Source organism: Moschus berezovskii, chromosome 17 (assembly GCF_049115385.1).
Source record: "Moschus berezovskii isolate FMDL1 chromosome 17, NW_MosBer_1.0, whole genome shotgun sequence".
NCBI lineage: Eukaryota > Metazoa > Chordata > Mammalia > Artiodactyla > Moschidae > Moschus > Moschus berezovskii.
Genome location: NC_142476.1, coordinates 47,026,825 through 47,603,540, shown reverse-complemented (window position 1 = coordinate 47,603,540; position 576,716 = coordinate 47,026,825). Strand labels below are relative to the sequence as shown.

The following is a 576,716-nucleotide window of genomic DNA, read 5'->3' as shown; positions in this document are numbered from 1 at the left end:
GTATGTGTATGGCTAAGGCCCTTTGCTGTTCACCTGAAACTATCACAACATTCTTAATCAGCTATGTGCTGTTCTGTGTTTAGTCTTTCAGTCATGTCCAAGTCTTTGCGACCACATGGACTACAGCCCAGCAGGCTCCTCTGTCCATGGGGATTCTCCATGCAAGAATACTGGAGTGGGTTGCCATGCCCTCCTCCAGGAGGTCTTCCCAACCCAGGGATCAAACCCAGGTCTCCCACATTGCAGGCAGATTCTTTACCAGTCTGAGCCACCAGGGAAGCCCAAGAATACTGGAGTGGGTAGGCTATCCCTTCTCCAGGGGAACTTCCCAAACCAGGAATTGAACTGGGGTCTCTAGGGAAGCCCATTAATCAGTTATACTCCAATACAAAATAATTATTTTTTTTTTTAGAGAAGGATGGTTTCTCAGATGAGTTTCCTAGTTTATGTTATGGGTTGAATTATGCTTCCCCTCCAAATTCAAATGTTCAGTTACTAATCCCCAGTACCTCAGAATGTGACTGGTTTTGAAGACAGAATCTTTATGGAGATAATTAAGCTAAAATGAAGTCATTGGCCAGGGGCAGGGGCAGGATGGGGAATAATCCAGTATAAATGGTATCCTTGTAAAAAGGGGAAACTTAAACACATGGAGGGAAGACAGTCTGAAGAGACACAGGAGAATGGACATCTATAAGGAAAGAGGTCTGGAGCAGATTCTACCTGAGCTCTCAGCCAGGAACCACCTGCTTATACCTTGATCTCAGATTTCTAGCCTCCAGAACTGTGAGAAAGAGTTTTTCTGTCATGAGTCCCCTTGTCTGTGGTGCTTTTAAAGGCTGCTCTAAAAAACTAATTCACTCAGATTAAGGGATTTTCCTCCTGTTCCTAATTTTGCTGAACTTTCTTAGCATTAACGACTGTTCAAGAGACGTTCTTGAATGCTTTTTCCTGGCTTTTAAGATCATCATGTGGATTTTTCCCTGTAACTTGTGTATGTTTTGGATTATTCTCAGCCATTATCTTTTCAAACACTGTCCTTAGTCACTGAGTCGTATCTGACTCTTTGCAACCCTATGGACTGTAGCCCGCCAGGCTCCTCTGTCCATGGGATTCCCCAAACAAGAATACTGGAGTAAGTTTCCTTCTCCAGGGGATGGATCTTCCCAACCCAGGGATTGAACCCACATCTCCTGCGGCTCCTGCATTGGCAAGCAGGTTCTTAACCTCTAGTGCCACATGTGAAGCCCATTGCCTCTCCCCACTCCCTTTTCTTGCTGTGGAAGTCTAATGAAACCTGTGTCAGACTTTCTCATTCAGTCTTCTGAGTTTCTTAATATCTCATGGTTTTTCTCCTCATCTCTCTGTGCTGCATACTAGCTAACTTTTTTCCACTCAGTCCTTCTTGAGATCAATTCTATCTTCAATTGTGTCTAATCATCTGCTTTTCATCCGTTCACTCTCATTTTTAAAAGTTCTATTTGGTTCTTTTAAAAATATACCTGGTCAGGCCTTCCCTGGTGGTCCAGTGGTTAATATTCCTCGCTCTCAATACAGGGGACATGGGTTCTATCTCTGGTCAGGGGACTAAGATCCTGCATTAGTGCAGCCAAATATGTATATATATATATATATATACAAATCATTCAATAATAGTACATGGAATTTTTAAAAAGCATTGAAAATGAACAATCAAAAGAAACTTCCAAGACCCGGTTATTCTTGGAAGTTTCTTTTGATTGTTCATTTTCAATGCTTTTTTAAAAATTCCATGTACCATTATTGAATGATCTGTATCTAATTGCTCCACAATCTGAAATCTTAGGAGACCTATGTCTGCTGTTCAAGTTTCTGCTGATTCTCACTCATGATGACTTGTTTCCTTATGTGTTGGGAAATTGTATCATGAACCTGTATTTAGTTAAACTTAGTCTGAGTAACCCTGAGAGTAAAGTTGGGGAGGTTTTCCTCCAGGGAGGAGTGACATGAGACACAAGGAACTTATAGTGGAAAAGCAGTGAATGATACATAATAAAATGCCTAGTGTTCTGACACTGTGGCAGCAGTAAGTGTCCCAGGAGATGAGAAAAGAGAAGAAAACATTTGAGATGGATGTTAAAGGCAATGAAAGAAATGGGTAGCTGTGTGATGAAGTCATGTGAGATCATTGTTTATCAGAAAAAAATTATTTTCACAGTCACAGAGGAAAGTTACCATGTACAATTTGGAATCCTTGCTAACCTGGCTGAACAAACAGCCAGGAAGCAGAAGGTTGGCACAGAGGATGCTGATATAAGCTCCAGAATTCCTGGGTAATACATCAGTGGGGTAGAAGAGAGATTCAAAGATTTGCCATGAAACTGCATCTGTGAAGAGATTTCCCTGGTTGTCCAGTTATTAAGAATCCTCCTCTCAATGCAGGGGACACAAGTTCCATTCCTGGTCCGGAAATGGAGATCCCACTTGCCACAGGGCAACTAAGCCTGAGCGCTGCAACTAGAAAAGTCTGAGAAACGCAACTACTGAGCCTGGGAGCTCTAGAGCCCGTGTCTCGCAATAAGAGAAGCTCGAGTACAACAACGAAGACCCAGTGTAGCCAAAACCAAAAAAGAAAAAAACAGCATTTGTGCACATTTTTATCTAGATCATGTTTGGGGAGATGACATGGGGGAGATTCTGGTAGAGATTGTAGGAAAGTTAAAGACCCTCTATTGATGCCCGCACTAAGGTCTGTCCAAAAGCCGCAGAGAAATAGCACCCCCCCCCGGCTTGTCAGGGAGGTACTGAGCCTGGCCTGGAGCTAACGTTTTTTCCTAACCTGTTCCACACGCCTTCTCTGACATTGTGTTTGGAGCCAGAGAGCTTTGTCAATTGCTGATTACAGGAGAAAAACATTATCCAAATGGCAGAGTGGTGCCAAAACCTGCATGTCATGAATGCCTGGCTAATGCTGCTGAGTTTCTATAATAACTGGTTCATCCTCTTGGTCCAGGAAGCTGGGGAGAGATGTGGCTGGCCTGCTAATCCATGTAGCTGCCGGAGCCCAGAGGGATTCTGCTGGGGCCACAGGAATATAGAGGGGTCTCCTGCAATCCCTAGAGCCAGTCCCCACTGAAAAGTGGATCTGAATGCTTTTGAAGACTGGGTCCACTTCTTCAGATTCTCACGAGTACAGGGGGATTCCTGAAGGTCACCAGCAAATCTCAGCATTGGCAGATAAGGACAATGAGAGGAACTTGAGTCTCAGAGAGTGGGTCTGAGGAAAACGCAATTCACCCTCCCCTACAGAGAAGCACCTCATCCATTCAGTGAAAACTTATTAAGCACCTGCTTTGGGTTGGATGTGGGAACATGACGGTGAATCGAAGTCCCAGCCTGGCCTTCCCAGTCTGATGGGGGAGATGGGCTTGTGAGCAGGGGGTGGTAGGGTATACAATATATAGGTGCCAGGAACCCAGAGGAGGGAGCACGTGGTTCACAGTCTGGGGGATTAGGAGCAGCGTGGAGATGGAGGAAGAGCTAGTTGGTTAACAACTCCATTTAAAGCATCATAAGGGACTTTGGTGTGCTATTATTTTCGTCAGTCTGGCAAAGAGGGTTGGTGCCCCAGGTGGAAGGAGCCCCACGAACAGAAACACCATTGTCGCAGACTTTCCCACACATCCCCCGACCCTACCAAATGGCATGGGTGATGCCCAGAGCACAGAGAAGGGGACATCAAGCTTCCTTATCCTCATGTCTCAGACTCCCTGGCCCTGCACTCAGGAGTCTACCTCTCTATGTACTGTATTTCTGGGTTGTGCCAAGTAAAGTCATCTCACTCCACACCTGGCCAACAGTGCTTTCCAGAAAGCTGGAGACTAAAAATCAAAGTATAGTTGGTTTAAAAAGTTGGGTTCATTTCTGCTGTACAACAAAGAGATTTGGTTATACATATACATATATTATTTTTCATATTCTTATCCATTATGGATTATCAACGGATATTGAATATAGTTCCCCGGCTTATATAGTAGGACTTTGTTGTTTATCCATCATGTATATACTAGTTTGTATCTGCTAAACCCAAACTCTCACTCCACTCCCCCCACCCATTCCCCCTCCCCCTTGGCAACCACAAGTCTGTTCTCTATAAAGACATATTTATTAATATCATTAATTCATTGACATTTCAAGGACCTTTATTCTTTCTAGCCCATGCTTGGGATTAGGGAATGGAAAGTATCTTCACTGACTTTCAGCTGGGAACCAGACCCCTCTGCCTGCATTAAGGTGACTTCACTCTTTCCCTGTCTTTGCCTTTGCGCGCCCCAGAGTCTTTTGTCCAGGAAAATGGTTTGATCATTACAAGGAATTGCTGAAACACCCATCAGCTCTTCAGTGGAAAGTACCAATGGACAGTTTGCCTCCTAAGAGTCTTTGAATCCCCTGAATTCTTGGCTTATTTTAAAATCCTCGTCTTACTGCTCCTCCAGTCCTGGAAAGCTGTGTCATGATTCTTACCCAGTCCCAGTCAAGTCTCCTCATTGAATGATTTGCCTGAAGCCACACTTGCAACTCGATAAATTCTGACCTTACCTTGCCCCTTCAGAGGCCCTGGGGAAACTTTGCAAAGTGAGATTCCTGCTTACCTGGTAAGCAATAAACTTAACTTGCGCTTCCCAGCATCCTGTGTTGGTGATATCTGGGGAGTCAGTTTTCAACAGTTGCTTTTTGTGACAACCTTCTGAGTTAGAGGGGATTCCCAGGTGGTGCTAGTGGTAAAGAACCCACCTGCCAATTCAGGAGATGTCAGAGATGCAGGTTTGATTCCTAGGTCAGATCCCCTGGAGGTGGGCCTGGTATTTATTTTGGGGCTTTCCTGGTGGCTCAGCTGGTAAAGAATCCACCTGCAATGTGGGAAACCTGGGTTCAATCCCTGGGTTTGATCCCTGGGAAGATCACCTGGAGAAAGGAATGGCTACCAGCTCCAGCATTCTGGCCTGGAGAATTCCATGGACTATACAGTCCACGGGGTCACAAAGAGTCGGACACATGGAGCGACTTTCACTTTCTGAGTTAGACAGGACAAGTGTTTCTCTCCCAATTTAACAGATAGGGAAGCTGAGGTACTGAAAATCAGAAAGTATGTCCCATTAGGGGCAGCTCCAGAGTCCCAGTCTCAGGAGTTCATCTCTGACAACAAGCATCAGCTAGTTCCCAGAAGGAAAATCATCCCCAAGCCAAGGATGGTTCAAAGGTGCCCCGACCCAGATGACCATGGGCTTCAGTTAGGAAGGGCTAGGGCAGAACTCTGTAGAAACCAGACATACAGTAAAGATGGGCAGAAAACTCATTCAGGGGGTCTCCCCAGCATGAAGGTGACCAGAACTAGGTGATAAGACTGAGAATGGGAGGGACTGCCATCGTGAGAAATCAAAGGACAAACACTTGGACTCAAGTACAAGAATGTTCAATGTTCATCCAAGCTCTGTTACTAACATCAAAAGGAGGCACCCCAGAATCCCCGGGGAGTCCAGTGGTTGAGGCTCTGTGTTTTCACTTCCTAGGGGGCTGGTTTAAACCATGGTTGGGGAACTAAGATCCCTCAAGCCTCTTGATGTGTTGATGTTCAATTGCTGTGTCGTGTCCAACTCTTTGTGACATTTAGGGACTGCAGCATGCCAGGCTTCCCTGTTCTTCACTAACTCTCGGAGTTTGCTAAAACTCATGTCTATTGAGTCAGTGATGTTATCCAACCATCTCCTTCTCTTCTCCTGCCCTCAATCTTTGCATCAGGTGGCCAAAGTGTTGAAGCTTCAGCTTTGGCATCAGTTCTTCTTATGAATACTCAGGGTTGATTTCCTTTAAGATTGACTGGTTTGACTCCTTTCAGTATAAGGAACTCTCAAGAGTCTTCTCCAGCGTCACAGTTTGAAAGCATTAATTCTTCAGTGCTCAGCCTTCTTTATGGTCCAACTCTTACATCCGTACATGACTACTGGAAAAACTGTAGCTTTGACTATATGCACCTTTATCAGCAAAGTGATGCCCCTATTTTGTATTACACTGTCTAGGTTTGTCATTAAAAAAAAAATACACTGTCTAGGTTTGTCATGGGGCTTCCCTGATAGCTCAGACGGTAAAGCATCTGCCTGCAATGCGGGAGACCTGGGTTCGATCCCTGGGTCAGGAAGATCCCCTGGAGAAGGAAATGGCAACCCACTCCAGTAGTCTTGCCTGGAAAACCCCATGGACCAAGGAGACTGGTAGGCTACAGTCCATGGGTCGCAAAGAGTTGGACACGACTGAGCGACTTCACTTCACTTCAGGTTTGTCATAGCTTTTCTTCCAAGGAGCAAGCATCTTTTAATTTCATGGCTGCAGTCACCATCCACAGTGAGTCACTCAGTGTAGCCAAAATAAAATAAAATGAGGAGACATCCAAATGATTCATCATCAGTAGACCGGAAACACAAAGTTGGATTATTTCTACAATAGGGCCCTATTGTGCTGTAAAAATGAATGGGTTAGAATCACACTCAATAATCTCAGGAGGCCAGAGGCAGGGGGCAGGAAGTGGGTGACAGAGTGAGAGGAAAACAGAGCGTGATTCCATTTCTATGAAGTTCAAAGACCTGTAAATGATACAATCTATTATGTAGGGATACAAGCAAGTGAAATAAAGCTTTAAAGAAGGGCAAAGTGTGTTAATCACTCAGTCATGTCTGACTCTTTGCAACCCCATGGACTGCAGCCTGCCAGGCTCCTCCTCTGTCCATGGAATTCTCCAGGCAAGAAAGGCAAAGGAAACAGAAACACAGCTCAGAACCATGGGGTTGTCCCCAGGAGGGCGAGGCATGGATGGAATCAGAGAACCAGGGGTCTTTAAAGAGAGCCCCTCATTCTTTTTCTCCAGCAAGTGGTCGTCCTGGTGTTCAGTGTATCTCAGTCACCCATAACTGAACTTATTTCTTTAATTTTTATTTTATATTGGAGTATAGTTGATTAACAATGTTGTGGTGGTTTCAGGTATACAGCAGAGTGATTCAGTTATGTATATATATGTGTTTATTCTTTTTCAAATCATTTTTCCATTTAGGTTATTGCAGAGTTTCCTGTGCTTTATAGGAGATCTTTGTTGGTTATCTATAAATATTTAAATACAGTAGTGAATGCATGTCAATCCCATACTCCCAATCTATCCTTCTCCCGCCCCCACCTCCCCCCCCCCCCAACACACACTTCTCTCCTGGTAACCGTAAGTTCATTCTGGAAGTCTGTGAGTCTGTTTCTGTATTATAAATAAGTTCATTTCTATCATCTTTTTAAGAGTCTGCATATAACTGATATTGTATATTTGTCGCTCTCTGATTTACTCCATTCAGTATGGTAATCTCCAGGTCCATCCATGTTGCTGCAAATAGCATTGTTTCACTCTTTTTAATGGCTGAGTAGTATTTCATTGTTTATATGTACCACGTTTTCTTTATCCATTTGTCTGTTGATGGACATTTAGGTTGCTTCCTTGTCTTCTCTATTGTAAGCAGACCTGCAATGAATATTGGCATGCATGTCTTTTCAAACCACGTTTTTCTCAAGATATATGCTCAAGAGTAGGATTTCTGGGTCATATGACAGCTCTATTTTTAGTCTGTTAAGGACCTCTAGACAATTCTTCATAGTGGCTGCACCAATTTACATTCCCACCAACAGTGTAGGGAGAGTTCCTTTCTCTCCACACCCTCTCCAGCATTTATTGTTTGTAGCATTATTGACCTTTAAAACATCGTTTTGTGCCTAACCCAAAATTTACTCAAAATGATGAAAAATAAGAGATGTGAGCTGTGCCTCAGTATCTGCTAACACCTTCCCCCTGCTCTCTCTTTTCAGGCCCCACCTCTGTCTACTTATCTGGGACATGATCAGACACAGTGGTTTTCAGGTATGTGCCTCCTGTGCCTTGGATAAGTCCCAATGGACCGTTTTAATTTTTAATCACTTTTAATCCAATAATTTCTTTTTAGGTGTATTTTCTCTAGGGGCTTCTCAGGCAGCACAGTGGTAAAGAATCTCCCTGCCAGTGCAGGAGATGCAGGAGCCTTGAGTTCAATGCCTGGGTCAAGAAGATTCCCTTGGAGAAGGAAATGGCAACCCACTCCAGTATTTTTGCCTGGAAAATCCCATGGACAGAGGAACCTGGAGGGCTATACTCTATGGGCTCATAAAGATTTGGACACAACTATGCAACTAAACCACAACATATTTTCTGTATTTGGTATTAGTCCTTTTTATACCCACAGTGTTTGAAAAGTGAATTAAAAAATCACTAAAATCTTCCTCAGGAAGTCTGCTGCTCCCAGTTCAGAGCACTCAAAACACCTGGAAGGTCAGCAGGTCACAGAGGAGCTGAGAACAGTGTGAAACCCCAGGAGTACTCCCGGCCCCTGCTGGCTGCACAATAGCTGCTCCCTGCAGGAGAAAAGCCCCCCACCCTCCTCAGGGCCTTTGTTGGGGAAGTAATCCTGAGCAGAAGGCATCTAAATGGAAATACGTGACCCAAACTTCCAAAAAAAAAGGAATTATTGTTTCCTTTGTGGTTCAGCTGGTAAAGAATCCATCTGCAATACAGGAGACCTGGGTTTAATCCCTGGGTTGGGAAGATCCCCTGGAGAAGGGAAAGGCTATCCACTCCAGCACTCTGGCCTGGAGAGTTCCATGGACTGTATAGTCCATGGGGTCGCAAAGAGTCAGACATGACTGAGCCACTTTCACTTTTCATGATTCCTTATTAGTGCTTTATTAATATTTTAAGGACTTGCCTGGTGGTACAGTGGATAAGAATCCACCTGCCAATGCAGGGGACACTGGTTCAATCCCTGCTCTAGGAAGATTCCATATGCTACAGAAAACTAAAGACCATGCACCACAACTACTGAGCCCACGTGCCACAACTACTGAAGCCCATGAGCCTAGAGTCCATGCTCCGCAATGAGAGATGCCATTGCAATGAGAAGTCCACGCACCGCAACTAGAGAGGGACGTCTCACAGCAGCAAACACCTAGTGCAACCAAAAGATAAATAAATAAGTTATAAAAAATATTTTAATATTATGCATCATTCCATAAAAACAAACAATGGTGTTTTGTTTGGCTTTATTATCAAAATAACATCAGGAAAATTTGGTGTGAGGGAAACTGGGGAACTGCCAACAATTCTACCTCCTAAATACTGTTTTCTAGACTTAGGTGTTACTTGACTTCCTACTTTTGCATTCCAGTCCCCTATAATGAAAAGAACATCTTTTTTGGGTGTTTGTTCTAGAAGGTCTTGTAGGTCTTCACAGAACTGTTCAACTTCAGCTTCTTCGGCGTTACAGGTTGGGGCATAGACTTGAATTACCATGATATTGAATGGCTTGCCTTGGAAACGAACAGAGATCATTCTGTCATTTTTAAGATTGCATCCAAGTACTGCATTTCGGACTCTTTTGTTGACAATGGTAGCTACTCCATTTCTTCTAAGGGATTCCTGCCCACAATAGTAGATATAATGGTCATCTGAGTTAAATTCACCCATTCCAGTCCATATTAGTTCACTGATTTCTAGAATGTCGATGTTCACTCTTGCCATCTCCTGTTTGACCACTTCCAATTTGCCTTGATTCATGGACCTAACATTCCAGGTTCCTATGCAATATTGCTCTTTACAGCATCGAATCTTGCTTCTATTACCAGTCCCATTCACAACTGGGTGTTGTTTTTGCTTTGGCTCCATCCCTTCATTCTTTCTGGAGTTATTTCTCCACTGATTGCCAGTAGCATATTGGGCACCTACTGACCTGGGGAGTTCATCTTTCAGTGTCCTATCTTTTTGCCTTTTCATACTGTTCATGGGGTTCTTAAGGCAAGAACACCGAAGTGGTTTGCCATTCCTGTCTCCAGCGGACCACATTCTGTCAGACCTCTCCACCATGACCCGCCTGTCTTGGGTGGCCCTACATGGCATGGCTTAGTTTCATTGAGTTAGACAAGGCTGTGGTCCATGTGATCAGATTGGCTAGTTGTCCGTGACTTTAGTTTCAGTCTGTCTGCCCCCTGATCGCCTCTCTCAGTGCCTACCATCTTACCTGGGTTTCTCTTACCTTGGATGCGGGGTATCTCTTCAGGGCTGCTCCAGCAAAGCGCAGCTGCTGCTCCTTACCTTGGACGTGGGGTAGTTCCTCTCAGCCGCCACTCCTGTCCTCCGGCCCAGGGTAGCTCCTCCTGGCCACGCCCATGCATTGTTGTGTTTGTGCGCTGCCGCACGGCAGCGTTATCTCAAACACTAATAAAGTCATGCTTAAAATTCTCCAAGCCAGGCTTCAGCAATATGTGAACCGTGAACTTCCAGATGTTGAAGCTGGTTTTAGAAAAAGCAGAGGAACCAGAGGTCTAATTGCCAACATCCGCTGGATCATCAAAAAAGCAAGAGAGTTCCAGAAAAACATCTATTTCTGCTTTCTTGACTATGCCAAAGCCTTTGACTGTGTGGATCACAATAAACTGGAAAATTCTGAAAGAGATGGGCATACCAGACCACCTGACCTGCCTCTTGAGAAACCTGTATGCAGGTCAGGAAGCAACAGTTAGAACTGGACATGGAACAACAGACTGGTTCCAAATAGGAAAAGGAATACATCAAGGGTGTATATTGTCACCTTGCTTATTTACATCATGAGAAACGCTGGACTGGATGAAGCACAAGCTGAAATCAAGATTCAGTTGAGTTCAGTTCAGTCGCTCAGTCGTGTCCGACTCTTTGCGACCCCATGAACCACAGCACGCCAGGCCTCCTTGTCCATCACCAACTCCCGGAGTTCACTCAAACTCATGTCCATCAAGTCGTTGATGCCATCCAGCCATCTCATTCTCTGTCGTCCCCATCTCCTCCCACCCCCAATCCCTCCCAGCATCAGACTCTTTTCCAGTGAGTCAACTCGTCACATGAGGTGGCCAAAGTATTGGAGTTTCAGCTTTAGCATCAGTCCCTCCAGTGAACACCCAGGATTGATCTCCTCTAGAATGGACTGGTTGGATCTCCTTGCAGTCCAAGGGACTCTCAAGATTACTGGGAGAAAAATCAATAACCTCAGATATGTAGATGACACCACCCTTATGGCAGAAAGTGAAGAAGAACTAAAGAGCCTCTTGATGAAAGTGAAAGAGGAGAGTGAAAAAGTTGGCTTAAAGCTCAACATTCAGAAAACTAATATCATGGCATCTGGTCCCATTACTTCATGGGAAATAGATGGAGAAACAGTGGAAATAGTGTCAGACTTTATTTTGGGGGGCTCCAAAATCACTGCGGATGCTGATTGCAGCCATGAAATTAAAAGACGCTTACTCCTTGGAAGGAAAGTTATGACCAATATAGATAGCATATTAAAAAGCAGAGACATTACTTTGCCAACAAAGATCTGTCTAGTCAAGGCAATGGTTTTTCCCGTGGTCATGTATGGATGTGAGAGTTGGACTGTGAAGAAAGCTGATCGCCGAAGAATTGATGCTTTTGAACTGTGGTGTTGGAGAAGACTCTTGAGAGTCCCTTGGACTGTAAGGAGATCCAACCAGTCCAGCCTAAAGGAGCTCAGTCCTGGGTATTCATTGGAAGGACTGATGTTGAAGCTGAAACTCCAATACCTTGGCCACCTGATGGGAAGAGCTGACTCATTGGAAAAGACCCTGATGCTGGGAAAGATTGAGGGCAGGAGGAGAAGGGGATGACAGAGGATGAGATGGTTGGATGGCATCATCGACTCAATGGACATGGGTTTGGATGGACTCCGGGAGTTGGTGATGGACAAGGAGGCCTGGTGTGCTGTGGTTCATGGGGTCGCAAAGAGTTGGACACGACTGAGCGACTGAACTGAACTGAACTGAGACTTAGGTGGTATTTTGCCCAAAATACTCATTTGTTTTTGAGATTATAGGTTGGGAATACTTAATGATATGAAAAGATCTTCAGAGTATGTTTTTAAGTGTAAAAAAAATAAAAGTAAGCTACTTAATGTAAACTCATCTAACATTGTTCAAAACAGGTTAATGCCTGTCAAAGGCCAGTTTCAAGTCCCTTAAACACATCCAGGGACTGAAAATGATTGAAGACAAGAAGTCTATTCTGAGAAGAACCACATCCTATAGAGTCACAGCTAGCCTGGGTACAACCAGGGACCAAAATAGACATGAACCCACCCCCTCTTTCCTGCCCCTTGCCCTTTAAAACTCAATAAAAAACTGAACCCCTCACCTTCAGGGCCAATACCACTCTATGCATCTGGCCCCTTTCCTCCTTTAGAAAGAGAAAGCTCTTTTTTCTCTCCTTGTTAATACCTCTGCGAATTCTTTTACAATCTAAGATTTTTGGTGAGCTGTTTGGAAAAATCGTCACTATCCAAATTCCTTTCACCTCAATCTCCAGCTCAGTCTTCATCATCCAGCAAGACATCCATCAAACTGTAAGTTACTCCTTTGACGGGTTTTCTTGGGAAAACAGTGGCAGACTCGAGGTGGCAAATAGCCCAACGCTGGACCTATCACCACCTAGGTTGGAATTTGGCCTCGGGGGACGACTCTTGTTCATCTTCCTCTTGTCCTTGATTCATCATCTCAGAGTCCGGGCCACTTGACTCCAGGATGAATCCTTGTAGGAGATGCTCCTTCTGAACTCCAGGACTCCCATAATGGCCTCTGTCCTCAAAATTTTCTCTTTACTCTTCTTCCTAAATTTTCATTATGGGCAACTGTCAATCTGCTGTGGTGAAAGACTCCCCCTTGGGATGTTTCCTCAAACATTGGAAAGATCTCAAATTAGATGACCTCAGACCCAAACAAATGGTCTTCTTCTACAACACGGCTTGGTCTCGATATAAATTGGGTGACCAAGAGGTCTGGAGCAAGGATAGCTCTCTCAAATATGATGCTATTCTCCACCTTGATCTTTACTGTCACTGCCTTGGCAAATAGTCTGAAATTCCTTATGTCCCGGCCTTCTTTCAACTCCCCCAAGACCCCAAAGTGTGGTCCTCTTGCTGCATGCTATTATTAATGCTTATCTCACTTCCCCCTAAATGGTAACCCGCTCCAGTGTTCTTGCCTGGGAAATCCCATGGATGGAGAAGACAGGCAGAATACCGTCCGTGGGGTCGCAAAGAGTTGGACCCAACTGAGCGACTTCACTTCACTCACTTCTCCCTTTCTCAGATCCTGAGCAGCTCCCTATTTCCACTCCTGCCCTCCCTAAGCCCCCGCTTAGCCACATCCTCCTCCTCCCCTTCACCCCACTGAATCTCCTTCTTCGGGACAGGACTCCCCTCCTGGACCCCCAGCACTCCCTCCTTCCTTACCACCAGCCTCTCCTCTACTGGCCCCTAGTTCTCCTTCTCGCCTTCATCACACCCTGTCTGGATGTTCCCTTCAGCCTTCTCTGGAGCCAGCAGCCCCCGAGTGGCCCTTACATGAAGTGGCTGGTTCTGAGGGAATCATTTGCATTTCTGTTCATTTTTCTATGTCTGAGCTCTCCCTCACTGACCTCAAACTAGGCCATTTTCTCAGAAGACCCCACCAAATTTACTAAAGAATTTGAATATCTTACTTTAAGACCTTTCTTGACTTGACTTACATATCATTTTTTCCACTTGCACGAATACCATAGGAAGACCTAGAATCTGGACTAAAGCTCAGAAATTTGGGGTAAAACTTAATGGGCACTAACCCAACATTTATGCACCCAAACCCACAGTGCTCCCTGACAATGGCCTCAGTTGGAACTATCAGGAAGGATCCCAAGAAAGACATCGATAGGACCATATGCTTACTTGCTTCATTGAAGGCATGAAAAGGGCCACCACCAAGGCCGTAAACAATGACAAAATTAAAGAAATGACTCAGGCCTATATGAAAACCCCGATCTTTCCCTGTCATACCTTTCAGAGGCCTTATGCCTTTTACCAATTTAGATTTAACCTCTGAAGAGGCAAGACAATCTTGGCAATGCATTTCATCTCCCAGTCAGCTCCTGATATCTGTCACAAACTCCAGAAATCAGAGAAGGGCCCTCAGACTCCCCAACCTGAACTCACCAACCTGGTCTTTCAGTTCAGTCCAGTTTAGTTCAGTTCAGTCGCTCAGTCGTGTCCGACTCTTTGCGACCCCATGAATCACAGCACGCCAGGCCTCCCTGTCCATCACCAACTCCTGGAGTTCACTCAAACTCATGTCCATCGAGTCGGTGATGCCATCCAGCTATCTCATTCTCTGTCGTCCCTGTCTTCTCCCACCCCCAATCCCTCCTAGCATCAGCCTCTTTTCCAGTGAGTCAACTCGTCTCATAGGGCTTTGATAACCAAGATGAGGATGGATGAGAGGAAAAGATGGAGCAAGGCCCACGATGGTCTCAAGAGCAGAAACAACCTTTCAAACAATTGCCTCCACAGAGGTGTTCTTTGAAGGGCATGGCAACCCACTCCAGTATTCTTGCCTGGAGAATCCCATGGACAGAGGAAGCTGGTGGGCTACAGTTCATGGGGCCACAAAGAGTCAGACACAACTGAGAGGCTAACTTTCGGAATTACACATACCCGAGTCCCCTCAACTAACAAGGAAAACACCAACTAGGCCCCAGTGCTGGCTCCTGCTTCAGCTGCAAACAAGGAGGCCCTGGAGTCGAGATTTTCCCAGGAAAATGTACCTCCAGAACTGTGCCCCCTTTGTGAAATAATGGGGCACCGAAAGCAGGATTGCCCACTCCTGGATAAGAGGGAACAGAATCCCCTTCCAGAGCCAGGGAACCCTCCTGAAAGGATTCCTTCCATCCCCAGAAATCTTCAAGGACTTCTACGTCTCCAGACTGATGGCCCTGACCTGGAACCTGGCTCCATGACATAAGGTTGACACGGCCAAGCCTCTGGTAACTCTATCCGTAGCAGGTAAAAAATTCAATTTCTTAATAGGTACTGGAGAAGAGAAGTTAAGAGAACCTTCTCTTCTTGAATTTTTGGGCCCCTTGATTCCCTCACCGATCACTGTCATTGGAGCAGAAGGCAAACCTCACCCCATGCTCCACACCTTTGACTTACCATGCTCACTGGGAGATCAGATCTGTCATTCTTTCCTTGTCCTTCCCAACTGTCCCACCCCTCTCCAGGCAGTGACCTTATGACCAAACTAGTGACTCAACTAATTCTCCAGCCACAAGCCTCCTTTCTTGGCGTCTTAGGAGACCTTCCCGCTGATGCTCAGCCCTCCAATCTCCCAATATAGATTCCCTCAATGCTGTGGGACATTGATACCCTGGGAGGGTCTCTCACCTAACTCCTGTCATTATCACCATGAGGGACCCTTCTCTCACTTTCCCCACAACTCCCAATAGCCTATAAAACTGGAAGTTCTTTATTTTTCTTTCCTTTTTTTTTATTGGCTGTGCTAGGTCTTTTATTTTTTTTAAGATTTATGTATTGTTTATTTTTGGTTGTACTGGGTTTTCATTGCTGCATGCGGGCTTTTTCTAGTTGCAGGGAGTGGGGGCTACTCTCTGCTTGTAGTGCATGGGCATCTGATTGTGGTAGCTTCTCTTGTTGCAGAGCAGGGGCTCTAGGGCACATGGGCTTCAGTAGTTGTGGCTCATAGGCTTAGTTGCCCCTCAGCATGTGGGATCTTAGTTCCTGGACCAGGGATTTAAGTCACATCTTGTGCACTGGAAAGCAGATTCTTTTTTTTTTTTAATTGCATAAAACTTTTATTATTTATTAGCCGTGTATTCTTCTACACTTTAAAATAGAACAAAATATCTTTTCGAAGGTAAACTATTCATAACAAAATACATGTCAATCTTTATTATTGGAGTAGAATCACTTTGCTATATACTTTCTATATTATACACATATTCTTCTTGATTTGTCTATGTATGTTGGTGCTGCTGCTAAGTCACTTCAGTCGTGTCCAACTCTGTGTGACCCCATAGACGGAAGCCCACCAGGCTCCCCCGTCCCTGGGATTCTCCAGGCAAGATCACTGGAGTGGGTTGCCACCTCCTTCTCCAATGTGTGAAAGTGAAAATTGAAAGTGAAGTTGCTCAGTCGTGTCCGACTCTTAGCGACCCCACAGACTGCAGCCTACCAGGCTCCTCTATCCATGGGATTTTCTAGGCAAGAATACTGGAGTGGCTTGCCATTGCCTTCTCCGGTCTATGTATGTACATGTGTATAAATAATTTTAAGACATATCCATGTAGATACATATGACTAATATACACATATAATTATGGAAAATTTACAGTAGTCAATTTTACAATCATTTAATAGCTGCACACAATTTGTGTTCACAGAACTAAAACTGTCTATATGGTTCCCTTTCCCCCACTTCTCAAATATCATCTGAATTACTTTTCACTGATAATTTTGAAAAAATACTATCATTTTCCTATACAATTAACTGATCATTTTTTACAACAACTCTTAATAAAATATTTTACTATTTTAGCTTTAGAAAAGGTACACAATTTAATTCCACTTAATTTTTGATTCCTAAAACATACAATTCAGTTTTTTCATCAGTTTAGTGCAATTATTTGGTACTGCAGTTTTTGAAGGTTAATGAACCTGAGTCAAACATTCATTCAAATGCCTTTTTTAAAAAGTAAGACATAAACAAGATGTTTTGCTGAAGCATGTATAACAGCCTCAAGGTACCCCCTTCTAATAAATACCTGATAAATAACTCATACGAATCCACTGGACTGCCTGAGTAGTCCATTCTTCAGCAGCATGGAAGACAGTGAGGATCTAATACTCCCCAACTCCCCATGGAAAAAAGGTTTACAGGCTTTTGGACCCTAAATATAAGATTACACTTAAATAAAAGGACTGTGAAGTACATAGAAATCCCTTCATTTTCATGTTAGGTTTCAGATATGCTAGCTTGTGTGCCAGGGGTTTTGTGATCTGTCTTAAACTGGTTTCCTTTATTAATACAGAAAACTGCTTAACAGCATCCTTTGAATCCTCTTTGCTGATTTAAAACTTGCCAGACCATGTGTGAATACAGGCAAAAACCTCGTACCAAAATCAGAATATTCTAATTGGATTAAGAATTCTTTTGTGAGAAGGAAAGAAAGTGAAGTCGCTCAGTCATGTCTGACTCTTTGCGACCCTGTGGACTGCAGAGTACCAGGCTCCTCCATCCATGGGATTCTCCAGGCAAGAATACTGGAGTGGATTGCCATTTCCTTCTCTGGAAGGCAGATTCTTAACCACTGAACCACAAGGAAAGTCCCCAGATGGGAAGTTCTTAGGGTACTCAAACCCCTCACTGCTGTTAAAGCTTCTCTTTATCCCTCTTCTCCATTCCACTAACTTAGAATCGGCCCTAAAAGATCACCACACTCTGTCTTATTTGCAAACAAGTAAACCCCCAAGGACATCATCTAACCAACCCACCAATTAAGGGGATAGCTGCCAGGACTGCAGTGGCAATTAGATTTCACCCATATGCCCATTCATTAAAAATGCAAATACCTGTTAACACTCACAGACACTTTCTCTAGGTGGATTGACCTTCCCCACCACACCTGAAAGGGCCTCTGAAGTAACTCGGGTTCTTCTTCAAAAAAATCCCTATATTCATTCTTCCCACCTCTCTTCAGAATGACAATGGCCCAGTTTTCACCTCTCAAACTACCCAAGAAGTGTCTCAAGTTTAGATATTAAATACACATTACATTACATGCAGCCTGGCATCCTCAATCTTAAAAAAAAAAAAAGAAAAGGCTCATTCCTCCACGCTTGCCTTGAAGCTTAATCAGAGCTGACTAGAACTCCTCCCCTAGGCCCTTTTCCGACTCCAGGTTATTCTGAGGCCCCCTTATACCTCCATCCGTTTGAACTCATACTTTGGCCACCTCATGCGACAAGTTGACTCACTGGAAAAGACTCTGATGCTGGGAAGGGTTGGGGGAGGGAGGAGAAGGGGATGACCGAGAATGAGATGGCTGGATGGTATCACCGACTCTGTGGACATGAGTTTGAGTGAACTCTAGGAGTTGGTGATGGACAGGGAGGCCTGGCGTGCTGTGACTCATGGGGTCGCGGAGAGTCGGACACGACTGAGCGACTGAACTGAACTGAACTGAACTGAAGGATGCCCAGCTCCCTTTTCTGCCACAAAACCGCCTCCTCTGAACTCTTACCTTCCAGTCTTAAAACTAACTTGCAGTCTTTGCAAACCCATGCTAATAAATACCTTCCCCAACCTCAGGATTTGCCACTATCTACAGTCCTACAACCTGGGGACTGGATCCTGTTAAAGGACCTCCCCAGACATACCACACCCTTCCTACTACCTTATAAGGGTCCATTTCAGGTACTACTCACAACTCTGACAGCAGACAAGCTCTCAGGACACCCATCCTGGATCCATCTGCCGAGACTCAAGCCTACTGATCCCCAGTGGGGCCTTCAACACGGGCCTTCTACTCCTATCAGCAGTTATCTGACACTACAGACTTACCAGAACCCAGATTACCAAAACTGGGAGCACAACTCACAATTAATCTGCTTGAATGGGATCTCATACTCCTTGCTTTCTTATTTCTCCTTCTGTACTTTATAAATTTTTGCCTAAACTTTCCCCTTCTTCATGGGGAGAGTATCATTCAACCCCAAACAACCCACATGGCCCCCCACCAGGCAGGGACAGCTCTACACCCCCATTCAGCTTGAAGAAGATATAGAAGATATGACTGCCGCCACAACTCCTAATAAATAGGCCAACTGGGTTCCACATAAACTCAAGAATAAGTTAATATTCAGAGAGGGGAAGTGGAAACCCATCTAACATTATTCAAAATAGAGTAATGCCTGTCAAAGGCCAGTATCAAGTCTCTTCCAGACATCCAAGGACTGGAAAATGACTGAAGACAACAAGTCTGTTCTCAGAAGAACCACATCCTATAGAGGATCAGCCAGCCTGGATACAACTGGGGACCAAAATAGACGTGAACCCACCCCTTCATTCCTTCTCCTTGCCCTTTAAAACTCAGTAAAAGACTCAACCCCTCATTCTTCAGGGCTACTCAATGCCTCTGGCTCCTTTCCTCCCTTGGAAAGAGAATTAAAAAACTCTCTTTTTTTCCCTTGTTAATATTTTTGTGAATTCTTTCACAACCTGCATCAGCTCACCTAATATTTTACAGTATATTAAAAAAGATGTCCATTTGTAGGAGGAGGGAACACCTGTATAAATATGTAAGTGAAGATCATATTCAATTTTTGATGAATATGGCCTAAGAATTTCACTTCTAGGTTTACACCCAAGAGAAATGAAAAGATATCCACACAAAAGCAAGTATGTGAATGGTCATAAAGCATTAATCATAATAGCCAAAAAGAAGAAATAACCCAAATGTCTACCAACTGTTAAATGGATAAATAAAAAATGTGGCATATCCATAGACTAGATTATTGTTTTACAATGAAAAAGAAATTAAGTACTGACATATACTAAACTTTGGATGAACTTTGAAAAGATAATGACAAGTAAAAGAAGCTAAACATAAAATGTCACATATTATATGGTGTCATGTGTACAAAACATCCAGAATGAGCAAATTTTGTCAGAGACAGAAAATAGAAAATAGGTTGTTTAGAGCTGGGGAGAATGGGAATTATCTGCTACTGAGTTGGTTTCTTTTATTGAGGACAGTTCAGTTCAGTTCAGTCGCTCAGTCGTGTACGACTTTTTGCGACCCCATGAACTGCAGCACGCCAGGCCTCCCTGTCCATCACCAACTCCTGGAGCCCACCCAAACCCATGTCCATTGAGTGGGTGATGCCATCCAACCATCTCATCCTCTGTTGTCCCCTTCTCCTCCTGCCCTCAATCTTTCCCAGCATTAGAGTCTTTTCAAATGAGTCAGCTCTTCCCATCAGGTGGCCAAAGTATTGGAGTTTCAGCTTCAACATCAGTCCTTCCAATGAACACCCAGGACTGAGCTCCTTTAGAATGGGCTGGTTGGATCTCCTTGCAGTCCAAGGGACTCTCAAGAGTCTTCTCCAACACCACAGTTCAAAAGCATCAATTCTTCGGCACTCAGCTTTCTTTATAGTCCAACCCTCACATCCATACATGACCACTGGAAAAACTATAGCCTTGACTAGACGGACCTTTGTTGACAAAGTAATAAATATTCTAAAATTAGATTATGGTAGTGACTGCAAATACTTTTGCTGTTCAGTCGCTAAGTCATGTCTGACTCTTTGTGACCACACGGACTGCAGCATGCTAGGTTCCCCTGTCCTTCGCTGTCTCCTGGACCTTGCCTAAACTCATGTCCATTGAGTTGTTGATGCCATCCAGCCATCTCTTCCTGTGTCAACCCCTTCTCCTTCTGCCCTCAATCCTTCCCAGTGTCAGGGTCTTTTCTGATGTATCAGCTCAGTGCATCAGGTGGCCAATGTATTGGAGTTTCAGCTTCAGCATTGGTCCTTCCAATGAATGCTCAGGGTTGATTTCCTTTAGGATTGACTAGTTTGACCTCCTTGCTGTCCAAGGAACTCTCAAGAGTCTTCTTCAGCACCACAAGTCAAAAGCATCAATTCTCTGTCACTCAGCCTTTTTTACAGTACAACTCTCACATCTGTACAGGACTACTGGAAAAATCAAAGCTTTGACTATATGGGCCTTTGTTGGCAAAGTGATGTCTTTGCTTTTTAATATGCTGTCTAGGTCTGTCATAGCTTTCCTTCCAAGGAGCAAGGATCTTTTGTGTCTGCAGTCACCATCCACAGTGATTTTGAGCTGCAAGTGGGTGAATTCTCTATTTTTATTTATTTTTTAATTGGAGGATAACTGCTTTACAATTCTGTGCCAGCCTCTGCTGTACAACAACACAAATCAGCTGTAATTACACATATATCCCTTCCCTCCTGAGCCTCCCTCTACTCTCCCACCCTACCCCTCTAGGTCATCACAGAGCACCAGACTGGGCTCCCTGCACTATACAGCAGCCTCCTATCAGCCATCTGTTTTACATATGATAGTATATGTACATCAATACTACTTCCTCAATTCAACCTACCCTCTCCTTCCCCTGCTGTGTCCACAAGTCCATTCTCTATGTCTATATCTTTTCTGCAAATAGGTTCATCAGTACCATTTTTCTAGATCCCATCTATATGTGCTAATTTGTCTTTCTCTTTCTGACTTACTTCACTCTGCATAACAGGCTCTAGGTTCATCCACATCTCTAGAACAGACTCAAAATTGTTCTTTTTTATGGCTGAGTAATAAGTGTTGCACTCAATATGCCAGCAAATTTGGAAAACTGAGCAGTGTCCACAGGACTGGAAAAGGTCAGTCTTCATTCCAATCCCAAAGAAAGGCAATGCCAAAAAATGCTCAAACTACCACACAATTGCACTCATCTCACACGCTGGTAAAGTCATGCTCAAAATTCTCCAAGCCAGGTTTCAGCAATATGTGAACCGTGAACTTCCAGATGTTCAGGCAGGTTTTAGAAAAGGCAGAGGAACCAGAGATCAAATTGCCAACATCTGCTGGATCATGGAGAAAGCAAGAGAGTTGCAGTAAAACATCTATTTCTGCTTCATTGACTATGCCAAAGCCTTTGACTGTGTGGATCACAATAAACTGGAAAATTCTGAAAGAGATGGGCATACCAGACCACCTGACCTGCCTCTTGAGAAACCTGTATGCAGGTCAGGAAGCAACAGTTAGAACTGGACATGGAACAACAGACTGGTTCCAAATAGAAAAAGGAGTACGTCAAGGGTGTATATTGTCACCCTGCTTATTTAACTTATATGCAGAGTACATCATGAGGAATGCTGGGCTGTAAGAAGCACAAGCTGGAATCAAGATTGCTGGGAGAAATATCAATAACCTCAGATATGCAGATGACACTACCCTTACGGCAGAAAGTGAAGAAGAACTCAAAAGCCTCTTGATGAAAGTGAAAGAGGAGAGTGAAAAGGTTGGCTTGAAGCTCAACATTCAGAAAACAAAGATCATGGCATCTGGTCCCATCACTTCATGGGAAATAGATGGGGAAACAGTGGAAACAGTGTCAGACTTTATTTTTTTGGGCTCCAAAATCACTGCAGATGCTGATTGCAGCCATGAAATTAAAAGACGCTTACTCCTTGGAAGGAAAGTTATGACCAACCTAGACAGCATATTAAAAAGCAGAGACATTACTTTGCCAACCAAGTTCCGTCTAGTCAAGGCTATGGTTTTTCCCGTGGTCATGTATGGATGTGAGAGTTGGACTGTGAAGAAAGCTGATCGCCGAAGAATTGATGCTTTTGAACTGTGGTGTTGGAGAAGACTCTTGAGAGTCCCTTGGACTGCAAGGAGATCCAACCAGTCCATTCTAAAGGAGATCAATCCTGGGTGTTCATTGGAAGGACTGATACTAAAGCTGAAACTGCAATACTTTGGCCACCTCATGAGATGAGTTGACTCACTGGAAAAGACTCTGATGCTGGGAAAGGTTGGGGGCGGGAGGAGAAGGGGACGACAGAGAATGAGATGGCTGGATGGCATCACCAACTCTGTGGACATGAGTTTGAGTGAACTCCGGGAGTTGGTGATGGACAGGGAGGCCTGGCGTGCTGTGATTCATTGGGTCGCAAAGAGTGGACACGACTGAGCGACTGAACTGACTGAACTGAATATTCCATTGTATGTATATACCACAACTCATCTGTTGGTGGACATCTAGGTTGCTTCCATGTCACAGCTATTGTAAATAGTGCTGCAGTGAACACTGGGGTACATGTGTCTTTTTCAGTTATGGTTTTCTCAGGGTATATGCCCAGTAGTGGGGTTGCTGGGTCATATGGTAGTTTTATTCTTAGTTTTTAAAAGAAATCTCCACACTGTTCTCCATAATGGCTGTATCAATTTACATTCCCACCAACAGTGCAGAGGGTTTCCCTTTTCTCCACATCATCCTCTCCAGCATTTATTGCTTGTAGACTTTTTAAAAATTTTTATTTAGTTAGTTTTGGCATGTGGGACCTAGTTCCCTGACCAGGGATTGAACCCAGGCTATCTGCACTGGGAGTGCAAGTCTTAACCACCAGACTACCAGGGAACTCCCTATTTATAGATTTTTTTGATGATGGCCATTCTGGTTGGTGTGAGGTAATACGTCATTATAGTTTTAGTTTGCATTCCTCTAATCATGAGTGATGTTGAGCATCTTTTCATGTGTTTATTGGCCATCTGTATGTCTTCTTTGGAGAAATGGATGAATTCTCTAATATGCAACTTCTACCTCAATAAAGTTGCTAAGAAAAAAAAAAAACATCGCAAATTGTGAATAGGACTGTCCACAGGATGATGTGTGGGTGTAATTTGCTTCTTTTCACTTGTCTGTATTTTCTGAATTTCTGACTGCTTTTTAAAAGGAAAAGGGCTATAATTAAAAGATTGGTTCACAGTGACTACGCACATTAACATTCTTGCTTTGTTTCTTTTTTCCTGACTATGGTTCACAGCCTTCAGACTGCTGCTTTCAGAAAACAAAAGGATTTTTTTCTTCATGTGATACCAGTCAATAAACATTTATTAAGGTCTTATTGGGTCTTATCATAAACTCTGAAAAAAGTGAAAATGTTAGTCGTTCAGTCATGCCCGACTCTTTGTAACACCATGAACTGTAGCCTACCAGGCTCCCCTGTTGATGGAATTCTGCGGGCAAGAATAAGGGAGTGGATAGCCATTCCCTTTTCCAGGGGATTGTCCCAACCCAGGGACAGAATCCGTGTCTCCTGTGTCTCCTGCATTGCAGGCAGATTCTTTACCTGCTGAACCATCAGGAAAGACTTTTCATCTCACAGACTAGCAAAAAATAAAACACTGGCATTACCAAATGTTGGGAGAGGTGTAGAAATATGAACTTTCTTTTGATGACAGTGGAGTCATGGAAACTGATATGGTTGTTGCTGGCCAAAATTTTGGCTTTCTCTGCCCATCAAAGCCAAATAAAAAATATCAAGACAGAGTGTGATGAGCAACAAAGGTGTTAGGCTCTTGATTTCTTTCTCTGGCCTTGTTTCTATGACAGTCATAGGCTGGCGTCAGTAACCCAGTAATTGAGTCTGGCAGTTTGATGGCTCTGCGGAACTTCCTTCTGATGTGTAACTACAAGGGGAAGGGTGTTGTAAGGGTAAACACCAGATACAGGATGTATTTAGCATAGAGTCAAAGGATAACAGGTTCAAAGTGTAGCTCCTGCAGAGTTATGGGGCAGAAAAGCAAACTTATTTACAGACATTCAGAGTTGCTGCTGCTGCTAAGTCGCTTCAGTCGTGTCCGACTCTGTGTGACCCCATAGACGGCAGCCCACCAGGCTCCCCAGTCCCTGGGATTCTCCAAGCAAGAACACTGGAGTGGGTTGCCATTTCCTTCTCCAATGTGTGAAAGTGAAAAGTGAAAGTGAAGTCGCTCAGTCATGTCTGACTCATAGCGACCCCATGGACTGCAGCCTACCAGGCTCCTCCGTCCATGGGATTTTCTAGGCAAGAGTACTGGAGTGGCTTGCCATTGCCTTCTCCGGACATTCAGAGTTCAGTTCAGTTCAGTTCAGTCGCTCAGTCGTGTCCAACTCTTTGCGACCCCATGAATCACAGCACGCCAGGCCTCCCTGTCCATCACCAACTCCCGGAGTTCACTCAAACTCATGTCCATCGAGTCAGTGATGCCATCCAGCCATCTCATTCTCTGTCATCCCCATCTCCTCCCACCCCCAATCCCTCCCAGGATCAGACTCATTTCCAGTGAGTCAACTCGTCGCCTTCTCTGGACATTCAGAGTTAGGAGCAGTTAAAGTAAAAAAACTAGGAATGTTCAGGAGTGCTCACTGTTCTCTTTATCTCCTTTATTCTCAGGAAAAGAAAAGAAAAAAAGAAACTCATCCCTCTTCATTTTCCTCTTCACTGCAACATGGTCACTTGTGCAATGTCTGTGAAAATGTTATATATTCGGACCAATTGACTCAGAAGTTCAAATTCTAGAAATCTGCTGTACAGAAACACTTGGGCACGCAGGAGGTTTGTTGCAGCCCTACCATAAGAATGAAAATGTGGGAACAACATCACCGTCCATTGTCAGCACATTAATTAAATCCCGAGTGACATTTAAACTGTAATATTCAGGGCAGCCTTTAGAAGAGCAAGGACAGATGATCTGCAGCGGTGTTCCTGTGAAGATAGGAATGATACATGGCAGGTGTGGGGAAGACAGCAAATTGCAGAACGTGTCTACCATTATTCTGTTTCCAATTTTTTTTTAAGTAGGTAACCACCTCTGTATGAATATGAATATGTTTCTTGGAACATGCATAGAAAAAATATCTGAAGGGTCACACACCAGACTTTTAACAGTAGGAAGAAAAATAGGAAGGAAAGGGAAGAAGTATATTTCTGTTTTGAAATTTTTTATAACCAGCATAGAGTATTTCTGTTATTTTAAAAAGCAAGTGTCTGGGACTTCCCTGCTGGTCCACTTGTTGAGAGTCTGCCCGCCAATGCAGGGGACACAGGTTTGAGCCCTGGTCCGGGAAAATTCCACTTGCTATGGGGCAACAAAAAACCCATGTGCCACAACTACTGAAGCCCACACACCCTAGAGGCCGTGCTCAGCAACAAGAGAAGCCACAGCAATGAGAAGCCCTCACATCGCTGCTAGGGAGTAGCCCCTGCTCACAACAACTAGAGAAAACCTGCACAGAAACAAAGATCCACTGCAGTTAAAAATAAATAAATTTGAAATAATTTGTTTAAAGTAGTAAGACACTCAATTGCTTCTTCTCTGCCCTTAAAAAAAAAAGAAACTGGGAGCATCTTTAAAAATATAAACTGCTAGAATTTTATATTGAGAATTGTTATATGGATCACATAACATACTACTCATACACACGCTGCCCACCCTCAGCACTGCCTTTCCGCCTGATCTTTCAGTGATCTCTGTAGCTTTTACCATCAACTGATCATCTATGTATTTACAGGTGTATTTTCTATTTCTGCACCAGAGTATAAGCAACCTGAGGGCCAGAACTTTGCAGAACCTGGCAGACAATTTTGTTTTCTGTTCTAACTCCGATTCCTGGTTTATAGCAGGACCTCTGTAAACATTTATTGAATGAACCTTGACCAGCAGAGGAAGGGTAAGGTTAACTTCAGGGTATGCAGCTTGCATATTTCATCACAAATCAGAAATTAAAGGTTTTGTTACCCCAGTAATGACATTGTCAGGAAGGAAAACTTCACTCTCTTGTGTTCCATGATTGTGTGTGTGAAAGTTGCTCAGCTGTGTCCACTCTTTGCAACCCCATGGACTGTAGTGAAGGAGGAAACAGACAGAACAGACTCCATCTTGAAAGCAGGACTCCATCTTGGGCCGGACTGTGGACTTTGAGCTATATGCCCAGTATCTATGGAAACGACATACCAACTGGAAAACCAGGCCCCTCCGGATGGAAGAACCCCAGGGCTCATACCTAGACTCTCCACTGCCTAAAATAATACCCTAATTATCTGTGTAAACAAATAGAACCATAAATTCTACTATGCTTATTGGGGTATGACCACAGGCCTATTGATAATTGTCCACTGTTAACTACCTAGGCTTAAGGCATATGAATCACGGGTTAACTTTGATTGTATCTTTCTCTTCCTTTGTTCAGACTAGTTTCAGGGAATTTGGGGAGGTGGGTTTGGGCACGTACACTTAGGGTATGTAAGGTTTTCACAAAAACTGGTCAGGGTCCTTGGCTAAGAGGAGACTCTGCCTTGGGCCCGCCGGTGTAATAAACTGCACTTCGCTATCTGCGTTGTCCTTTTGAGTGAGTTTGTTTCCTGGATTGCGTGGCTACAACAGTAGCCTGCCAGGTTCCTCTGTCCATGGAATTCTCCAGGCAAGAACACTGGAGTGGGTTGCCATTTCCTTCTCTAGGGGATCTTCCTGACCCAGGGATTGAACTCGAGGCTCCTGCATCTCCTACATTGGCAGGCAGATTCTTTAATGTCTGAGCCACTAGTTCTGTGACTGGTGGTGGTGGTGGTGGTTTAGTCACTAAGTCATGTCTGACACTTTTGACCCCATGGACAGAGGAGCCTGGCAGGCTACAGTCCATGGGATTCTCCAGGCAAGAATACTGGAGTGGGTCCTGCAAATTAAAACTGACAAACAACAGATTAGCAAGAAAAAAAGGTTTTTATTCCCACTGGAAAAGACTCTGATGCTGGGAGGGATTAGGGGCAGGAGGAAAAGGGGACGACAGAGAATGAGATGGCTGGATGGCATCACCGACTCTGTGGACATGAGTTTGAGTGAACTCCGGGAGTTGGTGATGGACAGGGAGGTCTGGCGTGCTGTGATTCACGGGGTCGCAAAGAGTCAGACACGACTGAGCGACTGAACTGAACTGAACTGATAGGGGAATTTGCAAAAAAATGTAACTCAAAGTGATTAACACTGGGGGCTTATATACCATCTGAATAGGGAAAGAGAAGGGAGGGAAGGGAGAGTAGATGGACTATATGACAGTTTTATGGCAATGTCTGTTTATAAGAGTCGATCGTGCCTGGTTAACCCTAAGAAGGGAATTTATGAAAATCTGAGTTATTTGGGGGAGGTTCTGCTTTGGGACAGATAAGGGAGTTCAGAAGAAAAAAAAATCCTGTTCTCAAATGCCTTCAGCTCAAAATAATTCTCATGCCGCAGTGTTTATGGTGGACTCCTTCAGCATTTAATTTTGCAACACAGCTGTGTATACTTTTGTCCACTCAGCCAGCTCAGGGACCCTGAAGGCAGGAACCATATCTGACTCATCTCAGAATCCCCAGCACTGAGCTAGCAGGTGGAAGGTATTTAATAAACATCACTGCACGAGAAGCTTTTCTGAATAGCTCATCTGTAAGGCAAGCAAGAAAGGGATGCTCTCTTTCCTACCTACATCTAAGAACAACCTAAAACTCTGAATATACACGTAAATGTACTTCTTTACTGGGCAAGAATCCCAAATTCAAAAGGGGTATAAAACCCTCCCTCAAAAGGTAAAAAATACCAGTTTGGCTGGTAGTGTCAAGTAAAAAACTATGCGCAACACAAAAGTTGAGTTAGGCTTTATTCGGTGGGAATGTTAGGACTCCAGCTTAGGAGGAAGTATCTCTGGTGACTCCGAGGAGGCGTGCCAGTCCATATGCAAGTTTGCAACAAGGAACAGGTAATCTGAATATTAAAAATTACTGTTAATTAAGAGAAAACTAAATCTCTCACATGAAGAGATTTAGCGATCTTTTATGTATGGGAAGATGCAAGCATCTGGGCTTGCTGAAATCATTTCTTTCATATGCATGTAGCTATATGGAACCAATCTTATTTTCTTTATTGTTCACATATTAATTCTTTGTTAACTGTAAGAGATGGTGAATGTAGCCGATGGCCACCTCTCACAAACCCCTAGCTCTTCAGCACTTCCCAGGGAGGAAACAGCTGACGGCTTTGTTTCACCTGGTCTCAGAAATTTGCATTTGGAAAAGCCTTGTTGACTGGTAGAGCAGAAAATATTTCATTTCACAGTAGAAATTGATGTCTTTTCTTTCCCCTTTTGGCTATATTCCTCCAGCATATTTATTATAGATTCTGACCCAAAGCGTTGCTGGAAATCAAATAAGCAGGGGGGTAATTCTTCCTGCTAAGAAGGGAGACCCCTCCCTACTTCCTTCCATAAGATGCTGTGCTAAGCTCCTGACTGTTTTTCAGGGGAGTAAAATGCCAGAATCAAAGACTTTGATGTACACTTAGAGCTACACACACCCTACACCCAACACACATGCTACACTTGTCTGGCACAGGAAAGGGCTGGGAGCCAGGACAACCCACGTGAGAGGCCTCTCGCCTCCTCCTTCCAAGGACATCTCCTGAGAAGCTGGGAGAAGAGGAGAGAAAATGAATGGGTTCTTTCAGAGAGTATGGAGAGCTTCGCGGCTCCTGTAACAGAATTCCTGAGCTTAAAGTGGAAAACTATGACGAATGACCTGAGGTGAGAGAATAGTGACAGTTTATAGAACTTATAGAAAAGTCAATTCATTTACTCCAGTGATACACATATGCCAAGACGGAATTAATCAGGGTGCCCTCGGGAGCAGAGGGGGCCATGGACCTCTTCAGGAATTTAAAGCAGAAGCCTTAGCCACAGAAAATATGCACAGCTGCCTCACATTTGTACACAGTTTGGGGCATTCCTTGGACCTCTGACAGCTTGTTCATGGGACTCTTGCCCAGATTAAGAAACTGTGCTTTGCAGTAAATGGGACATAGTATATTGACTCTTTTGAGGAATAAGAATAAATTAAACTCATAGTACAAGAAGCACTGCCAAGACATAAGCCCCTGTCTGTGGAGCTGGTATCTATGGGTCTGGCAGGAGTAAAACTCTGTCCAGTGTAAACCCAAAGACACCATTAAGATGGAACCAAGAGACGCCCTTGGCATCGCATTAGCAAGACCTGGGACCAGGTCCAGACGGGGCGGACTTTAATTGAAAACAGAAGCATCTTTGTCTTTGCTGAATCATCTTTGTCTTTCCTGGATTCAAAAAGCTGTTTGCAATGAATGGAATAACAGGCAGGAGACTGGAATGTTAATTCTCAGCCTTGGTTTTCTTGTGTTTTTTTTAACTTTTTTTTAATGGTTTTTATGTTATCGATTCTTTTATATACATATATATATTGAGATCAGCCTTGCGGTTTATGTTTATCTTTTCTTTTTTTTTTTTTAAGCCCAAAGTAAGTCTCACAGATGATTTAAAGATATTCTAAAAATCTCAAAAGGAATGAAAGTAAATTAATTTTAATTTACCTTAAACATATATATATATTTGCATACCATGGAGTAAGTGCAGACCCCAGACTCTCCCCAAACAGCTCCCAGTGGCAGGAACTGCATGTTGTTTTGGAAAGAGTCTTTCTATTTTCTCTTAAATTGAGTAGCTCTTTAGACTCCCTGGACCTTCTCTCTGTAATCCTTGTCTTCATTTCTGGAGCCACTAAGATTAAATGTATGCCCTTTGCTGCCTAATAATCCTACAATAGTTCTTGTTTGGTTTTCAAGACCCCCCAGATCTTCTTTCCTCCCAAGGGGAGGAGGAGGGCTGCAGTACTTCAGGCCCCAGTCCTGCTTTCTTCAAGAGATCTATGTGGGCTTGTTACTCAGACCTGAGCTCTCTTCCCTAGACCTTCACACTGGACAGTCATCTTCTATTAAATATTTAAATATCAGCAGCCACATCACCCTGGGCCAGGAATTAAGGTGAGGCAAATGAAGCACTTGCCTTAGGCAAAAAATTTAAGAGTGTCAAGAACCTCAGAAATCAAGAGAGTTCATATTTTGAAACATCAACACCAAAAATCCACAATGAGCAAAATATCAAAATTTTAAATCAGCAAGAGGAAATATGTATAGCCCCTAGTACATTTTAATGTATTCTTAATAGTTGATTTTTTTCCAAATATCAAAATGGTTGAAAAAATATTTAAAAATTGGAAACTAGGTTTATTAAAACTCACATCACTTTAAGTTTACATATTTTACTTATACCAGAAAAATTTATTATAATGTTACTTTCCTGGCTGTAATGGAAGCAACCTCATCAATAATCTTTTCCAAATCTTGTATAATATGCACACTATCCTTAGCGGAAGCACACTCTGCAACCCCCCCCTCCCGGCCAGGCATCATAGTAAACATTTGTGTGAGTTGTTTTACAACAGGATGTCCTGGTAAGGAACATGGAATGAATAAGCCACCACCAACCAGAAGAGTTCGGGAAAGGTCAAAAGGTGACACCACGTGTCCAACCATCTCCCAGAATCCTTCTCGCTGACATCCATCCTGCCTGAGCAATGCATGTGCCACCAGGAAGGACCCTGAGTCAGAGCAATTGGTCAGAGACAACCCAGAAACTAATCCCTTCACCATAAAACCCGAGATTGTGAGCCATGTGGCAGAGCAGTCCTCCTGTGCTCCCTTCCCCTACTGCTTTCCGCCCAGGCATCCCTTCCCAATAAAATCTCTTGCTTTGTCAGAACATGTGTCTTCTCAGACAATTCATTTCAGAGTATTAGACAAGAGCCCACTCTCGGGCCTTGGAAGGAGTCCCCCTTACTGCAACAGTATTATGATGACCAATCACACCCCCCACAAGGCTTACACGGAACTAAGTTTGAAAGCAGGGTCATCGCATGCATGTCCTCACACTACAACACCCAAGGGTACTGCTTTTAAAGAGGCATCATTTCCATCACAGCCATCTTTCTTATTCTGACATTTTGATATTTTTATTACAACTACAGAATCCTAAGATGGAAGCAAAAAGTCTCGAGGAAGAGGTGGCTTTTTGTGATCCCCACACCGGTGCCCTCTGGCCCACGGGCAGCCCTGCTCCCACGAGTTTTGTCCCATTGATGCCTGCTTGCCCCTCTCCCTTGATACTTATCTTCCCAGTCTTATTTAGTATTTATTGATTTTATCACAAACTCTCTTCGAGGAATTTCAGACTCTTTTTGGAAGTAGGTAGGGTAGAAATAAATAATTCTATGCTTTGCCCACATTCAGATCATCTGCGAAAACCATCAGCTCAGCTTCCAAATACATCTGGAATCCAAACGCTTCTCATGCCTCTACTGCTACCAGCCCAGGGACCAATGGAGCCACCATCGTCTCTCCCCTAGATAGGCCTCCTGTTTCCAGCCCTGCCCCCATGGAAGGCTGTTTCCTTGGTGGCCCCAATGAGCCAACCTCCTAGTATCCACTCTGGTAGGTAGCCCCTCCCACACTGATACTAGGCTTGACCATATGACCTGCTTTGGCCAATGGGACATCAGCAAGAGGTATCTCCATCAGCTCTTCACACTGAGACTTGTCCTTTTGATGGATGTTTCTTGGGCTACAACTACCATCAAAGAAGTAGGGACAGACAAGGGGTGGGCTAAATTTCTCTATAAAGTTTAGATTAGGAATTGCAAGTCTGTTGCAACTACTCAGCTTTGCCACTGTAGCTTGAAAGCAGACACAGACAATATGTAAACAAAGGTACACGGCTGAGTTTTGATAAAACTTTACTTACAAAAACAGATTTGGCTCATGGGCCATAGTTTGTCAACTCCTGAGCTAGATTACTGAATGAGGAGGGTCTGCAGGGAGATACCCTGCAAGGTAGGAGGTTGTACCAGGTTGCACAGTGTCCCCCAAAACTTCATGTCTGCATAGAACCTGTGAATGTGACCTTCTTTGGAAATACAATCTTTGCAGATGTAATCAAATTATGATAAGGTCATATTGGATTAAGGGGGGCTTTAAGTACAATGTGAATTGCTTATAAAAAGAGAGAAAAGGAATGGTGTTAATCCTTGGTCCACTCAGTTGTATTGAGGTGGCCAAAGACTGACCAGTCTGTGAAGCCCTTCCAAAGGCTCTGTGAGAGTAGCAGGCACACCTAAACCCCTCTAAAGGGGGCACTTTATTGGTCTGGCAGCCAGCTTGGCTGTCTGCTGCAAATCCTGAGTCAGCCCTTCACTAGGGCAGCTGTCTGACCCAGTTCTGCTGATCTGTGAATTTATGGCTGCCTGTTCTTGCCACCCTCGTCCACGGTGAGAGCAGCCCCTTAGGAGATCCATGCAGCCGAGTCTCAATTCCCCCAGTCTGCATTGCTCTTCTGGCCACAAGAATATCCCAACAGACTCTGACAAATGCTGTCCTGAAATCTACTCTCTCCTCCCCACTTTCCTGGCTACCAGGAAACAAAAAAATACATCAGTCAGGGAATTCCAACATAGAAGCTCTGCAGACTTCGCTTCATGGGAACCGTCAAGGGTTGGAGAAAATCAGAGTTTCTACCCTTTTGTTTAGGAAATGGCAGCAATGCCACCACCAGTGTGGGATTGGGGACATTTTGTAACTGGAACTCAAACTGCGATACAGTGTTAACTGCCACTCCCACTCTGCAGGCTGCTCTCTTCTTCCGGCTGCAAACCTTTAGAGAGAACACCGCAGATATGAGGTCTTCCTGAGTCCTATTTCTCAAAACCTGATGCTGCTGTGGTTAAATTCTATGCATGGTTATAATTTGGAGAAGGAAATAGCAACCCACTCTGTTATTCTTGCCTGGGAAATCCCATGGACAAAGGAGCCTGGCGGGCTACAGTCCATGGGGTCACAAGAGTCGGACACGACTGAGCGAATAAGCCACCACCACCACAATCTTGCAGTCGTGGGGCGGATGTGCAAACTAAGGGAAGGATTTTGGACTGAATGTTGTGGCGTCTCATTCAGATCCAAGGGCAAGTGGAACTTCATCTTGGGAGAGCAGGATGCTGAGTGGTTAGGGGCGAGGGCTGGGAGCCAGGTTTGTCCACCGCGGCTGTTCACTAGTTTTGGACTTCGTCAGCTCAGCTCACCTCTCTGTGCTTTGAAAAGCAGAAATGACCTCATGGAACAGGATTATATGAGCTACAGAGTTACACCTGGCAGATAACAAGGCCTCCCCTAACGTTATCAACCACTGACAGGAGGAGGAAGCATTTTCTCATTATCAGGCGATCCATGCAAAGCCTCCACGGAAACCCTACTGTCAGTGAGTCACAAAGGGTCACTTCCTTTTTTTAAAAATTGGCTGCACCAGTTCTTAGTTGCGACATGTACAATATAATTCCCCAACCAGGGATCGAACCTGGGCCTCCTGCCTTGGGAGTGTGGAGTGTCAGTCACTGGACCGCCAGGGAAGCCCCCCCACTTGCTTCTGGAGGAAAAGCCTGGCTCTTGTTTGCCGTCTGGAGCTCACATACTGCACCACTTGACTGTTACCAAGGGAAAGTTTAGGTGCCTGACACACAGTGAGGCCAAACAATACTGAAATGTTGGAGTTTATAACAGAGGAAGGTTATTGCAGGGCCATGCAAGGAGACAGGTGGCTCATGACCCCCAAAAGCTGGAACTCCAGGGTTTCAGAAAAGCATTTTTAGAAACACGGTGAGGAAGGGGTGTGGTTAGTTGACACAATCTTCTTGGGGTAGAAGTCCTTTGTTCTAGTAGCTGTCCAAGTAGGTCAGGCCATGATGTTTCTCTAAACGTCCAATAAGACAAATGTTTGTCTCTATTCTGTAGCTTTTAATCTCTGCATAAATGAGAAAGGGTTATATCCTTAAGGTCAGAGCCTTGAGAATGGATTAGCCTGTATATTTCAGGCTACAGACAACATTTTTTTATTTTTTGGCCATGCCATGTGGCTTGCAGAATCTTACATCCCCAACCAGGGATTGAACCTAGGCCCTGGAAGCGAAAATGCCAACCACCAAGTCCTAACCATTGGACTGCCAGGGAATCCCCTATAGGCAACATTCTTAAAGCAAAGCAAAAGCAACAGAAGTTAAAGAAACAGATCTAATATGGAGTCAGACTTGTTCTTCCCTATTACATGACTTCTCTTTCCTTCACGGCGACTGGCATTTTGGAGTCTGCCATCCTGGGACCTGGGACCCTTGGCAGCAGTGCTGCAATGCTGGTACCTGAACAAACCTCTCCTCCTCAAGCTACAAAATACAAAGAAACTATATGGTACTGAAAATAACTGTGTGCACGGGCAATTGGGGCAAATTTAGGACCACAAGATACAAAAAGACAAAACAATGGCCATTTCTGAAGAGCCAGGAACAAAAACTGGGTGTTGGGAGCAAAAGCGGGGCACTGCACATGGCTCCTGAACACACCACCACCTAATGGGTGGGCAGAACAACTAAGCCACCACTGTGATCAGACCCCGGGGCACACCTCTACCCTCTCCCATATAAGAAACAAGCTTGCCCCTGCTGCTGCTTTTCACTCCCTCTTGCAGCTAGTGTAATAAAGCCCAATAAAGCCTTGCCTGAATTTCCTGTCTGACCTCTAGTCAATTCCTATTGACTGGGGAAGGCCAAGGACTCTGGTTGGTATCACAGCCTCTAGGAGGGCCACCAGCCTGGCTGATAGATTGAGGTTTCTTCGCCCCTGGGCTGCAGCTACCCTGGGCCTCCCTTCAAGAGAAAACCTTAAAAACTGTGAGGAATAGGGGATGGGAAAGGATAGAGATGAAAAGGGAAAACTGCTGGGGCAGGGGGCCAAATGCAGCTGCTGTTTAGAGTTATCAGTGCCTTGCAGGCCTCCATTCCAGCTGTAAGCAATGATTCCCAAACTGATGATAAGAGCCACCTGGTGCAGTGACAGCTCAAAACTGCCTCCAGAGGGTGGTCTTTTCACACCCATTTCAAAGATAAAGGAGCTGAGGCACAGCAGATCCTCGCAGAATTGGACACAAGATAGCAACCCTCCACTGAGATTTTCTCTGGCTGGTGCAGAGCTCCTCTTAGTTCCCATTTGCCTCCCCACCTTCATTAGCTGCTCTCAGTCCTCAGTCCCGGGGTTTCTTTATCTAACCCCTATGCTCCTTACTCCCCTCATTTGGGAAGCACTGATAAGTGCCTCATACCGTGCTCTCCCTTCTGCCTCCCCAAACATCTGCCTTATCCTCACCCTACCTCCACAGCTGACTTTGGAAGGCAAAGGAGGGGCTGTGGACAGACAGCAGGGAGCCCTAAGAGGTGCCCTCAAAACCATGATGGGGTGGAATGCTGACTGTAATTTACAGAGTTTACATAGGTTTCCTTAAGCAAAAGACTTGGAAAGGGGGTTATTGAAAATTGATCAAATTTCTAGAAAAACATTGCAAAGGAAGAGCTGAATTTTATTTTCTCCATCCAGGTCGAAACTCATGTACACTTCTGGCTGTGGACTTAAAAAACGTTCACAACCTGAATGCTGAGAGTTACGCTTTCTTTAGTGGGAATTTTTAGGACTTCAAGCCCAGAGACAGCATTTCAAGTGACCCTGAGAGAACTGCTCTGAGGAGGTGAGGGGAGGAGACAAGTTATAGAGTTTTGTAACAAAGGACAAGTGATCTGAACATCAAAAGGTAATTGCTAATTAAAGAAAACCAGATATCTCAAGTTAAGGAATTTAGTCCTTTACTATGTGTGGGAAGACGCAAGAGTCTGGTCTCACTCAAATAATTTCTTTGACATGCACCTCAGCTATCTGGGGCCAGTATCCTGTCTTCATATCCTGGGCTAACTCAGGACTCTCCAGGCAGTGGCTGTAGTCTGAAGGCTGCTCAATTGCAGGTACTCTTTCCTTCCTGAGTTCCCTCAGGGCTCACCATCCGTGGTGGCTGCAACTGTTGGTGACTGTGACATCTTTGTTTACTGATACAGCAGGAAATATTCCATCTCTCATGAAAACACAAATACTTTGTTGGGTTTTTAAAAATATTTATTTACTTGGCTGCACCAGGTCTCAGCTGCAGCATGGGGGATCTTTAGCTGTGGCATGGCTTGAACCCAGGCCTGCTGCATTAGGAGCGTGGAGTCTTAGCCACTGGACTGAGGCAGGAGGTACATGGGTTGCCCCATGGTAAAGTGATTGGAGATTCATTACCTGTGGGCGAAAACTCCAAGACAAGAATAGCAGGACAATTAAGGGAGGAGGCTGGGCCCTCCTCAGACCACATATTTCTCCTTCCTGAAGTCAGGAGAGCTCCTTGACCACGTGTATGCAGAAAAGCTGCTTGGAGGTCAAAAGGGGAGCAACGTCTAAGGATGCTCTGAAAAGAAAGTGTTAGTCGTTATGTCCGACTCTTTGCAACCCCATGGTCTGTCCATGGGATTCTTGAGGCAAGAATACTGGAGTGGGTAGCCATGCCCTCCTCCAGGGATCTTCCCAACCCAGGGATAGAACCTAGGTCTCCTGCATTGCAGGCAGATTCTTTACCATGTGAACTACCTGGGAAGCACAAAGGATGCCCTACCCCTAGGCTTTTTTGGTAGAATTTGTCTTAGTTAAGAGATGCATGCACACACATGGAAGGATCCTGAGATATACCAAATATGGACTGTGGAACAGGCAAATCAAAATGATTGACCAAAGGAAAACTGGAAGAAATACCCATATAAGTGATTTAAACACCCAGGAGGGTGCAACTCAGTGACAGTCTCTAAGTCTGCCCATGTGTCTATTTTTCTCCTATTAAATACTTTACTTGCTTAACTTCTGTCTTTGTGGAATTTCTTTTCTGCAAAGCTGAAGGGCCAGAGCCTTTGTCACTGATCACTGGTCTAGTGGCTAGGATTTGGTGCTCACACCATTACAACCTGGCCTAAGTCTCTCCCTGGGAACCCAAGCTCTGTTCCAAGCCATTACTGGCCGAGGCCACTGGAGATCAGGACCACCAGGGAAGTCTCAAAAGAATACTTTGGAAAACAAAGTTCTAGGTATTTGCCCTAGAGAAACTCTTGCACCTGTACTCAAGAGATATTAGAAACCAAGTTCATAGCAGCAATGTTGTTATTAACAAGACAGAAAGAATCAGAAAACTCAAATGTATATTGATAGGAAAATGTGGACAGTCACAATGGAATACTATTCAGCACTGAAACAAACTATCTCCAGCTCACATATGTCAAGTGGAGACAAAAAAATATTGCAGCAAAGGCCACAAACAGTACAATGCCATTTATATAAAGTTCAACAAATATTTAAATACTGCAGTACTCTTGCTTAGAAAATCCCATGGATGGAGGAGCCTGGTAGTCTGCAGTCCGTGGGGTTGCTAAGGGTCGGATACGACTAAGCGACTTCACTTTCACACATTGGAGAAGGAAATGGCAACCCACTCCAGTGTTCTTGCCTGGAGAATCCCAGGGATGGGGGAGCCTGGTGGGCTTCCGTCTATGGGGTCGCACAGAGTCGGACACGACTGAAGTGACTTAGCAGCAGCAGCAGCACAGAAAAGCCAGGTGAAAGTAAACACAAAATTTAGGATTGTGGCTACCTCTGGGGCCAGGGAAAAATGTACAGGGGACATGAATGGCGTTGCCAGAACCCCATTTTTTAAGCTGGTAAGTTAGGTACACAGACATTTATTATTTTTTTATATCGGATATATTTAACGCAGTCTTCAGTATATGTGAAATACTTAGTGTGTAGGATGGGAAAAAATGCATACCTAAAAGTTGCTGCTGCTGCTGCTAAGTCACTTCAGTCGTGTCCGACTCTGTGCGACCCCATAGACGGCAGCCCACCAGGCTCCCCCGTCCCTGGGATTCTCCAGGCAAGAACACTGGAGTGGGTTGCTATTTCCTTCTCCAATGTGTGAAAGTGAAAGTAAAGTCGCTCAGTCGCGTCCGACTCATAGCGACCCCATGGACTGCAGCCTACCAGGCTCCTCCATCCATGGGATTTTCTAGGCAAGAGTACTGGAGTGGCTTGCCATTGCCTTCTCACCTAAAAGTTGAGGATTATGTTTTATTCAGTGGATTTACTGAGGACTTAAGCCCAGGATACAGGCTCTCAGATAGCTCCGAGGGACTATTCCAAAGAGATATGGGAGGAGCCAGGATATATAAGTTTTTGAAAAAATAAAAACAACTCAGGTAACCAAACATCAAGATTACTGCTAATTAAAGAAAAATGGGACATCTCAAGTTAATGAATTCAGCACTTTTCTATGTACAAGAAGATACAAGAGTCCAAGCTGAATGAAATTATCCTTTGAGATGCACCATAACTCTCTAGGGCAGGTATCCTATTCTTCTCCATCCTGAATCCCCTCTTGAGTGCTGAGGTGGCTGCAGTGGCTGATGGCTTGATGGTTGTAACATCCTTTGTAGTTTAGTCACTCAGTTGTGTCCAACTCTTTGTGACCCCATGAACTGCAGCATGCCAGGCTTCCCTGTCCTAGACTATTTCCTGAGCTTGCTCAAACTCACGTCCATTGAGTTGGTGATGTCACCCAACCATCTCATCCTCTGTCGTTCCCCTCTCCTCCTTCCTTCAATCTTTCCCAGCATCAGGGACTTTTCCAATGAGTCAGCTATTCACATCAGATGACCAAAGTGTTGGAGCTTCAGCTTCAGCATCAACCTTTCCAATGAACATTCAGGGTTGATTTCCTTTAGGACTGACTGGTTTGATCTCCTTGCTGTCCAAGGGACTCTTAATTAAGAGTTTTCTCCAGCACCACAATATGAAGGCATCAATTCTTCAGCGCTTAGCCTTCTTTACTGTTCAGCTCTCACATCTGTATATGACTATTGGAAAAAACCATAGCTTTGACTATACGGACATTTTTGCCAAAGTAACATCCTTTGGTTACTGATAAGGCCCTTCTTCACTACTCTGAACTCTTATTTCCCTAGGCCTTCTTTTCTAACCCTGGAGTTTCCTATCTGGCTAAAGACCTGCCTTCCAAAAAAGGTGTGTCATCTTTTCCACTGACCAGCAGTTTTCAACCAGGGGTGTGCAGACCACAGACAGAATCACTATGATCCAGGTCGGTCACAGGCTGCTGAAGATTCATCTTCCCTCAATCCTGGCATTCCCTCTGCACATGTCATGCAGTCCCTACCTGCAGTGTGATCTTCTGATAAGAGCCTTGTATACACATTTTTCCTCCTTGCCCACCAGCAAGGCGAGTGCCTTTGGTCTGCCACTGCACTAAAACTGCTCACCCAGCATACTGTCTGTGATAAGTAATAACTAAATGCCTGTTAGGGGCTTCCCTAGTGGCTCAGAGGTTAAAGCGTCTGCCTCCAATGCAGGAGACCCGGGTTCGATCCCTGGGTCGGGAAGATCCCCTGGAGAAGGAAACGGTAACCCACTCCAGTATTCTTGCCTGGAGAATCCCGTGGACGGAGAAGCCTGGTAGGCTACAGTCCACGGGGTCGCAAAGAGTCGGACACGACTGAGTGACGGAATGGAACGGAAATGCCTGTTACAAAGTAGATGGCCTGCACTGGACTGAAGGCACCCATGAGTCCCACAGCCTGCTAACGAATCCTCAGGAGCTGTGGAGACAGGCAGGACATTTGGCAGCCTGTGAATTTTGGAAAGGATAGGAGGACAACTCTACTAATCATTAACATTTGAGCTCCTATTTGAGGTCGAAGTGTTGGCTGAAAAACGCTGTGGAGCGGCCTCCAAGAATCTTGCAATAGCAGCGGTCTGAGATCATGTTCTACATTTGATTTTCTGCGAAGAATCACTGGTTGTGGTCAGAGAGCTGTTATAAGAGCCATGTTTTTCTATCTTTATCTCTCTAACCATTTAACAGAAAGTGAGATTGTTCTGGACCGCTTTCAGGGCCACACCTTAGAATTGCTCTGAAAATAAGAGCTGTAAGTGTCTGATTTCTGTAGAACTCTTAAGGTTTAGGAGATGGTGGCTGTTGATTTAGCTGCTGAGTCATGGGGCTGGATCTTGGTTTTAAGCAGTCTGAAACATCAGTGTATTGTTGGGGAAATCACAAACTCTGCTTGCAAAATTCATATAATTCTCTGGCAAACATTTTACAGTTTCTTTGTTGCTTTTTTGCTGAATTTAATCCTAAAGTTCTTTCTTCTTAGTCAGTAGGCCTTCAGCTTTATCCGAAGCTAGGGATTAAGGAAGAAAAGCAGGTTTTGCAGCTGACGAGAAGAAATAATAATCTGAATATACACTTTGATCTCTCTATGCAATATGTTAAACCTGAAGATGTATGACACTGTTTTAGCTCTCTGAATTACAGACCAAGAGGAGCGCTAATAAAGTACAAGTAATTCTTACCGAAAAACGAAGCCCTCCCTTGAGTGTGAGTGTTTGGGGTGGGTGTTGGGGTAGGGATGTACTGAAGAACTGATTTAAAACGGGAATCAGTTCTTTCTTCAGCAGAGGGTAAAACAACTACATCTACTGTTGTCTATTTTTCATTTGTCAGAACACTAAGGAATATTGCCTGTATTGAACTTTGAGAAATCCCCCAGGATCTGTGTGAAATTCCACTGCCAAACCAGAGCTCAGACGGTAAAGGATCCGCAAGCAATGCAGGAGATCCCGGTTCCATCCCTGGGTCGGGAAGATCCCCTAGAGAAGGAAATGGCAATCCATTCTAGTATCCTTGCCCGTTAAATTCCATGGACAGAGGAGCCTAGTGGGCTACAGTTCATGGTGGTCGCAAAGAGTCGGACACGACTGAGCAACTAACACACAAACACACACACACACAAACCAGGACAAGTATGGTTCACACGGATGAGAAAGGGTGGGATGGAGCCTCCTTTTAAGATGCAACATTAACAAGAGCCTCAGATTGTACTAACCCTGGGCACGCACATGGAGGAGTGCCTGGGCCGTAGGAAGCGCTCAAAAAGTATAGGCTGCAATTAAGACAAAGTGAACATCCTTTCCGCTATCTTGGCCTGATAACTCCTGTGTGACCGACGTACAAGGACAAAGGGACCGTGTCACCTTGGCTGGCGGCCGGGAGCGCAGGGCGCAGGCGCGGGTGAGCGCACGTGGCGAGGCTCCCGGCTCCGCGGCCCGGGAGCTCGGTAGGGGCACGCGGCCTCCAACGTCTCCCTGGGGTCTCCAGCGCTACGCACCGAGGCGAGGGGTGGGGCGGCCAGGAAGGACGGGCAACGAAGGTCGTCACCAAGGTCGTGGGCCGGACGTGCGGCGCCGGAGCGACGCTGCGTGCGTGCGGGACTCGGAGTACGTGACGGAACCCCGAGCCCTCATGCCGGCCGCGCCGCCCCGCCCCTCCTCTCCCCCAGGGCCCCAGAGCCACAGATTTCGCTCCGCCAGGGGAGGGACCTCAGACCGACACTGGAGCGAAGGGGGACTGAGGATCGTCCATACCCCTACCCATTTGCTGCGACAGTGGGGACGCCCCAGCCCGGTCCCGCCCCACCTCCCTGGTATGTCTCCCCCTCTAACCATCCGCAGCGGTCGCAGCTACGCCCTTCCCTCGGACGAGAGGCCGAGTGACGGCGTGCTGGGCCAATGGCAAGGCGTCGCTGAGGGGGCGGGCCTGAGGGGCGGGAAGTGGGCGGGGTCCCCGCCGGGCTGGGCAGGAAGTCCTGGCCAGCGGCGCGGAGAAGGGCTTGGGGTACTCGGAGCGCTCGGACTTTGCCACTTATCGCTCATCCTCGGTGACCGCAGCACTGTCTGTTTCTCTCTCGGGCGGCGACCTCCGGCGGCCGGGTGAGAACTCGAGGAAGGGCTGCCGAGCGAGCGCCCGAGTGGGCGGCGCGTGGGTCCTCGGGGCCCGCGGGTGCTCCTGCTGCTCAGACTGCGGGTGGGGGGTTCGGCTGGGATGGGGAAGGGGTGGGTCCGCGCTCGCGACTGCCCTCCCTGGCCAGAATTGCGGCTCGACGCTGGTGCACGGCGCCCGGTTTCTCCCGAGGGGAAAGTGCAGCTCAGCCTGAGATTACGGGTTACGGGGCCGCGTAACTGTCCCGGGAGATCAGGGGTACAACACGCGGTCACCAAGATAAAGCGGCGAGGGTAGAATGTTTGGGAAGCACTCCAGGTCCAACCTGCGTGCTCTTTAAAGCCAGGCCTTTCCGAAAATGGACAAAGGGGCCGGGAAAGGAGATATTCCCTCAAGCTGCAACTCCCCGCTCCGGGCCCCGCGCCCTTGCCTCCCGCTGGTGGCCCCCGGCCTGGCGCCTGGGTGTCCAGCCCGTCGCTGCTCCGGAATGAGCAGGGACTAATGTGGGTTCAGAAGGCGCTTGTCCTGGAAGAGACTGCTGCAGAGCCGGGGAGTCATTGGGAAGCCCTCCTGGCGACCTCGCCCAGGTCGGGAACTAGCAGCTGTCGGCTCCCCGGGTTGGCCACCAACAGTCAACCCCTGATCTGACATAAAAAGGATGTATTTTACGAAATCTTCCTTTTCTCTGCTGCTTCTGCAATGTGGTCTTCCCCTTGAGCGGTGTGGGCAGCCTATTGACCTGCTTCCGGGGCACGTGTAGGCCCAGGCTGCTCGGTCTGCCCATGCTGCCCCTGGTCCGGGGTTCAGTCTAGGCCGATAAAAAGCCGAGCAGGCTCCCATCAGACCCACCTTCCCCTCTCTCTGTGCTCATAGCATTTTAATGACTTAAGTTGAATTTTATTTTTACATCATAAAATAAGTTGATTACTTTGTCTTATATCACTAAAAGGAAACCAAAAATGAAATCTTAAAACTGTGTGATGAGGTAGTGAAATGAAGATTTGTTTAAAAGTGTATCTAAAATCTGTAAATAAGTGATGGCCTGAGGATGAGGGGACAGTGGCTGGAAATGGCCTAAGGGAACTTTTTGGCGGTGGTAAATGTTACACAGGTATGATTTCCCAAACCCCAAAGTTAACTAGAATTTTAAAACGAAAAAAAATTTAAGCAAATTTACCTTTTTGTAAGATAGGAGATTAAAAACTAGATGTCTTTTTATTGGCTAATGAATAAAAACTCCATTGTTAAAAAGACAAAGCCACACACGTGACTTCATGTCTAATTTTGAAACTTAAAAAGATGCCATTTGCTGCTTCAGAACATTCCAGAGAAGATACTGGAGGAGGGCCCAGTTAGATAATGGCTTCTGAACAGTGATTTAGGTGTCTACCTCTGTCTTACAAGTTGTTCAATTAGTTTATTCCTTGGAGAGCCCCTGGGAGGGAAAGCAAGAAAAGGAGGACTTTTTTTTTTTAAGCTCTTGATATTTACTCTTTGTAGCTGCAACCCCCACCTTTTTTTTAAGGTGTCTTCAAAGGAAACTTCTTTACTTGGCATATCCTGGTGCTCAAAGAATCATTTCTCTAGGTACAATTCATGATTTTCATAATTAAGGTTTTTAGATGGGGTGAAATGCCCATTGAAAAAAACACTAATTAGATAATGTTATTTTTGTGCCCTGTCTTGCTAAAGACCCAAGCACTGTGAGGTTTGAAAGGCTCAGAAATTGGCAAACCTCACAGCACACCGACCAAGAAACTCACTCCTCCCTTCCAAACCCATAATTTCTGATTATCCTTCGACCCATTAAAGATCCTCCTGCTGCCTCAAGTTACCTGATAATTGTGTTTCCAACTTTTAATTCACTGTTACGCTACAAACCAGATTTTCCTCCTGTGGTTTTGTTTTTTTTTTAATCCCACCAGCACACACGTGGTCAGGCTTTCTTTGCTTGCAGGACCATCCCTGAACTAGTAGGGCCTTTCAGAGCTCTCCCCACCTACTTTTTAGGAACAATTCCCTTCTGCTTTCCAGAAGGCATTTTCTAATCACCCCTTCCTACATTAATTTTTAATTAAATGCAGACTCTTCCTAGTCTAGGAATCCTCAGACGTGACCCCTTGAATAATGAGTTGAGGCTTCGTTATGGTTCATGGAAAATGTGAACTGTGTTTCCCTGCAGAAATTCACCATGTCCATCCTCAAGGTCCACGCCAGAGAGATCTTTGACTCTCGTGGGAATCCCACCGTTGAGGTTGATCTCTTCACTGCAAAAGGTATGTGCCACCTTTGTTTCTATAGTCCCTTGCACCATATTCCATTTTTTTAAAGCTTCAAATGATGGAGCCTTAGGCAGGAAACAGCTTGTTGGTCTTGAAAGCCTTTCTTTCTGATCTGCACGTGCTGGGAGGTTGGGAGGCAAGAGGCCCTTGTGCTTCTTGGTACTTGGAGCAGGATGCAGGTCAGCTCCTAGGTCACTGAGGTAGGGAGGTAAGGTGATACCTTGTCCCTAAAAGGGCCCGTCACTCGCTTGCCTCACAGCTTGTTGTGACCAAATAAGTAGGTACGGTGTGATAGGATGGATCTTCCTTGAAAAGGAAAGAGATTAGGGGAGTATAAGGGTATATATAGCGCTCTTATCTCTGCTTCCAGAAATCACTCTTAGAGGATCAGGGACAGTTTTTACTTGGGAGTGTTGGGACATTCCAGAGGCTGGTATTTTTACCTGGCTATACGTCTTCTGCTGCTGCTGCTGCTGCTAAGTCACTTCAGTCGTGTCCGACTCTGTGTGACCCCATAGACAGAAGCCCACCAGGCTCCCCCGTCCCTGGGATTCTCCAGGCAAGAACACTGGAGTGGGTTGCCATTTCCTTCTCCAATGTGTGAAAGTGGAAAGTGAAAAGTGAAAGTGAAGTCGCTCAGTCGTGTCCGACCCTTAGCGACCCCACGGACTGCAGCCTACCAGGCTCCTCCATCCATGGGATTTTCTAGGCAATAGTACGTCTACATAGGAAGAATTTGCCCACATTCGAAAAGAATGGGACCCCCTTAAATCCCCTCCTTAATCTTTTTTACTTTAAGAAAATCTGGTGCTTCCCTAGCCCCTGTGTTACCTGCAGCAACATCTCAGCCATTTTCTAAATGGCCCAAGTGCGTGAAGTTGGAGAGGGAGCTTCAGGCAGAGAGGCACCCAATGGTGCCGAGCACAGACCTGCCAGTCAGAGCTGAGTCATGGTCTGAATCACAGGCCTGGCAGAGGAACTTCCAGCCCATCCCTTCCTGTCCTGCCTTCCCCCTTGCCCAGAAAGTGAAGGCCCCTCAAGTCTAGATGCATCCAGCAGAAGTCTACCTGTGGTTACTGTGGGGGTTGCCATGAGAACACCATTCCTTCTTGGCATGTGCCTTGTGTATTCTCAGAGATTGCAAGAATTTCCTTTCAGTTTGTGAGATTGGCTCACTGAGATAGTGGAACTTTCCACTTGGAAATGAACAGACTTGAACAACGAAAAAAGACCCAGGATGCTAGAAGATCGTTGAGAGGGAGGCATTTTCTTTGAAACTCTTTTAAATGACTAAAATTAATGTCTTTTAACATTTAAATGAATGGAACTTTCTCTTATGTGTTTTAATCCTTTTCAGGAAGAAAATAAAAGCCAGGAAATAATAAATTTGTTAAGAACCTTTCATCACTTCTTTCTTTCTTAGAATTTATTTTTTAGGCCAGTTTTAGGTTCGCAGCAAAATTAAGTGGAAAGTAGAGTGTTCCCATCCCCCCATCCCCACCATCAATACTCTCACCGGAGCAGTAGTTAGAGTCAAGCCTGCATTGACCCGTTATCAGCCAAAGTCCATAGTTGACCTTCTTCACCTAGACTAACCTTTGTTAGAGTCAAGCCTGCATTGACGCTTTATCAGCCAAAGTCCATAGCTGACCCTAGGGTCACTCTACTTCCATCACTTCTTCACCTCGTCCAGAGCTGATGGATACAGAGAAAGCCAGGGCCTGGATACAAAGAACACGTGGCCTGCCACTCCCGCAGTCATGTGGTGACACAGGCATGTAACCAAGTGTGACTGCGATACTTGGTTGGCTTTTTCCTCTTCATTTGAGTTGCCTTCACATCCCCGCACCCGCCAGTTCTCAGAGGGGAAATCCCTGACAGTTTCAGGAAGGCTGCCTGCACTTCCTGCTCCCCTAACCCTGTCTGCCCCATGTAACCAGATCTCTGCAGTATCTTTCCTCCAAGGACAGCCTCCACTTTCTGCTCCACAGTCTAGGCTTAGCCAGGTGGCTGGTTTCTGTATCTGCAGGGCTGTGATTGGGTTCTAGAGTCATTAACTCTGCACCTTCATTGTCCTTATTTCTTTTCTCTTCCAACCTGTCCTGTCAGGCAGAGAACCTCCAAATAGCATTCACTGCTGCCTAAGCTGAGGCACATGAGCTGTAGAGATTCCTCTTGAGCCATCGCCTTCCAGACTTGAAAGCTAGCAACGCAATCTCAGTTGTCTAAGGGAAGCTTAGCAACAGTGCTGTCTAGCTGGAGTGTCTAAAATAGCTTGGTGTTTCCATGGGTTACTAGCTCCTAGAACATGACAAATCCCGCAAGTGGATTCATGGTGCTTGTGTTGGACTGTGTGGCTGGGGGTGGTCCATGGACCAGCTGCAGGGCACCCCCTGGGAGCTTTCAGAGATGCGGACTCAAATGTCCTGTCATGTCTCAGGATCTGCATCTTAACCCACAGGTGCTGTGTGCGCGTGTTAAAACTGGAGAAGCTCTGCTCTAGACCTTTATCTTTAAACTAGAGAAATTCATCAGCTCTGCTGTAGGGTCTTCGGTATAAAGTCAGAAGCACAGGAGGCAGGTGGAACAGCCATCTGAGTCTCCCCGATGTTGGGAGGAAGTGACCATTTCCTGAGGGCAGATGCCCTCTCTGCTGGGGGGGATCTGGGAGCTATTGCTTAATCATTAGTAAACATTTTTCCCCCCTCCCTCTCTCAACATCCAGGTCTCTTCAGAGCTGCTGTGCCCAGTGGCGCCTCAACCGGAATCTATGAGGCCCTGGAGCTCCGGGACAATGATAAGACACGCTATATGGGGAAAGGTGAGTGCAGACCCAGGCCGGCTCATTCCTTGCAGCCATGGCCTCCCTCCTCCCTGCAGCTTGCATCTGAGGGCAGGAGGCCTCTGATTTGGCCGAGGGTGTGGATGGCAAGCAAGCAAGTACACCGCCCATGGGAGAGCTGGCTGATTGATGCCAGGGTCCCTGAGCCTGTAACCCAGGGCAGGCGTTTCCACTCTTCTTCCTCCTGTGATTTGTCTCCCATCTGAAGAACTCCTGGTTGGGCCAGGGAACGAGGGAGAAGAAGACACGTTAGCTAGTGCTCAGGAGAAGCCTCTCGTCCTCCAGGAGGGCTCTGAGGGCCTTCCCGGCCGGCGGGCCTCTGCCGGGCTGTGGTCTCGGGATGGAGGCTTCCGACTCCTGGATAGAGCAGTCGTTGTCTCTGTGGCAGAGCCGGCCTCCGGTGGTCCTTGTGCACATGTTCACCTTTCTGCAGATTGGACCCCAGAGGCCAGGTCACAGAAAAGCAGACGGGCTGGACTGCACTCTCCACAGAGCGGTGTCACCGTGGGGATGGGAATTGGCTCTGGAGAGAAGGCAGGAGCTCAGGCTGTGTCACTGTTCGTGGCCCTCCAGTGGGCCACACTGTAAGGAGATGGAGGGCACGAGTGGGCTGCCGACCTTCCAGGGGAGGGAGATGAGGAAAATAGCCCAGGGGCACTGCATTGGAGGCGCAACAGCGAGTGAGGTCAGGTTGAGGGGGACACAGGGCCAGGGTCACAGCGGCTCCACTGCAGGGGGCAGCTTCTGTAAAGAGCTCTCCTGAGGGGTCTCACTGGCAGCCCAGGTGGATGCCTGCCCACGGCAGGAGGACTGCGCCCCGCCTCAGTTATGATGAGGACTAATGCATGGTCCCCATCACCTTCTCCCCACCTTCCTGTTTCCTCTCTTCTCTCACTCAGCGTCCTTCACAAACCTGTTCTCTTCTGAGTCTTTCTTTTTTCCTTCTCTGTCGATCTCTGCTGGTCAGGTGTCTCCAGACCCGTTAAGTATATTAACGAGTTCCTGGCACCAGCCTTGTGCACACAGGTAATACACGGGGCATCCTTTAGCCTCTGCGGCTGGCCTGTCCAGTGCATGGTCTTGCCAACTAACCTCCCTCCAGACACTCTGTTTGGTGGCTCTGTGTGTGGCTCTAACCCTTGGGGTTCCTAGGTAAGAGCACTCAGACTGGGCCAGAAAGCCCTCCGATTCCGGGTGGAGAGGGCCAGGGGTCCCGTTGAAGGTCTCTGGTGGGCTCTGAATATCTGGGTGAATATGGTGAGCGGTTCTGCAGCAGCACTGATTTGATTATTCCTTCTAGGTGTCTCAAAGGCTGTTGAGCACATCAATAAAACTATTGCGCCTGCCCTGGTTAGCAAGGTAGGACCTGCCTCCTGATGACTAATGTATATTAATGCTATCAGAGCGCTGCCCAGTCCAGGCCGGGGGGCTTTCCTGTTCACAGAAGAGCTTATTCTGAGAGCTAAAGAAGTCGGTGGGCTTCCCTGTTGTGCATGCGAATTACTTGGCCTTTGCTGACCCGCCCTCTGCCTACGTGGCCATGTCTAACAGAGCATGGAACTGGATCCGAGGAACAGGAGGCTCCAAGAGCCTTGATGTTTCCCAGCAATGATCTTGACCTCTGGGGAGTTAAGATCCGGATTTTAAGGGTGGCTCCCAGCGGTGTTGAATGTTGTACCCATGGCAACTGACTCATTTTTCATGAGCTATGGAATTACTTACTATATGTTTAAGCAGCAGAACTCTTGTTAAATAAAATCCTATTTGGAGCCTCAATATGGCAAACAGATAGAAGTGGAGCTGCTGTAGAGGAAGTGGGGCTGGGGACCTCACAGCCCAACCTGCTCAGCTGGTTTTTGTCGCTTTTATGCTCCCTCCAGCCCCTCCCTCACAGATTCCTATGGCCTGGCCTGGCCTCGTGTGTCCTCCTTGGTGTGGTCCCTCTCCCAGCTCCACTCTGTGTGCCCACGGCAAGTGGCACCTCTGCTGGTTCTATTCCCAGCTTGCCTGCTGTGGCCGGCCCATGTGGCCTGCTGTGACTGGTCCCCAGGCAGAGTTTCCATCACTGCTGTGCCGTCCCAACCTCCCGGCCCCCTCCACACACCCCTGTTCTTCGTTGTGCCTCGGTGTCCTCAGCTAGCACGGCTGACTTTCTTGGACATTTTCTTTTATTGGTTACTCCTGATGAGTGTTGGCCTCAAGCCATCTGCTGGGGTGACCTCTGGCTTTACCCAAAGTTGCCTTGACACAAAAGTTAAAAGATGCCAAAGTGTTAACAGGGTGTGATGGACTTAGGAGATTTTTGTTTTCTTTTTGTATTTTAGTTTTTCAATAAGAAAGATGATAAATAATTTGCTGTTGTGAAGTTTTTAAAGTAATGTTGACTTTTATTTCATTACTTTGAGCCAGTTTTTAAGATGCCAATTTGGTTACTTTATACTCTCACCAAAAGTATTCATTTTGGTCAGTTATCAAACATTTTGGGGACGTCCCTGACAGTCCAGTGATTAAGACTCCACACTCCCAATGCAGGGGGCCTAGGTTTGATATCAGGTCAGGGAACTAAGATCACACATGCCACACACAACCTGGCCTAAAACATTACGTAAAGTGGGTTTTTTTGCCTTGTGGACTACCTACAAAACTCGTATCTCCCGTCAGATACTCAGACGTCCTCACTGAGGACAGCTGAGTGACAGCAGAAACTGACTTTGATGAGCACAGCTCTTCAAATAAAGAACAGTGAGTTCTGTTGTTTTATGACCCCCAAAGTCACAATGCTGGAAGAAGTACGTGATGCTCTTAAAGCCAGTGAAGGGCAGTATTTGTCTCCCTGTTTTCTCCTGACGTGGATAAGCACAGAACCGATCTGGGCTTTGCACGGTTCCCAGGGCTGGTGGCTCTGTGACAGGAGGGCCCAGGGCGTGCGGGTAGAAGCACCATTCCCTCCAAGCAGCTCACCTTCCCTTCTCCCTGCAGAAGCTGAACGTCATGGAGCAGGAGAAGATCGACAAGCTGATGATAGAGATGGACGGCACAGAAAATAAGTGTGAGTGGCCCAAGTGGAATCTTTGCAGGAAGGTTTTGGGTTCTCCTGAAGACTCTTAAGTCCCTTGGGGAGAGGTCATGTCATCCCTAACGATGAGTTATGTGACCAGATATCTATGGTCCTTGCCTCACGTTCATAAATTACATTTTTAAATATCAGGAGTACAGCCAGCTGACAGCAGCAGGTGTGGAGGGTTACTCAGAAGAGGCCTGTGCTTTAGATAGTCTAGCAATTTGCGGAACTTTCTAGAGTTCCATAGACCAAAGAAAGGGCTTTCTCTTTAGGGGAAAGAGCAGATGAGTATATGTGGGAAGAAGGCTGTTGCATTCCTGGTGTGATAGAGACGAAGAGGTTCAGAATACAATCCAGGGCGCACACAGCAGTGGTCCAGGCAGGAATGCCAGCTGAAGGAAGGCTGGTGGGTAACTTCATTTAACTCTGTTCTGTTCTAGCCAAGTTTGGTGCGAACGCCATCCTGGGTGTGTCCCTGGCTGTCTGCAAGGCTGGTGCCGTGGAGAAGGGGGTGCCTCTCTACCGCCACATCGCCGACTTGGCTGGCAATGCCGAGGTCATCCTGCCAGTTCCGGTGAGTGGCTGGTTTGAGCCTCCCATGTGCAGAGGGAGGAGTGTTCGCTTTCTCATGGGGACCTGAGACCTCCCGCCTTTCCAGCTCATCCATATGTGACCCTCCAGCATGGGGGTATGAGCAGGTTCTGGGGGTCTCGGCCACAGACAGCTCTGACAGTGACCTTGATTGGTGACTCGGCTGCCCTGCACCTGTCTCCTTAATTGTTGGTGGGAGAGGGACTCTGTACTTGCCTTGTTGGATTGTGTGCACCTGTGGTGGTGGCTGCAGTGCAGTGATGCACGGGCTCCACGCCGGAGCCGGGCATTGGGGGGCTGCTGGGGGCAGGGAGACCCTCCAGGCTGGGAGCTATACTCCTCTCTCTCCCCACAGGCTTTCAATGTCATCAACGGTGGCTCTCACGCTGGCAACAAGCTGGCCATGCAGGAGTTTATGATCCTTCCTGTTGGGGCCGAAAACTTCCGGGAGGCCATGCGCATCGGAGCAGAGGTTTACCACAACCTGAAGAATGTCATCAAGGAGAAATACGGGAAGGACGCCACCAATGTGGGAGATGAGGGTGGCTTTGCCCCCAACATCCTGGAGAACAAAGAAGGTAGTGGCTCCAGGGGAGCCTCCACCCTGGGCACCCCCTCCCTGCCCGGTCTGCTGCTTTTCCACCTTCCATTCATCAAGTACCAGATCGTAAAACCCTTTGTGATTTAAGAAACTAGCACTTCCTTAAAAAAAGAGAGAAGTTTTCTTATTAATTTGATTTCCTGAATGGCCCGATGATTTGCTTAAACTGGGGTGACAGTGGGCTTGAGAGGCAGTTTGTTCTCCTGCTATCCTTGCTTCCCAGCAATGGCAAAAGTGTGCAGCCTGCTCCCTGTTTAAGGATACTGGCGTGCTGAGGTTTCAGGTCATTCAGCCGCAGTAATACCGCACATGCTTTGTTTCACTTTGAATCCTTAGATGCAGAATCAAATGTGAGAGTTGAATAGAGGATACAGAAGCCTTAGGAGAAGAATTCGTGGCTGAATTTTTTGTTTTAGAAGAAAACGTTAGGGTTCCAAGCATATTTCATGGGCTTCAGGGGCGGTTAGTGAAAGGAAATGTCCATCCTGACCTCTGGGTCAATCATACACAATAGCTGATATTTGACTATTTTAACTTATAAAAAATCAGCCATTTCATGTGGTTTGAATCTTGGGCACCTTTGCTGTGCAACAGTAGCCAGTGTCTTAGTCAGTTTCCCTACAGGCAGTGCTTCTGAGTGAGGCCGACCCTGAGCCTGGACCTGGACAGCAGAGCCTCAGCATGGGGTGCCCCGTCAGTACACTGGGCTCCCGCTTGGATCGCAGCCTTGTTGTGCAGTCACTTAAATCGTGTCTTGACTCTTTTCGAGCCCATTGACTACAGCATGCCAGGGTTCCCGTCCTTCACCCTCTCCTGGAGTTTGCTCAGATTCATGTCCATTTAGTTGGTGATGCTGTCTAACCATCTTATCCTCTGTCTTGGCTCTATTTAAAGCCTGTTCTTCGGGACAGCTGATCTCAGCTGGTCACTGTAACTGTATCTTGGCCAGCACAGCTGTTCTTTGGTGCTAAATGTGGGAGCATTTGTCAGTGAAAAAGACTCTGAGAGTCAGTTTCCAACTTGGCCGTGCACTCGTGGCCCTGAGCAAAGGTTTCTTGCCTCAGAACATAAAAAGGTTCCTGGAATCCTGAGACTGGTGGTTGGGGCCAGAGCACCTTATCCTCCCTCTGTTACGGTTCCCACTGGGCAGAGCTGACCTGGTCTCCAAAGTCGTCACCACCATCTCTTTCCAGCCCTGGAGCTGTTGAAGAACGCCATCGGCAAGGCTGGCTACAGCGACAAGGTCGTCATTGGCATGGACGTAGCTGCCTCTGAGTTCTACAGGTCGGGCAAGTATGACCTGGACTTCAAGTCGCCTGATGACCCCAACAGGTACATCTCACCTGATGAGCTGGCCAACCTGTACAAGTCCTTCATCAGGGACTACCCAGGTGAGTGTTCCCAAGGCGGCTGCAGGTATCAGTGGCGGGTAGCACCAGCCCGCAGTGGTGAGCGCCCTGTGTCACGGTCACAACAGCCTCCTGAATGAGCAGGTGTGAGGCAAAGGACCTTTGAGAACTAGGACTGCCGGGCACTCCTCTAGGCTCTGTGTTACCTGATGCACACGGGAGAGGGGACACTGAGGCAGAGAGTGGGTTAGAACTTGCCCAGGGGCGCTCAGCCATCAGTGGCACATGCGTTCACACCAGGCAGTGCCTCTGAGTGCCCATGTTTAACATTGAGCTCCTTGGTGGAGATGGGGCTGGAGCGCAAACCCTAGTGTCACCCCTGTGGGTCCACAGCCCTGTTCTTATTTTCGGTGGCACTAAACTGAGAACCCACTGGGCAGTAGGTTTTCTGCCTCCACAACCGTGGGATTGCAATTACTGTGCTCCCTGTCACAGGAGGGCTGGGTAGGGAGGACTCCTTCCAGGACTTGCTTTAGGGACGGGCTGTCTGCGGGTGAGAAGGATGAGGCCAGGTGAGCCTCAGTTTGGGGGAGGGGAGGCTCCAGCAGTGTTGCTGGTCAGCAGCCTGGGAGGCCACCCTGAAGAAACACACTCTCCTCTCCGCAGTGGTGTCTATTGAGGACCCCTTCGACCAGGATGACTGGGAAGCTTGGCAGAAGTTCACTGCCAGCGCGGGGATCCAGGTGGTGGGGGATGACCTCACGGTGACCAACCCCAAGCGGATTGCCAAGGCCGTGAGCGAGAAATCATGCAACTGCCTCCTGCTCAAAGTGAACCAGATCGGCTCCGTGACCGAGTCCCTGCAGGCGTGAGTGCCCTCCCTCCAGGGGCAGCTCTTTGGAAGAGAGGGGCCTGAACCTGGTGGTGGGGAGGGGGCTTCTGATTGGAACTCCAGGTGACATTTTAAAGTTAGCGATGGACCCCAGGGGACCGGGACATTCGGCAGTTGTGGCCTGGTCCTGACCACTGGATGGCCATGCACTCACAATTTCATCTCACACAGAGAAAGTCAGCGCACACACACCTCTCTCGAGGAGGCTAAACCCACTAGTTTTCCAAATGTGACTACAGGGCAGAGAACATCCTTGGGCCTTTAGGGGATGTTGAAGATTATCCTCTTCCCAGCAGTTGAGGGCTCGGGAGGCCAGGAGGGGCTGCGGTGCCTGAGCCGTGGAGCCATGCCATCTGGTTTTCTCTGGCTCCTAGGTGCAAGCTGGCCCAGTCCAACGGGTGGGGCGTCATGGTGTCACATCGCTCTGGGGAGACTGAGGACACCTTCATTGCTGACCTGGTTGTGGGGCTGTGCACGGGGCAGGTAAGGAGCTCCCTGACACGAAGGACGGGCTTTGCTTCTCTCCTGAGCACAGATCTGGGGTGGGGGTGGAGAGAATGGAGTCCTGGGTGCCTCTCCCGCCCCCCGCCTTCCTAGGTCAGAGAGCCTCCTTAAGGCCTTGCTGTCTCTCTGCCTGGTACTGTGCCCTTGCCCAAAGCGTCTGAGAGGCTTCAGTGTCCACTGTAAGCAGCTGTGGTCTTTGTTTTCTCCTTACAGATCAAGACTGGTGCCCCATGCCGATCTGAGCGCTTGGCCAAGTACAACCAGATCCTCAGGTAAGAGGCTGCCCGCGCTGAGTGTGGGCTTGGTCCCCAGGAGGAGCCCCAGGCTGTGCTCTGCAGTACGAGGTGGGGCTGGCACCCTGGCCCCAGTGGTGTTAGGTTGGGGCCAGTCAGACACCTGACAGCCCTGCCCTGGAGCGGGCCTGCTCTGCACCACGCTGCCTGGTGGCTCCTGGTTGGTGGGAGAGGGGACCACTCCCCTCTGGACAATTGAATCCTAGAATTTGGGAGGTGCTACAAGGAGGCCTTAGTGATTCACTTCACAGCCTTGTTTTGTGGACGGGATAACAGAGCTCAGAGAGAGAGAGAGAAATTGCCAAAGGGTAAACGGCAGGGTTTCCAGTGTTCAGCACCTTTTAGTCTCCCCTTTTTGTCCTTGGGAAGCTTTGCCTCTAAACACAGGGAGACCTGCCCTTCTTTTCTTCCAGTCTTGACGGGAAAAGGAACGTCCATTTCATAAGTCCTCCCACATTACCCCATCTTTAAAACTTTATCCTAGAAAATGCCAAGCATATAAGTGAATAGTAGACTCTACTCCCTCCCCATCACGTGCATGCACCCGCTGTTCGTATTCCTCTGTATTTTATCTCTACACTCTTTTCTGACGAATCTTAAAGCAAATTCCAGGCATTTTGTGATTTCGCTTGTATATATTTCAGATGAAGACTTACTTTTGTTTTTTAACATAACCACTCTACTGTGATGGTTCCCACGATTAGTGGTGATTTCCTAGTGTCAACATTGGATCTGTTCATGTAGTCTGTCTCCTCTCTTGTCGCAAAGTGGCTTTTTCTTTGACATCAGGATCCAAACAAAGTTCACACTGATGAATGCCCCCACCTTTTTGCCCTATACCACTTATTAGTTCCAGAAACTGGGTTACCCTTTCATTTTAAAAATCTTTTTTTCTTTCTAAGTATTCTAAGAAATCATAGTCCTACCATTTCTTTACCTTGGGAAGGCAGGGAAGGAAGGAGAACGGGTGCATGAGGACAGCCCAGACGTTCTCTTCCTGGCGTCTCCAAGAAGCTCAAGTTTAGGGATTAGTTGGGCAGACTGAGCGAGGGTTGAGTCCCCAAGTTCCTAGCAAGAAGTGTGTCCTTGGCCACCTCTCTGGGTGGGAGAATTTACTGCATTGAAGTTTGACATCTGTCTTTCTCTCCCCATCTCCCTTTCTGCTTCCTAAGAATTGAAGAGGAACTGGGCAGCAAGGCCAAGTTTGCCGGCAGGAGCTTCAGAAACCCACTTGCTAAGTAAGCTGTGGGCGGGCAAGCCCCTGCAGTCACTGGTTGGCTCCTTAGACCTGCGTCTGATGTCACCGGGCAGTTTGAGGCCCCCACTGATGCCCCACAGGGGTCTCTGGTAGTTACCTGCCCTCTCCTTGTCCTGTGATGTCCCCACCGCTTCCTTAGACCTGCTGCAGAAGCCACACCTGACCATCTGGAGCCCTGCTGGAAACCCTAGCCCTCTAATCACGTACTCGGCCCAAATCATTGTTCTTGTCACCTTGCTTCCACCAAGTATCCAGAGCCATGTGTATCTAGGTTGTCATCTCTGAGGTGTCCAGTGGGTTCATGTGCAAAATAAAAAGGCCTGAGTGACCTGTATCTATATGCCCTGTGTGTATGAAGTGGTGTCTGAGTCTCCTCACATCTTGGGTATTCAGGAAGCACCTCTACAAGAACCAGAGGCTTTGTGTCATGATAGAAGGAACAGGAGTTTGTGGAGGACGTTGTATAAGTCCTTGGGCAAGGCATGTTGGGGAAAAGGTGAGAGAGGGGTCAACCCGTGCCCTACAGCAGAGGCTGGGTCGGTGCCAGGAGGCAGGGCCCGACTTCAGGATCAAAGGAGAGAAAAATGCAGAGCTCTCACAGGGTACCTCAAGGGCAGCTAAAGAAGTTAAATTCCATTCCTTATTTTCATCCCCCTGATCTCAAGTGCTCAGGCGCTCCGTGTCGCTGATGGCCACTGCCATGGGTACTGCCGGTATGAAGCGCTCGCGCTGCAGAAAGCACTGTCTGGAGTAATGGACGGGCACCAGCTCGAGGTGAAAATACTGGGGCTTCTCTGCCCCTTGAGGTCTGGTGTTCTACCAGCGTTTTATTTTCTTCCCCTGACTTGATACAAATCCCTTGCATTGTTTTAAAACCCGGCAAGAGTCCCTTGTGTTGCAAGGAGAGCTAACCAGTCCATCCTAAAGGAAATCAATCCTGAATTTTCATTGGAAGGACTGATGCTGAAGCTCCAACACTTTGGCCACCTGATGGGAAGCATTGACTTCTTGGAAAAGACCCTGATGCTGGGAAAGATTGAAGGCGGGAGGAGAAGGGGATCACTGGAGTAAACTGGAGTTGGTGATGGACTGGACAGGGAGGTCTGGCGGGCTGCAGTGCATGGGGTGGCAGAGTCGAACATGATTGAACTGAACCCAGCGAGGCCCCCTTGTGGACGTTCTTGTTCATTGTTCATCTCTGTTTAACCCAAGAAGCAGAACTAGTAGAAGACTGTTAGTCACTCGGTTGTGTCTGACTCTGACCCCATGGACTGTAGCCTCACCAGGCTCTTGTATCCATGGAATTCTCCAGACAAAAATACTGGAGTGGGTTGCCATTTCCTTCTCCAAGTAGAAGATACATACACAATATTGAGATTCATCACAAGGAATTGGCTCCTATGATTGTGGGGCATGACAGAGTCCATAGGCTGGCCAATCAGAAGGGATTGTGATCAGGAAAGACCTCCACGGGTCCAGGTGAAGCCCTGCTTTAAGAACTTTCACCTGATTCAGGCCCACCCAGAACATCCAAGAAAATTCCTTGTTCAGAGTCAACAGTGAGTGGTTTGAATTACATCTGCAGAATAGCTTCACAGTAATACCTAGATTAATATTTGAATAGCAGGACTCCTATCTTTATCACAGAGCCATCACTCCTTGTGAACTTGGCAACCACACACAAATGTCTGAAGCCATCCTTCATCTCCAGATAACAAGACCCTACTTCACCTAATGTGGTCCAGCCCTCCTGTGTACAGCCAAAACCACTAACCCATCCCAGCTTTGCATGACTGGTTCCCATCTGAAAGCTGATTCTACAAGGAAGTGATTGAACTGGGCCTGACAGTCTGACTGGACTGTTTGTTCATCCAAACTTAGATTGCTAAATTTGGTTGCATGTCAACATTTCCTACGCTTAGTCGCTCAGTCGTGCCTGACTCTGTCTTTGAGTTGAAGCCAGCCAGGCTCCTCTGTCCATGGAATTTCCCAGGCAAGAATACTGAAGTGGGTTGCCATTTCCTCCTCGGGTTCTTCCTGACCCAGCAATCGAACCTGAATCTCCTGTGTCTCCTGCATTTCAGGAGTCATCAGGAAAGCTCAATATTTCCTGATCAGCAATTAAAGGCATTTGTCACTCAGGTTAAAGAATAGATAGGAGCCTTTTCAGATATGTTTCACCCAGAAGGAAGGCTGCTGGGGTCTCACTGGCCCTGGGGATGCTGAGTCCCTGGGGAGGGTTGACAGCTTTTCACCCAGCAGAAACAAAGCACATTGCTGACACGGATGGGCAGGAGTAAGCCAGGAAGAAATACAAACCATCAGCCTTTTCCTGGGAATTCTGTCTGAAGCAGGACAAGCAACGCTGATTCTAAGTTTCCAAGTGTTTTTGAAGTAAACATCTCTGGTAGCATTTGTTAGTAGTCTCTGGACCTGTGTTATATGTTTTCTTTTTTAATGTTAACCTCATAATACAAACATTGGTTTTTCACCTGTGATTGTCTTCCAACTTCAGATTCCTATGACAAAACTGAAAATTTGAAGCACTGTAGTTTGCAAACTTTAGTTGGCCATTCCTTAGAGTCTCCCTGGGTTTCCCTGGTAGCTCAGCTGGTAAAGAATCTGCTTGCAATGCAGAAGACCCCAGTTCAATTCCCTGGTGGCTTCCCTGGTGCACTCAGTTGAATGCAATGCGGGAGACCCAGGTTCGATCTCTGGGTTGGGAAGATCCCCTGGAGAAGGGAAAGGCTACCCACTCCAGTACTCTGGCCTGGAGAATTCTGTGGACTATAACCCTAACCCTAACCTCTTGCAACAACACAAGAGAAGACTCTACACGTGGACATTACCAAATGGTCATTACCGAAAGCAGATTGATTATATTCTTTGCAGCCAAAGATAGAGAAGCTGTATACAGTCAGCAAAAACAAGACCAGGAGCAGACTGTGGCCCAGATCATGAACTCAACAGACATGAGTGTGAGTAAACTCCAGGAGTGGTGATGGACAGGGAGGCCTGGCATGCTGCAGTCCACGGGGTCGCAAAGAGTCAGACACAACTGAGTGACTGAACTGAACTGAATTGATATAGCAAAGAGTCAGACACGACTGAGCGACTTTTCACTCACTAGAGTCTCCTCAGAAGTTTTTTAAGTTTTTGCCATACCCTGCATCATGTGGGAATCTTAGCTTGCAGACCAGGGATCAAGCCTGCACCCCCTGCACTGGAAGGCAGAATCTTAACCACTGGGAGGGAAGTACCCCCTCTGCCTCCCAGACCAAGTAAATCAGAACCTCAGAGCAGAAACCAGAGGCTCGGTGTTAAAAAAAGTTTCCCAGCTGACTCCAGTATGCAGCTCTGGGCCTGGTAATGCTCTGTGCCTCTGGCCCTGGTGATTTTATTTTAATGAATGCAGCTGAGACTGGAAGATGGCAGCTGAAGGCAGTCAACACAGGTCACAGAACTGCAAGCTGAGCCATTTGCAGGGAGGAAGGCTGGACAGGAGCCCGCTTCTTGACTAAGAATTCCATGTCGACTCAGCTCTCGACACAGTTTGGCACCAGGGACTGGTTTCATGGAAGACAGTTTTTCCATGGACTGGCACTGGGACTGGGGGATGATGGTTCAGGCGGTAATACAAGCAATGGGGAACAGCAGATGAAGCTTTACCAACTCAACTCTTGCTGTGGAGCCTGTTTCCTAACACGTCCATGGACCAGTATTGATCTGTCTTGAGTGTTGGAGACCCCTGCCAAAAATGGTCATATATAGAGTAAGTACTATAAATGGTCCTTGGTTGGCAAAATAATGTCTCTTCTTTTTAATACGCTATCTAGGTTGGTCATAAATTTCCTTTCAAGGAGTAAGCGTCTTTCAATTTCATGGCTGCAAACAGCATCTGCAGTGATTTTGGAGCCCCCCAAAATAAAGTCTGGCACTGTTTCCACTGTTTCCCCATCTATTTCCCATGAAGTGATGGGACCAGATGCCATGATCTTAGTTTTCTGAATGTTGAGCTTCAAGCCAACTTTTTCACTCTCTTCTTTCACTTTCATCAAGAGGCTTTTTAGTTCCTCTTCACTTTCTGCCATAAGGGTGGTGTCATCTGCATATCTGAAGTTATTGATATTTCTCCCTGCAGTCTTGATTCCAGCTTGTGTTTCTTCCAGCCCAGCGTTCCTCATGATGTACTCTGCATATAAGTTAAATAAGCAAGGTGAACTATAAATGGTCACATGGTGGGGGGGATGAATTGGGAGATTGGGATTGCCATATCCACTACTGATACTGTACATAAAAGAGATAACTAGTTAGAAACTATAGTGTAGCTCAGGGAACTCAGTGCTGTGTAGTGACCTAAATGGGAAGGAAATCCAAGAAAGAGGGAACATACATATACATATAGCTGATTCCTTTTGCTGTACTATAGAAACTAACACAAGTTTATAAAGCAGCTTTCCTGATGGCTCAGCTGGTTAAGAACCCACCTACCGGGGCCGGAGACCTGAGAGACCCATGTTCCATCCCTGATTCAGAAAGATCCCCTGGAGGAGGACATGGCAACCCACTCCAGTATTCTTGCCTGGAGAACCCCATGGACAGAGGAGCCTGGCAGGCTATAGTCTATGGGGTCGCAGAGTCGGACAAGACTGAAGCAACTTAGCACACTCGCACAAATACTCCAATAAAAATTAATTAAAAAAAAGAAATGGTCACATCAGCTTAGGCTCCCACCCAGAATAGAATAAATGAGACCATCAAGTTCTGATACACTTACCTAGGAAGAGGTATGTGGGGAAAGCCTGGCATGCTGCAGTCCATGAACAACAAAGAAAGAGGCCCAGGGCATAGGGAAAGAGGAAGGAGCTCTTGGGAGCTTAGAAAGCACCTGTGACCGTGACTGAACAAAAATGGGACAGAGTAATCGCTTCTCGGCCTTTTGGCTAAGATCAAGTGTAAAAATGGGACAGAGTTTGGAGTAGAAAGTTCATAGCAACCCTAGAGAAGTAGAGGGACCCACTGAGCTAAATTCACTGAGGTATGATTTACCTTCAGTCACAGGTACCTGTTGTTTTACTGTGGTTGTTTTTAAATATTTATTTACTGCTCTGGGTCTTTGCTGTGGCATGTAGGATCTAGTTCCCTAATCAGGAATGAAACCAGGGTCCCCTGCATTGGGAGTGTGGAGTCTTAGCCACTGGACACCAGGGAAGTCCACACGTACCTGTTTTAAGTGTACAGTCTGATGTGTTTTAAAAAATGCACCTGGTAACCAGCATTACTACCACGACAGACCATTTCCAACACCCCGAGTTCCTTGAGCCCCTTCCCAATTAACTCCTACCCCGAAAAGCAGACAACCTACTGTTTTTTTAATTCACATTAGTTGTCAAACATCTAAAACACAGATTCCTTGTAAAAATTCCAATTTCTGGGTTCTGATGGATTGACACTAGACATTAAAACTTGACAGCACTGGGCCCACATTCCTAGAAGGCAGCAGTTGGCCACCTTCCTTTTTTTTGACTTCACTGTGCAGCATGTGGGATCTTAGTGTCTTGACTAGGGATCAAACCTGTGTCCCCTGCAGTGAAAGGCTGGAGTCTTAACTATCAGACCACCAGGGAAGTCCCCGGCCATTGTCTCCTGAAGGCAGCTGCTTTTGAATCTGCCACTCTGGTCCACGGTCTCTTCTGCAGGCTGACATCTTCCCAATGCCGTTCCTTTCCTGTAAGAATCCTCTGTCCCCAGGAGCCCCGGGAGTTTAAGTCCTCCAGGGCTCCTCTGCTGTTGACAAGCAACCTCCCAGTGCCTTCAGATAGCAACAACTCCCCAGACACAACCTTGAACTTGTCAGCTCACAAAGACCCATAAATGGGGCAGTCAGGGTACCGCTTTATCGATTCTGCTCATCAGCTCTAAGGGGGACGCCAGCCTGGCCAGTGGCGTCCCCTCTTCCCTTCTTCCTGCCCATCTCACTGCAAAGTGTGAGGGCTGGTAATCAGGGCTGCCATCCATGGGGACCAGGAGTGACAGCAGACTCATTTGCATATGTGACCTAAGACAGTAATTAAACCCAGGCGCCCCAGGGGTGAGGAATAAGCACATTAATTCAGGAGCAATTAAAACCCTCCAACATCACTGTCACACAGATGCCGCTTCTGAGACTGGCTCCAACTGATGACAGTCTCCTTCCAGCTCCCTCTTTTGGCTGCCAGACTGCCACCCTGACTACACATTCTTGAGGGGAGCAGGCTCTCCAGACTCGCCATCCTTCTGTAGGATCCCTGATGCTCTTATGGACAAGTTACCGTGAAAGATAATGCCTCATCTTGTGTGTGTATGTGCAGCAAAATATACATAGCAAAAGTTAGCATTTGAACGACTGTCAAGTACACAATTCAGGGGCATTCAGTACATCCAAAGCTTGCATCGCTTAAGTCACTTCAGTCGCGTCCAACTCTTTGAGCCCCCATGGACCTAGCCCGCCAGGCTATTCTGTCCATGGGATTCTCCAGGCAATAATACCGGGGTGGGTTGTCATGTCCTACTCCAGGGGATTTTCCCCAGGGATCGAACCTGGGTCTCCTGCATTGCACACAGATTCTTTACCATCTGAGCCACCAGGGAAGGGACTCATATATTAGTCATCTTTTTTTTTTTTTTTTTAAAGATAATGGTCTTTGAAAATAATTTTTTAAATTTTTATTTATTTTTGGCTGAGTTGGGTCTTTGTTGCCACACGTGGGCTTTTTCCAGCTGTGGTGAGCGGGGGTTACTCTCCAGTTGTGGTGCATGGGCTTCTCATTGTGCTGGCTCCTCTCGTTACAGAGCACAGGCTCAGCAGTTGTCACATATGGGCTTAGTTGCCCTGAGTCATGTAGGATCTTTCCAGACCAGGGATTGAACTCGTGTCCCCTGCACTGGCAGGCGGATTCTTAATGACTAGAACATCAGGGAAGTTCCTGGTGTAACGTTTTGAAGGTTTATACATGTTGAAGCCTTGTGTCAATACTTCCTTCCTTTTTATGGATGAATTATATTCCATTTTATAGATATACCACATATATCTATTACTTCATTAATAGACATTTGGGTGGTTTCTACATTTTGGCTTTGTGAGTAATGCTTCCATGGACATGGATGTACAGGTAACTGTTTTAGTCCCTGTTTTCAATTCTTTGGTGTATGGATGGATACCTAGCAGTGGAATTGCTGGGTTGTATGGCAATTCTATGTTTAACTTTTGGGGGAACTACTAAACCATTTTCCACAGCAGTTGTGCCATTTTACATTCCTACCAATAATGTGTGAAGGTTCCAATTTCTCCACACTGTTATCAATACTTACTTCCCTTTGAAAAAAAAATTTTTTTTTTAATTACGGCCATTCCAGTAGGTGAGAAGTGGTATCTAATTGAGGTTTTGATTTGCATTTCCCTAGTGTCTGCTTCATTGACTATGCCAAAGCCTTTGACTGTGTGGATCACAATAAACTTTGGAAAATTCTGAAAGAGATGGGAATACCAGACCACCTGACCTGCCTCTTGAGGAACCTGTATGCAGGTCAGGAAGCAACAGTCAGTACTGTACATGGAACAACAGACTGGTTCCAAATAGGAAAAGGAGTGCGTCAAGGTTGTATATTGTCACCCTGCTTATTTAACTTATATGCAGAGTACACCATGAGGAATGCTGGGCTGGAAGAAGCACAAGCTGGAATCAAGATTGCTGGGAGAAATATCAATAACCTTAGATATGCAGATAATACCACCCTTATGGCAGAAAGTGAAGAGGCACTAAAAAGCCTCTTGATGAAAGTGAAAGAGGAGAGTGAAAAGGTTGGCTTGAAGCTCAACATTCAGAAAACAAAGATCAAGGCATCTGGTCCCATCACTTCATGGGAAATAGATGGGGAAACAGTGGAAACAGTGTCAGACTTTATTTTTGGGGGCTCCAAAATCACTGCAGATGCTGATTGCAGCCAGGAAATTAAAAGACGCTTACTCCTTGGTAGGAAAGTTATGACCAACCTAGATAGTATATTAAAAAGCAGAGACATTACTTTGCCAACCAAGGTCCATCTAGTCAAGGCTATGGTTTTTCCCGTGGTCATGTATGGATGTGAGAGTTGGACTGTGAAGAAAGCTGATCGCTGAAGAATTAATGCTTTTGAACTGTGGTGCTGGAGAAGACTCTTGAGAGTCCCTTGGACTGCAAGGAGATCCAACCAGTCCATTCTAAAGGAGATCAATCCTGGGTGTTCATTTGAAAGACTGATGCTGCAGCTGAAACTCCAATACTTTGGCCACCTCATGTGAAGAGTTGACTCACTGGAAAAGACTCTGATGCTGGGAAGGATTGGGGGCAGGAGGAGAAGGTGATGACAGAGAATGAGATGGCTGGATGGCATTACCGACTTGATGGACATGAGTTTGAGTGAACTCTGGGAGTTGGTGATGGACAGGGAGGCCTGGTGTGCTGTGATTCATGGTGTTGCAAAGAGTCAGACATGACTGAGCGACTGAACTGAACTGAACTGAGTGTCTAATGAGGAGAAGGCAATGGCAACCCACTCCAGTACTCTTGCCTGGAGAATCCCAGGGACAGAGGAGCCTAGTGGGCTGCCATCTATGGGGTCGCACAGAGTCAGACACGACTGAAGCGACTTAGCAGCAGCAGCAGCAGCAGTGTCTAATGATGTTGAATATCTTTTCACATGCTTTTTGGCCATTTGTTTATCCTCTTTCCAAGTCACTTGGCCATTTTTCAATCGGGTTGCCTTGTTGCTGAGCCCTAGATTTCTTTATATTTTCTGGATTCTATCAGATAAATAGTTTGCAAATATTTTCTCCCATCCTGTACATTTTTTTCCCCACTTTCTTGTAGTGTCCTTTGATGTACAAAAGTTTCTAAGTTTGATGAATTCCAATTTATTTTTTTCTTTTGTTGCTTGTGATTTGGTGTGATATTTAAGAAACCATTGTCAAATCCAAGATTATGAAGATTTGTCCTCATGTTTTCTCCTAAGAGTTTTATGGTCTTCACTCTTACTTAGGTTTCTAATCCATTTTCAGTTAATTTTTACATATGGCATAAGCTAAGTGTCCAATTTCATTCTTTTGCATGTGGATATCCAGTTTTCCCAATGCCATTCGTTGAAGAGACTGACTTTTCTGCATTGAATAGTCTTGGCACTCTATTGAAAATCAACTCTATATATACAAGTTTACTTCTGGGTTCTCTATTCTATAGGTTTATATGTCTATCCTTATGCCACTGCCACTGTTTCAATTACTTTAACTTTATAAGACAGGACCTAGCCTTTTTTTCCGTTTGTTTTTGTTTTTGGCTTCCTTGTGTGATTACATGGGATCCTAGTTCCCTGACCAGGGATCGAACCTGAGTCCCATGCGTTGGAAGTGTAGAGTCTTAACCACTGAACCACCAGGGAAGTCCCATGACCCAGCCCTTTACATTCATCATTTCATTTACTCCTCACCAAACACTATGAAGTAGGCACTATAATCATTCTTAGAGGCCTAAAATGTTAGGTGTCTTACCCTAAGTCGCAAAGTTGGTGGGTTGCAAGTTGCCCTTTGCAGGGTGACACTGCCAAGTGCTCCCAGGTTGACAGACATACAAAAGGTGTGAATTCTCGTATCTTTATCTTAAATATAACCTCCATAGCTAAGTGATGTCTTGCCAGGCCTTTGGCCACTAGGATACCAAAATCAGGATCTTCCAGGAGGAAGAAAGTGATCCCAAGCAGCTCTCATCAAGGTGAGGACAAGGAGGTGCTTCCTCCCAAAGGCCACAGACTCCTCCTGGAGATGGCTGCTTACAAACTCCCTTTGCCCAAAGAGCTGAAGCTGCCCTCTTTGTACCCCAGCTAAACTTGGCCTTAAAAGAAGGAGACCTAGGACTTCTCCAGTGATCCAGGGGTTATGACTCTCCATTCCCAGTTCAGGGAGTGCAGGTTCGAACCCTGGTCAGGAAACTAAGATCCTGCATGCTATTTAAGCAAAACCAGAAAAACAAAAATTAAAAAAATGAAAGAGACCCTGGAGCTGTTTGGGTTTGCCTGTCTCTGGCCATACTGCTGGGCAGGTCTTGCAAGGAAGTTTACCTCTGGCCTGCTCAACAGTCTGGGTACGTCTGCTTGTTTGTGAGTTCCCTGTCTGTCAGGACACTGGGGCTATGACTCTTTGAGAAACACTTCAAGCTGAGAGGGGTGCTACCATCTCCCCTTAAATGCACACGCACACACACCTGCCCCCTCATGACTCTCTATCCCCCTACGGCGCTGAAGTTTTCTTCAAAGCCAAAAAACATCACTCAAAAATGTACAGCATGTGCTTTTTGGTCTTCCTTCAATAGGATGTAAATTTCATGAGGATTCACTTTGCAGGAACTTAGTTTTGCTCACTGCAGTGTGTCTGGAGCCAAGAATGGAGTCTGACAGAGCAGGGCCCTCGGGCATAAACAAGTTTGTGGACCAGACACTCGGTCCACATTAGCCACATTCCGGGCCATGCATGAGGTATGCAGCCACCTCTGCAGGGAGGACTCAAGCTCAGAAGTTTGGGTGGGTGCTGAAAATGAAAAAGAAAGGAGAATTTTTTTAAAATTTTGGCCACAGTGTACAGCAGATGGGATCACAGTCCCCTGACCAGGGATCAAACCTGCACCCCATACAGTGAAAGTGCAAAGTCTTAACCACTGGACCACCAGGGAAGTCCCTAGATTTTTTTTTTTTAATTGCAGAGATTAAAAAAAATAAAAGTGGTTGATGTCCAAGAGCATGACCTCAGAAGGAATCAGCTAAAGGAGAGGGCAAACCTGGAGAATGGAGTCCATCAGATCTTCAGATGTTTTCAAAAGGCGGGATCATGAAGAAGGTAGCCCTTTGGACCTGAGTGTTCCCGAGTTTCTGGATGGCAGAGGCCAGGGCCTCCCTGAACTGTAAGACAAGAAATGTCAGCCTGGGCCACTGAGCCCCTCAGGGAACAATGATGTTTTACAGGTTCATCCATGTGGTGGCTTGTAAATATTTCACTTGTTTTTTCATTTCATTGTATGGATATGCCACCACTACCCGATTGAAGGTTTTGAAAGTTTATACCTATGTTTCTTTCTAAGAGTTTAATAGTTTTAACACTTGTATTTAGGTCTTTGACCCATCTGAATTAATTTTTGTGTGAGGTATTGTATGTGGATTTCGGGGGCTCCCTGGTGGCTCAGATGGTAAAGAATCTGCCTGCACTGTGGGAGACCCGGATTCAATCCCTGGGTTGGGAAGATCCCTGGTGACTCCTCAATGGATGGACATTTGAGTGTCCAAGAAGTGGAAACACACTTTTTGCTGTTATAAATAACCTGTGTACATTTGTGCACAGGTTTTTGTGTGGACATAATTTTTTAAGCAGAGTTCAGGAATTTTTTTTTTTTTTCCGGCTGTGCTGGGTCTTCATTGCTGCACAAGGGCTTTCTCTAGTTACAGTGGGTGGAGGCTCCTCTCTAGTTGCAGCGCACAGGTTCCTCATTGTGGTGGCTTCTCTAGTTGCAGAGCACAGGCTCTAGGGCATGGAGGCTTCACGGGCTCAGTTCCTTCGAGGCATGTGAACTCATCCTGGACCAGTGATGGAAACCATCTCCCCTGCATTGGCAGGTGGGTTCTTAACCACTGGACCACCAGGGAAGTCCTGGACATGTTTTCCTTCTCCTGGTTATATGCCTAGGAATGAAATTGCTGGGTCATATTTTTACTCTGTGCTTAACTTTTTGAGGAACCGCTGAAGTATTTACAACAGTGGCTGCACCATTTTACAGTCCCACCAACACTGGGAACATAACACTGCGAATTTTCCACATCCTCTCCAACATTTATTTTCTGGTTTTTTGAACAGTGGTATCTTATTGAAGTTCTGATTTCATTTCCTTAACAGTTAAGGATGTTGAACATCTTTTCAGTGTGCTAATTAGCAATTTGTATATCTTCTTGGAGAAATGTCTATTCAAATCATTCAGTCCATTTAAAAAATATTTTATTTTTATTTATTTATTTGTCTGTGTGGGATCTTTAGTTACAGCATGCAAACTCTTAGTTGCAGCATGTGGGATCTAGTTCCCTGACCAGGGCTTGAACCTGAGCCCTCTGCATTGAGACCTCGGAGTCTCAGCCACTGGACCACCAGGGAAGTCCTGGTTCGTTTCTAAATTGGTTTACATCTTTTTGTTACTGAGTTGTGAAATTTCTTTATATATTCTGGATACTATCAGATCTATGATTTGTAAATATTTTCCCCATTCTGTAGCCTACTTTTTATATTCTTGATAGTGTCTTTTGATACACAAAGGTTTTAATTTGGATGGAGTCAAATGTATTTATTTTTTTCTTTTCGTGCTTGTGCTTTTGGTGTCCTATTTAAAAGACAGTTGTCTAATTCCAGGTCTTGAAGATTTACACCCATGTTTCCTTCTAAGATTTTAATAATTTTGGCTCTAACATTTCTGTCTTGGATACATCTGAGTTGATTTTTGTGTAAGCTATGGCATGTGGATATCCACTTGTCCTAACACCTTTGGTTGAAAAGATGTCATTTTCACCTAAGTCATAACAACTGTCAGCAGATCACTTCAAAACTGTCAGCAATGTGGTGCTTTTAGAGAATGTTTTCAGATGTCATGGCCACCCAGTGCACTGCCTCACCCTTGGCTGTGCTTCTTGTTACCTTAAAAAAAAATTATATATATATATAAACCCTTAGGGTGTGGTCAGGGCTGTCAAAACTGCTGCCTTAGCTGAGCTCAAACCTAGCTAGGATTGGGAAACAAAATTCCCATGTCAGCGTGAAAACTTCAATCTGTCTGCTGCTGTGGAACTAGGACTCCAGACGTGTAATACCTGGGGCCACAGGGGTGGAAAGGACCCCAAGCCCTCCCCCAGTTTTCAGCACCCCCAGCATGAGAGCAAGGTGACCCTCCATCCACCATCCTAGGGTGAAAGTCAGGGCTAGGATAGGGTGAGGCAAGAGAGGACTGCGGGGCAAAAAATGTAATGAGATCTCTCTCATCCTGTCTGCTCCATGGGCAGAAGGTAAGCTCATAGTTCCAGTAGACAGGTACAGATGTGAGAGTTGGACCATAAAGAAGGCTGAGCACCAAAAATTTGATGCTTTCGAACTGTGGTGCTTGAGATGACTCTTGAGAGTCCCTTGGACTGCAAGGAGATCAAACCAGTCAATCCTAAAGGAAATCAACCCTGAATATTCATTGGAAGGACTGATGCTGAAGCTCCAATACTTTGGCCACCTGATGTAAAGAGCTGATACACTGGAAAAGACCCTGATGCTGGGAACAATTGAGGGCAGGAGGAGAAGGGGGCAACAGAGGACGAGCTGGTTGGATGGCATCACTGACTCAATGGACTCGAATTTGAGCAAACTCCGGGAGACAGTGGAGGACAGAGGAGCCTCACGTGCTGCAGTCCAAGGGGTCACGGAGAGTTGGACAGGACTTAGCAGCTGAACAACAGTCTGGGCTCTTCGGGGTGGGCTAGGGCTGCTTTTAGCCACCAGGGGGCAGTGTGGGAGCTGTCCTGAGCCCCTTAGCCTCTCTGCTTGATCCTGCCTGCTGGGCCCATCCCGCTGGCTCTAACCAGCTGGTCAGCCTCCCAGCTCTCCCCTCCAGCCCCCGTTGACTCTACTCTGGCCAAGGTGGTCCAGGGCTCTGGGCAAAGCTTGGAGAGTGGAGCTGTCACTGGGTGAAGGGAAATTCCCAGATAGCAGGTCCCTTCTGCTCTTCCCTTGTTGCACAGGTGCTGTGTTGAGGCCAGTCCAGAGGCCACCACAGCACCAAGGGGACATGGCCCCAGGGACCTTGTCCTGGCTTGCTTTGCTCTCTGAACATTTTAGGACGCATGTTCCTCCCTTCCATTTCGTTAATGTCGAGGACTTTTGTTCAGTCTTTCCAGGGATGAAGGAAACAAGAAAGAAACAGGCAGAGAGACACGCCTCCTGTTTTGCTGTGCTTCCCCTAAAACCAAACTCTGGGGTCAAGCCGTGGGTCTCAGCTCTCCTGCCCCAGCCTCCCAGGGCCTCAGTCCAGCATGGCCGTGTTGGACGTCACCGGAAAACCAGCACAGGAGCGCTGGGATGGCTCTTTCTGGGCGATGCTGGCAGGCAGACTGGAAAGGAGCAGGGCCCAGGTGGCTGCATGGGGAGGACGAGTCCAGGAGCCCTGCCCCCAAGGAAACAACTTCTGTGCTCAGATGGCAGTTCGACCTGGGAATTTCCCACACCCTGAGTGACGGCACCTGTTTCCAAGGGTGCTCTGGGGTTGGGTTTCTGGCCTTGAAGTCTGCTCTGCCCTGTTCTCTGTTCCTCTCTGATTTCATTCAGGGAGAATCAGCAGTGACTTGAGAGGCAGGGAGGCCTGGTCTGGGGAGAGACAGTCTGGGGTCGGGTGGGGGGGTGGCGGGGCAGTGATCATATCCTTCAGTCTCTCCCTTCTGGCATCACGCTCACACCTTCCCCCAGCTTTTCCAGAAAGTTGATCCCACCTTATCTGCCAACATCAGATGCAACCAACCTCCAGACAAAAGGTGCTGAAGTACTTGTCAGAAAGAGCCCGTGGCATCAAAAGATTTTTGTAGCACTTGCTTCAGCAGCACAAACACTAAAATTGGAATGACACAAAGATTAGCATGGCCCCTGCACGAGGATGACACCCAAACTGGTGAAGAGCTCCATATTTGGGGGGTCGGTTGTAAAGATGTAGATGGACCTAGAATCTGACATACAGAGTGAAGTAAGTCAGAAAAAGTAGTATCATGTATTAAAGTATAGCTATGCAATCCAGAAAAACTGCTACAGATGAACCTATTCCCAGGGTAGGAACAGAGAAGTGGATGTACAGAACGGACATATAGACACAGCAGGTGAAGGGGAGGGTGGGATGAATTGGGAGATTAGGATTGACATATACACACTACCATGTGCAAAATAAACAGCTAGTGTGAACCTGCCACCAAGCACAGGAAGCTCAACTCAGTACTCTGTGATGACCTAAAGGGGTGGGATGGTGGTCATGGAGGGTTAGATGTGTATGTATTTTTGTATATACACATATAGCTGGGCTTCCCGGGTGGCACAGTGGTAAAGAATCCACCTACTGATGCAGGAGACTCAAGAGACTCAAGTTCAATCCCTGGGTCAGGAAGATCCCCTGGAGAAGGAAATGGCAACCCACTCCAGTATTCTCGCCTGGAAAATCCCAAGGACAGAGGAGCCTAGCAGCCTCCATGGAAAGAGTCAGACATGACTGAACAACTAAGCACACACACACATACATATAGCTGATTCATTTCACTGTACAGCAGAAACTAACACTGTAAAGCAATTATACTCCAACAAAAAAATATATAGCTGGACTTCCCCGGTGGTTCAGTGGTTAAGAATCTGCCTGACAATGCAGGGAACACAGGTCTGATGCCACATGCCAGCTAAGCCTGTGTGCCACAACTACTGAGCCAGAGCTCTAGAGCCTGTGAGCAATAACTTCTGAAGCCCAGGTGCCCTAGGGCCCATGGTCTGCAAGAAGAGAAGCCACCACAATGGTGTTTGGGCTCAAGAACCACAACTAGAGAGTAGCCCCCATTCATTACAACTAGAGAAAGCGCATGGGCAGCAATGAAGACCCGGTGCAACCAAAAATAAATTAACTAAAATTTTAAAAATTATAATAAATTTTAAAAAATCTGGCTAAATAGAAAAAAAATTAAAAAATAAAAGACCCTTGTCTCTGGCCAGTTCCTCCATAAGATCTAGAAATATTAGCACTGGAGGACTCTGAATCCTGGAGCAGAAATAGAGATACCGGCCAAAAGAGCAGAGGCTTGACCCTCACTTGTCTGGCTTCCCTGGTGGCTCAGACGGTAAAGAGTCTGCCTGCAATGAAGGAGACCCAAGTTTGATTCCTGGGTTGGGAAGATCCCTTGGAGAAGGAAATGGCAACCCACTCCAGTATTCTTGCCTAGAAAATCCCATGGACGGAGTAGCCTGGCAGGCTACAGTCCATGGGGTCGAAAAGAGTCGGACATGACTGAGTGACTTCACTTCTTTTCTCTGGCCTCAGGGGAGGCTGTGTACTGGGGGCTCGCAGTTTGGGGTGCAGCCCCTCCTGTTGAAAGAAGGCCATTTGCTCAGCTTGCTCTGCTGCTGCTAAGTCACTTCAGTCGTGTCCGACTCTGTGCTACCCCAAAGACGGCAGCCTACCAGGCTCCCCTGTCCCTGGGATTCTCCAGGCAAGAACACTGGAGTGGGTTGCCATTTCCTTCTCCAATGTGTGCAAGTGAAGTTGCTCAGTCGTGTTCGACTCACAGTGATCCCATGGACTGCAGCCTACCAGGCTCCTCCATCCATGGGATTTTCTAGGCAAGAGTACTGGAGTGGCTTGCCATTGCCTTCTCCGTTGCTCAGCTTAATCCACTGATTAACATGGGATTCATGTCTCCATTCTCATATCACTTCAAGTGACCCTGGAATACAGAGACTTAGTAATTACACTGACCCCAAGTGTTGGAATCCAAATTGAAATGCCCCTGCCCTTGTGGGTGTCCTTTGTCTGAACCACACCTGGCAAATAAGGGCGACCAACTCTGTATTCACAAAGCTTACTGCCCATTCACACAAGGGGGTAGGGAGCTCTTCAAGACTGTTGGCACGTGAGATTTGGAACAAAATCCCCCAATGAACTGCACATAGACTGGGGGTGACATGTCATCAGACAGCCCTTGAGATCTTGGGATGCAGCTTTTGCCAGAAATGTCTGGGGCTTCACTGGCTGTCCAGTGGTGAAGACTCCATGCTTCCAATGCAGGGGGGACGGATTTGATACCTAGTCAGGGAAGTGAGATCCTGTCTGCTGCACAGCATGGCAAAAAAAATTTTTTAATTTAAAAAAGAAAGAAATGATGTCTTTCACCCACAAGCCCACAGCAGAGCAGCTGCATTTGTCAAACCAACAGTGATGCTGGAAATTCATGCAGGCACTTCCACAGACTAACTCCCTCCCTTGATTTTTTTTTTCTCTATAAGGGATTTCTCCTCCACCTCCTCTTCTTCCTCCTCCACCCCTAGATGTTACAAGGAAACATCTGTGGGATAACAAAATATAATAAAAGTTTACAAGATACCAAGCTTATAAAGTTTTGTGTACAAGTCAATGTCATGGTTCCTGCCTCTTCTGAGATGGTGGATGGAAGCTTTGTTCTCTTGTCTCTTGCTTTCTCCTTTGGATCAAATTAGCCCCAGGGAGTGTGCGACCCTCAGCAGAGCCCAGGGTGCCCTCCGTGTGTTTCCTTCCACCTCCTCTCCAGTCACCCTAGGGGCTCCTCATCCTTCTAGGAATGAGACAGCTATAGACAAGCGAACAAAGCTTCCATCCACCAGGCCCCCTGCATTGGGAACACAGAGTCTTAACCACTGGACCACCAGGGAAGTCCCCTTCTTAGTTTTTTTAAGCACCTGGGTCAGGACCTTGTCAGGGACTGAATTTTATTTTATTTGGCCACATCACAAGGTTTGTGGGATCTTAGTTCCCAGACCAGAGATGGAAACCGGGCCCTTGGGAGTGAAAGCATAGAGTCTTAATCACTGGGCTGCCAGGAAATTACCAGGGGCCTGATTTTTTTTTTTTTTTAAAGACGTACCTTAAAAAAATTTTATTTATGTATGTATTTATTTTTGGCTGTGCTAGGTCTGCATTTCTGTGTGTGTTTTCTCTTATTGCAGAGAGTGGGGCCTGCTCTTCATTTCAGCGCTCAGGGTTCTCATTGCAGAGGTTTCTCTTGTTGTAGAGCTCGGATTCTGGGCCGTGGGGACTCAGTAGTTGTGGTGGAAGGGCTTCGTTGCTCCAAGGCATGTGAGGTCTTCCCGGACCAGGGATCAAATCTGTGTCCCTTGCATTGGCAGGTGGATTTACTGGACCACCACGGAAGTCCTAGGGGGTAGATTTTAAGGGTAAACACAGTTTATGGAGCAGAGACAAGCTGAAGCTAAGTACTATTGCATTGTTTAGTTGCTAAGTTGTGTCCAACTCATTTGCAACCCTGTGGACTGTGGCCCTCTTGGCTGCTCTGTCCATGGAATTCTCCAGGCAAGAACACTGGAGTGGGTTGCCATTTCCTCCTCTAAGGGATCTTTCCGATTCAGTGATCAAACCCGAGTCTCCTGAATTGGCCGGCAGATTCTTTACCACTGAGTCAACTGGCAAGCCAAACTACTGCTGAAGTAGAAATCCTGGGGAGGGCTGGGATGGTGCGTCAGAGGCTTGATGGACCAGTTGGTGGCAGTGTGGAGTCTGGAGAGAACAAGGATTTAGAGTCCACTTGGTTCAGGACTTTTCATTTGCAAATGGCAGTGAGCAATTCAAATGAGCTCAAACCAAAAAGAACACTTACTGACTTATGGCTTCAGGCAGGACTGGATCCAGAAGCTGGAAGGCTGTCGCCAGGACTCAGGAGCTCTCCGTCTCTCCACTCTGCTGTCTTCTGTGCTGGCTTTACCCACAGTCAGGCTCTCCAGGCTTGGCGGCCCCCACATCTGTTTATGTTCAGCTCAGCGGCCCCAGCTTTCCTCTCCCAACTGTTCCAGCCAAAATCCTAAGCCTGATTCTTATTGGCTTGAATTGGGTCATGTGCCCATCCTTATGCCAATCATTGAGGGTGAAATTACTGCTTAGGCCTGGGTCACATGTTTACCCCAGATTCTGGGGTCAGATGAGCCTCACTCGATGTGAACTCAATGTGAACCCAATGTGAACCCAGTTCACTCAGTGTGAACTGGGACCTCCCCAGTGGTCCAGTAGCTAAGACTCTGGACTCCAAATACTGCTGGTCCGAGTTCAATCCCCGGTCAGGAAACTAGAGTTCACATGACGCAACTAAGAATTTCCACACTGCAACTAAAGATTCTGCATGCTGCAACTAAGACCCAGCACAGTCAAATAGATGAGTATTAAAAAAAAAAAAAAAAAAAAGCCCACACAATATGAACTAAAATCAAGGGGCATTTCCCAAAGGAAGATGCAACTAGAAAAAGGGTGAATGGATGGTAGGCAAACTTCAAACCCACTCGCTCAGAGCAGCAACTTCTGCCACCACCTGGCTGTGTGACTTTGTCCAGGCCCCTTACCTTCTCTGAGCCTCAGCTGGAAACAACTTGTTTCAGTCTTCATGTCCTTTCCTTTATAAAAACAAAGATGTGACAGAGGTATCCGGGGGCTCCTACTGTATTTGAAACTTCCACTGGGCTAGATTACGAGATGACTTATTAATAATTTGGTTCCTTTGGCCTTGATAAGCAACGGATAAGGAAGAGGAATGGAAAACAATGATGCTGGCAAAGCATCGGAGTTTGCTTCCTCCTACGTTTCCTTAGAAGTGTTCGGCAAAGGGAAAGACTAAGTGGAGCCTGGATGAAGGAGGCCCAGCTCAGGGCACAGGGGAGCAGGCAGCCCTGTCAAGGTCCTGGCCTGGCTGAATTTGTGTTAGAATCTCAGTTCACCCTCTGGGGCCTTGGAGCACTCAGGGCTGAGCACAGATGGAGTCTGGCATCTCCATCTGGCCCTCTGTTCTTCTTGGGAAGGTCTGAGCCAAGGGGTCCTTACAAGTTTGGACAGCATCTGGACAAGGTAGCATGTTGGTTTCAGGGTCCCAGGCACAGCTGGTCCCTGAGCACAGTTCTGCGAGGTGGCTACTTTCCCTTGGAGTCCCCAGGGCACTGCTGGAGGCTGGCCTGTGTGCAGCTGACAGCTGACCTATTTATGAGTAACCTTTCTTTACCACCGCTCTGCTGGTGACAAGGCTGGATGCATCGTGGTTCAGAAGGGGTGAGGGATGACCCATCGCTCCTTCTGTTTCCCAGTGACTCAAAACCGGTTTGCCTGGAGCTGTGAATAAAGCCCCAGATTCTTCCAGCTACTCCTCCCAACTTCTCTCTTCTCTTCCTGGCATCACTTATAGGAGGGTTTCTTTGCTGTTATGCTTATCACAGTTTCCTACAGAGTTGTTTAAATTTTTTATTGGTGTACAGTTGACCTACGATGCTTTGTTAGTTTCAGGTGTACAGCAAAGGGACTCTGTTATACATCTACATATGTCTCTTTTTAAAATTCTTTTCCCATATAGGTCATTACAGAGTACTGAGTAGAGTTCCCTGTGCCATACAGTAGGTTCTTATTAATTATCTATTTTATGTATTATAGTGTATATATGTAAATCCCAATCTTCCAATTTATCCATCCCCTCTCCCATAGAGTTTTAGTCTCAAAGTGTATCAGAGTGACCTTTCCTGCACAGTCATTAGCCATCACATGCATACACGCTGCGTGCTATGTCGCTCAGTCATGTATGACTCTTTTGACCCCATGGACTGTTGCCAGCCAGGCTCTTCTGTCCATGGGATTTCCCAGGCAAAAATACCAGAGTGGGTTGTCATTTCCTACTCCAGGGGATCTTCCCAACCCAGGGATGAAACCTGTGTCTCTTCCGTCTCCTGCATTGGCAGGCAGGTCCTTTACCTCTTACGTTACCTGGGAAGCCCCTAAGCCATCACACTATGACTGAAAATGCAACAGAAAATACATGGAAACATGAACCATTATTCAAGAAGAACAAACTGACCACCCTTCTGGTTCCAGTCACTAGGGGGTCTCTGCTCTGCTGAGTTCACTGTGTCTGCTCCCAGAGTATGACTCCCAGAGGACTCAGCCCATGGTCCCTCTAACTGTTGGTCTTTGGGACCCACGTCACGACTTTCCATCTGTTGCCTCCCACCAACTATCTGCCACCTCGGTCCTCAGTCCACAGTTGGGGGTGGGGGTGCAAGGCAGTAGTAGCACCATCCCTGAAACAATGTGTGCAAGTCAGATGGTGACCGCAGCCATGAAATTCAAAGAAACTTGCTTCTTGGAAGGAGAGGTATGACAAAACGAGGCAGCATATTAAAAAGCAAAGACATCACTTTGCTGACAAAGTTCCGTATAGTCAAGGCTATGGTTTTTCCAGTAGTCATGTGCAGATGTGAGAGTTGGACCATAAAAAAGGCTAAGCACTGAAGAACTGATGTTTTCAAATTGTGGTGTTGAGAGTCCCTTGGACTGCAAGGAGATCAAACCAGTCAATTGTAAAGCAAATCAGTTCTGAATCTTCATTGGAAGGACTGATGCTGAAGCTGAGGCTCCAATACTTTGGCCACTGGATGGGAAGAGCCAACTCATTGGAAAAGACCCTGATACTGGGAAAGACTGATGGCAAAAGGAGAAGGGGAGGCAGAAGATGAGACAGTTAAACAACATCACTGACTCAAAGGACGTGAGTTTGAGCAAACTCCAGGAGACAGTGGAGGACAGGGGAGCCTGGTGTGTTGCAGTCCCTGGAGTTGCAAAGAGTTGGACACAACTCAACGAGTGAACAACAGCATGACTTACCTTTGTTCAGATATTGACAGGTCACAAAGCTCATTCACTACACTATCTGTTCTACTTAGACCACCGGTAACACTGGTTCCTACCATTTTTACTTTTTCCTGGAGGATTGGCTGAAGGAATTGATTGACAAAGGGGTTGAGTTAGTTACAAATGGGTTAAGGTTTGTGATCTCTGTAGTTCCGCCTTTGGATGAACTAGTCCACTAGTTAAAGAAACAAGATAGGATCTTGAAAGTCTTGAACTATTTATATCTGTGCTTTTCTTTTTCCGGTTTCCTTTGCAACTCCTCCCTTAAGAGAAGGCATCTGAGTTGCTGGAGGCACAGTAGGAAAGCAAAGGCAAAGAAACAGTCAATAGCCCCTTGGGCCGTACTCAGCAGGGAAAAGCCAGGGAAACATCAGAATCACACTGAGAGACTCAGGCAAGAGGATGGAGAAAGAAGACTCCCCCTTAGGTATGCCCAGACCACGGGAGAGTCCACCAGGGCTGGGGCAGCAGGGAAGAATGGGGTTGGGGGTGACCTGAGCAGAGGTGGTGGAGCAGAGGTGCAGAGCAGGTCAGTCCCCGGGAGACCCTCCCTGAAAGTATTGCCCCTCCCCCACTCACCCTCAGTTGACAGTGTGAAGCATCTGGTATGGGGTGGGGAGAGGCGCAAGTAGTTTCCTGGGGCTGCCATAACAGATGACCACCAACTGGGTATCTTCAAACAAAACAGATTGTCACACAGTTCTAGAGGCCGGGAGCCCGAGGTCAAGGCGTCAGCAGGGTGTGGTCTCTACCTCAGGCTCTGGGGAGGATGCTTCCTGGCCTCTTCTACATGCTAGCATCCTTGGCCCTAGGCGGGAGGATGCTTCCTGGCCTCTTCTACATGCTAGCATCCTTGGTCCTAGGCTTGCAGCTGCATCACCCAAACCGACCTCTGCCTCCATCGTCACAAGGCCTTCTCCTTCGTGGACATCTCTAAATCTCTCCTTAGAAGAACACCAGTCACTGGATTTAAGGCCCACCCTATTCCAGTATGACTTCATTTTTACCTTCATTTTTTTAATGTGTTTTTATGTTATTTTTTGGCCTCATCGAGAGGCATGTGGGAATCGAAGTTCCCTAACCAGGGACTGAAACTATACCCCCTGTCTTGGAAGCATGGAGTCTCAAATATTTATTTTTATTTATTTGTTTGGCTGTACTGGATATTAGTTGTGGCATGCAGGCTCTTAGTTATGTGGGATCTATTTCCCTGACCAGGGATCAAACTTGGACCCCCTGCACTGGGAGCATGGAGTCTTAACCACTGGACCACCAGACCTCATTTAGAAAAAAAAATTTTAAGACTTTTAAAAATTGAAATATTTTTGATGTACAATATTATATAAGTTACAAGGGTACAGTGTAATGGTTTGCAATGTTTAAAGTTCATACTCCACTTGCAGTTATTAAGAAATATAGGCTATATTCCCTGTGTTGTATAATATATCCTTATAGCTTATTTTTTGCATAATAGTTTGTATCTCTTAAGCCCCTGGGGCTTCCCAAGTGGCACAGTGGTAAAGAATCTGTCTGCTGGGAGATGCAAGAGACGTTGGTTCAATCCCTGGCTTGGGAAGATTCCCTGGAGAAGGAAATGGTAACCCACTACAGAATTCTTGACTGGAAAATTCCATGGACAGAGGGACCTACCTGGTGGGCTAGAGTCCATAGAGTCTCAAAGAGTCAGACATGACTGAACACATACCATACCAAACCCCGACCCCTCCTTGCCCCTCCCCCTTCCCTCTTCCCACTGGTAACCACTAGTTTGCTCTGTCTGTGAGTATGTTTCTTTCTTTGCTATATTCACTAACTTGTTGTATTTTTTAGATTCCACATATAAGTGATGCTATATCATAGTATGACCTCCTTTTGACTGTATCTGCAAAAAGCCTATTTGCAAATGAGGTCACATTCACAGGTTCTGGGGGCTGGGACTAGGTCATGCATTTTGGGAGAGGAGGACATAATTTAATCTACACCAGGGCCCTTCAGGGCCCTGCTGAAGCTAAAACTCCAATACTTTGACCACGTGATGCAAAGAACTGACTCATTGGAAAAGACCCTGATGCTGGGAAAGATTGAAGGCAGGAGGAGAAGGGGACAATGGAGGATGAGATAGTTGGATGGCATCACTGACTCAATGGACATGAGTTAGAGCAAGCTTTGGGAGTTGGTGATAGGGAAGCCTGGCGTGCTGCAGTCCATGGGGTTGCAAAGACTTGGACATAACTGAGCGACTGAACTGAACTGAGGGTCCTTCGGGGAGAAGATGACAAATGCCAGTGTCCTGGGGCACCCAATCTAGCAGGCTAGGCTTGTGTGAATAACAACGTGGAGGCCAGTGTGGCTGGAGCAAAATGGGCCAGGATGAGAGAATCCAGGAATGAAACTGGAGAAAAAACACATGTAGATCAAGGAGCACTTTGTAGGCCCCTGGTTAATCCTCTGGGTTTTCTCTGACTTACTTGAAGGTCAGTGGGGGAGTTTATTGGAAGGACTGATGCTGAAGCTGAAACCCCAATACTTTGGCCACCTGAGGCGAAGAGCTGACTCATTGGAAAAGACCCCGATGCTGGGAAGGACTGAAGGCAAAAGGAGAAGAGGGTGACAGAGGATGAGTTGGCTGGATGGTATCGCCAACTCAATGGACATGAGTTTGAGCAAACTCCGGGAGATGGTGAAAGACAGGGAAGCCTGGTGTTCTGCAATTCATGGGTTGCAAAGGGTCAGTCATAACTGAGCGACTGAACAAGGCAAAATCTTACTAAGTTTTAAAACCATCCATCTTATGGCTCTAATGAGGATAGACTGTCAGAGGTGAGGAGACAAATATGAGGAAAATAAACCAAGATCCAGGTGAGAAATGGCAGCTTCTGGACTAGGGCAGAAACCCTGGAGGTTGTTAGATGTGCTCAGTGCCTGTTTCTATGTTCAAGGTGGGATTCACTCACAGAGTCCATGTGTGGTATGTAAGGAAGGGAATCAAGGATGATTCCAGGGGCTTCCCTGGTGGTCTGGTGGTTAAGAACTCTATACTTCCCCTGCAGAGGGTGCAGATTTGATCCCTGGTTGGGGAACTAATATCCCACATGCTTCAATACATGGCTGAGGGGATAAAAAAGAAAAGGATGATTCCGAGAGATACTATACTGTTTTGGAAGACATCTCCTATGTTCTCTTTGCTGCAAGTAATAATAAATCCTTCCTTCTCCTGATTAAGAAAAAAAAAAAAAGGATGAGTTCATGATTCTTGCCTTGAACAATTGGAAGGATGGAGTAGCTATCAAGTGAGATGAGGAAATTCAGGAAAGGAGCAGGCACAAAGAAATGAAAGCTTAGCTCGATCTTGACCCTTGTAAGTGTAAGATGCCCATTTGACTTCCATGTAGGCATATATGAGTCTCCAGTTCTGGGAAAAGGTCTGGGCTGGACATATACATTTGGCAATGGTTAGTGTATAGTTTCATTTGTTTCTTTTCCAGTCATGCCATGAAGGATCTTAGTTCCCTGACCATATATCAAACCCTTGCCCCCAGCAGTGGAAGCCTGGACCTCTAACCACTGTACCGCCAGGGAAATTCCCGTATAGTTTCATCCACAGTTGTAAGTGCAGATGTAGCACCCAAGTTGTGAGTGTAGAGAGACAAGAGAAGAAAGCTGAGGTCTGGGCCTTGGGCAATCCAATGTTTGGAGATGGGGAGACTGAAAAGGAAAGCAGTTCCCAGATTTCCCTCCAGTTTAAATATTTGTATTTGTTATATTCAACACTTTAGATAATTGAAGTTGTATTTTGTGTGGGGTGAGAAAGAAGATTCCACACTGATTCCCACCTCCCTGCCCCCTAGAAAGTCACAGTAAATAACTTTTATCTGGAAGGACTCTTTCAGGTCTAATTCCCCAACTTAATAACTAAGGATGGACCATTCTGCCATGCATCCATGTCTTCACTGGCAAAATTGCAGCACTGGACCAAAGTAATTCAAGATGACCCACTCAAATCTGTTCTCAGAAATGCAGTGCAGCTTATTTACCAGCCTCAAAGGAGTGCCATGCAGTTAGTGAAATGCCAAGCATCAGTAGGCTTCCAAGGTACCTGCTAGATCCTAAGTAATGCTCCCCTCCCAGGAAAAAGGTTGGTATGGAAAGGGAACAAATATTTGTGCAATAGACCAATTGTTACAGATGGTTCAGACATTCTTATCTTTTGTGAATAAGTACAAGTTCTGATTTTGAGTTAAGATGTGAATAAAGAATGCTCTTTATCTTAACTCTTAAGAGTTAAGATGCTCTTTTTAATGAGCCTCAAAAGTTGACTTGTGTTCCTCCATAAGGGACAGGTTGACAAAGGGGGATATCCATCAGAATCTCAATGATCTGGCTAATATATCCCTTGTACATTTCCTCAGTGCAAGGAACCATCCTATAAATGTTAACTGCACCTTATTCTTTTGGATGATTTATTGCATTTATATAATTCCTTTAGAATTTTTGTGCTTTTGATTGATTTCATTAGAAACACAAAATATTTTATTACAGAAAATACCTTCTAAGATTTTTTACATTTCTTCAGCTTTCCTTTTTTTTTATATGAAGGCTTTTATGAATGTACATTAATAACAAGGAAATGCAACTTGGATTACTGATTTCTGAGGTTTATAGTGAAGGTAACATGATTTTGAACATCAGTTTGCCACATTAGAATGGATATAGCATTTATCTGACAGGTGATAATTACTTGAAACAAGGAAATGCTGAAGGGTATCTGGTTAAGAGTCAGACATGACTTAAGCAACCTTGCATGCATCTGGTCAAACCAGTGAAGCATTTGTAATCTAAAGATTCCATATCCTGAATCAGATCTTTGTCAACAAATAATGGTAACACAAAGATATCTGTGAAATTATTTATAAATTAGCCAAGTTAAGAACAAGCCAAATGATCCTATACAGACTATAACCTTTTAGATAAGCACTATTAAATAATGAACTGTAAAACAGAGAGAACCATAATATATAGATGGGTAATGATTATAATGAACATTCTTAATAGTCTTGGCATCCATCAGAAAACCTATAACTTCTATGACATAGTGAAGAGACTGTTTTGGACTCAAATCAAAATACTTTAATTAAATGGTAATATTTTACCAGTTAAAAACCAAGAATGAACTACTTTTTATTGCTGCAAGGTATAAACAGAATTCATAAGAAGGGATTTTGAGGAGTGTGCAATTAAATCACACTCAGGGAGAAAGAGCTTCATTGGCTGGAAGCAGTTTCTGCATTTGTGAATTTGAAGGTGAACCAATACACTTCTTGGAAGAGAAATTTCCTTTTCCAGAAACAGCCAGGACCTCTTTTTGTTGTGCCACCAAATATACAAAAATAAGAGATGAGTTATTTCAAACATTTGTTCAACTGAAGTTTTTTAGAAAAATGTTTTCATGCTGCATAGTTTGGTGTTTAGCTGAGAAGTCAATCTGCTAATTTTCACTGCTCAGAATCCTCTAAAAATAACGTGATTCGGGGAAGTGTAGCTGATTAATGAACATGACCTTGCAAAAACAAACAACTGATACTTGATTCTCATGAAAGTGAACGTCAGATAGTTGGAGGAAAAATAACAGCATTTATAAATTTCATATCTTCTTAAAAAAAATTCATTTATTTATTTACTGGGCTGTGCTGGGTCTTAGTTGTGGCATGTGGGATCTAGACCCCTGATTAGGGATTGAACCTGAGCCCCTGGCATTGGGAGTATGGAGTTGGCCATAGTACCATCAGGCAAGTCCCTGTAAATTTCATATATTCTATGAATATAAATATATATATATTTACTGTTTATTTCCAATTAGAAATATTTTAGTTACCTAGAGCTGAATAGTCCATGAAGGTTTACCCAATATGTGTTCAAATATTAAAATATTTAGAATTGTATATGTCATTGTTTCAGGGTTCATGTTTATATGAACATTTGGTGATTCTGGTGAAGAGAGAAAGAGCAAAAGGGGCAGGGTCTCTGCCTCTTGGTCCCCCCTCCCTCACCTCCAGCCCTAAATTATTCTGTAACTTGATGGCTACTACAGGCAGAGGTCATTTTTCACATGACTTTTTAATGAATTGGCTGTTTCATGCACAACTGTTTTCATGTCATCAGACAGTGGAGTGAAATGTTCAAGGCTGAGGGAGGTCCCATCCACTTATTAGCAGAGAGTCATACAGAAAGCCTTGTCCTTGGCAGGAAAAAGAGAAGCAGCTTGATTTCAAAGTTCTCACTCAGCAGAGAGAGTAAGCCTCTAAGTCAGCACCCCTTGGATGACCTTTCCCTCGTGCAGTAGTGTGTCACCCTTTTCTGAGTCTTGGACCCCCTTTGAAAACCCAAGAAGCATTATGGAGCCACCTAATGTGAAAAGTCAACTCACTAGAAAAGATCCTGATCCTGGGAAAGTTTGAGGGCAGAAGGAAAGGGGGGCGACAGAGGATGAGATGGTTGGATGGCGTCATCAACTCTGTAAGTTTGAGTCTGAGCAGACTCCAGGAGATAGTGAAGGACAGGGAAGACTCGTATGCTGCACTCTGTGGGGGTCTCAAAGAGTTGGACACCACTTAGTGACTGAACAACAGCTACGAGAAAGTGCGTATGTTAGGCACTCACACACACACACACGCATGCACACACACACATGCGCGTGCACATTTTCTTCATATAATATCTGGGGCTCTGTGACATCAGAACGAGATGTTGCCAGTCTTCCCTGGTGTTTCAGTGGTTCAGAATCGCCTTGCAATGCAAAGGACACCATTTTGATCCCTGGTTGGGGAAGATTCCACATGCCATAGAGCAACTAAGCCCGTGTGCCACAACCACAACAAAGCCCACATGCCACAACTACTGAAGCCCGTGTGCCTGGAGCCTGTGCTCCACAAGAGAAGCCACTGCAATGAGAAGCCCGTGCACAGCAACAAATTGTAGCCCCTGCTCACCGCAACTACAGAAAGCCTGCATGTAGCAAGAAAGACCCACCACAGCCAAAAATAAGTAAATAAATATTTTTTTAAAACCGCAAGAATCAGATGTTTCCTTAGATGTTGAAGAAAAGCATTTGTTCCTGGCTTAAAATGTGAACCACACTCTTTCAATCACTTTTTAAAATAAACAAGTGTGGGACTTTCCTGGGAGTCCTGTGGCTAAGACTCCAGGCTCCAATGCAGGAGGCCCTGGTTCAATCCCTCATCAGGTAACTAGATTCCATGTGCTGCAATTAAGATAGAGTGCAACCAAATAAATAAATAGAGTGCAACCAAATAAGATAGAGTGCAACCAAATAAATAAACAGAGTGCAACCAAATAAATAAAATAGAGTGCAACCAAATAAGACAGAGTGCAACCAAATAAATAGAGTACAACCAAATAAATAATAAATAAAATAATACATAAATAAATAAATAAATAAAATACTAAAAAAATAAAAATAAATAAAATATTTAAAACACACGAGTGCTGTGCACAAGGAACTGTGCTGGACTCACAGATATGGAGAACAGACTTGTGGTTGTGGATGAGTTTGGGCTTAGCAGATGCAATCTATCATATATAGAATTGGATAAACAACACAGTCATACCATACAGCAGAGGGAACTATATTCAATATTTTGTGATTAAACCATAATGAAAAGAATATGAAAAAGAATATATATGTGTAACTGAATCACTTTGCTGTACTGCAGAAATTAACAAAACTCTGTAAATCAACTATACCCCTATAAAATTAAAAAAAGAAAGGACCTGTGCTTAACAATGTTTCAAAGTCTAGACCAGCATCTAGTCTGGATTAATAGGTGGTTTCACACCATTACTTGTCTTTTGCCCTTCTGTAAACAACATTTGTTCTGTGGCACTGTGATTCTAGGAACGCTCACCAGGGAGTGGGGAAGCTGATGAGAGAGGTCAGTTCCCCATTGCTGAGACTCAGTTTCCTCATCGAGAACAAAGACAAAATTTGGATGAGTCAGCAGTTCTTAAAGTGAGGTCTGGGGACCCTTATTGGGGTCTTTGGGGTTAAAACTATTTTTGCAACAAACTAGGATATGATTTGCCTTTTTTCAGTCCCATCCATTGGGGAGTATGCAGTGGAGTTTTCCCAGAGGCTATGTGACCTGTGATGATGCTATTGATCTGACAGCCAAAGGGATGCACATTTGTAGATTATTTGAATTCAAATTTTCTTTTAATATTTTGATTATCTATTTGGCTGTGATCTTCCATCTTCATTGCGGTGTGTGGGATCTAGTTTCCTGACCAGGGATTGAAGCCGGGGCCCCCGTATTGGGAGCATGGCATCTTTGCCACTGGACCACCAGGGAAGTTCCATATTTGTGTATTCTTATGCTTCAAAGACACTGGATACAATTCATATTGGAGAGAAAAAACCTACCTAAACAAAAGCTCTTAGCATCACTCTAGTAGATTCCTGGGACTGTTGCAACAAAGGACTACAAACTAGATGGCTTAAAATGATAGATATTTATTATCTTGCAGCTCTGGAGTCTAAAAGTCCAGTATGAAGGTGTTGGCCATGTTGGTTCCCTTTGAGAGCTGTGATAGAGACTGTTCCATGCTTCCCTCTAGCTCTGGTGACTGCCAACAATCCCTGTGATCCTTGGCTTGTAGACACAGCATGAGCCCTCTGCCTCCATCCCCATGACATTCTCCCTGAGAATCTGTGTTTTCACATGGCCATCTTCTTATGAGGACATGGGTCAGATTGTACTAGGTTCACACCCTACTCCAGTATGTTGTTCAGTCACTAAGTTGTGTCTGACTCTTTGTGACTCCACAGACTGCAGCACTCCAGGCTTCCCTGTCCTTCACTGTCTCCCAGAGTTTGTTCAAATTCATGTCTGTCGAATCGGTGATGCTATCTAACCATCTTATCTTCTGTCATTCCCTTCTCCTCCTGCCCTCAATCTTTCCTAGCATCAGGGTTTTTTCCAATGAGTAGGCTCTTCACATCAGGTATACAAAGTATTGGAGCTTCAGCTTTAGCACCAGTCCTTCCAATGAATATTCAGGGTGGATTTCCTTTAGGATTGATCAGTTTGATCTCCTTGCTGTCCAAGGGACTTTCAAGAGTCTTCTCCAGTACGACAATTAGAAAGCATCAATTCTTTGGCACTCAGCCTTCTTTATGGTCCAACTCTCACATCTGTATATGACTACTGGAAAAACCATAGCTTTGACTTTACAGACCTTTGTCAGCAAAGTGAAGTCTCATCTTTTTCTTTTTTCTTTCCCAGGAGAAGGAAGGATTTATTAGTACTTACAGCAAGTAGGAACACTACCACAGCAGAGCTTTTCTAAAGCAGTGTCTTGCAGTATGACCTCATCTTAATTAGTTATCTCTGCAATGACCTTTCTTCCAATCAAGGTCACATTCTGAGGTGGCAGGGGTTGGGATCTCAATATCTTTTCTGAAGGACACAATTCAACCCAAAACAGTCACTGATAATATTTAAGGTTCTGATGAGGTGATTGTGGGGGTTTCTATAATCATGAAGCATTATGAGAGTCTAAGATAAATTTTCATGGATTTGAAATACTTGGCTTCTGTTAAGTTTGTACTTTTCTCACCTTGCTTATATGCAGAGTACATCATGTAAAATGCCTGGCTGGATGAATCACAAGCTGGAATCAAGATTGCCAGGTGAAATATCAGCAACCTCAGATATGCAGATAATACCACTTTAACAGCAGAAAGTGAAGAAGAACTAAAGGGCCTCTTGAGGAAGGTGAGAGAGTGAAAAAGCTGGCTTAAAACTCAGCGTTCAAAAAACTAAGATCAGGGCATCTGGTCCCAACACTTCATGACAAATAGATGGGGAAAAAGTGGAAACAGTGACAGATTTTATATTCTTGGGCTCCAAAATCATTGCAGATGGTGACTGCAGCCATGAAATTAAAAGACGCTTGCTCCTTGGAAGGAAAGCTATGACAAAACTAGACAGCATAATAAAAAGCAAAGACATCACTTTGCCAACAAAGGTCCGTATAGTCAAAGCTATGGTTTTTCCAGTGTTCGTGTACAGATGTGAGAGTTGGACAACAAAGAAGGCTGAACCCCAAAGAATAGATTCGTTCAAATTTTGATGCTGGAGAAGACTCTTGAGAGTCCCCTGGACAGCAAGGAGAGCAAAACCTAAAGAAAATCAACCCTGTATATTCATTGGAAGGATTGATGCTGAAGCTGAAGCTCCAATACTTTGGCCACCTGATTCGAAGACCTGACTCATTGGAAAAGACCCTGGTGCTGGGAAAGATTTAGGGCAGGAAGAGAAGACGGTGACAGAAGATGAGATAGCATCATGGACTCAATGGACATGAATTTGAGCAAACTCTGGGAGACAGTGAAAGGCACGCTGCAGTCCACGGGGTCAAAAAGATGGGACAGGACTTACTGACTGAACAACAGCAACATCTTGCTTTTAGGGATATTTGTATGTTTAGATTATCCTGAGTATCTAGATCAGTGCTAACATCCTTGATTAGATGAGACAATTGCTGTTATCACTCATAGGAACCATTTTATTGATTTGTAGATGTTTATATTTTACCTCAGAGATAAAAATATCAGTTAAAAAAAAAGTGACATAAACTAAATGTATAGCTGTCAACAGTGCCCCTGGTGATTAGAAGCACTGATACCAAAGTCTTTTCATGGGGATTGAAGTCAGATAAAAGATTCTCCACTCTGAACAGGTATACATTTCAAAGGGGCTCCCCAGGTGGCTCAGTTCAGTTCAGTCGCTCAGTAGTGTCCGACTCTTTGAGACCCCATGGACTGCAGCACGCCAACTGCGGGAGTTGGAGTTGTCCATTGCCAACTCCCAGAGTTTACTCAAACTCATGTCCGTTGAGTCAGTGATGCCATCCAACGTCTCATCCTCTGTCATCCCCTTCTCCTCCTGCCTTCAGTCTTTCCCAGCATCAGGGTCTTTTCTAATGAGTCAGCAGTTCTTTGCATCAGGTGGCCAAAGTATTGGAGTTTCAGCTTCAGCATCAGTCCTTCCAATGAATATTCAGGACTGATTGATTCAGTGGTAAAGAATCCATCTGTCAATGCAGGAGACCCAGGTTGATCCCTGGGTCAAGACCCCCTGGAGGAAATGGCAACCCACTCCAGTATTCTTGCCTAGAAAATCCTATGGACAGAGAAGCCTAGTGGGCTACAGTTCATAGGGTCATACAGAATTAGTCATAATTCAGTGACTGAGCAATACAAATTAAACATTTCAAAGAGCTGTTTCCTAAACTGGATCTTAAATCCCATTCAGTTCAGCTTTGAGACTCTATGCAAAGCAAATGGAACCTTTGTTTACTGGGAAGGGCACTTGACACTTCTCTTATCTGTTGCTGAGCTTATCTAGATTGGTGAAAAGGTCTTTGTAAACTGAGCACCAGGATTTGTGTTTAAAAATGTGGAGGAGAAAGAAAATGGCTTTTCTTAATACTATGAGGAGTCTGTGATTAGTTTCCTTAAATTTTAAAAAAATTGAACTATAGTTGATTTACAATATTGTTTTATTTTCAGGTGTACAGCAAAGTGATTCCTTGAATATTTTTTTAAAAAAGTTCTTGTTGATACAGGAGATAATTGATCTTGAAAAAATTTTTTTCTTCATATTTGCTTCAGGTTTTTGTTCTGTTTCACTTGTTTTTGTCTTTTTGGTCACTCAGCTTGTTGGATTTTAGTTCCTGGCTTCCCTGATGGCTCAGACAATAAAGAATCAGCCAGCAATGAGGGAGACCCAGGTTCAAGCACTTGGTTGGGAAGATCCCCTGGAGAAGGACATGCAACCCACTCTAGTACTCCTGACTGGAGAATTCCATGGACAGAGGAGCCTGGTGGGCTACAGTCCAACAGGGTCAAAAAGAGTTGGACACAACTGAGTGACTAACACTTTCACTTTTCCCCAGGATAGAGGTGGTGATCAGTTGTCTCAAATACTGCTGATGGATCAAGAAAGCGGAGGACAGGATCGCCTCTTCTTTCTAGTAACGTGGAGTTCATGCTGACCTCAAGAGGAAAAGTTCTGGTGCAGAGGTTGAATCGACAAGAGATTGGAGTGGATTTAAAAGGGAAGGGGAGGGACTTCTCTGGTGGTCTCTGGGAGTTGGTGATGGACAGGGAGGCCTGGCATGCTGCAGTTTATGGGGTTACAAAGAGTCAGACACGACTGAGCAACTGAACTGAACTCCCTGGTGGTCCAGTGGTTAAGAATCTGTATTGCAATGCAAGGGCCATCAGCTTGATCCCTAGTCTGGGAAGATCCCATATGCAATGGAGCAACTAAGCCTGCATGCTAGAACCCACGCATCACAAGACAAGCCACTGCAATAAGCAGCTCACACATCACAGCTAGAGAGTAGCCTCTACTCGCTACAACTAGAGAAAGACCACACACTGCAACAAAACCCAGCACAGCCAAAAATAAATAAAAGAGAGAGAGAATGGGAGGGACTTCCCTGGTGGTCCAGTGGTTAACACTTCACCTTCCAATGCAGGGAGTGTGGGTTCGATCCCTGGTTGGGGAGCTAACATCACACATGCCTCCTGGTCAAAAAAACAGAACATAAACAACAGAATTAGTATTGTAACAAACTCAATAAAGATTTACCAAATAAATGAGAGAGAATGGGAAAAGAGGAACTGAAGGAAACAAGTATAGGCCATTCTTTCAAAGGTGTTTTGCTTCCAAAGGGAGCAAAGAAACAGGGGAGTATGTAACATGTTAAGTGTGGTCAACAGAAGGCCTAAGGTGGAAGAAAAAAATCTTAGCTTTATTCTAATGAGAATGAGCTAGTAGACAGCAAGAAATGGATGTAGCAGGGAGAAGGGTAAGTTGCTGAGTGAAGACGTTGTTCAGTTGCACAGTCGTGTCCAACTCTTTGTGACCCCATGGACTGCAGCATGCCAGGCCTCTCTGTCCCTTACCATCTCCCGAAGTTTGCCCAAGTTCATATCCGTTACATCGCTGATGCCATCCAGCTATCTCATCCTCTGATGGCCTCTTCTCCTTCTGCTCTCAGTCTTTCCCAGCATCAGGGACCTTTCCAATGAGTCAACTGTTCACATCAGATGAACAAAATACTGGAGTTTCAGCTTCAGTATCTGTCCTTCCAATGAGTATTTAGGGTTGATTTCCCTTAAGATTGACTGGTTTGATCTCCTTGCTGTCCAAGGGACTCTCAGGAGTGTTCTCCAGCACCATAGTTTGAAGGCATCGATTCTTTGGTGTTCTGCTTTCTTTATGGTCCAGCTCTCACAAGTGCATGTGACCACTGGAAAGACCATAGCCTTGACTATACGGACCTCTGTTGACAGAGTAATGTCTCTGCTTTTCAATACACTGCCTAGGTTTGTCATAGCTTTCCTGCCAAGAAGCAAACGTTTTCTGATTTCATGGCTGCAATTACCATCTGGAGTGATTTTAGAGCCCAGGAAGAGGAAATCTGTCAGTATGTCCACCTTTTCCCCTTCTATTTGCCATGAAGTAATGGGCCTGGATGCCATGAACTTAGTTTTTTTTAATATTTAGTTTTAAGCCAGCTCTTTCACTCTTTTGCTGAGTGATATCCTTGAGTAATGACAGGGGATGGGATCAAGGACAGGAGCAGAGGGTGGGGCTTTGACAGGACCACTGATAATGCATGTGCAACAGTTGGCAGGAAGCCAGGATGTGGGGGTTTAGAGAAGGATAGATGGATGGATGTGGGGAGTGGGCAGTTTGCAGAGTTTCTCTGCTAATTGCGTCCACACCCGAGATGAACCTGGAAAGAAGGAATGAGGTGTTGGAGGTTTGAGGAGACAGGAGAGGATGTGAAATCACAGGCAAGAAAATTGGGAGAGCAATGAACCTGGGTTAGTATTGTATGATTGCCAAGGGCGTTAAGAGGCCACTTGAGGTTTGCAGTCATGAATTTAAAATGAAAGCAGGCAGTGTGATGTCAGCCTCATTAGGCTGGACAGGTGCAGGTGCCTAGTAGGCAGCAAGTTGGAATTACCACCATGGTTGTCGGTTTGCCCAGGAAACATTAGGAAGCAAGAGCGGGGAATATTGCTGAGGATACATGCAAGGGAGAGGGTCAAGGGATTGACCATGGAATGTAAACAGGGATGGAGAGGAAAGAGAGCATGAGGTCACTGGAGATATGGTATTAGGACTGATCCAGATTTGGGTGCAAAAGACAAGAATCCGAATTCTCAAACACACAGATACTTGCCATTATGCACACACAGCCTAAACACATGGTCTCGGAAAATATTTAAAATAAAAACAATGCCCGACTTTCCTGGTGGGGCTCAGTTGTAAAGAATCCACCTGCCGATGCAGGAGACATGGGTTTAATGCCAGGTCCAGGAAGACTCCACATGTTGCAGAACAACTAAGCCTGTGCACCACAACTATTGAGGCTGCGCTCTTGCACCCACATGCCACAGCTACCGAAGCCCAAGCACCCTAGAGCCTGTGCTCCACAACAGGGGAAGCCACCACAGTCAGAAGCCCATGCACGGCAACTAGAGAATAGCCTTCACTCATCAAAAACAGAGAAAAGCCCGTGTAGCAATGAAGACCTGGCACAGCCAATAACTTAATTAATTAAAAGAAAAAATAAACAATGACTGTAACTTTGCATACTCAATATTTGTATGTTTAATCTGTATTAACCTTGATTATTGTAAACATTATAGGGCAAAGCACTTATTTTAGATGAGATAGAAAATGATTCAATATATTCTAGTAACTTTAGTTAAGTAATTATGCTTGTTCTCCTAGATTAATTTCAGCAGTTTAAAAGGTGAAGAGTTCCCTGGTGGCCTAGTGGTTAGGATTCCAGGCTTTCAGTGCAGTGGCCTGGATTTATTTCCTGGTGAGGGAACTGAGATCCTGCAAGCTGAGTGATTTGGGGGAAAAAAAAATAAAGGTAAAAGAAATGGGCAAATAGAAATGCAAGTGAGCACAGACTGTTTATAGGTCAACTCTGTAGATTCAGAAAGGGGTAAGTCCTCCTGAATTTAAGGACCTAGAGTGTCCTTAGAAGTGAAGAGATGGTAGGATCAATGGATTAGATATCCCACTGGAGTCAAAGTATTGTTGGAATGGGATAATGGAGGAATGACAACAGAGCTAGAAGGAGGTGTTTATAGGATGAGATGCCTGACAGTAAAATTAGGTGGAGGTGGTAGCATTTGGAAATATAAGGTTTGGGACAAAGAGCATGGAGAAAAGAATTTCAAGTTCAAGAAGCTAAGTGGTTGGTATCACCTCCCACCCACTAGCTGGACTGCTATTAAAAAAAAGAAAGAAAACAGAAAATGACAAGTGCAGGTGAGGATGTGGAGACTTTTGAACCCTGATATACTGTTTGTGGGAATGTAAAATGGTGCAGCTACTTTGGAAAATAGTATGGTGTTTCCTCAAAAAATTACAAATAAAATTACCATATGATCCACCAATACCACTTCTGTGGTGGTGGTTTAGTCACTAAGCTGTGTCTGATTCCTGCAACCCCATGAACTGTAGCCTGCCAAGCTCCTCTGTCCCAGGCAAGAACACTGGAGTGTGTTGACATTTCCTTTTCTAGGGGATCTTTTCGACCCTTGGATTGAACCCATGTCTCCTTTACTGCAGGTGGATTCTTTACCAATGAGCTACCAGGGAATCCCATTCCACTTCTGTATATATCCCAAAAGAAAGGAAAGCAGGGTCTCAAAGAGATAGTGTGTTTGTATGCCTACATTCATAGCAGCATTATTTGCAACAGCCAAAAGTCCAACTAGATGAAGCAACCTAAGTATCTGTTGACCAATGAATGGATAAACAAAGTATGGTAAGTATATACAATGGAAAACTATGCAGCCTTAAAAAGGAAATTCTGACACATGCGGCAACATGAGTAAGCTGTGAAGAGTGCTATACACTGAACTGTGTTCCTTAGAAAATTATATCATCATATCTTGAAGCCCTAATCCCCTATGTTGCTGTATTTAGGGATAGAGCCTTTTGGAAGTGACCAAGGCTAAGAGAGGTCATTAGGATGGGGCCCTAATCCAATGGACTGGTGTCCTTACAAGAAGATGAAGAGGCAACAGGGATGCTTGCACAGAAGAAAGGCCACCTGAGGACACTGGGAGATGGCTGTCTGCAAGCCAAGGAGAGAGGCCTCATGAAAAACCAACTCTGTCAGTACCTTGATCTTAGACTTCTAGCTTCCAGAACCATGAGGAAATAAATTTCTGTTGTTTAAACCATCCAGTCTGTGTACTTTGTTAGGGCAGCCCTAGCAAATCAATATAAGGGCATTATGTTAAGTGAAAGAAGCCAGTGACAATAAGACAAATACTATTTGATTTCACTTATGGAAGACATCTAAAGTCAATAGACCTGGGACTTCCCTGGCAGTCTAGTGGTTAAGACTCAATGCTTCCACTGAGGAGGGCACAGGTTAGATTTCTGGTCAGGGAACTAAGATTCCACATACTACATGAAGAAGGAAGTGGAGAGTTATTATTTAATGGATGTAGAGATGTAATTTTGTAGGATTTTCATCTTGTATATGGAGGCTGGTTGCACAACCATGGGAAGGTATTTAACACTTCTGAGTTATGCATTTATAAATAGTTAAGATGGTAAATTCTTTGTTAGGTATGTTTTACCACATACACACACAAAAGAAGCTAAGTTGTTAGAAAGATCATCTATGTGTATATTGAAACTATTAAGACAACGAGAATTAAGATGTGAGAGATTGAGAATCTTTTGATGTTTATTGGACTTACAGATTCTCCTCTAGATCTTATCCTCTTCCCACTTTTCTACTGCTTTTCTTTTTCACATATACTTACAAGCTTTCTTTATGTATTCCAATCACTAATCCTTTCATAGTAATAGAAATTACAATGATCTAACCAATTTGTGAGCTTCACTTACTTTGACACAACATCATAAAAAGTCTTTATATTATAGTCCAATGAGTCTTTGAACAGTTTGTCCTTTTTGAAGTGAAGTTACTCAGTCGTGTCCAACTCTTTGTGACCCCATGGACTGTAGCCAACCAGGCTCCTCAGTCCATGGAATTTTCCAGGCAAGAGTACTGGAGTGGGTTGCCATTTCCTTCTCCAGGGGATCTTCCCAACCCAGGGATTGAACCCTGGTCTCCTGCATTGCAGGCAGATGCTTTACCATCTGAGCCACCAGGGAAGCCTTGTTCAAAAACTTCTCATGTATTTCACTTCTAAATTTCTTAATTTTGTATTTCACATTTGAGTCTCTAAACCATATTATTTGATTTCTATTTTGGATTTTTGATCAGTATGAAAAGGCAAAAATATATTTTTGATATTCATTATTGAATATTAGCTTCCCTGATAGCTCAGTTGGTGAAGAATCCACCAGTAACGCAGGAGACCCTGGCTTGATTCCTGGGTTGGGAAGATCCCCTGGAGAAGGGAAGAGCCACCCACTCCAGTATTCTGGCCTGGAGAATTAATGGACTGTATAGTCCATGGAGTTGCAAAGAGTCAGACACGACTGAGCAACTTTCACTTTCATTGAATGTATATTTAATATAGATATTCTATATTGAACAGTATGAAAAGGCAAAATGATATGACATGAAAGATGAACTCCTCAGGTTGGTAGATGGATAATATGCTACTGAAGAATAGAGGAATAACTCCAGAAAGAATGAAGAGATGGTGACAGAGAGAAAACAACACCCAGATGTGGATATGACTGGTGATGGAAGTAAAGCCCGATGCTGTCAAGAACAATATTGCACAGGAACCTGGAATGTTAGATCCATGAATCAAGGTAAATTGGAAGTGGTCAAACAGGAGACGGCAAGAGTAAACATCAACATTTTAGGACTCAGTGAACTAAAATGGACTGGAATGGGTGAATTTAATTCAGATGACCATTATATCTACTACTGTGGGCAATAATCCCTTAGAAGAAATGGAGTAGCCCTCATAGTCAACAAAAGAGTCTGAAATGCAGTACTTGGATTCAGTCTCAAAAATGACAGAATGATCTTTGTTTATTTCCAAGGCCCAACCACTAAAGCTGAAGAAGTTGAAGTTTAACAGTTCTATGATGATCAATAAGACCTTCTAGAACTAACACCCCCCAAAATATCCTTTTCATCATAGGGGACTGGAATGCAAAAGTAGGAAGTTAAGAGATACCTGGAGTAAGTTTGGTAAGAGATACCAGGCAAGTTTGGCTTTGGAGTACAAAACGAAGCAGGGCAAAGGCTAACAGAGTTTAGCCAAAAGAACACACTGGTCACAGCAAACACCGTAACATACCAGCAACACATAACACAAGGCATGACTCTACAGATGGACATCACCAGATGGTCAATACCGAAATCAGATTGATTATATTTTTTTGCAGTTGAAGATGGAGAAGCTCTATCAGTTCAGTTCAGTTCAGTTCAGTCGCTCAGTCGTGTCCGACTCTCCGCGACCCCATGAATCACAGCACGCCAGGCCTCCCTGTCCATCACCAACTCCCGGAGTACACTCAAACTCATGTCCATCGAGTCGGTGATGCCATTAAGCCATCTCATTCTCCGTCGTCCCCTTCTCCTCCCGCCCCCAACCTTTCCCAGCATCAGAGTCTTTTCCAGTGAGTCAACTCGTCGCATGAGGTGGCCAAAGTATTGGAGTTTCAGCTTTAGCATCAGTCCCTCCAATGAACATCCAGGATTGATCTCCTTTAGAATGGACTGGTTGGATCTCCTTGCAGTATAAGGGACTCTCAAGAGTCTTCTCCAACACCACAGTTCAAAAGCATCGATTCTTCGGCGATCAGCCTTCTTCACAGTCCAACTCTCACATCCATACATGACCACGTGAAAAACCATTGCCTTGACTAGACGGACCTTGGTTGGCAAAGTAATGTCTCTGCTTTTTAATATACTATCAAGGTTGGTCATAACTTTCCTTCCAAGGAGCAAGCGTCTTTTAATTTCATGGCTGCAATCAGCATCTGCAGTGATTTTGGAGCCCAAAAAAAACAAAGTCTGACACTGTTTCCACTGTTTTTCCATCTATTTCCCATGAAGTGATGGGACCAGATGCCATGATCTTTGTTTTCTGAATGTTGAGCTTCAAACCAACCTTTTCACTCTCCTCTTTCACTTTCATCAAGAGGCTTTTGAGTTCCTCTTCACTTTCTGCCATAAGGGTAGTGTCATCTGCATATCTGAGGTTATTGATATTTCTCCCAGCAATCTTGATTCCAGCTTGTGCTTCTTCCAGCCCAGCGTTCCTCATGATGTACTCTGCATATAAGTTAAATAAGCAAGGTGACAATATACAACCTTGACGTACACCTTTTCCTATTTGGAACCAGTCTGTTGTTCCATGTCCAGTTCTAACTGTTGCTTCCTGACCTGCATACAGGTTTCTCAAGAGGCAGGTCAGGTGGTCTGGGATTCCCATCTCTTTCAGAATGTTCCACAGTTTATTGTGATCCACACAGTCAAAGGCTTTGGCATAGTCAATGAAGCAGAAATAGATGTTTTTCTGAAACTCTCTTGCTTTCTCCATGATCCAGCGGATGTTGGCAATTTGATCTCTGGTGAAGCTCTATACAATCAGCAAAAACAAGACTGGGAGCTGACTGTGGCTCAGATTATGAACTTATTGCAAAACTCAGACTTAAATGGAAGAAAGTAGGGAAAACCTACTAGACTATTCACGTATGATCTAAATCAAATCCCTTATGATTATACAGTGGAAGTGACAAATAGATTCAAGGGATTAGATCTGATAGAGTGCCTGAAGAACTACTGACAGATGTTCGTGACATTGTACAGGGGGCAGTGATCAAGACCATTCCCAAGAAAAAGAAATGCAAAAAGGCAAAATGGTTGTCTGAGGAGGCCCTACAAATAGCTGAGAAAAGAAGAGAAGCTAAAGGCAAAGGAGAAAAGGAAAGATATATCCACCTGAATGCAGAGTTCCAAAGAATAGCAGAGAGATAGGAAAGCCTTCCTCAGTGATCAATTCAAAGAAATAGAGGAAAACAATAGAATGGGAAAGACTAGAGATCTCTTCAAGAAAATCAGAAGTACCAAGGGAACATTTTATGCAAAATGGACACAATAAAGGACAGAAATGGTATGGACATAACAGAAGCAGAAGATATTAAGAAGAGGTGGTAAGAATACACAGAAGAACTATACAAAAAAGACCTTAATGACCCAGATAACCACAATGATGTGATCACTCACCTATAGCCAGACATCCTGGAATGTGAAGTCAAGTGAGCCTTAGGAAGCATCACTATGAACAAAGTTAGTGGAGGTGATGGAATTCCAGTTGAGCTATTTCAAATCCTAAAAGATGATGCTGTAAAAGTGCTGCACTCAAATATGTCAGCAAATTTGGAAAACTCAGCAGTGGCCACAGGACTGGAAAAGGTCAGTTTTCATTCCAATCCCAAAGAAAGGCAATGCCAAATAATGTTCAAACTACCGCACAATTGCACTCATCTCACATGCTGGTAAAGTAATGCTTAAAATTTTCCAAGCCAGGCTTTAACAGTATGTGACTAACTGTGAACTTCCAGATATTCACGCTGGTTTTAGAAAAGGCAGAGGAACCAGAGATCAAATTGCCAACATCCGCCGGATCATGGAAAAAGCAAGAGAGTTCCAGAAAAACATCTATTTCTGCTTTATTGACTATGCAAAAGCCTTTGACTGTGTGGATCAGAATAAACTGTGGAAAATTCTTCAAGAGATGAGAATACCAGACCACCTGACCTGCCTCTTGAGAAACCTGCATACAGGTCAGGAAGCAACATTTAGAACTGGACATGGAATAACAGACTGGTTCCAAATAGGAAAAGGAGTATGTCAAGGCTGTATATTGTCACCCTGCTTATTTAACTTATATGCAGAGTACACCATGAGGAATGCTGGGCTGGAGGAAGCATAAACTGGTATCAAGACTGCTGGGAGAAATATCAATAACATCAGATATGCAGGTGACACCACCCTTAAGGCACCACCCTTATTTTATGAAACATAACTGGGTAAGTATCAACTTTGGTTTTTCTCTATCACAGTATCACCTTCTGTGGAGATACTTGTATGTTTTTACCTCTGCTGGACATGGTCTATGAGCCTGTTTCTTTCATTAGTTTATTTCTTTATTTTTAATTATTATTTTTAACTTATTTTATAATTTTATTTGGCTGTTCAGTTCACTTCAGTCACTCAGTCATATCTGACTCTTTGTGACCCCATGAATCACAGCATGACAGTCCTTCCTGTCCATCACCAACTCCTGGAGTTCACTCATCGAGTCGGTGATGCCATCCAGCCATCTCGTTCTCTGTTGACCCTGTCTCCTCCCACCCCCAATCCTTCCCAGCATCAGAGTCTTTTCCAATGAGTCAACTCATCGCATGAGGTGGCCAAAGTATTGCAGTTTCAACTTTAGCATCAGTCCTTCCAATGAACACCCAGGATTGATCTCCTTTATTTATTTATTTTTTTTAAAAAAATATTTATTTATTTATTTGGCTGCTTCAAGTCTTAGTTGAGGCATGCAGGATCTTCAGTTATGGTATATGGGATCTAGTTCCCCAACCAGGAGTCGAACCCAGCCCCCCTGCATTGGGAGCTCGGAGCCTTAGCCACTGGACCACCAGGGAAGCCCTTGATCTCCTTTAGAATGGACTGGTTGGATCTCCTTGCAGTCCAAGGGACTCTCAAGAGTCTTCTCCAGCACCACAGTTCAAAAGCATCAATTCTTTGGTGATCAGTTTTCTTCACAGTCCAACTCTCACATCCATACATGACCACTGGAAAAACCATAGCCTTGAATAGACGGACCTTTGTTGGCAAAGTAATGTCTCTGCTTTTTAATATACTATCTAGGTTGGTCATAACTTTACCAGATCTTATTTGGGGCATGTGGTATCTAGCTCCCTGGTCATGGGTCAAACCCAGGCCTCCTGGATTGGGAGTGAGGAGTCTTAGCTACTGAACCACTAGGGAAGTCACTTTGAAAAAAAAATCAAAATTGTCTTTATTTTTCATAGGACTAACATTTTAAATTGAATATTTAATTTATTTATTAAAAGATTTTTATTGGGGTATAGTTGATTTACAATGTTCTGTTAGCTTCAGGTGTATAACAATGTAAATCTGTTATACTTACACATACATCCATGCTTCTTTTCCCTCCATTTTATTCTTAATTGTCGGGGCTTAAATTCCTTTTTAATTTGTGGTAAAAACAGCTTGCCCAAAGTTGTTATGTCTGAGGAGAAAGTCATTTTGTCACCTCTTGCTGGCTCACTAACCCTCGTCTCTTTCTTTCACCCTGGGATGAAAATTAATCACACATTAGTGGGTCAGATGGAGTAGATGGTACTTCAGTGTACAGTGAAGATCCGTCTTCATTTTTCTTGGCTTTCTGTTTCTTCGAGTGATTAGAATAAGAATTTGCTGTTAGTCTGAAGGCTGTGGGCTCTTTGGCAGGTTGGCTGGAAGGTCTTTGCTGGGGTGTGCTCTGGAATCACTCTCATGAAATTTCCATCATTCAGGAGAATATGAATGTTCTGTCACTTGTGGTCTGCTCCTTTTGGGTTTTTCTCTATCAGAAAGGCCAAATGTGGGACTTCCTGGTGGTCCAGTGGCTAAGACTCTTTGCTCTCAAAACAAAGGGCCTGGGTTCAATCCCTGGCTGGGGAACTAGATCCCACATGCTCCGACTAAGATCTGGTGATGTCAGATAGAAATAATAAAATTTTTAAAAAGGCCAAATGTCCCTTTAAAAGTAACTATGAAAAAAATGTATTGAATTACTTAGCTGCTAAGTAAGTCAGTTCTAGTCTTTTTTGCCACTCACCATTCCAAAAGCATGCTCTGGGTGTTAGGCTTATCTAGAAAGCCCCCCCCACCATGCACCCCCTGCCCTGGGCCCTTCCAAAGGGAGGCTGCTCAGCCACAGTTCCTGGGGTTTTTACTGCCATCCTTCACACCTGGTCACCCCTCTGTTACTACCTGCGCCTCCCCGTGGGTCAGTGATGGGGACAGGGCTGGGCCTAAAGTGATGAACTGGGCCAATTAGGTTTCTCCCTCCTAGGAATTTTAAGTAGGAAATACTAAAGTCATGAGGCAGCTGACAGAAGCAGCTGTAGCTTATAAGTCATAAGCTCCAGAAAAACCAGAGAAGCTGGGAGAGGCCCCATGCAAGCTGCAATTATGAGGGAGCTGAAATTATGAGAAAGTGGATGCTTTGAAGTGAAGAAAAGCTAAAGTATAGAGGGGTGAGGAGGTCAGCTGGTGGGAAAGATGAGACCAGTGGGCCAGTGATGCTGATCTGTGGAGAGAGCTGGGGGTCCTGACCTTCCTGCGGCTCCGCTTCTAGTCCCTTCTTTTCCTGAGGTTGCATGGTTCAGCTTTGCTCGTAAGGGAACATCCTATGGGAACATCCGCACACAAATCTCCTGTTACTTGAGATGCTGAGTGAGTCTGTTCTTTGCAACACACAGAACTAAAATGCTTTAAAAAAAATTTAATAGGCTTTATTTCTCAGAGCAGTTTTAGGTTCACAGCACAGAGCTCCTATGTATCCTTTCACCGGCCCCCAACTCTCCAAGTTTCCCTATTATTCACATCTTGTCTTAATGTTACATTTGTTACAATGATGGTCCATTTGTTACAATGATGAACCAATATAGATACATTATTACTAACTAAGTTCATAGCTGAAGTTTGAGTTTACTCTGTTGCATATTTTATGGGTTTGTATCTGCCCTAAGGTTTGTATCCACCTTAGAGCATCATTCAGAACAGTTTCACTATCCTGAAAGTTCCCTGGTTCCACCTAGCCATCCCTCCCTCCCCCATCCCTGGCAACTGCTGATCTAATTCCTTTTCCAGAACGTCTTTTTCAGTGCCTTTTGCAGAATATCATATAGTTGGAATCCCACATTATGTACGTAACCTTTTTTCTAACTGGTTTCTTTTACTCAGTAATGCCTTAAAGAGGTTCCTCCAGGCTTGACAGTTTATTTCTTTTACTGATGAATAATATTTCATTGAATGATGTACCTGCTTTTCATTTGCTTATTTAAAAAAATTATTTATTTTTGGCTGTGCTTGGTCTTTGTTGCTGTGTGGGCTTTTTCTAGCTGTGGTGAGCAGGGGTTACTCTCTAGTTGCAGTATACGGGCTTCTAATTGCAGTGGCTTCTCTTGTGGAGCTCCGGCTCCAGGATGGGTGGGTTTCAGGAGTTTCTGCTTGTGGGCTCTAGAGCACAGGCTCAGTAGTTGTGGTACATGGGATGAGCTGCCCCATGGGCATGTGGGCTTTTCCTGGACCAGGGATCAAACCTGTATCCCCTGCATTGCAAATGAATGAAGAGGGCTTCCCTCGTGGCTCAGAAGGTGAAGAATCTGCCTGCAATGCAGGAGACCCTGGCTCAATCCCTGGGTTGGGAAGATACCCTGAAGAAGGAAATGGCAACCCATCCTCTGCATTGCAAGGCGGATTCTTAACCTCTGGACCACCAGGGAAGCCCTTCATTTGCTTGCTGCTGCTAAGTCACTTCAGTCATGTCCGACTCTGTGCAACCCCATAGACGGAAGCCCACCAGGCTCCCCCGTCCCTGGGATTCTCCAGGCAAGAACACTGGAGTGGGTTGCCATTTCCTTCTCCAATGTGTGAAAGTGAAGTCGCTCAGTCATGTCCGACCCTTAGCGACCCCACGGACTGCAGCCCACCAGGCTTCATGTGCTTACTGAAGGACATTCTGAATGCTTCCAAGTTAAAATACTTTCTTAAGATGAAAAAGAAAGTAAGCAAAGAAGAATTTATTCTAGAAGTTGGAGTACTAGGAGACATTTGGGGTTGAGAGGATCAGGAATGTGGATATTTTGAAATTAAGATGACTTAAGTGTCAAAAAGAGAGAGGCATTAAAGTGACTGCCTCAGAGATGTACAAATTAGACACCAAAGCTGGATGACAGAGGGTGAATTTTGCAGGATTGTGAGTTACTTGCCTGTTTCCTCTGTGTGTATATATGCCTTGGATTGAAAAAACAATGAATTTGGGTGGCTAATAGCACCTGCCACATCAACATTATAAGATTAAATTCTGATAACGCAAATAATGTGGTAGGATCTAAGATATATTTTCTTTGGCCTCCTCCTTTCCAGGACCCCTTTGTGATCCATGCCAGCTTTCCTTGTTCACCATTTAGACAAAATAGGGTTTGTGGATAATTTTCAAGTCCCCATTATTATGACCTTACTCTCCCTAGAAAACTACACCTTCCCTCCAAGGTAAACCTAAGGAATTTACCAATAGATGCAGAGGAAACGTTAATCTTGAAATGCAGCTTTCCCCAAGGGGGAATCCGCTGGCTCTTTGGCTCGCTCAGTTAACAGTGGACAGCTGTTTATAACAGGAAGTGTGGAATAGCACGTCTCCCTGAGATGGCAGGCAGACAAAGGACAGCTAATGATCAAACTCGGAATTGGGCCAAGACAACGAAAATCAGCATCTCCTCCCCTTCATTCTTTCACAAAGCCCTGTGTGACTTTTCAATCACCACACATGGTCAGAAGTCAGATTTGGGGTTTAGATCTCACCCAAAAGGAATCCTGGAGCCCTCGGACAGCATGCTGTGCTATTGGCTGGCTGAGTGTGACTCAGAGAGGAGCATGCTCCACTCGTACTCACTCTGGTTGAAAGAAAATTCATCAAGTCAGTAGTTGAATCGAGAACCTTAACTGCTGCCCACAATTAGCCATGTCCAAACAACGGAAAAAGGGTTCTGATTTTGATCCTTTTTTTGGAGGAAATCTGTTACATTTTTGTATGTGTCTGCATGAATGACATGTGCTTCCTGCAATTTGCAATAAGCCCCCAGTAATCACCCACTGCTCCACCTCAAGTCAGTGGGGGGCTTTGAAAGGCTACCATGGGTTTCTTGTCCTGAGGAAGGAGGGTGGAGAGGGAGCAAGTCTGGTTCACAAGAGATAATATAGTACAAATCCACTGTGGGTATGTAAGGTGAGTGCTGAATGCCTGCAGAAAGAGGGGCTGCAATGAGAAAGGAGTAAGTAGCCATTACTGCTGGTGGATGTACCAAAAAAGTACAATGGTGTGTGTGGGGGGGTAGCTGAAGCTCATTATTGGCTGGTATCTGCCATAAAACTTGAAAGGCAAATTCAAAGAAAATGCCTAGAAATGAGCTTCAGTCTGTTACCAGACTGGATAAAGTACCCCAGTTTTGCTTAAGGCATTTTAGGGGAAAATAATTTACTTGTTCTAAAGCTTGAGTACTTCTGGTGAATTATGAAGGCTAGTTACTGGCCATATGTTCAAATAATTTGAATTCTTTTTTTTTAATTGTAAAAAATTATATATGTTTGATATAAAAAGAAAAAAACAAAACAGAGTTGAATGAAGTCAAAAGTCTCCTCATCCTGCCTCATTTTCCTGCCATGCCTGGTGGGTATGTTTCCTGGTGGACAAGTTTCTAGATGTTTTGAAGCATATACAAAATGGTTATTTTTAGACTACAAATGGAATTATACTTTACATAATTGTTCTGTGACTAGCTTTTTTTATTTAACTTTGAATTGTGGCTACTATTCTTTATGAGTTGTCAGATTTACTGCATTCTTTTTGAAAGTTGTAAGGTATTTCATTGTATGTTTGTACCATAATTCATTTAAACATTTTTTGTTGATGGGTGTTGGGCTTTTTCTGGGTTTTCACTATTGTAAATAATGTTGTAAGTCTTTTATATATATTTTTGTACATTTATGCAAAATTATTTGCAGAATGGCTTTCTAGAAGCAGAGTCACTGGATCAAAGGGTATGGGTATTTATCATTTTCATAGATTGTGCCAAATGGTGTTCTAAAAAATGGAATGATTACATTTTTACCAACAATGCATCAGAGGGCCTGTTTCCCCACATTCTCATCAATATTTCTGAAGTTAGAAAAAATTCCTAAGAGGTGATTTTAATTTGCTTTTATTTCATTTTGAGTATATGTTTACTGAACACATTTTTTTCTGTGACTTTTTTTTGCTCATACACAATATTTTGTATATCAATCAATGCTATATGCACAAATGTATATCAATGTTTTTCCATTTTTTTTCTTACAAATTTGAACAAGCTCTTTGTATTCAGGAAGTTAGCCCTGTTGCATATGTGTTGAAAATATTTCCCCTCTGTTAGCTTGTTTCTTGCAATGCTATGGTAATTTTAATGCTTTACAGTGATATAAAATATTTATGCAGCAAAATTTATTGATATTTTTTCTTTATGCCCTCTGGGCTTCCTTTCATGCTTATAAAGAACTTCCCCAATTTATGACTGGAAAAAGTTTTAGTATTCCTTTAATACTTTTATTGTTTCATTTTTAAAAATAACAAAATATCTGACATATACAAAAAATGAGCATAACCTATATGTAGGTTATAGAAGACAATAATAAACACAAGTAAACTCAACCTAAGAAATAGTGGTTTCAACTTTTACATTAAAAAAGTATCCATTTATAATTTAGGGAAAGAGGTTTAGGAATAACAGAAATCTAATTTAAAAAGTTCTGTTTTTCTGAGTTGATTTTGTTTACCCATAGAGCTATCTGATTACTCAACAGCATTTATTAAATAATCTTTCTCCTGGCTTCTTTTAAATAATAATATTATATCTAATTTGACTTCTGTATACAAATTAAGTCACTTCTACTCATAGTAAGATATATAAAATAACTAACAAAAGTCCTTCTTGATGTTATTAGGTTTAGATAAGTATCTCCATATTCTAAAGCTTGCCAAAAAGAAAATAAGGAAACCTTTTCTAATTTCATCATGGGAAAAATAACCCACTAGATATTTGAACTCTTTCACCTTGAACAAGTTATTTAACTTTCCTAAGCCCCAGTTTCTTGATCTTTAAAATGGAGATACTAAAAATACACTTCATGAACTGCTGTCAGGACGAAGTAGGCTAAGAAAGCAACATGCTTTGCCTGGCGCTTGGAACGTAATAAGCTTTCAATCAGTGGTTTAATCATTGTTCTTATTACAGTGTATTGTTATTACCTTATCAGTCTCTAAGTTCCTTGGAAGGAACCCTGTATTCTGTGGCTTTATGGTTGTACTACAATTCTTGCATGGGATTGTTATAGTTAGACAGGTCTAGTTGGCTAATTTTTGGCCCAATACCATAATATTATGCTTTATAACAAGGTGGAATTTCAAGACTTTTAAATCTACATTTTTAAAAAAAGAAGTGAAAACAATGTCAATTTCGAGAACCTCTCTCTTCCCTGCTGAATAGCCCTGCAGGATCCACTGGTATCCTGTTAGAACCATCATCCATTCCTCCACTACAGAGCCGAACCTTTATTAGAAATAGTGTTTCTGTAAATGTAGATTTTGATGGCAAGCAAAGCCATCTAACTAATGCACTTTACCCTTCCTCATTTCCAAACTGATGTGGAATAGTTCCATCTGAATCTAGGAGGTTGAGAGCTGTTTATCGAATTTATGATGTTGTAAAATTCAGTTCTCACATTATTAGAGATATGGTGGTATTAACTAGTTTCCCCATTTCATAGCTGAAGGAATTGCAGCAGAAAGGAATTTTCCTGCTGAAAGTTACTCTGAAAGGTAGTGGCAAAGACCCATTTGATTTTAGCTGTCTGGGGTCACCATCAAATAGTATCTTTTAGTCCTATTATTTTTTAAACTGTTGGATGTGGAAATTGCAATCTGAATAGATATTGCAAAGAGAAAATTATCACTTTATTTGCGAGTGATGAGTGAACTATTTTGTGCTATGTTCTATCCCTTAATTATTCTATCATATACAGATCTGAGCTCCTTCAGGAAGAGTGTAGGATATAGGACCAATAAGCATTTCAGTATTAACAAATCAACAATAGGTTGATGATTCACCCTGGATTCTTGCCAGGGTCTGTGAAAGAACTCAATAAGCATGATATGCATTTCAAAAACTGCTAATCATAATTTAAAATTCCAAACCTCTCAATCCTATAAATTATATTAAATAGAATCTGAACATTTGGCCTGCCCCGCAATTTCCTTATAGCAGTGAAGACTCTGTGATTATCAGTTTTTGGGAAAGTGGGACACGATATTTCTCAAAGAAATGGTGATACTTGGATTTCTTTCCTGTTTTTAGATTTTATTTTTCAAACTTACAGCATAGAGTTGTGTACATTCCTCGCTTTCCGAAATCTCCTCTGTGTATGTGTCCCTTCTTTTTTCCTTGATGAGACTTTCTTTTCAGGCTTTCTATTTTTATAATTTTTATTTTCATATTAGCAGTGCAATCTACCAATTTCTTTTTTCTTTTTCTAAATAATCTTTTGCCAAAGACTTATTCTGAAGACGTTAATGCGCATCAGAATTTCGAGTCTTGGAGCGAATCTTTTCGAACCCACTCCTGCCCCCGCCAGGGATATGAATCCGCGTTTTAACTGGCTGAAAAAGCAAACCGTGACCCTGGTAATAACAGGAGCAACTGGACTCTGGCCACCCTGGCCCCTGGGACCTGCCGGCTGCGCGCAGCGTCCGGGGACCCGCACAAAGACGCAGCCAGCGGGGAGATCAGCCCACGGCCCGGCCGCCGCCTGGACCGCGCGCTCGAGCCTGGCCGCCTCGTCGCAGGGGCTCGGCCGCTCCCCTCCTTCTCTTCTGCTCATTTTATTAGAAATTAAAAAAAAAAAGAGAGAGCGAGTGAGCGAGCGAGACAGCTCAAAGAAGTCCCGCCCCTCTGCCCGCCCTCCGCCTCCCATTGGCGAGGCCTCCTTGCGCGTCACTCCAGGTCTTGCCAATGGCAGGGCGCGATACTGCGAGGTGGGCCGGGCCCGAGCGCGGAGTGGGCGGCGGGTCGGTGCAGCAGCCCCGCAGCGGCTTGGCCACCATCGCCGAGGCGCCGCTGCTCCCACAGACGCTCGCGAGCCGCCCCCCGCGCTCCCAGCCTCCTCTTCCTCCCGCACGCCCGAGACGCTCGCCCGGCTCGGGTCTAGCCCCCGCCTCCGCCTACCCGCTCCTCTCCCCTCGTTCGCCTCCCACATTGTCTCTGCCTCGTTTTCTCTCCTAGTTGAGAGGGGAAAAAAAAAAATCACCATCATCCTCCGGGAGCCCCCTCGCCCTCAGAAAAACAAAACCAGACATGAGCCTGGGCTCTCGCTCCTGAAGGACTGGCCGAACGCAGAGGCTGGTGGGGCCCGCACGAAAGGTCACGGGAGGGAAGCCCCCGTAGCCCCTGGCTCTGTTCCCGCGGCCGGCCAGCCCTCGGCCCGAGTCCGGCGGCCCCAGCCCCGCGGGCCTGCAGCCCCGTCCCCCCACTTTCCCGGGAGCCGGCCGAACACACCTCCATTGATGGTGTAGCGCATCCGGGGGAGGTGAGTCTCCGGGTGGCCCGCGCGCGGCGTCTGCCCGCAGTTGTGGCCCCTCGTCCTGGGCGCGGGGGTGGGGCGGGCCCGAGGAGTCGGCTTGGAAGCCGGGGTCCCGGGTGGGGGCCGCGCACGGCGGGGCAGGCGGGAACCAAGGGCCGGGACCGCTCGACCCTGTGCCGGCCAGGTAACTGTCCCTTTCGCCTGCTGACCCCGGCTCTTTCTTTGCTGCTCGGTCTTGCTCTGCTTTGACTTGTCTGAGGTTAAACTCTTTCATGTGACTAAAATCGTGGGCTGAACTGGGGGGCGGGGGCGAGGAGGGAGGAAGTCCAGGACCGAAACTGCGAATTTCTTGAATGTTTGCGGATTTGGGGGGTCGTGAGGGGGAGGAGGACTTAAAGTATCATTTTCCCATTAGGGGAAGATTCTTTGTGTTCGAAATCTCTAGTTCTCTGCTCTGTGTGCTGCTTGAATTTTAAAACCAAAATTCACTTGCAGTAGAAAAAGATTCTTACTTATCCTGTTTTAGTTTGGCTCTCTGAAGGAGAGGGGCTTTCATGTTTATTATTATTAGTAGTGTTTTGTTTTGTTTTTTTAAAGGTTTTGGAAAGAAGAAAAAGTAGTTTAACATAGATTGTGCGTGTGTGTTGGGAGGGGGAAAGCATTGCAGGTTTCCTTTCCTTTGAAACTGGTTGTTTGAGAAGTTTTTGAAAGGAAAACAAAATGATTCATTGTTGAATTGTCATTTTCCTCTGCCTCTTTTCCAAGGTTTGCTTACAATTTTTCTGGATTACAGATTTCAAACATTGATTTAAGCAGAATGTGTCCTTGACAAACTGGGAGCTTTAAATGTTTCAGTATGTGTTACTGTTTTGAGGTACATTTAGAAAGTAGTTTTGTATGAATCTTGAAATAGCTTTCTCCAAAGCAGTTTTTTAAACACTAGAAAGATAACTAGTAAAAGGGTAACTCACAGTGAATTGCAAAACAAACATTGTAACACAAGATTAATGCAGTCCTATGTTTAAGATTTGAAACAATTTTGATAATTGCTTTCCATTTAAAGTGAGACCTTTTTGTCTGGTGTACACTGGTTTCTTTCGGCTCAGTCTGTTGGGGGAGGGGAGAGAGGATGGATCTAGACAGTAATAAAATCATCTTTGAGTAGCTGTTGCCTTTCCTGGATCTGGTTGCTGAGTTAATTCCACCGTAAATTATAAACCAGTTTTGATTTCGGTGGCCTGGGCTGGATAGAAAGCTGGCTTCCAGCTCTCCCTGTTGTTGTTGAGGTCGAAGGGAAAAGAGGCAGAGACAGACAGACACACACACACACACACACAGACACAATACCAGGCAGAGGGCTCATTGTTCTTCCATACACACATTCATTCTCTCTCTCCCATATTTGGGACTAGGTTTGCACAGACAAGCACAGCTCTTTTGGGGAGAGGGGATAGGAGATGGGGGAAGGGTGGGTGCTTTTTTTCAGCTTTCTCTCACCTATCTCCTGTCTGGCCTTTTTTTTTTATTGGGAGAAGAGTATGTCGGAAACTAAAGGACACTCAAAAACATGTTGAGAGACGCCTCTTTCCCACCGCCCTTTCTTTCCTTTACAGCCCTGGTTTCAACTGCTCTTTCTTTTTTGTGTCTGTAAGGATAAAATCCCTTATTACACGTCGTGGCCTTACAGTCAGCCTCTGAATTCCTCATTGCCCCTGACTTTGCTGGGGACAGTGATTTGTTCAGTTGACTGTTACTGTAGTGACTGTGACCAGGGTCATCTTTTCTAGGTAGAAGTGAATTGTTTAAGTTAAGATAATAAAGATTGTATTTGAGGTTAATAGTTGGCAAAGTGTGTTATGTTTTGATGTATTCGTGGTCTGAGGTTTGATAGCCAGGTATACTGGCTAGTGAGCTATCACTGTGTATTGTTTTGTAAATAGGAGTTATAAGAAAATATCTAGTTTTCTGCTTCAGGGGCTAATGTAGAGGCTTCTTGGAACACTGGACAGGGAATAGGCTGATAAGAGTTCAGCTGGGTTAAACCAGCTCTGGGCCAAGGATGCATGTTGGTGTGAATTAGATGGGTGCAGAATAGCACCTTCTTCTGGTTAATTGCCTTCAAGGATCCAGAGGAAGAGGATGGGGGAGGGGTTTAACGGCTGAGGCCTAATGATTTTCTTTTGAACACAGTTGTAGTGCCTTCCTGCAAATGCTGCTTCCCCAAGTCGCTCATACAGATGCCCTATGACAGGGATGGCTGCATTGAGACTTTTTCCACTATTGGCTGTCTTGACATTAATTTGCTCTATTATTAGAAGTATTTATGCATTGTGATTTCCAAGGACTCCCTGTCTTTTATGGGAAATACAATTTGTCTTGAAATATTTTTTTTTTAAAAAGGAGTTGCTTTGTATTCTTGGTGTGGGAAGCTCTACATACACTAACAGTCTTTAAAAAAGTTTTCAGTATCATTAGTAAAAGGTCAAATAGACCTATCCTATGGAAAAGAAAAATCCCAGCCCTGGACCCAGAGGTTTTCCTCAGATTTAATGAGAGGTGGGTGGGTAGGCATGGAAGGGTAGGAGAGGAGCTCACTGAAATCATCAGTTTTTCTTATGTAATAGTGTGACATGTCAGTAGTGTTTCCAGCAGTCATATAAACATAAATAAAATTACATCTGTTAGGTTAACTTATTCTGTGGGTTAGAGTAAAAAAGAAAAAATAGAGTCTAGAGAAAATGTGAAATAAGTGTACAGATTAACACAGAAGGCCAAATTCCCACTCACAGGCTCTAAGCCAAGGTGTAGTTTCAGAGATAATCTGCTTGATAAATGCCTCGGAGAATTTTTATCATTGCACATCCTACCCATCTCAACTGTTTTAAACAAAATGAACTGGTAGAGAAGTTTGCCGTGGCAAGGGTGACCCGGTGTAGGATAAACATCTTCTGTTCCAGACTGGCTGCTCTTAGGAATGTGATTTCTGACTCACTTTGCTTTCAAAGCTTAGAGAGTAATCTCTAAAGGTGTGGATCTTTCACAGTGAAATGTGAACAGGTCAACTGTATTATTTATTCAGCAGTGATAGAGTCAGGTAATTTCAACCCAATATGTTCTCTGCCAGTGTTTTGTTGCAAGGTAACTAGAGTAACAGAACCAATTCACAACAAAAATGTAATGAAAAATCAAGAAATAAATGCATCAGTTATTTTTTGAACTTTGATTTATTGTTTAGGCCAAAAGTTTTTAAACAGTGAGACAGTAATCACTGTCAGGTCCTGCAACAGTTCTGTGTAATAGTGAACAGAAATGTGCCAGGTGCTGTAAACACACACACACACACACAAGAATATGGCTTGTGCCCTTCTAAAAACCAGTGTATGTTGAATATTACTATGGATTTAGTAAGCACCCTTTGCTTTTAAAATTGGTTTTGACTCTTTAACATCAATTCAAATTTCAGTAATCATCAAAAATTAGGTAGCAAAATAAGCTGTATATGCCAAATTCTTTGGGGATTTTGTGCTCTTCTACTAACTCCTCTTGGCAGTTTCTTTTGCACTTAATTTGAAGGTTAAGATAGCAGAAAATTCAGGTGTTTAAGTGAGTCATTAGTGTAACATAGCTGTGAACTTTATCACACACACACATACACACCCTTGAACAATGTACTATTGTCTGAGATAATCAGTTTCTGATAATGCTTTTCATCAGCATTATCACAGGGCTTTTCCACAACCAGGAATTCCTCTTGAATCATAGTTAAGTGATCATTAATTATTAATACCTTGGTAATTATTCCATATTTGTAGCTCTACTTGTCCTCTGAGTGTGATTTGGGGAGCTTGTTGGCTTGTGCTTAGTTTCTTGCCTAATAGAGTTTGAGTGTTTTTTAAATAATAAAGAGAAAATGCTTAAGATTGCTTAAGTCACTTTAACGAACATTTGGCCACAAGTAACTATGGGGTCACACAGAGTCGGACATGACTGAAGTGACTTAGCAGCAGCAGCAGCAGCAACTCAAACATAGCTGATTGCCGAAGAATTGATGCTTTTGAACTGTGGTGTTGGAGAAGACTCTTGAGAGTCCCTTGGACTGCAAGGAGATCCAACCAGTCCATTCTAAAGGAGATCAATCCTGGGTGTTCATTGGAAGGACTGATGCTAAAGCTGAAACTCCAATACTTTGGCCACCTCATGCGAAGAGTTGACTCACTGGAAAAGACTCTGATGCTGGGAAAGGTTGGGGGCGGGAGGAGAAGGGGACGACCGAGAATGAGATGGCTGGATGGCATCACCGACTCGATGGACATGAGTTTGAGTGAACTCCGGGAGTTGGTGATGGACAGGGAGGCCTGGCGTGCTGTGATTCATGGGGTCGCGGAGAGTCGGACACGACTGAGCAACTGAACTGAACTCAAATATGCTGAAATATGAAATATATTTACTAGATTGGATTTTGTTTGGAATTGTGATTTGTATTACTTATTGGTTTGGCAAGTAATTTAAGATGTAATATGGGTCTGTATATTAGGTAACTAGGTCAATAGAACTGCTAATACTGTATAAGAGGTTTTTTGGGTAAGGTGACCTGTTTGTGCTAGTGTAAAATTGTTGTTTCTATTTGGTAAAATTTGCCGGTGTGTCAGCAGCATACCTCACTGTGGACTATTTCCTTATATGGTTACGTTACAAAATGATATGACCTCTAATTCATAGATCACTTGGTATTTGAGGAATCTTTACTGCTTATTTGTCTTGGGCTTTTGCATCAGAAGAAGCTGTGGATCATGCCCTGATTTTAAACTAGTTATACATATGATTTACTGTAAGGGTTTAGGACAAGTCTTCCAAGTCATTCTCACATATTAGGCAAAAGTGGAACAGAAATGTGAACCTTGAGAGCCAGGCCTTATAGAAGCACCACAGGTTTAGATGGGCCTTGTGAAAGCTGAACACTGTTAGGAGTGTGAATATTGGTTAGCTTCGTGACCAGATTACCTCGTTGCCTCCTCAGAGGGAAGAGTTTGTTGGCCATATACCCTACTTCAGGGCAATGTGTAAATGTCCAGACTGTGTAGCATAAGGACACCACTCAAGAAGGGGCAGTATTTACACCATGGGCTGGACTAACCTGGAGGAGAGCTTGTGAGCAAACATGGCCATGCAACATCTCTAGACAGCACGGACAGCCCCTCCTGCAGAAACGCTCAACATTGGAGCACACATGCTCGACAGAGCATGCGTGTGCCTGTTCACTAACACCTACAGTGTCCACTAGCCCCCAGAGGCCTGCTTCCTGATGCGCTTACTCCTGGGGGTGGGAAGTGGGAGCAGGTGGTGTGGGGGTGGCACTTACTGTGTATGTTGAGTGTAAGCTGGTGGGAGTGTGGGCATGTGTCTGTGTGTGTGTGTTCGGAGAAGCTGCTGGGGAGGCTGTGGAAACCTAGCCCCCTGGGAGAACCTGACTCCCCTGGGGAAGTGTATCTTTACTGGAACAGCCTGGCTCCATTGCTCGTGGGATGGGGAGCCTCTGGCCACTTATTTAAAACATGTTTGATGTATGAAAACCTCATTCCAGTGAATTTAAACTAGATGCTCCTTGTTAGAGCGAGAGACCGTGTTTCTCTTGCCCATTCCCTTTCCTTCCCCTCTCCCTTCTTTCTGGGTGGGTCACTGAACGTGGTTGACAGGTGTCGTCCGGCTGCTCTGGCAGGGCCACCACAGAAGGTTGTTCAGGTTGAACAGTAATATGCTATCTTACAGTTTCTACCAAAGGAAGGCGTTTCTTTCTGCACAAGGCACTAAACTGCCATAGCTGACCCACCTAATCCTCTGCTCTTCACTCAGCTGTTTTATCTTTGGTTCCTTTGTGTCTTTGTGTCTCTGCTTCCATCTCCACTAAGGACTCTTAATATATTCAGTTTCCCAGGAAAGAAGATTTGATAGGTTGTAAGTTACTGTCTCTGTTGGTAGAGGGTTCGGGGCCAGACCACCTCTTCAGCTACCAACCTGCCTTCTAGTTGGCGGAGTGCTCACCTTTCACCCCAGCTGTTAGGAGCTGAGGGGATGGGAGGCATTCTGAATGGTGATCTGTGCAAAGGGAAGTTTTTTCTTCTGTTTTTTTCCTATCACGTTTTTTCCATCTTCATTTCCCCTGACATCTGGTGCAGCTGTTGTTGCTTTTGGTAGCTTATCTAACAGTTTATTTTGCTTTAAGAAGCTCTACAGAATCATAGCTGGTAGTCAGTCATACTTTTTCAGGTGAGGTAATTTCATTGCATTTGTCTTTTTAAAAAAATTTCCTCTTAATCTGTCCATCTACCTAGCTGCCTGCCCAAGTTGGTGTTTTCCCAACTGTAGTCATGGCATATTAATATGCTGCAAGTATTTTAAGTTTTCCGAGGTCACGTAGATTATAATGCATATTAGCACTCTGAAGCCTTAAAAAGTAGGACTATGGTATGTAAAAGGTTTTTTCTTTTTTTTCCCTCCTTCCCTAAAGAATAACTGTCATGTTTTAATGAGAACCAATAGTCTATAGAACAGTTTGAGAAACACATGTAAAGCTAATCCTTTGTTAATCAGGTGGCTTGTCCTTTTTTCCTTAATAATGAAGAAGTAAGTTCTGGGTGTTACTGTTATAATGCCTTGCTGCTCTGTACTGTGTTTCTTCAAGCAAGTTTTGCACTCTAGTACTTCCAAAGGTACCACATAACCACCGTTTCCACCTTATACAGTTGTCATTCTGGAGTTATTTTTGATTGTTGCATCTGTTATCCCTCATTCTATCTTTTAATTGGATTAAATCAATATATTTCTTTTTTAACTCTGCTTCAGTAACTGAACTCTTATTCAAGATATAATCACTTTATTTTTGGACAACTGCAGTCAGTTGTATAAGCATAAGCACTGGCAAGACTCTCCTAACAAATAAACAGAAACAGGTTCTTAACTATGTAGCTCATTGAGGTAAGCCTTACAGGTATGTAAAGATGAAGAGAACAGCCTTCTAGAAATTTTCTCTATACTGGCCACTGGTGTATACTTAACTGTTAGAAGTTAAGATAATGTTTTAGGGGATAAACAACAAGATCCTACTGTATAGTATAGGGAACTCACTGTGTTCAGTATCCTCTGATAAACCATAATGGAGGGCTTTCCTGATAGTCCACTGGTTAAGAACACTCCTGCCAATGCAGGGGACACGGGTTTGATCCTTGCTCTGGGAAGATCCCACATGCTGCGGAGCAACTAAGCCCATGTGCCACAACTACTGAGCCCCCTCCCTAAGCCTGTGCTCTGCAGCAAGAGAAGCCACCACAGTGACAAGCCTGCACACTGCAACTAGAGAAAGCGCGTTTGTGCAACAGTGAAGAACAGCACAGCCAAAAACAAAAAACACTTTAAAACCATAATGGAAGAGAATGTGAATAAGAATACGTGTGTGTATCTATAGGTATATATGTAACTGAATCACTTTGCTGTGCAGCAGAACATAGCAAAATATTGTAGATCATACCTCAATAAGATAAGTTTAAAAAAGGGTAAATGTTTTAGAGACACACAATCCTATTGGATTGTATTAGTTATGTGTTGTTGCATAGCAGATTACCTCAAAACTTGGTGACAGCACAGTAAAATTTACCCCCTCACAGTTTCTGTGGTTGGTTGTCTGGAAGTAGCTTAGTAGTTTTGGCCCAGAGGTCTCTCCTGAGGTGGCAGCTGGCGCCGCTGTATCTCAAGGCTTGACGGGCTGGAGGCTCTGCGTCCAGGTGGCTCACACACTCGGCTATAGGCAGAAAGGCCTGCAAGGAGCCTCGGTTGCTTGCTTCAGGGACCTTTCCATATGGTTACCTGGGTGACCGCATTGCAAGGCATTTGGCTTCCCCTAGGAAGAGGGGAGGGAAGGAGGAGCAAGGAAGCAAGGAGGTTTTTTATGACCGAGTCTCAGAAGTCACAGGGCTTCCCAGATGGCACTAGTGGTAAAGAAACTCCTTGCCATGGGTGGACATGTGTTCCCTATCCTGATCCTCTCTCACACATGTACACCCATGGCTGATTCATGTGACTGTATGGTAAAAACCACCACAATATTGTAAAGTAGTTAGCCTCCAATTAAAATAAAAATAAAATAGGGCAACATATGGTGATCAATAAAACAAGTAAGCATTACAAAAAAAAAAAAAAAAGAACCTCCTTGCCAGTGCAGGAGATGCATTAGACTTGGATTCAGTCCCTGGGTGGGGAAGATCCTCTGGAGGAGGACATGGCAACCCACTCCAGTATTTTTACCTGGAGAATCCCATGGACAGAGGAGCCTGGTGGGCTACAGTCCATGGGATCGCAAAGAGTCAGACACGACTGAAGCGAGTTAGTATACAGCACTCAGAAGTCACACACTGTCACTTCCATCATATTCTGTTAGTTAGAATCAAGTCACTGAGTCTAGCCTACTGGCAAAGAGAAGGGAATTAAGTTCAGTTCTTGAAGGGAGGAGTATCAAAGAATTTGTAGATTTTAAAATTACTGCAGGGGTTCAAAGGAGAGAGAGGTAGAAGATTAGAAAAATGTTTCCCCTTTGATTAGTTATCTTCAAGCAGTGCTTTACTTAAACTAGCAGGTAGTTGCTGGTTCTAAGACAAGAGTGATGTCACCATAACCTCGCATTATTCATCTTCTTCCTCTGCCTTCGCTGAGATATCATTGATTTCCTACCTTTCTGTTATTCTTACATCACATTTTATCTATTTCAGTTAAAACTGTGCTTTGGACACACTGCCTTAAGTTGCTTTGGTTTGGCTGCTCATATTTCCTACCAGTTAAGTACCTTCAATTCTTTAGCCTTGCCACTCCTTTTATCACTTCATAGTGCGTACTATTGGCATTTATATCATACTGTTAGTCATATTCTTTCTATTAGATTGTAAACCCCTGGAAGGCAGAAGGCATTCCTTTGACTGCGCCATTGTGTATACTCTGGATGTATTGCGTGTATTCTGTAACACATATTTCATTGTGTTTTAAAATGCCATCAGTAGTAAAATGCACCATATTTTATGTACCTCTAAGAAAGAAAATAATGCTGGCAGTTAAACTGTGTAAGACCTGTCCCAGTTCTAATGATACACAAATGTAAAACATTGTGCACCTTAGAATTATTGAAATATGGCCATCTGTTCAGGCGTTCATTCTTTTCATAACTGTGTATTCCTTGGGAAGCATTTCTGAACTCAGATTTGGAGCACATTATTTCCTCCCATTGGAATGGTGTTAGAGGTGGTGTTCCTGCCTAAAGATTTAGCATGAAAAACTTAGCTATGACCAACAGTACATTAAAAACAGATGCTGCCAGGGCTTCCCTGCTGGCTCAGTGGTAAAGAATCCACCTGCCAGTGCAGGAGACGTAGGTTTGATCCCTGGTCCAGGAGTAGCCCACATGCCCTGGGCCACAGCTGTTGAACCTGTGCTTTAGAGCCTGGAAACTGCAGCTGCTGAGGCCCACTGGTGCAGAGCTGGTGCTGCAATCAGAGAGGCCACCACAATAAAAGCTTGTGCAGCACAACCAGAGAGGGCAGCCCCCGCTCGCCACGACTAGAGGGGAGCCTGCACAGCAGCGAAGACCCGGCACCGAAAAAATTAGATCAGTAAGCAATTAAAGCAAGCAAAACAGATGTTACCGTAGACCTGCAGTTATTGTAGTTCTCGTTCCGATACAGTAGGTAGAACTGTTATATATTTTGATTTATAATGTACTATGTACGTGTGTGTGTAGTACAAATACATCACTGTACTTCATCATCAATTTGAGTTAAAGTGTCGACTTTATCTTAAATATTGGTGTCCTCATGATTCTTTCCATTGACTCCTCCCTCAGCACTGTCTTCCAGAGTGCCCTCATTCTACCTCATGCTTTCAACCTGCAGTTTTATAAATGCAGCCCTGTTGTCTTTTCTGAGATCCAGACCCACATTGTGCTCTGTCTCCTTGGATGTTTTCTGGACACTGAGCCTCAAAATTTACCAATCTGTATTTGTCCATCCTTATACTGTTGCAACAAAGTAGTTAAGAGCTCTAGACTCTGACTGTAGGCAAGTTGCTTACCTTTCTGTGGCTCAATTTCCTCATCTGTAATGTGGGGGTAATAATAGTACTCATGTTTATTTTGAAGATCAATGTAATTAATACATATAAACTGCTTAAAATGCCTCTGGTAAATAGTAGTAAAGTGTTAGTTGCTCAGTCATGTCCAACTCTTTGCAAGCCCATGAACTGTAGCCCTCCAGGTTCCTCTATCCATGGAGTTCTCCAGGCAAGAATACTGGAGTGAGTAGCCATTCCCTTCTCCAGGGGATATTCCCAACCCAGGGATTGAACCTGGGTCTTCCACACTGCAGTCAGATTCTTTACTATCTGAGCCACCAGGGAAACCCCCTAGTAAATGGCACCCCACTCCTGTACTCTTGCTTGGAAAATCCCATGGATGGAGGAGCCTGGTAGGCTGCAATCCATAGGGTCGCTAAGAGTTGAACACAACTGAGCAACTTCACTTTCACTTTTCCCTTTCATGCATTGGAGAAGGAAATGGCAACCCACTCCAGTGTTCTTGCCTGGAGAATCCCAGGGACAGGGGAGCCTGGTGGGCTTTCATCTGTGGGGTCACACAGAGTTGGACACGACTGAAGTAACTTAGCAGTAAATAATAAGTGATCCATAAATATTAGCCTATTTAAAAAAAATTGTTAATGTCATCATTGTCATCGATAGGTCTAGTTTTTGACTGTTTTCCCTTTCTTCATCTACAGCGCTCAAGAGCGAGGAGATATGTAGGAGCAATGGGTTGCTCTAAGTTAGCAACTGTTTTTACTGTTCCTTGAATGTAGGAAATGCTACAGAACAGGACATGATTAAATGCAAAGTGAATGACACAGACCATAGAGTAATGGTGAGGTTTGGTGTGTTAATGAGTAAACAGATGTCATAGCTTAGCTGTCCTTTCTAATGATGTTCCTAAAGGAACTTTATGTAAGTAAAACAATGGCAAGTGGGAGATTCAGCATATTATTTTATTATTAATTGGGCTTTTGGTTAAAATAACAGTAGAGAGCTGTTCTGGTAAACTGGGATGTGTATTGCTAAAACTTAAAGCCTAGGCAAGGGGTCTCCCTTTCTCCTAAATCTGACCTGCTTTCTCTTATGGCTGCGAAGACCCAAACTTTAGTCTTTTAGGATTTGTAGGAGAGAAATAAGCAAGAGCAAGATCGCCATCCCTGGTGGATATATACATGTGACCTTTAATCTGCAGTTAATATTCAGACTCATAAACAAGTCCGATCAGTGTTTTGAACTGTGACCCAGTCAGATTAGCATCTTGTGGGCCCAGCTTCAGCTCTCTGGTGAGCTTGGCCTGCAATTGTCTGTCTAGCAGCCCTACATTCTGACTTTTCTTAGGTCAGCCCCTAGGTCCTGGGGAAAGGTGCAAAGAAGTTTTCAAATTTAAGGGTAAGATTACTCTTTGAGATGAAACTAAGGAGAAATGTCGTGTGATAAATAAGATCTGCCATTTGGAAAAGTGGCCCACCAATAATGATAGCTACTGTGGCATTTTAGTAATGTGCTGATTTTAATTTTGATAACAGGAATGTAATCTCAGAGGAATATGATTATATATGATTATGTTAGCAGAGCAGAACTGAAGCCTGATCATATTGTAGTCAGCCTGAGATGACTGTGATGACAGAGGGGAGGATGATTAACTTGGCCACTAGAGAGGAGGCACCTGTAATGTTGTCTGCGATGTTGCAAGCTCAGGTACATTGTTCAGGTAAACTCCAGGAGGGCAGAGGCCACAGGCCACGTCGGCTTTGGTCCCTTCAGAGTTCAGTGTTCAGTGAGGAACGCAGTAGGCTTTCATTGTTCACTGGTTGAATGACTGAATGAATATTTTTATTGGGTAGTAGTATCGATGTTCATGATAAGGGAGATTTGGCTTAAGCTTAGGGTCCCAGTGTATATTCAGGAAGCTGATTTTTGGATAAATTCTCCCCTCGCCCCCTGCCACCCTGTGCTGGGTCTTTGTTACTGTGTGTGGGCTTTCTCTAGTTGTGATGAGTGGGGGCTACTCTGTTGTGGTGGCTTCTCTTGTTGTGAAGCACGAGCTCCAGAGCATGGACTAGATAGTTGGGTGCATGGGCGTAGTTGCTCTGCAGCATGTGGAATCTTCCCAGATCAGGGATCAAACCCGTGTCCCCCTGTATTGGCAGGTGGATTCTCAACTAGTGGACCCCCAGGGAAGTCTGATTTTTGACTATTGTTGTTCAGTTGCAAACTTGTGTCTGACTCTTTATGACCCCAAGAACTGTAGCATGCCAAACTTTCCTGTCATTCACCATCTCCTGGAGTTTGCTCAGATTCATAGTCATTGAGCAGTGATGCCATCCAGCCATCTCATCCTCTCTTGCCCCTTCTCCTCTTGGCCTCAATCTTTCCCAGCATCAGAGTCTTTTCCAATGAGTTGGCTTTTTGCATCAGGTGGCCAAAGCAAAGTTTTGGATAAATTCTTCATAGTGTCATTTTTATATCTCTTATATAGCATGCTGCTAAGTCACTTCAGTCGTGTCCGACTCTGTGTGACCCCATAGACGGCAGCCCACCAGGCTCCCCCGTCCCTGGGATTCTCCAGGCAAGAACACTGGAGTGGGTTGCCATTTCCTTCTCCAGTGTGTGAAAGTGAAAAGTGAAAGTGAAGTCGCTCAGTCATATCTGACTCATAGCGATCCCGTGGACTGCAGCCTACCAGGCTTCTCCATCCATGGGATTTTCTAGGCAAGAATACTGGAGTGGCTTGCCATTGCCTTCTCTGCTTATATAGCATAGAAAAACATTTTAAAGGTTCATAGTCATTTGAATCATAAATGAGTTGTTATTTTAATCCTAGTAAGTTTAAAATATGCATTAGAAATTGTTTAATAAAATAGTAAATAGATGTAGTATCCTTTCTTCTTAGTTTAGCCTTGTATTAAGTAGAATTTGGCAAAACAGTGAGTGACAGAAACCCAAAACAACTGATTGAACAAGGTGGAAGTTTCCTTTCTTTCCTGTAAATATGGATAGCCCTGAGCCAGTGTGGGGCTTTCATGTTCATTAGGGGACCCTGCTTTCTCCTTGTAGGTAAAGATAGCCTCTGTAGTTCCTGTCATCAGTTTTGTATTCTCACCAGCAGGAAGGACATGAGGTGGCAAGAACTGAGCTCATCCCTATCCTGTGAAGATACCTCCCAGAAGTCACACATCAATTCTGCTTTGTCCCTCTAATTATAACCAAATCACAGGGCACAGCTAGCTGCAGTGTGTGCTGGAAAATTTAGTCTTTGCTGGAGATGGCTGTGTGCCTAGTCAAAAATCAGAGATTGTGTTACTTTGGAAGACAAGTATTGCAGGACAGCTGTCAATCTGTACCATAAATCCCAAGGGATAATGTAGTAGTAACACATTTGGTAATTCAATCTTTAATATTGTTTAGAAGAATATCATACTACTGTAATGAGTTTGGTATAGGAATTTCCCTGAAATGTTTTTTTGATCTAATGACGACTTCAGATTTTTAGTGCCAGGTTAGTTTTTTAACAAGATGAACAGATGTTTGATTTGAACATTCTGATCTTAGTAGCATAATCTACCCTGTATGTTTTAAAGTTTTCATGGGATCCATTATAGTAGAAATAATTACTGAAATTTCCTGTTTCTATACACTAAACATGATTAAAGACCTCTTAGAAACATTTAGTTCTTATTTATAAATTAGAAAACTGTGTAGACATCTTGTTGCTATTAATATGATATTGAGAAATGCTTTTATAAACACTTTAGTAATATTGCTATCTAGCTTTATAAAACATCCACATTTTTCTTTGGTATTTTATCTGTATTGGCTTAGCACCTTTTTCTTAGCTTAGTGGAAATTTTGGAGTCTGTGGAATCCTTAAGCTGTTTTTACACCAAGGAAAAAATTATAGTAACTTGGTTTATAGTTATGCTTGAAATAATCTATAAGCGTCTTGATAATTTTAGTTTTGTAACTCATAGGACACAATTTATCTTTCCATCTGTTGTTGTATGTTGTATTTTATTTGCTCCAGCATACAAGTACACAGTGTGCAGTTATAAATTGTCATAGTGATTATTTCTGTCAACTTAGACCCAAAGTTATGAATGTGTTATACAGTTATAGTGTCCAGGAACTTCTTAAACCCCTGAAGTGTTAAGAAATTGATCATACTGATTACTTTTTAAGCAGACATAGAAGGGCACTGGGGAGGAGGTTGGAGAGAGAGGGAGCCTTGCCTTTTCATACTCCTGCAGTTTGTCATGGGCTTCCCTGGTGGCTCAGATGGTAAAGAATCTGCCTTCAATGAGGGAGACCTAGGTTCTGATCCCTGGGTTGGGAAGATCCCCTGGAGGAGGGCGTGGCAACCCACTCCAGTATTCTCGGGCTTCCCTGGTGACTCAGATAGTTAAGAATCAGCCTGTAATGTGAGAGACCTGGATTCAATCCCTAGATCAGGAAGATCCCCTGGAGGAGGGCATGGGAACCCACTCCAGTATTCTTGCCTGGAGAATCCCCATGGACAGAGAAGCCTGGCGGGCTGTAGTCCATGAGGTCACCGTCGGACACAATTGAGTGACTAAGCACAGCACACAGCACCGTTTGTCATGTGTAAATATTATATAAATACAGAAGAAAAATCTGTGCTTTTTATTTTTAGATTCTTGCCATGCTCTTTTTATTAAATGCTTTAGTAACATCTGAGTTTAATTTATGTATGAGGTGGGGCATACACAATGACCTAGACACCGATTGTGTGCCTTTGAAGAATTTTCTCACCAAAGAGAATAAGACATGGAGTGCTCCATAGAGGAGAGTGCCTTAAGAGATGATGGTCCTGTGGTTTAAGAAAGAGCATTAGCTCTGGCTGGAGGCCTTAGGGAAGATTTGGTGTAGGAGGCGGTGTTTAACCTGTGTTTTGAAGGATTGGCAGGATTTGGACATGTGATAAGTAGCTAAGAGGATTTCAGGCAGGAAATTGCATGGAGCAAAGGCACAGGCTGGAAAACATGGGGAACGGTGAGTACTTTTGCTGCTCTATGAGGAAGATTATTAAATTGTATTTCAATTTCCTTTTTTAAAAAACAGTCTTAAAAATGTTCTGTAGTAGATGCAGGCAGACGCTGTTCTTTCACCTCAGGTGGTTTATGTTTGAAGCTGTTTCTGGTAGCAGTTCAAATTTGGAGAGGAATGCTTTGGGCTGATTTCTCTAAGGAAGAACAGACTGGTCTGGCTGGAACCGCAAAGCACTGGAAAGACAGGTTGGGATCAGAGCATGGGGAGATTAACACCAGTGTGAGACTATTTGAGAACCTGATGCATTCAAATTAAATACAAGTTGTAATTGTAAAGTTAATATATACTCATTGTAATCGATTCATACAGTTCAGAGCAATGCCCACTTTCCCAGTATTCTTCCAGACATTAATAAGCACTTGTGTACGTGCTAAGCACACTATCTTGAATTTTGCTTTTTACTTAATATTCCAAGCACACATTTTCAAGTCAGTTGTAATTATAATTCAGGTCTTTTTTTTTTTAAATAAAATTTGCATAGTGGGGCATTGTGTGGATGCATGCTTTAATTTCCTGTTGATGGACACTTAAATTGGTTCTGACTTAAAAAAATCCTTGTACCTGTGCAATTGTGTGGGTGTATCTGTAGGGTAAATTCTTAGAAGTGGAATTGCTACAGCAGTAGTTGTGTGCATTTTTAATTTTCATAACTGTTAATGAATTGACCTCCAGGATATGCCAGTATATACAGAGTTTTAGGGTTCAGATTTACACATCTTATCACCAGCCCTGGATATTTGAAAGTTCTTGATCTTTGCTAACGTGATAGGTGAAAAACGTACAGTATTTTAACTTCTGTTAAAATAACTTTCAACTATGAGTGAAGTTAATGATCATCATAATTTTAAAATACATGTTTTGTTGTGTCTTAGTAATAGAGCTGGGTGGTGGTTTATATTCAATGGAACACTTCTTTCCAAGTACCATTTATTTATTTTAAAAATAGCTTTATTGAGACATAATTCACATACTATAAAATTTGACCTTTTATTGAAGTATACATATATGAGTTTTAATTGTTTAAAATCGAGTGCCAGCCATTGCTGTATTATTTGTAGTAAATAACTATCATGCTGAACTTGAGGTCCTCTCTTTGTTTCCAAGTTCATCAGCATATTAGGCCCCAAATAGGAAGTGGGGAATGCAACTTCTCTTGTTATTTTTCCAGTCTGTAGGTCTCTCTCACCTGAGAGTGCAGTCGGGCTGGCTAGGTTCTGAGATGGAATTATGCATGACAACTGCTTTGGAATCTCAGTGCTTTGGTACTGGATGGGGAGCAATTTCTTTTAAATAACTTGTAGTTGAAACTGATCTCCAACTGATAAAGGCAACGCAAACTTGTTGACTTATCCTGACATGTAAAAAATGTGAAATCTGGAGTGAAAAAGCTGAGGTGAAAAGATTTAAAAGATATGGTAAGTGTAAGGTTAGTAAGAGTTTTTTTCTTTTTTATAGGGGTGATTCAACTGCTTTGTAGTTACTATGTTCATTTTTTATTTCAGAGATTTCTTAATATCTACTAAAGTGTATGTGTGTGTGTGTATGATAAGATGATTACACACTTCACTTGGAGAGTGGTGGTGATCTGACTGTGTGTGTTTCTGTTATGTTTCACATAGGTGTTTTCGTGTTGAGAAAAACATACTGATAAGTAAAAATTGAAGACTAAGTTTTTGAGTAAAATCTTTTTTGTCTTCTATAGTGTTGGCTCCCATCTAGTGGGACCCCAGGCAGCCCCTGTCTGAGGACTGTTACAGAAAAGTAGCTCCTATTCCTGACCAAGTCTGGGACCCTTATCTGTATATGGTTGTCTACTTGGGGAAAGGTATAGAGGGAGGCTCTTAGTAATTTTCTGTTGATTTTGGTAGAAGTAATTCTTTCCTTTTGATTTTTATAAAGTAATACTTGAAGCATTTAGTTTCCTGTTCTTCCTAGTAAAAATATCCTTAAAACTGTGATTCTTTTGCATTTTAACCCCATCATCTTCTATTATTTCTCCATATTTTTATGCTTGTTCTGTTTGGAAGGTTATTTTTGATGTTGGTTCTAGTCCTTTAAAGTGTCTCCTCATTTTCTCCTTTGACATCTCATTTCATGTTACCAGTTTTTTCAAGTTTTAGATTTTTTCCTATCATAAAGTCCCTTGGGCTTTGGCTTGTAGTTTTGATTAAAGTGGATTTTCATAGGGAGACTGATGGGCTTCCCTGTTGACTCAGAAGACGCAGGTTTGATCCCTGGGTTGGGAAGATCCCCTGGAAGAGGGCATGGCAACACACTCCAGTATTCTTGCCTGGAGAATCCCATGGACAGAGGAGCCTGGTGGGCTACAATCTCTAGGGTTGCAGAGAGTCAGACATGACTGAGCAACTGAGCAACCACAGGGCGATTGAAGATGGCGCTGACTGACACTTGGGTCAGTGGTATGATTACTGAGGAAGAGACTAATGTGAGCACTGAATGACTTGAATGTAGCATTTAGCTTAGTTAATGGATCTTTCCATTTCCACTTGAGGACAATATTCTGGCTTAGAAGCACCGTACTGAGAAAATACAAAAATAAAATTCTTGTGTGCTGTGTGCATTTGGGTCCAGGTGAGACATGAGAACTGGGTGACCTATGGGGGAAGCAGTGTTTATAACTCTAGAAACAATGTTTTGCTGAGATGCGATGTTGATTTGATAGGAGAGAATAATTGGGTCTTTTAAATACACTGTGTGCTTCTTGCTTCACCACATTGTCCTGAACCATGACAACCAATGAGCATTGTATTAATAAGTAAGCTTGACTAGTTAGTGTGAGATGACCTGTCTTGTGGCTTTGAAGTGTGATGAGGTGACCTGCTTCCTTAGCTGTCAAATGGGGATTATCGTATATCAACTGAAATGAAAACATGGATATGGAAATAAGTTGAAAATACAAACCCTATAAATCTGAAGTGCTTCAGTTATCTTTTTCTTTCTCAGGAAACTCAGCAATTGCAGCCTACAACCCTTACTTAATCCAGAAATATTTATCCTCTGTAATGTTACCTTTAGAGAAATCCACTGTTTTCTTGGTGTGTTTCTCATACAAACACTACATGCTGTTGTATTTGTTTCAAATATTGTTAAGGAGGTACTAATGAGTGCTCAGTTAGCACTCAGCAATACTAGAGAACTTAGGTTTTTGTCCTAAAATAAAATTTTTCTTTTCATTTTATGACAAGAGACATCAAAAAGGCATTTTTTTTTGAGAATGACAATGCATTGTCTTTTTCTTCTTTTTTAACAAATGCAGCAGTCTTAAAATTCCAGAAATCTGTAAATACATCAGTTCAGTCATTCAGTCGTGTCCGCCTCTGTGACTCCACACCAGGCTTCCCTGTCCTTCACCATCTCCTGGAGCTTGCTCAAACTCATGTCCATCGAATCAGTGATGCCATTCAACCATCTCATCCTCTGTCGTCCCCTTCTCCTCTTACCTTCAATCTTTCCCAGCATCAGGGTCTTTTCCAGTGAGTCAGTTCTTCACATCAGGTGGCCAAAATGTTGGAGCTTCAGCATCAGTCCTTCCAATGAACACCCTGGATTGATCTCCTTCAGAATGGACTGGTTGGATCTGCTTGCAGCCCAAGGGACTCTCAAGAGTCTTCTCCAACACCACAGTTCAAAAGCATCAATTCTTCAGCACTCAACGTTCTTTATGGTCCAACTCTCATATCTGTACATGATCACTGGAAAAACCCTAGTCTTGACTAGGTGGACCTTTGTTGGCAAAGTAATGTCTCTGCTTTTTAATTTGCTGTCTAGGTTTATCATAGCTTTTCTTCCAATGAGCAAGCGTCTTTTAATTTCATGGTTGCAGTCACCATCTGCAGTGATTTTGGAGCCCAAGAAAATAAAGTCTGTCACTGTTTCCATTTTTACCCTGTCTGTTTGCCATGAGGTGATAGGACTGGATGCCATGATCTTTGTTTTTTGAATGTTGAGTTTTAAGCTCAACTTTTTGAGTTTTAAGCTCAACATTTTAACTTTTTCACTCCTCTTTCACTTTCATCAAGAGGCTCTTTAGTTCCTCTTTGCTTTCTGCCATAAGGGTGGTTTCATCTGCATATCTGAAGTTCTTGATTATTTCTCCTGGTAATCTTGATTCCAGCTTGTGCTTCATCCAGCCTGGCATTTTGCATGATGTACTCTACATAAGTTAAATAAGGTGACAATATACAGCCTTGACATACTCCTTTCTCAATTTGGAACCAGTCCATTTTTCCATGTCCAGTTCTAACTGTTGCTTCTTGACCTGCATACAGATTTCTCAGGAGGCAGTTAAGGTGGTCTGGTATTCCCACCTCTTTCAGAATTTTCCACATTTTATTGTGATCCACACAGTCAAAGAGTTTGGCGTAGTCAATAAAGCAGAAGTAGATGTTTTTCTGGACTCTCTTGCTTTTTCTATGATCCAGCAGATGCTGGCAATTTGATCTCTGGTTCCTCTGCCTTTTCTCCAGCTTAAACATCTGGAAGTTCTCGGTTCATGTACTGTTGAAGCCTGGCTTGGAGAATTTTGAGCATTATTTGCTAGCATATGCGATGAGTGCAGTTGTGCAGTAGTTTGAACATTCTTTGGCATTGCCTTTCTTTGGGATTGGATTGAAAAACTGACCTTTTCCAGTCCTGTGGCCATTGCTGAGTTTTCCAAGTTTGCTGACATATTGAGAGCAGCACTTTCACAGCATCATCTATTTGAAATAGCTCAACTGGAGTTCCATCACCTCCACTAGCTTGGTTCGTAGTGATGCTTCCTAAGGCCCACTTGACTTTGCATTCCACCATTGTGGTTATCTGGGTCATGAAGATCTGTTTTGTATAGTTCTTCTGTGTATTCTTGCCACCCCTTTTTAATATCTTCTTCTATTAGGTCCATACCATTTCTGTCCTTTATTGTGCCCATCTTTGCATGAAATGTTCCCTTGGTATCTCTAATCTTCTTGAAGAGCTCTCTAGTCTTTCCTATTGTTTTCCTCTATTTCTTTGCGTTGATCACTGAGAAAGTCTTTCTTATCTCCCCTTGCTATTCTTTGTAACTCTGCATTCAGATGGGTGTATCTTTCCTTTTCTCCTTTGCCTTTAGCTTGTCTTCTTTTCTCAGCTATTTGTAAGACCTCCTCCAGCAACCATGTTGCCTCTTTGCATTTGGTTTTCTTGGTGATAGTCTTGATCCCTGCCTCCTGTACAGTGTCATGAACCTCTGACTGTAGTTCTTCAGACACTCTATCATATCTAATCCCTTGAATCTATTTGTCACTTCCACTGTAAATATATGTTTTGGTGGAAAAATTTAATGAGGATGTCATCAGTAGGTTATTGTTTAAGTTAGGGATAGGAGTGTTTTTCCTGCCACCTCAGTTGCAGCCCCGCGAACTTCTAATATTAAGGTCTAGAGAGATCTGGTGTTAGCATGTATCCCCTGAAGTGATTTAAGAGGCTGTTTTTCTTTCTCAAGTTGCTTATTCCAGTCTGATCGCTCAGGAAGGAAGCTTTGAAGATGTTTTACTTTCTGGGAGTCAAAGATTAATTTGTAATTAAAAAGGTTAATAGAGTCTTTTTTCCCTCCTTCTAAAAAAAAAAAAGGCCCTGAGTCAGGGGAGAGTTGTCTGGTTAACTGCTTACTTTTCCCATGAGGAGATCAGATAATTTGTTTTCTCCTTTGGTTTGGATATTTGAGGTAATTTCTCTGCTTAAAAATAAAATTCTGTAGGAAGGAGTCATGTTTTTATCACTTCTTGAGAAGAAGAATTCAGTTGTAAGACACCACTAAAAAGAATCCAACCTCTGGGGGAAGTGTTAGAGAATTGAGTGTTGCTAAAGCATCAAGAATGGAGGAGGTGGACCTATTTTGAGCTTATCTGTGATACCTGTTTAGAGTAGGTAAACTGGTATGGTACTCATACCAGCGAGTAGGCATGGCTGTGTTGTTGAGCTTTGGTTTTACTTTAGATGCAGTGACAGCCATGTGTCTTTTAGGAGGTGATTGTCTAGCAGTAACTGAGTGTGCACTGTGGCCCAGGCACCGCAGGACCACTTACAGAGACGCTTTTGAGGGTTTTAGCCTCCGGTTCATGGTGTTACTGAAAAAAGAACTGTGGCCATTCCAGATGTAATCTGGACAGGAGACCTGTTGTTTTTATTACATTGAATTAGCAGTCAGTCTTTGAATTTTTTTAGTGGATGCTATAAGAGAAAGGGTCCATAAGGATAACAGATGGCTATGAAATTAGCCAAAAGCATAAGTAAGAGTATATTTCAGAGATGAGGTAAACCTATTGTGATTACCTGCTTTCTACTGATTTCTGTGAATTACTGACCTGATGTTTGATTTTGGATGTGCAGAAAAAGTTCTACAATTTGGTACTTTTTCTATTATAAACTTAATGGATACAAAAAGATATAACTTAGACTTCATTAAGTGAAGAAGGCACCTTTCTGGTATATCTTTTTCTGTGAAACTTCACCTTTTCTGTTGATGATAAATTTTGGGAGAGAATTGTTCGAAGTTTATATCATAGTGATGATGTACTCAGTTGTATGTGACTTTCTGCGACCCCATGAACTATAGCCCACCAGGCTTCTCTGTCTATGGGATTCTCCAGGTAAGAATACTGGCATGGGTCGCCATGCTCTCCTCCAGGGGATCTTCCTGACCTAGGGATTGAACCTAGGTCTCCTGCATTTCAGGCAGGTTCTTTACCTTCTGAGCCACCAGCGAAGCCTAAGGAATGATGTACTTTACTTGTGTAGATGGTTTCAAAGTTCTTTTCCCTTTATACTTTCTGTTTTACTTGATTATTAGAAAATTATGTTTTGAAACTAGTGTCTTTTTTATTAAATACGGTATGTTCCCTTATCTTCTCCTATGATTCCTATGTTTAATTTGAAAACAGATTTCAGAAGAATCATACTCTCCAAGTACCTATAGCAGTGATAAAAAGGAAAGTACAGTCTTGTTTTTCCGAAATGATAGATAAGGTGATAAATAAGTGAAACAATGATTATCATAGAGAATATCTGTAACTTAAGGCCAAAGCTTTTAGGAGGTTGCTCTCAGCTGTCTCCTTTTCTCTGGGCGGTTGACTTTTGGTAAGGGAGCATCTGAGTGGTACGTTGGGCTTGTCGACAGTAAGTTATCCTAGTGTCTCTTGCCGTACTGGGCCCTGGGAGCTCAAAGATTAATAAGATGTGTCCCTCCTCTCAACAGAGTTCATGACCAAAAGGAAGAAACAGATATGGAGAAAAATCAGTACAATGCAGTCTGAAAAGAACTACAGAAGAAGTAGAAACATCATGTTCTGACAGCCCAGAGTGAGAAGTGTACATACACCCAGGACATTTATGTAGCACTTAGTTTTTAAAACACAGGATATCTTTTCCTGTCTCTTGACAAGTTGGTCCTTCAGCCCCACTTCTGGCAGCTGCATGTTTTGTGGATGTGTGACCTGGTGTAAGTGAGTGCGCCTTTCCTTGTCACTGATGGTTTCTGGGGAGTAGAATGTACATCTCTTGGCAGAGGTTGGGCATTCTAACCCTGTATTATAATGAATCCCAAATACTTTTCGATGTGTTTTGTTTACTCAGAGCTGATATGACAATAATTTTGTTCTTTTTTCCTGAGCCCCTTCTTTGGGAAGGGGGAAACTCTTTTCAAATAAAGAGAGGAGTCCTGTAGCAGAAGGACCTAGCATTGCCCTTGGACTTCTCTGCCTTGGGAACTCGCATACATTTTTATGGTTACATGCTACCAGTAACTTAGGTGCTGTTACTATTTTACATGTTTTCCTCTTTGAGTTGTGGGGGACACAATCCTTAGTTTTTCAATTCATTCTCTCCTTCCTCCCTAAATATGAAGTAAATCCTGACTTTTTTTTTCTTCCTCGAAAATGACTTACTTAGTTTTTAGAAAAATTACATTATCTCTGTATGGAGGATTTGAAGCCGTGTTTAAAAATAGATGTATTAGTGTTAAAAAGAATGACACAAGGATCACCTTGGGGCTTTATTAATTAAACTCCAAGTGTTAGTCATACCTATGACTTCCATATTTCTCTTATACTGGCATTAAATCCATTCATTCACCAAATAGATTTGTTTATTTATTTGTATTATTATTTATTTGCTAGATAATGTGGAAGGTGCTGGGGAGACTTGCACAATGGTGATGTTAGCCTGCATTGGAAGTGAGTGAATGAGTGAGTGAATGAGGGAATAAATAAAGAAGTAAATCTGCTTCCTGTGCTCAAAGGGCCTGTAAATTCAATCCTAATCGTGGGGCTTAAACCTGAAGTTCCAGAGAGAAGCAGCTGGCACTGAATTCTGCCTGGCTTAACTTCCACCCAGGATCTCTCAGCCAGCCAACAGGTATTGGATGTGTGTTTCCAAGATTAATACTGAAGGAAGTGGAATATAAACTTTGGTCTCACAGTTTAGAAGGCAAGCCTTGCAAAAATGTAACATTTAGAGTTCTCTAGTTCGTGGAACTGCTTATTGTATAGCATAACAAATACAGTTCAGATTCAGGCTAACTAGAGATTATTGTGGGTTAAAGAAGTTAACTAAGGATCTGTTGAGAAGCTTAAGAGGGGAGCCTTGAAGAATGGGTGCTGTTTGCCTAGGAACTGGGAGAGCAGGTTAGGAAAGTCCTAGCAGGTCAGCCTGAGGCAGGAATGAGGATGATTGTACAGGGTTAAGTAAAGAGAGCCTAGTCAGAGTAAAGAGTCTGTGGAGAGATGGAGTGGTTTGATTTAGGAGGACCAAATGATATAGGCATAGAATTCCTGCCAACACCTGACAGGAATGGGAGGTGAGGCAGTAAAGTTGCAAGGCCTCCAGAGATGGTGAAGGACTGTCTTAGTGTTTTGGGCCCCAGATTTGTAATGTGGTCATAGGAGGTGCACTGGGCAGTCCTGGGAAGGACATGTGTGTGCTCATGTGCTGTTAAAGCTGCTTCCTGTCCTTGATTGTAATTTGGTCAGATGGTAGGATGGACTGGGGGAAAGAGAAATAGCTGCGGGACAAAATAGGCTCTTAGAAGGCCAAGTAGTTGGTGAAGAGTCACGGTTGGCTTTTATTTAGTATCATGTCTTGTAAAAATTTCTTAGCCAAAATCTAGTCACTAAATGCAGAAGTTATTTTAGTTTTCAAAAAAAAATCAGAAATCATAGATTATATATGCTTCTGTTTCATCTCTTCTCTTGCTCTCACACCAGACACCCACTCTGCTTCATCCTCCTCTTTCCTCCATCCCCTCCCCGCTTTTTATGGCTTCCTCTTGTCTTCTTCTTCAAGTCTCAGTTTAGGGAGCATTTTATCTGACAGCCTTTCCTCAGTCAGGGCTGCCTTCCGCTTCGCTCTCCCTTGTCACCTGTCTTACCCGGGACATGTCACCACATTGTAAGTGCCTGCTCAGCCTGCCACCCAGAGCTCAGCGCTCCAGCCCCGTCTTGGTCTGCCCAGGCGGGTCAGACACAGGGCATGTGCTTATTAGTAAATACTTAAGCAGTGTAAAGGTTGGGCTTACTTGTTGTCATTAATTAAAGAAAAAAAAGCCTTTATATCTCCTGAACACTTTTCCATTTCTGTATTTTCATTATTTATTATGGTTGTACTATTTTTTAATGTATTTATTTCTTTATATATGTATATATATATATAATTTGTTTTTGTTTTTTTTGGGCCATGCTGTGGTATCGATACGTGGTATTGGTGGGGCTTCCCAGGTGGTTCAGTGGTAAAGAATCCACCTAGCAATGCAGGAAATGGGATTTCAATCCCTGGGTTGGGTAGATCCCCTGGAGAAGGAAATGGCAACCCACTCCGGTATTCTCACTTGGAAAATTCCATGGACAGAGGAGCCTGGCGGGCTACAGTCCATGGGGTTTGCAAAAGAGTCAGACACGACTTAGTGACTAAACAACGGCAAATGTGGTATTGGTATGTGGTATTGCGCCTTTAGGTTATTTCCATTATTTTCATTATTCCGTTATTCTTTTTCCTACTATCTGTAGTACTACTACCATAAACTTTCTTGTACATATTGTACTGCTTTTCAATGCTTTTAAGTAAAAAATGATAAGGAAAAACCATACACAAAGCACAGAATTATTTTTAAAAAGATGGGTATTTAAAATATTTATATATAGTGTCCAACTTCTTAGGGAGTGGCATATAAAAAAAAATCACATTTTTGGTCCAGATCTAATTTTGAATAAGGGAAATATACCTCTGTCATTCAAATTAAACAAATTATAAAGTGAAGCAACTATATTGCTTGGACAGGGGAGAGACAGTGATGGAGTGGATGGCGGATCCTGTGAGGTAGAGTTTTCAGGGACAGCTTCTCTGGGCCTTGAACAGGATAAAAACCATGCAGAGATTTGGGGACAGACCATTTCAGGCAGAAGGCATGCCAAATGCCCGAGTCCTGAGGTGGGAGCCTGCTGTGTGGTTAAGGATCAGTAGACCAATCAGGGGCGGGTCTTACAGGTCACCCTTGACCACGGTAAGACCTCTGGCTTTGACTCTTTAAGTGTAAGGGATGCCAATGAAGGTTTTGGTCAGGGGTGTAGCAGGATCTGATTTCAAGATCCTGAAAGGCTATTGCATAGAAGACTGTTGCCATTCAGAGTGGAAGGAGGGAGACTGGGGAGGAGGCTGTTGCAGGAAACCAGGAGAGTCAGCGTTGGGGCTTGGATAGGGTAGGGGTGGTGTGGGTCATGCGAGTGGTCAGGTTTGGACTTCGGTGAAGTGCTTTGTCTGGAGAGATGAAAATTTTTACCACTAGTTAAAAAACAGTTTAAGGTAATCCTCTTGTTGAATATGAGTTAATAGTATTCAGAATGCCTTTTTCTTCAGAGTATTTGGTAGGTCTTGTAGAAATTAACTGGTGAAGTGGGGAAAGGAACCAGGAAAGGTAAAGTCTGGGACTTGACTGTATTATTAATCCATTTGCTAATGGAACAAGACAAATTCCATAATGTCAGATGTTCAGATTTCCTTCTGTAATAGTCATTTATGTAATATAAAAAATTGTGTCTGAAGATTATATACTTGGATGAATTATATGGTGAATTCTAGTGCTTAGTATGATTGTGTTCAGGGAGAGCTGTTTAGTATTAACTGTGAAATATGCTGCAGCAATAGTAATAGGAATGCAGTGGGTGCCTTTCTGTTGTTATCAGCTCCATTAACAAGTTTTGCCATGCTCAGCTGCTCCCTGGTGTTAGGCTTTATGGTTCGTACTAAGCTGTAGATGTAAATGACATCTATCCTACAACAGTTTCTCAAGGCCTTGTAAACAATGATGTTGTATTTTGGGTAAATATTTGTTTACAGCATACTAATGCTAGACAGTTAAGGTTTGCTTTGGTTCTACTCCTGTGTTCTACATAGGGTTGTAGCCAGGTAGAGAAAAGTATTTGATGGTGTTCTTGAGGTTTGCGAAACTACATTGACTTATGTGAGTGCTTCACACTTACGGCTGCTCTTCTTTATTATTTTAGCCATAGAGAGAAGTAGCTTAGGCTGGGGACACCCTTTAGTAAAGGTTGTGTGAAAAGCGAAATTATTTCACAAGCCACTAAAATGAAGTGGATTGCATCTCTTTTTTTTTTTTTTTTAAACAAAATTTGGCTTTTGAAGTGGGAATTTAAACTTGTGATATCTGCTGTTTGCAAGATAGTAAGTATTGAGTATTTATTGGTTTTTGTTTGCTTTTTTAAGGGTTCGGGTCTAAAATTCAGTAAGAATTTTAGAATCCTCTTTTCCTTAGCCACTTAAAGATTTAAAACAAAGACTTAAAACTCTTCCTTTGGGGTGTCAGCTCATTTTATTATGAGGAAAACTGGACTCTTATTTCCAAAAGAAGACATCATTCATTCAACAGATTTATTCAGCATGTATATCAAATGGCTGCTATCTACCTGACATATTTATAGATGTTTAGGAGACATCAGTGAACAAAAGAGAAGAAACTCCCAGCCTTCCCTAGCTCCCGCCTGCCCTCTTCCCCCGACCCGGCAAACCTCGCCCCTGTGAAGCTTATATTCTAGTGGAGCCATCTAGCCAGAAAAATAATAAATAAGAACATTGTACAGTATATTAGAATGTGTTAAGTGCTGTGGAAAAAGCAGAGTTCAGAAGGGAAGGGTGGTGATTGTTGTGATTTATTGATAAATAGAGTCAGGATAGGCCTCATAGAGAGGGAGATACTTGAGCACAAGGTTAAAGGTGGTGCTCAGGTTAGCTATTTGGAGTTCTGGGGTTTGAGCATTCCAGGCAGAAGAGAAAGGCCAGCACAAAGGTGGGAGCCAGGAAGAGAGGGTGATTGGAGCAGGACCAGAGGGAAGGGTGCTGTGTTAGCTTCTGGGCTGTTGTAACAAAGTACCACAAGTTGGGGGACTGAGAATAGCTGAAATGTATTCTTTCATGGTTTTGGGGCTGGAAGTCTGAGGTCAAGTTGTTGGCAGAGCTGGTTCCCTCTGTAGGCTCTGAGGTCTTATTCATTCTGTGCTTCTCTCCTGGCTTCTGGTTGCTGCCTGCAGCTCTTGGCTTATAGACTCACCACTCCAGTCCCTGACTCTGTCCTCACTTCTGTTTCTTCTCCCTCTGTCATCCCTAAATCCAGGATGATTTCATCGTGACATTCTTAACTTGATTACATCTACAAAGACTATTTTTCCAAATCAGGTCGAATTCACAGGAACTGGGGGTTTAGGGCTTTCACTTAAATTTTTGGGGACTACCATTCATCTGTATGGATGTGAGAGTTGGACCATAGAAAAGGCTGAACATCGAAAAATTTATGCTTTTGAACTGTGGTGTTGGAGAATACTCTTGAGAGTCCCTTGAACTGCAAGGAGATCCAACCAGTCAATCCTAAAGGAAATCAACCTTGAATATTCATTGGAAGGACTGATGCTGAAGCTGAAACTCCAATTCTTTGTCCACATGATGCGAAAAACTGACTCATTAGAAAAGACTCTGATGTTGGGAAAGGTTGAAGGCAGGAGAAGAGGCGGACGTCAGAGGATGAGATGGTTGGATGGCATCACTGACTCAATGGACATGAATTTGAGCAAGCTCTGGGAGTTGGTGATGGACAGAGAAGCCTGGTGTGCTGCAGTCCATGGGATCATAGAGTCAGACACAACTGAAGCTAAAGTGTAATATGTACTGGTAAGGGGGTAGGGGCAAGTAGACCTCTGGTGCCCCAGGAGTCCTGTTAAGGATCTTGGCTTAAATTGAAATGGGAAGGTGCTGGAAGGTTTTGAGCAGAGACGTGACATATGATTTGTATTTTTAAAAGATCGCTCAGCTGCATTAGCGATAGACTGGGGCAAAAGGGTAGAAATAAGGAGATAGGTAGGAGCCTATTGTAATAATAATCCATGTGAGAAATGATGGTGACTCAGGCCAGGATAGTAGCAACGGGAGGGTGTGAAGTGTTTGGCTTCTGCACGTATTTTGAAGGTAGAGCAGCAGTATTTTATGACGGATTTTGATGTAGGTTTGGGATGAAAGGGGGGAGTCAAGAATGATTGCAAGATTTTGAAACTGAGCAGCTAGAAAGGATGGTGTCATCAGGAACTAAAATGAGAAGACTCTGGTGAGAAGAATCAGCAACAGAAATTGCTGAGAAGAGGTCAGCAAAAATGGAAAACCAGGAAAAACTGTAACAGGTAGTAGATGGCATCCTGGAAGCTGAGTAGAAAAGTATATCAAGTTAAGAGGGGGAGATGTACTGGGGAAAAATTCTGCTAAACCAGGTCAGATGAGGACAGAGAATTGGATCACTGGTTTTAGCATGGTGGAGGTCAGAGATGATCTGTACAAGGTTTGTTTCAGTGGAGTCAAGGGCCTTATTGGAGTGGGTCTAAGAGAGAATGAAAGGAGAATTAAGTAGTAGACATTTAGTGAAGAGACAAAATTTTTTTTAAGACAGGAGGTATAAGAGTATAGAATTATCTTAATGTCTCAATTTTGTGTAATTTCAGGGGACTTAAGGGGTGCCTGAATCCCCCCATGAACCTGCAGGTTAGAAATTCCTGGCCTATAGCTTGCCAGTAAAACTATAGGGCACCAGTGTACTTCCTCCCTGGAGATTTTTCTTTTGTATTAAGAATTTTTGTGGTTTGGTAATTATTAACTACAAAAATTCCTAAGTGTCTTTAGTTTTCCTTATAAGGAATAGACCTTGGCACAAGTCATTTACTTACATTAGAAAATTTTAATTTTACACTAAGTAGTTACTCAGATACTGTTCTACACGAATTTAACCTTTATAATAATCCTGTATGTTATTGTCCCCAAGTGGAGGCACAGAAAGTTTCAGGTAACTTGCCCAAAGTCACCCAGCTAGGAAGGGGTGGAGCCAAGTTTTGCACCCAGGCAGTCTGGCTCCAGAGGCTGTGCTCCTGAGCACCGCCCTGCACTTCCTCTGGGGGTTCTGCAGTGGCTGCTGACACAGTGTGGCTGTGGGGTGAGGGAAGTGGGATGGAAGTAGGTGCTGAAGGGCAAACGATGCTCTAGCAAAGTCTTTGAGATTTTCATCAGAGTCTGTAAAATAGTAAAATAATGTCCTTACGGGTTTGTCTGAAGTGAATAGAGTAAGGTTGTAGTGGTTTTTATTCCAAGGACTTGAGAACAGCTGCTTTTCCTCCAGCAGATTGGTGAGCAGCTTATTCTTTTGTATAAGAGTTGTTGGCTGGCACGGAGACCTATGTTTTCCATTTCCAGCAGGTAAAATTGCTCCCTTTCCACCTGTACTGTGTTTTCTGGTTCCTTTGACAGTTGGGCTTGATGTTTTGGTGCACCCTGGGTGGCATTGTTCTCTAGGATCAGATGACCTAAATTGCTGGCTCTGTTTATTGTAGAGTGCTTCAAGTCTGCCTTTGGGCCCTAGAGTTTAAATGGATGGTTCTGAGTCAGTGTGGCTTGAAGAGCTGATCACCAAGAAACTCTCAGTCTGGGTGGATAGGGCAGATCACATTGATTTGGTGCAGGTTGCTTACCCCATTCTGTGCCGTGTGGTCAGTCTCTGCTTGCTGAGGTAGCGAAGGTGTGTTCTTCCTGTAATCTTTGCTTGAGAATGGACCAGTGAGGGCCGAGAAATAGGGGAAGCAGTTCACAGAAGGTACTGGAGCCCAGACAGACCATCATTTACCCCAGAGAACAAGTTAGCGTAATGATCGAGTTGATACTGGAACCCAGTTTTCTTAATGTCTAAGTTAATACTTAATAGAATGTTATTTTGGAAATTCCCTGGCCGGGTGGTGATTAGGACTTGGTGCTTTCACTGTCATGGCCTGGGGTTCATCCCCTGGTTGGGGGACTAAGACCCTGCAAGCCATGCAGTGTGGTTCAGGAAAAAAAGTCATTTAAAAAAGTAAAAGCACTTCTGTGCAGTTATATAGTCTTCATCATTATAATGAATGTATACTATTTCATAAGTGTTATCAATTTTTTATTACTCTAAATAACACTGTATGGATCTTTTAAAAAATTCAATAAATATCTAGTCACTGTTTCACTGTTCTAGGCACTGAGGATATGGTAATGAATAAATAGAAATAGGAAGAAAATCTTTGCTCTCATGGAGTTTGTGTTGTAGCAAGAAGATGTGTCTTCTCATATTTACAGTTGTTTCCTTAGGATAGAGTGTAAGTGAGTTTTGATATTACAAGTGAAACTATTCAGTAGCTGCATTTCTAAACATTAGAACAAACTTTCTTTTAAATTCTGTGTAAAAAACTTAAATCTTCTACACTATTTTCTCTGATTTGTTTGCCCCCTTACACATAAGTGCTATCAAAAATTAAAATGAATAGGGGTCTCTAAAAGGAAGTGTTTTAAGTATCACTTTTTGATAATTAAGGAACTTGGTTAATTGCTTTTTTTTCCCACTAATCAGCTAAAATGTATTAATAAGTCATGATTTTTGGCATAGTTGAGAAATTTTTCAGTCAGTTTATTATAAATTTGACTATAAAGGTTAAATTTTAGGTTATAAGGGTGACTAGTAATTTCTCATGCCTTGCACTATCCTTTCATTTCTAGTAATTCTCTAGGGACTTGGCAGCAGCATCTTTAATAAAACTGGATGATGTGGATGCTTGGCATTCAGTGTGATCCAGTCTGCTCTGAGATGCCCCAGTTTGAACTTTCACTTGAAGTGTGCCTAACAAAGCAATATTCTGTTAAAAAAGGTATAACCAAGTCTCAGCTGGAAAAAAAAAAGTAGATGACTTGTTCAGACTACACATCAAGAACCAGCTTCCTGTAGCTGAATAGAGCAGAGGGACTTTAAGAAGATGGTCTGTGCAGGTGATCAGGAGTTATTTTGATACTTTGTCTAACAGTATATACATTAGACAAGTTTTATATAATGGCTGATAACTTGAGTTGAGCCAGTTCTTTGCTATTAGCTTAGTATGGTGAAATTGCTCTAGCAACAGGGGGATTGCTTTAGCTGCTGTATTTTCTAATTACATCTAATACCCCATTCTTCCAGAGAGGTATTATTACTGATTTCCAGGTGAGGAAATGGAGACTTGGAGAATGGCACCCCACTCCAGTACTCTTCCCTGGAAACTCCCATGGATGGAGGAGACTGGTGGGCTGCAGTCCATGGGGCCGCAGAGCTGGACACGACTGAGCGATCGCACTTTCACTTTTCACTTTGTTTCATCACTGCTAGTCGTGGTATCAGATTTGGGGTTCAAATTGAGGTCTGGGTAGTTGCAGCTTTTTCTGCGACGTCCTATACCTTTCCTTAATATTATGACGGATTTTGTTTTACAATGACCCATCTAAAACTGTATTTTTCTTTTTCTTTGTGGCTGTATTGGGTGACTTGCAGGGTCTTAGTTCTCCAGCCAGGGTTGAGCCCAGGTCATGGCAGTGAAAGTGCTATGTCCTGACCACTGCACTGACAGGGAATCCCCAAAAACTGTATTTTTCTTTCATTTAGAAAATAAAATATTCTCTTCTGTTTTGTTTTCTCATTTTATTGATATTTTTCTTTAAGAAGTTCTAAAAATTGAAACTAAGTTCAGTCCTTCTCTCTTTTTTTCTTTCCTTTTAGTTAGTTCTGTTATTAAATTTTGATGATATAAAACACAAGAAACATATTCAGTGACACTTGACAGTATTTTTTTTTCCTAGGAGGGCAAAGAGGAAATCTGGATTTCTTAGATAAGCCAATACCTTCCAGAAATGGAAACAGCCGTACAACTTACTGTTTCAAGTAGGTTGCCATGTAAATGTTGACAGATAAAATATTGATGGCTTTCTTGCTCCACTTAGAATTCCTTCAAAGGTTTAAGTGCTTACTGGCTTCACTCAGAATAAATATTTCTAATTTTTGACTTTGATGTTATTTTAATATTCACTAAAAGAGAACATACTTAAGGGGAGGTCAAATATTGATGGTTTTAGAGGAACTGGAAAGAGGAAAACTTATTTTTAAAATTTGACAAATTGTGCATTGCATACTCAAAATAGAATGAGACAGTCTTGGGGGAAGAAAGTACCTAATAACATCAGGTGAATGAAAAAATTTAGAAAGTCACCGAACCATTTAAAGTGAACTCAAATTAGGAAATTGTGTATATGACATGGTTTATGAATCTAGAAAGAATGTATTATTGTGTTATGAATGATAAGCAGATATATCTGTAAGGCCTTTGGGATTATTACAGTTGGTATGAAAAGTATGTACCAATTGACGTTTACTTAAATGATATGTTGAAATTATTAACCATGTTTTCAATGGAAAGATTTCTCAGTTAAAGAAATCAGAAGGTTAGCTTTGGTTTAAGATACAGTGTGACGTGATGATCAAGAGCAGACTGAAAGCCAGATGCCTGGGTTAAAATCTCAACTGTGCCAATAGTATATTATATTAATGAGGGAATTATTTAACTTCTCTGGGGCTCAGTTTCCTTGTCTATAGAGTAAGGATAATAACAGTACCTACCTTGTAGGAGTGCTGTGAAGATTAGATTAATTAATGTATACGAAGCATAAATGATGAAAGCATTCAAGCATTTCAGTGTTTATCGAATACCTACCCTGTATATTTGATATAAAGTGCTGGGAAATACAGATGTAGGAAAGATTTAAAAAGAATTGAGAGAATAGATGAATATTAGAAGGTATGAGGATTAAATTGTTTACATGATTGAATCTCGCTCTGTTAGAATAATGAAATAATTTTGAGGAAAAAGCAGGAGATGAGGGATGGACTGTACATGAGTTAAAATGTGCGCCAATACTTGAGCCGTTTGATGATTATCTCTTGGAAAATCCCGTGGATGGAGGAGCCTGGTGGGCTTCAGTCCATGGGGTTGCTATGAGTCGGTCGCGACTGAGCGACTTCACTTTCTTTTCATTTTCATGCATTGGAGAAGGAAATGGCAACCCACTCCAATGTTCTTGCCTGGAGAATTCCAGGGACGGGGAAGCCTGGTGGGCTGCCGTCTATGGGGTCACACAGAGTCGGACACTACTGAAGTGACTTAGCAGCAGCAGCCTGGAGAAGATAAGGTAAAGTTTGATTCTCCTCTGTGTAATAGGATAGTAATCTGTTTTGATTCATTTTTTAATTTACTGAAGTTCAATAAGTTGGGTATAGTTTTTAAATTGGTTACCAAAATGAAGGGGAAGATATCAAATTCCTAGTTTATACAGGGAGTATAAACGAGAATAAGTAGGTGTTTACTCTGAACCATCCTGACAGGAAGAAAACAGGACCAGAGGAGGGAAAGATTCTTTTGAACAAATATATCTGATTATTCAGGATTGCTGAGGGCTGAGGTCTGAATTGAATGCCTTGAATTAGTTGATTTCAGACAACAGAGCAAGTTGTGACTGTATAAGTGGATGGCTTTATGGAATGAAGGGGGAGATCACTGGAATTGGTTACCTAGGAATCAGGAGACATGGGTTTAATCCCTGGGTCAGGAAGATCCCTGGAGAAGGAAAGGGCAGCCCACCGTACTGTTCTTGCCTGGGAAATCCCTTGGACAGAGGAGCCTGGCAGGCTATAGCCCATGGAGTTGCAAAAAAGTTGGACATGGCTTAGTGACTAAACAGCAACAACGGGGATGGGGCATCTGGCTGTTAGACAGGTATCCTCTTGTTGCATCACCTAGATTATGGTAGGACCCAGGCGAGAAGGAAGACTGAACAGATGTCAAAGACTTCTGTAAATAGGGGGAAAGACCACCCAGAGATTGTTCTGCTAGCATTCTGTGACATTTCTGTAATTCCCTTTTCTCTTTATCTCATTTGGTTGAATATCATTGATATCACACATATATTCCATTTTTAATTAATGTTAACTATTTGTGGTAGGCTCTTCAAATTTTTTCATAAAAAATGGTATCACATTTGATATGTTTTGCAATTACTGCTTATTCAGTAAAATATGAATGTTTTCACGTCATCCAATGTCAGTAAATTTACTTTCAGGATTATTTTTAGTAACTGTGCAGTGTTCTGTTATATGAATTTGCTATAATTTACTGACGGAATTCAATTATTGTTGGACATTTCTAGCATCTGCTATTTTCCTCACCCAAATGTCTATTGTGTTTTGAAGTTAATATAACTTATAATGGCTGCGTAGTGTTCTGGAATGTGGGTGCACTGAGAGTTGGCAGTAGTGAAGGGGTGTTTTTAACTGTTGACCTGACTGACACATCATTTATGAAGGCCAGCTCAGTTGTGCAGTTAAATGGCCACATACAGAAATATTTTCTGTGAGTATGAACTCGTGAGTATGAACTCTCAGGATTTAGGGAGTTGATTTATTTTTTGCATGAGAGGAAGTTGACTTTGTCAACCTGGGTCTTTGTGCCATTTCCTGGACCAGAAGATTTATATTGAAGAATGCTGGGTGCTTAACAATTAGGAAGTTATTTTGCTATGTTTACAGCAAGATACTCTTATTTGCCTTTCTTCATTGGAAAGGGGTAAATAATCACTGATTTTTTTCCCCCTCTTAGTGAAGCATTAAAAGTCAAATTGGGCATTTAGGTATTATGAGAATCATGACAGTGACCTAAATTGCCTTGCATTTTCTTGTGTGATGTCCTTGGGAATAGTACACATGTTTTGCAGAATGCTTTGATTGAAAATATTTACACAGAAAATGAGCTTGCAATATGAACACACTGAGATAACTAATTTATCACCCACTAAAATAAATCTTAGTGCCTACAGCTTCAAAGCACTCCTAAAAGCTGATTCTAAAGATAGGATTGGACTGGAAAGAATGACTACTGACTTTTTTTCATAAAACTTCTTCAGAACACTTTTCTGAAGTGAATTTTTTAACTTACTTGTTAACTTATTCATCTTTTACATATCTCTTCTCCCCCCCACCCCGTCAGACACCAGCAAGTAAGTCACAGTGGTAGCTGCTGTATCTGCTGTGCTATGCTTAGTCGCTCAGTCGTGTCCGACTCTTTGTGATCCCATGGACTGTGGCCCACCAGACTCCTCTGTCCGTGGGGATTCTCCAGACAGGAATACTGAGGTGGGTAGCCATTCCCTTCTTCAGGGAATCTTACCAACTCAGGGATCGAACCCAGGTCCCCCACATTACAGGTGGATTCTTTGCCATCTGAGCCACCAGGGATACCAATGTATTCCCAGTCCCAATTAATAAAAATTGTTAAATGGATGAATGAATTGTATTAGATCTGTTTTCAGTCCATTTAAATTGGTAAAAAATTGACTTCTGAAAAGAAAGTAATTTTTCTAGATACACATGAGTAAAATGAAATGAAGCAAAGAGTTTTATTTGGGGTGTCCTGGTGATATAGAAGAATAATCTGGGAGTCCTACTTTTTCCTAAATAGTATTCTTCTCTAAATCACCGAGATAACAACCACAAGTCTACCATTTTGACCATCTAGACTTTCACATGTTTTTCTCAGTCTTCATTCTGAAATTGTATTTTTTTTTTTTAATTGAAACTGACTAATTTTTTTAGTTGAACTGACTAATTGGAAAAGGCCCTGATGCTGGGAAAGATTGAAGGCAGGAGGAGAAGGGGACGACAGAGGATGAGATGGTTGGATGGCATCACTGACTTGATGGACATGAGATTGAGCAAGCTCCTGGAGTTGGTGATGGACAGGGAAGACTAGCATGCTGCAGTCCATGGGGTCTCAAAGAGTCGGACATAACTGAGTGACTGAACTGAACTGATAGTTGATTTACAATGTTGTGTTACTTTCCGGTATACAACTGAGTGATTCAGATACACACCCACACACACACACACTCTCTCTCTCTCACAGTCCATGGAATTCTCCAGGCCAGAATACTGAAATGGGTAGCCTTTCTCTTCTCCAGGGTATCTTCCCAACCCAGGGATCGAACCCAGGTCTCCCGCATTGCAGGCAGATTCTTTACCAGCTGAGCCACAAGGGAAGCCCATATATATACACATACATAAACATTCTTTTCCCTATTAATTATAGTTTATTACAAGATGTTGAACTCAGTTTCCCATGCTATATAGTATGACCTTGTTGTTTATCTATTTTATGTATAATATTTTGTATCAACTGATCTAAAACTTCTAATTTACCCCCCACCCCTTTTCCCCTTTGGTGATCATAGATTTGTTTTCTGTGTGTGTCAGACTGAACATAAGTTCAGTGTGTGTGTGTGTGTGTGTGTGTGTGTGTGTGTGTTAGTTGCTTAGTCTGACTCTTTTTGAATTTTTCTGGATATTTGTCCAAGAGTGGGATTGCAGGATCATATAGTAACTCTATTTTTGGTTTTATTAAAGAACCTCTATATTGTTCTCCATAGTGGTTGTATCAGTTTTTATCCCACCCACAGTGTAGGAAGGTTCCCTTTTCTCCATACTCTTACCAGCATTTATTTTGAGGACTTTTTGATAATGGTCATTCTGACTGGTGTGAGGTGATACCTCATTGTGGTTTTGATTTGCATTTCTCTAATAGTGGTGTTATGACCAACCTAGATAGCATATTAAAAAGCAGAGACATTACTTTGCCAACCAAGTTCCATCTAGTCAAGGCTACGGTTTTTCCAGTGGTCATGTATGGATGTGAGAGTTGGACTCTGAAGAAGGCTGATCGCCGAAGAATTGATGCTTTTGAACTGTGGTGCTGGAGAAGACTCTTGAGAGTCCCTTGGACTGCAAGGAGATCCAACCAGTCCATTCTAAAGGAGATCAATCCTGGGTGTTCATTGGAAGGACTGATGCTAAAGCTGAAACTGCAATACTTTGGCCACCTCATGCGAAGAGTTGACTCCCTGGAAAAGACTCTGATGCTGGGAGGGATTGTGGGCAGGAGGAGAAGGGGACGACAGAGGATGAGATGGCTGGATGGCATCACTGACTCAATGGACATGAGTTTGGGTGGACTCCAGGGGTTGGTGATGGACAGGGAGGCCTGGTGTGCTGTGATTCATGGGGTCGCAAAGAGTTGGACACTGCTGAGCGACTGAACTGAACTGAACTGAACTGAACTTTTGAGCATCTTTTCATGTGCTTATTGGCCATCTGCATGTCTTCTTTGGAGAAAGGTCTGTTTAGGTCTTCTGCCCACTTTCTGATTGGGTTGTTGTTTTTTTTATTGAGTTGTATGAGCTGTTTGTATATTTTGGAAATTAAGCCCTTATCGGTTATATCATTTGTAGATATTTTATCCCATTCCTGTAGGTTGTCTTTTTGTTTTGTTTATGGTTTCCTTTGCTGTACAAAAATTTATAGATTTGATTAGGTCCCATTTGTTTATTTTTGCTTTTATTTCTATTGCCTTGGGAAACTGACGTAAGGAAAACATTGCCGTGATTTATGTCAGAGAATGTTTTGCCTATGTTCTTCTCTTACGATTTATGGTATCATGCCTTCTATTTAAGTTTTTAAGTCATTTTGAGTTTTTTATGTATAATGTGAGGGAGTGTTCTAATTTCATTGATTTACATGTGGCTCTTCAGTTTTCTCAGCACCACTTGTTGACAAACTGTCTTTTCTCCATTGTGTATTTTTGTTTCCTTCTTTGTTGAAGATTAATTGACTGTAGGTGTGTGAGTTTGTTTCTGGGCTCTATGTTCTGTTCCAGTGATCCATACATCTGTTTTTTTGCCAATACCGTGTTGTTTTGGTTACTATAGCTTTGTGGTATTGTCTGAAGTCTGGGATGGTTATGTCTTCTAGCTTTGTTCTTTTCTTCAGGATTTCTTTGACAATTCTGGGTCTTTTGCGGTTCCATGTAAACTTTAGGATTATTTGTTCTAGTTCTGTGAAAATGTCCCGAGTTATTTGATAGGGATTGCATTAAGTCTCTAGGTTGCTTTGGGTAGTATGGCCGTTTTAACAATGTTAATTCTTTCAGAGCATGGGATATCTTTCCATTTCTTTGAATCATATTCAGTTTCCTTTATCAGTGTTTTGTGTGTGTGTGTACACGCTAAGTTGCTTCAGTTACGTTTGACCCTTTGTGACCCTGTGGACCACAGCCTGCCAGGCTTCTCTGTCCATGGGATTCTCCTGGCAAGAATACTGAAGTGGGTTGCTCTTTCCTCCTTCAGGGGATCATACCTACCCAGGGATCTAACCTTTGTCCCTTACATCTCCTGCATTGGCAAGTGGGTTCTTTACCACTAGTGTTTTATAGTTCTCAGCGTGTAAATCTTACACCTCCTGGGTCAGCTTTATTCCTAAGTATATAATTTCTTTCCTGATGCAGTTTTAAAAGGGATTTTTTTTTTTAACTTTCCCTTTCTGATAGTTCATTGTTAGTATAAAGAAATGCAACTGATTTCTGTATGTTAATCTTGTATCCTGCTACCTTACTGAATTTGTTTACCATTTTAATAGTTTTTATGTGGAGTCTTTAGGGTTTTCTATGTATAGTATCTTGTCATCTGCATATAATGACAGTTTTACCCCTTCCCTTCCAAAGTGGATACTTTTTGTTTCTTTTTCTTGTCTGATTGCTGTACCTAGGATTTCCAATACTGTGTTGAATAGAAGTGGTGAGAGTGGACATTCTTGTCTTGTTCTGAAATTGTATTTCTTATTCTGGTGCTGCTTTGGTGTATCTAGGACAGCACTGTGTGATAGACATTATAATGAGTGTTAACTATGAGCTACATATGTAATATAACATTTTCTAGTAACCATTTTAAAAAAAGATGTGAAATTAACCCACTCCAGTGTTCTTGCCTGGAGAGTCCCAGGGACGGTGGAGCCTGGTGGTCTGCTGTCTGTGGGGTCGCGCAGAGTTGGACACGACTGAAGTGACTTAGCAGCAGCAGCTGATGCTGGGAAAGATTGAGGGCAGGAGGAGAAGGGGACGACAGAGGATGAGATGGTGAGATGGCATCACCGACTCAATGGACATGGGTTTGGGTGGACTTCGGGAGTTGGTGATGGACAGGGAGGCCTGGTGTGCTGCGGTTTATGGGGTTGCAGAGGGTCGGACACGACTGAGCGACTGAACTGACTGAACATAGACATGTCAAACAAGCACATGAGAAGATGTTCAACATGATTAGCCGTTACAGAAATGCAAATTTAAACTACAATGAGATCACCTATATACTTATTAGAATGGCTAAATAAAAAATAGTAATAATACCAAAAAGAAAAATAAAAGATGTGAAGTTAACCTATTGTGTCCAAAAGATTATTTCAACATGTAAATAATAGAAAGCTAATATTTTTTACATTCTTTTTTTTTCATACTAAGTATTTGAGATTCAGTGTGCATTTTACACTTATGTCTCAGTTTGGATAACTGAGTTTGGATAACCATAACGCAAGTGTTCAGTATCCACCTGTGGTTGTGTCTACTGTATTGGACAGTGCAGATCTAAGGAATCATTTAAAAACCAAACTGTGAACAAGAATGCTAATAATATAGGTGATGGCAAATACATCTATTTTGTAGTCTTTCTGAGGATAGCTATATTGTTTAATTTTAGATTTTTGGTAGAGTGGGGCACACCACATGGCTTATAGATCTTGAACTCAGGCCCAGACAATGAAAGTACAGAGTTCTAACCACTAGACCGTTAGGGAACTCCTCTAATAGGCTTTTTTTTTTTTTTAAGATTATTTAGTGTCATTAGGTTTGTGTAACAATAGTAAAATAGTAATTTTTTTGCTGCAGGCTGAATGTTGAATTAGTGGAGAGTTTAAACAAAGTAATAAAAATGCGATAGTAATGGATTAAAAAAAAATCCAGGGGGAATTCCCTGGCTGTTTAGTGGTTAGGACTCTGCACTTTATGGCTGAGGGCCTGGTTACAATCCCTGGTCAGGGAACTAGGCTCCCACAAGCCGCACAGTTCGACACCCATCCCCCCTCCAAAAAAAATCCAGGAACCCTGAAGTTTGTCTGTGTCTGGTCCTTTTGGAGTATTAAAAAAAAGTGTGTGGAGAGCATCTAACCATAACTGTACTATTAAATGCTTTAAGGGAAAAGAGATTTGAAGCATATATGGCAAAATGTTAACATTTGTTAAATCTGGGTAGTTAGTACATGCTGGGAAAGATTGAAGGCAAAAGGAGAAGAGGATGGTAGAGGATGAGATAGATAGCATCACCGCCTCAATGGATGTGAATTTGAGCAAACTCCAGGAGATAATGGATAACAGAGGAGCTTGGCGTGCTACAGTCTAGGGGGTCACAGAGAGTCGGATGCGACTTAACTACTGAATGATAACAACAACAAAGTGAGTATATGGTGTCTCTTGTATTCTCTAGTGCTTGTCTATATGTTGTAAACATTTCATGGAAAAATTTAAAGATATGAAAAACTTGATTCGTAATATAAAATGTGAATTTTATTTGAAATTTATTTTATAAAATGAGAACTTTATTGGTGTGTTATAAATTCTGGAAATGATGCTATTGTTTTAGTTTTACATAGTGACTGTGTTCTTTCTTTTGCCTCCAGTTAATAGTTGTAGAAAAGTGACAACTTAATCCATTAACTGCTTTCTTTGGATGAGACTTTTTATGAAAAGCGTACCATCTGGATATGATTTACTGTAGTTTCATGTTGTAGCTACAGCATTTTGAAGAATGCAGTATTTCTTAGACATTCTGTTTAGAGAGATATTTGACTTTTAGATCTTTAAGCTGTCAAGTAGTAGAGAAATTTTTATAGTTAAAAAGTTTTAAACTCTATGGTAACTCAAGAGTAAGGAGAAGGGCTGTAAGTAAACTGAGGCAGTCTTCGTCCTGAGCCTCAATCAGTAGGTGACATTTCCTCTTAGATCCAGGTTTGACCAAATGCTTCTATAGTATTCAAAATATGTTTGCATTGTTGAGAAAGTAAAGACCTCATCATCCATAATTCCTTGGGAATGACCTCTTCCAGTCAGTTATGTTCCTCTTCCAGTCAGGTATAGTACCTGGTAACAAAACTGTACTTAATCTTCACAGTAATCTTCTGAGGCCGGCATGTTCTCTGTTACAGATGACTACACTGTGCTCAGTGGTGCCAGCTGTGGACTACAGGACACAGAAGCTTTTGGTAGTGATTGTTTCAGATTTTGTTTTAGAAAATCTTCATCATTATTAGCATACTTTAAAAATACTAATAATGTTTTTACCCTTTAGAATAATTCAGAGTTCAGTGTCTGAAGGTTTTCACTATGAGTTAGGCAGCTTGCTTTCATTTTGTGCCCCAGCAGTCATTTAATGGATTAGGGGTTCCTGAGAATTACTGTGGGATGGGACTAGAAGTACAGTATTTTATTTTATTTTGAAGTGCAGTATTTAAGTAAATCTTCTGAACCATGTTTTTGGTTTTTTTCTTAGTAATTTGCTTCTTTCCTAAGGGTAAAACCCAACAGAAGTTTTCTCCCAAATAAATAAAGTCTTTTACTCTTACCAAACCATTGTCACAAATGAATAAAAAATGTCCAGAGTTTTAAGGTTTTTAAAAATAGTTTTAAGGTTTAGTTTTTTTTCTTGTAACCTAGATGGCTTGAATATCAGGAATTCTTTCTTCACTTTGTGTTTGCAGCTTATGGAGTTTGCTTTTCTCTTACCTATTTCAGACAGCTTTTGAAGCCCTTAGCCAGAGCACAGGGCAGTAGACACTTGTAAAGGGTTATAAAATAAATATTTTAGACTTTGTGGGTAGGATGGTGGTTGTCACAACTACTAAACTCTGCCCTCTTAACTCCCATACTACCATGGATACTGTGTAAACAAATGGACATGACTTTTATAATGCTTTACATTCAGAAAACTACAATGATGGCATCCGGTCCCATCACTTCATGGCAAATAGATGGGGAAACAATGGAAACAGTGACAGACTTTATTTTCTTGAGCTCCAAAATTACTGTCGACGGTGACTGTAGCCATGAAATTAGAAGATGCTTGCTCCGTGGAATAAAAGCTATAACAAACCCACACAACATATTAAAAAGCAGAGACATTACTTTGCTGACAAAGGTCTGTCTAGTCAAAGCTATGGTTTTTCCAGTGGTCATGTACAGATGTAAGAGTTGGACCATAAAAAGGCTGAGTGCTGAAGAATTGATGCTTTTGAACTGTGGTGTAGGAGAAGACTCTTGAGAGTCCCTGGGACCTCAAGGAGATCCAACCAGTCAATCCTAAAGGAAGTTACTTTTGAATATTCATGGGAAGGAGATGCTAAAGCTGAAGCTCCAGTACTTTGTCCACCTGCTGTGAAGAGCTGACTCATTGGAAAAGACCCTGATGCTGGGAAAGATAGAAGACAGGATGAGAAGGGGACAACAGAGGACGAGATGGTTGGATGGCATCACCGACTCTATGGACATGAGTTTGAGCAAGCTCCGGGAGATGGTGAAGGACTGGGAAGCCTGGTATTCTGCAGTACATGGGGTAACAAAGACTCAGACATGACTGAACAACAACAATTTACAGAAATGAATTTCAGCCCAGATTTGTCCACCCTTACCTAGTCTTTAAACAATACTTGATAAATACTTTCATTCTAATGATGATGACTTCTCTAAAGTATTCCATTAAGTCTTGGGGTATCAGATGGATTTCCTTTGTCCTCCTCGGCCACACCCATTTTTAGAACTCTTGTATTATGTGAATTGAAACAAAATCAAGGATCAGTGTTGTTATATGTATTCACAAGTTAGTGGATGAGTAGGTTCACATACTTGTTTTGTCTTTTGTGCTATAAGCTTAGGACTCTTGGGCTCTAAACTGGCGCATAAATTTCTTCCTTTCTTTAATAGAAAAGTCTATTTGTAGCCACTAGCCTCATTGGCTACTAAATTTAAGTTAATGAAAATAAAAAATTAATTTCTAAGTTCTTACAAGCCACACTTCAGATGCTCAGTAGTCACGTAACCAGTAGCTGCTGTATTGGACAGTACAGATACAGAATATTATTATTGCTGAAGGTTCTGTTGAACAACACTGGACTAGATTCCTGACTTAGGAGTTAGCGGGAAAAAGGCATGAGAATAATATTAAAGCATAACAGTAAATGATATTTTTATTATCCTCTAGAAGAGATACTTGGAGAAGGCAATGGCAAGCCACTCCAGTACTCTTGCCTAGAAAATTGGAGAAGGAAATGGCAACCTACTCCAGTGTTCTTGCCTAGAGAATCCCAGGGAAGGGGGAGCCTGGTGGGCTTCTGTCTATGGGGTCACACAGAGTTGGACACGACTGAAGTGACTTAGCAGCAGCAGCAACAGCAGAAGAGATACTACATTTTATACTTCTTTACTGGAAAGGATTTTTTGCATGGTCAGGATTAGAGTCCAGAAGTACTTCTCTTTACGTACAGAAAATAAACACATTTTCCTTTTAGTTATTCCTTTTTTTTTTTAAAGGAAATTTTATATTTTTTTGGCCATGTCTTGTGTTGGTGGGATCTTATTAATAGTTCCCCAACCAGGGATTGAACCTTCACCTTTGCAACGCATGAAGTCCTAAGCACTGGACTGCCAGGGAATTCCTCCTTTTAGTTATTTCTGTGTTTAAAGTACAGTTGAAAATCAAAAGTCTGGAAGCATGTTTATACCTTAGAGTGACCAAGTTCATATAACATTGTTTGGAAGAAAGTCGTGCTAAGTAAGTAATTGCAAAGAAAAAAAACATCATTTAGTTGATGAATGCCTCTGTGAGGTCATGGTCTCCACATCCAAACCAGGCCAGTGCCAATGCCAGGTGGTCCTGGCCCCTCCTCCCTTACCCATCACATTTATTTCAACTGATTATTAGACCTAGCATTTCTGTTCCCCTTCCTCTTATCCTTTCTTTCCACCTTTTGAACAGGTGACCTCACTGCTTATTTCACAGAGAAAAAAAAAGCCATGAGACTGGAACTTCTCCATTTCTAGTCACCAGTGCTACTTGTCAGTCATACCTGACTACTTAGAATTAGTGGTGTTCAACATTAATAGTCACTTTATTAAAGTTAAAAAATGTAAAACCCGGTTTTCCTTAAGCCCCAAATTTAATTTATAAATCTCATTAGTCTATTCATGTATTCAGTACATTTTATATAAAAATGTAAGAAAAATAACTTTCAAGATAACTATTGACTAATTCAATTTGAACAGACTTATTTCCCTTTAACATCCAGTTCCATTTATAAACATAACTAGCAGTAAATTGCATTTAAAAATTGAATAAACACATGCCTGACTGGGAAAGCTTATAACCTCTTGAAACAAAACCTTCTCCAAGTGCTTATACAACTTTTATGGAAATAGTTAAACTTAAAAATACAGTAAATTTCCCTTAATCCAAACATGTCTTTCCTTGTTTTCCTGTTTCAAGAAGTGCTTCTCATATATCTAAGCTAGAAACCCTGCTTAGTGTAAACACCCTTCTGTATCCCCACTGTTTGTAAACCAAGTATTGTTTCTTTTTCTTCTATCTCCTCCCACTCCTGTTAACTCTAGTTCAGGTCACTGTCTCTCTGCCAAGTTACTTTACAACTTGTAAACCAGGTTGCTTGTTCAAATCTTTTGCCTTTCTGATGTATTCTTCACCACTGTAGTCCTTTTGATATTTTTGTTTCATTTTATAACAGCCCTATTGAGGTATAATTCCTATAGCAAACCATTCACTCTTTTGAAGTGTACAATTCAGTTATTTTTAGTATGTTCATAGAGTTGTGCAACCACCACCACAGTCAATTTAGAACATATCAGTTCAGTTCAGTCACTCAGTCAGGCCCGACTCTTTGCGACCCCATGGACTGTAGCATGCGAGGCCTCCCTGTCCATCATCAGCTCCCAGAGTTTATTCAAACTTATGTCCATTGAGTCAGTGACGCCATCCAACCATCTCATCCTGTCTTCCCCTTCTCCTCCCGCCTTCAATCTTTCCCAGTATCAGGGTCTTTTCAGTGAGTCAGTTCTTCGTATCAGGTGGCCAAAGTATTGGAGTTTCAGCTTCAGCATCAGTCCTTCCAATGAATATTCAGGTCTTGATTTCCTTTAGGATGGACTAGTTGGGTCTCCCTGTTGTCCAAGGGGCTCTCAAGAGTCTTCTCCAACACCACAGTTCAAAAGCATCAATTCTTCAATGCTCAGCTTTCTTTATAGTCCAACTCTCACATCCATACTTGACTATTGGAAAAATGATAGCTTTGACTAGATAGACCTGTGTTGGTAAACTATTGTCTCTGCTTTTTAATATGCTGTCTGGGTCGGTTGTAACTTTTCTTCCAAGGAGCAGGCCTCTTTTAATTTCATGGTTGCAGTCACCATCCGCAGTGATTTTGGAGCCTAAAAAAATAAAGTCTGACACTGTTTCCACTGTTTCCCCATCTATTTGCCATGAAGTGATGGGACCAGATGCCATGATCTTAGTTTTCTGAATGTTGAGTTTTAAGCCAACTTTTTCACTCTCCTCCTCTTTCACTTCAAGAGGCTCTTTAGTTCTTCTTTAGCTCTTCTTCGCTTTCTGCCATAGGTGTGGTTCATCTGCACATCTGAGGTTATTGATATTTCTCCTGGCAATCTCAATTCCAGCTTGCTTCATCCAGTCCAGCATTTCTCATGATGTACTCCACATATAAGTTAAATAAACAGGGTGATAATATACAGCCTTGACGTACTCCTTTTCCTATTTGGAACCAGTCTGTTCCATGCCCAGTTCTAACTGTTGCTTCCTGACCTGCATACAGGTCAAGACCTGCCTATAATCACCCCTAGAAGAAACCCTATGCTTATTATTAGCAATCACTCTCATTTCTTCCCCATTCTCCACACCACTGCCCCCGCCCCCCCACCCCCGCCATAAACCAGCCACTTTTGGTCTCTATGGGTTTGCCTGTTTTGGACATTTCACATAAATGGAATCATACAGTGTTTTGTGACCAGCATGTTTGCCTACCATGATGTTTTCAAGATTCATCCATGTTGTAACATATATCTGTACTTCATTCCTTTTTATTGCCAAATAACCATCCATTCTATGGATATATCACTTTTTATTTATCTATTCATTAGTTGATGGATATTTGGATTGGTTCTGCTTTTTGGTTGTGAAAAATGCTTCTATAAACATTGACATACAAATTTTTGTATGGACATGGTTTAGATTTCTCTTGGATAGACACCTAGGAGCGAAATTGTTGGGTCATACAGTCCGTTTATGTTTAACATTTTGAGTAGCTTTCGAACAGTTTTCCAAAGTGTCTATACCATGTTACAATCCCATCAGCAATGAATGTTCCAGTTTTTCCACATCCTTGATGACACTTTTTGTTAATCTATTTTTTATTAATCAAAAAATTTTGAGGGGCTGCAGTGGGTCTTTGCTAGTTTGTGTGAGATTTCTCTCGTTGCAGTGAGTGGGGGCCACCTTCATTTCTTTGCAGTGACTTCTCTTGTGGCTACCAGGCTCTGGAGCACAGGCTCGCTCATTGTGACACAGGAGCTTAGTTCTTTCTCGGCATGTGGGGTCTTTCTGGACCAGGGATCAAACCCTTGCCTCCTGCATTGGTAGGCGGATTTATATCCACTGTACCACCAGGAAAGTCCTATATATATATATATTTTTTTTTTTCTTGGATTGTAGCCATTCTGGAGGGTGTGAACTGATCTTAGTTTTGGTATGTGTTTCCCTAATGGTGTTTAGCATCTTTTCTTGTACTTACTAGCTCTTTCCTATCTTCTTTGAAGCCTTTTGAGCTTTTAAAAATACAAACATGAATGTACTAATTACCTGGGTAAAGCTTTTTCTGTGGTGGCAAATGTTCTCCCTTTCTGCCTTGCCTTTTCAGCTCTTAGTTATTTAACTTTTCAGGCTTCAGTGTGGATGTTATTTCCTTCAGGAAGTCTTTCCTGACCCCTTTTATTAGCACTCCACCCATCATGTTGTGACTGTTTATCTTCACTTCCTTTCCCAGCAGTCGGTGGGGATTATGCCTGACACATGGCTGGATGAAGGACTAAATACATGGATGAGTGTAGTTTTTTTTAAAAGCAAAGTTAAAAAAAACAATTTTACCTTGGAATCAGTATCCCGTAATTTTTGTGCATGCTTTGTTTCCCTTCATGCTTTTACAAGTGACTTGAGGGTAGGATCATATAGAGAGCAGTGATGCATGGCTGTCGCTCTGCACAGACAGAGGCCAGATGAAACCTTTGTGCTCTCTGCTCGTGGCAGTGGCTACTGCCTGCCTGCCTGCCCTGGGGCCGGGGGTGGTAGTTGCTCTTTGATCTGGAGGTGGCAGAGATAAGGGAAAGGGAAGGTGGACAATGGGACCACAGAGCTTTACCTAGCTGACTCATGCTTTGATTTGAGAAAATTTAACTGCAGAAGTCTTTTCATGCCTTTAAAAAAAAAAAAGAAGCTGTAATTTGAGCCTATACCAACAAAGGCCTGAGGTGCCCTGGTTTTAGTTGTGTGCTTTTAGTTTTCTTTCTCTTTGTTGAATATGTTTTTCCTCCTTGCCTATTGAAAGGATAATGTTTCCCTTCCATGTTCCATCAAGTCAGTCCTGAGATGCGGAGCCTGATCTAATAATTTTCTCTTACAAAAAAGTCTCCAGGGGATTGTCCCGACCCAGGGATTGAACCTTTATCTCTCATGTTCCTGCATAGGCAGGCAGATTCTTTACCACTAGCACTACCTGGGAAACCCTAAAAAAAAAATGCATTTAAATTAATGTGTCAGGAAGAGGCAATAATTAACAGTAATATATTAAATTTTAATTTTCTCAGGAAAAATTGTAACTTTTCAGTGATATAAGTACTTGTTTTCTTTGATAATCTGTACTAGATATCTTCTTAGATTGTACCTTCTGTTGAGAGAATAATCCTATTTTGTGTTTTATATGGTATTAAATATTCAACATTTTTTTAGAGTGTGTTTTGGTTGAAGTTCTACTTGGGAGTAGGGAAGAAAAAAAGCTGAAGTCCAGCTAAACAGCTAGCAGTATTTTCTACTAGTTCTCTTAATCCAGTGTTTGATCAGCAGGGGAGAATTAAGAACACAGACAGGGACAATGAGCTTATCCTGTTTTCTTCTCATTGTTTTATATGTGCTCTTCTGATGAGATTATGGGAAATCTGTGAACTCTTGGTCCCTTTTGGTAGAGCATCACATTAAGTGTTAGATTGGTGATGCTGAAGAGAGTTTGGTTTTGGCAGCCTTTCACTTAGTTATGGGCAGAGGGTGAGAATTTCCAGTGGTATTTCTTCAGTGTTAATTTTAGAAAAAAATTATTTAGTGAAGAAAAGATGGAGCAGTAACTTGCTAATCTTTAGAAAGATTATACAGAATAGTAGTTATTAGAAATAAATTTCATTTCATAGCAGTGGGAAAATATTTACTTTATGACACTTGCCATTTCTTGACATTTGATTTTTGTATGTATGTTTTATATTGACTGGCAAGTAGCTTCATTATCTTTCATCACTGGAAGCAGTGAAGAAAGGTAAGTGACTTTCTAATGAGGGAATTATTTTCAAAATTTCAAACCCACTAAAACTAAAGAGATTATTTTCAGTGCCAAATTAATATAAATTGCACATTTTTTCCCTAGCGGTAAAGTGATACTGATCGTCAAAGAGAACTTTCAAAAAGATACAGTAGTTCAGCAAAGCAGACTAATATTTTAGAGAGAATATTACCAGTAATAAAAAGGACAGAATTATGATAGTTTGATGCATTAATTTTAATAACTTTTCCCCCCAAAGCTCTTGAGTCAAGATGAGAAAAGTTAAACAGAGATATGGTTCTCATTTTGGTTGTACTGAATTTATTATATAAAGTCCTATCCTCCCTTCAAATGCGGACTTGGGGTTTAGGTCTTTTTTGTTTAAAAGAGTGTAGGTGAGTGAGGCTGATTTTCTATAGCAGTGGGATTAAGAGTTTTTTCACTGGATCATTCACAGCAGCGCAATAAAAAATGCAAGAATTGGAATAGAGCCGTTTAGGCAGTAGTTATTTCAGTTACAAGTGGTCTTCTGCCTTTTAAAACAGCAAATTGTTAGAGATGATCTAATTCTGTTTTATGAAATGGTTGTTCATAAAAATACTTGTCCCTTGTCCTATAGCTATTATAAAATGGTAAGTTCTTTTATTTACTTTTCTCCTTTATAATATAGTACTTTTGTTCCACTGGTCTGCCACAGATTTGGGGGGTTCTGCATTTTATGAATATGTGATAAATCCATTCTACGAAGGCAGTTTATTTTTGCTGATGTGCCTGCTTAGAAAGTCTTTTTTTTTGCTCCTTTGCAGGTTGTCAGTTAAAGGGTCTGCCTTTTAGGTTTTTAAATTCTTTCTATCAATTCGTGTGCCACTTGGTATGTACCATTTTGTTTTTGCCTTACACTGCTTTTCAGCCCTCCCCAGCGGTGGATTGTTCATGGAGCTAATGAAGCTTAAACCAAAGGGACCCTCACTTGCATGAGCCGCTAGGCATTTTACATACCACATTTTGTAGTCTTCTTCTTAAAGGAGTCCCTGCAATTATGTAATCATTAGACCCCACAAAACCTGACTTTTCTGAAATAAAAGAATATTAGAGGAGATGAAAAACACACCTAAGTGTATGTTAGCTTTAAAAAGGATTTGAATAGAATGTTTGAATGGTTTTGTGTGTGATGTCAGATTTAATTTATCATGATAACCATCAATAGTGCACCAGATGTTTTGACTGTATTTAGCTTCATATTAAATTAAGCATAGCCAGTGGCCTCTGAAGTCCATCTGTACCGCTGCCAAAGGTATTGCTGAAGACAGCGCCGTTCCTGGCTGTCACCTCTGCTAGCCGCTCTTCCCTTCTTGCCTTGATATTTAGTCTTCCAAATAGCTCTCACAAAAGCTGAGTCTTTGTATTTGAAATTTGCATTCAGTAAATCTGCTATACTGAATCAAGGAGCTTTTGTTTCTGTTTTCATTCCAATAGGTAGTCATTTTTAATTTTTGCTTATCCATAAACCGCTGGAAACAAGATTAGTTAGGAGTTTATTGAGGTCTGAAGTCTAGTGAGAGAGAAGCCATTTATACACAAGTAACAGTTAAACACATGTATGTCTGAGATTTTTCTGTACCTGCTACTAATCCTGGAAAAAAAATCAACTTATAGATTTTGTCATATAAATACATATTGAGATCTGAAAACCCCTAGTTTTGTTTACACTCAGAAAGCTGTGTATTAAAAATCACTCATAACCTTTATAAGGATTTAAATGAATACACCTTGACTTTTACTTGATTCCTACTTCATCAGCGTAATCAGAGAATGCATGGATTCTTTTCCCAAGAGTGAGGGTAAACCATACATCTGTGGTGTTCTTCGTGTGATGATCATTAAGATGGCAGACCCTGCAGATTAAACAATTTCCTCCCATTCATGCGCTCACTCTTTCCTAGAAAAGCATTTAGACATCTCTGAAATTAGACCTGTAAAGCCTGTGCTCACGCCAGAACAAATATCTTGGAAATTTTATCATAATGTTGCTTTTTAAGGTCCTAAATGTCCTCCATTTAAAATGAAATTCTTTTGTATTAACCTCCTTTCATATGCTAGCTTTCACCAGACTGCAGAATTGCCTGATTTGACTTTCTAATGTAACTGTAATGAATCTTCTGGGAAGCCAAACGATTGAACACACGTACTCTGCGACTCCATTGTAAAATATTCAGTCAGTCCTGTCGATGTTGCTGATTAAAATAGGGGGAAAAAAAAGAACCCAAACAGGAAAGAATTAGGAGTGGGAGAGAAAAATGATAAACTTCCTAACATACATTAAAGCTTAAAACCAAATGTATTCTCTCAGGGATTTCAACCTTTACTAGACATCATGATATGCAATAATACCTTGCTTGTCTGTATCCAGGGGCACCTTAATAAAAACATCAAGCTAGGGGGAGGCAGAGTCAGCTTTGTAAAGCCAGAATGAGGGCATATGATTACATTCAGTTTTGACACGTTTATCTGAAAAGGCACTTGGAAAAAACCTGACCGTTTGCACAAGCAGACAAATTGCTCTATGCATTAATGTTAAGTACCCAGCAGAGTTAAATATTTGCTAGCCAGTAAATGCAGCGCCTACGCACGACAGAGCCCAAATGTTTAATGGTGGTCTCTCAAATATATGTTCCTTATGACATACTTGGGGTCATATTTAACAGCCGGATTCGCAGGAGGAAGATTTTTCTATGATGTGTTGTTGTAACTAATTTATCCCAGGTATTTATAATTGTAGCAATATGTGTTTGGCTGATCCCTGTGAAAGAAGTTGAACACCAGAGTTTAATAATTAAGGATTTATTAGTTAAAACTGAATGTTGTAATGAGCCAGATGCTGCTGCATTGAAATAGCCGTTTTCATTAGCATTTTTAAATCGAAGAGAATTGAATTTAGATTTTGAATGCCTTGACTTTGATGAGTAGTTAACATTTTAAAATCTTTTAAAAATCCATCAAACAAAAGATAAATTTCCTTTAATCTCAATGAAATACCAACGTTTATCCTGAAATATAGGTAAGTGAATGAAAGCCTCTAACTTTTAAAAATAGGAAATTCTGTGATTTGAATACTACAAAATAATCTTAAATGCTTTGTGAAAAGAAATGTTTACAAAAACATGTGGAGGATGAAGAATTAATTTTACTTTTGACTGGAAAAGGTATAAATCACTCAGATGGAAGAGGCAGTGGGGACTGGGAATGGGCACGTGTTTTTTTCTCTCTTATCGAGGGGAAGCATTTTTAATAATAGCTTGAGTGGTTTGATAAAGCGTCCAAAGGAAGGTCCCAGGAGAGGAAGATTATGCTAGAGAGAGAGATCTTCTATGAATCATTCACGCTAACCTCTTGCTGAAGCACAGCTTGCATTTTTAATGAAGGATGATTGCATTTCATAAACAGACCTTTAAAAATTAAAATAATATTGATCCTTCCTCATTTAGGCCTATTAAAATAGGATGTTATATATCTCTTTCTAGTAGCTCAGGACAGGTTATTCTTATTACTTTTATTAGTACATACACAGTTTAATAATTTCTCATCAGAAGTTTCTTAATTGGACTTGGATGAACATGCTTTTTGAAAAAAAAAATTTAATAGCTATGAAAGTGAAATTTAAGTATTGTGACTTGGTTTAAAGTTTGGTGCTTTAAATGATTTTCAGGATAAACTATGGTAAATTCCATTTATTTTCCTTTATTTCTTTTGATCACATCAATTTCCTACAAAGGAAATGGATTTATTAATTAAAACATTGACTGTAGCTTAGGAAAGGGGACTGACTAGATTTCAAGAAACCTTGGTTTACTTACACCCTCATGACTAAAGGCTCGTCACAGTAAAGACTAGTAATCAGTGTTTTTGCTTTTAAATATGTCCCTCGGTGAGATAAAATATGTGTTAGGTTACCTTAAATCTTCTGAATTACCACTTTGCAGTTATGTATTATTTTGAAGACTCTTCTCTGAACAGGGTCACAGGGATTGTGTGATTTAATACCTTCCACGTCTTATACTACTGGAGAATAATGATACTGATGGTGTTGCTTTCCTTTTTTTTTTTAAATGAGAATGTTCCTAAGCCAAAAGATTTAGTTCAAGAATATAAAACTGGTAAGGAAATGCTTCTCTTAGGTAGTAGGATCAGATACACAAGACAAAGTCAGAATTCAGCACCACATGATAATCTTTTCATTGATAGCCAGGAACATTTTTTTTTTTTTGGAAAAATGGCACAATGGTCATACATAAGAGCACACTTAGGAGGCAGGCTGTCTGGAGTCAACTGCTATTTCTAGCACTTACCAGCTGTGTGACCCATAGGCCCATTATTTGGCCTCTGTTTCTTTCCGTTGTCTGTAAAATGCAGATAATAATGCTGGCCCTTCCTTGGGCTGTTGTGAGGATTACTTGAGTTACTCCAGAGAGCTCTGTAATTTTTGGCTATTACTGTATTATTTATTTCGATTTTGTCTTTTTTTACTTTTTTTTTTTTGCAGTGATTAAAGAAAAGTTATTGGGGGAATGTTCTTACACTACAGTTGAATAGAGGAGATTCTGTTATGCCTTCTGGGAATCAAGTTTTCTTATTTCCAGCTTTGCCTTTTATTTTACATTGTTAGTGCTTTGTGCATCACTCGATGGTGATACTGATCATGCAGTTACTTTTTTAATTTTTTCAGTGAAAGGGTCCCTCAGCTGAAGATTTAGTCAGACCTTCTCTGACTTGATCTATGGAGTTATCATGAGGACTCTGTTCAGCTTGCTAATTGCTACAGGAATAAGCACAGTAGGATCTTAGAATAAAACCATACATATTGCACGTGTTCTTTTTGCCTGACAGATTTTTATCCTGGATAGGAAGGGATCAGCTGAGCCAAACTAGCCAGGTTAGCATAATTTTAACTTTGTTATCATTCAGGAATCCTGGCCAGAAACATGGAATTTGCCCATCTCTCTCCTGCCCTCTCAATTCTCTGTCACAGACCTTTGCAGGTAGGGGCCAAATAATGAAAACATGCTTCCAATCAGAGAACTGCCTTCATTGCCATGTTGCTGTTTATCTGGAAATAAAATGACTCTGCTGTTTTTTAATTAAACAAAAACAAAACAGTAAATTACATGTAGTCAAGGCTGATTGCTCCTGAAATCCTGGGCTGCTAATTTGTGTTGACCCTGTCAGGGGCAGCACACTGAGAACCAAGACCAGCTAGGTCATGTGGTTTCTCTGGGTGCTCCAGGGTAGGAGAATTATTTGTTCTTACTGTTTTACCTGTTCATAGTATTTGAAGGAGTGGCTATTATGAGAAAATAAAAGAATCGAGTTCTAGTTGAATCAGTAGTATTTTATTAATGCTCTCCTAGTCCCCCTGTCCACTGTCTTGTCTGATGACCTTTTGTCTGAAGAAATCTTATGGAGAAGAATTTTTTTTTCTCCTTGGGAACAATCCTTACCTTAGGTAGTATTAGGAAACACAGTTCGTCTTGGGATCCTCCCAGTTCCTTTTATGTGACCTTCTTACTTCCCCCACCAGCCCAAAGCCACTCTCTCTACCCCAACTTGATGCTGGCAGCTTGTTGCCTTATACCTACCTACGTACCTCTCAGGCCTCCACGTGGCAGCTTTTCTCTCTCAGCTTCTGGAGACCAGATTTGAGGGCTTGGTATTTTCTGCTCTCAGTCATCTGGTTGAACCATTACACATTCAGATGTCTTACCTGTAACTTCCAGAATTATTCACAGTAAGTGTTATTTGCTCAGTCATGTCTGACTCTTTGCAACCCCATGGTCTGTAGCCTGCCAGGCTCCTCTGTCCATGGAATTTTCCAGGCAAGAATACTGATGTGGGTTGCCATTTCCTTCTCCAGGGGAATTTCCTGACCCAAGGATTGAACCTGGGTCTCCTGCATTACAGGCAGATAGATTCTTTACAGTATGAGCCACCAGTGAATCAGTAAAATAAGGTATAAATAAATAATAGGTTGCCTTTACTGCATACCTTCTTTGTACCAGGCACTGTTCTATGCTTTCTGACAGTGTGTTAGGACATTTATCATTGTGACAAGACTGGGAAGGAGATACTGTTATTTCTTCATTTTACAGATGAAGAAACCAAGGCAGAGAGAGTAGTAATTTATTTAATTTTTTTTTATTGAAGAATAATTGACTTTACAGATTTCTGTTGTTTTCTATCAAACCTCAACATGAATCAGCCATAGGTATACATATATCCCCTCCCTTTTGAACCTCCCTCCCATCTCCCTCCCCAACCCAGAGAGTAGTAATTTAAATAGAGTTATAGAGGTAGTAAGTAGGTAGTTGAGCAGGGGTTCAGACCCTGGCAGTCGGGATCTGTAGACCCAGCGCTGCATCCCTGTGCTGAGCTGCCCCTCTGTCAATTTGCATGGGTTTCACACTGGTGGAGTTATAGTTGTCGAGGTGACAACTGTGTGTATATTAAATGTGTGTGTTGGGGAGGGATAGGAAGAGAGGTGTGGAGGCTTTTTGCTTTCCCTTCACCTCTTTAGGCTACCCAGTGTTGCCTGAAATCATTGTTTTCCCACAATTTACCTGCTTGTCCTACTTTCTTTTCTTCATATTCTTCTAAATATCTGGTTAAGAGAATGTTTGATTAAAAGACTTCATATAATTTTGAGCAGGATACTTAACCTCTTCCAACCATGGCTGCCTGATTTCTAAAATGGGCATAACAGTAATACCTACTTTTAGGATGTAGTAAGGAGCAAGTGAGAGGATTGAAACAAAGTGCTTGGTTCAGTTCCAGGCACATCTTAACTGTTTTGTTTTTGCATCCAGAGGGTGGGCAGAGGTGGGATTGCTGGATGTTTGTAAGCAAGGGCTGCTTGAATGTCTTTATCTTTCAGGGTTAATGGGAAATGGTCCTGATGGGCAGCAGAAGGCCTCCTCTTTCAGGAAGTGTGCTCAGGTATTTCAGGCACTTTGGAGCACCTTTTATTGGAGACAGACATCACTGATCATTGCTTTTGAAATGATATGTTCAGTATTATAGTAGCTTGACACTATCAAAGACATACTGTGAAGCAGAGTCTTACTTGAGGACATTGCATAGTTGCTAAGTAATAGAGATTAATTTCAGAGGGAATAGGAAAAAAGTAGGTTGATTATGCATATGAAAATATATAAAGTCACATCAAGAGAAGAGGATTCAGAATATGAAAGAAAAATTGTTTTTATGTGGTGGCAATGGCCAGTTTTCCCAGTCTCCGGTTAAATAATATTAAGTTTGCCTTTGCCAGAAACCTTAAAAATAACAAGTATTTCTCAGTGTTACAGATAAGTGAGAAAACACCTTTATAGCAAAAGCAATTTTGTAAAATATGTCTTTATTCTTACTTCTGGATACTTAAAAAAATTTTTTTAATTAGTTTCAAAAGGAGGGTTTATAAGCAAGCTTTCTTAGGCTGTGTTAATATGAGAGCTAGTATTTGTGACCTTTTCCCACTGAAAAATAAGGGTGTTATTTAAAAAGAAACTCCCCAAATTAAATGAGACCTTAAAATCCTAATTATTCATAATTCTAAAGCATTCAGTAGTATTCTTTAACAATGAAAATCTCTGAGATTTTTTTCCTGTTTAATGTAGCCATTAATCCTGAAAGCATGGAGGATCACAAATGTTGGCAGATAATATAGAAAAGATGTGTAGGAGGAATTACATGAAAAGCACAGACTGAGTATATCTTTTCTACAATCCAGTTTGTAGACTGTATTCCTGTTTCAAATGTTTAAGTTTTCCATCCTTAACTGCTGTCTTTCTCCTCCTCTCCTAGCCCCACTGTCTTTCAGTAATGTATGCATATATTAATCAGTATTTAAATTGTTTTGAAAAATTAAATTAAATTATTATTTGTCCTCTTCCCTCTCCTGCTGCCCCCAGATATCCCTACAGTGGGAAAACCTTATTGGTAATTGGCATGACAGTTTCTTAGTATTTTTTTCTTTCCTTCTATTATGTGTAGCTTTTGGCAGTTACAGAAGATGTCCACAGAATCCAGTCCTCCGGGAAAATTCCCTGGGGTGACTGACTGATGGATCCTGGTTGTGCAGTTAGACTCATCTGTGGGCTGTGAGCTGGAGGGAGCTGCCTCACGAAGCCAGAGCTCCTGCACCCATCACTATGTTCCCAGCTTGAAGCTTTTCTGTGCTGCTTCTTGGCAGTTTATTCAAAGAAACATTTGTTACATTTCTGTCTATTTGGTGCCTATGTAGTTTCAACTGTCACAGGCAAGGAAAACAGTATCCTAAGATTCTGTGCCTAACCATAGCATGTATTTGTAGCAACTTAGGGCATTTGATATAAGAAATAGGTGATTCTAGCAGTAGGTAAAATATATCTTTGTTCCAACTCTACTTTTAGAGGCAATATTTATATATTATTAAAAAGTCTGTGCTATTTAATGTGAGCTAGTCAGTGGCCAGAGTGTGATTATATTTGGTGGCTAAAATTAAAGTTTTATGGCAAAAAGGGGAAGAGAACGTAGAATTATACAAACCAGAGGCTGAGCCTGCTAGGTCACCATGACTGTTTGTAGATGACCACTGCAACCTCAATGAATGGGTGTTTTTCTTATTATGATCCGTGATAGGAAAGTATTTTGTTTAGCCCTAAAGTATTTTTCTTAAGTCCTTGGCTTGTGAAGAGGGAATATTATTTTAAGAGTAGGTATTTTGATGGCACAAAATGATGTAACATTTTAGAGTTTAATTGGACTATTTAGTAATTCTAAAATGGACTAGAGTTGGTTAGTGTGAAAACTTAAAAAAAAAAACCCACAAAAGTTAATTTTTCAATTAGTATTATTCTGGAGTAAATTCAACACTGTACATTCCCTGACAAGAAATCTCAGGCATTGGCAGACTCATTTTTGTCAGTCAGCTGTCATAGAATTCTAAAGTTAAAGAAGATCAAATACTAAAGCTAAACTGTCAGTGTGGGTAAGAATGAACTGCTTTAGTTAAGTTCTTTGCATATGTTAACAGTTGTATAAAGGAATGTTGCAAACTTACCTGAGGGAAGAGATTGTTCACCATTATTAGGGTCTTTTTTGGATACAAGTGGCATTTCATAGTTAGAGAAAGAAGACTATAGTGGCAGACTGTTGAAAAGGCCAAAAGGGGAGAGGAGTAGGACAACATCCTAGGAGTAGGATGGTGATGATGTTCAGAGAAGGAAAGTATGTAATTTACTGATAGAGGATAGAAACAAGACCTGAATCTGGGCAGTTTTGAGTCCAGAATCCAGGCCCTTAACCACGACCTGAGTGGGTAAGAAGCCCCTGAAAAAGCCTGAACACTGCTCACTAAAAGAATGCTTGTTGGTCCTTGAGATACCACTAGGGTTCTGGCTCTCCCCTGGGTTGTAGAGGTAGCACTGTGCCACTTTGGTCTGCTCAGTCATCTTCTCTCACTGGACCTGCAGCATTTATTCATTCTTTCAGCAGATCTTTATCAACTAATGACCGTGTGTATGCCCAGTGTGGCTCTAGGAGTGCTGGCCTCCTGTTACCCTCCAGTCTTCCACTTTCAGCTCAGTCGCTTAGTCGTGTCCGACTCTCTGCGACCCCATGAATCACAGCACGCCAGGCCTCCCTGTCCATCACCAACTCCCAGAGTTCACTCAAACTCATGTCCACAGAGTCGGTGATGCCATCCAGCCATCTCATTCTGTGTCGTCCCCTTCTCCTCCCGCCCCCAACCTTTCCCAGCATCAGAGTCTTTTCCAGTGAGTCAACTCGTCGCATGAGGTGGCCAAAGTATTGCAGTTTCAGCTTTAGCATCAGTCCTTCCAATGAACACCCAGGATTGATCTCCTTTAGAATGGACTGGTTGGGTCTCCTTGCAGTCCAAGGGACTCTCAAGAGTCTTCTCCAGCACCACAGTTCAAAAGCATCAATTCTTCGGTGCTCAGCTTTCTTCACAGTCCAACTCTCACATCCATACATGACCATGGGAAAAACCATAGCCTTGACTAGACGGACCTTGGTTGGCAAAGTAATGTCTCTGCTTTTTAATATACTATCAAGGTTGGTCATAACTTTCCTTCCAAGGAGTAAGCGTCTTTTAATTTCCTGGCTGCAGTCAGCATCTGCAGTGATTTTGGAGCCCCCAAAAATAAAGTCTGACACTGTTTCCACTGTTTCCCCGTCTATTTCCCATGAAGTGATGGGACTCTGAAACCCATTCTTGATGCAATGAGAGTGATTTCAGAAATATAGATCACATCAGTCTCTTACTGAAAAGCCTTTAGGTATTCCTCATCCCTCTCAGTGTAAAATCTAGGTTTCTTCTTGTGGCCATAGCCAGATGCTGGCATAGTTGGCTCTTCCAAGTCTTTGATGTAACCTCTGACCACTCTCTACTTTGCTCCCACTCTGTTAGCTTCAGTTAACAGAAGGGATTGAATCCTTGGCCTCCTGTCTGCTCTGTTGTTTGAGTAACCGGCAAGTTGACTCACCCTGGGTATACTGTATTTATCCTAACCCCTGTCTGGAATGCTTTTATGTAAGGTTTTTGCTTTGTTTGCTTCCCCACATGGTTGAAGCCCTCCTTCAGCATTACTCCTTGAGGGAGGCCCCCCTGGCCCCCAGCCTAACCTAGCCTGTCATACTACATCACCTTGTTGTTCAGTCATGCCTGACTCTTTACAACCCCATGAACTGAAGCATGCCAGGCTCCCTTGTCCTTCACTCTCTCCCAGAGTTTGCTCAAACTTATGTGTGTTGAGTCAGTTATGCCATGCAACCATCTCATCCTCTGCTGTCCCCTTCTCCTCCTGCCTTCAACCTTTCACAACATCAAGGGCTTTTCCTGTGAGTTGGCTCTTTGCATCAGGTGGCCAAAGTATTGGAGTTCCAGCATCAGTCCTTCCAGTGAATATTCAGGGTTGATTTTGTTTTACTGTTTATTATTTTCAAGTCATTTATTGTCTGAAATTATGTTATTTGCTTACTTACTTATATATTGCTTGACCCCCTCCCCTGACTGTAAGTTCCATAAAAGAATTATCTGGGATTGAATACCTCGTGCCAGGTTTATTTCTCAAAAAATTGTAAGCTCTCAAGAAGTGTTTCGAAAGTGAATAAACTTATAGTGATCTCCTCCGTGTATCTCTTGTTAGAGTCAGCCACTAGAGTGGAGTTGGTAATGAGCTGGTTGGGAGCACTGGTTCTGGGTTTTTAATCTTGACACCATTTACTAACAGTGTCACCTAGGACATGTGTGACATTCTCCTTAACTCCTCCAAATTTCAAATTCTATATCCCAAAGTTGTGATGAATAATAATTATAATCTTTTCCTGGGGTTTTTGTGATGCTTACAGGAGTAGATGATTAAGTAGTAGTTGTTATTATTCAGTCGCTAAGTCATGTCTGACTCTTTGTGGACCCCATGGACTGTAGCACACCAGGCTCCCCTGTCCTTTAGTATCTCCTGGAGTTTCCTCAAAGTAAAACAGTACCTGGCTTCTCTAGTGAGTGGCTCAGACAGTAAAGAATCTGCTTGCAATGCAGGAGACCCGAGTTCAATCCCTGGGTCGGGAAGATCCCCTGGAAAAGGAAATGGCTACCAACTCCAGTATGTTTGCCTGGAGAATCCCATGGACAGAGGAGCCTGGCAGGGTACAGTTTGTGTGTGTTAGTTGCTTAGTTGTGTCTGACTCTTTGCGACCCCATGGACTGTAGCCCGCCAGGCTCCTCTGTCCATGGTCCAGACAAGAACACTGGAGTGAGTTGTTGTTTCCTTCTCCAGTGGATCTTCCCAACCCAGGGATCGAACTCATTGCAGGTGGATTCTTTACCATCTGAGCCACCAGGGAAGCCCACCAGGATTGCATATAGTAGATACTCAAGAAATCAGACATAAATATCACAGATTGATTTCTCTTTCTTTCCTAACTTGTAACTGGTAACAAAAATAATGGATTTTTAAAAAGACAAACATTTTCTGGCCTGGGACTGTCTCGTAACAGGTCTTCTGCTCCTAAGACAACCTCTTCTTCCCAACTCCACCTCACCCAATGCATACACACTGTGTTTTCACAACACTGCATGTAGTGGTCTTTTAAAAGCCTAAGGCAGATCCTATGCCTCCTTTGCATGAGTCTCTGCAATAGCCTGACATGGTAACTCATTAAAAACCAGCATCCTTAGAATGGCATCCAGCCCTTACGCCCTCATCCCCACCCATCACGCTTGCGCACTCCCCATACTGACTTTCTTGCTGCTCTGTCTTCCTTCTGCCCTGAGCGCTGTTAATTATAACTCAGATCATGATTACAACTTGTATTAGTACTGTGTTGATTGACAGGTGGCAGAAATCAACCACAGACAAAAAAGGTTGTGAAATCTGTGTAATCTGGAAGCTTGGTGGGGGAACCTGAATGGATCCAGCGATTCAGAGAAGCAGTGAGACTCTCCTCCCCCATCTTATTCCTGTTTTCCTCTATGTTAGCTTCACTCTCACTAGGCTTTTGTCACATTGTAGCAGAGCTGACTGCCTGCAGCTCCCACTAGCCAGAGGACCCAGGAAAAAGAGATGATTGTTTCTCTTGGTTCTGGCAAAGTTCTAGGGGCACTTCCAGGTGGACGTGCTCGGGACACGGGCTCATTCCTGCACCAGCTGTGGTGGCCAGGAGGGTTTAGCACCCTGACTGGCCCTCCCTGTTTCCACCCAAACTCCATACGATTAAGTCCCCGAAAGAGAAAGAGATTCTTTTCTTAGAAAGAGGCAGGAGGAGGGTGGACAAACAAAAACTATCATCAGACTGTTATTTGACATGACAGAGATACAATCTGTTTCAATAGAAGTACAACCAAAGTACTGTCACGATGCTCAGGAAACTATGGATAATCCTGATTGTGAGGATCAAAGGACTCATCTTCCCAGAGATGACATTTAAACTGGGCCTTTCAAAAGTAAGAGACGTTGAAAAATAAGGCAAGAAGAGAAATGTGCTTTATGTGGTGGGAAAGTGTGGATGCCAAGACGAGGCGGTTGGAACACAGAGAAGTAATGGTTGATACCAGAAGTTTTATCCTTAAAAGAGAGCCAAGGAGTTTAGACTTCAGTCGGTGGAAGGTGGAAGCTGGTAGAGGAATGATTTCATCAGACTTGTGATTGCAGTGGGTTTAGCCAGGTGATCAGGAGGGCTGAACTAGGCCAGCTAGTGTGATATAGAAAGGGGGTGGGGACAAGCTGGAAGACATTTGGGAGTAGAAACGAAAATACTTAGTAATAGCAGGACATGCCAGGTATCAGTAGATGGGGAAATGTCATCCTGTCGATAATTATAATAGCCTAGGGTGAGACATCAACAGTGCCGTTGATTAAAAAAAAAGCAGTCAAGTTGTTCTAATATGTGGTGTCTGTTGTCTGGCATCTGGGTGATTTAAAAGGACTTCTGTTTCAGACTATGTACGTTTTTCTTGTTGATACTGTGATTCCTGTTTATTTTGTCTCAGCTGGATTTTAAAAGTCTTCTAGTGTGGAGGCTCTATGTTTTATTCCCTTTGTCTCTTCCCACAGAAATCCATATAGAATTGTGCATTTGGTTTCCTTAAATATTGAATATGCATTTGTTAACCCCTACTTCTGTGTTTCCTTATTTTGTTGCTCCATTAAAATCTGAGAATGATTCTTGACTAAATAAATATTGTGAGCTATTTGCTCAGTCTGTATTCTGCGTCGCCCATCTTTATTTGGGGCCGCGTCATGGGACATGTGGGATCATAGTTCTTTGACCGGGGATTGAACTTGAGTCACTGCATTGAACACACTGAGTTCTAGCCAGTGGACCTGCAGGGAATCCTCCTTATTTATTTAAAAAATAATTTTATTTATTTATTGTTTTTTTTCGGCTGTGCTGGGTCTTCATTGCTGCCCAGGCTTTTCTCTAGTTGCAGTGAGCACGGGCTGTAGAGTCCGTGGGCCCAGTAGCAGTGGCTCCCGGGCTCTAGGGCACAGGCCCAATAGTTGTGGTGCAGAGGCTTAGTTGCTTCAAGGCATGTGGGATCTTCCTGGACCAGGGATTGAACCTGTGTTTCCTGGCTGGTGGGTGGATTCTTTATCAACAGGGAAGCCCCTCCCTATTTTGTTTTAATGGCCAAGTGGCACATCCATTAGTTTAATTTTCTCCATTAGAGTTAGTTGATTCAGAATGTACCCGTTAACAATACAACATGCAGGATTTTAGTAATGAGAGTATTTAAGAACGCAGCTACCAAGACTTCAGTGTTTATAAAGAGTTGTAATATCAAGAGAGTTATATCTGGAGAAAAAATCCTGTTACAAACAAACATAAGGCCAGGATTCTCTGTATAGTTAGTCTGGAGCTTGTAAAGTTATAAGAGGTATGATGTAATATTCCTAACTAGCCATATATAATTTACGTTTTCTACTTCTGGGTTTTTTCTCGTGATTAAGCAGAACAGAATTCGTTGCTTTTTGTTAAAATGTACTTGAGACAGTGATTTTGGGGTGCAGTTTGAGGAGCAGTTTAATTTGTAAAGTCCTCTGGTCTTTAAGGAGAATCACCTCTTAAATATATGTCCATTTCCACTTGGAGAGCTTTTCATTTTCCACTTCAGTATATTAAGGTCAATTTCTGTTTTCATTTATTCAACCAATATCTGTTGAGTACCTACTGTGTTTCAGGAGCTTAGGAAGCAGAGTTGACTAAAACTAAAACATTGTGTTTTATTCCTAAATAAATAGAAAACAGACAATAAATAAAGGCATACAGACATGCTTTTGATGGTAATTAGAGCTGTGGAGGAAAAAAGGGCTGGAAACGGAAAAGGGAGTTCTAGGGTTTGGCTGAGGGTGTGGTAATGGTGGGTTTGAAGAGTGGCTGGTTGGAAGGGGTTTTTGAACAAAGAAGTGAGTCATGCAGATGCCTGAGGAAAGAGCATTCTTGCTAGAGAGAATAGCTCTGAAGTCTTTTTTGTATTTCATCTTAATTGATCGGCTTTCCTTGATTAGGCTATGGATGCATGTATTAAGAAACTTTATAGAAGATGAAATACATCAGTTGGTGTAAAGCAGTTAAAAACTATGGCATGAATGTATGTCATTGGTAGATACTTGAATCCTTTTTGTTATTTTGGACTAAGAATTAAAAATATGTGTGGAGTGTGTGGGCATGCGCATTCTTGCTGCGTGTGTGTGTGTGTGTGTGTGTGTGTGAAGGTTTTACCAAGGCAGCCTTAGTAATTACATTGTGGAATGTTCCTCCAAAGGAAGTTATGATTGGTCATTGGAGCTCCACAGCCAGCCTGTGTTTATTACACTTTTGCTGTTAGAGTAATACTGTACTGAGTGTTGAGAGGGGTGGGGGATGGAAAAGTACCAGGCATTATATTCTGCTCTGGTTGGCCAGACTGTCCTCTGAATAAATAGAGGAAACATCCTTCTTAGTGGTGAAATAATTCAACATTATAATTCACCTCTATGGCTTTTGCTCCTTATGGCCCCGATCAAGGTTTTGGAGAGACATCAGAGAGATTCCCTTTTGGAGTGGGTGTCAGAGAAGGCCTAGTTTTGATTTCAGATGGATTGAAAGTGCTTGAGAGACTGTTTACATTGCATAATGATTCTCGAACTATGGTTGGGTAAACAAGTTACTGAAAACGAATATGATGTATTGATTTTCTACTGTGGAAGCATGATGTGCTAGGAATGTTGTGTTGTAATATTTGATTTTCATTATTGGGTGTAAATAAACTGAATCCTTTGATATACACACTACATTGGAATTGCACTGTTCACTTTGAAAACTAACAGTCTTTCCCTTACTTTATACAATATAGTCATACCAATTTCTATTATAGCTGGTTGAATTAGGGTTTTTTTTCCTCCCAAGAGGAATAGACTATTTTTTGCTTGGTTGTTAGGCATGTAACAAAGGCATTTTCTCATGCTTGGAGTGATATATGGGCAATCTTATCATGTGTACACTGATCAGCATGTCAGGTATAATGTCAAAACCAAAATCTTTTCCTTTTAAGCAGTTATTCACATCATAAACTCATCTTCCTACTTCATTCAGGATTCATTAACTGAACTGATTTTCATTGAGTGCCTGCTTTGTCCTATACATCTCTGTGATCACTGGTAAGGAAGAAAAATTTTCTTTTTTGGTCTTCATAGAAATAAAAGTATGAAAGATAGTTAACAGTTACAGTAATGTGTGTGCAGTGTTCTGAATATGGAAGAAGGTTCTGTTGGGTGTACTTTGCAGAAGCACCTGGCTTGCAGCAGGAAGCATCTAAGCTGAGACCTGAAAAAGGACTGAGCAGTGGGTGTGTCAGCATGGGGACAAAGGAAAGCTTTTCCAGGGAGAGGAAGCTGCCCGGAGGCAAAGCAAAGGGACAAAACAGGATCTCCTCAGGTGGCAAACAACAAAAAGTTTCTGTTGTCAGAGCATAGAGTTTGAGGGGTGAAGATGCAGAGAAATTTCAAAACCACTGTGATTTTGGATCTCATCTTATGGACACTTGATAAATGCCTGAGAGGTTTTAGGCAGTGGATTGACAGAAGGATTTGCCCTTTACCAAGATCACAGTGGTTGCTGTTGCAGGAAAGAGAGAAGCTATATCTGTGGTAGGAGGCTTATGGCTCTGATGGCAATGCTGGTAAGAGATGCTGTGAGCCAGGACTGGGATATTGACAGAGGGAGTGGTGAGAAGCGGATGGATGTAAGAAAACTTAGAAAGTAGAACCTACAAAACTTGATTGAAGGAAGAATCAGAGATGCTCCTAGGCTTCCGGCTTGGGTCAGAATGATGATGATGGTGGTGGTACTTGTGCCATCACTGACTTATCGCCTCTCACCTTTAAGTTGTCCCTAAATGTGAACCCTTTAAATACTTTCCCTTGGCCAGCTGGCTAGATGTTGAGAGAGAGACTGAAGGAGGAAGGAGTTTTACTTGATGGCTCCAGTGTCTTGCCTGGCAACCTTCTGCAGCCTGTGGGCTTCTTCATTGTCCAGGTTCTGGCCGCTTCCCCCACCCTTACCCCTGCCCCTCGGGTAGTTTGGTAGCAGAGTGCCTCCAGTGAAACAAGTTTCTTTGTCATTCTGGAGGATGGGTTTCCAGAAGTTCTGCTGAATATGAGCCCTCTACAGCAAGGTCTGCGTCTCAGCCTGAGGACTGGGGGAACTCTCCTGGGTGTCCTGTCTCAGCCCCAAAGGCAGTGGTGATGATGTATTATGTTGTGTAAGATGTGCGGTTGTATTTTGTGCCATCTGTTCCTTTATTCTTTAGAATTCTTTTTGCTTCTTACTGGCCAGTTTCTTATTACTTCAATCCTTTGTTGAATGAATAATTGTTCTTTATTTGAAAAACTTTTCTTGTTCAAATTGGTATGTGGTTTCATTCTCCTGATTGGACTCTGGCTGATGGAGTGCTCTGATGTGATCCCAGCGAGAGGGACAGACAGGAAATTTGGTTTGGTTTGAGACATGCTAAGTTTTGAGTACAGAACCCCTATGCAAAGATAGCCAAGAGCTGGTGGTATATATAGGTTGCGGAGCTCTGGACAGAAGACTGCGTTAGAGATTGTTCAGGGAGTATGTGAACATACTACTTTCATGATATGAAACTAGGGCTCGTGATAGAGTCCTGGAGATCACTATCCTGATGCTGGTCAGATGAAGAGGAGCTATTATGGAGCCTGAGGAAGACTGGCCACAAAAATAGGAGAATAATGCATCAGTGAAGGAGGGAATAGTTATCAGTGTTGAATGTTACTGAAAGGTCAAATAATAGAAGGAATGGAAATTGTCCAAAAATACCAAAACTAGCAAAAGCATATGCAGCTTCAAAGTATTTATTTGCTTGTTTATTTACAAAGTATCACTGGAAATTCCATCGAACTAAATTTACCAAGGGTCTTGGTTCCTGTTAGCATATATACAGTGTGGGTTCTGGAGCCTTGCTGCTTGGGTGAGAATGCCAGTTCCACCACTTAACTAGCTGTGTAGATAGTTTATTACACCCTCTGCTCCTATTCCATCTGTATGTAGATGAAATAATATCCTGTTCCCAGGGCTGAAATGATATGTTGTTCATAATGTATTATTCCTTGGATTGTAGTGAGGGTGAGATGAGTTAATGTATGTAAAGCCCTGAGCACTGTGTCAGGCACACTAGACCTTGGTGGATGAGACTGATATTGTTGGCGTGATGGGAGAGATGACCAGAAGTCCACGCTCTACCCTGAGGGAATGGGGAGTGGGAAGAGGCTTATTAATATTATACAGTGAGTGGTAGGTGTCCAGTGATGGCCCGAAGAAGGTGCCAGAGGGATTCTGACAACGAGTCCCAGAGGAAGTGAAGGCTCAGTTGGACGTTGAAGGGGTGTACTTTTGCCCTGCAATGGGGGGATGGTGGCTCTGAGCAGAGGGACTAGCATTGGCAGTGGAGGAATGACTACTCTTTCAAGAACTTACATTTTCAGAGATTTAGGAAATAGTAGTGATTAATTTTTGATTCCTTGGAGGGAAAAAAAAGTCCTTCCCCAAAGTTTGTGAATATTTGGTCCTACCAAAGCGCCATCCTGAGATAAGTCGGGTGTAATATTTTCATTCAGACCCTTACTACAAACAGCAAAACTCAACCAACAACATATGAACATATTCTCTATGGAAAGATCAGAAGATGCATCATTGGCTATTTTTTTTGCCCCCTGCAGAAAGAAGAGTTAAACCATTCTTCATTGGGTAGGACTTTTGGGAATTATACAGGAAGAAATCTAAGAAGGAAAGATGTCAAACTGTGACCCTTGGATGATTTTTGTTTTTGTTTTCCCCTTGCTTCGCTTAGATGTAGCAGATACCTATAGTGAAGTTTGTTTTTGGTGAAGATGAAGTGTTTATGTAAATGAGTGTTGAGAGACCAAAGAAAAGACTCTTGGGGCAGTTTTACTTTGCTTAACTATTCCTTGTATAAAATGACTTAAGTTGAAGTGTGATTCTTCTGATAATTACCTCTTTTACTTCTTTGGGTAACAAACCAAGGGCAAGAGCAATTTCTAGATTATTATATTTTTGGAATTATTTCATGTACTCAGTCACTAAGTCATGTCCGACTCTTTGCAACCCCATGGACTGTAGCCCACCAAGATCCTCTGTCCATGGGATTTTCCAGGCAAGATACTGATGTGGGTTGCCATTTTATATTGGTGATTTATTGAAAAGTTGAAAGAAAAATATACTCATTATAAGAACAAGTATAAATTTGATGTTGAACTATAGAAGAATCGAAAGAATTAAATAGTGAACACCTGATACCTATCACTTAGATTCTGCAGTTGCATTTTATTATATGATTAGCTTTCTGTATTTGTGGCTTCTGCATCTGCAGTTTCAACCAACTGTGGAAATATTCAAAATATTTCAAAAATAATTCCATAAAGTTCTCACCCAGCAGCTATTTAAACAGCATTTGCATTACATAAGTATTAATGAGTGATCTAGAGATTATTTAAAAGTGTACAGGATCTGTGTAGGTTGTATACAAATACTGTGCCATTTTATTTAAGGGATTTGGTTAAGTCCTGAGGATACCAAGGAATATCTATTTGCTATATGATATGCATTTACTATATTTACTGTACTGTGTAATCATATATCCTCTATCCATACCTTTATTTGTGTTGAAGAATTATCATAGCAGCATTATAGCAAAAGTTCCAAATATAGGCTAACTGTTAAATGAACATGGTATGAGTTTGAGTGTACTCCGGGAGTTGGTGATGGACAGGGAGGCCTGGCGTGCTGTAATTCATGGGGTCGCGGAGAGTCGGACATGACTGAGCGACTGAACTGAACTGAACTGATACCCATACAGTGGAATTCTATGTAGCAGTTAAAAAGAATGAGGTACTTTGTATACCCTAACTTGAAACAACCTCCAGGATAAATGAAATTAACCAAAAAAGATTGTGAAAGGATATGTGAAGTATATTACTGTTTATTTGTATAAGGGAAAAAAGGTATTTATACTTATCCAGAAAGCTTAAACAAGAAGCTAATAAAATGGGTATATGTCTGGCAGTCCCCTACAGTTTTGTGTATATATGTGTGTGTGTGTATATATGTACATATATATATGTATATGAAACTATTGCCTGCTTATATTAACTTGAATTTTATGTGCCTCCCTCACATATTTTCAGGATGTCAAGATGTTAGATTTTGCTGCTAAGTCACTTCAGTCGCAGTAACAAAAATTGGGGCTTCCCGGATGGCTCATTGGGTAAAGAATCTGCCTGCAATGCAGGAGACACAGGAGATGTGGGTTCCATCCCTGGGTTGGGTATATCCTCTGGAGGAGGAAATGGCAACCTCCTCCAGTATTCTTGTCTGGGAAATCCCATGGACAGAGGAGCCTGGTGGGCTACAGTCTATGAGGTTGAAAAGACTTGGACGTGACTGAGCACACATGCATAATAATAATAAACAACAATTGCAGTCAGACAGCTCAAGTTTGAATTCCTGCTCTGTGGTGTATGTGCGGTATAAATTCAGCTGTCAATCAAACAAAAATAGTAATACTTGTTATAGAGTTAGGAAGAAGTTTAAGCTTAGGTCATCCATGTAAAGTGCCTAATATAAGCACAGTGACTTGCACACAGTGCTTGACAGTCAATAAATATTAGATATTATCAAGAAGTATGCAGTTTTATAGGCAAGGCAAAGAATAAATTTAATTATTTTATATAGGTGTTTCTATGGGGATATAAGTGAAAGGGAGATCAGAGAAGGCTATGTAAAAGAAGGTATTTTGTAAATCTTAAAAAATTGAGAGTAAGATAAATTCAGGTAGCCATTCCAAATATAAGTCCTCTTTATACAAAAGTAAAAAACAGTGTGAGTGAGTTGAAAACTAGTAGTTCTTAATGGCTTGAACCAGTCTAGGGTATGAGGGGGAAATGGCAGATGCTGATGATAATGATGCTGCTGCTGACGCTAACCTTTATCAAGCACTTCGGTAAGGTCCTGCTCTCAGTGCTTTTTATGTTTTAATTAATCCCTGTAGTAACCATGATATTAGTACTGGAGTTAACCTGATAATACTGATGTGGAGACTGAGGCAGGGAGGTAAAGTTACTTACCAAGTTCATATAAAATCATAAGACCATGGTTGTGTGTACCTGTTACTCATTCTGCCCATGACTCTAGTGGCTAGGAATAGGGCAGACCTTGAACAGTGTTTGAATTCACTATCATAAACTTTGGGAAACTATTGAAGGATAGTTCTGAGCAGTAAGGTGAAACTCTCAGATATGATGCCTGAGAATGAACAGCAGTGGTTTAGGGGAGATGTTGAAAGTTTTGCTCGTCTTTTCTTGATCTTCTTCCATCCCATATCCTTTATGTTCTGAAGAAATTGTACTATAAATTGTAGTACTTCAAGAAAACTGGAGAAGCTCTTTAAACTGATCTTCACTTTGTTAATGAATGTGGAAATAGTTTTAGAATTTCTCCAGCTGTTTCAGAATAAAGATAAGGATGAAAAATAACACATCCTATTATGTACATATTTTGGGTTAAGCTCCTGTATTATCAGTTGTTTTGTAACAGATAACCCCTAAACAGCAACTTAAAACAGCTTTCAGTATTATTATTTCACACATTATTTTGGGGTCAGGAATTTGGGAGTGGCTTACCTGGGTGTTTGTGGCTTGTGGTCTCTTCTGAGGTTGGAAGACTTGACTGGAGCTGGAGGATCTGGTTTCAAGATTGCTCACTCTCCTAGCTGGCAAGTTTCTGCTGGGTTTTGGCAGAAGTCTTAGTTCCTCGCCGTATGCAACCTCTTCATAGGGCTACTCGAGTGTCCTCATAGTATTCCAGAGGTAGGGATCCAAGAAAGAAGAAGCTGCAATGTCTTTTATTACCTAGCCTAGACATAATAATTTCTCCAATATTGCACTGATTATTTGTGTGCTCAGTTGCTCAGTTGTGTCCAACTCTTCATGACCCAATGGACTGTAGCCTGCCAGGCTTCTCTGTCCATAGAATTCCTAGGCAAGAATATCAGAGTGGGTTACCATTTCCTTCTCCAGGGGATCTTCCCAACCCAGGGATTGAACCCAAGTCTCCTGCATTGGCAGGTACTTTCTTTACCACTGTGCCACCTGGGAACCCTATGGGATGACATCATACACGGGTTTGAATACCAGAAGGCAGAGGTCAGTGGGAGCCATTTTGGAAATGGACCACCATAGTTCCCATGAAAACGTGATTGAATAGAATAGTAAAAGTTAGAACTTGATTCAGTTCAATTCAGTGCAGTCGCTCAGTCGTGTCCGACTCTTTGCGACCCTATGAATCACAGCACGCCAGGCCTCCCTGTCCATCACCAACTCACGGAGTTCACTCAAACTCACCTCCATCGAGTCAGTGATGCCATCCATCATCACTCTGGATGGCATCACTACCATTCTCTGTCGTCCCCGTCTCCTCCTGCCCCCAATCCCTCCCAGCATCAGAGTCTTTTCCAGTGAGTCAACTCTTTGCATGAAGTGGCCAAAGTATTGGAGTTTCAACTTTAGCATCAGTCCTTCCAAGAAACACCCAGGACTGATCTCCTTTAGAGTGGACTGCTTGGATCTCCTTGCAGTCCAAGGGACTCTCAAGAGTCTTAGGTAGATGAAGAGATGCTAAACATTGTTACTCTTTTGAGAACTGCAAATTATAACCTTGAGATAAACATCTTTCAGAAAGAATGGCTATCATCAAAAATACCACAAAAAAGCAATTGTGAGGATGTGGAGAACAGGGAACCTCTGGTTCACTGTTGATGGGAATGTGCAGCCGCTGTGGAAAATAGTATGGAAGTTTCTCAAAAAATTGAAACTGGAACTACTATATGACCCAGCAGCTCCACTCCTGGGTATTTATCTGGAAAAAAAGCAACAACTCAAAAACACTAATTAAAAAAGATGCACCCCAATATTGATTAGCATTATTTACAATTGCCAAGTTATGGAAGCACCCTGTTTCCATCAACATAGATATAGAAGCTAGCCCCGCCCATGACACACACAGTATAGAATACTAAGCCATAAGAAGAGCAAAATTTTGAGGGTATTATGCTAAGTGAAATAAGTAAGAGAAAGACACATACTGTATGGTATCACTTGCGTGGAATCTGAAAAATAAAGCAACCTAGTGAATATAACAAAACGGAAACAGACTTTCACAGATACAGAGAACAAGCTCATGGTTACCAGTGGGGAGAAAGCCAGGGGAGGGGCAAGTTAGGAGTAGAAGGTTAAGAGGTATAAGGTACTATGTATAAAATTAATAGTACGAGAATATGTAGTACAACATAGGTAATATTGCCAGTATTTTATAATAACTATAAGTGAACTATAACTTTTAAAAGTTGTGAATCACTGTGTTGTACATCTGAAACTTATATTGTATACAAACTATATACCTCAATTAAAAAAAAGGTAAGAACTTGAAGGAGCCCTATCCTGGTGGTTCCAAACTATGGACCTAGAATCAGCATCACTTGGGCTTCTTAAAAATGTGAAATCTGACCTGATGAGTAAAGACTTAAAGTGATGCCCAACAATTATTTTAAAATAGACTATAAAAGTTGATTTATAGAAAAATTGAGCTGACAGTATAAGGGAGTTCTCTTATATAGTCTGGGCACCATGTGCACTCACACAGAGGTTTTCCAATATCTTGCATTAGTGTGGTGGTATATTTGTTACAGTTAATAAGCCAATATTGATAGCACTAATATTAACTAAAGCACATAGTTTACATAAAGATTCACATTTACTATTGTATAGTTCCGTGTGTGTGCGCGCGCATGCATGTTTGCATGCGCACACACACGTACTCAGTCATGTCGGACTCTTTGCAACCCCATGGACTGCGACCCACCAGGCTTTTCTCTCCATGGGATTTTCCAGGCAAGAGTACTGGAATGGGTTGCCATTTCCTACTCCAGAGGATCTTCCTGACCCAGGGATTTGAATGCATGTCTCTTACATCTCCTGAATTGGCAGGCAGATTCTTTGCCATTAGTGCCACCTGGGAAACCCCATAGTTCTATAGGTTTTGACGAACGCATAATGTCTTGTATCCACCGTTAGGTTATCATGCAGAATAGTTTCACTGCCCTAACTCCCCTGTGCTTCACCTATTCATCTCTCTCTTTTCCTCCCTTGAACACTTGGCAACCAGTGGTCTTTTTACATTCTATAGTTGATCCCTTTCCAGAATGTCGTATAGTTGGAATCACTCAGTATATAACCTTTCCGACTGTCTTATTTCACTTAGCAGTATGCATTTAACCTTGCTCCATGTTTTGAGTAGTGTGTGTATGTATGTGTGTGTACTCGTTTCTTTTTATTGCCGAATAATGGTCCATCATACGGATGTATCACAGTTTGCTTATACTAACTTCAGCAATTGATTGCATTTCAGGTTTTGGTGATTACAACTAAAGTAGCTATAAATATCTGTGCACAGATTTTTACGTGAACATAAGTTTTCAAGTCAGTTGGATACATACCTAGGAGTGCAGTTGTGGAATTATGTGGTAAGATTGTATTTAGCTATATAAAAAATAGCCATGCTGTTTTTAATGTTTGCTGTAATGTAGGTAAAGGTGAAAGGTGTTTTATCCTCTGGTAGTTTTCTTGATTTTTTTCCCTCCTCTGCTGTCTTTGTGTTTCCCTAAGAATTCCTTCTTAAATAGAGCCTGTCCTGAAGCTCTAAGCCACTGTTATTTATACTGAAACCCAATTGATTTGGTAGTAACGCACTGGGGAGAGGAAACATTCTATAATCTTATGTTAAATCTCAGTTTTTTAGTGGGTCCTAAATTCATGGTCTGTGACCTTCAGAAGTTTCTTAGCCTTTTCCCCCTCCTCTTATGTTAAGACAGGAAGGTGAGAGGGAGTTGACAGGAGTTGACTAATTGCCTTTGCTCTGGTATCCCTTAGAGAACAGAACAGGCCTTTGTTACAGAGAATGCACTGGGCTATTTCAAAATGGCCCCAATTACTGGAGGATTTTTCTTTAATCTTCATGTGAGAACCTGGTGGGTCTCCCTGAATGTGGATCTGCAGGAGTTTTAAACTCTGAAGTTAGTCCTTACTTGGTGTTTGGAAACTTGTAAAAGTTATCATTCAAGTGTTCCTACAAATTACTGACTCCTATAGCTTTTCCTTCAGGTCAGTTGATGTTGTCTGTGGCTTTCAGTATTTTCCATCTCTCCAGATTTTGGAGGTGGTGTGCCCTCAATTCTCTGATGGATCTAAGAAAAGTGGTTTCAGTTTTTTAGCTTTTTTCTTGTTGTGTAGATGGGAGTAATGGTTTCCACACTCTTTGTGAGTCAGGGCTGAAATTGGAAGTCTGGTGCCTACAAGTCTTTGCTTAAACAAATACCTGTAGGTGATTCTGATGAATGTTAATAGTTGAGAACCATTGATTTAGCCCATTTTCCTCATTTTACAGATGAGAACACTAAAAACCGGAGTGGGAAATGACTTTTCTAAGATTCCGTTCCGTTCCGTTCCGTCGCTCAGTCGTGTCCGACTCTTTGCGACCCCGTGGACTGTATGCAGCATCAAAACCTAGACTAGAATCTGGGTCTCTTGACCAGATCATCTTCATTCTGTTTTCCATATTTACTTGTAGTTCTCTTTAAAGGGGATTAATCACATTTTATAGGTTTTGGAAAATATCTTCATTTTGATGGTTCACGGATTTAAATTCTTGATATTTACCTCAAATTCATTCTGGAATCTGGATATTCACACTCCTTGTCATAACTGTTGCGAAGCTCACTTGAAATGTTCCCTTTGATATCAATCTCAAACCACCTCAGAAGTGAACTCTTGGTGTCGCCTGTAGTCAAGCAGCATCTAAAAGAAAGCCCTGAAGTTCTTCATTCTGTCTTATACCATGTATATGGCACGAATCAGCTGCATCTGTCACTTCTTCCTTCCCATACTGGAAAAGGTCAGTTTTCATTCCAGTCCCAAAGAAGGGCATTGCCAAAGGCTGTTCAAACTACCATACAGTTGCTCTAATTTCACATGCTAGTGAGGTTATGTCCAAAATTCTCCAAGCGAGATTTCAGCAGTACATGAACTGAGAATTTCCAGATGTACAAGCTGAGTTTAGAAAAGGCAGAGGAACCAGAGATCAAATTGTCAACATCCATTGGATCATAGTGACAGCAAGGGAATCCCAGGAAAACATCTACTTCTGCTTCATTGACTACACTAAAGCCTTTGACTATGTGGATCACAGAAAACTGTGTAAAATTCTTAAAGAAATGGGATTACCAGACCACCTTACCTGTTGCCTGAGAAACCTGTATGCCGGTCAAGAAGCAACAGTTAGAATCTTACATGAAACAACGGACTGGTTCAGAATAGGGAAAGGAGGTTACGACAAGGCTGTATATTGTCACCCTGTGTATTTAACTTGTATACATAGTACATCATGTGAAATGCCAGGCTGTATGACTCCCAAGCTGGAATCAAAATTGCCAGGAGAAATATCAGTAGCCTCAGATATGCAGATAATACCACTTCAGTGGCAGAAAGCGAAGAGGAACTCAAGAGCCTCTTGATGATTGTGAAAGAGGAGAATGAAAAAGCTGGCTTAAAACTCAACATTCAAAAAACAAAGATTATGGCATTTGTTTCCATCACTTCATGGCAAATAGAAGGGGAAAATCTGGAAGCAGTGACAGATTTTCTTGGGCTCCAAATAACTGCGAACAGTGACTGCAGCCATGAAATTAAGACTCTCCTTGGAAGAAAAGCTCTGACAGATCTAGACAGCATATTAAAAAGCAGGGACATCACTTTGCCAAAAAAGGTGCATATATAGTCAAAGGTATGGTTTTTCTCAGTAGTCGGGTACGGATGTGAGAGCTGGGCAATAAAACAGGCTGAGCGCTGAAGAACTGATGCTTTTGAACTGTGTTGTGGGAGGAGACTTTTAAAGAGTCCCTTGGACTGCAGAGAGATCAAACCAGTCAATCCTAAAGGAAATGAGCCCCGAATATACATTGAAAGGGTTGATGCTGAAGTTCCTTTATTTTGGCCACCTGATGTGAAGAGCCTACTCATTGGAAAAAATCCTGATACTGGGAAAGATTGAAGGCAAAAGGAGAAGGGGATGGCAGAATGTGAGGTGGTTGGATAGCATCACCGACTCAATGGACATGAAATTGAGCAAACTCTAGAAGACAGTAGAGGACAGAGGAGCCTGGCGCACTGTAGTCCATGGGGTTGGAAAGAGTTGGACACGACTTTGTAACTGAACAACAACAAAATTTTTAGATAGCAACTCTAATCCTTTTTTTCTGCAATCCAGCTCCTTTCCTGCACTTGTGCACATGACATGCTTCTTAATGTCTGTCTGGAAAAGGCTCGGAATATTTGTTCTAGACCAGAAATTGACAGGGCCAGATAATATTTTAGCCTTTGCAGGCCATGTGATCTCTGTTGCAACTACTGAGATCTGTTCTACTGAGAAAGCAGCCAACCATATGCATTATTTCTGTGTTCCAGTATAACTTTATTTTCAAAAACAGGCTCTGTTCCAGAGCTTATAGAAATCGTATTTTTATTTTTTATATCCCAAAGGCAGCTATTATTATTTACTGGATTGGAGCCCCTGGATAATTATTAGATTACTTTCAAATGTAATAAGTCATTGTAGATATTTTGTTGTGGAACATTGCATTTTAATTTTAGGCTTTTTAAAACATACATTTCTAATGTTGAAAAGATACAGATTTTTTTTCTTGAAGGTTTGAGTAGGGTTGCTACCTTATGGTCTTGTGAGAATCTAGATTAAAACAAGGAAAACCAAAACAAAACCCAGCCCCCAGTTATTTACTGTAACAACTGAGACAATCTATACTACTAGTGGTGAACGGTGAAGCATGTCTTTTAATAAGTTCTTAAAGGATATTAGAAACCCTCAAGTTATGGTGTGTAATAGGTGCCCACAGAGTTATTAGGTTAGAGGGATGGTTTTAATTTACTTGGAGTCCTTGGTGTAGGTTGCTTCTTGCATGCTTAGAAAATGTGGATATTGGTGTTTGTGCTTTCCTGCTGACATGGGTCTTGGTTGCCACAGCTTCTCATTGGCTCCTTAAGATCCCTTTAGGGCTCTGGTTGCTTGGCTAGAGAAAGGGCAAGAATTCCTGGGAGCTGAGGACAGATGCAAACTGAGAAGCAGTCCCAGGGAGCACTGGCTGTATGGGACCAAGGTTTGTATGCTATGTCAAAGGTATGAACTTCAAATTTTGCTGAAGAGAACTCCTGGTGGGCTAATATGTGCTACATATCGTCTTTGTTTTAGAAATCTCTGCAATTGGGATTGATTAAAAATTTAAAAAATTTAAATTATAAAATTCTGTTTTGGATTCTTTGCTGTTCTTTGCTGACCTTTAATAATGGTGGTAATTGAAATATTATTGGTTTTAGTAAAGACTGCTACCAATCCATTAAAAAAAAGTCAGTCTGTGGTATTGGAATACTGAAAGCTTGCTTATTAATTCGAAGGATCTAATGGTTTGCGTGAACTCCGGGAGTTGGTGATGGACAGGGAGGCCTGGCGTGCTGTGATTCATGGCGTCGCAAAGAGTTGGACACGACTGAGCAACTGAACTGAACTGAATGGTTAGAATTTCATTCAGTTCAGTTCAGTTCAGTCGCTCAGTCGTGTCCGACTCTCCGCGACCAAAGAATATCACAAGGAGACTCTAGAGGGCAGTATAATTCAGCTTGTTCGTGCTTTTGGCGTTAAGTTTAGCTTTGGAAAAACAATACATGTGTTCTGAACTGTTTCCCCACCGCACTGTGTCCCAGTTTGGTAGAATGTGAGTATTGGAAACAGTGCTCCCAGAGGTTTGGCTTAGAGAATATAATATTTCATAATTATTGCCCCTAGGGAATATCTGTGCTCGGTTTAAAACATATTGGCTTAAAAAATCTGAAATTCTCTTATTGATTCAACTAAATTGAATTTGCTTTTCAGGCATTTGTGGAACATTAAGCAAAATGAATGGTGTATCTTTGTTTTCAAATATTTTGGGGTAGGAAGTAATGTACCCTCTATTGGAGAGTTCAGACAAGTGGGAAGAGTTTGACTTATTCTGACAGTTTTTTAAACATTTCTTGAAAGTGGAAAGTTGAAGTTGGATGCTTGATTGGCAAATGTCTGAATCAAGGTTAAATTTTTCAAAACTCTTCAAATGTTTGCATTTAGCTAGATCCAAAGGCCAGTCTTTATTTCCATCTAATTTTTAAACTTAACACATATTTTGGGGAAATCTGTATTTTTTTTTGTACTCATTTATGCATAAATCATCAGTTGGGATTGAATCTGCACCCCCTGCCTTAGAAGCTGAAATCTTAACCACCAGACCATGAGGGAAGTCTCAGATTTGAGGTTTTAAACTATTAGTTGTTAATGTAGGAAATGGATTTTGTGATTGCATTTCCTGGTGTTATTACACTGTGGAAATTAGTATATTTAGTGGTTAAGTGTGACAGATGTACATTTGGAATTTTGAAATTTTAATTTTGACCTAATTAGAATGACCTTAAAAGTGTACTTTTTTTTAAAGATTTTCATTTTCTTTATCTGATCTAGGATAATTCAAGTTTTCCATTCATGATTGAAATGAATGTGTTTGCTAGAGCACTTTGAAATTCTTGAGTGAAAGGCCTTATGTAAGCGCAAATACTGCAAATTTAAGAAACATATCATTATGGGGATTATTTTCCTAATATTTGTTGAGACTGGCTTATAGAAAATAACTGAAGTATCTTCTTTTTTTAAAAAACTAATTTATTTTTAATTGGAGGATAATTGCTTAATAATGTTGTGTTGGTCTCTGCCATACATCAGCATGAATCAGCTATGGGTATACATATGTCCCCTCCCTCTTGAACCTCCTTCCGACCCCATCCCACCCCTCAGATTGTTACGGGGCACTCATTTGAGCTCCCTTCATCATACAGCAAATACCCACCGGCCATCTATTTTATTATTACATATGGTAATGTTTATGTTTCAGTACTACTCTCTCAGTTCATCCTACTCTCTCCTTCCCCTCACTGTGTTCACAAGTCTGTTTTCTATATCTGTGTCTCTCTTACTGCCCTGCAAATAGACTCATCAGTACCATTTTTCTAGGTTCCATATGTATGTGTTAATATACCAGAGTGTCTTCTTTTTGTCTTGTCTAGTTATTTATCTCCCCATTGCTCTTTACTTCAGTTTTGGAAAAAGCTTTATTTTGACCTAGTTCTTTGGAAAGAAACAGATCAGAAATTATTTAAATGACAGTGTCCCCCACATTTTCAGTAATGTTGAAACTGAAATACATTTGGAAAATAGGAAAATAGGTGTGAGTACTATGTATTAGATTTGATTACCAGTATTGGGTAGTAGCTTCACCTGTATTGTCACCTGAATGTGTCTTTCTTCCATTTTAATCATGGAGAATAATATAAAATACTCTTCATGTATATAAAATATATAACACATCAGAGCTTTTACCTGAAATTGGTATTTAAATTTTTTCCAAGAATTTCTATGGTATATAGGTAAACCAAAGAGCTTTTTAAAAAAATTGTATGAAGTTACAAAGAATGTTCCTTGGGGAAGAAGGTTTGAGGTTGAATATTTGTTTACACTATCTCTAGAAATAGGAGCTTTAACATGTAGAGAAAGCAACTAAATCCTTCATTTTACAAAAGATTCAAGACACACCTGCTTAATTCTCAAAATTTGAAATTAACAGACATTAATTTTTTTTGTTTGTTTTATTCTAGTAAATTAACAGACTGTTACTTTGGTGTAGATAGTATTACTCAGTTTATTTATTTATTTTTTAATGTAATTTGTCAAAGTCTCCTCTATTTTGAAATATATATGAGAAATTTTCCTTAACCTAAAATACAATTTAAGTTTATTCCATTCAACTTATATATTCTATTCAGTATATGCACTCAATTTATTACTCACACTTTTGAAAACTTTCCTGTATAGAATAACTCACCCCAGCCTTAGGAATGAATTTTAGTTACTGTTTTCCCCCAACTTCATCCAGCCCATTGTTTTGGTTTCTCCAGTTTACCCGTTTCTCCATATCAGTTCTCTGTTTTGTTGATTTTGTATTTGTTCTCTTTGATGGCAGTAGCCCCTTTTTCTCAGGAGAAAAGATTTCTTAAGTCTGATTGTAAAATGTCTTGAATTGTCTTGTTTTACATGGATACACACCTTTGGTTATTACTTAAGAGAATCACATGTTATGGTTATATGGCAACCGCAAATCTGGGATATTGCATGAAATGGAGATGTCAGCTGGTCAACGCCAGCAGGAATTTATTTTCCAGGTCCGGATCTGCCCATCAAAGTGTCTTTTCAATAATCACACACCTATTAACCATGTTACTCTCCACTTCTCTATGATAACATGTTCTGTGAATCTCTGGCAGGAGCTAGAACAGGGGTGGGCAAGCTCTTTCTGAAGAGGACCAGATTACAAATATCTTGTGCTTTGTGGGCCATGTAGTCGAGTTGCAGCTATTTAGCCTTGCCTTTGTAACACAAAAGCATCCAAAGACAGTATGCAAGTGAAGGATGTGACTGTTCCCAGTAAACCTTTATTTATGGACACTGAAATCGGATTTTATACAATTTTCATGTGCTATGGAATGTTCTATTTTTGATTTGTTCCCCCCCCCCCGCCACCAACTGTTTATTGTTATGGAAACCATTCTTTCATTTATGGGCTGTACAAAAGCAGACAGTAGGCTGTTTGACCCTTGACCCATGTTTTGCTGACTCCCTGAGAAGCAAAGAAGAACTCAAAGAAGGAGGCACATAGAAATGGTTGCTTAATTTCATGCAGATATCCAGGGTTGCTTTTGTTACTGTCAAAAATAAAATAAATGGGACTTCCTGGTGGCTCAGTGGTAAAGTGCAAGGGGCATGAGTTTGATCCCTGGTCCAGGAAGAGCCCACATGCCACAGAGCAACTAAGCCTGTGTGCCACAACTATTCAGCCTGTGCTCTGGAGCCTGGGAGCTGCAACTACTGAAGCCCTTGTGCCTTAGAGCCTATTCTCTGCAACAGGAGAAGCCCATGCACTGCAATTAGAGTAAAGCCCACACAACAAAGACCCAGCACAGCCAAAAATAAACACATAAAAGGTAAATACATTTCTTAATATGAGAGGAGATACAAATGATGTCATTTTTAGTGGTAACTTCAGCGTTTGGGTTTAGTTATAATAGAAGATTAAAGGTGGTTTTTTCCTTCACATATTAAATGTGGAAAATTGCGACGAGCTATGGAATAAAACTTTTCACTTAAACATTGTCAAAAGACTAGCATACACAGGAACTGTATAGATTTGTTTGATATGAAGGTTTCATTTAAGGGAAAGAACTGCCTTCCAGGCCATTTTAGCTTGTGGTTTCGATCTTACTGTATTCTGTCCCTACCTAATGATTTGTGCAATCTAGTGATGGTACTTCAGAGCTCAAAAGTAGGTTGTCTCTAATTTTTATCCTTTCTTAGCATTAGAGTTTTCAGTTTTTAAATCTGAAATAAAAACCAAATTATTGTCTCTACAGGTAGGCATTGGTTTCCTTCTTCTGCTTAAACTTAAAAATACAGCCTGTTTGTTGGCTTTTATTGGCACTGAATAGTGCTTGGACACTACATATTTCACAGCAGACATTTTTCCCACTTAACACTGTGAGCAGTTGGTTAATTTGAAGATCTGTTACTGCTGTTGATCCTTGCTATGACAAAAATCAATGTACATAGCACAGCCTGAATTAATAGGGCTTAAACTTATTAGGCCATGAAAATGTTTTAATCAACAGTGAACCCTTTAAAGACCTTGTCAGATAGTATTTTAAAACAGATTCAAGGAAAAAAAATGGTTAGCACCTAAAAATATTCTTTGTTTCAGAGTTTATATTCTTCCTTTTTAAAATTCTCTTGAATGACTTCTGGGGTTGTCCCTATGCTCTGTTTAGAGGAAAAAAAGCCCTATATTTGTATTTATTATGTTGGACCATAGCCATTCAATATAATTACTCATCTCGTAGTAAAAGCCCTTTGAGACACTGAAACACACTTTGTTTATTCATCCTTATTTCTCACTAGAGGGTATATTCTGGATGAGTGTTTAGATTTTCTTCCTCTGGGTTCTCCTTCTGCAGTTTTAGCCTTCTCTGCCTATTCACCCTTACTTCCTCCCCAACCTCCTTCAGTTTGGTAATGGTTGGCTGATTGGATGTTTGTGGGGTGTTCAGGATTTGATGGCTGCCTTAGTGTGAATCAGCGATTCTTTCTAAGCATCCTTTTCCTCTTGTGAAAGTTCTTATTGGATTGAACTGTGGGTAGTTTGTGAGAGGTAGCTAAAGGTCAAAGGGGAAACCTATATTGACTGATAATAAAATGAATTTCCTTGTTAGATAGCTTTTTATTTTGGGGTTAATCCTGGTTCTGAAATGTACCAACCGCATGGTTTTCTTGAATCAGTTCAGTTCAGTCGCTCAGTCGTGTCCGACTCTTTGTGACCCCATGAATCACAGCACGCCAGGCCTCCCTGTCCATCACCAACTCCCGGAGTTCACTCAAACTCATGTCCATCGAGTCGGTGATGCCATCCAGACATCTCATTCTCTGTCGTCCCCGTCTTCTCCCACCCCCAGTCCCTCCTAGCATCAGACTCTTTTCCAGGGAGTCAACTCGTCGCATGAGGTGGCCAAAGTATTGGAGTTTCAGCTTTAGCATCAGTCCTTCCAATGAACACCCAGGATTGATCTTCTTTAGAATGGACTGGTTGGATCTCCTTGCAGTCCAAGGGACTCTCAAGAGTCTTCTCCAGCACCACAGTTCAAAAGCATCAATTCTTCGGCGATCAGCTTTCTTCACAGTCCAACTCTCACATCCATACATGACCACGGTAAAAACCATAGCCTTGACTAGACGGACCTTGGTTGGCAAAGTAATGTCTCTGCTTTTTAATATATTATCAAAGTTGGTCATAACTTTCCTTCCAAGGAGTAAGCGTCTTTTAATTTCCTGGCTGCAATCAGCATCTGCAGTGATTTTGGAGCCCAAAAAAATAAAGTCTGACACTGTTTCCACTGTTTCCCCATCTATTTCCCATGAAGTGATGGGACCAGATGCCATGATCTTAGTTTTCTGAATGTTGAGCTTCAAGCCAACTTTTTCACTCTCCTCTTTCACTTTCATCAAGAGGCTTTTGAGTTCCTCTTCACTTTCTGCCATAAGGGTGGTGTCATCTGCATATCTGAGGTTATTGATATTTCTCCCGGCAATCTTGATTCCAGCTTGTGCTTCTTCCAGCCCAGCGTTCCTCATGATGTACTCTGCATATAAGTTAAATAAGCAGGGTGACAACATACAACCTTGACATACTCCTTTTCCTATTTGGAACCAGTCTGTTGTTCCATGTCCAGTTCTAACTGTTGCTTCCTGACCTGCATACAGGTTTCTCACAAGGCAAGTCAGGTGGTCTGGTATTCCCATCTGTTTCAGAATTTTCCACAGTTTGTTGTGATCCATACAGTCAAAGGCTTTGGCATAGTCAATGAAGCAGAAATAGATGTTTTTCTGGAACTCTCTTGCTTTTTCCATGATCCAGCCGATGTTGGCAATTTGATCTCTGGTTCCTCTGCCTTTTCTAAAACCTGCTTGAATGTATATATAATTATCTTCACGAACGTCCCCCAAGGACATAAAATACTGCTGGACTTACAGTTGTCATTCAGAAAATATTTGAGTGATAGGTGTAAGTTTATTCATAAATACCATCATTGGCATCATTGTGATGTCAGCTAATTTTTAATTCATCATTTACTAGGTTCCAGGCATTGGGGCAAGTTTTGTTTTCTTGAATAGGAATCCTATTTAATTTTGACAGTAAATATAGTATATTGTTAATCTCATATTGCAAGTCACATATACATTATGATAAGGCAGCCAAGACTGAATATTTGAGTAACTTGCCCCACATGTGCTCTTATTTGGAAATGGGACTGTTGCAGTGTAGTTAGTTAAGAAGAGAGTGAGCCCCAATCCAACATGCCTGGTGCCCTTATTAACTGGGAAATCTAGGCACAGAGATAAACACACAGAAGGAAAATGACGTGAAGGGACACAGGCCTTCCACACGCCAGAGAGAGGGGACTGGGCCAGACCCTACACTTACAGTTTTCAGAAGAAGCCAAGCCTGTGGACACCTTGACCTCTGGGTTAGAGCCTTGAAGATTTTCTATTGTTTGAGCCCCTCAGCTTGTGGTACTCTGAGGGCAGAGATCTGGGAAACTGACACAACCAGCTAGGGAGATGGTGGCATTCTGAACTGAGGCAGAGGTGGTGGTCCTGAAGAGAGGGAGACAGAGGTGTTTAAAATGCAGAACCAGTGTGTGCTGTGTGTTAAGTCACTTCAGTGGTGTGTGACTCTTTGTGCCACCATGGACTGTAGCCCGCCAGGCTCCTCTGTCCCTGGGGATTCTCCAGGCAAGAATACTGGAGTTGTCATGCCCTCCTCCAAGGGATCTCCCTGACCCAGAGACTGAACTTGAGTCTCTATGTCTCTTGCTTTGGCAGGTGGGTTCTTTTCCACTAGTGCCACTTGGAAAGCCTGAGGAACCAGTTATCCTTAGTAACTGATAGGCTGTGAGGAGGCGGGAGAAGTAAGAGATTGTTTTACTTGGGTGGATGATGCTACCATTAAGTGATACTGAAAATATGTGAGGAAGAAAAGGTGTGAGGAACGGGGTTGAGTTTGAAGTGCATGTCGGACCTTGCGGGAGGGGCCAAAGGCAGGTGGTTGGATGATTCAGCACCTGAAGTTCAGGAGGAGGTTGGATCTGGATCTGATAATGATCATTTATGGAAACAGGACTTGAGAACATTGAGGGGAAATTGCTTAGAGTGTACAGTGAAGTCTCTGAAGACACACTGTACGTAAATCCTCTGAGGAATACTCAGATTTAAAAGTGGCAGGCAAAAGAGGGGTGGTTGTAGAACAGAAAAGGGTGCTGACTAGAGACTTGCAATAGGATGGTGCTTAAATGGGAGAATGTACATTAGTATATAGCATTGTTTAGGTGGTTTTGTCACAGTGCTCAGCAGCCCATCTGTAGGAACTAATATTTTTCGTGCTTATTCAGTGTTAATTCTTGTGCCAAGATTTCATATGCATTAGCTTATTTAACCTTCAGTACAACTCTTAGCTAGGTATTATTATTCTTATAGATGTGGCAGCCGAGACATGGAATAATTAATAAATTTGCCTCAGATTACACAGGGAGTAGGCTGTACAGTCAGAATTTAAATCTAGGTGGGCTGACTCCTGAGCCTGAATTCTAACATACTGACCAGGATGCCTCCTAACCCAGAATCAGGTTTAAGATTTTCTGGGTTGATATGATATGAGGCAGGAACAAAGGACGCTGAAGGATGAAGATGCTTGGAAGAGCAGTGGAATACAAATGGAATGTTCAGTTTTGTGTTAGAAGTAGTGGGTTGGTGTTCTCACTGAAAGCCAGGAAGCTGGCTGGAAGATTGAGGTTGCAGGAAATGTGCTGGCAAAAAGTTACATGGATCTACAGCCTCTCTTATGAGTTATAACTAATGCTTGAAGCCAAAGCCTGAACCTAGAACTTAAAATCTTTTTTTCAGGTTTCTGTGCTAACCCCCTCAACTTATCAAAGTGAACAAATAGAATTAAATATATTGTGATTTTGATGGAAATAATTTGAGGAGTAATGCAGAAGACTTTCTTGTAGAAATGTTGTATATCTCTATTCAAGTTCTCAGTGAAGTATGTGTGTATGTGTGTGTATATATATACACCACATATATGCACACATATGAAATGTTTATAAGAGAAATACAGTAGTTTTGTTTATAACATCCTATGTGTTTTTTCTTAAATTTATTCCTAAGACTGTTGTTTGTATTGTGAACCCCTGCCCTGAATTACTAATCGATGTGCCTGATTTTTATTTATTGCATAGTAACATTACTAAACTCTTATTCTGATAACTTTTCTAGTTTATTATCTTAGATTATTCCCAGTTAGGCAGTCATATTGTCTGAAGATAGTAATTCTCTCTCTCTCTTTTTATGGAACTTCCAAAAATAATGTTAAGTTAAAAAAAAGCAGGGAGGGGACTTGCCTGGTGTCCAGTTGGTAAGACTCCATGCTTCTACGCGGCGGGTGCGGGTTCTCCCCCTGGTGTAGTGCCATGTGGCATGGCCACAAACAAACAAAAAACAGAAATAATGCTAAAGGTGGCACTAGTGTACATCCTTGCTGTATTCAGGATTCCTCTAATATTTCACATTCATAATGATGTTGAATATTGGCTTGAATTGTAGCTTTAAAATCATGTTATGGGAGATTTTTTTTTAACGGCCAATTTTATCAGTTACCTTTCTGGCAAGGCTTCCTTTAACAGATATAATCTTCATCTCTGCCATTGTGTGGCACTCTTGGCTGAATTGAGAGTGGGCTTTCAAGATTTCCTGAGGGAAAAGGTTCCCACTTAGCCAGTTCTCTGACTGCTGCATCTGTGTCCTTTAGCCAGGCAAGCTCATGCAACGTCTTGTCATGAGCTGGATGTTCATGGAGTCTCCCAGGAAAGACAGGATGACCCTCTCCAAGTAGTTCATTTGGATGAGGTTGACTAGATCCGTTTAAATCTGATACATCAATGCCTTTGTACCCAAAGCTAGCCAAATTACTAGACCAGGGACTGCTGCTGTGACCTGGAATCAGGGTTTCCAGTACTGGAACAGAAGTAGCTTGTCTCCTGGACCACAGACTGATGGGTCAGAGCTGAGGCCTTTGTGTCTTGCTTGATGGCAGCCTCATCATTTCCTCAAAGGTTCGGAGAATGGAGGGTGGGGACGCTACTTGTCCTGAGCTGTGCTGAGCACTGTGACTTCTTAATCAAAGCAAAACCTTGCTCAAACTATCTCTTTCCCCAAGGTTTAATTTCATTCTTCAGCATCCAACAGAGTGTTTTAGAAGTTTGCAGTGGTTGAGGGACAAGCCAGGTGATTAAGTCCTGTGGCCCACCTTTTTAAGAAAAGGGTATAAAGGAAAGTAAATTTTAGCAAGTTTCCTATTTGCTGAAGGTTCTTTAATAGTGTACTCCCTACATTTGTGGGAGGTTTTCTTTTCTTTATTTTTCCTCTTCTTCGTTTTATTCTGCTTTAAATGGCTCAATTGTGAGAAATAGTACTATGTACCAAGTAATGGGTAAATGTATGCAGATACTTGCTGTGTTTTTGGCAGTACCATGTCTCAAGGTGGGAAATAGGAAATACCCCTTTTGAGAGAGCTGGTGATTTCCATGAGGAACTGTGGAATTTGTTTCCATTCAGTAACTTTCAAGAAGATCAAGTGAGGAAGTTGAGGCTCAGTTTTTTTGATTTGTATTTGAATTGTGAAATTTTCTGTTCATTTAGTCAGTTAAGTTAAAATATACAGAAGTACTTTGGAACTGGCTTATTTTGATATGACTCTCCAGAGGACTGGATCTGCTTTGTATAATGAGTCCCTTTCTCAACTCTAGTATTATTCTCTTTTTCTTCAGGCATTTTCACCAAATATTATGGTAGCATTAAGATATACTGTATGGGTGGATTTTAGTGAGGCAGAAACCTGACTAAAATACCAAAGAAAGATAAGAAGGAGAGACAATTGAATGTGCTAGGGAGAGTGTTAAGGAGATGGCTGGCCTTTGCTGGACATGGAGTTACCTGAGGCCATTACGGAGCATTTGATGGCTGTTGTTGAACCTATCAAGTTATAAACCCAGCAAGTTGGCTCTCCCTTGGAGTAAGTGGGAAATTGTCCTGAGGATGGAATGGACCTCAACAAATAAAGATGGTTGAGACTTAAGTAAGGGGCTTAAAATTTCTTGCCCCTTCTTCTTGGCCTCTACGCTGTACACAGTTGGGTATTTTGTGGTCTGTCTGTCATTTCTGTCCTCAGCTGTGTCCCAGAGGAGCTGCCTGCCCCCTTCTCCAGTTCTTTGACTCCTACCGAACTTGACACACAGCATCTCACCATCTCCAGCTCCAGCGTCTTTTCTTATCCATTTCATTCTACCTCAGGCAGTGTTTAGTGTCCATCTTTTTTTCCTCTTTTAATTTTTCCTTCATTATCTCAAGAAAATATTTCTTTACAAAACCTGACTCTGATTATGGCAGGTTAAATACAAAAAGTTGAACTAGTCGTATCTGCACTAAGGAAGAGAAAGCTGTGCATTTGCAAAGTAAAACCTGTTGTCAGAAAGAGCCTCTTCTCAGCCCTTGAAAATACCCAGAAGACCTATTTAAACCCTGTGCAAGTATCAATATCTCCTCCTTTGTCAATTAAACATTTTTGCCTCAAATACCAGCATTCAAAATAAATAGAAAATTACTTAATTCACTTCAAGAGTCTTACAGGTATCAGCAGTATTGTTTCCTAAAAATTTTCACTGGAAAAATACAGTGAACTTCTTAAGGGATATAGTAGGTTAGTGACCTGACCTAGAAATGTAACAATAATTTATAAAATGGTTTCTGTGGAAACATGTAGTTTAAATTATGAATCTTCAAGTGAACTCATGGATCATACTGAAGTTGTAAATTGAGAACAGCTTGTGTTTTATGTCATATCTAAAAAGTGGTCATGTTTTTACATCTTTCTCTGGAACCCTCCCCCAATTTAATCATCATCTAGTCCTGTTGATCCTGTAATCTTATAACATCTCAGTTAATAGTATCAAATCTAATTTTCACTCCCTTACTTAAAGCCTTTTGATGACTTCCACAGCACCCAGTAGGAGTGAATGCAAGATGGCAGCCACCGTAGCATGTCATGTCTTAGGAATCCTGCTTCATAAAACTAACATGTGCCAAAGAGACTGAACTGCTCTTAATATGCAATGATCATCCCACCTATTAGTAAATGTGGTATAATCAGGATCCTGGAACCTGAGTGATCACTTTAGCAGTTCTTTTTCCCTGGCCAGGGTAGAGTGGTGGGGTGACTAATTTGTCCCTGGCACCTTTCTTGTTTTAAAATGGGAAATCCTGTGTCCTGAGACCCTCAATCCTGGGATAGTTGGTGGGAGAGAAAGGAAGAATGTGAATTTTCAAAAAATAAAATGTATTTTATTGAAGGATAGTTTATTTACAATGTTGTGTTAGTTTCTGCTGTATAGCAAAGTGATTCAGTTATGCGTACATGTATAATACTCTTTTTCATGAAGAATGTGAATTTAAACATTTATCAGGTATTTTCTTTCCACTGGGCCTTTGCATCTGCTGTTCCCTCTGACCAGAATGGGCTAGTTCCTTGTCATTCTTTTAAGCCTCATTTAATTGTCCCAAGAACTTTTAGAAATAGATTTAGCTTGCCTGGCTGGGGTACTTACTATGCCTGTCCCATAATAACTCTGATCACTCCTGACTGTGATTGCTTGTTCAGTTAAGAAGGCAGAGGTGTGTGGGACACTGATGTGGCCCCCATGGTTGCACATTAGAATCACCCAAGGAGTTTTCTAAATTTTAAAAACAGTCCACACCTTATGGCAGCCAAGATTGAGAATGATGAGTACTGAAAAGGGTATGACCTGGGTCACGTGCCTCTTTCCTCCCAAGAGAAAGAGGTTTTAAGAAACTCTTGGATAGGAAAACAAAAACAAAACCCCCAAACTGATCCATTTCAACCCTCCTACAACCTGGGGGTGTTTGTAATGCCTACAGAGAGGTCTCAGACTGTGTTGAGGGTCTTAGCAAAGCATGGCTCACAGGTGACACGAGAATATATTGTTAGCTGTCCAAGCTATGGTAGCATAGGGTAGTGGTCTTCAGAGTGGGGGTGGTGCTTCTCCAAGAAACAAGATGTGCAAGATCCACTGGGGTGCAGGAGAAGCAGCAAAAATCTTGTTTTAAAATTTTAGTAGCACCTGGATATATTTCATGTACAGATATATGTATCTTGGGATGTGTGCTTTTTGTCTGCTCTTGCAGGTATGCAGTTACTCTAAGAACACTCTTGGAACTTCCCTGGCAGTCCAGTGGTTGGACTGCATGGTTCCAGTGCAGGGGGCATGGGTTTGAGCCTTGGTTGGGGAACTAAGATCTGTGCCCCTCAGCACAGCCAAAAATAAAACAAACAGACCCTCACTCCCTAAACCCCATACTCATATAATGGCCTGTGAGATCCTCTCTGACCTTATTACTAGTTCACTGTCATCTCCTTGCCCCGTCCCTCTGGTCCTTTTGCTGTTTCTGAAACACTGCTGAACACACTAGCCTTTGCCCTGGAGATTCCGACTGTCTGGAATGTCCTTCTCCAGAGATCCCCTTGGAGCTTTAGGCTAACTGCCTGACTTCCTGAAAAGTTTTGCTCAGGTGTCATTTCGCCATGAGTCCTAGCTTGAGCACTGTATTTAATGTGGTAGCTGGTGCCATGCCCCCCTGCACACTCTTCATCTTCCTTAGCTTGCTCTAAGGTTTTTCTTCCTTATTAGCACATTGGATACACTGTATTATATCTGTGGGTCCTCTGTTTCCCCCTGCAGAACATGTGGACAGGACTCTCTTTTTGCTTTGTTCACAGGTGTGTTCCAAATGCTTGTTAAGAACAGTGTCAGTTTGATACATTTTTGTTTAATGATTAAAGTATCTGATGCATAGTAGGCTCAGTAGTTTTTTTTTTTATGGCATGAATAAAATATTTAGGAAGTTTGGGAGTACAAAAAATGAATAAAACATGCTTTATGCCCTTAAGTAGTTCCAGTTAGCAGTGGAGACCAATATGTAAGAAAATAACTTTAAACCTGTGAGAATTGTAGCAGTAGAATATGTCGAGGGTAGAGAGGTGGCATTAAGTTGTGGTTAACTCTCCAGGGGTGGAGATACTTCAAAATCAGTGCCCCTGAAAGGGATGAGTCTAAATTTAAAAGCCTTAGCCATGCAGGACCCACTCCAGTGTTCTTGCCTGGAGAATCCCAGGGACAGGGGAGCCTGGTGGGCTGCCATCTATGGGGTCGCACAGAGTCGGACACGACTGAAGCGACTTAGCAGCAGCAGCAGCAGCAGCCATGCAGGAACCTGCATAAACCCAGAACTTGTTTGTCCAACGTGAAATGAGGAGGAAGATTTCTAACATCAAGATTACTATTTTATTTTTTGTTTTTAAAGAATAAGATTAGTAATAGTCTCCTCTTGGAGAGGGATCTCATAGAAATTTTCAAATGCATAGTTTTTTCCTGGGCAAGGTATTAACCAGAGTGCTCCTCTACACAGCATTCACCAACTCTTAGTTCCTTTCCCCCTGTTTCATTCTGTACTTTCCAAGCCTTGGGCAGATCATAGTTATTTCAAGCAATTGATCAGTCGATAAGTATTTATTTGTTAAAAACTCACCTATGTATCTAGCACTTTAAAAAAAGAGCAGCATCTCTTTATGAAAATATGTTGGGATGGAAATTGCTTTGTTGTTGTTCAGTTGCTCAGTCAGGTCCGACTCTTTGCAGCCCCTTGGACTGCAGCACACCAGGTTTCCCTGTCCTTCATCATCTCCTGGAGCCTGCTCAAACTCATGTCCATTGAGTTGATGATGCCATCCAACCATCTTATTGCTTACTGGAAATACATTGATCTCATTAAAACAACAACAAAATCCTTGGCCAATTAATTGTTAACCCTACCCCCACCAAGGGTACACTTTTAAATAAGTTTTAGAAATAGAAAATCAGGGTTTTTAATCCATTAACGATAGATAGGCCTGCTTTTACTAGTCCAGAGGAAATGGAAAATTATTTGAATATAGTACTTGTGACTCTGTAGAAGCCCTTTCTTTGATAAACACACGTCTTTTCTCTAGCTTGAAGCAGATGGCACATCTCCATTGTTTGTTCCTCTGTGTTTGTTTTATGTAAACTGGTATTATTTTAATAATTTCATATGTTCTGCTTTGGTAAGTATGTAGAAGAGTGCCTGTTGGAAATGTATCTATCCGCTCCTCCCCTCCTACCTCCACCCTTGTCTATAATACACCTTAGGCTTCTTTGGATATTTAATAATACCTTGAGGACATAAATTGGGAGCACAAAGAATCAGATCACTTATTTCATCCAGATCGCTGGCTGGAAGGCTTGGACAATAGCGTGTTGAGATTGCTTACCTCTGTATGCCACTGCAGTCTTGGTCCATGGGGATGAGGAGGACTGAGAGGGAGGAGCCAAAGAATAGGCTTCCTACTGAGACAGGTGCTGCCTGTTGTGATGGTTGCTCTGCTTGCAGGACCCAGCTGAGTACCTGTCCAGACACTCCTCTTGTGTTCAGATTAAGTAGCAGTGGTGGTACCAGAATGAAAAGCAAAATGCTGTCTTTCCTGCCGTCTCTCGCTTTCCCCCTCCCCACTTTTATTGAGTAATGTTCTTTGTAAACAAATAACGAATTGCTAATCTCACTGAGCTCCTTGGAAGAAAAGCTATGACAAACCTAGACAGTGTATTAAAAAGGGATATTACTTTGCCAACAAAGTTCCATATAGTCAGAGCTATGGTTTTTCTAGTAGTCATGTACAGATGTGGGAGTTGTACCATAAAGAAGGCTGAGTGCTGAAGAACTGATGCTTTTGAACTATGGTGCTGATGAAGACTCTTGAGAGTCCCTTGGACAGCAAGGAGATCAAACAAGTCAATCCTAATGGAAATCAGTCCTGAATATTCATTGCAAGGGCTGATGCTGAAGCTTCAATACTTTGGCAACCTGATGTGAAGAGCCAACTCATTGGAAAAGACCCTGATGCTGGGAAAGATTGAGGGCAGGAGGAGAAGGGGACGACAGAGGATGAGATGTGAGATGATTGGATGGCATCACCGACTCAATGGACATGAATTTGAGCAGACTCTGGGAGATAGTGAAGGACAGGGAATCCTGGTTTTTTGCAGTCCATGGAGTTGCAAAGAGTTGGACACGACTTGGTAACTGAACAACATCCTCCCAGTGCAGTAGACGTTGGTTCAATCTTTGGGTTGGGAAGATCCCCTGGAGAAGGAAATGGCAACCCACTCCAATATTCTTGCCTGGGAAATACCATGGACAGAGGAGGCTGGTGGCCTCAGTCCATGGGGTTGTAAAGAGTCAGACATCACTTAGTGACTGAACTACAATATCACTGATGGGGCGATTTAGGCCCAGGCTGATTGTTTTCATCGATTTCTTACCAATGAGTCCGTGGTAGAGTTTGTGCTTACAGACTCAGTGTTCATTAGAGCATTTCTTCTGGGCACTGCACTCGGCTCAAGGCTTTGATTGAATCATTTCATTTCATTGTTGTGATAACCGTATGTAGGAGGTACTGTTATAGTCACATTTTACACATGAGCGTATACTTGCCCAAAACACACTGTGAGTGAATTGTGGAGCAGGGGCAGTGTTGGCCATCTGACTCCAGAGCTGGCACCTTTCACCATCAGACTAAAGTATCCAAAGACTGGACAGCTTGGTCAAGAGCTGGGGCTGAAATGTTGCCTCCTGCTCTTAGGGGAACAGGTGAGGAGAGAGCCTCAGTCACCACTAAGATCCCCTGGAAAAATACCCAGAATTACATCTCACTGCTGGTGAAATGAAAGAACTGTGTTAGCCCCCAGAACTGAAGAAATTTCAGCTGACTTGGTGCCTTGTTGGAGGTCAGAGGTGATTGACTTCCACCATTGCTTTTTTCTCATGAACTCCAAGGCTGTTACTGCTTTTACCCATCCAGCTGGCTTGACTTTCTGAATTTTGTGACTCTTCAGTGTGGAAACAGGCCCACTACCTCAGCTGGTGGGGACTGAAAAGCAGCAGGGGGAGAGACTGCATTCTCATCTGACCTTATTTCTTAAGAAAATCTGTAAAGCTGTAGAAATCTGACAGCTTTAGAGTTTATAATTTTAGGAATTTATGTGAAAGGCCAGTACTCCCTAAGGTAAGCTCACTTCTTTTCCTTTCATGTGTCATACATACCTGCTCTTGTTCTCATTCTCACACTCTCTCTGAGCAAAGAAATGGAGGATATAGCAGGGGTAGTATTAGTAAAACAGATGCTTCATACTTGAAATTGAATGCACTTAGCGGTCTTGGGTGTTAACCACTCTTAACAACTGTGTTTACTATTGAAACTGGAAATACAGATTTGATTATAGTTTAACCAGCTTTATTTTTGTACTGCTCTCCTGTAAATGGATTATTTTTAGTTTAAATTTTTGCTGCAAGCCCTTTCCCACTACTTAATTGATTCTTCAGTTACCACTTGCAGTACACATGTCAGCATTCCCATGGACGCTAAGCACACACAATGTAGTTGGCACAAAGACAGGTTCTCTGTGAATTAGTGGACTCTATCTCTTGCTTTTAATGCTGAAAGTGGGGTCCTTTCTGACTTCCTTCTAGTTCTATAATGGAAATCTAGGGACTGTATGGCAGTCTACCTTTAAAGTTTGTCCTAGTAGCTCTTGGTGGTCATCGTAAAATTACTCATCTGAAAAGTAACAGATTGCAAATAAAACAGGTGTCCCAGAAGTATTTGTTTTGCTGCCACCTAATGATACCTCTGTTTGAGTCACTGAATACTTCCAGAGCATAACCTTTAAAGTGGGTTCCCACATCTTAATTTGCCACTTGGCACATTTAGTTCTCGCAAACTAGAAGCAAATTTTGTTTCATGAGAAACTGCTTGCCAAGTTTAATTTAGGTCTTCTTAGAGGATTATTAATGAACTTGTGAAGTGTATGTGAACACTTCTTATTGACAAAACAGTGGCATTAAAATTCAGCACTGTTCTCAACAAAAGAGAAAGCGTGGTGTTTGGGAGATACTGAAAAACACCACTGTTAACATGATGATAAGCTTGCAGTTTTGCCTCTAACTAGTATTTGAAAACATTCTCTATTTTCCTTTATCAGTCTTATTCTCTTTTAAAAAAACTTTTATCTGTTTATGGAACATATCTTTGAATAAACAAATGGATAAAATGCTTTAACATTGTTTAGAAAATTTATGTTAAATTCTTTGAAACTAGATAATGTGTTTGTATTTTTGCTTTTATGGCATTTATCTTTTAAAAGCTTTTACTATAGGTAGTGATATGTTTCTCATTTTATGTATAGTAAAATTATAATGAATGAATTTGGTTGTTTTATCATTCATTTTTTAATTTCTTGGATTGTTTCTGTGGTTTTCCTTTAAAACACAAAAAACTGAGTTTTTGTTTTTTAAATGGAGTGCCTAAATTTCAAGAATCTTGCCAGCAGGTGGGAAAATGTAGTACAACTTTCTGTATGAAGAAAAAGAGATTCAGTTCTGTTCCCTGTGTCTGTCTTTCGTCTTCTTTGGCTGGATTTCTTTCCCTCCCACCCTCTGAAATTTGCAGCTCTGTTTACCAGGTGACCAAAGCACATCCTGAAACTTTAATGGTATGTGACAGTGAATTTCTTAAATAACTAAGGTTTTCAGCAACATTTTTGTTAATGTTTGTCTTTCAGCAACATTTTGTTACCTTCAATTTAGGTAATATATATCTAGTCAAGGCTATGGTTTTTCCCGTGGTCATGTATGGATGTGAGAGTTGGACTGTGAAGAAAGCTGATCGCCGAAGAATTGATGCTTTTGAACTGTGGTGTTGGAGAAGACTCTTGAGAGTCCCTTGTACCGCAAGGAGGTCCAACCAGTCCATTCTAAGGGAGATCGATCCTGGGTGTTCATTGGAAGGACTGATGCTAAAGCTGAAACTGCAATACTTTGGCCACCTCATGCGACGAGTTGACTCACTGGAAAAGACTCTGATGCTGGGAAAGGTTGGGGGCGGGAGGAGAAGGGGACGACCGAGAATGAGATGGCTGGATGGCATCACCGACTCTGTGGACATGAGTTTGCGTGAACTCCGGGAGCTGGTGATGGACAGGGAGGCCTGGTGTGCTGTGATTGATAGGGTCGTGGAGAGTCGGACATGACTGAGCGACTTAACTGAACTGACTGAATGAATCAAATGTGGTACATGATTTATTCATTTATTTTTTTTTAACACTTTCCTCTTCCATCCTTGGGTCTTACTCCCCAGAGAGCCCATTGCAACTTTTTAAAGCATGTCTTTTGTTAACTCAGTGTTGAGAAAGGACATGCTTATGTTTTTATTTTTTTATTTTAGGTATTATTTGCTGATCTTGCCCAATGAGAGATGAGGGTTTATCCTTTTTGTATCACCTACTTTCTCTTCCCCCATCTTCCTAATGCAGTTAAATACAGTTTGTAATTAAATCAGTATAGAATATTTCTGTTACAATGACAATGTATATATTATTATAGCTGAAGCACATATTGTATTATGATTTAATTTTCTTTCTTGTACAACATCATCTTTCCTGTTAATAATTCATTTCTTTCCCCCGACTCTATGCACCTCCCACCCCTTGATTTGTTCCTTTGCTTAATTTTGTAGATTCCTATCTTGAAATCAGTCTCATAGTTTCCAACAATACTATATAAAATTCCTTTCAATGTAATGGAAACTATGGGAAACCTATAAATCACTCTTGGTGATATCCCTCCTGGAACCCCGTCTCTTGATTTAATGTCTAGAACTGCCACATGGCTGTTGGAAGGGGTCTTCCGTTTTGTGTCACTCTGGACATCATCTTGGCGGCTAGTTTTTATAGATTTTTTTTTGTGTTCTTTTTCATTTGTGAAATAACTTCCGGAGAACAATGTCTAGGAAATAAATGCTTCAAGGTTGTGCATGTCTGAAATGCCTTTATTTTTTACTCATGCTTGATTCATAGTTTGGTTGGATATAGAATTTTAGGTTGGATACTATTTTTCCTCAAAATTTTGAGAGCATTTCTTTATTGTCTTCCAATATTGAGGAAAAAAGCCTGGTCAGTATAGAGTGTACACTAAACTGAAAACTAGGCTTAAGCTGTTATTAAAGGAGTGCCTTTTGAAAGATAAGGAGGACACCTAGTTGGTTCAAAGTGAAAATGGCTCAGTCGTGTCCGACTGTTTGTGACTCCATGCATTATAAAGTTCATGGAATTCTCCAGGCCAGAATACTGGAGTGAGTAGCCTTTCCCTTCTCCAGGGGATCTTCCCAACCCCCAGGAATTGAACCCAGGCCTCCCACATTGCAGGCAGATTCTTTACCAGCTGAGCCACCAGGGAAGCCCAAGAATACTGGAGTGGGTAGCCTATTCCTTCTCCAGTGGATCTTCCCGACCCAGGAATTGAACCAGAGTCTCCTGCATTGCAGGTGGATTCTTTACCAGCTGAGCTAACAGGGAAGGAATGCCATTTTAGTTCCATATGTTAAAAGAAGGTAGTTTAATCCCCTATAGCTCTATTGTGGAGGTGAAAATTAAAAGTGTTAAGGTAGCTGTAACTGTCAAGTAGAAAATAACTTTTTAATTTCCCTTCTTGACACACCTCGGGGTAAATGACAAACTTTTCTGGTAATAGCACTTTATGTTCATATTTTAAAGTATTTTATCTTGATGTTAGGAAAATATCAATAACCTCAGATATGCAGATTACACTACCCTTATGGCAGAAAGTGAAGAGGAACTCAAAAGCCTCTTGATGAAAGTGAAAGAGGAGAGTGAAAAGGTTGGCTTGAAGCTCAACATTCAGAAAACAAAGATCATGGCATCTGGTCCTATCACTTCATGGGAAATAGATGGAAAAACAGTGGAAACAGTGTCAGACTTTGTTTTTTTGGGCTCCAAAATCACTGCAGATGCTGATTGCAGCCATGAAATTAAAAGACGCTTGCTCCTTGGAAGGAAATTTATGACCAACCTTGATAGTATATTAAAAAGCAGAGACATTACTTTGCCAACCAAGGTCCATCTAGTCAAGGCAATGGTTTTTCCCGTGGTCATGTATGGATGTGAGAGTTGGACTGTGAAGAAGGCTGACCGCCGAAGAATCGATGCTTTTGAACTGTGGTGTTGGAGAAGACTCTTGAGAGTCCCTTATACTGCAAGGAGATCCAACCAGTCCATTCTAAAGGAGATCAATCCTGGATGTTCATTGGAGGGACTGATGCTAAAGCTGAAACTCCAATACTTTGGCCACCTCATGCGACGAGTTGACTCACTGGAAAAGACTCTGATGCTGGGAAAGGTTGGGGGCGGGAGGAGAAGGGGACGACGGAGAATGAGATGGCTGGATGGCATCACCGACTCTGTGGACATGAGTTTGAGTGAACTCCGGGAGTTGGTGATGGACAGGGAGGCCTGGCGTGCTGTGGTTCATGGGGTCGCGGAGAGTCGGACACGACTGAGCGACTGAACTGAACGGAACTGAAGCAGTGCCTTTTAGAAGCCAAATGGATTTTAATGACAGGATACATATAATAGTATTTGGATTTTTCCCTTTGGTTTTAATGAAATAACATTTAATTCTGGTTGGGAGGGATAAATTGGGAGATTGGGATTGACGTATTAAACACTACTATATATAAAATAGATAATTAATGTGGACCTCCTGTATCATACAGTCCTTCTCAATACCCTGTAATTACCTCTATGGGGCTTTCCTGTGGCTCAGATGGTAGTGAATCTGCCTGCAATGCAGGAGACCTGGGTTGGGAAGATGCCCTGGAGGATGCCATGGCAACCCACTCCAATATTCTTGCCTGGAGAATCCCATGAACTGGTGGGCTATAGTCCATGGGATCGTGAAGAGTTGGACACGACTAAGTGACTAAGCACAGCACAGACCTATGTGGGAAAAGAATTTTAAGAAGAGTTGATAAGGGCTTCCCTGGTGGTCCAGTGGTTAAGAATCCATCTTGTGATGCAGGGAACACAGGTTTGATCCCTTGTCTGGGATGATCTCATGCCGAGGAGCAACTAAGCCTGTGCACAAGTAAAGCACACAGCGCTTTAGAGCCCTGGAATCAAAACTACTGAAGCTGGAGCACCTAGAGCCTGCAACAAGAGAAGACACCACAATGAGAAGCCTGTGCACCACAACTAGAGAGCAGCCCCTGCTTGCTGCAACTAGAGAAAGTCCTCATGCATCAGTGAAAACCCAGCACAGCCAAAGATAAATAAGAATGGATATATGTATATCTGATTCACTTTGCTGTACAGTAGGAACTAAAACATTTTGAACCAACTATACTCCAATAAAAAGATGCTTGCTCCTTGGAAGAAAAGTTATGACCAACCTAGACAGCATATTAAAAAGCAGAGACATTACTTTGCCAACAAAGGTCTGTCTAGTCAAGGCTATGGTTTTTCCAGCAGTCACATATGGATGTGAGAGTTGGACTGTGAAGAAAGCTGAGCGCCGAAGAATTGATACTTTTGAACTGTGGTGTTGGAGAAGACTCTTGAGAGTCCCTTGGACTGTAAGGAGATCCATCCAGTCCATCCTAAAGGAAATCAGACCTGAATGTTCATTGAAAGGACTGATGTTGAGGCTGAAGCTCCAGTACTTTGGCCACCTGATGCGAAGAGCTGACTCATTTGAAAAGACCCTGATGCTGGGAAAGCTTGAAGGCAGGAGAAGGGGGCGACAGAGGATGAGATGGTTAGATGGCATCACCGACTCAGTGGACATGAGTTTGAATAAACTGGGAGTTGATGATGGACAGGGAGGCCTGGCGTGCTGGAGTCCATGGGGTCACAAAGAGTTGGACATGACTGGGCGACAGAACAGAACTGAACTGATGCTCCAATAAAAATAAAAATCCCTTAATTACATATGAAATAGAATTCACAAATGAGAAAAGTTTTTTTCCACACAGTTTATTGTGTTGTTAAAGCCATTTTTAAAATTGCTAATTAAAGACTAGAATCTGGATAAAATATCCAGTTTCATGATAAATAAAATATCTTTGATGTTGGATATGTTAGGAATTAAAAGCAATAATGGCTTTAAAAGCAAAACTCAACCATTTTGTTGAAGATAAAAAGTTTTTTAGTTAATCTGCGCTGATTTGTTTTCTTTTAGCAAGAATTTTCATTTAAGAAAGATTGTGATTCTTATATTTGATTATAATAATTAATATAAAAATGAGGTAATCAACAGAAAACACATATTAAATGGCAAGTGTCAATTCTTAACCCAGTTGCTAACTGTTGCTAAGTGTTTGTCTTAGTGTTGGTTACTATGGCTTTCCTCTTGCCTTTATAAATGACCATAAAAGATTGTTTCTCATCCTACACCTACTAAATTAGCTCCTGTGTACTGTTGAAAGAGTGATAGCTAAGAAGATTTATAGTTCACATTCTATAGCAAGTCTTATTTTAGGGTAACGTGCTTTTCTAGTTGTTTGGGCACCTTTTTGGCTTTTTCCCCAGGGGTGTTAATCTTTGGCTGGAAAGAATAAACTCTAGTTCTCTTAACACCTGACTGCAAACTGCAACCATAAAGCCTTAGACTGTTAAAACAAACATTTCTCAACCTTATAGCAGAGACTTCCTGTTTTTAAAGCTTTTCTGACCTTCCTAAGAAAAGACCAATACCACTGAGGTTACATCCTGTGGTTATTATCATTTAAAAAAAAAAAAACTATTGAATTTTTCTCATGTATAAATGATTAATGCACCAAAAAAATGTAGATAGCACTGGACAGTGCTGTCTTTGCTAGGCCTTCAATGATAATAGAACCAAGTCAGCTTTTAATGCGTCTCTGTTTGTTCAAGGTCTGCTCTAATTGGAGTGTCAGGAAAATCTCACATTAAAGAGACCTACCCTATTCTGGGGAGTTTGTAAAGGAAGCATTTGGCAGTCATTTCCTTTCACTTGTGAGAATGAACATGCTTTACATTATAATCATTTAAACATAGAGTCTGGTGATGGGGCATGCATAGTTTTCACTGTCGAGTTAACTTGCTCTGAAGATTAGAGGGAATGTTCACTGTTTAGGTTTTATTGTTAGAATGAATCAAATGAAGTAAATGTTAGAAAGTTAGCCCATGCTTTCCTTTGTCCTAAGTTGTTATTTCCTGCAGCCCAAATAATTGCTTTTTCTAGTCAGTTAAAATTAAACTCGAATGGATGTTCAAATGAATGTCTCCCTCCAAAGAAAAGAAAAGAAACCATCCTGTATTGTTAAGGGCAAACATGCTTAGACTCTGGCTTTTTATTTTTGTTTTAATTGATGTATTAGATGTTTGAGTAGATATTTTGAACTAGAGTCTTCTGATCTTTTTTAGAGAGAAGTGATTGGTTTTTAAGCAGAAAAGTACTGGATCTTTAATGCCACTTGCGATGTTGAATCTGGCAAATGGTACTTATTTAATGTTTTGAAACATTTGCATTTATATTTTTCCTTAAATAACTGTTTTAAAAAGAGTTCAGTTTATTGGAGGCAATAGTACAAGAGAAAACATTCAGCAAAAAAATTCGTTTTAGGAAAAGGGTGAAACAGTGTTTTGGATTTGTAAGCATTGTCTGTTTAATATTTTAAATTCTTGATATGGTGATTCCAGCTGGGGATTTTAGTTGTCTTAAGATTACTTCCTATAAACTTGGCTGGATCTCCACACTGATTTTTATCACATATTGTCAGGCCCTATTCTAAACATCCTGTCAAGATTCTGAGATGTTTCTTCTACAAACTCTTTGTTTCTTATTCATAACACTTTTCCAAATGAGAAATCTCTCTTCTTAACTGCATTTTTGCCCTCTCAAAATATCGCTCTGATGGAACATTATAATTTCATCTATACAGTCTGAGATCTCTAGTAAGTTTTAAAAATAGAGATGAAAATGTCCTTAAAAATATTTAAAGCAGATGCTGTCTTAGAGGTCTGTCTTCTCTCAAGATATGTTTCACATCCCACATCCATGAGAGTGCCACACACTTGCAAAAACTAAAACCTCCAGATCTGGCCTTTGATCAGCTTCCTGTGTCAGAAGAGTTTGCAGTGAGTGCACACTGGAGCCAGCGCTTCATTTCTGCTCACTGTCTTTAGAAAAGCAGGATTTGGTGTGCTGCATGCTGTTTGTTTTTTCCTCCTTTCTTTCCAGGAATATATTTTAATAATGTCGATGATTTTGTTCTTTATGAAATAGCACCTTAAATATTTATTAGCAATTTATCACTCAAACATATACTTGACTCTGTACTGGGACGTGTAAAACAAAAGGAAACTTGTAGTTTAATGTCCAGTCTTAATCTTGTACCTGTGCATTTCATTTGGAGTATGTGATGTTCATAGTTTTACCCAAGATTAGCCTCCCTGATTTGTAGAATCTGACTTATTTCTAGTTATTTTAAAAGAGTATATTAAGTTTCCAGCAGTATCCAGGTTGAAATTAACTCAGATTTATTCTGAAATGTAAGAGAGTAGATATTAAGATTTCTGGCATTAGAGACATAAGAATTCACTTTCCCTCAATAATTTGGAATATTTGCCTAATTATTGCATCACATATGTGAATGGTTCTCTGTGTGAGTCTTTTTCTGTATGTACAATGATCATCGCCATCCTCGTTGGTTTGTTTTCATGTTTCTGTTCTGCACCCTTACCTACGGAGCAACTGTGTGATTTAGTCATTAACTGTTGGCTGAATGGAAAGTGATGTGATTAATGAATGGGATAGGTAATTAGGGAAGCTTCCCAGGTACAGTAGTGGTTAAGGAATCCACCTGCCAGTGCAGGAAACTCAAGAGATGTGGGTTCAATACTTGGGTTGGGAAGATCCCCTGGAAAAGGAAATGGCAACCCACTCCGGTATTCTTGCTTGGAAAATTCCAAGGACAGAGGAGCCTAGTGAGGTACAGTCCAAGGGGTCACAAAGAGTAGGACACGACTCAGCAACTGAACTTGCACACATAGGTAATTAAGTACAAAAGGTATTAAAAAAAATCGTGTTAGTAAACTTGATTTACAGTTGAGACTTGCAAAGTATGTATTAGACGATAGTTAGCTATTATTAAACAATGTTATTCAGTAGTGCTAAAAACTGAGGAGTATATTATGTTTAATGTGCTAACTCTGATATCACATACATTTTAGGGTATGTCATGATTTCCTTTAAAAAGGAAGGGCATACTATCAATTCTTATACCAGAGTAACGGGAGTTCCTGAGACTAGTTTGGGGCAGCCAGGACATGTTGGTGAAGAATATTTTGATTTTGTTGAGGATGGTTTGAGAGTGTCTGTGGAATGCTGTGTGTTTGAGTCCAAAGGGAATTTGCACACTGACTCTGTGGCTAAGGAGCAAGCTCAGGGCTAGAAAAATGAAATCTTGTCATAGAGGCATCTCGAGAGTAAATCTTCTCGCCCATGAGAGATACCAGGGTGTGATAAGAAGAGACTGGACACTGACTGCTTGTATGTCGGAGCAGTCATGGCAAGAAACAGAGAGCGATCAGGTCTTAGGAGATCCAGGAGAGAGTGTAGTGCAAAGCTCAGGCAGACCGCCAGGTCGCACACAGGGGAACTGGGCCTGCTCTTGGGAAGAGTGCTGTAAATTGGTCTACTTTTTTTGGAGAGCAGTTTGGCCCAATCTTTTTGATTGAAAAGTGCACATTCATTGAACTAGAGATTTTAGTATAGAAGGGCTATACTAAAGTGACAGCACAAAGTGTGTTGTAGTATTTAAGGACTTGTTAATTACAGTACTCCCACAGAATAGAATTTTGTGTTAATGGTCTGCTGCAATCTGAGGGAAGCAAGATGCCATGTAGGAAGAATAGTAGAATTTTATTATCATAAAAATCAATAGAGTGAGCCCCTAGACTAATGAATATATATGTTCTTAAATATTTGTGGAAGTTTGTGTGCAAATGTTCTAGGAGAGCATCTGGAGAGGGAGACTTCAGCTTGTTGAATGGGATTGCTTGGGTTTTCTGTATGAACATATAATAATCAATACATCCAAAAGGGCTTCAGAAAGAACTATATATTGGTATTTTTCTTTTGAAAACTTTTTTGTAAAGTTTTGTTGTGTGGCGCCATTTTGTGAATTGGAAGAGGGAAAGAAGTAGGCATTTGCGTAACATCATGTATCCATAGTCTCCATAGTCATGCAAAACAAAACCTCCGCCTCCTAGGAGAATATGCAAACATTGCTGAGGATACCAAGACAGCCCTTGACTTGGTCCTTGTTTGCTTGATTGATTTTGGTAATCTTTTGACACTTTGACTCTTTTTTTTGGTTTGTTTTTTTGGACACTTTGACTCTGAGGTGAGCCAAATTACTTGATCTGTATGATTTTATAAAAGAATGCTATAAGAATGAATGCTGATTAGCTCCACTTGAGACAGACCTCACTAATTTTTGCTAGATGAATGTTATTTTTAAACTTTCATGTAAAAATGTCATCTCCTTCCCCTTTGGTGGTTTTAAGGAGTGTTCCAAAGCTGCTGCCTTTCGACCATGTGGCCACAAGTCTTTGTCTATGACAGAAGCAGGGTGGCAGAGAGAGGAAGGCATGGTAGTTGTTCAAGGTTAAGGTTCTGGAATAGCCTGAGCCCTGTTCAACTATTACCTGCTAAGGTTATACTTGACATTTCCCCTGCGTACTGCTCCCGGTCATAGCTTTAATGTTAGTTTAACTAGACTTTGTATTTAATTATAAATGTTAGGGTAAAGTCAGATGTCAGCTCACTTTGCTGCATGCTGAGGCCTGTAGAATTAGGAGTGCTTTGCTTCTAACCACATCTGTTGTCTCCTCTCATTATCTGTTAATAGTACTCAACTTGACAGGGTTGTTTTGATAAATGAAGAGTGTTCTAAAACCCGGAGCTGGAATTTACATGGAATGGAACTTAGAACAAAAGGAAGCAAGACTTGTGACATGGATAAGGCTGGGGTGAACTCCTGTGGGAACCAAGCAGTGCCTTGTGAAATGCTGAAACTAACAATGAAGCTTAATTTGGGGGTGATGATGGGGAATACCCAATATTTTCCCATTCATCTCACACTTTGGCTTTTTCTTGTGCTGGTGTGCAGGACATCTGAGAAACTGTTGTTGTAAGAACTTCCCTTTCTTATCTACAGATCCCTTAATTTACAAGCTCACATTAATGATGTTTAAAATGAATTCTTCACTTTGAGGAGTTGGGGAGGGTAGTTTTGGAATGTCTGTCACCAATGACTAGGAGTCCTCAGGGCAAAAGAATTTTTACAAAGGCTCCCATATCAGGGAAGTGGAGTTGTTTTAGAGAGGAGATAACTGAAAATAAAGAAAAAGCTAGGTGTAAACTGAGAGGTCAGGATCATACCCCTTCCCCCACTTAGAGCAGAATTTGGTGGTACTTTTACATTCAGAGAAACTTAAAGACAAGGTAGTGTATAATGTACTTTCAAAATGTTATATTCTGTTTATGTTGCTCTCTGTGTGCGTACAGGATTTAGTAGTCTATCCAGCTTACCCCTTGTGGTTTGCTGCTTGCTTAAATGCCACATAAGTAGGAAGAACTTGTTTTGAATATATTAATGATGACATCTGTACCTCACTGACTCAAGATAAAAAGTATGGCTTGCAGATAGGTTTGGGTCTTAGTGTTTTTGTTAGTTATCCTAGGCACAGTTATTTACATCTCTATAAAGTGGGGATAAAAATCTTTATTATACTTTTAATTTTTTGATTTGCATAGATGTTATTCACTTGAGAAAGGCCTTTTTTGTGCCACCAACTGTGCAGAGAATATGCAAAATAAGTAGAACAGGGTTGTTGCCTTCAATTCCGTTACTCATTTCAAAGATGTGTGTGCTTGATGCCAGGTATTTGATGATGAGCAAATATACAGAACTTTCTCTGATGGAACATTAATCAAAAAGTCACACCAATGAGTTACAAACTGAGATAAATGCTCTGAAGGAATGAACTGAGTTCGCTGAGAACTTCTTATAACAAAGGAACTTGACCTAGCATGGGGCCTCAGAGGAAGCTTCTCTGACATTTGATATTTGATACTTGACCTGAAGTCTGAAGGAGTAGACTTTAAACTGTGTGAGTGTGGGTGGGGTCGTGGGGGATTGGGGATGGCAGGGATATTTCTTTTCTAGTGGGAAAAGGTAGTGATGACTTTGGTAGAAATCCTAACACCTTGGGGAAATTGAAAGACTGGTGTAATTAGAAAGTGGGGGGCTGGGTGTGGATGGATGGATTAATAGAGGGTGCAGGCCTGGGACAGAACAGAAGTGCTGTCATAAAGTGCTGTCAAAGCATTTAGAATTTTCGTGACACTAGGAACAGTATGAATTTAGAGCAGTTCGGTTGTTCTTACTAGCCCTTTCCAATTTGGGATAAACCAGCACTTTTTAAAGTGCTGCAGGCCAGAAACAAAACAAAGAAAACACCTATCTTTTCTGGTCCTACCTTCTATCTAGACAGAGCTGGTGGGAAAATGGAAGTGTGTCCCAGTACAGGAGTGGCTTTTGTCGCTAGGCTTTAGATTTGATTTCATTTCTGACATGGGTGATCTCAGAGCCGCTTGCTTATGAGGTGGATTTCAAGCTGCAGGTCCCCTCAGGCGTTAAGGGGAGCTGATAGCCGATCTGCCCTTGTGTGGGGACCATCTCTGATTTGTCCTCATCACAGCAGCATTTCAGGTGGCAAAGGCATTATGCCTCCTTAGCTCTCGCTCTCAGGACATGTGCTCTGTTAATAGTTTTAGAGAGAGATTTCTGTCTCCTGTAGAACAACCTGAGTTTTCTTTAAAAAGAATGATGTTTAATAGCAAATGTGCAAGTCAGTTTGGTTATCTGTGCCACTGAGGGCAGGATCTAGGTTCTTCTCTATGCTTCTCCTCCACCCCTAATGCCAACTCCTTGTTGAGAAGTTTTGGGCAAATCACTTAATCTAACGTTTGCCAATTGGAAAGGGTACCTAGTAATTCAGCAGCTGGACCTTGGAAGATCCAATAACATGTATAAAGCTGTTTGAGAGTTACATGAAACTTGCCTGGAAGGTGAAAGGTGTAATATTAAAGACAACAAAAGTGATCAGTTAAATTTTGAGCTTGTAGCTTTCAAGTTTGAATTGACACTGAGTGAATTTAATAATTTGAATTTATATCCTATAGGTATGTATTTAAAAAAATTTTTGCTGTAGAGTATCTTATTCAGTAGGACAAAATGATTGTGGCTGTTATTACTAGGGAATACATGTTTTGAACATAGTTTAAACTTGGGTAAATTAGATCAAGTTGATAGATATTTACCAGATTGTGGGTGAAGAAGAAACCATTTGAAATTTACTTTTGGTAGTTCTATTTGCTAAGTCACTTCAGTCGTGTCCGACTCTGTGTGACCCCATAGACAGAAGCCCACCAGGCTCCCCCGTCCCTGGGATTCTCCAGGCGAGAACACTGGAGTGGGTTGCCATTTCCTTCTCCGGTAGTTCTATTTAGATGCCCATAAAAATGATATTAATAAGGGGTCTGAAATCTGGTAGCTGGTGGATTGTATGTTTATTTAAGGCCACATAGCAAGGAATGTGTATTTATTTTGCTTCTTTATTAGATGGATTTCAATCAAGTCCAATTTAAACTCTGCGTTGTCTCCAAAGAAGATTGGAGAGAAGACTTTTAAACAAATAACTTACAGAAAATTCTTAACCTGTAAGGAAAATTGGGGTCAGAAATGTTGTTTGACATCAAAGGATGATTCTTCCTCTCGTGCTTCTTTGAAACAAATGTTCACGGTGTCTGTGATTGTTGGTTATTTCATCTGCATTTGTTAGACGTCAGAGGTGGTTGGCATTAATATTCCTGGCAGAAGCAGAGGCAGCTCGAGGATGTGTGAACTGCTGATCACTCACGGGGATGCACTGCCTCTTTAATATCTTGCTTGCAGATGCATTTTCTAGCTGACCACGCTATTAAGAGCTGCCATCAATCACACAGTCTCCCAGTTCCGTCTGCTGGGAGGGGAGGGAGGTCTGGAGGGAGGGGAGGCTGGCGGCGTTGGTCCGGAGATACAATTGCCACCGCTTTGTGTGTGCGCGCGCCCGCGGTGGCGGCGGGCAGGGGCTGGCGCGGAGCGGGCCGGGCTCCAGCCCGGGTTTTGCCGGCCACCGCCGCCGCCGCCGCGGGGAGGCTGCTCTTTCTCTCCTGGTGTCTGGGTCACAGGCATGTGGCAGTGTCGGCCCGGCCGCCCGGGCTGAAGGAGCGTGAGCCGCGGCGGCCGCTTCCTCCAGCCGCGGGCGGGGCCCGGTGTGGCCACCGCCTCCTGGAGCCGCTGCGCCGCGGGGACCTGAGCCGGCGCCCGGCTGCCCTGCGGCCGCCCTGGCCTCCTTTTGTTTAGCAAGTGCATTTCACGCCCTGAGCCCCTGCCTGTCCCGCCGGTACCCGCCGGCCTGAGTTTGCGAGGGGGCTCTGCACCGGAGAACGAGGAGAGGAGAGGAGGCCCGAGAGCTCAGCTCCGGGTGCGACCCGCCGCAGAGAAGTGGCCGGCCCCTCTGGCTGCGAGGGGAACGGGTCTTGGGCCAGGAAGTTGGACAGCTGCGGGCGCAGGGGCTCTCGAGGTGGGTGGACGCTAGTCTGTGGATTACCTCAGTGTGTGATGACCCCAGAGAGGGGAACAGCTCGGGGATTACCGGGAATGGCGGTGGCTTTCCAGGAATCAGGAATAGGTATTGATTGTGTCCCGTGGCAGTTCTGTTGGGCTCACTAGTTTGTTTTGTTTTTTAAATTGTCAAAACTCTAGAAATACCAGTTAAATAAACCAATTAAGAAACTTGTTTAGGGCAGAGAAATACTTTTTTTTTTTTTTAAAGGAGTGTGTGTGTGTTCTTTAAAAGGAAAACTGAAGATGAGCAGTGTGTAATCCAAAAGCCGCTGTTTGATTAGGAACTTTACTGCTTACAGTGGAGCAAATTTAGGTTTAAAAATAAAGTGAATTGGATGGACTTGGTTATAAAGTACTTTAGGACTGCTTAGGTGACAAAAATAGTTTGTTTCCTGGATCCAAAATACCCTTATTTTACCAGGTTAGCTAAAACTCAAGGATGGTTTTGAAGATTGGTCTAAGTTTAAACTGTTATTTTTTTTCCCTCCCCGGGTTTGAGGCAATGACTTCCCGACCCCTCCCCTGTTTGCTCAGATCTTGCTCTGTGGTTGAAGCTGTGGGGAGACCTGCTTGACCACTTTTTGTTTGCTGAGAAAGAAACTTGCAGTTGGTCCCTGGGGTTTACTCTCTCGGCCTTTCACCTTTCTGGCCCACAGGTGCCTATACTCTCTTTGGGGTGTTTGGCCGAAGGCCTCCTCTGTCATATGGAAATTAAAAAAAAAAAAGGTATGTGAATGAGCTTTTCCCTTTGATATGTGTGTTTGTGCTTTAAGTTTGAGCCACTGAGTTCATGTTCAGAACAGAGTTGACGGAGTCCTTAAAATTGTGTGCCCACAATTCTGGCCTTTCCTACTTTCTTTTTCCTTCCTAGGAGCTCCAAATTTAAAGTAGACATGATTTGAAACCATACAGACGGGAACAATATCCCATGTAAGCCCGTTGATCTGTGGGCAATTATTTCCAGATGCACAACCAAAACTCTCCATTTTTATGTGCGTGTTAGATTTGGACTCTGAGAGGCAATTGCCTTTCTGAAAATGTACATTGCCTAGTTAAATAAAACAAGGCAGACATTTTAGAGGCTTAACAGCAACTTCGCAATAGTATGGGAGCTGCAGTTAGAAGCCTTGTGTTTGTTTTTTTTCCAACTCTGTAATTTAGTAGTGTTTAAACTATTTTATAAAGATCTCTGGGACCAGTGAAAGGTGGTTTTCAGTCCAGAGCACTTGAGTGCTCATTGTATTCTGGCAGGCCCTGGTGCTTGGCAGCCTGTGCTTGAAATGTTATTTGATCTGGTTGCATGAAAGAATGGACTACGATTACAGCCTTCCCTGTGGCTGTTGAAAGCGATGCATCGAGTCCTGTTCAGTAACATATTGAAAGACTTAACCTACATCCATTCACTCTTAGAAGGTTTCCAGCAAAAGGCCGTTTAGGTTTTTGTCTTGTTTTGTGGTTTTTGCATTTATGAATTGAGGCGAGAGCTGACGTAATGTAGCTGTACCACTTCCTTTGTGTGTGTGTGGGTTTTTATAGACTATAGGATGTGTTGCAGTCTACGTGGTTGTGATGATTCCTGAATGCTAGAATGTGTATGTATTTTCACATGCAAGTGCCCTGAGCCATGTGCCAATTTATTTTTTAGCTTGTAGGTCTGCTGAGGGGGAGTGTCGTGGTGAACCCCAGCCAACTTATCTGGAAGGTCCAGTGAATGGCCTGTGTGTTATGCCGACTAACTCTTCATTTTAATTAGTGCAACTGTGTACAGCTGTTGGGTCAGACTGCATTGGCTGCTCCTGCAGGGTAGTTTTATCTTACACTGGAGGTTTTATGGACTTGTCTGGCTGTGTTTCTTAATCCCTCTCCCACTGCCACTGTGCTTGCTTTTAAGCAAATGATAGAACAAGACAAGCTTTTGTTTACTCGTGTAATAGTTTACTTGTGAGAGATTTATTTTTGGTTTTGAGGAAATTGGTAAACCATATAATTTAGCAGTAGGTATTACATTTACTATGCTTTTCCAAGGTCAAAGGGTTTTGCTTGCTTTTTTGTTAGTCTGAGTAGCCAGTGGAACCATCCATTTTATAATGACATAGGAAGCCTGCTTTTTTTTTAAACTGGGTGTTTGTTTGCTATTCTAGGATTAGTTTGTAAAACTCAGAATAAAGGTTAGTTCAGTGGAGATAACATGGCTACAATGTTTCTCCCTGTCTCTTACCTCTTGTCCAAGGGGACTAAGAGAAGAGAACCTTTGATGCATAGCATTTTGGCCAGGGGCTAGATGATTAACACAAAGATTCAGAAATGTCTCTGTTCAGGGCTGTGTTTGGCTACCTGTGTTATTTTTAAATGTGCTTTTGTCTCTAAGTTACTGGAAAGTATTTACTGTAAGATTGAGTAGCTTTGCGTCTCTGGCTTTTCAGGCTGTAAAATAGACTGTGATCTGAAGGACATTTTCTTAATGATTTGGTTTCTTTACTGTTTGCCTTTGTCTTGAAGAGATGCTGACCACCATGGTTTCCAAGAGTGTCCACCATATTTTTAAAATAAGAAGAAAAAGTCAAAAAGCAAAATTGACAAATCCGTTTATATATAAAGCTAATCTGATGCCTTTTCAGTGGCCCATTTTACTGACGGAAGAACATGGGGGATGTGTTGTTGGAGGGATTTGTGGGGTAGTGTTGGGGACTGGGGTGTAGTTAGCGGAGAAAGGAAGCTGGTTCAGGTTGAGATATTTTTTTAACTCATTGTAGAAATGTGTCCTTCTTAAAATAACCTGAAATGAGGAAAGGGAGTGCAGCATCTTCTAGAAAATGTAATAATTTCAATGTAACATCATAAAGTGTTTTCCTTAATTAAAAGAAATCAAGACATTTAGATTGGCACCAAAGAGTTCTGAATCAAAGGAAAAATAGAAGTATCGTAAGTATCCCAAATCCAGACAGGTTATTTCAGAAGTTTATTTGTATGTATTTGACTGTGTTTTTAAATTCCAAATTTTGATGGTGATTAGAATCACCAGAATCTTTTTAATTCTCGATATAGTTGATACACTTACATATTTGTAATGAAAGGTAGAAAAGCAGTAGTTAAATTTAATTAGTAGGAAAAATCAGCATATTCAGATTTTAATGCTATCACTTGGAAGCACCGTTGCTATAATTAATCAATTTATTCATTATGAGTTTGTGGTAAATAGCTCAACTGTGTTCTAATCTCAGTTCTACCACTCTTTCACTGTGAGACATAGGATAAGTTATCTGGTAGCCTCTGTGTGGGAAAAATGATGTCTACCTCAGAGAGTGTGCAAGATGCTTAGGAAAGTGTCTGACCCATGACGACAGCTGGTGCTTAATATACCGAACACTGTTCTCTGGCTACTGCTTTGGTGGCTAAAGATACAAACTGCATGAATCCCCTGTTTTCAACAGCACTTACATTCCAGTGAGGGAAGACCAAACAAATTAAAAAGAGGGTGATGATTCACGAAACTTCCAACGATAACTTGAGGTCATGCCAGTGAGTTTTAGTTTAATATGAGATGTTTACTCTTTAAGGCATTGTTTTCTTTTTCCTTGATAAAATTGTTTCTCATACTATTTGATGATATAGCCATTGTTAACAAGTTATGGTTCATAGGTGGAATAGAGAAGGAGGAAGAGACTTTTTCTGGGAAAGGGGAAAAAAAAAAGGAACAAAAAAGAAACGTAGTGATTTGTCTGTTTAAGCACCCAGTGGTAGAAGGGAAATGTTAAATTATGGTGCATCCATGAGAAGAAATACTATGCAACCACTAAAAAATCACCATGAGTTAAAAATTAATGTAAAGCTCAGTGGGAAAAACCACAGATGCCAAACTGTTCTACAGTGTGATTCCAGTTACGTGCATATCCACATTTACTCACCGAGGCTAATAAGAAAAAAGGTTAGAAAGGAATACACCAAACGTTAATTAATAGTGCTCATCCCTGGATGATGGGATTAGGGGTGACTTCATTTCCTTAATATTCTGATTTTGAATGAATTGTTTAATTCTTGCAGGTCTAAATGCCTCTGAGGTATGAGGAAGGAGACCTGAGGCTTAGAGGAGTTGAACTGTTTGACCAAGGCCTGCAGCTGGTTGGTGGGGAGGTCAGGATTGCAAGCCAGAGGCTGAACCCTGTTCTTTCCTTGACCCTATTTCATCCTATTAGAGGTGACCTCTGTGAAAGGGCTTCCCCTGACCTTTCTGCTCACATCCATGGCCCAGCCAGCTTTGAGAGTTGTTTATGCTGCCAGAGGGCCCTCGCTGAATCTCACACAGGAGGAACCAGTACTGAGGTGATGCTGTGCATGAAATTATTAGAAAGGGAAAGCTGATGTTATGGCAAGAGGAGGAAATGGAAGAATGATTTGAGTGAAAGAGGTCTGAAAGGTAAAGCAATACAACGGGGATAAAGGGAGGAGGATGGTCCTTCAAAGTGTGTAGGGGCTGACAGTAGAATCACATATTCTAGGTTTTGGACTAGAGAATGAGAACTGAGAAAACACTATTGAAAAATATACCAACCAATTACTTAATCAGGAGTCAGTGGTACTCCTGAGGAGTTTTTGAGCAGCGCAGCCCAGGAGGTGGAGGATGGCCTGCGATGGTGGAAGCTTGTTTGCAGTTGGTAAGGGAATGTTGAGAAGTTTGGTAGCCAGGGAAGGAATGATGGAAGGTGGCTGAAAGAGGTTACAGGTTAATGGCATTAACTGGTTGATGCATTAAAGAGGTTAATGGCAGTCGTGTCTGTAAGTAAGATTTTATGATGATTCATATGACAGTTGTGTTCAGGTTTTCACGATAAAATGAGGTAATGGATATGAATTGCTTTAAAAAGAAGAAAACATTTTGATTTTAGAGGATTAGTCATATGTTACTTGTGAAGAGTTTAAAGAATATGGTAGGTAAGTCTGGGGGGATCCTTTATAAAGCTAAAATATTTTTGCCAGTATAGATCAGAAATAATCTCTTGGTTCTAAAGACGAACAATTAGATCTGTTTGTCATGTCTTGTTTCCACAAAGTGAATCAGCTTTTGCAGTTGCAGTTGGAAAAAAAAGATCAGTTTGTATGTGACTGTTTCACTTCAGAGGAACAAAATAGAGTTGAATATATTGTGCATTTGAAAAATTGCTTAAGTCAAATGCCTCCAGATGGTGTGTGCTGCTGTGTTCACAGCTGTATTTACCTCAAGCTCACCAGATTATCTTCTAATAATTTAAGAATAGCTGGTTAGAAACAGTGATATTGTCAAGTCTCTACTGGTTTTGAACCTCAGCATCAGTAGTAACTTGACCTATGTGCCTTCAGTAAATGCCACGTGAAATTCCTTCCTTCCTTTTGCATTGTTTTCAGGATTTCTTCTTGGGCCGATTGATGCTTTGCACAGACAGTCTTAGTGCTTACATATAGCTGCCAATTACCAGGTTCTTTTTATGTGGTCTCAGGGGTGAGATTGGAGAATGGCTTTTGACTAGCTTTAAAAAATGTTTTTGTTATCTTACTCATAACCTTTTAAATATATTAAATATATACAGTTGATACTTTTAAACATATGGTGAGCATTCTGTATTTTTTGATGTTACCAACCAACAACAAAAAAAAGACAAAAACTTTTTAATACTCAAATCTACTTCCCAATATAAACGCATTTTTCTTTTACAAGGATTTAATAACAGTTATTTTGGAAGAATTCAGATTACTAAGTCTTAATTTTTTTGGCCAGACATCCTACTGTTTGTGTGCTTAGTGGAAGAAACAGTTTTCATAAATTAGATGTAAAATGTAGGCAAATTGTTTGAAACATTATCTAGGAATTTTAAATATGTGAGCAGAGATGGTAAGAAAGACAAGCACATTTTTTATTAATTGACCAAAATTATGTAGAAAAACATACCAAGATCAAACCATTTAAACAGTTGTTTTCTCCTTTTGGTTCTAGGTATTAGCTCTTACTGCTGTCTTTTTTTGTTTGTGGATATATTATAATGAGAAAAATTATGTAGAATACTTTTAACCTAAGTGTATATACTCTGACTGGGCTTCCTAGGTTGCTCAGTGGTAAAGAATCAGCCTCCCAATGCAGGAGACATGGGTTTGATTCCTATGTCAGGCAAATCCTCTGGGGAAGGAAATGACAACCCACTCCTGTATGCTTGTCTGGGAAATCCCATAGACAGAGGAGCCTGGTGAGGGACAGTCCATGGGGTCTCAAACAGTCGGACATGACTTAGTGACTCAATAACAACATATTCTTTTGACTCTCTACCTGGACAGTATCTCTTTCATGGGCTGTGCTCTTTCCACAGAGCATAATTCTCACATTGAATAGATAAATAGATAAGGGTAAGTGTTCAGCAATGGAATGGTCACCTTTTTAAAAAACACATTAAATGTGCAGGGAAGGAAGTAGAGCAATTAGTGTTCACTCTGAAGTGTGTGTAGGGGGCAGGAGCAGGGTAAGTTTTGATCTTTGAATGGAAAGGAAGAATAGAAAGTGCTGGAAGAAAGTAATGTCTAAAGCAGTCCCACCTTTTTTGGAGAAAGCTTTCTTCAGTTTTGTGAACAGGCTTAAATTGATTGCATGAACATTTATTATTGGATAAGTAAATATTTTATTTATGTGATACATAAAACACTAAAAATTAAACCTCTGTTTAATAAATTAATTAAATCAATAGAATTTATTACAGGGAGCGATTTTAATTTTATAGAAAAATGGAGTGGAAAGTACAGAGTCCCCACTTGTATAGTCTCTTTCTACCCTGTTGTCCCTCTTATTAACATCTTGTGTTACTGTGGCACGTAGAGTTGATGATGCAATATTGATACCTTACTGTTAACCAGAGAAGCAAAAGGCAAAGGAGAAAGGAAAAGATATATCCAAATGAATGCAGTTTCAAAGAATAGTAAGGAGAGATAAGAAAACTTTCTTAACTGAACAATGCAAAGAAATAGAGGAAAACAATAGAATGGGAAAGACTAGAGATCTCTTGAAGAAAATTAGAGATACCAAGGGAACATTTCATGCAGAGATGGGCACAGTAAAGGATAGAAACTGTAAGGACCTAACAGAAGCAGAAGAGATTAAGAAGTGGCAAGAATACACAGAAGAACTGTACAAAACAAGGTCTAAATGACCAGATAACCATGGTGGGGATGGTCTTGGTCCCTGTCTCCTGTACAGTGTCACGAACCTCCGTCCAGAGTTCATCAGGCACTCTATCAATCAGATCTAGTCCCTTAAATCTATTTCTCACTTCCACTGTATAATCATAAGGGATTTGATTGAGGTCATATCTGAATGGTCTAGTGGTTTTCCCTACTTTCTTCAATATAAGTCTGAACTTCGCAATAAGGAGTTCATGATCTGAGCCACAGTCAGCTCCTGGTCTTGTTTTTGCTAACTGTATACAGCTTCTCCATCTTTGGTTGCAAAGAATATAATCAATCTGATTTCGGTGTTGACCATCTGGTGATGTCCATGTGTAGAGTCTTCTCTTGTGTTGTTGGAAGAGGGTGTTTGCTATGACCAGTGCATTCTCTTGACAAAACTCTATTAGCCTTTGCCCTGCTTCATTCTGTGCTCCAAGGCCAAATTTGCCAGTTACTCCAGGTGTTTCTTGACTTCCTACTTTTGCATTCCAGTCCCCTATAATGAAAACGACATCTTTTTTGGGTGTTAGTTCTAAAAGGTCTTGTAGGTCTTCATAGAACCGATTAACTTCGGCTTCTTCAGCATTACTGGTTGGGGCATAGGCCTGGATTACTGTAATATTGAATGGTTTGCCTTGGAAACGAACAGAAATCATCCTGTCATTTTTAAGATTGCATCCAAGTACTGCATTTCGGACTCTTTTGTTGACCATGATGGCTACTCCATTTCTTCTAAGGGATTCCTGCCCACAGTAGTAGATATAATGGTCATCTGAGTTAAATTCACCCATTCCAGTCCATTTTAATTCACTGATTCCTAGAATGTCGACGTTCACTCTTGCCATCTCCCGTTTGACCACTTTCAATTTGCCTTGATTCATGGACCTAACATTCCAGGTTCCTATGCAAAATTGCTCTTTACAGCACCGGACCTTGCTTCTATCACTGGTCACATCCACAACTGGGTATTGGTTTTGCTTTTGCTCCATCCCTTTATTCCTTCTATAGTTATTTCTCCACTGAGCTCCAGTAGCATACTGGGCACCTACTGACCTGGGGAATTCCTCATTCAGTATCCTATCATTTTGCCCTTTGTTACTGTTCATGGAATACATCATGAGGAACGCTGGGCTGGAAGAAGCACAAGCTGGAATCAAGATTGCTGGGAGAAATATCAATAACCTCAGATATGCAGATGACACTACCCTTATGGCAGAAAGTGAAGAGGAACTCAAAAGCCTCTTGATGAAAGTGAAAGAGGAGAGTGAAAAGGTTGGCTTGAAGCTCAACATTCAGAAAACGAAGATCATGGCATCTGGTCCCATCACTTCATGGGAAATAGATGGAAAAACAGTGGAAACAGTGTCAGACTTTGTTTTTTTGGGCTCCAAAATCACTGCAGATGCTGATTGCAGCCAGGAAATTAAAAGACGCTTGCTCCTTGGAAGGAAAGTTATGACCAACCTTGATAGTATATTAAAAAGCAGAGACATTACTTTGCCAACTAAGGTCCGTCTAGTCAAGGCAATGGTTTTTCCCGTGGTCATGTATGGATGTGAGAGTTGGACTGTGAAGAAGGCTGACCGCCGAAGAATCGATGCTTTTGAACTGTGGTGTTGGAGAAGACTCTTGAGAGTCCCTTATACTGCAAGGAGATCCAACCAGTCCATTCTAAAGGAGATCAATCCTGGATGTTCATTGGAGGGACTGATGCTAAAGCTGAAACTGCAATACTTTGGCCACCTCATGCGACGAGTTGACTCACTGGAAAAGACTCTGATGCTGGGAAGGGTTGGGGGCGGGAGGAGAAGGGGACGACAGAGAATGAGATGGCTGGATGGCATCACCGACTCTGTGGACATGAGTTTGAGTGAACTCCGGGAGTTGGTGATGGACAGGGAGGCCTGGCGTGCTGTGATTCATGGGGTCGCGGAGAGTCGGACACGACTGAGCGACTGAACTGAACTGAACTGACTGAACCATGGTGGTGTGGCTACTCGCATAGGGCCAGACATCCTGGAGTGTGAAGTCAAGTGGGCCTTAGGAAGCATCACTATGAACAAAGCTAGTGGAGGTGATGGAATTCCAGCTGAACTATTTCAAATCCTAAAGGATGATGCTGTGAGAGTGCTGCACCAATATGCCAGAGAATTTGGAAAGTTCAGCAGTGGCCACAGGACTGGAAAAGGTCAGTTTTTCATTCCAATCCCAAAGAAAGGCAATGGCAAAGAATGTTCAAATTACCACACCATTTCTCATTTCTCATGCTAGCAAGGTAGTACTCAAAATCCTTCAAGCTGGGCTTCAGCAGTACGTGAACCAAGAACTTTGACATGGGCAAGGTGGATTTAGAAAAGGCAGAGGAACCAGAGATCAAACTGCCAACATCTAGTGGATCACAGAAAAACCTAGAGGATTCCAGAAAAACATCTCCTTGTGCTTCATTGACTACACTAAAGCCTTTGACTATGTGGATCACAACAAAACGTGGAACCTCTTGGTTACCTGTGTTCCTCATTTGGCAAAAGATTTCATTTTACGGAGAGAAAGAGATACTTAGAATTTTTTAAATAAACTCATTCTGGCCTAAAGTCCATATTTGCTTTTGGTGGTTTTTCAGTCGTTTAGTGGTGTCCAACTCTTTGCAGTGCCACGCAGCACACCACGCTCCTCTGTCCTCCACTGTCTCCTGGTGTTTTCTTAAATTCATATCCATTGAGCCTTATTAGCTAGATACTTATAAAAGTAACTGTCGCTAAACTGCTGAGTCACTTCAGTCATGTTCGACTCTGTGCGACCCAATAGGCGGCAGCCCACCAGGCTCCCCCATCCCTGGGATTCTCCAGGCAAGAACACTGGAGTGGGTTGCCATTTCCTTCTCCAGTGCATGAAAGTGAAAAGTGAAAGTGAAGTCGCTCAGTCGTGTCCAACTCTTAGTGACCCCATGGTCTGCAGCCTACCAGGCTCCTCCATCCATGGGATTTTCCAGGCACGAGTACTGGAGTGGGGTGCCATTGCCTTCTCCTATAAAAGTAAAGATTTATATTAATTATTACATGACCATTTATTCAGTGATCAGAGCACTCAGTGATGAGGACTGTTTGCTCTGCCGTTGTATAGTCAATGGGGTCGCACAGAGTCAGACAAAACTGAGTGACTTTCACTTAGATTTTGACTTTTGGAGGTTATAAATTGCAGCAGTGAATATTGAAGGGTTTTACTATTGGGTAAATACCGCACACTTCTGAAACAAGGTTAGAATTACTTCCCAAGTATGGTTGATTTAGAATATTTTTGACTTTGCATCTATCCAGTAGTTACTTATCGGAGATGAACATCAACCTAACCTTGTCCTGTGCCTCCCCACAGCCTTGGCATTGAAGATGATTTGAATCGGTTCTCCTGGGGGTTACGCAGATCATTCATTCCTTTGTCAAGGGTTCTTAACTTTCTTTTTGTCAGAGACTCTGTTGAGTATTGGTGTAAGGTGTGGTTATTCCTGCAGAGCAGAGCTGTGACCATTTGCCTGCATGTCCACAGTACACAGTTGCAGGTCATTTATGGAGCTCCTGCAGCCTGTCCATAGATGGGAGCTCATTTAGGAACTCCTCTTCTAGGGAGCCTTAAGTCTCCGTTTAAATTACCAAGAATCCTGTGTATTTTTTATTTTGGGTAGATTTGCTTTACTTGAATAGTGTGGTATGAGTTCATTGACCTGTCTGGAGCCTGTGGAATTGCTGTTTGTGTGACCTGAAGGGTTTATCCAGGGCTTCCTGAGGGTGCTCTTGGCCACAGCAGACTGCTGTCTCTATGAGGACACAGAGGAGAGCCTTTTCTCAGCTCTCAGTTCTAGAAGTAACCGACCTCCTCCTGAGCCTGTGGTTTGTTTCTGACTTACGGGTTTGGAATCCTGTGATGAATCAGGTTTCTTCTGAGTTATCTACTTATAAAATGTTGTCTACATCAAACAAAAGGCATAAATGAACTGAACATCTTTTTCATGGTTTCATTTTCTCAGTCCTCCCTCTCCCCCTTCAAGTTTCCTTTGTCCCTAAAAAGAGAGAAACAATACAGTAGTGTATAGTTAGAATACAGGCTTTGTACCCCCATACGATCGCTGAGACCTGCAGTGTGGCCTGAGGGAGCCGGTTTCAGCCCTGTGTGTTCAGAGTCTTCTTCTAAAAAGTGTTCCTGCTTCGTGTGGCTGCCATGAGGATGATTCCAGAGAGTGCTTAGAGCAGTAACTGGTCCAGGTAAATGCTGACTACATCTAAGCTACTTTGTTACGCATCCAGTTCCCTCATCTATTTAAAATTTTATATTTTATGAATATCAGTATTCATAAGTATTCAGTATTCATATAAGGCCTTAAGTAAGCCCTTTAAAAAGTAAGCCATGTTTTACACTCCCCTGGAGATTTGTATTTGTATAAATAGACATTTTATGTATTTTTATATAAAATTTATGCAGAGGTTTAATTTCTGCCTGAAGATAGTCATTAAGCATGTCATGGAGGAGAGTGGGTTAGCGACTGAGCAACAAAGGAGAGTGCTAGGGGCTGAATCGTGTTCTCCCCAATTCCAGGTGGGCTTCCTAGGTGGCGCTGGTGGCAAAGAACCCGCCTGCCAGTATGGGAGACGTGGGTCAGGAGAATTCCCTGAAGGAGGAAATGGCACCCCACCCCAGTATTCTTGCTGGGAGAATCCCAAGGACAGAGGAGCCTGCCGGGCTACAGTCTGCGGGATTGCAAAGAGTCAAACACAACTGAGCGTATGAGTACACACACCCAAATTTCATATCCTTATCCTAACCCACAGTATTTTCGTATTTGAAAGTGAAGCTTTGGGAGGTAATCAGGTTTAGATGAGGTCATATGGGTGGGGCTTTATGATGGGAATAGTGCTCCTGTTTGAAGAGAAATAGTGTGACGTCTCGCACTGCCATGTGAGGGCACAATGAGAAGGTGGGAAACTGCATGAACTGAGTTGGCTGGGACCTTGACTTTGGACTTCCCAGTCCCCAGAACTGGGTGAAATACATTACTTTTCTTTAAGCTACCCATTCTGTGGTATTCTGATATTGCGCTTGAGCAGACTAAAACACAGAGTAAATTTCATACATGAAGAGTAGAAGGTGATCATTAGCTTATCACAGAGACAGGTTTTTGAGAGGGAAATGGGGATGATGCTTCTGTTTGCAGAAGGCTTTACTCCTATTGGCTAGCTTTCCTGACCTCTGGTTAGTTCTCACAGTACCTTTAGAAGGCTTCTCACGTGAGAGAGCCAGGTCAAGAGAAGTCAGCTGTTCATGATCTGTTCATGTTCACAGTGTCCATTTTGGAAGTTCCTGAGCCTCTTTAATAGCCGTGTTTTCTGACTTCTATATCTATTGTTTTTTCCATGAACACCTTAATATTGTCAGTTCAGTCTTATAATTCTTTTGCTTAGAAGAATATAACCTTTGCTTTTAGTCTTTACAGGGATATTATTTTCAAAGTGGGAAGTTTCCTGCTTTTTACATTTCAACTTGAGAATTTTTGAAACATCAGTGGTGAAGTAGTTGAATTTATTTATCTTTACTGTCTTTTCCGGGAGAAAAATAGAATTCATAAGTTCTTTGTTTGGCCTGCTGGTTAGATTTGAAGTATAAAATTTCTGTGAAGTAACGTTAACTCTAAAAAATGTGATATTACCTGAATCCATACTTAGCATATTTTATTCTTCTATAGGTGTACATATAGGTTTGCCTTTTAGTCTTGCAGGTGAGATTCTGTTATGTAGGAGTTATTTGGGGCTATCCATGGTCAGAAGATTGCTGTTTGTTTTGGTCAAGGTGCTTTGAGTATGTCTTGATCAAAGGGATGAAACAGGAGGGTTAGAACCTAAAACTTTAATTAGTTAAAAGTGGGGGGGAACCCTCAACTCCAGACTTCCACCCAGACTCTGTCCTTCATTCTCAATGAGTTCTGAATCCCTGAAAATATTTATGAACCATCAGAACATACTGTATTTGCTCCATTTCCTGTTAAATTTTCACAAAGTAGAATTAAAAAGCACAAAATTTTACTTCTGGGTGATAAAGTGATTCATGTGAGATCAAAATATTGGAATAGATTAAAAAAATTGAGATAAAATTTCCTTACCAGATCTATAAAAAAATTGTACAAGTTAATGGTTTTTAGTGTATTTGCAGTCTTGTGCCTGCTTCACTGGTGACTTACCTGCAGTGAAGGAGATGCAGGTTTGAAGATCCTGGGTTGGAAGATCCCCTATAGAAGGAAATGTCAGCCCGCTCCAGTATTCTTGCCTGGGAAACCCCATGGACAGAGGAGTCTGGTGGGCTACAGTTCATGGGGTTGCAAAAGAGTGGGACACGACTTAGTGGCTAAACAGCAACAGCAGCAACATAATATAACTAGGAATAGGTTTTATATGGCAGTTTCTGGTGATTAATTGAATGTTCCTAGATAATCTTTTATGTGTAAATTTGTTCTATGAATAAGAATATAACTTATCTATATGATTTAGTATTACAGTATATAATTGGCTTAAGGCATTCAGACCCATCTCTTGTTTATACTGGTCTGACATAAGGGAATTAACTTCAGCCCAAGGTTATTAAATCCTTCAGTGACTGATGACTCCTTTCAAGGGGATGATAAGCAGTTAGGAATATAATGTGAAAAGAGTTGTAGTCTCTTTTAGCATATTATCTGGAGAAATTGCAACTTTCCCAGATAGTTTTGTAGCTTTGTTTCTACATTTGATGTGGCTTTGTTTCTACATTTGATGTGCCCAAAATATGTTTATACATTTTCCATCCTGAGCAATTTGTGTTCATTTGTTAGTGGAAAGGCTGATGGCAGGACTTTCTTCATGTTGTTTCCCAGTTAGTTCATGAAAATCAAGTGGTCCCTTAAGGCTGCTTTTTTCCTCTCCTAGGCCATTCACTTGCCTGCTGTCTTAGATGACTGTTTCATGCTTCTTCCCTGTCTTAATGCTGGGTTTTCTGCTTCAGTGAGATAAACCAAACCAGTCCAAAGAAGACTTCTGCTGACACCACCACCTCTCGGGCCCAGCTTGCAGCACAGACCTTGCCTTCCCCACTGCCCGGAGATAGAGCATCCATCCTCTCCCTCGCATAGTCATTTTCTGTCTCTCATATCATGCGTGCTTTGAACTCTGTTGGATCATATAGATTTTCTGCTTTTCTCCCTTCTTAAGACAAGTACAAAATAAAAATCTTCCCCCCTCTTTGACCCCAGTTGCCTTATTTCTCTGCTCTGCCTTGCAGCAAAACATCGCAACATGAGTTTTCTGCACTCAAGGTCCCCATCTCTCCTCACCTCTCTTAAATCCATCACCCGCCATTCCAGGGAAACTGCTCCGGTAGAGACTGACATGTCCTTGGCACTGCCTGTTCCCTGTCCTGGAATCTGTTCCCCAGATATCTGTGTGTCCTTCCTTTCACATTGTCAGTGAGGCCTACCTTGCCCCTTCGTCTCTGCTGCCCTTAGCCTGCTCTGTTTTTTCCTCTAGACTGTCCTCTTCTTATATATTGTATATGTGTTTATTTTCATTACTTATTCTTTGTTCTTCCCACTAGAATGTAAAGTACTGAAGGGCAGGGATTTTAACTGTGCAATTTACTGATTTATCCCTGGCACCTGGAACAGTAACTGACACAGAATAGATGTCAGTTGTCTGCACTGTGCCCTAGGACTTATGGCTCTAAGAATTATCTAAATGAATATAACTAAAATTTTATCTCTAGTACAGGTCTACTCAGCTGCTTTCTTCATATGTCCACTTTGGTGTCCACTAAGCATCTAAGACTTAACATGCCCAAAACTTCTGCTCTTTCCCCGTACCCCACACATAGGGACTTCTGAGCCGAGGTGGCACTAGTGGTAAAGAACCTGCTTGGCAATGCAGAAGTCGCAAGAGACCTGGGTTTGATCCCTGGGTCAGGAAGATCTCCTAGAGGAGGGCATAGCAACCCACCCCAGTATTCTTGCCTGGAGAATCCCATGGACAGAGGAGCCCGGCAAGCTACAGGCCATAGAGTTGCAAAGAGTCAGACAGGACTGAAGTGACTTAGCATACCCCACACATAGCTGTGGGGTTTGTTCTTTAGTCGGTAGGATCTTACTTATCACCTCTCTTCTTTGGTTGTTTAGTTTCATCTGGCACTTTTAAAGCAGTTACATTTTTTAAAATATTGAAAGAAATTTAAAACAGTGATGTACCAATGAAGTCAGTGTCCATTATTTGATTTATTAATTTAACCAATGACTTTTTTGTGTTTCCCACTGTTCCATAGAACCATTAGTTAGGTTTTTGATGTTTGATACTTGGAAATATGGTTTTAGCTTTCAAAGTAAAGAAGTAAGAATACTTGTTACTGAAAGTTTGATTTATACTTGCGATCTGCTTAACAAATATACCTTTTTAGAAAACTTTTCCAAGTGTAGTGGGTAAACTACTGAATCAGGAAATGTGAACTTAGATTTGGGAGAACCAAATCAGTCCTTTTAATATCCAAACTTGAAACTCGTTTTAGCGAGACACGGAGTTAATGACATCTTTTCTGTAAATGTTGATCAGTCTTATAGTATTATAAATAATGAGACTGATTTCTTCCAGTTGGACTTCAGTTGGCAATTACATTTACTGTCTACCAGCAAATCATGAGATTTCTTGCCTGTGAAACTGTTTAAAAGAATCTTATCCTTGTAGAAAATGTAGGTTGATAGTTTACAGGACAGTGCCCAGACACTGTAAGCAGACTTTGTTAGGTGTAAAAATTATGATTTGTTTAATATTACTATATTCATATTTGCTTTAGTATTGCATTTCCCTCGATGATAGAGATCAAAGAAACTCACAATAACGTTTTCTGCTTTTTTTTTTTGGAACAAGTAAAGGAGTAGAACAATTGTGTTTGGCTAATTTAGTGCAGTGGTGGTGTCATAAAGAGTATCTCATTGTGATCAGACTATACCAAGATAACCCAGTACATCAGTGAAAAATTTGGTTGACATTTGATAGATGAGAAAAGGAGAAGGAATTTGCCTGAAGTTTTTACTTTTTAATGATGGAGTTTCCTTTTTACATCCAGTGCATTGATGTGGGATCTGTTTTTAATAGTCACAGAGAAAGAATCCTTGGTTTCCAGGTCTGGTAATATACGTTTCCTTTCTCTGTGACCCTAAAATACTCTCAACTTAATCCTCAGGATATTGAGGTAGGATCATGATTCCCATTTAACAGAGGAGAAAAATAGCTGAGAGGTCAAGTCATTTTACTCACTGCCCCTCAGTACTTGGTTTGATTTCCATGCCTTTATCTTCTAATGCTTTCTTTTCTAAGATTAAAGTCAAATCTAAATATACTGATGTACAGTTTTTGGTTAACTCAATTATTAAGTTCAGTTTCCTTTAACTTCTGTAATACTCATTTAAAAATTGATAAAGTTTTTCTGATTTTCATAGCATTAGAAACAGTATATAAACATTTATTGAGAAGCTAAAAGCTGAATTTGTTAGATTTATCAATTGGGATCTGAAGAGGATTAATTTAGAAATGGGCTTTAATCAAAAACTGATTGCTTAAATGGAACCCATCAGTGAATTATGTATTGTAACTCAGGAGATCAGCTCTATATTTGGACTTGTGAAGGGGCTTCTAATTCAGCTTTGCTTTTTATGCAGTTTGTCTTCTGTGTTCACTGGCATTGCAGGAGGAGAGGTGCTGTGTATAGCCCTCGTCATAAAGGGCGGGTAAGACTGCAGGGCACAAGATTGTGGCTCCTCCAGAGACAATCAAGCACTTTTGAACTTAGGTATTGCTTAGTTTATCATTCTTGTTTGTTTTTTTAAATTTCCTAGTCGGAATATAGTGTTTGATTTCAGTTCAGTTCAGTTCAGTCGCTCAGTCGTGTCCGACTCTTTGTGACCCCATGAATCGCAGCATGCCACGCCTTCCTGTTCATCACCAACTCCTGGAGTTTACCCAAACTCATGTCCATAGAGTCGGTGATGCCATCCAGCCATGTCATCCTCTGTCGTCCCTTTCTCCTCCTGCCCCCAATCCCTCCCAGCATCAGGGTCTTTTCCAATGAGTCAACTCTTCGCATGAGGTGGCCAAAGTATTGCAGTTTCAGCTTTAGCATCAGTCCTTCCAATGAACACCCAGGACTGATCTCCTTTAGGATGAACTGGTTGGATCTCCTTGTAGTCCAAGGGACTCTCAAGAGTCTTCTCCAACACCACAGTTTAAAAGCGTCAATTCTTCGGCACTCAGCTTTCTTCATAGTCCAACTCTCACAGTCATACATGACCACTGGAAAAACCATAGCCTTGACTAGATGGACCTTTGTTGGCAAAGTATTGTCTCCGTTTTTTAATATGCTGTCTAGGTTGGTCATAACATTCCTTACAAGGAGTAAGCGTCTTTTAATTTCATGACTGCAGTCACCATCTGCAGTGATTTTGGAGCCCCCAAAAATAAAGTCTGACATTGTTTCCACTGTTTCCCCATCTATTTCCCATGAAGTGATAGGACCAGATGCCATGATCTTAGTTTTCTGAATGTTGAGCTTTAAGCCAACTTTTTCACTCTCCTCTTTCACTTTCATCAAGAGGCTTTTGAGTTCCTCTTCACTTTCTGCCATAAGGGTGGTGTCATCTGCATATCTGAGGTTATTGATGTTTCTCCCGGCAATCTTGATTCCAGCTTGTGCTTCTTCCAGCCCAGCGTTTCTCATGATGTACTCTGCATGTCAGTTAAGTACGTCAAGATACAGCCTTGACGTACTCCTTTCCCTATTTGAAACCAGCCTGTTGTTCCATGTCCAGTTCTAACTGTTGCTTCCTGACCTACATATAAGTTTCTTCAGAGGCAGGTCAGGTGGTCTGGTATTCCCATCTCTTTCAGGATTTTCCACAGTTTATTGTGATCCACACAATCAAAGGCTTTGGCATAGTCAAGAAAGCAGAAATAGCTGTTTTTCTGAAACTCTCTTGCTTTTTCAATGATCCAACTAGCCAATCTGATCGCACGGACCACAGCCTTGTCTAACTCAGTGAAACTAAGCCATGCTGTGTGGGGCCACCCAAGATGGACGGGTCATGGTGGAGAGGTCTGACAGAATGTGGTCCACTGGAGAGGGAATGGCAAACCACTTCAGTATGCTTGCCTTGAGAACCCCATGAACAGTATGAAAAGGCAAAATGATAGGATACTGAAAGAGGAACTCCCCAGGTCAGTAAGTGCCCCATATGCTACTGGAGATCAGTGGAGAAATAATTCCAGAAAGAATGAAGGGATGGAGTCAAAGCAAAAACAATTCCCAGTTGTGGATGTGACTGGTGATAGAAGCAAGGTCCAATGCTATAAAGAGCAATATATTGCATAGGAACCTGAAATGTTAGGTCCATGAATCAAGGCAAATTGAAAGTGGTCAAACAGGAGATGGCAAGAGTGAACGTCGACATTCTCGGAATCAGCAAACTAAAATGGACTGGAATGGGTGAATTTAACTCAGATGACCATTTTATCTACTCCTGTGGGCAGGAATCCCTTAGAAGAAATGGAGTAGCCATCATGGTCAACAAAAGAGTCCGAAATGCAGTACTTGGTTGCAATCTCAAAAATGACAGAATGATCTCTGTTCATTTCCAAGGCAAACCATTCAATATCACGGTAATCCAAGCCTATGCCCACACCAGTAATGCCGAAGAAGCTGAAGTTGAACGGTTCTGTGAAGACCTATAAGACCTTTTAGAACTAACACCCAAAAAAGGTGTCCTTTTCATTACAGGGGACTTGAATGCAAAAGTAGGAAGTCAAGAAACACCTGGAGTAACAGGCAAATTTGGCCTTGGAGCACGGAATGAAGCAGGGTAAAGGCTAATAGAGTTTTACCAAGAGAATGCACTGGTCATAGCAAACAGATGATATATAGTGTTGTAAAATAAAATTTTTTTGAGGTAGCGAGGCTCATGTGGGATCTTAGTTCCCTGTCCACGGGGAGAACCCATGCCCTCTGCAATGGAAGTGCAGAATCTTCTACTGTCAGGGAAGTTCTTAATATATAACAGTTTGACAGGTGATTTTATAAGGTTGTATATTTCAGCATTAATTCCACCATGTGAAAGGAAGGAAGGGCTTTTTGTTTATGTCTAGGACATTATTAAAGTGAGACATGATTTCTTGTTTCATGACACTGCCATGATGATACTAGCTTTTCTCACAGTTGTCTGTCATTAAGAAGATGAAGTTTTAATATTCCTAATGGGTGTTCATTGGAAGGACTGATGGTAAAGCTGAAACTCCAATACTTTGGCCACCTCATGCGACCAGTTGACTCACTGGAAAAGAATCTGATGCTAGGAGGGATTGGGGGCAGGAGGAGAAGGGGACAACAGAGAATGAGATGGCTGGATGGCATCACCGACTCGATGGACATGAGTTTGAGTGAACTCTGGGAGTTGGTGATGGACAGGGAGGCCTGGCGTGCTGTGATTCATGGGGTCGCAAAGAGTCGGACACGACTGAGCGACTGAACTGAACTGAGTGTATTATTTGATGGATTGATTCATTGAAAGTGCACTTCGTCACTGAAGTATGCTTTAAAGACTTTTGGCATACCATGAAAAAATTTAAGTTCTTTAGCATGACTCTCAGTGGACATTTTATTTAGTATCTATTTTTTATTACTAAGATCCTGCAAGGGCAGTTGTAAAAAGCTAAAAATAGTATTTTAAACCTTTTAAATGGTATTGTTAACTTAGCATTGAAGGAGGGCCTGTGGCATAAACTGTTTTTATTTGCCATGCACTGGCATGATTAATCAGTGCCACAGGTATCTTTTTCTAAGTGTTCATCTTATGTAGTGGAAGGTGGCACAGCCGCCGCCAGGTGGGACCCAACGCCACCTCTTCACCATCTTCTTGTTCAGTGCACAAAAAGAGTCCTTTGTTTTTTAATTAAGAGTAGGTTGAATAACTCCATAGACTTATAGTTGTGATTAAAAAAATCAGATATGCCAGTACATTTTGTTTTTATTTTCTGGCATAAATGAGTATTTTTTGTTTTATACCTTTGTAAATACCTTTACTGGTTTTCTGTCAAAAACGGCACCAGTAACTCTGGGGATTGGTTTTCCCTGAGGCGATCTATAGCACATGGTTTATAGCATGCTTCAGTGTGTGTTACTGAAGAGGTTTGTGGAAAGGTATTTTCCCCCCTCTTTTTTTCTTTTTAGCAGGGTTCAGCAGTTTAATTTCTCTAGACCTTAAGGTAGAATCATTAGCTGTGAGCAGTGCCCTTCGGTGCCACGCTGTAGGAGAGGATTAGGGGAAAGTACAGAACAAGACTGAAGAGACATGCAGAAAAAGGGACAGCAAGGGGGAAGAGGTGCATAGGAGGGCTTCCATGCTCAGTCAGGTCCGACTCTTTGTGACCCCATGGACTGTAGCCCACCAGGCTCTTCTGTCCATGAATTCTCCAGGCAAAATACTGGAGTGGGCTGCTATTCCCTTCTCCAGGGGATCTTCCCAAACCAGGGATGGAACCCATGTCTCCTGCGGCTCATGCATTGGCAGGAAGGTTCTTTACCACTGTGCCGCCCCTTGGGAAGCCGCACAAGAGGAACGTTTAGAACTTGTGGTGTGTTGAAAGGTTGCCATGTGGCCTCTTTGGGCCCCCATATCACCGTCTGTTTGAATGTTCAAGCGTCAGTGTTCTTAATCTTACAGGTTTTAGGTCCCTAAAGTGAAAGGGTTAGTCACTCAGTTAATTGTGTCTGACTGTTTGCAATACCACAGACTTAAAATATTGTTAATTTGTAACATCTGTTGCATTTGGTTTACAAAGTTATTCAGTTGATGTTTGCTGAATTTTATAGTCGTATTTGTTTTTTGTTCTTTAAGGTGAAGAATTTTAAGGTAAAGAAAGTGAGGTTCAGAGTTGGTGCATAATAGAGCCTCACTTCTGGTTGGCATCTTTGGGCTTCCGCAATGCCTATTCTACCACATCATATCACTGAATAGTTTTATTTCCCATTTTTTAAGAATTGATCTTTTCCTTTAAAAACTTTTTGGCTGCACTGGGTTTTCATTGCTTTTGTGCAGGCTTTCTCTAGTTGCAGTGAGCCGGGCTTCTCTTGTTGAAGAGCACAGGGTCTAGGGTGCCAGGGCTTCAGTAGTCGAGGCAGCTGGACTCTAGTGCACACAGGCTTCAGTAGTTTTGGTGAACAGGTTTAGGTGCTCTGCAGCTTGTGAAATTTTCTGAGACTGGGAATTGCCTGCATTGGCAAGTGGATTTTTCACCACTGTGCCACCAGAGAAGTCCCTATTTTCCACTTTCGAATTTGTTGTCTTCCTGAGACTGAGATTCTTGATTTCTCTTTGAATTGAGATGTGAAAAAGTCTTTCATCATTCTGATAAGCTTTTGGTTAACAAAACCTGATTGAAGCTGGTATACCTATGAAGCATACATCATTATTGTTTCTATAATTTTTGTTCTAGGTTTTATTTTAAGAGTCAGCATTTTTCTTAAATAATCATTTGCTTGCTTCACGTTCCTGGATATAGAGACATTAGTGAGTTAGTATACTGTTCTCTTTGTTTTACAGGTAACATTAATTGTCATCATCTATATATTAGAAGGCTTATTTTCAATAAATAGTGAACATTTTGATCTCAACAAAACCAGGAAATACATTCATAAGACACAACATGGTCACAGTCGTTTAGAGAGTTCTTGACAGATTATACTCAATTGGACAGATTATTGAAATCAATACCCCAACAAAAATGTACATAGGGAAGTTGCATTTAAACACTGACCTCTCCCCCTGCCCCCAAACAGCTTAAGGAGTAAGGTCAAAGGCTGTGCATTTGATAGTGAAATTTGTTTTGAAATATGAGGAATTTCTTATATTCCATAAATGATGTAAGGGAAGTGAGATGTAATTTACTTGCTGTTATTAGTTGTGAAATTACAAAGAACACAGAGCCTGACTGTAGGCAGTCCTGTTTAGTTCAGTTCAGTTGCTCAGTAGCGTCGAACTTTTTGCGACCCCACGGACTGTGGCACGATGGGATTCCCTGTCCATCACCAGATCCTAGAGCTTGCTCAGACTCGTGTACCTTGAGTTGGTGATGACATCCAACCATCTCATCTTCTGTCGTCCCCTTCTCCTCCCGCCTTCAATCTTTCCCAGCATTAGAGTCTTTTCCAATGAGTTAGTTCTTTGCATCAGGTGGCCAAAGTATTGGAGCTTCAGCATCAGTCCTTCCAGTGAATATTCAGGGCTGATTTCTTTTAGGATTGACTGGTTTGATCTCCTTTAGTGTAGCGAAAGGAACAAGGCCCTGTTTCACACATGAATAAAGAGACTTAATTTCACTATGTGACGGAGTCACAGTAACAGGGTACAGTCTGTGGGTGAGGAAGGAAGACTTCAGGCAGAAGTCTCTGTCACTGAGCTAGAATAGTTTAAGATTCAGAGTAACTGAGATTCGTGATCCAGATAAGCCCCAGTCTCATTAGACTCAGCATGATTGAACTAAAAAAACCTCTTGATGAAAGTGAAAGAGGAGAGTGAAAAAGTTGGTGTGAAGCTCAACATTCAGAAAACCAAAATCATGGCATCTGGTCCCATCACTTCATGGGAAATAGATGGGAAACAGTGTCAGACTTTATTTTTTTGGGCTCCAAAATCACTGCAGATGCTGATTGCAGCCATGAAATTAAAAGACGCTTACTCCTTGGAAGGAAAGTTATGACCAACCTAGATAGCATATTAAAAAGCAGAGACATTACTTTGCCAACAAAGGTCCATCTAGTCAAGGCTATGGTTTTTCCAGTGGTCATATATGGGTGTCAGAGTTGGACTGTGAAGAAAGCTGAGCGCCGAAGAATTGATGCTTTTGACCTGTGATGTTGGAGAAGACTCTTGAGAGTCCCTTGGACTGCAAGAAGATCCAACCAGTCCCTTCGAAAGGAGATCAGTCCTGGGTGTTCATTGGAAGGACTGATGCTAAAGCTGAAACGCCAATACTTTGGCCACCTCATGTGAAGAGTTGACTCACTGGAAAAGACTCTGATGCTGGGAGGGATTGGGGGCAGGAGGAGAAGGGGACGACCGAGGATGAGATGGCTGGATGGCATCACCGACTCTATGGACAGTGAACTCCGGGAGTTGGTGATGGACAGGGAGGCCTGGTGTGCTGTGATTCATGGGGTTGCAAAAAGTTGGACACGACTGAGCAACTGAACTGAACTGATTGTGCTAAAATGAGAGTGGATTATGCGAAAGTATTTTTGGTGCAGAATTTATTGTACTGAAGTGCCTACTTTTCAAACTGAGAACAATTTGAGTTATTGTATTTGCCCAAACCTCTCAATATGAATATTCAGTCAATTCAGTTCAGTTGCTCAGTTGTGTCTGACTTTGTGACCCCATGGACTGCCACACGTTGGGCTTCCCTGTCCATCATCAACTCCCGGAGCTTGCTCAAACTCAGGTCCTTCGAGTCGGTGATGCCATCCAACCATCTCATCCTCTGTTGTCCCCTTCTTCTCCCACCTTCAATCTTTCCCAGCATCAGGGTCTTTCCAGTGAGTTGGTTCTTGGCATCAGGTGGCCAGAGTATTGGCGTTTCAGCTTCAGCATCAGTCCTTGCAATGAATATTCAGGACTGATGTCCTTTAGGATGGACTGGTTGGATCTCCTTGCAGTCCAAGGGACTCTCTAGAGTATTCTCCAACACCACAGTTCAAAGGCACCAATTCTTTGGCGCTCAGCTTTCTTTATAGTCCAACTCTCACATCCATACATGACTACTGGAAAAACCGTAGCTTTGGCTAGATGGACCTTTGTTGGCAAAGTAATATGAATATTGGGATGTGAAAAAATGTTTCCTCTTCCATTCCTGGTCTTCCTTAATGGTACCCTTAAAATTTCCACTGTGACTGTCTTTTTTTCCCCTGGAATCTGTGAAAATCTACTTCTGTCTGTGCTGGCTTTATAGTGTAGATAAGTTCTTTTTTATTTTCTTGATTTACTAGAAGGCCTGTGATACAGAACCTTGAATGTTATCCAATCTCAAATTTTGTTTGGTAGCACATTTTAATTTCTGGGTGAACTTAGGTATTAATGATTTTAGGTTTCACCTCCCATTTTATGTTTACAGGGGAAGTAGAATAATGTATAGAGAATGATTAAGCTGTGTAAATATTTGTACTTTCCACAGTGCTAGATGTTCTAAAGTCAAATATTTGTTATAGAAATTAAAGCTTAGCTAAAGAATCAGCTATTTTACCTTTTAAGATGGATAAGATGTGTTTTCCAAAACTTCATTTTCAAAGTACCTGACAGAAATATTAAGGAAAGACTCCCTGGTTACCATAAATAATTTAGTGGATGAACAGTGAATCTATGAGATACTTCTAATTTATTCCTTTTATGTAAAATTCATTTCTGGTTTGGTTTGAAAGTGCTTGCACATTCTAAGAGCTGTTGGAGAGGTGTGTCACTTATTGTGGGTTAGATCTCATTTTACTCCTCCTCCTCCCCCTCTTTTCTTTTTGGATGGTTTCTGTTTGCTTCTTTGTAGGTTCAGTTCAGTTGCTCAGTCATGTCCAACTCTTTGCCACCCGGTGAATCGCAGCACGTCAGGCCTCCTCGTTCATCACCAACTCCCGGAGTTCACTCAAACTCATGTCCTTCGAGTCGTTGATGAGATCCAGCCATCTCATTCTCTGTTGTCCCCTTCTCCTCCTGCCCCCAATCCCTCCCAGCATCAGAGTCTTTTCCAGTGAGTGAACTCTTCGCATGAGGTGGCCAAAGTATTGGAGTTTCAGCTTTAGCATCAGTCCTTCCAGTGAACACCCAGGACTGATCTCCTTTAGAATGGACTGGTTGGATCTCCTTGCAGTCCGAGGGACTCTCAAGAGTCTTCTCCAACACCACAGTTCAGAAGCATCAATTCTTCAGCACTCAGCTTTCTCCACAGTCCAACTCTGACACCCATACATGACCACTGGAAAAACCATAGCCTTGACTAGACAGACCTTTGTTGGCAAAGTAATGTCTCTGCTTTTTAATATGCTATCTAAGTTGGTCATAACTTTCCTTCCAAGGAATAAGCGTCTTTTAATTTTATGGTCGCGGTCACCGTCTGCAATGATTTTGGAGCCCCCCAAAATAAAATCTGACACTGTTTCCACTGTTTCCCCATCTATTTGCCATGAAGTGATGGGAACAGGTGCCATGATTTTATTTTTCTGAATGTTGAGCTTTAAGCCAACTTTTTCACTCTCCTTTTTCACTTTCATCAAGAGACTTTTTAGTTCCTCTTTACTTTCTGCCATAAGGGTGGTTAGAAATGACAAATAGTTTTAAAAGCCCAGGAAATGTGTTTCTAGAGACTTCCCTTCTCTGTTTTTAGCATTTCTGTCTGTGAAGTGAAGTGAAAGTCACGTGAAGTAAAGTTCAGTCATGTTCGGTTCTTTGCAACCCTATGGACTTCTCCAGGGCAAGTCCATGGAATTCTCCAGGCTAGAATACTTGATCCAGATCCCTTCTCCAGCGGGCGGATCTTCCAGAGCCAGGAATGCAGAACCAAGTTCTCCTGCCTTGCAGGGATATTCTTTACTAGTTGAGATACCAGGGAATCCCATTCCTGTCTGTACTTTTAATTATTTTATGATGACTTTTCAGATTTCCATTTTCTCGTTTGTTCTGCATGATTTCCTATGTCCTTTCTCAGATGTTTGAGCTATTGGTAATTTTGTCCTATGTTTACCAATTGTAGCACATATAATTTTTTCTTGATTGTATTCCTGCAAAGTTGACCCATATTTGTAGGAAGCAGTTTTGTTCTTTTATTTACCGGTTTCCTTTTCTTGTGTTAAAGTATTTGCAATTCCTGATCTGGACTTGATGTGAACTGAAAATGTGTTCTCTCACTTCTAAATGGGTAAGGTTTATCACACCCAGGTGGGGAAATGAGATGGTATAATTTTGTCTTTTCTTTTATTCTGCTGAGTTCTTTCCCCTTCCCCCAAGATTCTATTTAAGCATAGATGCTTTATTTCAGTCTTTCTTTTTTTTACCTTGAAGTCTATCATGCCTCAAGATCTAAAATTTTCAGAATCCTCCTCCTGGTTCCCCACTTTTCTGTTATCCATAGGACTTCATGTCCTAGTTTTGGAATTGTTCCTTCTTGTTGTCAGAGTCCTTCTGGAAACATTTTCTCTGGAATCCTTTGCATTCAAGCCAGAATTCCCTGGGGGAGAAGTTCCTCCCACCACTGTACTTTAGTTTACTCTTTTAGATTCCTAAATGTTTTCCTTGGGAAGGAATCGTTACTCTCATTTTGGCCCCCTTTCCTGGGACTTCCTAGTTGCTGCTAGTGGTAAAAAAACCCACTTGCCAATACAGGTAGGCTTAAGAGACGTGGGTTCGATCCTTGGGTCAGGAAGGTCCCCTGGAGAAGAGCATGGCAACCCACTCCATGCCTGGAGAATCCCATGGACAGAGGAGCCTGCTGGGCTACAGTCCCTGAAGTCATGCCTAGCTGATGGCCGACCTTTCCCCGGGAGACCACTGATACCTGGGACTCACAGGATGAAAGGAAGTGCCCCAGAGAAACGCAGCTCATACATTCACTCACATTATTTTTTTTTCCTTTTTTTGGGTAATGAAATAGTAACCAAAAACCCAGAATGGTCATCACTGAACAAGTTTACCTAGCCTTCCCTACTGCCTCTCTCCCCCAGGTCTCTAGGAAAAGCATATTTTCAGCATTAAATCCATCGCCAGATCCTTATTATAACACCCCTTTTAACATGCATCACTCAGAAACACAGGTCTCCCCTGATTTCTGCTTTAAAGCAGTTACTTTAGTATTGCATTATGGAAGGATGTTTAGGATTCAAATTTTAGAGAAATTTTTATTAAACGACCCCACCCAAGGTTTAGTTTTCCCCCCATTTGCCTCTTTCCTGTGTCTGAGCAGCCAATGGTAATACAAGCAGGTAACAGGTAAAGTTAGCGAAGCACTTGGGATGGTTTGAGATATTTCAGTCATTACTGAGAAATAAGTGATTGAAAACATATGCTCGTAAAAGCTCTAGTTTTGCAGAAAAACAGAACTCTGCCTGTCATCTTGTGTTATAAAATCAGAGGTAACTTATCAACTTTGCAGAAATTGGGGTTTTGTTTTTATTATGAGGAATGTGTGCAGCCTCTCACATACCCGCATGGCAGTTGCACAGGATTGGAAAAGTCCTCTGAGAGAAGATAGACTTATGATTTTATCCAGACTGTCATTACATTGGGCCTGTCTGCCAGAAACTGCAGGCTCCGAACTGAGAGTGATGGCATAGTATGTGGAGTGAGTCAGAGGAGGCGGGTTTGGAAAAGGAGTTTACAAAGGAGTGCTGACGGCGGAAGGTAACGGGACCTGTGATCCTCAGACTTGGCAGCTGTGACTGTGCTGGAGGAAAGCTACCACATAGTGGAGAAAAGCGTGTTCTTGCTCTGTTTTCTCCTCCAGTCAGGTTGTGTAAATTGCTGAAGGAATGTTAGGATAGATGTTAAAATCTAAAGCCTTAGATTGCTCAGGAATTTTTTTCCCTTTCCATCTCTTCTAAGAATCATTATCTGTTGTTAAGGGTAAAAGCCTCTGGGTTCATATTTATGCGTATTATTGTTCTTAAAGCAGTCGGAGTTCATTAAAAGGGAATGGTTTATTGATGAAATGGGAGTCTTAATATTTTTATTTATATGCATTTAGATCCAGATCAGTGCTAATAGAATTTTCTTTGATGTTGGTCATGTTCTGTGTCCACCATGGTACTACTGGCCACACAGGACTGGTGAGTACTTGAAATGCAGTTAGTGTGACTGAGGAACCAAATTTTTTATTTAATTTTAACTAATTAAAATGGCCACATATGGCCAGTGGCTACCATATTAAACAACACAGCTCCAAATTAAAGCTCTTAAGTGATTTGCATGACTGTCAGTGAATAACATCAGAGGGCGTTCTCTTGTGTACAGATATGTTAATAGCTCTAAGAATGTAAGCTTTTATTTATTTTTTCAGAGAAAGTTGGAATGAAAGGGGGAGTATAAAGGTACATCTACTGGTGTGTGACATGGAGCGTTACAGTTTAATTTTTGAAACAAAACCCCCAAAGGTAGCCTTTTTAATGTATTTAAGAAGACTATTAATGAGAACCACATTATTCTGCTCTAAGAGTCTGTGCTCTTTGATTATAAGAAGAAAACTTGTTAGTGGGTAATGAATAATGAAGTCTAATTAATAAATGGATTTTGTTCATTCATCAGATAGTTGATTGCTTTCAAAGTTAACATGACACAGATTCCTGCTCTCAGGAATCTGAGCAGAAACCAGGAGACCATGCTTGTACTGTGAGAGCCCTTTAGAGAGCTCATGGATTCAGGATAATTTTCTAAAACCTGATCAAGGGTAAGGCATATGTTGATGTAGCCTGTATTTGGGGAATCAGATTCCTATCAAGAACTCCTGATATTAGTTAAGTGCGGTTAAGTTGTAGAATTTCTATTTCTCTTGTCCACAACTCATTCTGTTCTAAAGAAAAGCAAGAGTTGGCATTGATTATATATTTTGTAATGTGATGAATTACTCTGGATTTTTACTGTGTTTCCTACACAGTTCTGAAATTCTATAATATTCTTAAAAATACTTCTTACCTGTTTGTATCATATCATTTGTTTAAAAAAAAATAAAAAGTGACAGACCTACAGGGAAGAAGCAACACATCATATCCATCTGGTTAAAAAAAAAAGCAATCTAAAACAAAACTGTAAATTACCAATTGCTGAAAATGGCACATTTGTCTCTAGGTAGGTAGTTGTATTGTTAGTCAATTTGCACATTGCAGGATAAAGCAGGGAGGAGAATAAAGAAAGGGATCTTTGCCTTTTCCCCAAGGTCCTCTAGGTGTGATAAAATTAACTTGAATCAGAAATGACAGTTTTTCCATTGACAGCATTTGAGAATAAATTTCTCTGTTTTCTGAAGTGAGAACGAAGATTCCTTTTGAGAATGTGGTTGTAACCCTATGCTCCATTTACATTTCAGCCTTTCAGGTTGCGTTCGTCAGTTGCTTTTGAAATTTATGTCTCTCATGCTGCATATTGCCTTGCTTGCATTTTCCAGGTGTTCATAAAGGTCACTAGAGACTAGAACTCTTCAATATATTATACGTTTACATTGGACAGTAAACTGAGCTTCTGATGCTTTTGTGGTTGTGGAGTATGGAATGAGTATTTTGCTGGTAGGTTTAATTTTTCCTTGGAAACAAAATTGAGACTTGTCAAGGGAACTTGACTTTGAATAGTTTGAATACAGATCTTACTTAATCAGACAATTCAGTTGCTCTACCATCTTTATCTTGCACTATATGAGATGAAAGCTTAGATAAAGATACCTGTGGTATTGATTAATCCGGCCAGTGCATGACCAATAAAGTCTTGTTAATGTGTGTACCTGCTTCTTGAAGAAGTGCAGTTTCTGCCCACTTCAGTTCTGCTCCGTGTTTTCACGGTTATTGTCCATAGCTGTGACCTTGACAGTTGCTCTCATACTTTTAAAAATTTAATTTGAAAAGCTCTGAAGACATTGCTTTTCTTTTTTTCCCCTTCCCTGTATTACTTTCCTTCTGATGATAATGTTCAGGTCTGTAAGTCAAAAGGTTCTTTTATAGTCTAGTGGTAGTTACAGGGCAGTGTTAATAATTTATAAATGTCAAGATGAGCCCTCTCTTAGGCCAGGGGTCTATAGGAAAAGCTTCAACTTTTATACATATTAGTTAATAGCAGTTTGTGTTTTAAATGATACTGCAATAGATTTAATTTGGATGTGCTTTAATATAAACTAGAGCATCCCATTCTTTCACCTCATTCTTTAAAGAAACATGCTAATTAATTTTTCTTATTTTGACACTTATCTTTGGAGCCCTTTATTTGTTTCATAGATTAATGGGTTTCTTGGTAATGGCGTTCTTTCCAAGATCTTGACCAATACTTGCTTTAGAGGGGTATTGGAAACCCGATACCGTCTTAATGGCATTCTCTTCTCATTCTCAGGAGGGTCTGGTCTGAGAGGTAAATGAGTTTTTTATTTGAGAATCTGTTACATACTGAGCAGGACTGTGGTATATTATCTGTGATGTGAGGCCATTACATCATCCTCTAAAGCTTCTTGTAGTAAACAAATTAAGCTGCTACATTGTAATAGGGACTGTTTTATTCTTGGGTGTATGACTGTTCTCTTATCAAGAAGGTAAAAATAGAACATTCTATCCTCCATAGGAATTTATTCTACTTATTGCTGATTTTATATATATATATATATATATACACACACATACACAAACATACACATGCATACACACACATACGCACATATATTCAGGGGTTTCTTTTTTTGATACATAAACTTGATATTTTTCTTAAGAGTTATTTTTACTTTATGAGGAGACTCTTTGAGAACTGTGAACTTACAGTGGGGTTAACTTACTGGGGCCAGAAGCCAGGTGTATCTCAAACTGGGTGTCCAGAGAGGTCACTGCTGATGCCTGCAGTGGGAACTTCAGGTGACCCTCCATAGGTCTGTGCTGTCTTGTACGTCCCTTCACAGTTTCCTTCTTTCTACCTGCAGTTTTCTCATTTTCAATTTCCAAAATGGAAAATGTGCATTCAGCTTATTGGTGTTGCACTTTTTGCCGTATGTGTCACATATCACTTGACTGCTCCTGGCAGTCTTGGGTACCACTTTGGCCATGGAGAGATCTTAGTGCTGAGAAAAAGTTACCAATGCTGCCTTCATGGCTGAGGATTAATAGCAGCTAGATAATTATATGTGAGAATCCTTATTTAGAAACCTAGGCTCCGTTTCTGGGCAATGACCCTGCCCCTTCTTTTCTGGCTCTTCCTACTCTGAGTGTTAATGTGATAAGTTATTAGGTGCCAAAAAGTCTGGGGAATCTGCAGCAGTCAGCCTCAGAAGAACATTCCCGCACTGTCAAGATTGCCTGGCGCTCATGCTTCCTGCTGTTACACGTACGTTTGTTGTTGTTCAGTTGCTAAGTCGTGTCCAGCTCTTTTGAACCCCCATAAACTGTAACCCGCTAGGCTCCTCTGTCTGTGGGATTTTCTAGGCAACAAAATGGGTTGCCATTTCCTTCTTCAGCCAATCTTCCCAACCCAGGGATGAAATCTCCATCTCCTGCATCGGCAGGCGACTTTTCAACCACTGAGCCACCAGGGAAGCCCCCCTCCACATACATAGAAGATGTTTGTATAGTGTAGTGGGTAAACTGGAGATATTTTGAGAACGTCTGTATAGGATTTTGTGAAAAATTCATTACGTGTTTTCCCCCTCATTCTTTCATTGTCAAATATAGACATAATTTTCTTGATAACACACATATATTTTGAGTCCAGTTAAACCTTTTCACATCAAGTATTTAAAAACAAAACACTCTCATCCCCTGACCCTCATTTGACTCAGCACTTCTTTAGGACTCAAATTATGACACCAACTAAACATGACTGTATGAAAAGGCAAAAAGATAGGACACTGAAAGATGGACTCCCCAGGTCGGTAGGTGCCCAGTATGCTACTGGAGATCAGTGGAGAAATAACTTCAGAAAGGAAATCAGTCCTGAATATTCATTGGAAGGACTGATGTTGAAGCTGAAACTCCAGTACTTTGGCCACCTGATGCGAAGAGCTGACTTGTTTGAAAAGACCCTGATGCTGGGAAAGATTGAAGGCTGGAGAAGAAGGGGAGAGCAGAGGATGAGATGGTTGGATGGCATTACCCACTCGATGGGCATGAGTTTGAGTAAACTGTGGGTTGGTGATGGACAGGGAGGCCTGGTGTGCTGCAGTCTGTGGGGTTGCAAAGAGTCGGACACGACTGAGCGACTGAACTGAAACATAACTAGTGAGACTATTAAATCTCTCTCTCTTTTTTTTTCCTGGAATTGAACTTTTGTTTTGAATTCATATACTTATTTACTATGTTTTTTTTTTTTTCATGCAGAACCTACAGTATTCAAATTAGGGCCTCAAAAATTTAACTTAAGAAAACTTCTTAAAATCCATTAACTCTCCTTTATTAATTTGCAGGGTGAAAAGGGTTCTCCCTGCTCCACCCCGCCCAAGTTCTTAGAAATGGGGTGGGGAGTGGAGAGGGTGTTCCTGTCTTGTAGAAACAGGTGAAACTGTAGCAGGCTGGGTTTTATGAAATGCAGCATTTGGTAAGATCGTTGATATGTAATTTGTCTGTAGACAACTGTTGTGGATGTAGAGGGCTTCTCTGTGAATTAAACAGTGTATTGTTTTTACCTCAGGATTTCCAGAAGGTAGTCTGAGACCGTCTTTCCATCATCCTGACACTGACACTTCACCCGCAGTTCATGGGTGTATTTGGTCTGTCTGTAATATTTTAACTTGTTTCTGAGTATTCTCTTGCCAGCCTGAATGTTTCATCTCCTGTAGTTTGTTTCCACATCATCCATTCTCATGGTTGTTGGTGTAGGGATTGCATATTGAAGACTCCCAGGTTTCAATCTCTAGCCCACAACTTTTTGACCTCTCAACCTGAACCTGCGTTGCTGCTTGAATATCGCTAGGCATCTCAAATGTTCCAAACAGAATTGCAGTTTTCCTTTTTCCTTATCGGTGAAGGAAGTTCTGCTCTTTGGCTGCTCATCCCAAATTGCGGCCTCCACTCTGCCTCTTCCCTTTGTCTCACATCGCATGCAGTGTGATAGCAGATTCCCAGGGCTCTTCTTGCACAACCTGCCCGCAGTTTGGCCTCTGCTTGCCCCTGTGCGACTGATACCTGGCCTGAACTCAGAGTTTCCTAACCCTGCAGCAGCCAGAGGGAGTCTGTTCAAATGTAACTCAGATTACTACTTCTCTGTGCCAAAACCCTTCAGAGGCTTTTTCTTCTTTGTTGTCACTGTTTCAGCCACTTTGGCCTTCTGATGCTGTTTGGATGTGCCGGCATGCACATTTCAGGCCTCTGTACTTAACTTTTCTCTCTGCTTGAAATGCCTTCCCCCAGATAACCATATTTCCTGCTGCCTTACTTCCCTTAGGTCAAATGACCCCTTATCATTGATTACCTTGAATAAATCCACACCCTCCTATTCCCTTTGGCCCACCTTTGTTTTTCTCCATAGCACTCACTCATCGCCAGCTAATACACTGTATGCTTTCTTGTCTTGTGTGTTGTCTGCCCCCTCCCCTACTGTACTGCAAGCCTCTGTGGTTAGAGATTGCATGTGTTCTGGTTGTGCATGTGTCTGTAGCTCCTGTGGCAGTGCCTGGCACCCAGTAGGTGCTTAATAAATATTTGTTGCATGGAGGAATTCACAGCGACTTTGGACATTGGTGTTTCTTTGATGATCATTGTTACAGCTACAGCATATAAGTGTTATGGTCCAGTGTCCCCGCCCTCCCTGGTCACTACCTGGTCACTTGCTAGTTCTTGGCATCTTGAATTCAATAATTGAATAATCCAAGATGCCAAGAACTAGTGGCACTTTTGCTTTTCTCTTTGAAAGACATCAGGTTAGCAAAGATGGCAGGGTAATACATCTGATCAACCAAAAGCACATCATGCGTGGTTAGAACAGCTCAGTCCAAGAAAATGGCACATTGACTTTTGGTTTAGATTTACGCTTTTGGTCAGAGCTACTTTTCCTTTTCATCTGAGATTCAGATTTTAAGTGTTTTTAGAAGGACTGCTCTGGTGGGTTTTATAGTTTTATTTTTCCCCTGATATAATTTCTACCCATGGATTAGAAGTATATTATGAATTCTTTTGGCTTTTCATATATGTGTGAAGTGTAATTGTATTAAGTATAAAATCTACCCTGTCATTTCTTTTCATCAGCCTCTGAGAGTTTATGTGCCATGGTTGCAAATTAACTCTGAATCTGGGGGCTCTGCAACCTGAAAGAAACCCTGTCCAACTTATCTGTTTTGGAACATGTTGTGCAGAGATAGTAAGCCTGACCAAGCATTCCTGCATATTAAAGATTACTATGGTCCAAGGAAGGTTCTCTTTCATTCTCAGTGTTACATGAAATGAAACTTCTCCTTTGTGTTTAATTAACTCCTCTGCTTTTACAGCATTAAGAGGATATTTTTCTCAGTTGCAGAGGTGGAGCCAACCCTTGTGAATTTTATAGCTAGGTCCTTTTTTTTTTTAAGCTATAGCAAGGCCTGAGCTTTTTTTTTTTTTTTAAATAACTTTGTAATGTTACTATTTGTGTGTGTTTGTGTTTTAACATCTGTAAGGAAATATAATTCACGTAATTTACCCATTTAAAGTGTACAGTTTAATGGCTTTTCATATTTTCGCAGATACATGCAGGCATCACCATAATCAATTTTAGAACTCTTATATCATCCCCAAATGAAACTCATAACCATAGCAAACCCCACCCCCACCTCCAGGTCTGCTTTCTGTCCCCATGGATTTGTCTTCTCGGGACAGTCCATATACGTGGGATCATACAGTGTGTGATCTTCTGTGACTGGCACTTTTCACGTCACATAATGCTTCCCAGGCTTACCCATGTTGTAACATAGATCAGTATTTCATTTCTTGTTCTTGCTGGATAATGTTCTGTTTTGTGGATATACCATATTTTACTTATCCATCTGCTTGACTTTTATGTTTCTCTTTTATCCATTTGGTTTTCTATCTGTGGCCATGCTTTGAGAGAGTGTGTGCTAAGCCACTTCAGTCGTGTCTATCCGACTCTACGACACCGTGGACTCTAGTCTGCCAGGCTCCTCTGTCCGTGGGATTCTCCAGGCAAGAATACTGGAGTGGGAAGCCATTTCCTTCACCAGGGGATCTTCCTGACCCAGGGATTGTCTCCTGCATTGATGGGCAGGTTTTTTACCACTAGCGCCACCAGGAAAGTCCTTGAGAGAGTGAGTTCAGGAATTCTTTCGTCTTTCCCATTAGGAGCTTGGCTTCATAGGCATTTGGTTCTTGGCATTGAGGGCACCAGTTTTTCTCAGTTAGTTGTATGCTAACAGAAGCATCCATTTGGCCCCAGGACCAGAGCAGGTCACCACTTGAGTAATAGTACTCTTGATAACCTTCAGGGCTTGCCAGGAAGCGTCAAGATTTTCAGAATATTTACTTCTGTTTTCTTAATTAAGCTTCACACATCTGTGTAATTTCTATGTCAGAAAGTGTTTTGAGTTAGTCCAGTTTATTTCAGAGAATGAAGAACAGTTTTCATAACAGTGTTCGCTTACGGATTCCATACTGGTCAAGCATAATTGTGAATAAAGCAACACAGCTGCTTAACCCTTTGAAATCTCTGTGATCGGCCAACAGTTTTATTTGTTTAAAGCAGCAGTTCTCAACTGTGAACAACTTTGCCCCCCCACCCTCCTCACCCATACCAGAGGCTATGTGGCAGTATTCGGAGATATTCTTTGTTGTCCTAATTGGAGCGGTGGGTTGTGCTACTAGAGTCTGTGTGAGTGGAGACCAGGGATAATGCACAGAACAGGGGAGAGGGGGTTCCTCCTCTCCCCTCCCCCAATAATCTGGCTGAAAATATTAATTGTGCCACCGTTGAGAAGCCATGGTTTAGAGTAAGCAGTGAGTATTCCTTAACTACTTAATAGAAGAGACACAAATATAGGCAACATGTAAGGCAAAACATTTCATTTGTAACTGGGAAAAACTTCACTTTTTAAAAGTATAGAAATCAATTGCTTGTGTGGATCAATTTGTGTGTTCTTTAAAGAAAGGGAGGGTTTTTAATTTTTTAAGAGGGGAAATGTGGAGGAAGCCACTTGGGTATCTCATCTTTGGGAATTCCTTACTGTTGCTTCAAATAAAAAGATTATGTGGTGTTTGTTATTTAATTGGTTTGTTGATCATAACCTTGAGTTTTGCTGTTCTGGGTGCTTTCCCCACCTTTGCAGGTTGTATGTTTTGTTGTTACTGTGTCTTTTTGGAAGAAATTAAGATACTTGTTAGAGTTCACCAATCTTAGTTCTGTTTTTTCCCCCATAGTCTTCGCAGGGAGTTGAAAAAGAGCTGCTCTAAGCATTACACCCACTTGTGATTAAGGCGTGTTCATTCTGGGCCTCCTTCTGTTTTGATACCACAAAGCTGCGCTCTTGAATTTGACTCATGCGTCCCATTTCGGTGATTTAGGTTCTCTTAATAAGACATGTTCCAGGAATGAGTATTTCAACTCACTGAATATTTAAACAGATCGAGTTTAAATATTTACTACCCCCAAATGTAGAGAATCTTTGGAGGTGCACATACAGCCGTTTGCTTGTAAATGGTTGAATTTGTTCGGGTGGGGGAACTTAACACTGGTTTATTTTCACGTGGGAAAACTGCTGTCAGGACCACATCTGTCTTAGGTAAAACCCTCTGACCTCTGCGTGGGCTCCCAGATCTGCTGACCTCCTGTTTCCCATGCATCTCTATCAGTGATTCCCCAGCCTGTTTTGTCGTGTTCTCTGCAGCAGCTTGCTGTTGATGAGTTCTTATCCAGGCAGTCAAGTGTTAGAGTGACCTTTCCTTTCCAGAGCAAAAGTCAGTCCATTTTCATCCCCAGGCTGTTGGTATAAAAGGGACAGGAAAAAAACATTGATATTCCTTTGAAAGCATTTGCCCAGCTGCCTCCTTCTTTCTGCGTGTTCTGCTGCCTGCGGCCCCACTGAGTGGGTAGATCACTCAGGTCTTGTGAACTTGTACCGATCTGCTTTGTTCCTAAAGGAGAAAGTAAAAGCATTTATTGAGGCACAATAAATGTAGAAATGGCAAAGGCAGAAGTTCTTGAGGATCTTGGTTCCTAATTTAGGCTTTTGGAGGTAGTGGATTTGAAAGCAAACTTGTTGGAATGGTACAACAGCTCTTGATGGAAAGTATCTCCTGCCAGATGAGACGAATGTTCCCAAAATGTGATTTTCATCTTAAGAGTCTGCAGTAACAATGTGTGCTTAGCAACTGTATTGGCTTACTTGGCTTTTAAGGCCGAAAATTGAAGGCAGTGTAGCCTTGTGGTTAAGAGGATGGGCTCTGAGTCAACACTCTGGGTCTAACACAGAGCTGGGTGATTTGGGTCTCGTTGCTCAGCCTCTCAGTGCTTGCTTTTGCCCAGGGAAAATGCACACAGCCACAGCATCTACTGAACAGAGCTACAGCTAGGGTGGTCATGTGACCTGCTTTTATGTTTTTCCTGAACAATTATTAATCTTCTTGCTCTCAGATGTGTCCCAGTTTGGATGATAAATTGTATTCTCATTCTCATTATAGTGAAGATTAAATGAATCAACATGTGTAAAATGCTCAGTGCGTGTTAAGTGCTCAGTGAGTATTACCTGCTTTATTATTTTAGGAGCCTCTATTATCTGCTTCCCTTTCCCTCTCTACATAAGCTTGCTTCTACTAGTTTTACCCTGTACCTGCCATCAAGGACAAGGATTCAGTCACTGTTTTTGCTGAACCTGTAATGTTTCCTCCTCCCTTTGGCTCCTCATCCTGTTCATGGTTTATAAGCCAGCTCAAGCAGCCCCTCAGTTAATTACTCATGGAATACTTTGTTTCCCAAACAGAAGTCTCATCATAATGCCCTCTTAATTGCCCCAGCTTATGTGTCAGAGAGAGGGCAGAGAAAAGTAATTTATTACTCGCCTGTATGTGCCAGGTGGTGAGTTAGGATCTGAGAGTACAACACAGGGCAAAAATGGTCAGGGTCAGCTCCTCATGGAACTTCTAGCTTAGAGGTAGAGACAGGTGTTAGCCAAATCACACAAACAAATGTGAAGTTACAGTGGTGGAAAGCGCTGCAAGAGGATTTAACTTAGTCCTCTTGGGCCAGAAAGGACATCCTGGGGAAGTTGCTATTGCACTGGGACCTGAAGGAAGAGTAGGAGATACCTAGACCAGGAGAGGAGAAGAGCATCACAGACAGAAGGAAGAACTGGAGCTGTCTCACTCCAGGTGGGGGGATTGTGTTCAAGTAACCGTGGGAAAGGCAGTGGGGTCAGGCACAGAGTGTCGGGGTGGGTGGGGGTGAGGCCAGATAGAAAGATAGGGCAGAAAGAAAGGATCATGGTGAGGATTTGTTTTTTGTTGTTGCTGTTGGGCTTCTCTCTGGTTGTGGTGAGCAGGGGCTGCTGTTTGTTGCAGTTTATGGGCTTCTCATTATGGTGACTCTCTTGTTGCGGTGCATGGGCTAGTTGCCCGCAGCATGTGGGATCTTAATTCCTAGACCAGGGATTGAACCCATGTCCCCTGCATTGGGTTTTGAGTTTCTAGTTATCAGTCCCAGATTTGGGTTTTAGTTAATAGAAGTGACAAGTCACTGAGTATTTTAAGGTGAGGATTGACCTAGTCACATTAGCCTTTTGAAAGCAGAGACCTGGCTTCAGTGTAAAAAGAGAATTGTGAGGATTCAGAGGAGTGGATTTGAAGAGGAGCCGATTTGAAGTGGTACCGGAAGGGTACACTAGTAGCTTTTTGACTAAGGTTGAGGTGTTGGGGTTACTCTCAAGTAGATGCGTTTGAGAGAAATTTATAAGGTGACAGTGTCATGTTTTGTTGATGATGGAGGCACTGAGCATGAGGCTTTGGTGTCCAGCTTGCCTAACAGGATGGTCAGGGGCACCAGTCATTAGACAGGCCATGTGGGGCCAGAGCCTGCCTTGGTTTTAATATATTTAGGGACCTTTGAGACATCCCAGAGGAGTCTTCAGGTGGGCAGTTTTCACAGACACCTGCCTCTGCGGGAGAAGTTTGGTAGGCATTTTCATTTGTGGATTGCCTGTGTGGATGTGGTACCTGAGGGCTGACGGACACAATGAGATGGACTGGGATAAAGTAGAGGGTGAGAAAAGAGGGCTCCGCACAGTGCCTAGAGAACTACTCCATGAATAGTAGGTCCAATACTAGAGGTGGAGGAACAGTGGAGTAGACTCTAGGAGATGACTGTGCCGGGAACGCCCGAAGAAAAGAGCCTTCCCAGAAGGAGGTGGTGTGATTAACCCTGTCAGAGGATGCCTGATGGTCTCGTGATGAGAGGGACAAAACTCTAGTGGATATGATGTAGAGAGGTTGCGTCAACAGGAGTTGTTCCAGTGACTATTATACTGTAATCACGGTCCTTGTCAGTCAGTGGAGAAGGGACGCAAGTTAACAGCAGGTACCAGTGGTGGGTCAATGAGGGCCATTTTACAAGCCGGATGGGAAACGGTGAGGGCTGGACTTTGGGTGGGTCTGGGAGCTTCCTGGAGTTGGGCAGCAGGAATGACAGAGGCTCTGAGAGTGAGTAGAGATTGAGAGTGAGTAGAGATTAGGCCTACAAAGGGGAAGGGTCCACTGGAGCATTCGAGAAGGTTTAGGTAGGCTGGAGAGGAGAAGGGGCGTCGGGAAAGAAAGGCCTCTGTGCTCTTTGAAAAGGAATGACAGGCTGTTCACTATGTGGTGAATTGTATGGTGTGTGAATTATAGCTCAATAAAGCTATTTTTTAAAAAGAACTGGTGGAGGGTCAGATGCTCGACTGGCTGCATTGGAGGATGAATTGGAAGGAAGGCAAAAACAAAATTTTGTAGTCACAGAGACCAGTTAGAAGGCAGTTGTAGTAATCTGTGTGAAAGATGGTGATGGCTTGAAATAGGCACTTTCTGTGTCAGTTGGAGCAGTGGATGAATTACAGTTATTCAGGAGGCGATTGGTAGACCCCGAGAGCTGAACAAAATGCATAGTGCATGGTTGGTTGGGTGTTTGACAAACATTAGCATTTCTTGCTGTGGTTGAATGAGGAAGAATTAATTGGATTCACTAACTGCTTTTGGTGTGAGGGTCAAGTGTCCTCCTGAATCTGGCTTGAGCCGATGAAATGAGTAGAACCCAGGGATCGGGCACTCAGGTGGGACGAGCAAGTTTTCAGTGCTAAGTGGGTTTCACATGATCCAAGAAGAGATATTTTAGAATTTTTTACTTCACGTGTGGTCAATTTTACGTGATTTATTTCTTAATCATGTAAGAGAATCCCCCCTCCTCCCTTGTAGGAAATAAATTCTTGAGGGTAAGGGTGATATTTGGCTACGTTTATATGTTGCATAGTACGATATATGATTGGGTATTATCTGCTGTAGTCGAGAATAAGTCATGACTGACCTATTGATCGTTTACATTTATTTATAAAGCATTTTGCAGTCTCAAGTGTATTTGCAGTGTATGCATTTACTTAATTTTCACAGCAGCTCTGTGAATAGCTAGTTATTATTCCTTGTTGTTTTTTTTTCAGTTGCTAAGTCATCTCTGACTCTTTTGTGACCCCATGGATTGTAGCCCGCCAGGCTCCTCTGTCCGTGGGATTTCCCAGGCAAGAATATTGAAGTGGGTTGCCATTTCCTTCTCCAGGGGATCTTCCTGACTCAGGTCTTCTGCATTGTAGGCAGATTCTTTACCACTGAGCCACCTGGGAAGCCCACCCTACAGCAGTGAAACTGACTCAGAGAGAGAGTGATTTCCCCAAGGCACTAGCCCTGGCAGTGCCAAAGCATGAACCTTTGCTTCTCAGTCCACTATACTTGCAATTCTACCAAGGGGCCAGACCTCCTGGGACCGCTGAAATAGTGACAAGAAATGGTTTCCTTAAACGAGATTTGGGCCCTGAGCATGATTGAAATTTGAGTACTTTATCCAGATTGCTTCTAGTAAGTAGTGTAAGGTGTTTGTATGTGGTTGCTGGCTTCATTTTGAAGAGGCAAACGAATTTTGTGTAGAGGTTTAAGTAACCTGAAACAATGAAGAATAGTTCTGTATCATTGACTGTTGAATGAATGCCTTTAACACTGATTAGATTACAATGAAATTAAGCCAGCCTACCAAATTTTATCAGTTAAGATAAAATCAAGTGCAATCTGATGAATCTGGAAGCTAGTGAGAGGACTATACATTTATTTTTATAAAAAATCAGTCCTCTTTCTCATGTCACTCCAAACCCTCTGGCTTCCTGAGTTTTGAACGTACCTGAATCACTCCAGCCTCTGGACAGTTGCAGTTGCTTCCTCTCTGCTGCAGTGGTCTCCGTGTCTCTTCTGTACTCTTAACTTGGGACAAAGCTGCCTCCCTGACCATTGTTTAAAATTGCAGTCTTCTTATACTCCCTTGTTCCCATTGGACTCCCTTCGTAAGCTCTCTTAGTATAGTAGATATATATATATGTATATATGTTTATATCTTTCTCCACTTCCTGGAACATTGGGTCCACAGGCCAGGGATGTTTGTTTGTGGTTCTCTGCTGTTTTCCCCACACGTGGGCATGTAACTAGCTCACTGGGCATTCAGAACACTAGCATTGTGGACATTCAGTTGACATTTGTTCAGTGAAGAAGATTGTTTTGAATCTGAAATGTCTTTTAGATTAGAGTTCTCCTTTTGTTAAGTGTTAAACTGTCTTTTCCTGTATTTCCTATTGAATTGGGTTGAGCAGTGGATCAACTTGATATTTTCAAAATTTTCTTCTTTCTTACTGGGGAAGAGTACCTTCTGTTTGGGTAGGAGAGATTAAAATAAGTGTGTTTCCTAAACATATCTATGCTAATTATCAGCAAGGATATATGTAGGAAAAGTTGGCCCCTGTGAAGATATAGATTGTAACCTGAGCAGTAGGTTGACATCAGGTCAGGTGGGTTCACCTTGGTGAGGGCTGCTTCAGACTCCACTACAGAGGCTCTCTTTTTGTTCCCCTTCTGTAGCCTGAAAAGTGGGGTGATGACTCCTGTTTGGTTTACATCACTGAGTAGTAGACAGAATCCAGTGAGATCATGGCAGGGACCTGCTTTGTGAACCCCTTGCTGTTATACAAAGACACTATAGTGTTACCTACTGAGTAGAACATTTCCAGTGTCCTGAGATGACAGCTACCTTTCTCAGCGCCACTGGATCCCTTACCTCAAATGTTGCATTGTATTTTGGTCATTTTATAATGAAGCTCAGAAAAATGATGATTATTGTGGTAAATGCAGAGGAAAAAAAAATCCCCACTGTGCTATATTTCAGAGACAAATGTGAACAGAAGTTGAATTGACTTTAGCTTTGGATTATCAGTATTACTTAGTTATCTGAAAGTTGGACACACACACACACACAGAGGGTTTCATTTTGTGGATGCTTTATCTACTGATTATTGATTTTTTTTCTTGCTAACTCCCCGCGGAAACAGCTCAAAGTTTTTTGTCAGTAGAAGTACACTATATGATTTTTTAGGGAGTAATGTTGAATGTACAATTTGGACTTACTATTTTTTTTCTGTTTAAGTGCTGAAATAATATTTTTACATTGTTTTCTGAAGCAGTTATCTTGTTAACCCTGGGGAAATGATGTTTTCTTGAACTTCTCTGAAGTATGTCTGTCTTGAACTAAATCTGAGAGTCTTTTAGCCTAAGCTCATTGTTCTTTTTAGACTCCCAGGAGACCTTGGTATGTTTTCAGTGTCAAAGAGGAATGTTTTAACAACCACAGTTGATGGTTTTCTTTCTTGCATGATTGGCTTGTTCGGGCTCTAAACTTAAGCCCAATGGAGAAAGTAATATGTCTCTTTGTGTATTTTCAATTGCTAACACTAGTGGCCTCCAGGGACTTGGGGCTTTATTACTGTCTGCTTAGCAGATGATTCATTGAAGCAGAACTTTTGCAGGCAGTAGAATAATTTTTCATTTTCTGGAAATATGTTTAGAAAATTGAAATCCTATCTGAGAGTGCATTTCCTTTGTAGAAGGAAGCAATTTAGGTTTGTGCTTCATACTTCCACACTTCTGATTTTGCTTATAGATTATTGGCATTATTGCTCCTTCATGGGTCTCTCTCCCAAAGGTGGTTGCCAGCTTTTTTTTCCTGAATGCCTAAGGATATTTGAAGTGCTAATGGGAAGGTCTCTTCTGGTATCAAGTTTGACCTAAGAGGTTTGGAGAGAGTACATGATAATGTTTACGGCTTTGGCATGACCAAAGAAAATTTTCTCTGTGTTTGAGGCATGTAATTACAAACTGACTTGTTTGTTGTTGTCTGAGTAAAGAGGACCAGTCTTTTGTTTGTTTGCATGTATTGTTCCTATCTGGCCTGAGTAGCACAAGAAACAGATGGTTCTCCTGTTGATCAGTTGTCTCCTCTTTCTGCGTTAGAGCATCAAGGGCTGGGACCATGGGCTGTTCCCTTGTGGTATCTTTACTTTTGAACACCTGGCAAATAGACAGTGTTTGGTACAAACTTGAACCAGTGAAATGAGATACTGGGGAAGATGATAAAAGATTGCAAAAGAAAAATTACTGGTTATTATGACTGTTCCAAAACTGACTTGTAAATAAAATTTTAAAAAATTAAATTTTTAAATAAGAATTGGGTTGGAGTTTGGGGTTCACTCTTCTCATTATATTACCGTTCAGACTTTCCTTTTGGGCTTTAGTTTTAGAGAGACGTTTAGGGAGACTATTAATAGTGGATATTTGGAAGAATGTATAAAACCACCTAAAAATCTCTAAAGATGGAAGGTTGTTTTGGGAACCTGTTTGTTTTTAGAAGACAGAGATAATATATCTCTAAGAAACTGTTTTTCTTGGAAAATAACTAGAATAGTAGACTTAGAAGATGTAAAAAGTTGTAATCGAAGGCACAGGAATCTTGCTTTGAGGTTGTTATTTTTGAGTCAACTCTTATGTTTATTCTTGAGAGAAGCTTTGGAAATTTGGAAAAGTGACTAGAAAGAGTCTTCAGAAGACAGTGCACTGTGAGACATCCTAAGACGTTTTCCAAGGCTATCCAGATTACATTCTTTTTTTTTTTCAGGTGGAAATAATTTTTACTGTAGGTTCTTTCCCTTTTAAATTAATATTGTGGTTCACAAAACTCCTTTTGTATTTTTGTTGTTGTTCAGTTGCTAAGTTGTGTCCGACTCTTCACGACCCCATGGACTGCAGCACACGAGACTTCCCGGTCCTTCAGTGTCCCAAAGTTTATTCAAATGCATGTCCTTTGAGTCGGTGATGGTGTCTAACCATCTCATCCTCTGCCCATGCCTCCTTCTTTTGCCTTCAATCTTCAGTCTTTTTCAATGAGTTGGTTCTTCCCATCAGGTAACCAGGGTATTAGAGCTTCAACGTCAGTTCTTCCAGTGAATATTCAGAGTTGATTTCCTTTAGGAGTGACTAGTTTGACCTCCTTGAAGTCCAAGGGACTCTCAAGAGTCTTCTCCAGCACCACAGTGATTGTGCCCTTTGTATGTTGTTTGCTGGGATACACTTTAGTTTTTCATTTTAAAAGGAAAAAGCAGTTTGTGTACAGAAAGCGTCACTTGCGCTTATGCATTCAGATATTGTTCATTGTTAGTGTGATAGAAAACCCCAAACCATATGCTAGCTGAGGTCAGCAACCGTTTATGTTGAAATTTTCTATCACTTGTCCTCACTTTTTTCCTGTGGCCAGTAAGAAGTTTTCTGTGCTAATGCATGAGTAAGGAAGAGAATCATTGAACAAAATATTATTTTAGGAAAGGAAATGTGGGAAAGTGTTACAGGAAAACCAATTCCACTCTCTCTTTTTCTCTCCTAGCATTTTTGAAACGTTGGGGTTGTTGGAGTGGTTGGATTTTCCCTGGAATTGAGTGAGAAATTCAGAAGACTGAAGCCCAGGCTTACTGTCTACCTTTCACGGAGGCCCAGCCGTGAGAGGACAGAAGAAGGCACGTGGCGAATCATGACAGCTGACAAAGACAAAGACAAAGACAAAGAGAAGGACCGGGACCGAGATCGGGACCGGGAGAGAGAGAAGCGAGACAAGGGGCGTGAGAGCGAGAGCTCGAGGCCCCGCAGGAGCTGCACCTTGGAAGGAGGAGCCAAAAATTACGCCGAGAGCGATCACAGCGAAGACGAGGACAATGACAACAACAGTGCCACCACGGAGGAGTCCACGAAGAAGAACAAGAAGAAGCCCCCGAAAAAAAAATCTCGTTACGAAAGGACGGACACCGGCGAGATAACATCATACATCACGGAGGACGATGTCGTCTATAGACCAGGAGGTGAGGTGCCTTTGGGTCTGTATGGTGTCTATGGTTGAGAAACGGTGTCAGCCTGTGGATGCAGGTGGACATGAAACCCAGAAGAGTGGCTAGTGATTTGGGGCAGGAAAACTCCAGGTAGTCAACAGCTCCAGACTTCGGTCAGCTGGTGTGCCGGCCCTTCCCTGTGCCCACCTCTGGGCCTGCCCATGAGTGAGGCTCTCCTTCTGTCCGTGTCTTCTGCTGCTCATTCTCACACTTCTCCATCTGCCCAGAACTTTGCCTCTTTTCACGTCCTCCTTTGCCTTTTGTCTTCAGCACATATTAGACTGTGGTGAGGCCCTGCAGAGTGGAGTACACGGTGGGACAAGTAAGCCTTCGTTTAGGGGAATGGGTCATTTTACATTGGCTGCAGGAGTGACCAGAAGCTAGACGGGTTTTTAGTGGGCTTCAGACCAGGGTTTATTCCTCCTGATAACTTCCTTTTCCCTAGAATTAAACTTCAGGGCCTCTAATCAATGATAATAGATGAAGCCAACTAACCTGCTTTGTTTTCCAGGAAAGGTACTGTGTCCACTCAGTATATTGAGGTTATTTGTAGCAATTGTTCAGAGAGAGACCAGAGACTCAGCTTGCAGATAAAATGTAGGGAAGCAGGTGGTTCAGAACCTGTTGAACACCAGCAATACCTTCCTTTTTCATTTGATACATTGTGTATATTTGGGTACTTTCCTTACAGAAGTCAGTTTAAAAAAAAACAAACTAGCTGAAATCAGTTCCTTTGAATTGCTTACAATGCTGAGGAATGACATGAGTTGCATGAGATGTAATTAACAGGTTAGAAGCATCCCAGTTTGATGTTTTTCTAGGAGCTGGAGATTAAAGAGATTATGTCATTAACCTGGTATAGTTATTTTGCTGAGCTGTACTGTAGCTGTGCTGAACTTCACGTAAAGTACTTGATTTTTTTCCCCATATAGAAATTAGTTTTGAATTTTGAAAAATAATGTTTTCATACTTACATAGATTAGCTTGTATTCACTATTTGGCTGATGATTAACTGAGAAGATATTTATGTGGTATAAAGTTATCAAAATTGAAGTTTCTGGGGGAAATTAGAGCTCTGTTGTGGAGATTTGGTAGTGTGTAGGTTACCGTACTGACAGGGCCTTTGATTCACCCTTAACATGTTGGACAGTCAGAATTTCTTAGCCACTGAAGAACATATATCAGTATAGACCAACCGCACGTTGATTGCTATGGACCTGTGTACTTCTAGATCATGAGAAGGAGACAGAATGCGTTAACTTCTTTAGATATAGGTTACAGGATGATACCTTAAAAATAAGGGATGAACTCATTTGTTATGTGTCAGAAGGCTGGCTGTCTTGTGCAGAACTGAGGGCCAGCCTTTCTCAGTGGAAAGTTACTCTTTTTTTTTCCTCCAAAATCCTTATAGTCCGAAATATATGGGAAGTGCTGCATGTACTGTCCCTCATGTGAGACTGTCATAATTAATGACTTGGAGAAGCCCTACAGTTAAGGAAACCTCTTTAACATTAAGGAAAAAAAAAAAACAAAAAACCCTGCCATTTCCCCCATTTTGTGGGGCTGTTTCTGCTGAATATCTCCTTAAGAAAAATCATTTTTGAGAAAACAAGTTTGAGAACTGTTGCACATTCATATTGCGTATTCTACAGTATGGTGGGAAATCTTTTCTTCTTGATGTTTAGAAGACTGTGTGGAGGGAGGTTGGTCATGGCTTATTTTCAAAACAGTAGGTTCTTGTTTTGGGGAGGAACTGTGTACTTAAGGGAGGCAGACATTGTTTCAGTAAATCTGAGGACCTTTGTGAAATGTTTAAAAGATATACAGCCTCTCTGGAAGCTGTTATAAAGGACTGAAAACAAAAAAAATGGCTTGAAAATTTTCTGTGGCGCTCCAGCAGAACCACTTGCTGGGAGACGCCCCTGTGCTTGGCCGGGTGACAGTTGTGGCCTGGGGTTTGCATACTGCCAGGAGACGGTCTTTGACCTTCTCAGTGGTTTTGTTTCTTTTGGGGTTATTATGCATTTGAAGGTGATTGACTTCTACCAATGGCTTCTTTCTCAGTGGAAGATTTTAAAATATTGCCTCTTCTTTAGGTTTACCCACACTGAAGAATTGGAAGGTAGGTTACTGTGACTAGATTCCCAGGTGGAACTGGTTTTTTTTTTTCTTTTTCTTTCTCCTTTTCTTTGTCTTTTTTCTTTCTGGTCTTTGTCTTTCTTGGTGCAGAGTACTGCAGTAACATCTTCTGTTGGTGATGAAAACCCTTACATGCACCCAACTGCAGAAATTCTCTTTGGTTAGTTGTATCTTAAGGGTTTCAGTAGGGACTTTATGGGGCATCATAAGGGATTCTTCAGTGTATTATTAGTTTTTGAGCGGTAGACCTTTTATGGGCTTCCCTGGTGGTAAAGAATCTGCTTGCAGTGCAGAAGTTGCTGGAGACATGGGTTCGATTCCTGGGTCAGGAAAGTCCTCTGGAGGATGAAATGGCAACCCACTACAATATTCTTCTTGCCTGGAGAATTTCATGGACAGAGGACCCTGGCAAGCTCCAGTCCATGGGGTTGAAAATAGTCGGACACAACTGAGCACAGTGTCTTTTCAGACCTTTTATGCTCATATGAAATCACAGATAAAATTTTTCCTTTTCTGAATTGGTTTCAATACTCTGATTAAATCTAAATTACGAATACCTCCCAAAATGTCATTGGGATTGAGCCTAGCAGCGAGCAATAACGTGAGGATAAAAATAGACTGTTATGTAATATATGTGCTTGTCCTTGGGGGATAGGCCTATGTTCATACTATTTGGTCTGAGAAGACTGAGGTTTTATTGAGGAAATGAGTATTTAGAATTTGTCGTAGCTAAGGTTTAATCTCATGCCTGGTTGCAGCCAGTTCTTTTTGATCCTGCTCCTCATCTCTGCAGCTTTATATTGATCTCAGAAGCACAGCACGATGGACTTTTAGTTAAACTATCCACGTTACCTCTTGCCTTAGGGTCTTTGCACCTGCTGATGCCTCAGGTTAGTGACACCACCCCCCCCCCCCCCAACACACAGACACATCCAGTGCCATCACCTTCCTCCCACACCCCGATTATCCAGATTTCCTTAATAGGTACAGTCCTGGAGTCATGTAACTTTCCTTCTTGCATTTGTAACAGTAATAATTTTCTGTTTATTTCTGTTACTATTTTAGGATGTCTCCTCCATAAAGGTAACTACTCTGTTTTTACTTATTGAATTCCTGAGATCTACAAGAATAATGTACATGTAGCGTGTATTCCATAATACTTGTTTTTTGTTGTTTGTTTTGGCCTCACTGCATGGCTTGTAGGATCCTAGTTTCCCAACCATGGACTGAATCCGGGGCCCTGGCTCTGAAAGCACGGAGTCCTAACCACTGGACCACCAGAGAAGTCCAATACTTGATGAATAAATAAGTTTTTAAAATTTTTATTCAAAAATATATTGGCTGATTGATGATGTCACAGAATAATGCTTCTGGAAGTCCATTTTGAATAATTTATTTCCCAGTGAATGATTTAACAAGCTTGTTATCAAAACCAAAATCAAAACCTTGTGGAGCTCTGTGTATACTTTGCATCTGTGTCTAATCTAACTTCTTTGTTGTCCATCAGCCGTTACTCTACTTCTGAGATGACTGTCACGGTGACAAATTGATTTTTTACACAGCTGTGTGCAGTCAGATTTCTCTTATGGGCCTTTTCAGCATAGAATATTGGTTTCTAAAGTTTGCTGTGGGTGGCATATAAATTTCTTTCTGCTTTTTTCTTTCTTCTTTTCCCTCGCTTTATTGAGATATAACCAAAACATGACATTAAGTTTAAGAAAATGTGTAGTTACACAGGGAACTTAATTCAGTAAGGAGGGAAACTGCCATTTGTCACAACATGGATGAACCTGAGGTCATTATGTTAAGTGAAAAAGTCAAGAGAAATACCACATGATCTCTCTCACTTGTGGGATCTAAAAAAAACCAAACTTGGAAACAGAGAACAGATCAGTGGTTGTCACAGGTGGGGAGGTGGGGGGATAAGGAGTCAGGGAGGTGGGTGAAGGCAGTCAAAGGGTACAAATTTCCAGTTATAAGATGAATAAGTTCTGGGGATGTAATGTACAGCATGTGACAGGAGTTAAAAATAGAGCTATGTGTATTTGAAAGTTGCTAGGTAAATAGATTAAGTTCATATGACGCACACAAAATTCTCTAGGCCAGAATACTGGAGTGAGTACCCTTTCCCTTCTCCAGGGGATCTTCCCAACCCAGGGATTGAGCTCAAGTCTCCCACATTGCAGGTGGATTCTTTACCAGCTGAGCCACAAGGGACGCAGCGCGCACACACACACACACACACACACACACACACACACACACACAATGAGTGATTTTATATATATATGTATATATTGCAAAATGATTATACCACAGTGAGGTTAGTTAGTATAGCCATCATGACACAATGACACATAGTTACAATTTTATACTTACTTAGAAAAAAAAAATTAAAGCATGGAACTTTAAAAAATGTATAGTTTCCCTTTGGTTCAGATTTCTGTTTAAAGAGGGGCAAGGAGTTACCAACTTTTTAACAAATGATATGTCCTACCATTTAACTCCTGATTCTTCACTGAGTGGTTGGTCTCTGACCAGTTAAGAGGCTGAATTCGGTTTTAAAGTCTTGCTTTTCTGAATAATTGAAAGCTTATCTTCTGCAGTCACTCAGACAGACATTCCTTCTCAAAGTAAAACTAAAGACAACTCTGACATTTGGTGTTCCAGGACATACATTTTTGGAGAAAATAAAAGCTCATTTGATCTGCAACTTTTTATCCATGTCTTCTATGTGTGGAAGAATTTTTAGGTGAAATTGACTTGAAAATGAAAGTGTCTTCTTGAGGCATTCTTATTTGGGAGGGAGTGTGAGTTTTTCTGATGATTGCAAGATATTTTTTGTGTCGCAAAAATATTTCTTGTGTTACAAGAAACATGAATCCTGGCATAAAGGCACCTTTAGGGTTGATAATGATTTGACTTGTGTGACAAGATAATTTGCATGTAATAAACCTAATATTAATCTGCTTAAACCTTTTCAGTGGATCCCTTTTGCTAGTAGGACAGAGTCTAAAACCTTCACATGGCACACCAAACTGTGATAAGATTGCCTGTCTGTGCATTGTCTTTAGATATTTTTTGAGAGTAAAGAAACACAGGCAGTGCGTGAGTTTGCTAGGCCTGTCATAATAAAGTACCACAAACTGAGTAGCTTAAACAACCGAACAATAGAAATGTATTGGCTCACAGTTTTGTAGGCTGCGAGTTCGAGGTTAAGGCGCTGGTAGGTTTGGTGCTCCCATTGAAGGAACTGGAAAAGGATCTATCTGTTCCACACCTCTCCTAGCTTCTGACGGTTCCTCGACTTGTCTGAGCATAGCTTCAGTCGTCACATGGCATCTCTTTGTGTGCCTGGTTTTGGGGCTCACAAAATTTATCCTTTTTATAAAGACAAAAATCATTGAATTAGGGCCCTACCTCATTCTAATTAAAAATGATCACATCTGCAGTGATCACTTTTTTCAGGAAGGTCAGTCACATTTTGAGGCACTGAGGGTTAGGACTCAAATGTATAAATTTTGGTAAGATGCGTTCAATACATAACAGGCAGGAAGAGCGCTGTTGCTGGGAGGACTCAGGCTTGAGTGACCTGCGTCTTAGTGACCACTTCAGCTCTCCTTCGTTGTGTGTCCTTGTAACACCTGTGAAAATATATTTATTTTTAATCACGTTTTAGTATACTTTTAGTTGTGGATTGTATTAATTTTTTCTCTGTTTCTATTGAAATTTTACTTGCCTTTTCCTAAGCCTCCAGAAATGATTGCCTTTCAGTGTTTATTAGGAAGTTATTCAAATCCTGCATATGTACAGGAAAGAATTTTAGCACATAAAAAGTTATGACTTTATGAGGGTGGAAGAAACAAGAGAAACTTCTAAAGTTATTCTAACCAAAAGAATGGGAAGTGGTAGAAATTTGGGGACTAGTTAACTATATCTTTTTCTATTTCATGAAGAAAGGAAGGGTCTTTGAGTATAGTGAAACATGTACCCCAGAGCTTGCTGGAGTGTTTGGTGTCAGCCACAGGTTGGCAACCTGTTAGAAATGCAGTTTCAGGTTCCACTCCGGATCTACTCAGTCAGCATTTTTGTTTTCATAAGATTTCCAGGTGTTCTAAATACACATTAAAATTTGAGAATCATTGATGTAGACCAGTGCTTCCCTGTCTTTTTTAAGTTAGCACACAGATAGAAAATGAGTGCATTGCCTTGAGGGTTGAGAGGCCCAGCATCCCAGCACACTCACAGCAGACTGGAGTTTAGGCAGATCCCAAAAGGGGAGACATCTACTTCTGATTGAATACACTAAAGCCTTTGACTGTTTGGATCACAATTAAATGTGGAAAATTCTTCAAGAGATGGGACTACCAAACCACCTTCCCTGCCTCCTGTGAAACCTGTATACAGATCAAGAAGCAACAGAACCAGACATGGAACAACAGACTGATTCCAAATTGGGAAAGGAGTTCATCAAGGATGTATATTGTCACACTGCTTATTTAACCTATATGCAAAGTACATCATGCAAAATGCCGGCCTGGGTGAAGCACAAGCTGGAATCAAGATTGCCAAGAGAAATACCAATTAATTCAGATATGTGAGCTTGAGTACAAATTGTCAGCTGTGAGGGAGAGAGGGAGCTGTAACCGTGGATGACCACCATTTTTAAAGCACCTGCTCCTTTCCAATGCTGGACTCCCTTTACATGTGTTGTTTCTGCTCCTTAAAATCTCTGCACAAATGAGTCATTGTTTTCCTATAGTATCGATGGGAAAGCAGACCAGACAGCTGGTTTGTTGGTCCACATGGGCCTCAGAGACTTGGTTAAAGCCCAGAATGGATTGACCTTTGATGCTTTTGAACTGTGGTGTTGGAGAAGACTCTTGAGAATCCCTTGGACTGCAAGGAGATCCAACCAGTCCATCCTAAAGAAAATCAGTCCTGAATGTTCATTGGAAGGACTGATGTTGAAGCTGAAACTCCAATACTTGGGCTGCCTGATGCAAAGAGCTGACTCATTTGAAAAGACCCTGATGCTGGGAAAGCTTGAAGGCAGGAGGAGAAGGGGACGACAAAGGGTGAGATGGTTGGGTGGCATCACCGACTCAATGGACATGAGTTTGAGTAAACTCTGGGAGTTGGTGGTAGATAGGGAGGCCTGGTGTGCTGCAGTCCATGGGGTCGCAAAGAGTCTGACATGACTGAGCGACTGAACTGAACTAAACTTGCTAAAATTACTGAAGATAATGAAAATAAGAAACACAGTTATGCTGAAACTAAAGAAGGGATAGGCCTATTTCTTAGAAAATGGGAATGAAATAATTAATTTGCTCCTTTTCTTTCTCCTACTCCTGAAGTCAGTACATGTTGCCTGTTTCTGAAAGTTGTTTCTCTCTCTTGCTAGATGTATATAAGGATTAATTGTTGCAAAGGTAAATGGTGAACAAGTATGAGAAGGATGTTGAGCAGGGTAAGGTAAGGTGTTGCAGAATATTTAGGATAAATTTTGATTGCTGAATTTGAAACCTTAACCCAGCAACTGAAAGGGAAAATACATGGTTTATGTGATCTAATAAATGTGAGCGTATGGTATTCATTAAGGTTTTTTTTTTTTTTAATGAAAACTGGAGAACATTGGCCACATCTCACATGAAAATAATTTGTTGGCAGAGTAACTCACAGACTGGGTGGACACCTGTCTGGATCGAGGGTAGTTCGGATTTTGGGTTAGCAGAAACTCCTGACCGTTCCATCTGGGTGCTACCCCCAGAATAGTGTCCTTCAGCATTTTCCTGCCTTGCTGTCACTCAGCTCCAGTCACAGTCTCAGAAGAGTAGGTTGGTTGGTGGAACTTGAATTGCATGTCTGTGTCTTGTATAAAAGAAAGACAGATATCTTGATTTATCACTCCCCCTAAACTCCACCTGGTGGGGCTATGGTAATTTCCCCCAATGGAATACAGGAGTGGTGGGGGCATAGATGAGAGAGGTCCCCATGTACCACTTCATCAGGAGACTGTCACTGTGGCTCCAGATTCAGGGAGAACTTAACGACATATGGATATTTATAAATAGTTTGTTTTGCTATGCATGTGCTGGGTAAATAGAGGAACAGTGTCAGCACAATGTGTGATTTGTGCTGGTTCATATGCAACTTTCTAGGCAAGAGGTGTGTGAATAGAGGAACTGGGATTAGAGTGTGCAATTACGTGTGTAATATGGGTTACATTTTAGCAGAAAAGGAAAAAGTAGGTGAGAATTTAAACCTTCAATTTGGCTGTCACCCTGGTGAGAGCCCTTTTGTTTCTTTCTAAAGTGAAATGAGTAAATGAGGCCTGACCTGGGGCTCCGTCTCCAGAGAGGTACCCCCACTTTCCATGCCTGCTGTGCTTGCCTGCACAGAAGCCCCAGGTTAACCTGCACTGTTTTGGTACCTTTGAATCAGCACCTGTTGTTTTAATGTATTATAAATATTCCGTGAAGCATTCTTCAGCCACTCTGGGTCCCTGCTTGGATGGCGCTATGTTATTTCTTGAGGATATGCTTACTGATTAAAAAAAAAAAAAAATCTGATTTTAGAATCGCAAAAGCTTGAGTAAGCTGCTCCTTACTTACCCTGTATTTTATTTTTAATATACATTTTTTTAGTGAAATATAAGATTTTCCCAGATACACACAAACACACGTGTGTGTGCATATATATATGTGTGTGTGTGTATATATGCACACACACGTGTGTTTGTGTGTATCTGGGAAAATCTATTCCAGAAGTGTCTGCATGACAAGCAGTGAACCACAGTGTATCAAATGTTTTGTATGTGGCCATTTTTTGATAAAAATCACCCTTACTCATGGCAGGTATGTGTTAAATAGTAATCCTTTGAAGACATTTTTTATGAGCAGTTAATCATCAAACTCTGAGATCTAGCTTTCTGGTCATCTATTCACCTTGGTTTCCTGGGTCCCAGTCGTAGCCTGAATCCAGAAATCCTTTGACACCTCCTCCCCCCAGGACTTCCCCTCTGGGGGTCTCTCCCCATCTCACAGTCCCTTACCCCTAGATATTTCATACCTGGTTTAAATACCACCATTTTCATTTATCTTGTCTTTTCCTTGCTGGTCCACTCCAGAAGGACATGAATCTTTTTTCCTTTTAGCTCATTGATGTACCCCAGTCTGGGACATTCTGGGCACTTTGTTATTTGTTCCTTAGATACTTAACAGCATAAGCAGGGTGATGACTCCACGTGTGTTCACGCTGTTTCATGGACAGCCTCTTGAGTAGCATTGTCTTAGCTGTACTGCCTTTAGGAGGTGGGCAGTAAGCACATGTACAGAATCGTTGATGTCAGGACTTTCTTCAGAGGGGTCCTGAGCTATTGAGAAAGTTTACTTTGGCTTAAAAAATTGGCATTCAGTTGGTTAAAAGTTATAAATTAGAAGACATGGCTCTATCTTTTTTTAAAAGTTCAGCTTACAAAACTTATCCCTTTATAAATTAAATAAATTTTAACAGTTAATTTTAAGAGATTTTTGAATTGTGATTGGTCTTGTTTATAGTTAATAGTTTCAACATTGACTTGCTTATTAAGCAAAATAAATTCAATATTTGATTTCTGTTGTTGAGTCTTTTAACACAAACCTTTAAAGTACTTAACACTTCTTAATAAATGAAATTAATCATAATCTACTAATAAGATGTCTTAGATATTTCAGGGTTGTGCATAACCTCACTTAGGTTTCTGAATCAGTTTCTTACAGAGAAGCAGTGCAGGGCAGTCTAGTTTTACCACGGGAGAGGCAGGCGCTGGCAAGGGACAACCTCTGTGCCTTTGTTTCTTCACAAGTAAAACGGGGGTCAGAGTACCTGCCTCAAGAGCCGTAATGGGAATTACGTGAGTATACCCACATATACACATGGGGCTTCTTTAGAAAGGGCAAGCATATGTTGCATTGGCCAAAAGTTTGTTCGGGTTTCCTGTAAGATCTTACCCAATTAAATGGCCCTAGGTAGTGTTTTGTTTTGTTTTTTAATTGTAATTTCAAGAATATTGTTCCAAGTCACATTCTTTAAACTATAAAAATAATAAAAATATCAAGTCTTGATTTCTTATTAACTTCCAAAATGTTAATATAGTTTTGATTCTCTTAAATCTTTCTTTGAATAATTCTAAATCTTCTCAGGGACAGAAGATGCATATCAATTTAAGGAGATAATTACCATCAAATTGAGGTTACTTAATTTTTAATCCTCCTAGGTTGAAAAGATAATACCTACTAATGGAAGACATTTATAGTCACTAAGTCTCCATCTTGAAAACTGTAAAAGGAGATGGCTTCTGACCTCACATAATCTAATTCTTTGACTATTCATAAAAGCCTGCAATTCTTTTATTGTTGACTGCCTGACTTTTTAAAAAATTTATTTTGAAAAATTTCACTTTTGGTTGTAAAAGCTGTTAAAACATGACAGGACCCTAAGATATGTGTGCTTCCTCTCCAAAGATGAGGGGCTTTGATCCCAATTAGGATATCGTGTTCTCTTTTCTTAGGAGTCTTTTATGCTTGTGGATATTTAAAATGTTCACTGAAATGTTTGCCTGCTGGTGGTGATGACAGCTTATGAAATTACTCGTGATACAAGAATGGGCTCAGGCAGAAACTTTCCTAGGAAGCTGCTTTGCTTGTGCAAATGCTCAGAAAATATCTCAGTGAAGTGTGGAAGCCACACAGAACTTCTGGCGAAGGTTATTTTGAGAGGAGACATTACTCTGCTCTCAAACACCTCTGTTCTGATGTTAATGTGGCTACCGTTGAGGGGAAGCTCTGGCTGTGCAGGGCTCCTTTTGGATGGATTGGTCATGATGCAGTCCTAGGTCTGCCTACTTGTGTGTCTCAATCAAAATTGGACTTGCCTCCAATTGGTTTCAGTTTGCCAAGGTTGATAGAGAGCTTTTCTTTTGGTGGAAATGGTTACCAAGTTTAGTTATTGCTCCTTCAGACCCTCTCTGAGTGTTGTGGTAAACCTTTTTGCGAGGTGGGGGGGCAGCGGCGTGTCTCTGTAGAATCTACATCTTTCTAGTTCATTTAAAGCATGTTTATTTTTTAAAGATTTTTTTTTGATGTGGACTATTTTTAAAGTCTTTTCATTTGTTACAATATTGCTTCTGTTTTATATTTTGGTTTTCTGACTGTGAGACCTGTGGGATCTTAGTTCCCCAACCAGGGAATCGAACTGACGTCCCCTGCATTGGAAGGCAAAGTCTTAACCACTGGACGGCCAGGGAAGTCCCTTTAAAGCTTTCATATGAAGGTAAATTAAAGGGAGCAGGATGCAGGGCTTATCAAGAATGCCTTTGAACTCAGTATTCTTTTTTATTTATTTTTAATTGGAGAATAATTGCTTTATAATGTTGTATTGGTGTTTCTGCCGTCCGTAATAGTATGTTCAACAGTATGAATCAGCCATAGGTGTACTCAATATTTTGATAAAGAGACTTAAAAACACCCTCTTTTTTTAAATTAATGGTGTGTCACTTGCTTGTTAGTGCCCTGTTCATACATCAGAGAGCAGACATACCTGTTCTACTTTCATTTCCCTGTTGTCCTCTCTGTCAGGTTCGCAACATGGTTTTCACAAAAGAAAAGGTATAAGAAAAATGATCAAGGAGAAATGAATGGTAAAGAAGTTCATAAAGAATAGATCACCTGGATATTAGAAGGCAGATGGATTTCATGTCCTGTTCCAAGTAATCCAGGCTGAATTCAGTCTGTTTGGAAGGAGTGTGCCAATCAGTTGATAGCGTTGTTCTTGGGTGCAAATGTAGGAATGTTTGCCATCTCTGATCTAGATCCATAAAGTGAGCTGAGTTTTCAGCCCAGATGGAAAATGTGACAAGAAACTTAGAGAGGCAGTGCTAGAGGCACTCTCTTATCCTCATGGGCATTGCCTGAAAGGTTGTTTTGTTATTTTCAGGTCAGAATGCTTGAAAAGAACCACTGGAAGAATTCTCAAGCATCAGTTCTGAGCATCAGTTCAGTTCAGTCACTCTGTCCAACTCTTTGCGACCCCATGAACCGCAGCATGCTAGGCCTCCCTGCTGCTGCTGCTGCTAAGTCACTTCAGTCGTGTCCGACTCTGTGTGACCCCATAGACGGCAGCCCACCAGGCTCCCCCGTCCCTGGGATTCTCCAGGCAAGAACACTGGAGTGGGTTGCCGTTTCCTTCTCCAGTGTGTGAAGTGAAAAGTGAAAGTGAAGTCGCTCAGTCATGTCTGACTCATAGCGACCCCGTGGACTGCAGCCTACCAGGATCCTCCGTCCATGGGATTTTCTAGGCAAGAGTATTGGAGTGGCTTGCCAAGGCCTCCCTATCCATCACCAACTGCCGGAGTCTACCCAAACTCATGTCCATTGAGTCGGTGATGCCATCCAACCATCTCATCCTCTGTCGTCCCCTTCTCCTCTTGCCCTCAATCTTTCCCAGCATCAGGGTCTTTTCAAATGAGTCAGCTCTTCGCATCAGGTGGCCAAAGTATTGCAACTTCAGCTTCAACGTCAGTCCTTCCAGTGAACACCCAGGACTGATCTCCTTTAGGATGGACTGGTTGTATTTCCTTGCAGTCCAAGGGACTCTCAAGAGTCTTCTCCAACACCATAGTTGTGAGCATATGTATCTGTAATAAATAAGAGACTTTTTGCAAGATCTGTGGGGTAAATTGTACATTGTCAGCTGAGCTGCTTAACTTGTTTAGCGAGCAATTCTAGAGCAGTGGTTGGCAGACTCTTTCTGTAAAGGGCCAGAGAGTAAGTATTTTCAAACTCGCTGTAGGCTGCACAGTCTCTGTTGCTACTACTGAGCTGCCCTTGTGGCATGAAAGCAGTGATGGCTAAGATATAAGTGAATGAGCAGGCTGTTCTAATCCAGCTGTATTTATATACACTGAAATTTGAATTTCATGTAATTTTTTGCAGGTCAAAAAATATTCTTTTTGTTTCCTCTCCAACCATTAAAAAAATGTAAAATCCATTCTTTGCTTGCGGGCCTTACAAAAACAGGCCGTGGGTCAGATTTGACCTGTAGGCCATGGTCCTCTGTGGGTTTCCTGCCTTGGCCTCTGCTTCTGCCTGTTTCTGTAATCCTTAAAATTCTTCCCTGGCCTACTGTTTTATGCTACATTAAAAAGCATTATTTGCTTTCACTTATCCAGTTAAATTAAAAAATAATTTTTACTTGTCTGTATTGTTGAAACCATGTAGGTATTAAGTTTGAATATTTTGTATTTCCTATCAAACTCTCCAAGTCATGAAATGATCCCTTAGAAATAAGCTGTTTGTTGGGATGGTGATATTTTGAAACTGTTTGTTTTTTTTAAGAAGAATGTATGTAGGTTTCCTCTAAAAAGAATCTAAATAGAAACTGAGGAAAGAAAGCCAGTTAGTTAAGGTGTTATCATATATTCTAGCTCAGACCACGACTGTCTTCAGAGGTGTTGTGTTGTTACCTCAAAGCTGTGCCTGTGTGCTGGGGAGTCTTGGTCACTGGTCCAACGTAAAGCAAGCTAAGAGCTTTGCAGTGACTTCTGTTCCAGTGGAACCTAGAAAAACTGGGTAACTCAGCAGTGTGGGGAGAGATCCAGGGGGAGGCAGGGGTTCTTTTGTTTGAATCTCCAAGCTGGATACTAAAATCAGCCTGGTGGACTGAGACGAATAGAGTCCCAATCACAGTGGAGCAAGATTTATATTTACCTGGAGTCTAATTGGACTGAGATTTCCTGCAGTTCTGTTAAAATCCTCTGCCCTTTTGCTTAGTGAGCAAGTGTTTGAACTCTTAAGCTCTGGAGGTTTAGCTTTTCCTGGCTCAATTAATTGTTAAATGTTCCCTTTATTATAATTATACTTTGATGCCTTGCTCTGTGGTAGCTGAGGAAATTGCTGAAAAAGTTGTTTAATCTGTTATACTCTATCAGTTTTGTAAAACGCTCTTTTTAAAAGGAAACAATTTTGATTTGAAGTGGCATGGTGGTATTTGGGTTGGATAACATCATTTAAATAGAAATGGAGGAATTTGGCTTCATTCTTGACAGAGATTGGCTTGTATTTGACTTTGACCCATGTGTTTGTCATGTTTCCAGATATTGCCTTCTATTTATTCTGACAGCTTCACCAGCTGAGAAAACCAGACTTTCCACAATTAAAAATAATGTCTGTGAATTTAAAGAGGAAGCAGTATATTGTTCTTGTAAATGTATGTGTGTAAAATGATTTCTTTCCCTTTTGCAAAACATTTGAATATCTCAGAATAGTTACTTGGAAGCCTAAGATTTGATTTGGAGCTGAGTACCCTAAATATCTTAAAAAAAAAAAAATTACAGGCTTTTCTTTTCTATTCCTTAATACACTTGTGTTAGTATACACTTCAGAATGGATTTTAAGGAGCATAAAATAGATGGAGGAAGATCAGTAAGTCACCTGTTTTTTTTTTTAAGTTAATGCTTAAAATGCATGGAAATGGATAAACTTCCAAAGTCACTTTACTGAATCTATTAAATTCATACACAGTGACTCTTTATCATTATGTTTGTGTTAACTATCCAGTACCTTTAAATCTTTTTCATTATTTCATTAAATATATGCTCAAAGTGGCTAGGTAGCAGCATACTGCATGTTACATATGAAGTATATTCCACCATTTGTTCACTCATTTAACCCTTAAATTAATTTTCTTACATACCTCTAAATTTCCTTATTCATCTGCTTTTTCAGGGAATGCCTTTTTCAGTGATGTCCAGTGTGATGATGTGTAAATGTAATGTGTAAAATGTGTAAACCAAACTGTAAAAGGCACAGATAGGGTGGTTTTACATTCAGTTGGAAGGCTGTAGATGTTGTTCTGCCTTCTTTGTTTCTTGACAGATGGTGTACTGTCACTTTAGACTGATCAGTAGAGATGCAGTGAAAATACGGTTTTGGGGGGCATTGGACTGTGGCTGTAAGTTCCTTTTAAGAAGGAGAAATGGATTGAGTTTATAATACATGCTTTTAATATTATTTCAGAGTTTATAATACATGCTTTTAATATTATTTCAGTATGTTGCTTTTCATCATGCTCAGCTTTTACGTTGACGTTTTAATCTGTAAAGCTGTGCATAGCTGTTCACTCTGCAGCAGGCTGTTACTGTCATTACGGGTATTTAGTTCTTAGACTTTACTTGTCCTGAACATCCCTTTGGTGTTAGTATTATAAAACATAGGTACTGTACAGTTACCAAATTGAATGAGGCAATGTTAATACTTTGTATAATTATAATTTTTTCTCTTCAGTAGAGGGAAAGAAAAGATCACAAAAAGTCACACTTGATATGTTGTATTTTTATATTGTCAGGAACAGTTGAACTGAAAAGTAGTGATTTATGATTTAATTACCTCTTTTCACACCTGAAGTTTTCAAGTTTGTATCTGAGAATTAACTCTGGCAGCACTTAGACTTGGGGAAATTATGCTCCTTTCTTATAAAGAATTTTATGCCTTATATTTCCAGTTAGACAATGGAGCCCTGATTTCTAGTTTGCTCTCTGTACAGGCGAGAAAGGCCGTTTTGAGGAAGAAAAAACCTGGGCTATCTTTCAGGCTCATAAGCTAGAATGCTTTCAGAGTCTGCCACAATTATCCGAAACATATATGTTTGCATCACTGAGAGCAGTCTTTAAAAATTGGATTTGGCATTCAGGTCAGGATTGGTGGAGGCTAGTTGTTGTAGCTACCGTCAGTTTTGTCATGTGTTTTACTTCTTTTATCTCCCAGCTGCCAGGAAACTCAGTGCTGTGGCATCTGATAAACTGACATACAGATTTTCAGCTCTCTTTTCAGCATCATTTCCATTACTCAACTTACGTAATGATTAGAGGGATTCCATTTGTATGTTCTCTTAGTGGAATTTACCTGCTGCTTTTTGCCTTTGCCCCATGAATGCATTTATAATATTTGGTTATAGGTCTTTCTTTTTATTTCTCCCCCATATTTTCCTTCCTGCATTTTTTCCCTTTGGTTTTGATGAACAAACAATACTTTTTTTAAGGGAAAAAATTGAAATTCAGATAAGTAAAAGTAAAGCCACTAAATCATTGTTAATATTGTTGTATGGTCACTTTCTTTAGAAAGCGTGTATAGGATTTGCTGTTCACTGTTTTGCAGTAATGCTTTCTAACTTAAGATGTCTTGAACTTATTGCCATGTCAGGAATTATCAGTCATTGTTGCCTCTCATTGAAACTGGAATTCTTAACCTGGGGTCCATGACCTAGGTGACGGAACAGAATTCAGGAAACTGTGAACTTGAGTGAGTAAACAAATTGTATCTTTATTTTCATTAATTTATTGCATTTAAAATGACCTTTAGCATTCATTTCAATTATGAAGGTAGGCAGTAAACCATAGTAATATTTGCAGTACCTGTTACGCCAATATAAATTACAGATATTCTTATGACATCATGTAGAGAAAAACATCTGAAAATAATGTTTATGTTCATCACTACTTTGAAATTATGGAGACTATTAGGGGAATAACCTAGTAAGTGTTATTATTTAACAAATCTATAAAGAAGTACATGTATTACATTGCTGTTTTTTTCTCATTTTGTGACAAATATTTCAATACATATTTTTGTGAACTGAAAACTTTTTTTTTGGGTGGAGATTGACTGTATAGATTGCTAAAGGCATCCATGATGCACAGAAACATTAGACATACCCACATTAGTCGATAGATACTATAGCATAACTAGCTATATATTGTTGGATTTTAGGCTATTTCCATTATAAACAACACTGCTAAATATTTAGCTATTCATTTCTGATCACCTTTCTTAGAAGTGAAATTTCTGAGTTAAAGGGTGTATCTGGACTGTAGCGATTATTAATGAAATTGTTATTACAGATCTTTTTAACTAGCCCTGGTATACCGTAGGACTTTGGCCTCTGCAAGTGACTGAGTTTGTGGTTTTGAAGTTGGAAAAATGTTCTCTAGGTAAAGCAGGAGACTCATCGTCATCTTTAGGTAGTAAATCTTCACCTCAGACAACGGCTCCGACACATTTGTGCACTCAGTTTTTTATCCACAGTTAATGGTGTGGGAATGAAGAGGTAAAGCTGTGACATTGTGTCTTCTTTCTAGTGTGAAGTAAAATATTGCGTATATTCTGAGAACTTAGTGTAGTATGAATTCTGGTCAGTCTTAACTTTTATAAATGATATAGTGTTCCTGAGCGACTGAACTGAACTGAACTGATAGTGTTCCAGAAAATTTGGTTATCAGTGGTCCTTGTATTTTTGTTGGAGGAGCATCCACATATTCTCTCTAAAGAAGTCCTAAAATCTAAGTGGAAGAGAAAGGAGGGGGCCTGAATGGTGCCTTTAGGACACCATGAATCTGCCCTCCACACAAAATGCCAGTCATCTTGTAGGAGAAGCAACGATCTTTTATTCCTACTTGTGATTCCTTGGGGAAGCATCATGCTGAGAACTTGCCTTAGCTGAGAAGTCTCTCTAGGGCTGCAGCTGTGGGCTTTGTTCTGCTTTATGTCATCTGCCTCTAGGACCTGATTCGTAATCCCACTGGATTGTAATCGTTTATGCTGTCCATTCAGGCTATTTGAGTCATTCTAGCAAGAGTGTTAAGTGTTGTGTTTCTATACATTTGCTGGGGTCATCTGTTTCTTCCTAGCTTTCCTTATTAAAAAAAATTAGAATATTTCCCCTAAATCATTTTTTTGGATGTCACTCTGTTCATGAATGTAGTTCATTTATTTATATTTTTCGACATTCTCTTACTTGTTTTGTTTTTGGCTGTGTTACATGGCTTGTAACACAGCCATGGGATCTTAGTTCCCCAACTAAGAACCTGGGCCCTTGGTAGTGAAAGTGAGGCGTCCTAACCACTGGACTGCCTGAGAGTTCCCCATGAATATATAATAATTTAGAGATAATTTCAAAATAATAAAGAGATACTTGTGTACAATGGCTGGAAGTGCTGAACTGTGAACTAGTGAATTCTTGGTCTGGTTCTTTAGATACGTCAAAGAATTGGCTTCTCCATTCTGAGTGGCCTCTGTTCCCATGTCATCTTTTGATCCATCTCATGCTCCACCTTAAGATAGTGTGTTTGTCTTCAGGCCACCAGGAAGACTAAGAAGAGAAGTGGCTCCTCTTCTCAGGATTCAGTTTCCAAAAAGTTGAAACACTGTGCCTGCTTATAGCCCATTACCAGAATCTAGTCATACCAACTTTAAGGGAGGCTTGTGAATGTGATCTTTTTTCTGAGAGGCCATTGGCCTGTTAAATATCAGCTCTTCTTTATAAGGAAGGCAAGAATGAAATTATACACAGCTAGCAGTCTTTGTCACTGGGAGTAAGAAACAAGCACAATTAAAATTATCAAAGACATAAAATTATTTGTTTTGATGTCTGGTTCTAATGGGCTTCCCTGATAGCTCAGTTGGTAAAGAATCAGCCTGCAGAGCAGGAGACCCTAGTTCAATTCCTGGGTTGGGAAGATCTGCTTGAGAAGGGATAGGCTACCCATTCCAGTATTCTTGGACTTCCCTTGTGGCTCAGCTGGTAAAGAATCCACTTGCAATGCAGTAGACCTGGGTTCGATCCCTGGGTTGGGAACATTCCCGTGGAGAAGGGAAAGGCCTACCCACTCCAGTATTCTGGCCTGGAGAATTCCATGCACTGTATTCCATGGGGTCACAAAGAGTCAGACAAGACTGAGCAACTTTCACTTTCACTAGTTCTGATATTAGATGGTGAACATGTTAAGGGAAGGATAGTGTTTTTATTCATCTCAGTATCTGTAGCACTTAGCAGGTGGTGCCAGTAAGTCTATGTGAATGTATTATGAGTTTATGATTTTCTTCCCTTAGAGTATGTTTATCTTTTCTTAGTGTTAATGTTTTCTTGACAAGATTTGCCTGTTGCCACTTTGGTTAAACTAGCTTACGGAGATTCCTGGGGGAAGAACCTGGTAGGGAATATACGTGAATACTCAGTTGATAAGTCATGTCTGACCCTTTGTGACCCCATGGGCTGTAGCTTGCCAGGCTCCTCTGTCCATAGGATTTTCCAGGCAAGAGTACTGGAGTGGGTTGCCATTTCCTCCTCCAGGGGTCTTGCCGACCCAGGGATCGAACCCATGTCCCCTGCATTGGCAAACAAATTCTTTACTGTTGCGCTACCAGGGAAGCCCTAATGACTCAAAAGGTAAAGAATCCACCTGCACTGCAAGAGATCCAGGTTGGATCCTTGGGTCTGGAAGACCCCTGGAGGAGGAAATGGCAATCCATACCAGTGTTTTGCCTGGGAAATCCCATGGACAAAGGAGCATGGTGGGCTACAGACCACAGGGTCACAGTCAGACATGACTGAGCATGCATACACACAACCCAACTTTGGTTAAAATGAAGAAGTCTTCATCTGCTCGCTCTTCCCCCGCAAAGTTCTGATTTATTTTGTCTCAGCAGATGTTTCAGAACATGATTTTTTTCAAGGTACAAATTACAAAAAGCACAACTCTCATTAAGTGTTACATTGGTCTAGAGCAGCTGCACTCATTTGCTGAAGTGTGTTGAGTACAGTTTCATATGGAGCATCCAGAGCTGCTTACGTCTTGAACAATAAATGAAATCTCTCATCTCATTTCAGGAATCAAGAGGCATTTAGAGACTGTAAATCCTGCCACTTTGCTCAGATCTTTGCTAATTTTGATGATAAAAGTGACAGGTGGGTGGCAGATTACCAGGCAAGATCCTGCCAGTACCCTCCCTCCAATACTTTTTAGCCTAATAATGATATATATTGTTATAAAGCAAAATTATTACATGTAGAATCCTGAGGTGATAATTAGAAATTGTCATGTAGGTGAAACTCCCCCTCCCCCAAATATACCTGTTGAATACTTGTAAAATGCTATTTGTAATTCACAGTGAGTTAAAGATCTTTAATGAAAATATGAGGTCTCAGTATTTCAGTCACATGAAAGTGACTGGATAGTTTAAATTATTCTTAAAATATCTTCAGTCTTTGACTTTAATTTTTGAAGAAAGACATGACCAACCAATAGTAGCTACAGTAAAACCCCACATGAAAGCTGTAATGATTTAAGGGAGAAAAAGAAGAGGTATGGGTAGAGTAAGAAAGTCAGGGAACAGGCTTCACTTGCCCATAGGAGTTTATATAAATCAAAGCAAACGATTAAATTTGAGGCCTGCTGAAATGGTAATATTCTTTGGGTAAGCTAGTGGAATTTGCTGGGGTTTGTTAGATGTCAGCTGTGGTATTGAGTGTTTTATTAATCAGCTGATAATGGAAGAGCACACTCTTAACTTTGTGCAAGGTGTTGTGGAGGTAAGAGAATGCAAGACGCGAAAAGAGACAGGATGATAGTCCCTGATCCTTCACTTTATGGGGAGAAATTACACTCATTCAGGTGATGTTCTTTGTCAGAAACAGGCAGTAAGTAGGCATTACCACCTGAACTGGGGAGGACATGAAGGACCAGGGGACTCTTGATTTGGGACTTGAGGTTGGATGGAATTGCAGTTGAGCACCTCTCATAGGTGCCTGAGGATGGGGCATGACTGGAACATGGTTATAGGAGAATTAAAAACCAGCTGAGCGGATGTAGACATTGAGCTGAAAAAAGGACTGAAAAGGATAGCTCGCGGTTTTCCTTCCCTTGTTTTTGTGTGAGTTGCAGTCTGGCACTCTGTGACCCTGGTGTTTATGGTTTTGGGGCAGCAGAGTTTCGATGCTTACCTTATTACTGTGTGGGTTTTGATTTGATAAGTTTTTCTGAAGATGCTTTTTTGCATGGTTTTTCTCTTTTTTAAACATCTCTTTCACAGCTATGTGGGTGCTTAGGTGAAACACAAGTCACTCAAAAAGAAAAATCACTCGTGGGACTGTTGTGTTATCTGGTTAATAAAGCTCAGAAGTAAATTTCCGTTAAACAGTGTCAGTTCAGTAATGGTATTTATTACTGTGCACAGTGTGCATTATTTATATGTCTAAGTCTATATGGTAAGTTTAGCCTTCTTTTAATAAATTTCACTTATTGTTGGCATCGTGACTGATTTGAAATACGTAAGAAAATCGTCCAGCAGTTTGCAAAGGAATATATAAGGTAGAAAATTTTAATCTTCGGTTTTGCTAGCTTAAATCTGTAATAATTGAGCATCTCTCTGTTCAGACTGATAAACTTTCATTTCCCTAGTCTTTAGTTATAATTTAGGTCCTAACTGTTTCTGGAAAGTTGGTAGTAAATATTTGAGAGGGAAGAAATATTAAAAGAACACATATATTAGTCTTACCAAGAAGGCTTATAAGATGTAGATGCCTATAAAGTACAAAGAATAATTGGTGTGGGAAATTTTGTAGCTTGATGCTTGAATTGTGGAACAGTTGCTTTTACAAAATTGAGAACTGCAGACTACAATTAACTGTCATTAATTTCGTTGAGTAAAAATATGTTCCATTTACTGTACAATCAGGATCCAGGCTTGAATGAGTTTAAATTGATGAAATCTAAATTATACTGACAGTCCATTAAACAGTAGCAGAAAACCCGTAAAGAAAATGGATTCATTATGATACCAGTTTATAATAAAATCATTTGCCAAATAAGAGTTATAGCCAGGCATTGTGAATTCTCCTGTGTATTTCCAGTGAGCACTGCGAATTGGTTGAACCATTTATTGTAAAGCCTAGACTCCCAGCTCATTGTTTTCTGAAAAGGAGCAGGCAGTGTTGCTTGAAATCCTCTGCAGGATGTGACCCCAGCAGATCAGACTAGCAATTTGTTTGTTGTCGGCCGTGTGGGAAGAGAAGCATCTTCACTCCAACCTACCTGTCACTGGCTATTTTTTCCTGTGAATGCTAGGCATAGAGCTCCTGAAAGTGTTCGTCTCTCTGTGTCAGTTTCTTAAATGTACATATTTCAGCCACATTTTAGTTGTAATCTTTATGGTAAGGACATTTCTACCAGCAGTCATTCTCTGCTTAATAGGGATTTTATAGCAGAATTTATTTTTGACAGGGTTGACTGAATTGGAATGAATAGACTTGTTACCTGCCTTCTCAAGCAGTAGAAAGGGTACGGGGGTCGGGGAGCAGCAAGAGTGAGAGTGGTCTTGGAATTCTTTTCCCTTGCGTCTCTGCTGCCCTGAAACACTGCTTCATAAGGCAAATGTCCCTCACTGTTTTGAAAAGGGACACCCCCTCATCCCAACCCTGCTCGCCTTTGCCCTTCTAGATTTCCTGCGTTCTCTTCCAGTACCTAAGCTCTTTAAACGTGCACTAGAGAGATCCGCATCATTTAACTGGAGTTTGGATGTAAGGCTGGCTAGAATCTTTTCCATAGTAGGGATTCAGTATGGGTCACAAGGAGGGCTTTTAAGGAACACTTTTGGAATAAAATGTAGTGATGAGAGTGCTTAAAATATTCTTTACTTCAGTAGTAAGAGTGTCAAACCGTGGCTTTTATTTAGCATATCAGAATAACTAATAAAATTTCTGCTGCTGGCAGGATCATCTTGCTTTTTTTCTTGTTTTACAGAATTTTCAAGTCCCAAGTTGCATGGGTTTGATTTGGGAATGAGGTGAGGTGTTGCAACAGCAGTTATTCCAGAGCAATCAGCATTACTTCTTAGTGTTAGAAAGATAATTGTCTCGAATCAGTCTTTAAGCTTTTGATGCATTAGAAGATTTTCTAACTCCTAGAGAAGAAGAAAGAGAGTGAAATGGAAAATTTAAACAAATTTGCGATTAGTTTGTTTTGACCTGCTTCTCTACCCCTCCTACCTGCCAACTTGTTTTTTCTCAATTTAATTTCCTGTTAGCAATGAGGATAAAGACAGGTAAATATTGGCTAGATGTATACAGTGTTGTTTTTAGACAAAAATCTGTGTAAACTTTGTAGTTCTAGTTGGAAATTTGCAGACAAATGAATACATGGAGTTTGAAAAGGAAAGAACCAAGGATATGTGTTACCTGAGATCTTAGAATCTTTAAGAAGATGTTATTAAGCCAATTTTGATAACTCTTTTCAGGGTCAAACATAGGGTAAGAGTAATGACTAACAGGATTTCCTTTTAACAGAGGTGCCGTTTTCCCAGTTTTTGTTTCCTTTTCCCTTTTAAGTTCTCCACTATTCCCAGATAATGCTAGTATTCCTTCCCCGCAAAAGAAAGCTAAAAGTAGGTCATCCTGCAATTGAGTTATTTCTTAGAGAAGTATTTATTAGAAACCAACATCATTTATGTTGATACTGCTTAAGAGCGTAGTTTTATTGCTAGGATCTAGTATAGCTTTTTTTCTGTTTTAATATTTTCATTCAATTCATTTATTCCTCTATAGTTTTTAAGTGTTTATTATACCGAAGGCAGTATATTGTTTATAGAGGTGAAGTATAGTGACAGGTTTGACTAGGGGACCAAGATGAGAGGCTCTGAAGGAGGCTACAGGGTATGCTGGGATTGGGGTTTGGGTCTTGGGGTTTCAGAGTTGTTTCATGGGTGTGGGTGGACAAACACACACACTGCTCTATGTTGGAGATTTGGAAGCATCCATATTAGCTTGCAAGATGCTTGTGGACTTTATTTTGCAGTGTTAGACCCACTGCTTTTGGCTGATGGAGTGGTTCGGAGTGTGTGGGGTGGAGGAATCCTGTGTAAGAGGAGGGGAGAGCCAGAGACCCGAGCAGTCCCAAGGGTCAACCTCCTTGGCCACTGCTGTGCCACCCAGCTGGGGTCTCCGGAATTTGTTGGTGAAAAAGGCTTTGTTCATGCGTGCTCTTTATAAGGAAAGGTTTTCTTTTGGAAGTTATTTAGGGTGGCATTGTCATGCTTCACAGAGGGGTGAGAAGGTATTTCAAAGGTTAACAGGGAGAAATATGTTCCTGGAGAGGGAAGTTCTTCCCTGGGCCGGAGCCCCAGTCTGAGTCTTGCCCTCTGCATACCCGATGAGTGAGTAGTGTCCACTGTGCTTGTGAGGAGGCTGTCAAGAAGGATGCTGGCAGGTTCTTTGTGTTTCAGGATGACAAACTGCCTGATGCTTCAGGCTGTGGTTTTTACCCTTGAGAGGACCCTACTCTTGCTCTATTTTTATAGACCTACTGATTTGGTGAGGGTTGAAAAAGCAGAACTTTCTTTGCCTCTAGAATCTGCCTTTGAGTTTTGGCTGACTTCCTTCTCCAGCTTAGCAAATGCTGTGCTGTTTGCAGATGTCACAAGAGATTCTTGGACACAAAGAATCTTTCACATTCACAACGTTGAGGTTGTGAAAGACGGCCAGAATCGCCCAGTTCAATATCATTGCCCATATCACGGACACAGGATTTGAGGTCACTTGGTCGTGTGATCAATTTCCAGGCAGAGGCTGCATGTTAGAAAATAAATCTTAACCTCGACCCATGGTTTCATTTCCAGACACCCTCTAGTAAAGAGAAGAATTTGTCATCATGTGTTGTTTGGAATAATTGATATTGATGGTAATAGCGTCACTCATTTTTTTCTGGCTCATTTCAGACTTGCTGATTTTAAGATTAAAAAATATATATATATTTGCCCTGCAGTAACCGTTAGCTCAGTCTGGTAAATATGCATTTTCATCTGGGCAGTTTTGAAAATGTGCATTATGCTCTTAATGGATCACATCAGTTTTGCTCAGTTCTTTCAGAATTGCTCGCTTGCTTTTTCTTCTTTAAAGGTTCTTTTTATTATTATTATTCTTTTTACAGTACTTGTGTTGACCATGGGGAATTTTCAGGTTGAGGATCATTGATCCAACGGAGTGAAACCAGTTTTATAACAGCTTCAGACAATCCATGCTCTCATAAATTACATAAAAAAATTTGGCAAATCATTTTGGCTTTCAAAGGTTACTGGGCATATATTCAACTGAGATTTTAACGTTGCTATTGACTTACGTTCTCATCATTTCCTTCCCAAATAAAACCACTTTATTTTTGTGCTAACTGTAAACACATATATAAATTACTTTCTTAAATAGCTGCTTAATTAATGAGACAGTTGGGAAATTCTGTTTGGCCTTTTTAAACCTTATTTGAAGGCACTGGTGGTAAAGAACCTGCCTACCAATGCAGGAGACATAAGAGATGTGGGTTCAGTCCCTGAGTTGGGAAGATACCCTGTAGGAGGGTATAGCAATCCACTCTAATGTTCTTATTTGGAGAATCTTGTGAGCTGAGGAGCCTGGTGGGCTACAGTCCATAAGGTCACAAAGAGTCAAATGTGACTGAAGCGACTTAGCACGCATGCACACAACCTTGTTTGAAAGTCATTAAAAGCAATAATTAGTGGACCTGTGTGTGTGTGAGAGAGAGAGACTTAAATTCCAAATTGCTTCTTAGAATATATTCTCTTGTAGTTGGATTCTCCTATTCTTTTTACTGGCAGGGTTAGAAAGAAAAATTTAAAGATTAAAATTTTTAAAGAATAATTTTTCATGCTTTTATTTTTAAAATGACTTAGGAAGGTCAGATCAAAGGAGTGTATCACCGCCCCCCCCCCATTCATATGGCAAGTTTGACATGGTGTTAAAATTTTTAGTTCATGTGAGGAATTTAATGACCTCTGACTTTGGTCATTCTGTGTGTTATGATCATTTATGTAAATAAACTTAAGTTTTGTCACTTAGTTTCAAGGATAATTTTGAAGATATTCTCAATCTTTTTCATGTATAAGCTTCAAGATACTGATAGAGATCAAATGTGTTCCACTGGAGAAGGGGATGGCAAACCACTTCAGTATTCTTGCCTTGATAACCCCATGAACAGTATGAAAAGGTGACCTCCCCAGGTTTATAGGTGCCCAATATGCTACTGGAGAAGTGTGGAAAAATAGCTTCAGGAAGAATAAAGAGTCTGAGCCAAAGCAAAAACAGCTCCTAGTTGTGGGTGGGACTGGTGATGGAAGTAAAGTCTGATGCTGTAAAGAACAGTATTGCATAGAAACCTGGAATGTTAGATCCGTGAATCAAGGTAAATTGGAAGTGGTCACACAGGAGATGGCAAGAGTGAGCATCGGCATTTTAGGAATCAGTGAACTAAAACGGACTGGAATAGGCGAATTTAATTTAGATGACCATTATATCTATTATTGTGGGTAAGGATCCTTTAGAAGAAATAGAGTAGCCCTCACAGTCAAGTAAAGAGTCTGAAATGCAGTACTCAGGTGCAGTCTCAAGAATGACAGTGATCTCTGTTTGTTTCCAAGGCAAACCATTCAATATCACAGTAATCAAGCTGAAGTTGATATGAAGTTCACCTACAAGATCTTCTAGAACTAACACCAAAAAAAAAGCTGTCTGTTTCATCATAGGGACTGGAATGCAAAAGTAGGAAGTCAAGAGATACCTGGAGTAACAGGCAAGTTTGGCCTTGGAGTACAAAGTGAAGCAGGGCAAAAGTTAACAGAGTTTTGCCAAGAGAATGCCCTGGTCATAGTAAACACCCTCTTCTACAACACATGAGATGACTCTACACATGGACATCACCAGAGGGTCAATACCGAAATCAGATTGATTATATTCTTTGCAGCTGAGATTGCCAGAGATCAAATTGCCAGCATCCGTTGGATCGTAGAAAAAGCAAGAGAATTCCAGAAAAGCATCTACTTCTGTTTCATTGACTATGCTAAAGCCTTTGTGTGGATCACATTAAACTGTGGAAAATTCTTAAAGCCATGGGAATACCAGATCACCTTACGTGCCTCCTGAGAAACCTGTTGGCAGGCCAAGAAGCAGCAGTTAGAACTGGACATGGACAATTAGACTGGTTCAAAATTGGGAAAGGAGTACATCAAGGCTATATATCGTCACCTTGCTTATTTAACTTACATGCAGAATACATCATGTGAAATGCTGGGCCGGATGAAGCACAAGCTGGAATCAAGATTACAGGGAGAAATATCAAAAACCTCAGATATGCAGATGACACCACCCTATGGCAGAAAGCAAAGGACTGAAGAACCTCTTGATGAAAGTGAAAGAGGAGAGGGAAAAAGTTGGCTTAAAACTCAACATTCAGAAAACTAAGATCATGGCATCTGGTCCCATCACTTCATGGAAGATAGAATGGGGAAGCAATGGAAACGGAGACTTTATTTTCTTGGGCTCCAAAATCACTGCAGATGGTGACTGCAGTCATGAAATGAAAAGACACTTGCTTCTTGGAATAAAAACTATGACCAACCTAGATAGCATATTAAAAAGCAGAGACGTTATTTTGCCAACAAAGGTCCGTCTAGTCAAAGCTATGTTTTTTCTATTAGTCATGTATGGATGTGAGAGTTGGACCATAAAGAAAGCTGAGCGCAAAAGAATTGATGCTTTTGAACTGTGATGTTGAGAGGACTCTTGAGAGTCCCTTGGATATCAAGGAGATCAAACCAGTCCATCCTAAAGGAAATCAGTCCTGAATATTCATTGGAAGGACTGATGCTGAAGCTGAAGCTCCAATACTGTGGCCACCTGATGCGAAGCATTGACTTCTTGGAAAAGACCCTGATGCTGGGAAAGATAGAAGGCAGGAGGAGAAGGGGATGATAGAGGACGAGGTGGTTGGGTAGCATCACCAACTCAATGGACATGAGTTTGTGCAAGCTCCGGGAGTTGTTGATGGACAGGGAAGCCTAGCATGCAGTCCATGGGGTTGTAAGGAGTCGGACACAACTGAACTGAATTCAGTGACCTGCTTTACATATAACTTACCTTGTAGTTTGAAATCTCATATCTGGATTTATAATTTTTGGATCAATTTGGTTTGCCATGATAGCTTTTTAAAGAGAGCAAGGAGATCCAACCAGTCCATTCTAAAGGAGATCAATCCTGGGTGTTCATTGGAAGGACTGATGCTAAAGCTGAAACGCCAATACTTTGGCCACCTCATGCGACGAGTTGACTCACTGGAAAAGACTCTGATGCTGGGAGGGATTGGGGGTGGGAGGAGAAGGGGACGACCGAGGATGAGATGGCTGGATGGCATCACCGACTCGATGGACATGAGTTTGAGTGAACTCCGGGAGTTGGTGATGGACAGGGAGGCCTGGTATGCTGTGATTCATGGGGTCGCAAAGAGTCGGACACAACTGAGCAACTGAACTGAACTGAACTTTGCATCTAGTAATAAGGTGTTGATATGCAAATTCCATATAACACTTTTCCTCAGGGCAGCCTCCAGTAAGACCACAGAAAAGTGTTTAGGTGAAGGTTTATCAGTAGTTTTCCTTCACATCATGTGTGTTCCTTCCTTCTCCAACAGATTTATGCTAAGGTATGGGTTTCCCAGTTTGCTCAGTGGTAAAGAGCAGGAGATGCCCTTTTGCTCCCTGGTTTGGGAAGATTCCCTGGAGCAGGAAATGGCAACCCACCCCAGTAGTCTTGCCAGGAAATCTCATAGACAAAGGAGCCCTATGGGATGCAGTCCATGAGGTTGCAAAGAGTCGGCTACAACTGAGCACACACACCACCATATTTACAGATAATCGTTTTCCTGAATGTATCTTTGTAGTGAGAAATAAAAGAATATAGATTCTCTCTCCTCTTCTGGAAAGCTTTTTAAATATATGTTAATAGTTACTTTATGTCTTTATAAGTAAAGGGTTTATAGTAATAATGATTCTGTTGATTATAATATATTATATGTAAAGCTTTTCTTTATGTAAAAAGAATAGAGTTATTCTTAATCCTTATTATCTAACCATCTGTTATTTACTTCAATTCTGTCTAGTCTTAGCAACATCAGTATCAGACATCAGTCCTCTGGGGGAGTACAGAGAATGTAGAAATGAGTATGTTTCTTTGAGCTCAAAATTGATAGTGGACAGTGTAGACCATCTTGACTGTCAAATAACTGACCACACAGTGGATTTAAATTGTCAATATATTTATACAATATTATGGAAATTTTTTTATCAGGGTAAGGAAATATTTCTTTATAGAGGAGCTATGAGAATTTACTGCCACTGGAGGTAACTCATTATATGGCTGCAGGTGCTTATAAGAATAAAATAGTAAAGAGAGTTTGATGTGGTTAGGCTGTGGGCTTTGGTGCAGTTGAACAGGGAAGCCCAGGGAAGGTAAAGTGTGATATAGGATCAGAGCATCAAATACAACAAGCTTTTTTGTCATATGAGCTTTAAGAAAGTGGAGATAATTAGTCAGGAAGGGACCTGTTAGTTTTGAAGTCAGTGACTAGAAGCTAGGTATGACAGTGTTGGATTTCTCAAGTGGTGCAGTGGTAAAAGAGTTCACCTACCAATGCAAGAGATACAGGAGACTCGGGTTCGATTCCTTGGTGGGAAGATCCCCTGGAGAAGGAAATAGACACTCCAGTATTCTTGCCTGGAAATCCCATGGACAGAGAGAAGCCTGGCGGACTACAGTCCATGGGGGTCGAAAAGAGTCAGACATGACTGAGCAACTGAGCATGCATGGCAGTGTTATGTTATAAAAGAACGAAAAGAGTTCCTTTGTGGGAGGTGATAGGAAGAAGAGGTGTATGGGCTGTGATTTGTGTTCAGATTGAGTGAGGTGAATAAATAATGGATGTCTGGAGATTTGAAGTGCTGGTAGTGGATACAACAAGGATTGGAACATGGAAATTAAGAACCTTGGATTGTCTCCAAATTTGCCCAAGTTGGAGCTACAGTTTTTATTTAAGGAATGGGTTTCTTCAGTTTTTACTTGAATACCAAATTAGGCTTAGGAAGAGAAATATTTACCACAGTGGGGAGAATTCTCTTCATCCCTTCAGGTGATTAGCATGCTAGTGGATGTTGTCTGAATATTGAACAGCTTTTTTCCCCCCAACATCCTGGACTTTGGAGCAAGATAGAAAGCTCAGTCAGCAGTTCTTTCCTGAGCTGCCATTTCACATGCGTTCAGAGATCGAATTGCTGTTCTGGAGCCTACATCTGAGTAGAGAAATCAGTTGGGAAATTCTGGATGCCTAAATATTTGACTTTCAGATTTCTTTCTTTTCTGTAATGACTGTGGGCCTCGAAAATCCTGCTGTCTTTCAGAAAGTTTCATGGAAGGAAGTGCCCCTCTGTCTTCCTTGGCTGTCTTCTGGTCTACCTCTTGGTGGGTCTTGCTGGTACCTGTGGTGGGACTAGGATGGGGTTGGGGACTCCAGACCTTTGCTTTTTTGGGGGCTGGGTATGTTGTGTTCTTAACATGCATGAACTGGAGAAACAGAGGAATCTGCCTGGTTCGAGAAAGTTCTAAGTCATTGTTGTGATGGGTCGTAAGGAAGATAAAACATGGCATTTTAAGTGTGGGCATTATGGTCATTCTCCCTGGAAAATGTGATTGACAGCAGATGCCATTACTTCTCAGTAAATAATATACAGACTTTCATGTCCTATGTTTTATGATGACCTTGGGCTGTGGTGTGGAGAGTTTTTACATTCCTTTATAGCTACTGCTTCCCCTAAAATCATTACTTCTAAAAAAACAAATATATCTTAGCCCGTCGTTTTAGAAAGTAACCTTTAGACTCCAGCTGTTGAGAGCATCAGAAATAATTACCCAGCTACTGCCTTGTCAAATGTAATTTAAGAAAGTGCTCTTCTTCCCTGAGGAAAATCTAATTTGGTTTACTTCATTCCATCTCTGATTGGCTGCCTTCGTTTTCTTTACAATTAGAAAGTAAAATATGTTTAGGTTAAAATTTAATCGAAAGTTACCCATGAGATAGTAGATGGTTTTCTGTTTCTTTGTGTGGGTGAAAAGGTTATTGTAGTAGCATGTTCAAGCTAGTCTTTTTTACATATTTCATTTATTTCCTCACAAAATATTTATTAAAAATAAAGCAGTAGTTGGCAAAGCTGTTTGTCTTTGTGAAGATGGGGAGCATCTGTCTGAATAAGATATTCACAATTTTGTTTTGGTGTGTAATTACTTGAGTAAGTAATTCCCTTTATCGAAGTTTCTTCATGTGATTATGGATAATCCTATGGGATTCCCACTCCCCTTCTTCAGGGCTGCTGGGAAAAATAACTGAGGCTTTATCAATTCTTTAAATCATCAGCAAGTGATCAAAAAGAACTCAAGAGCTGTTTCCCTTTAGCTTAAAATTATTTGTAATTTAATCACCATTACATTTTTTTCTGTAAAAGATATGTGCTTTGTTATTTATTTATTTAATTATGCAGTGGCTTTATGGGCCCTGTCTTTGTTCCCTTAAAGGTAAATGCCATTGTTTAAAATTTTCTTTTTCTTTTAAAGACTGTGTGTATATCGAGAGTCGGAGGCCCAACACACCGTATTTCATCTGTAGCATCCAAGACTTCAAACTGGTAAGCATCTTTTCATGTGCTGTTGATTCTGCTCTGTGCTTTCTCCCAATTCCATCGGCTGTCTCTGTTGATTGCTTCTGTGTTGACTTGGTAACCTGCTCACCTCTGAAGTGCTGGCTGCTTGGTGACTACAACACTCCAATAAGGCAGTAAGCGGCTTTGTATTAGCAACATTTAACGTTAGAAAGCTCATTTTGCAAACAAATATTTCTGAAATTTTTATTCCTTTAGTAACTGTTTTGACAACAATTTCAGAGATTCCCTTGAGTAGTTTTTTTCTCAGCCATTGTGAAGAACCTGAAATGAAGTGAATTTGGGATTTCATGATGAGTTGGGGAGAGAAGAACATAAACGGGCCAGAGATTATGATTTTCTGTGGCATACTTTCTTAGGTATGTTCAGCAAATATGGAGAGTGTCTTGAACCTTCTTTGGGGGAGTCTCCCAGGAGTGGAGTTGCGAGAAGTAAGCCTGGACTGGTGACGGAATAGCTACACTGCTTTCTCACTGAAAACCTTTCACAAGTATTTAAGTGCTGGGATTGTCTGAAATGAAATCTTGCTTTCAGTCCACTGGTTGTCAGACTGGGGACTTTGGATCCTTCAATATTCGTAGAGAGTTTGCAGAGGTGTGTAAATAAACATTCTCAGTGTTCAATAAATGTACCTTACGCATGTCTGTATAACTCCTTTTCAAATATATCAATATGCTTCTATGATTTTTAAAATTAACTTATTTAATGACAAGACATAGTTAAGAATCACTATTATTGTTTAGTATTTTCCTCAAACTATTGTTATGTGAAATACGGTGATTTGGGGATCTTTTGAAACATGATAAGAAAGGATTCTTGTACTTGAAGGTTATGAGCCATTGTGTACATTCTTAGGTTTAGAGGCATGCCAATTGTTTAGCTTTGTAGAGATACACGTCACTGTCTATGAACACCACATTTCCAAACCCCTCTGTGACTTCTGATAACACCTATGCTCTGACATACATTGTACGTGATATTTTGATCTAAGGAAAATAATATTCTGAACTGTGCATCTCTTTTTTATGCAAACAAAACAAAACAGCAACACATTTTGAATGATTCCAAATGTCCAATTAGTATATCCTATTGAGTTAAAAAGTTGCCTGCCATTTACTTTTCTTTATTCAAAAGTTATCACATGAGTAATACATGTGTTTTGCTACTTTAAAACAAAGTAAAACAGGTCATTTATGTCTAAGATTTCTTTATTCTTGATAGATTGCTTTTACCTTCTGGTTGTTTTATAAGGTGGCCTTGCAGTTTAATCTTGTAAATCAAATGCTTTCTGTTCAGAGTTTATGTCAACATGAGGTTTTACCATTTTTAGCGGTCTCTGCTGTTTATTATGTTGCCTTCCAGAGATTTTTTTTACAGACGCTGCACCAACATCTGTGAGTCTGGGTGGCGGCCTTGTTTCATGAAGAGTTAGCTTTTGCTAGTGGTGCTGCCTTTGCTCTCTGCTCATTGTCTTTGTGTGTGATTTTTTACCAAATGTGTAATACCAGCGCACCATGGAAAAGATATAACTGTGGAATCAAATAGCAAAGATTTTTCTTTTAACTGTTAGAGTCTGAGTCCCTTTTGTACACGTTTTGCACGTTAGCAGGTGCCTTCATGTTTGAACGGCGTCTCTTATGAAATGCTGATTACAGTGTGATAGCTGCTGTTTGGGGCAGAGGTTCCTGCTGAGCTACAGTAATTGCTCAGGGTATTAACAGCAATAAAAGCTGAGGCTTCTGTTGTCAGGATTGGTGTAGTGCAGCCTATTAAAATGGCATGGAAAGTGGGGTGCTATAGGTTTAGATGCCTTTTTCTAAGTCACATATGCTATGTCATGTGTTTCTCTGAGTTCTGTATTCAGCGCGTATTCAGAGTTTTTATGTAATAATAACAAGGATGATGAAGAAATACGTGCTCCTGGAAGAAATACAGTTATTGTCTGGTTACCCACTTTCTTTCCTTGTTTCTGAATACCACTTACGAAAAGATAACCTCACAGATGAGAATAATCATAGACATTCTCTCCTTCAGCTTACCCAACTAATAGGCAAAAAGATGAACAGAAGGAAATGTGCTTTGTTTCTTTGCAACATTTTGCAAAGAAGAAACCAGGGTTGGTTTTGTGCCACAGCAAATGCCACACGTGGCAGGTAGAACCGTGGAAAGGAATAAACCAACAGCTTTGACATGTTGTTGATTAATTACATATTTTATCGATTTTGGATTTGAGGTTTAACTGAGAGATGTCTTTCTTTGTTTATACCATAAATTAGAATCAGTCCTTTTATCATGGCGAGTTTCTGAGTACAAGGTATGTTTGGGGACCATCAGAGGCACTGGGGGAAGGTCTTTTGTAGGGGAGGAAGCTGAAGCAGAGGTTTGGAGTTCAGAGAGAGAGAATGTGAGCTCTCTCCTTGAGTCTTGCTGCACTGGTGCTTCTTCCTGTTCGATTCTTAGATTACCCTCCTTGTTTTCTTTCAGTGAAGGGCCCCCTTCTTGGGCCAGCTGGAGGAGCTCTCCAGTGATTGTATCCAAAAGAGCCTGGACTCACAGCGGCAAGCCTTTTCTTCTGCTGCACTCCCCCAGCTTTTCTCTGTCACTGTGTGGCTGAGTGTGCACTGAGGGTTTTGTTCCAAGCCAGTCGGTATCCCCAGGGGCATTATGTGCCAGGGTGAATTCAGATGTTCTGGGTTATTGCCAGGGCCTTTGACAGGCAAGTCTACTTTGTGTTCTCTGTTGAGTGCAGCTATAAGGGGCCGAGGAATGTAAGGCAAAGGTCCTTCCCTCAGGGGTCTTGGGTTCTGCCTGGACAGACAGCTGCGGTATAGTGGATGTCAGCCCTTGTTGGAGAACATTCGTAGGACTGATGTGGAGGAAGGATTCCCTTCTTTTACAAAAAAAGCAATAAAATTCTATTCTTATAGGAACCCAGGCCTTAGCATAGTAGAATTAGTTTGCTGTCTAGAAATAATCATGGATTTTGAGAATGCTGGACGGAGATTATTGAGATTGGTAGATTTCATTCAATGTGACCCCACAGAGTCCCTCATCTGGCTCTAAGAGTGGTGCTTTCTGCCTGATCCTTCACTCCCAGGTGAGTGGTTGAAGCCATTCTTTTAATATCCTGCATGGGAATTCTGTGTGGATTCCTAATTTCTGTTATTCATTAAATAGAAAAATTGTGTTGCTTGTTTCCTTGAGTTATTACAGTTATCAATTCTTCAGCTAATTGTTACATGAAATTAATTTTCTGGTCAGATAGATAATTATTACAAATATTATTTTGAGCAGATACCATTGGTTCATTTTTGCTCCTATTTGGTTTATTAAATAGAGACATCTTGGAGTTGGGGACCTGTCTGTAGTGAATTTTCGCTTTTTCCAGTTGACTTTTAGGGCTCAGGGTGTTGCTACAACTCTTCACAAATGCATATGCTCTGGTATCATTGTCGTCCCTAACAGCTTATATTCTCAGTGCTGATCCTGCATGTGGAATATTTAAGGAGGCCTCCCATTCCTTACCTTGGCAAAGGCACACCTCCATTACTGCTGTGAATGTGGGGACTGAGTTATGTAAGATTTAGTATCTGGTGTCTCTTTGTTTCATAGCCAAATGTGAGTGGCTGAGGGAGGAACGTTTGGAATTTCTTCCTAGTTCCTGGCCTAGATCCATAACTCTACCCCAAAAGCTTATCACCACATAGTGCAACAGTCAAGGGCTTCAGCTTAGCTCCACTTACAATTGAAATTGCCCTCTCTCCACCAAAATTGAGTTTCTCAGAAGACTGAAAGCAGTTAGCTGCTTTCCCTTTTTTAAAATTAAAGTTTGACTGAGAATAAGTGGCTATATCTTCTTGTTTTTTTTTGTCAGAGACCTTTATATAGACAATGCTGGGAGGTAAGGGAGGCTTCACTAACAGGCAACCTTGTGTGCATACATGTGTTATACATTACAATTGTTTAATCCCAGCTTGGCTGATGTGACCGCTTAGCACAGAATATATGGTGTATGGGCATTCATTGTAATGTTAGGTCAACCTTGTATTGAAAACTCTTAGGGGAGGCAGGAAATGCACATTAATTTGAACATGGCTAATTGAGAAGATCAGGTGTTATTCTGGGATTGAGTTTTTTGGGGGGATGGTAGAGTGCCTGGGTGGAGAGCTCCATTTGGAAATCAGCTAGTCTGTTCATCAGTTGTTGTTTTCCATGACGCTGGGCAAGACATTACACCCTCCTCACCTTGCTTTATTTACCTGTAAAGTTGGGATATAAAGTGCCCACCCACCTTGCACATGGCTTGTTTTTAGATGAAAAGATCAAGCCTACATACTGGACAGTGCAGTGATGATTGTGACATTGACATTTAGTTGGTGCTCTAGGTTTAAGCTTGGTAAAAGCAGATACTTCATCTGTTTTATTCATTGATTTATATATTGCATGACTCATGTAAGATCCATAATAAATATTTACTGAATATTGAATAAAGTTATACTTCAGTGGAAAAAGTTAATTGGATAAAGTTATCAAAAAACTTTAGTAGTCGTTTGATACAGTGCATGCGTTAACTACAGATTAGCCTTTCGTTTATTAAACAGGCCAAAGAGATCTGCTTCTTTACCTTGAGTTAGCCTGCAGTGTGTGGTATTTAATATATTTAAATAATTCTAAAAATACTTTATAAAATTCATTTATAAAATTTTCTTTAGGAAGTTTATGTGAATGTAGCCAAGGTCATAATATTTTTTAGGTATTATTATGTTCCGCTTTGAATTTTCTATATCACTGACTTTTAGCAAAAATAAATGATGGCTTAGTCTTATGTAAACATCCCAGATAAGGCAGCTCATAGGAAAAATGCCTTTGGATGTGATGGTCTGTTTCTGTGTGAAGCAGTGGTTGTTTTCTCTCTAGGTTTTTTGTAGACTCTCAAGTTAAGCCTGCCAAATTGAGTCTTTCTGTAGTTTCTTTTTCTCTGTACACTCTTTGTTCATTCTCTGTAGAAAGGTCACCACTTGCTTACAGCTTTGTGACTTGAGTGTTGTGTGGAATAATGAAGTGAAAACCTTGGAAGTTTGTTACTAAGTATTTTCTGCTTATCGAGTGAGGAGTCACACCTTAGATAATGGGAAGTACAGCAGAGACAGTTCTTTAAAGAGTTGTCCCTTCTTGTCAGTTTGGTTGTTCTCACCGGTCAGGAGTTGGGTGCCTCAGTGCCCTAGGTCAAGAAAAGGTGGAGAGAAGAAGGGAATTTTCCTCTTTGCAAGAACATGAATGGACTTGGAGGGTACTTTGCTAAGTGAAGTAAGTCAGACAGAGAAAGACAAATTCAGTGTGACCTCACTTATATGTGGTATCTTAAAAAAAGAAAGCAAACTAGTGAATATAGTAAAAAAGAAGCAGAGAACAAATTAGTTGTTATCAGTGAGGAGAGGGGAGGGGCAAGATAGGGGTAGAGGCTTAAGAGGAACAAACTATTATGTACAAAATAAGGTACAGGGATATCTTGTATAGTACAGTATACCTAACATTCTATGATAACTGTAGATGGAGTGTAATCTTAATAATTAGGAATCACTGTATGGTACATCTGTGTCTTGTATAATATTGTACATCACCTATACTTCAATTTAAAAAAGGTTTCAAGAAAAAGGAGGAGGGTTGAGTTACTGACTTGATGCCAGAGTACTCTTCTGAAGGCCACATCTTCCCCACTTCTTTTTTTAGAATAAAGGTCTTGGTCACTTAGTTGCTATCCATATGTATTGTGATAAACTGTAATGGGGTAGTGGACCTCCTCCATGCTGTGTTTGAAGTAAGCCACCAGTAATAAATATGTGTGCAAGGACTAAATGTCCTTTTCACATGAAGTTTATAATTTAAGAGTGGGGTGAAGTCACTTGGCCCTGAGTGTGTTGGTCAGTCAGATGTAGCTTTGCGGGAACCTGCCGTGCTTGTCCCCACCCTCACCCCAGTTATAGGACAGTTGTGTTGAAAGTTCTTTTGAATCACCACAGCATTTTCACATGATATGTGTCAGTTCTTAATTGAGAGAAATGGTGACACAAGTGAAAATCAGAGTGAGGCTTTGTGAATAAATAATCTCAGGGCATCTTATTGGCCCCATTTACCCAGCTTCTGAGTGGTGTGTTTTCACTCATGATTGACAGTCATTGTAGGCTTCATGGGGTTTAAAGTTTTAATGGTTCATGATTATTGTGTGATTGGGTAATTCATTTTCTCCTAATGTATTTGGATTTTTAGGACTCTGTGTAGGAAATCACTGAAGAAGTTTAATTATATTTACTTCCATAAAATACTTACCTAAAAATGTTATTTTACTCAACCTGCTCTGTATATGTGAAATTTTTTCAATGCAGAAAACTCTGGGTATTCTGTTTTGTTTTGTTTTTAAATAGGAGCTTAAGGAAATTTGAGACAATTTGGTGTTTGTAGAGAGCTACTGTGCTGGAGTACTGGTAAATAGCTGTCATTCCAACTCTGTTTTTTAGAAGTAGAAATTTGTAATTAGTGTATATGTGGATGTTTGCATTAAGGGCCAACTCAAAATTATACAAGAAAAAACTCATTAGAAGAATTGAAAAAAAAATTAGTAGGACAACTGAGATACTATCAGTGTTTTTTGAATCATAAATGAGAGTAATGAAATGCTTAGAAATGATACCTTTATAAAATGTTTTAATAATTACTTGAACTTTTGCATATTAAATAATGCCAACATGCTTAGAAATGCTTTACTAAGGTGTTTTTTTTGCTTAAAACACTTGATTTGAACGAATAAGGATTTGAGTGGTTTGATTAATTCCTAGTGCAAGAGATTAACAAGAATTTCAGTTTTTCACAAATGTTTATTTGTTGCTTACATTAAGAATTCTTGACTGTACTGTACATCCTAGTGCCCAGATGAATCTTTGATTTGAAATTTGCAGTGTTGGTATGGGGAGGAGGGAGGTGTGTGGTAGAGATGGTTATGGCTACTAACACTTGATGTTCACAGAGGTCATTTATATAGTGTCCCCAGGGCAGTATGAGTCAGAAACTGACTGCCCAGAAAGCATACTGTGTGGGAGCCCAGGGTCCTCTGGAGGGTCATCTGAAGAGTAAGAAAAGCATCATGATAAAGGCATTCCCCGTATTAGTTCTTTTTCTTGGGATTTGTCTTTTTGTTTGTTTTCAGAGACATTTAAAAAGAATAAGTGGTTAATGGAGCATATTAAAATCTTTGACTATAAGAAGCTGTTAGGGATTCTTTTTCTTCTTGAAAGGAATTATATGTAATAGGACTCCCTAAAAATGATTTAATATGAAAAGTTTGCTTACCTGTAATTTCTAAGCAGTTTTAAGAATCGAGATTCGCTTAAGTATTTGCATTTTATGGGGTTTTTTAGTTCATTAAAAACTACATGAAATTGGATCGGTTAAGTTTTTGGAAATGTTATATACTCCCTAGAGTATTCGAAAAAGGAACATGTTCAAACTATTACCTGAGCTATCTTTGTGATACTTACCAGGACTGTGCTGGCTTTCAGAAGTTGCTCCCTAATCTTTTGTTGGTTTTAAATGTTTCTTGTGGGGGTGGGGAGGAGAAAGACATATGTATGATACACACCAAACTGGTTTGGCTTCCAAAAGACATAATGTCTTTCTTGAACTTTATGCTCCAGCCTGTTCATTATACTCACCCTGTGGGCATTGTGAGGAAACTCAAGCTTGTTTGAAGGGTGTTGTCTTTTTCTCTGGTGTTAAGCCTCTGTCTTCAGCTTTACAAAATGAAACTAGGACTTTGAGAAAATGGTAGGATCTCTCTCGAGGCCCCCCACCCCCATACCTTGAGCATTTCCTTATGAAGTATGTGTCTTATGCCTCTAACATCTGTCCGTAGAAAACTCTTCTGAAAGCTCAGTTTGTCCGCTTGTGGTTCATTTTATAGTTGTGTTTATCTGACACCGTTGCATTTTTGTTTCTATTAAAAGCAAAGCATGCCACTGTCACTGTGCTTTGACACTGTGTCGCATCTTAACCTGGTTATTTCGAGGGGCACACACCATACAGCCTTACGACAGGCCCACGCGAAAGCGTGGAGCCAGAGGGTCATGTGATTGTTCATGCCGGAATGAGAAGCAGCTTTGATGGATGCGCAAAGTTTAACTTGAGCGGTAGAACAGATTCTCTGGGATTTTGGAGACCATCTGCTAAAGGATTTGTGCAGAAACCTGCTTGTGTGCTGCGTGCCCCTAATAACCAGGGTCTGAGGGGACATCAGGCATGTTAACTGAAGACTGTTTTCTCTTTTAGGTCCACAACTCCCAGGCCTGTTGCAGATCTCCAACTCCTGCTTTGTGTGACCCCCCAGCATGCTCTCTGCCGGTGGCATCACAGCCACCACAGCATCTTTCTGAAGCCGGGCGAGGGCCTGTAGGGGTAAGGAGAATCCCGTTTTTAAAAGCTATCAATATTTTATATCCCATAGGGTATAAAATAGGATCATTGCCTCCCTCCCCAAAGCCCCTTTAAAAATGTGCTGTATTGTCTGTGTTTTTAAAGGAGTAACAAGTACATGCACAGAGGAAGCAAATACGGGACTTGCCTTACCCCTCTAGGACAGTTCCAGACGCTGGGGGGTGGTGGTGTAGGGGACTCTGGCACCAGCAGAGAGCACGCTGGGCTGCTGCAAGGAGCAGGAGCTGGCAGTCAGCAGCGAGTATGGATGTTGGCAACTAAAGTGGGGGTAAAGGGGGTAAGTGGGTCCACATGTGGAGTGTGCCATTCCCCAGGATCCCTGGGACTTGTGGCCCATGGCTCTGAACTGTGTGGGGTGCTGCCCTCCTGGGGGATGTTTGGTACCATGTTGTGCAGAAGTAGCTGGGCTTTTCTGCAATGCCAGATATAGAATCAGTGTGTGACAGGCTTGGGTTGGCGTGTAGAGGTGGTGCTCTCAGCTGTGCCCTGGAAATCCTCTGTTCCCTGGTGGTGATGCGGGGCCTGCCGTGAGGCAGAGCAGGATGAAATGTCTTTAGCGCTGTATCCCTTGGAGCACAGGGCCTGGTGTTAGTGGTCCACGAGGGTTATTTTCGTGTCTTACCTTCTCTGAGAGCTGTGTGTACACATCTGTGTTCGTTTTCCTTCCTTTATGAGGATTTAATGCTAAAGTTTTCTGAAAGACTCGTGCTTCTTGTTCTGATTGACTGCTGTTAATCACTAAAGAAGTTTGAGACCCGTCTTTCTCGTTTTATGTGATCTCACCAGGGGGCTCATACTCATGCTCAATTAGAAAATAACACGAGAGTAGTCACCACACACACTCAACCGATTCAGGATACTGGCACTGTGTAATGACTCATTCAGTTTCCCTGTAGAATATTATTACCTTGAGACTCAGAGAAGAGAGCACTCCAAATGGGCTGTAGCAGCAGTGCGAAAGCTTTGGGAAGGAAGGTAGGTATTGAGGAGCAGGGTGTGTTTCTGATACACTGGTAGCATGGGGTGGGCAGAGTGGAGGAGCCCTGCATATGTGCATGCCAGCCAGTCCCTATAAGCAGCATAGGCACTGAGCCTGGCGAAGCCGAGAGTTGTGAGAAGATGACTGCAGAACGTCAAAGAGGAGCACAGGTTAGTGGGTCCTGGCAGGCAGACATGATTGTTGAAGGTTAGAAAAGGCAAGATTTTATGTGCTGGCCCAAAGAGAGCCTTTGCAGGCCTTTTCATTCCAGGCAAGCCAATTTTCATTTGCAGGCAAGAACTGCTTAAGAAGATTCATTGGGTAGCAGTGTGGAGTGGGGGAAAGACTGTGAAAGTTCCAATTAGGAGGCTTGGGCCGTCATCCGTGCGTGAGATGAAGAGGACCGAGACAATGGAGATGGGGTGTAAATAACTGTGATAAAATCAGGAATGATTGTCACAACAGCATTTTCATGTTTAGATAGTTGCCACTGTAATTTATCAAGAATTAGACCAGAAAAAAGGTTCACATTATGGAAGCCTTGAAATTCCTGATATATAAAACCCAGTGTAGTGGATAAAAATCTAATTTTAATCCCTGGAGAGATATTGGCATCTTAAGGAACAAATTAGCAGTCCCAACTTGCCTATTTCAGAATCCAGCCTTTACCAATTACCATCTTTGTTTACGTGTGTGTGTGTGTGTATGAAATGGTTTTTATCTTTTAGACCGATACTATGTTCTCTAATCAGTGTGGATGTCATTGTTAGACTGTTTCATTTGTTGCAGTACTCACTAACCAGGATTTGCTGAATGGATTTAAGGTTTTGCCCATAATAACATTGATTTTTGGTAAACTTTTTATATTAGCATTAGTGATGCCTAGTATTGATTTATTTAATTTTTTTAGCAGTAAAAATATTATGTCCACCAGGAATTTTATTAAGTCCATGATTGGTGGTACACTCAGATACCATCCTGCGGAAGCTGGAGAAGATTCTGTAGTAAGATGACAGATCTTTTTTCAGTCAAGACAACACTGTAAAGCTAACGTATTGATTGTTCTTTAACAACGCTTCATGCTGCCAAAGTCATTTGAGCTGGATCTGAATCGGATCCAGTTGGCAAAGCTCCCCTCCATGTGTGGAGCTCTCATAAATTCTGCAGGCCCACAGATCTGATACAGTGTAATGAGAGAGCTGCTGGGAGAGAAAATTGATTACAGGGCTGCAGACAATATCATTAACGTTTCCTGCCATGATACACCAGATGTCTTCTCTAATAGACTATTTTTGTTAATTTAGTTTTTATAGGATAGCATTGATTGCATCATAATTTAACTTTTCTTTGCATATTCAGGTATCTGTGATCTCTGTTTCTATACTAATGATGGCATCAACTCATAAGGTTTAATTTTTGTTAATTTTTATCTGTTCATTTTAAAAGCATCTGTGTCGGAAAGGCAACATTTTTACTCATTTCTGAGAATCTGTTAGCTCCGATGCCTTCTAGCAAAAAATACTGATTTATTGGTAGTGGGTAGGGAGGGAGGCGAGAAGGCAAAGGAAGCATTGCCCAGATCCTCTCCAGACTGGACAGATCTGCACTCCTAGCTGCTCCCCATATCGCAGTTTAATTTGCGCAACAGAGGCTCTGTCCAGAGCAGAGAGGTGTAGCTATTTAAAGGGGACTTGAATGCAGGTTCACGTCCACTGTGGTAGGTGTGGCTCTGCAGGCTGGAGTGCTTATCAGGCATACCCCTCCTCTCCTCACTGGAAGTTCAGTGCTCCTCACTAGGATGTTTAGTGCGTTGCCATTTCCTTCTCCAATGTGTGAAAGTGAAGTTGCTCAGTCATGTCTGACTCGTAGCGACCCCATGGACTGCAGCCTACCAGGCTCCTCCGTCCGTGGGATTTTCTAGGCAAGAGTACTGGAGTGGCTTGCCATTGCCTTCTCCGATGAGTCACTTGAAACCTCAAATCAGGAAAGTAACCTTTAAAATAAAAATTAAAAAAAATTTGTTTAATTGAAGCTGTTTTCCAAATAAAGGCTATAATTAAAACCCCCCAAAAGGCAAACAAACAACCCTCAAACCAGCTAACTGTTTGCTAAGGAGGTAAACTAACATGGAACAGTCACTGTGTGCTGAGGTACACTGCTGCTCTTTTTATGTAGCTTTCCCCATTTGGTCTCCACAACAGGTGCTTCACATACTTGTGAGTTGGGGTACCATTTAATAATTAAAAGTAAATGTTTATCATAAAATACTGTTTTAAAAGTAAAGCCAGTGGAGGAGATACAAGAGTCACAAGTTCCATCCCTGAGTTGGGAAGATTCCCTGGAGTAGTAAATGGCAACCCACTCCAGTATTCTTGCCTGGAAAATGCCATGGACAGAGGAGCCTGTGGGGCTGCAGTCCTTGGGGTCGCAAAAGACTCAGACACGACTGAGGGCCTGAGCACACAATGACCCTTCTTAGCTGCTTGATGCTTATAAAGAGTTGTCGTCTGGTTGCTTGTTTTGCCCTATAGGAGGTTCTAAGGATATTGTGTTTTCAGAGTTTACTGTAGTTTCTCCAGTTGCCTTCAAGTATGCCCAAAATAAGCCTTTTATGTTTGACTGTGGTAAAAGTGCTAAAACCAGATTTTCAGAAAAAATACCAGTACAGATGCTGTATTAATTTAGGGATTAGTCCATCTACCCTGAATGAAAGATGATTACTAGCTGTTGAATTTTAATGTAAGAAGTTTAAAAAATTCTTAAAATACCCAGTTGACCAGTGTTAGTATTAGTGAGCACATACCCACTTCCAGGTGAATTCCTTTCCTTTGAAGCTGTTATTTCCACACCCTGCTTTCCCTTAGAAACTGAATGCCAGCTAATTTGTTCTTAAGGCTGTCTTCCATTATACTTATCTGCTCCTTTTTATACAAAAGAGGCCTCGAGCCACATTTTCAGAACATATATTTGAATAACCTTAGGATTTTAAAACACTTCCACTGTTTAAGCAGTCTTTGCTACTGTAGATCTGTATGAAATGTAATGGTTACTTTTAAGTTTTATTGAGCTCTTCCTTCTTTCAGGGATAATGCATCACTGTTGGTTACTTACAGGCACTGTGAGACCCTTTAACTTCTTTTAAGGGCTATTTCATTCTGTTTGAAAAATGTATAAGCAAATATGTGGTGTGCCCAGGCTTTACAAGTTCTCCGGAAGCAGTTTTACTAAGAGATGTTTCAGGACATGGAGGTAGAGCGTGCAGTTTGTCTAGCTTAACTTGGTAGTGTTAGCCCTCATTTTAGGATATCATAGTATTTTTAGTGACAGCATTTCAAATAAAGATCAAGGTCTTCAGCTTTTCTAAGTGCCTGGTGTGAAGATTAAGTAACTCACCTAAGGTTAATCAGTCCTTTCCAGAATCTGAAAATTGTTATGCCTAACTCTTTTAAGTTAGCATTTTCTGTTTTTATCTTTGATCTCCTGTTGTACTGTTAGATCAAATGGCAGATGCTTATCAGTTTCTCCTTTTTCTATTCATTGTAAATAGACTTTATTTTTCAGAGCAATTTTAGGACCACAGCAAAAATTGAATGGGAGGTACAGAGATTTCCCATACACCTCCTACCCAATACGTGAATGCGTGCATGTGTGCTAAGTCGCTTCAGGTATGTCCAACTCTTTTGCAACCCCATGGACTGTAGCCTGCCAGGCTCCTCTGTCTGTGGGATTCTCCAGGCAAGAATACTGGAGTAGGTTGCCATGCCCTCCTCCAGAGGATCCTCTTGACCCAGGGATCGAACCTGCGACTCTTCTATCTGCTCCGTCGGCAGGCGGGTTCTTTACCACTCGTGCCACCTGGCAAGACCCCAAACATGAATAACTTCCCCCATTAGCAATACTCCCACCAGAGTGGTGCATGTATTACAGTCACTGAATCTCCACATCATCATCATCCAAAGTGCATAGTTAGCTTTAGGTTCACTTTTAGTGTGTTGTACATTCTTTGAGTTTGGACAAGTTTCCAATGCCATGTATCCACTGTCACAGCTTCATACAGAGTAGTTTCACTCCCCTGACAGCCCTCTGTGCTTCGCCTGTTCAGCTCTCCCTTTCCTCCTAACCCCTGGCAACCATTGATCTCAATGTTCTCTCCTTAGTTTTGCCTTTTCCAGAATGTCATATGGTTGGAATCATATAGGATGTAGCCTTTTCATGTTTGATCCTTTCATTTAGAAGTATGCACTCAAGATTCCTCCATGTAAAGACATGAAAAGTCATGCATAGCAGTTTCTTTTTCACAATAAACAAAATTCCATTGTTTGGATGCGCCATGGTTTATTTATCCTTTCATCTACTGAAAAGGATGGCATCCTTCTTCAAAGTTTTAACAGTTACGAATGAAGCTGTTCTAGCAGTAGGGTATTGTGTGGACATAAATTTTCAACTCCTTTGGGAGCCTAATTGCAGGATTGTGTGGCAAGGATGTGTTCAATTTTCTGAGAAACAACCACACTGTTTTTCAAAGTAGTTGTACGAGTCTGCATTCCTAGCAGCAATGAATGGAAAGTTCCTGTTGCTCCACATCCTCAGCAACATTTGGTGATGTTCGTCTGGATTTTGGCCATTCCGTTAGGTGTGTTAGTGGTATCTCACTGTTGTTTAAATTGGCATTTTCTTGATGACATACTGTGTGGAGTATCTTTTGTTAGGCTGTCTGGTCCATTTTGAAATCATACTGTTTATTTTTTATTGTTGAGTGTTCAGAGTTCTTTGTGTTTCCCAGGTGGCGCTACTGGTGAAGAACCCTTCTGTCTGTGTAGGAGACACAAGAGACTTGGGTTTGATCCCTGGGTCAGGAAGATCCCCTGGAGGAGGGCATCGCAGCCCACTCCAGTATTCTTGCCTGGAGAATCCCATGGGCAGAAGAGCCTGGTGGGCTACAGTCCATGGGGTCGCAAAGAGTTTGACACAACTGAAGTGACTTAGCACACACGCAGGAGTTCTTTGTGTATTCTGGATAACAGTTCTGAGACGTGTCTTTGCAGTCTATGGCTTGTATTTTTTTTGTCTTGACAGTGTCTTTTATAGAGCAGAGGTTTTTTTTAAATCTATCAGTTCTTTCCTTCATGGGTTGTGCTTTTACTGTTGAATCTAGGAATTGATCTTCTAACCCAAGGTCATCTAAATTTCGTTCTGTGTTTTCTTCTTCTAGGATTTTATAGTTTGCATTTCACATTTAGGTTTGTTACCCATTTTGAGTTGATTTTTGTGTCCAGGTTATTTATTTATTTATTTTTGGCACATGTATGTCCAGTTGTTTAGCACCATTTGTTGAAAAAATTTTCTTTTCTCTATTGCATTGCCTTTGCACCTTTGTTAAGCATCAGTTGACTATATTTATGTAGATCTGTTTCTGGGCTTGCTAATCTATTACATTGCTCTAAATTGAGAGTAAAATGCAGACATCTTGACTGTTTACTCCTAAAGACTTAGGTGTGAATTCTTTTTGTAAGAATGAGGACATTCGTTTATATAGCGACTATATAGTTATCAAAATCAGAAAATCTGACAGCAATACAATATTGAGTGAATCTGTAGACATTCACATTTTGTTGTGCAACCCAATAATGCTCTTTACAGCAATTTGCTTTTCTGGCCTAATATCCAGACCAGCATCACACATCTATTTACCGTGTCTCTGTAGTCTCCTTTAATCTGAAGCAGTTCCTTAGTCTTTCTTTGCCTTTCATGACATTGACATGTTTTTAAAGAGTCCAGCTCAGTTTTCCATAGTTCCTTGATTCCTAGTTATTAGATTTTGGTTATGCAGTAATTTTGGCAGAGCTGTCTATATTGTGTTCTGTATCCCTTATATTGTATTGTGTCCCGTTACATCAGAGGACAGATGATGCTAATCTGTCACATTGTTGGTAATGGGAACTTTGATCACTTGGGTGAGTTACTAACTTTCCCTTTGTAAATAAGAAGTAATTTATAGGGAGAAACTTTGAGACCATGTAAATATCCTGTGTGTGTGTTGTTCAGTCCTGTCCAACTTTTGTGGCTCCATGTACTGTAGCCCACCAGGCTCCTCTGTCCTTGGAATTTTCCAGGCAAGAATTTTGGAGCGGGTTGCCAAGGACTTCCCAGGTCGCGCCATGGTAAAGAATTGACCTGCCAATGCAGGAAATGCAAGAGACATGGGTTTGATATCTGGGTTAGAAAGATTGCATGCAATAAATGTCCTGTTTGCCATCGAATTTTCACCCACTAATATTAACATCTGCCTGGCGTGCTGTGATTTATGGGGTCGCAAAGAGTCGGACACGACTGAGCGACTGAACTGAACTGAACTGAATATTAACATCTCCCCTGGGGTAGGAAATGGTAACCCACTCCACTATTCTTGCCTTGAAGATTCCATGGACAGAAGAACCTGGTGAGCTGCTGTCCGTGGGGTTGAAAAGAGTCAGACATGACTGAGCATACATATGCATGCAGTATTAGCACCTATTTTATTTTTTGTCTGAATCATTGTGGTGATTATGGAATGGACTCTTTTTCTCTTTTCTCTCAAACTCTGTCATTGAAAAATACATCATAATTTACCTATCATTAACTCAGACGTGGGATTTTTGAGTAAAGTGAAAGAAAGAAAAGGAGAGAGTAAGGAAGTGGGAAGGGAGAGGAGAACATTTGAGCCCTTAGGGTCTTTCCATTTTTAGCAGTACAAGGAATTTATGAATTTTCATTATTTTTGTAGAAAGAGGAAAAATCTGTGATGGTATTTTGTTCCATTTTTTTACACTCCAGAAGAGAGAAAAGCTACTTAGAAGTAATATATCATGGCCATGGTTTTATATATATATATATATACACACACACACACACACACATATATATGTAGTGTGTGTGTGTTGAAATCATGGTGTTGGTTTGATTCATGTTGGCAGCGTTTACTAGTGATCAAGTTACTTCCTCTCTCTGCACCTTGGTTTCCTCACTTGTAAAGCCAGAATATTACTTCAGTAGTTCTGGAGTGAGGCCCAGGAATGCAGTTTTTCCAGGCGCTCCCCAGGATATTGTGATGGGCAGCCAGCTTTAGCACATGGAAGTCTGCCCCCAGTGACTACTGTGGATGCAGAGCCAATGGTGTCCTGTGTAGGATGCAGAACTTCTGGTGCAGTTCCAGGATCCCTTAGTGTTTCTTAAACTTCAGTGTTTTATGCTCTTAAATTTTTGTTTTTGTGGTTCTCCCATATTACTTAATTTCCTACCTCCCCCAGCACACAAATTATATCCCTAAACAACATCAAAGGACAATTTATAAATAAATTCAAACCAGACTTAGAAAATCAATGAAATTTTAACTGCCAATATTAATTTGATATAATTAGTTTGATGGTATTATTATTTGATGGTATTTTGCTGAAATGAAACAGCCCCTTGTGACATAAATTTGTTACTGATTGCTTATTGCCCAGATTATTGGGGGCTAGGGGATGGTGTATGACGTTTAGATTACTGGGTTCCTTATGGTGACTCAGCTTTTCTCTCGTGAAAAACCTGTTTAAGTCTTAAAGTGTAGCTGCCATGTTGTGACTTTGCCCTTGCCTGGCACCACTGTGGCATGTTAGGTTTATTTTATTGACATACTTAGCTTGTGATAGTTATGTTTTTTGGGAGGGAAGGTTGTTTGTATTTGATACTTTTTTCCCTTTTATTTTTAGATAATTTCATATATATAAATAAGTATCATGAATATTAATAGTAAAATTAGCACATCCAACCTTTACCTAGATTTATCTATTAATAGTATACCCTTGTTTTTTTAAATTAATTTTTACTGGTGTGTGGTTACTTTACAATGTTGTGTAGTTTCTACTGTACAGCAAAGTGACAACTGTATTTCCTCTTTTTTACCTTTCCTTCCCATTTGAGTCACTACAGAGCACTGAGGAGAGTTCCCAGTGCTCTGCAGAAATTTCTTATTAGTTATCTATTTTATGCATAAGTGTATATTTGCCAATTCAATTCATAAGTGTATATTTGCCCAGTCTCCCAATTCAACCCACTCCCCAGTGGAACTACTTAGTTTTTAATTGTATGTAAACATTCAGAGTCAAATCATGTTAAAAAGTTTAAGGTATGCATTGAAATGAAAAGGAGTTAGCCCTGTCCTGCTTCCAGCCTCCCCTGTTTTGCTCCTTTCTGAAAGAGTCAGTTGGGTAGCGTTCCTGACACCATGTGGGGCTTCTCTGTATGTCCAGTGTCCCCAAGGGATCTATGGGAAACTTACTCCAGGACCCTCTTCAGATGCCAGCATCCTGGACACTCAGGTCTCATCATCAGCCCTTTGTATCCATGATTCCACATCCTTAGACATGGAGGACTGACTGTATGTCTTTTGATAAAGTCCTGCATATGCATGGATCCACACAGTTGAATGCAGTTGTTCAAGGGTCAACTGCATAATCAGTTGTTTTGGCACTCAGTCAAGGGGCTGTCGGTAATTCCCTGGCAGTCCAGTGGTTAGGACTTTCACTGTGGAGAACACAGTTGAGTCCCTGGTCAGCAAACTAGGATGCCACAAGCTGAGCAGCATGGCAACTCCCCACTTTGGCCCCCATCCCCTCAATCAAAGGGTTGTGTTGCACTCATCTTTTTGTTTGCGGTGCTCAGAGCAGTTCTTGGCTCCAGGAAGCTTCTTAACGATTGAATTAATAATTTGCTTCATTTATAAGATAGGACAAAAGCACATTATTTTTAGGCTTCCTTATTGGCTCTGATGGTAAAAAAAAGTCTGCCTGCCAATGCCGAGATGTGGGCTCAATCCCTGGGTCGGGAAGTTCCCCTGGAGGGGGAAATGGCTTATCCTCCAGTAATCTTGCCTGAGAAATCCCATGGGAAGAAGAGCCTGGCGGACTTCAGTCCTTGGGGTCGCAAAGAGTTGGACACAACCGAGCGACTAAGCATGTACATTACTATTATTTTTTATCAGATAAATAGAGACATAAAAAGGAATATATTAAATGTGACTGAATGGGAACATTGACATGAAGTGTAACATTTAATACAGTCAAGAGACTGGCACTAGGCAGGGAAACATCGTTTGCATGCTTGTGTTTTTTAGAAGCAAGTGACTATTGGGGATCTTTCTGCTTTGCCTGCCGCTTCCCCTAAAAATGAGAGAGAGTTGGGGGGCCAGGAGAGTATTCCTGGGTATAGTTTTAGTGATTAGATATCAGTATATGGCTCAAGTTTAACTTCTTTCCTCACCTGTTCTAATTCTCATGGGCTTGTGCATTGCATATAGCATACACCTTTACACAGGCATGTATCAGGTTTTCAGCTAACATAGGATGAGGCTGTTTTATTGTGTTTTTATTTGGTGTCTGATCTATGATGCTGGCTTTGGCTCTTCGAATCTTCATTAGAGGAGAGCTTCCCTTGTAGCTCAGCTGGTAAAGAATCCGCCTGCAATGTGGGAGACCTGGGTTTGACCCCTGAGTTGGGAAGATCCCCTGGAGAATGGAAAGGCTACCCACTCCAGTATTCTGGCCTGGAGAATTCCAGGGACTATACAGTCCATGGGTTTGCAAAGAGTCGAACATGACTGAGCGACTTGCCCACTTTCACTACTGTGATCTTACAACAGAAAAGGGATTCATTGCTACAGAGAGGGAGGCATTGCTGTTTTTGGGTTGCTGCCCTTGGTTCTAGCCTCTTGACACCGCTGCCTCTCCTTGAGGCCCTAATGGAGTGCTGCTGCTGCACTGCCTCAGGGCCTTGTAACAATTTATAGTTTGGATGGAAAGCAGAAGGACCTAAAAAGGCAGCTGTAAAATGGCTTGGGGTCCCTTAATGGAAAATGTGTGTGGTGACCTTGGATGGCTGCAGCCCTTGGGATCACAGTGCCTTGATCCAGAGAATCCTGGAGAGGTGCTTTGGTATCACATCCACTCTGGCTCCCAGGCTCACACCCAGGGTGGAAGGTGGGACTAGCTGTCCATAGCAACACAGTTAAAGCTGAGTGGCGTTAGGGGAGCCCTGGGATATAGTATAAATGGAATGTGGGACATTCTGTCTGAGATAGGAGCAGTTGGATTTGTACTTCAATTGGAAATTGCCAGCTTGTTTTCAGTCTAAGTTTTCTTTTGGTTTTGAATATTTTCCTGGTACATAAAGATGCAGGAATACCCTTAAATGTAGTATTACCACTAAATTTATTATTTGGTTGAATTTTCCTGAAAGTTTAGGGACTTTATGTCCTTCTGTGTTGGAATGGGGACGTAGGGGTTGATACCTATACTGCTTCCTTCTGGTTTTTCCTTCTGTTAGTTGCATCTTCTTGGATGTATTAAAGTGTCTGCAGATGTCCAGACATCAGTACGCTAACCATGATGATTGAATATCAGTCTCTTCTTAAGAGATTTAGCAGATTTGTTCCCAAAATCAGAATTCACAAAGATGCCTGATGCACTGTTAAAATGATTTTAAAGAAAAACAGTTGGCAGATGATGACAGTTATGCTTAATCTGTAAACTTGAAATGCTGCTATGGGTCCTGTGGGTTAAGTGGGGAAGACACACCCATGAGACTAGGAATTCTCTAGAAATGGATGAGGAGTGACGGAAAATACAGGGGTGACAGTTTAAGGATTGCATCTCAGAAAAGGGACTCTGATTAAATTCTGTGATGTCATCCCTGAGCTGAATGGCTGAAGATAACACTCTCTCCTTCTGTTAAAAACAAGAATCAATACTTACTCCTTGATGGGCTAAGTTATTAAAAAATAGCCCTTCTGACATTGTTTCATTATCTGGGATTTGCCTCTGCTGGTGATCTGCTGGCAACATAGGGATATTTATTTGCTAGGCGTTTTGTGTTAAAATTATTCCGTTGGTGGTGGAGCCCTTTGGATAATTCCCTTCCACTTTACAGTGCTCTTGAATAGATTTGTGATTTGCTTCTGCGTAAGTGGTTTTGTGTCTTTTGGATTTATTAAACAAAGTGGTGGGGATATATTCACATTTTTTCAAAACCTTGTTTGTTCTGTTTTCTCTTTTGTAGCTATGAGCAGGTGGTTACTGGATTGTTTTAGTGATACCCTTAGCAAACATCAAATGCCTCTAGCTTGTTAGGTCAGCCTGACACATTGATTAATGTATGCTGAATTTTGTATTCTTCCCTTATGAAAAAAATTACATAAGAAATTGACTTGTTTTTTAGAGGTAGTTTACTGAGCCATCAGGAAAGCCTTTTTAATGAGAAGGGAGATATTAATTATTAGGTGGCTGACAACCAACCATCTGAAAACAAAGGGGTGGAAAAGAATGCAGCCCCATATTGTGAGCTTCAGGGAGAGAAAAAAGAAACTAGCCCTGGTTCTCTTGTTAGCGCTGGCAGTGTCCCTGGTCCTAGGATAATGCAAAGGCCAGGGCATGAGGCAGCGCTCTCACGGGTGGCCTTTTGCCTTGTCTAGCAGACTGGGTTGCTGATGCGGCTTCATCCTGTGGATGCACAAGAGGACTATTCCGTTGAGCTCGTCTGTGGGGTTGGAACCTGGGTGAAGTTCGATGCCTTCTGCCTTTCTGCAGTCTGTCTGAGGGGAGATAAGACTTTGCTTCAGTTTTCAAAATTGGTGGTTTTGAAAAATCACAGTATATTTTGGTTTTATATATTTATATTTAATATTTATGTTGAATATATTCTCTTGGTGGAGACAGAACTGTTTATAAAGATTTTTTATTCAGTCTCAGAAAGAGCCTGGTTAGCTGGACGAAGCCATGTTGAGAGATGTTAGTCCTTGTTGCAGAATTGTGAGCTAAGGCAAAGGAACACTTGTAACAGTCACAAATCTATGTCCCTGGAAAAATGGATCAGTTTAGAGAATCCCTTTATCGTGGAGGGGAGAGGGTTGAGAGGCGAGGGAAGCTAATGAAGAAAGTCTGGAAAGAGAGAGAGCATGAAAGTACACGACTGACCTCAGTGACGGGGTGGGAAGTGTCTGCCGTGCATGGCACCCGGCCTCAGGGGGCTCACGGCTGCCATGGAGAGGCTCCTCTGCGGGACAGCTCATGGGTCCAGTGGACGCAGGCTGGCTCCTGGGGGTCAACTCTCCAGAGAGAGCTGCTACTCCTGGACATGACAGCCCAGCCCCCCGGCTCCCCAGGTGTCTGTGCTGCAGGGCAGGGGTGCCTTCCAGGTGCCACCTGTCATGCTGCCAGCAACCGCTCTCCTGCTGGTGGTTAATGATCTTCTCTTCTGTGCTGTCTCTTCTCCCGCCATCATCTTTTATTGTGCTGCTTTTTTGTGTTATTGATTTTCTGTTTCCTGGACCGGGTTCACCGCTCCAGCTTCTGTCCAGTCGGTTCTGGTTGAGTAGGTACAGGGCGTGGGTGGTAGTCTGTCCAAGAGCCTAAGAGAGGTGGTGGCGAGGCTGATTCTCTGTCCACTGGCCGACCCTAGTGAGGAAACCTGCAGAATATGCACTGTGTCTGGTCATCTTGAGATGACCACTTTGTGGTCATCTTGAGAACACAGGCTAGGTTTTCAGCTTGTTTTATGAAGCTGTCTTGAGTGCAGTTGAAATTCTTCAGAGCATATTGCTTTCTCTGGAAGAAAGAAAAGACATTGCCTTTTTATGTTTGGGGAGAAAGGCAGAAGGGCTGAGACCCAGACAACCTCTGATCTTATTTCTTGGTTGGATGAAAAGATGCCTTTCTGCTTTTCTTGAGGAAATGTCATTATCCTAACAGTGATTGGTGAAAACAAGGCAATTAGTTGAGCAGAGGAATGGGTTCTTTTGGAAGATGGCCTAGAAAACCATCAGCAGGATGGGTCATTAAAAAAAAAAAAAGAATTGATAATTAAACAAAATCCACTGAAATGTTCATTTGCAGGCCTGGTTGTTGTCCTGCTCATGTCGGCTGACGGTGCACTGTAATATATAAGTGACTGAGAAGTGGTGTGCTGCAGGCGTTAGTGCTTTCCCCTGACAGTCACCTTGTAACAGTGAGATGTCAGGCAAAATGCCTTTGTATCTAAATCTTTTAGTCATGGAATTTTAGCACGCTGGTTTTTATTCTACCCAGTTTTTTAGTTCTGTGCATTTTTCTGCCCACTGGCTTTTGGTTGGGTTATCATTTTAGGTATCTGGTTTAACAAGAAGCAACATGAATGTCTTTGAAAATTCAAATGCCTGTTTAAAAATGAGCAACAGTGGAAATTAAATGGTTATGAGCTTGCTATTTTAGCTCCTCCTGGAAGCAGTGAGAGGTGAAACTTGGTTAGCTTTCCCTTTCCACTGGTGCATGCCCTGGGCATCTGTTGAATTTAATAATGCTTTTGACTTTTGGGGTCCTGAACTTGAAATTTTTCCTAGGTCTTTGGGAGGGAGGGTAGTGCTAAAGCACTGTCACATACTCTGTCATCATTGTTTGCATAGATATATCACTCCAAATTGGAAATCTCTGAGGGTTGTTAATTCATTAGAGAAATTTGTTTTCTTATTCACATTGGGTTTTCTCTATAAGGGAGATAAAATACAGTGTAGTTTACTAGATTTCTAAGGCATAGGCTGTTTTGTGTCCGGGATACTGGTTGGAGACATTTTGTGCTTGGGTCAGCTTTTTTTTCTAGGCAAATTTTACATCTCACAAACTAAAACTACGTGTTTATGCACACAGGTGTTTATGAAAAAGAGGCTCAGTTCCCAGAGAAGTGCATCATCTTATTTTGTGTTACTGCTTAGGTAGCTGACGAGTAACATTATTACTTACTGACAGGTGCTTTTCACTCCCAGGGGTGGCACGCTTTCTCGGTGAAATGCTAGATAAGAAATGTGTTCAGTTTTGTCTGCTCTGTGGCCTCTACTCAGATTGGTCACAGACCACCTGTGACAGTGTTGCTGTGTTCCAGTAAAGCTTTGTTTACAGAAATAGGTGGGCTGTATAATCGCCTGTGGGCCTGTCGTTTGTTGACCCCTGTTGTTGTTTAGTCGCTCAGTGGTGTCCGACTGTTTTTGACCCCATGGACTATAGCCCACCAGACTCCTCTGTCCATGGGATTTCCCAGACAAGAATACTGGAGTGGATTACCATTTTCTTCTCCGGGGATCTTAACGACCCAGGGATCAACCTCATTGGCAGGTGGATGCTTTAATCCTGAGCCACCAAAGCATTTTCTCTGTGGCCTCAGGACTATGTAAGGGGCGTGTAGTTTGCTGAGTTAGTGGACAGTTCCTTTGTTCTTTCCTCTGTTATTTTGAACTGGTGAATATGTTATTTGTTTAATTTCTCTCTGTAACTTCCTCCCCCCGCCCCATTCTGACCTTAATGATTTTTGTAGAGTACACTGTTAGGTATTCCTAGCAAGAACTCATTCTCGCTAATAATCCTGGAGGATTTTTGCAGTATATTTACATACGAGGAGCAATTAAACATTTTTTTCAGCTTGTTTCTTCTTTGGTAATTAGCTTATATCTGTAGAGAAATTTTGAAAGGGTAAATGTGCATAATAAAAGAAGTTGAAGTTCATGTCCTAATTTTTCTTGTGGGTCTTTTTTGCTTTATTTTTTTAATTAAAAGATACTACAGCGAAATATTAAGATAGCAGAAAAACCTTTCTATCTCTGCTTAATGAAAAATAGGACTTCTGTTTGATTTAGTATTTAACAGATAAATATTGATATGGGCAAATACTTTAATGTTTGTTGCTAATGAAACAAAACATTTGAAAGCCACATAGACAAAGGAAATTTACCCAAATAAAATGTAGTCCACAGTCACAGGTGACATGTCTGATCCTAGCCATTAGCTTTTAAATATGCTTTTGCTCACAAGGCATCCTGGGAAGTGAGTGGGGATGGCTCTGTGCCAACCTTTCTTCACCATTGAAGGACAGCACAGAAATTCTTCTGATTGACAGTGGTTCTTGCAAGTCTAGTTAATATTAAAGGACAGTACTGTTATTATCATGACATAAATATGGAAACTGTTTTTAAGAAACATTATTAATTATTGACAGGTTCTCTTCATATCCAGATAGAATATTAGGGTTTCAAATTTTATTTGAGACTACGGTTTGAAGATTTATGTCATAGCCTAAACAAATGTGCTATGTATTATTTGTTCTTAGTTGCAGTGCTGGCTTTGTTGTTGTTGTTCAGTCACCAAGTCATGTCCAACTCTTTGAGACCCCATGGACTGCAACATGCCAGGCTAAACTGTTGTAAAATTGTCTGTGACCTCTGCACGTGCCCTGCCCCCCATATCTCCTTTTCACATACACTTTGTTGTAGATGAAGTGGTACACTCTCACCACAGCCATTAAACCTGGCTTTGTCTTCACTAGTTGGCCATAGTGTTTTTGCTGTATCTTACTACCCAGTGTCATACATCCTTCACATAATTTGTCATGAGCACACACTCCTGCTCATTTCTTTTGCTTGTGATTATGACTAAGTGTTAATAATTTCACTTTGCTGAGAGGTAGATTGCTCTTACAGAAAGAGTAGCCAGCTGGCTTCTGTTTTCAACTCTGCTATCAGTGCTTCATGGGTGTGTTACTTTGGGCAAGCGATTTAATATTTTAGAACGTAAGTTTCCATCTGTCTGTCAAATTGAGGTAATAACTTTGTCTTGCTTACTTCACAATCGGGTTATTCTCTTGTGAGAACAGGAGGTAACATAGCACTTTGGAAGTTTTGTGGTAGTCTACAAATGGAGGAGAATCTGTCGATTGGCTGTTTATAATGAAAACCCAAATCATAGTAGTAAAAAGCCTGTATTCTTATGTGAAACCAGGTCCTGGATGTACCATCCAGAGTTGAGAGAGTGGCCATGATCGTCACGTGTCTAGTTTCCACTGTCTGCACTGTTGTCCTTGGTGTGTGGTTTCCATTCTCAAGTTTTCCTTGCGGTCACAGGTGGCCATTGCAGCTACTGCGGTCAGATCCATATTCTCTGTTAGTGTTAATCAAATCATAATCCACGGACTGAAGTGTTTGTTACTAGTCCACCATGTATTGAGTGCAGAAAGTAACCATTCAGAAACTTTTAGAGCCATTTCACATCGCCACACCATTTTATTTGTGTTTTAGCAAAGTGTCACCATGCAGTGGGTTGGGAGAAATGTTCAGGGCTGATTTGGTGCCGCTGCCTGGTGACTTCAGTTTGTGCAGGTCTTCAGGGGAGACAGTTGCTTGTTCTGACTGTGCTCCAGTAACACAGGAGTTCTGTTAGTAAGCAAAACAGGGAGAGTGGAGGCTGAGTTAGGCAGGTCTGAAATTGCAGCACCATTCATCTCAGAATCACATCCACAGATGCACCCAGTTCCCGAGTAGCAGTGACCCCAGACGTCATTTCTCTGGATTAGGAGAATTAATACATATCTCAGATGGGAAAACATATCGAGGATGACAAAGGCAGGGGGTACAGTGATGTAACAGATTATATAGTGATCATTTGTAGAAAAGAACACTTGCAACAGATTTTAAATTTACTTATATTTTCATAACTTAGAACTAAATTTGTGAACTTAGTTATGTTTAGTTACAGTTCATCTTAAAGCAACATGAATTATCTCTTGCAAATATGACTGATTCTCCTAGGATAAGATATAGGACTCCTTATAAAGATGACTTTTTTAAAGGTATCTTTTCGTTGGTTTGGAATTGGCGTAATCCTCTTTCATATGTTGTAGTGCATACCAGTGTGTGTGTGTGTGTGTGTGTATGTATGTATGCAGATGCACACAGGCAGGAAGTTGTATGGGGGTTTATTTGTTTTTAATTTTAAAACTTTAAAAAATTACTTGGCCATGCTGCGTGGAATGTGGGATCTTAGTTCCCAAACCAGGGATTAAACCTGCGCTCCCTGCAGTAGAAGCATGGAGTCTTAACCACTGGACCACCAGAAAAGTTCAAGTAGGGAAGGCTTTAAGAGACAATTAGGGCTTCCCTGATAACTCAGTTGGTAAAGAATCCGCTTGCAATGCAGGAGACCCTGGTTTGATTCCTTGGTCGGGAAGATCTGCTGGAGAAGGGATAGGCTACCCACTCCAGTATTCTGGCTTGAAGAGTCAGACGTGACTGAGTGACTGTCACTTTCACCTTATTAGAATGAAGTGGCTTGTTATTTAGTTGAATTTTGTGTTTTCCAACTTTGATTTCATTTTCCTCTTTCATTGAGAAGAGAAAGTATGGAAAATGTCTTCACTATGAATTTTAATGCTTCATGTTGGCATTGCAGTATTTCTTCCCTTTATAAAAGTCTCTGTTTCCTTCCAGTGAATTAAGTCCTCTTATTGTGTAGCATTCGCTGCTAAGCACATTTCCAGGAAGGGATTTAAAAAAGAATGACAGCTGCATCTTTAAGAGAAAATCAGAGTTCTTACCTGCAATTGTTTGTGAGATAAACAATATCTTGTGAGATATTCAAGGCATAAGTGAATGTCTTTAAAGTAACTAAAAAGCTGTGTGTTTGCCATGTTCTGTGTGCATTGCTGAGAAGGTGCCACATGATGGAACCCTGGCCATTGGTCTAAGGAGGATGTGACCTAATGAACCAATGGATTTGGGATTGACTTTTACAGATAGGTGCGGTAGAAGGGAGAAGACTGTGGGTTTGAGGCAGAGAAACTGTTTCCACTGATGGCTTGTTGGCTTAGAGCAGTTCTCGTCAGGTAGATACTTTGCAGTCACAGTGGCTGGATTTGGACATGGCAAGATGATGGATGAGGTCCCTTCACTGACTGGCAGAGACAGTTTTGCATTAGAAACTGGTGATTGTGTTTGGCTTTTCATCCAAAGGGGTTACTTGGCATTTTTGTTTGTCCTTTAATCAGTGAAGATAGTGCTGATGGTGGATTTGCTGTTACTGTCAGCGAGGAAGCTTGCCTTGGTCACAGACAGTCAATGACTGCTGGGAAGGTCAGGGCTTCTCTTGCTTTCAGACCATCTGTTGTTTTGACCATTCTGTTTGAAGCATATGTACCTTTTCCTCTTGTTTTATCCCAGAAAAGCCTCTTCACACCACCAAGTTATTCACAGAGAAGAACTTGCCTTAACTGCCATCACAGGTGTCTTGATCTTTGCTTTCTTGCTGCCCTGTGGAAGTGGGGACAAGACATGGTGGCTCTGATGGCAGCGCCGTGGGGCCCTCTTGCAGCCCTCTCTTCAGCTCTCAGTGGGAAGAGGTCTGCTGGCTTCCTCCTTTGTAGAGAACAAACATTTGGGAAGCTCCACTCAAGCCCTCACATCTGAGATAGCTGAATGACTTGCTGTTGCTCCAGACACTGACAGAACAATACCGTTGAGTCTGGGTGGTTTGGAGAGTAATTGGTTGGCAACTCTTTCTACTCAGCAGTCTTCCACTGTTCCAGAAAAAGAAACTGCTGGAGTCTTCTGGGTGAGCATGTCGTTGGTGGGAGGGAGGCAGGGAGTGTGAGTCAGCCCGGCTGAGGAGGCTGCAGGAGTGGAAGTCAAGGAACCTTAGAGACTGACTCAGTTAAGGGGAACAAATGCAATTTGAGGTCTAGACTTTCCAGACCAGCAAATTGACAGTGTGTTTACCCTGTTGCCTGGAATCATTGCCTTCATCTCTCTTTCTAAGTGTGAACTCATTAAGATGGGAAGAATTGCCGCTTTCACTTTGGAAAGCTTAAAGGCATGGTTATATGTCTTTTGCAGCAGCATCAGAATTCCAGCTCTACTGGCATGGGCTTTGAGTGAGTGACCTGCAGGCTGCATCATCGTTCACTTTTCCCTAGTCATCAGGACTCCTCTGGCTTTCTGCTTCATTCTATACAGATTCATGAAACTTGTTTCCTGAGTTCATTTACTTCCCTGAATGATATTAAGCTTCTTGAGGGACCCAGCTGTGTTTTAAACATTGCTGATACTCTCTATGGTCCCTAGTGCTGTTCAGTGTAGATTGTAGGCTGTTTCCTGATTTGATGGGTTTATTCTCTGTCTCTGAGTGACTGACTCCTCACCCTTCAGGTCTCAGCTCAAGTGTAGTCTACTCCAGACAGTTTTCCTGATTACTCCATCCATGGCTTCATCCTTTCCCCTACTTAGTCATTCTCTAAGATGTTGCACAGTCTTAGTATCTTTGTGACACTGATCATCACCTGAAATTATCTTGTTGGTTTACAGGCAGACCTTGGTGATATTGTAGGGTTCCCGCCCCCCCACAACCAACCAGATCACTGCAATAAAGCAAATGTCACAATAAAGCGAGTCACACCAGTTTTTTGGTTTCTTAGTGCATATAAAAGTTATGTCTGCTGTATACAATTGTCTTTTAAGGGTGCAGTAGCATTATGTCTTAAAAAGTACATTCTTTAATTAAAAAATACGTTATTGTTAAAAAGTGCTAACCATTCCCTGAGCCTTCAGCCAGTCACAGATCACCATGACAAATATAATAATAATGAAAATGTGTGAAATATTGTGAGAATTAACAGAATGTGAACAGAGATGTGAACTGAGCAAATGATGTTGGAAAAATGGCACCAGTGGACTTGCTTGCTACAGGTTTACCTGCCATGCAGCACAGAGAAGTACAATGAAATAAGGTATGAGGGTAAAGCATCTGCCCGCGATGCAGGAGACCCAGGTTCGATCCCTGGGTCAGGAAGATCCCCTGGAGAAGGAAATGGCAATCCACTCCCGTAATGTTGCCTGGAAAATCCCATGGATGGAGAAGCCTGTAGGCTACGGTCTATAATAGGCTACAGTCTATGGGGTTGCAAAGAGTCGGACACGACTGAGCAACTTGACTTTCAGGTTTTTTTTTACTGCCTATTACCAATAGAAGGGTAGGATTTTTTTCAGTAGTTTCCTTGGTTTCCCTTTCTCAGAAAACAAAAGTTCTTTGAGGACAAAAACCTCAATTTTCTTATTTTGTGACTGTTGCAGGACCTAGCACACTCAGTTAAGACATTCAGTACAGAGTCACTGAATGGATATGAGTGAATGAATGAAAAGGTTACTAAATGTTTGTGATTCAGCATGCTCTATTTGGTTTTAACCTGGAGCCATGGTTTCTTAAGCTATGTTCTGAGATGGTGCATTTGGTCGTCCGCAGGGAGGATGGTCAAAGGGAGGCTCCGTAAGAAGCTCAGGCCTGCTTCTACTACAAGAGTGATTTGGATTTCACTTTTTAAAATTTCTGTTTGGAAAAGATAATTAAAAGGCCCCTCTCTATTGCCTGTCGTCTGTGCCTCCTGAGCCCTACTTTAATGGGGTCATGTGTCACACCTCATATGCCAGCTGTGGGCTCCAGGCCAGAGTCATGTGAAACAGAGCATGGTCCCCCTGAGGCACTGGACAGGGCAGCTGCCCTTAGAGGCGGGTGTAGGAAGAGTGGATCTGGGGACTTCTCTAGCCAAAATACCTTACCGGTACTTTTGATGCAATTTAAAAGAGACAGACATGTTTCTGAAAAAGAGAAGTACTGGAATATGTCAGATTTGCCGGTTGGATAGCCTTTTTTTTAACTCCCTCAAGTTAAATGAGGATTTTTACTGACTTAAGTTACCCCAAATGTGTTAATTTCTCTTTTTAAATGTTTCTGGAATTTCCTTGGTGGTCCAGTGGTTAATAACCCGCTTACCAAAGGAGTGGACAAGATTTTGATCCCTGGTCAGGGAAGATTCCACATGTCTCGGGGCAACTAAGCTTATGAACCACAACTACTGGACCCTAGCACCCTAGAGTCGGTGCTCTGCAACAGTGAGAAGCCCACACACTGCAACTGGAGAATAGTTCCTGCTCGCTGCAGCTAGGGAAAGCCCTCACACAGCAATGAAGACCCAGTGCAGCCAAGAATAAATTAATTTAAATAAAGGTTTCTTCTCCAGGGGATCTTCCCAACCTAGGGATCAAACCCACGTCTCTTGTGTCTCCTGCCTTGGCAGGCAGCTTCTTTATCACTGTGCCACCTGGGAAGCCCACAGTTCAGTCAGCATTCATTAAATGATTACTGTGTGTATAGTAAGAAGTCCATTGTGTAGCAGGAAAGAGTTGTGGAGTGGGCAGCTCCAAGGGATTAGAGGAAGGAGGGAGATGCTTGTCTGTTTTGTTTATTGCTACAACCTGTCATGCTACAGTCCATGGGGTTGCAAAGAGTTGGACATGACTGAGCGACTGAACAACAACAGCCCTAGGGCCATACAGTGTCTGGCACATAGTGGGAGCTTAATATTTTTGTTGAATGTAAAAATATGAATCAGGTATGGCCTCTGTGCTCATGTGGTTCTAAATGAGCAAGAGGGATCCCCACATCCTTGCAGAGAATGGGGACTTGGAAGTGTTAAGAGTGCTTCCCACGGGCCGGGCTTGGCAAGGGTACCCTCAAAGTGTAGCTTTTGAGTCAAATTTCAAAGGGTTTGAAGGATTTAGACGGGAAAACAGAAAAGCTTTTTAGACACAAGACAGAAGCAGAGTGTTTTTGTTGAACATTGGAGTCTAGCTAGGTTCGGTAAAGGGAGTGGTCAGAGATAGAGCTGGAAAGATATACCTGTCTCTGAAAGTATTGCTGAGAAAATGGATTTGTGGTTGGGGAACCATGAAAGTGTTAGTCGCTCAGTCATGTCTGACACTTTAGGATCCCATCGACTGTAGCCTGCCAGGCTCCTCTGTCCATGGAATTCTCTAGGCAAGAATACTAGAGTGGGTTGCCATTCCCTTCTCCAGGGGATCTTCCCAACCCAGGGCTTGAACCCTGGTCTCTTGCATTGCAGGCAGATTCTTTACCATCTGAGCCACCAGAGAAGCCCAGGGAACCATCCGTTCAGTTCAGTTCAGTTCAGTCGCTCAGTCGTGTCCGACTCTTTGCGACCCCATGAATCACAGCACGCCAGGCCTCCCTGTCCATCACCAACTCCCGGAGTTCACTCAAACTCATGTCCATCGAGTCGGTGATGCCATCCAGCCATCTCATTCTCTGTCGTCCCCTTCTCCTCCCTCCCCCAATCCTTCCCAGCATCAGAATCTTTTCCAGTGAGTCAACTCGTCGCATGAGGTGGCCAAAGTATTGCAGTTTCAGCTTTAGCATCAGTCCTTCCAATGAACACCCAGGATTGATCTCCTTTAGAATGGACTGGTTGGATCTCCTTGCAGTCCAAGGGACTCTCAAGAGTCTTCTCCAACACCACAGTTCAAAAGCATCAATTCTTCGGCGATTAGCCTTCTTCACAGTCCAACTCTCACATCCATACATGACCACTGGAAAAACCATAGCCTTGACTAGACAGACCTTGGTTGACAAAGTAATGTCTCTGCTTTTTAATATACTATCTAGGTTGGTCATAACTTTCCTTCCAAGGAGTAAGCGTCTTTTAATTTCATGGCTGCGGGGAACCATGGATGGTTTTTTTCTTTTTTTAACCAGTTGAGTACACGATCAAAATTATGCTTTAAGAAAATTAGATTAGCGGTAGGAAGAACTCATTGGGAAGACAGGATGACAGGATGTCCAAGATTTCCTGCTCACTGACTAGCTGCTTGGTGTGTGAGAAGGGGTAAAGAATCCTTTGAGGGTTATGAGATCCAGGCACTGGAAAGGGCTTGTTCCGTTAGGAGTGGTTGTGTTTGTTTTGAATATGAGAAAGTAATTTAATGCTGAGTTTCATTCTACTTGTTTATACGTTAAGATTGTTCTTCAACCTCACTTTCCTGGCCTGTGTTCTTAGTCCAAGGATGACGTTCTCATCCATCTGTTGTCTGTTTTCATGCTCTGCAGCTATTCATTGCTTTTGTAGGCTCCTGTGACAATTCCATCTGCTTTCTTATATCTTGTCTCTAGTTCCTTACATGCATTTTCTAATTTAGTTCTTTTGGTTTGGTTGCTATTTTGTCTTTTAACTACTAACCACATAATTATGAAATGTATACATTTGTGAACATTGGTGAAATGCATCTTTTATCTGCTGCACATAGTGCATCTGTAGCGTCTGGTCTCCAGCTGAAATCTGCCCGAGACAACGTTCTTTTACTTCATTGTGATGAGACTTGTGTTCTAGGTGTGCTCCCCTTTTCCTCAGTTTCCTCCTCTGGTTACTGGAGCTTTCAGCTGATGCCTTTTCTTAGGCAGAAGGCAGGTGAGCTGGGTTAGGGCTTCTTTTAAAACAACAACAAGAAAACTCCTTACTGTAAATCACAAATACAAATAACCATACAAAGCATATGGTATAGTGTAATGAATTATACTGTTCAGCTATCTCACAGGTCAAGAAATAGGACTTCACCAGCCATCACCCAGTTCCTCTGTGATGACAGTCCCTTCCTCCCCTACAAAATTAACCACTGCTCTGATTTTTGAAGTAGTGGTTTCTTTATGTTCTTTTACAGTTTCATTTCTCAAGTGTGGTCTCTGGATACTATAGTTTTGTGTTCCCTGTAATGTCTTTTAAGTCGCTTCCCTGGTGGCTCAGTGGTGAAAAATCCACCGGCCAATGCAGGAGACACAGGTGTGATCCCTGGGTTGGGAAGATCCCCTGGAGTCGGAAATGGCAATCCACTCCAGTGTTCTCACCTGGAAAATCCCATGGCAAGAAAGAGAAGCCTGGCAGGCTACAGTCCATGGGATTGCAAAGAATTGGACATGACTGAGCAACTGAGCATGCACACACAACTTTTAAGTCTGTTATAATATGTAGATTTCCTGCCACCCTTCATCCCTTTATTTTCCAGACACTTTATTGAAGAAGCCAAGGTATCTGACCTGAAGAATCTCCCACAAACTAGATGTTGTTGGTTGCTAGGACAGTAACTATGTGCCTCCGTCAACGGCATTTCCTGCACTTTAATAGCTGAATTCAGAGATTTGTTCAGACTTCTGATCCATTTGGGCAAGGTTGCAAGTAATGTAATTATGCTTATACCAGGAGGCATAGGGTATCTGTTTGCTCCCTGCGCCCCCATCCCCGGGTTATTACCTGTATCCAGTAATTCCTTGGGAGTTGCAAAGTTGTGAGCTTCCATCATTTCATTTTCATTTATTAGCTAGGATGATTTTGTATGGCAGTGTTTCCTGGCCATCTGTGATTTGCCTACCCAATTATACTGTTTACTTAGGAAAGACCAGATAAAAGCTTGATTCTTTCGCTTTATTTACCCAGTTTTCCAATAATGCATGGAGTACCCTTAAAAATACTGATGGGTTTCAAATAATTGCAATTGTTAATCCTTATTGAAGCGCAGATTGTTCAATGGTTGGCCGCTGGAACAACCTCTTCAGGTGGCTTCCAAGTCATTTGATGTGACCGCACTGGTCTGATCATGTCCCTGCTGTCTGTGTGTTCAGATGCTCCATCCACATTCGGCATTTCTTCTAGATTGCGTGGTTTCTTTTAGTGATATGTGATCTTCAAGAACACATTCAGGGCCATTTGGGTCACATTTCTACTGGGTTGGTCATTATATTTAGATCTTTTGATTTATATATTGATTAAATAAGAATTTCTAAAATTTCAGTGAACAGAGCTGGGAAATATTATCTATTTTATAAATTGCATTTCTAATTCAGATTTAGGATTACAGAGTTTTTACCTCATCCATATTCCATCCGGGGCTTCCCAGGTGGTGCTAGTGTTAAAGAACCCGCCTGCCAATGCAGGAGACATAAGAGACACTGGTTCAATCCCTAGGTAGGGAAGATCCCCTGGAGAAGGAAATGGCAACCCACTCCCGTATTCTTGCCTGGAGAATCCTATAGACAGAGGAGCCTGGAGGGCTGCAGTCCATAGCGTCGCAAAGAGTCAGACATGACTGAAGCAACTTAGCACATATTCCATCCATATCTCCTTTTTTCTACACAGAGCTTCCTGATTCTCAGGAACACAGGAGTACAGAATGTCCTGTGATTATTTTCTTTATCTCGTTTTACTTATACAGCTGTCTCAGAGTAACAATATTAGTACTACCCTCACCAATTATGATTACTGAAAGGAATTTTAAAAAATTGATTTTCGTTTGTGCCCTCACTATGATCCCCCCCGTGTTTTAAATGATAGTACTCTGTCTGCACTTTCAGATTTCATAACTTGTGCATTATGTAATCTTTTCTGCATAACTCTTATTTGGTCTTAGATCTTCAAGTAACTCTTTATTTCATCTTTAACCATTAGTCCTTACGTGGATGTCTCTCTAGTCATTTTAGTTGTTTGGAGAAGCATAGTCTCTGACTTCTCAAATGCTCATAACAGGTTGTTTGTGCCCAGTTTAATATTTGAATATATTGTGAAGTGATTGCCACAGTAAGTCTTGCTGACAGCTGTCACCATACATGTACAAAATTTTTTTTCTTGTGATGAGAACTTTTAAGATCTATTCTCAGCAACTTTCAAGTTCGCGGTACTGTATTAGTAACTATAGTTTCCATAGCACGTTTTCTTTTCTTGAGCGTCTTAAATATGAAACTACATTTTCTTTAGGCATAAAGCACTGCTGGTGAAGTCCATTGAAAATTTAATTATCTTTGTTTTATAATTCATGTGTTAGTTTTTCCTAGATGCCTGAAGAAAAATTTTTTCCTGTCATATGCAATAATTTTAACAGAATGTGTCTTAAGCTTGGTCTTCTGGATGGGTGTGTTTAAGTATATGTTGTCCTTGTGAAGTGTGAAGTTTCAGATCTTTTAATTTTAGGAAAATTTTCTTGAATTACACGTTTTAGTGTTTGCTCTTTTCCTTTGATTTGGTTTTCTTTTCCAGGAACTTCTGCTATCTTTATGTTTGTTAGTTTTTCCTTGCCTATCTTTAATATTTGTCATTTTCTCCTGAATCCTTTTTTAAAAAAAATTTTCTGTTTTGACTTTATACTTTTCTTCTTCTTGCCTTCTCTTTCTTGTAAGGCATTGCTAGCTGTGTTCATTTACTGTTGTATTCCCTCTGGTTAAATCTTCATTTCTAAGTTTTCCTGTGTCTGATATATATTGCTTTCTAATATCTTCTGTGATTTATTTCATACTATCTTCTAGCCTGTTTTGAAAGTTTGTTACTGTGTTGGTTTTGTGTGTGTGTGTGCACGCGCAAGTGTTTTTTGCTGTGCTTTGCTTGTAGGATAACTGTCCTACTCCTTATTCTGCGGGCCCCCCCCCCCCACATTAGTAATGCTGTATGAGGTTTTGTACTCAGTACTTTTGCTTAGTTTACGCACATTTGGTTTTATTCAACTTTTATGAGGTGTGTGTGGTTCCAAGTCATTTGTTGAGCTTCATGGAGCTCCCCCTTCTGTTGCTGTGTGGGGTTAAAAATGGGGCCCTTCCGTTTTGTGAGCGCCTGACTGCTCCCGCCTTTATTTTCTTTTGACTCTTCTTTTTCCTTTCCTGTTGTTCCTGTTCTCCTTAATCTGTACTCCACTCCTGGCAGTTGCTTGTTTGTTACGGGGCATTCTGCGGAGGAGGCTCTGTGAGTTTTTAGAGTTCACCTGTGGTTAAACTGCTTAGCCTCTTCTGGTCTCTGTACTAACCTGCATCCCCATGACAAAACTCCTGAGGTCGCAAGCTGTTGTTAGCACACTGAGTCACATCATTACTTGTTGGAGATTTTGAGATCCTCCAGATCTTAGGTTTGTGAGGTATACTATTCCTTCAGCTTTCTCCCCTCAGATGTTAGTCCCCACAGGTCTTATGGTTGTGGGTGGTTTAAACTCTCCCATGAAGATACCTTGACACCCCATTTTGTGGTGTTGGCAGCAAGAGTTTGGTTTGCCTTTCTAGTCAATCTACTTTTTTGGGGGGGAGTGAGGAAGTAAATTGTGTTGCTGTCCTCCTACAAGTCCTGGTATCTTAGTTTTTATTGAAATGGTTTTCTCTAAGCCTAGGATCACAAACACAGTAATTCCTAAAATGTAACCTGCTGTTTGTCATGGCTGCCCCATTCCTCTATAAGCTCTGAGGGGAGGGATGGGTACAGAAGACCAGAATGAAGGCGCAGTTTATCCGTTTCCAGCTGAACTTGGTCCCCTAACTCCACTGAGTTTTCCCATGTTCTGGTCTCGGTCATATCAGAGACACAGATAGTCAGTTTTCATCTAAAATTTTTTTCTAGTCCAGGTTCAGGCATTCAAGAAGTCTGTCTTCTTAAATAAATGCTCAGATTGACCTGTGAAATCTCACCATTGATGGTGGGAAGATGCTATTTCCCCCCTCCCTCTCACCACCTCACCCCAAATGTAAGTTTTAGAACTTTGCATTTTCCCTTTTGGTGTGGGTCTTAGAAGGTGACTTAAAACATACCAACTTTTCAGAAATTTTTTATTTTGAACAAAAGGGGCAACTGGTTTGACGAGTGGGATTGGAGATTTGAGGAAATGTTTTGTTTTGTATCAATTCTGTTATATACATTTATCTGATGTAGTATATCAGCATGCAATGATAGCTTAGATTTTTACATGTTTCACTAACAGACATTAGCCATTATAAGTGTCACCACAATTCAGTGTGTATGCATACATATTAAATAAGTATATGTTTATAAAATATAGTTATAATTCAGATGGGAAAAATCTCAAAAAATATAACCATTGGGTCAACATTACTGTTGGTTTTCTTTACATAAAACCTTTTCATATGTTTACCATACAGTGTGTTAGTAAGAGGAAATGCTGCTTTCCAGTTTTGAAGAAACCATACAAAGTGAGATTAAGATGTCAGTCATCTCAAGGGCTAAGGTATAAATTTAAATGAATCTATACATATACTGTCAAACTGTTTTCAATGGGAAAAGAAAGTCTTCAACAGATAGGCTGGAACAATTGAATATCCATATGGCAAACAGAAGCAAAAACCAAAATTTTACCCTAACGCACACCATCAGTTCAGTTCCACCATACATGAGAGTTAATTTGAGAACAATCATTAACTTAAATGTAAAGTAAAAATTATATATCTTTACAACCTTGATGTAGATAAATATTTCTTAAAGAGGAGGTAGAAGATAATAGGGGCTTCCCTCGTGGCTCAGACAGTAAAGAATCTGCCTACAGTGCAGGAGACCTGGGTTTGATCCCTGGGTCAGGAAGATCCCCTGGAGAAAGGAATGGTTACGCACTCCAGAATTGCTGCCTGGAGAATTCCTTGGACAGAGGAGCCAAGTTGGCTACAATCCATGGGGTTGCAAGGAGTGGGACACAACTGAGCCACTAACACAACACTTAACAAAAAATGATACTGACCATAAAAGAAAAAAAAATTTCATCAAGAGACATTGTTAATATTTATAGAGGAAGTCTCAGTCAGAAAATGTTTACAACATATATGTAAGAAAGGAATTGAATCTAAAATACATTAAAAAAACCTCAAACAAAAAACTGCTGCAACTTAATGAGGCAATTCAGTTTTTAAAAATGAATATAGAGACACTTTAGGAAAGAGGATATATGACTGGAGGATAAGCCCCTGAAAAAGTACTCAATATCATTAGTCATCAGGAAAATGTAAGGTAAAACTATTAATACAATAAATGCCACCATAGAGCCACTAGAATGGCTAAATGGAAATGGCTGACAACTGATTGATTGTCAAGGATGCCTTTCTCGCAAGGAACTCTCCTACTTTGCTGGTGGGAATGAAAACTGTGATAACTTGAACAGTTCTTTAAAAAATTAAATATAGAGATCTATCCTGATCTCTATAATAGAAATCAAATCAGTGGTTGCCTCTACAGGTTGGGTAGAGATTGGTTGGGAAAGTATTTGAGAGAATTTTCTTAAAGAGTAGAATTATTTTGGATTTGGGTTATAAGGGGTCTGTGTACATCTTATAAAAACTAACTGAACAATGTACCTAAGGTCTCTGCATTTTTCTCTGTGTAAATTATATGTCAATTTTTAAAATTGAGTGCAGATTAAAAAACATTTTATATAGTTTGGTAATGCTGTTTTATAAAATTACATTTTTTTGGATGTTATCCAAGGCTTATTTGCATTGCATTTTAATTTTATTGTGCAATACATTAGAGTAAAACTTAAAGGTTTCACATTTGGTTTTGTTCACCTGTATCAAGTTGGTTTCACTGTATTGCATGAGATGAGTTCCAAAGTAAATGAACCAGGTTACATGGTAATGGCTATTTGATTATGCTGCGAACTGTTCAAGTCACCTTGGTTTTTATTTGTGAATTTTTTTCTACATGTTTAGGATATCTAATACCTGCTCCTAGTAATTTGGCTACCCTTATCCTGAGTTTGAGTGAACTCCGGGAGTTGGTGATGGACAGGGAGGCCTGGCGTGCTGTGGTTCATGGGGTCGCAAAGAGTCGGACACGACTGAGCGACTGAACTGAACTGAACTGAACTGATCCTCTGTGAGGGGCTATTTACATAGGGCTCTGTGATAGGTTGATGGACTTCAAAGAAAAGATCTTGCCAAATTACATCACATCATCTTGTTAATTTTTGAAGTGTCTTTCCATTTTACTATTTATATTTGGTTAGTTTTAGCCTCTTTTATCTTGTTTTGTGATAGTCAACCTCTAGGTTTCACATGCTAACTACTTTATTGATTTTTTATATAAAAATTCAACTGTGCATGAAGAACAGTTTATTCATAGATTTTTATATATTTATAAATAGTCCACTTTATGAATGTGTCCTATTCATAAGAAAAGGAACATTATACCTAGATAATATTATGTTTTTCCCAGAGTTAATTGGGAGAATTGTATGAATTCGTGCTCTGAGTTCATGCTTTTACATTTTTGTGGACTGCTTTATGGGGAAAAAAAGACAAAGATTTTCTTAAGAGTTCATTCAAATGTATTCACAAGAAAATGTCATGGCAATGTTTATTTTTTTCGAAATGCTGTGAGTTAGGAAGTATGTTATATTTTGTCTTAGGAAAAATGGAGGATAAATATGGCCAGGTTCTTAAAAGACAGTGGATTTCTGCTAGGTGAGAAGTTTCAGCGTTGATGAGATTTGAATGTAGTTTTTATGAACTTTCATTAAAATATGAGTCTTTGTACACTCTACTTCTTTAAATGTGTTTCATCTTTCTTACGTAATTCTGGCTATTTCGTGTCTGTGATACAGAGGCATGTCAAAGTAGAGACTACATGTTGGAACATCATGGCTGGATCAACTGGAGATAAACTCTGTTTATGACACCTTTGGGAAAGGGGACCAAGATTCATGCCATTTTCTGCTTATAATAGAAGACAGTGGTCATTATTTCTCTGCCTCTATTGTGTAATAGAGGTGCAATAATGAAATTTTTGCATAATACCTGAATCTGGGTTTGTGGTATCATAGACTGAGAAATTTGTACATAACTCACTTACAAATGGGAAACCTAACATTCAGTACTGTTGTTCAGAAACTGTGATTTAGTTTTAGTTACTATTTTATTTGAAACTAGCTTTGTTGGAGCCAGTTTGTCTAGGGATAATCTGCCCTTAAGATGATTTGCTTAGAGGATAGGACCTCCTGTTGCTTGGATAATGTTAGAGGACTTTTCCTCCCTGTTCAGATGTTATAACAAGTGGGTGGGAGGGTGAGGACCTTGCCTTTGGCTAGTGCCTGCTGCTGCTGCTGCTAAGTCGCTTCAGTCATGACTGACTCTGTGCAACCCCATAGACGGCTGCCCACCAGGCTCTCCCATCCCTGGGATTCTCCAGGCAAGAACTCTGGAGTGGGTTGCCATTTCCTTCTCCAATGCGTGAAAGTGAAAAGTGAAACTGAAGCTGCCCAGTTGTGTCTGACTCTTAGCGACCCCATGGACTGCAGCCCACCAGGCTCCTCCGTCCATGGGATTTTCCAGGCAAGAGTACTGGAGTGGGGTGCCATTGCCTTCTCTGTAGCTAGTGCCTAGGAGTGCCATCTTATTCACTGAATTATGGCCAGGTGAAGGTTTTCAGATTTTATATTGTAAGTAACCTCTTGAGGGCAACTTAATGTTTTGTTGCTTGGGTTAGTCACGTCATTCATATAAAATGCTGAGTGGGGTACAGACAGTATAAAACCAAATGTTACATTGTGGGGTGATAATTGTGGTGGTGCTTAAACTGGGAGCCTGTGAATGTTCAGACATTTCATGCAGTAGTTTGCATGGCATGCACATTTTCTTGAGAGTCAGAAGGTCTAGCAGTGGTTAGGATCCATTGTTCTAGAGCCTGATTTGAGATGTAGTTACCAGGTATTGATTTCTGCATAAATGTGAAAAGGCAGTTGGCTCTCTCAGTTCCCCAGGCAGTTGATTCCACTCTCTCCTCTATTAAATTTTCCTGGGCACTGTTTCATTTTGTTTCCCAATAGTTGTTTACTGCCGATTAGGACACTTTCTCTGACATCACGTTGGGATAGCTGAGAATGCTTTCCCATAATTCACCTTGTATGCAGTGATTCCCTCTGTCAAATTACAGAATATAGTGATGTTGTTAATAGATAAGTGGTGCCTGTATTATGTGGTAATTGCTTAGAGTCAGCTATTAAGCTTCTTTTGACAATAAAAGCTTTTCTGGGCTTAGAGAACTAGGGGAATTACCATGATCCTAGTTTTAAAGGTCACTGTGATGGGTGGAGAGCTCTCATGTGTTTTTCTGTAAGTCTGTGAAATTTAGCTTGCCCTGGTCCAGGTGACTGTGCATGAATAACAGGCAACGACACCAGAGCTCACAGGCTTGAGTTTGGTAACTGGCTTAGATTTGGGCTCCAGGTAAGGACTTCAGGGGCAATTTCTCTGTTCTTAAAAACTAGGAAATTAATAGGTCTTCTGTCTGGGCGGGCTCCTTAATTTCAGTGGGACACTGGCCAAAAACAAGGACTTAATGGTATTAATATAACTTTGCTTCTTTGTTAGTAGTCTTGACAAAAGCTTCCTTTTTATGTGTATTTATTTTTCTCATAAAGGATCTTTTACTATTTTGTATTTTAACACAAGGGGCAGATGTCTCCAGCTCTGAGCTGGGCTTTGCAACATGTCCTGCCTTTTGAATGTTTCTTTCAGCTTGGGCAGCTCTCTTTGTTAAAAGGCCAAACCCCTCAGTGAGATGTTCTGGGAAAGAGGACCCCTTGATATTTGAAAGGTGAGAAATCCATTTAAGCCATGTGATGGCTACCGACAGCCCTACTGCTGGGTTCTGCTTGTTTTAATGTAAGTGATAGATGCTCTGGCTGGTCGTGTTCAGTAATTGGATGTGAACTCTGTAAGTGACATTTCATGGCAAATGTGAGGGCACTGTGGATGGCACTTGATTTCTGTGTTGCTGCCTTAGGCTTCAAGGTATAAACAAACCATAATGGAATTTAATTATTAGAACATATATTCAAAGATTAGTTCAGTGCGTTTGTAATACCCTTCGTGGTTAGGTAACTGTTTGATTATTGTGCATGACACTGAGTGTATGTGATTTATAACGTCAGTGTGTGCAGTGCAGCAATAGAAATGCTAATAAGGCTGTGGGTAGGGAGGGTTGCCATCAATACTTTGTCAGCAGCTCGCTGCCAAATAGTCTTCTAGGAAAGACATAATCTGTAATCAAAGAGGAGTTTGTGGAAATAGCAAACATAGACAAAAAATGTTATGATAAAAAACAGTGTTCATTGCTTTCTTTCAGGAGAGGCTTCAGTTACACCTTATGAATGACATCTTCCCTTTTTAAGTGTGTCTGCAGCCTTGATAGTTTATCACAGGATCAAGAGGAATTGGTCATAATCTACTTTCATTTCAGGGCTGGTTTTAGAAGGCAGCATCGAATGTAACATCTTATTAATATATTCAATTAGAGTCTCTGTAGATTTCATCTTTAAAGGCTCTGTGCCTTCTAATATCAGCAACAGTATGATCATTTTTGAGGTGAGGTGGTCCCTGGATAAGGATGGTGTGGCATGTGTGGAGGACAAAGGAGTACCTGGCTTTCTTCTACAAGCAGTTGGGAACATGTAGGGGTGTTTCTACAGTCCCTCAGGAGATTGGCTCAGGGCCCACCGTGGGTACCCAGATCCTCAGGTGCTCAAGTCCTTTATGTGCTGGGAGACCAAAAAATTCATGTCACTTGCTTGCTGGCACAGTTTACTTCATTGCCGTGATCTGAAGTGTACCTGCAATAGCATTGAGGTATGCTTGTATATGTACCATGTATGGGGGTATATGTATATATAAGTTCTGTGTAACTTCTGTGCATGTCAAACAATAAAATGTTATAAGCACTCCAGAAACCTTTCTCATGCTCCCTCCCAGACACTAACCCTATAGTAACTACTGTTGTGAGCTCGGACATCATAAATTAGTTCTGCCTGCCTTTGAAGTTTATATATAAAGGGTGCCATGTGATATGTATTTATCTGTGTCTGGTTTCTTTGGCTTAGCATATTGTTTGTAAAATACATCTATGTTTTTGAATGGTACAGTAACTTATTTTTGATTGCTGTGTAATAATGCATTGTTTGAATATACTGCAGTTGATTCTAAACTGTTAGTGACTGTTTGGAAAATTAGAAGGATTTTAAAAGATCCCCTTCAGTAATTGAGCTAACAAGTAGATTATAAATGAGTAAGAACATAGGTTTCCTCCTCCAGGAGATCTTACTGACCCAGGGATTGGACCTGCGTCTCCTGAGTCTCCTGCATTGGTAGGCGGTTTGTTTTTTTAAATCACTGAGCCATCATGGAAAGCCCGAATATTGAACAGCGTAGTTTAAAAATTTGAGTTAGTTGTTGCAAATACAATTACTCTGCCCAGTAACAGAAGAAACTGTGCCCACTAACAGAAGAAACTATGCTCAGTTACTGAAGATTATGCATTCTTCTCAGATACCTGTAGGATATTAATCAGAAATGACTATGTTGGATCTTAATGCAAGTCTTAACGTATTTTAGAGGATTGAAATCACATAGATCATGTTCTCTGAGCATAATGGAATTAAGTTAGAAGAAAAAAAACAAAACGATTATCTGGAAAATCTAGAAATGTGTGGAATAAAGCAGTGCACTTCTAAATAGTCTATAAGCCAAATAAGGAGTCCATTGGAAACTAGAAAATACATTGCATTGAATGATTAATGAAATTATGAGTTATTAGAATTATTGGATATAGCTAAAGATATGCTCAGAGGTAAATCTTTAGCCTTAAATATATATGAAAATAAGAAAGGTAGAATAAAATCAGTATATTTATAGAGAGATTTAAAAATAATTTAAACCCGGGAAAAGGAAGGGAATAATGAAAATAAGAGATCAAATATCAGAACTTGCTCATTTGGAATGACAAATGAAACTTAAATTCTTATAAAGATGATAGAGAAGAGACAGAGAAAAGGCAGCGAATTACCAATACAAAGAATAAAACTGGGACAACAGTATAGATCCTACAGGCGTTGATATCAGAGGATGTTATGAAGAGTGGTATACTGTTATCTTTGAATATTCAGCTGTGGCACCAAACATTTGGGAACTTAACACAGACATGAATAAGAATCGTTATAGGGGAATTTCTTGGCAGTCAAGTGGTTAGGACTCTGTGATCTCACTGCCAAGGTCCTGGATTCAATCCCTGATTGGGAAACTAAAATCCTATGAGCCTTGTGGCATGGCAAAAAAAAAAAAAAAAAAAAATTGCTTGGAGTATCAGCCTTGGTTGTAGTAGTGAAAAGCTAGAAATGACCCAAGTTATCTGTCAGCATTAAATTTTTCAACAAATTGTGCAGTATTGTACATAGAGGTAATATGTGTCATTTAAAATGAATGAACTAGGGAATGGAGAATCATGCATGCATAATACTGAATAAAGAGATTGCAGGGGAAATCAATATGGTATTGCTTATGTAAAGTGTAAAAACTGCAAAACAATACATTATAGTTTTAGTTATACATACATATGAAGTGAAAGCATAAATAAAGCATTGCATTGGAATAACCAACAGTAAATTCAGATAGTGGTTGCCTCTGGGAGAATGACATGAAACCTGCCTAGAAGGACTATGCAGGTAACTGCCTCAGGTTTGGTCATGTTTTATTTGTTAAAATATGTTTGGCCCTTAGTTTCTTACTTTTTTATACCTTTATGCCTATGAAATTTGCTTAATAAATTTTATAAAAGACAAAAGTAAGGAAGTTTTTAAAAAAAATTTTTAAAGAATTTTTGTGAACAAAGCTCAGCTATGGCTGAGAGACAGAGACTTGGGTTTCTTTTCCTGTGGGTGGGGAGATGGGTGTGTGGATTCATCAAGGTTTTTTAGCCCCTTTCTCTGTAAAGAAAGAAAGTTTGTGAAAGTGAAAGTTGCTCAGTTGAACAAGTCGCTTAGTCGTGTCCAACTCTTTGCAATCCCATGGACTATATAATGCATGGAATTCTTCAGGCCAGAATACTGGAATGGGTAGCCTTTCTCCAGGGTATCGTCCCAACCCAGGGATCAAACCCAGGTCTCCCGCATTGTAGGCACATTCTTTACTGAGCCACTCTGTATGATGCAATCAAGTCACAGTACACTTTTTCCTGCCAATTTCAGGTGCTTTTGAGAAGACAGCTAGTTTTAAGGAAAAGGATACCCAAAAGGACTAAATGCAGTATAAAAAAATGTTACTTGCCTAGGATTGTATGGTTACTAAGTTGCAGATTTTATCAGTAGCGGCTTTTTTAAAACAAGATGGGGAAACAATGGAAACAGTGTCAGACTTTAATTTTTTGGGCTCCAAAATCACTGCGGATGCTGATTGCAGCCATGAAATTAAAAGACGTTTACTCCTTGGAAGGAAAGTTATGACCAACCTAGATAGTATATTAAAAAACAGATACATTACTTTGCCAACCAAGGTCCGTCTAGTCAAGGCTATGGTTTTTCCCGTGGTCATGTATGGATGTGAGAGTTGGACTGTGAAGAAAGCTGAGCGCCGAAGAATTGATGCTTTTGAACTGTGGTGCTGGAGAAGACTCTTGAGAGTCCCTTGGACTGCAAGGAGATCCAACCAGTCCATTCTAAAGGAGATCAATCCTGGGTGTTCATTGGAAGGACTGATGCTAAAGCTGAAACTGCAATACTTTGGCCACCTCATGCGACGAGTTGACTCACTGGAAAAGACTCTGATGCTGGGAAGGATTGGGGGCAGGAGGAGAAGGGGACGACAGAGAATGAGATGGCCTGATGGCATCACTGACTCGATGCACATGAGTTTGAGTGAACTCCAGGAGTCGGTGATGGACAGGGAGGCCTGGTGTGCTGTGATTCATGGGGTCGCAAAGAGTTGGACACGACTGAGCGACTGAACTGAACTATTTTCTGACCTTTGGTTGGAGGGGAGGTGGCTTCCCTGGTGGCTCAGAGGATAAAGAGTCTGCCTACAATGCAAGAGACGTGGGTTCGATCCCTAGGTTGGGAAGATTCCCTGGAGAAGAGCATGGCTGCCCACCCTAGACTTTTTTTGGGAAGAGTGGAGAGATTGACCAGAGGGTCTGTCCCTACACTGGAATGTTCTGTTAAGACTGGGTCTTTATCTGTTCTTGAACAGAACAGAACAGCCTGATACCTGGAAAAAGCTCATTAAATACAGATTACATGATTTGAGGAAATTATGCTGTAAAATTAATTTAAAAAATTTTATTCACTTCGGTGTTATTGTTTCTGTAACTGTTATCATATACTGGGGTTTTTAGGAAGTCTTTTACGTCTCAACCTAGTTTTATCTAGTAAATTATTTGATTTTGAAGAGCATTGGGTTGTTGTCTGTATGGTCTCCATCATTTGCTGGAAGAAAGAAGCGTCACACAGCTGACTCAAAGTTGTCTTTCTCCATATTAATTTCTCTGTGTGTTAAATGGAGGAAGGAGCTTAGATTTTTTTTTTTTTATTAAGCATTCTCTGGCACAAAAGCTTTTTCAGCAGAGCAGATTCATCAATTAATTCTAAAGGAAGTGAGTCTTTTTGTGATAATGGAAATATTCCTTATCTTTGATTGTGGTGGTGGTTACACAACACATTTGTCAAACACAGTTTTACTGTGTATGAAATATACTTCAATAAAGCTGGTTTAGGGGAAAAAAAATGAGCCGAAACAATAAGGAAAATCCGCAAATTAAAGCACTTCTGAAAAAGGATAAAGGATAAAGGATTTTAAAAGATCTTCCTTCAAAAGATATTAACATTTATATAAGTTGTATTGGTGCTTGAGCATGATGGAGAATCTTCTTGGCAAAAATTAACCCATTTTGAAGTGAATTGTAGCTCTGGTCATAGGCTCTTTTGGTTTTCTTCCTTTCTTTTCTTTTTAAAGCAGCATTTCCTTAGAGTGGCTGTGCTTGACTGAATACCCTGATCGATTATCTGGGATTAACTCAACCCTCCCATTTCCTGGTTTCCATCTCTCTTCCAACAGGCCAGTGGGCTTTTGTTGTCTGGCATGTGGACTGAGATAAGCTCTCAGGGCATGTTTGTATTAGAAGAATGGTTGTAGATGTAACAGTTAAAAATAGACGAGTAGGTGTTAAAGGTTGCAGTCTTTGTTTTGGTTTAAGTCAAAAGGAAAGAAAAATAAATATGATTGATACTTAAGACACTGATTTACATATAGTGAAATAGGAAAACATGAATTTTTAGCGTTCCTGTTGACTTTTTCCCCTTTTAAACCAAACTATTTGAGGTTGTTTATTGAAAAGCATAAAATGCGGTAAAGAACCTGCCTGCCAATGCAGGAGACTATGAGAGAAGTGGGTTTGATCCCTGGATCGGGAAGATCCCATGAAGGAGGGCATGGCAACCCATTTCAGTATTCTTGCCTGGAGAATCCCATGGACAGAGGAACCTGGGGAGCTGTAGCCCATGGGATCGCGAAGTCAGATATGACTGAAGCGACTTACACGCACACACACAGAACGCACACATACAGAATGTATTAGCTGGAATTGGATTTGTATTATTATGTAGGCTGATATTATTTGAATTAAATAATTTCTGAACCTATATTAGTGTACCTTAGAAGTGTAAGTACTCAATTCTAAAAATCTTTGTGCTACTAAAAGTTATTTTATTTTTTGGTGTTACCAGCTGTACATTTTGCAGTTTAATTCAGAAAACAATGGTACAAAAAAGTTATCACCTAGAAAGAGGAAATGCTGGATTCATGTAAAATAGTTCTGTTCATCTTGATGAAAGATGATGATTCAACATAGTATGGTAAGCTAGAAGGTTTCTTTTTGTTTCTTTAAAGTTGATGTTTCATGTTGCCGGTTTTCTTGGGTAAGAGGCAACACCATATTTGAAATGGCCACAGAGTTGCCTGGAATAGCAGATTGCTGAATAAGTTACCCACGTTACTCTACCTACTTTTTTCTAGCAGGCTTTCAGCTTAATAGGTTCACCACTGGTTTAAAGTGTAACTGTTTAGTATAGACCTGTTTGTATTCTTGTTTAAATCAAGCTTTAAATATTTCTCAGTATCATTGAGTTCAAATTTTAGCAAGAAAAACATCTTAGATTGAAATGAGGCTTCTTACCTAGATTTTCTTTAACAGAGTTTAACTTCCTGCTTGCTACTGGGATGTCTGTATAAGTAAAAATAAAATCTGTTTAATATCTGATTTCTGACTAGACGTATGCTTTTCAGACATTTCCAGCCATGGTTCCATTTGCTATTAATAAAATTGTTTCAACTACCAGTGTCTGAGAGAGAGGCATCTGGGGCTGTTTGTGCAGCTTGTTCCCTTCATCCCGTAGAGCAGCTCTTATCTGTGGTTGGTCCATGGTCTGCAGGGTCAGTCTGCTTTCACGATGACACCAAGACATCATTTGCCTTTTCACTTCATTCTCTCATGAATGTACTGTGGAGCTTCACAGAGGCTGAATGAGGTGTGATTGCAGAATCAGATGTAAGATTTTTTTCCCTTAAGCCAAATGTAAGAGATTTGTAAAAACATAAGTATTGCTCAGTTGCTTTAAAAGGATAGTTACTTTTTGTAATTATTTACACTAACGTAATGAGGTTATATCATTAAATGAATTAGTAAAAATGTCTAAAATTTTTCTTTAATTTTCTAATATAGCAGATGTTGATAAGATATGACCCACATAAACTGAAGCTCTTTGAATGCCTCATTAATTTTGATGAGTGCAAGGAATCTTGAGTCTAACAAGTTTGACTTTCATAAACCACATGTTGACTCGGTGAAATCTTTTCAAGATATTTCAGCATCAGTCTTAAATAGTAAAATCTGTGTGATGTCTCTTTAATCATAGTAATCTTAGTGATTTTTGTTTCTTAAGTAATGTGATAGTTTAATTTGTGAAATTTCTAGGGAATTTTTGATGTCTACAGGCCAGGCCCCCCCTCCCCCTGTTCTTGAACTTCCTTTCACTCCTACTTCACCACTGGTGTGTGATCGAGTTCTGTAACTTTTCTGGCCGTGTCATGTGCAGGAAGTGATTCACTCCCACAGAATGAGGACAATTGCTGTCACTGCCACCACCATCATCAAACAACAGCTAACGTATTGCAAATGTGTTCAACTTTGTAGTTTGGGGGCTTGATTGTTTAAGAAAGAAACTCAGTGGAATGCTTGATTCTCTTTAATTAGGGGTTACGAGCAATTTGGCAATTTCTTATGGTGCTGTCTACAAACAGCGATTTTTCTCTTGGTGGGTGAAATCTTTTGGGCCAAATAGAAAATTTGTGTTTATGGATTTTTCTGGTGTAATCAAAACTGCTAGAAAAAATACTGGCTTTTTGGAAGGGATTTTTGCTGCAGATTTGGGGGAATCTATCTGTGTGTGTGTATGTGTATGACATAAGCTCTTTATTCAGTTTAAGAAGACAAGGACAGCAAAGGTTACCTAGTGATGCTATGTGCTATCTTCTGAGGCCAGGAAAGATGAATTTCCCCAGCTTTACCCTCTGCACTCAGTTTTGGTCTCAACGCTGCAAATTTCATTGTTCATACATAATGTCATCCTCCATAGAAACTGCCTTAAGTTTTGACTTCATAGTTAGCAGTAGAGAGATAATTGTGTTTTCATGCATCTTTTTGGTTCTACCATTAATAAATCAACATTAAGAAACAGTGATTTTGAAGATTTATTTCTGATATCGGAGCTGGTGTTTCAACATAGTTTTAGTTGCATCACCTTTCTGGGATTCGTATTAAGCAGTCATCTGCACATTTTGGTTGTAAATGCTGTAAAAAATCTTCTGCTTTCCCTGAGTTCTACCTTCCTGCTTCACCATCTGATTACAGGTGATTTACATCCTCTTACACAGGCCCAGAGGCTGATGCAATCTCTTGAAAACAGTCTTTTGGATTGAGTGCCACAGATTTGTGAATTGAGCTTGTCACAATCTTGATTCTAGAGCTTTCCATCAGTAAGCAGCTTAGTCAAATGGATATGGTTTGTTTCTGTTTCTTTTATCTATTTTATTCTGAATAGACCCCTGTGTAAGTTTCAGGTTATGTCCATTTGCAAATACCGATCAGTACATGTTAAATAGCTGCTTGTAGAGTCCAAAGGCCCAAGAAAGGAGCTCTGATGGCTGATGGCAGGAAAAAATAGGTGACCAGCTCAAAAAGAGAGAAAGAACTTGCTCTTCCTTCTTCTTTTTGTTCCTTTTGGGTCCTTATGAGATTTGGATGATGCCTGTCCACATTGGGAGGGCAAATCTCTTTGCTCAGTCTACTGACTCAAATTCTGTGCTCTTCTAGAAGCACCTACACAGGCACACCCAGAAATAATGTTTTACCAATTATCTGGGCATCCCTTAGCACAGTCAAGTTGACAACATAAAAGTTAAGCATCACATCACTAAACAGGTTTCTGTGTTAGAAACTCAAGTGTCGTGGCCTCTATAAGGGAGATGTGCGCAGTCAGAGTTCTTGCACAGGTCCATTCAGTCGCCACTGGGTAGTGGATATATCTGAGACAGTTGGAAGAAGGGCATTTTAGGACAGAACAAGTGTGGATGCTCTGTTTACTCAGCATCAGATGCGCTCGCCCTTGCAATACCCTCTCAAAGAAAATGAAGCAAAATGTTTAGTTACTGTCTCAGTACATTAAGATTTGTACATGATTGTGTGATTATCTATAGGAGATACTCGAAGCCCTTGCTCCTTTGAGAACAAGACTCTGGAGCCAGTGTTTCAGCCGTTTCCTAACCTCCTGGGACCAGTGCCAGAGCTGAATGCTGAGATGGGTGGACCTTGATGGCCTGAGCCCTGGTTCCTGGCATTTATGTGTTCCTCTAACTCTGATGGCATTTTGAATTGTTATGGCTATAAAGCTCTTTAGATATAGATGTATAGAGAATTTTACATTGCTAGTGTCTCATGTTAGAAGCAGAGCAGTGGTTTGAAATAATGTTACAAGGCATTTTCTACCTGATCTCAGTTGGACTACTCTTAGTCCTGATGTTTATCTACACAGTTGAGTAATGATGATCTTTTGATTGGTACGGAAAGCTTACCTATGGACTGATTCGCCTGTGCTTGTGCCTGGAATCGTTTCCGTCTCTTTGCGACCCCATGGACTGTAGCCTGCCAGGCTCCTCTATCCGTGGGATTTTCCAGGCAAGAATACTGGAGTGGTTGCCACTTCCTCTTCCAAGGGAGTCTTCCCGACCCAGAGATGGAACCCATCTCTCCTGCATGGCAGGCAGATTTTTTACTGCTGAGCCACCTGGGAAGCCTGCCTGGAGTTGTGCTTGGCCTTTGAAGAAGAGTAATCTTAGACCCCTCTCTCTGTCCCTAGTCCCCTCCCTCAGTCACGAATGGTTGAAGCTCCTAAGACTGTTTCTTAAGGTCCTGTGTGGGTGATCTTCCCAACAGGCATCACCTGTGGTGGAGTGGCCTCAGCTGGGTTGACATTCCACTCCATACTGGCCGTGTAGCCCCCTGGGAGAGTAACTCTTAATTGGACTCTCTCTGTTTTGAAGAGATACATGCCAAGTTTCTTCAGAGGGAATCTTCTTAAGCCACGTCATATACAAATGTTAACTATTTTTATTTCCCAAATTTCTGAAAAAGCTTCACTGACTATTTTGACTTTTTATACAACAAGGATTTTGGTCAGATTTCACCTGACTCTGAATCTGGACCTTTTATTGTTTGAAATGTGAGCTCCCAGGAACTAAGCAGTTAAAATTTTGAAGGAAGTGCTCTGTTGTCTCCAGAAGATTATTTTGACTTTGCATATTGTTCATTTGATGAATCCACCTTCATATCCTAGTTAGGTTGTCTTTGGCCCTGATCCATCTGTCACATCTGACAACAGTGAGGGGACTAGAATGGCCATTTTGGAGGGCTCTGGGAGTTCTGATACCTGCCAAGGCCTGATAGGTGATTGATGGGCGAAGAAGGTCCTTCCTCTATAATGCAGGTGAGTATGAAGTTATCCTTGTTCCCATTCTGGTTTGGAATCAGGAATATTGAAAAGGGAATCTCTGTACTTGTCTAATTGGTCATGAGTGAGTGCCTCCCCTTCTTCATCCACCCCGTCTCCCCCACCTCCACACTTCTCTTATGTTTTTATATTGTGTAAAAATTTCTCCCAGGAAAAATCTGGTCCTAGGAAGGGCACAGATTGGCTATTTAAAATCAACAAAGTACTGTATTAACAATCATGAAAGATAACTAGGAAGGGAAATTGACTTCTTGACCTTGAATCACATATATTTACATTTAGGGTGGCCTACTTGTGTGCTGTTAATAGAATGAACCAGTGTCACTTCAGCGGAGCCTCCTGTTTGCCTTTCTGGTCTGGTGTCTGCCTTTCTCTCCAGCGTTTGTCAGTGATCTTACTCTGAATGTTTAATTTCAGTTCTGACTTTTACATTCATTAATTCTAAACCTATTTATTGCCTGACATGCAGAGACCTGGAAATCCTCCCTATATAGAGAGAAGTCGCTCAGTCGTGTCCGACTCTTTGAGACCTCATGGACTGTAGCCTACCAGGCTCCTCTGTCCATGGGATTTTCCAGGCAAGAGTACTGGAGTCGGTTGCCATTTCCTTCAAAAACCTTCCAGTCGAGTTGTCTTTTCTAAACCCACACTGTGATGAGTTTTGTCTTCTCTTAAACTCTTTATCTCCTTAAATTTACATGCATCCCTCATTTCAAGAAATCCGGACCAGGTATGTGGACAGATCCATAATTCAACCCAGAATCGGCCTGTCTCCTTTCCTGCTCAGAGCCAGAGACTTCACTGTAAGCAGGTTGAACGTGCTGCTGTTTGGTGGTTTTCATGCTGGTGCCTCCTACCACCTGGAAGCAGTCAATACATTTTTCTCCTTAAAGAAAAAGTGGTGGAAATGCTTTCTTCCCAGTGGCCTCTTTTCTGTGTTCAGAAGTATTCCCCAGGACGCTTTCACTTAGGAGGCTTTTCACTGCTTCCTTCTTCATTCAGCATTGTGTTAAAACGTCTCATTCATAAGCACTCTGACCTTTATGAAGACTTCCAGAATCAATGATGAGGCATATTTGTTAGAAATACTTGATATGCTTCTTGAATTGTTGCAAAAGTGAAGAACTTTCCCCCTAATTTGCTATTTGGCGTGTTTTTGTATTGCTGTTAGGAACATAATTTTGGATCTGTGAAAAGCAAAATTTATAACCAGCCTCTTAGTGTAACTTCTCTCTTCATCTGTAAAACAGTGATAGTAATATCCAGCATTTATTGAGAGCAAATCCACTCTACTTATATTTATTTAATTCTCACAACCTAATGAGTTATAAACTATTATTTTCCCTCATTTTATGTGTGAGAGAATTGAGCCTTGGAGAAGTAATTGGCCTTAAGTCACACAGTGCAGTAAGTTGCAAAGCCATGATTCAGACCCAGGTGGTTTGTGTTGAGTCAGATGATCTCCAAGTTCATGCCTGCCTATAATTGTGATTTTGAGCAGGTCTTAGCCTAGTGAAAAGGGTAAAGAAGATGGAGATTTCTGGTTGAGCAGCACCCGTGGATCTGAGATGGCTGAGGAAGCGAGTCCTGTGCTCTCTCCTCCCTTTTGCTCTTCCTCAGTGTACAGCATCAGCTTCTGTGGGAAAGGATGTTTTAATTCCTGAGACTCCTGAGGATGGTAGTGTTTGGTAACACCATTGTGTGATACAAAGGAAGCACAAGGGTGCTTTCCCAGTCCCATTTTATCTACTTGGTTTCATCTGAGGAAGAAGTCTACACATAAGCAAATAGGATGGAACCAGACCATGGTATCATCCTGTTCTGTCCCTTACTTGTCAAATGGCAGGTGACTCCACCAAGGTCACCCCCAGCTGACCAGTGACTGCGGACAGCACCGAAATCCTGGGTTACTTGAATTTAGCCTAGAGTCTCTGAAGCAACACAGTGCCTCCCTTTATAGATGTTTCATCTTCAACTAAATTCCCAGCCTATTTAGGAAGATTGTGTCCATTACAGCTATTTACATCCGTTCAGAACTTCTGTTTTACACTGAACCTGCCTCCCTTTGTTGTGTTCCATCTGTGGAATGCAGTCTGGAGGCTTTGGTAGCACAATGCCGCCACTCCCTGGATGTCAGGTAGTATTGCACTGGGAAATCCGGTAGGCTTTCAGCTCCCTTTGTAAACGCTGATAATAGGAGTAGTAAATCCAAGTGCAAACAGACCAGAGTGGTAATTCTGTGTGGGCGGAGTCATTTAGTGTGCCTGGGTCAGAAGATAACACAGATACTATACGTCAGAGCATCACCAGAATCACTGGCTTGGTTCTGAAAAAGAGGCATTGTCTGATTTCCCATTGTTCATACTTCTAAAAAGTTATTTTTGTTGCCTTCACATTTTCAAATACCTTCTGTTTTTTCTGCATCTTTTGAAATGATAGTGTGGTTTTTGTCTTTTGTTGATGTGGTTGTGTCATGTTGATTGATTTGTGTATGTTGAACTGTCCTTATGAATCTGGAATGAATCACACTTGGTTGTGGTGTATGATCTTTCTTACGTGTTGTTGGATTCGGTTGGCTAATATTTTGTTGAGAATTTTTGTGTCTATATTCATCAAAGATATTGGCCTGTAACTTTCTTTTTTTGTAATATCTTTGTCTGATTTTGGTATTCATACATCTTAGATGTGTTGCAGAAATACACAAAAGTGTAAATTTTAGAATAGTGTTGCTAGAATCTCTGGTTGATCTGAATTCCTTTGTGCTCTATCAGGTAATTCATTCCTGTGAGTGTTGAAGCATCTGTTATTAGCTGAGTGGGTAGACATCGCTGTCATCTCCTAGAAGAATCCATATTCTGGAGAAGACATCACTCTGACAATTCTCAGCAAAGTTGACATTTTCTGTGAAGCACTAGTTGGAGTCACTTACTGTCAGAGGAAACAGTACTCTTTGGGTTTCTTCTCAGCTACAGTGTTTTTCTGTGTCCTTTTAGGTAGTTTTCCATAATCCTGTTTTACAGAGAAGGGTAGATGAAGAGAATCTTAGTAATGTGCTCAGAGTCATGTGAGGGAAGTGATGGGGTAGAGATTTGAACCATGACAGACATTCCTTCATGTTCCTGTAGTCCATGTTCCCAGAACAGCAGTGCTTGAACCAGAGTTTAGTCTTACCCATTATGCTTTAGCTTTCCTTGAAAAGGAAACCATTAGACCATTGGTTTTCAACCGGGAGTATTTTGTACGGGAAGGGGACATTTGGCAGTGTTTGAAGACATTGTAGTTGTCACAGTGAGGAGGGAGGGGTGCCGCTGGCAGTGGCTGGAGGCCCAAGGATGCTGCCTCACATCTAATAGGGGGCCGGGCAGGCTGTGCAACAGGCTCATCTGGGTCCAGTGTCCATGGTTTCTAGCTCAAGAGACCCTGTAGTGAACAGTGTTTTACTTAGTGGGTTTATCCCTGAGAACTGCCTCCCAGGCTCAACCCCTCCTCCCCTGGCATGTCTCCTGTTCCTGGTGCCTGCTCTCGTCTTGGTCTTGCCCTTCATCACCCTGCCTTGGGAAAAAATTGTCGCTGTCCCACTGCTCTCCCACGGCCCAGTGTTTTGGGTCTCATTGCCTGTGGCTTTGGTCAGCAGTGCAGATAGAAGACCCCATTTGTTAGAAGCTACTGAAGGCCAAACTCCTGAGAGATTCAGGCTCCTCAGTGTCACACGGAATGCTTTCCTGTGCTGCAGGCAGGTGTGTGTGTCTTAAATATGTCTTGTGCTTTCTCTATCTTTGTGTCTTTCTTAGATCTCCTCCTTTGTCTAGAAAAATATTCATTGAAATGTTTCCTATTTTTCCCCAGGTCAGATGTTGCTTACTCCGTAATCCCTTGCTGGAAGCAATTGCTCCTGTCTATAAACTCCTGTCTATATATAAACTCCTATACTATATGTAACATGTATTCTTTTCATGCAGCCTACTGATTTGTCCTCTTTTTCCCATCTGCAGTAAAAATAGTATAGAATATAAAAGTGCAAAATGGATAAAAACTAATAAGTACCCGTTATGTAGGATTATTCCTTGTATGCAATCTGTTCTACTCAAACTACTAATGATGCCCTATATTTGACACAGTTAATTGCGAAAGTAAGAATCTTAGTGTGTATGGTATTTACTTTGGAACAGCGGTTCTTCACATTTGAGTTCAGTCAAGACTTTTGGCAGTTGTTTTCTTTTTTCTTTCTGGTTCTTCAAATGGCTTAGGTATTTTAGCAAAACTGGTTTAGAGCCATCCTTGCCTGTTAGTGAAGACTTCATATCTTCTCATTTATTAAACCTGAAGGATCTGACTTCATTAGAGAAAGCTCCTCTGACATACTTTAGGCTTTGGCCATTTATAAACATGAAGCATTTCTCGATTTTTAGCTCTCATTTATTTCTTCTTGGGATGAGAAGATAGAGGCTGCTGAGAGGACTCTTAGGGAGTCCTTGGAGAGGTCTGTTACAGCCCTCAGCTAGGTTGGAGAAGTGTTTTCTGAGGCCCTGGAAGCCATGATTTACTGCCATGCTGAGATGCTTCTCTGCCATGTGCATGGGGATGGTCCCCTCAAGTACTCCACAGCCTTCAAATGGAAAGAGACAGTATTTGGTCCTTTACTCTTTGAATGAACTAGGAACAAGGTAACTTTCAGGGATAACATGGTTAAGTATGCCACACACATCTATAGGACCCTGATAATCATCGGACTCTTCCTTATTCATAAATATTTATGTCTAAGGTGTTCTGTTCTCAGGACATTCCAAGATAAATGAGACAGGATCTCCCCTCCACGGACTCATAGTATCTTCCTCACCAGCAATAGTTTGCTGTGTTCCTTGCAATAGAGCAATAAATGACAGAAAAAAGGAGGGAGGATGTAATTCAGTCTGGCTGATTGGCAGTCCTTGAAGAGATATGTTAAGTCTTCCTGGGTAAATTCTTTCTAATTTATTGCCCTTAATGGCCTTGACAGTGTGCTGAAAACCGTTTGTAAATATTTGCAAAACAATTAAATCTTAAGATAGGAAAAGTATGTATTCGTGTACTACTGTGTAGTTAATGTTAAATAAAAAATAAAACACTGAATGAATTAGTTAATTAAACTGGGGAGATGTATAGATTCAGGTTTGGTTTCCTTTGTTTCCTGAAATAAGTTACTTTGAGGGATAGAGTCATAAAGGTATTTTGGCTGGGATTTTTCAAAATGTAAAAATTGAACTCCTAATTAACTTGTCCATATTTTTGTAGTGCTGGTAGTAATTGTGTGTCCCCTCCTCTGCCTGTCGGCCTGTTCCCAGGGGCTTTTGATCATGGGTATGGTATGCGCCTGTGGGCGCCTGCAGTCCTGTTCCTAATGCTGTTAGATTTTCCTTTTCAGAGTAAGAGGGACCATCTACTCATGAACGTCAAATGGTACTACCGTCAGTCTGAAGTCCCAGATTCTGTGTACCAGCATTTGGTTCAGGATCGACATAATGAAAATGGTAAATATCTCCTTCTGGTTTGATCCTTACACTTTCTTAGCTTTGGGCAAAGTTCTTTTTAAAAACATTCATTAAATGGAGATAACCACTGTCCAAAATTGTCACTGAAAAAGCATTTTATAAATAAAGACTTTACTGGAGTGTTCAGTTTTTTGTTGGGTTCTTTTACTGTTTCTGCCTTAAAAGAGAACCAAACTGATCATGTGCAGGTAGCATCTTCTCCTTGAACTTGGGGTAAAGATGCATTTTCAGAAATAAAAGTAGTTTTGTCTTCTTATTCCTTTTTCTCACCTAATGTTGAACTAAAGACACTTAAAATCTTATAGAATTGCCTTTGTTTCTTTTAAATAACTATTGTTGAACTTCTCTGAATTCAGGGTTGTGAACTTCAGTTTTCAAAGCAAAGCTGTCCTGAGTATTTTGAAATTTAGTTTGAGTATTGACTTTTAGAACAGCAGGAAGGTAGTTCAGAGCATCTTTTATTTTTTTCTTCAACTTGCATTGTAGTTTCTACCCAATAACTTTATTGGCATATAAGTGTATATATGTAATATATACATAAGTAGTATGCATATGAATGTACATTACATAAATGTGCATTCCATTTGTTCAGATATGTAATAGCTTCTTTTCATTGACTTCTTGTTTTGAAAGGTGCTAGGCCTCATTTTAGCTGATTGACATTTGTTACCCATTATTTATACGCTTTAGGGGTTGTCACTTTCCACTTCTGGATGAGGAAATCAGGGCTCAGAGAGGCTAAGAGAGTTGTTGAGACTTCCTGTCTGCTGAGTGGAGGCCCCAGGGCAGGGGTCCAGCTCTCTGGCCCTTATATCTGTGGTTGTCTCACTCCTTCACACTGCTTTGGGAGATGAGTTTTGAGTCAACAAACCAGTGGTCAAAACAGTTTTCTTTTCCTTTTTGTTTTTTTCGATTAAGTTCATACTAGAGGTCAAGCCTGAGTGCGAGCTTTGAAGAATAATAGTCTTCTATGTTTTACCATTTTTTTTCTTTTTTTGAAACTATTAAAAGTTCTGTTAAAGCAGTTAAATGATGGTTCTTTTTAAAAAATGTTTAGCAATAAAATATAAGATGCACAAGATCAGTAAGATTTTTTAGTGGTTAGCAAGTTGCTAAAGTGTGAAAGTTGTTTCTTTTCCCTTCTTTCATTTTGTGCTTAAGCATTTCAGCAAATGGTGTGGACTTATGGGCAAAAACACATTCGGCAGGACACTTTTTCCTGTTCCTCCTGCTTTATGTTATTCCTCTTCTTGATTTTGCTGACCAGGACTGGTTATTTATTGTGGTTTTTATAGTAGAAGTTGAACCTGAAAGAAAAAGTTTGTAGAATTTTCCTATTTTGGGAAACTCAGTTATAATATTCTCCTAATTAATTTTTTCTTGCTTTCTATTTTGGACAGACTCTGGAAGAGAACTTGTCATAACAGACCCAGTTATCAAGAATCGAGAGCTCTTCATTTCCGATTACGTTGACACTTACCACGCCGCCGCCCTCAGGTAAGTGCCCAAGATGTGTGGTCCTTCTGTGGAGGAGAAGTCATCAAGCATGCAGGTAGAGAGAGTCTGAGCTATCTGGATCTCACCTGATATCGTAATACCGGTCACACTCTACGCGTGGTCTCAGCAAGCTACCACTCAGTGTGAACTTTGTGGATTATTGGGGTCTCAGAGGTGGCCTCTGTCTTCACTAATCTGGGTGCTGGGAAAATCTATATTTCTTCCTTCCTTCCTTCCTTCCCCACCCCCTGTAGTTATGTATTTTATTTCCTTGAAAATTTATTGCTGAATTACTTAGGGTGAGGTGTTACACAGATTGGGCTTCCCTGGTGGCTCAAACGGTAAAGAATCTGCCTGCAATGCAGGAGACCCATGTTTAATACTTGGGTTGGGAAGATCCCCTGGAGGAGGAAATGGCTACCCACTCAAGTATTCTTGGCTGGAGAATCCCATGGACAGAGGAGCCTGGTGGGCTACAGTCATGGGGTCACAAAGAGTCAGACATGACTGATTATTATATAGATTATTGCCTGAAGACTCAGTCTCTGCCACTAGAAAAGTGTTAGTCGCTCACTTGTGTCCAACTCTGTGCAATCCCATGGACTGTAGCCTGCCAGGTTCCTCTGTCCATGGGATTCTCCAGGCAAGAATACTGGAATGGGTTGCCATTTCCTCCTCCAGTGGATCTTCCCCATCCAGGGATTGAACCCACATCTCTTGTGTTTCCTGCATTTTGGAAGGCAGATTCTTTACCGCTGTGCCACCTGGGAAGCCCATTACTTGGGAATGGGGAAGGCATATTGAAGATTTTATTCTGGGGTAACGTTGCTGCTAATTTTAATGTCTTTGGTAATAATGCCAAAAAAGTGGCCATGAGTTTCATACCTTCTGGTATTTTCTGTCCCATTCAAGAAAAAGATACCTATTTATTCTGGTATATTTTGTTTATGAGAGGAAGACTTGGGGCTTCTTAAGTGGTAAAGGTATAAGACAAGAGATTTTATTATACCTTTTCCCCCATCGGAAATAACAAAAATGGTGAAAGAACCACTTTCTTTGTTTAAGAATACAGTTTAAAAACAAATCATAGGGATTTGCTGGCATTTAGCTACAGTGAGATAGAGTGATTTTTCTATTATATTGCTCAGATGGTATTCAGCAGAACCATCTGGAGCCTCTTGTGTAAAGCTGCGTAGCTCAAGTCAGTTATTTCAAGGCAAAGTGTAGCAACTTTTAACACAGGGCAGGTTTGGGCAAATTTTTTTGGTCAGATAGCCTTTCGTGGTCTCTAATTGCAGCTATTCAGCTCAGCCATCGTAGTGCAAAAGCCAGAGGCAATGCATAAATAAGTGAGATGGCTGTGTGCCAATAAAATTTACTTGTGAACACTGAAGTCTGAATTTCATTTAATTTCCTCATGTCAGGAGATGCAAGTCTTCTCTGATTTAACTTGTAGCAATTTGAAAATGGAAAAACCATTCTTAGATCTCAGGCTGTACAAGAGCAGGTGGTAGACCAGCTTTGTATTGCAGACCGTAGTCTGCCAGCCCCTGCTGTAAGGAAAGGCATGTGTGGGGTTAGATTTGGCTTCTTACAGAACTTGAGATACATTTGGAAAATTCCTGTAGTGTTTTATAAATTTCTTTCAAAATTCCCCCAAGCTTTTCCTGTCTTCTTGGGGGTGGTTTTCCAATCTTAAACTTGCATGCTGAACAAAGTGAATTAATGGAAGGTTGGACAGATTGATGGAACCATTGAATTGTCAGCCAAGACAAGTGGATTGATTCTGAGATAATTTCTTAGCTGTTTTACATGCTTCCCACCCCCACACCCCCATCTTATTTCATTGATTGAGGTGAATGATTTTTAATCAATTTAGAGTTTAAGTTAAGTAAATATGTGAGATAAGTGATTCTGGTTATTCAATGGATTTTTCTATATTTGCTTACAGTGAATTTATTTGAAAATTTATCAGAGACTGATAGTCAGATCTGTATAGTCATTTTATACTATTTTAGCATTTTTAGAAGAACCAGTTGTTCCAGATAATTCTAGGTAGACCCAGGTGAATGAACTGTCACTTGGTTTATAATCAGTATCTTCTGTAATTAATTGTATATGTCATCGTCTCTTCAGTGGCCACCGAAGAGCTGGAGTGCTATTGTGGTGATTCCTTATCTCCTTTTCACTGTGTATGTGACTAGAACCCTTATTGATTAGGTTTTTTTCTCATGTGGCATTTTCCTTTAAAGAGGTCATGAGGTGGTTTTGTAAAACTGTCATCTTCAGTTTGATTTTTGTCTGCTTCAAACAGAGCATCTCTTGGGTGACTTGACAGTTGGGTTTTTTTCCCCAAGGACACCAGATGAATGTGAGCATCACCACATGGTTACTGGTGATCTGGTCTAGTAGCTGCTCTGTAACCCTTGTGGATGTGTTGACATTTATCTGCATCTGGGCTCATCTGGGGGTTCTTGCTTTTGCTTAATAATCCTGGTTTGCAGTGGCAGAGTGCTCACCATAGGATCATCTCTGATAAAAGCAGAGTTGAATAGCAGTGCCCCCAGGAATCTCTATTCCTTTTCTCTTCACTGAAGCTAGATTACTTTAATTTTAAAGTATGGAGGTGGGGGTTAGGCTTTCATTTTTTAATTCCAATTCTTCATTCACCGTTTGTCCATTGAAAGAATTTTTTTCATTCTCCACAGGTAAGAAGTAGTACTGCCAAAAATAAACTTCAGTTTTGAAAGAGGACAAATAAAATAGTCCATAGGCACATGAAAGAGGATCAAATGAATGTACTGAAAAAGACCATGGAGGACAAAAAAGAAAGAAAAAGAGCGATAGTGCTTACTTAGCACCATTCTTCTCAGAGATCAAAGCGCTCAGCTGTATGGATTCTTTGGGCTCACAGAGCCTCTGAGGGGGCTCTGGCCCTTCCATTCACTCAGGAGGAAACCGATGTATAACTTTCTCTTTCAAGCTGGTGCTGGGGTTGGGCTGTAAAGGCCTAGAGAGCTTTGTCCTTTCACCATCACAAATCAAAAGGAAAACAGAACTCCTAGGCAGCCTCTCTGTAAATGGAGCCTGTAGCATTCCCCCGGTGCCCCCCGCCAACTGGATTTATTCCCAGAAGAGATGGTGGGATTTTCACTGTAGTAGAAATCTGAGTTGAGGTCCAGCATTATTGCTGTGCTGCTGTTTTTGAATTCTTGCCTTAGCTATCCCCCATTCCTACCTTTGAGGCTGTTTGTACAACTGTTTATTTTCTTTTCTTCTTTATGTTGATCAATAACCAGGTAGTAATACTATGTTAGTAGTCTTTTTGAGTTCTCCTCACTCCCAGGTATGTATTTTTGGCTGACATTGGTGCGATAGGAGACGATCCAGATGGAAATTAGGAGACTTCAGCTTGAATCCTGGCTCTGCTCCCTGGTTTCATGACGAAGGTCATATTTGTGCCTTCTTTTTAACAGACTTAAAAAAAATCATATGATTAAGTGACTGAACCCTGAACTGGTTCTATATCCAGTAAGGTACAGAGCATGAAGAAGTCTCTTGCAGAGTATCTCATACTCAGTAGCCTGAGTAGTGCTCATGAATCTGAATTGGGTTCTTAAAGGCATAAAGGGAAGAAAATAAAAAGTGAAATGAAGTACAGTTCTGTGTTGAATTCTTGGTGGTACAGTTACTTCAGTTCTCTGTGACCTCTGGGATGACTTGAGTGGATTCTCAGACCACTTCAGGCATGGGGAGAAGTGTTCAGCCCCAGGAACCATCTCCAGATGTTCTGAGAATCAGTAGATTAGCTAGATGGAGCTAAATAAAAAAAAATGTAGCTTGCAGTTTGTTTGCTGTTATATAGTTTTTTTTTTGTTTTTGCCCTAAGGATAATATTTTATTGACATCAAAGGATCAAGAGTGATTGTTTTGTGATTGGATTATGAACATGTGACCTAGACAACATTTTCAGGTCACTTGTAACAGAAGATTCTCAAGTATTGATAGAGGAGGGCAGACAGGAGGTCACAGCTGTCTCATCAGCTTGAGAGCTATTTTCCAGCCTTCTGATTATCTGTGTCCTACTGGGAAAAAAATATCCAAGGTAGGTCAGGTTACAAGATGTCATCTAACCTAGGAATTCAGTGTCATAGGAATATGTTTTAGAGTGAATTTTCTGGAAGCCTTGGACCAAGAAATCTTAAACTGTGTCTTTTGGGCTTCTGATTGCCCCTTTTTCAAGCCAGATCAAATTATCTGCTTACTTTGTTATGGGCAGCTAGAATCACATGGGTGTAGTAATTGAAACAGATTAATGACATCGCGGTACAGTTCCTCAGCCCATCCTTAGAATTTACAAAGTTCCTTTAGCTCCTGCAAGTTCCCTCAGGGCTCTCATGAAGCCTCAGAGCTCTTAGTGTTGCAACTTAAGACTCATTTTCCGGCTTCAGTCCGCAGTTCTTTTCGTATGTGAAATAACTATGACCTGCAGCATTTTTATTGTTTTTATTATTCTGTCTGCACATGCTTAGAACTTCATTAGATACCGTAACTTGCCAGCCATTTATTTCTTTATTCATCATTTAACACATTATTGAGCTACTCATAGGGGGAGGGCTCTGTACGTGCTGGGAACACCTCACAGAATAGTATGCTGTTTCTGCCCTTGAACACGTCATAGTCTTTTAAAAATTCTATTGTTTGGAGCTACTTTTGGACACAAAGAAAAGTTACAAATACTAAATTTCCATGTGTCTCTCTCCCAGTCTTCATTTGTGTTAGCATCTTATGTAATTACAGTATAGTTATCAGAACCTAGAAATAGCATTTGAACAATGCCATCGAACCAAAGACCTTGTTTGGTTTTCATGGTCGCCTTGCTTCATTTGGGTTGCTAGAAACAAAAGACCATAGACTGGGTGGCTTATAAACAACAGAAATTTCATTCTCAGGGTTTTGGAGGCTAGAGGTTCCAAGTCTGTTTGTTTGTGTCTGAGGCTGCCGTGTGTTTGAGTTCTGGTGAGGACCTGGTTCTGGTGTGCAGACTGCTGGCTTCTCCCTGTGTTTTCACGTGGCCAAGAGCAGAGGGGGTGGTCTGGCTAGCACCACGAGATTCCTTGTACTCTCCCCTTTTCTTCTTTTTATTTTTGCCATTGCTCACTGCATGTGTGACCTTACTTCCCTAACCAGGGATCAAACCCACAGCCCCTGAAGTGAAAGCAGAGTCTTAACCAGGGAGGTCCCTCTCCTCCCCTTTACCGGTAACTTCTTTCTTCAACAGTGAAACACTCAGCTCTTATTTTTTAAAAATATATTTATATTTGCTTATTTTTATCCAATTCTTTGATATACTTAGTTTCAGAATTTGTTACCCATGCATCTGTGAGAAATAAGCTTATCTACTGCATCTTAGTCTTTAGTCTTATGTACAGTCCCTGGGGTCACAAAGAGTCAGACATTTCTGAGCGACTAACACACTTTTTCACATAGTGTGTATTATGGACAAGAGCCTGTTTTCTCAAATTATTCAGGTCAGTTCGGTTTTTCATAGCTACCTAGGTGTGCTTGTATTATTTATTTATGGTATAGCTAAGTTCACCTTTGTTAGACTTTCATTCCAACTTTGGTTCCCTTTCGTTGATTTGAGCTGTTTAGTTTTTGGGTGAAGGAGGGTTGGACTAGTGCTGTGGCTCCAAGGTTCAGAGCTGTAAGAAGATCCAGTCTTGAGCCCCACTACCATGTTCCCATTCCCCATTCTTCTCTCCTCTTGCATACCTACCTGGTATAGATAATCCAGGTAGGGATAATCCAGGTAGTAAAGGGATAATGATCCCTTTACTTCTTAGTTTATCCATGTTGTATTTTCTTTTCACAGATGAGCAAGTACATGTCTATTTTCTTGTGCCTTCTTTCTTACGTGAAGGATAGCATACTCTTTTGCACTTTGCTTTTTTTCACTGTGTGGTTCTAGAAATTGCTCCGTGGCAGTTCATTCAGCTCACTCTTTTTCACAGCTTGTTTAGCATTCCACTGTGTGGCTGTGCTGTGGTTTATTCACCTGCTCTCTTGTGTGTGTAGGCATGTAGCTTGTTTCCAAGATGTTTCAATTATAAATGATGCTGCAGTGAGTATCCTTGTGCATATGTGATTCCTTATTACTGGATGAGTATCTTCAGGGTTGATTCCTAGGAAAGGGGTTGCTGAATTGAAAAGTTTATGTGTGTATGTTTCCCGCCCTGAGAGCGTATACCAATTTGCATTTCCTCCAGCAAAGTCTGAGGCTTTCTGTTTCCCAACAGAATGTGTTATGTATTTTAAAACCTTTTGCCTGTTTGACTGATAGATGAGAAATAGTATCTCAGTGTTAGTCTACTTTACTTTGCTAACAGTGAGTGAGTTTGAGCATTTTTTCATTTCTGAAGGATATTTTTGTCTATATTTCTATGAATTATCTGTTCATGTCTTTTCTGTGGGTTTTTATCTTTGTCTCTCCCTTTCTAAAAGTTCTTAATGTACCTGTTGCACATATTTTCTCCTACTTCTGTCAGTTTTCTTTTAATTTTACCATTTTAAAAAGTAAGCTTATTTCTGTTTAGCCAGACTTACCAGTCTTTTCTTTCATTCCCTCAGGACTTTGAGTCATAGGTAGAAAGTACTTACTTAACACCATTTTTTTGGGGGGTGGGTGGGTGGGGGAGCTGTGGCAGGTCTTTGTTGCTTCTCTAGTTGCAGTTCAAGGGCTTGGTTGCCCTGTGGCAGGTGGGATCACAGTTCCCTGTGCAGAAATTGAACCTGTATTCGCTGCACTGGAAGGTGGATTCTTCACCTGTGGACCACCAGGGAAGCCCCTTAACCCACGTTTTATAGAGGCATTCTACCCGACTGACCCACCCAGTACCGTTTACTGTCTTTACCTCAGTGGTTTGAGATGCCTGCTTTATTTCCAGTATGTATTCTGGACTTGCTGTTCTGTTTCCTATTGTCTGTTTATGTGCCGCCGCTACACTCTTAATTATAGAGGCTTTATGTGTGTGCTCAGTCATATTTAACTCTTTGCAGCCCATGGACCACAGCCCACCAGGCTCCTTTGTCCATGGGATTCTCCCAGCAAGAATTCTGGTGTGGGTTGTCATGCCCCTCTCTGGGGGATCTTCCCAACTCAGGGATTGAACCCACATCTCCTGTGTCACCTGCACTGCAGGTGGATCCTTTACCACTGAGCCACAGGGGAAGCCCATAGAGGCTTTGTAGTATGTTTTAAAAGTTCTGAAAAATGCCATGTTGAATTTTCCTATTCATGAATAGGGGATATTTTCCCATTTGTTTGTGTTTACTTTTGTGTCTTTGAGGAGTATTTAAGAATGTTTCTTAAACACTTAAGACAATTAAATTTTAAAAGTGGCAAGGCAGAGAGGATTTAGTGTCAGTAATGTTGTATATTGTTGTATTTAGAGCAACCACTAAAACTGTTGAACCATGGTTCAACAGAACGTGAACTGTGAACTTCCAGATGTTCAACCTGGATTTAGAAAAGGCAGAGGAACCAGAGATCAAGTTACCAACATCCACTGGATCGTAGAAAAAATAAGAGAGTTCCAGAAAAACATCTACTTCTGCTTTATTGACTATGCCAAAGCCTTTGGCTGTGTGGATCAAAACAAACTGTGGAAAATTCGTCAAAGAGCTCGGAACACCAGACCACCTTACCTGCCTCCTGAGAAATCTGTATACAGGTCAAGAAGCAACAGTTAGAACTGGACATGGAACAATAGACTTGTTCTAAATCAGGAAAGGAGTACGTCAAGGCAGTATATTGTCACCCTGCTTATTTAACTTATATGTAGAGTACATCATGTGAAATGCCAGGCTGGATGAAGCACAAGCTGGATTCAAGATTGCTGGGAGAAATATCAATAATGTCAGATACGCAGATGATAACCACCCTTATGGCAGAAAGTGAAGCCTGTTGATGAAAGTGAAAGAACAGAGTGAAAAGCTGGGCTAAGACTCAAAAAACGATCTTCAGAAAACAAAGACCATGGCATCTGGTCCCATCACTTCATGGCAAATAGATGGGGAAACAGTGGAAATAATTTCCATTTCCATGGAAATAGATGGGGAAGCTTTATTCTCTTGGGCTTTAAAATCACTGCACTTGGTGACTGCAGCTATGAAATTAAAAGACACTTGCTCCTTAGAAGAAAAGCTATGACCAACCTAAACAGTATATTAAAAAGCAGAGACATTACTTTTCTGACAAAGATCCGCCTAGTCAAAGCTATGGTTTTTCCAGTAGTCATATATGGATGTGAGAGTTGGACCATAAAGAAAGCTGAGCACTGAAGAATTACAGCGATAGCTGTAAACAAACATGCTACTCTGGTCTGTCTGTATAAGCTTGTGTGCCTCTCTCTCCATGAGTTTCTCTGAGGTTTGCGTATCTGGGGTGTATGAAGACTTGCTCAATTCTGGGTAGAGTTTGCGGGAATGGATTTCTGGCCAGGGTTTCCATTTGTTTCTCTGATTGTATGAGGAGGTTCTCTCTTCTTTTTCATCCCCTTCAGATGGCCCTCTCCCACTAGCCACGGAGCTGTCTCGGTGGTCTGGTGCCCAGGGCATACCTGTGGGGCATCACAGCAAAGCACTTCCCAAGCAAGTCTTTTCCAGGAACCTCTTGTTGCTGCTGAACAGAGGGACCCTCAAACATGGTGCTTCCTTGTTTAGAAGCATCATGTTAGATATGGGGAATGCAGGACTGAGGAGGCTGTGAAAGCAACTGTTTCAACAAGGTAGGCATGATGGCAGTTTTCTCCTAGCAGTCTCTGCCTACATTTAACAAACACTGTCAAATAATGTACTGCATGAAGAAAGGAGAGCACTGGAGAAAAAATACTGAGTGCTTAAATGGTACACATGTGCACACACTTTAAAATGTAAGCTCTTCAATACCAGGTGATATGAAACATATTTCAGAATGGATGCCAGCCAGTTAGAACCAGCTGAGTGGCTAAGGGGCTTCCTGCTCATGTCAGCCCTGTCTTCACCTCTGCCTGGTACTCAAGGCTCCTAAACTAGCAGGGACAGCTGCAGCTCTATGGTGATGAATGACACTTGCTTTATTTTCTCCCAGTACTTTACATATATATATATATATATATATATATATATATATATACAAAAAAATTCAGAATTTAAGTTTACATTTTCATAAATTTTGGCAAATTTGTTTGACCCCAAACAAGACACGAGATGTTCCCATCATCCCAGAAATTTCCCTTCAGCTGCTCTTTCTAAACTTCCTGCCCCAAAACAGCCACTGTTCTGGTTTCTCCCACCATCAGTTCCTCTATGCTCTTCTAGAACTTCATAGAAACAGAATCATACAGTATGTAATTTTTTGTGTGTGTGGCTTCTTTTAGACAGCTTTTAGTTTTTGAGATTTTCCACAATGTGCTGTGCATCAGTAACTATTTCCTGTGTATTGTTGTCTAGTAATCTCACTGTAAAATATATAGTACTTTGTTTGCCTGTTTCTTTGTTGATGGACATTTTGTACCAAGGCTAGTGTGAACAAACTGTTAAAATCAACAACAAAACCACAATGAAGGAAGCACTAATGATAGAAGCAGAAATTTATGAGAAAAAAACATTAGGTCTAATTAATCAAGTACTTTAAAGAATTCTGATATTTTATTAAAAATACATTATGACCAGCTGGGGAATGCCGGGTAGGTTTACTGCTCGAGACTCTGTTAATACCATATACCATGTTAATAAATCTAGGGGAAAAGCTTATCCCCAAAACTATGGTTTTGATACAGTTATTCTAAAGTGGGTGTCGTGTTTAATGGGAATACCTGAGAGGCATTTCCATTGAGATCAGGAAGAAGGCCAAGATGTCCTCAACTGCCTTCCATGTTTTCATTGTATTAGCAGAACAGTGCAGCTGGAGACTTTTGTTCAGTTGCTAAGTCTGGACTGGTTCTTTGCAACTCCATGAGCTGTGGCTCTCCAGGCTCCTTTGTCCATGGGATTTTTCAGGCAAGCATACTGGGGTGGGTTGTCATTTTTTCTTCCAGGGGATCTTTCCACCTCAGGTATTAACCCTCATCTTCTTGTCAGGCGAATTCTTTACCACTGAGCTACTAGGGAAGCCCTCACTAGAGGCTCAAGAAAGGATGAAGAAGAAGTGAAACTATGTTTATTTGCATATACAGTTAGCATTTGGGAAAACCTCAGAGAATCAGTGATTAAACTATATCATATACTAAAAAATTGAGTAGCAGGATGTAAAATTAACATGAAAATCCATACTCTTCCTATAATTAAACAGGAAACAGGGGAAGGACATAGTGGTAGATAAAACCCCATTAGTACAGTTTCATAGTCATTTATCAGATGACAGCCTTCTCTTCTCACTGATCTGGGTTTTCCCTAAACCATTTGTGTTGCCCCTTCAGTAAAGAATCTGCCTGCAATGTGGAAGATCTGGGTTCGATCCCTGGGTTGGAAGATCCCCTGGAGGAGGTCATGGCCATCTACTTCAGTGTTCTTGCCTGGAGAATCCCCATAGACAGAGTCGTCTGGTGGGCTACTGTCCTTGGATCGAAAAGAGTCAGACACTATTGAGTGAGTGACTAAGCACAGCACAGCCGTGTCCTTCGCTGGGAGCATTTTGGCAGTGCTTTGGGGTGTCACAGTGATGGCGCATGTGGGTGTTTTGGGGCAGAGGCCAGGGATGCTGCTAACTACAGGAAAGCTGCTGTAAACAAAGGATTTTAAGTAAAATTTAAAATTCATTTCTCTTCAGTTTCACCAACTGCATTTTAAGTGTTCAGTAACCCTATGCTGTCTTCTAATCAGTTGTATCCAAAGGAACTTAAGGAATTCAGTAGTATTTTTATTAAATTTCTAAAATGGAGATTGTCTGAGATCATCTTGTCTTCTGCCCAGTGCTGAGGCTTTGGTCACAGGTTACTTAAGCTCTGTGGGAAAAGAGGGCGTTGCTTTTTGATTTGGCAGGAACGGAATGAACGTTTACTGCCATGTTGATATCCCTCAGTTTCTTTCACTAACACCTTGGCCAGTAGCAAGTATGTGCATGTTGTTAACGTGCCAGCTCATGGATCCTTGTGGGAATGAAATGCCTGCTCAAGCAGTGGGAGGTCACATCCCTGGATGTGTCTCACACGTGTTGTTGATGAACCTTTGATGCACCAATTCTTTCTACTCTGATCTTGACCTTTGGCTTCCACTTGATGTTAAAGTTGCCTAAACGGCTGAGGCAGTTGAAATTCTTAAAACCTCCTGCCTTCTTGGGAATCCCGGAAGTTCTCTGAACCTCCAGTGTGTGCATAGGTGTGTGTCATGGGAAGATGGGCAGTACCTCATGGTGTGACGTAAATGACACTTACATTTGGTGCCTGGAAAGTCTGCTTCAGGAGTTAAGTAATATAGAACTCTCAACTATATTGTGGTCTAGCTTATGTTAATAGATGAACCTGCCTTACTGCTCTTTTATTGCAGTGTTTCGATGGAAAAGTATTTTCCAGTGTAGTCATTTAATGTTACCTGAAAATTTGGAAAGTGCGTATTTGTATATTCAAACACATGTGTATGTTTAAAAAGTTAAAATTTCTCCAGATTTTAATTTCCAAGACAGTGAATTTCTTCCATACTCAGTTACATATTCTCCTTATCTTAAGGCAGCAGGAAGAAAAGGCCCATTTTCCTTTGATGATTACAAAGACTTTAGATGGATTTTTGGATAAAGTAGTGTGACTGTGGTTTAAAATTTCCCCAAAAATGTTTCATATCCTTTTATCCCTATCCTGCCCTTAGTTTATCTTTGTTGTTTAATTTTAAGACTAAAAGACTAAGGTAAAAGCAGTTATGTTGTAAAGTTGTAGGTAAAAGCAATCATGAAACAAAAATATATATTATTGGACATTTTCTTATTTTGGGGGGAACTCTCATTTTTCTGAATAGATAATTAACGGGTTTGTTACCATATTCTGCATTTTCTTGGAGTATTATGGATTTAGTTACATCTCCCTCACTCCTACCTTTCCAACAGTAATTTTTTTTTTATAAGGGAACAGTGCTTTTTATTGCATACCTCTTTTCAGTTCAGTTCAGTTCAGTTGCTCAGTCGTGTCTGACCCTTTGTGACCCCATGAACCACAGCACTCCAGGCCTCCCTGTCCATCACCGATTCCCGGAGTCCACCCAAACCCATGTCCATTGAGTTGGTGATGCCATCCAACCATCTCATCCTCTGTTGTCCCCTTTTCCTCCTGCCCTCAATCTTTCCCAGCATCAGGGTCTTTTCAAATGAGTCAGCTCTTCGCATCAGGTGGCCAAAGTATTGGAGCTTCAGCTTCAACATCAGCTTTCCAGTGAACACCCAAAACTGATCTCCTTTAGGATGGACTGGTTGGATCTCCTTGCAGTCCAAGGGACTCTCAAGAGTCTTCTCCAATACCACAGTTCAAAAGCATCAATTCTTCTGTCCAGCAGTATTTTGATTTACAAAGCAGTTGATGGTATTGCTAACATTTTTTGTTTGTTTATTTTCAGAGGGAAGTGTAACATCTCCCATTTTTCTGACATATTTGCTGCTAGAGAGTTTAAAGCCCGAGTGGATTCATTCTTCTACATACTCGGCTACAACCCTGAGACAAGGTAAGTGCATCACATGGGCCCCAAGGTTGAGAACTTTAGCTTCTCTCGCTTGTGTGTGTGTGTGCGTTTGTCTACACTTCTGGGCATATACTCCTAAGATGAAATAGAAAGAGAGAGAGACACAAAGTCCTTTAGTAAATCTCTTTGAAAAGAGCTATAATTAATGTCTGTGGTATCTAAAGCAGCTTGCCCCCCACCCCCGCCCCGCCTCACTCATTGTTAAGAAAAGGAAAAGTGAGAAATTTGGGTTTGCAGAGGGCAAGATAAAGACGTATGTTTCGTTGGTCTGTATTTTGAACTTACTATGACCTGTACTCTCATGCACTTTCAGTCAAACCTTCCATTATACCGTACTGAAAATACTGGGACATTGTGGTTGTGTTGATTAGTAATTTGTTCCCTTAATAAATCCCCAGGAATACTCACTGAAATATCTCTAGTTAGACTGATAGTATAAGATGGATACATCAATTTCTTAGCTGTCTTGGTAAATAGAATTATTACTTTTTGAATGAAAAGCAACAGAGTCAAAATACTATAATTTAACAGAAGAAATTGTCTCTAATAGGCTGTAATTTTAACTCATCCTGTGAGAGAATGTCTATGAGACTGTATGTATTCATATTTATCTTGTATCACTCATGTGACTGTGTGTTTTATTAAGGATTTTAAAAAAAGAGAGAAGGTCATTAGATGACCAGGTAGTCTATGCTTGCTCAGGACAATCAAGACATAATCTGCAAGTGTAGCGATTGAGAAAGAAATGAAAGATGCTTGGCTCAAGGAGGTTAGTGGGAGAACTACGTTAAGTATAATTGTATAGTGTATGTTGTTTTAGTGAAAACTTGTTTCTGGGAGATGCTGAGAAATGATAACATTTAGAATGTTGCTCTTTAGGTCATCAAACTAGGGTCAATAAAAGGCAACATATTCTTTTTTGTGGTTCTAAGAGGCTGCATTAAGCTCTGTTGGAACATATATATTAGTCTTTCTTTCCATATGTATACTGGACAACAACTATGGGGTAATAATCACCTTTTTTGCTTACCTTAAAAAAAAAAACAATGAATTTGAGCTTCGTTTTCATTTTCAAAAGTATGCTCTATTCCAATGACAGAGAAGGTGATCAGTGGTAATATTTAAATAGCACCTTCTGTTTCAGAATGTTTATTTTACATATGTGTTAATTAGCTGCCTGCTGCTGCTAAGTCCCTTCAGTCGTGTCCCACTCTGTGCGACCCCATAGACAGCAGCCCACCAGGCTCCTCTGTCCCTGGGATTCTCCAGGCAAGAATACTGGAGTGGGTTGCCATTTCCTTCTCCAAATTAGCTGCCTGGTCATATCTTTTTGTTGCCCCAGTGAAGTGTGGGACACTCGAACTTGATCTTCTGTCTGGATGCACAGCTGTCTGTTATTACAGTAATGTTGTATTTATTTAACTTTTTGATAGTAGCTGTCATATTGCACAAGTTAGATTGTTTGAGGGAATTTTGTGTTTTAAGTGTTTAGCTCTTGGGTTCATAACAGCCAGTCAGATTCTTTTTTCACTAGTTTTGGTTTTGCACCTATTTTCGTGGAACACTTATTTAGAGTGATTTGTAACTTACCTGTGTTAAGCTGGAGACTCAAAGACAGACTCTTGTCTCATTTTTTTATATGTTGCTGGCAGTCATGATACTTGATTGATACTTGCCATCAATTTTGCTTTAAACCCTGGGTTAGGCGTGTGATAGAGGAATCTATTATTATTTATCTCAGCTGAAAAGGCAACACCAAACCATGCCTGTAGCAGCACTTTTACAGGCTCTGCATCCTGAGTCACTCTAGTGCTTTGGCTTTAGTCCCATTCATTCATTTCTGTTCTTGTTCCCTGTGTCCAGCTTGTGTTTGGTGTAGTGTAAGAGCTTGGGGGTTTTTAGAAGAATTGAGCAGTTCATCAAATAAAATTTTAATGTGTCTTTATAAGTGGTAAGTTGGTGTCAGGTCTCAAAAAGTGAGTGTGACTGTTTCCAGTGGTGAGCCAGTGTGACCCAAGCTCACTGGTTTCACCATGAACACTACTTTCTCCCTCTGAAGTTCTAGGTTTGATGTACACAGCCCATAGTTTCTCAAATCATCAGAAGTGTGTGTGTGATTTAGCAGAGTTTAGAAAACTGTGTGTCTTCTCCTTCTGGCTTATGCACAACCCAGTCGTTAGATTGCTCAGGGTGCATGCTCTTTGTTTCTGACTTTGTTTCAGGTTTGTGAGGGAGGGGGCAGTGTGATGAGCTGGTTTCTGGTATGGTTATCTATCATTTGGATGAGCGGGACCAGCATGGGATGGTGTCTGCCAGGTGTTGTATGCTGACTTAGTGCCCTGAATCATCTGAGGAGGATTATCAGACTGTTGTAATAATCCTGTGAGATGGTGCATTGACTGATCAGTAAGACCACTACTGGAGGTTAAAGAATGATTCTGTGACTCCTAACTTTGATGACTGTTTCCCTCCCTTTAATTAGTGTGGGAACTCTGAGTGAGCAGCTAAAACTGAAGTTTAAGATGAAGTTATTTCTACAACAAATTTTCTGGTAGTAGTTAACAGTTGATTTATGTAATTTTCCATAATTTATTTAGCGTCTTAACCAGCACTGAATGTTAGGATTTTTTTTTCCTTCTTCTAACATTTATCACAGATCCTTTTGTAGGCTACTTTTCCTCCCTAACTTGATTATTACATTCTTGAAAGCTCTGGAAAAAAATTTTTTTTCTAAGTTGGGTGCTAAAACTCATTTGACCATGAGGTCAAAGTTGGCCTGAACTGATATGAGACATTTTATACTCCTAACATAGTTCACTTTGCTTTTTGCACAACTTTTACTACAAATTACCAGTGATAGGATAGGGGTCATTACTCAGACACTGCTGGGTTATTTCGTGATGTATAAACTATGGAACTTCCTAAATCCAAGAAGTTCTTACTTCTGAAAATCCTCTAGTCCTAAGGATCTTAGGTCAGGGATTGTCATATTGTGTTCTTGCTAACCATGACATTTAAGGAACTAAACTTGAGCAAAAAATATGGGAGTAGATGTTTCTAGCTTTAATGAAGAGTTATTAGTCATTCAGTCATGTCCGGCTTTTTGCAACTCCATGGACTGTAGCCCACCAGGCTTCTCTGTCCATGGACTTCTCCAGGCAGAATATTGGAGTGGGTAGCCATTCTCTTCTCCAGGGGATATTTCTGACCCAGGAATTGAACCCCCAGTCTCCTGCATTGCAGGCAGAGTCTTTACCATCTGAGCCACCAGAGAAGTCCTTTTAGCTTTAAGTACGGATGGCATCAACGACTCAATGGACATGGGTTTGGGTGGACTCTGGGAGTTGGTGATGGACAGGGAGGCCTGGTGTGCTGCAGTTCATGGGGTCGCAAAGACTCAGACACGACTGAATGACTGAACTGAACAATACAGACTGCAAGGGGCTGGCAAATGAAAGAGAACTTGGAACCCTTAGTAACTGGAGTTTCCTTTTGGAGTTTGCTTTAATGTTTCTTCACTCAGGGAGTGTTTACTTTTGCTCCATAGATAAGCCTCACTCCAAATTTACTTCTGCAGTCAGCATGCCCTGCAACATAATGTCATTATGTTCTCATTTTCTTTGAAGGGTCGTATCTAAAATCTGGTTCAGTTCAGTTCAGTCGCTCAGTCGTGTCCGACTCTTTGCGACCCCATGAATCACAGCACGCCAGGCCTCCCTGTCCATCACCAACTCCCGGAGTTCACTCAAACTCATGTCCATCGATTCGGTGATGCCATCCAGCCATCTCATTCTTTATCTTCCCCTTCTCCTGCACCCAATCCCTCCAGTCAATGAATTTCAGCTCAGAAATCCTAGTACATAACAGCAAGTTGCCCATATGTATGTATTTGGCCAAAACGCCAATATCCTTGGTTGAACTAAAGTAGGATTGGTCCTTGTTTAGAAAAAGAGCCAGGCATAGAGACTTAGTTCCATCCATCCATTTCCTGACCCTGTTGTTTGTCTAGTACTTCATGGACATTTAATCTGACTGCTTGATCCTTTTGTTAAGACCAGCAGCTTGGAAATATCTCCCCTTTTGGACCCATGCACCCTGGGTTCTGGTCTGTGCTGCCACTTCATCTTTGTGTCCATAGGTAAAGCTTATACTTCCTGGACCATTTTCAGCTTTAGTAAAATGGGAAAAACAAAAACAGGGTAGCTTTTGTAAACTGTCATGATTTTTACTTGCTTCTCAGCAATTGCAAAAATAATTATAAATTTTCTTTTGAAGAAAAGATTGAGAAATATCTTTTTTAAAACCCTGTAAAATATTAAATCCAATAGCAAAACACGAGCTGCTTCCTAAGAAGTCTCCCTTCTACCAGGTAGATTGTTAACTGTGAGACTGATTTTGCTGACATGTAGAAGTCCAAGCACTGGGGATTCTTGCCCCTGCTTGGAATATTATAAAATCTTTGAAAACATACAGTTGCTAAAAATGTGTGGTAAATTCCTTCATTGACCATGATGAAACTGACTCAACAGTTACAGTAAGTATGTGAGTGATGTTGATGTGAAATAATACATTTCTTCAGTCAGAATATTTTATTGGAAATATTTGCAAGGCAAAATTGAAAAAAAAGTACCGAGAGAGCAATTTGGACTTTTTATAGCAAATGAGCATGTTATCCATGTAGCTCGGGGTGGGGATTATTGAATTTTTGTTCTTTCCCTCATCTTCTCATCCCCCCACCTCTGTAGGTTCAACTTAAAGTTTTCCTTACCTTTCTGCCTCAGACCAGTGAGTTAGGAGGGGAAGGAGGAAATAGTGAGTGGAGTCCTAGGAAAAACAGGTTTGCGGAGTGGCCATGTAAAAGAGGTGCCTTTATTCTTAAATTCAGTTCAGTTCAGTTCAGTCGCTCAGTCGTGTCTGACTCTCCGCGACCCCATGAATCACAGCACGCCAGGCCTCCCTGTCCATCACCAACTCCCTGAAACTCATGTCCACAGAGTCGGTGATGCCATCCAGCCATCTCATTCTCAGTCGTCCCCTTCTCCTCCCGCCCCCAACCTTTCCCAGCATCAGAGTCTTTTCCAGTGAGTCAACTCGTCGCATGAGGTGGCCAAAGTATTGCAGTTTCAGCTTTAGCATCAGTCCCTCCAATGAACACCCAGGATCGATCTCCCTTAGAATGGACTGGTTGGATCTCCTTGCAGTACAAGGGACTCTCAATTTCCCCAGGATCCAGTCCCTTTGTTTCCCCTTGCTAAATAAGAGTACCTTGGGTCTCTAAGGTGTGTTTAGGAATAGTAAGGTAAAAGGGATAGTAAGGCGAACATGTTATTTAAAATGTAGCATTCTGCGTATCAGCTGGCCCCTGGGCAATCCCACTCTGGAATACTATTTTATACAAGCATCAGTGGACTCTTCCAAGACTTTGGCTGTAGCATGAAACATCTGATTGTATTCTTGGTTCTTTGCTGCTTGAACATGAGTCATCTTTTGGTAATCAGGTAGAAAGCAAGTAGATCACTGAATTCACCTGTGCCCTCTCTGTTTATCTTTTTCCAGAAAGCAGGGTTGTTTTTTTTTTTAAAGCAGTATTGAAGCTTAAGTTTTATTATCCTTACATTTAGTAGTAATCATAAACAGAGGCACTTGCAAGAATTTGTATTTAATCTTACCTATGACGGTGGCAATTATGTTATTAATCATAACAATATTGTTTACCTGACACTGTACTACTGAGTGTTTTACTTGTGTGGTTCATTTTATTTTACTTTGTTTGGAAACAGTCTTGACCATACAGAACTGTTGCAAGTGCGGAGAAAACCTCTGTTTAACTGAACCATTTGAAAATATTTGTTACCAGGAGGCTATATCACACTCTAATAGTCTGTGTATTTCCTGTGAACAAGGACATTTTCATACATAACCCCAATACTGCCTTCAGAATCAGGAAATTGTCAAGGAAATATTATTGCCCTGGAGTTCTCAGACCCTTCTGAAGTTTTTAAACAAAAGGAATCCAGTGTAGCATTATGTGTTTAGTTGTTGTAGGTCTGTTTAGTTTCTTTCAGTCCGGACAAGTTTCTCCTTCCTTCTCCATGATGTTGGTGCTTTGGGAGATTATCAGCTAATTGTTTTGTAGACTGTTGCTCACTTTGCATTGATGGTGTTTCCTTCTCTTTAGATTTACATCATATATCTTTGACAGGGACACTGCAAATGTTGTGTGTTCTTTTTTCTTCATCCTGTCGTGTTATACAATTCTAGTTTGTCCCATTACTGGTAATGTTCATTCTCATTTGTTGAATAAGGTGGTATTTGCCAGGTTTTACACTTGTACAGTTTCTCTTTTTCCTTTTATAATTGATGACCATTTTGTAAGGTAGTTGCTTTGAGACCCTGTAGATACCTTCTTCCTCATAATAGTTTGAATTATTCATTTATTTCTATCAGGGTGGACTAATGGTTGCCAGTTAATCTGTTTTCATTGTTGTTCAGTTGATATGTCTTGTGTGACTCTTTGCAGCTCCATGGACTGCAGCAGCCAGGCTCCTCTGTCCTTCAATTTCTCCCAGAGTTTTCTCAAATTCATGTCCATTGAGTTGGTGGTGATATCTAACCATCTCATCCTCTGCCACTGCCTTCTCCTCTTGTCCTCAGTCTTTCACAGCATCAAGGTCTCCTCCAGTGAGTCAGCTCACATCATGTGAGCGAAGTATTGGAGCTTCAGCTTCTGCATCAGTCCTTCCAGTGAATATTCAAAGTTGATTTCCTTTAGAATTGACTGGTTTGATCTCCTTGCTGTCTCTGGTTATAATTTGTTACTATCATTCATTTTGAGGTCAGATTTTGGTGAATAATACTTAGGAACCCGGATCAGGTGCTCCATGTGTTCACTTCTTTGTATCATGTTCTCAGGCCTCCAGAGTGAACAGGGCTTGGAGGTCAGGGAGATAACGCATGCAGTGTTTACATCTACATTTGTGTGTGTGTGTGTGTGTGTGTGTGTGTGTGTGTGTGTGTGTATCTGTGTGTGTCTGTCTGTCTGTCCATGAGTTCATACCAAACTTTCCAATTCTAGTCTAATAGCACAAGGTTCTTGCTAATTTTTTTTTTTTTTGCTTTTTCCTTGTTTGTAATTCTCTCATCTTTAACAGTAGAAAACTTCATCTCAGTGTCCTATCTTTACTTCCAGTTTCCTGTCCCAGACTGCTCTCTGTCACACATGGATGGATTTTGACTTCTTGAGCTGTAATTTTAGTAGGTTTATCATTTGATATTTCTTAGTTCGACCTCTAGGAATCAAATTTGTAATATCATCTGTTCAAAGCGTGTGGGAGAACAACTCCTACTGCCATGCCGTGAGTACTTACTCTGTCTTAGATTATTATTTCTTTCCTGTAAAGGCTCAGTTAGGTTGGCATTGTCTTTATTTTATAAATGAGGAAAAATTGATATTATATTAAATAGATGCTGAAGGCATACAGTTAGTAAACAGGAAACCCCAATGCTGTTTGACTTAAAACTTTGTGCTGTTAATATCTATGGTTTCATCATAGATTGATTCATATACAACATATTTTCTTCTGGCTGTTTTGGGAAATAACTTTGTTTTTCTAAAGAAAAACATGTGTTTACTAGAGAATAACTTGACAAATTCAAAAAATAAAGAAGCAAAACTGTTATAACGGTAATTCAATAAATCATATTTGTGTTTTTCCTTAAATATATATCCTTGTGCTTATATAGGTATTTGTGTATATATTAAGATTATAAGAATATGTTGTTTATACATAATGTACAAGTAATCACACATTCCTCTATTCGTTCATCTTCTCCTGTTAAGAACATAGTTCCATGCTATGAAACATTTTACAAATATTTGTGACGAGCACTTTGTATATACCATCCTAGGGATGTGCCGTAATTTTTCTATTCAATTCATATTATTGGACATTTATGTTTTTTTCATTATTTAAAAAGAATGATCAAATAACATTGTGACCATCCTTTTTCAACATAAATATTTGTACTTCATCTGAAAAGTGACAGTATGAGTGGATTTTCCTTATTTCAGCGAATTTGGATCTGAGGCATTTCAAAATTCACTTCTGTTTTAGTGAAGTTATCTTTTCTACTCATCATGGCTTATGGTCTTTGTACAGCTTTTGGCGACAAAAAGCTGGAGCTGCATATAAATATTCTCTGGTTTGCTTTTCCTGTGTTATCACATTTGAGCTCTTGAAACATTCACCAGAGGTGGCAGGAATTGGAGACAGTTGAGAGACAGCATATGTATTTGGAAACACAGCCTACTGAAGAACTTTAATAAAATAGGAGCAAAACCCAGATTTGATCATTCCAAAAACCCTTTTGCAGTGAACACCTACAACTACTGCATAAAATACCACAGAACTTTTAAATGCAGAGCTGAACTCACAAGAATGAAGAGAAACTGAAAAGTTCAGGAGTCACAGTGAGAGGAATTGAGGCATTTGCTCATCTTCATGCAGATCTTGGTTTTGACACTCAGCAGGTATAGGAGATGAGGTTCTGATTTCAAGGGGTTTGGGAAGTTGGAGCTGAGAGCCTGTGTAAAGTTAGGGTCATCGAAGGTCTATTCTTTTGGTGGAAGGATGAACTAGGTAACATATCTGGACTAGAGGAAAATGACAGAGAAACATGTCTAGGTTTGGGATTCCAGATCAAAAAAGGAACAGGAGGAAGAGATGGAGAAGTCCTCTTATAATTCGTAAGTTTGGGCCTTGTTGCCAAGACAGTTGAGGCTTAAATTTGCACTCTTGAAAAATACAAGAACTCCAGCATGAGAAGATAATAGAAAAAGCCACCCTAGACACCTGACAGAAGCAAGTGCAATTTGGGGGGAAGTACATGCCCTAATTCAAACACGTAGACTATCTACAGATAAAATATCTTTGACTGCTGAGCTCACTGTCAAAAATTACAAAATGTTAGAAGAAACTGTGTGTCATCAACTTGAATCAGATAAAATAGATGGTAAGAATGTCATTGCTAGAACTGTCAGAAAGAGACTGTATACTGCTGCTGCTAAGTCGCTTCAGTCGTGTCTGACTCTGTGCGACCCCATAGACGGCAGCCCACCAGGCTCCCCCGTCCCTGGGATTCTCCAGGCAAGAACACTGGAGTGGGCTGCCATTTCCTTCTCCAATGCTTGTAAGTGAAAAGTGAAGTCGCTCAGTCGACCCCATGGACTGCAGCCTACCAGGCTCCTCCGTCCATGGGATTTTCCAGGCAAGAGTACTGGAGTGGGGTGCCATTGCCTAGGCTTAAACAAAAATAGAACTTTTATTTCTTATGTAAGCAGAGTCTGAAAGGAAGCAGTCCTAGGCTGGTGTGGGGCTCTGCATCACCTCTGTGATCCTTAACTTTAGTTGTTAGTTTGTGCTCATGGATGATGGAATGGTAGCCGTAACACCCAGATTTAAGGCTGGAAGAAAGAAGTAGGTGAGAAATGCCTGCCTTCTCCCTTTAAAGGCAGTTTTCATAATTTGTACAGAACTTCTCCTTTTGTTCTCATTAGGACAACAAGAAAAAAAAAATTGAACTCACGCTTTACAGGTGACTTCTACCAGCATTCTAGAGAATGGAGAAAAATGGTGTAGGTTCCCCAAGTTGATTTATGAGGCAAGTAAAACCTTTATTCCAAAACCAGATAAAAAAGTAAGATTTATAGATCACAAACATGCATGTAAAATGCTTAAATAAAATGTGCAGAAACGGAATCTGGCAAAGCATTAAAAAAATACTCAAATTGGGTTTATAGAATACACAGTTTAATAATAATTTATCTGTGGCATACTTTACTATTTTTTAACATATTAAAGAAGAAAAAATATACAATCATCTTGATGGAGAAAAAGCACTTGATGAAATTCATCACCCATTCAGTATTTGCGGGGCAGGGGGACCTCTCAGCAAGTCAACTGTGGGATGCAGCTCCCTCATTCTCACAGAATAGTTACTAAAAACCTACTGCAGACACTGTCCTTAAAGGTAAAGTGTTTAAAGTATTTTGTCTAAAATCAGGAACAACAGAAAGACTCCCATCACCATTAAGACATGAGAAAGAAGCTATGTGAGGACTGGGAATGAAGAAATGAATTTTTATTAAAATGATGCAGTATTTTTACCAGAGAAAATCTGTGAACTAATGATCAGATGTGGTAAGATAAATCAGCATGCATGCTGGCTATGAGATCAACATAAATATAAAACTCAGGTCCATTTCCACATACCAGGGATGATTTCAGAATAAAATTTAAACAAGCTGTTTATGAAACCTTCTCATCTCTTGAAGGGAAGAGTAGTAGTACTCTTCAGTACTTTAATCAGTAGTACTGATTAAATGTCAAATAGGGTATCTTTCTTCCAGTGAGTGTTTTTCTCTGGAGTTTCCTGAATATTAACTTTTCATTGCTATTTTTTGCTTTTTAACTTCTTGTTTGTAAAAAAAGACATTTTTCTATTTCTGGAGAGTAGCGAGCACTTTAAAGTCTAAGAAATTTCCATGTTATAGCTCTTACTTTACCTTTGATAAACATAAATTTTCTGCTCACCAAAAAGTAGAATTATGGTGGACAGAGTGATTATTCAGTCAGTTTTTATCTAATAAACCTTTTTAGTTTTAGAAAGAATCTATTAGTGTTATATGTGCATTTCACCTGCTTGGCTCCCCTTTAATTGGTTTAGAAGTGTTCATCTTTGACCTGTTGTTCACTCGGGATTAACTGGAGGAGAGAGGACTAGGAGGTCTGGGATCCGGAGACAGTGTAGAGGTACCAAGGTCACAGGGCTTCTGGGAAGACCCAGCGCTAGGGCGTCTGTTGTGCAAGTTGCATGTATAGCTATGCAGCCAGCCAGTTGGCGAGTTAGAAAAGCCTGGTGGCAGAAGTTGAGGTCCAGGCAGGTTGTCAGCAGTAAGGAAGCATCTAGTACAACTTCCCTGATAGCTCATTTGGTGAAGAATCCTCCTGCAATGCAGGAGACCTGGGTTCGAGTCCTGGGTTGAGAAGATCCACTGGAGAAGGGATAGACTACCCACTCCAGTGTTCTTGGGCTTCCCTTGTGGCTCAACTGGTAAAGAATCCACCTGCAGTGAAGGATACCTGGGTTTGATCCCTGGGTTGGGAAGATCCCCTGGATAAGAGAAAGGCTACCCACTCCAGTATTCTGGCGTGGAGAATTCCATGGACTGTATAGTCTATGGAGTCGCAAAGAGTTGAACACAACTAAGCGACTTTCACTTTCAGTGTTCAAGACAGCTGGGGGAGAAAATAAGTCCTGGGTCTTGGAGGCCCGTAAGGACTGAGCAGAGTTCCAAGGTGTCCCCAGCATAGGACCATGCTTGGTCAGTGGAAATCAGGACCATTTCTAGAATTGTAATGTGTGGTTAAATAGGGTGCATTAGCTTACTTACTTTTTGGTCTCAGGGCTCCTTAATTTTCTCCGTTGAGAAGGAGGGCTGACCCCATATTCTGAGGTTGGATTGAACTTAGAGCTGGGTCTTCAGCGGACTTAGTTTGAGGTTTGTGCTGTGGTCTGTGGAATGGTTCCCGTGGTTTTTCAAAGTAATGATGAATTTATTAAATTACTATTTTATTTGATTTCTTCAAGTAAGCAATTTAGGAGCTTTTATGGGGCTTCTCTTATGGTTCAGTTGGTAAAGAATCTGCCTGCAACGCAGGGGACTGGGGTTCCATCCCTGGTTTGGGAAGATCCTGTGGAGAAGGAAATGGCTACCCACTCTAATATTCTTGCCTGGAAAATTCCATGGACAGAGATGCCTGGCAGGCTTCGAGTTGCAAAGAGTTGAACATGACTTAGAGACTAAATGCACAGCTGGGTTTTAATTCAGTTGCTCTTGTCTTTAGAGGGCTATTTTTTCTCTAGGCAGTTTTTAGTCACATACTTCTGGGGACGTGTTATCTTTCATACCAGTAGGGAAGATGATCTTCCAATCTGTAGATACTTGCTTCACATTGTAGGTCAAAGGTAAAACTTGTTTAAGTGCATTCTCGTGTTACAATTTTTTTAGCATAACAAGAGTTTTTAATTTAATCTTAGTCTCAGTTCAGTTTATCTGAAAGCATAAACAGGAGATCCAAAGAAATGGAATGGATCCTGTGTTTACTTTGGGAATCTTGAGGACCCTGTATATCCTTTTAAGCAGGTTTTAATTTTCCACACTCGATTACATTAATGGCAAACAGAATTGGCACTATTCTTTCCTACCCTTGTCCTTTATAAATTTGGGGGAGTTTCATGGTGTTCCTTTTCTTTTTAAATTATAACTAAGTAATAACATACGGAATCATTTCTTAGTTTACAAATGGAAACTAAGCCCACATACACATCCAGAACTAGGATTTCTTATATGGCTGACAGCCCAGCTTTTCTTTTGTTGGAAGTGGAGGTCAAGGGTGAGGGCATAAAATGTGTTTTTCAGGAGTTTAACAAAAAATGTCTGGGCTGGTACAGACTTGGATACTTTTTAGTGCTCAGTATGTCTATGCAACTTTAGAAATCACTTCTGATTACATTTTTACGTGAATTTTGCTTCACGGGCAGTGTTCAAAAGACTTGCCTCCATTTCTGAATCAAGAGACCTAAACTGAGATTTTTTAGGTGCTTGGGTGTTCATTGGCCTCTTGATTTGAACCTTCGTGGTGTTTTTATTGTTAGCAGTACATTCCTTTTGATAAGTATCCCTTTAGGAGATGTTTTATGTCTTATTTAGGCACTTTCAGAACTTTTTATCTAAGGGAGCTTATACTCTCTGTATAAAATCCAGTGTTGTTGAGCCGCTCTGCAGCTATACTGTCCACTCTGTGCCTGTGTGCGATGATACCCGGTACTCCAGAACTTGGCCAGAACTGCTCGCATATCCTTTCCCCAAACGTTTACAGTTTTCCACAAGAAATTTGTGGGGTTGTTTCCTTTATGTAGCCACCACTCTATTTTTAGGTAGATGCCAGTATTCTGTTCATTAGTCTCATGTATAGTCATGCATATCTGTGCTTTTTAATTCTGTTTCTTCATCTTGCTATTTAAAATCATAATTTATCTTTTTTTTTTTTAAAAAAAGACCAAACAGAACTTGCTGTTGTCTAGACAGCACAGGGTGTTCGTCTGCAGCCTGTGGGTGGCGGGCTGGCGAGGCCCCTGGAGTTGGCTGTCTGGGATCCCCCTTCCGCGGCCCCACTTCCCTTCACACTAGCTTGGTATGCAGGAGAAGCTGCAGTCTGTTGGCTGGGCTTTATTTACGGAAACAGCAGGGTTGAGATTGATTGCGTGGAGAGACAGTGTATGGATGAGGGAGGGTCACAGCACATGCTCAGTCCTGTCAGTGTGAGGGGGAAGTTTCTGCGTTCTGCGTGAAGGCTTAGGTCATAGCACAAGCTCAGTGCGAGCTCCGCGAGGGCTCTCAGACCGCATGTGCCTCCATTTTGAGTTGTGAGAGTAGAAAAGGGCAGAGTTTCCACAGTAAGTGGAGGTGCAGGGACACAGCTAGACTCACCAGAGCCTCTCTTAGTCATGGATGATCCGTTCAGCCCCTGCAGGTAGGCGTTCTCTCTCTGGCCTCCCTGAAGGAGTGTGATGGTTTGGGCTGTCGTCTCTCACTTCTGAGGATGTGTATGAATCATCTCATCATTCCTAGTGCATGTTTCTGAGAGCCTTGCATTCAGCCCTGGCTGGCCATGTAGGTGGTAGTGCAGAGTGTGCGATCAGAGCTGAGAGTGGGGTCTGCTCAGAGACGCATGAAGCAGATGTAGAGTGTCGTAGATCTCTGTCCTCTTCCCCTTTCCCTCACCCTTTCCTCTCTGGTGCCGATTTAAAGGGAGCCTCACTGGGTCCCTGCTGCGGAGCCTGTTCACCTTCGGTACCTGCAGAGCAGACCCGCAGGCTGCCAGGCTGTGTGTGGCTGGTGGGGACGCCTGGGCCCAAGAGCCGCTCTGTTTGGATGTTTTAGGGAGGGTGGTAGGTGGGCAGCTATTGGTTGCTTTGAAGGTGGGTGGAACTTGTTTTGACTGAGAGCCTGTTTGCCAGAGCAAATTACAATTCTTGCGATCTCTTCCTGAAGTCTGAAATAGTGTGTACATTTTGACATATGCAGGTTTTAGATTGTGGTTGCAATAGTATCAGCTTAAAATGGATTTTTAAAGAAATGAACGGTTATGGCATGGTATTTTCTGTTGCTTCCAAAGGAAGCAATCCATTCTTTCTTTTGGAGCTGGTGGAAAATTTCTTGGCAGTTTAAAAAAAATCATATTCAGTGACATTTGTGTTAGAAATTGAGATTCCAGGTTTTTTGTTTGTAATCTTTGTTTTTGGAAAAGATGGCATTTGTTCTGTATATGTATTTTGTTGTGTGACTTTCGAATTCTGTAGGAAAGGAGTGACAGGAGGAGTTACTGCCTGAGAAGGTGGAAGCATTGACAAGGCCGGGCTTTGTGCTCCCTCTTTAATGGCCCTGGGCACCAGCCTTTCCTCTGAGGAGCGGTTGTGCTTTTTGTGTGTCCTGTTTGCAGACCAGGCTCAAGTGGATGGCTCTCACCGATGTTGACTTAGGGAGCCAGTCATGATAAGCAGATACAGGGCAAGTTGAATTCTGACCCAAGTAGATAAGAAGTTTTTGAATTTTATCAATTGTCCCTTTTTGTTTCTTCTCCCCTTTTTCCTTCTGATAGAAGTTGGAAAAAATTTTGAAGTGACATGTAAGTTTTGTGCCTTTGTGAGGATGGCAGGAAGCATACGACAGAGAAGACTGTGCAGATGAGAAACTCATAGGACCGGGAAGAGTGTCCTGTACATCGGTGACGGAGAAATTCTCCATGTGAGCACGGAGCTATGCATGGTTAATACCTGTGTGAGGAGGCCCTGGTTTGGGTGGTAGGGTTTTAGGAAGGCTGACAGTATGTTTCAGTCAACAAAAATATTTTTGAGGTATAACCTGGCTCCTAGCAGTTTCACTTTGGGGTTGTGATTAAGGAGGTGAATTACACAGGGAAGATTTAGGGTTATTGCACTTATTACCTGCCGTTTTTAACTCTGTTTTCCCCTTCCTTTGAGGGCTGTCATTGCTTTTGGTAACTGGGGGCCAATGGCCAGTTTGACCTTTTGCCATCCCAGGTAGCACTGCTTCTGGAACTTGCTGTCTTTCAGTTCTCTTAGAAGCACCTCTACTCTTCCATTCCCACCTCTCCTGTGAGTGTGGAGTCCCCCGTTCTTGAGACTGGAGGAGCTGGATGCCTCAGCTTTGCTGGGTGTTTCACATGTGGGAGCCCTGCAGGACTCAACTTTCTGCCTCATTTCAGAAAATCCACTGTTTGAGTTAGGGGAACACTTGTTAGGAAAACAGTTGTGGAACTGCCTTTCTGTCATAGGTTCTTTAATTCTCCTTAAACTTTTTTTACCTTTGGCAGATCAGATGTGTACAGGGAGCTTTAGGGGTAGCCGGACCACCTCTGGCTGTGTCCTCCCACTCGGCTGGCCACTGGTCTGTGGAGCTCGCGTGTGGCCAGCTCATTAGACCACGAGGTCTTGTAGTAAGTGCTGGGATCTGTGGGGACCGTCTATTGTTAACAGTCGAATTTCTGTTTCCAATCCACTGAAGTAAGTCATTAGAGCACTATCTTATGTGCTGTGCATTTGTACCACATGTTCCCGTCTTGGGAAAATACTTTTGGGAGATATCTTGCTGACCAGCTACCTTCTGCTCTGAGGCTTGTCTGATGGTGGTGGAGGTGGAGGTGAAGGCGCAGCACATGGGGAGTTGTCCCCTTGTTGGGGATATTGTCTCAGCCCTGGGTGGTGTGGACTTGGAAAGGAGGCTGGTGAGATGCATTGTGACTTACTGTTCCCGTCCTGCTGCATATCAGGGATGCTGGTGAAGACACCATATGTTTCCAGAAGAACATGAAAGTAAAAGCTCTCCCAAATATTACCATGTTACTAGCTTTTCTTGTCATCACGTCAAGCATCTTGAATCAGAGTCTGAGGTTGATCTTTACATTTAAAGTGTTCCTCTGTCAACATAAATTTTGCAGAGCCTGAGAATCTGCTTGTGATAGATTACTGTCTTTGACCACTTGCTAGAATCTGTCGTGGTAGCCTAAGAATTAATTGAAAGAACCTGACGCCTGCGACCTGATATCCACCGTGTCTGTGAATCTTCAGTCGTTTGTTGGTCCTGATCCTTTTTCCTTCTGAATTAATTTTTCATTTTATATTTTGGTCATTACTGAACTAAGTTGTCCTTCAAACAGAAAAACATTCATTCTAAAGCTGTAAAACATCATGTCTGACAGAGTAAAAAGAACAGATATGGGCAAAAGGGAGATTTGAAATTATGCGTGTGTTTGTGAATCTCCTCCCAAACTGAAGGTCATCTGCCTTCAGCAGTTTGTGACAGGCAAGGAGTCAGGTTCTTGAATATATCTTTAGAGCAAATCTGAAAGAAAATGAATTGAATCTCTTTAAGCTCTGTGAAACTTTGGATTTCAACTAAAACAATTCATTTTAATTCAGTTGGGATAGTTAGACTTTCTATCAGAGTTCTCTGAACTATACGTTTGCTTGTGACTCTTTGATTGATTGTCTTCCTTACTGGACTGTAGAGTGCCTAAGATGGGCCTCTGGCATGAATATGCTGAATTAAATGAGTGGCATCTGTGGTAAGAGAGAAAACTCCATCTGGAGCTGAATGACATGGTTCAAATTCTACTTAGTAAGTGACATTTGTCAAACTGAACTTCTGTTTTCTCATGGGTAATGGGGGTAAATATTCCTCACAGTTGTTATAAAGATTGGAAGCAAGCCATATGAAAGTGCTTGACACATAATTGCTCAGTGTATTTTTGTTATTAATTCAAAGTTCAAGTCTCCAATCTTATGTAGGTGTGGTTAGCTTAACAACATCTGTAGGTGTTGGTCAACATGTTCGATTAAGACCATCTTAGGAATTGTGTTAGCAATTATGGTAATTAAATTAATGACCAATATGTTTGGCCAGGCTCTTTAGGTGTTAGTATTTTTCTTTATTCTTCTTAAAGTTTTAAAAAAGGCTTTACTTCCATATCATGTAGCATTTGGCACATGCAATATTAAACTTTGTTCTTTTCTTACCAGTTTCTCTAATGAAGAGGGAGGAGTGTGTGTAGGCTAATACTTGTGTCGTCACCACAGCTGCCGTCATTGTCGCTTCTCCCTCCCCATATTCACGCCACTACAGTGACTAGGAACAAGGGGATGGTCCCTTTCTAAAAAATAGCATTTTCAAGATACTTCCCAGGAGGAACAGAGAGACATTCAGCTGTGTGTCGTAGACACACTTTCTTTTGTCCAAAGTCTCTCTTTTTCTGGGGACACTCAGTTCCTATGTATTATAGTTTGATATCAGTGTATGGAAAGCCAGCAACATTTTTGGTCAGGAAATAGGCTTAATCTTTGAATACTACTCATTATAATTTATGGTGGGATTTTAAAATAAAGTTGTTTTCTGAACTGCCGTGTGTGGGGGGGTGTGTGTGTGTGTGTGTATGTATGTATGTGTTGGGTGTATGTTGAGTGTGGTCCTTACAACTGTTTCCTTCACATCATCACTGCAGGTGATGACAGTAAAACCCATGAGGAGCCTGAGGTAGGGTGGAATCACATGCTGAGGACAGATATGCTGCCTGGTGGGGGACGGGGGGTGGGTCAGACAAATGAGAACTTTAGACAGTGGAACACAGTCTTGGTAGTGATTGAAACTAGTTCCTTTCTCACTGATTTTTTTTTTCTTTAATCTAGGTTTATTCCTTTAAAAAAAACCAACATACTATTCTGGGATTATGTTTTTCCCATTTCTTAGTATCCTGATCCTTTTTCCCCCCCAGACTTTTAACTTTTTACTTTGTGTTGGGGTGTAACTGATGAACAGTGTTGAGGTAGTTTCAGATGTGCAGGAAAGGACTCAGCTCTACATATATGTTATCCATTCTCCCCCAAACTCCCCTCCCATCCAGCCTACTACCCAACATTTGCGTAGAGTTTCCTATTCTATACAGTAGATCCCGATTGGTTATCCATTTTGAATGTAGCACTGTCTCAGGTGTTACTTTAAAAATTTTTTTTACCAGTTTTTTTCCTGATATTCATATTATTGTGTGAAGGCCATATTCACTGCATCTTGTTGTCAGCATGGAAATTCTTCTTATTCCCTAAATTCTTGGTTCTAGATTTTATATTTAAGGGGAATCTATTAAAAAAAAGAGCGGCTTGAGGTCCTTTGTAATAAACTCACTGTGACCCCTCGAAAGAGCACGTTTATCTCCTCCACCTTGGTTTCTTCTGTTCAGCTGGAAGACTGGGATCAGGGGGCCTCTTAGAAAGCTTCCATCAGAGAAAATTTCAAATACTATGATTCTGGATTTTAGTGAATTCCTGTCTTGACCTTTGCATTTGTGTATGGATTTGAAATGTTAATTCTTCCAAATGTTGACTAATTTACTTTGAATAAATCTTGATTTTTGTTCCTTCTGGAAAGTTTATCAAGCCTATCTTAGGTTAATTTGCTTGGGAGGGGAGTATACTCTCACAAATGAATTTTAACTTCCAAAGAAGCACTGAGTTGCTATTTAGTGGCTAAATGAGGGGCTCCCCTAGTGGCTCAGCCAGTAAAGAATCTGCCTATAATGCAAGAGACCCAGGTTTGATCCCAGGGTTGGGAATGTCCTCTGCAGAAGGAAATGGCTACCCACTCTGGTATTCTTGCCTGAAGAATCCCATGGACAGAGGAGCCTGGTGGACTGTATAGTCCATGGGGTCACAAAAAGTCAAACACAACTGAGCAACTAACACTTGCACTTTCATGGCCAAATGATAGTTGAATTAAAATATTGGAGTCATTTATTAAAATAAATTTTTAATTTTATGTAAAATAAAAACTTAATAAAGTTTTATTTAATAAAATTTCTGATAAAATGAAATTTAGTGAGTTAGTGCAGAGAAGGCAATGGCAAGCCACTCCAGTACTCTTGCCTAGAAAATCCCATGGACGGAGGAGCCTGGTAGGCTGCAGTCCATGGGGCTGCTATGAGTCAGACATGACTGAGCGACTTCACTTTCCCTTTTCACTTTCACACATTGGAGAAGGAAATGGCAACCCACTCCAGTGTTCTTGCTTGGAGAATCCCAGGGACGGGGGAGCCTGATGGGCTGCCGTCTATGGGGTCACACACAGTCGGACACGACTGAAGTGATTTAGCAGCAGCAGCAGCAGCAGTGAGTTAGTGAGCCAAAGGCTCTGGGAAGTAGTAGTTGAGCTAAAATCAGATTTGGTTCCTACCCACATGGTGCGTTCAGTCAGGATAGCCATCGAGAGAAATAATTACACAGGTAAAATATAAAATCCTGACTGTGACAGAGACTGAGGGAGAGGTCAGTGATGCTTTGGGAACCCCTAATAAAGGAACTGCCTCCCTTTCTCACTCTTGCCAGTGCTTGCAGCTAATAATAGTCCTGACTCCTGTGTGACAGACATGTATCAACTTCTTTTCATGGATCATCTTTCATTTTCATAGCAGCCTTGCAAAGTAGCCTTTATGAATTTGATTTCATAGATGGGCTCAGAGAGATTGAATTGTGTCCTCAAGATGACACTTAGAGCTGACAGAACCTTGATAGTGAAATTTCAGTCCAGCTTCATTTGACTCTAAAGTCTGTGCTCCCCTCTGCACCCAGGCATCTGGACTCAGGTGCGTCTAACAAGTCTTTGCTCCCGGCAGTGAGGGTGCTCAAATCACGGGGCATCCTGGGGACATGAAGAGCACAATGATTTTACTCAGGTTTTTGGATCTTACACTGAATGGTAATATGTTATGGAGTAGAATATAAATGAAGGTGAAAGAGGAGAGTGAAAAAAGGTGGAAAGCTGTGACAAACCTAGACAGCATATTAAAAAGCAGACATCACTTTGCCGAAAAAGGTCTGTTTGGCCAAAGCTATGGTTTTTCCAGTAGTTGTGTACAGATGTGAGTTGGACATAAAGAAGACTGCGCACTGAAGAACTGATGTTTTCAAATCTTGGTGCTGGAGAAGACTCTTGAGAGTCTCTTGGACTGCAAGGAGATCCAACCAGTCAGTCCTAAAGGAAATCCACCCTGAATATTCATTGGGAGGATTGATGCTGAAGCTCCAATACTTTGGCCACTGATGTGAAGAGCCATTGGAAAAGATCCTGATGCTGGGAAAGATTGAGGGCAGAAGGAGAAGGGATTGGCAGAGGATGAGATGGTTGAATGGCATCATCAACACAACGGACATGAGTTTCAGCAAACTCTGGGAGATGGTGAAAGACGGGGAAACTTGGCGTGCTGAAGTCCTTGGGGCGGCAAAGAGTCAGACAAGATGTAGCAACTGAACAACTAAAACAACAACACGAATATAAAATTTACATGTTTTTTTTTAAAGAAACCATGTCAGACTTCAAAGAAATTTCAGACTTATTGGAAAGACTGCTTTAGAAATATGTGTTCATGCTGAAGAAATCTGAGACACCCAGCATGCTGTTGTAGCCTTCCTTCTTCTCAGTCCCCTTTTCACTCCTGTCTGAGAAGAAGTCCCCTTTTCCACCTTTCTGAGACACCCAGCATGCTGTTGTAGCCTTCCTTCTTCTCAGTCCCCTTTTCACTCCTGTCTGAGAAGAAGTCCCCTTTTCCACCTTTCTGAGAAGAAGTGATTCTGGTAAATTGTCTTTTGATTTCCTAAAATTTGATATATTTCATTCTGGACCCGTAGTCTGTCTCTGTGGTCACTTTCTGAATAAGCTAGTAGTAACCTCAGATATGCAGATGACACCACCCTTACGGCAGAAAGTGAAGAGGAACTCAAAAGCCTCTTGATGGAAGTGAAAGAGGAGAGTGAAAAGGTTGGCTTGAAGCTCAACATTCAGAAAACAAAGATCATGGCATCTGGTCCCATCACTTCATGGGAAATAGATGGAAAAACAGTGGAAACAGTGTCAGACTTTGTTTTTTTGGGCTCCAAAATCACTGCGGATGCTGATTGCAGCCATGAAATTAAAAGACGCTTGCTCCTTGGAAGGAAAGTTATGACCAACCTTGATAGTATATTAAAAAGCAGAGACATTACTTTGCCAACCAAGGTCCGTCTAGTCAAGGCAGTGGTTTTTCCCATGGTCATGTATGGATGTGAGAGTTGGACTGTGAAGAAAGCTGATCGCCGAAGAATCGATGCTTTTGAACTGTGGTGTTGGAGAAGACTCTTGAGAGCCCCTTATACTGCAAGGAGATCCAACCAGTCCATTCTAAAGGAGATCAATCCTGGATGTTCATTGGAGGGACTGATGCTAAAGCTGAAACTGCAATACTTTGGCCACCTCATGCGACGAGTTGACTCACTGGAAAAGACTCTGATGCTGGGAAAGGTTGGGGGTGGGAGGAGAAGGGGACGACAGAGAATGAGATGGCTGGATGGCATCACCGACTCTGTGGACATGAGTTTGAGTGTACTCCGGGAGTTGGTGATGGACAGGGAGGCCTGGCGTGCTGTGATTCATGGGGTCGCGGAGAGTCGGACATGACTGAGCGACTGAACTGAGAGATTCTAGAGTCTGTCTTCTGTTGATTTCATGTCAGTCTTCCTGTTCAGCTTGACACCCTCCAGAAGAGATGAGAATGATCTACTGTCCGAACGTTCTGATCTGAAGGACGGATAAAGGAAGATGGCACTGTGATTTCATTCATTCACAGCACCAGCCACAGAGCAGGGTCTGACCTGAGAGTTACTGGTCCCAGCCTTTGGGGAATGTGCCAGGGGGCGGCCGTGTGTTATATTCTTGGTATGGATTGTGATGGAAAGTAACCACGCAGGCTGCCTGTCAAAGGCATCTATTCTACCAGCTTGTGTCTTCTCCCCAGGACCTCAGGTCCTTGTCCCTCTTCTTTCCCTGTAGATGCAGATTCTTGTCTTAAGCAGTCACCATGATCACATAGAGATATTTGGGGGTCTTAAGCAAACATTCACAGACCTTGGCCTTCCTCACACTGTCCCTCTCTTGGGGGGAAGGCATTGTGTTGTTCTGGCAGCTCTTTTTTTTACAGCCGGCATGCTCTTCACGAGGAGCTTCCTGCATCTGGCCAGGCATTCCTGCCTCATCTCCTCTGCATAGATGCTTCTCCCTGTTTGATATTCAGTTGCAGGCTCCCTGCTCCTTTCTGTCCATTCCCTGTTTACTTCTTAGACTAAAACGTTTCCATGGTAACAGGTTACTTTTCAAAGGGAACATCTTGTCATTTTATTTAATCCACTGCAGCTGAAGAGGACTGAAATATTAAGTTGTAGTTGCCATGGACACTGCTTTGTTACATCAGTTTCTTTTGTGTCAGATTTCATATACAATGAATTTCTTTCTGTTTTTTTAAACTCAAGGACTAAACACAATGACTTACCATTATTGTTGTAATTTGGCTTCTGGGTCTGTTTTTTCATATTCCATAGCTAAGATGTCTAGAATAATGGGGATTAAACTCAGCTGTTTTGAAATATGTATATTATTTACATTAGTGGCACAGAGAAATACTTCCTTTCTGGTGAGGATGGTGAATTTTTTTTTTGTAGTGTGCTTCACAGCTATGTCTCAAAAAGGATGACCCCACACCAGACATCTCTAGTAAATACAAAGAAAAAAAGGAATATGAATCTCATTGCTTATTAACTGTGGCATAATTTCTTCAGTAATTTTTTTCAGCTGTTTGCAGTATATTTTTTAAAATTTATTTTTAAAATATTTATTTATTTGGCTGCACTGGATCTTAGTTGTGGCATGTGTAATATAGTTCCCTAACTAGGGATCGAACATGGGCCGCCAGCATTGAGAATGCAGTCTTAGCCACTGGAAAGTCCCTCTACATTCTCTTCTGAGGGATTCTCTTTGTCATTTGTTCAACTTTTTCATGTCTGGCTTTATTTCTTATCCATAGTGAGTCAGTTAACCTTTTCTTTTGCTTTAAAACAACTTTTAATTTTTTAGTTTTATAGGAATAGTGTTCCCATGTACCTTTCCCTCACATCCCCAGTAGGTCTGTGGAGAACTCTAGTGCAGCATCAGAATCCAGACCTGGGATGTTGGTACAGTGTGTGTATAGTTCTTTCACATCTTATCACAGGTGTAGCTTTGTGTCACCACAGTCCTAATCAGGATCTGTTCTGTCATCACAAAGATTCCACTCCTTTCTTTGTCCTTCCACTATTCCCGACACCTGGCAACCATCTCTATAATTTTGCCATTTTGACAATGTTATATAAGTTGACCTTGAACTTTGATGGGTTTTTCTCTTTTAACATGATTTGTAGATTTAAGAAAAGCTTTTTGATATTTTGTCTTACTTTGATACTGGAAATGAACATAGAACTGAAGTATGGAAAGGGCTATGTCTTCTTATAGTAATTGCTTATAATTAGTTGTATAATATTGGTTCAGTAACTTAACCACTTTGCCATATGGAATGTGGAGCTCTGACTTTGTAATCAGCTAAGCTTGAATTTGATTCCTGGTTTTTCCAACCTGTTAGCTGTATAATCATGGGCAATTTATAAGCTCTCTTAGCTTCAGTTTCCTTATGTGGACTGTAGCCCTCTAGGCTCCCCTGTCCATGGGATTTCCCAGCCAAGAATACTGGATTGGGTTGCCATTTCCTTCTCCAGGGGAATCGTCCCATCCCAGGGATCAAACCCCACATTCTTGTGCATTGGTAGGTGGATTCTTTACCACTGAGCCATTAGGAAAGCCTGTGTCTGGCATAGAGAGCACTTAGTAAGTATTAACTAGTATTCTTATTTTGCTTGTATTTGTCATACAAGTATGTTGTTCAGTCACCCGGTTGTGTCTGACTCTTTGTGACCCCATGGACTGTAGCACACCAGGCCTCTTTGTCCCTCACCATTTCCCGAAGTTTGCTCAAGTTCATGTCCATTGCATTGGTGATGCCATCCAGTCATCTCATCCTCTGACTCTCTCTTCTCCTTCTGCCTTCAATCTTTCCCAGCATCAGGGACTTTTCCAGTGAGTTACCTGTTCGCATCAGATGACCAAAATACTGGAGTTTCAGCTTCAGCTTCATTTCCTCCAATGAGCATTTATTTAATGGCTTGCCTTAAAATACAAACCGAGATCATTTTCTCATTTTTGAGGTTGTACCCAAATACTGCATTTTGGACTCTCTTGTTGATTATGAGGGCTACTCCATTTCTTCTATGGGATTCTTACCCACAGTAGTAGATACAATGGTCATCTGAATTAAATTCACCCATTCCCATCCATTTTAGTTCACTGATTCCTAAGATGTCGGTGTTTATTCTTACCATCTCCTGCTTGACTACTTCCAGTTTACCTTGATTCATGGACTTAACGATTGTTCCTATCCAATACTGTTCCTTGCTGCGTTGGATCTTACTTTCATCATCAGACACATCCACAACTGAGTATTGTTTCCACTTTGGCCCAGCTGCTTCATTCTTTCTGGGGCTATTAGTAGTTTTCCTCTGCTCTTCCCCAGTAGCATATTGGACACCTTCAGACCTGGGGGACTCATCTTTCGGTGTCATATCTTTTTGTCCTTTTATACAGTTCATGAGGGTCTCACAGTAAGTATACTGCAATGGTTTGCTATTCCCTCCTCCAGTGGACCACGTTTTGTCAGAATTCTCCACTGTGACTTGTTCATCTTGGGTGGCCCTACCCAGGATGGCCCATATCTTCATTGAGTTATGCAAGCCCCTTTGCCACGACAAAGCAGTGATCTGTGAAGGGGTATACAAGTATGAGATACCTAAATTTAAGGTAATATGAGGGAAAACCCTGAGGCAAGGATAAAGATGTACATCGATATGTCTTGCATCATCTTGGGATATGACTTCCATCTTTGGTTTCTTATTGCATATGTAGTATCTATCACCTACTTGTGAGATTTACTACTTATATATTAGCTATTGTTACTTATTGAAGGATTAACCTGTCATTTTCTCAATTAGGGCCCTTTTGAATTTTAGCCACCAGCATATTTTTAAGAATTTATTCCAGTGAACTTTCACTGGACAGTGTTGTTTTTCTTGTTGATCAGTTGTTCAGTTGCTAAGTCATATCTGACTCTTTGTAACCCCATGGACGCATCCTGCCAAACTCCGCTTTCAAGCACAATCTCCCGGAGTTGTCTCAGGTTCATGTCCATTGATTCGTGATGCTATCTAACTGTCTCATACTCTGCCAACCCCCTCTCCTTAAGCCTTCAATCTTTCCAGTGTCAGGGTGTTTTCCTGAGTTGGCTCTTCCCATCTGGTGGCCAAAGTATTGGAGCTTCAGCTTCATCATCAGTCTTTCCAGTGAATATTTTGGGTTGATTTCCTGTAGTCCAGGGGATTATCAAGAGCCTTGTCCAGCACCCTAGTTCAAAAGCATCTGTTGTTCTACACTCAAGTTAATCCCAATCCCCATGACCTCAGAAAGTGGCTGCAGACTTCACTTTGTTTTCCATTAATATGGATGCAGTATCCATTCTCTTCCTGTCAATTTCTCTGTGTAACAGTGTCAGAATTCTTAATCAAGTTATATGTGTGAACATCTCTTTTCTTCAACAAAAGTATAATGTTTCACATTGATGGACTGGAGTGAAGAAGTGTAAGTGAACAGGGTAACAGGTAATACAAAACAGGAAACAAGTCAATCTTCATAATTAGTTAGCCCCCAGAGTTTTCTGAATTTCATAATGTATGATATGAATAACAGTGCTTCTCAAGGCTGGTTTATGGACCCCATTATTACTTTTATCAGATCCTGCCCTTGAGTTCCTTATAATGAAATGGGAAGCAACATGAAAGACCAGAAGGTGCATACCAGAGGTCTCTGTTTGTTTGTTTCAGTCTAAAACTTAACTAGCCACTTCTTTCATGGAACACCATTTTTATTTGAAAGAATAACTGATAGACTGTGGATACTCACTTGGGTACTTGGTGGACATTTTCTCGATAATGATCTTGGTGAGCCTGCCATTTTAAGGAAAACAGCTGTTTTCCCAATGAGAGATTGGAGCTTTCAAGTAATAAGTAGAATTTGGAAAGTTTTACCCACCACTCTGAGCTTAATAGCTTCTATACATTAACAGACTTTTCTTACGAGATGTATGGTAATTCTAAAGAATGTGATTAAAAAAAAACTATTAATATTTGGAAGAGCTGCAAACATTTTTGTTGTTCAGTTGCTGAGTCATGTTTGACTATTTGTGACCTCATGGACTGCAGCACACCAGGCTTCCCTGTCCTTCACTGTCTCCCAGAGGTTGCACAAACTCATGTCCGTTGAGTCCATGATGCTATCCAACCATCTCATCCTCTGTTATCCCCTTCTCTTACCCTCAGTCTTTCCCAGTATTAGGCTCTTTTCCAGTGAGTCAGCTCTTCACATCAGGTGGCAAAAGTATTGGAGCTTCTTGAATGACTATTTTCCATCTAACAAATGCATGACAAAATCATGAATGGAAAATCCATACAAAGACCAATAAGATTTTAACATACAAAAGTCCAAAAAATCATTGATAAGGTTTTAGAGTAATGCTGTGCAAAAGACCTTTAGAAAACAATCTCATGTTGAGTCTTGGTGTAGTATCAAAAAGAATATCCATAATTATCAAAAAGACTAGTCAGATGCCCTTTCCTTTCTTGGTTATGTATCTTTGTGAGGTTAGTTTTTTTTTTTTTTTTTCCATATACTTTAATCAGAAGAACTCATTGCAGCAGACTGAATGTGGAAGCAGATACATGAATCTAGCTATCTCCTGTTAAGTCAGATCTTAAGGAGATTTGTGAGAATGTAAAACAGTGCCTCTATTTTCATTTTTTTTTTTTGTTTAAATAAAATTGTTTTTCATAAGAATGTGTTATATTATGTCATGAGCCTGTTGTTACATTAAAATAAATAAGTAAATATTTTGAAATTTCTTAAAAATATAGCTTCCTTAAGACTTCAGTAACTTTAGAATGTAAAAGTTACCTAAAACCAGAAAGTTTGAGATTTGCTGTATTAAGTAAAGGGAAAAATGTAATAGCATAGGATGACTGAATGTTTTCTACAGGCTGTTGATATTGCATTTAAATAATTCTGGTGATTTTTTATCAAGTTATGCATTCTAGCAGTGTAGAAATACTCATGTAATCAAGGAATTTCCCATTTGCCTTGAATGAATAGTAATGCCAGACAGGTACTGTATTTGATAATGGGAGAATACAGAAAAGGGATGAAATCTCAGTTTCTGTACTAGACAGTCCTAGATTGGGTGGAGGTAGATGTCCGTTAGTCATGGTAGAATGTCACCTGATGGCATGAGGTGGGACCTCAGAAGGAGCAGTCAGGCAGGGAGGTGGCAGCCGAGGACCTTTGAACATAGAGCGTGGCTGCTGTCGGGAGAAGGAAGGGCTGAGATGTTTGGGGGATTTCAGATCTAGGTGAATACTGGCAGTTTCCCAGGAGGAAGCCTACTTTTTCTCTTCATTTTAGTTCATATTCTGACAATTTTTGTGTTAGATACATCCAGTTTTTTTTAATAGCATATATTGTTATCTACCTCTTTTTCTCTTGGACTTAAAAATATTTTTGCAATTTATTCTCTATCTGTGAGTTCCTGGAGATGGTAGGCTCATGCCATTGTCTTGTCTATTTACCTTGGATCCTAATCTCGCTCAAATACAACTTTGTTGTATCTCTTGCTGGGAATCCCTAAATACTTTTTTGTAAAAATGGATTTTTAATTTTAAAGGATTCTTTATTTTATGCTTTTCAGTCTACTCATTAATAAGTACCCTTCGTTAACATAAAAGAGAGAAATAGATTTCTCATTTTGGCTCCTAAGAGACCCCAACATTTTTTTTCTCACTTGTGTCATTGTTAGCAGTATTAACAGTTATTAGTCTCCTGTTTTTATACAAAAAGTGGGACATAAGGAGTTATTTGTGAAGTATTTGTGGGGTTTTAGTATTGGGGATTTCCTTGGTAGCTCAGCTGGTAAAGAATCCGCCTGCAATGCAGGGAACCCTGGTTCAATTCCTGGGTTGCGAAGATCTGCTGGAGAAGGGATAGCTACCTACCACAGTATTCATGGGCTTCCCTGGTGGCTGAGACGGTAAAGAATCCCGCCTGAAATGTGGGAAACCTAGATTCGACCCCTGGGTTGAGAAGTTTGCCTGGAGAAAGGAACAGCTGCCCACTCCAGGGTTCTGGCTGCAGGATCCCATGGACTGAGGAGCCTGACAGGGCTCCGTGGGGAGCAGAGCGCCAGGCTTGACTGAGCGACTTTCACTTCAAGTTACTGTGCCGCAGTTGTTTTTTTTTCCTTTAAGATTTTTGATATAGACGATTTTTAAAGTCTTTATTGAGCTTGTTACAATCTTGCTTCTGTTTTATGCTTCTGTTTTTTGGCTGTGAGGCATGTGGGATCTTAGCCCCCTGACCAGGGATCCAGCCCACAACCCCTGTGTTGGAAGGCGAAGTCTTAACCGCTGGACCGCCAGGGAAGTCCCTGTGGCACAGTTTTGAGCTAAATATGATAATACTGGTTTATTAAAATACTAAAAGAAAAAAGCAAAAACCCCACCTTTGAAATAAAAATGAACCAGGATTGTTTGTCCTGAAATTATCCAGGACTTAGCAGTGTGTGGCAGTGATGGGAAGATGCTTCCATAACCAACCACTTGAGAACCCTGGCCCAACATAGACCTTCTAGAAGAACCTGAAAGTTGAGCTGTGGGGCACACGTTACTAGGCAGGCTGTGGCTGAAATTTTCGGAGATGATACATTTGGGCCAGACCTACTTCTAGGCAGGCACACCATTGGAAAGTATTTAGAAATAGAGGAGAGAGCTTTTGGCAATAAGTTTTTGCTTTTAGCTAGTTACAAAACCAAAATGGTGGGTAACACTGACTGCTTTTTTTTTTTTTTTTAAAGAAATACTCAGATTAAAATAGCTTCATGGCCTGTGTGGCTCCTCTACATGCTTCCTCAAACAGCTGTTCTTGATCCTACGTAAAACCCCTGGGATGTCAGCTCTGCATCTCGGGTGGCTAGTGAGTTGAAGGCAGCGCCTCGTGTGAGCCTTTCTCCCACCTCTGCCTGTTTCCCTCTTTTTCAGTTTCCTGCCTCAGCAGGGTTTTGGTCCCACTTGGGAATCCGCCTCTGCCCTGGTTTTGGGCTCCTCATCTCCTTTAGGGCTATCTCTGGAACTTCCCCCCTTCCTGAAGCCTGCCTAATTTTGATCACCTCCCTGAGCATTTCTACCATTCTCCTGAAATGAATTGGGCTTATGAACATAGTGATTGGACCTGTTCTGGTGTCTGGGGCACACCTGCTGCCTCCCTAGGTAGATGGATTGTGATGATCTTAAGGATCAGACGACTTTGTTTTTGTTGGTCTTCTCTCTGGCTTGGTCATACTTGCTGCCCTCTTTGCCAGAATAAGACTTCATGAGAAAAATTTGACAAATTTTGACAACTGAAGGACGTGCTGGACCTGAAAGAAATAAGTTTTTCCGAAATTCATTTTATAGCTTCAAAGCCAATGGGTGTGTGTGTGTGTGTGTGTGTGCGCGCGCGCGCGTGCGTGAGCGCGCATGCGTGGGGGTGGTGGGGGTATCAGATTCATGGGAGAAAAGCCAGAGACTGGGCTTGCTTTCTGGTCTTGGCTGCTCTGCTTTTCAGCTTAATCCAAATCAGCAGATAGTCATCGAGCAGCTCTTGCTGCAGAAAAGCCTTCTCTAGTGGAAACTCACAGGTGACTGTAAGACTCAGTTAGGATATGTCACTGGGCAGGGAGAGGGTTTTCCTGAGAGAGTCAACAGATGGCCATGATGGAAAGAAGTCAAGGGTAATGGAGCTCTGGGAAGTGGGGCCTGCATTTCTTCATCCACAGTGTATATGCACTGCATGCCCTGTGTGGGGCCTGGCATGAAAAGACCTTCAGTGAATATTTCCAGGAGTGAAAAGGGGAAGATACCCCACACTTCAGGATGTGTGAGGTGACATGGGAGGAGATAAAGAAAGGTTTCTATGAAATGGTTTTCTGAAGGAGCCTGGGCGGTTTGGATTTGGCACCAGGGAGGGTGGTCGCGGAGAGTCGGACACGACTGAGCAACTGAACTGAACTGAACTGAACTGAGGGTGAGTGCAACAGGTGCAGTGAGAATGTCATGGGAAGGAGACAGTCCATCACCTCCTGGACCTGCTGGACTCATCCCCACACATCCCTGAACATCTCTGCTCCACTTCACTTTGTTAAGAAGGCCTATTCTGACTGCTCTGTATAAGGAACTATAAAAGCTTATTCTTCACCACCCCTTTAGTTCCATGACCCGTATCAACACCTGACCTATTGTATGTTCTTTTGCTTTTTAATCCAAATTAGAATGAAAATTCCTGTAAGCCAGGAATATTGTTGTTTTCATTGCATTATCCCCAATACCCAGGACAGTTCCTGTCTTGCAGTAGGTACTTAAAAAATGTTTGTAGAATGAGAGAATGAATGAATGACTCAGTGTGTACGCTCGGAATCATAAACTATCTTGTTTATATTTTAATTAAGTTTATAGTAGGGCACCCTGAAATATTTTGACAAGGCGACAAATGTATTGGGATTTGTACTATAGGAATGTCCATCTCTCTGTGGGGTGAAAGAAGGATGGTATAGAAACTCAAGGCAGCAAGCTGCAGTAAAAGGGCTTTTAGAAGAAAAAGGTTGCATGTGGGGTTGGGGCGGGAATGTATGTGTGCAGGCAACGTTACAAATAGTGGGGAAGCTAATTCTTCCTGCGTTATGCCTCTTGAAAACATGGGCTTGTTTGTGTCAGAACTATACTCTGCTAACCTGATATGCTCTTTTCATGACAGGAGGCTGAACAGTACCCAGGGAGAAATTCGTGTTGGTCCTAGCCATCAGGTAAAGTGAATTTTAGTAACTTCTTTAATAGGTTTTTATTTATTATTATTCAACTGGTCCTTTATTCTGTTGAGCAGCAACTTAGAACTGTTTTTATGCTATTTGGAATTTTATATAAATGCAGAGGTTTATTTTTTAAAGACTGCTGCTAACTGCTAAGTCACTTCAGTCATGTCTGACTCTGTGTGACACCATAGACGGAAGCCCACCAGGCTGCCCCGTCCCTGGGATTCTCCAGGCAAGAACACTGGAGTGGGTTGCCATTTCCTTCTCCAATGTGTGAAAGTGAAAAGTGAAAGTGAAGTCAGTGACCGACCCTTAGCGACCCCACGGACTGCAGCCTACCAGGCACCTCCATCCATGGGATTTTCTAGGCAAGAGTACTGGAGTGGCTTTTTGGTAAAGTATATACAATCTAAAATTAACCATTCTGACCACTTTAAAGCGAATGGTTCAGTGCCCATAAGTACCTTCACAACGTTGTGCAGCCAATTCCCAGAACCTATTCAGCTTCCCAATCTGAAACTCAGTTCCCATTAAACAGTAACTCCTCATTCTCCCCTCCCCTCATTCCCTGGCCACCTCCCTTCTCCTTCCTGTGTCCACAAATCTGACAGCTATAGATACCGTATCAGCGGAAACAGCCAGCATTAGCCCTCCTGTGTCTGGCTTGTTTTCTTAGCATAAGGTCTTCAGGGAGCTCCCACATTGTAGCATATGTCAGAATTTGATTTCTTTTTATGGCTGAATTATTCATTGTATATATGGTTGTTAATCTGTCAGTGAACGTTTGGTCACTGTGGGCTTCCCTGGTGGCTCAGCTGATAAAGAATCTGCCTGCAATGTGGGAGACCTGGGTTTGCTCCCTGGCTTGGGAAGATCCCCTGGAGAAGGGAAAGACTACCCATTCCAGTATTCTGGCCTGGAGAATTTCATGGACTGTATAGTCCATGGGGTTGCAAAGAGTCGGACACAACTGAGTGACTTTCACTTCACTTCATGCTTTCATTTAGCTTTTTAAAAACCCTGTTTCCTTCAGAAAATTCAAAGTGATCAAGATGTTTGTCAGCTGGATGCTTGTTGTGTCATGACTTGTGCTCTTCCATGATTTTTTCAGTTTACTAAGACTCTGCTGTTCTGTTTGTCATCTTGTCTTTTGATCTCTATATCAGGTCGGATGCTTTGACAGATAGGGCCAGAACGCTCTGGCTGAACATGGCTGTTCATGGTCTCACGTACCATCGCGTCTGGTCAGAGAGGACCGGGCTCTGCTCTGTTTCTCTCCAGTTCTTATGATTTGGTGTTCAGCTATACCCGTGGGCTGCCTTCTTCCTTAGGCCAGGAGCTGAAGTTGATTCTAAGATACACTTCTTTCGTTCACATTATTTCTGATGTCAAGCTTCATTGTACGTCCTGCGCTGTGATTATAATTTAAATGGCAGCATTTCTTCTTTCTGAATGCGTTTAATAGTGGTTCTTACAGTGAATGAAAAATGCAGCAAATGTTGAGAGGAGGGAAGGGATACACACTGTTCTCCTTTCCCCTTAGAAGAAGGAAGGTTTTCCATTAGTCCCCACATGTCATTGCCATTGTGGGTCATGTGCCTATATCTGGACTTGGGGAAATTGCTGTATTAGCATGACTGGCTTGCCCTTGAGTTGAAATGGATGTTGATATTGACCCATGGTAGCCATCACATCCTAGAGACATGATGTGGTGTCAAGTGAAGAGGCAAGAAGAGTTACTGACTGGAGGAGGGAGAGGGGGAGATGGGAGACAGTAGAGCTGAAGGATCGTCAGCAGTAGGATATGGAGGGCAAGCTGCAGTGTCACACCTGCCATTGATGGCTCTTGTTCCTTGCTGGAACCAGATGCACGTTCTCATCTTTGAAAGTCTGCAGCTGGAAGATTCATGTATAAGGGACTTTCTGTATGTAGATTCACTGTGTAATTGGACTTGTTACTTAAGTTCACACTTTAAGATGGTGATATGCTAATCCTGTCATCCCTTCCTTTATTAGCTAATCAACTTTTCTCTCCTCAATTTTTGATTCCCTGAAACACATAAGAAAGGCAGGATAAATGCTTAAATCTTTCCTTCTTTTTACCAGTTGGTTCTCTAACAACTTCCAGTAGTCATCAATGGGTTTAAAATTACTCACATGCTAACCAGATGTTGTTATTCTTACTGATGAGATTAAATTATCCATTTGGGAGCTAGCAGGTTCCTTTTCCTGCTGTTTTCTGTGTCCTTTTCACTGGACCCCCATGATCTTTGGTTTAGAGTATATTACCTAGTATGATGTGATTTTTTTTGGTTTCCTTATATATGTTCTCTGCCCTAGATCTAGAACTAAACTTTTCTAATGACCCCTCATTGTTTTAGTGTAGGGCTTCCCTGCTGACTTAGATGGTAAAGAATCTGCCAGTAATGCAGGAGACCTGGCTTTGTTCCCTGGGTTGGTTAGTGGAAAGTGACATTTTTTGGTTGGCTACTGCCTTGTTCATTATTACTGGGACAGATACTGTTTTCAGGCCTTTTCAGAACAGATTAGGAAATATGCTTCCCCCTCACCCCCCCCTTTTTTTTTTGTTTTAGAGATAAAATATATCATTGCCTCTTTCTAATACTAATTCAAAATTTTATATAGGCCTTATATTTAATCCTGTAGATGAAATGTTCTATCATCCATATCTGTATCTTTTACCCATGACAGAAAACCAATTTTTAAATGACATCAAAATAATTATTCATTTGCCTTAGTCCTGTAGTACTTACATAGCAGCTTAGAATAGTGGTACTGACACTGCTATAAACAATATGATTATTATAAACAGCTTAGCATTCAGTTTTTATTTTGGCCTTAGAATGTATCCCACTAAGGCTCTTTAGACAAATTAGTATGTTTTAATATTGCCTGAAATGATTCCTCAGTTCAGTTCAGTCACTCAGTCGTGTCCGACTCTTTGCAACTCCATGGACTGCAGCACGCCAGGCCTCCCTGTCCATCACCAGCTCCCTGAGCTTGCTCAAACTCATGTCCTTCAAGTCGGTGATGCCATCCAACCATCTCATCCTCTGTCATCCCCTTCTCCTTCTGCCAGGATCTTTCCCAGTATCAGGATCTTTTCCAGTGACTCGGCTGTTCATATCAGATGGCCGAAGTATTAGAGCTTCAGCTTCAGCATCGGTTCTTTCAGTAAATATTCAGGACTGATTTCCTTTAAGATTGACTGATTTGATATCCTTGCAGTCCAAGGGACTCTCAAGAGTCTTCTCCAATACCACAGTTCAAAAGCATCAATTCTTCAGTGCTCAGCCTTCTTTATGGTCCAGCTCTCATATCCATATATACATGACTACTGAAAAAACCATAGCTTTGACTCCTACTGTCAGTAAAGTAATGTCTCTGGTTTTTAATATGCTGTCTAGGTTTGTCATAGCTTTTCTTCCAAGGAGCAAGCGTCTTTTCATTTCATGGCTGCAGTCACCATCTGCAGTGATTTTGTAGCCCAAGAAAATAAAGTCTGTCACTGTTTCCATTGATTCTTGGAGAGGAGCAAACTCAAAACATAGGTGGATTTATTTGATTTTGCTTTAGAGTTTTTAGGGGATTGTTGTTCTTTAAACTTTGTTTTAGTAATTAGGTAAAATATATGGCTTCAAAGTCAAACATGCAGATGAATTATGTTCAGAAAGTTCACCTTCTTTCCCTGTCCCCTCCCTCCCTGATAGATAACTGTTAGTGTTTAAAGGTTTTGATTTATCATTCTTATTTGTATTCCCCCCACCCTCTGTTCTTAGATAAACAGTAGTATAACATAAACACTTCCGCCACCTTTCTTTTACCTTCTGGCACTCTATCCTGGCATTCTGTCCGCCGCAGTGTGCAAAGCCCCTCCTCATTCTTTACTGCCACCTCCTTGGATTCCTTGGCATGGGAGAAACAGCTTATTCTTGTGCTGTTTCTAGTCATTTCTGTTACAGGTAATGCAGTGATGAACAGGTTATGCATGGAGATTTTTATTTTGCCCAGTTGTCTTTGAGATATTATATTATCTCCAGAAGGGGAAATGGCTGGCTTAGAGGGCATATGTAATTCTAAGACTATTACAGCGTTCCCCTGCATAGAGATTGGATCATTTTGTGTTCGTGCTGACAACTTACGTGAGTGCCAACACGCGGCCTTGTGTGTCATCACACTTTGGCACTGTGTCGGTCTGATAGGTGAGCAGTGGTATCTCGGTGTCATTAGTTTGCATTTCTCTTGTCAGTACAGAAGGCCATCTTTTCCTATGATTCAGAGCCACCTGCATGTGTGTTCTTTTCTCTAAGCAAATTATATTTCTCATCCCTTTTTCTCTAGGAGGGGTTGGTTCTTCTCCACAGCAATAGTATTTTTTAAAAATTAATTTAACAGACAGCTATTTGAGAGTTACTGCTCCAACTGTTGTACGTGGTGCTAGGGAAACAGCTTGGTACAAAATGTCTGAGACCTTTTGATATGAGTTGCTGTTGTGCTTTAATTTTAAGGAGAACTCACTGTGGCTCCCAGTTCAGTACTGAATTAAGGAAGCACACCATTTTGAGGGGTTGCGGTCAACACCTGATACACAGTGAGAAGCTTGGGAGGTAGACTGTGAAGCAGAGAGTGTAGACAGTAGCCTGCCAGCTGCATGGCTGACTCATGTTGAGTTTTGCCACACAATTGTTTTTAAAACTTGAATAACAAGCATTTAAAGCCATGAACTTTCACATTAAAGTCAAGATTTCTGAACTTTGGGGAAACCTGGAGGATGTATGAGTCCTGGTTCCCACTCCTGCATGGCAGCATTTTCCGGACAGGACTCTCCCCATCTCACCCTGATCCCTTCACACCTAACACCTGCATGCTCAGAGTGGGAACTGCTGTCATGGATGGATTTGAGCACTTGGAATGCGGCAAGTCTGAACTGGGATGTCGCGTTCTGTTTACTGTGGACAGCAGAACATTTAAAGTGAAACACGAGGCCCTCATTTTGTTTTTGTTGGCTGTACACTCTGTCTGCTTCAATCACTGACAGTTTTTGCCTAAGTTTCTGTGGACACTGGAGCTTTTACTTATTTATTTTGGTTTTTTTTTTGTTTGTTTTTTTGTTTATCCTTTTCTAAGCTTATTTTCTTTCTTTCTTTTTTTAAAACTTTACAATATTGTATTGGTTTTGCCATACATTGACATGAATCTGCCCCGGGTGTACATGTGTTCCCCACCTTGAAACCCCTCCCACCTCCCTCCCCATATCGTCCCTCTGGGTCATCCCAGTGCACCCGCCCCAAGCATCCTGTCTCACACATCAAACCTGGATTGGCAATTCGTTTCACATATGATAATATACATATTTCAGTGCCATTCTCCCAAATCATCCCCCCCTCGCCCTCTCCCACAGAGTCCAAAAGACTGTTCTATACATCTGTGTCTCTTTTGCTGTCTTGTATACAGGGTTATTGTTACCATCTTTCTAAATTCCATATATATGCATTAGTATACTGTATTGGCCACCTCATGCGACGAGTTGACTCACTGAAAAAGACTCTGATGCTGGGAAAGGTTGGGGGCGGGAGGAGAAGGGGATGACCGAGAATGAGATGGCTGGATGGCATCACCGGCTCTGTGGGCATGAGTTTAAGTGAACTCCGGGAGTTGGTGATGGATAGGGAGGCCTGGCGTGCTGTGATTCATGGGGTCGCGGAGAGTCGGACACGACTGAACTGAACTGAACTGAATACTGTATTGGTGTTTTTCTTTCTGGTTTACTTCACTCTGTATAATAGGCTCCAGTTTCATCCACCTCATTAGAACTGGTTCAAATGTATTCTTTTTAATGGCTGAGTAATACTCCATTGTGTATATGTACCACAGCTGTCTTATTCATTCGTCTGCAGATAGACATCTAGGTTGTTTCCATGTCCTGGCTATTATAAACAGTGCTGCGATGAACATTGGAGTACATGTGTCTCTTTCAATTCTGGTTTCCTCGGTGTGTATGCCCAGCATTGGGATTGCTGGGTCGTATGGCAGTTCTATTTCCAGTTTTTTAAGGAATCTCCACACTGTTCTCCGTAGTTTCTGTACTAGTTTGCATTCCCACCAACAGTGTAAGAGGGTTCCCTTTTCAACACTGGAGCTTTTAAACTGCAGCTCTTAATTTAAAATGTTAAATTAATGTGACTATGTTCTTGGTTTAAGAAAATAAGAACGTGTGTGTTTTGCAGATGGGTGACTTTTCACAGGCCCCTGAGCAGTCATGAGGCCTGTTTATACTTGCTCTGCTCCAGTAGTAGAGGGTGAGACAATGCTGGAGATACTGGGTTGGCCAAAATCTTTGTTTCAGTTTTTCCGTAACAACATGCCAAACACCCGAACAAACTTTTTGGTCAATCCAATATTTGAATTTCTAAGAGAATTGACTTGGAATGTTGGTTATTGAGCACTGTTATTCAAATCTTTCCAAAAATTTTTTTTAATTGAGGTGTCCTTTATGTATAGTGACCTGTTTGTATCTTAGGTATACTCTTCAGTCCTCTGTGAGGACTGTGTTCATTTCAAGGCACAGAACATGGGTCATCTCAGAAGCTCCTGCCTGCCCCTTGTCCAGCAACCCTCTCCTCCTGGAACCGCTGCTCATTCAATTTCTGTCACCATCATTTAGTGCTCCTGATTTTATTGTTGTTACCTTTATGGATTTTTTGTATTAATATGTCTACTAATATGTGACTCATTGATCTTGACTCCTAACAGTATCTTTGGTTTGCAGAGTAGTTCATTCATTGTTTTAGTACACATCCTTAGGTGAGACTCCATTACTTTTATTTTTATATATATATGTGTGTGTGTATGTGTGTATTTTGGTAAACGTGTTTTATTGGATGTGTAGTTCTCCCTTCTTTATCAAGGAGCTCTTATTCCCAAAACATTTTTTGTTACTTCTTTATTCACATGTGCCCACTTCTTTTTCACTCTGTGGACCGTGCTGGCACAAGTTTATGTTGACACTTTTAGCAGTTCCTTAAGTAGAGATCAAGTCCATTATGAAATCTCCTGTGGTGAAACGATCCCAGAGTGTGCGATGGGCCAGCTTCAGTGACTCATGAGTTTTCAGTTATTTCAATACTGCCGAAAGAAAGAGGCTCAATTCGTTACTGTGTCTGTCCCCAAGGCCTGCCTGCACAGGCAGCTCTTTGAACATGCCTTGATTGTGACTTTTTCATCCCTGTCTTACAGGCCAAACTACCCGACTTGCAACCATTCCCTTCTCCCGATGGAGACACTGTGACCCAGCATGAGGAACTGGTCTGGATGCCTGGCGTTAATGACTGTGACCTCCTTATGTACTTGAGGGCAGCAAGGTAATAGGAGTCCACACCCTCCTGCTTTCTGTATTGATGAGTGGTCAGTAAACTTCCCCCTTTCCCCTGAAGTTGTGTTTATATATTGGGCATTCTCTGACTTTACGTTTTGTTATGCTCTTTGTAATCAGAGCCCTGCTCTTTCTTACTGGAAAAACACAACTTTCGATGGTGAGGTCACTTTTTTTCCTTGGTGTTTGCCCCAACTCAGATTTTAGAACTTTTCAGGAAGAAAACATTGTAAATCACACATTCCAGTATCAATGCTTCTTAATACAGTTGAGTAATTGGCTCATTCAGTGCTTCTTAAAATTCCATTCCATATTTCTTTGCTCCATGGCTGTTCATTGGTATCTGACCTAAACTTGACGTTTTGAGGGCTTACCTATATGAATACTTGCTAACCTGAAAATGCCTAAATTTCAAAATGAGAAGTTCATGTCTGTCCCAGACATGTCACAGTGCAGGCAGGGCCTTCCTTTGTCTGCAGGGGTTTCTGCGACTCACTCACTGCAGTATCAACAACAGGCAACAGAAATGTTGAAGCAAGGTGGTGAGCAGTGTAACTTGGAGATGTAGGTTTCAGGGCAGGGGTGACTACTAAGAGTTTTTTTCACCTCTTCCACATTTGCTTAGAGATGGTTAATGTACAGCATGGGACGAATTAAGTAAAATTTCAAAGGATGCAGTTTTACATATTTTCTGGAGACTGACCTTTCAAAAGTTTATAATCCAGCTGACCATTCTGGCAGATAGTTTTAGATAATTCACGGCCTCAAAACTAAAGTCTAAGTACTGATAAAGCATGGGAAGAAAAACAAATGGAATTGAATGAATTTCTTTTTCTCAGTGAGTAAAGAGTGAACTGCAGAGAAACTTAAAAAAATTTTTTTAAGATGAGAGCAGAAGCAGGGCTGAGAAATCTGGCTTAATTGTGCATATAGTAGTGGAATTTGGTCTGGGCTGGAGCTGCGCTCTGAGAACCGAGGGCTGAAATGTCTGCCCTGCTGTGTTCCCTTCCCGTGTCCTCAGGAGCATGGCGGCCTTTGCCGGGATGTGTGACGGAGGCTCCACGGAAGATGGCTGTGTGGCGGCCTCGCGGGATGACACCACCCTCAACGCACTGAACACGGTGAGACCTTTGAAGTTCTCTAGGTGGGAAGCAAATTCTTCTTTCTCCTCTTCCGGCCATAGGGAGTCTGTGATGATGGCCCCTGAAGGGGTCTGAAGTCTCAGGAGGCAGTGCTGTGGGGTGCTGCTGGGCTTGAAAGATGGGAGTCGTGGTCCCGGTGGTGGGCTCCATGACCTTGCCAGTGATATGGCACCTCCAAATTTACCTTGTGACCTGTGTCTGTGCTCCAGGACTGTGGTGAGCGTCTGCCAAGAGCCTGATGATAGTGGTCAGAGTTCACTGAGATCTCACAAGCCCAGTAGTAGGCACAGTGATTTTACTGAACCCTCACAGCGCCCCTCTTAGGGAGGCTCCGTTATTACCACTGTGTGGACACAGACAAGTAAGTTGAGAGCAGTGGAGTCACAATCCACGGTCATACACTTAAGATGTGAATCCAGAGGCCCTGCTTTCCAAGCCTTAATGTATTCTTTGAACAAGTTTCGTTTTTATAGATTTGGCTTTGGAACAATGTAAATATTTCAGATGTTTATAAAAAAGTTAAATTAAAAAAAAATAATAGTCATTAAAAAAAACTAAAGTAAAATGTAACCCATGAGCATAACGGTAGTGAGTTGGTTGCATCACATATCCTGTGTGAGCAGTCATCTGCTTTAATCCTATGACTCCACGGCAGCTCAGAATAACCCAGCTTGAGCCGCTGCTAGCAGTAGGATTCCTGAAACCAGTTTACTTCTTTGGACACTCCTTTTTGACCTCAGAGTATATCCTATGGGGCTGTACAGGAAAATGAGTGTGTCATATAGTTCCTTGAAACAGTTCTTCTCCTATTTATTCATTAACGTGGAATGATCAGATCTGAAGTAATAATGAATTTTTATGGATTTCTGATCTGTTCACAAAGAGTCTGCATGGTTCTGTATACTTACATAGGATATTGAACACGAGGCTGAGCAACTCTTGGTGATGATGAAGTGTCATTTAAGCAGTTCTTGAGAGGTTACTGTAATTGGAAGGGACGTTTTTCAGTCATCTGTTCCAGTCTCTAAACAGATTAGAATCCAAAGCACAGGAAGACCAGGTGACTTGTATGATTGTTGTCAACAATCCAAAAAGTTGGTAACAGACCCCAATTTAGGGATCTTTCTACTGTACAATTTGTTGTTGGGAAAACGTGTAGATATCTGAATGACATAGCTGGTGTTTATTCCTGGTCTAGTTGTGTTTCTTGAGTGTTACATAACATTATAATAGTCTCTTATATATTGGAGGTTGAATCACCTTGCTGGGCATATGCCATGTTCTAAATAAGTGAATGATTTTCATATTCCCATTTACTTTCTCACTTATTTGCTACTGAGATTTTTTGTGGTTATAAGGAATCCTTATTCTGAACATACAGTGATAGAGCCAGACGGGGCCTTTGAGATTATTTTATAGATGAGAAAACTGAGACTCAGATGATGACTCTGCCAGCAGTGGCTATGACAGATGTAGCTGTGAATGTCTGTGTATTCAAAATACCCTAAAAAATATGTGTATATTCTTTGAAATGAACTAGTTTTCTGTTGGGTTTTGGTGTAAAAACTTTATGAAAATTCTCCTTTCATGACTGCCGATCAGTTGAATTTTGAGTAACAAAAATGTTGCCATATTTAATTAAATGTCTATTTTTGACACTTTTCCTGAATTTATCTGATTTATTCTCTGTCTTATTCCAACCCGTCTAAAGATTGTGTGGAACATACTTTTGTACAGAAATAATTTGAGCTATTTTTGCCTGTGGTCCTTTGTAGCACGTTCCTTCTGAAATTTTCTTAAGCATTGCCAGAGGGTTTTGGTTTATGAGTTTTTGTTTCTGTGAAGCTACCTTCTCATCATTTGAATTCTTCCTGCCTAGGCGAGCCCAGGGTGGCTCAGGTGTCGGATTATGCAATACAAGTTCATTTAACCATCAAAAGACTGAGTTGTGTGCTCATTTTATGATGAATGGAAACATTTAGTGGCTGTTTTAATTTTTATACTTTTGTTGTACTGGTTCATGGAGCATTTTAGTTGCAGGCACTTTCTTTAATGAGAAGTGAAGTGATTGGAAAAATCTTGAGAGACGTTAATGTTTATTTCACATTCCTTGGAATAAGAGGGTTTTGAGTTAAGTAATAAATTAAAAAGACAAATTCATTGTCATGTGAGAATGACATTTATTATTATTATGTATTATTTCTTAGAGTATAACATAGAAGCAAAACAATGTAAAGCATTTATCAACTTAGAATAAACCTATGTCCATTTCCTGTTTCCCAGAACAATGTAGATATTTAAAGTATATGGAATCTGCAGTGCGGCTACATTATAGTATGTTTAGTAACCCAATAGGAATGTTTGAATTTCGGTTCAATTCAGTTCAGTTCAGTCGCTCAGTTGTGTCCAACTCTTTGCCACCCCATGGACTGCAGCACTCCAGGTCTCCCTGTCCATCACCAACTCCCTAAATAAATAGTTTAATGTTTAAAACATTTTTGAACTGTTTGTTCTTTATTACGATTACAAGTGTGCATGCTCAGTCATGTCTGACTCTTCATGACCCTGTGGACTGTAGCCCACCAGGCTCCTCTGTCCCTAGGGTTTTCCAGGCAAGAATACTGGAGTGGGTTGCCATTTCCTTCTCCATATTACCATTATATGGACCTAGTTTTAAATATAAGCTCCTCTGGGTTACTTATTTGACTTTTTTTCTTCATTATTCCCAAATGAGAGTTTTAGTGTATATTAAAAAAATTTATTGGAGTGTAATTTTTGTATAATAAACTGCTCTTATTTAAAGTATACAATTCGATGACTTTTTTAAAATGTGTATACCAATGAAGCTACTGCAGTGTTCATGGAAGAAATCATTTCCAGCATCTCCAAAAGTTGCCTCATGCTCTTTTATAATCCTTTGCTGCTTCTAGCCTCAGATAACCACTGATACATTTTCCTCGTTATAGATCAGTTGCATTTTTTAGAATGTTGCATGCATTAGAATAATATTGTATGTAATACTTGGGGTTTGGATTCTTTCAGCACAGTAATTTTATAGTAGATGTATGTTGCCACATTAGCAGTAGTGCATGCCTTTTTTATTGCTGAGTAGTATTCCAGGCTATGGGTATCCATAGTATTTTATCCTTTTACTTGGTGATGGATATTTGCTTTTTTTCCAAGCTTTTGGCCATTATGAACTGTTAGACAAGTCTTTTTTTAGAACATATATTTTCATTTTACTTGAGTAAATACCTGACAGTGTTGGCAGCTTTTTAGAGAAGTTATCAAACAGGTTTCCACAGTGGCTGTACCATTTTATATTCCCATTAGTAGTGTGTTAGAATTTCAGTTCTTTAGCATACTCCACAAGACTTGATGTCTTCAGTCTTTTGAGTTTTAGCCATTCTAATGGATATGTAATGATATGTCATTGAAGTTTTTAATTTAAATTTCCTGACTGTAGGTGATGTTGAGCATCTTTTTATGTGTTTAAGCCCATTTGTATAGCTTTTGGGGGGGGGATATCTCTTGCCCAATTTAAAAAATTTGTATTATTTGGCCTTTAGTACAGTTTAGTTATAAGAATTATTTTCATATTGAAGATATAAGTGCTTTGCTACATGTATTATAAATATTTTCTACTATATTTCAAAAAGTATGTAATTTCGCTAAAATCTGATGCATCACTTTTTTTAAATGAAAATTTCTGTGATCATCTCGTGATTACAAGGTTTGTTTCTATGCTTTCTTTTGAAGTTTTAGTTCTTACATTCATTTCAAAATAATTTTACATGTGATACGAGGTAGAGATGAAAGTCCTTTCTTTTCCACACTGAGGCCAGTTGTGCAAGCCAGATTTTTTGGAAATAGTCTTTTGTCATTTAATTGCCTTTATGCCTTTATTGAACAACCACTCCTTCTATGTGTTTGTTTGTTTAAGATCCTATTCTGTTTCACTGATCTGACATCTCTCTTTTTACTAGTACTTCAGTATTTTTAATACTATAGTTCTATAAGAACCCAGGTGATATATCTTCCTATTTTCTACTTGATTTCAAGATACTTTGGCTGTTTTAGGTAATTTACATTTTCGTGTAAATTTTAGAATCAGCTTGCCAGTTTCTGTTTTAAAAAAAGGCTTTGATGTTATTTTGATTGAGATTACATTGGATGTATGGATCAATTTAGGGAGAATTGACATGTTAACAATATGAATCTTCTAATCCATGAACTTGATAATAGTATCTCTCCATTTGGGGGGAAAAAGTATTCTTTAATTTCTTTGAGATATTGTAGTTTTCATTGTGCAAGTTTTACACTTATTTTGTAAAATTTATCCCTTAAGTAGTTATTGTTTGACGATTCTATTGTTAATAAAATTGTATTTTTTAATTTCATCTCTAAATATTTATTGATAGGATAGAAATACACTTAGTTTTCATGTGATGACCTTGTATTATACAAAGAATGCAAGGTTAACACTAGTAGCTTTCCTTAGGATTTTCCATGTGCACAATGTCATGTCATCTGCAAACAAAGACAGCTTTACCTTTTTCTGATTTATGTGTTTTATTTCTTTTTTTGTGCTTTATTACACTTGCTTGAACCTCCAATACAGTACTGGATAGAAATTATGAGAATAGACATCTTTGCTTTCTTTCTCATCTTAAAGAAAAAACACTCAGTTATTCACTGTTATGTGCTATGTAGGATTTTTTTGTTATTTAAACAAGCTGAGAATGTTCCCTTTTGTATCTAAGTTTATTAAGGTTTTTACCATGAATGAACATTGAATTTTGTCAGATGCTATTTTTTTCTTGTGTATCTGTTGGGATGATCATAGGTTGTTATACTTTTTTTGTTCATTTGGTAAATTACATTAATTAATTTCAGACTTTAAATCAACTACGTTCCTAGATTAAATCCTACTTGGGCATTATGTACTATTGGATTCAATTTACTGTTCAAAACTGTCACCTTTGTGTTCATGAGGAACAGTGAGCTGTAGTCTTCTTCCATTGTAATACCTTTGTCTGGTTTTAATATCAGAGTAATACTGATTTTAAAAATTAGTTGGGAAATATTTCCTCCTACTGTTTTTCTTTGTCTCAAAGAATTTATAAAGGATTGATCTTTATTGTTAAATGTTTGATAGAATTGACAGTTTAGCCATTTGGGACTAAATTTTTTTAATGGAAAGTTAAAAAGCGTTACTGAAACCAGGTTCATACAATGAGTCTCTTGCATATGAACCTTCAAAGAGCAAACTTTCAAAGATGCAAGCATTTGTTTGCATGTCCAGTCATGTAAGTTAGCTTGGTGTCTGGTGTGCATTGTCATGTGCAATCACTCCACAAGTGATTGCGCTTTTGTTAACTGTGCAGCACTGTATTGAGCACATCTGTATGGTGTCTTTATTTCCAGCCCAGAGTGTCCAGAATCAAGTGTAAAAGCAATGGTATAGAGCCAATTGTGTTTGTTGGGTCCTTAGGCTAACTTTGTTGGACTTACGAACAAATTGGATTCACAGACATGCTCTCAGAACGAAACTCGTTCGAATGTAAGAGACTGACTGTACTGCTCGCCACACGACAGGCCAGTGAATAGAGAGACGAGGTGTCAGGCCGAGGAATAGTGACTATTCAAGAAGCCAGCAGATTGAGAAGATGGTGGACTAGTGTCCCAAAGAATCACCTCACCTGAATTAGAACTCAGACTTCTTTTATACTAAAAAGGAGGGGTGGGGACAGCTGATTGTCATAAACTCTTGGTGCCAGAGTCCTTTTCTCCTGCACCTGTTCATGTAGGTCTGGTCACAGTGTTCTTGTAAGCCTCCAACAAGACAGTTGTCATTTTATGTTCTGCAACTTATTGCTCTGTGTGAATGGGAAAGTGTTATACCTTTCAGGGTCAGAGCCTTGAGAGTGGGCTATCACATATATTTCACGCTGTGGGCAACAGACTTTAACAGAGGTGCACAGCCAGCATGACCACACACAGGCACCAGAGTCAGTGTCAGAGCTGAAGGAACAGGTCTCATACGGAGTTAGGTGTGTTCTTTCCTGTTATGAAAGAACAGACAGACATAGGCCTATTCAGACTTTATATTTTATCATGTGTCACTAGTAATCTGTTGATCTCTAAATGTTTTGTTCATTTCATCTGGGTTATCAAATTTATTGGTAAAAATTTCAAATTATTTCAGAAGTTTCTTTTTAATGTTCATAAGAATCTGTAATTTTGACCTTTCATTTTTAATATTGCTCGTTTGTTTCTTCTTAGTCATTCTTTTTTTATTTTTTTTAACGCTAGTTGGTTTATTTTATTTGTTCAAGGACTCATCTTGCAAGCATTAAAGCATGGGCTTTGATTCTGGGAGCCCAGATTCACCCACCTAGGAAGACAAAAGTGAACTGTGTTCCATGTACACGGACCCAAACTAAAGGCTTGTGGTTAATCACACTGTAGTTTTAAGTTTCTACAGCCTTGCCCCAGAAGTCACAGTTCCTTTAAGTCCTTCTGGATGCCCCAGAGGGTATCTGTACTATTCTTGAGTTGGTCAACCTCTTCATCCTTCAGCTTCTGGTTGGTAAAACTGGTTAACCCCCAAGCATTCAGAATACATGGAAGGCTCAGGAAGACTTCATTCTCAATGCCATACATGCCCTTCACCATTGTTGACACTGGGTGATTCCTGGATAAATTTTTCAACATGGATTCAGTAAGATCAGCCACACTTAATCAAGTAGCCCAGTTGGTATATCCTTTTAGCTTGGTGACTTCATAGGCACTCTCAACTACCATCTTATGCACTTCCTTCCAGTTTTCACTATCATTGTCTGTTCCCATTTCTGGATTCACTTCCTGGAGAGAAACACCTGCCACATTCACTCCACTCCATGCAGCCATGCTTGAGTCTCCATGTTCTCCCAAAATCTATCTGTGGCAGCTGCTGAGATGAATGCCAAGTTTTTCAGCCATCAGTTCAGTCACTCAGTTGTGTCCAACTCTTGGTGAACCCATGGACTGGAGCATGCCAGACTTCCCTGTCCATAACCAACTACTGGAGCTTACTCAAACTTATGTCCATCAAGTCGGTGATGCCATCCAACCATCTCATCCTCTGTCATCTGCTTCTCCTCCTGCCTTCAATCCTTCCCAGCATCAGGGTCTTTTCAAATGAGTCAGTTCTTCGCATCAGGTGGCCAAAGTATTGGAGTTTCAGCTTCAGAATCAGTTCTTCCAATGAATATTAAGGTCTGATTTCCTTTAGGATGGACTGGTTGGATCTCCTTGCAGCCCAAGGGACTCTCAAGGGTTTCTCCAATTCCACAGTTCAAAAGCATCAATTCTTTGGTGCTCAGCTTCCTTTATAGTCCAACTCTCACGTCCATACATGACTACTGGAAATTCCACAGCTTTGACTAGACGGACCTTTGTTGGCAAACTAATGTCTCTGCTTTTTACTTTTTAGTGTGCTGTCTAGGTTGATCATAGTTTTTCTTCCAAGGAGGAAGCATCTTTTAGTTTTCAGCTGTAAGAGTGAAATATAGCAGAATCCAGATTATATCCACTCGCAATCACACAGTGCTTGGGTAATCCACTTGGTTTCCAGGTAATGTATGTGAGAATATCTGCTGGGTTGGAAACCACAGTGATGATGCAGTTCGGATTGTACTTGACAATCTGAGCAGTGATGAACTTGAAGATATTAGTGTTCCTTTGCACCAGATTCAGGTGCCTCTTCCCCTCTTACTAGTGAACTCCTGCACTTACCACCACGACCTTGGAATTGACAGTGACAGAATGATCTTTGTCTGCCACGATTTTTGGTGCCTGAAGGAATAAGCTCTTGTGCTGCAGGTCCATCACTTCTCCTTTGAGTTTATCTTCTAAAACATCCACAAGAGCAAACTCATCAGTCAGAGACTTTCCCAGAATGCTGATGGCACATGCCATACTGACTTGTCCAATACCCTCTACAGTGATCTTATTGTTTGGAACCGTTCCCTTCTCTTCTGCAACTGGTGCAATCAATTTTTCCATTAGAGTTGCCATTGTGCCCAGGGGAGAGAAAGTTCTCCAGACAGTGGTATGGGCAGCACAGAGACGACAAAGCAGTGTGCATCTCCTTTCTTAGTCATTCTTAATAGAGGTTTATCGATATTATTGATCTTTTCAGATAAGTAGTGTTGGGTTTCATTGATTTTTTTTTTCCCCTCTGTTGTTTTCTATTTCATTGATCTCTCAATCTTATTTCTATTATTTCTTTTCCACTTACTTTGGGTTAATTTGAATATTTTTTCTCCTAGCTTCCTAAGTTGGGGTCTTAAATAACTGACACAAATTCTAATTTGTTGTTCTTCTATTATCTTTTAGTTAACATTTTTTTAAACAATTTTATGTGTGATTTCTTATTTTACCTGTGGATTGTGTAGAATTAAATTGTATAATTAGCATGGACTTAGGAATTTTTTTCCCTCTCTCCTTCTCTCCTTTTGGAATGTTATTGATTTCTAATTAGGTCTGTTGTGATCAAAGAGTACCCAGTGAGATTTCAGTCTGTTGAGATCTGAGACTTGGTTCTTGTCTCAGCATGTGATTTATCTTATGAATGTTCCATGTGCACTTGTAATAAACTTTTATTCTGCAGTTAATAGGTGTACTGTTTTATAATTGTCAGTTTCTTTGGGGTAGTTGATATTATTATTCAGATCTCTGCCTTATTTATTTATTTATTTTTGACTGTGCTGGGTCTTTTTTGCTGCATGCCAACTTTTCTCTAGTTGCACAGAGTGGGTGCTACTTTCTAGTTGTGGTCTGTGGACTTCTCATTGCAGTGACTTCTCTTGTTGTGGAGCAAGGCCCTCAAACATGGTGAGCTTGCTTCACAGCTTGTGGGATCTTCCCGGACCAGGGATCAAACTCCTGTTGCCGGATTGGCAGGTGGATTCTTAACTGCCAGGGAAGTCCATTCTTTTATCTAGTTGTGTTGTCAGTTACTGAGAGATGTATTAAAGTCTTTCACTGTGATCGTGAATTTGGTTATTTCTCCTTTTGTCTCTGTTAGTTTTGCTTCGTGTGTGTGGGAATTGTATCACTAGGTGCATGAGCATTTCTAACACTGATCTTGCTCCATGTACTAAACCTGTTCCCCTTTTGATGCAATTCATTTTGTGCCTAGTGATACCCTTTGTCTTAAATTCAGTTTTGTCCGAAATTCATACAGTGCTCTGGCTTTCTTATGCCTCTTGTCTGCGTGTGGTGTGTCTTCTTCCAGCTTCTCACTTTGAATCCTTTTGTTTGTTTAAAGCACCTCTCCTGTGTACTTTAGCTTTCTTGCTGTTTCTTGCTTTTTTATCCCATCTGGCAAGCTCTACCTTTTGTGTGGAGTGTTTAGTCCATTTTAACAGTGCAGATGATTCTCAGGTTCTATGAAACTTGAGCCACTTAAATTTTTAATAGCAGAGCTAGTGTCATTGGAGAATCACAGAAGTAGTTAATATATTATTACTTTTATGGCCACGCGATGTTACTTTTGATTCAGCAGTGAACTTGTAAAATAGTTAGGTACATGGTTCTTTGTTTGCTCGTTAGCATTAACATGTATTTCTTATCTTTTTACTTCTTACATAAAAAAGTTTTGTACTGAAATAAAGGAAGAATACGTAAGAAACATGTTGGCCTCTCTTACTATGAGAGGGTATTCTTAGTAACTATGGGCATACTTCTTAATGTATGTCAGCAAAAATACGTTTTTGTTGTTGTTGTTCAGTCGCTCAGTCATGCCCAACTCTTTGTGACCGCATGGACTGCAATATGCCAGGCTGCCCTGTCCATCACCAACTCCTGAAGTTTAGTCAAACTCATGTCCTTTGAGTCTGTGATGCCATCCAACCATCTCATCCTCCGTCACCCTCTTCTCCTCTTGCCTTTAATCTTTCCCAGCATCAGGGTCTTTCCCAGTGACTCAGCTCTTTACATCAGGTGGGCCAAAGTATTGGAGCTTCAGCTTTAGCCTCAGTCCTTCCAATGAGTATTTATTTCAGGGTTGATTTCCTTTAGGATTGACTGGTTTGATCTCCTTGCTGTCCAAGGTACTCTCTTAATAGTCTTCTCCAGCACCACAGTTCGAAGGCATCAATTCTACATTGCTCATAATATGTTTTATTATGTTTTACTATTTTATTTTAAATTGTGAATGCCTAAAAATGCAGAATTGTTTTATTTATAAGCGTATGTAGCATATGTTAAATAATATGTTAAAATATGACAAAGCAATGATATTCCCTCTGAAAGGTCAGAGATAGAAATGTTTCTGTGTGTTTCTCCTTAAGGAGTTTTCTTTTAATTAAAATATTTAAAAAAATTATTTATGTATTTTGGCTGTGCCGAGTCTTCCTTGCTGCACAGTCTTTTCTCTAGTTGTGAGCAGGGCTATTCTGTAGTCGTGGTGTATGGCCTTCTCATTGTTGTAACTTCTCTGTTGCAGAGTATGGGCTCTGCAGCAATGGCTCAATAGTTGTGGTGCACAGCCTTAGTTGCTCCACGGCATGTGGGATCTTCCAGGAATAGGGATTGAACCTGTGTCTGTTACATTGGCAGGTGGATTCTTTACCACTGAGCCACCAGGGAAGCCCTATATGCAGTTTTATTTAGGCTTATCTGTACACATTTAGCTTATATGTAACTCTTAAACTTAATTGCTGTGTAACGTATAAATGGCCCGTAGTATTCTAGTGAGATTAATTCAGCCATCTTTAAATGCTTACATTTATTTGATCTCTTATTAATACAGAATAGACCTTTATATTTACGCTTGGAAGCTGCAGCAGAGCCCCATAGTTTGAGAGTAAGTTTTCCTGGAAGATACCATTCTGACTTATTTTTACTAAATTGATATTGGATTTTATTCTTTGAGCTCAGATATCTTTCCCATTTCCTCATGAAATTCAGATTCTTTGGCTTCTTTTTCTCAGAAACTTATTTGCATGCTTATGTTTACTTTCACTAACACTAAACATATATATGTTCACTATATAGAAGTAAAATTTATAATCATGCAGCTAAGATTTCACCTTTGCCTGGACAGTTTTATTCCCTGAAATATGGATGGCTGTTAGACATTTGGATTAAGCTTTTTACATATTCATGAAAGTATGTATGTGTTTACTTATTTATGCATACCCACATCTCCTTCAACAGAGGATTAAAGGCTTCCAATCGCTTAATAGTTAGTTTTTATCTCTGATCTATAAATATCACTATTTGTTAACCATTGAGTATTAATCATTTTTGTTTTCTGAGCTGTAACCCAATGCCTGGTACATGGTGGAGATAGACACTAAATATTTGTTGAATGATAAAATAAGTAAATCAGATTCAAGTCCAGATCATATTTAATCACCCAGAACTTGGTGTTGTGAAGTTAGCACAACAGAGTAAGCCTACACTCAGGATCTTTTTCATGTTCCTCTCTTTCATTCTAAAAAGTTTAAGTCTGTAGAACTTCTCTCAGAGATTTTCTGCTTGTTCTTTATAAATGGACTTCACTGAAACACTTGGCCCTGAATTAGCTTTGCAGTGCTCCAGACTTAAATGGATGTTGAGTATTACCCAGCTCCCAAATAATGCGTCGCCAAAAAGCCCTTTTATTATCATTTGTCTGGTGGCTCAGATGGTCAAGAATCCGCCTGCAGCGCGGGAGACCTGTGTTCTATCCCTGATTTGGGAAGATCTCCTGGAAAAGAGAATGGCTACCCACTCTAGTATTCTTTCTTGGAGAATACCCATGGACAGAGGAGCCTGGTAGGCTACAGTCCATGATGTTGGAGAGAGTCCAAAAGACATGACTGAGTGACTAAGCACACAAATTATATGATCAGGATTCTCCTAAATTGATTCCACACTCACACCCTTTACCTAAATTCTCCTCTTTTTATTATTCTCCTTTCGTATTAGTCACCATTACTTGGTTGGAGGGTGGTAATTTTGTTCTGTCAGGACTTTGGATGAAAAGAGTTGATATGCTACATGCTTTCTTTTTATGGAAATCCAATAGTTTTATCCAATTATTTACAATAATTTTTAAGAATACCTTATGTAAATCAGTTTTGACAAGCACCTTTGCTAGTGTTTTATTTATGTCATAGCAGGATATTGGAATCTTCCTCATATTGTTAATGATAGTAGAAATAAAGATGCAGAAAAAGACCGTGTAGTTGAAGTTTTCTCATATAACCAAGACCTTTTCAACTGATTATCAGCATTTGTTGTTCAGTCGCTATGTCATGTCTGACTCTGTGACCCCATGGACTGCAGCATGCCCGGCTTCCCTGTACTCCACTGTCTCCTGGAGTTTGCTTGAATTCATGTCCATTGAGCTGTGATATTAGCTAACCATCTCATCCTCTGTCCATGGTGTAGTTTTTATATACGTGTATGTGTATAACCATTTTTGTTCATAACCATTTTATTTCTCCTGTGGTCAGCTCTGTCTGTATGTCTTTTAAAATGTGGCTCATACACTAAAGCAATACTTGCCAGATTTGATCAGCATGTGGTGACGAGAAGTTATCTTCAGTTACCCTGAAAGCTTGCCTCAGTGCAGTAAGCTTTTATGAAATTGTACGCATCACTTGCTTTTTTTTCCCCTTGTGTTTTGTTTTTGTCTTATTTCATTTTTCTGTGGGTAAATGCCTTTACTAAGCCATTCTCTCCCCACCTCAGCTTTTTGACTGAATTTTCAACCAGACATCGAACCTTAAGTTTATCACTGTTACTCTCATTTTACTAGGTATCAGCTATAGGTCAGCTGCCTGATGTCATTAATAACAACAATATTAATAAGCTGTAATAAAATTAAAATGTACTTGTTGGTTGAGTGCTTATGTGTTAGGTGAAATTTTAAGTGCTTCTTATGAATGATTTCATTTGATCTTTATAACAATTTTGTGAGAGAAGTGTGGTTAGCACCTGCAGTTTATTAAGCGCACTGTGCCGTATACACGTTTTAAACTTCATGTGTCGGACTACAAGGATAGTCCAACTCGAGCCCAGCGCCTCATTGCAGTCCTCTTGAGAATCTGCGCTTTGGGCGACTCACTGTTCAGCTAATTGAAAACCCTTCTTGCTGCCACCTGACTGCATGTCTCCCTCTGCCCTCCCAGGTCTCAGCAAACAAAAGCTTTTACTTTGGTTTGGCCAAAGTTAGAAAGTTCCTTTGCTAATTAAAAAATTTTCTGTCTTTTCTGTGCTAAATACTGATAAAATGTTCTGTGGTAGTTTGAAAAATGTCCACTATAACATCAGTCAGTTGGAATTTTAGCACCTGTGCTGTGATTCATGGGGTCGCGGAGAGTCGGACACGACTGAGCGACTGAACTGAAACCTATATGAAGCCAGTCAGTTGGAATTTTACGACCTATGAACCTATATGAAACATTAATATCAATATGGTAAGTGTTTAGCAAGTCAGGATAAAAGCCCTTAGCCCTTTTACATTGAAGAAGAGGCTTTAATACAATCATTCATTCATTTATTTATTCAGCAATAAATGTGATGGAGTCCTTGCTCTTTGCAAAGCCCTTATGGGAGAGCATTTGATGAGTGTTTAAATCTAAGTAAGCATTTAATCTTAGAACAAAGTAGGCCCATGAGTTTTAAAGGGCTCAAATATTAACATAACTTCTGAAATGTAGAATATTAAGATTTATAGTGTTTGTACTAGTATGTGTGTTTCTTAATACTAGTTTGAAATAGATTTCAGAATAACTTTTTTTCCCCCCACAGCTCTCCTAGATAAATTTTTTACCCCAAAGTTTGAAGGTCAGTGTAGTAGTTTCCTGTGGCTGCTCTGGCAAATTGTGTACCATAAACTTCAGAACTTAAAGCAACATATTTCTCACAGTTCTGGAGCCCAGAAGTTCAAAATCAGGGTGTCGGTTGGGCCATTTTTCCCTCCAGCTCCTCAGGGAGAATCATTCTGTGCCTCCTCCAGCACTGAGTGGCTTCGAGCTCTGTGGGGCTGGTGGTCACTCTTTCTCTGCTTGCCTTCACTTCTCCGTCTTCTCTGTGTATCTAGGTCTTCTCTGTCCCGTGTTTTTCCTCGGCTCCTCTTTTTGTAAGGATGCTGGTCATTGGATATTGGACTCACCTGAATAATCTAGAATTGTCTTCTCATCTTAAAATCCTTAACTTCATCACAGTCATGTCTGTAAAGACCTTTTTCTCAAATAAGGTTGCAGTCGCATGTTGCTGGGGTTTGATGCGGAGGTCTTCTGGTGGTTGTTTTTCAGCCCCAACAGCTGGGTTTTACTGTTGTATACAGTGTTTGAGTGAATTCTGGGAGTTGGTGATGGACAGGGAGGCCTGGCGTGCTGTGATTTATGGGGTCGCAGAGAGTCAGACACGACTGAGCGACTGAACTGAACTGAACTGACTGAACAGTGTTTCTAAAATAAATTGTAGTACTTATTTTTAATTTTCTGTAATAGTTTATTTCCTTCCCCTTTCTATCAGTTATAATTTACTTATATTTAAGTGTGAATGTTATCTTGAGAATGTAAAAATATTCTAGTAGTGACTGTGATATTTCTGTAAAATCCTAGGACATTTGATTTATAAAATACTGTCATATTTGTATTGGCATAACGTACCATGTATTTGGCTTTCTTTGTACAAAGGATATATTTATTTAGATAAGAGAATTATCATCTATTGGTTATAGATTATCTATAGAATCTATAGATAACCATAGATTATCTATGGTTAACCATGTTAACTGACTTATTCTGACCTGTCAGTTGCTATTTCTTCCTTGGCTGTACCCTGGATGGTCCTAGCCTGCCCCTCAGGGGCTGTTGGGGGCAAGGTCTTGTGCTGCTGGTAGATCTGGTCTTGGGTAGCCTGGGGTCAGCCTTGGCTACCTTTGAAGCTGTTCCTTTCTAAAGTCTCTACTGTCTCTTCCATCTCCTGTCCTTCAGCTCTGCCCTGGCCAGCTCTCTTCTCTAGGAGACAGACATTTCCCCATAGCCAGTCACTCTCAGAACTTCTTAAATCACCACACCACCTGCCCACCCATGTCTGTCTTGCTGCCCTGCCTTTGGTTAGCTTCCTCCTTGACCACAGAATGGCTTGGGTGTGTCTTGCAGCTTGTGTGTGTGTGTGTGTGTGTGTATACGCACACGTGCTCAGTCATGTTCGACTTTTTCAACTCCCTGGATTGTAGCTCTGCCAGGCTCCTCTTTCCATGGGATTTCCCAGGCAAGAATACTGGAATGGGTTGCCATTCTTTTCTGCAAGAGATCTTCCTGACCCAGGGATCAAACCTTGGTCTTGGTCTCTTGGCATTGTTAGGTGGGTTCTTTACCACTGCGCCATCTGGGAAGCCAGAAGTGTTCCAGCCTACTCCAGTACTTTGAAATACTAGTTCTTCAAGGATTTGGGGGAAGGATGGCTCTAAATTTTTCTCCCCTTTCCACTCCTTCCCCCAACCATTTCACCAGCGAGATACATGCTTTCATGTGTTCTCCAGTCTGACTTCACTTGATGCCTCTGAGTTATCATGCTGGCGGCCACCACACAGAATCTTTTGGGACTGTTGAGAGTTTGAGGTCTTTGGTTTGTGTAGTATTTGCCAAGTTTGGTAGTCTTCCACAGTCAGGCTCTCTTCTGCTGCTGCTGTGTTTTGAAATCGTACAGTCTTTTTCCTTTGTTCTTTCAGACCTATTGTTAGACTGAGAAATACAGAATGGTGAGGAGGCTAAGCATCTCAGGCTCAGGGCGAGGCTTCTTGGTTCTCCAGGGCATAGCTGGAGGCACTACTGGGGTTGCCCAAAGCCTCATAGCTTATTTCTTAGTCACTCACTTTGTTCTTGGCTGAGGTTTCTAAATAAAAGAGCAGTCACTCAGAAGCGTTCCCACCTCTGTAGTCTTGCATGCTTTGCTGTGTGCCTCTTTGATTTTCTTTGTTCCATTACTTTATCATTGCAGCCAGAAAGAATAATGCACTACTGTTTACACAGCCTTAAAATTACTCTTCAAAAATCACCAAGGTTAAAGTTACTGAGCCCTGTGGATGGGAAGCAGTCATTTCTGCACTTAAATTCTACTGAGTAGGAATTCAAGCACTTTTTGTAAATGGTTTCTCTTACTACCGTTGCCATTGATCTTGAAGTTGTTTTGTTTATTTATTTTAAAGAAATTTAATTGTCTGTAGGAATCTGGTTATAATTGACCTGTGGCTAACCTTTCATGTGTATTTTCTAGTTCACTTGAGCATTTCGGAATGGGTTCACTAATGTCTGCATAAGGGAATAGAGCTATGTTTTCCTGTCGCCCTCTAGGTTAGAGCTTCCCATGCCATTTTTCTGTTTTGAAGGCTGTGAAGATTCTAGGAGTAAGTGAAAAAAGTGTTTTAATTTCCACTGTGGCCCTGAACATTTTCTGCCTGTGATCTGAGATAGGTCTTTCTAAGCTGACAAATAATGATGATTCCTGACTCTGCCGGGAGTTTTTCTCTCTGTGGCTGGAGTTACACTCCTCATTCTGTATCATTAAGCTGGGTCTTCTCATCAGTGGATTTGTGTGCTGAGTTTTGAGGAGCTTTGATCTGCCACAGCCCAGCATCCTTTATGTCCTGGGCTGGAACTCACACAGAAAGCAGGAGGAAAGGTTTTGTTTCTGGGAAGCGAGGTTATATACTGTGAGCTGTGTAGATAATTATGCATAATTTAATTTGAAGACTCGTGGCGTGAACTAGTCCAGCTTTCGCAGAGACCTGAAAGTTAAGACATTAACTTTAAATCCCTAAGGTGTAAGTGAAGCATCTGCAGGTTGGCATAGTTCAGTGGCTATATCGTTTGTTTATTTTTCTAAATGAGTATTAATATTTCCATTTATTTATTCATTTTTATATAGAATATCCTTTAGAATTTTACCTTTCCAAAACATCTATGGAACTTCCCTGATGGTCCAGTGTAAAGAATTCTCCTGCCAGTGCAGGGGACACAAGTTCGATACCTGGTTGGGGAAGATTCCACATCCTGCGGAGCAGCTAAACCTGTGTGCCACAACCACGGAATCCCACACACCAAGAGCCCATGCTCCACAAGAGAAACCACTGCAATAAGAAACCTGAGTGCTTCAACTAGAGAAAGTCTGCATGCAGCAACAAAGACCCAGCCTAGCCAAAAATAAATAAAAATTAAAAACAAAATCTATAAAGAGAAAGAAGATTAAAAACTGCGGGGTTTGAACAATGACCCAGTTCAGCCTCTCTGTTACAGAGGAAGAGTCCAGGGGCCACGCTGCTGCTCAGAGCAGGGTCCTCCAGGCCCCTCTGCCCAGGCTGCTACTTCCCTCCAGGACAGCCTGGCACCTCACTCCTGAGAGCCCCCTAGGTCATCAGGTTCTCCGTTGTTTCCCTTCTCATCCCCATCTTGCATCCTGTCTTCTCTATACTGTAGGATAAGCTCACCCCTATGGTGCTCTAAGGCATACTCACTCTCCTAGCACCAGAGTGCTTTCCTGTGACATTTGTCGCGTCCCATCCCTTCTCAGTCAGCTCTCCTTATGGAACATTTCCTCCTTCGGAATCAGGCTCAGTGATGACCACATAACTTATTTCATCCTAAACAGGCCTTCAGCATAGATCCTATGTTCTTCCTTTCTACAGTTAGGAAAACTGAGCTTTAGAAAAATAATTCGCTTCTTACCACACAGCTAGTGGCAGGACAAGTGTTTGAATCTAAGCCAGAGCCAGGAGCATTTAGATCTCACCTCTCGGAACCCCGAAACCTGCATCTTTGGTGCCAGTGTCCTCTCAGATTCTCCTGTCCAGGTGTTTATGTTTGTAAAGACAATGTCAGATTAGATGCTGAAAACAGACAAATGGTCAGAAATGGCTGAGACTTGGTTTGTTCTATATTTTAAAAATAGTTTACTGACCTCAGCTGATGTGCCAGCATTTGGTGTTTGCTTTCTAATCACCTTGTGGTTGAGGTCCCTGTTCTGTGGGTTTGGAAGATCTTCGAAAGCACTGTAGCCAGGAGATTGTGACCTGTTTTCTAGATACATATGTGAGAGCTGAGAATGAGAAATGGTACAGTGTTGTACTAGCCATGGGAAATTGTTACAAGTGAATTATTGCTTAGACATAATAACTGTCTTTTATTACCTCCTCCTAGAATAGTGTTTTTAATTTGACTGTTGCTCTTTATTAAGTATAGACATGCTCCGTCCCTCAGTGGTGTCCAACTCTCTGTGAACCCGTGGACTGTAGCCAACCAGGATCCTCTGTCCGTGGGATTTTCCTGGCAAGAATACTGGAGTGGGTTGCCATTTCCTCCTCCAGGGGATCTTCCCAACCCAGGGATGGAACCCGTGACTTCTGCATGGCCGGTGAATTCTTTACTGCTGAGCCACCAGGGAAGCCCTAAGTATAGGCAAGGTTAATCATATTATGTATACTGTTGATCTTTAAAATCTGCTTTGTGGAATTATCTTGCTCTTTCAACAGAACAAATAGCACCCTAGTCACTGACACTTTTCTGTTTTTATTAAACATTTATTTCATTATTTTGTTTATATGTATGTGTTTTCTCTACTCTGAGCTTCTCCTGACTAGCCACCCCAGTGTAAGAAAAGACCCTGTGCTTGCCCCATCCCTGCAGCTGGAGAAGTCCCTGAGCTCACTGTTGCCAGCAGATCGCCGATCCTGATGTGCTCCAGTAGAGGTGTCGGGGGCAGGGACTGAGTCTTCGGGGTCCTGGACACTGGGCTAATGTGGAATCCTTGCTCTGCTGCTTTGTAGGGAGGTGGCCTCAAGCACAAGGCTGAACCTCTCAGTTTTGTTTCCTCATATGTAGCACTCTTGCCTCAAAAGAGTGGTGTGAAATGATGAAGTTATATACTGAGTGAGTTCTTAGCACCTCTAGAGAAGAGAATGGCAACCCACTCCAGTATTCTTGCCTGGACAGTGGAGCCTGGCAGGCTACAGTCCATGGGGTCTCAAAGAGTTGAGCACAAATGAGCAACTGAGCCCACACACAGATGTATAAGTTCCTAGCTCAGGCAACACAAAAGAAATGTTGGTCCCCCTCTCTCTCTCTTCTCCTTTGTGACCTCAGGAGCTGACATAATTTCTAGAACATTGTACTTATTCAGAATGTGTTAGAGGGGAAGAGTTATTCCAGAGAAAATGTATTTGTTTCTGAAAATTAACTGAATCTTTCCTTTAGCCCTTACTCTCAGCAGTTAAATTCTGTCTTTACCTTTATCTCTCAAATGTGTGCCCATAAGAGTATTTAGAGAAATTTATCCTCTCCAGCGCTTAAGTAGCATTATTAGGAGTGACAGTGGCCAAACAAAAATAAACATTGTGCTTTCAGTCTTAACTGTAGTTTTTGAATGTACGTGTGTATCATGTTTTGAGCTTTGTACTATGTCACTGGGCTTTATTTTCCTGGGCTCCAAAATCACTGTGGATGGTGACTGCAGCCATGAAATTAAAAGATGCTTGCTCCTAGGAAGTAAAACTATGACCCATCTAGACAGCATATTAAAAAGCAGAGACATTGTTTTGCCAACAAAGGTCCGTGTAGTCAAAGCTATGGTTTTTCCAGTAGTCATGTATGGATGTGAGAGTTGGACCATAAAGAAAGCTGAGCACCGAAGAATTGATGCTTTTGAACTGTGTTGATGGAGAAGACTCTTGAGAGTCCCTTGGACTGCAAGGAGATCAAACCAGTCAATCCTGAAGGAAATCAATCCTGAATGTTCATTGGAAGGACTGATACTGAAGCTCCAATACTTTGGCTACCTGATCCAAAGAACTGACTCATTAGAAAAGACCCTGATGCTGGGAAAGATTGAAGGCGGGAGGAGAAGGGGACAACAGTGTGAGATAGTTGGATGTCATCGCCAATTCAATGGACACGAATTTGAGCAAGCTCCAGGAGTTGGTGATGGACAGGGAAGCCTGGAGTGCTGTAGTCCATGAAGTCACAAAGAGTCAGACATGACTGAGTGACTGAACTGAACTCAACGAGGTCACTGGTGATAGAGGAATGAATGAAAATATATATGCGTTTGTGAATTATATATTATGAGAGGATGTTTTCAGTTGTCAGATTTCAGACAGCTTTCTCATGTTAGTGAGGAATAATTCAAATGATTAAAACTACATGAGGAATTTTAAGATCGTTTCCAAATTCCACTTTTTTCCCCCTTTTTAAGTTATTTTGGCAATTTCGTATAAATAAACAGTGTATTTTGCAGAGCAGAAGACTTTGAAATCTAATATTATCCCTAATGGACTGCAGTTATTTAATATTTAGCATGAATGCAATCTAACTTCAGATAGGCTTTTTCTGCAGTTATTATAATGGCTGTAATTGCAGAAGAATACTTGGCGTAGCAGTAGCTGCCAGCTGCAATGCCATTTGATCTAAAAAGGTCACAGTAAAAGGGACATTTAAATTAAGTTATAAATTACAATTGAAGAACAATGTTTTGATGTGTGAGACCTGGGATGACAGAGCAGGAGATGTAATTCATGGGTTCATTATAGAACAGAGGTGCCTGACAGCTGAGCCGTGCCAAGGGGAGAATTTATTTGCAGCATCACGCAGACAGAAAATGGCAGCTCAGATGAGAAGCTGGAGTAGAAACTCGAAACCTTGTGGTAATATGCAGAGTTTATGCTAATCAGACTGCCCCAGATCCAGCGATGTTTAATGATTGCTGTAATATAAATGAGATGTTCGGACATGTGCACATTTTCAATCTTATTTAAATTAAGACCTCGTCCTTGCTCTATAAAATAACACAGTTAATAACCAGGCATTAAGGTTGATTCTCTCACCTCCCTGTCCAATGTACAGATTTGCTGAAATTTTGGAATTGTTTAGGCAGGAGAGTCAAAGCTTGAAAGAAGAATTCTGTCCATGGCAGCTTTGAGGAAGGATATAATTTAGTGTTTATAGCGATCCATGAGAAGTTCAATCATGAGTTAATTAAACAGTAGGCAGTCATTAAGTATTATTTATTCTTTCGAGAAGCTTGCCAGTAAAGCACTTATATATATTAAATTATAGAAAGTAATAAGCAGGGAATGATTTGTCAGGCTGAGTGAGAGGAGCAGGTTTAACTTGGTCAATTATACAGAAATGTGTTTTTCTTCTTGTGGCCTGACCCTTCCTTTCTACTAATCACAGAAAGGTCAGGGGCTGTCACAGGACACTCGAGGCTGTGTAGTCCCCTGTACCATGTGCACCTTGAACCTGCAAGTATTTAAGAATCTTTCGTAATAGCCGTGTCCCTAAACTATTACTCCCCATGATGGTACTGCTGGACAGTTTATAGCCGTTTGGCCTTTCAGGGTATCTTGTCACATGGTGTCTCGTTTATTGCTTTGCATGGTCCTTTGACACAGTGAGGGGCTGATGTTGTTAGTCCCACTTGACAGAGGTGAGAACCTCAACTCAGCTGGTTTGTGATGAAGCTCCTAAGAGGCATCTGTTTCCTTGCTCAGACCTGGCACCGTGTTCACACTCATGAGGCTGCAGAGGCCTTGACTGTGGGAACAGTTGTACAGGTGGGCTGCTGAGCACCTGGAATCTTTGAGTTGTTCAGAGCATTTTATGCAGCAGCCAGCTGTGTCCAGTTACAGAGGGCACCATGTCCCTGGTGTTGTGTCATTTGGTGTTGCCATTCAATTTGTTAAGCTGAACCAAACTAGGGGTTTGCTACTAGAAGCTGCTATTGTTTTTAGCACTGTCAAACCCCTGGTCCACTCTGCTAGTGTGCTTGGGCCATCTTAGCCTTATTTGGTGGCACTTTATGTGACATTTAGAGTTGCTCAGAAGCTCTTGTTGAGTGAATGGAAGGACAACTGAGATTGTGATGACAGTAGCCTCCCTGTGGGGCTGGGGTGTCCCTTGGGTCTCAGGGCAGCAGAAGGCATGGCCAAGGAGAGTGGACAGCTGGTTGGGGAAGAGCCACCTGGACTCTCTGACAGTGAACAAACCGGAATTGAAGGGAAGAGCCCAAGCTGAGCATTCTGTGGAGCAAATTCTGGGAACCAGCTGACGGACTGCTGGGAAACAGCAAAGCAAAGAGAAGTCCATGATGGGGTGACTTAGAGGCTAGTGGATTGGTGAAAAGTCACCATTTTGTTATCAGATCTCCCAGATACTGACCTGTGGTTTAGGGGAAGATGACTTTTATCGCTACTTGTGCCTAAGTGCAGTGATGTGGAAGCAGCAGATTTACCAGTGCATGCTTCCCTGATCATTGGATTAAAACACACACACATGCATACAGACATGTGCACGTGCACACCCTATGGTGATGAATTTGAAGACAGTGGTTTTTGTGGAATGACTTCCTGCTCTACTGGCTGGCGGGTCATGATGACAGCATCAAATCTAGGTTCTTCTCTCTACGGGAGCTTGTGAAGATTAGAAGCTGACTGAATAAGAATGTTCTGTCCTGGTGCCTACTTTTTGCACTGATGTTGACCCAGTAGCTCCAAGATGGTACGTTTCTCTGTACATTAAAATTGCTTTAATCCTGGATTTTCCCAGTATGTCTTGGCTGCAAAATGGACAGAAAGGTCTACTTACCTTGCTTTAATTGCTCTTCTAAGACTACAGAGTGAAGCTGTTTGAGTGTCTTCATTGCAGTTTCTTTGAGCGGTCTTCTCTAGGGTAATGATAGAAAATCTTATTCACAGTGAAGAACCTTTTAGCTTAGCCATATTGGGCACTGAATTTCCCATACTGATGTACCTTTGTGGTCGTGATCAGGTTTTTCAAATTTGGAACCCACGTATTTTTCACAGGTTGAGATTGTTGTAGTTCTTCAGAGCTTGGCACAGTATAGAGGGGAATATTTTCAATGACAATCTTTAAAGATTTGAGATAGCTAGTATTTTGGTAAACTTACAAACTCCTAATTTACATGAGGAATGAAGTTGAAACAACTAGTTAAGCTCTAGCTCAAACATTATTTTGGCTCCAGTCTGAAGAAAAACAAATCTTCATAATCCTCCAGAAAACAAACCCTTTTTAAGAAGTGCTTTTTTGAGCCTGATACAGTATATTAAGCAAAGAAGGTGGAACCCAGCAACCCAGCCTTTTAGGACCCTGGGGTATAGATGTGACTTTAGGTGAATGTGTCACATGAGAACAGTTCTTTAATCTGCTTCTCAACTCAGTATTTCTGATGCCCATTTCCTGTGCTTCTCCTGGCTCTGTCTGTTCCCCTCACCCAGAAGAGCGTCTGGCACCGTTTAGCCCTCAGTACATGTTTGCAGAAGGAGTGAAGGATGTCCTGAACTCCCAGTAATTTTCTCAAAGTGCATATTCAAAGAAACAATGTGGGCTGAAACAACTGTTAATATGTTAAAAGTCCATCTTTAGTAAATATAACTGAAGTGTTTCTTTAAAAATGTAACGCTCTCAGAACTTCTTAGACTCAGTTGCTATAAAGTGGGAATAACTGTTTGCAATGTTAAGAAGGGGCTTGTTGAGAAAGCCCCTTTGGGTTCTCTGGGAAGAGGGCATGCCAGAACAGAACTTTGTACTGGCCTTCATGAATTCTTGATGACAGCACAGTCACTCCCGACTCCATGTGTTCAATCAATATTTGTCACTGTTGTTAAATAGTCCCACACTTTTACTTTTCTGGCGTGTTTTTGGCAGAGACAGAGGAGGTAGACACTGGATGCTTGTTGGGTTCATGGCATGGAAAGGTCAGGAATAGGACTATTTTTAGAAGACAGGCTGACAGTGGATCGCATGAGCGGAGGCAGTTAACCTGTTATTCAGCTTACCACATATATCACAACAGCTTTGTCAGGGGAAAGTGTGATCTGAACAAAGGAAGCACAGATGTAAGTATGTGTTTAAGGGAAAACTCTCTATCAAAGCACCTCATGAGAAATTTGACTGGGGGTGCCGTGCAACCAGGAGCACCCTCCTTGAAAAACCAAACAACCCTGAGTGCAGCAGGTCCCTCAGAACATTTCTTCCAGCTCATTTAAAGCTCTTCTTGGTTCACCAAAAGTCAGGAATGTCATAGGGATTAATGACTTAGCTTCATTCACTTGTTCACTTTTGGCATGGGCCCTGCATTCTTATGAGTAATTTCCTGTTATCAGCCATGTAAGATTGAATTTTTTTTCTGTGTACTGTACCAGAGTTTTAATCAAATTTCATTAATTATTAACATGAATAATTATGTGAAACATAAGTGGTTTTGTTTATAGTTTAACATTTTTTTTCTGTCTCTGGAAAGGCTACTCTCTAATGTAGAAAATTAATGAAAACTGGATAGAGACTACTTCCTTCATTTTTTTTCTCCTTCCTTCTAAAAATAAATAGCTAACAGTCATTTAGCATACTATGTGCCAGGTACTTATAAGCAATTTTACATGTAGTTTCTAATGTTATCCTCACAATAGCCCTGAAAGGTAGATGCTATTATATATGCATTTTTTAAAAGTGATAAAATTGAAGCCCGAAGAGGATAAGTAACTTGTCCATGGCCACACACCTAGTAAGTGGTAGAGCTAGAATTCCACTCCAGATAATCTGGCTCCAAAGTCCATAGTTTTTCATCACTTTCTGTATAATTACCCCATTTACTGTAATTACCTCTTATAAAATATTGTTAATTTGCCATGAGCTTTTTATTAAGAATTCATGATTTGATCAACTTGAATTGATTTCAGAGTATCACTAACATGTTGTTGTTCAGTCGCTAAGTCATGTCTGACTTTTTGTGATCCCATGAAATGCAGCATGCCAGGCTTCCTTTTCCTTCACTATCTCCTGGAGTTTGCTCAAACTCATGTCCATTGAGTTAGTGATGCTATCTAACTATCTCATCCTCTGCTGCCCCCTTCTCCTGCCTTCCATCTTTCCCAGCATCAGGGTGTTTTCCAATGAGTTGGCTCTTAACATCAGGTGGCCAGAGTATTGGAGCTTTTGCTTCAGTCCTTCCAATGAATGAATATTCAGGGTTGATTTCCTTTAGGATTGACTGGTTTGGTGCTTTTTAAAAAATTAAATAGCCATGCAGTTTTTCCCTTTATTCAGTTCTAATCTTTGCTGTTAAGCTCTCATTATAGATCCTAATTATATTATAGAACTTGGCAAATATCTGCTTGTTCTGGATCTTAGGCAAAGTATGAAAATATTACTTTTTATTTTATATACTTCTGAAAGGAGGCCAGTTGAACAGTTTTCAAACATTTGCAAATTCTAATATTTTAGTATAGTATTTCATTTAGTATAATATTTATAGTATACTATTTTTTAAATCCTCTAACAATGAATGCCATAAAAATACATAAGTTCGTATCTAGCATCCATATTTTTTGTGTACACTCACCCATATCCACACCTGACCACCACCAAAAAAAGATTCAGCATTAATCATTGAAGTAGGTGTTTTTGTTTTTTTTAAGGTAGTTGTCTTAGTAATTAATTTCTAGTCTGGATATCTGTGGGTCGTCTGAACTTAGAGTAAATTGGGATCCTCTAAAATGTGAGACTAACTTGGGAAATTTTGATTTTTAATAACTTTTTGTTTTGCTGATGAGCAGTGAAAATGGATATTTAACTTCCAGTAGCAGTCAAATAGTTATAGGAGAGATTTGCTGTATCCAAAATTTTTATTTATTTGTTCATCCATTCATCCATCCAAACAAATAAACAAACTATGACTTACTAGTAAAGTTTACTCCTTATTTGTACTGAGGATTTGCAAATGCTGGTGAAATTTTCAAATAAGGGATTGAAACACTTGTAGAAAGATCAGCATGTCCCCTGCGGTTGGGCGTTGTGTTCACTGCTGGGTCCCCAGGGTTTGGTGTGTGGCCTGCACCATAATAGTTACTCAGCTAACATCAGATTGAATGAACCTGAAAACACTGAGGTGGAGATTTGGGTTGAGTCTATCGAGGGACAGTAGTTGAACGCCTTTATTTATTAACTCAACAAGTATCTCTGTGTATCACCTTATGCTATGGATGGTGTTGTTTCCTAGAGGTATAGGTCTCAGCCAAAACAAATGCTCCTATCAGAGAAGTAAGACTTTGGAAAGAAAGGGCAGTTCCTGGTGAGAAATCTGGAGAGACAGCCACAGTTTGGGGAGGTCAGTATGAGCAGGAGGATCATTCTCTCTGCTCCTTCTCTTCATTGTCCACAGGTGGAGACTCAGGAACCAGAGGTGGACATGGTCATAGGAGCCAAGGAAGGCATATCTTTGCAAGATGGAGAGGGGTCAGGGGTGCCAGGCATTGCCCAGGGTTGAAAAGGATATGGAGTAGGAAAACATTCCGTGTTTCCCTGGTGGTTCAGTGGTTAAGAATCTGCCTGCCAATACAGGGGACATGAGTTCGATTCCTGGTCCAGGAAGATTCCACATGCTACAGAGCAGCTAAGCCAGTGAGCCACAACTATTGAGCCTGTCCTCCACAACAAGGGCTTCCCTTGTGGCTCAGCTGGTAAAGAATCCACCTGCAATACAGCAGACCTAGGTTTGATCCCTGGGTTGGGAGGATATTCTGGCCTGGAGAATTCGATGGAGTGTTTGTATAGTCCAGGAGGTTGCAAAGAGTTGGATATGACTGAACGACTTTCACTTTCCACAAGAGTAGCCCCTGCTTGCCACAACTAGAGAAAAGTCTGCACATAGCAATGAAGACCCAGCACAGCCAAAAATAAATCTTTAAAGAAAAAAAAAAAATTAACAGTTTTGACCAGAGAGAAAGTCCAGTCCTAAAAGGACCATGTAGATAAACTAGCATCTTCATTTATATGTGCTGAGAAGTTAGTATACTGTTACATAATTAGATTTAAAGTTTTTATATTTAGATACTTGCAATTTATTTTAGTGAAATTATAAGTGAAAGACTTAAGACGTGCTAATGGGAAAGAACATAATCTGTCACGTCTTTAGGCCACTTTGAGGGAAATGGGACAAGAGTAAGGGTCACGCAGGCTGGGTTTGAGTCTTGGCTCCACTGCTACTGGCTTAGTATGGTTGAGTATCTTTACTCAACCTTTCGATGCCTCAGTCTCCTCATCCATAAAATGGGTGATGAGGGTTCCTACTCCGTAAGATTAACTGAGAGAATACTTTCCTCATAGGATTAACAAAGATAATGAGTGCGTGGAAGGTGCTTTAGCAACAGCCTAGGCCAGATGTTCCATAAATGTTACTGTTGGTCTTCATCTTGTTCCTGTCATTGCCAGAATGTTCTCTCCCCTGCTTGTGTCCTTCTCCCAGAACAGCTGGATCTGGGGGGTGGTTGGATATAAGCCAGTTATGACACTGGCTAAAGTGACTCTGAGTCTCGTGTGCCCATCTCATGACTCTTCTGTTAGAGTAAATGAAGAATCCCCTTTTTATTGATTTGCTTCCAGTTCTGTTATTTGGTGCAGTGAACAAACTAAAATTGTCATTATTGTTTTAGCTCCATGAAAGTGGCTATGATGCTGGCAAAGCTCTGCAGCGGCTGGTGAAGAAACCTGTGCCCAAGCTGATCGAGAAGAGCTGGACCGAGGATGAAGTGGTGAGCGGGCGGGAGTTGGCCTCGGGTCTGCTCTGGGGCATGAGGGGCGGCTGGGCCTGCTGCTCACTGTGTCCCCAGGATCCGGTCCTGGCTGCAGACTGCCTATGGCATCTGTCAGTCAGGATAAAGAGCCTTTGAACCTCATAATTGTATGGAAAGACTTGAGTTTAGTCAGCCTTTGTTTTGTAGAAAATGGGAAAGATTTCCCCAGGTGTCATGGAAAGAGAGAAGAAATTAATAGTTGCTCTTTAAAAAAATTAGTTTAGGTTGGTTGGTTTGTTTTGGTGCAGGCTAACTTTTGATACCTCCTTCTGTTAAGACTCAGTCATTTTAGAACCAGCTGATACTGTCTTTAGAGTTGGGCTGCACCTTGTTTTTGCTGTGAAGTCTGGTAGGGTCTCTAACCTGCAGAAGGACAGTAGTCATGAGCAGGAAACATAGACTTTAAATCAATATCGGATCTTTCATATTCATTCTGTTACTGCGCCTGTTAAAGAAGGTGGGAAGATAGAAATGTACCCAGAAGTACATGTTTTCAAACGCATGGGTTTTATCCCAGCAGAGGGAGTTCTAATGAAGCTGTCCATCCCCACTTTGTGACTTTGGGGAGAAGAATTGCTACACAAGGCAGGCAGATTTCTTGTGTTTTTGCAAATACAGTCTTCATTATGAGCATCACCACTTGACATTTGCCCTTGAGGCTGACCAAGATTAAGATGCGGGCTGGCACTGATACACATATTGATTGATTGTGAGTTCCTTGCCTGTATTTAAAAATAGCCTAAGGGAGAACATTTAGAAATTGTATGGCTTTCCTGGTCCCGGCTCGTTCATGTTTTCAACAGTATTTATCAAGTGCTTGTTAGGTGCCAGGTGCTGTGTTAGGTACCATCAAGGGGAACACAGGGCCCCACCTTGAGAGGGGAGACCACCTGTAAATAAATCAGTGTGTGCTGAGGAAAACAGTGGGCAGGGGGTGGGGGTGAACCAGGTAGGGGCCTAGCTTCTGTGAGGAGGCAAGCCTTTTGGATATTGAGGGCCCTAAGGTGAAAGCACACCTGGCATGTTGGAGGAATAGGCAGGAATATGTCTAAGGGGAGAGCAGCAGGAGAGGTGAGGGATAGGGAGGACCCCCCACAGGACAGGTCGGGTGGCCTGTGGACCTGTGTTCAGAGTCTTGCTGTTTGCTCTGCATGGAGTGGCTTCTGAGCACAGGGACTCCATCTGCCAGTGGCTCTCTGGCTGCTGCTTCAAGCAAGAGTGGCTTCAGGGCTGTGTGAGAGCCCAGACCTGGGACTGGTGGTGGTGAGAAGTCGTGAGATCCTGGGTGTTTGCCCGGGGAGGTTGTCCGTGGGATGCTGTGGATGAGGGCAGCAGGGGTTGAGAGGAGTGAGGGAAAAATCAGGAGGCAGCAAGGAGGGGCTGAGATGGCGAGATGGTCCTTGAAGCTTCTGTAAGAGAGCGCCAGCCTTCTCAGCGGTCCCTCAGTTCATCGGAGTGTTGGTTGCAGCTTTGAAATAGAGAATGTGAAACTTTACCCGATTAGTAGAGAGAGGCAGACAGCTCAAACTTTTGTCCTTGAGACAGTGGCCAAAGTAAAAATGTTAAACTCAACTGTGTTGAAAAGTCACATATTAAAAAACTAAAAATAGAGTTGCCATATGATCTAGCCATCCCATTTCTGGGCATATATCCAGAGAAAACTCTAATTTGACAAGATACACGCACCACTGTTCACAATAGTCAAGACACAGAAGCAACCTAAATGCCCATAAACATATGAGTAGATAAAGAAGATGTGGTGTGTGTGTGTATAATGAAATATTACTCAGCCTTAAGAAAGAATGAAATAATGCCATTTGCAGCAACATGGATGGGCCTAGAGATTGTCATACTAAGGGAAGTAAGTCAGAGAAAGACAAATATACGATATCACTTATAGGTAGAGTCTAATGTGACACAGGTGAACTTATTTATGAAACAGAAACAGATTCATAGATATAGAAAGCAAACTTACAGTTGCCAAAGGGGGAACATGGCATGGGGGAGTTTGGAATTAATAGACACAAACTGCTATGTATAAAAAAGATGAACAACAAGGTCCTATATATTGAATATAGTTCCCTGTGCTGTACAGAGAACTTATATTCAGTATCCTGTGATAAACTATAATGAGTATGGTGTGAAAGTGTTATGGTATGTGATAAATCATAACAAGTATGAAGAGTATGAAAAAATATTTATGTTTATATTACTGAACACTGCTGTACAGAAATTAGCACAACATTTTAAATCATGTATACTTCAATTATTTTAAAAAAGTCATGGATGTTGTTTCCCACTGTAGACCTATTTATGTGAGAAGAAGTAAGAGATTTGATGGGTAAAAATTTTAAATTCTATACAAAGCCTTTGTGGAAGACAGACATTAGGAGACGAAAAGGCCGGGACAGTCATGGACAGTGGCCCATCCTAGGGCCTGTCAGCACGGAGGTCCCCTGACGGCTGCTTCCCAGACTCAGGCTCCTCACTTGGTCTGGTCTCTCTTCTCTTTCCACCTTCATGTACCCACCCCTGCCCCGCCATCATCCCTCCCTTCTCACTCCTGCCTCCCCAGCTCCCCCTCCATTCACTCCTCCATTGACCTTTCATTCCCTCCGGACCTTTCACATTCCTGCTGAGAAGAGCTGGCTTCCTTCCCCAACAGCATTTGCTTATATTGGACACAGTGTGGGCAGTGTCCCCTCTGCTGCCTCTTGAGGACTTGGACCAAATGGATGAAGGAGGGTCAGGAACCTGACACGTGGGGAAAAGCCCAGCTTAATTCTGAGAAGTGAAGCAGGACTCCAGAGTGCCACTCACTCCCAGCCCGCAATAACCATCTCTAACCGCATACATCCCTGTCAGTCTGGGCTCACTTTCACCATGTTTGTTTTAGTGTAAGTTTTAAGAAATGCTTTGGCAGTCATCCAGCCCTGGCAGAGCCCAGGGATGAAATGGTTCCCTTATTCATAGGAAGTTAAGTTCACTTTCTAAAACCTCAGCAGGGAATGAGGGAGGGTGATTGAGTAATTGATGGGCTGAGGGCAGCCTCACCTGAACCGTCCAGATCACCTCTCTGAATCGCTTTATGTGGCAGCAGGGCACATAAACCGTCACTGCTCTTAACCTGGAGCCTGGTTTTGGCTGTGAGTGAACACCTGCTCTGAGTGCCACCCCTCGTGCTGAAATTCCCACTTTTTCTCACCCCAGGAATCAGAAGATTTAAGCAAAATAAATGAGCCCCAACTCAAATAAATACATGGACCTGCCTCTTTTGTCCCTCTTAATGTTCTGTATACTTGGATGCTCTAGTTATGTTTAAATTTCATTGGCTCCAGTATGTGAGTTTGACCAGCTGCCCAGCATCTGACCTGAGTCCAGCATCGATGCACTTGCTTTCCTTTGCACAGACTTGAATGGAGCACCATGTGAGAGGGTTGGCGGGGAGCACCTGCCATGGGATCCCTGGCTGTGCTGAGAGTGGGAACCTCCTGACCCTGTGGGTCTTCTGCCCTGGGAACAGACTCATCTCTCTCTCTTGCCAACCCAGACCCTAAGGTTCAGCGTCAAGGCACTCCCCTGCTGAACTCGGTCTGCATCCTTTATTGGCCACTCCTGAAGCCTCTGTGCTGCCATCACTAGCTTTGTTCCTCACGGTCTTTATTTCTAAGTTGATTGTCCTTCTGGTTTGTAGACTTATGAAGAGTGAGGACTTTCTGATGGTGAGAGAAATGTCTCTGCCTTTGAGGCACTTGAGTATTGACAACTCTTGTTTAAGATGATTGTTTTTAAGCTTCACTCTAATTGACACTGTCCTCAATTCAGCATTTAATGGTTAATAATTATGCATCGGCGCCAAGGAGAAAAACTTTTATATAAATGCAGTGATGCATATAAAAGTAAACCTTAAAAGTTTACTTTTGAGAAAAGTTCCCAAATTATGCTTAATACTATCACCGGACCTCTTCTTCCGAGGTCTTTCAGATAACCATTAATTCTTGAGATCTTAGGCCTCAGAATTAAACAACAGGAGGCCTTTCATTTCACACTTCCTCTCAGTAATTCCTTAGACACTTGGTGTGTTGTTACAGATATGGTATTTCTTATTGAAGTTGCCTTAGGGTTGAGATACTTTAAGTTCTATTGAACTGAAGCCAGATTTGTGCCAATTTCTGTCAAATTCTAAGACAGAACTCTGTTTTAGAGGAGAGACTATTGGAAACACCTTGGTAGCTAGCTCATGGGGAAGTCTTTCAGGCTAAATAAACCAGGTCAGATCAGAGGAGCATTTTTGCTTTAATTCATGAAGCTTATTGAACCCCTGACATGGGCGAGGATGGAGCCCACGTCAGTGAGTGGCTGCTGCCTTGGAGAGTGATGTTGCTGGTTAACCAGTTTCACTTAGAGCATGCTAAAAATACTGTTCCTTTTCAGGAAGCCATCCGAATCAGTAGAACTCAGGAAGAGAAAGAGGAAGAAAGTACAGATCAGAACTTTAAAAAAAAAAAAACAACCCTAGATTATTAGGTTTTTAATTAAACATGATGAACACATTTAAATATAACACAAAAGCCCCAGGGCTGAACTACGCCTAATCGAAACAGATTAAGCCACCCTTCTATGCTTGGGTAGTTATTAATTCTGTTTGTTTATGCATGCAAGCTGAAGGGAGCATTTGCGCCCTTGTGTTGTTGCTTATTGCACTGGGATTCCATTGCTTTCTTGGTGCTGTGCTCTTAATTAGCATTCAGCTGTTGATTATGGAAATACTGGGGGTGCTAATTGAATTCTTTTTAAAATTCAGGGCCTGCATTTTCCTTGTGGAGTTTGGCCTGCCTTGCAAGGTTGTAAGATTGGGTGCCTCACTGAGCTGTGCGTTTCACCCTTTGCCTCCCATCCGCTTTGCTGTGTTTCAGGAATTACTTTCATGCTGAAATAGCTTTCGGCATAATTCCAGGTGTTTCATAAGGAGAGGTTGTATTGCTTTGGATGTCCCTGCAGAGTGCTTCCATTTCATCTTGGGTGACTGTAACTTTTGGGGGTTTCCCTGGTGGCTCAGATGGTGAAGAATCTGCCTGCAATGCGGGAGACCCGAGTTGAATTCCTGGGTGGGATCCTCTGGAGAAGGGAATAGCAACCCACTCCAGTATTTTGCCTGGAGAATTCCATGGACAGAGGAGCCTGGTGGGCTACTGTCTATGGGGTTGCGAGCAGTTGGACACGACTGAGTGACCAACACTTTCACTTTCAGCTGTAACTTTTATCTTGAAATATGTGTGTGTGTTCAGTCCCTCAATCATGTCTGACTCTTTGCAACCCCATGGACTGTAGCCTGCCAGGCTCCTCTGTCCATGGAATTCTCCAGGCAAGAATACTGGAGTGGGTTGCCATTTCCTACTTCTGGGCATCTTCCCAACCCAGGGGTAGAACCAGTGTCTCTTGCTTCTCCTGAATTGGCAGGCAGATTGTTTACCACTAGCGCCACCTAGAAAGCCCCATCTTGAAATATGGTTCCCTTTAAATATTTCATACCAACTTTGATGTAATACATTGAGGTGAACAACCTAGATAACCTCTGAAATTTTTTATCCAAAAAGAGTTAATCCACGGGGACAATAAACCTTAATTGGTCATGTACATGGATTTTACAGATTCATAAATTTTAAAACATCTGAACCATCTTTCAATTTAAAACTCCGTTTATCATAAACATAAGTAGAAGTCTTTCTTTTGAAGTTGACATGACATGGGAGACTAATTCTCTGAATATCTGTAATCCAATGAACCCGGGCCACTGGTCAAGGAATTACTCACATGGAGTACACAAAGCCCTTGCCACAGTGTCTTTCTTTAGCAGCACCTTCCAAGGCCTTTGTTATGGTCTTTTGGAATCTTTGCTCAATAAAACATTGTTTTCATTGTTCACTATTTTCAAGCCAGGCATCTGGATGTGCCAGAAGACAGAGCTGCTTAGTGGGGCAAAAATACAGTGAATTTTATTTACTGTTTGTGTGGCAGCTGTAGAAAATGGAATTCACAGCAGAACCGAAGTTAAGGCCCTACAGCAGCAGGAGGTGGTGGAGGTGAAAGCTGGGGGTGAGGGGGTGGGGGCAGGGCGGTGTGGCAGGCTACAGTCCATGATTACCGACCTGCAGATGTAAGCTTTAGGATGTACGTAATCTTCGTGTTCTGTTTTAAATGTTATATATTCAATATAGGAGAAGGCTTAATTGAATTATATTTATTTTAGGAATGGTCCAGTTTCTAGAGTTGTGGAACATTTTATATGGTCTTTCAAGAAATGTTGATGAACCTATAGGTCATCCAGTATGAATCCATTCATTTTCTTTTTCTTTTTTAAATTTTATGTGTCTCTTTCTCTCTTGTGAGAATATTATTTTAAAAACATTAAAGGGAAGTTGAAACCTCACCACCGTTTCACATTTTCCTTATTTCATACTCTCTTCAAAGCATTTTGTTTCATATACCTACATCGTTTTATGTCATTGTAAACTTACATAAATTGAATCATAACTTTAAAATTCTCACTTTCTAAAGAAATCTTAATCTGAAAATTTTTACAGTTTGCTTAGAACCCAAAATATAGATATGCTATATTTAGTACAACTCATAATAAGTACTCAGTAAATTTTAAATTGGATGAAAGTAGTTTTTTCTCCCTACTGATTACCCTTTCTCTCATTTTAAACTAAATTGGTAACTGTTTCTTATGAACAGCTTAATCCTTAGATATGAGAGTAGAAAAAGAAAAGGAAGAATTATAATGTATGTTGCCATACATTGTACATATAAGTAATATACATGTTGCTCATGTTACGTAGTCTTATCGTGGTCCATCGTAAGAATCAGGCCTTACTATTAAAAAAGGAAGATTTAAATTTGGGTAAAATTTGCCTAATGTTTCAGATATTAGTGAAACTAAACTATCTTTTCTGTAATTGACTCCCATCAGCCTTTGAATCAAACTCTTGTTTAAAGAAGTCAATAGGGTGGATAGAATGGAGTTTATTGTCAAGTCCTTTTGGAAATGAGACACCTAATTAAAAATTAATTATATGTGTAGAAAAGTTGGTGTAAGGCAATCAATTTTGTCAATTAGTTTGCAGAAAGATTCTACTGTGTAACAAGCTGTGAAGAGAACTGTAGAGTCCTTTAGTAAATGAAATAAGCCAAGCATTGGAAGGGGAGAGATAGTTCAAAAATTTATTTCAGTGTTTCATATCAGTAGAAGTTGCCTCTGGGTTAAATCTACAAATTCAGCTGTGACCTTGCCTTTCACATACATGGCTTTATTGCTTTCTAGGCTTCCTCTTTATGCTGTGCTCAGAGTTAGTATGCCTGTTTCTCTCTTTTTAAACAAGAACATTTTTTTTTGTTTTCATTTTCTTTAACAAGTATATTTTCAAGTTCCTTGTCCCAAGCCCTAATTTTAGTGTTTTTTTTTTTTTTTTTTTAAGAAAGTTAACGATGCATTGTGCTATTCTCTTGGGCTGTGTGTGTGTGTGTATTTTCATGTTCATGCAAGTGTACGTGTTTGGGCCTTGGGGCAATGTAGGATAGAACAGAGACCCGGGAAGTAACCCCACATGGAATAGAAGCATAGCGTAAATTAGTGCTCACTGCTCAGGCTAACCTTTTAAAATCAAAGAGTAATTTCTATGGGACATTTTTCATTTTTGCTTGAAGTAGGGGAGTGTTGGGGAGAATCTTCAGCCTGAAAGATTAATAAATATGAGAGCAGTGAGTTATTGAAACCATGTTTCCATCTCATTTTCAAGGACATGAAAAAAAAATGAAGATAGCATGCACTTTCAGCCACTCTCCATCATCTTTCTCTGTTCATTTTTAAAATGAGAGCAAGGCATGAGGGGACTTGAGAGATTGCATTTGTTCTCCGATAGACAAAGTGGTTACTTTATAAATGAAGAGGCTGGAAAAACCCTTTCCTTCTACAGTTTCTTAGCAACAGAACTGAAGTCAATTTTCATTGTGTATGCATGGAACACTTTGTGTACAGTGACTTTGGAACCTTACATTTTCACAGGCGAAACACACCTTATTAGCCTGGTAACTAGAATTCAGGATTAGGGAAGGAAACAGGAGGTTTAAAAAAATAAAAAGATTGCAGTGGGGGGGACCCTACATTGAGAGGAAGTAACTCATGAAAGAGGGGAGTGAAAAAGTTGGCTTAAAGCTCAATATTCAGAAAACGAAGATCATGGCATCTGGTCCCATCACTTCATGGCAAATAGATGGGGAAACAGTGGAAACAGTGGCTGACTTTATTTTGGGGGGCTCCAAAATCACTGCAGATGGTGATTGCAGCCATTAAATTGAAAGACGCTTACTCCTTGGAAGGAAAGTTATGACCAACCTAGGTAGCATATTAAAAAGCAGAGACATCACTTTGTCAACCAAGGTCCATCTAGTCAAGGCTATGGTTTTCCAGTGGTCATGTATGGATGTGAGAGTTGGACTGTGTGTGAAGAAAGCTGAGCGCCAAAGAATCAAAAGCTGAGCTTTTGAACTGTGGTATTGGAGAAGACTCTTGAGAGTCCCTTGGACTGCAAGGAGATCCAACCAGTCCATTCTAAAGGAGATCAATCCTGGGTGTTGATTGGAAGGACTGATGTTGAAGCTGAAACTCCAATACTTTAACCACCTGATATGATGAGCTGACTTATTTGAAAAGACCCTGATGTTGGGAAAAATTGAGGGAAGGAGGCGAAGGGGAAGACAGAGGATGAGATGGTTGGATGGCATCACCGACTTAATGGACATGGGTTTGGGTGGACTCCGGGAGTTGGTGATAGACAGGGAAGCCTGGCGTGCTGCGGTTCATGGGGTCACAAAGAATCGGACACGACTGAGCAACTGAACTGAACTCATGAAAGCTGTCTCCTGTTAGCCCACTTGTATCTTAAATATAGTCTCTTTGAGGTAGAAGTAGTAATGGCCTTGGTGACCCCCAATTGCTGTATTCACTGTTGTGCCAGCCTGGTTTTTGTATTCCCCAGTAGTGTTGTGTGCTTATTCTTCTCCTGATAACCCTGCATACTGCCAAGTGATAACTTACAATTATGTTTCAGCACTTGCTTTAGGACATTTTTCCAAAGTTATGTTTATATGGGTAAATTCCAGTGCATTATCCACACCTATATGGCAGAGCACTGAGATGTTAGGAAGCAGAATGTGTTTGGTGTCAGAAAGAAGAAAGACAGTTTCTGCAGTTGGATCTCACCTTAGTGCTCAGGCCCAGGTCTGTGTCTCTAGCTTTGGACTTGTTGAGTTTGGTGTTGGGGCTTGGCAGAGAGAAGAGATGGCAAGTGAGCCTGAAGACAGGATGAGTCCTTCATGCTGTTCACCAGGATACTCGTTCAGTTCTCATTTTAGATTACTGGTCAGAAGTCATTCATTTATTTAATTAATGTCCATGGAGCACCAGCACAATGCCAGGCACCGCTGTGTGTGTTGGTAATAACAGCAGGGAACAGAACAAACAAACCCCCTGTCCTCATGGAGCTGACATTCTAGTGGGGAAGACAGATTGAAACAAGACCTTAAGTGACACACCTAGTGTGTTCGCCAAGTGGTAGAGTCTTGTATCCCCAGAATGTAGCCCAGGGCCTGGAGCAAAGTTGGTCATCAGAAAACATTGTTTGACTGTGTTGAATAGAAGAGAAAAGCCTAGTAGAGGATGTTCCCCCTCCCCCCAAATCCTCAGATCCTCAGACCACTTCAGTGGAGCTGGCGCCTGACACTGAATACAGTCAAGGAGGACTTCTCAGTCATCCTGCGTGAGGCCAGAGCATCCTCAGACTCCAGCAGTATTACGTGGACACTTCCCTGCTCTTTTCTTCTTGGTAGCTTCCCTTGGAAGGAGGAGCCACCTCCTTCCAGTTGTCTGTTGTTTTATTTTCTTGTTGTTCAGTTGCCAAGTTGTGTCCAACTCTTGGTGACCTCATGGACTGCAGCACTCCAGGCTTCCCTGTCCCTTACCATCTCCCAGAGTTTGCCCAAGTTCATGTCCATTGAATCAGTGATGCCATCCAACCATCTCATCCTCTGTTGCCCTCTTCTCCTTCTGCCTCCAATCTTTCCCAGCATCAGGGTCTTTTCCAGTGAGTCAGCTGGTTCGAATCATGCAGCCAAAGCTTCAACATCAGGAGCTTCGGCTTCAGCATCAGTCCTTCCAGTGAGTATTCAGGGTTGATTTCCTTTAGGATGGACTGGTTTGATCTCCTTGCTTTCCAAGGGATTCTCAAGAATCTTCTCCAGCACCACAGTTTGAAAGCATCAGTTCTTCAGTGGTCTGCCTTCTTTATCGTCCAGCTCTCACATCTATACATGAGTACTGTACATAGGTTTGATTATATGGACCTTTGTCGGCAAAGTGATGTCTTTGCTTTTTAACACACTCTTTTGGTTTGTCATAGCTTTCCTACCAAGAAGCAATCATTTTCTAATTTTATAGACTCTAATTTTAAGAGCCCATTCCTTGCATCACTTCATACTGATAAGTATGTTTGCAACATTCTGCTCTGAGCGAGTGACAGGGGGAGAGAAGGGCACTGCCCAGTATTCATCTGACCACTTGGACTAACCCACCTGCCCTCAGAACTCTGTGTCTTGGGCAGTCTTGTTTTGTAGTCACAAAGATGTGAGATGTGGGTAATGTATTTTTCCTCTCAGGATTTCTCTAAACCTCAGGTGTGCTCCCACTGTTTGGGCACTTTAGGAATGTTTTTCCCTGTGCTAGAGAGCTAGACTCCATGTAATTGATCCCAGCAGTAGGAAACAGAAGAACTGTCAAATTGATATACCACAGAACCCATGAGGAGGAGGAGGCAGAGTAAGCGGCAAGTGAGAAGAACCGCAGAGTCAGAGAATCCTGCTGAATGACTGAAATTACATCATGTGGCCTGAGGGCTGAAAACCTACCAACACCGCCTTCAACATTTAAAATCTGTGCCTAGAGCCTGTTTTGTTGTTTTACCGTGTATACTCTGTCATTCTGGATCATTTTATTAAATGGTCAGAGATTATGACCCTGCAGAACTAGGACGATCTCTCTCCTACAGATAGGAGGAGGATGCCTTGGACATGGAAAGTCACTGCTGCTTTGCTGAGCACGACTGAGACAGACCCTGGATGCCGGGGGAGGTGGAAGCTCAGGGTGGCCGCTCCCCCTCCTCGCTGGACACTCACTATGGGTGGAGGTGGGGGCACAGGCAGGAGGAGGCCTGGTGGTTTGTGAGAAGATGCTGGCCCGAGAGCAGAAGGCCCAGGTGACGGTCCTCAGACTGGTGACCACAAGGAAGTGGGGTCTCCACTTGGGTCTTAGTTTTCTTATCTGAGAAATAAGGAAAGGAGGAGGAACTTTGTGATGGCTGACAGGTTTGTGAAACGGGAAACTGGATCTGATGCCAGTTTCGGGCTACTGCCCACCTCCAGCCTTTTACTTCCAGGAAAACATGGGCAGATATTTTTTCTAAATCATCTCTGGGTAAGAAATGTGAAAAGGTGGACACCTGCGTACTCAGGCATCCTCTTAGTACTAAGGGTTCTTGGTTTCCCCTTGCAGCTAATTTGTAGGTTTTGATTATGAATTTATTTTTTCCCTAATCTTTCCCATCACCAATAATAAAGGAGAACCTTCTAGACTACAGAGATGCACAGTAATGAGTATTATGTGCTCTGCCAGAGTGGGAGGAAAGTCTGATCCGTGTTCAGTGGCTCTGCTTCATATTGCTTCAGTCTCCCTCCTCTGAACAGCCCCGGGTCTTCTCTGAGAGCCTCTGCTGTTGGAGTCTGTGGAGGTGTCACATTTACTAGTAAGCTGCTTTCCAAACAGGCACTATTAGCGTAAATTAGCCATTTTCTTTTTCTGTCTGGGTCTCTCAACTTTTGGGTAACAGAGCTAAAGAGTTTTGGTTATCTATTTTTGAAAGGAAAGTTTTAGAAAATGAATTTAACTATGGTCTTTAGTAAGGGGACCAGTTGACCCGGACCCCAGACCCATATGACATTCACCTACAAGTCAAAAAGCTTTGCTTGTGGACGGCCCTGGGCTCTGTGCTGTCCCGTGTCCCCAGCAGAACACCACCTGGGCCCCTTGATGGCATTAGACGAAGCTGTTCAGACTCCTGAAGCTGCTTAAAGAATGGGATGGACTCTACGTACTTGGTACCTTCCTTCCAGTGCTTGGAAATGACATTCTCCAGTCTTTAGCAGTAATATAACAAAAGTTAGAAGATACTTTCAGATCATCCTCAAGGACAGCCCAGCTTCTTTGTCAGTTTCCCAAGTTTTTGAGCCCAGAGCAGCCTGACCTTAGTGGTTTGTTTTCCTCATTAGAGCTCTGACTTTGTAATCAGCTCACATTTTTTGTTCTTCCCTTGTTCTGTCTCCTCCTCTCACCTTTCTTTAAAACCCCGTGTCAGACATTCCAGGGATCTGTTTTCTTGCTTTTAGGCTAATTTTCAGAGGGATCATTCAGTTGTTAAACATCACACTATGTTATCCTCAGGTGGTTTGGAATAATTTTAGGCAGTAGAGGATTCCATTGTTATGAGGACATGCATGTATGGGAGAGACCCTTTCCTTCTGATGAATACAAAAGGGTTCTTAGAGCCCCAAACCAAATGTCATCATCATCAGTTTCTGGGTAACCAACTTTAGATGTTCCTTAGATAATATTATACAGGGAATAGGAAAGACAAAGGCTTCTTTTTCACCTTCTATCAAATTGAATTCTGCTGCATTTCCATATCTGCTGTGTGCAAGGCTCTGCAGGGTTCTGGTGAGACTCCTCCCTCCTCTGTTTACTGTGAAGCAATGTGTTTTGTCTTTAGCTGAGATTTTTAGAAACAAGATTTTAAAATGGTATTGATTTCTTTATCTAACAGGAGGGGAACTTCTTGGGGACTTTAGACAAATAAACATCATCTGTTCTTTAACTGCTGAGATCTCTGCAGGAGGCACCACTCAGCTTGATAATTGCCTGGCAGTGTGGCATCCTCGACCGATCATGGCCGTGGGTATAAATGGGCACTTGAGTCGGACGCTGTCGCCGCAGGCACCAGAGAGGAGAGAGCAGGCCCGCCAGTGATCGCCTGCTTCTGGTGCCTCGTCTCCTCCTGATACTGAGCTGGGTCCATGGGGGACCAAGGGCTGGGCCCGTTCTGTTCTGTTTCCCAGCAGGGAGGTTGGGTGAGGCTCTGAGGAGGAGGCACCTTGAAGTATAGATGGGGTTTCAACAGGTGACACCCTAGATCTTAATGGAAGAACAAAGGTTTGAAGAACGTGGGTGGCTGGTCAGTAACTGGTTGCCCAGGTTGAAGGATGCAGTAGGTGGTTGAGTGAATAAGATGGCTGACTTGAAGCCATCCACTCTTCATGGGAAGAGAAGTTTGTGTTTAATTTAATAGGAAATAAGGAATAATTACATATATTTGAGTGTGGGGAATGGCAGGACTGGGACCATCACTGAAAATTTATCTGGCAGTGACAGGGACTGATGGATGGAAGTGGTAGAGAGGGAGTCATGGTTCTGAGACTTGGCTGCACATTAACATCACCTGGAGAACTTGAAATGTCCCAGTGCCCAGACTGTGCTCTGAGTCAGAGTCTCTGTCTGAGGTGGGACCCAGGCACCCATATTCTCGGCCCTCAGAACCATAAGACTGGGTGAAGTCTGCAATCCTGGTGGAAGATTTTGAGAGCTCTTGAGTTTACAGCAGTGGTGCTCAACCTTGGTTGCACACTGGAACCACACAGGAAACTTTAACACACACACACACACACACACACACACAGAAACCACACAAGGAAGTTTAACACAGACACACACACACACACAGGAGACATGGGTCTGCCCCAGACACTCTGATTTTACTTCCCCCTGGGATATAGCTAGGGTGCTGGGGTTCTGCTCTGCAGCCGAGATTGAGAAAGACTGAGGTGGAGGCCAGGAGAAGCAAGAGCGGGGATTAAAACAGAGGCCCGAGGAGCTATAGTAAGACCTTTGTTATGTGCCAGGTTTTGTGCCGAGAACGTGGCATGAGGTGACTCATTTGTGGACATTCTGCACATGGAGAAGCTGGGTCATTGCCAGGAGGGAGAACTTTCCTGAGGTCACAGCACAGTTCATAGAGCCTGATTCTGATTTTCCATCCCAGCCTTGTGGTGCCCGAGTCCAGCTCCTCACCTGCCACACTGTATGGCCTCTCTGGAGAAGCCCAACTGATTGGAAATAGGGAGCAAGGAAAAAGTTGAGAGACGCTTTTCAGAGATTGTGTTTTGGTGCAAGGGATGAGGCTGCTGGTACAGCTGATAAAACCATGCAATCAAGAGTAGTTGCTTTGGGGAGGGGAGGAGAGTTTATGTTGAATTTGAAGTGATTGTAAAAGATACAGGTGGGTGTAGCAGTTAGGTATGGAGGTCTAAAGATAGAAGAACTTTCTTATTTACGGAGGGGATCATAGTTAAGGAAGCTGAACTTGAAGAGGTTAATTAGCTTGCTGAGGATCACAGAGCTAGTAAGTGGCAAGGCCAGGATCTGATGAGGTTGCCAGGGGAGACAGTGCAGCAAGAGAAGAGATTCTGAGGGAATTTTTATGTTGAGGCGTGGAAGACTGGGCAAAGTGATGAAGCCACTTAGTACAGAGTCAGAAAAAGAATAGTTCAAAAGGCAGGAGAAAGATTTGGGTCCTGTTTCATTTCTTGTTAACCATTATGTTTGACTTGGTAGGATTGAGGAATGGTTACGTATTTTTTAATGTGGGCATTGATAGGGCTGTGGTTGACCTTGACATAATAACTTAATTGAAAGATTGGGTAGAAAGTTGGTCCAAGGTCAGGATGCGGAGGCATGTGTAGCAGTGTTGATGGTGTTGCTGGAGTCTGGTAGTCCAGTCCGGATCCAGAACTCAGGGAAACAAGGCAGAAGTGGCAGCGGAGTTGAAGGGCTGGAGGTCATGAGTCAAGGAGAAGAGGCTTTTGTGGGATTCACAGTCACTGTGCACTAGTAAAGAAAAGAAACTTTCTGGTTTTATATCTTAGACGTTTTCACAGATGTCCAGTCATAAGTGAATGGCTAGGTTGGAAGATAGGAGGGGGCACCAGGAATTGTGGCTGCCAGCTGCTCTGGGCAAGGTTTTCCACGTTCCTGAGAGCACTGTCGGAAGGCAGGGTAGAGAAAGGGCCTTTGAGCTTGGTGTCAGAGAGGCTGGCTTGGTTGGTTGATGTTATGATGAGGGCAAAGGTTGTGGATGATGCTGTCAGACGGGCTTGTCTTTGCTGGAGTTGAGGAACACACATAGAACCAAGCTGCTGGCCCTGTCATTGCAGCCCGGAGGAGGATGCTGTGTGCACCTTGTGTGAAGATGCTGATAAAGGGGGCATTGGGGGTTAGGGCACTTGGAGAACGGGGGTCGGGGAAGAGACAGTAACTCTCTAGGATATAAAGAACCAGTTGGAGGATGCTAGGGTGAGATGTCCCAAGCCAGAGGTAGGGGTTGGGAGGAGAGTGATGGGGAAGGGGTGGGAAGGAAGCTTGTGCTGTGGGTGATGGTGCTGGGGAGACTGAGAGGTGGCCCCCAAGCGCTGGTCTGCTGAATGATGTGCTTCCTAAGGGGCAGTGCATGTCTCACACTGGCTTCCTCGGCAGTGAGGCTCAGCCGGTGGTAAGTTGAGCTGAGCTGGATTAATACATAGAGCTTGAAGATGGAGGCACGTGGTGACCAGGCAGGATTCTATGACTAGAAAAATATCTAGATGGATTGTTGGCTTCAGAATATTCGCGCTATTTGTTTCCTTGGTCATTCAACAAATATTGGGCATTGAACTGTGCACAAGGCCCTAAGTTCTCCAGATAAAAGTTAGCAGTTGACAGACTGTTCCCATGGCACTTACATTCCAGGGGGAACAGAGACAAATAAATGAACACCAGTAAGGCGATTTGGGTAGATGCTGTGAAGACAGTACACGAGCGGCACCCAGGCTCTGCCTTCAGGGGAGCAGCGCTTCTTGTTCCAAAGCACCTTCTGCTGAACAAGTCTGGGCAGACCATGCCCCTGAGAGCTCAGGTCAGTTCAGGAAGAGCGATAGGAGTTTTTCTAATAATTCATGTTACTTGTCCCCCATTTGGTGATCTTCAGGGTCATGTCTTAATTGCCCGTAAACTGTTCCTTGTCAGAACTACACAAATACCCTCAGGACTCAGGAGCTTTCAGTGAGCTTAGGACAAACTGAGTTTTGCTGAAAGGAGAAGTGGGAACTTTGCTACAAAAGCAAGAATCAGGTTCTTGCTTGAAGTTCATGTGTTTGTCATGCAGAGATGTGCATTTTCTAGTATGGGGGACATAATATTTTCAAATGCCAGAAAGATTCTGTAAACCTTTATTTATGACTTTGGATTAGGGGATAGACTAGACGACAAGGGTCTGGTGCTTGTTGAAACTTTCCCTGGTGATGTTATGCCTGCTTTGGTTGAATGCTGTCTGTGGCTGGGAGGGGAAATAGGGGAGTTCAGTTCAGTTCAGTTCAGTCGCTCAGTCATGTCCGACTCTCCGCGACCCCATGAATCACAGCACGCCAGGCCTCCCTGTCCATCACCAACTCCCGGAGTTCACTCAAACTCATGTCCTCAGAGTCAGTGATGCCATCCAGCCATCTCATTCTCAATCGTCCCCTTCTCCTCCTGCCCCCAACCTTTCCCAGCATCAGAGTCTTTTCCAGTGAGTCAACTTGTCGCATGAGGTGCCAAAGTATTGCAGTTTCAGCTTTAGCATCAGTCTTTCCAATGAACACTCAGGATTGATCTCCTTTAGAATGGACTGGTTGGATCTCCTTGCAGTCCAAGGGACTCTCAAGAGTCTTCTCCAACACCACAGTTCAAAAGCATCAATTCTTCGGCGCTCAGCTTTCTTCACAGTCCAACTCTCACATCCATACATGACCACGGGAAAAACCATAGCCTTGACTAGGTGGACCTTTGTTGGCAAAGTAAAGTCTCTGTTTTTTAATATACTATCAAGGTTGGTCATAACTTTCCTTCCAAGGAGTAAGCGTCTTTTAATAGGGGAGAGGCTGTGGCTAAACCCAACAGGCGGCTCTGTCCAGCCTCTGGAGTTCCCTTCACATTTCACTGTAGTTTCCTTTTCTTTGATGGCTCCTTGGTATGATGTATTTTATCAAACAGATATTAAAAGAAAAAAAAAAGGCATGAGGGAGCTTAATAAGTAAAGGATTCATTTCTTCATCATGGAGAACATTTCTTTCATCCTTTTATTAGACCACAAGAGTTTCTTCCCCTCTGTTTACCATCCTGGACAGTGGAAGGTTCCCCCCCAGTCACACCTTCCCATGGTCAAAGCAGTGGGAGAGAGGCCATGAAAGCCAGCTCCAGGTCTCCAAGCTGTCCTCAAATTAACCAGGAAAAGAAACCCGCTGCTGGTGGGAGAGATTTTGTCTGAATGCTCACTAACATTGTGTCCTGTGTGGTTTTTTTTAGTTCACAATTAGAAGAAAACCAAGAAATTCTAGTTTCTCTTTTATTTTTTTCCTACCCCCTCCCATCACTTCTACTATTCTCAGATGACTCCCCATCTGTCTAAAGAAAACCACCCACTTTCAACATCATTATAGTTTGGTGGGCAAAAGCATTAGTGTGGGTAAGCCTGCCCGTTTCTGGTTGAGTCTGTGCCTGGAACCAGTTTTCATTCCTTGGAGATTCATTGATTTTCTTTTGAAAAATCAAGTATTAACTGAATAATTAGAGCTCTTCTGGCCCTGAAAGGCTCAGGTGCTGATAATAGGATTTGTCATTGAAGAAAGAAAATGCCTGACTTGTACGTGCAAAAGACTCTGCCAGATGGCCCCACAGGACCTCCCCACTGCGTGGAGAGAAATCCAGTGATGGACGTGGGTGCCTAGAGCCTTGTGCCAGGTGGAATGTGGGAAGTTCCGTCGTGTGGTATGCAGAACGATGGAAGAACGGAGGAAGGTGACAGAACATGGGCGTGCAGTGGTGAACATATGTGTTCAGGGTCACTGTGGTCAGTGAAGATACTCAGGAATCCTGACCCTGTAGTCCAGCCCCAGAGCAGCTTCATGGCAACATTGCCCAGGATCCCTTCATGGTGAGAGATGCAGACATGGGAGAGGGCAGGGCATGTTCAGGAGCAGCGGGGGCCTGGCTTCCACTGAGGCAGGGGCAGCACAGGGACCACCCCTTCCTTCTCCCTGCGTAGACGTTGTTTAACACGGCACTGTGTTCCCCCTGAGCTGAAATGAAACCTCAGAATCCATTTTAATACAACCTTTAACTCAGGTGCTTGTGTCTGGTGGGGTCTGAGGCCCAAGTGATAGAATGGAGGTCCCTGAGCACTCTAATTGAGCACTGGGGAGTCTAAACAGAGAAGTGCCATAGCAGTTTTGGAATTCAGAGAAAGAAGGGCCTTTACCTCAGTGGAACAGCAGTCACATAGTGTAGGGTCTTTAGTGGTGCCATATCTCTGGGTTCTAGAAAGTGTTTCTAATAACCCTAGAGACACTCGATTCTGTGAGGTGAAACCGGAGTCTGATAAACCTAGTTGAGATGTGGCAGGTGCCCGGTACCTGAAGAATTCTGGTCTTTCTTTTAGGTACAAAGTTAGAAAAAATTTCCCCATAAAGCCCCTCAAAAAGCTTTGCTTAAAAAGTCATATACTCCCTCCCTAGTTTAAGTTGACATGTACTTTTTTTCATCATAAGCTTGTGATTTCTTACATATCATAAATACTGACATTTGTAAATAAGACTGTCCCATCGCTCTTTTAAATATATCCACTGCATTTGATTGCCATCATTATTTATAAATATTATCATATATTTTTAAAAATACACAAATGGGTTCCTTTTTAGCAGTAATATTCGACAGTTTATCTTTCTCCATTTTAAATTCATAACTAGTAATTTTCCAGTCTGCTTCCCCTTGATGTAAAGCATTTTGTGCTTGAGAGTGTGTTGTCAGATCACCTTTTCATACTCCTGAAAACAGAAATGTGCGTGTTGTTATTTTCTTTAGCAGTAAAGCTCTAAGTGTTGAAAGAAAATCCTCTCTGATTATGTTGTAATAATTATTAGTGCATAGTTGATCAAAACAACAAGATATTAGTTGATAAAAGTTTTAGTTTCTGCTTAATGTTTGTTGGAAATTAAATAACTCAGTTTTTTAAACACATTAGTTTTAGTATGAATATTACTTATTGGGATGAGACCGTATTCTGCATCATGTTATTTTCATTCCTCACTTATTTGTAAGTGTTCAGAAACCTTGTTTGCATAAATAGGATTGATAGTTTTATCACTCATTTATTGAGTTCATTCCATAATCAAAAACTATAATTTATCATCAGACATGATTTTCATTGATGTACCAGATGACACCTCTGTGAGCTTCTGCTGGAAAATACCTGACCTGCATGAGGCTTCCAGCTGTGACCTTGGCGTTGCCCCTGGTGTCTTGAATTGACCCTCTGTTCAGAGCCTGGAGTTCGTGAATGAGGCAGTGCTGCCTCTTTGCCGTCTGGGTGGGAGAGAGGGAGGCCTTTGTGGTGAAGTGAGAGGAGGATGATTGTGAAGGCGGAGGCAGGAGAGGAGAGTTGTACCTTGCCCACAAGGGTGTATTCTCAGGCAGATGAATTTTAGGAAAGAAAATATATGAAAGTTGAAGTTCTGGAAATGAATTCCCTTAAAACTGAATCCACATACCCATTAGAGTGTCTTGGGGGGACTTCCCTGGTGGTCAAGTAGTGAAGACTCCACGCTTCCAGTGCAGAGGATGCAGGTTCAATCCCTGGTTGGCTGCACAGTGCAGCCAGTAAATAAATAATAAAATTAGGGGGAAAAAGTCTTTGGTGTCTGCATACGCTGGTTTGTAAGCTATAGGCTTACATACGAATCTTGCTTGCGAGGCCAACTTCTGGGCACTGGTATAACCCGTGGAGTCAGGCCCCCATAGGATCTGGGTTGACCTAGTGGTGAGGGCCGGCCTGGGAGCCTTCAGTTGGTCAACCTTGGGCAGGAAACCAGGCCACGCGTTGCTTGGTGATGTAGTGATGAATAAATTACTGTCTTTGCTCTCCAAGAGTTTATGGTCTGAGCTCATAGTATAAAACAAAACATTACCCCTGTCCGCCCAAAAAACTTGACAAAAATAAAAATCATCTGTGAGTTCTTGTTTAATGTTATTAAATAATGTATGTATATTTATGTTTTTAGTGTTTTGATAACTGGTTTCCTTTGTAATATCACTTTATTTGTTGTTGTTTAGTCCTTAAGTTGCATCCAGTTCTTTTTGTGAATCCATGGACTATAGACCACGAGGCTCTTCTATCCATGGGATTTCCCAGGCAAGAATACTTCAGTGGGTCCTCCTTCAAGGGATTATCCTGACACAATCTCATGTCCCCTGCATTGGCAGGCAATGCTATACTGCTGAGCCACCAGGGAAGCCCTCACTTTATTTTAGGCATTTTAAAACTGTTTTTTAAGAGGTTAGCCTTTACCAGACTGCCCAGCAGGATCCATGGCACAAAAAAGATGAGGAGTTGTGTTCTGAGTGCTGACCTTCTCCAAACACTGCATCGGTCAGTTCCCAAAGAGTTCTGGATGATGCAGAGTTTTCAGTGGGACTGTGATGTGAGGTGACTGAGTTGATCCTGCCTCATAGGTGTTTACCACGTTGCATTAGACTCTCAGATTCAGACCTGGTACAGTCAGCCTTCCACACCTGCTGGTTGTGCATCAGTGGGTTCAGCCAACTGTAGATCAAAAATATTCAGGGGAAAAAAATTCCAAACAACTTCCAAAAAGCAAAACTTGAATTTTCTGCACACTGGCAACTGTAAATATAGCACTTATATTGTATTACAAGTAATCTGGAGATGATTTAAAATATAGGGGGGGACATGCATATGTTATGTGCAAATACTAGGCCGTTTTCTATAAGGGACTCTAGTATCTGAGGATTTTGATATCCTGGAGGGTTCAGGAAGCAGTCCCCTTAGGATGCTGAGGGACAGCTATATCCTCAGGGACTGTAAGTCAGCTTGCTGCTGCTGCTGCTGCTAAGTCACTTCAGTTGTGTCCGACTCTGTGCGACCCCATAGACGGCAGCCCACCAGGCTCCCTGGTCCCTGGGATTCTCCAGGCAAGAACACTGGAGTGGATTGCCATTTCCTTCTCCAATGCATGAAAGTGAAAAGTGAAAGTGAAGTTGCTCAGTCATGTCCGACTCTTCGCGACCCCACGGATTATAGCCTACGAGGCTCCTCCATCCATGGGATTTTCCAGGTAAGAGTACTGGAGTGGGCTGCCATTGCCTTCTCCAGTAAGTCAGCTTACAGTCCAGCATTAGGGAATCACCACCAACCCGCCCAGCCCAGCCACCAGGGGGCGTGGTTCTCGAGGGTCACTAGCCTTCCTTGCCCTCCCTATTCCACAGTGAGAAATCCATGTGAGAGGGAAAACTTTTCTTCATCTCCGGATTGTGTTTCACAACAATTGAGAATGCTCTTGGTTTTATTATTAAGTAATGTGAGCCTGTGACTGCTTAGTTATTGTTTGGTTTGTTTAACTTCTCAACATTCATTCTTTTCTTCCCGGAGCTTTCTGCACCAGCTGATTTGCTCCACGCACCAGGTCCCCTGACTGGAAGCTGCAGAGCTGCATTTAGGTCAGGGTTCTTGCATGCTGCTGACTTTATCTCATTTACAGTATCACATTTCTGTTGCCATACACTGTGTGATCTGAACCTCCCCACCGCTTTTTAACAATTAGTAATTGAGCAGGAAGTGTGTTTTTATTACAGTGGCCTTTTGATTTTGATTTTACAATCATGTAGTGTTTAGCAGAGAGCAGAGGTGGGGAAGTGGCCCTCTGAAACACATTTTTGACAGAGAGAAGTCTGTTGTTTCAGCCACTTGGCTATCTGTCAGCAGTTCTCAGACTTCCCCCTTGTGTTGGTTGCCTGGCAACCTGGGGCTGGAGCAATCAAACCGTGGCCAGTGCTTTTCCAAACCCAGACTGGGAGATGATTTATTGGTGGAACAGTAAGAACAGTAAACCCAAGCCTCAGAAATGGATCTTATTTTTTTTTTCTTCTTTTTTAAACCAGGGGTTTATACAAACCACATCAAGAAAAAATATAAAAGAAAAAAATATCAACTGGAAGGTTTAGTTGTAAAAATTTTTAAGCATAAAATTAAGGCCTATAGTGAACTTGTCATTCCGTGTCAGCATGTGTATAGGATGATATTTGTTTTTAGTTGCACTTTGCTTTCTTTTATTGTACCGCGGCACCGAACATTTTACAATTAATGCTTTGGTGGGGGGTGGTGGTGCAGGGGGCATAAATTAGGATACTTGGGATGTCATTCTACCATGAGAAACCCAGCCCAGGCAATGTTCGTGGCCTGCCAGGGGTCAACTGTGAAGCCTTGATAGAATCAGGCTTGGAACCAGACCCCACCTTGCCTGATGCCTGTGTCTGTATTGTCTGTATTCTCATTCAATGCAGGGAGTGTAAAATATGGATCACTCTGCTCCTTATTTTTTCAACAGTAGCTGAAAACTCCCAAGACCCTGCATCAGTGTCTGCTGTGTCAGTGGGTCCTTAGATAAGTCCTCCTCTTCCTAGGTGTGGAAGTGATCCACACCAGGGAATGCTGATGGTGAAGGACAAGTCAGTTCTGAACTTCAGGGGCTTCCTGTTTTCACCTTCTTTGCCCCTTCCCTCTCATTTCTAACTTTGTAGCTCTGAAAATTATCTCATGTTGATTAATGTTTGCTATAGAAGTGAGTTTTAGAGCTCTTTTTGACCGTTCTCCTTCATAAAGTCTGAAGTACTTTCCAGTATTGCAAGTGAATGGAAAAGAAAATGGCAACCCACTCTAGTATTCTTGCCTAGAGAATCTTGTGGACGGAGGAGCCTGATGGGCTGCTGTCCATAGGGTCACACAGTGTTGGACACAACTGCAACGACTTAACCTGCATGCATGCATTGGAGAAGGAAATGGCAACCCACTCCGGTATTCTTGCCTGGAGAATCCCAGGGACAGAGGAGCCTGGTGGGTTGCCGTCTGTGGGGTTGCACAGAGTCGGACACGACTTGACGGGACTTAGCAGCAGCAGCATTGCAAGTGAAGAATATGGGGGGAGGGGCAGACTGCATGGGGGAGGGGACAGAAGAGCCTCAGCCTCATTTAGCAGGCTAAGCATTTCCTAAGTATTTCTTTTTGTAAGATTTTAAGGAAACTTTGGAATTCAAACCTTACTCTGTTTACAGCCCAATGTACCCAACTGTGTATGTAAATACACTATTAGTGTGTTTGTGTTCCTTGTAAATGGCGCTTCCCAGGTGGCACAGTGTAAATCTGCCTGCTAATGCAGGAGACAGGAGACCTGGGTTTGATCCCTGGGTCAGGAAGATCCCCTGGAGTAGGAAATGGCTGCCCACTCCAGTATTCTTGTTTCGGAAATCCCATGGACAGAGGAGCCTGGCAGGCTACAGTCCATGGGGTTACAAAGAGTCAGATGTGACTAAGTGCACACATGGGCACAGGCACACACTCACACTCACATCCACACATTCCTTGTAAATACACAGATTAAATCTGTGTATGTAATTTACACACAGCTGTGTTCACACTCCCTTAACAGCAGTATTTGCAGCGACAGTGAAGCATCATGGCAGCACAGTTGTTCCAAACAAAAACCAACAGTGCAGCCCTGGTGTGGGACCCTTTCTTGATGGCCTGTCTTGTGACAGGCGACCCTCATGGGATGGTATGAGACCAGAAGGTGTCTGTCCTAGACTGGTAGACTGGGATCTGCTTGTTGAGGAGTTTTGCCTTTTGTGATTGAAATACACTTCCTTTCCTCCTCCACCCCTTGCATTTCCTAAAGGATACTTGATTTTCCTCCCGGTTTGGAGAGCATTTAAAGTGACCAAAGTTAAATACGGAATCCCAGCCCTTGTCACGTTACAGAGAAAGGGAGACAAAGTCCAGGAGCTGCCTCCATGACCCTGGAGCCAGATAGGGCCTCAGTTTCCTCTGTGTGGGAGCTGGGCAGAGGTGTGTTGTTACAGCTTCTGGATTTGATTTCTTCTGGAAGACATGTTTCACCAAATTTGAGACAAGAGGCCAGTATGATTTCATGTCATTTAGGACTGTATGATATCATTGACCATAGTCCTAACTATATTTATTTTACCTCCCTAGTAGAAAACTCTTAGTGCTTTAGGCACTTTAACGTTTTATTGAAAGGGAGCAGAGATCATTGGAGGCTCAGACTGCGGGTGACCATTGAGTACTTGAAGTGTGCTAGCACAAGTTGGTGCTGTTAGTGTAAAACACACACTAAATTTCACAGACCAAGTAAGAAAAAGAATGTAAAATATTCCATCAGTCGTTTGTATATTGATTACACATTGAAATGATAATGTTTTGGATGTATTATGTTAAAATGTATTATTTTACCTGTTTCTTTTTGAAATATGGCTATTAGAAAGTGACAGTTACATACTTGGCTTTCGTGTGGCTCACGTTCAGTTTTTATTGGGCAGCCATCGATCTAAATGCCTTTCATTATGATTTTTGCAAAAGGCTCTACTTCTTTGTTCTCCTGTAACTTGTAGATAAGCCGCATTCCTTTCTTCAGTTGAATCGTCTTTCCTGCTGTGCTGAGATCTACTTTGTTAAAGGTGAACTTTTTAGTGACTTATTATTTATGAGCCACCTGACAAGGACATTTATGTGGGCAGTATGGTGATATGGTAGGGAGAGAAGGAGTCGCTAATGCCCCTTTGGGTTTGTTCTTAGTGTTGGGTTATTTTTAATATGGGTGTAGCTGGGCAGCCATAATTGGTGAGAGGTATTTAGCTGGCGGTATTTCTACATCTGTTAATGCTGCTGCTTAACTAGCCTGTTCTCATTTGACTTGAAAGTGCATTGAAGCGTGCTGCTCTGATAGTCACCCTGTGGCGATGCTTTGTTAGGCCTGCAGTAATAAAAGGACTTCAGCTACTCAGCGTTATCATCGAGACTGAGGGTCACGTAGGCAGAGAGCAGGATGGCTCAGTGGCCTTTGCTCATGGGCACAGTAGCTGTGTAAACCAAACATGAGGTTCTTTTCCTGTTGGGCGTGTGGTCTTTGAATGAAAAATGAAGTGACCTTTTTTTTTGGTAATAGCTTTATTGAAATATAATTCACATACCTTACAATTCACACATTTAAAATGGACAACTCTATGGTTTCTAACATATTCACAGAGTTGTGCATCCATCACCAGAATCAAATTTAGAACATTTTCAGCCCCTCTAAAGGAAACCTCGTAGTTTTAGAAATCACTCCCCAGTCCTCCCATGACTCTACCTCTCAGCAACCACTAATCTCCTTTCTGTCTCTGTTTGCCCGTTCAGTGTGTCTCATTTAAATAGAATCATATATTTGAGTTTTTTTCACTTAGCCTGATGTTTTCAAGGTTTATCCATGTTGTAGTGTGAGTATCAGTATTCCATTCCTTTCTAAGGCCAGCTAACGTTCTATTGTTTGAATATTGTTGTCATTGTTTAGTCACTAAGTCGTGTCCAACTCTTTTGCCAATCCATGGACTGTAGCCTTCCAGGCTGTTCTGTCCATGGGATTTCCCAGGTGAGAATATTGGAGTGGGTTGCCATTCCCTTCTCCAAGGAGTGACTTTTTTTTTCCTTTTTTTTTTACGTTTGTGATCAGCTGGGAAGGTTTTGAACAGAGGTATGTTGAAAAGGACATTATGGGCTTGACATTGTGGGCTTCACTCTGGGTGCTGAACCAGCATCACAGAGTGGGATGGTGTGGTTGTCTCTAGTGGGACTTGTACATTTAAATGGACAGGAAAGTTGGTGTCAAATCATTCTGTAAGTAGTAATTAGAGAGTCAGAAACTTAGCAGTGAGCACAGGTCAGGAGTCAAGCTGGAGGGCAAATGGCTGGAAAGTAAACAGCCTTGGAAGAAGTCTGAGCCAGCTCACCTCCCAGTTGCATTTGTTTAGTCATTCAGCCAGTGATAGTGGTCACCTGCTCTGGGTGTCACGGGATGTTCGGGGTGCTGGGGATTCCCTCGTGTACTCAGTAGCCTACATAGCTTGTCATGTCCAATGGCATTGTGAGCTAGGTGTTAACATAGCTCAGGTGTTAACATAGAGGAAGGTTATAGGACCATAGGGCCTGCAGACTGAGGAAGTCTAATTGGAAGATGGTTTACTGGTTAATTTAATTAATAGTTGACTACTATTGAGGTTAAAGCTTTTAGTGGTTTTTGTAATGAATCTCATATTGGTTTCCTACTGCTGCATAACAAATTACTCTGAACAATAAAGATCACCCCAGCTTAAGACAAGAATGATCATTTATTATCCAGTTTCCAGGTAAGACAGTTGACAATGTATCATGCATTAACAGGGTCTCTTTTTGGAAGAATTTTAGCCATCCTCCTGTCTCTGTGTAGGAGAGAGCCTGTCTGCTTGATTGCAGCTCCCAGTGAGGGAGAACTTGAGGCATCTACTTCTGAGAATTTACAGACGGATGGTACAAAGCCCCGACAATCATCTTACACAAAAGCATACAGAAGCCCAAAAGAGGCCTAGTGACCTAATCAGGGATGTAGTTATTTAGTGGCAGAGCCATGTACTCCAAGCCAAGGATTTTGGTGGGAAAATTTTTAACATGGATATACAACATTCAGTCTCTGACACTTTTGCTTCAGAGAGCAAGTGTATCTAGGTATACAGGCTTCCCTGGTGGCTCGGATGGTAAAAAAATTTACCTGCAGTGCAGGAGATCTGGTTTCAGTTCCTGGGTTGGGAAGATCCCCTGGAGAATGAAATGGCAGCCCACTCTAGTATTCATTCCTGGGAAATCCCATGGACAGAGGAACCTGTGGGCTAACATGTACAGTTTCCTTCAGAAGTTGTATTTTTTTTTTTTTTTAAGAAAAGATTGATAATACCCTGTCCATGGGGTTGCAAAGAGTCAGATACAACAACTTAGTGACAAATACCTTTTAATTCCTCTGATACATAGACATACAAGAAAATGTTTTCTGCACCTAGATTCCAAGTAATTAATCCTATTTCTAATTCTTAACTCTTTACTTCACCCTTCCTTATTAGCTCTGGACTGGGGAAGGACATATACCAAAACTTGAGTGTCTTCATCTGTGGCATGGATTCGGTGACCCTTGTGTTGGAAAGTGCACTGAGGAAATTCAAGGAGGATGTGGCCTGGGAGCCCCCAGTGTCCACGTTGAGACTGTGATGTCCTGAGAGAATAGAAGATGTTACTTGGAATAGAGGGCGTGGGTACTAGTCTGAGCTCGGGAAAGAATGCCAGGTCTCGAGAGAGAGTTAAGAGTCATCAGTAAAAATGTGGTTATTATTTTAAATTGTTGTCCTGTTTGCTGTTTTTCAACTATAGTTGAATGGGACTTAACTATCCTGGAATACTGTATATAAATTCAGAATGTACCTAGGAAGTAGTTCCTTGGTAGTACTCAGGAACAGCATACTAGAAAACTTGGGAATGCCCACCTGGCTGGCTGGCATATCTCCTCTTGGACACATTGCTTCTGCAGCTGTTTACTGAAAACATCCTGCTTTACTCCGGTCGCCCTTTCACTGACGTCTTAAATATTTTAAACCAAAACCCAAATGCAGTATCAATAGTCTACCTCCAGCTGGAAGTGTGTTTTAGGTCTGGGGTGATGGGAACCTATAACAGACAGGAATATATGGATGAAATTCAATAGGTTCTTCTCATCTGGTGGTTGGTCAGTGAGAGCCATTGATGGACAGGTAGGTGTCGTGGAATACAGATGTTTTGAAGGCTTTGATTTCTTCTGGGCATCAGTTTCTCTTTTCTACCCTTACCCCTCCTTAATGTAGGCCCAAATTTAGGGACCATCTTCAGTTTTCTTCGGCTGCTCTCTGCCTTCAGGAGAGCAGTGGACATCCTCTTCTTCCCCCTGCCTGGCTCGTGGGCTACACTTTGTTTCTCTGTTGGGGGGAACTGTGGTTTGCTTACTTGCAGATCTGCCTGCTCTTCAGCCTTCTGAGAAGCAGCAAGTTATTAACATAAAATTTTATGCAGAAAGCGGGGCAGAGGAGAAGGAGCCATCTTCACAGTGGGACTCATTTTAATACCTACAGTGTTTTCCCAACAGTTACATAAGAGGACTGAGGAGAAGTCGCTGTTCAGAAGTCCCGGTGAGTTTCTGACTGTGATGTACTAGTTAAAATTCAGCAGCAGGAGTTAAATTTGAAAGCTCTCAGCCAGGGGTTAATGCTGAGGAGTTGTCTTTTACCATTTCTGTAGCATCGCTCCTTTTCTCTGCCACCGACACAGGTCAGGTCCAGCAACCGAGACCAGCTGCGCAGGGAGTTGGAAACACACACAGGAGAGATGAGCACACACCTCATTCTTTGGCTTTAACCCCTCCCCCCCCCCCCAGTACTCTTCTGTGCGCAGTCCAATCTGATATTAAGAATTTTTTGGAGATAGGTAGGGCAAGTATCTTTATGACCAATTTAAAAGATGAATAAACCAAGACAAGACTAAGTTTGGAGACTATAGCCTTTATCTGTGCATTCAGAGACCCATGGGAAACACTTAAAATCTTGAAATGCAAGTACAGGCAGCAGGTGCCCATCATCTTCCTGACCCACACCCTCTTGGACTCCATTCTCAGGCTTCACCCCATCCCTGAAGTTTCCAGATGGTTTACTTTTGTCACCCTTGATCCTTCTCCCCTGTTTCAAGGATTTGGTGACAGACAAGTTTTCTTCCCCCCCATCTGTAAAATAGATTAGGAGCCCTTGCTTCGCAAGGCTATTGTGATGCTTAAATGAGTCCCTATAGAGCCCTTCAGACAATGCCAGCTGTTGGCTGCCATCATTGTTGAATAGGGTGGTATCTCCGTACCCTTCTCACATCCTGACACAGAACAGTGCTGCCTGCCCTAGGCCAGCGCTGCATGGGGAGATCAGCATCTGGACAGCCAGTGAGGCTGTCATCGCCCGTGGACACAGGGCTTGGGAGGCTCAGACCTGAGGCAGGCTGAGCAGTGATGAGCAGAACTTTTGAACTGGTTCCTTTATCGTGAAAGAGAACATTATCGCATTTTGACCCAATTACATTTATCCCTATTAAGTATCTTCCATTTTAGAAGTGGCTGTGCCTAAACAGCCATGTCATAATTTCCTCTCTGGAACAGAGGAGCAGACCAGATCTAGGGCTTCTAAGTTTGACTTTCATGTTTTTTCCATTCGACCAAAAATGAGAAATATAACTCTCCAGATTCTACTAAAACCCAAATTTACTAAATACTGTGTTCAGGTAACTCACTTCTTTTAAAAGTCAAGAATTAAACGTTCTCTGTCAGGAACTAAAGGGTGCTTCCCCTGCTGACGGCTCAGTTAAAGAATCCACCTACAATGCAGGAGACACGGGTTTGATCCTTGGGTTGAGAAGATCCCCTGGAGGAGGGCATGACAACCGACTCCAGTATTCTTGCCTGGAGAATCCCCAGGGACAGAGGAGCCTGGCAGGCTACAGTCCATCAGATCATAAAAGAGTTGGACACAACTTAGCAACTAAACAACAACCAGTGCTTATATGTAGTAACTTCTGATGGTGATATGAAATTTCAGCTCGATAATAGAAAACTGTGGCAATGTGTCTAAAATCTGGAGTGTAAATAATTATGTAACATGATAGACATGCTAATGATCATACAATGGCAGTCATATCACAGGGTATAAACATATCAGATTAACCTGTTGTACACCTTGTAACAGAATGATACATGTCAAAATATATTTCAGTAAATAATATAAAATCAAAATTGAAACACAGTCACAAACTTAGTTGTAAAACAAAGCAAAGAACAAACCCCTTGCCAAAAATAAACCTGTATTTATATTTGGATCTCATCTGGCTTTGGGGATTGAGACATAGAAGAGGACTTGTTCTGTGCTCTGAAGGAACACACCAGGTTGACTGGAAACAAACAACACCAGAGAAACCAGGGCCGACAGCCCAAGAACCTCGGCTCATGGATCTGTGAATGGCTGGACTGCAAGTCTGTGGCACATCATAAGCAGGGCCGCCTGGCACATGGGGCAGTGACCCAGCCACAGCGCCTGCCTGTAACATGAACAGTCTTCGTTCTCCTTCACCTTTGACATCTTAGCATTCCAGCATCTATTCTCCATCAGACAGCTAAAGGAGAGGGACGTAACTCATGAGGCCAGTTGACGAGACCTTGAATTTAAGCACTGGAAATGTGGAATTTCAGCTCAACTGCTAGAATGCTGTTAAGAAGCAGACTGTGTATGTGAACTTTCCTTCAGAAGCCTCTAGCACCTATAAGTTGATCATGTTAGTTATGAAATTCAAATCTCAAAAGCTTCGAGGTCTTTATTTGCAGAGAGATAAATGGAGGGAAGGAGACTGCAGCGTCAGTAGCCTGTTTAACATACTGACCTATTCTAATCATTGACTGCTCTGAGTGGGTTGGCTTTGTTTCGATTTTAAAGGCTACTCTACATTTCTGGTAAACCACAAGGTAAAGGCTGGTCTCTGAGAAGCAGATGTTTTGTCAGTTCTGAGGCCTTGTGGCTTTCCATAGAGAAGTAACAGTACAGGCCGCACGAAGATTTTACTTCCTTTTTTTAAAACAAGTGGGGCCAATGGTGCTTTGCACTTGATAGCATAGTGCTTGATATACATTGACAGCAGTGGTCTGTGTTTACCACCAGATGTCAGATCCATATTTCTGGAAGTAGTTAGTTTGAAATGTCTATAAGACAAGTGTTCCCCATGGGCTTGGACCATAGATTTAGCCTTAGAAATAGTGGTGAGAATCTTGGATGGTATTTAGAGCCAAAGGAGCAGTGGAAATTGTATTGGGAGGGAGTTTGGAGAACAGGAACCTTGAAACAAAGCCTTGGGAAGACTCAGATTTCTAAAGGTTGAGTAGGGTTAAGGTTAGGGTGAAATGAGGAAAAAGAGCAGTTTGGTGTCATGGAACCAATAAGATCAAAACTCTGTTACCAAAGTTCAAAACAGACCATTTGGCACTGAACAGCCTGGTTCCACCGTGACCACCCTAGCCCAGGCCCCTGTCATCTCATGGTTTCACTTGTGTATTAAACACTTGGGAGTCCCACCTGCCTAATGCTCTAGGGAGGCAGGGTAGTATAAGATTCCATTCCTGTCTTTTCAGAGCTTATAGACTATGAGTATACGAGCCTTTAGACAAATAAACACCAAGTGAATCAGGGGGATAGTTGGGGAAGTCTCATTTTGGAGTGGGAGGGGTTTGAGCTTAAGTTTGAGATGAATTGGAGGTAGGCTGTGGAGAGAAGTATTAAATGTTCCGCAGAGTCAGAGCTCAGACTAGGATGGTGGCGGTGCTGCCAGGTAGCATTGGTGGATGTCTGTGTGGTAAGGTAGGCTGGGGCAGGATCCTGGTACACCTGCATTGAGAATGCAGGTCTAAGAGGTTAAACATCTCCCCTTTCCTGAAGAGGTCCAAGAGCTAGTTTTATTGCGCAAGGGCACGATGGTACAGGACTCATGATGGAATCTGTGGTTTTGACAATTCCTTGGCAGAGCCTTGTAAGTGGCCTGATGGGAAAGATGGATTCATAGACTGGTGTGTAGGAAAGAGAGGGAAGGGTTTGGCCTGGGACTGGTGCTTGTATGGGAGGGAAAGGAGGGCATGGAAGACCTTTCTTTGGAAGAACAGCGAGGACTGGATTTGAGTTGGGGGGAAACAGGAAGGGCAGAGTCACAGATGACGGTGCCATGACTGAAAACGGATTCTCTGGAGACCCTTAGCCCTCTTTACCGAGACTGTGGCAGTGACGCGGGGCATGGATTTCAGAGCCCGGGTTTGGAATTCTGCCTTTACCACAGAGGAGCTGGGTGACCTTGGTCTTCCTGCTTAACTGACAGTGCCTCAGCTTCCTTGTTGGTAAAATGGAGATGATAATAGTACTTCCTTGGAGGGTATTAGGACTCTGAGGCTCCAGGCACACAGTGGGTATTTAATAGCTATGTTCAGAGGATTATAACAAGTAGAAGACTTAGGGTCTGACCTCAAGTTTGTGGAACCCCTTCCCTGCTCTTCCAGATTCAGCCTTTCTCAGGTGCTCCTTTGCTTGGCCGACTTCTCCCAGTGAACCTGTTGTGTGTCCTCTGGCATCGGGCCTTCCTTCAGATTGCATGACCCTGCCATTCTACCACCTTCCTCATGAGAGCCCACCTCAGCTTTTTGTAGACTCTGTCTGTTACCACTTCCCACTTTGCCCCCTGTCTTTTCTGGAGGCCCTTCCCACCCTTCCACACCTGCAAATGCTCTGCTCTTCAAAGTCTGACCTCGGTGACCGTAACAGTCTGTCCCTCCTCTCAGCTTCCTTGCAGTACTGGTGAGCTGCCATTCACTACTTCATGCTTGGCTTCCCTGAGACTCAGATCATTCTCTAATCTAATAACCTCGCACACATTTATCTTACCTGCTAAAAATGAATTCATTTGAATAAAGATCCATGACTGCCTGTTTGTTGTTATTTTCAAACTTCCTCCCAGTGTTAGGTGCTCACTAAAAACTCAAGTCTTGAAAGTAGATTAAGAAGTGTTAATTCCGAAGGCTGAGGTTGAGTTCAGGTCATCCCCAGCTCACACTGGGTTCTCTCACCAGCCTCTCCAACTGCATTGCAGCCAGTCTGTCCCTAAGGCACGTCACAGGCCACCCTACGCCTGGTGCAGTTGCTCTCCAGTCTTTTCATGGAGCAGTCATGCTGGCACTTCTCTGCTGGCCTCACAGTGAGGACCATAACTCTTCAGCCTGGCCTAGAAAGCTCTGCAGCTGGCCCTCTCCTGCCTCTTTGGTCTTATCTGTGGCACTGCACTGTGCACACCCTGTCTTCCCTGCAGTTCCCAGAATGTTCCCTGTGCCCTGCTGGCAGTCCCACTGGAGCCCACCAGGCAGGCTCCTGCTTTTCCTGTCATTTCCTCTAAAACACCCGCTGAGTGAGTGCTTCCTCCTCCTGGCCCCACCTCCAGCCCTTTGTTCCTCTGCGGCTTCTCTCTGGGGCCCAGAGATTGATGTGTTTACCTATTTGCCAGCCTGGCTCCTTGAGGGCAGGCGGTCTCATTCCTCTCCAGATCCCAAAGGAGATCCTCTGCACTTAGCCCAGGAGGCGTGCTGAGCGTGTGGATGACACTTTTTTCAAGTAACAAGGGTCACTTTTCTTCAGACTAGAAAAGAGCTGGCTTCTTTCTTGTGCCTTGACAGATTGTTCCTTTTGAACTATACGAATTATGTTGAAAACTGACAGTGATGAGTCATATCTTAGAAAAGGGTGAAATCTGAAAATGCAGAGTCTCCAGGAATGGAGTAGGAGGTTGCAGATCGGTCTTGCAGGCCAAGTCTGGCTCTTCGCTGAATTTGCCCGGCTGGTCTCCACCGCGGGGAGTGGGAGGGACGCTCCTCCCGGTGGGCAGGTGATTTATTGGCTGGGAAGCTTCCGCGGTGACTTAGTTGTGAAACGGCGCCCTGCGAGGTGCCGGCTAACGCCTGGGCCGGAGGGACCGCGGGAGTCCTCGGGGCCAGCCGCCCCCCGCTTCGCAACCCGGGGGGAGACGGGCGTGCGCCACTGACTTGGCCCGCCCGGGGGAAGCCCAGGGACTGAGCGGCCCGGGAGGGGCCCCGAGCGCCCTCTCCTCGTGCCCGCCGCGGCGGGGAGGAAGTTTCCCTGCTCCGCCGCCCGGCTAGGATCCCGCTGTTTGGAAAGAGGAAAGCGAGGTACGGCGCCGGGGCCACGCGCGGAGCCTCGGGGCGGGGGCCAGAGCCGGGCCGGCGGGCGGCGCGGCGATCCAGGCCGCCTTTTGCAGCCGCCCGCGGCCGCGCCGGGCTCTGCGCGCCGCTCCGGCCTCCTCCCCCGGCGGCGGCGGCGGCGGCCTCAGCCCCGCGCCCCCCGCGCCCCGCGCCGCGCGGCCCCGCCGCGGTCACACGCCGAGCCGCCCGGCCGCCTCCGCCCTCCGCTTTGTGGAGCACGAGCCGAGTGACAGGCGCGGCCTCTCCTCGCCGGGACCCGGAGCGCGGCCCGCCGCGGCCCCGGTACCTGTGGCTGCCGGCGTCGGCGCGCGGGACCCGGTCGCGCCCGAGGTGGGGGCCGGGGAGCCGGCAGGGCCCGGCTGCGGCGGGGAGGGGCTGCCCGGGAGGAATGGGGCCAAGTGAAAGTCCCGGACCGCTGAGGAAATGGGGGGCGGGGGGGCCGGGAGGGGGCCGGGGTTCTGGTGGCTCGGATTCTAGTGCCCTAGACGGCGGGGCAGGTCGGCCGGGTCCGGGCCCCGGTGGTCTTCCGCCGCGCTGGTGAATTCCTGGGATTAACGAAAGGCCTTTTAACCCTGTAGGGTACTCTTCTGGAGGAAAGTCTCCAGGTTTGGTTGTTGTTTCCTTCTTCTGCTTGACACTCTGGGAAGCTTCGTTCTCAGGTGGAGGCCACTTGTGCTGCTTGATTAAGAAACCCGGAATGTATTTATACCTCCGTTGTTTATACCTCCGCGGACCGCTGCGGAGACTGGAGCCACCAGGGCACAGATCGCCTGTGGCCTCAGACACAGGATGTCCTCCTGGTCTTGTCTGGGGTGCGGGACCGGGGACCGGATGGAGGCCGTCGGGGGCCTGTGGGGCGGGGGTCCCAGCTGTGCCGCCGAAATATTCCCCCGGCGCAGTCAACATTCCCGCTCAGACTTTGCGGTTGTTGTTCTGCTGATTGCGGATTGCTTTGCTTTGCTGACATCCTGTTTTGTTTTTGGCTTTTACATCCCATTTGTTGTTTCTTTTTTATCACAGAAACGCTTCGTTAAGGGGCTTAGGCAGTACGGCAAGAACTTCTTCAGAATTAGAAAGGAGCTGCTTCCCAATAAGGAAACAGTGAGTACAATTGGACTTTATGTAACTTGATTTTTTTTCCTCTTCGCTCTTGCTGCTTCTCCGTACTTGATCTTATGAAATGGTTTCCTTTAACCCTGTGTTGTGCTCGGCTCAGGCGGGTCTCTAGGATCCTATTCGTTTTACTATACTTTCGGTTTTCGATCACGATTCTAGATAGTAAAGTGACAGATTATGCTTACCCTCACCCCACCCCCAAGAAAGTGGATTTCGGAACCGAAGAATCTCTGGCATCAGGGGGTTAGTGGGGGGAGGGGAGCCTGGGGTGTTGGGAAGTTAACATCCAATTTTAAATCCAGTGGCTGAAATAGAAAATACCATTTATCATGATTTTGGATTTGGTTATTATCAAAAGTCATCAACAAATAATAGAGCTAAGAGGTTTGTAGCTCAGTATACTTTAAATTCTCTTGAGACTTTTATTTAGTTAACGTTGCTGTGTTTTGGAGAGTAGTTTTAACTAATTTTCCAGCCTTAAAAGTTTGTACTTTCTTTTTTTAAGTGTGTACTTTTTATTGGAGAGATATCAAGGGTCCTATAAATTGCTTGAAATGAGGCTTTAAAAAATTCCTTTTATACTTCACAAAGCTGAGAGTCAGATCTGATGACGGCTCTTGCTAAATTTGGGGGGAAGTAGGTTTGCTGAGAAATCTTGGGAGTGAAGTTACATGAAGAGAAAGAATGCCAGTAGGAGATTCATTCAGTCTTACCTGACTGTACCTGTAATTTCCTACAGGTGGTATTGGAGGAGAGTAGGGGAGCCCTTGGCTAGGCCAAGGAATAGGGGAGACTGGAAGTGGAGTAGGACCAGCCTCATCAGTGTCTGCGGGCCCTAGAAGTGACTTCAGGACCTGGGGATGGGAGGTGAATATTTAGGCTTTGAGTTGCTGCTTTCCCCAAACCCTCCAGCCCCACCCGCTGCTTTTGGGAGTGGAAGGAAGAGACTGTTCTGGGAGCAACATCCATGCCAAAAGCTGTGGGGCAGTTTGGATTTTGGTTTCCTACTTGGGTATTGTTTATTGATTTCCTCTTATTCAATTTTCATTCTTTTCAGGTTTTTTTTTTAAAACAAAATGTTTCTAGACATGTTTTCTGTACAACACCTGATAAACAGAGCTCATAATAGGGAAGTAGGTTCTGAGATTTCAAGTATAGCCTCATGTATATACATTTGTGGTTTGCATTCATCAATCATAATTAGATGAAACTTTCAATATTTATTATACATCTGAATATGCTGAGATAAGTCATTTTGAGGATAGTGGAAAAAAGCTGTTTATGGACAATAAAATACCGGATGAACTTACATTTTAACTTTTTCCAGAATAGATTGGAAAATGGTATTTAATGTGGAGCTATGAATGAAATACTTTTATGTTTTCTGAGGTTTTCAGTTATTTGAAGTAAAATCTAAAAAGACTTTACCCAAGTACAGGAATTTTGGTTTGGCCAGAGTGGAATGAAAATAAGAGAGATAGATAAGAGAGGTCTGAGCTGATGTGAAGGCCCAGATTATGACCTCAGCCTGAGTTTTCTCTCTCCTTGTGCCCTGAGAAGATGTTTCAAACCATGAAAAATTTGATATGTTATCTCTTGACGATTATTTCTCTCTTAAAAAATAAACTTAATAGCAAGATTAAGCATTGAGTCTAGAATCTAGTGTCTAACACTTGGAATTGGCAAACAATTTGCATTTTATCTCCCTTGAGGAAAGGGAGCTGAATGACCTTTAACCTAGGGAAGGGTCTTCTGATCTGTGTTTCCTTCTGCTTTTGGTTGGCCCTTCTTCTTACTGGTGATGTCTGACTCAGGAGTTCTGAGAACAACCACCTTCTGAGCAGGTTTTCTGGTCTTCTCCAGGTGCCTCTTTCCTGAGACCCTTCCCCATTACTTCTCTTCCACCCACCCCTGTTTCCCAGCCATGTGGCTCCTCACCTCCCACCTCCTCAGGCACCCAGCAGTCTTCCTGTTTCCAGCCTCTTCCTCTGGGCATTATCATGGGAGAGTCATTTGCAGGACTAGAATAGATTAGGGCTGACATTGGCAAACCATTCCTAGTGTCCTCCTGGCTTTTGCATGCAATTAGAGGTTGGTAGTAGGATAAATCTAAGTATTCTAGTCAGCTGCAAGAGGCACTCATCTTGTATTTTCCTTAGTTATCAACATGGCCAAACTAGTCAGCTAATCATTCACAGCACATAGGGAGGGGAGGGCAAAGGTTATTTTTTCATTTTTGCTTCAGTAGAAGAGAAAATTTTTAGGTATGTGTTCTTGGTTCAAAGCTTCCCAGGTAGAAATCTTCATATGGTCATGCCTTTAAAAAAAATGTATGTGTATGTAGCAAATCTTGCTAATCTAGATACTTTCCATATTCTGTTCTATTTACCAGAATTATTAACTCATTTCTTTGCTATTCTCAACTGACTGGAAACTTCAGAAGGGTGTCAGCATCCAAAAGAACACGCCTGATTGGGCATGGGCGCAGGGTCAGCAGACCTGTGTTCTATTCTTGGCCTTACCGGTAACTATAGTACTTGATGATCTCTTTTAACTGAGCAGTCTGCTTTGAGTTGTTCGTTGGGAGGTTCAAATCCTGTGAGGTCAAATCCTGACCAGGCCTGGGAAATTATTTTTTCTAAAATGGTGTGTGAGAATTTTGAGAATTTTGCAGGCATTCTGATCTCTATAAAATGTTTGCACATCTTTGGCTGTTGCTGTGCCAGAGACCAGTCATCTGCCACTTACTGCCACAGGGCCTTATGCAGATTACTCAGCCTCTCTGTCCTTGATTGTCTGTGTCTGTAAAATGGGCTGATCCTTCAACCCCTAGAATTGTTTGGAGAATTTACATGAGATAATGTCTATAAAGGGTGCATGAAAACACTTGAAAACAATTGTTCTTCCTGTCTACCCCCAATTAAAGTAGCTACAGAATTGTTTTCTTCTTGTAAACATATTGAATTTATATAAAATGAAGTTATCTGTTTTTCATTCATCTGTCTTACAGAAAAGCGCTTTATTTGAAAACCAGGGTATGGATGGCACAACCTGGTTTAAAGGGTGTAAGTCCTCCATCTTGGAGCTTTGTTGAGAAGAGTTCCATCCCCACCAGGCCATTAAGTACCGTCACGCATTCAGAGCTTGCTGGTGGTCATGACCAGCTTCCCCAGCTCTTTTGGTTTCTGGTGTTGATTACTCAGGAGCTAAATCTGGCTTTTCTCTGAACACTGCTGCCCACTGAAGTGGGAACAGTGGCTGTGATTGTGGAAAACCAACTGTTTATAGAGGCTTAGTTGAGTGGGTGTTACATGTTAACCTCATGGTTCGCAGGAGAATAATTGCAGTAGTTTAGAGTCACGGTCGTGCAAATATCCTGTAGCTTCTTATCTTTCTTCCAGTTCTTGCTTTCTCTAGAACTGTTTGCCTCCCTCAATGTGCTTATGAGATGTATATAAGTAGTAAAATACGGTAAGGAATTTTTGCTGAGCATCTCAGTTTCCCCTTGGCTGTATGCCTCTTCTCTCTCAAGATACTGTTTGCTCTAAACCACATCAGAGTCTAGGGTATGAGTGCCTTTGTATAAATCACAGCACGTGCCCCACGGCTGAGAAATGGACCAGCCCCTTGGGTTCTGCTTTAAGCACTGCTGCGTCATCGTCGGATTGATGAATCACATGACCTTTGATGCTCAGGTAGTGACTGAAGAAACAGGAGACCTAATAGAATTGAATCTTAATTACTAGGAGAGGAATCCATGTTGTATATAATACAAAATAATAGGTGGTCCCAAAATAATTTTTTGTTTCATTTTTACACATTGTAGTTTTCTTCAAAGTCATGAGATGATTACTCAGGTGACGGTGACATATATATCTTCTTTCATGCTGAGCACATCCCTTTGTTTGAACCCAGGACTTCCTGTGTCTGGCATGTGGGTGGTTGTCCCTGGAGTCCTGGCTGGTCTTTATGTAAAGCTCTACCTGCTGTTGGAGTGGACAGGTTCAGCCAGCATTGCATCTAGACAGGGAGGGAGCGCTAACTTAGTGACCTGTCTCAGCTGCAGCCGACTTTACTGAGAAGACAGTTTGATCCACCCTGACTTGGTAGAGAGAAGAGGTGACCCCAGAGGATTATTGGCCTCTGGACAGAGAAGGGGAACAGGTACATGCTCTTGATGGTCTTTCTCATCTCTTGAGTTTTATTTTTTGAGTACCTTACCCAACAGAGATGAAGATATTATTTGTCAACCCAGTTACTGGTACATTAATATTTACTATACCAGAAATTCATTTTCATCCACTTCCCATTTTCAAAGGTAGCTAAACATTTTGTGTAGTTCAGTTTTAGAAAATCTTGTATACCACTGAGCATGGTGATGGTGAAATGTCTTTATAAAGAGAAGCAAAGAGCCTGCACTGCGGCAGGAAAGTTGAGCCATTTGCATGGTTGTCAGTTTGTGCTCAGGGCCCTGGTGGAGGGCCAGGCCCTGCAGTGACCACGGGGGCAGGGGGTTTCTGGGAGGCTAATTGGAGGATGTGGTATTTGAACTGAGCTTTGAAGGAAGGATACAGGCTGAGATTGGGAGGATGGAGGAAAACCGACTTTCCAGCTGTAGGAAATATCATGAGCAAAGGCATGGAGACAGGAAATTGCAAAACGTGCCCAGCAAGTCCATGAGTGCAGTTGGGGAGAAGGCTGCATGAGCTGATGCCATGGCACATGAGCTAGAATTATGGCTTGGAGGTGGAGCTAGGGGGAACTTGCACTTTCCCCAAAGAGTGAAATTTGGGGATCCACCAAAGGATTCTGAGAAAAGATGTGAGAGCATGGGAGCTGAGCATTCTCCAGCAGCAGTACCAAGAAGGTGGAGACCAGAGAGGAAGGTTCTTGCTAATTCAGTCTAGTAGTAGGACAGAAAGTGGGGAGCCGAAAATGGTTTGTCGAAATGGCCGGCTTTTATTTGGACTTTCTCTATTGAAAACTTACTGGGGTTTTTTTTTTTTGAAGGGGACTAACAGGCCAGCTGGTTTTGATGCTTTGAATTTTTTTAACCTTGGGTGATAGGATGAAAAGTATCGGAGATTTAAAATTTTAATTTGAGAAATAATACGAAAAATCAACCATCTTTCTCAGCCATGTTTCTGAGAATGAATTTTACTAAGTATGTGCTTAACTTCTGAACGTTAAGTTGTTCCATTCTTCAGGCAAAGTATCTTTTGCATAGAGCACATTCCCTCAGCAAAGAACCACTTTTGAGAAAGGGCTGTAAGATGGAGTAATTAGGATTCTGTTAATATTAAGAGGTTAAAACTGACTCTGGTATTTAGTACGAGCGTTCAGCATAAAGTTTTATTTAACTTCAGATTATAACCTTAGATAAACAGTTTTCTAGCCTCATTAATGCTTAATCTAATGTTATATAACAAAGTGTGGACTTCCTGAATCAGTTGATACTGTTGAGGACATAAGTGTGTTATAGCCGCATAACATACTTGGTTGTGTACTCACTGCTCTCAGTGTGGTTCTCGGTCCAGTGTTATCCTCATCACCTGGAGCTTGTTAAAATTGCAGCCTCGCAGCCTCCTGTCCCTTCCTATGGAAGCAGAATCTGCATTGTAATGAGCGCCCCAGGTGATTTGAATGCAAAGTAAAGTTCAGGAAGCCCTGCTGTTTACAGTGATGAGGCCCTGCAGAATCTCTTTCCTATCTGTCAGATTCATTCTTAAAATAATGCTCTTTTCATTCTGTTAAAACTGTAGATTATTTCACCATTAAGTAGAGCTTGATTTCCCTTTTCAAAGGATTGTAGAGTATTTCAAAGTATTTGGAAACTTGCTGGGTGGTCCAGTGGCTAAGACTCCAGGCTCCCAGTGCTGGGGGGCCTGAGTTTGAACCCTGGTCAGGGACCTAGATCTCTCACTTGCACAACTAAGAGTTCACATGGCACAACTAAAGATCCAGCCTGCCTCACCTGAGACTTGGCAGCCAAATAAACTAATTTTAAAACTGAAAAGTATCTGGGCTTATTTTCATTATCAGTAATATAATTTCCTGATATAGCTTCCCTCTTCCCATCTTCCAATTTTTTCCTCTAGAAACAACTGTAACTCATGCCCTATTTCCTCTATTTTTTTTTTTTTTTTTGGCTGCATCTTGCCACTTGTGGGATTTTAGTTCCCTGACCAGGGATCCAGCCCAGCCCACAGCAGTGAAAACACTAATTCCTAACTAGTGGAATTTCAGGGAAGTCTTGATGCCGTGTTTCATATAAACACTGTTGTCCTCTTTATCTTTTGACATGCCGTCATAGTGAGTTAGGTAGAGTAACCCCTACTTGTTTCAAATAGAAACCTTTTCATTTGAAAGGATGACCATTGCCTATTAATATGATTGCATGTTTAATACTATAGTGTTTTTAGGTGTTTCTTTCGCTGGAACCCCAGTATATGAAGGAGAAACATAAATATTTTGAAAGGTTGGCAGGAAGTGGGTGCGAGGACTGACATGTGCCATACTTTTCTTTCCCTTCATAAGTTGTCCTGGGGTAGACACACATAATTGGGGTTTTCTGTTCAAGGCAGAAGTGATCTCCCATACAAACAGGCACTGCATTTTGGCAGCAAGTACTTTGAGCCTATAGTTGTTCCCATTAAAATGGGACAGAGCCTTGACTGTATTTGTTGAGAGTCTAAACTGTATGGATATTGGACTGGGCAGTTTTGATTAGGGAAATCTGAGGGAGAATGGCTTGTGTGAGTGAAGCAGTCAAGAAATACTTTTGCTGCTGATGTTGTGGGGAAAGGGAGGTCTTTAAAAATTAGATGAGTTTTAAGTTTTTATTTACTTATTTTTAAAGTAATTATTTTTAGTTTTTTTTGGAATCGGTTTTATGTGGCATCAGGTTAAACAGATTATATCACAACTCCCAGAGAATTAGATGACTTTTTAAACCAAGGGCCTTTTATATTTACTGTTCTCAGTGTAAACATCCTAGACTGGTCTTTGGGATTCTTAGGACTGGTGGGAATGGCATGAGAGTACTTCAATTTCGTGGGATCTGTTGCTTGTAGAAACTGCACTCAAATGAAAAACACCATGAACTTCTGGTGTTATTGAACACAGTGTTGCTTGTAAGCATCAGTTGTTCATTTGCTGTTGGCATTTGCTGACATGTTTCTTATGATTTGGTGGGTCTTGGTTACCTGGTAACGTTTAAGATGAAAACATTTGTGTCTTTTAAGGCCTAAATAGACTCATTTATTTTATTAGCTAGTAAAGCAAATGGAAGGTTTGAAATGGTCTTTGCTGCTGCTGCTAAGTCACTTCAGTTGTGTCCGACTCTGTGCGACCCCATAGATGGAAGCCCACCAGGCTCCCCCGTCCCTGGGATTCTCTAGGCAAGAACACTGGAGTAGGTTGCCATTTCCTTCCTGAATGTGTGAAAGTGAAAAGTGAAAGTGAAGTCGCTCAGTCATGTCTGACTTGTAGCGACCCCATGGACTGCAGCCTACCAGGCTCCTCTGTCCATGGGATTTTCTAGGTAAGAGTACTGGAGTGGCTTGCCATTGCCTTCTGTGATTATAGTCAGTGTGTTTATCTCCTTGGAGCTCATATTTTATATTTTAAGTGGATTTTTTTTTAAGCCTTAATAAGACGTGTCCCCAGTCCTAACTTTGAAAATCCAGTTTGCTGATGTTTTTAAAAAATAAATCTTGTCTGTTAAAAAGTGACATTAAAAATAAGTTTTAAAATGTATTAGCAATCATAATTCTTAAATAATTTGGTTTTTTTGATTCATTTTAATCTTACGTGAAATAATGCCAATGAGTAATACTCAGGAAAATAGAGTAAAAATTAGTTGTATTGTTTTGAAACGTGATGCAAACCTTTCACCTTGGTCTCATTCACAGCTGCTCACCAGTGGTGGGCAGGATACCTCGCCCATGAAAAGTGTTTTCTGTTGTGTGTAATTTGAAAGCCAGTCATACTATGGAAATAGTAAAGGCAAGCACGAGTGACTTGCCTTGGGACACTAAGATTCCATTAAGCTCTGTTTTCTTTGGGAGATGTTTAATTTTTAATTTAAGTTTCCATTTTAATGACCATTGTTAGTTTTTCCACTTTGGAAATACGATTCTTCTGTTCAGATCCTTCTGAATCTTCCATATGGTGGCACTGTAATTCCCAGGATTTGACCTTTGAGGAGACTGAATTACCCTCACAAGCTGGCAAGATTAAGAGTGTTTAGAGAGAAGGTTTTTGGGGAACCTTGGTACCCAAGGCCTGTGTGCTGTGGGATATCTGGGGAGCATGAATGGATGCTTGCCATCCTGCAATTCACAGCTTAGTGAAGAGATTGCTGGCTTAGTGTTCTTCCCTGGAAGGTTCTGGGGCTGCTGTGGCTGCCAGGGTCCTGAGCTTGGTTGTGGGGTTCTGCGTGGGGTTCACATCTGCAAAAGCCATACAGGCCTCTTTCTATGTGGGCTGGCGGCCGTTACCCGAAGAGCCCAACTTCTCTCAGCGAAATTGTGTCTTTCTGCCCTTTAAAAATACTCATTTCTTCTGTTTTACTTTTGGCCTGTAGACTCTGCTTCCTTTTTTCTCTGATGGATTTCTCATCTGCACATATACATGCATCTGTATATTTATATAGAATGTAGAAGAAAGCTGAGCGCCGAAGAATTGATGCTTTTGAACTGTCGTGTTGGAGAAGACTCTTGAGAGCCCCTTGGACTGCAAGGAGATCCAACCAGTCCATTCTAAGGGAGATCAATCCTGGGTGTTCATTGGAAGGACTGATGTTAAAGCTGAAACTCCAATACTTTGGCCACCTCATGCGATGAGTTGACTCACTGGAAAAGACTGATGCTGGGAGGGATTGGGGGCGGGAGGAGAAGGGGAGGACAGAGAATGAGATGGCTGGATCGCATCACCGACTCGATGGACATGAGTTTGAGTGAACTCCGGGAGTTGGTGATGGACAGGGAGGCCTGGCGTGCTGTGATTCATGGGGTTGCAGAGAGTCGGACACGACTGAGCGACTGAACTTAAGGCCTTCTGGGCAGCGATCTCATTTTAATACCCCTTTATTCACCTTTAGTGCCCTATAACAGGCCCTGATTTAATATTTATTCACAATGAAGTGTGTTTGTATGTTCACACATATGTGAATGTTGGGATAGAAATGCATTGTGTGTGTACCTATGTCTTAAAGCTTAAAACCCCTCACTGTATTAAAGGGAAAGTCCTCCTCATCTTCTGCTCCTTCTGTTGGTTTTCATGATCTGCTTAGATGCTCTGTTAAAGACCGGGTGAACCCCGGACATCCCAGGCCTTCCACCATGTACGGGACAGGAATCCTTATTAACTCTGTCCCAGGATAGTAAGACTGTGGCTCGGGTTCACTGCACGTTGGACTTTCCTGTTCTGTTTATCATGGGCAGTAAATCAACTCTACTATTTGCACAGCAATTCTGTTTTCTAGATTATTTATAAGATTGAAACCCATTGTTTATTTTTCTCAGCAGGTTTATTGAGCGAGTCAAGAATAAAATATTGTCTTAAGCAGTAGAGTAAGCCATTAGCCAATTGCAGCTTGGCTTCAAAACGTAGAGTGTGTGCCTGCGTGTGTTTGTGCATGTGTGTCTGTGTGTGTGTGTGTATGTTGTGTACTGGAGGTGAGAGCCAAGTAAGGTGGAGGAGGTTCAGTGTTGCCAGATCTTTGCAGCTTTGCAAGGTTCTTGTGACTGTGGATTTTTTTTTTTTTCTTTCTTCCTTTTAGTCAGTTAGTGAGTCACCATCATATGCTATTTTATTATCTTGAAAACAGTCTGGAATTTTTATCCTGTGTCTTTGCCGTACTAGTGAGACACCACTGGGGATGTTTTGAACAGTATTAAGTTGAAGTTTTTCCTGTGATGTTTGGTTATGTATTTTCAGCTGCAGCCATTGTCTCTTTTGTTCCCAGGTGCAGGAGTTTGGATTTTTCTTGAGTTTGGCAAGAAATGGTGACTTTGGTGTATGTGATTATTTTTGAGGGCTGGAAGCAGTGTAGGTTCTGTGCCTCTGGGATTTGGTGATTATTGATTTAGGCACATGCCTCCTAAGATCAGAACTCGGTTCATTTTCCCACAAATGCTCTGTTTTGGGAATGTGTTAATGTGATACATTGAGCCAGGTCAGAGGTTTGTAGCCTTAAGTTGTTGAGAGAGGTGTTTAAGTTTTGGAGGGAAAATATGGAACTTGTGTGATAACTGAATTCAAAAGGAAATCAGCCCTGTGAATCTGTAAACACACCAGTAGCAGAGTAAAACCTGCAGCAGGTGAACTGCAGACATTCTGGAGAGAGTGGGATAAAAAGCAAAACGTAACTTTTTTTTGGCTACACTGTAAGGCTTACAGTTCCTTAACCAGGGATCTTAGTTCCTTGACCAGGGAGTGAACCCAGGGTCTGTCCTAACCACTGGACTGCCAGGAAATTCCCAAAATTTTTAAAATAAATTTCTACGTTTGCTCAGTCCTCTGGACTGAAATTTACTTATCAAAACTTGAAACCCTATTTTTGGTCTAAGCCTGTCGGGTGACTCAGGAGAAAACTCCCTGTGTTGCTCTGACCATATTATGTTTAGACAGAATGATCCAGTTAAAGGACAGAGTGAGTCTTATATATCCATCTTGTATTCATATTAAAGTGTACAAATTTAAAATTTAAGAATATGCACCCATTTGTCCAGTCTGTTTGTCTTTTAAACTCAGACTAAAGCATACTATTTTCTTTCACACTGTGTTCTGTTCTAATCACTGATTTCACAAATGCTGTGTCTATAAATACCTAACATTGTTACATTTTTCTAGAAATTGGTGACTTCCGACGTCTAGGTAGTGAGAAAGTATACAGTTTGTGGTTTACTCCTCAGCAGTTGATCAGCCTGTTCCACTAGCTCCCTGGGTGTCAGGAGAAGATGAGGGCAGGGGCTCTGCTCCATCCCGGAGGTCGCTCCCACCGTAGTGCATGTCAGCATGAGCCCCAGTGCTAGCCTGCTTGCTGTGGACCATGCGTGGGGCCACAGGACGAGCATGTCTCCTGGAAGATGTGCCAAGGGCTGGAAGCTGTTTGAGGGCTAGGCGTTTTAAATGTTAAAAAACTTGTTTGAAATGTCTTGCCAGAGGAAGTCCTTGAAGTATCCTTGCTGAGGAATTTTCCAAATACCAAGTCCCTCTGCAGCATTCCCAAAGACTGCACTTCACTGCTCCTGAGAGCCCAGTGACAGTGGACCCTTTAAATGTGGTTTAAGGTGGTTTTGGACAGGTCTATCATTTGAAACACCCTCCTTTTATTGAGCAGGAACCACAATCACTTCACCTCCTGGAGGTTGACCCTCCCTCTCAGAGGGCTCTCAGATGGGTCGGGGCTCCAGACTGTACAAGTTGGGTCCACCCCAAACCTTGGGTACTCAGCTTGGGGAGCTGAGGGGCTGCCCTGTCTTTGCCCAGCCCTACCCCCCATCCCTGGGCCCCACCCCTTCCTCACCTGGCTCCTCCCTCTTGCCGGGAGGCAGGCACCTGTGCCTATTTCAGGGCACACTTCCTAGCATAATAGAAAGCCACACTGCAGGCTTTGTTTAGTCTGTTGAGTTATGCACATCTTGAGGTTAGCATCTTTACCCTGGCTCTCATTTCCCACAATGAGAAGGTGTTAAGATTACCTGATACAGCAGTGCACATTAAGATTAACCATCAGTGAGGCCATTTTAACACCCAGAGTAAACTTGAGTAGAGTTGTCCAGTAACAAACCACAGCATAACCATGCGTGAAGCTGTAGGCTGTTCTCTTGTGGGAAAAACCATTATTTTCAGTCATGGCCCCAGATCCCCACCACAGGAACCTATCATCACTACCCATCAAGTGTAGTACCCCTCAAATGAACTACCTACCCCTCAGGCTCATTCCTGCATGTTTGTAAACCGGGGCTGGAGATGAGATAGCAGGCCTTTAGCAGACAGACTCAGGGGTTGAAAGCAAAGCTGAAGGTCTCCCCCCGTCCCTCCAGGGAATAAAGCCTGGAAGGGGCTGTTCGTGCACTAAACTGCCAGCCCTGTGTTCCAAGGTAAATTATTGCTCTGGTGAGTGCTGTCCGTTCTCCATGTTGGACTTGCTGATTTTCACTGAGCCTTTCCCCTCCCCAGACCCTTTCCCCCTCTTTTCAGATTGGTTGGTGGTGATGGTTTAGTCCCCTTGTCCTGTCTGACTCTTGTGACCCCATGGATGTATCCCGCCAGGCTCCTCTGTCCATGGGATTTTCCAGGCAAGAATACTGGAGTGGGAGGCCATTTTCTTCTCCAGGGGATCTTCCTGACCCAGGGATGGAACTGAGGTCTCCTGCATTGCAGGCAGATTCCTTACTGACTGAGCCACCAGGGAAGCCAGGTTGGTTGGGACACACCCCGACAGTGTGCTCCATGGTGAGTGCACCCCGACCCGAGGGTGACAGCCTCACCTGTTGTAATCTGCTAACCCAGTCTGAGTAAGAAGCCAGCATTTTGATCTGTTCACTGCTGCTGCATCACCGACTCAGTGGACATGAATTTGAGCAAACTCTAGGAGATAGTAGAGGACAGGGAAGCCTGGCAAGCTGCAGTCCGTGGGGTTGCAGAGTCAGATGTGACTTAGCGACAGAACAGCAACAACAACAAGGTCTATCATTCAGCTTCACAACCCGTCTCGGATAAACACAGATCCTTAGGTTATCAGGCTGACCATTTCCTGTTCTCAGATGCTATACTCCTGTACTCCCTCTGCTGGTTTTGAGACAGGTGATGCTTCCTTAAGAAATGCAATTGGCTCCTCACTGAAGATGACATGGTCCGTTTCCCAGGCCTTCAGCTGTGTATGTAGCACAGGAAAAGCAAGAGAACTCCCTCTGGCTATGGGAAAGTTCCTTCAGTTTCTTAGGCAGGGCTAGCCAGAAATAGATGTGGTAGAGATTCCTCTGCCTCACATCCTGCTCCTAAAATACTACCAGACCCTGTAGCTTGTTTGGGGGCATTTCTCTGTTTGATTTTCTGTTCTCTTCTTGTTTTCCTTCACAGCACCCCCTGCCTTCGGCTCAGCCCCACCTCCCCCCAGCACTCTGCAGGAGTCATTTTTTATAGCACATGTAACCTTTAAGCCAGAAAGTGTGTTGCTTATAACAGAATTAATCTCTTTTCTGCTTTTATTTTGAAAAGTCCTCCGTGTTGTTTAATGTGGAGGATATTCGTGCTGAAAGCCTGTTCCGAGTAGGCATTCGTGCATCCCAGAGGAACTTTTGATTTATTTCCTTAACTCTGCCCTCCTTTCTCTGTGGTTCAGAAACCTTTAATGGTCTGTGAAGCTCTGAGACTTCAGTGCAGAACAGTAGTTGGTTTAAGAGCCCCTCCCACTATATAAAGGCCTGCCGGTTTCCACACGCTGGGCTTTTGGCTCCCTGAAAGGCTGACCTCTCACAAATTTTGGTTCTACAGCGAGGTATCCTGGGTTGGAGCCTTAATAATGCTTTTGTGGTTTTTTTTTTTTTTCCTTCTCTCCCTGTTTGAAAAGTTGTGATGAAAATTCCGGGCTCTTGGCCAGCCTGTGGGATGTGCTGCTGTAGGAATGTTTCTGGTGCCCTTTGTTACAGTTCAGCCTTGATTAGGTTTATTTCCCGTAAGCTTGATTTTTGTCCCCACTCCCCTCCCCTTTTTTATGGCTAAGAAGGTTAACTTAGCCAAGGTTAAGCATTTTATTGCGTAAGCTGCTGCAGCCTTCGCTGGGTCACCATGCCAGGCTTCTGTGAAGAAAGAGACCCGGGGAAGCAACCTTTCCCTCCGTGTTTCCGTTTCTTCCTCGCAAGACTTCTCCCAAGCCTTCTCCTTTTAACTCCTGTATGCAAGCTCTGTCGGTACCCCCGCCCGCTGCCCCTGTTTCTTCTACTCAGGGTGTTCCAGGAAACCATGGTTCAACTTGTCTTGAGATTTTGTTAAGCTGAAAATCACGGTAGGCCTCTCTGGGGTTTCTGTCAGGTGCGGGGGGAGGAGGCCCCCAGAGCAGCAGTCAACAGACACTCCTTTGATCCTCCTTGTGGTTCTCTGTTTCAAAAGAAAAAAGTGGTTGCAGCTTTAGTGCCCCTGTGACTGTGGATTTATAGCTCTTTTCATCCTTACAAATGAGAGCACTTTACAGACATCGCTGCTTGGCTCCCCCATTACCCCTGCCAGGGAGGGGGGGCTGCGGTGTTGTTGGAGAGAAGGAAACTGAGGCGCCCCCACCCCAGGGGGGCCTCGCAGTCAGGGCGGGAGCTGGGGTGAGCCCAGGGCAGAGCCTTGGTGGTGTGGGTGCTTGCCTTTGGGGCCATGGTTGCTTTTTATAGGAGGAAAGGGAGACTTTATTACCATAGAGAAGCTTTATTCACAGCAGGGTTCCTTGGCCAGCCTGCAGTGGTGAAGCATGGGGACCTGAAATCCCCCTGTGTCCAGGAGCGGCTGGCATGCAGCCCTGGGTGAGCTGGCGCCAGCCCTGTGCTGGAGGTGCTCTTTGATTTCTGCCTCAGAATGTTCTCAGTCTCTTTCTCTTGGGAAAAATTTGGTCGTGCTTCCCTTTAGGTTAGGTCCTGGGAGCCTGTCAGTCCTGTCACAGGAGAAGGTGGAGCTTGCTCATAGCCACACAGCTTCATCTTTTCCAGACTCTGCACTGAACCCGTGTGAGGCTGTGTCTAGCTCACCCTGGTCCCCCAGACTCCGCAGACAGCACCCCCAGACTGGTCCCTCCTGATCAGGAACTCGCCATTAGTGTAACGACTCTCAGGGTTGCTGTTGCCCCACTTTGATGAAGTCTGTTTGTGAGGCTTAGCTTTTGTGTCTAAGTGTCTCTGGAGCTAATGGAAGGCTGTGTAGGGTGATTGTGTTTCTCTTCATTCCTTCTCCCAGAGTTCTTGCTCGAGCTGAAAATTTGGCCTAAAGTTATGTATGTAAACAATACCTCTTAGATTTTTAAAGAATCTGTTTGGATTAAAAGGAATAGAAATCTCCAACTATTCTAATTATTCCCAGCTCTTCCTTTCTTCTCTCACAGACACACAGTTTTTTAAACTGCAGTATCACATATATAAAATGTTAGGGTTATTCTATGCACAGTTCCCTTTTAAACCTTTTAGTTTGAATTAATTTCAAACTTCCAAAGAAAGATTGCAAGAATAATATCAAGAATTCCCATATATCCTTTACCCAGGTTCCCCAGATGTTGACATTTTATTGCATCGCTTTCAACTCTGCCTTTTTCATTCTTCTTTTAAAAGCCTATGTGGTTTTTTCACCCTGAACTATTTGAGGGTAAGTTGTTGCCCCCTTTCTCTGACAATGCCTTATAACACCCTCAGGATTTGTGGAAAGGATATTAACTGTCTGTTTCCCCACCCGGCCAGACCCTCCTTCCCCCTTCTGCAATGGAAGGACCCATATGCTAGACACTTAGAGGCAGGCAAGAGGTTCTTCTTAAGATGTGTTCATTTTTGAGTAACCTGTGTGCTGGTGTCAGTAACTTTAAAAAAGGGCCCAGTTTCTCACTTCATAAATAGAAACAAAACGTTCTGATTACCCATCAGAACTGAGCAGTGTATTCAAAGCTCTGCATGGTGATCCAGCAGAATTTATCCCAGGAATGCAAGGATAGTTTCTCCTCACCTCAGTTACGTACTGCTGCATGACATAGCTCCCCACCCAGACTTGGTGGTTTAAAACAGCCATTGGACTGTGTTTGTGGGTCCTGTGCTTCAGCAGACTGTGAGGGTGATTGTCTTTGCTCTATGCCTTCTGAGCCTTCAGCTGGGAAGACATGGGTGGCTGGGGGTGATGCTGGGAGCTCACAGCTCATCCTGGCTGTGATGACAGAATTGTCTCTGAGGCTGGGCTTGGTGGGCTTTGTCAGCAGGAGTACCTCTGTGATTATACTGGGCTTGGGCTTCTTGCAGCATGCTGGCTGGCTCTTCAGGAAAGCAAGGCAGAGTTACATGGCCCTTTCTGACATCGATTTAGATGTCCTGTCATCATTTCTAACACATTATATTGGTTACAAACAAATTACTGAGGCCAACTAAGATTCAGAAGAGGGAAATCAGACTATCTTTTGATGTAGGAGTGACAGAGTCACAGTAAAGAAGAGCATGTGGGCTGGGAGATACAATTAAACAGTTGTGTAAAAAGGCATGCAATAAATTGTAACATTCTGCATAGTAACAACTCTTGGCATCTGGGAAGACAGGTGACCCTTGAACAGTGGGGAGATGGTTAGGGGTAACAACTCTTCTCGCAGGGGAAAATTGCGTATAACTTATAGTTGGTCCTCCATGTGCACAGTTCCTTGCCATCTGTGGACTGAGCCACTCTCAAATGATGTACTGTAATATTTACTGTGAAAAAAATCCCGTATATGTGACTCCATGTACTTCACACCCATGTTGTTCAGGGGTCAACTGTAGTAAGAAATCTTAACCTGAAAAGGAGTACCTACCAAATATCTACATTAAGCATCATATTTAAAGGTGATAATTTTATAAGTACTTCATTTAAAATAAAGATGCTCAGAGTGTAAAGGTGATAATTTTATAAGTACTTCATTTAAAATAAAGATGCTCACTGTCATCACTGAGATGAGAAGTATACTCAAATTTGTATATAATGTCATCAGACAAAGTGTACAAGACACCTCGACTCAAGGAACAGAAGAGACGAAACTGTGATTTGCAGCTGATATGTTTAACTACATCGAAAAGCTAGACTTAATTATAGAACAAATGAAAATAGAGGGGAACTGCTGTAGTTAAAAAATCAAAACCATTGATGTTCCTGTGGACCAACAATAACCAAGTAGAAAATGTAATAGATTAAAAATACCAATCTCAGTATGAAAAAAGCAGCCCAATCAAAAAATGGGCAGAGGAGCTCAATAGGCACTTCTCCAAAGAAGACATACAGATGACCTCACACTGGTCAGAATGGCCATCATCAAAAAGTCTACAAATAAAGAGGGTATGGATAAAAGGGAACTCTTTTATATTGTTGGTGGGAATGTAAATTGGTGCAGCCACTTTGGAGAACAGTATGGAGGTTCCTTAAAAAGCTAAAAATAGCTACCATATGATCCAGCAGTCCTATTTATTCCTGGGCATATATCCAGAAAAAGCAGAAACACTAATTTGAAAAGATAAACACACCCCAATACTCAGAGTAGCACTATTTACAGTAGGCAACATATGGAAGCATCCTGTGTGTCCATTGCCAGATGAACAGATAATGGATATGGTGTCCACACACAGTGGAATAGTACTCAGCCATAAAAATAATACCATTTGCAGCAACATGGATGGACCTAGAGTGTCATATTACGTGAAGTAAGTCAGACAGAAAGGGAAATATATGATCTCTGTTATGAAATTTAAAAAATGATACAAATGAAGTTATTTTCAAAACAGAAACAACCTCACATACATAGAAAACAAATTTATGTTACCAGAGAGGAAATGTGGCTTGGGTGGAAATAAATTAGGAATTTGAGATTAACAGATGCTCACCACTATATATAAAATAGATAACCAACAAGGACCTGTCGTATAAGAGGATGTGATTCCTATGCCCTGTCCCTCCTTTGAGCCCCCATCTAATTATGTGCACCTATTAGGGCATTTGTCTGGCTCTGTTTGGTCTTACAGAATTAGCATCTTCAGCCTTCTTTCTTGGACTGAACTCTTGAAGGCCAGGACTGTCTAGCTCATACGTATTTATCTCTGTCATACTGTCCTGCACATAGTTGCTCAAGAAATATCTAATACTGCCTTAAAGTTGAAGGCTGAGGTCAGTCTTTTTGAAGATCAGTATGAATTGGAGAACAAAGAGCCTGAAATCAGAAAGGGCAAATTTCAGAAGGTTTTGAGGATGGAAACGTGCATGTTGAAGTTAGTGGATAGTGTTCAGGGAAGATGGAAAAGACCAGAGACCCAGGAGCTGATCACGTGAGGGAGAAAGGTGATAAACGTCAAAGGACCTTGAGTCCCCATGGCTTACAGAACTGTGTGTGTTAGTTGCTCAGACATATCTGACTCTTTGTGACTCCATGGACTGTAGGCCCATCAGGCTTCTCTATCCATGGGATTTTCCAGGCAAGAATACTGGAGTAGATCGCCATTTCCTTCTCCAGGGGATCTTCCCAACCCAGGGATTGAACAGGCAGATTCTTTACTGTATGAACCAGCAGGGAAACCCTTACAGAACTGAGCAAGCATTAAACTGAAGAGCAAAGTTAGGTTCTCTGCCTTTCGGTTACAAGGTTTCAGATATATTGAGTTTTTTACATTTTCATTCTCATACATGATTTTGGTAAATATTTTCTGTGGTAGAAAGCCTAGTCTTTAAGCAAACTAAACTTGAAGTCTGGGTCATAGCCCAGCTGTCCCACTCATCCCCTGGGGGCTTTTGGTAAGTCTCTTAGGTATTAGTTTAGATTCCTCCCTAGTAAGATGGGAAAATTCCCTGGAGAAGGGAGTGGCTACACACTCCAGTATTCTTGCCTAGGAAATCCCATGGACCAAGGAACCTGGCAGGCTATAGTTCATGGGGTCTCAAGAGTTGGACACGACTTAGCAACTGAACCATCACCACCTAGTAAGATGGGTGCTCAGTTAGAACCTCCCTCAAAGAGTCATTGTTGATTGGTCAGTGTCCATGTTTTTGTGACCCGATGGACTGTAGCACGCTAGACTTTTCTGTCCTTAACTATTTCCGGGAGTTTGCTCAAAATCACATCCACTGAGTTGGTGATGGCATCCAACCATCTCATCCTCCGTCTGCCCCCCTTCTCCTTCCCTCAGTCTTTTCCAGCATCAAGGTCTTTTTCAGTGAGTCGGGTCTTTGCATCAGGTGGCCAAATCTTGGAGCTTCGGCTCCAATGAATGAATTCATTCTGATGAATATTCAGGGTAGATTTCCTTTAGGATTAACTGGTTTGATCTTGCTGTCAAAGGGATTCTTCTTGTAAGTCTTCTCCAGCACCACAATTCAGAAGCATCGTTTCTTCCACACTGCTGCTGCTGCTGCTAAGTCACTTCAGTCATGTCCGACTCTGTGGGACCCCATAGACGGAAGCCCACCAGGTTCCCCCGTCCCTGGGATTCTCCAGGCAAGAACACTGGAGTGGGTTGCCATTTCCTTCTCCAATGTGTGAAAGTGAAAAGTGAAAGTGAAGTCACTCAGTTGTGTCTGACGCTTAGCGACCCCATGGACTGCACCCTACCAGGCTGCTCCATCCATGGGATTTTCTAGGCAAGAGTACTGGAGTGGCTTGCCATTGCCTTCTCCGTCTGACACCACAGTAGGACAAAAAAAAAAAAAATTGACCACCACAGTCCTCCAGTCTGGATGAGATGCTAAAAACTTTGTCTGGGGATGATGGTTTTTTCTGTTCTTTAACCCCTCTATGCAGCCAGAAGGAAGCCGACAGAGACTAACCCTTCCTTATTGTCCAGCTCTCACATCTAATACATGACTACTGGAAAAACGAACTTTGATTATACAGGCCTAACTTTGATTTATACAGGTTGGCAAAGTGGTATCTCTGCTTTTTTAATACGCTGTCTAGGTTTGTCATAGCTTTTCTTCCAAGGAGCAGTTGTCTTAATTTTGTGGCTGCAGTCACCGTCCCAAGAGATTTCTTGGAACCCAAGAAAATAAAATCTGTCACTGCTTCCACGTTTTCCCTATCTATTTGCTATGAAGTGATGGGACTGGATGCTATGATCTTAGTTTTTTGAAGGAGTCATGCTGCTGCTGCTGCTGCAAAGTTGCTTGAGTTGTGTCCGACTCTGTGTGACCCCATAGATGACAGTCCACCAGGCTCCCCCGTCCCTGGGATTCTCCAGGCAAGAACACTGGAGTGTGGTGCCATTTCCTTCTCCAATGCATGAAAGTGAAAGTGAAGTCGCTCAGTCATGTCCGACTCTTAGCGACCCCGTGGACTGTAGCCCACCAGGCTCCTCCATCCATGGGATTTTCCAGGCAAGAGTACTGGAGTGGGGTGCCATTGGAGAAGGAATCATAGTGGAAGTGAAATAAGGAAAGCAGCAGTGATTACAGGTGATCTGAATTGAGCTCTCATTCTGTGAGGGCACTATTCTAAGCACTTAAACAAATGAATCTCCAGAACAGCTCCTGAGGTGTGTGTACTATGGAGGTAAGTGCTATTTTCATGTTACTCATGAGGAAATCAAGGCAAATGGCAACAAGGTTCACGCTGAGTCAGCACTTAAGCCGGGACAGCGCGGCTGCAGAGTGCCAGTCCGCCGCTGCACCAAGCTGTTTCTGCTGCAGCATCTGTCACGTGGTGCGTGTTCCATGAGTGTCGGCTGCTGGTGCTTCCTCCCAGGGAGGACACGCCGTGGCTGCCTCACATGGCACATTGGAAAGCACAGTTGTAGGTATTGGTCCTCATTACCTTCTGAATTTCTCCATGCCTTTAAAATGAGAAGATGCAACTAAAAATGAATGAACAGACACTTTATGGAGAAAGCAATGCTGTAATGACAGTGAATATCATGGGGCTTTTTCCTCCTTTTTCTTAAACTTGACTTGGACTACTTCATAAGGGGTGCAGGTCTCCTTTGGCGGGTGATAAGAGCATTTTGGAACTTGATAGAGGTGGTGGCTGCAAACATTGTGAATGCACTAAATACCTTGGAATTGTTTACTTTAAAGTAGTTAATTTTATGTTAAACAAATCTCACCTTAAGTTTCTTTTGAGTTAACTTGAGTTGGATATTTTTGCCTTTAGAATTATATAATTACAAAGAGGAACAATGGGCGGTACTTTACGTTGTTAGAGTTCAGCTCGATTTATTAGACTGCTTGCTGCTTTAGTTGTCCACATTGATGAGAAGAACAGGAGCACCCTTCTTGTGGCTGAGCAGTGTGTAGACGTCTGTTGCATTCCTTCCAGACTCCGTCACTCAAGTCAGAGGACGAGGTGAACAGGGGGCTGATTCCAGGAGGGCAGGCATGTTTTAATGTGAGTTTTCATATGTCTCAAATAGAGTTCACATCACAGTCTTCTACCTGATTGACTTTTTGAATTTGGGTATGGGCAACAAACCTCACATTGAATTCAGATCTAGAAGCTGGGCTTTAGGTTCATGCCACACAGAAACGGCATTATCCCAGAGTGGAGCCCCAGTGACCCCACAGAGCCCAGTCCCCTGGACCTCCCTGCAGACTCTGCTGGGAGTCCATGTGTCCCTGAGGACGGGAGTTAAGAAGTAATGTTTTACCAGGAGATTTTCTTCCGCCCAGTTGTTCTGTGCCTTCTCATGAATCATTAAGGCTTTTAGCCCTGGCTTCAAGGCTTCTGCTTATCTCCCCGAAGTAAGCTCTTCGTCTGGAATCCCCTGGAGGTGGGGAATTAATGGAGTGGTCATCCTTTAAGCATAGAGAGAGGGATGGTGGTCCCCGGAGCAGAGTCATGAGTGCTGAAATGATCACTGGAGCCTTTCTTCTCCAGTCTGTGTCCCTGTTTTGCTTCGGCCTTCACTGTCTAATTCTGTCCAAACAACTCATCGGCTCAACCAGTTGAGCCTCTAATCCTTCCTTCTGTGCACTCCATTGCAAGCATTCATTTGAAGGTTGGTTTTCTTTTTTGTTTTTCCTTCCAAGTTTAGAAACACAGATGTATTACATCCCCCCACAAAAGAATTTTGGAAAATAACCTATTTACAGAGAGCTCCAGGCAGGTTTGACCTTGTTGTCTCAAAGCACCTTGTTCACAGTCTTCAGCAAATGTGCTGCTCTTCTAAATCAAGCACCACCCCCCACCTCTTCTTCCTCAGCCCCAAGTGTCCTCAGACGGCTGCACAGCTGAGCAGGAAATAAGACTCCTTTTTTCTCTAAACTAGTAATGCAAACAAGGCCAAAGAGGAAATTGCTCATTCTTTGGTATTATTAAGTTTATTTTTAGTTTCCTAGTACTTGATTTATTTTGGAGGGAGGACAGGGTAAAACACAGTATCTCATTAAGGGAAGTACTGGACACCTTATCTAAAGGTTTGTTACTAAACAGTTAAGAAACTCTCCACATTGAATGCTTTCTGACTGGCCCTGAAATGTATAAATTTTACTTGCATTTATTTATTCAGTCAGCTAGTCACTCAAAAAACATTTGAGTTCCCATCTCGAAGACTTTTTTTAGGGAGATGCTGAGGGTATAAAAATGGGTAAGATATTTTCTTCCACTCTTAAAATGTTCATAGTCTGCTATGAAAAACCAGTGTAACTCCATGTGGTAGCTGCTACGTGGAAATGAAATAAATATGCTTGTTTTAATGGTTTTATGGTTTACAGGCCAGTTTCACATATTTTATCTTACTTCATCTTAATAACAATCTCCTGAGGCACTTAGGCGACTGGCCAAACTGGGACCCAGACCTGAGATTTGTCATCGCTTTGACTTGCTCATGCCACCTCTCAAGCACTGAGTGCTGTTAATAGAAACATTTCTCTTCCTAGTATGAGATTCCTTGACTGATGAGTTTGTTGTCTCTTCTGTAACCTCCTCTTCCTTCTTACGTAAAATTTCTGGCATATGTGTGTAGATTCTTTTTCCATTCCCTCTGACTTTGGGCAAGTTACTTGATGAGTTTTTGTTTCAGTTTTCTCATCTGTAAAATGGACATAGTGGGACTTACATCCTGTCACAGTTGTGAGGCCTAATCGAGCATTTGTTGGGCAAAATGATCTTACCTGTATCTAGTTGTCAAATCTGAAATGTTATGAGACGCTGAAAAACAAAAAATGTTACTCAGAACTGCAATTCAGAATTCTGTGTAGTATGTTTAGCTGGCTCACTTTTTTTTTTTTTTCCTGGCTTGCTTTTAATCAAGATTTCTATTATACTCCTCAGCTACTAATAGGGAAAGCTCTGTGTAGCAGTGTTGTGTGCCCAAGATGAATTGTGTGAATCTGTGTTGGATTTGGGCTCTGTCCTGTCTGTGCAGGTAGAGTACTGAGCTCGAATTAGACATTGACATGTGGAATTTTGGAATGAGAAACCAAGGGCTGCCCTTAGGCTGTGCGGTGGAGTATCATGTCTGCCTAAGTCACAGGTGACATGGCTGGCTTCAGTCCTCAGGACAGAAGACGGAGCCTTGAGCTTCTGTTGACCAAAGCTTCCAATAACCCTTCAAATTATACACAGAAGAATGAAGGGCGTTTGAGAAAGTTGTCTTCCATTTTTAATATCTTTTCTTGAGATATTTTAAACTTCAGTTTATGTGATTTCCATTTTTAAAAAATTATTTATTTTAATTGGAGGCTTATTACAACATTATAGTGGTTTTTGCCATACATTGACATGAATCAGCCATGGATGTACATGTGTTCCCCATCCTGAACCCCCCTTCCACATCCCTCAGGGTCATCCCAGTGCACCAGCCCTGAGCACCCTGTCTCGTGAGTGTGGTTTCCATTTTTAACAGGACATTAGTATCCGTAATTAATTTGAGCCCATTAAACTTTTATAGATGAAATCATCTCTGGTTTATTTGGTTGCTTGGCTCTGGATGCACCAGAGTTAAGGGTTATTGTTTTATTTTACCTGTGCTAGTCAACCAATGTTAATAACAGAAATTAATAAAGTCTTTGTGCTTGAATCCCTTTGTCAAGAGGGGCCCAGTATGCTAGTGATAAAGAATATTTTGTATTTTTATTAAAGCATCTTGACCTGTTAGGACCAGAAACCAACCCTATTTCATACATAGAATTAAATGAGATGTGAAGGAGTGTCCAGCTGGAGCAATGTAGCAGGTATTGAAAGGAGGTCCTGTGGCCACTGCTTGTGGTCACTCTGTGGCTCCCACTGGAAAAGCCCAAAGATGCCGGGTGCTGTGGCTCAGCCCTCCCCACAGATGACGCCACATCTTCCTCAGCATTTTTTTTCCCCCTTAATGGGGATAGAGATAAGAACTGTTGTATTTGGATCCTTCCAGACTAAAAAGTTCACAGAAATGCCTGGAAAGGTAAGATGAAGCAGCACAAAGTGTAGGACAGTTTCTGGCAAAGCAATGTTGTCATGGGGAGCTGAGTGGTCACTGAGGGGCCAATCCTGTGGAGGTCCTGTCTGAGCGTCTCCCCCTTCCTTCTTCTGAACAAGCCCCCCACGTGCTGCGTCTCATACTTCATGATAAACGTCATTCCTTTCCTTAGGTACATCCTCATTGGGTGCAGTGGGTAGTGTCTCTTCACTGGGTGCTATCAAACTGTGTTTGTCCATGTTCTACACAGTTTAGGGTTCTTATGTTATTTTCTATGAAGTAGAGGTCCTTTAAAATGATCATTGAGGTGGCACATCACACCCTCCACAGCCGTGTCTATGCACATCATTGCACTGGTCAGACAGCTGCTTCACGAAGGGCTAACTGTTCAGACAGGATGGCGTGCATGATAAAAAGGTTTCACCACAGCCTTCCTCATGGCATGCTGGCTTATTAACATGCCACTAACTCTGTAGGGTCACCACATACCTTAGAGATGGCCTCCACGAATTGGTGGAATTATGGATAATTTGGATCCATAATTAAAGCTACTGAACTGAAAGGAAGCATAGGGATGGTGGTCAGAGCAGGTATTGAGTGTTGATACGAAAGATATCTTTGCTGGATTTTCAGAAAGCTAGAAAAGAAAAATGAGACCCAGGGAAAAGGGAAAATGGTGCTTTCTCAGATGGTTGCATATATTCAGTATCCAAGTTGGGGAAGATACCAGACTAAAAGGATAAAGGATTTGGTTAGATTAGACTTTGGATTTTTCAATTGTTTGTTATTTTGCCGAATTTTATTTCTTATGGTGAACTCAAGTTTTTTTCTTTTTTTTTTTATCTCAAAAAACGAAGCATTTCGCTTAACTTTTGGTTCTTAAGCATTTTTTAGGGTATTTCTTAAAAGATAAGTCAAATTGACATTAGAGTCTCTTACACGCATTCATTTTGCAAATATTTATTGATGATATGTAGAATACTGAACATTGCGTTAGATGCTAGAAGTATAGCACTCAAAAAGGTATGTCCCCCATTCCATGGAATTTTAAAATCTGTAAGAAGACATACTAAGTGAAATAGTCCTTTAAGTATGTAAGTATAAATCCTGATATGTCCTATGAAGGAAAAGTAGTAGAAGTATAACAGTGACCTGACTTCAGGGAAGATATGTCTGAAGATGCTTCATTTAAATTAGGACCCCAGGGATGAAGAGTGAAAGTGAAAGTCACTCAGTCATGTCTGACTCTTTGCGACCCCATGGACTATACAGTCCATGGAATTCTCTAAGCCAGAATACTGGAGTAGGTAGCCTTTCCCTTCTCCAGGGGATCTTCCCAACCCAGGGATGAAGAGGGAAGGATGGAATCAGAAGAGCCTGCTTAGGCCAGAGGACTAGCTGATACAGAAGCACTCAAATAAGGTGAACTTGGAACTCAGGTGGATCTTCAAGAACACAGATATAGTGGTGGTGCCTTGAGCAAAAACGAGAATGGAAGGGAGCAATAGTAGTGATGGGAGAGGGGTCAGATGACAGCAACCTTGCCAACCTGGCAGTAAGAGTAGTGTGTTCCGAGGGCCTCTGAGGTGCTAGGCGCTTCTTGGTCCTTTGTTGTCATCATTTAGTTGCTAAGTCGTGTCCAACTCTTGGGCAACCCTATGGACTGTAGTCTACCAGGCTCCTCTGTCCATGGGACTTCCCAGGCAAGAATACTAGCGTGGGTTGCCATTTCCTTTTCCAAAGGATCTTCCCCACCCAGGGAGTGAACCTGTGTCTCCTACATTGAAGATTCTTTACTGCTGAGCCACCAGGAAGTCCTCTTGGTCCTTTCCATGCATTGATTCATAGCCCTCACAGGCACGAGGCCAGGTAGCTTGTCCATGTTTCTAAGGTGGCATGGTCAAGATCTGATCTCAGGCAGTCTGGCTTCATATTCCCTGCTCTTGAACTCTTTGTTAGGTTTTTATGCTAAGAAACATCCGTTCCGTTCCGTTCCGTCGCTCAGTCGTGTCCGACTCTTTGCGAACCCGTGGACATGTAGCCTACCAGGCTTCTCCGTCCATGGGATTCTCCAGGCAAGAATACTGGAGTGGGTTACCGTTTCCTTCTCTAGGGGATCTTCCCGACCCAGGGATCGAACCCGGGTCTCCCGCATTGGAGGCAGACGCTTTAACCTCTGAGCCACCAGGGAAGCCCCTAAGAAACATGATAAGCCATTAAAGAATTTTAAACAGGAAATTGACCTCAGATTTGGAGTTTTCCCCATTTTATTTATAAGATGCAGGATGGAAAATGAGTTGTAGCAGGTCAAGAGTGGACATTGAGAAGCAGGGCAGCGGCCTGGCCCTTGTATGCCTGTCTGCCACGCTGGGCTTCACTAGAGTATGTATAGCCACTGAGCCAGAAAACAGTACCTTCGATAAATAAATGGGATGGCGAGGTTTCTGAATGGTCTGGGAGTGAAGAGCAGGGCATGTTACACCTCGCCCAGCAAATGCTGGGGGTGAGGGTCTAGAAGCTTGTCTCTCCAGGTGCATGTTGAGTTTTCCAGGTTTTGCACAAACAGTTCTGGGTTGACTTGAGGTCATAGACATATTCTTCACACCACTTGAGCCTACTTCTCCTGTAGATTAATTGGGAAACTGTTGACAGCTACAGAGTAGTCATTTGGGGCCTTATGTAGAAGGTCCGCTTATTGTAAGCTGATTTGTATCATTTTAAGGACTAACCTAGGGTAGAGGGCCCTCATGTCCTCCTTCCCAGCTCTCACATGGTTTCTAAGGAGTGTGGTTTTATAAGCACTGAACTTTCCTTAAGACATGACAACACTCAGGGAAACAAATCTGACACTGGGGGGATTGAGGAGAGGTCTCAGACCCCAGGCCCACCTTTGGTTTAGAAGAGCTCGCACACACAGGTGCCAGAAGTCAAATGTCAGTGGCCCTGTGGTGGATCTCCTGTGCGGCTCTTACAGCATCCTTAGTGTGGAAGGGCCTTTGGGGATGGGAAGTGGAAGCTGGCAGAGGAGGAGCTCTGAGCAGTGCTAAGCAGGTGAGGCTTCACCCTGCTGTCTTAGAAACAGGCTGAGAGACCTTTCTAATCTGGCAGAGTTGGAGTGATTGACAATCTTCTGGGTAACTTTTGTCCTATTTGATATTGAGGAGTTACCAAAGAATCTCCATAAAATACCTTTTAGGTATAAAAATAAGAACGTGTACATTCTAATTCCTGTGAACTCCCACAAAGCTGATGGACACGGGAGTGGTCCCTCCCCGGTCCGGTTCCCCTCCTCCTCTCCGCAGAGGTGACCAGGTCCTGAGCAGTCTGTTAGAATCCCCTTCCTTTCTTTATGGTTTTGCCTCAGTTACTTGTGTCCTTCCACAGTGTATTGTTTTGCATGTGCTCAGCACCGTGTGTAAGTGGACTCGTGAAGGAAGAAGACGCTTCTGCACCTTGTTCTTTTCATTCACCTCTATCCTGGGGTTCCCCCGTGTCGGTAGTTCTACAGGATTTCCCAGCATTGTATGGACATAACATGTTTTACTCTTCAGCTGTTGATGAACATTTCAATTTGTTCCAGATTTTTTGTTCTTGCATACAGCTTTGCTGTCCGTGTCTCCTAGTATGTGTGTAAAAGGAATTCTTTAGGGATACCGAGGAATCGAATGTCTGGGTAATAGGCGTGCCGATTTTCTCTTTCACTAAAGCCAGTTATTTCCGGCTGTATATGAGTTCCAGTAATTCCACATCCTTGCCAATGCTTTGATAGAGTCAGGCATTAAATTATTTGCTAATATTGTGAGTTTAAAATATCTCAGGGTAGTTTTAATTTGTCTTTTCCTGATTAGTACTGCTATTGGGCACCATGTCATACATTTATTAATCATTTTGTTTCCTCTTCCGTGAAGGACCTCATTTTTCAATTGAATTTTTCTTTTTGATTTGGAAGAGTTCTAGATGCACCTTATATTAAAAAAGTCTGTGTTGCAAATATACTTTCAGTTTATGACTTATCATGTTCTTTATGATAGAACTATATGTTTTAAATTTTTATGTAATTCAATTTATCAGTCTTTATGTTTTGAGCTTGTATATAAGGAATCTTTTTCTTTGTTTATAGGTAGTCTTCTATATTATCTTTTAAGAGTTTTATATAATTTATATACAAGTTTATATATAACTTTGTTTTTTATATATGTGTTTAATCCCCTAGAATTGGTTATTGTACATGTTAGGGGACAATTTTTATTATTATTATTTTTTTTTTTTAGGTAATTAATTTATTTTTTATTGGAGGCAAATTATTTTACAATATTATATTGGTTGGTTTTGCCATACATTGATATGAATTTGCCCCGGGTTTACATAAGTTCCCCCTCCTGAACCCCCCTCCCACCTCCCTCCTCCCTTTATCCTCCCTCTGGGTCATCCCCGCATGCCAGCCGCGAGCATCCTATAACATGCATTGACCCTGAACTAGTGATTCGTTTCACATATGACAACATACGTGTTTCAATGCCATTCTCCCAAATCATCCCACCCTCACCCTCTCCCATAGAGTCCCAAAGACTGTTCTATACATCTGTGTCTCTTTTGCTGTCTCGTATACAGGGTTATCATTTGCATCTTTCTAAATTCCATATATATGTGTTAGTATACTGTATTGGTGTTTTTCTTTCTGGCTTACTTCACTCTGTATAGTAGGCTCCAGTTTCATCCATATGATCCAGCAATCGCACTCCTGGGCATACACACCGAGGAAACCAGAACTGAAAGAGACACGTGTACTCCAATGTTCATTGCAGCACTGTTTATAATAGCCAGGACATGGAAGCAACCTAGATGTCCATCTGCAGACGAATGGATAAGAAAGCTTTGGTACATATACACAATGGAGTATTATTCAGCCATTAAAAAGAATACATTTGAATCAGTTCTAATGAGGTGGATGAAACTGGAGCCTATTATACAGAGTGAAGTAAGCCAGAAAGAAAAACACCAATACAGTATTATTTTTTTAATGCACGTAACCAGGTGTCCCAGTACCACCTTTTGAGAAGTCCAGCCCTTCTCCACTAATTTATATTGCTCACTGTGTCAGAAATGAAATTTCCAGAAGTGCATGAGTCCATTTCTGGACTGCACTGGTCTGTTTGCCTCTGGACCAGTGCCTCACCTTGTTCTTTTTCAAAAATATCTTGGTTATTGGCCCTTTACTCTTCTTTAACATGTTTAGAATCAGCTTGTCTTGCTGCATAACCTTACCCCTTGACATTTTGAATGAAACTGCATCAGATTGGGTCTCTAGGTCCATTTGCATTTTGGGCTGTCCTTACTCCCTTTCCTGACTTCCTGGCAGTCCCATCAGATCACATTATGAAACATTTCTCCAGACTGTTTCCTGCGTCCTAAGTTGCAGGCTGCCTTTAGCAAAGGATTGTTGTTCAGTCGCTCAATTGTGTCCGACTCTTTGTGACCCCACGGACTGCAGCATGCCAGGTTTTTCTGTCCTTCACCATCTCATGGAGTTTGCTCAAACTCATGTCCATTGAGTCGGTGATGCCATCCAACCATCTTTGTCCTCTGTCATGCCCTTTTCCTCTTGCCGTCTCTCTTTCCCAGCATCAGGGTGTTTTCCAGTGAGTGGGCTCTTCTCATCAGGTGGCCAAAGTTACTGGAGCTTCAGCGTTTCAGCATCCGTCCTTCCAGTGAATATGCAGAGTTGTTCCTTAGGGTTAACTGGTTTGATCTTGCAGTCCACAGGACTCTCAAGAGTCTTTTCCAATACCACAGTTTGAAAGCATCAATTTTTGATACTCAGCCTTCTTTATGGTCCAACTCTCACATCTGTACATGACTACTAGAAAAACCATAGCTTTGACTATATGGACCTTTGTTGGCAAAGTAATGTCTCTGCGTTTTAATACACTGTCTAGGTTTGTCATAGCTTTTCTTCCAAGAAGCAAGCATCTTTTCATTTCATGGCTGCAGTTTTGGAACCCAAGAAAATAGTGTGTGTCCCTGTCACTGGAAAGGATAGAGTTATTGTTTAGTTGCTTAGTTGTGTCTGACTCTTTGCAACCCCCTGGACCTGTGGCCTGCCGGGCCCCTCTGTAGATTTCAAAAACCTTTGTCTCTTGTGTAATGTCTCTGAAGTTAACTTTGCTTTTGAAAATTCAGCCCTAAGAATTGGGGCCACTGCTCAGTTTGCTGCCTCCAGAAAGGAAACTGGCTCTTGGGAACTCTGCCTTGTCTGTGTTTCAGAGTCTAGTCCTGTGGCAGGGGAGGACCTGCTTATTCAGCTTTAGCATCTTTGTGGGACAGTGTTTCAGGAACTAAGGGGAGCTCAGGAGTAGTAATCCCAAATGTGGGAAGTAAATCTTGTCTTGGAATTAGAAAGCTTACTGGGACGTTTTCTTGGCTCTGTTTTCTCCTTAAGATTTATTCAGGACACAACAGAATTTTTTTCTTCTGTCTTTCTAACTCAAGAATAATTTTTAAGGAGAGATTAGCTAACTATAGTATCACAAGTTTTCTCAAATATGCTGGTATTGACCAGTCGGGACTGAAGTGCATGTTAAATTCAAAACAATTCCTTGGCTTTCCTGCTTAGAGGCTTGAAACCTGCTGCTGCTTTGCATTTCTTTTGACTCCTCTGAACCAGGATTTTTGGGGTGGAAATCTTCCCTTTTGAGATAAAAGCTCACCCAGTAGCTGCTCACGCTTCCTCAGGCCACGGTTTGTGTTGTGTTGTGTTGTGTTGGACCTAAAAGTACAACCTTATCTGCTACCCTTAAGGTTCCTTTTGGCATCCATGGAATTCCTGCACTTCCTTTGTGAATTAACATGAAGCAAGTTTTTAACATTTGTCTAGGAGACCTGTCCCACTACCACTCAATTTTTAGCAATGTGTTTAGATCTTCCTTGTATGTTTTTTGACTTACCAGGAGCTGTACTTTTACCCGAGGCTTCCTGGGGAACCTGACTCTTCCATCTGGGCAAAGGGCAAGCAGTCTGCCAGGGACTCATTAAAGTTATTTAATGACCAGTCAACTCAGTCATTATACTGTGTCAGGTATTGGTGATATTCATTCAACTCTCTGTGTGTGTAATTCCTTTTGATTTGACTTTACAGAGTGGGTATGTTGAATTCTAAAATATAGTTAGAACTGTTCAGGAGCGACATTTCCCCCTCTGGTTCTTCTGAAGTGCTGCATAGGCCCAAGACCACACTTGACCTAGACTTGCTGGGAATACTGGAAATGGAAGGTGCTGGATCGAGAACCTGACAGCTGGTGGGAACAGCTCTGAGGAGCTGCTGGCAGGGAGGCAGGCCCAGGAGAGAGTGCGCAAGCGGGACTTACCAGAGACGGCTTTGGGTTCTCTTTTAGATTGTTGTTGAAGTGGTTGTGGTAGTTTCATCATTTGAGAAGTAAGCCCATGATTGACATGTTGATGGCCAGTTGTTAACCCTGTTATGTGGGAGCACTAACCACTTTGCATTCTCACTCCTGCCAGGGGAGTGGGACATGAAGTTTAGCTGGGACTCCTTAGAAATTAAGTCATGGGACTAAAACACAGACAGCCTGAGTGCTTTATTAGCACATTTTGGAATAGTTGAGTAGAAGTGTACAGAGCTGTGCTGTTTCCTGTCACTAGAGGGAGCAAAGAAAATGTCTTCAGAGCATCTGGTTGTGACCTCAGCTTTCTGATGACATGTGACAAGAATTTTTAAGTGGTCCACATCAGGCCAGCCTTCTTCTTGTCTGGGGTTAGTCTGTACCCTTGCATCTCTGCTGTTGTCTGCAGCAGCTCACACTTGCTTCTTTTTTTACTGCCCTACGTGAATCCCTGAGGAAGTGATTGTCCGAGTTCCCAGGAGAGGATGGGTCCCTACTCTTGTTATTAACTCTGTGTTAGGATATAGGTGCTTCAGTACCACTGTAAGCCAGCAGTTTTCAGTCAGCGGTTTGTGACAGTTATATGCCACATTTTCATAAAAGACTATTCTTAAAGTTCACCAACGAAGTTCATTGTAGTTAATGTTGTTGGCGCATTTAAGAGTGGAGTTATGATGTCATGAAGTAAAATAATGGGATGTTCCAAGTCCTCCAAGCTGAACTTTCCCATCCTGTTGGTCAAAGGTAATTCTACAGTGAAGTGTGGGGACAGCTGATAAACCTGCAGATTAGCAGGCCCATTCTCTTAGTTCATTGCTGCTGAACTGTGTAGAGATGCCACATGTTCTCATTCTCCTGATGATTGTCTTAGACTAGAAGCCGGGGCTGAGCATCTGCTTCCTAAGTTGCCTCAGGGGGGCTTTTAAGTGGGTGTATATTCTGATGATTCTATTTGGAAACTTTGGGGAGAATGTTCACCTTTGACCTGTGCTGTCTTTTGTATACCGTGAACTTGCCCTAAACACCATTATCATTTACTATCATTTCTTTGACAATATAACATGCCTATAATTTGGAGGGGGACATGACAGACGAAAGAAGTCAGTTACAGAAACATTCTTTGGAAGATTGTGTTTTGCTTTGTTTTTTTTAAGTCAGTTAATTAAACCAGTCCTTTGAGTTGAACTTAGTTTGAAGTTTCTCATCCTTTCCCAAATGGAAAGAGAATAAACATCATAAATGTAATTTATTGAGCCGTATGTGCCAGACACCTCTTAGCATTTCAGGCCTAACCACAACCTCATAAAGGAAGGAGCTACTGTTAAACCACCCCTGTTTTACAGATGAGGTTAACTAGCCTTCCCATGGACACATAACTCGTCGTGGAGGACTGGGAAGAACTCGGTACAGCACTCGGGTCCCAGCTGCTACAGCCTGTGTTGTGTTACTAGTCCCCAGAAGCTAGATTCTGGCTCATTGTACTGTTTTGGTTTGTGCTGATCATAGGTTAATGGGTGCAGGCGAGAAGTGGTCCTCTGTGGCAGAAGGGATATGTGGGTCTCATTTGGCCACACTGGTGAGGTTATCGGCATCACCAGGGCTTGACTGTGTGCCTGTGGCTCCCAGGGATGGGCATGGTTAGTCGACAAACACAGCAAGTTCATCTCTTAGGCCAGTGAATGCACTTGAACCATTCAGATCTCTGTGGCTTTATGAATACAGTTGCACTCTTCTCTCCATCCAGTTCAGCTCAGTTCTGCTTTTTTTTTAATCTGAGTGGGAAATTTAAAAGATATGTAACACTTGTGCTGTCTCCAAAAATACTGCGCTTGTTTGCTGTCTCTTCCTTTGGGACTTTGTGTTTCATTTGTGACTGAGATACAGTAATTTTCCGCTCAGGCAAAAGGACAGACATTGCAGCCACCACCACTGGACTCCAGTGTCCTAGCAAACATTTGTGTGTCTTTTACAATAGGCCAGGCACTGTGCTAAATGTTCTGTATTCATCGACTCTTCTTAATGTCAAAATTCAGTGAGTGGGATGCTCTATTTTTCTCTGCTTTTAAAATAGAGACCAGGGCCCAAGGGATGTCTCTTTGGAAACCCTGCTCTGCCGCGACTCCACAGCTTTCTCAGCAGAGTACGGCCCTGTGGTCGTGGGCTCACGTCTGAAGTCGTCTCACAGAGAAATGCTTACCTTTCTTCTCCTTCACTGCAAAGGGTTTTGACCTCTTTTGCAAAGTGAGGCAGAACTGGATAAAGGCCGTTTCTGAGACTTTCTACAACTGGAAATGCTTATGGTTTTAAAGCTCTTGAATTAATGTTGTTTGTTGACTTTTTAGGGTCATTTCTGGGACTTGGGTTTTGGGTAGCAAGAATGCAGAGCTCATCTGTCAGTGTCCCCCTATGTGGGAAAGTCCAGGCCAGTGCATAAGAGTGACCTTTTACCAACACGTGGGGCATGAAGGAAAGATTATTTCCCAGGTGTGGACAGAGGACACCTACATGTCCCGGGCCAGTCTCAACATAAAGTCGGGAGTTCAGGTTCAGACGCCCCCCGGGAGCATTGTGCCCCACCTCTTAGCCACACCCACCTCAGTCTGGGGGAGGGGGAAGCTAGAGTGGGGTGACTGCAGCCACCCAGGATGGTGACACTGGTGATTTGTCCCCAGAATAAGAGCTGTTTAAGTCTGCATCACATTACACAAGAGGGAAAAGATCCCAGTCAGCCCTGGAGAGTCTTCCCTACCACATAGCTTGTTTTAGAGACCTGGCTCCATCCAGCTTGTTGAAGAGGTGTGTGAGATCACCAGGGATGCCCCCATTGTTCTCCAGGTAGGCAGCCCCGCAGTGGCAGCATGGTCTTGCCAGGAAAACAGCTTCCCCAAGTAGCCGAGCCAAAGGAGCACGCCCCCAAGAGGACCCATCCATGCACCATCACAGGCTGCACACCCATAGCACCCCATGCACTCCCCAACCTCCTGTGGGAACCAGCACCCCCAGACCAGGAGACCTAGATAGGAACTGGGGGACTGAACCCTCGGAGCCCTCACCACGAACTGTGATGGGGAATCCACAAGTTGTTTTCATAAACTGCAGCCCAAGTCCTGGGGTCACATCACACGTGTGTTCTGAGCCTCAGTGAGCAGGTTCACGTGAGTCACCAGCATGATGCTCAGAGACTGCCAGCCCCAGAGCAGCTGTGGTCACGGTGCCTGGCACCTTTGCTTAACCTGGGAGTGCAGACCGTGTGACCTCTGGCTTATCTGCTAGCAGCCATGTGGAGTGACACAGGCTGTTTCCTGTGGGGACTTGTGGGGGCTTCCTTGATGTTCTGTGGACAGCTGTCTGTCCATCCTGTGGTCTCCTCCCTCTCCATCTCACCTGCCCAGGTGAGCTCGGTGTCTTGCACCTCAAGTATCCATCATGTGTTCCAGACTTGGGCTGGTTGTCCTGGGTCACAGTGAAGCAGCCACGAGGAAACCTGCGGCCTCACTGACAGGGGCCTCAGTGGCCGGTGACTTCACCACTTTCCCCTCTTTGGCAGCTGTTCTTCCCCCGCAAGCAAAATCTGGGGTCCCCCACCTCCCCTGCCAGTGATTGATTGTCAGCTTCTCTCGCGGCTGAGGGGTTGGAGGTCCCCCGCCTCCTTCCCTGGGAGCTTGCCATGAAGGACTGGGGCACAGGAACTGGGGGAACATCCCCAGCCCGAACAGCCTGCATGTGGGGAGTCACTGTTCCTCGACCTCCTTTCTGAAGATATGTGCTGAAAGCTGCCTTGAAGCCACTACTGGCCGCGTTTGTGAGCCAGGAGCACAGAGAAGCACAGGTGTGGTTTACAAGCCTATCTATCTAGATTTTTCCAAGATCTTCGAAAATTCAGGTGAAAGACGTGACACATTTCACGTCTGAGAAGGGGAATGCAGTACTGTAATTGTGTTTTTGTGCTTTGAAGAGTCATCTTTGCCCCGTTACTTTTATTAAACAAATGTGATACAGTGACAAAATTAAATAACCCTTTCCCTCCTTTCTTTGCAATGAGGAAGTCTGCCTTTTATTTCAGAATTCAACTTGCAGAAATGGATTGTGCTTGATAACTTGCCACGTGTCCATAAAAACCGTAAAATACAAGCGGCAGTGTTGTTGGAGTAGCTGTTCTCATTTCCTGGCAGTCATTACATGCTTCCAATACAAAAACATTTTTCTCTTAACTGTCCTTTCTGAGCTCAAAAATGGGTTTCCCTCCAGCCCCTGGTATTCAATTATCACCTCGGGAAATGCACAGATATAACTGATGATCCCTTTAAAACGTCCTGCAGCTGCCACTCTCCCCCATCCCTCATCTTTTGTCCCGTTCCCATCATTGAATGTTATGTTGCCAACGTATATTTTATAGGGTGACCCTGATGGGTGTCACTTTGATACTGTGCAGGGATAATAAGATTGCACACACAATGAAAGGCCAATAAATAGAAAAATGTTTACGAGATGGAAAATGGCAGTTTTAACAGTTTTATGGCTTTCTTTTTTCCCCCCTCACTCTTCTCTCTCTCCCTTTGCTGGCAGAATTGTGGTTTTGTTACAGGAACTAGAAAACATTAAGAAGGGTGATGCGGTGATAGAACCAACGGCAGTGAAATCCCACTTGCCCTGTTGCTGAACTCCAATAAAGTAAATTCAGGAAATAACGAAGTATTCAGCTTGTGGGAAAGAACTGATTTCAGTGGATGAATTCTTGAGGTTTTACAGAGAAAACGAGATTCCTGGTGTTGACATTATTATATTTAAAATGTTAACAAACAGTAAAACCAAAAATAAAGTGCCCCCCACCCCCAGTGGGCAGTTTTGTGGGGTCTGTGTTAAGTGACGGCCCATTACATGGCTGCGTTAGGACTGTCTGGCTTCTGTGCCAGGGCCTGGTGTGGGGCCCACACATGGCCGGGAGCCGTTTGGTTCAGTCTGGAGTTTAGACCAACTGGTGATAGTCTTGATCTGTGTCTTCAAATCAGTTATTTCCAGATCTGTTATTTTTTGTTACTGTTTTTTGTTAAGTGGCAGTACCTTCTGCCTGGTGCTCAGTTGATAGATAGCTTTTTTTAAAAAAAAATAACTACATTAAAAAATTACTTATTTGGGACTTCCTGGTGGTCCAGTGGCTAAGACTCCATGCTCCCAATGCCAGGGGCCTGGGTTCTATCCCTAGTTGGGGAACTATATCCCACATGCCTCAACTAAGGGTGCAGCCAAATAAAATAAATACATTAAAAATTATTTACGTAAATAGATACATTAAAAATTATTTATGTAATTTTTGGCTGTGTTGGGTCTTTGTTGCTGCTTCAGGGCTTTCTGCGGCAAGCAGGGGCTATTCTCTGCTTCTCTTGCTGCGAGCACAGGCTCTAGGGCACTCAGGCTTCAGTAGTTGCAGCACGAAGGCTCAGTAGTTGTCGCACGGCATGTGGGATCTCCTTGGACAAGGAATCAAACTCATGTCCCCTGCTTTGGCAGGAAGATTCTTTGCCATTGAGCCTCCAGGGAAGCCTAATAGATAGATTTTTCTATTGGAGCTGCTTGGAGAGGAGTAGCCACAGTGTGGAGGTTCAGAGGGTCCATCCAGGAGCCGTGAGTCACATCTGTGGTTTTGAGCACAATTCGAGGTTGTCACTGCGTTAGTTAGATGCTTCTAGCTGGAACTGGTTCACTGCTTTGCTTAGACACTTTAGCCGAAGCTCGTTTTGAAAGATGTTTTGTTAGGTGTGCAGAAGGGCCCCAACCTGATCTAAACTCAGACTTCCTCCTGGAGGAAGAGTCCAGGAAGGACTTTAGGATGAAATGGCATGGGACGACCCCTTGCTTGGCAAATGTCCATGACATTTGTAGCCTAGAGCTTGAAGTGGCCAAGGGCTTCTGAGCAGGAGCCACTGGGTGGCCCAGGTGTGGCGAGCAGGTCTGAAAGGGTGCTCATGCCCATGGCCTCCATCCCGTCTTGTCCCTGGAGGGTCCAGGGGCAAGACTTCCAAGAACTGGAGTCTATTCTTGGAATGTGTGGGAAGGCAATACTTCTCTGGGCTTGTGCACACGTGCCTGCCACGTGTGTCTCTGATCTTGGTCCCCCAAGAATCGCTTCAGGCAGGTGAGGTTCTGTAGTTCATGGGTGCTGGGGGCTGGCTGCCTGTTGTGCTCAGGGATGCATAGTGCTCTTCAGCCCCCACTACCCAGGGTCCAGTTAGTGTGTTTAAAATACTATTGAACTGAGCTCTTTAGAGAAAAAAGATAACCCAAATTCAAGCCTCGGACTTCAAAAAAAGATTACTTCCCCTTAGTTCATAGCAGACTGATTAAGAGCATAAGACTGGAGTGAGACCCCCAGGGTTGCCAACTGAAGCTGTGACCGGTTTCCTTGTGGCTTGTCATCTTATGTATAAAGCAGGGATGATGGCGATGTTAGGGTACTATGGCGACTAAGCATTCGAAGGTAAGGACAGTGCCTGTTTATCGTGCCTACCCGTCGTTACTGTAGATTCCACAGCCCAGTAAAAGGGTGGGGAGTTGGTTTGTGGATAAAGCCACTGGTGAGGAAGTGGGGACACTGGGTTCCTAAGCCTGCCGTCCTGCCAGCCGTGATGCCCACCCGATAGCAGCCGATTGCATGCAACTGCACAGGTGCGAGGATTCTGTCTTCATTGGACCGTGGGAAATGAAAAGCAAGAACACTGTAGTCAGTTCACGTTACCACTACGTATCAAATTAAGGAACTCTAGTTTAGAGATTGTCTATCTTATTATACATTTTAGAAAAGATAAAATGTCATTTCTTTTGTGAAATAGTTGAGATCAGGTAGTTATTTTTAATGACCTTACCTGGCAAAATAAAATGTTAACAATCTTGCATCCATTTCTCAAAAGCTGGCAATATTGCTTCCATTTCTCTGAAGTTTTATGCTTTTGGTGTTCACTTCAGGTGAATTTTAGTTCTCAGAAAATACTCATTCCGTGAGGTGTTGTTTGAACACTCATTGTGTGTGAGACGGTGCCCCAGACTCCGGGGTGGGCCTGCAGATGGGGTGGACGTAGACTGGTAAGCTGGACAGGCTTGCTCGTGGCCGCAGCCCAAGGGAGAGCCCGCGTGTGCAGGACAGAGGAGTGGGGCGACGCCTGAGACGACTGGAGCCCCGAGTGGTGAGGAGGGCTCGGACAGACATCAAGAAAACAGTAGTGAGGGTTCACGGGGTGCGTCCTGCCGGCAGAAGGGGAGCACTGAGAAGTGGTGAGCTGGCCATCATGTTCAGTGTAAGCCAGAGAGAGAGCGCACTGTCTTCTGGGGACAGAGGGAAGGCCTGGAGGAGGCGGCGAAGCAGCCGGGCATTTCCCTGCAGGCCTTGAGGTGCCTTCGGTGATTTGGAGGCAGAGGTTGACGAGACGAGGGCTGTGCTTTGAGAGGACTGGCCTGTTCTCTGTGTGGGAGGGGACAGGCCAGCTCAGGACCTCAGATCTGAACATCTGAGGGAAGGTGTGGGACCAGAGTGGGATCACAGGTGGCCGCCACATGAGCAACTGAAGCAGCCTAGAGCTTAGGAAATCTCATTATGGTTTTGAGTTTAAAAAAACCTTGGCCTGTCCCCTTTCCTTCACAGTGTTCAAATGTAGTGGTGGTAATTGTTTTAAAAAGAAAGAAAAAAAGATTTTTCCTCCCCTTTACCCTGCACAGTTGGGATTTACAAAAAGGGCAGTGAGAGTGCCTGGTTCAGGAGTGTGTCCGAGTGTCTTTGCGTGGCCTCCTCATTATAACCAGCTAAATCTAGGAGACCTTCACAGACTACCAGGGTTTTCCCTTTCCTCCCGTCTCTTTGTCTCCAGGAGAGGAGCTGCAGCGTGGATAGCGGGAGCGGGTATGGGTATGGCGGGTCGGGAGCGTGCCTCCGGGTGCTGGTCTTCCTCGGTGTGGCCACGTGGTCAGGTGGCTGTGGTTCTGCTGCACCTTCGAGCCTGTCATCTTCCTCCTGAATGTACCCCGAGACCACAGAGGCGGAAATAACCATCAGCAGGAGAGCAGGCTGACAGTGTTGGGGCTCCTTCGGGGATGAGGGGATCTGGTTGGTTAACAAAAGAAGAAACCAGGGAAGCATGCTTTAATTATCAGACTCATTGCTGGAAGACAAGCAGTTGCCTGCTGGAGAGAGATCGCTGAGGGCAGCTACCCCCTGCACTCAGTGGATGGTCCTACCCCGTGCCTGGCTCTCACCTCAGCGCTTCTGTCGTCAGGTCCAGTCCTGGAGTCCTCAGGGAGCAAGAGATGAGTGACCTGCATGGGAGTCTGTGCCAGGAAGTTTTACTGCCTTGTTTCACTACCCTGGAATCAGTGAGTCATTTTTGCCAAGAAACAGTGCAGCTGTAATTCACAGGCAGAGGTGGCCATGGAAATCAAAGGGGTTAAAGCAGCTCTTCCCAGAGGACGCGCCCCAGGCAGGCTCCCTGGCCCCAGCTCCAGTGGCCTGCCTGTCGCTTCCTGGGGCCCTGGGCTGGGGATTGAAGCATAGAAGCAGCTCTGCACTGTATGTGTCTCCTTTTCCTCCTGCCCCCCGCCTGGGGTTGGGGCCTTGTTTCATCACCACTCACTGCTTTCTGGACTGTCTCCCTGCAAAAACACACCTTTTTGTTTTTTTCCTTTTAAGCTTTATATCTCTGTTCTGTTCAGAAAGTAAGTGGTGAGTTTCTTCACCCTTTTTACCTGGACCATGGCTCCTTCCAGAGAAGGAGCCAGACCATGACTGAAGGGCATTCTCCAAACAGAAATTTTAGCAAAGGAACCCCGCTCTGCTTCTCACTGTCCATTGGCATGTTGATTTGAGGCCTTCTGTAGCGATCATTTAGCTGCACTCTCTCTGTGTACTCAAGTTAAAATACTTAGCATCCGAACAGTTACTAATAGGTCTTAGAGAAAGAAGAGAACTCCTTCTAAATGTTTACTTTCTGACCCCTGCGGTGAGGTGTGTCAGTGGCATGTGAAGGTCACTTGCCATTTCGTGGCCCCTGTCCCACCACACTGACTGTGGGCCTAGAGGGCCTGTAAAATGGCCTTAGAAAGAGGCTGTATTTTAATGCCCTTCCCATGAGCAGCTTCCAGGCCAGCAACCCCACCCCTATCTCTTCTGCTCCCCCCACTTCTTAGGCAGTGTTAAATCTTCGGTAAAGAGGAAATTCCTTTCTGCTCACAGCAGAGGGGTATTTGTGGGTGGCTCTACTGGGCACCGTCTGGGCTGGTGCTGGGTTCTCGGTAGTGTGCAGGGACGTGGGTTAGATTACTTCTTGTCTCCTGCATCTGCCCTGCCCCTCCCTGCACGTACAGAAAGGAGGACACTGGTTTTCCAAGGCCCTTCTTAACACAGCGTAACAAGACCAGTGGTCAGCATTGTTTCTTTCTGCTGGTTCACGGAACCATGCTGTGAGAGTGGAAGAGAAAGGAACACTGTCTACCTTGAGCTGAGCTGCTGCGTGTCCAGGGTTATTTATAAACAACTGAGGCCTTCCTTGGCTTGTAAAGAGAGAACCTGATTGTAGATGGCAACCCTGGATTCTGAGCCAGGGTCCCTGGACCTCTTCTCCGACCACCTTGGGGTGTTGAGACTTGTGTAGATGGTTGTAGCAGTAATAATTTTTTATAATCACAACAAATTGGACTCAATCTTGGGTGTGTCCTTAAGCTTCAGTAATGGAGTGAAAAATATCTGACTGCCTTTTTCAGCCTGCTCACCAGCCTTCCAGAGGGCCTGTGTCTGAGGAGTTAATGCCGGACTGAGGAGGGAGAGACCCCGGGGCTGGGGACTGTGCTCCTTGACAGTCTTGGAGACAAACATCCCCCCTGAGAAGGAACCTTCGATGCTGGCAGTGCTTGCAGCACCTTCCTCTTAAGCATTCTGTCTGTACTTCTGCTTCCCCAAGGTCCCTTACAGAGAACACATCTTACTTTAGAAAATAGATTATCCTTTTATTGTGCAGGACAGGTTACAGGCTCTCCTGTCTTAGCAGTGCGATGGCTGAATGAGGGAAAGAAAACAGCAGCTGTGTTCGCGGGCAGTGTTTGAGCTTACCAACCGCCTGCAGGTAAACTGACCTGGTCAGGTGGTCTCCAGCAGCAGGATTGTCAGCTCCCACTCCAGCCCGTGGCCCACATCCAGTTGCGTCCATTTGGGCTCTGGAACAGGTTTCCTGGCTCATCGTCCCCCCGCCACCCACCCACCCTCGGGTAAAGCAGAGCTTTCCTAAAGTGGGTTCATACTCGAGAGGCTCCCTGTGAAAGGTGAGCAGACAGATGCCACTGAACTACCCCAGCCCTGCGCCTCAGCTGGTTGCCCAGGGCAATGCAGGGAGGGGAGCCTGCCCTGATGGTTTTTTGCCCAGAGAGGTGGGGAGCGTATAGGGTGTGGGGAGAGCACAGAAGTGGAGCCATGATTCCTCCTCATGATTCCCAGTGGCCAAGCCTGCATTATAGTCACACCTGTGACTGAGCCTCTCTGTCTGCCCGACTCATTTCTGAGTCTTGGTTTCTTTCTCTCCCCCAGGCCCCTGATCTGCCCAGACAGAGTGCTGCCCTGAACAGCTTATTTCTCCCCTTCTCTTCTGTGCCTGGCACTCCCTGGACCTGTTTTTCTTTGGTGGGAAGTCAGAAAGACCTAATACAACTAGTTTTCTAACCCCCAGATAAGAGCTGCTGTATGGGAACCTGGCTCAGAGAGGAAAGTGAGTCCTTAATCTAGGGCCACATGTCTCATTGCCAACGGCTTTCTGCATCTGACCTGTAGGATACTCCACACCCTACCCTGCAGCAACAGAAAAGGCAGGGGAGTTGGAGAGGGCGAGAGAATCTGCTAAATATAGACCCGGGCCATGAACACTCCTCCCGCAAGAGCTGTAGCCGTGACGGAACCCCTGAAGATGACTTCACCCCTTCTGCTTCTTTGCCCAGGCACTAAACCGCTGCCTCGAGATGAGAGGCGTGTTGACTGTGAGGCCTTGTGAGACGAGCTGAGAGCACTGGGGACAAAATGATCATTACAGGCCATTCATGTCGACAACATTTGTGCCTCTCTGTTTGCTTGCAAGCACAAGCAGGAGCTAATTTGCAAGGCTGCCTTTGTGGAGCTGCCTTTTGATCAATGATTGCCTGTGTTAATGTTTCAGTAAGCTATTGATTTCTGCAACAGCTTTTGTTCCCTGAATTTATGTGCAGTGGGTCTCCACAGCACACGCTATGCATGTTTGATTAAAGTTCAGTTGACTTCATTCCTGGGGAGGCCTCGAGCTGCTTCATTCCCTGTTTGTAGAACCAGAGCTTTCCCTGGCATGTTCTTTTGTTTGTGCTCAAGACCTAGCCACCCATGCAGTCACCAGTATGCTGCTTCTAATCCTCCTAGATTTGCTCCATTCCACTGTTTAATCCCTTCCTAGACATTACAGTGGATGAGAGGCAGCTAATAAAACCTGGTCTGGAATTTTTTTTTTCTCCCCAGTCAACTTGCTGATGTATTACTGGTGTGTATACCACATGGATCATAAAAATGCACTCAGAGGGCACAGGTCCAGTGAGTTTTGACAACTGTACACATCCATGTAGTAACACCACAGTCAATTTGTAGGACAGCCTCATCACTCAGAAGGTCTCCTCGGGTCCTTTTACAGGCAGTCGCCCACGCCTCATGCACCAGACAGCAGACAACCACTCATCCTGGCTGGGCCCTTCCGCGTGGGCTGCTGCCATTCAACATGATGTCTGAGATGTGCCTGCTTGTTGTAGCTGTCAGTTGTTTTTACCTTTTTACTGCCAAGTAGTATTCTCATGAGTGGGTGTACCAGAATATGTTTGTCCGTTCTCCCATTAAGGCGCTGTTTGGGGCTTTGAAGAGTGAGGTTTTTATGAGTGTTCGTGTAAAAGTCTTTGTGTGCACACGTATTTGTATTCCTTTGGGGTAAACACCTAGGAGTGAAATCAGTTGCTAGGCCATGTGGTCCATGTTCAGCTTTCTGTGTGTTATATATTAGTCGCTCAGTCGTGTCCAACTCTTTGTGACCACATGGACTAGCCCGCCAGGCTCCTCTGTTCATGGGATTCTCCAGGCAAGGATACTGGAGTGGCTTGCCATGCCTTTCTCCAGGGGATCTTTCTGACCCAGGGATTGAACCCAGGTCTCTCACATTGGAGGCAGATTCTTTACCGTCTGAGCCACCAGGGAAGCCCGTTTGGCTTTCGAAGAACTGCCAAAAGAGTTCTGCAAAGTGATTTGACCATTTTACATGTCCATAGTGGTATATGAGATTTCTTGTCACTCCCCTGTCTTCCCTGAATTTGGAAATTTATATTCTTTCATTTTACTACCACAGTCCTTCAGACTTGGTCATTTTGATCTTTGGTACTCAGAGGATGGTATCTGTCCCGGGCTCCTTGTTTAAGAGCTATTACTTAAGGTTGACATGGGTTGACACTTATTTTAATGTTAGGTGTGTGTGTCCCGATCTTTCTCATGTACTCGAGGAGGACCAGTGCAGGCTTCAGGTTGTGAACCTGCGCTTTTCCTGAGTCTTTTCTGTCTGGCATCGATGTTGGGCCTGAACTCTGGCTTCTCCTGTTTGAATCTGCAGGTTATGCCATTTCTTAATACCATTTGAAACTCTTCCATGTTTGAGGAATAGAAATGGCCCCTTGTACCTGTGAATTGCAGACCAGGACTGCCCAGAGCCATCAGGGTGGCTTGTTCTCAGCCTACAGGTCAGACTGAGGTGCGGCAGAGGCCTGGTGGTCGTGCCTCCCCTCCAGGTTTCTCTCCCGTTTTTGTTTCATTTCGCCTCCTGCAGCTTGCCGTTTCCCCTCACCTCTCAGCCCTGTCCCTGGGCTGCTGAGACAACTTCCACTGAAGGTAGAGGTGGGAGGAGCAGGAATCCTTTGGGTTTCTCATCTTTCCAGCCCTGGGACTGGGCTGTGATTTACTGCACCAGCTGCCCTTCTGAACTGACGAGGCACCTGCAGCTCTGACAGTGTTTGAAGGGTGACAGTGACCTGCCTTGGCTTCTGGTCTGTTTCCTCATAGGAAAACTGGAACCAGGTCACTGGTATCAGTACAGATCTCTTAATCGCAGTGGATTTATGAGTTTCTGCCCTCCAGCCAGCCAACAGCAAAAGATCAGTATAGATAAATGACTGGCTAAGTCAGGAAGGTAGGAAGTAAGAGGCAGGAGCCAGGAGGTGTCTCAGGTCGGGACCTCAGAGGCTCAGGACACTCCCCTCACTATGGGGACATTGGAGGCTGTGTTTGTAGACTAACTTCTACTAACATGTAGAAGGCAAACAAGGCAGAAATTCAAGGGCAATTGCTGCATTTCCCTGTGTTGTTCAGGTACCGCTGTGTGGAACTGGAAGGAGGTTGGGGAGTGGCTTACTTGCTCCTGGGGATGTTTTCAGAGAAACCTCGTGTGACTGGGCATCCATTGGTCACGGATGTGTCACGTGGTACCTGCATTGCTTCGTCTCTTTCAGTCTGCTCTGCATTGGTCTTTCCAGCTAGATCTCAGGTCACTGGTGGACAGTCTTTGCTTCTCCTTTTTGGCTCCTGCATTTACAAAGCGGAGAGCCTTCCATGAGGCAGAGTGGGCTTTGGCCAAGTAGCTCCAACCCTCAGATGTGGGGCCCATCCCACGGTCAGGAACACACCCCAAGATATGGTACTGACTTTCCAGAGTAGTGATGTAATTAGAGAATATCAGTGTGATTGAGGCTCTCTGACTGTTTTAACTATTTTCAAACTGAGTAGAAACACTTTTTCTTAAAGCAAAGACCCCAAGACACTGGTCTTTTGTCAGCCAGCGTGAGTGGAACATGCCATTGCTGCCCCTGACCCCTGTGTGTATGTATGTGTGTGCACATGTGTATTCTGTACATGTGTGTAGGTATGTACATATTGCATGTATGTGCACGTGTATACGTGTGTGTGTGAACATTGGTTGAGCCCCTTGAGCTGGGAGGGCCACAAATGCCCTTTATTAAAAAGTTGCATCTGGACTCGTTTCTGCTGGCTTTGTTTTTAAAAGCTGTCTTGGCTCCGTTTCTTCGGGGCCTTGCATGAAAAGAGGAGTTCCTTTGGCCTTACACACCGACCTTGTGACGTGTGGTGTCTCCTCTCTGCCCAGCACCACCGTGTGCTGTATCCACTCTCAGTCTTTTTGCCAGGCCTCAGCTTCGCCATCAGCACCCTGTCCTGGCTCATCCAGGGTGGGCTTTGGGCCTGGCTGGGGGCTGTATAGCACTTTTCCTGGGCTTGGGCTCTGTTCTTCCCAACCTCCCTCCTGGCCCCAGTTCCTGCCACCCCAGTTGTTTGCTTCAGTTGTTTCTGGAATGGTCTCCCTGGCTGGGCATTTCCATGTTTCCCCGTGTGGATTCACCGACTTGCTGTGCAGAAATGTTCCCTGTGTGCACTCGTGCACACACACACACATGTACATACACACATACACACACCTGGAAGACAGGGGTTCTCCTTTCTGTAGCTGGTTTATTGAGGCACTTCCAGTGCCTAGAAGTGCTCATAGTAGGTACCCAGCAGATACTTGTTGAGTGAATAAATGTTCTTGATGTCTAGAAGTTATGCTTTGATGGGCTGGCAGACAGGCCCCACAGGCAGCTCCACGGGTGTGTCTCAAGTGAACTCAGGCCTCCAGAGCAGCTGTGATAAAGGCAGCCTCTGCTCCAAAGCTGTGCATCTGCCTCATAGCCAGCCTTTCTCTCCTTCAGGGAGAACTGATCACCTTCTATTACTACTGGAAGAAAACCCCAGAAGCAGCCAGCTCCCGGGCCCACCGCAGGCACCGCAGGCAGGCTGTGTTCCGGAGGATCAAGACCCGCACTGCGTCCACGCCCGTCAACACGCCCTCCAGACCCCCGTCCAGTGAATTCTGTAAGTGGGGGCTTTGCACACGCCACAAGCTTCCGTGTCCCAGGGTGGACCTGCTCTCACAGTCGTCCTTGGCAGAGCTTGTGTTGGGGCCGCGGCAGGGCGCGGGGCGGGGGTGGTGGTATATGTGCATGCATGTGTGTGTGTGTGTTGCAAAGCCTGATCTAAGAGTTTTACAAACTGCTTGTGCATATAGATTTTTCTGAAACTTAATATCATCTGTAAGTCTTGGCCTTGGCCTGAGGTGGTTTTTGACTTTGGAGGACGATCTCCCTTAGCAGACAGTGTACTGCACTTGTGGTCACAGTATGATCAGTTTAACATTTCTTTTTCCTCCTACTTTTCTGAGATCCTCTTCTTGGTCCCATGTGATCCGCAGTCTGATACGACAGTGAAGCCCCCACCTCTTTGAAAACTAGATTCATGGCTTGTGATCCTGTCCTGGTCCAGGGCACTCAGCCTGAGGGTCACAAACGGGAAACAGTAAGCCTGGAGGGCGCTGAGCCTTGATGTAGAGGAAACCCCTCAGAAAGTCAGGAAGGGCATCATGGATGCACTCACCCTGTTCAGATCCACCATCTGTGGGCATCGGTGCCAGCTTCTCCAGGATTGAGGTGTGACCACCAGAATGACAGAGCAGATTGCGGGTGCCACCCATCATACACGAGTTCTTCATTCTGATGACTGGCCTTGAGACATTCAGAGTGGTCCTTTGTGAACACTGCCCCAGCCAGCCTGCTGGGCCGCTCTGACTGATGGCCTAGAGCCTGGGGCAGGTCAGAGGTAACAGGGGGTCCAGTCTTGGCCCAGCATGATGGTGTCTCCCCCACCCCTTTGTGTGCCCATCATGCCCAGTGGACCTGAGTTCAGCCAGTGAGGATGACTTTGACAGCGAGGACAGTGAGCAGGAACTGAAGGGCTACGCCTGCCGCCACTGCTTCACCACCAGTAAGTGGGCTGGTGGGAGGGGGGCCTTCACTGGAGCAGCCAGGCTCGGGCACTTCCCAATTCTGAATGTCTGGGTAATCAAATTGGAGACGTGACATCTGCATTGTCTTCAGGGTTACTTAGAAAGTGGAAGACTCTCCTGTTAGCAGTCAGGCTGGAGCACTGACCAGGGGCTGGGACAGACTTGCTCAGGGTCAGGGCGGAGGCACCTGTATTTCTGGGGAGCCTGCTGCCAGCTCTTCCTGCCAGTTCATCCTGATGAGGTGGGGTGGTGGACAGTCCTGAGATCCTCTCCTACCAGTAAGAAGCAGGGCGGCAGCACCCAAGCTGTTGAGTGACAGGTGTCGGCCGAGGCCAGGGCCACGTGGTCCTCGTGGTGCCAGGGTCAGCTGAACCCACTGAAGGGCCTCCCTGCTTGGATGTCTATACCCCCGGACATTGGTGTCTGAGGTTGGCAGCCACACCGCCGACCCTCCCTCCTGCAGCCTCCAAGGACTGGCACCACGGGGGCCGAGAGAACATCCTGCTGTGCACCGACTGCCGCATCCACTTTAAGAAGTACGGCGAGCTGCCCCCCATCGAGAAGCCCGTGGACCCCCCACCCTTTATGTTCAAGCCCGTCAAAGAGGAAGACGATGGGCTCAGCGGGAAGCATAGCATGAGGACACGGCGGAGTCGTGGCTCGGTGAGTCCCTCGGCCAGGCAGCCTGCGTGCGTCTCCTGAGTCGGGGCTGCACCCACCAGGAGGAGGCGGGGAGTGTTTCATTTCAGGCAGAGAAACAGACCCTGGAGGGGACATGCCTCGCCTGTGGGGAAGAGCCCTTGATTCTCTCCTCCCTCGCATCTCCTCAGGGAGCTGGTGGACCAGCATGAATCCCTGTACCCCCCTCCCTTCTGAGCCCCGTGGCCTTGCAGAAATGTCCTCAAAGCCTGGGGGTTTCAGGAGCTGAGCTGCATTATTTGATAGCTCATCTCATTGGGTCACTTCCCATCCTGTCACGTGAAATTGGCCAGTGTGCGTGTGTGTTTGGTGGGAGGAGCTGGCAGTTCCATGGAGCAGACAGAAGAGGGGGAGTGACTTAAAGCCGACCTCAGGTGTAACATCACTTGGGTCAACCCCTGCCCCTCAGACAGCCCTGCCCACTTCCAGCTTGTGTCATTCAGGACAGTCCCTGGAGGAGATGAGAGCGTCGAGTTTAAGCTGAGAATCGCTCTTTTCCATGTAAACTCACCCATTCACTTCCCTCCTTGCTTCGCTCCATGTTGGCTCCTGGGCAGTGAAGGACAGCCAGGGGTGCCTATGGTTTCCCAGGAGCTGGGATTTGACCTACTCTGGAGGCTCCTGCTTGGGAACTGGGCCCAGGTGGCCTGTGTGGGGACCGGGGTTGAGTCTCACCAGCCCCTGGTTGGGGTGGGCAGATGTCTACACTGCGCAGTGGTCGGAAGAAGCAACCAGCCAGCCCTGATGGTCGTGCCTCGCCCATCAATGAAGACATCCGCTCCAGCGGCCGGAACTCTCCCAGCGCGGCCAGCACCTCCAGCAACGACAGTAAAGCAGAGACGGTGAAGAAGTCGGCCAAGGTGAGCTGCCAGGAGGGCAGGTGGTAGGGGCTGCTGGAGTGGGCACTCAGCTCCCCCAAGTCTCTCGGTCATTCATGGAACCTCGCGGGCACCAGCAAGGCCTCGCCTGGGGTTGCAGACTGGGGCCTGGAAAAAGGGGTCCACATAGTTCCCAGCACAGACCTATGGGGGCCACCTCTGCCTTGAGTTTCCTGTCCCCAGATACTTGTTCCTTCCTGGCCCCACTGGCCCCTTCCAGAGCTTTCTTATTTCTGGGGGTGGAGCATGGTGTAGGGGGAGTCCAGGTGTCAGCAAGTGGTTGTCATTCCCTGAGGCTGCAGGGCCACCCTGCCTTGGCCTGAGGCTTCTCGTGGGCTTTCCCGCTGCAGAAGGTGAAGGAGGAAGCCACGTCCCCTCTTAAGAGCACCAAGCGCCAGCGGGAGAAGGGGACCTCGGATACAGAAGAGGCAGACAGGACCAGCTCCAAGAAGACAAAAACCCAGGTGAGACTTGGGGCTGAACCACGTTGACTGCCCCCAGCAGCTCCTGTCCCTTGAGAAGCCCCCTGGGCAGGGCTGTGTCCTGCCTCCCAGGGAGGGGCCTAGAGCACCTCCAAGACTGGCCAAGTCAGGGCAGGACCTGGGTCCCTGCTTGCTGCTTCCTCAGCCAGACCTCACTGTGTGGTGGGGCAGGGGGCTTCCAGCTTCCCTAGACCTGCCATCCTCCTTCTCTGGCCCCAGGAGATCAGCCGGCCCAACTCGCCATCCGAAGGCGAAGGGGAGAGCTCGGACAGCCGCAGCGTCAACGACGAGGGCAGCAGTGACCCCAAAGACATCGACCAGGACAATCGCAGCACGTCCCCCAGCATCCCCAGCCCCCAGGACAACGAGAGTGACTCGGACTCCTCGGCCCAGCAGACGACGCAGCCCTCTGCCCTGCAGGCTCCTGGAGGGGCTGCCCCAGCCCCCTCCTCTGCCCTGCCGGGGACTGCCCAACTGCCCACCCCAGGGCCCACGCCCGCCCCCGCTGCCTCCTCTCAGGGCTCCCCCTCAGCCTCCCAGCCACAGGCCTCCTCAGGTGCTGCTCCCCATGCCCACATCCAGCAGGCGCCTGCTCTCCACCCACAGCGGCTGGCCTCGCCGCACCCTCCGCTGCAGCCGCTGACGGGCCCAGCCGGCCAGACCACCGGCCCACCCCACACCCAGCCCCCCCTGCATAGTCAGGGCCCGCCTGGCCCTCATGGCCTCCAGGCTGGGTCCCTACTGCAGCACCCAGGGCCCCCACAGCCCTTTGGCCTCCCTCCCCAGGTGTCCCAGGCAGCAGCCCACCCTCACACCTCCCTGCAGCCCCCTGCCCCTCAGTCAGCCTTGCAGCCTCAGCAGCCCCCCCGGGAGCAGCCCCTGCCCCCAGCACCCCTGGCCATGCCCCACATCAAGCCTCCGCCCACCACGCCCATCCCCCAGTTGCCGGCGCCCCAGGCCCACAAGCACCCCCCTCACCTCTCGGGGCCCTCGCCCTTCTCCATGAATGCCAACCTCCCGCCCCCTCCTGCTCTGAAGCCCCTGAGCTCCCTGTCCACTCACCACCCACCCTCAGCCCACCCCCCGCCCCTGCAGCTCATGCCACAGAGCCAGCCACTGCCCTCGTCCCCTGCACAGCCCCCTGTGCTGACCCAGAGCCAGGGCCTGCCCCCCGCCGCCACCTCGCACCCCGCCGCGGGCCTCCACCAGGTGCCCCCTCAGCCTCCATTTGCGCAACACCCCTTTGTCCCTGGGGGCCCCCCTCCCATCACCCCTCCAACTTGCCCCTCCACCTCTACTCCTCCGGCGGGATCCGGCCCCGTGGCCCAGCCGCCCTGCTCTGCTGCCGTTTCTTCGGGAGGCAGCGTACCTGGGGGGGCAACCTGCCCACTCCCCACCGTCCAGATCAAGGAGGAGGCTCTGGACGATGCTGAGGAGCCTGAGAGCCCCCCTCCTCCGCCTCGGAGCCCGTCCCCTGAGCCCACTATAGTGGACACCCCCAGCCACGCCAGCCAGTCTGCCAGGTAGAGGTCCTGGGAACCCAGACCTGTCCAGGGCAGGGGTAGCTGGGGCCTCGGCTGGGACCCAGCGAGACACTGGGCCTTTTGTAGGTTCTACAAACACCTGGACCGGGGTTACAACTCGTGTGCACGGACAGACCTGTACTTCATGCCTCTGGCGGGATCCAAACTGGCCAAGAAGAGGGAGGAGGCCATCGAGAAGGCCAAACGGGAGGCCGAGCAGAAGGCGCGAGAGGAGCGGGAGAGAGAGAAGGAGAAGGAGAAGGAGCGAGAACGCGAGCGGGAGCGGGAGCGCGAGGCTGAGCGAGCGGCCGTGAGTCGGGAGGGCAGCCTGCTCCGTGGGCGTTCAGGGCTGGTCCCCGCACCCGCCTTGAGTGGGCCGCCCCCTCGCTGTCTCTCAGCACCCCCTGCCTTCCTTCTGTGTCCACGCTGTGCCGACCCCTCTGGGCCCCAGTCCCCCGTCACGGCAGGTCTGGACCAGGGCTGGGGTGGGGGACCCAGTCGGTTGGGCCAGGGGCCAGGCACCTGCCCCTCACAGCCTCTTTACTCTTGCAGAAGGCATCCAGCTCGGCACATGAAGGCCGCCTCAGCGACCCCCAGCTTGGCGGTCCCGGCCACATGCGGCCATCCTTCGAGCCCCCGCCCACCACCATCGCGGCCGTGCCCCCCTACATCGGGCCTGACACACCGGCCCTCCGGACTTTGAGCGAGTACGCCCGGCCCCACGTCATGTCACCCACCAACCGCAACCACCCCTTCTACGTGCCCCTCAACCCCACCGACCCGCTGCTGGCCTACCACATGCCCGGCCTCTACAACGTCGACCCCACCATCCGTGAGCGGGAGCTGCGGGAGCGCGAGATCCGAGAGCGGGAGCTGCGGGAGCGGGAGCTGCGGGAGCGGATGAAGCCGGGCTTCGAGGTGAAGCCCCCGGAGCTGGACCCCCTGCACCCGGCCGCCAACCCCATGGAGCACTTCGCCCGGCACGGTGCCCTCACTATCCCCCCTGCCGCCGGCCCCCACCCTTTTGCGTCTTTCCATCCCGGCCTGAACCCCCTGGAGAGGGAGAGACTGGCCCTGGCCGGGCCTCAGCTGCGGCCGGAGATGAGCTACCCAGACAGACTGGCGGCCGAGCGCATCCACGCTGAGCGCATGGCCTCGCTGACCAGCGACCCCCTGGCCCGGCTGCAGATGTTCAACGTGACCCCGCACCACCACCAGCACTCCCACATCCACTCGCACCTGCACCTCCACCAGCAGGACCCCCTCCACCAAGGTGGGCACCCGCTGAGGGGCTAGGGGTGCCTGGACCCGGGGTGGGGCTGCTGTCCCGAGCTGAGCTTGCAGCTCCTGGCATGTGTGGGGGTACCCAGTGTCCCCCCCTGACTCCAGCATCACCTGGAGCCCTCTGCTAGCCATCTCCTGATGAAGCTTGGGTTCTCAGTCCTGTGCCTGAAGTGGGTTTGGGATGGAGGGGGCAGCCTGTGCTTGCTGGGGCTGCTTGAGAGCAAGAGACAGGGCTGGAGGAGCAGGCCAGAGCCTTTGGGGCCACATGGAGGCAACTAGGACACTCGGGAAACCTGGGGGTTGTCATCAGTGAGAGCTTTTCTGCTCCCCCTCGAGGAACGGGGCTCAGGCTTCTGCCGGCTTGGAGCTGGCTCACCTGGCCAGGACTGCCTAGTCTTGTCCACTCCAGGAGCAAGAGCTCTGGAAGGCCCACTGGTCGGCGGCCAGGGGTGCAGGCTGGTCTGAGGCCAACACCGGCAGATTGGAGTCCCACTCCCTTGGCGGCTCTGCAGACTGGCCAGACAGGGTGGGAGGGGGGTCAGGGCCTGCTCTGGGGGCCTCTGGGCCCCTTCTGGACGGGGAGGGAGACAACGGACAGGGTGGGCCCCAGAGGGAAGGAGGGCAACCTCCAGTTTCCTACACATTGTCCCAGCCACACCTGACGCGGGAACCAGGAGCTGTCATGTTCACCCCTGTGGTCCCAGCGCCAGGAACATTTGTGGTTAAGTCCTGGGGTTGTCAGCACATGGGCCTGAGTCCCGCGAGAGGACAGGCGAGTGTTCTTAGCATATTCGTTCACCTGACAAATGTTTACTGAGGACCCGCAATGTGCCCGGCACAGCCGTAGACACTGGTAACACCCCTGTCCAAGTTCACCTTCCAAACCTGGGGGCAGTTGATAAATGTGTCTGAGTTTGTGAGGAGCAGTGAGTGTTCTGGAGTAAGACTGAGCAGAGAGCTGGGAGCAGCAGCGCTGCTGTTGCAGAGAGGCGTCTGGAGGGTGGGAGGTGTTGGAGCTGGAGAAGGAGCATCCTCAGGCCTAGAGAGTGTGGGTGCAGAGGCCCCAGGGCCAGAGAGGGTGACTCCAGGGAACAGACAGGTGACGTGCTGAGAGGATCACTGGGAGAGACCAGGGCTTTCTGAGCCCCGTCAGGCAGCACCCGCTTTGCTTTGGGTCCTGTGGGTGAAGAGCCAGGGAGGCAGCCTGGGGCAGTGGATCTCAAAGGCCCAGGATGGGGCTGGGGCAGTTGGCTCCCAGGTGCTGCAGATCCAGGGTCCTTGCCAAAATGAGATTGGGGCTGCTGAGGAGACTGGGAAAGAAAGACAAGATCATTTCTTCACTCTGTCACTTTCTGGAGCTCCGCGCAGGTGCGGGGGATCGGGGAGAGCGACAGCCACTCTGGGTTAGCAGGTCAGGGTTATTGATGGCCTGGTGATAAGCAGCCAGGTGTGGAGAGGAGGAGGTCGCTGTGGATACCACCAAGGAGGGCGAGCGGCTCCCTAGCCCTGTGCTTCTGCCCCTTTTTCTAGGTTCAGCAGGCCCCGTTCACCCACTGGTCGACCCACTGACCGCTGGCCCTCACCTGGCGCGCTTTCCCTATCCCCCCGGCACCCTCCCCAACCCTCTGCTTGGACAGCCCCCCCATGAGCACGAGATGCTCCGTCACCCAGTTTTTGGTAAGAAACTGGAGGAGGGGGCCAGGGAGGGTTGGGTCAGGGGTCTGATCTGATATCCTGTTCATGTGGTCAGCACAGGCCTCTCCTGTGTAGCGGGGGAAATACCTGGGAGCCGGGCAGGCAGACCCCTGTCCCCGGGGAGCTGGGGTGGGGCTATAAATGCACAACAGGAGCCCAGAGGGTGCAGGAGGGCTGAGGGCAGGCTCTGTGAGGACCAGGCTGAGGAGGGGCCCCAAGGGAGTTGGGGGGGTGGGGTGCAGGGACCGCACTGCTTTCTCCCCAAAGGCTCTGCTCTGCTGGTCCCTGCCCAGTAGGTGACCTCTTGATCCTCCCCTCGGGAAGCTATCTCCTGACCTGACCTCCTTGGCGGCCTCATCCTGGCCACTGCCTTGGCCTTTCTATAGCAGAGGCTGTTTGGCGTTTGGCAGGCACCCCTTACCCCCGAGACCTGCCTGGGGCCATCCCACCCCCCATGTCGGCGGCCCACCAGCTGCAGGCCATGCACGCCCAGTCGGCTGAGCTGCAGAGACTGGCCATGGAGCAGCAGTGGCTGCACGGACACCCCCACATGCATGGTGGCCACCTGCCCAGTCAGGAGGATTATTACAGGTGAGGCGGGGAGGGGCTGGGGGGAGGCCAGGCCCCCACCTCCTCCGCCTGTGGGTCCCCAACCCCCACCCCAGCCTAGTGACCGCCCCTCTCAGCTGCACTCACCCTGCTCCCTACCCCATATTAGCAAGTGCCAGGCTGTTCCCCTGCCAGTCAGGGGACTTCTGAGGGTCTTGGTGGTGGAGGGGATAGGGAGCGGAGTGGGGAGGGGGTCAGCATTGTGGCAGCTGCTTGGGCGTGTAGACCCTCTAGCTGCAGGCCTGCCCAGGCCTGATACCTATGACTTTCCTTCTTTTTTTTTTCCTTCTCTTTTTCTAGTCGACTGAAGAAAGAAGGTGACAAGCAGTTATAAGTTATTTATTTGTTAACGTTGGCTGTGGAAACCCCAATTCTTGGGGGGGAGAAAAACAGGACTTTTTACATACAATAGGAGCTCTAAAAGTAAAAAGAATATCTTCTAAAGATTTCTTTATATATTTAAAGACCCCACAACTAAAAATGTGTCAGCATACATAGTGTTCGTCTGTAGAGAGGATTCCTTGAGACTGGTTTGGGTCTCCCTGCATGACAGTCCCCCAGAAACTTAGTGAGTCCTGGACTGGACTGAACACCCAGAAAGTGCCCCTGCAGTCTTGGGGTTTGGCTTTAGCTTTCTTTTCCTTCCTTGATTTTTCTCAGTAGGTGCTAGATCCCAGTTCACACCCTCCAGTGCGTGCAGACACACAGTTGCGTGTGTCCCAGAACCCACACGGTCTGCAGCATCTGAGTTTGGAATCCAAGAGCTATAATTTTTAAAAAAATCTTTTATTTTAATACATTGTAGGAGATCTTCATAATTTGAGGAGGTTCTGTGCATGGCTTTTTACGTCTGTAAATAAATAATTTTAGAACAGCCTTTTTTTTTTTTCTCCTTCCACAAACTACTATTCTGATCTATTTTTTCCAGCCATGTCACTAATTGTGAATTCCTACCAGCTATTGACAGAATACAGAGTTGATTTTTTAATAAAAAGTTATATATAATTATCCCTTTAATTAAAGGGAACAGATGGGCGTTACTAGTTTCAAAGGGGCAGAGGAGGCTAGGGGCTAGGTTTGGGAGCAGCCAGGGGTTTGCAGGGACAACATTACAAGCCGTTTCTTTGTGTTGCTGCTTTGGTTCTCGCTCCTGTCTGTTCCCGGCTCGTGCTTTGCCAGCGGTGCAGACCGCGGTGAGCTCAGCCAACTCGCTGTGCACCGGGAGCGCAGGAGTTGAGTGTCCCCCGTTCTGTCTCTGCAGGCGCGAAAGCACATGTTCCTGTATGTCTGGTTGTAGATTTCCTTGTAGATTTCTGTACACGCGCATTTGATTGGTCTGGATGAACTGCTTCTCCCCCCTCCCCGCCCCCAAATGTTTGGACTATTTCATAAACATCCTAGAAAACTGAAGAAAACAATTCTCACTAAGCATGTGTGCTTGCCAAAAGATCTGTCAGAAGCCTGCTTTCTGGTGTGTGTGGTCATTCGGGTCTCCTTGTGGGGAGGCCAGGCAGTCCTTGCCCCGCTCAGAGGCTGCTTTGGGTCAGGGCATCCGGGAGGTGTCCCCGCTGTGGGTGGCAGTCCTGTGTTGCATCCTCGTATCACCACACTTGGTGTCCCGTTCTGCCCTACAGAAGCAGGACAGGGGTTGCGGACATAAGGCAGGCTCCACGTGGGGGCCCCTCCGGGGGGACAGGAAGTCCAGAGCCTGCCTCTGCTCTCCAAGGTGCCCACGTGATGCCCTTTCTCCAGAACAGAGGGTGAGGACACTGGGGGGCTGTTATGCACCTGCTGATCAAACTTTTTGCCAGGACATGCCCTTGTCTGTCCCTCTTCTCTGACCCTTGAGGGTCTTTCCTGCAATGATGTGCAGGGGTCCCAGCCAAGAGTGAAAAGAGAGCAGGAGTCCCCCCTGGGATCCGCGGACATGAAGCATGTCCCAGACCACAGAGAGGTGGCACGAGAGGCTGGCACTTTGCCTAGAAACCAGCAGGCGTTAGCTCACATTCACTTTCTGGGTTCAGACCTGTGGTGAGGGCATTTCCAGTGTCTGTTAAACTATGTTCAGTTTCAGTTGGGACACATAGGTTGTTTGGTCTGTTGAAAATGTTTGTAGTAGTACGTTTTTTTCTTTGGTTTTTCTCTCATTCCATTTCTGCCTTAACTTTAACTCCTTGAAGGGAGGCAGGCTCAGATGGAAACTTTGTCATCACTTTCATGGCCCGTTGGCCAGGAGCAGTCATGTCGCCAAGGCTGGCAACGTGCCATCGGAGCGGGCTCAATGCTTCAGGCTCCACGCCTCTGAGCCAGGCCCCTTCCTGCTGCTCCCGGCTCCAGCACGGACACCCTTGCCTGCCCATCCTTTTTCTCCCTTTTGGTAGACCATGATGCCTACCGTTTAGTTACACCTTCTTGATCTCCTCTCTATTGTCTGTTTTTCCAAAGAAGAGAGAGTGAAGTACTTGGGAGTCTGTATTTGAAAACCGTCAGAAGGCGTTTTCTCATTTGGTTTTGGTTTTCTCCTCACGTCCCCAGGTGAAGCACTGAGATTCTTCCATTTAAAAACCCACAACCTGAAACCCTCACTGGTCAACTCCAGTGTGTGTAGGAGGCCCCAGACCTTCGCGGTGTCTTTGAAGCCCAACCCCCTAGTTTCCGTTTGGGTTTCCTGCCTTGGTTGGGAGTTGAGTTTTGCGTTTCCGTGTTTCACGTGTATCTTGTTCACTGTCGTCGAGGTTGAGCTTCACTGCGGCAGCAGCAGAGCAGAGTGTACATTCTGATTTGCTACGTTTATATATATCTTGAAGCTAAATGTATATATGAGTAGTTTGCCATGAGATAACACAGTGTAAACAGTAGACACCCAGAAATTGTGACTTCTGTGTTCTCTCCATTTGAGTATTTTGTAATTTTTTTGAAATATTTGTGGACATAAATAAAAACAAGCTACACTACAGCGGCTGTGTGTTCTCCGTGGGCTGTATCTCCTTGGGGCTTCCAGGGTGGGGAGGGGGCAGGGGGGGTTGGGTTCTCGGTGTTGCCAGCACACTGGCTTACCCTCCGGGACGAAGGGTCTCCAATGGACACACTGCTCTTGGGGGAGGTTTCAACCTGCTGACGGGACACTCGGGACCTTCACTGACTCCCCGGGCAGAACAGGCCCTGTTTTGGGGGTGAAAGGTGATGCCATTGGAACCACTATACTCTCTCTTAGCTCCTCCCCCTGCCTTTCACCCCCCACCTCTAATTTGTGGGCAACTTGATAACTCAGTAAAGAATCTGCCTACAATGCAGGAAGATCTGCTAGAGAAGAATCCCACTCCAGGATTCTTGGGCTTCCCTTGTGACTCAGCTGGTAAAGACTCCACCTGCAATGCGGGAGACCTGGGTCTGATCCGTGGGTTGGGAAGATCCCCTAGAAAAGGGAAAGGTTACCCACTCCAGTATTCTGGCCTGAGGAATTCCACGGACCCTATGTATCTGAGCCACCAGCCAGGACAGTTGCTTCCGGCTCTGGCCATTCCTCCTGTCTTGTCCCCCCGACACCTGCCGGTGCCCCCACCCCGCCTTCAGCCGCTGCAGGTGCCCTGTGCATCCAGAATCTGATGGGGGATCTTAGCCTCCTGCTGCTAGATTTACACTCCAGGTGGCCTGCAGAGAGTATGTGTGGCCACCAGGGGGCAGCAGTCACCAGGGTGGGTTCAGTTCAGTCGCTCAGTCGTGTCTGACTCTTTGCGACCCCATGAAGCACAGCACGCCAGGTTTTTCAGAGACCAGAGTATGGTTTCCTGAAGTTTCAAGATTGTCTCTGGAAATTGAACACTTTTTTTTTAATTGGAGGCTAATTATTTTACAATATTATATTGGTTGGTTTTGCCATACATTGACATGAATCCACCCCGGGTGTACATGAGTTCACCCTCCCGAACCCACCTCCCTCCTCCCCTTATCCTCCCTTTGGGTCAACCCCGCATACCAGCCCCGAGCATCCTGTAACATGCATCGACCCTGAACTGGCGATTCGTTTCACATATGATAATATACATGTTTCAATGCCATTCTCCCAAACCATCCCATCCTCACCCTCTCCCACAGAGTCCCAAAGACTGTTCTATACATCTGTGTCTCTTTTGCTGTCTCATATACAGGGTTATCATTTGCATCTTTCTAAATTCCATATATATTCGTTAGTGTATTGGTGTTTTTCTTTCTGGCTTACTTCACTTTGTATAATAGGCTCTAGTTTCATCCACCTCATTAGAACTGGTTCAAATGCATTCTTTTTAATGGCTGAGTAATACTCCATTGTGTATATGTACCAAAGCTTTCTTATCCATTCGTCTGCAGATGGACATCTAGGTTGCTTCCATGTCCTGGCTATTATAAACAGTGCTGTAATGAACATTGGAGTACATGTGTCTCTTTCAATTCTGGTTTCCTCGGTGTGTATGCCCAGGAGTGCGATTGCTGGATCATATGGCAGTTCTATTTCCAGTTTTTTGAGGAATCTCCACACTGTTCTCCATAGTGGCTGTACTAGTTTGCATTCCCACCAACAGTGTAAGAGGGTTCCCTTCTCTCCACACCCTCTCCAGCATTTATTGCATGTAGACTTTTGGATAGCAGCCATTCTGACTGGTGTGAAATGGTATCTCATTGTGGTTTTGATTTGCATTTCTCTGATTATGAGGGATGTTGAGCATTTTTTCATGTGTTTGTTAGCCATCTTTATATCTTCTTTGGAGAAATGTTTGTTAGCCATCTTTATGTCTTCTTTGGAGAAATGTCTGTTTAGTTCTTTGGCCCATTTTTTGATTGGGTCATTTATTTTTCTGGAATTGAGCTGCAGGAGCTGCTTGTATATTTTGGAGATTAATCCTTTATCAGTTGCTTCATTTGCTATTATTTTCTCCCATTCTGAACGCTGTCTTTTCACCTTGCTTATAGTTTCCTTTGCTGTGCAGAAGCTTTTGATTTTAATTAGGTCCCATTTATTTTTGCTTTTATTTCCAATATTCTGGGAGGTGGGTCTTGGAGGATGCTGCTGTGATTTATGTCGGAGAGTGTTTTGCCTACGTTCTCCTCTAGGAGTTTTATAGTTTCTGGTCTTACATTTAGCTCTCTAATCCATTTTGAGTTTATTTTGGTGTATGGTGTTAGGAGGTGTTCTAGTTTCATTCTTTTACAAGTGGCTGACCAGTGTTCCCAGCACCACTTGTTAAAGAGACTGCCTTTTCTCCATTTTATATTCTTGCCTCCTTTGTCAAAGATAAGGTGTCCATAGGTTCGTGGATTTATCTCTGGGCTTTCTGTTTTGTTCCATTGATCTATATTTCTGTCTTTATGCCAGTACTGTACTGTCTTGATGACTGGAGCACTCACCTTTTTATCTGGGATCTGGCCACAGTGATGAGCAGGAGCAACCTGGAGCGCTTCTTGTTAGTAAATTGCCCTCAAGCAGGATCACTGGTGTCTTCAGATGGTAAAAATTCTGCAGTGTGGGAGACCTGGGTTTGATCCCTGGGTTGTGAAGATCCTCTGGAGGAGGGAATCACAATCCACTCAAGTATTCTTGCCTGAAGACTTCCATGGACAGAGGAGCCTGGCGGACTATAGCCCATGGGGTTGCCAAGAGTCAACTGAAAGACTGACACACAACCACGCGTGACTGTGGTTCTGGGTTGTGAATGAGAAGATGGGGTGGGCGGAGGGGGGAGTAGGTGGAATCCGGGTGCTGTCTTTGCCAGTCTCTCATCTAGATGTTGCTTTTCATGAAGCTGAAGTGTTTAGTAGTCACGGATTTATGAGTGGAAGTTTCAGGAAGGTTGAACGATAAGACATGTCTGTGAATGGAGATATAGATTGATACCGCAGAGAAGACCCTCATCGGAGCTGCACAGGCTGTAATAGTTTGCCAGGTGTGGATGCCAATGGCCAGTGTCCCTATCTGGCCTTGTCCTGAGGCAGAGGGTCTCCTGTAACTTGTGAGCCTGAGAGGAAGGGTGCCCCAGCCAGCGTCTCCACTCTGCTGCTGCCCAGACCAACTGGCCCTGGGTGCCCCTCCTGCTCTTCAGCCCTGTGGGCCCTGGGCACAGTGGCTCAGCAGCCCCTTTGGTTCCCCACAGCTAGGAAAGTGGCGCTTGGCAGGGCCGGGTGCACGGCGGCCATGGAGATAACAGGTCCGGGGTAAGTTCATGTGTACGGGGCACGTTATTTAGGCATCACCTAGATTTACATAAATCAGAGCCACTTAATCTGCAGGGCCAAGAGGTCAGCAAAGAGATTGGCTGCGACCTCCCAGGCAGACATAGAATTCTAGGGCTGGAAGCACAGCTGTGCAGTGGTGGCTGTGAACAGCCACTGAGTGTCAGGGACTCACATCCCAGCCGGGAGCCCTTTGCCAGCCTCAGGCCTTGCAGTCCCTGCTCTGCCCACACGGGGAGACCCAGGGTGGTGTGAGGGCACCACCACAGGCCCCCGTTCACACCGTCAGCCTCTCCTGGCTGACCCGGTTGGTGCAGGTGTGTTCCTGGACTCAGAGCTATGGGACCAAAAACAGGACCAGTTACCCAGAAGCCTGGGATCAAGCTGATGGGCTCTGAGACCAGTGCACCATCTGCCCTGCACTGGAGCCCTGAGCAGATCCTCCCACAGGTCTGTGGGGACCCTGAGGGACCGGGGCCCTTGGCCTCCCTGCCCCCTCCCAGGGAGGGACAGTCAGAAGAACCTGTGGGGAGGCAGCCAGTGAATGTGACCGCCCAGTTGGGCTCTGAGGCTGCAGAAGCCAGTGAGCAGTCTCTGGGGTCCTGCAGTTCAGGCTTGGGTCTGGCAGGGTTGCAGTTGCCATTGTGGATGGAGCAGTACAGCCTTCGCCTGGGACTCACCTGCCCTCACTGAGGGCTCAGAATCCGAGGGGTCCTTTTTTCCCCTGGGTCATTGCTTGGTTCCGGTTGCCCCAGTGAGCTTCCCTTCCTGTGTAACTGTTTCCTCTTGGCCTATCTGAGTCCCCTGCATCCCCCCTAACTCAACCCTGTGCCTGCACAGCGTCCCGCTTCCCCCTACCCAGGTGCCTCATTCCTGGACCAGGTTTCAGCAGAGGGAGGTGCTGGCTTCTTTCACCCTGTTTGCTGGATGAACAAACAGGCTCCGCAGAGAAGTTTCCTTGGTGCAAAGGCCAAACGTGCTGCTGAATTGTGGGCACAGATGAGCAGCTGGAAGGGACTTCAGCCCCATCCGGGAGCCGAACCCACTGCTATCCCTGCCCCAGCTGTGCCTGCTCCGGGATCTCTCAGCCTCTCCAGCTCCAGTCCTGGTTTACATAATTCATTGGGTTTGGGTGAGGAGTTGGCATCTGCTTTACAACAGGGGTCTCTGGTGAACCCCTCCAGTGTGGACAGCCCTTTTTGGCCCAGGGTCGATCCCTGAGGCTGGCAGACTGTTTACCGGCTGGTTTCTTCTGGGCACCCGACCACTGCTTGTCACTCTCAGGCCCCCTCCGCTCCCCTTGTTCGTTGCACGGCCTCTGCCGCAGGTCCTAACTCCAAGTTGATATGAAACTCGGCCCTCATTGCCATACCTGGTCCTGCCACCAGGTGGCAGTGCCTCCAAAGCCGAGGCGCTATCCCTCTGGGTCCACCAGCCCCACACCCCCCACCCAACTGGCCCTAACTGGTCAGAGCAAGATGATGGGCACAGCTGCCCATAGACCAGACTCTTCTCAGAGGCTGCCAAGGGGCCAGGACCCCTGCTGCTTGTTTGGGACTTGTGGTCGGTGTGTCCTGTATGTTCCCCACACCAGGCGCTGAGGGTACGAGTAGCCTGGCCCCAGTGCAGCAGGTATAACGTGACCGGCCACGTTCCTCCCCACTTGGTGTGCCCAGCACAGGGAGAAGGGTCTACCCGGGTGCACCGGGAAGGGGTCCAGCCAGTTAGTGGTGTCCACTGCTGGAAGGATGGCGAGAAGCCCCATGGCGAAGGACCTCGACACCTGCAAGAAGTTGGTCCATCCAGGTCCATAAGCAGGCACTGGTGGGCGGGTCAAGTCTGAGGGCAGGATGGGCGTTCAGCGGGGGTGTCGGCTCCTGGAGGTTCCCAGCTTATCGAGCACACTAACCCCATTCTCTCCAGCATAGCTCACTCCCGACTGTCACCCCATCCTCCTGCTCTGCTCATGTTCTCTCAGCGCTCAGTGTCATCCTCAGGCCTAGAGAGGGTGTCATCTGTCTCTCCTCCTCACATCAGCTCCACGACGGCAGAAACCTCACAGCTAGACCTCCAGGACCTACCACTGCCCGCTCCCAGGATACTCAGTGGGTATCTGTAGGGTGCATGTGTGGAGGGAGGGATGGATGGATGGATGGATAAGTGGATGGATGGGTGAATGAATAAGTTAGAGAATGAATGGGTATGAGGTTGTGTGACCCCAAAGCATCCTCTAACTCTGTTCTGAGAAGCAATGTACAGTTAAGCAAGGCGCTCTCCGCCTTGTCCTGTAGACACTTGGGGCCAGATCCTTCTTGACTGTGGGCAGTTGTCCTGTGTACCTTAGGGTGTTTCTAGCAGTCCAGGGCATCAGCACCCACCCAAGTTGTGACAACCCAAAATATCTCCAGATGTTGCCCCAGTGTCTTTGGGACAGGGAGTAGGAGTGGGACGGGGGTTCAGGGTTGCCTCTGGTTATACGTGTATACAAAAATGACTCTTACAGTCCTCCACCAAGTCCCTATGACGAGTGGCCCAGTGCCCAGGTGACCTATTGCCCCTCAGAAGAGCCACACTAGAAACCATAGGCTCTGCTGTGGCCATTTATTGTCTTATCACATATTTACATCCCGACAGGAAACCTGTCCTGCTTCCGTCCACCAGGGCCCCTTGGGTTTCCGCAGCCCGCCTGCTCCAGACCAGGGCACACGCTCAGACGTTCAGCAGGAGGGGCCGGTGCTCCTCGGTGGTGGTGGCCTCACTGGGAGGGATTTCATAGACGACAAACAGCGAGGAGTACAGGCAGCCCAGGAAGGACACGAGGCTGGAGAAGTACATCACCCCGTTGGCACTGCCCACGACTGAGGTCAGGGGGCCCAGCACCAGGGACACCAGGATCTGGGCCAGGAAGTACTGGCAGCTCAGCAGGGAGATGTCAACGCCCATTCCCCGCCGGGTGCCATCCGCGCTGGACCCTGCGAACTGACCAGAGACGCATGTCAGCCAGACCAGGCCCCCTGAGGCCCGGGACCTGGCACCCCACGCCCGACAGCTTCCTGTTTCCAGGCCCCCAGTGCACAGGGAGTCTGGCCAAGACTTTAATATTTGTGAACAGAGATGACAAGACGAGGAATCCATGACCAGCAGGTACAGCCAGGCACACAGGTTCTTCCCTGTCTCACTCCCCTCAAGGCCGGCCAGGCCATGCCCCCTCCACCCTAGGTCATCCCCTTTCTGAACCCTTGTTGCTACAATGCCTGGCACACTCAGAGACCCCCTCAGGGTCTACAGCTCCTGCTCCTCTGGCCCATGGCCTCCGCCTTGGACTTTGGGCTCCCTGCACCCCCACCCAGCACCCAGCACCACACTGGGACATGGAGGACACAGGGTCTCTGAGCAGAGCCACCGAGTGGTGGCAGAGTGACCCTACCCCCAGCTTGGGCCACCCGCATCACGTAGACCATTGCTGGGTGCCACCTGGGGGCCAGCCTGGCCTGGTCCTACGACCAGATGTGGTCACCTCTGGGATGCTGACTACCCTTTCCAGCCCCACCCAAGGCTCTGTCCCCACAGCCCAGCAAGGGGGTCTGTGAATTGGCATTGTGTGTGTCCTAGGGACATCATCTCGGCCCGTGGGGCCACCGCGAAGGGAGGTCACAGGTGAGCCTTGGACCTGCAGCCCAGTGGAGACAGTGTGTCTGGAAGACTCACCGGGCAACAGAGGCCTGAGACATCCAGCCAGCTCCACCCTGATCCATCAAAAGTGGCCTGAGGCCCCACGTCCCCTCCCATAGGGCAGGGCCTCCCTCCACCAAGAACCGCGTATCTGGTGAAGGAGTTCTGGGGAGCTGACAAGCAGGACAGTGACACTCAGGCCACATGCACGGCTCACAGGCCGAGGTCCCTGCGCTGCCCTCGGGGAGAGCCATCCCTTGGGCTCAGGCCTGGGGGAGGTGATGAGATCCAGGGTTAGAGGGGCTGTAGGAATGGCCAGTATCACAGTGGTCTTCAGTGCAGAGTTTTAAAATCTCAAAGTCACAGCTAAAAATCTCTGATGGGAATATTGCTTGATCACAAGAAGGAATGAGGCAGGGATTCACTCTGCACAGCATAGATGAACCTCAAAAACACGAGGCTGGGAGAAGCCAGACACAAAAGGCCATATGTCGTGTGATTCCATGGACGTGACACGTCCAGAACAGGCCAATCCCCGAGACAGAAAGCAGATCATTGACTATAGGGGGCTGGGGGAGGAGAGGCCTGGAGGGGTGATACTTGGAGGCTTCTTTTGGCCAGGGGTGGGGGTGAAAGAAAGTGAAAGTCGCTCAGTCATCTGACTCTTTGTGACCCCACAGACTCTACAGTCCATGCAATTCTCTAAGCCAGAATACGGGAGTGGGTTCCCTTCTCCAGGGGATCTTCCCAACCCAGGGATCGAACCCAGGTCTCCTGCATTGCAGGCATATTCTTTACCTATCCCTTCTCCAACAGATCTTCCCGACCCAGGAGAGCCAGGGTCTCCTGCATTGCAGGTGGATTCTTTACCAACTGAGCTATCAGGGACGGGCAAGGTGTGTGTGACAAAAATGTTCTAGAATTGATGGCATGAGTATGCTAAAAATTGCTGAATCGTACTCTGGAAATGGTTGAATGGTGTGGTTTTGTGCTGAATTCTTCCTCACTAAAGCTGGTAAAAGAAAATCCACCCTGAACAAAATATCAACTTTTACATAAAGACGGGATCTTTTTTCCTGGTTTTTCCTTTTGCCTCTGACACCACCAGGGCGTGGCTTGGTCCTGTCACTTATCCTAAGTTCCTGTCTCTCACTCAATGTGGACTTTTGGCATGGATTCTCATTAAAAAAAAAAAAAACAAAAACTGTGTTCACATGTTATTGACCTCGTTCACAAAGTGTTTGGTGCCCAAGGCCCGGTGCTCCCAAGTGACCCTGAAGCCTGGCAGAGGGGAACCCCAGGGGGCGGGCCTCTCCTTGCCCCTCCCTCGCCACCTCCTGAGTCCCTATGTGGGCAGCTTCCCTCTAGGGTTTATGCTCTGCTGATGCGTCCTGATAATCTTCCCCTTTGAATGTGGCCCCCGAGCCATGCAGGAGGTCAGGGACCCTGCTCAGGTGGAGCCTCACCTGGACGTGGGGCCGGAAGCCAGACCCAGGGCACTCACCTGCTTGCTCTGGTAGTAATCGCACAGCAGCGAGTAGGGCAGGGTGCACAGAGTGGAAAACAAGACCCCGTAGGTGACACAGAGGGACAGAACCACGTAAAGGTTCCTGGAGAGCGTGGCGAGCCCGGTCCCCAGGCCAAAGGCCAGGTACGCGATAAAATACAGCGTCCGGACACTGAGGTGCTCCTCCAGCTTCTCCAGGATAGCTGTCAAGGGAGAGGAAGGTGAGCACAACCCACCCAGGGCCCCGGGCACCCCCAGGCTGGCGGGTGAGCACCACCCCACCTGAGGCCCCGGCCCCCCCCGAGGCTGGCAGGCAGCTCACCCTCTACCAGAAGACCCGCTCAGGGACCACTGATGGGGTGTCCAGATGGGTGGCAGGACCCGGGGTAGCCCCGTTCACATCGGCCCCGGCCAGGCCCCCAGATGCTGCAGCAGGCGACAGGGTCTTTGAGTAGAAAGGCCAGAGGCTCCAGAGTTTAGGGTTTAGAGCTGAGCCCTGGATTCCTGCACAAATCCTACTGTTTCTGCCTCTCCTAATGTGAGGCCCCTGACAGCCCCACCCCAGTGGGCCCGCCTTGAAGGACCCTGAGAGGCCTGGGAGCTGAGACTCCACAGGACACCCCTTACAATGCCCCAGGGCCACTTCCCAACATCCAGGTGCCACCAAACGCCCACGCCCCCGGGGTCTGCCATTGAGAGTCAGGAAGTTCTTTCTTAATGTGGTCTCTCGACCCCCACAAAAGGTCCCAGACCCGATGGTGGGGCTGGAACGTGTTAACAGGGCCCACGGTTTACAGTTCTCAGGTGGAGTCCAGCCTGCAGCCTATTTCTGTACCACCCGGAGCTAAAGACGGTTTTTATAGCTTCAAATGTTTAAAACAAACTCGAAGATAAATAATTTGTGACATGTAAAAATTATCCAAAATCCAAATCCCTGTGAACATCAGAGAAGTTTAGCCAGAATTTAGCCCCACGTGGTCATCACGTCTCGTCCACCTCAAGGGCGGCCCTGAGGGGCCCCCACGGAGCCTGTGGCCACAAAAGCCGGAAGGCTGGGTTCTCTGGCCTTTACTGAAAACGTGGGCGAACCTCTGAGATGAAGTTTGGGGGCTGCACCCCCTCAAACTGCCCTGCCATGCCCCCACTGGGATGGCCCTGGCACCCTCAGGAATCCAGCAGAGTGTCCTAGGGCCGTGGGTCACCCAGAGTCAAACCTCAGGGTCATCGCGGACTCCCCATCCCCACCACCCACCTCCATGTCACTCCACCTGCCTCTCTGGTCTCCCCTGCACCGCCATCCCCACTGGACCAGCTACCACATGAACTGACATGGGAAAGACTTGAGGGGGGCTGGAGGATGGCACACCCACCTGAGGTGACTTCATGGTTTGTCCCTGGGCCCCCACTTGGCCCTTGCCTACGGGCCTGAACCCTCTGGCCAGTTGCTCGCTCGTGTCTGGACACATACCCTCCCCATATGGCCCTGCCCCCGACTGACCCCCACGATGGGTCACTGAAAACAGAGAAAAAGACAGCGCTGTCTGCCCCCAAACTGGGCTGCTGTGCCTTCACTGCCTGTCCTCTCGCCACCCTCCTGGAAGGCCACCACCCCCGCCGAGCCTGCCCCCCAAGCCTGTCCCACCTGCTGAGCCTGCCCACCCTAGCCTGCCCCCAACACCCCCCCAGCCTGCCCCCCAGCCAAGCCTGCCCCTCTAGCCTGCCCCCAACACCCCCAGCCTGTCACACCTGCCGAGCCTGCCCCCCAGCTTGCTCCCAACACCCCCCAGCCTGCCCCCAGCTGAGCCTGCCCCCCTAGCCTGCCCCCAACACCCCCAGCCTGTCGCACCTGCCGAGCCTGCCCCCCCTAGCTTGCTCCCAACACCCCCCAGCCTGCCCCCAGCTAAGCCTGCCCCCCTAGCCTGCCCCCAACACCCCCCAGCCTGCTCCCCAGCCATGCCTGCCCCCCTAGCCTGCCCAGCCAAGCCTGCCCCCACCCCCCACCCCTGCCCTGCGGGTACCTGAGTAGAAGGCAGCACTGAAGGCGTAAATGCACATCCCCCAGCAGCCCACGGTGACGCCGCTGTTGTACTTCTGATATGCTTCTGACGTGTGCGGGGCCTTGGGGTCCCCCTGAAACACCACTTCGCCCATGAAGTCCGTGTAGAAGAGCAGCATCCCCTCGAAGGAGAGCCACCCTGGGGGGGGACACAGGTGGTGACTGCGGGGCAGGCACTGGCTCACTGCCCCCCCAGCAGGTGGTTCTGCCCACCATCAGTGCAGCACATGAATTTTGTCGATTGAAAGCTTAAAGAAGGAGGGACCTCCTTGGTGGTCCAGTGGCTAAGACTCTGAACTCCCAATGCAGGGGGCCCGGGTTCCATCCCTGGTCAGGGAACTAGGTCCCACATGCCACAGCTAAAAAAGGTCCTGTGTGCCACAAGTAAAGGTCCTGTGCAGTCAAAGAAGTAAATAAACATTACAAATTATTTAAAATATTTTAACAAAATTGTTCTAATTTTGTAAAAATAAATGTAAAAAATATTTTTTAAAAATATGAAAGAATTATCTTTACCATCCAGAGATGCCTTTACCTCTGTTAAAATTTTGTAGGTTTCCTACCCTTCCTTTTTAAAAAATTAGTTAGTTCCTTGACCAGGGTTTGAACCGAGGCCCCCTACATTGGGAGCGTGGAGTCTTAACCACTGGATCACCCAGGAAAGTTCCCCTACCTGTCCTTTTTAAAGTAAATATAACACATGCCCTGTTGTGAGAAGGGTTTTCATTCTGTTCTTTCTCTGAATCCTATTGCCAGGAGGAAAGTTAACCGCCACCTTCTCTGGTTTTCCACTCGCTCCTCTGCTGGGAAGAAAGAAAATGCCAGCAGGGCTCCAGTCACAGGTGGGGCAGGGGGTCACCTGCTTACCTTGGAGAAGTACCTTAGGAAGGGCAAGTGTTGATGGAAACCTAATTTGCTGCTTCCTCTGGTTTCCATGTCCATTTCTCTCTCATAGAGGAAGGAGGTGGTGTTTACTGGGCCTCTGGAACCCCAATAATTATCATGCACATGTCCTGTGCCATTAAATACTCTTAAAGAGCCCCGTCTTAATGGCAGCAAAATATTTCACAATGTGGATTCACCCTAATATACTTACCCATTGCTAGGCGTTTACCCTTTTTCCCATCTTGGTCTTTGGCTGTTATAAATCATGCTGTGATCAATACCTCATACAGGTTTGATTCATGATCAAACCTCTGACTACATCCTCGCAACAAATACCAAATAGGATCCCTGGGATAAAGGCTATGGGCATTTTTTAAGATTCTTGTCTGTTGCCAAATTGCCTTCTAGAAAGTCATTCTGCTTTACATCCCACAATTGCTTAGGTTAAGATCAGAGGGTCAACAGCCCAACAGTGAAGAGACCCTGGAGGGAATGGCATGCTAGCTGGGGCTTCTTGGTATTCATCTGAAAGCTGAGCCTGTGAACTTGAGACCAGCCCCAGACACGTGTGTGTCTGGGTATGTCTACATCTCAGCTTAGAGTCAGGGGTCCAGACTGGCTTAAGACACAAATTCCTCCAGTGGGAAAGAGATAGCCCACTTAACTGTGAGTTGCCTGAGGAGCTTTTGGTCCTGAGGATCTGGGCTCCGTGGAGACCCAGGGGACCTGGTTAATCTGGGAATGCCTGGAGCAGGCACCTCCCTGCTCCATCCCCACCTCATCCTGCCCCTGGTGGTGTCTGGGGAAGCCCAGTGGGTTGGAGAGGCCTTCCGGCATTCCTAGCCCTGGGTCAGGGCCTGTGCCCCTGCTGCAGGGCCACCCAAGGGGGGCACGACAGGCAGGAAGCTTTGCCACAAGCTCACCCAGGAAGTGGTTGACGCAGAGGTGGCGCAGCGCCCTGGGCATGTTGCAGATGGTGAAGCAGAGATGCCTCATGGACAGCGGCTGCCCCGACGGCTCGCTGGAGCCCGTCAGCTCACTCTCATATTTCACACCGTTCAGTAAAATATTTGCCACCTGTAAGAGAAGCCCCCCAAATCCCTCATCAGAGCACTACACCCTGGCCATCCCATGTGTGTGTGTTAGGTTGCTTAGTCATGTCCAACTCTTTGTGACCCCATGGACAGTAGCTCGCCAGGCTTCCCTGTCCTTCACCATCTCCCAGAGCTTGCTTAAACTCGTACCCATTGAGTCGGTGATGCCATCCAACCATTTCATCCTCTGTTGACTCCTCCTCCTGCCCTCAATCTTTCCCAACATCGGAGTCTTTTCTAACGTGTCAGCTCTTCACATCAGGTGGCCAAAGTACTGAAGCTCCATGCGTGTGTGTTAAGTCACTTCAGTCGTGTCCAACTCCTTGTGACCCCATGGACTGTAGCCCACCAGGCTCCTCTATCCGTGGGATTCTCCAGGCAAGAATACTGGAGTGGATTGCCATGCCCTCCTCCAGGGGATCTTCCCAACCCAGGGCTCGGACCCGCATCCCTTACATTTCCTGCATTGGTGGGCAGGTTCTTTACCACTAGCGCCACCTTTTGCTTCAGTGAGACAGTGCATTAGGAACACAGACCCAGAGGCTGTGAGGGTTTGTCTTTCTGGACAGTGTGAACCGGGCACCAAACACCATGCTGCTGTTCTCTGGCCACCCCGCTGAGGCCTGAGGTCCGAATGAGAGAAATGACCTTATATCATATGACTTTATGACATTTTAAGAGGCATATAACATTAGTCTCTTCAGAGACAGGGGCAGCTGAGCACAAAATCTCCCTTCGCTGTGACTGCCTTTCGGCCACAGAGGGTAAGCTTGCCCAATGCGAAATACATTTGAAAGAAAAGAAATACAGATTGGCTCAAATTCAGACATTATGAAGTCCCGACTTTTCCAGAAGAGAGGATGCAAAAGACTGATTTCAACATGACTGGTGGATGCCTGCCTACATGGGGGCTTAGGGGGGCCCAGGGGGCCTAGGTAGGGAGCTGAGTACCCAGACAGCCCCACGTCACCAGCATTGAAACGGGGACGAGTGGGTTCAGGGCAATGCTCCAGGGACAAATACACTCACGGCTCTGTCTGCAACCTCTTCCCGGAAGGACAAGACCCGCCCTGGGCTGGAGGTGCAGACACCAGCCAGGTGAGCTGTTGGCTTTGAGAGGTACACATCTTGAGAGGAGAGAAGGTACTTTACTGTGGGTCCATGCAGGAGCTTGTGCTGGATGCTCCAGGTGGAAGAATGAAAAGGAAGGAAACAGCTCACAATGCCTGTTCTGAGGGCAGCCGCTGCACCAACAGAGCTTGTCACCCATAACTGCTGGAGCAAGTCTTCACCTGACACCCTGTCCCCACTGAACCCAGATGTGTTCACACTAAGCTCATGATTTTTACTTTCCTGCCAGAACCGATTTGAAAATGGAATGTTTTTAAAGGATGAAAAAGAGACTTTCCACCAGAAGCCAGGTGGGGTTTGGGGCAACTGGAGAGAATGGCCCAGTACTGACAAAAAGCCTGATGAACTAACTGCTTTAAGGTCATCAAGAGTGAGCATGACACACCCCTGACCTGAGCACTTAGAGAAATCGCTTCCCTCTGCCAATGACTGGTTTCTTCCAGTGACTTTCAGGGCTTCAAACCCTTTCTGGATCAGAGCTGGCGGACACCGCCCACTGGGGCCTGGACACTTCTCAGCAGGACGGGCACCCACCTGTGCAGAGCGCTTCCTTGAGGTGGGATGGCGTTAAGTTTAAGATACGATAAAAGAAGATCCTAGGATTGACTCTTGGTCATGCAAAGGAGGTGCGCTGAACTTCAGAATTTAACAGCAAAGCCAACATGAGAGGCCACCTCCCAACACCTCTGCTGGGCCTCCTACAAGGTCAGGTGTCTTCTCAGGCACAGGGTCAGGGGGCATGCCTGAGATGAGGCTGGCACTTCTGGTCACATGGGCTACTGTGTCCAAGGGGCGTGTCCAGGTCACTTGCTTCAGAACTGCCCTCCTGGGGGCCTGTGCAGGCTGATTTCTGCTCAGGAAACTCCATCCCCTGGGTTCCCTGAGGGCAGCGGGGGCACAGGGCCCTCATGTCTACTTTAAAAGGCGAGAAACACTCTCTGTTTTTAAGTCTTGATTGAATTTGTTACAATATTGCTTCTGTTTTAAGTTTTGTTTTTTGGCCCCAAGGCATGTGGGATCCTAGCTCACCCACCAGGGATTCAAACCCACAACCCCTGAATTGAAAGGCAAAGTCTTAACCACTGGACCACCAGGGAAGTCCTAAGAATAACTCTCTTTAATGTATTATTCTTTACAGCATCAGACTTTACTTTCACCACAACACATCCACAACTGAGTGTCCTTTCCTCTTCGGCCCAGCTGCTTCATTCTTTCTGGAGCTATTTGTGACCGCCCTCCGTTCTTCCCCAGTAACATACTGGGCACCTTCCCACCTTGGGGGCTCATCTTCTGGTGTTGCATCTTTTTGTCTTTTCATACTGTTCATGGGGTTCTCGCGGCAAGAATACTGGAGTGGTTTGTCATTCCTTCCTCCAGCGGACCACATTTTGTCAGAACGCTTCACTGTAACCCGTCTGTCTTGGGTGGCCCTGCATGGTATGACTCATAGCTTCATTGAGTTACAGAAGCCCATTTGCTGTGGCAAGGCTGTAATCCTCTTCAAGATCATGGACTCTGAAAATGGCTAAAATCCCACATATCGGCTGGTGGCCTTGCAGCCAAATCCCTCATACAACACAGACAGCCTTCCAGAAGGTTCTCTGCTTTTCCAGAACATCCTGGCACCCTTTGGGATCCAGAGTGTTGACAGCCTCCCGGCTGGCCGGTTAAGGTTGCCCACCCAGGGAGGCCCCAGAAACAGCCCCCAGGCTTTACCTTTTGTTTCTGTCCTTCAGGAAGCCTGGGCTTATTGCCGTGGGTGCGCATGGCCGAAGTGGGCTGGATGTGGTGGGAAAAGACTAGAAATGACGGCAGCACATATGATGCTGAACTCACGGAACCACCTCTGGGCAAACATGAGGGTGTTTGAAAGAGCCGCCCCTCTGCTGTGGCCAGTTTCTTGGAGTGCTGCAGAGGCCCTGAGTGCGCCTGCGCTCACACGGGCCCCAGAATCCCCGCACCAACTGGATGAAGAGCATGAGGCTACCGGGGCTGGGCGTATCCTTGAGGCCCATCCATTAGACCCAAGTCTTTCTTGTTTGGTTCACCCTGATGGGCCGCGAATTTCCTTCCAGGTCATCTGTCTAACTGAAGTGGGGGGTACCACGTGCATGGCATCCTCTAACCCCTGGTTCCTCCCCGTCCCACGCCCCAGCCCCGACGTTTGCTTTTACCTGTTGACTGAAGGTCACGTTCCTTCTCCGGCTGGTGTCGGGGCCGCTTCCTCCGGCCGCATCCGGGATGGCCAAGGTCTGGGGTCTCTTCAGGATCCCGGCTGACCGTGGCTTGGAGGTGTCCAGGGAGCCCACCCTCAGCATGTCCCCATCGGGGCCAGCAGCCAGGGTGACGTCCCGCCGGTCCCCGAGGCCGTGGTCCTGGCGGTAGAAGCCGTCGGGGGCCCGGGGGAAGCTGACGCTGATGGTCTGCCTCGGAAGGCTGCCGGGGATGGCCAGGTAGCTGTCGTGGCCACCCGTGAAGCAGTCAATGAGGACACTGTCGATGTTGGACGTGGCAAAGGATGAGGCAAACTCATTGATGCCCGTCAGGGAGCTGTCTCTGCTGATGAAGCTGCCGTACTTGGGCGTGAGGGGGCTGAGCGGGGAGATGGGGCTGGAGAAGCTGGCATAAAGGCTGGGGGCTGGGGGTGGGCAGGGGACAGTCTGGCCCGCACCCTCCTCGCACAGGATAGGCGGGGACGGAGGCAGTGGGAGGCTGGGGCTCTTCATGGCTGGCTTCTTCTCGCCTGGAGGCCGCAGGGGTCTCTCGGGGATGCTGACCAGGGTCAGGACGGTGGTAATGCTCAGGATGACAGCTGTGAAGATGTAGATGACCCGCAGCTGCCCGCCCAGGGCTCTCCCAAAGCTGGTTTTATCCCAGTGGATCCCCCCGACCACGTATCCAAACCCTCCTCCGAGACCTGGGGAGAAAAGCAGTGATCAAGTTTCCTCATGGGTTAGGGAAGAAAGCCCATAAGAAGGTGCCCGCTTCCTTACTCAGCTTGAAAAATCTACTCCAAGGACCTGGATGGATTATCTGTCCCATCTACACCCCAAAGAAAAGCAGGAGAAAATGGCTGGGGGAGCGGGCCTGGGTGCCTGCACTCAAGGGTTGCCTGCCAGGGCATGATGGCCGCCTGCCCTCATTCTGTTCCCCTCTGCACACAGCGCTTTAGGAAGACCAGAAGTGAGTGTCGATTCCAGGTCACCTCCCCCCTGGAGTCCCACTCCTCCCCCAGCTCCAGGACCATGTAAACTTGGAGACCTGGTCCCAGCACAGACCACGGCACATGTGCACATGGGAATTCCAGGGGCCACCCTGGTCTTGCTTGTCTGATGACATCATCCTCAGGCATGCCTGCCATTAAGAGTCACCCCTAATGGGTCTCCCCTGGTGGCCAGCTCTCTAGGCCCTGGAGCCTTTGGGGAACAGCAAAGCTGCAGGGATCTAGTCCTTTCATCCGATCTCCCTCACCAATTCCACAGCCTTGGGGACCCGGCAAATGGTCAATGTTTCACGCAACACAACGTAAAAATGTAGTTGAAGTCACATTGCCCCCAGCCAGCAGCAATGAATATTCTCACCTCCAGAAAGTGCTATTTGCTCCAGCCCACCTCTGGGTTTCCAAAGATGTGCCCTTTGACTTTGAGTGCAGCTGTATTTTGACCAGGCTACTGGTTTACTCCTGGCGATGCACAGGAGCCTGCATCTGACCATCATGTGTCCTGTGCTACCCTCCGAGTGGGGAGACCCAGCCACATCAGGGGTTGGCCTTCTAGACAGAATCTCAGACATGAGTTTGAAAAAGCTCCGGAAGTTGGTGATGGACAGGGAAGCCTGGCATGCTGCAGTCTATGGGGTCGCAAAAATCCTGAGCAACTGAACTGACTGAGGTTTATCCATCTCTCTACAAATGACACAATTTCATTCCCCCTTTATTATTAACTTCCCACATTTACGGTCCTAACTAGCTTCCTCCCACCCCTTCTGAAGACATAGTTGCAGATTTGTGACCCTTAATCAAGGTCAGATTTGTGAGAACTTAATTTTTGAATTGCTGCTTTTGAACTGTGGTGCTGGAGAAGACTCTTGAGGGTCCCTTGGACTGCAAGGAGATCCATCCAGCCCATTCTAAAGGAGATCAGTCCTGGGTGTTCATTGGAAGGACTGATGCTAAAGCTGAAACTGCAATACTTTGGCCACCTCATGAGACGAGTTGACTCACTGGAAAAGACACTGATGCTGGGAAAGGTTGGGGACGGGGGGAGAAGGGGACGACAGAGAATGAGATGGCTGGATGGCATCACCGACTCTGTGGACATGAGTTTGAGTGAACTCCTGGAGTTGGTGAGGCAGGGAGGCCTGGCGTGCTGTGATTCATGGGGTCGCGGAGAGTCGGACACGACTGAGAGACTGAATTGAACTGAACTGAATTTTTATAAAAATAATCAAAGCGATACATCTGCACAGCTAAGGAACCACACATCAACTCAACAGCAAAGAAACAAACAGCCTGATTCAAACAGTGGGCAAAGGACTTAAATAGACATTCATAGACATGATCTGGGAATGGCCAATAGGCACATGAAAAGATGCTCAGTATGACAGATCATTAGGGAAGTGCAACTCTAGCCACAATGAGATATTAGTTCACATCCATCAGGATGGCCACTATTAAAACAACTTCTTAAAACCCAGAAAACAATAAGTTGGCAAGAAAGTGGAGAAATTAGAACCCTTGTGAAGTGTTGGTGGAGATGTAAAATGTGCAGCTCTTGTGGAAAATAGTATGAAATTCCTCAAAAAATTAAACATAGAATTATCGTTTGACCCAGCAATTCCATGTCTGTGTCTAGGCCCCAAAAGAACTAAAAGCAGGTTCTTGAAGAGATATTCATACATTCATGTTCATAGCAGCATTATTCACAACAGCTAAGTTGTGGAAGTAGCCAAAGAGTCCATCAAAGGATGAATGGGTAAGAAAAGTGTGGTCTATGAATGCAATGCAACACTATTCAGTCTTGAAAAGTAGGGAATTCTAACATACGCCACAGCATGGGTGAACCTTAAGGACTTTACACTCTATGAAATAAGACCATCACCACGACGAATCTGATGCCACTCACAAGAGTCACTTCAGGTAGTCAGATTCACAGAGAGAGGAAGTAGAGTGGTGGTTGCCAGGGGCTGGGGAGAGGGGAGATCGGAGGATTATTATTAGGTCATGAGTTTGTTTTACAAGATGAGAACATTGTGGGGACGGACAGTGGTGATGATGACCCAACAGTGTGAGAATATCACAGAACTACACGCTTAAAAATGGCTAAAATGGTAAATTTTAGGTTACTTGTATTCTAACATAATTTTTAAAAAGGGAAGAAAAAAAATCAGACATGTAGAGATCTTCCTGTGCTTACAATAGGATTAAATCCTGATAAATTCATTATAAGTTGAAAATATCATGGGCTGAAAAAAATGCAGCTAATACATACTCATATATATCAAATAGATAACCAGCAAGGATCTACTGTACAGCATGGGAAGCTACACTCCAATATATATAGTCACTAAGTCGCATCCATCTCTTGTTGCGACTCCATGGACGGTAGCCTGCCAGGCTCCCCTGTCCATTTTCCTGGAATTCTCCAGGAATGAATATTGGAGTGAGTTGTCATTCCCTTCTCCAGGGGATCTTCCTGACCCAGGGATAAAACCCGAGTCTTCTGCTTGGCAGGGGGTGCTTTACTGCTGAGTCACCTGATATGTATATATCTGAGTCTCTTCGTTGTACATCTAAAAGTAACACAACATTGTAAATCAACTATACTTAAGGTTTTTAAAAAAGGAGAAAAAAATGCATTGAATACACCTAACGCTGGGCTGGAAGAAGCACAAGCTGGAATCAAGATTGCCGGGAGAAATATCAATAACCTCAGATATGCAGATGACACCACCCTTATGGCAGAAAGTGAAGAGGAACTCAAAGGCCTCTTGATGAAAGTGAAAGAGGAGAGTGAAAAGGTTGGCTTGAAGCTCAACATTCAGAAAACGAAGATCATGGCATCTGGTCCCATCACTTCATGGGAAATAGATGGAAAAACAGTGGAAACAGTGTCAGACTTTATTTTTTGGGGCTCCAAAATCACTGCAGATGCTGACTGCAGCCAGGAAATTAAAAGACCCTTACTCCTTGGAAGGAAAGTTATGACCAACCTAGATAGCATATTAAAAAGCAGAGACATTACTTTGCCAACCAAGGTCTGTCTAGTCAAGGCTATGGTTTTTCCCATGGTCATGTATGGATGTGAGAGTTGGTCTGTGAAGAAAGCTGATCGCCGAAGAATTGATGCTTTTGAACTGTGGTGCTGGAGAAGACTCTTGAGAGTCCCTTGGACTGCAAGGAGATCCAACCAGCCCATTCTAAAGGAGATCAGTCCTGGGTGTTCATTGGAAGGACTGATGCTGAAGCTGAAACTGCAATACTTTGGCCACCTCATGCAACGAGTTGACTCCCTGGAAAAGAGTCTGATGCTGGGAGGGATTGGGGGTCGGAGGAGATGGGGACGACAGAGAATGAGATGGCTGGATGGCATCACCGACTCGATGGACATGAGTCTGAGTGAACTCCGGGAGTTGGTGATGGACAGGGAGGCCTGGCGTGCTGTGATTCATGGGGTCTCAAAGAGTTGGACACGACTGAGCGACTGAACTGAACTGAACTGAACCTACTAAACACCATCGCTTAGCCCCACCCGCTTTAAACATGCTCAGATTATTTTCATTAACTTGCAGTTGGGCATCTAACACAAAGCTTATTTTATAATAAAGTGCTGACTGTCTCATATAACTGATTGAAGACTGTCCTGAGAGTGAAAAACAGATCAGTTGTAAGTGTAGGGATGTCGACCCTTAGTGGTGGCTGCCACTGCCCAGCATCACAGGAGAGGCATGTGTGCATGCTAAGTCGCTTCAGTTGTGTCTGACTCTTTGTGACCCCATAGACTATAGCCTGCCGGGCTCCTCTGCCCATGGGGATTCTCCAGGCAAGAATACTGGAGTGGGTTGCCATGCCCTTCTCCAGGGGATCTTCCCGACCCAGGGATGGAACCTGCATCTCCTGCATTGGCAGGTGGATTCTTTACCACTGAGCCACATGGGAAGCCCCATGAGAGAGGACTGGACTGCTGATCAGTAGCCTGGGAAGAGAGCAAAACCTAAAAGCTTTTGTCAATGGCAAAAAATCATAAGTCAAGCCATCATAAGTTGGGGTAAAAAGGTTTATACACACACACACACATATATGTGTCTGTATGTACATAAGGTAAGACATGAATTCCTTCTTCCGACCTTCCAAAACCTACCTGCCTGGATCCATGCAGAAGCTCCCTGGGCCCACATGCATACAGGAGTGTAAAGAGAGAGTGATAAACAACTCCATTTTCTAAAAAAAGCAACTGAGGCTTGGAGAGGTCAAGCAGTTCCCCAAGGTCCCACCATCAACAGGAGGAAAAACACAAACCTGATTCAGGATTTCAGCTCCAAGAGCTCAGACTTTCTAACTGCTAGGCCACCCACTCTCTTCATATAGGCTCCCCACGTGTGACAACTTGCCCTTGATTTTTAGAAATCTTTCCCATCATTTTTTTATTTTATTTTTTTGGCTGTGTCACAAGGCTTGCAGGATCTTAGTTCCCTGACCAGGGATGTGAGTTCAAGGTTAATGCATCAGTGATACATACAAAATAAGGTGTCTTTAGACAGAAACACATAAAACAAGGTTATGTATTGATCCATTGACCAAAATGATGTGATTGGAGGTTTGCAGGAAACTAACCCTGTATGTCTCCATGGGGATTTGGGGTTGGCTAATTCCGGGAGTTGGTGATGGACAGGGAGGCCTGGTGTGCTGTGATTCATGGGGTCGCAGAGAGTCGGACACGACTGAGCGACTGAACTGAACTGAACTGAACTGAATTCAGGACTTATGGCGCTTTTCTAGGACGTAACTACATGGACAACAAGAACCAACACTGTATAATAATATCCACACACAGCTATATACACACATATTCATACATGGCTACATATACACTCACATGCAGATATATCAACAATATCGTCCATTAAAAATAACGAAATAATGCCATGCGCAGCAACATGAATGGACCTGGAGACGACCATACTAAGAGAAAAGCAAACATCATATGATTTCGCCTATATGTGGAGTCTAAAAAAAATGATAACAAATGAACGTGTTTACAAAACAGAAACAGACCTACAGACATAGAAAACATATTTATGGCTACCTAAGGTCGCGGAGAGTCGGACACGACTGAGTGACTGAACTGAACTGAACTGAAGTGGGAAGGAGACAGGGGAGGGATAGATTAGCATTTGGGATTAACGTATACACACTCCTATATATAAAACAGATAACGATAAGGACCCACTATATAGCACAGGGAACTATACTCATATCGTAATAACCTATAAGGGAAAAGAATCCGCAAAAGAATGTATATTATATATATATATATATGTATACTGAGTCACTTTGCTGCACACCTGAAAATAACATGACATTGTAAATCAACAATACAATGAAATATACATAAGATATATAACATCTGATGTGTATATTATTGATACCTTTGGTTTGAGAGATGCACTTTCAATCACTTCCCTGCTCCTCCCTTACCTGCCAGGAGGGCATGGATGTTCAGGCCCCGGTCCTGGTCGGCCGGGCTGCACACGTCCATCATGTACGCGTGACTGGGGTTGTCGGCCGAGTCCGCGCTGAAGTCCATCAGCACCACACCACACACGGTGAGAAGGATGCCCCACTTATGGTCACTGGCCGTGTCGGCCAGCGCCGTCCCAATGTCCCTGCCGTTGAGCAACAGCGAGAGGCCCAGCAGCGCCCCTGGGGATGGAGAACAGAGTCACCCGGGGAACGCAGACCTGCCGGCCCTGACAGCCACCACTTACGGCTAGAATCTTGAGGGCCCCAAGAATTCCTTCTTAATCAAACCTCAAACAGAGCACTTAGATTAGAGTTTTTATCCCATCAAGCATAGCTGGAATGATGGAGAAGACTTTATTAACTCTTTTTTTTTGCCAAGCTGCGTGGCTTTTGGGATCTCAGTTCCCCACCCAGGGATTGAACCCTGACCACAGTGGTGAAAGCCTGGAACCCTAACCACCAGCCACCAGGGAACTCCTCTATTAACTTGTTTTAAAAACATGATCAGACAGACTTCCACAGTTAACCAGGGCTAGGTTACAGGGTACTCCCAGCTCCCACACCAGTGACGTGAGCTGGATTACTGGTTTTGGTCAACACTCTTAGATTTTCCCAAGAGAAAGCAGTTGGGGCCTTTTTTATTTTTCATTTTATTTCGATGCCAAAACAACAGACCTATAGCCAGGACAAGAATGAAGGGGCGTCTCCTTCCAAACCTTGAGGTACATCGGTCACTCCAAGCACCCAACAGAGGCTGCAGTAGGAATCCTGGAACAGAGAAGGTCAGTGGTCAACACTGGGGTCCCCACCCCTTGTGGAGACCAACTCGGACGCAGCCTCCCCAGAGTCCTGAAACACTTGCATTCACCTGTCTCCAGGGCACCTAAAGAATCAGATGATGAAACTCCCAGCCAGCAACAAAACCCTAAGCTAGAAAATGAAAGATAAACAGGCTCTTGGAATCACTGAGCTTCCCATTAAATTTTCTATTCAAGCTCCCATGAGGCATGGAGTTGCAGTGACCTCCTTGGGAATCCAAGGAAGTGCAGGGTCTCCTAGACCCAAACCACCCCCCACTGTATTGCTTGGATCCTCCAGTGACAGCGTGGAGTCTACATGGTACCATATCCTCTATCTGATTCAGGTAAAATTGCTTAAAAGATGGGGTCTGACTGGCCATACCTGGGTTTCCTAGAGTGCGTGCATGCTCAGTTGCTCAGTCATGTCTGACTCTGCGATCCTATGGACTTTAGCCCACCAGGCTCCTCAGTCCATGGGATTCTCCAGGCAAGAATACTGGAGTGGATTGTCATTCCCTTCTCCAGGGGATCTTCCCAACCCAGGGAAGGAACCTTCGTCTCCTGCATTGTCAGGCAGATTCTTTACCTAGAGCCCCACACAACTGAGTGGGCTCAACTTTGGCTCCTCTCTTGTCCCCCAGTGAGGTTTCTGGAAGCTTCTAGGGAGGCTTCGGAGGCCGGCAGGCTGTGCAGGACTCACCGAGGATGGGGCTGATGAACCACACCAGGCTGTAGAGCTGGTCGGGCAGGCCCATCTGCAGCAACACAGGGGTCACGTACGCCGTCTCCATGGCGTAGCTGAACTCAATGCCGAAGAGGACGGAGCCATTGAACAGCAGCTCCCGGAAGGACCTCTGGGGGTGCAGGTCCCCGAAGTCCACCAGATCGATTGGGCAGGGGGTGTTGGGGGGCGGGGGTGGTGAGGGCCGGATGCATTTCCTCCTCTTGGGGTGTCGTTTGAAATTGTTGGCCCGGTGGCTGATGTGCTGGGTCACGGACCCCGAGTAGCCGGTGACTGGGGGCCTCCAGAAGTCCTGGGGGGCCAAGGTGGGGAAGAGGGCCTCTCCCGGAGGGGCGCTGCTGGCCGGGGGTATCATCGTAGGGGGGGCCGGTGGGTGCTCCTGTGGGGAAAGCCCAGTCAGGGGGCAGCTTCAACCGCAGGGCCTCTACTATTAGAGCAAGTTTATCCGGGTGGCTCTACCTTCATCCCCTGGGCCCTGCTACCCTGTCCACATGCGAACGGAGTTCACACGGGGGCCCCTTAGAGCCAACACTGAGCCCCCAGAGTTGAGCCTTTAGTGTGGACAGCGCTCCTGGACCTGGCTTTCACATCAGGGCAGCCTACCTTCCCAAGGGGACAAGAGTTGGTCCTTCAGGTCCTTTAGTTTGTCCCCAAGCTAAAACTCAAAGGGACAGTTCCCCAGACAGGCTCCACCAGGAGGGTCCGGAGAAGAACCAGGGCCACCAAGAGCCCTGTGGCTGTCCTCAGGCCCCAAAGGACACAGGGCTCTTCTAGGACCTGTGGCTGATTTTGCCCTCCCCTGCAGGCCCCAGGGGAACAGAGAAGGGTGACCAGGCACCCTGGTGGGTAGGCAGGGAGAAGGAGACCCACGGGCACCCTGAGCGCTAGTACATGGTGAGGGGACAGCCCCTCCATCTCAGGACGGAGGGCCACAGTGGGTACCCTCCCTAACACCCGAGTTTATGCTCCACCCTAAACCAAGGATCTGAACCTAAAAGGAGCTGAATGAGTTTAACTCAAGTCTTTTCATTTTACATCAACCGGACAAATGAATTTTCAGTTGAGCCCGGAGAACTGAGTCTTTTGCAGTATTTGAAAACGTTCTCTTTAAAGAAATAAACAGAACTTCCTGAATCCTGCATGTCACAGACAACACATTGAATAGGGATACAGTTTACAAAAAAAGAAAATGAGCAACAAGAAGAATTTGGGAGGGTGAGAAATAGATTTTCCTCCACCCTCAAGCTATTTTTTTTTGAGGAATTGTGTAACGCCCTCAGCCTCAATAGAGAATTAGCAGGCTTGCAGACCTTACAGACATTCCCACCCACTCTGTTCCCCACCCCTAACCCCTGGGGTTTGCAATCGGCACCCCTGGGCAGGCAACAGTTTTCACTGCCTAGAAATTAATCTAGATTGTAAATATTACAGGAATAGATTCTAGCTTGTTGACCTGTGTGTTTTAGCCAATGTCAATTATACTAAGCACAGGGAGAGGAAAACTGCTAAGATCAGAGGGAAAGAGACAAATAAAAACACAAGAGGGGGATGTCCTGGATTGGGATTGACCTCTCTGATGTAGCCCACTCCATCTGCCTCACAAAAAAGCAATGCCTATGTTTCATCTTTTTTTAAAAACAAACAAACAAACAACTTTTTGGTCTCATCTCAAGGCATGTGGGATCTTAGTTCCCTGACCAGGGACTGAACCCATGCCCCTGCAGTGGAAGGGTGGAACCTTAACCACTGGACCACCAGGGAAGTGCCCTTAAGTTTTCCTTGGAATCCTTCCTGAGAAGTAGGCCCCAAACCTGAGATGTCATTCCCAACATCGATAGGTTTCCTAACAAGAACTCTTGTTATTTACCAAAATAAACAGTAGAGTCTTTCTTTCAAAATAGTTTTTAAGCTTTAGAAATGAGGCCCTTATTTCTGACTTTAACTTACCGTATGCCCTCTGTCAAACGCTTGCTAGTCGATAACTTCTTTATGAATCACTCTGAAATCTCTTGTTATGTCAGATTTGCACCCCAAACTCCTCCCAGCCTATCCTGCCCACTCAGGGATTGTCTTCCTTCTCTTCAGAGGACACCATGATAGAAATGTTTTGTTCTATAGACGTCCCAGCAGGATTCAGAACATCATATGACTCCAACAAACCATCCATCCACCAATCCATCCATCCATTTATCCATCCTCTCTTCCATCCGTTCATCTATCCAACAATCCATCCATGCATCCATCCTTTGATCTACTTGCCCACCTACCTTCCTATCTTACCATTTGGCTGAGTACTGAATACCAAGACGCTGAATTTATAGAGATAAAAGAAAGACATAGTTCTTGCCCTCAAGCTAGGTGAAAGAGTGGAGGAAAGACATTCTAAGCAGTGGGGACCATCCATGAAAAGGAGCTCTGGGCACCAGCTGGGCACATTGGTGGTCTGATGGTGAAACCCATCAAGAAGGGATTATCTAATCAGCAAGATCTTGTAGGAGGTGGATTTTACATCAAGGTGACAGGGAATGACATAACCAGTCTGCTCTCATTTCTAGAAAAGGCTTATCTCATGACCTTAAAAAATATCCCATGCTCTCTTCTACAGTAAGAGCAGAGGTACCCAAGAACTATGTAGACAAGTAATACTTCATTAAAAACATAATCCACTTAGGAAGATTAAGTCAAGATTTTTTAAAAAAATTTAAACTAAGCATCTTGTTTTTGTTCCTTACAGGTCTCACTCAGGCCCTTAAACAGTAAATACTCCAGAAAAACTGGCTGGTCTTGCCTTAAAAAACCCAGGTGCTTGTTAGCTATCCCTGGAGCTTCATTCATTAAGATGACAGAAATATGATACTGATGAGCCTACTTGCAGGGCAGCACTGGAGACGTAGACAGAGAACAGACTTAGGGACACGGGCAGTGCAGGAGGAAGGAGAGGGTGGTATGAATGGAGAGAGTAATATGGAAGCTTATACGTAAAATCGATTGCCAATGGAAATTTGCCGCATGACTCAGGGAACTCAAACTAGGGCTCTGTAACAACCTTGTTGTTCAGTCACTCAGTCGTGTCCGACTCTTTGCGACCCCAAGGACTGCAGCGTGCCAGGCTTCCCTGTCCTTCCCCATCTCTATAACAACCTAGAGATGGGAAAGGGTAGGGAGTGGAAGGGAGGTTTAAGAGGGAGGAGACATATGTATACCTATGGCTCATTCATGTTGATGTATGGCAGAAATCAAACCAATATTGTAAAGCAATGATCTTACAATTAAAAATAAACAAATTTTAAAATATCACAGAAATAGAGGAGCTGCTGGAACACTGAAGACTGTCTCCTGAGAAGTCAGAGGAAGACCTTAGCCCAGGTGTGTTAAAGACTTTAACTGACTCCGCTATCTGGTCACAGCCTTATACCTGCCTCACTGGCTAACTCCTTCTCTGCCTCTCTCCCTGCCCCTGCAGGCGCACGACACCTCTCTTACCTGTTGGTATCTTACTCCCATAAAGTGAACTTCAGTGAAAATATATTAGAAACTCTTTCATTTTAGAATGAAGGACCATGAGCCCAGTGTTGAAGAGTTTCAGCCTTCCATGAATAGGGTAGAAGCATATTTTTGAAAAGGGGAAACTTTGGAACCCACTTAAAATGGACAGGGGAGCCCGATGGGCTCCAGTCCGTGGAGTCACAAACAGTTGGTGTGACTGAGCACGCATGCTTAAAATGGGTTACCTAAATACCCGATGTCTCTACCGGTGTTGTGACAGCTTCACCACCACCTGCCCACCGCCTCCAGCTTTAAAACACAGCCTGCAGTCTGTCCTAGCAAAAGGGAGACCCCCACCCCTGCCCATCCTACACTCCTCCTCCCTCCTCTAAATCAGAATAATTAAACCTGAAATCGAAAAAAGCCTTCACTATGGATTCATTTTCAAGTTTCAGGTTTACCACTTTTATTTTAAAATACATATATTAAAAGTTGCCCGTGAAAGCTTATTCGAAAGTAAAATGAAGTGGCTCAGTCGTGTCTGACTCTTTGCGACCCCACGGACTGTAGCCTCCCAGGCTTCTCCGTCCATGGGATTTTCCAGGCAAGAGTACTGGAGAAGCTTGCCATTTCCTTCTCCAGGGGATTTTTCTGACTCAGGGATTGAACCTGGGTCTCTCACATTACAGGCAGACGCTTTACCCTCTGAGCCACCAGGGAAGCCCAAGCTTATTCTAAGGACTGTTTAAAACTCATTAAAAAAAAATTCATTTTTTAATGTTATTAAAAAATGAACGTAAAATGTAAACTAGTAAATGGAATTTTAATACACTAACAAATATTCATCAGACATCTTATTATATTACCATTACTCAGACCACCCCCAGATCTGCACATATTCTTGGACCCCCCACAGGTTGTATGCTGGGTCCACTGTCCTTCTAGAATACAGAGGATGTTTCAAAGAATAAATCCCTCAAGTTGATTGGGTAGCAAATGATTAATAAAGATAAACAATGTCCATGTAATTCGAATGCTTAAAATTACCCCACCCCTTCTACTATTTCTCCAAGTTAATATTTCAAAGAAATCTTCCCAGATCAGTGAAGGACTCTGTGGACTTCAGTGAAGTCGCTCAGTCGTGTCTGATTCTTTGCCCGCCAGGCTCCTCCATCCATGGGATTTTCCAGGCAAGGATACTGTAGTGGATTGCCATTTCTTTCTCCAGGGGATCCTCCTGACTCAGGAATTGAACCTGGGTCTCTTACACTGCAGGCAGACTCTTTACTGTCTCAGCCACCATCTGAGAAAGGTGGACTTCAGCGGATGTATTTAGTGAGCTAGTTACTGAATCCTAGTCCACTTCTCATTTTTGATCGGTGGCAATCTGGCAGACCATTGATCCCCAAAGCCCTGGTGAGGAACACACTGAACTTGAGTTTCATCAGCACCCGGTCCTACCTCCCTACAAAAGCTGAGAAAACACAAACATTATGGTAAGCCCAGCAATAACTTATGAAGTTATTTCTTGTCGAGGGCAGGATGAATGGATTGCCATCACCCTTTCATTTCAACCTCAGCATGTTGCCCTTGACAAGAAAGCAGAAATCCTTGGTGCTCATCATAAACTTAACCCTGGGGTGCTGAGAGAGGTTACACCAGGGCCCCAGCCATTCAGAGCTTTCAGTCGCTGGTGGGAGGTGGACTGGAAACTGATGACACCTGCCCAGGTGACCTGGGAACAGGCCTCAGGCATCAATAAGCGCCGCGTAAGCCTGGGGGCAAATCCCAGTGTTTGATCTCTTTCCTTGCAACTGTGAAATAAATCTCACCCAACTGCTACCCACCCTTCTCAGGGCTGGAGAGCTCTGCACTCAGGTGGGGAGATGGGGGCTTGGGGAGGGGGGCTCCACTGATAGTTCATTTAATTAAACAAGAGGAACAAAGGTCTCCGTGCCAACCTCCAGCCCCAATCCTGGCACACTGATTACCCTGGGGCCTAAGCCGCGGCGCTCCCAGCACAAAGCCGGGAAACTGCGGAGGGCACAGGAGGAAATGGAGGTACCTGTGGTTCCAGCCAGGAGGCATCCCTTTCCGAGGAGGACGGGCTCCTGCCTGCCACGCGCTGCGCTTGGGTCCCGGCCCGGCCGCCCCCGGCCCGCCGCTGCTCCTGCAGCATCACCCCGCGGGGCGGGGCCGTGACGTCACGGCTGCATCCTCGCCGCCCGAGGCCGGTACCCGCAGAGCATCCTTAAAGCGGCACCGCCCAGCCAGCCGGCCGCCGCGGAGGCGCTGGACCTCGCGCAGGGCCCCCCAGCTCAGCCAGCTGCGCATCTTCCCAAGTTTAAAGGCCGGCAGGGTCTGCAAGGAAAGCGCCAGAAACAGGTTTGCTATGACTTCTGAGCTGAAGCATTCTAGCCTTGGTAGGTGTCTTCCTCCATGAAGAAAAATATTAAAATTTTATTTTACGGCTGTGTTGGTTTAAAGATGGGTATATTAATGCTACATATTAAAACATTTCCCCTGCCCTAAGAATTCTTCCCCCTCCCTTCTGATTTTAAAAGCAATGAACCCATTTTTGAGGAGCCTTCGAAGCCCTGTGTGCTCTGGACCCTGCCCACTGTACAGATGGGATAAGTTGGTCCTGCCCAGAAGTAGTATACTGCATTCACTTATTCCCTTAACACGTCTCAGGTGCTACTCTCTGCCGGCTCTACCCCAGGGACTGCGGATAAGACAGTGAACAAACTGGCCAAAGTTCCTGGCCCTGTAGCATGACATTGTCATGAGAGATACATTGAACAAGACAAAGGGCAGAATAGTCATCCCCAGAGAAGGGGCTTAGGGAGAGTGGCAGTGGGTTGTGGTGGGGGCACTGCAGTTTATTTATTTTGGCTGCACTGGGTCTTCCCTGCTGCGCGAGGGCTTTCTCTAGTTGTAGGGAGTGGAGGCTGCTCTTGGTTGTACTGCACAGGCTTATTGTGGTGGCTTCTTTTGTTGCAGAGCACGGGCTCTAGGCTCATGGGCTTCAGTATCTGTGATTCTTGGACTCTGATGCCTCGGCCCATTAGTTGCCGTGCAGGGGCTTCATTGATCCTTGGTATGTGGAATCTTCCCAGACTAGGGATCAAACCCATGTTGCCTGGGTGGTGCTATCCACTGCACCCCCAGGGAAGTCCTTTGGTTTACACAGGGTTGTTGAGGGGTCCCCACTCAGATGGTGACATTTGAAGAAGACTCTGATGAGGTGAAGGGGTTAGCTGTGCTGGCGTCTGGGGTAAGGTCATGCCAGGCTGAGCAAATGCAAAGGTCCTGGGGTAGGAACTGGACTGAATCAATGACAAAGCAAATAATTATTCAGCCTGCAGTGAAATCACAACACAGAAAGAGCTCCTAGGGGCAGACATGTGGCTCTAGGAAAGCTTATAATAGGGGGATGTGACCTCGATGGGAGGGCTGGCTGTCCTTGAGGGATTGACACTGGACAGGTCTGTTACCGCTGGGCGGAGGGGTCAGTGTGTGCAGAGCTCTTGCGACAGGAGGGCACAGGGTGAGCTGTTGAGCCTGGGATGCAGCAGTGAGTAGGGATGGGCAGAAGAGGCAGCTTGGGTTCAGCCCACAGACCTGTGGTCTCCTGTCATTTTTCCAGAATAAGAAAAAGCTTAGGTCCTATGCAGCAGGCTTCCCAGGTGGCACTAGTGGTAAAGAACCTGTCTGCCAATGCAGGAGACGCAACAGACACAGGTTCGATCCCTGGGTCGGGAAACTCCACTGGAGGAGGGCATGGCAACCCACTCCAGTTTTCTTCCCTGGAGAATCTCATGGACAGAGGAGCCTGGCGGGCTACAGTCTGTGGGATCACAAAGAGTCAGACTTGACTGAAGCGACTCAGCCTGCATGCATGTGATTCAGAGTGGGTGACATAAATCGTGTTCACGTGTGGCAAAGATCCTGAGCTCAGAGTGGAAAGTGGGTTGGATCAGTACCCAGGTGGGGCACCAAGGAGGAGCTTACAGAGCTGTCCAGGTGGGAGAGGGTGAAGGTGATGGTGGAGGGATAGGGGTGGTGGCTGCCCAGGCGCTTGCAGGTAAAACCAAGAGGACTTGGTGACAGGGGGAGGCAGGCAGGGTATGGGGAGGAGGGAGGGAGGGGTCAAGAAGTTTCCAGCTTCAGCGCCTGGGCAGAGGAGAGGAGGCTGGTTGCAGGCGAGTCGCAGGTTGCCTTTGAGGCGGGAGGAGTTCCAGGGCCTTTGAGGTGCACAGGCCACTAGAGGTGTGGGTCTGGGGATCAGAGCCAGTCTTCGGAGAATCACTGGCACACGGAAGCTGAACTATGGACAGTGACATCACCAGGGAGGGGTGTGGCACAGAGCAAAGAAGACTCATTGGTCCCTGGCCAGGAAGAGTGGAATGAGAGAACAGAGTCCATCTTACCGTGTCTCCAAACAGGAGTAACAGTTGGAAAAAAATACCGAAATGTTATTCTATTTTGCATTTACACACAAATGACCTGCTATTTTGTTAGCTCAGTGCTCACAGCTGTAACTTATAAACCTCAACATTCCAATAGCTTAACACAACAGATGCTTATTTTTGGCTCCTGTGAAGTCCAAGACTTCCCTGGTGGCTCAGATGGTAAAGAGTTCGCCTGCAATGCAGGAGGCCAGGGTTTGATTCCTGGGTGGGGAGGATCCCCTTGGAGGAGACAATGGTAATCTACTCCAGTATTCTTGCCTGGAGAATCCCGTGGGCAGAGGAGACTGTCCGTGGAGTTGCATAGAGTTGGACATGACTGAGCAACTGGTGAAGTCCAAGGCGGTGTTTCCTAAGGACGGGGGACTTCCACGTGGTCATTCAGAGACCTTGGTCTTGCAAGAGGCCCACATCCCACTCACTCCATTGGCCAGGACTCAGTGACTAAAGGGAGGCTGGGATCCCATGGCCCCTGCCCAGGATCTGGAGGAAGTGTGTGTGTGGGTTGGGGGGGCGGTGAGGGGAGCTGACATCTGCTGATTCTTAAGCTTTTGTCATCTTGGAGGAGGGGAAGGGAGTTGGGGACAGTTGGAGATGCTAAGAAAACAAAAGCTACTATCTCGTTTTTGATATTCAAAGGAAGGTTCTGCAGCCAGAGAAAAGGATTGAAATCTGGGCACTGTCAAAAAAGAAAGGACTTTAAAATTCCATTGACTTTTTTTTTTTTTAATTTTACAAGGTTAGAAGCTTCCTTTCTTAACTCTCCAAGGCCAGACCAGAGCTTGGTGCTACTCCCTCTTTGTGGACAAGGTTTTCCATCTCATCATTGGGTCTAGACAGGAGCCCAAAGTGGGAGGAGGCAGACAGGGCAGGGAGAAAACAGGAGTGAAGCCCATCCCCTGTCCCTGGGCACTGCGGGGGAAGGGAGAGGCAGGAGACTGGGAGACGGTCAAGCTAATGGGGACCCATGAGGAGAGGACCCTTAGGGTAAAGGCTCAGCCCACGCCTTACCTTGGGAGGTGTTTATAAGGGGCTGAGTTGCCTGGCTGGAAGGATAAGGAGGGCGGGTTGAGTTGCTCTACTCTGGGCTGAAAGCTGCAATGGCCCTTTGGGAGGGATGACCTGAAGGGGGTGACCCTCCACCTCGGGGTGAAAGGGCAGTCAGGATGGCAGTCAGGTGGATGCTGGCAGAGAGATGCAGACAGGGTCCCGTGGCTCAAATGGTAAAGAATCCACCTGCAATGCGGGAGACCCGGGTTAAATCCCTGGGTCGGGAAAAACCCCTGGAGAAGGGCAAGGCTACCCACTCCAGTGTTCTTGCCTGGAGAATCCCATGGACAGAGGAGCCTGGTGGGCTACAGTCCATGGGGCTGCAAAAGAGTCGGACCTGACTTAGTGACTAACTTCACAGCAGAACCCTGGGAATCAGGGGTCTACCAAATCCCACTGGCCCCTGCAGTGAGCACTGGTGAACCAGACCTCCAGCCAGGAGGTCATACAAACCCCACCCTGCCCCCAGATTCCCCTAGAGAGGAACAGGAGGACAAAGCCATTATCCTAAAGAGCCTGGTGCGAGGGCGCATACTCAGTTGTGTCTGACTCTTCGAGACCCCATGCACTGTAGCCGACTAGTAAGAACTACCTGGGAAGCCTGCCAAGATACTGAGTCAGACTCAAAAGGACAGTTCAAAGAGTCCCATTGAACTCAAGTTTGTATCAGGTTTGATCAAAGTCAGTGCCTCCCCATCACACCCTCCAAGCCCACAGCTGGTGATGGTTCATGAGAAAGCTCAGTTCAGCCTCAAATAAATAACTGGATGCCAGTCCTTTGGACCCTGAAAATGGTGCGAACAGCTCAGCCCATGGGCTAGGGTTTCAGCGCTAAGAGAGGGAAGAAGGGGGAGGGTGGGAGACGACCTCAGGTTGGTCCCCACGGCGTTCTCACCTGCCTGTCGTCCCAAGTCATCCACCAGGTGGTGGAAGAGCCCCACCTTTCAGACTTGCAAGGAGCCTGAGCACAGGGAGGGCCGGTTGGGGGAGCCAGTGGTGTTTCTAGTGTTTCTCTGGCACAAAAAGGAAGAGATGATGCTTTTAAAGCCTTTTCCAACCTTGCAAGGATTCATGGTGCTAAGGCTCATTTTTTTTGACTTTGTAAACAGACTTTTTCTGCAAAACACACAACTGCATTTTTTAAAAAATGAATAACATTATTTTAAATAACAGATCTCTTGCCAGGCCTTGTGTTAGTACTTTTACAGATTTGAAACCTCATTTAATCATCCTCCCTTTAGGAAGTGGGCATTACCCGCACCATGTTTTTTGGATCCGGAAGGAAGCCTGAAGCTTGGTGAGCAGAAGCCACGTGGAAGTCAGGGTTGGAGCTGGACTCAGACTAGGACTTGAACCCAGAACTGAGTGACTCTGGGGCCCACACCTCCTGCAGCATGTGAGGACCTTGGCTGCAGGGTTTGCTGTCTGGCTTGGGTATTTATTGAGCACCGGCTTTCCACTGGTCGGTCTAGGAGATGGAGGGAGGCAGCTTCATCAATACTGGCCCAGGGACTCCCCTGTGGTCCAGCAGTTGAGACTCCGGGTTCCCAGTGCAGGGACCTGGGTTTGATCCCTGGTCAGGGAACTAGGTCCAGCATGCTGCAATTAAATATCCTGAATGCTGCAACAAGGGCTTCCCACGTGGCTCAGGGTAAGGAATCTGCCTGCCAAGCAGGAGACGTGGGTTTAATCCTTGGGTCGGGAAGATCTCTTGGAGAAGGAAATGGCAACCCACTCCAGTATTCTTGCCTGGAGAATCCCATGGACAGAGGAGCCCGGCGAGCTACAGTCTATGGGGTCACACAGAGTCAGACACAGCTGAGCGGCTAAGGAGCAGCAGCATGCTGCAACAAACATCGGAAGATCCTGCCTGCTGCAACTAAGATCTGGTGCAGCCAAATAAATATGTATATATAAAAACAAACCATCCGGAGACCTTCACCACCTGCGCTCCACCCTCCTTTCTCAGCCTCCCCTATGACTGCGGTCCCGTCAGTGGTTGGCCCCAGGAGCTGCCTTTTGGCTCCCAGTTCAGAAGGACTGACAGAGCTGCAGGTGTGTGTCTGTGTATGAAACATGTGCTTCCACACGTGTTGTAGAGAAAGGTGCCTTCTCTGCTCTAATACACAGTTAACAGATTGCTGGTGTCCTTCAGTCAACACTGCGTTTTGTTTTTCTGGGCAACTTCTGTGGATCTGATGTGCCCTCCAACATACGCGCCCGTGTGCACACACATGCACAGAGTTTGCATCGCAGAGCCCAGGGGGACAGGATAATCTGACTCCTTTTGTGTCCTCCTGCACAACCTGGCAGGCAGAGGGCCAAACACAGGGTGGACACTTTAAACACATTTATTTAATCTACACAGAACGGGATCAGCTGAAGTTGTGTGGTTATCCCTGTGTCTACACAGGTAGATTATGGGTTAAAACAAATTGTTGTGGGCATCCTGGGAACTTCATCAGATAATTTTCAAGCATATGTCCTTCTTGTAAGGAGCCTATGACACCAAACCCTGGACTCTGGGCTGTCCAAAGGCTGGACAAAGTGGGGTGGGAGAGGGTGCGGCGTGTCTGGAATCTAAGCTCAGCCAGAGCGAGAACCCAGATCTGGATGTCAGGAGTGCTGGAGCAGAAGGGTGTTTATACTCAGGTTTTAGAATTGAGGCACCCAGGAGGGCTGTGGACTCCATCTGTGGGCTGAGAAACAGCCTCACAGGGACATAGGGTCGTTTGAGAAAATGCAGAATGCCCAGTTAAATTAAAATTTCAGATAAACAGCAAATAATTCTCATGTGTGGGTGAGTTCCAGGCAATACTTGATATCCAATATTTTGATATACCCCACCCAGGAGCCCTGCTGGGTCAGCTCCCGGACCCTGGTGGAGGAAACCACCCTGGGGAGCCCAAGACCTTCTTTCTTGAAACTGCTAGGCAATCAGGACCCCCAGACTTGGGCTTCTGACCAGTGCTAGCCAAGTTCAATTTGATTTACTGTCCCCCCATACTGGTGGCTCAAATGGTAAAGAGTCTACCTGCAATGCAGGAGACCCGGATTCAATCCCTGGGTTGGGAAGAGTCCCTGGAGAAGGAAATGGCAACCTACTCCTGTATTCTTGCCTGGGAAATCCCATGGACCCAGGAGCCTGGTGGGTGACAGTCCATGGGGTTGCAAAGAGTCAACGTGACTAAGTGGCTAACACTTTCACATTTTTTTACTTTGAGAGAGCAGTCAGCAGCCAACATTCATGAGAAGTGCCAGCCAATCTTTGGGTGGGTCTTGGGAGTGGAAACTCCTGGATTGTACTTACTGGGATCTTGAAAGTTTCTGGTGCTTTTGTGCTTTATCTGTTCAATATATTAAAAATCTGAATCTACTAAACGAAACCTTCTAACACTTAACCACAGTTTATACAACTAAGACATTTAAGACCTATTAAGTTTTCAGATGATTTTAATCTTTTATCTTCATGCCCATATTTTGTGTTATGAAATATGACACAGAACAGTGCACAAAACAATGATTTATCACACATGTGGAACCACAGCCAGGTCTAGATAGAATATTTGCCAGTTCCCTAGAAATTCATCTTCTGCTGTCTCCATCACGAATCTCTTCTGTTCTCAATCCCTGCCAAGAGGTAATCACTTTTCTGACTTTTATGTTCATTGCTTTCAGGCTTTTCAAAAAATAAGTGCAACAGATATGCCCATGTCTTAGTTTGCTCCCCCTTCCACTCCTGCGCAAGCTGGTAGGAGGTGATTCCAGGAAGCCAGAGTAAGGAGAGTAGGGTGGGGAAGGGAGAGAAGCTAATGACAAATGCATGCATGAGTAGGTCACCAATGTGGGCAGCAGGGGCTCAGTCGTGTTGGGGTGCCCAAGAAGCCAAATGGAACTCATTTATCATTGTTCTGCTGCAGGATGGAGCATGGAGACATTTATTTACCAACTTGCAGTCTCTTCTGAAGCTGGAAAGAGGAGGAACTAAAGCAAAGATGAACTAAAGAGCCTCTTGATGAGGGTGAAAGAAAAGAGTGAAAAATCTGGCTTAAAACCCAACGTTCAAAAAACTAAGATCATGGCATCTGGCCCCATCACTTCATGGTAAATAGAAAGGGAGAATGTGGCAGCAGGCACAGATTTTCTTTTCTTGGGCTCCAGAATCACTGTGGACAGTGACTGCAGCCATGAAATTAAAAGACGTTTGCTACTTGGAAGGAAAGCTATGACAAACCTAGGCAGCATGTTAAAAAGCAAAGGCATCATTTTGCTTACAAAGGTCCATATAGTCAAATCTACGGTTTTTTCAGTAGTCATGTACAGATGTGAGAGTCAGATCATAAAGAAGGCTGAGCACTGAGGAATTGATGCTTTTGAACTGTGGTTCTGGAGAAGGCTCCTGAGAGTTCCCTGGATAGCAAGGAGATCAAAACAGTCAATCCTGGAGAAAGTCAACCCTGAATATTCACTGGAAGGACTGATGTCGAAGCTGAAGCTCCAATACTTTGGCCACCTGATTCTTTGGAAAAGACCCTGATGATGGGAAAGATTGAGAGCAAGAGGAGAAGGGGGTGACAGAGGATGAGATGGTTGGATGGCATCACTGACTCAGTGGACATGAATTTGAACAAACTCTGGGAGATAGTGAAGGACAGGGGAGCCTGGCATGCTGCACTCCATGGGGTTACAAGGAGGTGGACGCAACTTCAGTTCAGTTCAGTTCAGTCTCTCAGTCGTGTCCGACTCTTTGCGATCCCATGAATCACAGCACGCCAGGCCTCCCTGTCTATCACCAACTCCTGGAGTTCACTCAAACTCATGTCCATTGAGTCGGTGATGCCATCCAGCCATCTCATTCTCTGTCGTCCCCTTTTCCTCCCGCCCCCAATCCCTCCTAGCATCAGACTCTTTTCCAGTAACTTAGCGACTGAACAAAAAGTCTGTTCTGGTGGAGGGGTGCCCTAGGGACCTTAACTGTTGGCACTGTAGCTATAGATTTTGGAGGAGGGATGGGCTCTCAGGGTGCTGGAGAAATCTCAGCAGCTTGAGAAGGGAAACTCAGCTTGCTGGGAACTATTTACTGCAGCAGCAAGTGAACTCAGATGAGCCTGGGATATCACAGTGATGCTAGTCAGATTACCAGTCTGCTGCAAGATGCAGGGCTTGTACCCGGATTTAAATCAGTGCACTGCTTCCTTGGACTTTCCCAGTGGCTCAGTGGTAAAGAGTCCACCTGCCAAAGTAGGAGCCATGCGTTTGGTCCTTGGGATGGGAAGATCCCCTGGAGGAGGAAATGGCTACCCTCTCCAGCATTCTTGCCTGGGAAATCCCTCAGACAGAAAGGCTGGCGGGTTACAATCCATGGGGTCGCAAAGACATGCTTAGCAACTAAACATCACCACACTGCTTCTTTCATCTGTAAAGTCTTACTGCAAAAGAGGGAAAAAAGTCAGCTGAACTAAGTAAAGAGTTTATTGACACTCTGGTGCAAACTCCTTCTTTACTGATGGACAAGAAACTGTTTGCAGACTGGCTACCCTGAATCAGTCTGTACAGCTGCATGAAGCCTTAAAATCCAGGGTTTAATTTAGCATTTCCTTTTTTTTCCCTGCATTTACTTTCTTTTTGTTTGCTTGTTTTTATTTATTTGGCTGTGCCTCACAGCTTGTGGGATATTCGATCCTCAACTAGGGATTGAACCTGGGGTCCTGGCAGTGAGAGCACTGAGTCCTAACCACTGGACCACCAGGAAATTCCCTAGTTCAGCCTTTTAAAAAAAACTTTGTGTAAATAGAATCAGAAGTATGCATTCTCTTGTGTCTAAATTTTTATTGTTGTGGTTCATCATTTTGATTTTGCAAGTTGTCCATGTAACTCTAGTTCATTTTCAGAACTGTAATGTGTTCATGAGATATTTATCCATCCTTCCTTTAACAAACACGTGGGCTGTTTCTATTTTAAGGTTACTATAATAATGCTACTGTGGACACCGTAATACACGCTTTGGGGATACATATGTAGGTGTTTCTTTAGGGTGAAAGCGAAAAGTGTTAGTCGCATAGTCATTTCCGACTCTGGGCCCCATGGACTGTAGCCCTTGAGGCTCCTCTGTCCCTGAGATTCTCCAGGCAAAAATACTAGAGAGGATAGTCATTCCCTTCTCCAGGGGATCTTCCTGACCCAGGAATCAAACCCAGGTCTCCTGCGTTGCAGGCAGATTCTTTACCGTCTAAGCCACCAGGGAAGCCCTTTCTTTAGGGTATATACACATCCAGAAATGGCATTTCAGGGTAAATATATTGAGCTGTAGTAGATAACTCAGTTTTCCAAAAGGTTGTACAAATGTACAACCATAACGACTCTGTGTATTGCTCTCATACTTAGCACAAGTTGGTATTGTTTGTCTTTTAGCCATCTGGTGGATGTATACTGGTGTATGATGGTGGTTATAATCTACATTTCCCTGTGACTAATGAGGCTGAGCATTTCTTCACATGTTCACTAGTCACCTCTGTATCTCCTCTTTAAGATACCCGATCAAATCTTTTCCCTATATTTCTATTGGGTTAGAAGTTGATCTATAAGCATTTGTTTTGTATTTAAATTTAAACCTTTTGTAAATTCTCAATTTTATTTATTTATTTTCTTTTTTTAATATAAATTTATTTATTTTAATTGGAGGCTAATTACAATGTTGTATTGGTTTTGCCATACATTGACATGAATCCGCCTCGGGTGTACCTGTGTTCCCAAGTTCTCAATTTTAATGTAGTTAAAATAATCCATTGGTGTCTTCTTACTGATTTTTGTTTGTTTCTTTTAAAATATAGGTATCTATATGTTCTAGATGGCTTCTTAATTTTTTTAACTTCAAAAAAATTGGAGTATAATTGATTTACAATGTTGTGTTATTTTCTGCTGTACAATGAAGCAAACCAGCCATATGTATATACATCTCCTTCCCCTTAAGCCTCCCTGCCCAACAGCCCACCCCTCTAGGTCATCACAGAGTGCCAAGCTGAGCCCTGTGCTATACAGCAGCTTCCCACTAGCTGTTTTACACATGGTTGGAAGGAAAGTTATGACCAACCTTGATAGTATATTAAAAAGCAGAGACATTACTTTGCCAACCAAGGTCCGTCTAGTCAAGGCAATGGTTTTTCCCGTGGTCATGTATGGATGTGAGAGTTGGACTGTGAAGAAAGCTGATCGCCGAAGAATCGATGCTTTTGAACTGTGGTGTTGGAGAAGACTCTTGAGAGTCCCTTATACTGCAAGGAGATCCAACCAGTCCATTCTAAAGGAGATCAATCCTGGATGTTCATTGGAGGGACTGACGCTAAAGCTGAAACTGCAATACTTTGGCCACCTCATGCGACGAGTTGACTCACTGGAAAAGACTCTGATGCTGGGAAAGGTTGGGGGCGGGAGGAGAAGGGGACGACCGAGAATGAGATGGCTGGATGGCATCACCGACTCTGTGGACATGAGTTTGAGTGAACTCCGGGAGTTGGTGATGGACAGGGAGGCCTGGCGTGCTGTGATTCATGGGGTCGCGGAGAGTCGGACACGACTGAGCGACTGAACTGAACTGAACTGAGTGGATACATGTCAATGCTACTCTCCCAGTTCATTTCACCGTCCTCCTCTCCTGCTCTGTGTCCACATGTCCGTTCCCTATGTCTTTCTCTACTCTTGTCCTGCAAATAGGTACATCTGTACCATTCTGAGTTTGTGTCTGTGTGTGTCCTACTTAAGAAATCTTTCCTTACCTGAGGTTGTTAATATATTCCCTTATGTTATTTTCTAGAACTTTGATTTCTGATCCTCTGTGTATAAGCTTATAATTTATCAAGAATTGGTGTTCATTTTTAGTTTAAGGTAAGTATCAAGCTTAATTTTTTTCACATGAATATCTGCTTGGCTGAACACCATTGATTGAAGAGTGTACTTTCCTCATTATTCTAAGGTGTCATCTCTGTCACAAGTCAAGTACCCACATATGGGGTCTGTTTCTGGACTCTATTCTGTCCAGTTGGTTCATTAGCCTGTATGCGTACATAGCTTTATGGTAAGTCTCCGTCTGGCAGAGTAAGTTCTCCAACTTTGTGTATCTTCAAAATGTTTTTGACTGTTCTTAACCCTTTACTCTGAGTATTTAAGACTCAGTCTTTTAATATCCATAACATATATTTATTTTAAAAACTTTGGGATTTTTAAACTTGGAATTTTAGAATGATAGACTGATCTGGAAAGATTGAAATATTTGCAATACTCAGTCTATGAAGGGAATGACAACCCACTCCCGTATTCTTTCCTGGACAATTCCATGGACAGAGGAGCCTGGTGGGCTACAGTCCATGGGTCGCAAAGAGTCAGACACGACTGAGCGACTAACACACAATCTATGAACATTATATATGTGTGTATATATGTGTGTGGGTGGAGAGAGAGAGAGAGAATGAGAGAGAGAGCAGTAGCTCCATTTAGTCAGCCCTTTTAAAATTTCTCTCGTTAGTGAGAAATTTATCTGTTCCTAGGTACTGCTACTTTTTAATGCTATTGTAAATAGTGTCATTTCCAAGTTGTTTCTAGTATCTAGAAGTATAATTTTTATATATTTACCATATATCTAGCAATAGTGTTAAATACATTAATTTGCTTAGCTCTTTTTAGCTTTTCTATATTAACGGACATGTTGCCTGTGAATAATGGGAATTTCTCTTTCTTTCCAATCTTAATGTCTTTTTTTCTTGCCATATGCATTGTCTAGAGCCTCCAAAACAACGTTAAATAGAACTGGAGTTAGCAGACATCCTCCTCCAATCCTAATCTCAAAGGGAAAGCTTTTAACATTTCACCTTAAGCATGATGCATGCTGTAGGGTTTTTGTAGACATTCTTATCATATTAAGGAAGTTCCCATCTATTTCTAGTTGTTAAGAATTTTTCCCATGAAAGACTATTGCATTTAATCAAAGGTTTTTTAAAAAATCCATTGATAGGTTCACAATTTTTCTTTTTTCTGTTAACATTAATTTTCAAATATGATATAAAATTACTTTCTGGGAAAACCCCCACAATTTTGTTGCGATATATTGTTCTGTTTATGTACTGATTGATTTGCCTTGCTAATATTTTGCTTAAGAAAGAGATTAATCTGTAAATTTCCTTTTAAAAAATGTCTTATTGGGTTTTGGTTTCAAGGTCATGCTGGCCTCATAAGACAGATTAAAGAGTGTTTCTCTCTCCTCTTTTTTCCTCTGCTTTCAGGAAGAATTTGGTTAATATTAGCATTATATCTTTGTTAAACGTTTAGATGAACTCACCAGTGAGCCAGCTTGGCTTGGAGTTTTCTTTGTTGGAAAATTTTAAATTGTGAATTCAATTTCTTAATAGTTATAGGCTATTCAGATTTTCTATTTCTTTTTATGATTCAAAATATGTGTTTTCCCAGGAAATTGTCCACTTCATCGTAATTTTAAAACTCTTTTTGGCACACATTTGTTTATAACATCCTCTTGTGACCTTTCTGATGTCTATAAGTGCTGTAGTAATGTCATTATGAGCTGAATTCTGTCTCCCCCTCCCTCTCCAAATTCATATGTTAAAGTCTAACTCCCAATACCTCAGAATGTGGTTTGGAGATAGGGCCTTTTAAAGGGATAATCAAAGTAACAAGGCACTTCCCTGGTGGCTCAGACAGTAAAGAATCTGGCTGCAATGAAAGAGACCTAGGTTTGATCCTTCGGTCAGGAAGTTCCCCTGGAGAAGGGAATGGCAACCCACTTCAGTATTCTTGCCTGGGAAATCTCATGGACGGAGGAGCTTGGCAGGCTACACCCCATGGGGTTGCAAAGAGTCAGACATGACTGAGCGACTTTCACATTCACATTCAAAGTAACATGAGGTCATGTGGGTGGTCCCTAATTCAATATGACTGGTGTCCTTATAAGAAGAAACATTAAGACACAGACATTCGCAGAAGGAAGATGGTGTCAAGACTCAGGGAGCGCAAAGCCACCTACATGCCAAGGACAGAGACCTGGAACAGAAACCTTCCCTGAAACCAGCTGTGCTGACCCCTTGATCTTGGACTTCTAGCCTCCATGACAGAAAATACATATCTGTTGTTTAAACAATCTAGTCAGTGGTTCTACGTTATGGCTGCCTCATCAGTCTAGTGCAGTCCCATTTTTTATTCCTGATATAAATTATTTAGTCTTTCTTCTTAATAAGTCTTGCCAGAATTTTATCAGTCTCTTCAAAGAACTCACCTTATTGATCCTATCTTTTTTATATTATTTAGTTCATTAATTTTTGTTTTAATCTGTATTTCCTCCCTTCAACTTTCTTGGATTTAATTTGCTGTTTGTTTACTAACTACTTGAGATGAGTAATTAGATTGTTGATGTTTTGACTGTTCCTCTTCTAATATAAGCCTTTCTCTAAGCATCACTTAAGATGCATCCCATAAATTTTGACATGTCATATTTTCATTATCATTGAGTTAGACATTTTGTTAAGACAGCCAAGTGAAAAAATATGGCTTAGAGTTAGAGACATGGATGTGGGGCTTAGCCATATTGAGATTTAGATTCTGGTATTTGGAGATTTTTAAAAATATATATAATTGTATTTATTTATTTACTTTTGGCTGTGTCTTTGTTGCTGTGCTGGCTTTCCTCTAGTGGTGGCGAGCAGGGGCTACTCTCTAGTTGTGGTGCGAGGACTTCTCACTGTGGTGTCTTCTCTTGTGGAGCATGGGCTGAGCTCGCGGGCTTCAGTAGTTGTGGCGTGAGGGCTCAGTAGTTGAGGTTCCCGGGCTCTAGAGCACAGGCCTATAGCTGTGGTGCATGGACTTGGTTGCTTTGCTGCATGTGGAATCTTCCTGGACCAGGGATTGAACCCATGTTGCCTGCCCTGGCAGGTGGATTCTTTACCACTGAGCCACCAAGAAAGCCTTGGAGATGAGTTTTGAACAATGAAACAGTTATGATTTCAGGTACCATTCTGCTGCTAACCAGTGGAAATGGAGCAGGGCAAACTGAGAGGGTCCTTTGATACACCAATTGCCACTTAAATACTGTCTCCACACCATCTCTTTATTCGTTTGGCTGTGCCAGGTCTTCACTGCAGCATGTAGGATCTTTTAGTTGTGGCACATGGGATCTATTTCCCGACGAGGGATGGAATCCAGGCCCCCTGCACTGGGAATATGGAGTCTGTCACTGGACCACCAAGGAAGTCCCTCTCTAGACTTTTAAATTCAGCTGCCCACTGAAGTTTCCACTTAGATATCCAATAGGCACCTCAAACTTACCAAGCCCTAAAACAAAACCTTTGATTTCTTCTCCTAGCTCTTCTCCTTGCTCAGTGAATCACCAGAGAAAACTTAGGTTGCTCTTAAGAGCCCATAGAGATTTGGGAGATAGATGAAAATTAGTTGCATCTCCAGGGGGAGTCCCTTAGTGCGAAATGGACTAACATTTTCTAAATATTGAGTTGGCCAAAAACGTTGTTCGGGCTTTTCCATATGATGTTGTGGAAAAACCCAGATGAAGTTTTTGGTCAACCCAATGTCTGCAGAAAGTATTTATGACCATTTCACACACATGAAACCCAGACTTTCTGCTTTATTTTCTGGGCCCTCCATTATCTTCACTCAGACTCATCATCCTCTTTAACTTGCACCATCTGCCCCATAACTCTGGACCCACACTCGTCTATGAATATACACTGTTCTTCCCTGGTTGACTGCCTTTCCCAAGGATGTATTCAAACCAAATTCAAAACCAATTTTAAAAGCTTTGTCTGACTTTTTCAAATGTCATCTGTCTCCTGTGAACTTGCTTGACTCAGTTCAGTTCAATCGCTCAGTTGTGTCTGACTCTTTGCAACCCCATGGACTGCAGCATGCCAGGCTTCCCTGTCCATCACCAACTCCCGGAACTTGCTCAAACTCATGTCCATCGAATCGGTGATGCCATCCAACCATCTCATCCTCTGTCGTCCTCTTCTCCTCCTGCCTTCAATCTTTCCCAACATCAGGGTCTTTCCCAAGGAGTCAATTTTTTGCATCAGGTGGCCAAAGTATTGAAGTTTCAGCTTCAGCATTAGTCCTTCCTTCCACTGAATATCCAGGACTGATTTCCTTTAGGATTGACTGGTTTGATCTCCTTGCTGTCCAAGGGACTCTCAAGAGAGTTTTCCAACACCACAGTTCAAAAGCATCCATTCTTCAGCGCTCAGCTTTCTTTATGCTTCAACTCTCACATGCATACATGACTATTGGAAAAACTGTAGCTTTGACTAGACAGACCTTTGTTGGCAAAGTAATGTCTCTGCTTTTTAATATGCTGTCTAGGTTGGTCATAGCTGCTTGCCTAAGCCACATAATTTAGATAAGTGTACAGTGGCTTACACTGTCCAATATTATTTCACCTATGTTTATCTTTTATCCCTGAATAAGTGTGCCACTCACCTCCTACGATACTTAACACAATTTCAGTTCTCAATATTCTCCACTTGTTAATGGATAGGGATTGATTTAGAACATCAAAAACTACTTATTCTAGCTTTAGAAATCCTCATCTTCTCTGCATAGAAGGCCTGGCCCTTGCATTTGATTTCTGCCTGCACAGTGACTGGACAAGACCATGAGTCTCCTTGGGTCCCCATTCCTATCTTTAGTACTTGATTTCTTTTTGCCACAGTGTGGCCTGAAATAAGTCCCAAGGAATAAACAGGGCTTCTTTCTTCTTATTTCTTCTGTTCTCTTGAACAACAGTTTTCACCCTTTGGTGTGATTCAAGTCCAATTGGGTGCTTTTAAAAATGCTTGCTACTGGGGCTTCCCTGGTGGCTCAGTGATAAAGAGTCTGCCTGCCAATGCAGGAGACACAGGTTTGATCGCTAGTTGTAGATGATCCCACATGCCATGCTCTATAGCCCAGAAGCTACAACTATGGAGCCCACCTGCAGCAGCTACTGAACTCTGAGTGCCCAGAACCTGTGCTCCACACCGAGAGAAGCCATCGCAGTGAGAAGCCCATACACCTCACCTAAAGAGTAGCCTCCGCTTGCTGCAATTAGAGGAAAAGCCTGCACAGCAATGAAGACCCCGCACAGCCAAAAATAAACAAGTAAAATTATATATTTAAAAAAGCTTGTTACTATTCCCCCAGAGATTCTAATTCAGTACAACCGGGGTGGCAAGTTTAACAAATGTCTTGGGTTGGCAGGGACTTCCCTGGTAGTCCAGTGGCTAGGACTCTATGCTCCCAATGCAGGGAGCTCAGGTTTGATTCCTGGTCAAGGAACTAGATCCCACACACTGCAACTAAGAGTTTGCACGCTGCAACTAAAGATCCCGCATGCCACAATGAAGATGGAAGCAACTAAGACTCAGCACTGCCAAATAAATAAAATTAATATTAAGCAAGCAAATATCTTGAGCAGATGGAACTGTGACCATACTTTGAGAAACCAAGCTCCTGTGAATTTTGAATGGTTGGGGTTAGGGTTAGTCCATTTGCGGTCATGAAATTAAAAGATGCTTCCTCCTTGGAAGAAAAGCTATGCCAAACCTAGATAGCGTATTAAAAAGCAGAGACATTACTTTGCCAACAAAGTTCTGCATAGTCAAAGCTATGGTTTTTCCAGGAGTCGTGTATGGATGTGAGAGCTGTACCAAAAAGAAAGTTGAGTACTGAAGAATTGATGCTTTGGAAATGTGGTGTTGGAGAAGACTTAAGAGTCCCTTGAATAGCAAGGAGATCAAACCAGTCAATCTTAAAGGAAATCAACCCTGAATATTCACTGGAAGGACTGATGCTGAAGCTGAAGCTCCAATACTTTGAGCACCTGATGCAAAAAGCCGACTCATTGGAAAAGACCCTAATCTTGGGAAAGGTTGAGGGCAGAAGGAGGAGGTGACAGAGGATGAGATGGTTGGATGGCATCACTGCCTCAATAGACATGAATTTGAACAAACTCTGAGAGATAGTGAAGGACAGGGAAGCCTGGCATGCTGCAGTCCAGGGGAATGCAAAGAGTTGGACATGACTTAAAGACTGAACAACAGCAATCCTACTATTAATAGTTTTAAGTGATACTGTTGTACTATATTTCCTTTCAGATTTCCCCCAAAGATCACCAAAACTTGAACAGTTTTAAAGCAACCACCTTTGGACCCCCTAGGTACTCTCTACAGAGGTGGGTTAAAACTTATAGTCCCAGATCTACGTGGGCTCCTGGGTATCATTTACAATTGCTTGAAGTGACTGATGAAGCTGTAAGATTCCAACAAGACTGGAGCTGTGGAACTGGGATCCTGGTTCTCTAAGCACGATCACCTCAACAACTGTGGGGTGAAAAGTTGAAAACGTGACTCTGACCCCGACACCTGACATTTAGCAGATGAGCTCCTGAGAGAAACCTTCTGGTTTAGATCATGGTTTGAACTAGCTGGTCAAATACAGCTCAAGAGAAAGGAATGCTTAAAGGTTGCTCTTAATTTTATAGCTGGAAGCTTAGAGGAAAAAGAGGTGCGCATTCACATACTTTGTATGTGCCAAGAATGGGTCTGGAATGGCCCACACTGAACTACAGTCGTGTTTTCTACCCCTGGGCAGTGGTGCTGTGATGGGACAGGTGACATTAACCTTTTAATTCAGACTCTCAGAGGGGTGGGGAGGGGGATTGTTTTACAATGAGCATGTGCTCCTTTTGTAATAAAAATAAGTTCCAGAGAAAAACCCCCAGGACAGTCTTAAAACAAAACATCCAACACAAGTACTCAGTGTTCTTTTTGTGTGATAAAGAAGAAGTGAAGCATGATGTTTTCTCCTTTGGATTACTGCATTTACACATTACCCGGTCGTTCGAGCTGTGATTTAGAACCGAGTCCCAAGATGTCTTGTGACTAAAGAAAGGTCTTTGAAGTAATTACAAGCTTGGAAGGGTACTATTAAATAGTTCTTGTCGTCCAAGAAGGAACTCCCTCAATAATTTATAGGGCAGCAGAACTGAGAGATTTCTGGATGATGACTCTGGGCTAGTCATTCTTTTTTTTTTTTTTGCATAATTTAAAGTATTGTCTCCTGACTTCTCATTTTCCCAACAACATCAGTCAGTTGCTTTTGCGCAACATCGGTCAGGTACCAAATAGAAGTTACAGCTCTCCAAACATCACTCACTGTATCATTGTATCCACAATTAGGGTTTGGAAGCAAAGGGCTTTGTCTTCATTTAAACTTGACAAACCAGGGTTCATGGGGACCCTCCCACCTCCACAAATCTCCTCTTGGCTCTCCCACCATGATGCTACCTCTGTTTGCGAGTCATTTGATATCAGTTAACTGCTTTCCCCTTCAATGAATCTGCCTCTTAAAGCGCATTCATCCTGCCTGTATTTACAGTTACACTTGGCTCAACATTTCAGCTGCCAACAGACAGACACCTCATTATTTACCCAACTTGAATTGGGACTCTTTCTGTTTCTTGGAAACCTCCCTCAGGAGCGCCATAATCCTTTCTCTGATGAAAACAGTTGCTCCTGCTGAGCGAAATTCCACTTACGTCTTCAACACAGCCCACGTTTCCTTGTTCTTAAAGAGATTTTTTTTTACTCCATTAAACTTGCTTTTTCGATGAGGCTCAATGGATCATCCTTACCCATTCAGGAAGCATCTGGTCAGAAGCAGTTGTCTCTTTCAAATAAAATTAGATTCTTTACTTGACGGCCCATGTTTTGAAAACAGCCAACTTGGTAACCTTGAGGTCTGCCTCTGGGCAGCTAGAGGAAGGTGATGACCCCGCTTAGCTTGGGATAGCTCAAGCCCCAAACAGGCCAAGACAGTATCTGCTGCTGGGCTTGATCTCTGGTGGCCTCAGCCTGCAGCGACTTGAAGCAGTACTTTAGTTTCCTGGTCAGAGACTGAAGTCAGGCTGGGACAGTGAGAACACTGAATCCTGGCCACTAGACCACCAGGGCCAGTGGCGAGTGACAAGGCCCTGGGCCCTTTGGTTTCATAGAAATGATTTTCTACAAAGATGGGAAGTAGTGAAACAAGTAAAGTGTTTATTAGGAAGAAAAAGAGTATGTGTGGATAGACACATGGGTGGACTCAAAGAATCGTGCGCTTGTGGTAGTTTGCATCCTTTTATGGGGCGTTTCTTCTGGGTTTCCTTTGACCAATCATTTTGCTTTGCCTGGTTCTGAGCGCATATTTGGTTTATCTCAGGATCCGCCCATGTGTGCACGCTCATCTCTTAGCCAAGATAGATTCTAGCAAAGAGGCCTATAGGTAGTTGACATCACTTACTATGAGGTGATACCCCCCTCCTTTTTGACCTCCAAGAAAGCTTCTGGTCCATGTATAGTCAGAAAGTTCTCTTGACCTTGATAATGAGAAGCACGTGATCTCTTTCTCTCTTATCTGGGCAGGGCTCAGCTTCACCTCCCTCTTGCTCTTGTCTTCACCTTGGAGTATCTGTCCACAGGGGCCCAACTCCAGCTGCTCAGCCTGCAGCCCATCCACTTCATATCTCAGTCTCTTCTGCTGAGACTGGGCCACCTTCTGCTGATTCCTCTAAAAATCAACACTGTAGAACTTTGTAAGGCAATTTGCTGACTTGTTTCCAGACACAGAAGATTCCAGAGGCTGGTGAGAGAAGCTTCTGAAGGTTGTAAGGACTTTTATTGAACACTCAGGAGTCTTTGAGCAAGTTCTGGGAGATAGTGAAGGACAGGGAAGCCTGGTGTGCAGCAGTCCTTGGGATTGCAAAGAGTCAGACATGACTGAGCTACTGAAAAACAGTAGGAGCTGGGATGGAGTCATCTTTTCAGAGTACAAGAGCAGAGAGGATTCTTCATTTTGGAAAAAAATGGAACTGGCATCCCCAGGGAATTCTAGAGATGCAATCAGTCTTCAGACACCTGACTGATTTGTTATAAGAACTCTTTCTTGGAAAATAGCATTCAAGGTGTTTGCTGAAAAACTGAAAATGTAAAGTTTCCAGTCACGTATTTCAAGAGGTCTACTATATCATATCTAACATTTTAAATTGCTTTAAAAAGTTATTTCCAGATCTATTTCTAATTGTATTTCAATCATGACCAAGGGCTTTGGGGCTTACAGACAGCTCTGCTCATGTATCACATAGTCCCAAGTGGGAAGGTTCTACAAGAGGATGTTTTAAATAATGCAACCTCAGCACTTCACAAATGAGGAATCTAGATCTGGAGAGAAGAAGTAACTTGCCCAAGGTCACTAGGCTTTTATTTTACTTTAATCATTAAAAATTTTTTTATTGGTATATAGTTGCTTTGCAGTGTTGTGTTGCTTTCTACTGTACAGCAAAGTGAATCAGCCAAATGAATACATATATCCTTTCTTTTTTGGATTTCCTTCCCCGTTAGGTCATGACAGAGCACTGAGTAGGGGTCCCTGTGCTATTCAGTAGGTTTTCATTAGTTATCTATTTTATTCATAATAATGAATGTATGTCAATCCCAATCTCCTGATTCATCCCACTCCCGCCTGCCCCCTTTAGTAACTGTCAATTTATTTTCTACATCTGTGACTCTATTTCTACTTTGCAAATAAGTTCATCTGTACCATTTTTCTAGACTCCACATATAAGCGATATTATACATTTGTCTTTCTCTTTCTGACTTACTTCATTCGTGTGGTCCTTGTCTCTAGGTCCATCCATGTCTCTGTAAATGACACAATTTCATTCCTTTCTATGACTGAGCAATATTCCATTGTATATGTGTACCACATCTTCTTTATCTATTCCTCTGTCCATGGACATTTAGGTTGCTTCCATCTTCTGGCTATTGAAAGTAGTGCTGCAAAGAACAGCAAAGCCAGCAAAAGCTCTCCAGATTATCTTCTCCGTCTAGAGCCCCTTGTTTATTCCTTGACACCAATGATTCTCAGATTCTCGACCCCAATAAACCCAATACCCCTTCATTCTCCTGATGACATTCACAGGTGTGTGTGTTAGCTGCTCAGTTATGTCCAACTCTTTGTGACCCATGAACTGTAGACCGCCAGGCTCCTCTGTCCATGGAATTCTCCAGGCACGAATAGTTAGTGAGTAGCCATTTCCTTCTCCAGGGGATCTTCTCTACCTAGGGATTGAACCCAGGTCTCCTGTATTGCAGGCAGATTCTTTACCATCTGAGCCACCAAGGAAGCCCATTCACAGGTAATGTAACTAATTTCAATCAGTGTAATGACCTAGTTATGACATCGAGGAGGAATAAAACAAGGCTATTTTCCTCCACCAGAAAGGTCCTTTGTTATAGCATCTCCTAGACATTTCCCTCGGAGAAGGCAATGGCACCCCACTCCAGTACTCTTGCCTGGAAAATCCCATGGATGGAGGAGCCTGGTAGGCTGCAGTCCATGGGGTCGCTAAGAGTCGGACACGACTGAGCGACTTCACTTTCACTTTTCACTTTCATGCATTGGAGAAGCAAATGGCACCCCACTCCAGTGTTCTTGCCTGGAGAATCCCAGGGATGGGGGAGCCTGGTGGGCTGCGAGTTGGTCATGACTGAAGCGATTTAGCAGCAGCAGCAGCAGACATTTCCCTACCCCATTCCCTGGGAATATCTGGACATCAGTGAGACAGGATCAGCCTCTTGGAGCCCCTCCCAGCACCCTCCCATGAGGCTCCCAGTTCTATCTTACCTGCCTTAAACTCATCTCTCCAGGGCACAGCCAGAGTTCAGAGGGTTCCATGTGCTTTGCTGCTTCTCTGCTTGAAAGTTTCCCTCCAGTTAACTGTGCAAATGTATACCATTTGGTGCCTGCAGTGATTGCCTCCTTTGTGTACCACTGTACTGAAGACTCTTGCAAGGGGCAGGGGCGTCCCCTGAGAGTGCCTTGGGGTACCATGCCTGCCATGTTCCTCTCCTGAGACTGGATGGGTCTCTTTATGCATAAT

The 576,716-nt window shown here is 43.1% G+C and overlaps 3 protein-coding genes, 1 long non-coding RNA gene and 2 pseudogenes across 12 annotated transcripts; 4 read left to right on the top strand and 2 right to left on the bottom strand.

Annotated features, from left to right (window-relative positions):
* The first annotated feature begins 12,269 nt into the window (after nucleotides 1-12,269).
* On the top strand, nucleotides 12,270-25,068 carry LOC148775148 (uncharacterized). The gene is made up of 3 exons (XR_016039474.1): nucleotides 12,270-12,476; nucleotides 14,838-14,945; nucleotides 24,930-25,068. It is a non-coding gene; the product is annotated as an uncharacterized LOC148775148 (long non-coding RNA).
* Nucleotides 25,069-42,008: 16,940 nt separating this feature from the next.
* On the top strand, nucleotides 42,009-56,170 carry ENO1 (enolase 1). The gene is made up of 12 exons (XM_055419494.2): nucleotides 42,009-42,147; nucleotides 44,340-44,433; nucleotides 47,165-47,260; nucleotides 48,582-48,640; nucleotides 50,261-50,330; nucleotides 50,783-50,916; nucleotides 51,289-51,511; nucleotides 52,728-52,925; nucleotides 53,550-53,751; nucleotides 54,150-54,258; nucleotides 54,493-54,551; nucleotides 55,745-56,170. The coding sequence occupies exons 2-12, from the start codon at nucleotides 44,349-44,351 to the stop codon at nucleotides 55,812-55,814; spliced, it is 1,305 nt and encodes a 434-aa protein (XP_055275469.2). The 5' UTR covers nucleotides 42,009-42,147; nucleotides 44,340-44,348; the 3' UTR covers nucleotides 55,815-56,170.
* Nucleotides 56,171-70,488: 14,318 nt separating this feature from the next.
* LOC129551844 (U6 spliceosomal RNA) lies at nucleotides 70,489-70,588 on the top strand (annotated as a pseudogene).
* Nucleotides 70,589-107,343: 36,755 nt separating this feature from the next.
* Nucleotides 107,344-524,869, top strand: RERE (arginine-glutamic acid dipeptide repeats). 6 transcript variants are annotated; one of them, XM_055419484.2, is made up of 23 exons: nucleotides 107,344-107,846; nucleotides 261,549-262,017; nucleotides 293,488-293,558; nucleotides 301,911-302,036; nucleotides 350,781-350,886; nucleotides 352,308-352,404; nucleotides 364,984-365,088; nucleotides 396,068-396,116; nucleotides 403,380-403,504; nucleotides 404,537-404,636; nucleotides 432,151-432,249; nucleotides 467,263-467,343; nucleotides 513,614-513,776; nucleotides 514,629-514,721; nucleotides 515,207-515,406; nucleotides 516,141-516,302; nucleotides 516,671-516,784; nucleotides 517,022-518,325; nucleotides 518,413-518,635; nucleotides 518,878-519,598; nucleotides 521,140-521,286; nucleotides 521,691-521,895; nucleotides 522,214-524,869. In XM_055419484.2, exons 2-23 carry the CDS (start codon nucleotides 261,693-261,695, stop codon nucleotides 522,245-522,247), a joined length of 4,650 nt encoding a protein of 1,549 aa, XP_055275459.2. In that variant the 5' UTR covers nucleotides 107,344-107,846; nucleotides 261,549-261,692; the 3' UTR covers nucleotides 522,248-524,869. The 6 variants fall into 6 exon arrangements, with proteins under 6 accessions (XP_055275459.2, XP_055275464.2, XP_055275463.2 ...); XM_055419488.2 differs by having other exon boundaries at nucleotides 107,345-107,846; nucleotides 521,715-521,895; XM_055419485.2 differs by lacking the exon at nucleotides 107,344-107,846 and adding an exon at nucleotides 121,708-122,963.
* Nucleotides 411,159-412,718, bottom strand: LOC129551495 (L-lactate dehydrogenase B chain-like; annotated as a pseudogene).
* Nucleotides 524,870-530,826: 5,957 nt separating the features above from the next.
* On the bottom strand, nucleotides 530,827-554,409 carry SLC45A1 (solute carrier family 45 member 1). Of its 4 annotated transcripts, XM_055419493.2 has the most exons (9): nucleotides 554,296-554,409; nucleotides 548,703-549,123; nucleotides 547,878-547,970; nucleotides 547,158-547,382; nucleotides 540,637-541,379; nucleotides 537,161-537,314; nucleotides 535,315-535,491; nucleotides 533,294-533,499; nucleotides 530,827-531,096 (listed from the first exon to the last, which is right to left on the bottom strand). In XM_055419493.2, exons 1-9 carry the CDS (start codon nucleotides 554,407-554,409, stop codon nucleotides 530,827-530,829), a joined length of 2,403 nt encoding a protein of 800 aa, XP_055275468.1. The 4 variants fall into 4 exon arrangements, with proteins under 4 accessions (XP_055275468.1, XP_088701556.1, XP_088701557.1 ...); XM_088845430.1 differs by lacking the exon at nucleotides 554,296-554,409 and having other exon boundaries at nucleotides 537,131-537,314; nucleotides 548,703-549,099; XM_088845431.1 differs by lacking the exons at nucleotides 547,878-547,970; nucleotides 554,296-554,409 and having other exon boundaries at nucleotides 537,131-537,314; nucleotides 548,703-549,099.
* Nucleotides 554,410-576,716: the final 22,307 nt, after the last annotated feature.

What these genes read in the sequence shown, in the direction of transcription:
- ENO1 (XM_055419494.2), top strand. Translation starts at nt 44,349, where the DNA reads ATGTCCATCCTCAAGGTCCACGCCAGAGAGATCTTTGACTCTCGTGGG. An exon ending in GACACGCTATATGGGGAAAG is followed by an intron (nt 47,261 to 48,581) that starts GTGAGTGCAGAC and finishes TATTCCTTCTAG; the next exon opens with GTGTCTCAAAGGCTGTTGAG. An exon ending in GGACGGCACAGAAAATAAGT is followed by an intron (nt 50,331 to 50,782) that starts GTGAGTGGCCCA and finishes GTTCTGTTCTAG; the next exon opens with CCAAGTTTGGTGCGAACGCC.
- RERE (XM_055419484.2), top strand. Translation starts at nt 261,693, where the DNA reads ATGACAGCTGACAAAGACAAAGACAAAGACAAAGAGAAGGACCGGGAC. An exon ending in TGCTTCCCAATAAGGAAACA is followed by an intron (nt 467,344 to 513,613) that starts GTGAGTACAATT and finishes TCTCTCCTTCAG; the next exon opens with GGAGAACTGATCACCTTCTA. An exon ending in CCGCCACTGCTTCACCACCA is followed by an intron (nt 514,722 to 515,206) that starts GTAAGTGGGCTG and finishes TCCCTCCTGCAG; the next exon opens with CCTCCAAGGACTGGCACCAC.
- SLC45A1 (XM_055419493.2), bottom strand. Translation starts at nt 554,409, where the DNA reads ATGCTGCAGGAGCAGCGGCGGGCCGGGGGCGGCCGGGCCGGGACCCAA. An exon ending in GTTCATCAGCCCCATCCTCG is followed by an intron (nt 547,971 to 548,702) that starts GTGAGTCCTGCA and finishes TCTCTGTTCCAG; the next exon opens with GATTCCTACTGCAGCCTCTG. An exon ending in CATTCTTGTCCTGGCTATAG is followed by an intron (nt 547,383 to 547,877) that starts GTCTGTTGTTTT and finishes CTCCATCCCCAG; the next exon opens with GGGCGCTGCTGGGCCTCTCG.